This window comes from Elephas maximus, chromosome 8 (assembly GCF_024166365.1).
Source record: "Elephas maximus indicus isolate mEleMax1 chromosome 8, mEleMax1 primary haplotype, whole genome shotgun sequence".
Taxonomy (NCBI): domain Eukaryota; kingdom Metazoa; phylum Chordata; class Mammalia; order Proboscidea; family Elephantidae; genus Elephas; species Elephas maximus.
Genome location: NC_064826.1, coordinates 122,078,269 through 122,540,535, shown reverse-complemented (window position 1 = coordinate 122,540,535; position 462,267 = coordinate 122,078,269). Strand labels below are relative to the sequence as shown.

General features: G+C 44.0%; 7 protein-coding genes and 1 pseudogene across 22 annotated transcripts; 6 read left to right on the top strand and 2 right to left on the bottom strand.

Moving 5' to 3' along the window:
* Positions 1 to 43,735: 43,735 nt before the first annotated feature.
* On the top strand, positions 43,736 to 55,143 carry OPN4 (opsin 4). Its single transcript, XM_049893565.1, has 10 exons — positions 43,736 to 43,911; positions 45,103 to 45,248; positions 46,757 to 46,890; positions 47,227 to 47,430; positions 47,980 to 48,151; positions 48,494 to 48,658; positions 49,657 to 49,764; positions 50,691 to 50,871; positions 52,464 to 52,607; positions 54,985 to 55,143. The coding sequence occupies exons 1-10, from the start codon at positions 43,768 to 43,770 to the stop codon at positions 55,141 to 55,143; spliced, it is 1,557 nt and encodes a 518-aa protein (XP_049749522.1). The 5' UTR covers positions 43,736 to 43,767.
* A 2,481-nt stretch (positions 55,144 to 57,624) lies between these two features.
* Positions 57,625 to 125,352, top strand: LDB3 (LIM domain binding 3). 2 transcript variants are annotated; one of them, XM_049894349.1, is made up of 15 exons: positions 57,625 to 57,664; positions 57,767 to 57,882; positions 67,126 to 67,277; positions 67,832 to 67,907; positions 73,213 to 73,235; positions 74,315 to 74,518; positions 79,162 to 79,331; positions 79,859 to 79,895; positions 96,577 to 96,759; positions 99,615 to 99,760; positions 106,891 to 107,299; positions 108,572 to 108,752; positions 109,324 to 109,444; positions 115,754 to 115,869; positions 122,182 to 125,352. In XM_049894349.1, exons 2-15 carry the CDS (start codon positions 57,790 to 57,792, stop codon positions 122,269 to 122,271), a joined length of 2,001 nt encoding a protein of 666 aa, XP_049750306.1. In that variant the 5' UTR covers positions 57,625 to 57,664; positions 57,767 to 57,789; the 3' UTR covers positions 122,272 to 125,352. The 2 variants fall into 2 exon arrangements, with proteins under 2 accessions (XP_049750306.1, XP_049750307.1); XM_049894350.1 differs by lacking the exons at positions 96,577 to 96,759; positions 99,615 to 99,760; positions 106,891 to 107,299; ... (2 more) ...; positions 115,754 to 115,869; positions 122,182 to 125,352 and adding an exon at positions 85,377 to 86,109.
* Positions 109,438 to 169,390, bottom strand: LOC126082035 (putative uncharacterized protein C1orf229). 6 transcript variants are annotated; one of them, XM_049894379.1, is made up of 4 exons: positions 167,106 to 169,390; positions 130,336 to 130,459; positions 117,803 to 117,982; positions 109,438 to 114,343 (listed from the first exon to the last, which is right to left on the bottom strand). In XM_049894379.1, exon 1 carries the CDS (start codon positions 168,844 to 168,846, stop codon positions 167,692 to 167,694), a length of 1,155 nt encoding a protein of 384 aa, XP_049750336.1. In that variant the 5' UTR covers positions 168,847 to 169,390; the 3' UTR covers positions 109,438 to 114,343; positions 117,803 to 117,982; positions 130,336 to 130,459; positions 167,106 to 167,691. The 6 variants fall into 6 exon arrangements, with proteins under 6 accessions (XP_049750336.1, XP_049750337.1, XP_049750338.1 ...); XM_049894380.1 differs by having other exon boundaries at positions 109,438 to 111,953; XM_049894381.1 differs by having other exon boundaries at positions 109,438 to 110,607.
* On the top strand, positions 168,453 to 383,134 carry BMPR1A (bone morphogenetic protein receptor type 1A). Of its 2 annotated transcripts, none has more exons than XM_049894352.1 (13): positions 168,453 to 168,541; positions 267,000 to 267,114; positions 317,798 to 318,023; positions 326,772 to 326,934; positions 331,197 to 331,299; positions 343,430 to 343,526; positions 343,683 to 343,782; positions 350,125 to 350,269; positions 354,065 to 354,257; positions 367,407 to 367,704; positions 377,182 to 377,357; positions 378,837 to 378,967; positions 379,056 to 383,134. In XM_049894352.1, exons 3-13 carry the CDS (start codon positions 317,948 to 317,950, stop codon positions 379,179 to 379,181), a joined length of 1,608 nt encoding a protein of 535 aa, XP_049750309.1. In that variant the 5' UTR covers positions 168,453 to 168,541; positions 267,000 to 267,114; positions 317,798 to 317,947; the 3' UTR covers positions 379,182 to 383,134. The 2 variants fall into 2 exon arrangements, with proteins under 2 accessions (XP_049750309.1, XP_049750310.1); XM_049894353.1 differs by lacking the exon at positions 168,453 to 168,541 and adding an exon at positions 257,589 to 259,055.
* Positions 383,135 to 392,628: 9,494 nt separating this feature from the next.
* On the bottom strand, positions 392,629 to 413,993 carry MMRN2 (multimerin 2). 2 transcript variants are annotated; one of them, XM_049894343.1, is made up of 7 exons: positions 413,503 to 413,993; positions 401,901 to 402,029; positions 401,694 to 401,800; positions 401,472 to 401,552; positions 400,547 to 400,696; positions 398,633 to 400,405; positions 392,629 to 394,201 (listed from the first exon to the last, which is right to left on the bottom strand). In XM_049894343.1, the coding sequence occupies exons 1-7, from the start codon at positions 413,730 to 413,732 to the stop codon at positions 393,816 to 393,818; spliced, it is 2,856 nt and encodes a 951-aa protein (XP_049750300.1). In that variant the 5' UTR covers positions 413,733 to 413,993; the 3' UTR covers positions 392,629 to 393,815. The 2 variants fall into 2 exon arrangements, with proteins under 2 accessions (XP_049750300.1, XP_049750299.1); XM_049894342.1 differs by having other exon boundaries at positions 392,630 to 394,201; positions 400,547 to 400,711; positions 413,503 to 413,991.
* SNCG (synuclein gamma) lies at positions 413,979 to 423,311 on the top strand. Of its 5 annotated transcripts, XM_049894384.1 has the most exons (7): positions 413,980 to 414,834; positions 415,807 to 415,848; positions 416,171 to 416,298; positions 417,540 to 417,668; positions 418,687 to 418,755; positions 418,926 to 418,981; positions 419,076 to 419,379. In XM_049894384.1, the coding sequence occupies exons 1-6, from the start codon at positions 414,714 to 414,716 to the stop codon at positions 418,959 to 418,961; spliced, it is 525 nt and encodes a 174-aa protein (XP_049750341.1). In that variant the 5' UTR covers positions 413,980 to 414,713; the 3' UTR covers positions 418,962 to 418,981; positions 419,076 to 419,379. The 5 variants fall into 5 exon arrangements, with proteins under 5 accessions (XP_049750343.1, XP_049750341.1, XP_049750342.1 ...); XM_049894386.1 differs by lacking the exons at positions 418,926 to 418,981; positions 419,076 to 419,379 and adding an exon at positions 423,101 to 423,311 and having other exon boundaries at positions 413,979 to 414,834; XM_049894385.1 differs by lacking the exon at positions 418,926 to 418,981.
* A 50-nt stretch (positions 423,312 to 423,361) lies between these two features.
* FAM25A (family with sequence similarity 25 member A) lies at positions 423,362 to 442,485 on the top strand. Of its 4 annotated transcripts, XR_007518493.1 has the most exons (5): positions 423,396 to 423,630; positions 424,614 to 424,685; positions 425,409 to 425,471; positions 425,676 to 426,089; positions 426,249 to 428,143. XR_007518493.1 is itself a non-coding variant. In XM_049894390.1 (4 exons), exons 1-4 carry the CDS (start codon positions 423,570 to 423,572, stop codon positions 442,440 to 442,442), a joined length of 477 nt encoding a protein of 158 aa, XP_049750347.1. In that variant the 5' UTR covers positions 423,362 to 423,569; the 3' UTR covers positions 442,443 to 442,485. The 4 variants fall into 4 exon arrangements, 3 of the variants coding, with proteins under 3 accessions (XP_049750347.1, XP_049750349.1, XP_049750348.1); XM_049894390.1 differs by lacking the exons at positions 424,614 to 424,685; positions 425,409 to 425,471; positions 425,676 to 426,089; positions 426,249 to 428,143 and adding exons at positions 439,859 to 440,077; positions 441,256 to 441,318; positions 442,309 to 442,485 and having other exon boundaries at positions 423,362 to 423,630; XM_049894391.1 differs by lacking the exons at positions 423,396 to 423,630; positions 424,614 to 424,685; positions 425,409 to 425,471; positions 425,676 to 426,089; positions 426,249 to 428,143 and adding exons at positions 439,656 to 439,693; positions 439,859 to 440,077; positions 441,256 to 441,318; positions 442,309 to 442,485.
* Positions 442,486 to 451,399: 8,914 nt separating this feature from the next.
* On the top strand, positions 451,400 to 451,772 carry LOC126082041 (40S ribosomal protein S12-like; annotated as a pseudogene).
* Positions 451,773 to 462,267: the final 10,495 nt, after the last annotated feature.

Here is a 462,267-nt window from a genome sequence, read left to right as displayed (position 1 = left end):
TTTCCCAATGTAACGCATCTTTTGATTTCTTGACTGCTGCTTCCACGGCTGTTGATTGTGGAGCCAAGTAAAATGAAATCCTTGACAACTTCAATCTTTTCTCCATTTATAATGATGTTGTTCACTGGTCCAGTTGTGAGGATTTTTGTTTTCTTTATGTTGAGGTGCAACCCATACTGAAAGCTGTGGTCTTTGATCTTCATTAGTAAATGCTTCAAGTCCTCTTCACTTTCAGCAAGCAAGGAATAAACAGGGACACTATTGAATAGATTTAGACACACAGAAACTTAAATTTACAATTATCGAATCATAATATTAAATAGAATCAACAATGTATTTAAAGATATGATATGGAATCATCACTAAAAAAGAGAGAGAGAGAGAAGTTTAAAAAATGATAAAGAAGATACATAACAGAGCCAAATAGAAGTTTTGTAAATAAAAATATAGAACTGTTAATGAACTTAGCAGATAGACTAAACAGAAGATTACTACTGGGATGGTAAAAGTTCTGTGTCAACTGGGCTGGGCCATAATTCTCAGTAGTTTCATAGTCCTTCCATGATAAGATTTGATATTACGTGATCACCTCCATGATGGTATGTGCTGTGAGTAACCAGTCAGTTTAAAGCAAGTTTCCTTGGGCCTGTGACCTGCTTTGAATAGAAGTGGATATTCTCACAAGGCTTGTGAGCTTTTGTTGGTTCTAAATTTTGCAGCTGACTGCTGTTCATCTGATTTCCAGTTCTTAGGACTTCAGCTAGCAGCTTACCTGCAGTCTTGCCTGCCAATCTTTGGGATTTGTTGATCTTCACAGCCTTTGAACAAGACCCCTGCTCTCTGATTTGCCAATCTTAGCTTCACCAACTCCTGTAGCTAAGTGCATCAGGAGAAGCCTCTATCTTTACCCACAGACTCAGGACGTTGAAGCCTCTACAACCTCATGAACCATTTCCTTGATGTAAATCTCTGTCTCTCTCTGTTTATATTTATATGCTTTCCTGGTTTCATTTGTCTGGAGAAGCCAGCCTAAGACAACTGAACAGCTGAAAAGAGAATTAGTAAACAGGAAGATACTATGAAGAAATGATGACGGATGAGCAGAGAAGCTGAGAAATGGAAAATATGGAAGAAAGGTTAACAGAGATAGAGGATAGCATGAGATCTAAAATACGTCTAATTGGAGTCCAGGAAGAAAGGAATAAAGAGAATGTGAGAAATAAAGGATTGTGAGAGATAATACTGAGGATTTTCAAGAAGAAGACCTGACTCCACTGGTATAGGATGCATCACGTAAAACAAGCAGCATAAATAAAAAACAGAAACTCACACTCTCTACTGAAAGGCAGAACACCGTAGACAAACTGGCCTTAAAAACAACCCAGAAGAATCAATATATCAGCTGAATAGGAGCAGCAGTTAGGTGGACATATGACTTCTCAATGATAACAGCAGAACAAAGAAATAATACTCTCAAAAGGGTGAGAGAAAATATCTGTCAACCTAGACCCATGTACTCTGCAATGGTTTTCTTCAGGAAAAAGAGCAAAATAAAGGCTGTGAGTCATATAAACTTTGATTCTGGATGTCCACGGGAATCTGTAGGGTTATGAGCCAAGGCTCAACTCAGTGGATTGCCTTCACCACTTTGAGAATAGAGACTAGAGGGGTGGCAGCTAGGAGATCAGTTGGTGAACAGCGCCCCTGGCTGTAGCCTAGAGTCCTGAAAGCAGGTGAGGTGGTACTCTCTGAGTTCACTGACCTGTGTGTCAGAGAATCCTTGAGGTAGAGTCCAGCATAAACAGTGGAGAACATTCTCAGATAGGCAGATGCTCTGTGGTGACTACTTTACACTGGAGCCGTTACTCTAACTGCTTACGCTTTCTGGGCAACCACACTTTCTAGCTGACATCCTCTCTGTGGTCATCTCCATACTCTTCCTAGGGCCCACCAGAGGTGTCCTCTGCCCATTTTCAAAGTCCACTCCTGTCTCCTTCACTCCAAAGACCCAGCGGAGACAGTGTAAGTCTGCGAATGAGTGTAGAGTTTAGTTGCTTCCCAGGGTTCAGGCTGTTGCACCAACAAGGGTCCCTCTCAGCACCTGCCAACCGTGAATCAAACCCTCCTGTGCACACCACCTTGCAGACCAATCCCCAAGCCATCCTAATCTGGGCTCCAGGGGGCACTGCCAGTACAATTCAGGGGAACGGAGTTACAGGAAGGTCCTGGCACAGGAAAGGGGGCTGGCAGGCACAGCTGAGCCCTGAGAGTGGTAGAGGGGAAGCCAGCTGTGAGGTCTTGCAGAGGCAGGAGCTGAGCCCCTCCTATCCTCTTCAGGTCCCCAGGAATCTGCTTCTCCTTGAGCCCACCCAATGCAGCTTTGCTCTGCCCTTCCAAGGCACATGTTAGCCCAGAGGTTCCTACAACCTCTGCTGAGAGGAATGGCTCAGAAAAACCTAGGACCTGTTCCCAGCAACGTCCTTGGGAACCGTGTAACAGATGTGAGGGAACCAGGAATTTCTGCAGGCTGAGACATGTTGTGTAATCAAATACAGCAGGGCCACCTCGGAGCCCGTCCCAACAAGGTGTTGCCTGCAGAAGAAGCCAAGTCCAATGGCATTGAAGTAGATAGCAATGTAAACTCCAAGTTCCTCCAAGAGCTGCCAAAGGTAACATCCAATCATGAAACTATTCAGTGTCCTAAAGTCCCACCTCACCTTGCTTTTTTTCTGAAATCCTCACAGCAACTGCTCAGAGTTGTCCTTTTCCCTACACTCTTTTCCTGGCCCCAGTTCCAGATCTTCATCATCGTTCCAATCACCAATTCTCTTGCCCTCACTTCCTGAAGTCTCTGTGCTCAGAAGGGATCCTCAGGTCCTTTATGCTGAGACCCTCTCTTTTTCCATGGCTCTTTCCTCCAGGGCAAGCAGCCCCATCTTCTGCAGCCATAAAGGCAGGGAGTTATTTTCTCCTTAGGTCCCTCCTTCCTCCCTTACCTGATGCTGAGGTCATTCCTGCCTTGTCACTCATTCTCAAAGGAATGTGGCTGGAATGTCCACCTGGAGACTTTTACCCTAAACACCACCTGGCCTGCACAGATGGGCAGGTCAGGAGAAGGAGGGAAGGGAGAAGGGAACCCAGCCACACAGCAGTCAAGGTGGAACTAAAAGCCTGGGCCAATATCAGATAGGGAGGCACCCGAACAACATGGAGTGACATGGCATCATAGAATCCTGAGGGTGCAGGTGCCTTCTAAAGCCACCCTAACAACGCCTGTCAGAACAACTCACGCGAAGGGCCAGTGACTTCACATTTTATAAGATTTAATCCTTTGCTGTGAAGACTAAAAGGTCAACCACAGGCAAAGGCTCCCTCAGACCAGGGAAGAAGTGACCACACTTTTTCTGTACTGGTAACTGCTGCTCCCCTGAAATGTCTGATCAGGACCGTATTCTACAGGCAACCAAGGGAGAGTGATAAACCACTCCCTGTGGCAAGCACTTGGTGGACCAGGGTCCTTTATCCTGAGGCAAAGGAGTCCAAATAATACCAGTTCTCACATATTTGAAGGACTTTCAGTAGAATCATCTGCCTATGTTCAGAGAGTAGCAAATACTGATGCTTACACATTATTATAGGGAGACAGGTTTCTGGAAGCTTCCATTTGGGGGGAGTTTCAGCTCGAAGGATGGGCTTCTGCATGGAGGAATGTTGCTGCATCAGTGAAGGCGATCAGGGTGTGACTTTTGGGGAGTGATACAGGGAGATTTAGGCTTCAGGTAAGGCTGACACCTAGTCATTTTTAAGATACTTTCCATTAAGAGATCCTCTGATTAGATAATGTACCAATCAGGACACCTTGCTTTGTTTCAAACTATCTGTATTAGTTATCTCTTGGTGCATAACAAATTACCCCCCAAATTGGTGGGTTGAACCCACAACTATTTATTTTATCTCTGTTTCTGTGAGTCAGGCATTTTGTATCAGCTCAGCTGGATGCTTCTGACTCAGGGTCTCTTGAGGCTGGAGCTGCGTCATCTGAAGGATCTGCTTCTGAAGTGGCTCACTTTTATGGCTCTTAGCAGGAGGTCCCAGTTCCTCACCATGGGAACCTCTCCATTGGAGTGGTTCAGTGTCCTCACTACTTGGTGACCGGCTTCCCCCAAAGCAAGTGATCCAGGAAGCCAACTGGAGGTAGCAACGTGTCTTATGACCTAGCCTTGGAAGACATTCCATGGGAGAGGGGTTAGGCTCTACTTTTGAGAGAAAGAGGTCAAAGAAATTGTAGACATATTTCAAAATCACCACATCTGTCAACTTGAGCACTCTTCAGCTACCCAAATCCCTGGGTTAGGACATATCTCTCCAGGATTCCTTCCATGACTACTGTATCCTGCTTCCTCAGCAATGTTCCCTTGTTCTGAACTCAGAACTCAGAAAAAGTATTGTGATTTCATGCTGCTCCTAGCACTTGTGCCCTGTAATCTTGAACTGTCACTGCCTTTATATCTTTGTTTCCTCTCAGTGTTAACCTGCTTATAGGCAGGCATCATGTATTAAGCCTCTTTCTACTCCCACAGTTCGGAGAACAGTGGAATGCCTTGCAGGGTTAGTATTCATTAAAATTTTTTGAACAGATGACTGGATGGATGGACAGGCAGATGGATAAACAGACAGACCGATGGATAAACAAATGGATGCGTGGACAGACAGATGGATGAATGGATGGATGGAAAGATTAATGAATAATGGATGGATAATTGGGTGGATGGATTGGTAAATGAGTAGGTGGAAGAACAGATGAAGAGATAAATGGAAGGATAGATGGATATATCTATCATTAGATGATAGTTTAAAGATGGATTGATGAATCAGGATGGATGGATGGTTGGGTGGCTGGATTCAATGGCAGGTTGGATGGTTGAAAGCATGGATTGATTGGTGGAAGTTTTGACCTTAGATATCAGGTTAGACCTGGAAACATTTATCTTCCACCTGAATTGGGTTCAGGGAAGGTGATTACAGGCAGTCGTGGTGTGTTGCTCGTGGTACTTTGGCCATGGAAAGTCTTGTGTGTGATCACTGAATGATACAGTCTGACAGTAAGCTTTTCTACTCCACTGATTTTCTTAATAAATCATTAAAAAAAAAAAAAAGACCCTTGTCATTGAGTCAATTTCGACTCATGGTGACCCCATGTATTACAGAATGAACTGAGCTCCTCGTGGTTTTCATGGCTGTGACCTTTCAGATGTAAGTTGCCAGGCCTTTCTTCAGGAGTGCCACTTGATGGGTATGAGCCACTAACCTTTAGCTTAGGAAGAGAGTGCAAACTGTTTGCACTACCCAGGGACCTATCACAAAAGCATAAACAGTTATTAAAGTGGTAAAGGCCCATATGCATGAATCATTAGCTATATTACTTAGTGATTTTAATTTGTAGAAAGGTTTTTGAAAAGGAAAATTCTGTTTCACATCCAGGTGCTTTAATGGTGCCTTCTCAGAGTCTGGTATGCTGTCAGGCATGAGCAGGACACCTGGTTTCCTGCCGGACCAGCCCCGTCCAGCCTTGGAGCCACTGGAAACTCAATTTGTCAGCACGTGAGGTGGTGAAGGTGGTCTTCCAGGTCTGTCCAAGGTCTGCACGTGCCCCCTTCACTGAGTCCCTGAGTTCAGTCCCCAGACTACAAGGGAGGAGGGTGCCAGGGAGGGAGGGAAGCGTACAGAGAAAGGAAGAGAGTAAGTTCTGAGGATGTAAACCCTTACTGCTCTTCAGGGGCTGCCATACAAGGTCTGGGAGGGACTTGAGCCATGGGAGAGGACCCAGGCTTAGCTCCTACCCTGCACCGACTTCTTTTGTCCCATATCCTTCTTACCCCACTCGCAGCACATGAAGGGTCAGGTTCTGGTCATCTCAGGAGAGAAAGGGGTGAAGTCTGCAGGAGGGAGCATATAGAAGGTGCAGAGAAGTCCTTACCTGGTTGGTACCACCCAATCTGGTTTTGAATTCCCTGGGCCTTAAAGAGGTTGAAAATGGCTCGTTACCTCATGGGCTTGTTTGAGAGTTGCAAAAGACCCTCTGCTGCAGCTGATCGTTAGACCCACTCAGCTCTCTCCTGGGCCCTTGTCCTGGTAGCGTGTTCCTGAGCAACCTGGACAGACACCACAGGGTGGCAGAAGGAGATCCAAGGCCAGACACAGGGCGCAATCACTCCCCAGACTCAACAATGCGATTCGTTTGCAGTGGTACCTTCTCCAGGGGACACAAGTTCAGCCCTCCGGGCCCACTGAGGCCCATCTCAGCACTGAGGGGTCAAAACCTTCTCTCCACCAGCCATAGCCTCAAGTGAGGCAGCTTCAAGGCCTCTTTGACCACCACGGGCCTCCAGGGTCTTCTCCAAAAATGGAGAACAGAGGCCCCTGGAACAGCCAAGGGCCCCCCCTCCATGGCTCTGTCCCATCTCCTGAGACAGGAAGGGTTACTGAAGGAGCAGGATGGGGCATGGAGAGCTCCATCTAACAAGGGCCAAGTCAGGGGCCTTTATCACCATGAAGAGGGCTGAGATGGACCAGTATGTGGACATCTGAGTCAGGGGAGAGATCAGGGCTACAGAGGTCAGATGGGGCATGGAGAGCTCCATTTGACAAGGGCCAAGTCAGGGGCCTTAATCACTGTTAGGAGGGCTGAGGTAGACCAGTATGTGTACATCCGAGTCAGGGGATAGTTCAGGGCTACTGAGGTCAGATGGGATGTCATGGGTATGTCAGGGGGCAGAAACCTCCAGAGGTGACAGGGCCAGAGGTGGGGAGTGAGAGACTGGGAAAGAAGAAAGGGCCAGAATATACCTGAGGCTCCACCTCCCCAGGTGAGGAAGAGGCGGCAGTAGGAGCAGCCAGTGAGGGAGGAGGACATGCCCCTGTCCAAGCCCCAGGGCAGCATTCCTGGAGGGCATGCAAGGTCCAGTCCTGCCAAACTGCCATGGCCCAGAAAGAGCTTTCTGTCAAGGAAGGGAGGTTGGGGAGTTTTGGGTATCACTGACAGGAGTGATGGAGAGGTGGAGAATAGCACCCCAGAGGGACCTGGGAAGAGTAAGACCTTGGGTGGGATAAAACAGGCAGGAGTTTAGCTTCAAACAAGATAGACAGTGGGGGCAGCTATTGGGCTGGTGGGCAGAGGACCTGGTGTTGGGGACAGAGGCAGGAATTTCAGGGCAGAACCCTCAGGGCTAGAGGTGGCAAGTTCAGAGCATAAGTGAAGAATGGCTGCCATACACCCAAGCTCTGGGAGGGACTTGATCCTATGGTCTTTCGAGAGGACCCAGGTATGGCTCCCTCCCTGCACCAACTTCCTTTTCTCAATATCCCCCTTCCAGGACAGTCCCCACAGAAGCTAGGAGTTGCCTGAGGACTTGTACCCCCTTCCTAGAGGGAGAGAGAGCACATTGATCAGTTCCTCCCACAGTAGGGACATGCCCATCCTGCTCCAAGCTCCCATGGTCACAGGAGGTACAGTTGTAGCCACAATGAAGTCCCACTTCTTCCCACCCTGCTCTTCCAACTTCGCCCAGGGTGTGGGTCCGAAGAGCACCTGAAGAAGCCTGGCACCCAAGTTTCCAAGTCTGTTCTTGGAGCCCTGCTTGAGACAGAGCTTCAGTGCTTGCTTGTCAGTCCCCAAAGGGCATATGTAGTTTGTGGACATGAGGTAACATGGGACCATGACTGTTAGAATCAGAGACCCAATGCAGTGATTTCAACAAGTGAGGGGTTGTTTTCTTCATGAAAAAAAAGCTCAGAGGCAGGCAGTCCGGGGCTGTTGCGACATGGGGCCACATGCCTTCTGTCTCTGGTCTTCCATCCTTCCTGCATGCCTCCATCTTCAAGGTCAACTCTTAGTGTCACAATGGCTGCTGAAGCTCCTGCCATCACATCTCTATCCTAGGCAGGAAGTATGATCAAGCCAGGCATGAAGGAGCACCTACTCTCCTTATCGAGTTATTTCCTTCACAGAGCTTCTCAGATGGCCCTCCCAATGACATATGCTCACGTCTATGGCCACTTTGACTGCAGGTGGGAATGACATGTTTGCAAATAACACCCAGATTGTTTCCTAAGAAAAAAGGGGATGGGTACTAGATGGATACTAGTCACCTCTGCCATGTCGCAGGGTGTGTTTTTCCCCAGCCAGGATCAGCTGATCAGGTAGATGAAAGTGGCAGGAGTAAGTTCCCACCTGGGCTGGGGTTTGGCCAGGTGAGTTCACTGCAGGGAGAAGGTGTGGGAAGGGAGGAGGTGTTCTCCCCGTCACCCCTTCCTAAAACCTCCCCTTCTTTCCTCTTTGTCTTCCGCTTCCCTCCCTTTCCTGTTCCACTCTGTCTTCCCTTCTCCTCCATCCACATCCCTCTCCTCTTCTCTCCCCCAACCCCTACGTTCCTCCATTTCTTTCACCTTCCTTCGCCTTTCACTTCCTAACTCCTTCCTTCTCTCGCTCACTGCCCCTCCCCATTTTCCATGTATTTCAGGCCTCTTGAGCTCTGCAGCAGGGTGATTCCTGCGATTGGACAGTGCTTTAGGAGGCGTCCTGGGATTCCACGGCTGCCATGTCAACCAGGGAGGGGTCACTTTCCTCTTTGGCCTGGACCGATGAGGAAGGTTCTTAGTCTGCTTTCGCTGTTTGGGCTTGTGCTGGAGAGGCTATTTCCTGCTCTCACTGTGTGGACCTGTGTGCAAAGAATCACTCCCTGCTCTGAACTTCTTGACCTGGGCGGGAAGGGCTACTCTCTGCTCTGACCATCTGGACCTCTGCGGAAAGGATCACTCCCTGCGTTGACGCTCCTGGACCTCTGCAGGAAGTGTCACTCTCTGCTCTGACCTTCTGGACCTGTGCGGGGAAGGGTCACTCCCTGCTCTGACCTTCTGGACCTGTGCGGGAAGGGTCACTCCCTGCTCTGACCATCTGGACCTGTGTGGGAAGGGTCACTCCCAGTTGTGACCATCTAGACCTGTTCTGGAAGGGTTACGCACTGCTCTGACCTTCTGGACCTCTGTGGGAAGGGTCAGCATGTGCTCTGACCATCTGGACCTGTGCGGGAAGCGTCCTGCTCAGCTATGACCTTCTAGACATCTGTAGGAAGGGTCACTCCCTGCGTTGACTCTCCTGGACCTCCACGGGAAGGGCCACTCCCTGTTGTGACTGTCTAGACCTGTTTGGGAAGGGTCACCCACTGCTCTGACCTTCTGGACCTGCGCAGGAAGGGCCACTCCCTCCTATGACCTTCTATACCTCTGCAGGAAGGGTCACTCCCACCTCTTACTGTCTGGCCCTGTGCAGGAAGGGTGGTCCCAGCTCTGACCATCTGGACCTCTGTGGGAAGGGTCAATTCCAACTCTGACCATCTGGACCTCTGCAGGAAAGGTCATTCCCTGCTATGACCTTCTAGACCACTGTGGTAAGGATCACTCCCTGCATTGAATCTCCTGGACTTCTGAGGGAAGTGTCGCTCACTACTCTGACCTTCTGAATCTCTGCAGAAAGGGTCAATCCTAGCTCTGACCATCTGGACCTGTGTGGGAAGGGTCAGTCCCAGCTCTGATCATCTGGACCTGTGTGGGAAGGGTCACTCCCGGCTCTGACCATCTGGACCCGTGTGGAAAGGGTCAATCTCTGCTCTGGTCATCTGGACCTGTGTGGGAAGGGTCACTCCCAGCTCTGACCATCTGGACCTGTGTGGAAAGGGTCAATCTCTGCTCTGGTCATCTGGACCTGTGGGGGAAGGGTCACAGCATGCTCTGACCTTCTGGACCTCTGCAGGAAGGGTCATTCCTGCTCTGACCTTCTAGACCTCTGCAGGAAGGGTCACTCCCTGTTCTGACCCTCTGGACCTCTGCAGGAAGGGTCACTCACTACTCTGACCATCTGGACCTGTGCAGAAAGTATCACTCCCCGCTCTGATCTTCTAGACCTCTGCGGGAAGGACCACTCCCAGCTCTGACCATCTGGACTTCTATGGAAAGGGTCACTCCCTGTGTTGACTCTCCTGGATCTCTGCGGGAAGGGTCACTCACTGCTCTGACCTTCTGGACCTGTGTGGGAAGGGTTACTCCCAGCTCTGGTCATCTGAACCTGTGTGGGAAGGGTTACATCATGCTCTGAACTTCTGGACCTCTGAGGGAAGGGTCATTCCTGCTCTGACCTTCTAGACCACTGCAGGAAGGGTCACTCCCTGCTCTGACCCTCTAGACCTGTGTGGGAAGGGTCACTCCCTGCTCTGACCTTCTGGAACTGTACAGAAAGGGTCATTCACTGCTCTGAACATCTGGACCTGTGTGGGAAGGGTCATTCACTGCTCTGACCTTCTGGACCTGTGTGGGAAGGGTCACTCCCTGCTCTGGTCATCTGGACCTGTCTGGAGGTGAGAATGGCATGGCAGATCCTGGCACTGAATGTCTTACTTCTGACTTGTGTCCTGGCACCTTTAATCTCTGGACTTCCTAAAGCCCAACCAGGACCAAACACGCACACAGAAAATAACTACGCAGAAGCTGTCCAGTTTCCCGTGGGATGGGTGGACCACTGTGGAGAGAGCTCATGAGGGTGGCATTAAGGGAAAAAAGATTGAACCATCCCCCAGGAAGCTTGGGCTGGGCTGGAAGAACAGAGGAGAGGGAGCACAGAGAAAGCCAACTGCTCGCAGGACCTTGGCCAGTCCAGGCGGGGCAGGGTGTCCAGAGAGCATGGCGGCTTGGTGCCAGAGGAATCCAGAATTCTAGTGCTCAGACCCCAGATGAGGGTGGGCTGCTCACTGGTGAGTGCTACAAAGTATAAGCAAAGCCTCCCACAGCCAAAACAGTTTGTTGCATACAGTGTATCCTTTTTGCTGGTGAGGCTTACCCCGGCCACCTATTTTCTAAGAGCTGGGGAGGGGTGCAGAGGGTGCCTCTAACTGAGCTGGTGCTGGGACCACCGCCTCAGACCCAGAGCTGTGTGTCCCTAGTTATCCCACCTAGCCAGTCCACCTCCCCAGCTGCTGCAGGGCCCTCTGTCATTCTCTGTGTGCAGAGCCAACCTGCAGGTGTGATTCCACCTGGCCTCTGACCTCAATGCCCCAAATGTCCCTTATCCAGGACAGCCCCAACAGCATGCCCTTCTCTGGGCAGCTCGTGGGCTCGCGTCCTGGTAGAAAGGACACACTTTCGTGTGAAGGGACTGCTCCTCATCTGCCCTCACCGGATCCTGAACTTGGGTGACAGGAGAGGGAGCATGATGTGGGTGAGGTGCAGGAGGGGACTGGGCTGGGGACAAGGAGCCTGAGGAGAGGGAAGAGACAGCCACCTTTTCCACAGTGGATGGAGCACTGAGGCACATTTGTATTGTCCCGTGAAGACTAGGATGAATCACCCCACGAGCTGAGCTTTCCACTAGGCCCCCGCCCTTTACCACATGTCACACAGAACCCTTGTGGCCCCACAGGATGTCTTTCCCAGCCAGTTCTCACACACTGAGTGTCTATCTTGCCTGTGGTCACACTGGGATGACTGCATCGTGTCCGAGGACAACTCCAACCTGCCTAGACTGGAGGGCTCTCCCAGATTGGAGGGGAGGTCACCCTTCTCAGGTCTCTAGGGGGCACCAGGGGATAGGGCTCCTCATCCCCCCAGTCGTGGTTGGGTCCCAGTTCCAAGTTGCCACAATCTCTCCTGCGTGGGACACCTCCTCCCAAGGCTCTGCACTGAGAAGACCCCCTCCTCCGTTGTAGTTAGAACTCTCTGAGCAGATGATGAGATGGGTAGGGCCATTTTCCACAGCGACCTGGGGACTGGTGGGAGAGCAACATTCCTTCTGGCTTTGCCTCACCTCTGGCCCCCATGTGCAACGAGGACACTCCCTGCCCTGCACGCAGGCTCTCCTCTGACATCACCCTGGGGCTGTGGGATTCATAACTCCCAGTTCTCACTCCGTTGTCACCATTCTCCTTTGACCCCTATCATAGTCCTCTGTCCCACGGGGTTCTCTAGAGCTGCCCTGGTCGACCTGCTACCTATACCCCTGTACACATCTGGAGTCAAGTTTCCTCAGGAGCCCAGGCCTGAGTCCTCTCCCTGCCAGAGGGAGGCTCAGCGCCAAGTCCTCAGTGACTGGACTCAGGCTCAGTTTCCAACAGAATCACTCCTACCATGGATCTGGGACTCCAGAGCCCAGTGTCACCCCACTGTCCTCCCACTCTCATGATGCCCCGCAGTCCCAGAGACCAGGAGCCCCTCCCACAATGCCCTGGCCACTGGGGGGCACCAACATCCATCTGAGGCAGGAACAGGGTGGGTAGGAGAGGTGACCACCCAGACCCACAGTCCAGCCGTGCCCCAAGGAGGTGGGGTCTGGTCAGGCTCAAGACGCAGCCCTGTTCTGAACAGACTTCAGAGGGACCACGGCTGGGATCCCCAGGGCTGGTGGAACATGGAACAGAAGCAGACAGATGATCACAGACCCGCCTCCGAGCTGATACTCAGCAGAACAGGCCATCTCTCTGTGCCTCAGTGGGAGTCCTCAGGGTCTCCTCATGGCCACGGCTGTGACCTTCGGGTGTGGGGACAGCTAGGGAGCCAGACCATGGGCAGTCCTGCAGGGTTTGCTCATCAAGCCCCGCCTAAAAAGGACACAGGCTTTGTCAGCCCACCAGCACTTAGGCTCTGTGGCCCCTGATGCAGCCTCACAGGTCTCTAGAGCAAGAGGTAGGGTGGCCAGTCTCCTTGTGGGCCCAGGGAGCGGAGTGTGGAAGCCCTGAAATCTAGGAGAAGGTGGTGTTGCTACAGGTCCTGGAGACAAAGGGCACAGACAGCTTCCCAGAATCCTTCTTCAGCTGCCCCGAGTGAAGGACCCCAACCCCTAGGCACCCTGCCCTGCTTCACCCATCTACCCAGCAATGGCTGCCCCTCTGTTCCCAGGAACCTCACTTCTACCCCCAATCCACCCTTTCTCCATTCTTCCCCATCATCTCATTGCAAGCAGCCACTGATGCTTCTGCCCAGCCAACCCTGTCCCACCCCTCTGCACTGCAGAAGGAGCCACACTGGGGCCCACAGTGGACTTCCTGCCCATCCAGCCCGCCCAGTCCTACTGTCCTGCCACTCTGGACATGCTCCCAGTGTCCCGTGACCACACACACAGGGGATCTGAGGGAGCCCATGGGCCAGCGAGCAGGTTCCTTCTCGGTCACAGGACTGCCTCGAGCAGTGACATGTGAGCAGCAGAAGGGTCTGCACTGACCCCTAATCCACGGCAACCAGGCCCTGGAGGCTGAAGGACAAAGTAAACAGGAGACATCAGGGTTTCTGTCAAAGCTGCCCTCGCTCTCTTCCAGAACAATTGTGTGAGAAGCACCCATGTCACAGCCAGTCTCTCTGTCTTGGACTGACCATGCTGGGATGCAATGCCCAGCCTCCCCCCTTGCCCCCCTCCTCCCTGGGGAAAGCAGAAGAAGAGGTGATTTTCACAGGCCTGGGGTCTGATTGGGGCCAAGGGAAGGTGGTACAGAAATATCAGGGGTGCCTTTGGTCAGCATGTCCCTGCCAAGAGGGTTGCCCAAGGACACTTAGAGGAGCTTTCCAGGGACCAAGCTCCTCCAAATGAAACCACCTTCCATCCAGATTCACAGAAACACATAGAATGATCAGTCCTATGACTCCCAGGACCACCATTCACAGTGTCAATCCATTTCATAGTCTTGGTCACACCGGACCAACTCACACAGGCGTCCACAGTTTCGAAAGCTTGTTGTCCTAAAAAGTCTCATTGAATTGGCTGTTTTAACCCTTCATTCATTCATAGAAGCATGCATACGTTCATTTCTTCTTGAAATAACTCTCTCCTCGATCCACCCCTGCATGAGGTCCCCTCAGGGAAAGACACTCCACTCTAACATTGCAGTGTGACAGGACATGCCTCTGTGTCACAGTGGCCTGTCCCTGGTGTTACTAATGCAGATGGAGTCTAGACCTTCATCTGAATAGCCTGTCACTGTCCTGGTCGGTCATTTCAGTTTAGAGCACCATTGCTCAACAGACTGCTGTCTTGAGTCCTAGAAGGAATCGCCTGCTGGTAAGGTGGGAGTGGAGGTCGAGGCCTTTGATTTCTATCCAAGACTTGAGGACGAAGCATGTGTCTGGGTGGGCAGTTTGCCACTCCAAACCATGTGGGGATTCAGCTGGTTGGGGATTCTTGACCACAGGAAGAGGAATGGAGGGCTGTCACTAGACCCAGATGTCACTGAGATGCTCATACTGAGTCGAACGTGGAGGGAGCTCCATCTACAGCCTGGACAGACAGACAGGCCCCAGCACCTCCTGCCACCTCAGCCTTGGCCCCTAGAGTCGAGCCTGACCAAAGCCAGAGGCCAAGTTTCCTTGACACACCTGCAGGTGACTGGTGGGCTTCTCCTATTCCATCTAGTAGTTCTTGTGCCTACAATTACCATCGATCCAGCAGAGCCCAATGTTCGCTGCAAGAATTACAGGAGACCCTGGACAATCTTTGACCAGTCTAAGCTCTCGCTCTTCACTGAGTCCTGCTACTGCCACCTCTGTGGGGTCACTGTGAGAGTCCCCCAACTCTTGGCCTCCCTGTGATGTCCTGGTCATGTCCAGTGCTCTGGAAGCACTGCCATCCTGTGCAGTGGCCCTGTGAGGGACCAGAGCTGACATTTAGGGGACTCTTGCCTGGCACAGACACTGTGTCCCCCCTTTTTAGAGACTTTCACATTTAAAGTCTCACTGCCCCTCATGAGTGGATACCACCATTGTCCCCATTTTACAGATGTGGAGGCTGAGGCTCAGAAAGTTTAAGGTCTGCTTTGTGGGGGTCACACATTTTTGTGCCATCCCAAAGAGGTGCTTCCTCTTGAATGAGGAGCAGGGGACCCTAGAAAATGTTCCCCTATCTCAATGTCTTCCTGTGTGGGACAGGTTCCTCTCTCTCTCCTAGAGCCAAGGTGGAGGGAGCAGGCTGTCTTCCCTGGGTTGCTGGAACCCTCGTGGTGAGGAGGTACAGGGTATCATGAGCCTGTGGCCTAGCTGGGTCTGTCTCCAGATACCATGGGAGTCTATGGGGTGTGGTACTGGGGGTCAGCACGACTGATTTGGGATGCAGGAAGCCCGAAGGGCTCAGGGGTAGGGTATGAGCCCAAGCTCCAGGCCCTGGAAACACAGGGCATCATCACTTCCACTGGAGGCACCAGGCTGCCCAGAACTCTCATGCCTGAGACTGATGCAGCGAGGCTCTCAGGGTTTCAGGGTGGCCCCCCCAACCACTCTAGGGACCGATGGGTGCTTCTGCCCAGAGCGGTCCCTGATTCTGCTCCAAGGTCCTCATTCTCTCCTCCCAGATCCTAGTTCAGGAGAGCTGAGAGCTGAGAGTGTCTGTGCTGGGGTTTGAGGAAGGAGGGCCAAGAAGTGGGTCATCCCCTCATCACCTGCACAGCCGCTGCAGATGGGACCCTGGTTGGCCCAACCTGGCCCTCAAGTGCAGGGTGACGCACACTCCTCCTGAATCCTTTCTTCCAGGAGTGCAAGAGCAAAACACTGTAGCGCCTGCAACAAATGCACTGCGGGATTCGATCATCACTGCAAGTGGCTTAACAACTGCGTGGGCAGCAGAAACTACTGGTGAGCCTGGGCACAGGCAAGCAGGCAGGGGCTCCAGGGCCCCGACCCCACAAAGTAGGAGCTCAGCTCCACAGCCAGCAGCCTCCTCCGTGGGGTTCTGAAACCCATCCTAGGTGGAGAGAGTCTTGGACGTGCTCACTTAGCTCCTTAGTACCAGCGATGTTTGTGTTCAGACCACAGAAGCACAGGAACTCCCCTGACGCCGGCCTGGAAATCCCTGTTAGGGGTCCTCTCCGCTGGGGGCACAGAAAGGACAGGAGCTGAGGGCTGCTGAGCTCATTGTCATACTGTGTCTGCTTCTGTCCAACCAGGCTGTGAGCCCCTAGAGCACCAGTTAAACAGTTAAACGGCTAACAACTTAAAGAAGGCAGTTATAGAACTCTGACCATGCAGAGAATGTGGCCAGTCATGGGACAGGGGGACCTGGCCAGCCATTCACTCTTGCCCCAGGCTGGGTGGGGATGAGAAATTCCGCCCATGGGTAGAAGGCAATACCTCTCTGAGGAGGGGGCAGAACTCTGGGTCCCCAGGATCCTGATGATCTGGGTCCCCGAGGTGAATCTCCTCTCTCTGCTAACCCACCCTGTGCCTGACAGAGAGAAGACCACAGCTGGGGCTGGGGCTGAGTCCTCTGCCCCCAGGACGCTGTGTGCTCACAGGGGGCCTCCTGAGGGCCTAGTCCTGACACGTTCTGTGGAGGCGAGATTCTGCCATCTGCAGCAGATGTGAATTCAGTGTCACTGGCACAGAGACACCCACATGCAATGACCGTAATTAATAAAGTGTATTATTGTAAACCCATGAGATTTGGAGGGGCTGTTTGTTAGTGCAGCTAAGCTGACTCATACACGTTTTCCAAAAAATACAGTAGCAATTCTCTTTCCTCCACTTGTTAACTCTCCAGATTAGCTGTGTTCTCTGTGCCTTCTTCCAATCACACTGACAATGCCCATGTCAAGGCAGGTGGCCACATTCCTGCATATCTGTTCGCTTCTGCTCATTAACCTACTAACTACATGACCGGACCAGATCAAGACAGATGAGTGGGCTGTGACATCAGCCAGCCTACGTTCTGACCAGGGTGGCCGTGACTCATAGCTGCAGAGCTGACCAGGGCCAGAGCTCTAGAGTGAACCTGCCTAAGACCTAATCCTGGATTGACCGTTTATAAGCCATGCCGCATGGCCAAGTCACTAATCTACACACCGATACCAAGAGTCATTGCTTTTCCAAAGAATCTTTCAGGGAAGAGGGAATAATAACCTAGTTCTTACACCATTTCACATACTACAAAATGTTCTCTATATAACATCAGTTTAAACAAACCATTGGCAACATTTCTTTTCTTTTCTTTTTTCTCATTTTTTTCTTATGGAAGATGTCATCCTCTTCAGAGAGAATGGTATAATCCACCCCCAAGTTCACATCACCCAGCCTGAGCACTTATCACCCTTGGCCTGTCTTGTTTCCTCTTTACACCAGCTAAACACACACACACTTCCTCCCTGTCTCCTTCCCAACCCTGCCACTGGATTATTCTGCAGTAAGTTCTTTTTTTAAGTTCTAGATGTCATGAATCTGTAAGAAAAGGGCTTTTTTTAGATAACCACCATACTGCTATCGCATTTGAAAAAATAAACAATGGTTTCTTAAAAACATCCAATATCTATCAGGGTTCAATTTCTGTAATTGTCATCATATACCTTTTTAGAGTCGGTTTCAATTGTATTGTGTTGACTCTTAAGTTCCTTTCAGTCTATCAGAGTTCTCATCCCTCTTTTTTTTTTTTTTTTTAAACCAAAGCAACCTTTTTATCTTCTCTGTCTACAACCTCATCTGCTGAGCATGTCACAAATCCCAGGATCATTTGCTGTTCCCAGTCTCTATCAACAGGACTTCAGGTGTGGCACCAGCCTAGCACCTCCACACAGAGATCAAGCGGGCCCCCATTTCCACCTACAATAAGTGCACTATCTGAAAACTGATTTTCTTGAGACCTTTTTGATGGTACACAGGGAATGTGAATTCTCAAGGCTTTTTGTTTCTCTGTTCTCAAGAAATGAGGTTTTCAAGAAACCTGTTAGATGACCCACTTGGAAGCTCTGAGGTGATAGAGACATTAGGGCCCAGGATCCACATAGAGGTGTTAGGGATGAAATTGTTTTGCTAACTGTGAAATGAAAAAAAGTAACATTTATAAACTTAAATACTACTTTATATAATATGAGCTTTAAAATGTAACTATGTTAATCAATTAGACATACATAAACATCATTAGTTTGTCTACAGCTCAAGAGTTTTATCCTATCGCAATGGACAAAGGGTGGAAAAACGGAGACATTTTGGTTAGTAGTGGCCATACATTGGGTTATGTAAGTTAGTTTTCCAGTCACAGAAGAACAGACTCATCTGCTTGGAAGACCCTGTCTCCTGTTGTCCTTTCACATTTTGTCTCTGACTCTGCGAAGTCACTCCTCTTCCCAATGCCCTTGATCAGGTGTCTTACCTCTTCCACACCACCCTCAAAGGACTCTCTGAACATGCTCTGGCTTTGGCCTTTCATGACTGGTCATCCCTGGGACCACCAGCTGTGCCACATTTGTGCTGAGTCTGCTGGTTTCTCATTGACTCACTTCCCCTAGCCACACACCTTAGTCATGCTATGTGGGGGCAACTGCTCACAGGAAAATCCCAGTGGAGGAGCCACAGACAACACAACTCCATCAATCTCAAACCTTAGGAGACACAGAGTTCATTTACTTTTCATTTCCTTCCTAAGCCAGGAGGGGAACTCCAATAGCTTCTGCTTGGCTTTTCCTATTATCACATATTTACTCTATTATATCTATTGAGTCAGGGGCTCAGGGGTGCTCCCGTGGGAGAAGGCAATCTACTCCATCCATACATTCAGAAACTGGGGAAATGACCCTGGAAGATTGCTGCCCCATGGGACCTGTTGGTGACTCAAGTCAAAGCTTCGGTTACCACCTGATGCTCTTAAGCCTCTGGTTGGACAAACTTGGTGGTGTGGGTATCAAGGAATTGGTTTTACCTTAGAACTAGGATCAGTTGTAACTGAAACTTGGCAGATTCCCCTTTACTTGGTACAATTACCTGACAAAATTACCACAGGTTCCTTTGTGGAAGACTAGGAGAAAGGGGCACAGTATATATTTGTGCTGTCAAAGCTGGTCAGGGGCCTCCTAAGTCTGGGAATGAGTGTGGGGCTGCAACTGTAGTGAAGCTGGACCTCTGTTCATCAGACCTAGAGTACACTTGATTACACAGCTCACATGCAAGTGAATTAGCTGTTCACCAAGTATTTCCTGTTCTCTACCTTCAGGAAACATGGCAGCACTTGTCCCTCTTCAGGTTGCGTGGGGCCCCGTGACTAATACTGGACTAAGAGTTATGAGCAGATGATATGTGTAACTTCAGGGCCAGAGTATCTAATTGCCAAAGGATGACGCTCCAGATCTCTCTTTTCCTCTGCTTTTGAATCTGGCAATGTTTAAGATCATGACAGCTCCATCCGCCTGCATCCTAGAGTAAGAAAACACAAAGCGAAGGCACCAGCAACCTGCAAAAGATACACCCGAGCCATTGCCCTCAAGTTGATTCCAACTCATGGCAACCCCATGTGTGACAGAGTAGAACTGCCCCATAGGGTTTTCTTGGGTATAATCTTTACAGGAGCAGGTCATCAGGCCTTCCTTTCGTGGTGCTGCTCGGTGTGTCTGAACTGTCGACCTTTAGTTCAGCAGTCGAGTACAAACAATTTGTACCACCCAGGGACCTCCAACATGCATACAGCAGGAGCAGTAAATGAAGCTTTGTTCTTATAGGTTTGACATACCCTAGTGTATCTTAATTGATACTGAAACTGATGCTCAGAGATAGTGTCCATTGCAATGCCTTGAGGGTCAAGTGATGGGGACAAGTAAGCTGATTTTGCAAGTTGGGAGAGTGACAATTCATGCTATGCATCGAAACATTTGACAAATTATCACCTTAGATGGTAGTTGATGAAGCTAGGAAGTTTGGATCTCCAGGAGAATAGACTGGAAAATAAAATATTAATAGCATCTGTTGGCTCTATTTTACAAGGTAATTCAAGAAAGAGAGGTACTCAAAAAATAAATAGCTGACCAATTTTTAGGTGGAATGGGAAGGAATAGAGAAGGCATAGAAATTCAGGAATCTGCAGGGTTGGAGTAGTAAAGGTTTCTCATTCCCAAGTGGTAAACTATACAGGGCTGCTAGATACCCATTCTGGAATATCAATGGGATTTCACTGCCTTATTACCTTGGCTGCATAATGATTGTAAAACACCTTTCTTTCCATCTACAGGTCTGTTGTCTGGAACCATTTTTTTGTATCAATTTCAATGTCATTTAATTTTCCTGGATGCAGGAAATAGAGCCAATTCTGGATAACTAAAGCAAAAGTATATTAACTGGTGGATCATTAGTGTTTTCAATACCGATGGGAACCTTGGAGACCAGGCTCGTAAATAGGGGAGACCAAAGGAGTCACCAAGGATTAAGAAGGAAGGAAGAAAAGGAGCAAATACCCACGTAGTATGGCTTCCCTGGCTGTACTGAAAGGCTCTGCCTGATCCCAGGGTTCTGCATCACCAGCTCAGTTTTCAAAGACTCAGGAGAGAAACCTGATTGATCGAACTGAGGTAGTGTGTCCAGCATCTGGCTCTACCAGAATTCATGCATGACATCTGTAATCATTGTTTGTTATAAAACTTCCTAAACAAAAAAGAAAAAGATCAAATATATTTCCTGTAGACATCTGTCTTAGTTATCTAGTGCTGCTATAATAGAAATACCACAAGTGAATGGCTTTCAAAAAGAAAAATTCATTCTCATAGTCTAGGAGAGTAGAAGTCTAAATTCAGGGTGTCAGCTCCAGCAGAAGGCTTTCTCTCTCTGTTGGCTCTGAGGGAAGGTCCTTGACATCAATCTTCCTCTGGTCTAGGAGTTCCTCAGTGCAGGGACCCTGAGTTCAAAGGACAAGCTCTCCTGGCTCTTATTCTTTGGTGGTAATGAGGTCCCCCGTCTCTCTGCTCATTTCTTTTATATCTCTGAAGAGACTGATTCAAGGTATACAATCTAATCTTGTATACTGAGTCTTGCCTCATTAACATCATAGAGGTAGGATTTACAACACATTAGGAAAATCACAGCAGATGACAAAATGGTGGACAACCACACAATACTGGGAATCATGGCCTAGCCAAGCTGATATACATTTTTAGGGGGCACAATTCAATCCATAACAACATCCAAGACCCTTCAAGGTACCGATGTGCATAGTGATTGCCTGAGGGACAGAAATGGTGTCTGCGTTTCCCTAACCTATGCAGCAGGATTCCACAGAGAGAAGATTGGATAAACTGAGCAAGGCAGTAGTTGGCTTGTGGACCTTTCCCTTTCACACCAGGGCACCCCCGGGAAGCCTCCCTCCATGGAGGGGTTCTGTCCAACACGCACTTGTGGCAAAAGGGTGCTTTTCAGGGGGTCTCTATCCTGTGCCCGCTGCCAGTGCATAAAAAGGGCTTCCACACCCTTGCTGAATCAAGCAGTAGGCCCCAGCCCCCTTAGCACTGCTCCTGTCTCTCAGCCATCCCTCCTCCCCCTCCTGGCTGCTGCCCCTCTTCTGCAGCCTCAGGCTCTCCCCTTTGCTTCCCACTCCTCCAGGAGAACCATACAGCCCAGAGTCTGAGTGGTCTGGGCTAGGACCCCAGCTTTGATGGAGAGGTGGGATTTTTACCACGGCTGCTGAGAAAACACAGGCACTACATCCAGTTTATACTCCTCCTGGGTTTTCTCAGTCACAGTTCTCTGCTTGATGTCACTGTGACCCGCTGGGATCACAGTCTGCACTACCATCTTCTTGAGGCATAGGGAAAGCTTAGCTCCTCACAGGAGGGAGTGTTGGGAGCTCCATGCAGCCTTGCGGTAGGGGCCGGGCTGCACGTCTCCTCCTCCTGTCCTGGAGCTTCCCTGTGGCCACTGAGACCCTGAAGTCCCTCTACATGCTATTGGATAGCCAGGCCTCTGAGGAACTGTGGGCTACAGGGCAGCAGGTGGGGGTGCTCCGCATCTGCCCTCTCCCCAGTTCACTCCACATGCTCCAACTGAGGTCAAAGAGGCAGCCACTGTGGCCTTGAGGATCAGCTTCTCTACTTCCTACTGGAGGCCCAGGGCACCCACAGATGGGCAGAGATCAGAGTCCCTTGGGGTGGACGCCCAATAAACACAACGATAGAACATGGGAGTTTATCGATAATTTCTTCTCCCTATCTCCTCCAAGGTAGCTTTGTGGAGTCGTGTGTTTCATATGACCCCTCTGAAGACATCTTACGAGGCCAAGCAAACTTCTGTGCTTATCACACAGCTGTGGCCTGCTCAGCAATCCCCTCTGTGTTACTGACCTAGGGCTGCCATAGCAAAGTGCCACAAACTGGGTGACTTACAAGAACAGAAATTTACTGTCTCACAGTTCTGGGGCTCCGAGTCCACATGCAGGGTGTTGGCAGGGTCAGATTTTCTCTGAAGGCTCTGAGCCAAGATCCTTTCTTGTCTTTCTCTCACAGCTTCAGGTAGACCCAGGGATTCTTTGACTTGCAGCTACAGCATAACTCCATCATCACATGGCCATTTTCCCTCTGTTTGTGTTGCTGTGTCTCTTCTCTCTATAAAGATACCACTCAGATTAGATTAGGATCCATCCTATTCCAGTATGACCTCATGTTGACTGATAACATCTCCAAAGACTCTATTTCCAAATAAGGTCATGTTCACAGGTACAAGGGATTAGGACTTAAACATAAATTTTGGGGTGACACTGTTCAATCCATAACACCCTCCCTTATATGTTCTCTCTCTTTCCCTGCCTCACACCTAATTCCCTTTCCCCTCGTCTCTGCTTCCCTGGGACTCCGCTCCACCAAACAGCGTTAGCATCTAAGCCTCAGACTCTGTTTTCTAAGGAATCCAGGTTAAGACACACCTCAATCTACAAGAAAATCCAACACCTCTACAACAAAAAGACAAATAACCCAATTAAAAAATGGGCAAAAGATATGAACAGACACTTCGCCGGAGAAGACATTCAAGCAGCTAACAGATACATGAGGAAATGCTTTCAATTACTGGCCATTAGAGAAATGCAAATCAAAACCACAATGAGATACCATCTCACCTCAAAATTAGTGGCACGAATCAAAAGAAAATAGCAAACGCTGAGGAGACTGTGGGGAGATTAAAACTCTTACTACTGGTGGAAATACAAAATGGTGCAACCATTTTGGAAGACAATATGGTGCTTCCTTAAAAAGCTAGAAATAAAAACATCATATGATCCAGCAATCCCACTCCTAGGAATATATCCTAGAAAAATAAGAGCCATCAACATGAATAGATGTATGCACACCCATGTTCATTGCAGCATTTTTCACGATAGCAAAATATAGCAACACATGAATGAATAAACAAACTATGGTACACACACACAATTGAATACTACGCAACAATAAAGAACAATGATGAATCTGCGAAGCACCTCACAGTATGAATGAATCTGGAGGGCATTATGCTGAGCGAAATAAGTCAATTACAAAAGGACAAATATTGTATGAGACCTCTACTATAAAAACTCATGAAAAACTTTGTACGCACACAGAAACAATCTGTGATGGTTATGAGGGAGGGAAGGAGTGGGAAGGAAAGATACTAAATAGACAATAGGTAAGCGGTAACATTGGTGAAGGGTAAGATGGTACACAATACTGGGGAAGCCAGGACAACTTGTCCAAGGCAAGATCATGGAAGCTCCATAGACACATCCAAACTCCCTGAGGGACCAAATTACTGAGCTGAGGGCTCTAGGGACCATGGTCTTGGGGAGCACCAAGCTCAACTGGCATAACATAGTTTCTAAAGAAAATATTCTACATTCTACTTTGGTGAGTAGTGTCTGGGGTCTTAAAAGCTTATGAGTGGCCATCTAAGATGCTCCACTGATTTCACTGCATCTGGAGCAAGACAGAAAGAAGAAAACCAAAGACACAAAGAAAAGATTTGTGAAAGGACCAATGGACCACAACCACCACAGCCTCCACCAGACTGAGTATAGCACAGCTAGATAGGGCCCGGCTACCACCACCAGCTGCCCTGACAGGGATCACAGTAGAGGGCCCCAGGCAGAGCTGGAGAAAAATGTAGAACAAAATTCTAACTCACACACACACACACACAAAAAAGACCAAACTTACTGGTCTGATAGAGACTGGAGAAACCCCGAGAGCATGCCCCTGGACACCCTTATAGCTCAGTAGCGAAGTCATTCCTGAGGTTCATCCTTCAGCCAAAGCTATACAGGTCCATGAAACAAAACGAAACTAAAGGGGCAAACCAGCCCAGGGCCAAGGACAAGAAGGAGGACTAGGCAGGAGGAGAGAGGAAAGCTGGTAATAGGGAACCCAAGGTCAAGAAGGGAGATTGTTGATATGGCATGGGGTTGGCAACCAATGTCACAAAACAATGTGTGTATTAATTATTTAATGAGAAACTTGTTTGCTCTGTAAAATCTTCATCTAAAGTACAATAAAAAAGACACAGCTCATTCTTCACACTTTGCTGAAGATCTCCCTGTGAAATCACTTCTGTTCAACATACAGTTACTTAGCACCCCCTCCTCCTGCTGGGCTCCAGGAGAAACTCTGAGACACAGCAGATGTAGTCCTTGCTTTTTGATTCTTCAGAAGTAAGGGAGGTGTCAAGAGATCAGAGGTGGACAAACATCCCCTTATAAGAAGCAGAGAAAGGAAAATTCTAGAAGCCTCAAACCTTTACATTTATCTCTAGTAAATCCTAAAATCACATGAACACAGAGAAAGGAAGCAGTTTCTGTAATACCCTGGTAATGCTGCATTCCAAATAATCTCCTCTTCTTTCTGAAAGTTCTCCTGGAGTGGACGGGCAGGGAAGCGGGAGAGGTGGAGTACCCAAGTCTCAAAAGTCATCTGAGAAGACATTTGCCAAAGGCCCTCCCAGTGTCTCCCACATAGGCTAGAGGACAGGACATCCTGGTGGACTCACCAGAAGATGGCAAAATTAGAACATTAAGCCTTATGAGGTGGGGCCAGGAAAAGCTGGGAGCATACCTATAATGACCTTTGACCTTTCCCTCTTCAGGATGCTGTGCCTCAGTGAGCACCAATGGCCTTTTGGAGAATTCCATTCCAATAATTGCCCAACGCAGCAGTCATTTTTGGTGTTCTGCTCAAATTGGGGGTCCTTTGGCCCCATTCACCAGCCCTGTACCCCTACCCCCTTTTGGGTGTTTTGCTTCTAAGTCCTGGCATCCTGGGAGTTTCCTTGCCCCATGAACTCCAGAGTGAGCTGGAAGTACCTGGTGCTTATGTACCCTTATGCTGGCCTGAGGCCAAGAACTGTTAGTGAAGGGAACTCAGCTTCTTTGCCATGAGGCTGGATCAACTGCCAAGTGTAAATTTACACTCCAGAGTTCCCAGCAGCATCAGGTGGAAGAGGCTAGGACTTTGCTGGAAATTACATCATTGGCTGCCTTTCCCCCTTGCCTTCCCTGCTTCCCCTCACTTTCAGGTCTTGCTGAGCCTTGGCTTCTCATCTGTAGTAATGGTAAAATGCGATTTGGTATCTAACTAATCCTTCCATCAGACATTTCAGAGTTGTTTTTTTTTTTAAGTCCTAGGAATTCCAAATCAAAAGTGGCAAGAGCATCACTGAGCGAAATAAGTCAGTCACAAAGGACATATATCGTATGACCTCACTTATACAAAAAGACAAGAAAAATCAAATATGTAGAAACCAAATCTATTAGTGACTACCAGGGGCATGAAGGAGGGTGAAGGGGGGGGCTAACAGTGCTAGAAATATCACCTTTATTAAAGGTAGGGTTGCACAGCCGATTATTGTTAAGGGCTGCCAGTAAGTTGTACACTGGTAAAAAGTTGAAATAGCAGAAGTCATGTGATAGATATATTTACAACAATGGGAAAAACAAAAAGGAATAGCAGCTGAAACTGATTATGTACAACCAAAAACCTCATGGGACTTTTTTTCTTGGTTTGGATGTTTAGGGTCATGGTTTCACGGGTCATCTCAGTTAATTGGCCTAATAAAGAGTTTAGCTCTTCTGTTCTACCTCCTAGTTTGTTGTAAAGGCCTAAGGTCTTAAAAGGTTGCAAGCAACCATCCAAGTATGATAGTTGGTCTCTATTTGCCTGGAGCAAGAGGAAGAATAGAGTCAGAAATAAGAGGAGGGTATGGAAGTCATGGCTAATTGCCTCCATGAAAAACTGCCTCCTTTGCCATGACACTGAAAGAATTGGATGGTGTCTGGCTACCAGTACTGAACATTTTGATGAAAGGTTTTATAGAAGGATCCTGACCAAAAGGGGGAAAATATACAACATAATTTCAAATTCTTATGGACTCCAGATTCTCTGGAGCCAAGAGGGCTAGATAAACCCCTGAAACTATTGCCCTGAGATCATCTTTAAAATTTAAACCAAAAATATCCCCCTGAAGTCTTCTTAAAACCAAACAATAGTTTAACTAGTAAAAAAAAGTCTGCCTTGAGCATTATGCCCTTTTAAGAACCATCTATATAGGGTCAAATTGACAGCAACAACTTGAAAGATTAGATAGGAACCTTCGGGGGCAGTGATTTTATGTTAATAGGGAAGGAACAGCTCAGAAAAGGAGGGCGAGAATAGTTGCACAACTCAAAGAATGGAATCAACATCACTGAATTGTACATGTAGAAACTATTGAATTGGTGTATGTTTTGCTGTGTTTATTCTCAACAACAAAATAAATATTTTTTTAATATTGGAAGATTAAATTGTATATTATCAGTTAAATCATACTGAAGTAGGGTGGGTCCTAGTCCTAATCCTTTCTTAGTGGTGTCTTATAGCAGGAGAGTCACACACGCAGGGGACAGACAGACATCATGTGATGGCAGAGGAAATGCGTCTTAAGCAGCAAAGGCACACCGAGCTTTGCTGGCAGTCACCAGACACTGAAAGAGAAGCATGGAACAGTCCCTCTTCTAAAGCCCCCAGAAGGAATCGACAGAGCCAATAACCCTGATTTGGACTCTTAGCTTTCAGAAACGTGAGACAATAAACTTCTGTTCTTTAAAGCCACCCCCTTTGTGGTATCTTTTTATGGCAGCACTAGGTCGCTAATCCTTTGTTACTCTCTGATGAACTACCTAGCTTGAGTGTGGCATCTGCTTTCTGCCAGGGCCCTGACTGAAAGAAGTGGGTATTAGTGCTATTGAGGCATTATTGTTAATTTTTTTAGGTGTGATAATAGGGGGTACATTTAAGAGTAATGTCTTGAAATCTGTAATTTATTTTGAAATGGCTCCACAAAACAGATAGACAAAGCAAAATATTAACAATTATTGAATCTATGTGGATATGAGTGTTCACTGTACTATTTTTATTTTTCTCTATGTTTGAACATTTTTCATAATAAAAACCAAAAATAAATAAATAAAACCCAACGGATCACAACAGAATATAGGCGGATATGGTGCTGGAAGATGAGACCCTAAGGTTGGAAAACACTCAAAATACACAGTGGCCACAACAATCAACTCAAACATACCAATGATCATGAAGATGACAAGGACCTGGAAATGTTTTGTTCTGTTGTACTTGGGTTGCCACGAGTCAGAACCAACTCAATGACAACTATAATAACAAAATACTTCTTAAGTTTATTTAGCTTAGGGCTCTGTAAAATCAAATAATTTTTTGTTTCAAGTCCCCAAATCAATGCAACTTGTTCTAAATTGGTCTTTTCAATCAGCATAGTCTAACAGAGCGGATGCCAAGGGCCAGATGGCTGTGGGGCATGGACCAACCGCATTGTCCAAGAGTGAGCAGGACAGGGGGGGGAGAGGCCACAGCCAGGAATCTGTTTTAGGCACTTTAGGAGAAGAATCCTAAAGAAGGACAAACCTTGGTAGACAAAGGTGTTTATGGTCATGGATTACCATTGTAAACTAAAACCTCCTCACATCTACTCTCTCACCAAATGACTAACAAAGTGAGCGGGGGAAAAAAATAAATAAATAAGTAACAAAAAGCCAGCATTTCAATGAATCAATGACTTGACCATTTCTAAAAGAAAGAGCAGAATACAGATATCCTGGCAAAAACTGGCCCTGCCTCAGCCCTGCAGTCCTGTCCCTCATGCCAGCCTCACTCCATCCTCTCAGCCCGCAGAAAAGGGGAAAGAACATTAGGCCCACAGCTGTCATATTGTACCTCAGAGCAAAAACCCAACTGGTGACTTCTAGAGAAAGATGGCAGAAGGAACACACGTATGTCATTTCTCTTCTCCAAAACTGTCATTAAAATCCCACTAAATATTTTTTTTAAGGCACAAACTCCCAGCAGAAGCAGAACAGCAGAGGAAACAACGCCAGCAAAATCTGGACTCTAGAAGCTGGTAGATAATTGGAAACTGACTCAGTAGACCCAAAGGAGCCAAATCCTAAACTGGTGTGGCGAACAACCACAAACCAGCTGCAGTCATAGAATTCCAGGGCTGGATTCTCCGAGGCTTCGCTGGAGGAGCACCAGGTGCCTCAGGGGATGGTGATGAGGAGGGGAGGCCAGCCAGGAGGATTGTCTGGGCCCTGTCTAGCCACAGTCAGATCCCTCAGTCCCTCCCCTCCACCACACACACACATACTCTAGACAGCTGCCTCCCTGATCACAGTAGAAGAGGGCAAGTCAGGGGGTCTCTGCACTAGGGGCATCTGGCAATGGAGAGAATGGGAAAACTGACCTGGAAACAGAAAGCTATGGAGTGCTGAGATTCCTCCCTCCCTCCCTCTCTCCCTTCCCCACCATCCTTGGTCCTCCCCTCCTCCCTCCTCACCTACCAGAATGCTAGAAGCTCCTCTCTGGGAAAACTGATACCAGGGGTTCCCCAACAAATAGCCCAGCCAGACAACCCTATGTAGAATGAGGGCAGGGGACCGACCCAGCCCCCAGCCCCATGGCAGGAAAAACACCAGCACACACCCAAGGCCGGGTTACCCAATAACCAAGGTACTCACAGGCTTACTTGTGTTTATTTACTGATCGTTGACTACAGATTAGTAGTAAACACAAGTAAACCTGTGCTTAACATAAACCCATGCATACCTTGCCCACCATTAATCCGCGATGTGCCCATGAATCTGGGGCGGGGTGGAGTGGTGAGGACCTCAGGGCCAGTCTGGGCTTCTCCCAGGCAAACTTAGAGGACTGCTAGCAACTCTGTGATGTTTTCTCCAGAATGTGGGAAACCCTACGCCTCTTGGCTTCAGCTTTGGGGCTTTAACTGACAACAGAAGTCTCTTTCCACATCCTTCTAAACAATCTGCAGCAGCGAAGACCTTTTATTTATAAATATGGAGATAAACACCAGAAGAAATGCTAAAAAGTGGAAAGCGGTTGCCTTTGGGAAGTGGAATTAGGGACCTCGGAGGGATGGGACAGGGACTACTGTTGTTTATCAAAGGCTTTTAGGATTATTTTATTGCCAAAGTATGTGCGTGTTTTAATTAGAATGTACCAATAAAACTCAAAAACAGACCAGTAACCCTTCGCCCGGACCCATCCTCAGCAGTTTGTGGGGATGAGGGAGCTCCCACTTCTTGACCCCTTCAAGCCCTTAGCTACTCCTTCCCCCTCGTGGGGTCACAGGGTCCCTGAGCAGGGTTGCATGTGGCAGGGGTGGCAGCAGTAGCTGCCATGAAATGCTGGGCTTCCCCAGTGTTTGCAGAGAAGCCGTGAAGTTTTGCTCTCAGAACTAGGATTCTGAGAAGCCTTTAGAGAATGAGGGGAAGGCCAAGGCCCTGATGGAACCACAGCCCCTAGGTGTGAACACCCAGCAGAGGGCAGGGCCTAGCGTCAGTCAGCTGGTGCACAGCCTGCTCCGGGCCCTGCTCCCTTTGTGTTCAGTGTCGGGGGTGGGGGGGCAGCGCCAGGCGCTGGAAGGCAGTCCTGCGCCCTGGCTCCCACCTCTGGGTCTCTATCCCACCCCCACCGTCATGCTCCCCAGAAGGCAGCTCCCAGGGCGGCCTGCAGCTAAGGCACCACTGTCCCTCCCAAGAGCGCTGCCCAGCGTGGCGCTCACCCTACTTAGGCTCTGTCTCTGAGGGCTGCCACACTCTGGGGTCCCCTGGCTCTGGGCAACCTGGGCTCCTCCAGACATCCAACCTCAAGGGTACTGGTCCCCTCTTCTGCCTGCTAGGGATCACAATGCAGTTTACCTCAGGAAGGGAGTCCCTGGCCAATGCAAAAGGTTAAAGCACTCCACTGCTAACCGCAAGATTGGGAATTCAAATCTACCCAGAGGCACCTCGGAAGAAAGGCCTGGTGATCTACTTCCCCAAAATCAGCCATTCGAAGCCCTACGCAGCGCAGTTCTACTCTGGCACACATGAGGTCACCATGAGTCAGAACTGATTCAACCGCACCTGGTTTTACCTGAGGAAACGGAGCGGCAGGAGTCACAGGCCGGGCTCAGGGCTTGGGGGGGGGATCGAGGGGCCTCGAGGACCGAGCAGCTTTTGTCAGGCTTGGGGCTGGCTCTGGGGACCCAGGCAAAGCTGAACGACCAAGCCTGCAGGGAACCAGGGGCTGCACAGAGTGGCTGGCTCAGAACCAAACGGGAAGTTCTTAAGCGCCCAGGAAGCCCTTGGAGGCCCCTGGCCTCAGCACTGCTCAGAGAGGCCCTCCAGCCCCTGCAGTCTTGCCTCCCACCTCCTGGTCCCTCACCTTCTACTCCACAGGCCTCGGCCTTTTCTGGGCAGTGATCCTGTGGGGTCTGCTGCAGCCTATGGACCCCTTCTCAGAAGTGCCTTTAATGCTTCAAGTACATAGAACCACAAAGGAAACAGACTACATTGAAATATCACAGTCAAGATATTAAACAATCAATTTGTGATCTAGTGACATGTGGGCGTCTTTAGGAATGGCTCCATAATAAGACCTGGTACCAATTGCAAATTTGAAGCAGTGTCGAGCAAAAACAATATCGCAAGCTATCTGCAACAATTCTGCAACTTGTAGTTTCCACTGGCGACAAAGCCATGGGTAACACCGCGACGGTTTTGTTTTTTCGGTTTTGGTTTTCTTTTTTTTTTTTTTGCCCACATTCATAATGGAGGGAAATGTTTAACTTCAATTAGAGGTTAGTGCAAACAATGATATAATTTTGTTCTCATCATGGATTCTCCCGATCATGGAGCTCACAGATGCCCTGAATTCTACTCACAGACTCCAGGCTAAAAGCCCTGCCCGCTCTTTCCAGCCTCTCTCTACCTCATAGCACCTGCTCATCACAGCCCTCGTCACCGGTTCCTCTCCTGGGCCTCTGTGCCCCTCTGAACCGGGTATCCAGGTCCCTCAGCACCACCCTCCTCCCCACTTTTCAGGGCCCTGAAGCAGGCCTTGGTCCCATGCACCTGCAGGTTGGAGAGGTGGGAGGGTTTGCTCCCAGGACCAAGTTGTAAACACCCAGGCTGCAACGCAGCAGCAATGTCCAGGCAGAGACGGAGCCAGCAGCCAAGGGGACCTGGAGTGAGGAGGAGGAGTGGAGCTCGCCCGTGCGTCCAGGTGTACGGATGGTTGCAGGCTGGACGTGTACAATGTCTAAGCTGCACCACCCAAACCTACTGCCATCAAGTAAATTCTGACTCATATCAACCCTACAGGCAGAACTGCCCCATAGGGTTTCCAAGGCCGTAAATCTTTGTGGAAGCAGGCTGTCACATCTTTCTCCCGTGGAGCAACTGGTGGGTAGGCCACACCACAGATTGATCAGAGTCTGGGGTGGTCTCCAGCTGTCATAATTATTCAAAACTCCCAGGTGGTTCCAATGTGTGATGTGCCCTGGGGGCTTGAGATGAGAGGGTGGGGCAGGGTGGTGGGCAGGAAGAGAAAAGGGAGAGGCCCCCGAGGGCTCACAGAGGTGCATGGGTATGCTGACTGGAGAAGACAGGGGACTAGACTGAGATCCCCTGGATTTCTTTGCTGGGTTTGAGAACCCTGACTTAGAGGATGCCAGCCACCGCCAGCCCCGACTGTGGCTGGCACTGCTGGCAGCTCCTGGAGTTAGCTGGTGTTCCAAGATGATAGGATGAGTACTATTGTGGATTGAACAGTGTCCCCCAAAAAGTGGGTTGAAATCCTAACCCCTGTATCTGTAAATGGAGTCCCCGGGTGTTGTAAGGAAACCCTGGTGGTGTAGTGGTTAAGTGTTATGGCTGCTAACCAAAAGGTCAGCAGTTCGAATCCACCAGGTGCTCCTTGGAAACTCTATGGGGCAGTTCTACCCTGTGCTACAGGGTCGCTGAGTCGGAATCCACTCGATGGCAGTGGGTTTGGTTTTGGGTTTGGGGGTGTTGTAAACATTTAATATGCTTGGTTGCTAACTGAAAAATTGGAGGCTCAAGTCTACCCAGAGGCACTTCTGAAGAAAGGCCTGGCAATCTACTTTCAGAAAATCAGCCAATGAAAACCTTATGAGCGCAGTTCTACTCTGACACACATGGGCTCAACGTGAGTCAGAATTGACTTGACAGCAACCGGTTTTGCTACCTGTGAAAATGATCCTGTTTGGAAACTGGGTTTTTTTTTTTTGTTATGTTAACGAGGTCATTACCAGAGTAGGGTAGCTCCTTAACCTAATCACTTCCGGTTATAAAAAGATGACAGTTGACGCAGAGACACACACAGGATTAAGACAGATGCCAAGGAACTCATGGGGTTACCGACAAGAAAGGACCTCCCTTAGAGCCACACCCTGAATTCAGACTTCTAGCAACCTGAACTGTGAGAAAATTAAGTTCTGTTCCTTAAAACCGCTCCGCTGTGGTATATTTGTCACGGTAGCACTAGGTAACTAAGACAAGCACCTTCTCTACTGACCCAGTGCCCTGGAAATAACCAACTCCCACCTCCCCTGAAGGCAAGGAAGCTGGGGCCTCCAGGTAGCTTGGGGCTGGGCCTGCTCCAGCTGCGGAGCTCACGATAGCTGCTCACTTGCCCTCTCTGAGAAAAAACCATGGCCCCCTCACACCTGCCTGGCCTCCCACTGCCCGCTTCGTCCTCCCAAGAGCGTTTGGGGAGGGACCTAACCTGCCACAAAGGAGATATCCATCCCAACCCCTCAGCAACCAGGTAAAGGAGATGTACACATCCACACACCTGGACTCACAGGTGAGTCCTGCCCCTCCCACTTCAGACTAGTTAAGCCGGTTGCGTCCCAGGCCCAGTGCACGGTGACTCGTGTCTCTTGTCAAGTTAAATCATCCAGCCAGGGAGCCTGGCATTGCTCTCCCCAATTCACAGGTAAGGAAAGAGGCTCGGAGAGCACAAACACCTAACCCAGAGCCACACAGCTCCAGGCGGTAGTGTAGGCCTGGCTGATCTCGGTGTCCCTTGGGGAAATGGTACAGGGTCCAGAGGTGCCTTCTGAGCTGTACAAACATCGCAGACCCAGGCAAGGCCAGGGGTCGCCGCTCCTGCGCCAGCAGCCCCTGCAAGCTTATAGAAGGATTTCTTGTCTTCTGAGCTCCAACTCTGGGCAAGGCTCACACAGGGCACCCTGCACCCTTCTCGCTGTCGCCACCAAGGCAAGGCTCACACAGGGCGCCCTGCACCCTTCTCACTGTTGCCACCAAGAAACCTTGACACAGGTGTGATTACCCTCATTCTCTGGATCACTCCCCGAGTCTGCACAGCAGGTAGTGGCGATACTGGAGTCCCAGCCAAGGTCAGCCTGACTGTGATCTGGCCGGGGTAAGATGGAATTTACAATTTCTGCTGCTTTGGGCTTTCACCTACAAAACCGACACATTTACAGTCACATCAAAAGGTACATTGAAATACTGTATTTGTGTTTGGAAATCTTCCAGTCCACTCATGCAATGCTAAGATCAGCAATAGCATGTGGATGCCCATTGAGGACAGACTCAGATACTCATTTACATGCCAGAGTCAGCCGTCGTCAAAACTTCTCTGGTATTGCAGCACTGTTCACGATATCCAAAAGGTGGAAACAACCTAAATGCTCATCAAAGATCCATGGATAAACAAAATACATACAATGGAATACTACTCAGCTAGTAAGAGAAATTAAGTATTTATAAATGTTATCATATGGGTGGAGCTGGAAGACATTATGCTGAGTGAAATAAGTCAATCACAAAAGGGCAAATACTGTATGATCTCACATAAAAAGACAAGAAAAGATAAATGTATGGAGAACAGTTTATTAGTGCTTACCAGGGGTGGGAGGGAGGGAGAAAGGGAGATTAATGGTGATGGAAAAATTACAATAATTAACGGTAGGGCTCCAGAGCCAATTTTTGCAATTACTGTCAATAAGTTATACACCTGTAAAAAGTTGAGTGGCAAAAGTTGTGTGAGAGGTATGTTTACAACAATGACCAAAAAAAAACGAGTAGCCACTGAGGCTGATCATGTACAACCAAAAACATCATGGGATTTGGTTTCTTGGTCTGGAGGTTTAGGGTCAGGGTTTCATAGGACATCCCAGTTAATTGGCCTAATAACACGTTTAGCGCCTCTGTTCTACCTGGGATCTTAAAAGCTTGCAAGCAGCCATCCAAGGCACGACACGTTGCCTCTCTCTATTCACCTGAAACAAAGGAGGAAGGACAGGAATAGGAGGAAGGATATGGAGGCAGGATAAGGAGGAGAAATGGAATGTGTGGCTAATTGCCTCCATGAACTGCCTCCTTTGCCATGAGACCAGAAGAAGTGGATGGTGCCTGGTTACCATTACTGAACATTGTGATCAAAGATTCTATAGAAGAAACCTGTCCAAAAGGGGGAAAATGCAGAGCAGAATTTCAAATTATCATGGACTCTAGGTTTTCTGGAGTCACAGAGGCTGGATGAACCAAAATTATCCCCTGAAGCCATCTTAAAACCAAACAATAGCTTAGCTTAACTAGTAACAAGGGTCTGCCACAAGCGTTACGCTCTTCTAAGAACACTGTAAATGGGATCAAAGCGACAAAAGCTACTTGTAAGATTAGATAGGAACCTCAGGGGACAATAAATTTATACGAATAGAGAAGGAACAATTCAGAAAAGGAGGGTGAGAATGAATGTAATCAATGTCACCGAATTGCACATAGAGAAACGGTTAAATTGGTGTATGCTTTGCTGTGTACATTCTCCACAACAGCCACAAAATAAATAAAATTATAGATAAAAACTTCTCTGGGTGTAGTGTAAGTTTCTATGCTGCCCCTCTTGTCCCTATACTTCTCCTTTATGTGCCCCCTCCCTCTGTCCCTCATACAAATGCCCCGTTTTGCAGGAGACAGCTCAGACACTTGGTTAAGATCAGCTAAATCAAAAGATGGAAACAACCTAAGTCCCCCTCGATGGATGAATGCATAAACAAAATGTGGTATATACATGCAAGGGAATACTATGCAACCATAAAGAATAATGATGTGTTCTCAAAACATCTTATATTGCAGATAAATGTGGAGGACATTATGCTGAGAGAAATAAGTGAATCACGAAGGACAAATACTGTATGACGTACAGAAAACAACTTTTACTGGTGGCTAAATTTTTTTTTTTTTTTTTACCAGCTAAGGAGAGAAAGATGCCACTCTCTGGGGTGTGACTCTGTCCGTCCCCTCCCCAGGAGACAAGGAGCTGTCCAAGGGCTGGCTCACTTCTCACCTCTCACCTCCAGGGCCAGCACTGTGCTGTAGGAGTTTAACCTATGCATGGCATTTGGAGGGGAGTGAAGTTTGAGGCCCCTGGACTGGACTTCCTGGGAAGGACTGACATAGGGGATGCCCTTAGTGCCTGGACAGGAGCCCAGGCCAGGAATGGGAGCAACAGCATGAGAGCCAGGAGAGTACCCAGCCCAAGGGCTGCCACAGGCTCTTCCATGGACCCTATGGGGACAGGAAATGGTCCCATACTGCTGTGCAAAATCTTTATCCCATTATTCACCCTTCCTCAGAGCCGTGGCCCTCCCCACTTCTTGCCCCCCATCTAGCTGAGCACAAGGGAATGTAGTGGGAGCAAAGGAACCAGGAGGTGGGGGGTCACAGAGAGGAGGGGCAGGACCACAGGGATGACAAGGATGCTTGGACCCCTTTGGGGGCATTGGCAGGACCACCGGGTTACTTGGCTGAGTCCCAAAGGCCAGGCCCACAATGGGGGGTGGAATGGCACCTTAGGCCCCGGAACAGATGAAAGGGCAGAGCTACACATCTACACATACAGCTTTAAGGAATAAGGCAGCAGGAAAAGGCAAGGATTTTCTGAGTCCCTGCATTTCCAGCCCTCCCGAAGCCACAGGGAGGAATCCCGACAGGGTTTGCCAGGTTCCAAGTGAGGGGGGTCCAAGGTGAGCTGCCTGCCAGGTGCCTGTGGGAAGTTGCTCATTAAGACACTTTATATTCCCCTGGCAACCACTCCTGGGAGTTTCCCAGGAGTCTCTGGGTAACCAGATAGCCTTTGCCAGCCCCCAGGATAAGGAAACTGTGCCCTCCCTGACTGGCATGGAATGGTGTGGGGTTAGTGCTACAATGCCATGTCTTGGGCCAGTCGGAGGGCAGAGACACCAACCTCCCTGGACAACAGGAGCTGCAGCCAGCAATGCAGATGGCAGGACCAGGGCCTCCTGTCCTTGTGGCTCTCTCATCGGCTTTCCTTGCAAGGACTTTCAGGACTTTCTACAAAGGAGGGAATTCTGGGATGAGGAAGGTCGGTAAGTAAAGTCAGTATCGGGGTCCCATGGTCTCTGCCCATGGGCGGCTGGGTAATTCCATCCACCAGTAAGGGTGACATGTCCCTGGGAGGCGCACCGGCCGAGGTGTTTTTAACTCCTGCCTGGTCTCATATAAAAGAGCAGGCCCTGCACCTCGCAGCCACCCAGCCCCCAACACCAGGGCAGCTCGCAGGCCCAGGCCTCCAGCTCCTCGTGCTCCCTGGTGCTCCCCTGTGGGTGTGGGGCCCAGAAAGCTTTTCCCACCTCCAGTCACACTGACGAGGTGTGAAGAGCAGGCTGTCAGTCAGTGCAGGGTGAGAGTGAGGATGGGTGTGGGCACCCCAGACTCCTAGACCAGGCTGAACAGAAGGGTGGCTCGGGCGGTCTAGCAACATCACGGGGCAGGCCAAGCAGACACGGTCACCCAGGGTTCAGGCCATCTCTCCAGGACCAGCCCCTTGGGCAGGGGGACCAAGGAGCAAGAGCACCCACAGGCGAACTGAGAAGGCTGACGGTTGACTGGAAAGCCCACCCATCTGCTGGCTACAGAGACAGGCTGGGTGGGTGAAGTGAATGGTATGGGTGGGTTTGGGGAAACTGCCCGTTGGCCCTTGGATCCATCCATCACCCTCCCTGCTCTACTCGCCATGTGGAGAACCAGGCCTCTCCCAGGGAGGCTTGGCCACTGAGAGGATCCGCAGAAGACAGGAGGCAGGGAGAGGAGAGCAGTGGGAGCCCATGCCCTCTCTGATCATGGGGCATCTCCAGCAGCTGCTGCACCCCACCCAAGCCGTAGCTCTGCGGCAGCCTACCTGCTGGGCAGCCCAAACCTCTGGAATGCCAGTGGCCCCATCCCCTCCTGTTGTCCTTGGCTTTGTGTGTGGCATCGGCGTCCTGCTGTGGCTCATCTCAGGGCTGCCTCAGCATCCCCCCAGCTCTCGCATCACCCGTTGGCAGTTTCTGGAACTAAGGTCCTCTCAAAGGCCCAGACCAGCACCTCTCACATGTTACGGGGAATAGCCAGATTCAGCAGGTCTGGGGGTGTGCATTTCTAACAAGCTCCAGGTGACACCAATGGCTGGTCCTCGGACCACACCATTGGACCAGGGTGATTTTTATTTTCTTGGTACAATGTGCCATCACTCTGCAGGCACCAGGGTAGCAAAGGTGAACAAAGCAAACACACTTGTTGCTCCTGCAGGTTTGTGGTCCAGGGAGAGAGACATAATCAAATGATAATAACGTGGCTATAAATTACACAGAGCCCCTGGGTGGTGCAAAGGCTTGACAGGCTTGGCTGCTAACCCAAAGGCTGGAGGTTCGAGTCCACCCAGAGGCACCTAGGAAGAAAAGCCTGGTGATCAGCTTCTCAAAAATCAGCCATAGAAAACGGTTCTACTCTGACACACACAGGGTTGCCATGAGTCAGAGTCAATTCAATGGCAACTAGTGGTATAAGTATACCTTTAAGGAGTTCACCAAAGGATGGATGGGAGGACTGAACAGTCCAGGCAGTCAGGGAAGGCTTCCTGGACAAGGTGGTACTTGAATGGAAACCCAGAGAGTCAGGAGTGTGCGGAGCAGGGAGGGAAGGGCTCAAGAGCAGTGAACAAGCAGAGGCCAGGTAACCAGGGGGATAGCGTTCACCTGCCCAGTGGTTCAAGAGAAGCCAGACTGGCAGAACACAGTGAGGAAGACCTGGTGAGTGAGCCCAGATGCTCAGGTCAGGCTCAGTGGCTCCTCCTCCCGAGCAAGGGGTCTGCACCTGAACTCAACTTCCTGAGCCCTGGCTCCCCTTCCTGCACAGCAGGCCAGAATCCAGCTTCCCGCAGGGTCTCCCAGTGCTGGCCGCTGGCCCTCAGACACCTCCCAGTTCAATGGCAGGTGCACTCCCACCACCTGGTGCCTGGGTTTGGCTGCCCATTCCCGGCAAAGCAGGCTATGCTCGAACACGCATTAAAAAGGGACAGGAGCTGGCCCCTCTCCTGGGCACCCAGCCCACAGTGTGTCCGGCAAGTCTGGCCCATGCACACAGCATGCCCCTTCTTGCTGGCACTTGGTGTTCTAAGTTTCCCCAATAAAACCCATTTATTTTCCCATACCAGGTGACGTTGTAGTATTTTTCTGCACCCCCCCCCACCCTCCACATTAGGGCTTTGTCTATGTCTTAAGAACAATGGGAAGCCATCAAGGGGTTAAGCACAGAGGCCAAGTGACTGGATTTGTGTTTCCAAAGTCCTTCTGGCCACAGTATGAAGAATGAGCTGTAAGGGGAGGAGGCAAGAGAAAAGTGGGGCACCCACAGGAGACAGGAGATGTGTGGGGTATGGCAGCCCTGTTATCACAGTCCTGAGCCTGGAAGCCAGCCTGCCCTCGGAGACTGGTGTGCAGAGAGGAAGGGATGCCAGGCCCATCTCTGCAGGAGCAGGCACTAGCCAGGTGGGGACTTAAAGGCATTTGAGAATCCCTCCCCCGTTTGCCCATGTGTTGAGATTCTTGGGTGATCGAGGACCCGTGGGACTATCAATGGGGCAGTCCACAGCCTACCTGGGCCAAGCTTAGAGAGAGGCCTGAGGGGCTGGGTGTGCAGTAGGAGTGTCGGGGGAGGCAACACAGCTGGCCACCTGCGGAGAGTGACAAGAAGGCCAGGGGCTGCCCCAGGCCCAGGACTTACAGCCAGGACAGCTTGTGTCGTGAGGACAAGGGTCACCCTTGGTGGCAGTAGAGGGTGGAAGCTGAAACTGCCCCCACAGCCCTCTGACTGAGCCAATGGTAGGCTCCAGGCAGGGCAGCTGCCATGCAGGGTGAAGTGCAGAGGGGGGGAACACAGAGTCTGCTGAGGGGCAGGAGCACAAGAGGAAGTGGGAGGACAAACCAGCGCTTCAACCCCCAGAGCTGTAAAGCAGAACTGAGGGACCTCAAAAGGCTTTAGGTGAAAGTTTACAGCACAAATTAGTTTCTCATTCAAAAATTTATACACAAATTGTGCTGGAACATTGTTTGTAATCTCCGCAATGTGTCAGCATTCTCCCCCTCTCCCTTTACACCCTGGATTCCAGTGTCCATTCATACAGTTTTCCAGTCCCTTCCTGCCTTCTCGTCTTTGCTTTTGGGCAGGTATTGCCCACTCGGTCTTGTATACTTGATTGAACTAAGAAGCACATTCCTCACTTGTGTTATTTTTGGTTTCATAGGCCTGTCCAATCTTTGGCTGAAAGGTGAACTTAGGGAGTGGCTTCAGTTCTGAGTTAGCAGGGTGTCTGAGGGCCATAGTCTCAGGGGTTCCTCCAGTCTGTCAGCCAGTAAGTCTGGTCTTTTCTTGTGAATCTGAATTTTGTTCTACATTTTTCTCCTGCTCTCTCCGGGACCCTCTATTGTGATCCCTGTTAGGGAGGTCCGTGGCGGTAGCCCAGCACCATCTAGTTTTTCTGGGCTCAGGCTGGTGGAGGCTGTGATTCATGTGGTCTATTAGTCCTTTGAATTAATATTTTCCTTGCATCTTTGGTTTTCTTCATTTTCCTTTGCTCCAGATGGGATGGGACCAGTAGATGTATCATAGAGGGCCACTCGCAATCTTTCAAGACCCCAGACACTACTCACCAAAGTAGGATGAAGAACGTTTTCATTATGAACTACGTTATACCAATTGACCTAGATGTCCCCTGAGACCATGGTCCCCAGACCTCTGCCCCAGTAACTTAATCCCTCAAGGTGTTTGGATGTGAATCTAGGAAGCTTCTATGACTTTGCCTTGGTCGAGTTGTGCTGGCTTCCCCTAGAACATGTGTTGTCTTTCCCTTCACCAAAGTTAATACTTGTCTACTAACTAGTTAATGATTTCCCTTCCCTATCCCTCCCCTCCCTCCTAACCATCAAAGATTGTTTTTTTCTGTGTGTAAACCTTTTCTTGAGTTTTTATAGTGGTGGTCTCATACAATATTTGTCCTTTTGTGATTGACTTATTTCACTCAGTATTCATTCATGTTGTAAGACGTGTCACGGATTCATCATTGTTCTTTATCATTGCGTAGTATTCCATTGTGTGTATGTACCATAATTTGTTTATCCATTCATTTGTTGATGGGCACTTAAGTTGTTTCCATCTTTTTGCTGTTGCGAATAATGCTTCAGTGGACAGAGTTTGCATGTCTGTTAGTGTGATGGCTCTTATTTCTCTAGGATATATTCCTAGCAGTGGGATTGCTGGATTGTATAGTATTTGTTTCTAGCTTTTAAGGAGGCGCTATGTCATTTTCCATAGTGGTTGTACCATTATACATTCCTATCAGCAATGAATAAGTGTTCCAGCCTCCCCGCACCTGTCCAACATTTTTTATTTGTTTATTTTTTAGTGCCAGTAATATCAGGGTGAGATGATGTAACATTGGAGTTTTGATTTGCCTTTCTCTAATGGCTAATGGAAGCCCTGGTGGTGCAGTGGTTAAGAGCTCAGCTGCTAACCAAAAGGTCAGCAGTTTGAATCCACCAGCTTCTCCTTGGAAACCCTATGAGGCAGCTCTACTCTGTCCTGTAGAGTCACTATGAGTTGGAATCGACTTGATGGCAAGAGGTTTGGTTTTGGTTTTTACTGGCTAATGATTGCAAACATTTCCTCATGTGTCTGTTAGCCACCTGAATGTCTTATTGGGAGAAGTGTCTGTTCATATCCTTTGCCCATTTTTTAATTGGATTGTTTGCCTTTTATTACTGATGCATTGAAGTATTCTACAGATCTTAGAGATTAGACCATTGTCAGATGTCATAGCCTAAGATTTTTTCCCAGTCTTAGATTCTCTTTTTACTCTTCTGGCAAAGTCTTTTAATGAGCATAAGTGCTTAATTTTGGCACTCCCAGTTATCGAGTTTATCTTCTGGTGTTTGTGCTTTGTTAGTTAGGGATTATATTGTATTTATGCCATGTATTAGGGTCCCTAGCATTGCCTCTATTTCTTCCCATGATCTTTATTGTTTTAGGCTTTATATTTAGATCTTTGATTCATTTTGAGTTAGTTTTTTGTGTATGGTGTTAGACCATGTTCCATTTTTTTTTACAGATGGTCATCCAGTTTTATCAGCACCGTTTGTTAAAAAGACTAACTTTGGTCCTTGTCAAAGATCAGCTGACCACTGGTGGATGGACTCGCATCTGGGTTCTCAATACTGTCCCGTTGGTCTATGTGCCTGTGATTATACCAGTACCAGGCTGTTTCGACTATGGTGTCTGTAGCGTAGGTTCTGAGATCAGGTAGTACGAAGCCTCCTACTTTGTTATTTATCTTCAGTAATGCTTTGCTTATCCGGGGCCTCTTTCCTTTCTATGTAAAGTTGGTGATTAGTTTTTCTTCAAGGGTTTCTTGAGGGTACTGCTCTAGCCTGGGCACCTGTGTGTGCAGACTCCCGCTTCACCTGTCCACCTGGCAGACTCCCTCCTATGGACCTGGCACTGTGCTCGCTGCTTTGCCTGACTTCTTTTTCTTAATTATCAGGCTAGAAGGCATAGCAGGGTGCTAAATGCACTTGCTGTTGGCTCAGAATTGCTCCCAGCACAGATTAATAGTTGAACACACCCCCATATTCAAAAAGAAGCAGTTGGCTTGTCCATGTCGAGCTTAAGGAAAGAAAGTGAAAGGAGCCCCTCAGCCTCAGCCCTCAGGCGAGGGGAGCTGCTGGGAGCCCAAGACGAGAAACAAAAGGGCATAGGGAGGAACTTGGTCTGAGTGGCGGAAAGTGCAGCTTCCCTCTCTGGGACTGGAGGAGTACTGTGGGTAAAGATTGGGAAGGGCTACAAAGGGGGCTGGCATATCACCCCCTATAATCTGGCCTCAAGGTACAGCTCCCACGAAGGACGTCCTTGGAAGTAGGGCTTTGAACTGGTTCATTCTGGTTCAAACCGCTGCTGAGAATTTGCCTTTCCGCCCCCAGATATATTGAATCAGAATCTGCATTTTAACAAGATCCCCAGGTGATTCTTATGTGTAATAAATTTTGAGAACCACTGCTCTATACTAGTGGTTCTCAGAATTGGTCCCTAACCAGCAGCACTAGCTGGGAACCTACTAGAAATGCAAATTCTCAGCAGGAGTTCCAACTGGCAACAAACTGGATCCAAGCCCTGCCTGGAAGCTGAGCAGACCCCTCCCCCATCGGCCTCCTGGCAGCCTATCCCAGAAAACAGCTGTGCTCACCTTCCATGCTCGCCACCTGTGAGGCTCATCACTTCTAGAAGGGAGGCAAGGGGACGCCCTGAGGTCCACTCATCTGGGGCCAGGCCTGCAAGCTGGAGAGGTCTCAGGTCTCTACCAGCTTTTGGGTTTTTTTTTTTTTTTTAATCTTCACCCCATTGTTGACAAGTAAATTCTGATTCATAGCGACCCTATACGATAGAGCTGCACCTATAGAGTTTCTAAGGGTGTAAATCTTTAAGGGAGCAGACTGCCACATCTTTCTCCCACAGAACAGCTGGGGCGTTCAAACTGCCAACCTGTTGGTTCACAGCTGAGCACTTAACCCCTGCACCACCAGGGCTCCTCTGTTTATGCTCAGAAATCAAACACAAAATGCTCCATGGTTTACTCTTGTCTGCAAAATGGGGCAAGCAGCCTTGGTTCTGTGCAGGGTGGTTGTGCAGATGAGGGGCTCACACGGGCCAGGCATGAGAGGCAGGGAACACCAGGGAATGGGGGACACCGGGCTCAGCAGGGTTACCTGCCCACCAGACAGCCCTGGGCATTCTTGGCAGTGGCAGAGGCTGCTCTTGATGAGGTCAAGGAGAAAGGAGAGCCGGATGAGAGGGGCGGACAAAGCCTCTGCCCGACACCCAGGGGCCCACCCAAGCCAGCAGTCTCCCTTGAACCAACAAACTCACACACACACTCTCATGCTCACATGCACTGACACACACACACACACATTCCCAGCTTCCTCAAGCCTTCCTGTGGGCAGACGCTCAGGGACTGGCATCTGGGAGAGCTGTAGGCTCTGAGCGACTGAGCATGTGCAGCCCCCAGCTCTGCTACTTAAAGGCGACAATCGACCCTGTGGCTGTGACTCGCCGTAACTGTGACACTCACTGCTTTGTACGTCATTGGACAGAGAGCAGCCATCAGCCCCCAGAGCAGCTCCAGGCAGGAGCAGAAGGCTGGTAGGCTGGGCAGGGGTGCTGAGAATGAAGGACAATGGGAAGGCTGGACACAAAGTCCTGAGCTCCCCCATGCCCTTGACTTCTCTGTGAACTCCAGAAAGGACCATTCCCACAACAAGATGAACCCTCCTTGGGGGCCAAGAGTTCCATCAGGCCGGGCCCAGGAGCCCAGCTGCGTGGCCACCCCAGCCTCAGCCAGCAGGTGGAACAGCTCCCGGGCCAGCGCCTCCAGCCTGGGCGAGCTTCCTCCCAGCAGCCCCACGGTAGGCCTGGGGTGAGTGTGTGCCCAGATGGAACCCTCCCTTCTCCCTTCTCCCTGGCTCACTCCTGGGGCAAACAGGGGCTTTGATGGGGCAGGGGGAGGTCTGAGCTCTTCTGTGGGACCTTGGACTTGTTACTGAGTCTATCTGAGCCATCCTACATGAAATGGATGGTAAGGAGAATGCAAGCAATGTCCTCCCCGTGGAGAGTATTGAAAGGCCAGCCTTGAAGGCACGAGGCTGGAATTGCCCAGACCCGCCTTTGGCTGTGCCCAGTCCTTACAGAGGATGGTGGGATGCTCTACGTTGCCTTCTGGAGAGGAAGCAGGAAAGAAGGGTCCTTCATGATCTATACCCTGGGATTTTAGATGTGTCCAGCCCAGAGTGGGACTTGGGATGCCCTCTGCTGCTGCTTCCATCATCCTAGCTAGGGTCCCAGAGCCCATACTCCACCACCCCACTGTGAACTGGTGAGGGCTGAGGGCATCCTCAGACCCTAGAAGCCAATGTCCTTCCAGGGATGCTACCCCATGCTCTGGACAGGATGGGAAGGATCCAGTAGGTGTAGGGGCCAGGTGAGACAGAAGTCAGGCCTCTCCAACCCTAGCAAGTGAAGGCTCTTTAAATCCCTCTGTACTGGCCTCATGTGGTCATAACCTCCTTGCAGTAACCCTGGGAGGCCTAAGCTTTCTTCATAAAAGGGGATACTTTCCCTCTGTCTCATGCCAGACATCAAGGAGGTACTGCAGGGTAGAGGCAATGCAACTCTCCTTTAAGGCTTGGGGCCCAGGTGGGACTCCTGAGCAGAGGAGTCCACCACTCCCCTCCACCCCAGAGTCCCAGGAGACCTTGAAGACCATTGCTGCTGTCTTGGGCACTTGGGACAGAGTCCATACCATTGCCTTTGCCCCAGGGAGAGGTAGGGCCACCACAGCCATAGCCCTGCATCCCAGGCATGCATCTGTTGGCCCTCCTGGCCTCCAGCCAGTGAACTGAGCCACTCCTAGAAGCTGTGCCCATCTGTGCCGTGGGATGGCAGCCTGGGCTCGACTTCTGCATTTCCATTCTGGGTCAGCCACTTGCTAGCTGTGTGGGCAAGTGGCTTTGCCACTTTGAGAACCCTGACCCTTCCTTCCCAAGCAATTTGAAGGTGGCAGGGCATAAGGTGATACCCTCATTTCTATCTCTCCACAGGCAGCCAGGGCTCACACTGCTGCCTGGGACCCCTTCCCCACAGTTGATGTTCCGGACCACGCCCACTACACCCTGGGCGCAGTGATCCTGCTAGTGGGACTCGTGGGGATGCTGGGCAATCTGATGGTCATCTACATCTTCTTCAGGTGCCTGGCTGGTGGGCTGTGGCCAGGGTACAGAGACAGGGTGGAGCATGAGGACAGAAACCTGGGGGCCAGCCCTGGCCAGGGCACTGTTGAGGCTGGGTGGGGAGGCCAGGCTAAGCTGTTCACGGCCTCAGGCCCAGGCCTTAATTCATAAGCCCAGGGAAAGGCAAGTTTGAATGGCACATGCCATTGGTTCCCAGGTCCAAGACACCCAGGTCTTTGCCCATTCTACCCAGCTCTCAGCTCTCCTCCACCAGTGCCTGCCCCCGGGCCATCCTCCCTTGGCCTTGAAGAGCAGCCCAGGACACCAGGGCCCTGGGTCCTCAAGCCCCTCAGCAACCACTCACTATGCCCCTCTTCCCTCTCGGCCCCCAAGGCAGCCTGAATGGCTGAGTCAGGCAAATGGGAAAGGAAGCCCAAGCCCCACCCCTTATCAGCCAAATGGTTTCGGGCAATTTTTTGCCCTCTTTAAGCTCACTTTTCTTGTCTGCAACATGGAATTTTGATTGATTTCATGGAGTTCTTGTGATGATCAGGTAAGTTCACACACATGTAATGCCCCGCAAGTGAGGGTCTGAATCCTGGCCATGCCACTTACTGAGTTTTGTGATCTGGAGCAAGTCACTTCACAAGTGGAGCCTCAGTGTTCTTACCTTGAAAATGAGCACGAGGGGCCTCCCTCAGGGGTAGATAAGAAGATGGATGATAACAGGAGGCAAGGTTCATGAAAAGCCGGGCAGCAAGCCTGGCCTGTGTGCACAAACGCAGTTCTCTCCCCTCCGCCATCCCTGAGGGTGCGGACTGTGGGGACAGCTGCGCTGAGTGAGACCCTGGGCTAGGCCGGGACCCTTGAGGAAGGGGGCTGAAGGTGGTGCCCAAGCAGGAAGGAGACAGGAGAAGCATGAGGGGAGCAGTCTGGGTGCATGGTGGGAGAAGCCTAATGGAGAAGCCCTGGGGGAGACCTTTGTCAGAGGGGGCTTAGGAAAGCAAAGCTTTGTCCAAGGATCGAGGGTGCATCAAGCAGGGGGAACCAAGGGAGAGAGAAGAGGAAATGGACACAGCCCAAGAGCCAGCTCCTTGGGGCCACACAGCAGTTCCGGAGGGCATTGCTCTCCCGGTTTCATCCTGAGGGAGCTGCCCCAGAAGACAAGGGCTGGTTGCTGCCTGGGGTTTCTCACTCCTCAGCCAGTACGGCTGGACTGAAAGGCTGCTCAGTGGGTACTTGCGGGACAGCCAGATGGGTCTGTAGCCCAGCAGCCTGTGCCTGCGTACGTGCACGTGTGTGCACACATGGAACATATGTGTATGTACGTGCATGTGTATGCACTATGTGTGTATGTGTGTGATCCCACATGTATATGCATGTGCATGTGCATTGGTGTATGTCTGTGCATTGTGCATTCATTGTATGTGCACATGTATGTGTACATGCATGTGTGAGCTTATATGTGGTTGGGGTAAGAGAAGCCTCCCAGCAGAACCTCCTAACAGCCTGTGACCCCTCCCAGGAGCAGAGGCCTCCGGACACCCGCCAACATGTTCATTATCAACCTTGCTGTCAGCGACTTCCTCATGTCCTTCACCCAGGCGCCCGTCTTCTTCGCCAGCAGCCTCTATAAGCGGTGGCTCTTTGGGGAGGCAGGTAGACACTCAGGGCTTCTTTTGGCCGGAGCAGGGAGGAGGGTTGTGACCAGGAGATGCCCACAGCGGAGGGGGCTCAGCTGAGGAGGCGATTTGGTCTTCCTGGGCAGGGAGCGAGTAACTGCTTTCAATCACACAGCCTGTGAGGGCTGGAGGGAAGACTCAGGTTCAGGTCCTGAGTCCCCCACCAGCCACTGCCAGAGGGGGCAAGGAGGCAGGGTGGAGAAAGGGCCAGGCCTGCTTGCTGGAAGGCGAGGGCAGGAGCCGAGCATGCTCCATCCCCTTGGTACCTGATGGGCACCCTCCTGAGGACTGAGGTCAGGGGCTGTGCCCACAGGCTGCAAGTTCTATGCCTTCTGTGGAGCTCTCTTTGGCATCACCTCCATGATTACCCTTACGGCCATCGCCCTGGACCGCTACCTGGTGATCACACGCCCACTGGCCACCATTGGTGTGGTGTCCAAGAGGAGGGCGGCACTTGTTCTGCTGGGCATCTGGCTCTATGCCCTGGCCTGGAGTCTGCCACCCTTCTTTGGCTGGAGTAAGTGGGTGGGTAGAATTGGGGGAGGGGCAGATAGGCTGGGAGGGGCCAGCTCAAGAGGCAGGTAGGTGGACTTGGGTGTGCCAGCTGGTAGGAGGGGCCAATGGACAATCTGAGCCTCTAGTCAGATGGGCAATGAGGGGCATGCCCCCCAGCAAGGGAAAATGAGGCTGCACTATCTGGCACCAGAGGGGAAGAAAACATGCAATGAGTCAGATTAGGCAGGGCATTAGGGTGTGAGGCCTCAGCAGACAGGAAGGCACCAGCTCTCTGGGGTAGTACCTAGAAGCTGGCTCAAGCTTTGCAGAGACCCTGGGGCCATGGTGAAGTCTCTGTTCCAAACTATCAAGCAGCCACAACTGTGGGCTCTCTGGCCAGCTGTCTCTTGAGCTGATGCCTCTGCCAGACCAGCTTGGGAAGTGCCCTTTCCAGTATCCCAACTGCCCTGGGCTTTCTGGGGGCATACACAAAGCTCCTGGGGGACAACAGGCTGGAACTAGTGCTGAGGATCCAAGGGCTGCCCCACTGAGCACCTGCCCTGGCTTCCAGGTGCCTACGTGCCCGACGGGCTGCTGACGTCCTGCTCTTGGGACTACATGAGCTTCACGCCCTCGTTCCGCGCCTACACCATGCTCCTCTGCTGCTTTGTGTTCTTCCTCCCCCTGCTTGTCATCATCTACTGCTACATCTTCATCTTTAAAGCCATCCGGGAGACAGGCCGGTAAGAGCCAGGCCCAGAGGAGAGCTGGACAGGCGAGTGGGGGGCTGTGCCTCTCCTGCCAGGGCTGCCTCTGGTGCCAGGCAGGGAAAATAAGCAGAGAAGATGCACTCCTGGGGTGGGGGGGCCTAAAAGTCAGCACAAGTAACCAGGAGAGGGGACTTTAGGCCTGGTCTTGGGACCTCAGGGTCAGAAGAGGTACCACAATAAAGAACTTTCTGGGAGCCAGGGCTGCCTGCACGGGAGGGGATGACCCCATGGTACAGGAAGGCGCCCCGACAGTAACTGTGACCCTGCATGCATTGCAACCCGAGTGGGGTCAGACTCAGACTCTGCCCCTTCTAGGGCCCTCCAGACCTTCGGGGCCTGCGAGGGTGCTAGTGAGTCCCCACGGCAGTGGCAGCGGCTGCAGAGTGAGTGGAAGATGGCCAAGATCGCACTGCTGGCCATCCTGCTGTACGTGCTCTCCTGGGCCCCCTACTCCACTGTGGCCCTGGTGGCCTTTGCAGGGTGAGTAGTGGCTAAGAGGCTGGGGCTGGGGCTGAAGGGAAGGGTAAGGCAACCTGGGGGCAGCCTCTTCCTTCCCAGCCCAGGCCCAGGGCCAGCTGTCCTCACACCCTGAGTCCAGCCTCGCAGCCTTATTCTCTCCCTGGCATGCAACGCTCCACCCCAGGCAGGTCTGCTTAGTTCCTGGGGGCATCAGGACACATGCTGGGGGAGCTCTGGGCCACAACCAGATTCAGCCTGTGGCCTGTGAGGGCTGCCTGGTCCTGCAAAACCCCTTGGGGATGTGCAGATCTCCCTGCGATTTCAGTTCTGTCCCTGCTTGGCTGTGGGCACACAGCAGGGGTGCTGCTCACTTCCAGGAATGGGTCCCTAAGGGTACCCACTAGTTCTTTGTGGCTAGACTCTGGGGACTTTGAAGTCTGCAGAAGCATGGACCTAGGCTAGGCTTCAGAAGAATTTTTGAGACAGTGAGAGCTGTTGAACCATGCCAGGGTTTGGGTACCACACCTTCTCCTCATGCAGGAATGGCCTGTCTGCTCTCCTGTGAAGTTACTCTAAGAGAATCAGAGGGGCAGGTGGGCAGGTGGGCTGGTGTAGGCATGTACAGAGCTGGGCAGAGGGCCTGAGGATCAGGGTTGGTGGTAAGGGGGGTACTAACTCCTCACCTGCGTTGTTGCCAACAGCACAGGCTCCAAGGAACAGTGGGACTTTTCAAACTGCACCCCAGCCTAACAATCCTTCCTTCCAAGGTCCCTCCCTCAACCACTTCCCAGATTCCCAGTCACCTCTGTCTTTGTTTAACCTCAGTTCAGAATTCTCTCTGGCATGGCCAGTACCCCCCATGGAGCAAAGGTAGACTGAGCTGGGCTGGGCTGGGGTGGGCAGTCCCGCTGACAAGACCTGGCCCAGAGGGAAAAGCCTCCTGAGAGGGTGGGCAGGTGGGCTGTGAGCCTTCAGGGAGGGCCAGTCAGCAAAGCAAGACCACATCTTCTCTGTCCCAGGTACGCACATGTCCTGACGCCCTACATGAATTCAGTGCCTGCTGTCATCGCCAAGGCCTCTGCTATCCACAACCCCATCATTTACGCCATCACCCACCCCAAGTACAGGTGCGACCCTCCTCCAGACCCCCAGCCCACTGCTTCCCAGCCAACCTCAAGGGCCTGGAGGTTCTGGGCCTGCAAATGAAGGGCAGAGACCAGCCATCATTTCTGTATCTCGAATGTGCCTTGGGCAGGGCCACCAGCAGCTGGAAGCAGCCTGTGACACTAGATGAAGTCTGGAGTTGGAGTGACCCCTCCCCTGCCCCAGCTTCCCAGGGCCCAGTTTGGAGGGATGTCAGGGCTCTCTGGGCAGTGTCCAATCCTAACTATGGGACTTTAGGAGCTGGAGCCAACAGATCAACAGTGCTGTCGGCTGGGAAGCAACCCACTAGACAGTGTGTCATAGAAAGACCATAGCAGGGAGCACTTGATCTGCTTAAAAGGCTCTGGCAGAGTGCTGGGGGGCAGGGGGGGTGACTCAGGCCCAGTGCACTCTGCTGATAAGGACCCCAGTGTGGTGGCCTGCAGTGCTTCCCTTTGCCTCGAGGTGTCAGCAGCTCACTACCTGGCCTGAAGCCAGCCCAGGCCTGAGCCCATCTAGCTCAGAGGCTGCTCAGATGTATCCCTGACTCCATTTGCAGAGATGTGGCTTGGCCCAGCCCCTTGAGGGACTGTACTGATGTCTGCCTGACTGAGCCTGTGTCTGTGTGTCCATCTCACCAGCCCTGTGAGTCTGTCAGGCCCCTTCACCTCAGCATCTGTCTGTCCTTCGTCACCACCGGTGGCTCCCAGTATCTTTCTGTCCATTCTAATCATCCCAACATCTGTCTATCCTCGTAACCCCAATGTCTGAGGCTCCTCATTCCCCCAGTGGCTCTCTGTCCACCCCTCATTAGCCCTGTTTCAGTATGTCCATTCCTCCCTATAACCCCCCACCATGTGCCTGTCAGTCAACCTACCTCCTGCCCTAACCCGATGTGTTGCCCCCACAGAATGGCCATTGCCCAGCACCTGCCCTGCCTGGGGGTGATGCTAGGCGTGTCGGGCCAGCGCACCCGCCCTTACACCAGCTACCACTCCACTCTCCCCTCTACCTTGAGCAGCCAGGCCTCTGACCTCAGCTGGATCTCCGGAAGGAGGCGCCAGGCATCCCTGGGCTCTGAGAGTGAGGTGGTAAGAATCTTGGGGCCTCTGCTGGCTGGTACCTGGTCATCCTTTCCTCAGCCAAGCCAGCCTCAGTGCTCCGGGAGGTACCTGGGCCCAAGCGAGGGTGCTTCTGAGACTCAGAGTTTGGGACAGTCAGGACACTGGACTGGTGGCAGGAAGAACGGCCCACAACCTCTCCATAGCCTTCTTTTGCATCATCCTCACCCACAGGCCGGGCTCTGGGGCCAGAGAGGGCAACGGAGCCACCTGAGGTTCCCCAGCAGCAGACCACAGCTGAATATACGTCCGTCACTGCCAGGCCATGTCCTTTTCCAAGCAGTCACTGTCCCAGTGGCTTAGAGCCATAGACAGACCTCAAGAGACAAGGCAAGAGCCAGCTCAGGGTCCCTTGTCCCCTCAGTATTAAGCCCCCTCTCTTTCTGGGAGTCTCAAGGAATCCACAGGGTACAGTGGAAGGGATGCTGGCCCTGGAGTCAGGAGACCTGGGTTCATACCCCAGCTCCACCACCGCTCACTATATGAGCTTTAATGAGTCACTCACCCTCTCTGAGCCTCCAGACCCACCTCTGAAAATGGAAAACAGTCATTTTACCAGCCAAGACTGGCTAGGAGATAGTAGGTGTGCCCACGCTTGGTGCTGACCCATGGATTGTAGTCATCCCTGGACGCCTCCAGCCTGTGTCAGCCGCTCTCCAGGGCCTGGGGCTATGAAGCCACCTGATGCCCTGAGGAAAGCTCCCTGCACCTAGGGGTCCTACCCCAGCCACACTCAGGAACCTCCATTCTGCCTACCATGGGCCTCACCAAGGGCCCTGTGGACCAGCCAGTGATCTCCTTCCACTGGCCTCCAGTTAAGGGAGGAGATGTCAGGGATTCCCTTCCTTCAAGGAACGATTGCAGTGAATTATAAACACCTACATGCTTAAGAAGACACATACACACTCTCCCACACGCACACTTTCGCATTCTCTCTCATACACCATCTTTCTCTCACGCACTCTCTCATGCACATTTTCACTCCCATATACATTTTCACTCTCACACACTTTCTCTCACACACACTTTTTTCTCTCACTCTCACACACATTTTCTCTCACACACACACTTTGTCACATCTGCACTTCCACCCTCTCACATGCACATTTTCTCTCTCACACACATTTCCACTCTCACACACACACTTTCTCTCTCATATATACTTTCTCTCACTCTCACACACACATTTTCTCTCTCACACATATTTTAATTCTCACACACACACTTTCACGTATATACTTCCTCTCACTTTCTCACATACACATACTATCGCTCTCTCTCACACACTCTTTCTCTCACATACACATACATTTTCACTTTCTCACATACACTTTCTCTCACACACACACACACTGTCTCTGTCTCACACACATACACAAACACTGGCACATCCACACACAACTTGCAGGGATTTAAAGTAACCAGTGACCCTGCATGGTGTCATGGGCCTCACCCCAGTGAATATCCCCAGGAAGCATGAAAAAGGGCTTGGTGGGGGAAGGGCAGGAGCAAGGCTATGGAATGTCCCTCCCCCCTCACAGTGACTCTCTGACCTTCCCCAGGGCTGGACGGACACAGAGGCAGCAGCTGCATGGGAGGGTGCCCAGCAAGTGAGTGGACAAGCCTCCTGCAGTCAGGCCCTGCAGAACCTAGAAGCCAATACCCCTCCCAGGCCCCAGGGATGGGGACCAGAGACTCCCAGGAAGGTGACTGAGCCTGACCCCTGCCAATGTGTAAAGGGGTGGAGAGAATGGGCAAGTAGCCCAGGGCGTGGCCAGGAAAGGGGAACTTGTTCTCAAGGGCAGGCCCAGTACCCTCTGGGAATCACCCCCTCCCTGCACCTGCCAGCTTTCCCTTGGCTGGCTGGGGGGTCTGGGGGCCTGTGTGACTCCCAGATGCTCTGAGCAGGGCCTAAGCATGTCTGTGTGTATATGTGACGTGACTGTGCATGTATGTAGCAGATGTCATTGTTAGCTATAGTGTACTATGACCAATGTGTGGCACGTATACACGTGTGTATGCCTGTGAGGGCTGTACATCTGTGTGACCATGTGTTACTGTGACACCTTAGGGCATGTGGCTAAGCGTGCCACAGTTGGTCTGCTCTAACCACGGGTGGTGTGTACCTCTCTGTGTGACCTCAAGGCCCAGGGCTGGACATACCTGGTAGGGGTCCCAGCAGAGGGAAGAGGGGAACTGTAAGCTGTATAGGTAAAAAAAAAAAAAAAATTTTTTTTACTCGGTATAAATGCCCCATGATCAGGATGTCACCCAGAATACTTGTGGCTATTAAAAGAAGGCCAGCTGTCAGGCCAAGTGCCTATGGAACGGAATGTTGATGGTGATTAGAGAAGGCGATATTTGGAACACTGGAAATGCCATGTGCATAGGCTCCCAGGGCTGCCCTTCCCCTTCAGCTGACAAGTCCCCACCCTGCCCCTCCACTCACACCCACATGACACGCCCGTGTCCTCTAGTCCATCTAACCCTGCTCCTGGGCTCTCTCCGGCTTCCACAGCAAGCCCAGGGCCACAGGCACTTTTCCACCTTTCTTCCCCCAAGGCCACTCTCCTGTATATGACAGAGAGGGCACAATCTGAGGCTGCTGCCCGGGGAGACTGAAGCCTACCCCTCAATGTTGAGCCTCTGAGTCCCCCAGCATTGCCATCCCAGGAGCCCCAGGGAGGACTCACTCCCCATCCCTGAGCCCTGAGCACTGTGGACAGCAGAAGCCAGCACAGAGGCCTGGCAGGGACACACAGGCTGGACAGGGCAATGAGGAAAGACAGCGCTTGTCCTGGAGGAACTCCTGGGCTGGAGTGGGGGATGAGGAGTGACAGCACATCAACTGTCACCAAGTGTGTGTGATAAGCACTGCCATCGAGGTATGGGCACACAGGATGCTGCAAGCAGGGCCAAGTCCCCAGGGAGGGCCTCCCAGGGACAGTGAAGGTGAAGCTGGGATTAGCCAGTGGGGGTGGAGCAGAAAAAAAAAAAAAAAGGAGGTGAGAATTCCAAGAGGAGGAAACAGCTTGTGCAAACGCAGGAAGGCACAAAGGAGCTCGGGGTCAGAACGTTGTTCTGTGACCCTGGGAGCAGCCAAGGGGACCCTAGGAGGTGGTGGTGGGGGACACAAAAGGCCAGGGGTATGGGACCCAGGGGAAAGGAGGAAAAGTAGAAACTGGTAGGAGAGGTGGGGAGCCTGATCACAGGACTTCAGGTACTGCCAGGAGAGGTCTCCAGGGTCCCTGAGATGGTTTAAGTTGCGGGGGGCATGGCCAGCCTTGCTCTTGGCCGGGACCCTCGGCAGCAGGGCAGTGCGGGGTTGAATGGAATGAGCCTGCCAGGAGAAGACTGGAGGAAGTGGCACTTGAAGGTAGCAGGGGTAGAGGAGGGATGCCAAGGGATACCAGGAGGAAAGCGGAGAGCAAGGATGAGGAAGGATTTGGGTTCTGGAGGCCAGGCACTGAGGTGGAGACACTGGGAACCCCCAAGGGCCCACCCAACGGGAGCCTTAGACGTTCCTGGCTGGAGCTCAGGAGAGAGGTCCAGCCGTGACTCCCTCCTCAGATGGCCTGTGGTCTCAGGGGAGGTCCATCTCCGACCCAGGACACGACCTGGCCCTTCCATACCGACCCCTCTGCACTACTGGGTGACTTTAAACCCAGAGGTTCCTTGGAAGACTGCTCCTACTGGGACAGCCCTCAGGCTGAACTGATGTGTGCTGTTTGTTTTCAGGCCAAGGGGCTGCCCCCTTCCCAGCCCCTGCTTGGACCCCAGGGCTTAGAATGCCCCACTGGCTCTCCCTTTCCTCTGGGACACCCAGCCCCTCACATCACCCTCACACACACAGACTAGGATTGCCCGTGAGGGTCGTGGGAGTAGCCAGGTCACCCATGCTGCCGGAGACTCCTAGCTCCAGCCACATCCCCTCCCCCATACCACCAAGCTCCTGCTCCTGCAAAGTGGATCCACACCTACTCCTCACCTCAGCAGCCAACACTGCCAGCTCCACCAGGACAGTGTGCCCCGCTTCCCCAGGCACCCGCGTCTCCTCCAGGGCTGTATGGTGCCATTGTTCAGGCGATGACAATGGTGATGGCTCCGTGGGACACATCAGCTACCTGTGAGCCAGGCTGCTCTACCAGGGGCTCCAAGCAGAGACCACGCTCCGTGCCTGGAGACTATGTCTTACAACTGGCCTCCTCCCCAGAGCACTGTCCAGTGTGCCATTTCCTCTGAGCCCACACTTTTGCACACAAGCACTCCCCTGTGCGTACACACCTGCATGTACACTGAGCATACATGCACACACTGCCCGGTCTGTTTCAAAGCAGCGGTCTAAGTTTATCCCAGTGTCGTGCAGCTCTAACAGCGGTAGGAAAATAAAAAGCAAACATCTCCTTGGACAAACATGGTCTCTACATGGTGCTGCGATGGGAGAGAGAACCAGGGCCGGCCTCGGATGCCTCTAGCAGCTTCCCTGCCTCCTCCCTGTGTCCCCCACCTGCATCTCTCACTCCTGAAGCCCCAGTCTCAAAGTGCAGGAGGGGGAGCTCCCCATGAGCTGCTGCATTCAGGAAGCAGCCTCTGCCCAGCCTGTGGGGACCAGCTGATCTCCTGCCTTCGGATTTCCCCGGGGAAGGCAGATGGAGGGAGGCCAGCTTTCCCCTTTAAAAGCATCCTCTCCACTGCCCCTTCCTGTCCCCTGAGTTCAGCACCAGGCGGTGCCTGACTCCAAAGAAAGAGTCTGTGACCCCAGGTACAGCCAAGCTGACCCATTGCTCTCCCTCTCTGTGCAGGGCCATGTGCCTTCCTGTCCCCATGCTGTTCATGGCCCTGCTGCCAGGTCCTCCCTGGCTTGCAGAGCAGGTTTCTGTAGGAAAGGGGATAAGGCAGATGTTAGGGATGAAATGAAATGGGATGGGATGGGATGGCATGTGGCCTCGATGGGACGGGGAATGGTGTGGGGGAGAGACAGAGGTCTTGGCCACGAACTGCTGGCCTCCCAGGCGAGGGCTGGGGCAGCAGGCTGGGCTGCATGATACAGGCCAGAGGAGGCGATGGTGTGCATGGAAAGAACACTGATCCGGCCCTGGCTTCTTCCACTTCATGTTTTGTAAACTTGGGCAACATACCAGGAGGCCCTGGGTGGTGTAAACAGTTAGATGCTGGGCTACTAACCAAAAGATTGGCAATTGAAACCCACCCAGACATACCTCACAAGATGGCCTGGCAATTTGCTTCTGAAAGGTCACAGCCAAGAAAACCCTATGGAGGGCAGCTCTAAACTGACACACATGGGGTTGCCATGAATCGGAGCGAACTCGACAGCAACTAGTTAACTGGGGCAAGTTACCAAACAATCCTGTAATATGGAGACTTCTACAGTGCACCATGGGTGTGCCAGATCCAGTATGTGTGGCTAGGATGCTGGCAGCCAGGAAATTATTTACACCCAGGCCTCCTGTGAGTCCTCAATGCCCAGCCCAGGTCAGGGCCAGAAACCAACCCAGCCCAGTTACCTTCCCTGAGCCTCAGTTTCCCCAGCCAGAGAGGAGACGGGGCCTGACATCTGTCCTGAGGAAATGCTCCTGGGGGAATCTTGGCCCAAAAGCCCACAGTGGCAGGAACTAGTCATGAGTCCCAAAGGGCCTGACCCCCACCCAGAACATACTGTCTCTGGGATAGGGGCTGAACATACCACACATGGGCCCCCTCCTTGCCCCTTTTGGCCCCAGGTCCCAGCAGCTGAGTAAATGGCATCTCCTCCCTCCCCGGCCCCTGCCATTCCATTGCAAAGGGCACGGGCTGGCAGTGACACAGGCAGCTGGAGCTTTCCAAGCTCCTGTCAAGTTTTCCAGAGCACACATGAGATAGGAGGGCCAGGAATAACCACTGGACCCCCAGCAGGCCTTGGGGGCATGGGTGTGGCCCTGAACCTGCCTTCAGGCCCACGCCAAGGGGAGTGGACAAGGGTCCAGCCCCTCGAGTCAGGGCTTCAGGAGGGTCCTGTGGCCCTCATGCGGTTCCCCCCAGCCTCTGGGAGCCATTATCTGGAGTTCCGCAGAATGAGCCCAGGCTGTAGAGTAGCCTGGGTCTCCCCACTGTGTAACCCTGGAAGTCATTTAGCCTCTCTGAGCTGGGGTTCCTGGGGGGAGATGGCAGCCTCTCCGGACCCGAGGGGCCAAAGGTGTGGAGGGTCCAGCCCTGAGTAACCCAGGCCAAGTCACCCGTCTCCTGTGCTGAAGCATTGTCCCAACCAGCTGGGGGCTCAGCCTAGTCCTAGGCACCATCAGGGCCCCCACCATAAGACACAACCTGAGTCCTCACCAGGTGCACAGGGCAGCCAAGACCCCAACCACAAAGCCCTTACCCAGGGGAGCTCACCCCGTCTTTCTGGGCCTAGGGGCTGGGGGTGTAGCTCAGCAGAGAGAGTGAGTTTGGGCTCCCAGAGGAACAAAGGGAAGCAGAAAGCAGAGGGCAAGAGGTGAGAGCATTATCACCAACCTGGCCAGTGCCCCCTTCCTGCCCCCTGGGGGTGCTGGATGCTGAGTACCCCTCCCCAGGGGCTATATTAGCCGTGTGAGTCATGGTGGACACGGCTGGGAGGCCACGGGCGGGCGGGCACAGTGTAGGGTTACAGCCCATTTATGGGCGCAGCTGAGGGCAGATATCAGTGTCGATGGCATTCGCTCCGGCTATTCTTAGGAGCCTCTCAGGAGCTCCACACAGCCCGGCTGGGCAGTGAGGGACAGAGCAGGCAAGGCTCAGCGGTGGGACCAGGGGCAGAAGTGGGCTGAGGGTGTAGGGTGCATAAGGCTCCAGGCAAAGCACCCTCTCACCCACCTCTTTCTCCCTGCAGAGACCGCAGCTGTCAACTCCAGCATGTCTTACAGCGTGACCCTGACTGGGCCCGGACCCTGGGGCTTCCGCCTGCAGGGGGGCAAGGACTTCAACATGCCGCTCACCATCTCCCGGGTGAGTGCGCACTGCCCACAGCCTGGCCTTGTGAGGGGCGGGGCACACTGGAGGAGGGGAGTGTGTGTCCCTCTGTCTGCCCTCCCAAGGCTCTCAGACAGAAGAGCACACTCCAGCCCCCATCCAGGGGCTGGGACTGAACTCGCTGATAACTGCCAGCCTCAGGCCCCTGGTCTCGGCCACAACCATGTGCCCACCCAAGCTGGCCAGACAGTCAGGAGTGAGAAACGCCGCGGGCAGATGGCCGCTGATTTGAGTAGAGAAGGAAACACTGAGTTTGCAGAGCTGGCAGGTGGGCGGAGAGTATGGTACCTCCCTAAGCCGTTCTGAGCAGGATGGGATCCGAGTGCCCCCAAGCCTGGAGTAGCTCCCTGGAAGTGAGCAGCTGCTCTGGGGAGAGAGCACCCCTAGCTTGGAGAGGTCAGTGACAGTCAGGTGAGTGGATAGATGGACGGACAGACTGCTGACCTTTGCTGCCCTGCTGTTGCACTGCAGGGCTGAGCTGGATGGCTCCTGGGCTTCAGCAGCTGCTGTCTCCCAGACCTCCGATACCAGCCCCTCCAGGGACCATGCACCGGTGGCCAGCTCCTTCCCACTCCCCCCAGCTGTGTAGCTGCCTGTCTCACCTCATGCCCCGACTCCTCCCTGCAATGCCTGAAGGGAAATGTACACCGCATTGGAGTCCATCTAAGTAACTCCCATCGCCCAGTGGGAGCCACTGCAGCCCAGAGAGATGTTGTAAGCTAGGATGCACTCAATAGTAAGCTATCTATGAGCAGGGACTTGTTTTCATCACTGTTATGTCCCCAGAACCTAGCGAGGTGTCTAGAACATAATAGATGTTCAATAAATACACGTCAAAGGGACTCCCCAATGAATCCCTGGCAGAGCTGGGCTAAAGGCCCCAAGGCTCAGGCTGGGTAGTGAGATGTGCAAGGGGCTAGGACAGCCCCTGCCTGATGGAGCAAGGTGGAGGCTGAGCACCTGGCAGGGCTGGTCTCGGCAAGACGGGCAGGATGAGGCCCCAGGCTGTGACTGGAGGGTGGCAGATGGCAAAAGGGGTGGTGGCTGCCTACCCAGGGCATAGGGAGACAGTTTCTTCACCACAGCAGCCAAGACTTGCTTTGGACAGGGGTGGGTAAGCACTGAAGTGGGCACCTGGGGAAGGCCTGGCAGGGCTGGGATGACCCGTATCACTTGGGAGCCTCACAAACCGAAGTCCACATTTGCTACAAGATGTGGAATGGCATGCGGTGGATGGAGATGCAGGTGGGGGGGCCCAGAGCACCGTGGCAGAGGGTCAGAGGCCAACAACCCCCCTGGAGGAGTAGTCTTGGTTCTTGAACCCACGTGGGCACTTGAGGGGACCCCAAGAAGGAGAAGTCCTGCTTAGCTACAGCAGCCACACGCTCCCAGGATGGGGCTGCTGGCCTGGCTCTGGTCTAAGGAGAAAGCCTTGCCCTTCATCCTTTGCTGGAGATCCAGCTCATTCTATTCCAGAGTCTCTACCCTTCTAGTGCTGCCACTTTGGAGACCACAGACCTGCACTGAAAACAGAGCCCAGAACCCTGCACACCTCTCCTATGGATGTGTGGGCATTTGAGCCCAGAGACACTGCGCCCCAGGTCTCTACACAGCTCCCACCCCATTGTTGCAGGTCTCCCCCTGTATGAGGTGGACTGCCCACCCTGACTCTCAGGTCCCTGGCCTCCCACAGCCAGGACCAAGGCCAGGTCTCCCCCAACCCCACCATCCTCAAGGCCTCCTGTTGGTGCCCCCTGCCCTATCCCTGGGAAAAGAAATTAGCCCTCCTAGCTCAGTGGCACCCAGGATAGCCAATGACCTCACCCAGGGTCTATGTGCCACCTGGCCCCAGCCAGCCAAGGGCTTAAATTGCAGCACAGGGGCCTTAAGCTAGACAGCAGGAAGAAAGTCCTCTCTGCAGGGAGGCAGTGTGTAGGGATGTACTGCAGCCAGTGACTAGAGGGACGTTTAAAAATAGAACCTGCTGCTCAGGCAGGGCTTTCGGGGATGGACGTGATGGCGACTGGCTTCCTTCAGGGACACACCAAGTCACCAAGGCCATGAAGCAGGCTGGGCTGAGTACTGAAGCCCTCCCCAGGCTCAGAGCCTCTTGATCATGCCCTGGGCTCGGGCGTCCCAAGCTCAGTGCCTCACCGAAGGGGCAAACACACCACCCCCTCCACCCGCCTCAGTCGTGGGGTCTTGCTGGGGCTCTCAAGGCCCTTCTACAGCAGAATCACCCCCTCCCCCCCCACACAAAGGGGATGCAGGGCCAGTGTCTCTGAAAGAACCCCACCCCTACCCAGCCTCATGCATTTGCCACACTGTGGCAAGGGCAGGGTGCAGTTGGGGCACTCTGGCCAAGCCTTTGCTGCAGGTACGAGTGGAAGTTACTGCAGAGGGGACATTAGTAAAGGCAGAGCCTGTTGGTTCTCAGTGGGGCTGGCAGCCCCTGTGCACATTCCCAACAGTCCTTGGGGTGGTCAGACAGGCAGAGCTGGGATGAGCCTTATCACTTCAGAGCCTGACTAACTGAAGTCCACATTTGCTATGAGAGGGACATGGCATGGGGTGGAGCTTCATGTGCCCTTGGGAAGCCCCTAGCTCCCATGCCCACCCACCTCACCCCTCTGACCTTGACCAAAGGGCTGGAAAAAAGCTCCCACCACCAGTCAGCTGCAGGAGCTGGCTGCAGGCTTTTCCTGTAAGAAAGCCCACCCAACCGCCTGCCCAGGGCTGGGGCAGCAGCTCCCTGGCCCCGCCCTCCACCGCACCCACTGGCCCCAATCTCGGGCAGGAGCAGCCCCTCACGTCCTCCCAGGAAGTGTGGGCAGGAGCCAGGAGGCTGCCCTTCAGTGGTTCACAGACTGAGGGCCCGAGAAGAGGGCTCAGGAGGAGACTGGAGGGTGGAGGGGAAATGCCTTAATTTATCCGGGACAGGTGCGTTGGGCCTGTAACAGGAGCTGCCCTCTCACTCCCACCCGCCCAACCCCAGCCAGCAACCCAGGAAGTGGGGGAGGGGCGGGGCAGCGGCCAGGGAGCCGCTCAAAGGCTCAGCTCCCACCCCTGCCCCAGGTCGGCCGGAGGCTGGGCCAGGACCTGGAGTCTGGCCCCTCTGCGTCTTGTTTCTAACCCCTGGCTTGCCCCCTTGAGAAAGTCAGCTTGCCTCTCTCAGCCTGTTTTCTCACCTGGGAAAATGCCTTCGTGAAAGCACTTGTAAGAACGTGCTTTCCAACACGCAGCGGTGAAAGCAGAGTCCGCCTGCTCTTCAGCCAGGAACCACCAGGGGGCTGCGGAAGTCGCAGGGCTGAGTTGGGCCCAGCAAGTTCAAAGGTCTGCCTCTCTGCTTGATGGCTCCCACCTCTTAGGGCCTCACCCCAGTGGCCTCATAGGCCCACCTGGGGCACAAGCCCAGAGGCCTCGGTCCCTCTACCGTTTCGTGTTTATCAGATTTTCCCAGCCACAGTGGAGATGCTGAGGACAGGGGCTCCCCACAGAGGGGTAGGGGAATAGATGGAGGTTACTCTGGGGTAGCTCTGCCAGCAATTCCTGGAATTTTGAGGCCGCTAGAGCATAGTGTGCTGTTTTTTGGGCAGCGCCTAGCAGTGCTGACAGGCCATGCTGTTTATAGCTGTGCTGAAGGTCAGGCCAGCCTCTGAGGGCTCCTGCAGGGCCTGGCTTCCCTAACTGGAACACATACTGAGAGAATCCCCAGCCCAGCCCTCTCCTCCCACACTCCCCTTCCTGGGGCTCAGAGCTGACCCTGGCCTGGCAACGGCTCTGGAGGGGGCAGAAATTCAGCTGACAGGCCCCTAGGGGAGAGCTGGGGGCAGCCTGACCTGGTGAGGGCTCTGGAGGGAGCAGAAATTCAGCTGACTGGGCCCTAGGGCAGAGCTGGGGGCAGCCTGACCTGGTGAGGGTTCTGGAGGGGGCAGAAGGACCCTGGCTGGGTCCTGAAGGTGGGCCGGGAGTGCCCTCCAGCCTGGAAGAGTCCTCCCGATTCTATGTGGTTCCCTCTCATCCGGGACTCCCGTGATTGCAAAGGTCCCCCATTCCGGGCCCTCCTATTCACAAACACAGCTTCTCTGCCCCTCTGGAGCTAGGCAGGCCCCACCTCTCCTGGGAATCATCCTTGGAGGCGTGCGTTGTACCAGAGCTTTCTGGGCATCATTGAGTGTGACATGCCCACAAGAGAGGTCCAGGGCGTCCAGGATGAAGATGGAACTATGGATAGGAGGAGGAGAGAGACAGTGGCTGGGAGGTGAGGCAGCAGAGACTCAGAGATGGAGAAAACTTCCAGAAGGGTGTGGCCATCTAGAGGGGTGGGCAGGGACCCCAGCGTTAGGCACAGGGAAGTCATTGGAATGTGTAAAATCGAGAGATGGAAGCCAGGCAGCTGAGCATGAGAGGGATGGGGACACGGGAGACAGGACCTGCTGGTCACTTCTTGGAGAAGTCTGAGTGTGAAGAAAGGGAGAGAAACACAGAAAAGCTCGGTGGAGCAGTAAAGACAGGAAAGGCTTTTAGGATAGAAGAAACTGTGGCTTGTTTATCTGCCAGGATGGGGTTGGGGGGTGGGGCCACAAGGAGACAGGAGGTTGGAATGAGAGAGTGAGGGATGGAGCAAGGTCCCAGGGGAGGCCAGATGGGAAGGGAGCAAGCACAGCAGGGCGGTAATTTAATCATTCCATGTTAAAATGCATTTCCACTTAACGCTCCTGCGGAAGTACCTGGGATGGCCAGTCTAGAGGGTTAGGAGGAAGATTCTGGAAGTCACACCTTTATAAGCACCCATTACCTGCCCTCCCCTTCGTCCCATACCTGTACACGGGCAGATATAGAGGGGAAGAAATACCTTCTGCCCTGGTGCACTGGCCCAAAGACCCCAGAGTGATGATAGGGGTGATGTCCAGAGCTGTCTGCAAAGTCCAGCTGCCCTCCCTGCTGTGGGAAGTGGGGAAATAGGAGCCGATAGTACGGTGGACCTGGAGACCTGGTGGGCACCTTGTTTCCCTGAGACCCTGGACAGAGCTTTTCTCCCCTCCTCCATGATGCTCAGGCCCCTTGGAACCCCACCCTCTGCCAGCACCAGGGGATGTGAGCTGACAGCTTCAGCCCCTCTGGTGCTTCCTGGGAAGAGGCCAGGGTCAGCATTTGCACTAAGGTCCTCTTTGGTTTAGAATTTCAATTTTCTCAGCCCTGCACTCTCCTTACATTATCCCTATCTACTAACATAATTCTCACAATAATCCGAAAGAAAGGCATTGTCTTTCTTTTTACACTAAGGGGTGTGGAGGCAGAAACTAGACCCCCCCACATCAAGTTCATACCAAAACCCAGGCTCTAGCTATTGGCCGCCTCCCTCCCAGGCACCAGCAGGTGGCTTTAGCCACAGTTGCTCCCGGGCACCCAGCCACTCCTATGCCCCCATCTGGGATGCCCTGAGACCACAGCCCAGTAAGGCAGGGGCACTCCTTCAGGCCGGGAGGCTGGCCTGTTCTGGGAAGATGAGACATCAGGGGTCTCTCGGTTCTGCCCAGGGCGGGTTCCCCGATGAGTAGGGGCTGCTGGCTGAAGAAGACTGAAGAGTGAAATGGGAAGACAGCTTTCATAGGAAAGAGTTTCTAAATGTGCTCAAAGGAGATAGAAATAAAAAATTTTTAAAAAGCCTCCAAGGATTTAGCTACCTTGGGTCTTTTCTGGATCAAGGTAAGGAAGAAGAGGGGGATATACAGTCAGACGAGATGCTTGGATCAGTCATGCCGGCACCTACCCTTTCATGAGCCCTGGGATCCAGGCAGGCTGGTCTTGCTGCAGGAGGAGGGGCCCTAACAATCCTTGCCCCGAGTGCTGAGCAGTCTCTTTGGGGCCCCCGCCTCCTGCTCTAAGAAGACATGGACAAAGCTAGAAGAGGCCATCCCTGAAAGAGGATACCAGCATCCCCGCCCCCACTGAGGGATCTTGGGCCTTGCCCAGGGCAGCCAAAGGCCTGGACCAGCTGAGCCCTGATGGGCAGGGGCAGGTGCAGGGACAGCATGCCAGGAGCTGGTGTGGAGGTTCCCCTCTGGGGTGCTTGGCTGCTGACCAGGCCCAGGGGAGGCTGAGCTCTCCCCTAGGAGGAAGAATCACCACAGCCCACACCTGAGGATAAGGGGCAGAAGGCAGGGCCTGGCAGGGGAAAGAGCTGGACATCCAACAGGAAGGGTAGACATTAACCTGCCCAAGCCTACGGGGGAGATATCCCCAAGGCAGCTCCAACGAAGGACACTTCAGGTGCCCTGCACTTGCATCAGTGGATCTGGCCCCAGCCTCCCTTGGAGGTCATTCCGGTGTCCTTGCTTACAGCATCATCCATGATCTTCTGACACAACCTCTGTCCTGCCTGGAGGACATCACCTCTGCAGGCCATAGGCCCAGCCCCTCTGTCTGGGGTCTGCAGCCACCCTCCCCTACACACACACAGAAGTTCCCTGCTGTATAGATAAATGGCCCCTGCTCTATGGATGGATGCATCTAGGTGAAGCCTTGTTGTGGGGGAGCCTTGATAGTTTGAGAGCCCTGCTCTGCAGAGCTCCAGGCAGTCCAGCAGGACAATAGAGGCATTGCAAATTTCACTTTGAATGCAAACAAACTGGTGTCTACAACCGTCTTTGAAATGCTGCAAAAATAAGATGGATGGATGGATGGAAGGATAGAGGGACAGGTGTGGGATAAAGCAAGCTCGGTAAAATGGCATAGTAGAACCACCGTGGTAGGGATTTGGGTGTTCACTGCAAAATTCTTCCAGCTTTTCTCAGTTTGAAAATGTTTATAATAAAATGTTGGGCATAACATAGTCCTGAATGTGAAGCCAGAAGGTATAGGGAAAGGCAATTTTCTGCAGGATAGGCTGGCTAGGCAGCTCAAGATGCCCTCAGGAGGCCCCTGTCCGTCTAGAAAAGTATATTGTTTGGGGTTTTTACTCTGTGCTCAATCCCTACACTGGAAGAAAACATGCTTCTGTCATTAGTAGAGGCTCTCTATGGCAATGAACTTGTGGCTAAGCGCTGTGTGTATTTTGAAAAGTCCCAGGTAGTTCTAGTATGTCCCTATGTGAGCCTGGGAAGCAGGCTGAACTTTGGAAACCAGATGATACAGCTTCCTGGCAACCTTGATATTTCCCTATTGTCCTTGCCCTCTCTCAGCAGATTCAGGGTTGGGGGGGTGGGGCTCTGAGCACACGTGGTCAGTGTCTTAAACACTGCCATAGTCCCTAGGGCTGAAATGGCTGGTCAGTGGTAATTGGCAAGGGCTCTACTGTCTTGCTGTTATTACTAGTATGGTGTAGGACAGTGTTTCTGTGACCAGTTGTGCGGTTAAGCAGAAGCCATTCAATCCCTGGGCTACCCTCTAGAGTAGATCTGGGATGGACTGGGAACTGGGTACTACAGGGCGACCTGCTTTGGCCTGGGCCCAGAGTCACCAAGGATGGGAGTTCCCTGTGAAGGGGCCTTCCAGGAGGCTTCCAGCCGTGTGTCTGCAAGCCCAAAGCCTGGCCAGAGGCCATCCCAGACTTCGCACGTGAAGCATGGGATGGTCCTTAGGTCCTCTCTGGCTAGGCTCCTTCTAGGATGGTCCCAGACCTTAGCCAGAATCTGGCTTCTGCCAGTCCTAGGAGCCAGCCTTGTCTCGGGTGTAGCCAGGAAGGTGACTGGGATGTGCTCCAGAGAAGCCAGGAGAACTGACTGGTGGGCATGTGGAAGAGGAAAAGCCAAGGGACACCCTCCAGTCACAGCTGGGGGGGCTCCCAGAGGCTCTTCTTTCCTGTGATATCATTGGCAACAGGACCTCTATGGTATTCCACATGATATCATGTCAGGTCATAAAGCTATTCTATATGATGTCATCCTGGGACAGGACTTCCATGGCATTCCACATAATGTCATGGAGGGCCTCCACATGATGCCATGGGGTCAGGTCATAAGTTAATTCTCTATGATGTCAGCAGGGACAGCGCCTCCATGGCATTCCACATGATACCATGGTGGTGGGGGGGCCAAGTCCCCATGGCGTTCCACATGATACCACCAGGGCTGGGGGCAGAGTCCCCAAGGCGGCCCATGAGCTATCTTTAGGGGTGGTGCTCCATCACATTCCAGCAAATCATTTTAGATGATGTCACTAGGCCCTCCAGAATTTTGCATGTCCTGTGATATCAATGTATCACTGTGGGTAGGTCACCACGGTATGAGGCTGATATTACTGAGGGCTGGGTGTGCAGAATTCGCATTGTGCATGATGTCACTGGGACTAGAGTCTGAGCCACTGTGGCATCCTAAGTAACATTCTTGGGGCATTCCTGACATTCCCTGGGCATTCCTGGGGCAGAAAATCCAGGGGGCAGGTCACAGGGGGCAGGGCCACCAGACCCTGTGACGTCATAGGAATGCAGGATTTGGAAACTGGTCCCCAACGTGCACTCCCTCTTCTGGAAGTATGAAGTGACCACCGAGCACCAAGCCCTGCCACATTTCCCAGCCAACCTTGCCCTGGTCTGTGGAGCCCCCTGTTCTCCCTAGGTAGGACTAAGTGTTCCCCAACACTCTGGCCACCTTCAATGGTAGCACTAAGCACCCGCACTACAACACAGTAAATGTGTAGGTGCATTTCTCCTGCCTGCTGACCCAGAAGCATCACAGGGGCGGTGATTAGTCTTCCCTCCCATGTCTTCCCTCCCTACTGGAGCTCCACAGTGTGCTGGGAGAAGGCGCTAGAGTAGGCTGACGTAACAAACAGCCCCCAAGTCTCAATGGCTTAGCATCAGAAAAGTTTATTTCTCACCCATGCAAGGTGCAGTGTGGTTGCTCCTTAAGTCACCTCTCCTTCGAGCAACGACTCCAGGATCCAGGTCCCTTCCTCTTGGTGTTTCCACCATCCTCCTCTGGGTTCTCTGCATCCAGTCAGCTGCCAAGCAGAAAGTGTGGAGCATTGTAGGCCCAGCACTAGGGGCAGATCTAGAAGTGGTGTGCACAGCTTTCACCACATTCCACAGGTCAGAGCTAGCCACTAGATACAAGTGCTGGGAAATGTGGGGCCACTGTGTTTCAGGAAGAGGACATCGCTGGGAGCAGCCACTACTGGCCACAGTGAAGAAAAGACAAAGAACGGGCCTCTACTCTTACCTGAGGACTGGTTGATGCCTCCTTACATAAGCTCACGCCCTTTCTCCTGCCCTCTTAGATCACTCCGGGCAGCAAGGCAGCCCAGTCCCAGCTCAGCCAAGGAGACCTTGTGATGGCCATTGACGGCGTCAACACAGACACAATGACCCACCTGGAGGCCCAGAACAAGATCAAGTCTGCCAGCTACAATCTGAGCCTCACCCTGCAGAAGTAGGTGGCAGCTCTCTGAAGCAGGCAAGGGTTGGGAGAGCTTGGGGATCAGAGCATCAGGGCCAAGGGAGGGACTGTCCAGTAACAACCACATGGGCCAGCCCTGTGCTAAAGGCTGTGTGAGGAGGTAAGTGCCGCCTCTGTACCAGAGGAAGGACCAAGCCTGCTCTGTCAGTGCCATTACTGCCTCACTTAGTGAGACTCAGGATTAGCCAGGGGCTGCACCCATGGTGAGGGGTCAGTGGGGGCCTGGAAGCCAGATTTTCTGGCTCCAAAGCTCATATTCTGCCTCCTGCTATTCCCAGGCAACCTCCCAAGAAGGTAGCAGCAGCCCATGGGTGCAGACCCAGAGACTCCAGGGCATTGCCATCTCCATCACGGCCAGGCCCAGTGCCTTCCAGGAAGGACCCTGGCCATGGGAGTGAACATAGACCTAGGCCCTCTGACTTTGTTGCCCAGTCTCACTTGCTCCCCTCACCAGCCCTGCCCAGGTAGGGGAGCTCCTGGCCCCAAGAACCACTGTCCTCACTTGGTCCCATTTCTGGCTTCTTCAGGTCGAAGCGCCCCATTCCCATCTCCACGGCTGCGCCCCAGGTCCAGTCCCCTCTGCCGGTGATTCCCCACCAGAAGGTAGGTGCTGACTGTCAGCGGGCAGCGGGCCTACTCTCAGCCATGCTCCTGGCCTGCCTGGCCCAGCCCCTTGCTGGTCCAACTGGGGTGAGGAAGCAGCATCTGCCCTGACTGCCTCCTGCCCCTGCCATGGCTGATCATGGGAGGTGAGGCAGGCCCTCGAGGACAGGGTGTTCAAGCCCCTTCCCCCCAGGAAAACACTGAGTGGGGGGTGCCTGCCTGGCTCCTACCATCACCCTCAGGAGTCATGACAGGCTGACAGGAAGCCAGCATGGGCAGCAGTGTTCTCAGTAGAGAGTCATCCTCCCAGCAACAGGGGACAAGTGCTCAGGAGGCTCTGATCCCCAACTGCCTGAGGGGGCTGGGCAGGAGCAGCATGAAGGGTGTGGAAAGCTAGAGGCTCAGCTGGGGCCAGCCACCCCAGGGGGGATCCCAGGCATGTAGGAGCCTGCTGGCCTGAGGGATTTCTCCTCCAGCACACCATCTCTCCCTCTGGTTTCCATTTCCCCACCTGCCCCTCCATGCTTCTTTCCCTGGCCCCAGCAAGGACACGTCCAGTGCACATCCATATGGCAGTGCTGACAGTGACCAAAGAGGCAGAGCCCTGTCTGCTAGACCTCACTACCCACCCCGCTCTGGCCAAGCAGCCCATCCCTGCTTGGGAGGTCCCCCCACGGCCCCCACCTGTGTGACCTCAGAGTGACCTGGTCTCTGAGTAGGGTAGGATTGGGCCATGGCTAAGTAGAGAGAGGGGAAAAGAAATGCATGGCCCGCAGCCTGGGCAGAAAGACTTCATGGAGGGAAGGAGAGATTGACTTGGGGTTCAGGGTAGGTAACATTTTGGGGGACTGGGCAGAAGGCTGCTTGGCAGACATTGCAGAGGTGGACCAAGGGAACCAAATGCCAGCCCAACTACTTCCTTAGCTTCCCCTCTACCCCACCTGCTCCCAGTCAGCCCGGGGGCCCAGGATGCCTAGGTTTTCCAAGGGAGGGGAGCCAAATCTCGGGGCCCCTTATTGGCTATGTGAGGGCATCTCAGAGGGGGATGAGCAGACGTAGGATGGAGGTGACACCCCACCACCCCCTGAGCCTCACACCTACCTTCTTCCGGCCCCACAGGCAGGCTTGGCTTGGTTTTCTATGCAGGGCTTTGCTTTTTGCCCAGGTGGATACCAGCCTGGGGGCCCAGAAGCTGGTGCTGCCCTCGCTCCTCTCTACAAAGCCCTGCTCTTCCAGGTGCCTGTCTGGCCCCTCTCAGCTCTGAGCAGGCGCTCCAGGCTGCAGGGGTATGGCCGCTGGGTGCTCACACTAACACCTCTATTTCAGGTATCCACATTTCTAACACTGTCTTCTCTCTCCCCTGCATGGTGCTGCCCTGTGCCAGGACCCTGCTCTGGACACCAACGGCAGTCTGGCGGTGCCCAGTCCCAGCCCCGAGGCGCGGGCCAGCCCAGGCACCTTGGGCACGATGGAGCTCAGACAGAACCTGAGCTCCTCCTTCTCCCAGACCTCCATCTTCTCCCACACGGGGGCCTCTGACCCCTCCCCTCCACGGGGCAGCCCAGAGGGCCCGAAAGTCCCACAGGGCTCGAGACAGCCAAGGCAGTATAACAACCCCATTGGCCTGTACTCGGCAGAGACCCTGAGAGAGATGGCTCAGATGTATCAGCTGAGCCTCCGAGGGAAGGCCTCAGGTGCTGGACTCCCAGGAGGGTAGGTAACGGGTGTGCAGCTCTCCACAGTGCTCATGGCAACCTGAGTCCTTGGTGCTCCGCGGAGGCCTGCCTCATCCAGCTGCCCCCAAGCCCATGAGGCAGTGCAGGCTGAGAGCAACAAAAGCCATGGTCCCTTCTTGGCATGTGCTGTGAGCAGACTCATCATTGCTTTACTCAGCCACTCTCAGGGTAACATGCAAGATTTTGCAGATGAGAAAACTGAGGCTCAGAGAAGGTTAAGTGGTGGTCCAGCTGTCTAGCTATTAAGTGGCTGAGCCAGAATTTGAATGCAGGAGACTCTGACTCTCAAAACTGACAGACCAGGCCACCCCTCAGGATAGGACTGCTGTCCCCAGGAGCTATGGGGAAGGACACATGCTGGTCCTTGCCCTCTGGAAGGCCTGAGACAGAAGCGGGGAAGATCTAGAGAGGTAACAGTGTGGGTTCTGTACAGCTGGGAGTGGTCTGGGAAGGCTGCCTGGAGGAGGAGCACCTGAGCTAGATATGGAGAGTTAGGAGAGGAGAGCAGGTTGCAGGACTGATCCTGGCCAGGGTGGGGCAGCAAAGCAGCAGATTCCCGAGGAGAAAGGGGCTGTGGAGGAGAAAAGCAGCCCATTCCACCCCACCCTGCCATCTAGCTGGGGACCCTGTAAGCACAGGAATTAAAAGAACATGGAGTTGGGAGTTGCACCTGGGCTGAGGGAAGTCACACCAGGCACATCTCCAAGACCTTCACGCTTGTTGTTTTAAACTCCATCGTAGCCTGGGCCATCATATAATGATCTCTGTTTTCCAGAGGCAGAACAGGCAGAGTTAAGGCACTGCAGTCTGGTGGTTAGGGGTTCAGGTTACTTGTCTGTACAACTGGCAGAACCGCTTTGTCAATGTCACAGGTTAGTGTAAGGATCTGGTGAGTCAATGAGACAGTACAGGTAAAACACCGAGCTCTGTGTCTGCCACCTACCTGGCATCATCACTGCCAGGATTGGAACCTGGGTCAGCCTGGCCCAAGCCCACACCCTTCCCCCTACCATGGCTAAAGAAGGCACCTGCCCCAGACCCCAGCTCCCCCAGTTCTCCTGGCTCTTTGTGGGATCCTGGGTGAAGCTGGTCTCTGACATGACATGGCCTGAGCATCTGGGCTTCTGACTTCCTGGACCCAAGGTGGCACAGCCTTATTACCTTCCACCCCCACTGCCTTCCCCAGGCTGTAAAGGGTTTTCGCCAGTAAACTCAGGGGGTGGCAGAACAGAAATGGCCTCCTTTGATGGGCTGGAAGCCCTTCCTCTTCCTCTCTGACAATGGCCCTGGGAAAGGAGGTCTTGCTGGGTAGATTGGGACCCCTGTGAGGCCCACCTGCAGTAATCGTAATGTCTCCGCTCACTGAGCCTTCACCCTGGGCTGGGGGCCAGCTAAGCAGTTCACAAGCTTTATCTCACACAACTCTCCGCAAATTCAGAGACAGGCATTATTTCCCCCACTTAACAGCTTGGAAATAGAGGCTCAGAGAACTTGGGTAATTTGTCCCAAGGTCACACCTTGGGCACCTGGGTCTGCCTGACTCCACCCTGTATTAAGACAAGGACCTACCAACCTGCATGGGGAAGCCCCGTGACTCCGAGATGCTCTTCTGTTAGCCATGAGGTTTCCCAAAATAAGTGTGTAAATTATTACTTGACACTCAGAGCAGCAGAGTCCAAGAGTCCCCTCCCAGGGAAGGCGTGCTGGGGAATGAGGATGGGGTGCTCCGCCGTGAGTGAAAGCCGGTGGCTGCTGAATGCGGCCCCTGTCTTGGAGCCATGATGGCAGGAAGAGTCATAGTCTCTGATCCAGGCTACCCCAGCATAGCCTCTGCTGGCTGAGGTCACCTCCTTAGCTAAGTGATATGCACTGTCGGGGTTGAAGGTGACAGGGTCAGCAAATGCTAATGGCCGCATCCGTCTGCTGCACACTACCCCAGGCTGAGGGCTTTACCCTCTGGATCCCATCTTGTCTGCACTGTCAGGCTGGGCACTGTCATCTCAATTTTAGGAATGAGAAAACTGAGGCTGAGATGGGGGTGGGGGTGGGACTTGCCCAGAGTCACAGCCCTTGAAAGAGGCAGTGACAGGATTTGAACTCTGTTCTGTCTGGCTCCAAAGGGAAGCGCCTTCCCCTACATTTTCCTCTGGGCAGCGTGTAATATGATCCCACTCAAGGCTTGCATCCTCAGGGGAGGAGTGGAGAAGAACAGATGGGGTGGAAGGGCAGCCAGGCCTGAGCATTCCTGTTACCTCCTTCTCTCCCATTCTTTCTGGGGCTGGCAGTAGAGGACAGTGTCCCTTGTGCCACTTGGTACAAGGGCAGGTCTTGCATCTTTGGCTTATCCTCCCTAAGACCTTAGCGCTGGCTCCTCCCTGTCCTCCCTGAGCTGTGACTACTGCAACCATCCTAGCCTCTAGGTCCTTGGACTGAAGCTGAGTAGGGGGCAGAAATCAATGCCCATCTGCATGCCTGGTTAGAAAGAGTTGGCTGCCCAGGGAAAGGCAGAGGCAGCCCCTGGGGCCAACACTGCCCTCTGCAGGAAGCACTGGGCTTGTCAGGGCAAGAGCTGACTGCAGCTGTCAGCACTGGCCAAAAATGGAGTCAGAATGGAAGCTCTGTGCCTGCCTAGCCCCTTCCTAATATAGCTCCACCAGCAGCTATTTTGAGCCTGGGAGGACAGACGGAAATTTATCAGCTCTGAGACAGTGGCAGGCCTAGGGCTCAGCAGGGCCACTGCAAGGCTGTCTGGGGCTGGTGACCTCCTGGCATTGTCCTGGCTCCCCAGGATCCTGGCTGAGAGATGGTGGGCAGATCTGGGGAGGTGGCAGAGTTTGGGGGCACAGCTGCCACCTTCCACACTCCCTCTGCCTTGGGGTCCAGACGGGGCAAAATGCACTCGCAGGATGCTCACTCTTGGATAACGGCGTGGTGTAGGGGACCCCAGTCTTTCTCATCACCTCTAAGCTGGGCTGCCTCTGTGGGGTGCTTTCCTGCAGCAAGGCTGGACCTCTCCTCTAGCCTCCCCTACTCCTGCAGCCCTGCCTCACTGCCCCTCCACAGTGAGAGGGCAGGTCCTGGAGCTGTGGGTAAGCGCCACACACAACTCCCGCTAAGGTGAACAGAGCCACCAGAGCTGCCCCCTACTAAACAGGGTAAGTCCAGAGCCCCCGGACTTTGGCCCTTCACTTAGAAACCACAGTTGATCCTATGTGCATCCCAGCTTCCTCTCTGGGATCAGCAGCCAGGTTGGGGGCGGGAGGGGGTGGAGCTTCCCATGTGTAGCAATGAGTGCCAATGAAGACGGACAAGAACAACCTGTCCCCTGAAAAGCTGAGGCTGTTGGAGACCCCTGAGGGGGACATGCTGCTGTGGTCAGCATCTCTAACCCAAACTGAGGGTCCCCAGGCCATGGCCTGGCTCCAATGGCTGCACCCTCCCTCATCCAGAGCCAGTTCCAGCTGGCTCTGCCTCCACCAGGGTCAATCTGAGCACGACCCAACAGTCCCACCCTGGGCAGTTTCTCACTCTGATTGCTCCATCTTCTTCGCGCTTTCTCTCTCCCACAGGTGGTAGTCAACTCTCCAGCCAAGTTAGTATCAAGAAAGCATGTGTGTGCGCCCGCCGGCTTATCCGAGCATGCGCCTTTGTATATTTGGTGTGGACAGCGTGAGCCTGTGTTGGCATGTGTCCATGGGGTGCAGAGTGTCCCTGATGAGCCTGCATGTGGGGGAAGCTGCCCGTCTGGAGTGGAGGCATTTGGGGAGGGCGGCGGGCTCCCTCCGATGGACCAGCCCTTTAGTTCCCAACGTCGTGCTGCATCTGCTTAAGACTGCAGGCTGGCTTTGTGGGTAGTGGGTGGAGCGCCATGATGAAACCATGTTCTGGGTGCACCTGGAGGATATATCTGCCTGGGCAGGACCCTCCGAAGAGGCTGCCCCTGGTCTTGTGGGGGTCGCCGCTGGCAGCCACACCTTTCCCTGGACCACACAGCCAGCTATACTGGAGCCTGAGCCCTGCCCGACGGAAGAAGGCACGCTCCCGGAAGCGGCTGAGGAGCAGAGGCCGGGCCGCCCAGGCGGTGGCCGGTGCCACGAACCCCACTCCCTTCGTGGAGGAGCCTGCGCTCAGAATCCCTGTGGGGCTGCCCCGTGGGGCTGCTTCTGGCCTTTGGGGTGCTCTAGACTCAGCTTGGGTTTCCAGCTGCCTCCCGCGCGTAGCCAGCTCCTGTCGCCTCCCCCACCCCCACCCCACCTCCACCCGGTCCCCTTACTTCCCCAGCCCTTTCTGCTTCCCGGCTGTGTGTGGCGAGAGATCGCTCGATGCCTGGCGCCCCCTCCTGCCCCTCGGCGGTAGCTCAGGCTGAGCCTGAGTCTGCAGGGCGCCTTGGAGAGATGGGCAAGAAATACCTTCCAAGGGCTTTGGGCGGCGGTCGAGGATTTTTCCTGACCACACCAGCCTGGCACACCAGCCTGGCCCACAGTCAGAGGGACTTGGGGAGCCCACTTGGGAGTTAGGGCCTCGGCTTTGGGAGATCCCTCACAGCCACCAACAGCAATCCTTACCCAGACCTTCTCTGTAACCCCCACCCCCACCCCCGGGGCCATTTTCTCCTTCCTCCTCCTCCCCACTTCCCTCCCATCCTGCTCCTCACACACCCCTCCCCCCCAGCGCCGACTACCAGGAACGCTTCAACCCCAGTGCACTGAAGGACTCCGCCCTGTCGACCCACAAGCCCATAGAGGTGAAGGGACTGGGAGGCAAAGCGACCATTATCCACGCGCAGTACAACACACCCATCAGCATGTACTCTCAGGACGCCATCATGGACGCCATTGCTGGGCAGGCCCAGGCCCAGGGCAGTGACTTCAGTGGGTAAGCGCCTCCCCTCCTGCACCATGGGTCACCGCCTTCCACCAGCACAGCGGGGCCACATCGCCAGCGGAGGCCACTGCGTGCCACCAGATCTTTAGGCATCCGGCCAGCTTTCTTTCCCGTGCGGCGGGCCTTACGGTGCTCAGAACATGGTGGTTCTCTCTTCAGAGTCTACTGCAAGATCAGCTTTAGGAGAAGGTTGGAGAAATCTTCTTGGAGAAGGCTCCATGAGGGGGTTGGTTTAGAAGGGAACTTCTAGAATCCTGTTAACAAGGGACCGCCTTCTCATAGCTAAGCTTTTCTTTGGGGGTAAATTGCTGCGTTCTTACAGCGATGAGAGTCTTATTCAAATACCTAATTGAGTTTCTTATTTGGAAAGGGACCTCCAGACCAATCATTCAAGGGGTGTTGATGGCAGTCAACCCCATTGCAGAGCTTGGGATGCACGCAGGACTGGGCACCTCTCTCCTCCTGTTTGCCCTAGGGAAGCCCGCCCTCAGGCAGGATTTAGGACATCTTTGGTTCCTGGGATGTGCCCATCAGCTAATGAAACTTAAGAGTTGAGTAGGGAGAGAGTTGGCTGAAAATTGTAGATGAAACTGCTGATAATGCAAACCTTAACGGGGACTTATGTGTGTGTCTTTCTGTCTCTCTGTATCTCTTTCTGTCTCTTATTCTGTCTCTGTCAAACACACACACATACGCACAGAGTCCCATTTTTCTAGTTGGGAATACCATTGTTGACTTTCAGAACAGGCTGATTATTTCTTTGGGCAGGTCAGTATTCCCAACAGCTCAAGGCAAAAAGTCTTAAAATGATGTTTGTGCATTTTTTTCCCCTGAAGTTAGGTAAAATGGATATTGTAAGAGGAAGGGAGGGGTTAAAAGTCCCAGAGACCTCGTCTAGTTCTTGGCCTTTCCAGAACCCAGTCCCTGTGGCCTTGATGTACATTATAGGGGTCAGGCTCCAGAGAGGCCAGAGGATGGAGCCTTGTTGCGGACTTCCAAGGCTCGCCTGGCCCTAGAGAGCTGGAGGAGCCTTGGCAGCACAGTAGTTAAGAGCCTGGCTGCTAACCAAAGTGTCAGCAGTTTGAATCCAGTAGCCTCGTCTTGAAACCGTATGGGGCAGTTCTGCTCTGTCCTATAGGGTCGCTAGGCGTCGGAATCAGCAGTACTTCATTTCGGCCACCAGAGAGCAGTGATCGCTTGCCCTGGAGCAGAAAAAAAAACTGTTGCTGTTGAGCCCATTCGGACTCATAGCGACCTTACAGCTGTGGGTCTCGAACCTGGATCAGGGCTCCAGCTATTTGCAGAACTCCAGATGTTGATTTATTTAGTTCCATCATCTCAAAGCCGAAAACATGGCCATGCGAGTTTAAAGACGCAATCTTTAGCTCATGTGTACCCAGAAAACCAAGGCTGCCTAGCTAAGCCCAAGAGCTAACGGGATTTCCTATTAACATTTGTCCGTCACGTGTGTCCTTGGTGTGCTCTCCAAAGTAGTAACGGTCACCTGAGGGAAGTTAAGTGGAAAGTAAGGGCAGAAGTGCTCTTCGCTAACTGTATTTTTTCTGCACCCCTTGGGAAAAGACTGCTATCACTTGGCACCACCGACTTTTGGAACACAGAGCACCACTGTTCTAATCCAGGCTTCCAGGGAGCCTTTCCCATCCCCCCTCCCCCCCCTCCCCCTCCCTCCTCCCCTCTCCTCCCCTCCCCTCCTGTGCCTGGAAAGCAACATCCTTTCCTGTTCTTTTTAACTCAGCCACGTGGTGCCGTGATGGCGGGTAAGAAGTGCTGCTTCCATTTCTGTTAATGTCCTCAGTTCCTTCCTCACTGACCGGTTTCTTTTTGTCTCTCTCTCTTCCTCCTTTATCCGCCCTCGTTCCTATAACTCATGTCTGATACTCACCCTGCTCTCTTGTGTGCGCTCCGCCCCTCTGCCCTCCCATGATGGACATGCACCCATTGCTGGGTTTTCCTCTGCTTGGCAGGGCATCGCCGCTGGTGTAAGTAGACCCCATGGTGTCTGTCCCATCGTCTGTCTGGTTGCGATATGGCATGTGGGGTTGGTGGGATATGTATGCAGACCAGTGGTCAGTGGCTCTGTCCATGTTCTTCCTCGCATCGACCTCACAGCCTGTACAGGCAAGGACTTATCTTTTGGGGTTGTCCCCAAATAACGTTTCTACAGCCACAGAAATCACAGTAATGACACTCACACTGCCCCCCCCCCGCCAAAGCTGGGGTTGTATCGTGTGTTCTCCTTGCCATGCTTTGCGGAGGCTCCCCTACCACCTTTCCTATCTGCGATGAGAAGGCATAGACCTGGATGTCAGAATCTGCCCTGGACCCTTCTTCAGGGACAGAGGGTGGCAAGGGGGCCACTTGGAGGCTATTCCCCAGAATCTTCCTGGGAGATGAATCTGTGGAAGCCAGCGCCTGTCAGGACCACCCATGGGAGGTGAAAGATGAGTCAGATTTGAGGGCAGTGTGCAGAGGGGACCTTGTTGTCGTGGCGACTACAGAGTGTTCACTGTGGCATGGAGAGCAGACGGGAAACGGCTCCAGAGAGAGGCCTCTAACCCAGGGTCACAGGACACAGGGCCTGTGTCACCTTCTCTCTAAATGTCCTTTCTGAGCATAGCAGTTCCTTCATCTGACTGCAGTCTCTGTCACAGCAGCAGCAGGAGCTCCTGGCCTCTGCCCAGCGTGGCGGGAAGCAAAGCCAACCATGTGGAGTCCCCAGGGCTCTCTCCGAGCTGCCTTCTTGCCCTTGAAGTTCAGGAACGAGAAGCGGAGCTCTTCAAGGGCACGTTCCAAGAAAATGGCAGCAAACGTATTCCATCTGCTGACCTCAAAGCTCTGTGTAGTCAGGCTCAAGGGCAGGGCCTGAACTAGGAACCTCACCTTCCCTCTCCCATGGCACAATCCACACTTCCTCCCTCCCTCAACTTGTCGCGGGCCAGGAATCAGGACCTGGTGTCCTAGCGTGCCTTCCTGTTGTATTGCCCTTCTCAGCCAAGGACTTCAGCAGATTCAGCCTTTGCTTTAGGAACCCTTGAGACTGCTCCCTGTGCCAGAAATGGCTTCCCCAGAGAAATCCCATGCTCTTCTTTGCTCCCTGGGCCCCTCCCTGGCTGGACCCTAGCAGGATCTGCTGGTCTCCTCTGCTTGTGCCCAACCCCAGGCTGCTGGTACCTGTAGATCTCTGGGCCAGGGCAGAGCCTTCAGGGAAGTAGGGGCAATTCAACCCAACTGTCATCTTTCTCTACCTCTACTCTCATGGCCCACCCTAAGCCAGGCACAGGGGACCAATCCTGAGAACCTAGTTCCATGGGAGACTAGGTCAATTCTTCTGTCCAGCTGCTTGGAGAGAGGGTGGAGGACATGGGTACTGGAAAGTTCCTTCTCCTGGCCAACTAGCCCTTAGCAGAGTATAGAGGCAGGCAGGGGTACTTGGCAGGGCGAGCGTTTGGGCTGGGCCATGTCTCCAGGTTTGTGTAAGACCCTGGTAGCCAGGAATGGCCTTCCTGAGTCCTCATGACTAAGAAAGGCCTGGTGGAAAGGACACTGGGCTGGGGGTCGGGAAGCCTGGGTTCTAGCATAATGGGGCCCCTACAGCTGTAACCTGAAGCTAGTCAGCTGGCCTCTCTGGACCTCACTTTCAGCACCTGTGAGAAGAAAGGGTTGGACCACTGGGGAGGCAGCTGTTGCTGCTGTGAACTTTGCCTCAGCCTACCCTGACCTCTGGGGGATGGGGGACTGGCAGCCTGGATCCCTGGCCCTCCCAGCCAGTTGAGTGGACACTTGCAAAATTTTGATCATTTGCTACCCTGCAGTCCAGCTGGGCTGGGAGGCACTGGACCCAAGGGGCTCTGGGGTCCCTTCCAACTCTGATGTAGGATTTATTCATTCAACTGAGAGCTTCTGAGCAGCTGCTATGTGCCAGACCCTGAAAGTTGAAGGCAAAGTCTCCAGGTCTCCATTAAAAGACTGTGTTGCCCTGGGCAGAGCACTGGTGACCCTCCCTGCAGTTCCACTCCCAACATTCCCAGGTCAGGAACCGTCGCTGTCCAGGCTGGCAGTGCTAGGGCCGGAATGGGCCCTACTGCCTTGTTTCTCACACCGCCTCCCTGCTGAGCCTGCCTGTTCTTGGCTGAGCTGGAGCCCCCGGCCCCCCTCCATGGTGGTCACAGCATTGGTGCTCCCTGTTTAGTTAGATCCAAAGGTGTGAGGAAGCCCGGGCTTCCAGCCTGAGGAGGCCTCTGAGTCCCCCTGTCCCCACCCAGCCCCAGATACACAGTCTGCTCAGGAAGGTTGAAATGACTTCAGAGGACCATCTCTGCCTTCTTCCTTAAAGAGGATCCAGTACCCCTCCCACGGGGGGGGGCACAGGCCTGAAAGGAGTTAGCTTGGGGTGGGGGGGACAGGAGGGCTCTCGGCCTCCTGAACCTCGAGGGAGAGGACTCACTGCCTGATCGTGACCACCTAGAGCACCGAGGACCCAGGCAAGCCATCATAGATAGGTTCTCAGCAGAGGGAAAGGGCCTCCTGGGAAGAGACCACAGACACGGGGGTGGGGGGAGGTAGGGAGATGATTCCAGCCTAGCCCCCTTTGATGGCCTCTTTCTGTACTGCAGGAGTCTTCCTGTTAAAGACCTGGCTGTGGACAGTGCCTCGCCTGTGTACCAGGCTGTGATTAAGAACCAGAACAAGCCAGAAGAGGAGGCCGATGAGTGGGCCCGCCGCTCCTCTAACCTGCAGTCTCGTTCCTTCCGCATCCTGGCCCAGATGACAGGAACAGAGTACAGTAAGTGAGGGCCTTGGGGTAAAAGTGGAATAGGAGGTGCCGAGGGCCCTGAGGGCACCTGGACCCTACTCCGTGGTCTCCGGAAGCCAGGAGCCAAGCCTCCAGCCCCTAAAGATACTGATGGCCTTGATGAATGGTTAGCAGCCTGCAGTGCTCCTCTGGGCCCCCTTGGTGGCCCCAGGGGTTAGCTGTCCAATGACATCACCTTCTACTCTCCTCGGTGGCTTCCATCATGGGCGAGCAGTCTTCCCAAGCTGCTTCCAAGTGCAGTGAGCACTCTGGGCTGAGATGAGAGGACTTCCCAGGCCATGCCTCGGACTGCTGCTTCCCCACTGCCGAGTTACTCTGATGTCTCCTTTCTCCCCCTGGCCTCCCACCCAGCACCTGGGGCCCTTCCTTCCCTTCCACCTTTCAGGGAGACGCAACGTTAACTGTGCCCTGGGGATTCAGTGCCCACAGAGCTCCAGGGACTTTTCTTTCTTACACTCCTTATCACTCCCCCTGACTCAATTCCTTTCTCTCCACAGTGCGAGACCCGGACGAAGAAGCTCTGAGAAGGTCAAGGTAGGTGCCTGGACTCAGGCTCTGAGGTCTTGCCCCTCTTAACCCCATTCCCTCACCAGGCAGTCCCCTGGTCACATGACCCATGGAAGGAACCTCTCAAGTTCTTTCATTTGGAAACTGCTAGCTCCCAGATGCTGGCTTGGGGCAGCCGTTCCGGGTCGTTGAGGTGGGAGCCTGCAGCTGAGTCTCTATCCCCCCAGTCCCCAAGCCACAGGAGTGAGGACTCTGGGCTTCCCTGGCTCCATCCATGGCTCCATCCCTGGGCAGGGGACAGGGCTGCTTTGGCCTCCGCTGGGCTGTTGAGAATGAGGTTACCTGTCCCTGTGAGGGCACCAGGCTGGCCGCCTGTGAGTATGAATGCTGGGCACCAGGCATGTGGGGGCCGTGCGTGGCAAGAGTGCCTGACTTCTGGGCTCACATGTCAAGCTCCATCAATTGCTTACAGCAGAGCAGCTGCCGCAAGGAAGAACAAGCCCTGGGCACGAGGAGGGGCTTACACAGGGCTAGGTGTCTCAGGTGCATGGGCTCCTTGCAGTGGCAGGTCTGAGTCATACCCACTCCCCCACCACCTGTGGCATGTTGGGTACCTGTGACCCTGGGCAGGCAGCAGGACACTGCCCTGGAACCTGCCGGGCCCTTCCATGGCAAGGCATGGGGTTCGGTGTGATTGTGTCTTCTGTGTGCTCTTCCAGGGAGAGTTTGCCTTGGGCCAGTGTGTCCCGTGGCTGGCTTTGTGCCAGGGGCTGGGCCTCAGAGGCCCTTACCCACCTGGGCCAGGCTTTCAGCACTTGTTAACCAGAGTGCAGTGGCCACTGGACTGCATGGAGAATAGGACTCAGGTCACCTGGAGCTGATGCGGTTTTTGTTTTGAACCTATATTTTGCTACTGCAAGTTCCTTCCGCTTCTGGGCTGAGACACCCAAGCCTAAAGCGTAGTGCTCCTGGTCCTGCTGATGATGGAGTGCTGTTCCGGTGACTTTCCTTAACCCTTCGGTGCCTGCAGTGTGTCTACACAGAGTCTAAAGGCAGTGGTGTTTCATTTAGCTCAGAAGTTACTATCTGGCTATTTTAAGTGTGACCGAGATGCCCACCCCTCTCCTCCTGGGGCCCGCTGCCCTCCGTGCTGTGTCATGTGTGTCCATGCCCTGCGTTGAACCACCCACGCAGAAGCTGCAGGGAGCAGTGCAGACCTAACCAAGATTCGTTGAGGGCAGGCTTTATGTCACACACACCAGAGCAAATACAAAATCCCCCCAGGCCCCTTCCATCAGACACAGAAGCCAGCCTTTCTGGCCCCTGCCTCCCTTCTGCACTGCTTCCGGTTCTTTGAAGTTCCTCTCCCCCCATCTGCACCCCTCAGCATGCACCTCATCAGCCAGGCAGGCTGTACGGGGGAAGGGCGCCAGTGAAGGTGGGTTACAGTGGGCTGTTGTTGCTGTGATGATGCATGTGACACAGTGTTTACCAACTCATCACTCTTCACGCGTCCAATTTAGCGATATCAGTTACTTTAATCATGTCCAACACTCACCAATAATTGTTGCCAAATTTCGCATCGCCCTAGACAGAAACTCATTTACTTCCTTAACAATGGCTCTTCGTTTTTCATTCCTTCATGCGCCTGGTAACCACTAATAAAACATTGGAGTCTAGATATTTCATATAAGTTATAAGTGAGATATGTGATCTCTTTCGTGGTAGGGTGTTTTTGGAGGTTCATCCGTGTTGTAGCATGTTAGAAGGACTTCATTTCTCGTTTGGTGGGTAGTGCTGCAATGAAACTTGGTGTTCATGTGTCTGTCCGTGTCCCTGTTTTTGAGTCTCTTGGATATGTTCCTAGGAGTGGAATTGCTGGGTCATGAGGTAGTTCTGTGTTTAACTGTTTGAGGAATCGCCACACTTTCACAGCAGCTGTACCATTTTGCATTCCCACCAGCAAGAGATAAGGGTTCCAGTTTCTCTGCATCCTCACCAGCATTTGTTGTTTTCTGTCTTTTTTTTACCTTAGCCATCCTGGTAGAAGCTACAGTGAACATTTGTCTTTTATGTTTCCCCTGGAATATTTGTAGGCTCTACAGTGTTGATTTTTCTGGAGATTTCATAGAGCAGTTGAAGGTGAGGGTTTCATCACACACCCCACAGTGAAAGCCCTGCCACTGCCTTCTCCATTGTGCAGCTGGCAGGGGTTCTTTGTTCGGCCTCCCCCTTCCGATGGAGCACCAGAGCTCACCGCCTCCTCCCTCCTCCCTCCTCCCTCCTCCCTCCTCCCTCCTCCCTCCCACAGGTGCCCTGGGCATTCCAGTGTCCTCTTCCCTCTGCGTGCGCAGGAACTCGGCTCCACCCTAGCTCCAACCTCCAAGCTCACGTGGCAGACCCTCACGTTGCTGGTGAAGCACAGGTCCCTCCCTTTAACAAGACCCTCATGAGAATGCAACGGGCAGTGATCAGTACAAAACTTACCTCCATTTAGTGGATTATACACCCTGGAGTTCTGCCACCATTTGTTTTTGTTATCGTTGGTTGCTGTGGAGTTGACACTGCTTCATGGCACCCCATGTACAACAGAAGGAAACACGGCCCAGCCCAGCACCATCCTCACAATCATTGGTATGCCCAAGACCATCGTTGGGGCCACTGTATATTTTGAGTGCCTTCCAACCTAGGGGGAGCCCTGGTGGCACAGTTGTTAAGAGTTTGGCTGGTAACCAAAAAGGTCCTCAGTTCAAATGCACCAGCCGCTTCTTGGAAACCCTATGGGGCAGCTCTGCTCTGTCCTATATGGTCACTATGAGTCGGAATCCACTCGACAGCAACGGGTTTGGTTTTTGGTTTCCAACCCAGGGAGCTCATCTTCCAGTGCTATATCAGGCAGTGTTATGTCGTGGTCTGTAGGGTTTTTGTTGGTTATATTTTGGAAGTAGATCACCAGGCCTTGCTTCCCAGTCTTAGTCTGAATGCTACTCTGAAACCTATCCACCGTGGGTGACCCTACTGTATCTGAAATACTAGTGGTGTAGCTTCCAGCAACACACAAACCACTACAGCAGGACAAACTGACAGACGGGTGGTATTCTGCCACCCTAACAAGTTTCAAATCCAACTGGAGTGGTTGGAACCCCCAGGGTGTCTCATCCTCTGAGCAGCCCTCATGGGCAACCTGGTGTTTCTCCTCCTTTTTCTCTTGCCCGTTCTCCTTTCTCTTCCCACCGTCCCTCTCCCTTTCTTTTTGTTCATTCTTCTCCTGCTCCTTCCTTGGGTTAGCTGTGAATTTCTAAACAGTGCCAAGCAGAGTGGGCTCCCTGGGCTTGCTGATTACCCATGAATGTTCCCTGACCCTGTTCAGTGAACACTGATAGCAGACTCTGTGGCCCCGCCGCATACCATGGTAGAAACAGTGATTGACACTCTAGCTGACAGTGTCAGATTTCTACCTTCTGTGTTCTCAGTGGTCGCCATGGGGTGGTCATGGCCGTTTCTGCTGGTGGTGCTGTTAGAGGGGTTGAGCACTCCCTGCCATGGGGTGTCTCTTCATTCTGCTTTTACCCCTTTTCCCTGCCCTCAGAGAGGCAGGAATGTGGCAAGGGAAGAAGACACCCAGTACTTAGATCATAGCTTGGCCACTGACCTTCTGCATGGCTTCAGACCATCCACGTGCTGACTCTGAGCCTCAGTTTCCTCTCCTACTACGGGGGAATATCGGACTAGAGCCGTGCTTTGCAAATACATTAGCAGTGGGCCCCTTTCATCAAGCAGAATCTTACACAGGGTCGCCATATACAGAGCTTAGGGTATAGAACAGAAGTCTGTAAGGCAATGTAGATGTGGGAGGGGGCACAGGCAATCAGCAGTGCATCTGGCCTCCTGAAAACCAGTGACTGTTACCGTGCAGAAACGTACAACCAACACTGTCGTATCCTCTGATTTCTAAAGATCTAAAGCTGATCTAAGGAGCCCTGCTGACAGTGGTTAAGCGAAAGGTCAGCAGTTTGAACCCACCATGTGCTCCGCAGGAAAAAGATATGGCAGCCTGCTTCTTTAAAGATTTACAGCCTTGGAAACACTATGGGGCAGTTCTACTCTGCCCTGTAGGGTCGCTATGAGTCGGAATTGATTCTATGGCAGTGGATTAAACCTGATCTTCCTAACTTACTGTATTCTGGAAATTAATTTTTTTAGCTAAACTTTTTATTTTGAGATAATTGTATATTCACATGCAATTGTGGGAAATAATACAGAGAGACCCCCATACCCTTTGCCCACTTTACTCCAGTGGTATCATCTTGCAAAAAAACAGTCAAATGTCACAACTGGGATGTTGACATTGATACAGTCAAGGAACAGAACATTTCTTTCACCACAAGCGTCCCTCAAACAGTTGCCCTTTTATACCCACAACCCTCCCTCCCTGCCCCACTCCTGAAAGCTACTAATCTGTTCTCTCTTCCTATAATTTTGTCATTGCAAGAATGTTGTATAAATGGAATCATATAGTAAGATACCTAGCGTGGTTGACCTTTTTCAGTCAGCAGAATTCCCTAGGGATTCATCCAGGTTGTTGAGTGTGTCAGTAGTTCATTCATTCCTTTTTATGACCAAGTGGCATTCCCTGCCATGGATAGAGCACTTTGGTTTTTAACTGTGTCTTATACACTGCATAGACTAAACAAAAAAAGTCCCTGGGCTGGATGTGGGCCATCGGCCACCACTTTGCACCCTCTGGTCTGAAGGCTGTCAGAGTCCCTCCCAGCAAGCCTGGAGGTCCCAGGATTTTGACATCGATGCGCTGGCATCTCTCTTCATGTCTGCATTTCTGGCTGCTTCTCACCTGCTTTGTCTGTGTCCTCAGGCTCAGCAGGCCAAGGGTTGAGCCCCAGAGGCCCTGCTGGCAAGCAATGTGGCTGCCCTGCCCCTCTGTGTCTGGGGCTGAGGCCTTGGGAGGATGCATGCACTGGCCAGCACTCAGAGTGGGCAGGCTGGGGCAGCCAGTGTTTCTGGGACAGTGAAGGCTCAGCAGAGGCTGGGGAAGCCCAGGGAGGCAGCAGGTCTGTTCACCAGATCTCGTCACAGGGACAGGTATTCATCCTTCTTGGTGCCCAGCTAGAGGACAGAGACCGCGCTAGGCCCACGTGCCCATTTGGTTCAGCCCCGAGAGCCCACGGCCAAAGCAGCCCTGCCCAGCCCTAAACATACAGGCCAGGGAGAACACAGAGCCCTGTCTTTGCCCAGCAAGCCCCACTCAGTCCAATCTAAGGCTTCAGTCCCTAGATCCCGGTCCTTCCCATTTTGGTCCTGTCCCAACTCAGGCCTGATCACCTAGAAAGCCCCCCATGGGTGGCAAGCCCTCTCTGAGTCAGCCTTCATGCCTCTGCCCAGCTGTCAGCAGGGCCGTGGCAGACACCGCCCCTAACCCCTTTCTTTCTTCCTCTCTGTCTGTCTCTCTCTGTCTCTGTCTCTGTCTCTGTCTCTCTCTCTGTGCCACAGGGAAAGGTTTGAAACGGAACGTAACAGCCCACGTTTTGCCAAATTGCGCAACTGGCACCACGGCCTCTCAGCCCAAATCCTTAACGTTAAAAGCTAAAAGGCCGACCAGGATCCCCACACCTCTCGGGCGGGTCCCCTTCTCTCCCTGCCCCCACACAGACCTGGCATGTGAGCCCTGCGGTGATGCTTGAGAATGTATGTGCTGGGGGCACCTGTTGATAGTCACCACAGCGGTTCTGCACCCCACCTGCCCGAGCAGATGGCCCAGCCTCCATGGCACTGCACCCCCCTCCCCACCCACCTGCCCTAGCCTCAGCAACCCCCAGAGCCTGAGCCTCCGCTCAGCTGCACAGAGCCTTAGCCAGTAGATGAGAGAGGACATGACAGGGTTCACTGACAACACCCCAGGGCCAAGGGAAACGGAACATGGCACTGGTCGATTTCCCATCTACCTCAGCTCCGGGAGAAGCAGCCTGGTCTACTGCCATTCTGGACCGAGTCCTGTAGATCAGGGTACTGGGAGGGGCCAATACACTGGTCTCTCTGGAGCTCAGGGCAGCTGGAAAGGGCTGTTGGCAGAGGAAGTGGAAGTCCCAGGGTAGAGGGGGCAGAGCCCCCTTGCTAGGGCCTCCTGGCTGTGACGAGATTGGCGTGTGCGTTCTCTTCTCTGTAACATGTGTGCTTGGCTCCATGGCTTTCTCTCCTGTACATATCAGCATGCTTGTTGTGAAATAAAGAGGATTTGAAATGAACCAAACCATGCCCAGTCATGCTGTGCCTGTGTGCGTACCATCCAAGAGGGGCTGTGAGGGCAGCACGTGAGAAGGGGGGACAGTGCCCATGGGGTTGGGGAGCTCAGAGAGAGAGGATGGTGGGGTCGGAGTCTGCTGGGCAACCTTAGGCACCCAGGGGGCAGTGTGTCCATGGAGGATGCGCACACCCAGCAGCAATAAGCAGGCCGAGCCTGGGTTCCTCCCCTACCATGTCACAAGCCCCTTGCCCAGAAAGGCTGTGTTTGTGGTCAGCCCTGGGTCCAGGCAGCAGGGGAAGGGGTGCAGACATGTACTTAGATTTCTGAGCAGTTCACAGCTGCACTTCTGGGACCTTGATGGGCTTAGGGCCCAGCCCTGGGGAGAGGAGATGGAAGACAGGCCTGGTGGGGTCTTGTTTAGATAGCGGTGGGAGGTTTGTGGGGGAGGCCTGCAGCTGAGGTCTTGCTCTGACTTCTTTGTCCTAGTCTTGAGCATTTAGGAAGGGTTAGTCAGAGCAGCCATTGTGTCAATCCATCTGGTTGAAGGTCTTCCTCTTTTTCACTGACCCTCTACCTTACCAAGCATGAGCCAAACATAAAAATGATTGTGAGGACGCTGCAGGACCGGGCGATGTTTTGTTCTGTTCCACATAAGGTTGATGTGAGTTGGAACCGACTTGACAGCACCTAACAGAGCAGAAGGGGCATTGGCGGTTCAGTGGTAGAATTCTGTCAGCTGGAGACGTGCGTGTTGCTATGATTTCAGTGGAGCTTCCAGACTAAGACAGACTAGGAAAAAAGGCCTGGCAATCCAACGAAGATCAGCCAGTGAAAAACCATGGATCACAGCAGTCCAGTCCACAGCTGATGATGGGAATGGCACAGGACTGGGCATTGTTTTGTTTCATTGTGCATGGGGTCTCCGTGAGTCAAGGGCTGACTCAATGGCAGCTAACAACAACAGCCAGGGCAGCAGTGGCTGAAAAACATTTCACCTAATAGGCAAGTGGGGCAGGCTCACTTACTGTGGGGCTAGGAGAGTTTACCCCGCGTCCCACCCGCCTGTCTGACGTCAGCCTGGTCCTGAATTGTGTGGAATCGCAGGCTGAGAACATCAGACCAAATGGCACTTAGCTAATAAAGGCAGCCGCTAATGCCCAGCCTTTATGGACTCCCCTCCCAGCCCCTGTGACTGGCCTGGGCTAGAGCCTGGCTGCCCATCCCACTGCCTGGGAATAGGCTTTCTTGCTGCCTCCGGAGACCTTAGCAATCCACCTGGAAGGGCAGGCCAGCGAGGCTGCTCTGTCCTGCCCACCCACCTGAGATGCTCCCAGAGCCTTCACCAGCCTGTTCCACCATGGTCCCCCACCTCTTCCTGCTTCCAACAATCTGACTACGGGGCCAGGGCCAGGCAAAGCCATGGATCCCTGTCACACAGACAGGGGGATCCATGAGGAGCAGAAGCAGTACTCCTCCCTACATTTAGGCATCCTGGAGCACACACCCATATTTAGCTGCCTTTTTACTGAGAACTTCCAAGACCCAAAGGTAGGTCGTGGGGCATGGGGCTACCCCCAGCAGTCAGGCAGCTGGAGACTGGGGGAGGACCTAAGCCAATCACTCGGAACAGGCTGGGGTGCAGCCCCCGTCCCTAGCCCCAAACCTGTCAGAGCCTTCTCAGAGCCACCTGGTTGAAGCCCAGAAAGGCTCCTGTTTGCTTTCCATCCTGACTGTGCCTTCCCCACTAGCCCAGGCCCCTGCATGCAGCGCCTCAGTGGCCCCAGGCCAGGGGTCCAGGTAAAGCTCTTTGAGAGATGTCCTCACTCAGCATTCAGTGTCTGTAGGCACTTGTCGAGGTGCCGTGCCATGCTTGGCTGCTGCAGGTGCTAAAGAAATGAGACTAGGCCAGTATGGATGTGACTGGCTGTAATGCAGGGTTGAAAGAGGACCCTTTAACAGGGCGTGGGGTCCAGAGACAAGGAGTGCCTCCAGCTGAAGGGTCAGAGAATGTTTCTTAGAAGAAGGGTCTGTGTGTTTGATCTTCAGGAATGGTTAGGATTCGGGCACATGCAGATAGGGAAAGCTGGACATGTACAGAGGAAGCAGAGAAGCTGATGAAAACATGGCGGGTCCCAGAACCCTGAGGTAACCACTTTGACTGGAACCTAGGAAGTGCAGAGGATGTCACAGTTGGAGTGATCCAGGTTGGAAATGCTAGGCGATGGGATTTTGAATTTATTCTGAAGGCAGTGTGGGATTAGCAAAGGTTGCAGAGCTGAAGAGCAGGGCACCGTCCCCACTACAGCCTTTGGGGATAGCTGTGCGCTGCGTAGCCCTGGAGGGTGTCATTCACATAGACGGCCCTGTAGATGGGGCTCCTGGAGTTGGGCAGGGCAGCAGCCCTACGGCAAAGTGACGTGGTCAGGGCCGCCCTTAAGTCGTCAGGCAGCAAGATTTCCAGAATGCAGCCTCTGTGCTGACAGCGTAAACAGCAATTTCAAGACTGACCACCTGACTGACCTTATCATCACCAATCAACACGGATTTTCATATTCTACTCTCTTAACTAACACAAAGGCCAGCCACAACATCACCACCATCATCAATACTCAACACAGAAGCATCATCATCCCATCATGGCAACCACCCCCAGCACCATCGGTACCAAGCACAATATTGCCACCATCACCAGCAGTTCCAACCTGAGCCCAGTGACCACAAACCCCAAGATCAGCACTACCACCAATACCATCCTCGTGCTTTCTGTACCTAATATCGTTGCCATCAATAATAGCACCACTGAGTGCCACCATTCCCACCACCAAGGTACTCACAACAGAGGGGGCACCGGTTGGCACCCTCTACCTTGATACCCACTGGGTTGAGGGAAGAGATGAACTAAAAAAAGGATTGTGCCAGGATGTGTTTCTCCTTTTGAGGGTGCCCTCTGAGTTATCTAGTGTTGCTATAACAGAAGTACCACAAATGTATGGCTTTAACAAACAGATATTTATTCTGTCACAGTGTAGGAGACTGGAAGTCTGAATTCAGGGTGCCACCTCCAGGCAAATTTTCTCTTTCTGTCAGTTCTAGGGGAAGGTGCTTGTCATCAGTCTTCCCCTGGTCTAGGAGCTTCTCAGTGCAGGGACTTCAGGTGCAAAGGACATGCTCCACTCCTGGCTCTTCTTGCTTGGTGTCAGTGAGGCCCCTCTCTCTGCTCCACTCTCTTATATGTCAGAGGAGATGGACTCAAAATACAACCTAATCTTGTAGTTGGAGTCCTGCCTCGTTAACATAACTGCTTCTAATCCTGCTCATAAACACATAGAGGTTAGGATTTACAATACATAGGATAATCATATCAGATCACAGAATGGTGGACAGCCACACAATACTGGGAATCATGGCCTAGCCAAGTTGACACACATTTTTGGGGATACAATTCAATCCCTAACACCCTCTCTATACAGCTGGGACCATTTGAGTATAGTGTGATTTGGTTTGGTTTTCACTAAGATGTTTAAAGTGAATCATGACTACTTCAGGAAGCAATTGTAGAATCCAGGGCCAGGCTGGGGTGATCTCATGGACACTGTCTCTAGGAGTGAATCTAGGGCCAAGTGAGTGTTCTGCAGCCTTGCCTCCTGGTGCCCCCTTTTGGGGGTTCCTGGGAGTTCATGAACTTCAGGCAGCAGCTGACCTGGACAAAAACCCAAGATCCTTCAAGATGTCCTTCAGTGTCAATCCTACCTCCCCGAAGCCCTGGCTGCTCAATGTCCACAGTGGTTTTAGAAAGGATGCTTCTCATCAAGAACCCAAGCAGCAGAGCCGGCTCAGGTGCATGCCCTCATATACCAGGCAGGGACCTTTGTCCAGACCATGGGATAGATAATGAATTTCTCTAGGGCCCATGTCCAGCTCCAACTCTATCCCCTGGAATCCAGGGTTCATTTGGAGTTATGGCTGGGGAGAGCAGTGGATAAACTGGTGTGACAATGAATTGGAGCAAAGGGGACAGGCAAAGTCATCAACTTCCATTTGTTCTGCAGAATACTCTCCCCAGCCTGGACATTGTCATCACTCCTGTCCTGTTCAGTGTTCTCAGTTCAGTGGCCCAATGGGAGCATGCAGCAAGGTCAGGGAAAAGCAGATAGAGGAAACCGTGACCTGAGTCAGCTTGGGCCTTACCTGCCCATGGCATGAGAAGTTGTCTGAGCAGCCAGCTCAGTGGTATGGCTTTGGGGCCTACAGCTCCTTCTCTAGGCAGCCACATCCTAAGCATGGCTTCCAGAGTGCAGTTCCTTCGTGGTGAGCAACCTCATGCAAGGGCCAAGAGCCAGCTACTGCTGCAGGCCTGTGAGCTGGGCTGCCCAAGGCCTCCTCTCTGAACCCAGAGAGGTGAAGGGCTGAGTAGGACATGGCCACTGCCCACTTGCCCATCACAATGCTTCTTATACAAGAAGGGCAGTCAACCCAGGACCTAACTACTTCTCCAGCTCTTTCCGACCCTCTCACACTATTTCTTGCCTTTCTTTACTACACACCTTACCAGCTGAGGGAGAGCAACCCTGCAGTGCTAACCTACCTGGAACAGACCTCTGTAGTACTTGCCACTCACAAAGTGACCCACGGGCCCTCAGCATCGGCATCCCCTGGAGCTTGTGAGAGATGCAAACTCTGAGCCCCACCCAACCCACCACAGCAGAACCTGTATTTTAACACGGTTCCCTGGGTGATTTCAGTTCTGCACACTAAAGTTTGAGAAGTATGGCCTCCACATAGCAATTAGGACTCACACCCTTCTCTGTGTGATGGTTAACCAGAGACTCAATCTTTCTGGGGCCCAGGTTCCTAAGCTATAAAGTGGGCATGGCCATACCAGTCGCCCAGAAGGTGGGAAGGATCCACTGGGTGATGTTCCTGTAGCTGTTGAGCACAAGGCCTGGTCTGTAGGGAGCACTGGGTAGACAGAGCCATTGTTATTCTGCTTATTCCCAACTAGAAGAGTGGCTTTTACTGGGGGGAAGAGTCTACATGGTTCATCACAGCAAGAGGTTTTTTTTTCTTTACCACTTGAGGTACTGGCCCAGGCTTCAAATCAAAAAAGCCCCTCAGGCAGATTCTGCTGTCACTGTTGATATTCCAGAACCTTGAGCAAGGAGCCCTGCTGGCATAATGGTTAAGCACTTCGCTGCTAACTGAAAGAATGGCAGTTTGAACCCACTCAGCAGCTCCAGCTCTGTGGGAAAAAGGCTTCCCAATCTGCTCCTGTAAAGACCCCCAAATCCCATTGCCTTGCCGTCAAGTCAGTTCTTACTTAGAGCAATCCTATAGGACAGAGCAGAACTGCCCCATAGGGTTTCCAAGACTGCCACATCTTTCTCCCTCGGAGCCGAATATCAGCCTTCTGGTTAGCAGCCAAGCACTCAACCACTACACCACCGAGCTCCTTCCTGTAAAGATTACACCCTAGAAAAGCTGATGGGGCAGTTCTACTCTGAAACACGGACTTGCTATGGGTCAAAAATTGACTCGATAGTACAGCACCTAACAACAACAGGACTTTGAGCAATTGAGTTCTTTCAGCCTGTTTCCTCATCTGTGAAATAAAGTTAGTAATACGCACATCAGAGGGCTCCTGTGCAGAGTTAAAGTCATAGTGCCTACACGTAGTATGAGGTCAATAGATGAATTACACAGCTGTTGTTGTTGATAGGTGCCAACTCATAGTGATCCTGTGTACAACAGAACGAAATACTGCCCAGTCCTGTGCCATCCTCACAATCATTGTTATGCTTGAGCTCGATGTTGCAGCCACTGTGTCAGTCCATCTCATTGAGGGTCTTCCTCTTTTTCCATGACCCCCTACATTATTCAAGCATGATGTCCTTCTCCAGCAACTGATCCGTCTTGATAACATGTCCGAAGTATGTGAGACAAAGTCTGGCCATCCTTGCTTTTAAGGAGCATTCTGGCTATACTTCTTCGAAAACAGATTTGTTTGTTCTTTTGGTAGTCCATGGTATAGTCAGTATTCTTTGCCAGCATCATAATTCAAAGGCGTCAATTCTTCTTGATCTTCCTTATTCAGGAAACCCTGGTGGGGTAGTGGTTAAGTGCTATAGCTGCTTACCAAGAGGTCAGCAGTTCAAATCCACCAGGTGCTCCTCAGAAACTCTATGGGGCAGCTCTCCTCTGTCCTGTAGGGTTGCTATGAGTCGAATCAACTCTACACAGGGGGTTTGGTTTTTTGGTTTTCCTTATTCATTGTTCAGTTTTCACATGCATATGAGGTGATTGAAAACACCATGGCTTGGGTCAGGCACACCTTAGTCCTTAAAGTGACATCTTTGCTTTTTAAAATTTTAAAGAGGTCTTTTGCAGCAGATTTGCCCAATGCAATGCATCGTTTGAATTCTTGACCACTGCTTCCATGGGCGTTGATTATGGATCCAAGCAAAATGACATCTTTGATATTTTTTCTGTTTATCATGATGTTGCTTTTTGGTCCACTTGTGAGCATTTTTGTTTTCTTTATGTTGAGGTACAATCCATACTGAAGGTTGTAGCCTTTGATCTTCATCAGTAAGTGCTTCAAGTCCTCTTCACTTTCAGCAGGCAGGGTTGTGTCATCTGCATATAGCAGGTTGTTAATGAGTCTTCCTCCAATCCTGATGCCCCGTTCTTCTTCATATAGTCCAGCTTCTCAGACCATTTTCTCAGCGTACACATTGAATAAGTATGGTAAAAGGATATAACCCTGATGCACACCTTTCTTAACTTTAATCCACGTGGTATCCCATTGTTCTGTTCAAACAACTGCCTCTTGGTCTAAGTACAGGTTCCTTATTAGCACAATTAAGTGTTCTGGAATTCCCATTCTCCACATTGTTATCCATAATTTGTTATGATCCACACAGTCGAATGCCTCAGCATAGTCAATAAAACCTAGGTAAACATCTTTCTGGTATTCTCTGCTTTCAGCCATAATCTATATGACATCAGTAATGATATCGCTCGTTCCATGTCCTCCTTTGAATCCAGCTTGAATTTCTGGCAGTTCCCTGTCCATGTACTGCTGCAGCCACTTTTGAATATCTTCAGCAAAATTCTACTTGTGTGTGATATTAATTATAATGTTCAGTAATTTCTGCATTCAGTTGAATCACCTTTCTTTGGAATGGGTACAAACACGAATCTCTTCCAGCCAATCGACCAACTAACTGTCTTCCAAATTTCTTGGCAGAGACAAGTTAGCACTTCCAGCAGTGCATCCATTTGTTGAGACGTTTCAATTGGTATTCCTCCAATTCCTGAAGCCTTGTTTTTCGCCAGTGGCTTCAGTGCAGCTTGGACTTCTCGCTTCAGTACCATCGGTTTTTGATTGTATGCTACGTCCTGAAATGGCTGAACATCAACGAATTCTTTGTGCTACAGTGACTCTATGTATTCCTTTCAGCTTCTTTTGAGGCTTGCCGCATTGTTCAGTATTTTGCCCATAGAATCCTTCAGTATTGCAACCCGAGACTTGAATTTTTTCTTCAGTTCTTTCAGCTTTAGAAATGCCCAGTGTGTTCCTCCCTGTTGGTTTTCTGTCTCCAGGTCTTTGCACATTTCATTATGGTACTTGTCTTCTCAAGCCACCCTTTGGAATTTTCTGTTTAGCTCTTTTACGTCATCATTGCTTCTGGTCGCTTTAGCTGCTCTACATTCAAGAGCAACATTCAGAGTCTCTTCTGACGTCCATTTTGGTCTTTTCTTTCTTCCCTTTCTTTTTAATGACCTCTGGCTTTCTTCATGTATGATGTCCTTGATGTCATTCTACAACTCATCTGGTCTTCATTCATTAGTGTTCAATTCTAATTAGAGATGGTCTCTAAATTCAGGTGGGATCTACCCAAGGTTGTACTTTGGCTCTCCTGGACTTGTTCTAATTTTCAACTTCGATTTGAACTTAGGTATGAGTAATCGATGGTCTGTTATGCGGTTGGCCCCTGGCCTTGTTCTGACTGATGATATTGAGGTTTTCTATGGTCTCTCTTCACAGATACAGTCAATTTGATTGTTGTGTTTTCCACCTGGCGAGATCCACTTGTATAATCACCATTTATGTTGTTGAAAAAAGGTATTTGCAGTGAAGAAGCCATTGGTTTTGCAAAATTGTATTATGCGATCTCCGGCATCATTTCTATCACCAAGACCATATTTTTCAACTACCAATCATTCTTTGTTTCCAACTTTTGCATTCCAATCACCAGTAATTATCAATGCATCTTGATTGTGTGTTTGATCAATTTCAAACCACAGAAATTGGTAAAAATCTTCAATCTCTTCATCTTTGGCCTTAGTGGTTGGTGCGTAAATTTGAATATTAGTCGTATTAACTGGCCTTCCTTGTAGGTGTATGGATATTATCCTGTCACTGACAGCAGTGTACTTCAGGATGGATCTTGAAATGTTCTTTTTGATGATGAATGTGACGCCATGCCTCTTCAATTTGTCATTCCTGGCATAGTAAACCATATGATTGTCTAATTCAAAATGGCCAGTACCAGTCCATTTCAGCTCACTAATGCCTAGCATATCAATGTTTATGCATTCCATTTCATTTTTGATAACTTCCGATTTTCCTAGATTTGTACTGTGTGCATCCGGCATTCCGATTATTAGTGGATGTTTACAGCTGTTCCTTCTTATTTTCAGTTGTGCCACATCAGCAAATGAAGGTCCCGAAAACTTGACTCCATCCATGTAATTAAGGTCGACTCCACACAAAAAAAAAAAAAAAAAAAATTTTTTTTTTTTTTTTTTCTACTTTGAGGAGGCAGCTATTCCCCAGTCATATTTTGAGTGCCTTCCAACCTGAGGGGCTCATCTACTGACACTATATCAGTGTTCCACTGCTATTCATAAGGTTTTCACTGGCCAATTTTTCCAGAAGTAGACTTCCAGGTCCTTCTTTGTAGTCTGTCTTGGTCTGGAAGCTCCACTGAAACTTGTCCACCAAGGGTGACTCTTCTGGTATTTGAAATATCGGTAGCAAATTTTCTAATATCACAGCAATATGCAAGCTACCATAGTATGACAAACTGGCAGACACAGAATTACATAGTATAGGAAAAAGGGGAGTCCCTAGGTGGTACAAGTATATAATATACTTGGTTACTAACCAAAAGGTTGAGGTTTGAATTCCCCCAAGAGATGCCTCAGAAGAAAGGCCTGGCAGTCTAGTTCTGAAAAATCAGCCATTGAAAACCCTATGGTACACAGTTCTACTGTGGCATACATGGGGTTACCATGCAAATCTTAGTCCACAGACCCAAATGAGTAAAGAATGTACATTTCTTTGCTTTCCTATAATTTAATTTTGATTCTCTGGCCCATTTGTCAGGTGATAGAAACCTAATTCCAGTCCACCCAGGCTCTAACTGCTCCTCTCATTCCTGTAGGACTTTGGAGAGAAGAGCTTGCAGAATGCCAAGGCGTTCAGAGTTGGGGAGTGGGGGCCCCCAGTCCTCGGTCGTGGTCAACCTGTACTGGCATCTGCCAGAATATCCTCAGCCTCCCATCTGGTCACGTTGGTCCCCACTGGCACAGTGGTCGCCACTCTTGTTCCCAATTACAGGCCTTTCAGATCTCCAGGCACCCAAGGGCCACGTCCAAGAAACTCTCTGGAGCTCCAAGTACAAGGAGACCTGGGGTCTGCCTCGGGTCTCCTGCCCCATGGGCATGGAGCACCCTCAGGTCTTTCCACTTCCCCAGGGATTACACAGAAGAGAGTCACCAACGCCTTTATTCTCGAAACCCCCACACCACATGGTACCTTCCTGGTCCAGATGACCTTGACCTGTCTGGCATGAGGTAGCCTTCCTCCATCCTCCAAATGTGTTGTCAGTGCCCTGAGCCCTTCTGAGCCTAAAGTCCAGGCTCTCATTCCCCAGAGCCTAAGCCCTTAACTCTCAACTATCTGACCTCTGCCTTGCTTGCTGTCTCATCTCTTCCAGAGACAGTGTAGGCCCCTGACTAAGTGCAGGAGGGCAAAAGGGAAAGGAATGCAGGGTGGAGGAATCACCTGGGTTGCTAATTCACTCTGGTATTCCACCATACTATGCTTTTATAACACAAGCTGATGAATTAAAAAATAGGAAATACAGAAAATTGGGGAGGAAGGAATCCCTCCAAGATTGAGACTGTTTCTGTGCACGTGACACCTCTCAAGAGTCCCACCCCTCACCCTGGTCTCAGGGCTGCCATCCAGGGTCCTGGAGGGGCTCCTTCCCTGAGCCTGTCAAGGCCGGGCTCCCAGGAAAAGGGTCCTTCTGCCGGAGGACACGCCCACTCGAAGCTCCTGTGCCCTTTGCAGTACCCACGGTCCCTCCACTCAGCATGCCTCTGTTACAGGGTCTCAGTGCCCCGCTGACCTGTTTTCTTTTTGGCCTGCCTTGTCAGCACCCCTATTGAGCATGCTCCAGTGTGCACCAGCCCTGCCACCACCCTGCTGCTGCCCGCTTCCGCTCAGCTGCCCACTGCTGCCTCTCCCAGCACAGCCTTGCCTCCCCTGGCCACAGCCACTGCCACTGCTGCCACCGCCTCCACCACAGCCTCTGCCTCCAGCCCTGTGGACAGCCCAAGGTAACTGGCCCTAACCATTGGGAAGGGAGGCCAGAAAGGCTGGCCCTGAGTCCACCTGTTGGCAGCTTTGCTCAGTGGTTCAGGCCCTGGGGCCACGAGGAGGCCAAGCCCAGCACTGTGAGGTGCTGGGTGTGAGGGGGAGCTGGGAGTGTTTCAAGTGAATGTACCACCTGTGGCTGAGGACAGAAGCAGGGGTGGGTATTTCCCTGCCCGGAAGAAAGAAGAGTCACACACCTCCAAAGGAGATAGCAGAAGAGATAATGTTCTCAAGGTTCAGTGCTTTGTGTGGGAAGTCATTGTTCCTAGAACTCAGGTTTGAGAGAATAAAAGTCATCCCTGTGAGTCAGGGAAGTCAAGGGAGGCTGCATGGAGGAGAGGGCAGTGGGCTGACCACAGAAGGCAGGTCAGATTTGGTGAGGTAGTATTTAGCCATTAACTTGCCCTCCTCCCCTACCCTCTCTTCTCTATCAAGCCTCACTTGATCTTGACTCAAGAGGCACCTGGTGTCTGGGATTTAAATCTCTGCCCTGCCACTTACTAGTGGTAACCAGGAGAAAGTGACTTCACCTCTCTGAGCCTCAGTTTCCTCGTCTATTAAGATGTTTAATGTACCACCAACCTTACAGGGTTGGGACAGAAACAAATGCACATAAAACGCTCAGCACATAGACATGCGTCTTAAATGATCGCCAGGACTTCCAGTTATTCCCAGCCAGCCAAAGACCCCAAGGGGAGAGGAGGGAGGCACAGTGAGGTGCGGGCAGGGAGAGAGGCAGTCTGGACAGGTTGTTGCAGAGCTGCCAGGTAGTCCAACAGGCCAGGAGGGCCCAATTGTCTTTCTGGGCATTGTGGAGCTGTGAGTTGGGTGTTTGGGGTCAGATCCTGGCTTTCTATGAGGGCTTCTGCGGAGGAGGACATCAGTCTCTGCGTCAGGGCTTGCAGATCTGTGGTGCAGCCTGAGGTGGGACTGAGGGTGGGCACACTGGCCAGCTGGCCTGGCTGCTGCACCTCACCCCACGCTTTACAATGGCCCACATGGTGCCTAGCCCACCGTTTTCCTAGCCCCACTCCAGCCTCAGGGGCTGAGCCTGGCCCTGGGCCTCTGGGAGTTTTTAATCCCACTTCCTGAGGACACTTAGCCAGCTGCTTCCCCTCCCCACACCAGAAGCTCTTCACATAAGGGCCTTGCTACCTGCATAAAGAAGAAACTCTGAGGTGGGTAAGAAATGGATCTACAGATCTCTCCCAGGTTATTTGGGGCCCTGGAGTGTCTCTGTGGTCGAGTTTGGATGGGGGAACTCTAGAAGCTGGAGGTGCAAGGCCATTTAGCCTTGTCCCTGGGGACCGTGCCCCAGGCCTCTGTGACTTGGGGCCCACCACAGAGCTCCCTGAGCCTCAGGCCTCCCTTGGCCTTGGCAAGAGAACTTGGCCTGGGAGGGACTTGGAGAGGGGCCCAGAGCCTGCCCGTGGAGCAACAGGCTGGAGCAGAGGGGCCAAGAGATGACACTCTGGGCCCAGCTACCTCCCCTTCTTGCACATGGGCTGGTACTGAGCCAGAGGGGCCAATGGGAGGCCGACTGAGACCCAGCCTTTCTTTGAAGCATGGCCGCAGAATTTTCAATGGCTGCCTTCAGCCTCCACTCCTGCTCCAACACCAATCCCCAACACTGGACCGTAACTCCTGGGAGGCTGGGAGGCTACAAAGCATCCCCCACTGGGGGAGGGTCTGGATGAGACTCCTGGACCCTTGGCCTTCTCTTACCACGGTGGAAGCTAGGGACCCCAGGTCCCCATGGATACCCACTGTCACCACCCTCCCAGAGTCCCAGAGAGGAAGGCACTCCCTCATCCTATACCTCTGCCTGGCAGGGCTTGGGATGGGTGGGCCCGGGGCCCATGGGGAAGAGGCGGAAGGCAAGCAGGTGGCCATGGGGCAGGGGGGCATATTTTCAGGAGCTCACCTCTCCAGCACTCCCTCAAATGACCTGTTTGACCTGGGCATGGTCGCATGGGCCCCGTTGGGACCTGGAAGAGCAGGGGATGCAGGGACCAGGGCCGTGTTCTGTAAGGCGACCATCAGTTTTTAAAGGAAAAGAAGGGTTTCACAGGAAAATGAAATTGGGAAACATTGGATCAGATAAGCTGCTAAACTCCTGGAGTTCATATGACTCCCCAAGAGGAGAGGCTGAAAACAGTATTTCTTGGGGCCAGTGAGCTGGGGACTCTTTTTTTTCCCCTGTATCTTTGGTCCTGTGGTTCCTACTTGGGAAAAGGCTGCTCTAGGCCTCTTCAAAGCTAGCCCAATGGGAGGAGGGTAGCAGGGCTTCTACAGGGAAGAGAAGTGTGTATGTGGGGGGAGGGGACTGGGGGGCTTCCGAGCCTTCCCTGGAGCCCTCCCACCCAGAAACCTGAGACTTCGCTGCCCTGTCCAGCAAAAACAGAATGGGGAGGAGACCAGGGCATCCCAGGCTGTAAGGTGTTGGTGAGGTGAGGAGGAAGGCGGGTAGCTCTGACCTCTCTCTGGCCTCTGCACTTCCCACTGCTGCCTGCGCTGGCGTTCTGTCCCAGGGTGGGGGTGGGTCAGGGCTGTCATTATGCCCCGTTTGGCTGAAGCCCGTCCATCTCCCCTGAGGTGGTGGCACTAGCAACAGACTATTTCTAGAGTGGTCTCCGCTGCTCTTATCTAGATTCACAGCCCTCCCTCCCCGGAGTAGCTTCCTGTCCCCTAATGCCCCCAAGGCCTTTCTCTGGCAGCCCGCACAGAGGCTCCTGGAGATGGGGAAGCCTGCGAGCCTGCCATGGCTGCGAGGGTAGGGCTGACCTTCTGGCTTCTAACTCTCCCGCCTCGGTTCCAGGCCCCAGTCTTCTGCCTACAGCTCTGCGGTAGCTACCTCTCCAGCACCTGCTGCCCACACCAGCTATGGTGAGACCCTGGCTGGCACTGCGTCCAAGCCCCGGGTTGTGACCACAGCCAGCATCCGGCCTTCTGTCTATCAGCCAGGTGAGATGCCAGAACGAGACAGGGCAGTCTGGGCTGGGTATGGGTTCCAGGAGTTGGAAAACAAGGTGGCAGCTCCAAGGCCACATCCCCAGAAGGATGGTGGTCAGCAAGGTCCTGCTGGTGAGGCTTAGCCCTCCTTCCCAAACTGTGGGCCCAAATCCTGTGGAGCCCACGTCTGGCCTTGGGGAGACAGCCGGGGGAGCCAGCCAGGGATGGAGCCTCCTCACTCTAAGAAATTGTCAGGCTCAAGGTGAGGGAGGAGTGGGTTTACAGGAGAGAAGCTTGTTTCTCTGTGTGGGTCTAGGTTCTGGCTCAAGACAGGCAGCTATAATGAAAATTCCATGGGTTTTAGGAGCCCTGCTGGTGCACTGGTTAAGAGTTTGGCTGCTAACCAAAAGATCGGCAGTTCAAATCCACCAGCCGCTCCTTAGAAACCCCATTGGGCACTTCTGCTGTGTCCCATAGGGTCGCTATGAATCGGAATTGACTCAACAGCAGTGGGTTTGGTTTTTGTTTTTTTTTTCTTTGTGACAGCATCACAGTGTGATCCTGGGCAGGGTACTAGCCTTTCAGGTCTTTAGTTTCCTCAGCTAAAGCAGAGGATGCCAGGAGGCATGGAGACATGTGATGAGGCAGCCAAGCAGCTGGCATGGAGTCGCCAGGCAGACTTACTGGTTGTCCGTTCCAGTCTACACTCTCACTGTCCAGGCCACCTCCCAGGGACAAGAGCTCAGCCCCATGTGCCCCTCTTTCCTAGGCAAAGTTAGCTGTCCAGAGCTGGAGGGCAGCTCTCAGACTGGCCTGCACCCCACCTGCCCTGGTTGCGGCTGCTCAGCGAAACAAAGGGCTGTTTAGCAGGTTATTTTCCCAGGGAGCCAGGGTCAAGCCCAGGCTGAGGGAGTGTCCTGGTCTATAGCACATGTCCACAGAAGGGCTGCTGGCATCCAGGCCCTGATCACTGATACCAGCATCCCCTCCTTCCCACCAGACCCTGACTCTGAACTCCAGGAGAGCATCTGGGGTAGATTTGTCCGCTGTATCCCAGCACCCGACTCAGGTCTAGCACAGCGGAGATGCTCAACAAAGGCATGGGGCCTGAAAGAACAATGGGATGAGTGGGTGCCTGTGAGGTGGGGTGAATGGAGGGGAGAGGCTGTGTTCTGTGAGCTGCATGCCTTGTGACCAGAGATCACAGGGGTCCCCAGAGTGGTGCCCTTCCCAAGAAGAGGCGAGAGAAGATTTTTGTGTGGGGGCACATTTTACATTGGAAGCATTGTGCTTTCAACATACTTATTTTTACAACCATCTTGAATTTATGGAAAGCAATAATGATTTTCCATTTGCAGTAGTGATACACTTCTTTCCCTAAAAAAAAAAAACTATTTCCTATGTACCATTTTTACATGTGGTAAAACTGATAATGTGAGGGAGTTGGTGACTTGTTTGGGAAAGACTAGCTAGCTAATTCTACTGGAGCAGGATTCACTGTGTCATCATGCGAGAGAGTAAGAGTTTGCCAAGCAGCCATGGGGCAAAGCAACATACAAAGTCTAGACTCAAGGCATGTCGTGTTAAGGAACAGTGGGAGACACTGGAAATGAGACAGGAAGAGCTTGGCTTGGTGGGCTTGGACTTCCATGTGTAGGGTTGAGGAGCCCCATTAGCCTTGTGCTGGCAAAGCCCATGCTGACGGCAGTGCCGAGTGTGGGTACTAGCATCAGCTTTAAGCCTCAGACTCTCGTGCCATCTAAGGCAAAGTACGTCATGTCTCTGGGCCTGAGTTTAAAAAATTGGGTTGACACTATGTTTACCTCCTATTCTCGGGATTTAATGAAGCATCTAGCACAGTGTCAGGCACATGCAAAGTACTCTTCTCTGTCCCTCCAGAGGCAAGGAGGTATTGGACAGAATTTTCTGAGCTTAAAAACCTACAGGATTGGGTAGCATTTTGGAAGGGGCAGCAATGGCAAAAACTCTCAGGTGGAACTCTGGTTTTCGGTTTGCAAGCTGGCGGGCATGGCGTGCCCCTGCTGAGCTGAGGAACACAGGAGGTGGGGTGGAGAGGAGTTTGGATGGATGGGAAGCGGCGAGTGGGCGCATGGAGGGCTGTCCCTTCCTGGCTGGCCCTACTTGGCACCTTCCGGGGTGGGCCCGGAGCCCTAGGCAGCTCTCCCCGGCCGGCCCGCCAGGGGGCGGCACCGCTCCGGGGCTCACGTGGCCTGGCCCGGCCTGCGCACCTTGCCTAAGTCCATTAACTCCTTTCTCCCAGGCTGGGGCCTTAGCGGATAGGACGTGAAGGGAGAACGGAGGTTGCGCCCTCCGCTGCGTTCCCAGGCCAGCCAGACGTTAACTCATTTCTGCCTGGAGGGAAGGAGGCGGGCGGGCGCGCCGGAGACGGGCTTGCCTCCACCTCCCTCTTCCCCGGCTGGGTCGGGGGCGGCTGGCCCCAGGCCCCAGGCCCAGGGAGAAGCAAGGAATGCCGGCCTGAGCTTCCCCCCTTCCCTCCGCTCCTTCCCTGGGCTCCCCCGACCCGGGCCCGGAGAGCGAGGAGCCCGCGCGCGGCCTGGGAGCCGCCGGGGCCGGCCCCCGCTGCAGCTCCCTCCGAGGCCTCCCCAGTTCACAGCCAGAATCTTATCGCTGGCGCCGGGACCGGGCCGGCCGCTCCCCAGAACACCTGGGGCTCGGCAGGGTGCAGGCGGCGCGGCCCCGGGCTTCCCAGGGGCGGAGAAGGGGTGGCCACGTCGGCCCGCGGGCAGGGCGGGGGCCGCAACGCTGAGGAGAGCTCGGCCGACCTGGAACGAGTCAGGAACCACCTCGTTTAATTACACATTCCCGAGGCTGCCGTGTGCGATAGGAGCCTTTTGAACTTGCCAATTAGAGATGAAATATCACCTTCTAATTTAAGCGGGCTGAATTCCCGTCAAGCAGAAATAGCAACACCCCCGGGCTCCGAGGTGGGATATCACGCCTCTCTCCCGATAGGTCGAGGGTGGCGCGCCCGCCGCGCTTGAGAGCGCAGAGAGGAGGGGACCATGAAGCAACTGCTCGGTGCCCACCAGCCGCCCAGGAGTGGGGATGGGAGCTGCCGGGCCGCCTGGGAGGAAGGGAAGGCCTTTAGCCCTGGGTGGATATAGCCAAGCCTGGGTCCAGATTCGGGCCTGACTCCGACCTGCTGTGTGACCTTGGGGTTGTGGGGCCTTAGAGAAAGGAGAGGGGATGATCAGGGAGTCCAGACGGCCTTAGGGAGGAGGGTAAAGAATAGCAGCCAGGCAGAGGAAATTAAAAAAAAAAAACCAAACCCGTGCCATCGAGTTGATATCTGCTGGAGGGGGCAGGAAAGGTGGGCATGGGCCCGATTTGGAAGAGGCCTGCTAAATTAGTCTGTTTAGCAGCCTACTGAGTGGTTAACCAGGGCATCTGGAGTTTCAGTAAAGCCAGCTAGGCAGTTCATGAGCTGGATGATTTTGAAGTAGGCATTTAAACTCTCTGAGCCTCAATTCCTCATATATAAAATGGACATGGAAATATTATTAGCCCCATCTGGTTGCATCAAGTATTACATGAAACACCACACATAAAGGACTTGGCTAGCAGAGGGTAAGCAGCCTGTACATGGTGGCTATTGTCTGGTTACAAAAAACCAAACCAATTGCCATTGAGTTGATTCTGACTCATAGTGACCCTGTAGGACAGAGTAGAAGTGCCCCAGAGGGTTTTTCAAGGAGCATCTGGTGGATTTGAACTTCCAACCATTTGGTTAGCAGCCAGCCTTAGCCACCAGCATCTGGTCTGGTTAGGGCCCTGTAAAACCCATTGCCATCCAGAGGATTCCAACTCACAGTACCTCATAGGACGGAGTAGAACTGCCCCATAGGGTTTCCAAGGTTGTCAGTCTTTAAGGAAAGACTCCCACCTGGTGGTTGGTAGGTTCAAAAAAAAACCAAACCCGTTTGGCTAGCAGCTGAGCATTTTAACCACCGCACCACCAGGGCCCCTCTGGTTAGGGTTGCACACCCAATATAAATATATAGAAATAATTTTTTAAAACATGGAATGATGAAGGTGAAATTTATTTTAATAACATTTTGTTTAACCCAGTTAACAGCCAGTTAAATGATAGCATGAATATCATTTTCAACATATAATCAGTGTAAAATAATTGTTGAGATATTCTACATTGTTGTACTAAGTCTTTAAAATCCAGTGTGTATTTTACACTTTCAGCATTTCTCAATTAGGACTAGCTGCGTTTCAAGGGCTCAGCAGCCACATAGAGATACTGTATTGGACAGCATTATTCTTAATCCCTTTTAGCCAAGAAGCCCATTTTACAAAAGGAAATGAAATTTTCCACAGAATCCCCATATATTTTCAGAGAAGGATGAAAGTGCTCTCAAGTTCTGCCAGATCATTCCCCACACCCCCTGCCTGGTGGCAGCCCACATCACCCCTCCACCAGCATTTTGAGACCCTTTCTAGGCATTTGGGAGTTATGCAGGGTTGTCAGGGAGGGTGATAACACCAGGAATTTGGGCTTCACAAATCTGCAAATGCTTGCACTTGTGTCTCTTCAATAGGTCCCCACCACTTCCTGTGAGGTGGACAGGTTGCCCTGTGTTCACCTGCAATCCCAGGTTATCAGACTTCGAAGTATCACATCTCCCACCCCCACATCCCATAGTCTACTTGGAAAGGGCTCCCCTAGCTGACCACCAGGCCCTAAGATGAGCTGACACTTCCTTATGACCCTGAGACCCAAGTGTCACAACTCTTACCGTCCTCAGTAACATTTAGTAGCATTCACACTGTGGTACTAGGGATAAAGTACGAGGGTTCTTTATATTACTTTTATCGCTTAATCCTTGTAATAACCCTTTGAGGTACTAAGAATTATCACCACTTGTAGATGAAGCAACAGAGGCACAGAGATGTTAAGGACTGGCCCAGTGACACACAGCCAGATTGTAGATCTGGAAGCTGAGCCCAGAGCTTTCGATGGCTGTGCTCCATGCCAGAGTGTGGGGTCTGCTCTGTGTTGAGAGCCACTCCTCAATGACAGTGAGGAAAGGGTACACCCACAGTCACCAAGACTTTCAGAATTGTGTTCTTTCCAGAAGCAGCTTGGGGTGATAGAAAGAGTGTCTTTGTAGACTCACTCTGCCACTTCCTGGATCTGTCTGAGCCTCAGGGACCTCACCGGTAGAGGGGATAGTGCAAGGACTGTTCACAGAAACTCTGTGAAATTCCCATTCACAGTGCAGTCACTGGCCTGGCTTTGCTCAAGTTAATCTTCAAAAAGCATTACTGTTCTACCATATAGGCAAAGGGCAACACCAGGACCTTCAAAACAAGCCCTGGTTCTTGTCCAATAGATTCCTTTAGACAGAAAACCAGGAATGTGTTTCACCATTCTCAAGACTTTAAGAGTGTTGCATTTGTCCATTACTTTTGAAATAAAATGAAAAATTTGCTCCTGCTGCTGTTAATCTCCTTTTCCCTTCTGCAAAGCCACTTGACATCAGTGACAATTCCTGGAGGTGAAGAATTACAGGACATGAGGGTTTTATGGATTAGGGGCAAATGAAAATCCTAGTTAGGAGACGTCCTAGTGAGGACTAACCCAGCTAATCTGTTAGGTGCCTAATATGCCTTATGGAGAAGGGTCTTACCTTTGTATGCCAACAGAGGGCTGTGGAGGGTTTTACCCCTTTCACCCTTCAGTAGCTCAGGCCTGGTACCTACCACCCCAGCACAGGGTTTTCCGTGTTACCTAGCTCCGAAGGGCCAGTCATCCTGGGAGTAGAGGTACAGGGTTGGAGCACTAGACCACAGGCCACCCAAGGAGGCCCAGGGGAACCAGGTGGGAAAGAGAGAGACCAGAGGCTGGGACTAGGGCTGGGCCTCAGGCCTTGAGGAAGGCTGTCGTCTCTGGGCTAAGACCCATGCGCGCCCTACCTCACCACTCCTCAGTGTCAATTCTGCCCAGGCCAGACTTGGGAATGAGGAGGGCAGCTGCCCCAGCGCGTTTCCCAGGGTGGGAAAATGAGGGCTGTTTCCAAAGGAGCAGACCGTGAGCTGAGATGAGGCTTCTGGAACCTCCCTTACTGGAAGAGGAGGCCAGCTGGATGGTGTGTGCAAGATGTCGCTGGTCTGCATATGCAGGCTTCGCGGTGGGAGGCAGTCGGGCATTCAGAAGCCAGGAGTTTGGAGGGCAGCATGGGCAAGCAGCCGCGGTAGGCCTGCTGTGTCATTAGCCCCAAATGTTTTTCAGCTCTAGGTGAGCTGAAGGAGGGGGTTCCAAAAGTTGAGCAGCCCCACACTCTTCCTACCCTCTGACTTCCTTGGCAACCTTTAAACAGGCGCTGGGACACACTCCCAGTTTCCACCAAAGCGATGCGGGGAGCACAGGTCCCCCCAGCATCTCAATGTCTCCTTCAAGGCCCCTCCCACCCCAATCAAACCAAGATAGACTTTCGCCCCAGTTAAATGAATCCAAGCTGAAACCTAAAAACTCAGCAGCCAGTCACCTGCCTTGTCCCAAGGCTGGACTAGATCCAGGTTCAGCAAGGGCATGCCGAATGAGGCATTTCGGATGTCAAATTACTGGTTGGAGTGCAGCTGAAGGCGTCCTCCAGTCAAGGCTGTGCTGACCCCGACCCACCCTTTCCTGGCCCAGGGACCCCACTCTCACCCCTGACTCTGAGTCCCGCCCGGCACAGCTTCGGATAGCTTCAGATAGTTATAGCCGTAGCCCTGCCTGAGCCGCAGCCTCGCTCCCGAGGGCCCTGCTCAGATTGCCCTCTGACTTCCTTGGCTCCCTGCCAGGGGGGATTAACCAGTAAGCAGGGGCTTAATTGTCTTTAGTGCACGTGGGTGAAATTGTGCACTACAGATTAGTAAGTAAGCACAAGTAAACCCGTGCATACCTTGTTTATTGGGTAATCCATCCCTGTCCCCTGCTGTGGATTAAAACCTGGCATCAAGAAGTTCAGGAGTATGTCTCCCATAAGAATTAGAATTGTGCTGCTCTAATATCAAAGTCATCTTTACTGTTCTCTGGCTGAGGAGAAGGGAAGTTGAGGGGGAATGACGTCCTGACGCATTTTCCTTTGGGTGTCTTTGGCTTGCAGTGCCTGCGTCTACCTACAGCCCATCCCCAGGGGCAAATTACAGTCCAGCTCCCTACACCCCCTCCCCTGCTCCTGCCTACACTCCTTCATCTGCCCCCACCTATACACCCTCACCGGCACCAGCCTATACCCCCTCACCCGCCCCAAGCTATAGCCCTGCCACCTACAGTGGGGGCCCTGCGGAGCCTACCAGCCGCCCCCCCTGGGTGACAGACAGCTTCTCCCAGAAGTTTGCCCCTGGGATAAGTACCACATCACTCAGCAAGCAGCCCCTGCCCAGGGGGGGCCCATCCTACACTCCAGCAGGACCCCAGGTATCCCCCCTCGCCAGGGGCACCGTCCAGAGGGCCGAGCGCTTCCCAGCCAGCAGCCGGACTCCACTCTGCAGCCACTGCAACAGTATCATCCGGTATGTTCCCCCGTGCCCCTGGGCTGGGTGCCTGCCCACAGTCTGAGCTCTGTGGTGTGGGGGGCGAGCTGTAGGGTGAAAGCACCACGCAGGGCAGCCTCAGGTCCTCTGGATCGCCATCTGGTCTGACCCTCTCTGAGCTTTAGCTTCCACACCTGCGTGACATCCACCTCCCCAGGGAGTTGGGAGGATTCCATGAGGTACGTGGGTGAAGCTCCCAGAACAGTGCCTGGTGCCAGGAGCTCTCCCTTGGGCTAAGGTCAGGTTCTGGGAATCACCAGTCTTGTCAGTAGGTTTATTGGGCATGTTGCCAGCTGGCTGACCGTGCTGGTTTTGATGCAGCTTTCCTTTAGGGTTGCTTCTGCGTCTTCCCAGAGACAGGCCCGTGCTGCTTAGGGCTTTGGTGGCCATCCCACACCAAGATGAAAACAAGTCATTTCATGCTTAGAAGCCAGGATAATGGGTGGTGTTATTTGAATACAGTGTGTTTATATGTGTGTGTGGGGGGGGGTATACTTGTATATATGAAAAATACAGTTTTATATAAAAATAAAGTAAAATATACTCATTATAGAGTATTAGAAATTCTTAGTAGAAAATACAGTAATGTATGGTGGATTAAAACTGCAGACCTTTTGGTTAGCAGCCACGCTCTTAACCACTGCACCACCAGGGCTCTGTGTAGAAATTAGAATATAAAAAATTTTTCCTTGTAGTCCCACTGTTCTGACTACTGCTAACCCAAAACTAGATTACCCAGGTTTGTGTCCTGGGCCTATTGCCTACCACTTACTAGCCCTATGGGCTTGAACAATTTACTTGACCTCTCTGTGCCTCAGTTTCCTTATCTAAAAATGGGCATGATAATAGTACCTATTTCACAAGTGTGTCATGAGAATTAAGCAGGTTAACAAGTGCAAAGTCCTACTAATAGTCCTTGGTACAGACCGAGCACTTAATGCCTGGTCGCTACCGGCAGCAGCTTCACTGTTCTTAAAATTAGCGGCATCAACTGAATGGATCTGCCATGACACACTTCACCAGTCCCCTACCGGTGGATGTTTGAGTTGCTTCCAGATTCTCTTTACTGCAATAAGCGAACAACGAGTGCCTTTCTACGTGGCGCTTTATCTGAATTTTGTATTATTTCATTCGAAAAGTTATGAAAATCAGAATTACTGGGTCGAAAAATGAACTTTGTTGAGGTTCTTGAGACATCTGGCCCCAAGCTTTTGGGAGTGACTTAGTAGGTGCTGTTCTCTGCTTCCCCAGGGGCCCCTTTCTGGTAGCCATGGGCCGCTCCTGGCACCCAGAAGAGTTCAACTGTGCCTATTGCAAGACCTCCCTGGCGGACGTGTGCTTCGTGGAAGAGCAGAGCAGTGTCTACTGCGAGCGGTGTTACGAGCAGTTCTTTGCCCCACTGTGTGCCAAGTGCAACACCAAAATCATGGGGGTAAGTGGGCAGCATCCCTCTCCTCAGACCCTCTTCTTTTCCCCAGTCCTCACCACCTCCCCACAAGATTATAGAGCCAAGAAGTTGCTGCCAACGGGGAGAACGCAATTCCATTTCTATCCTAGAACAGAGTTGGTTTGCCGCCATTGAACTAGGGAGCAAGTGAACTTGAGGTGAGAGTGATTACGGGTGCCTGGCTCTACATCTTGAAGTGGTGATGGAGCTTCTGCAAAGCCAGCTATCACCTCATAGTCTGGCCTCACCACACCTGCAGGTGGCCTTGACGCTCAGATAAGAGGCAGTAGTTCCCTCCCAGGTTTCATCCAGGGTTAGGCATGACAGCTTGTATAAGCAGCATGTAGAACCTGGCGCCTGGCATGACTGGATGAGTAGGAACCCCCTCCTCACCTGCCCCAGGCCTTTCCTCCGTGGGTCCAAGGCCCGCTCCCTGGGCTTTCCTGGCCTGTTCCCCATGGGATGCTCTCGTGGTGGCCGAGGCTGGGTGGGCTGTCAAGGCCAGCTCCGTCTCTCCCAGGGCCTTTCTGTCCTGAAGTAAGGCTCTTCCCTGCAGGAGGTGATGCATGCCCTGAGACAGACCTGGCACACCACCTGCTTCGTCTGCGCTGCCTGCAAGAAGCCGTTTGGGAACAGCCTCTTCCACATGGAGGATGGGGAGCCCTATTGCGAGAAAGGTGGGGCCACTGCGACGACGAGGCAAGCAGTCTGGGGGCTGCAAGACGGGCGTGGGGACTCTTGCCTGTCTCCACTCACATTTGAGCAGCAGGGGCTCCATTTCTGGGAGATGGGACTTTTTTTTTTTTAACGGCAGAACGGTGCTAATGTTACACAAATGAATTTAGTGAGGACTCCTCCTGCCCACTGGGCTTCGACGTTCACAAGGCGGGGTCCCTAACTTACTTTTACACACTCAGGCTCTCTGCTCCCTTCCCTGCACCAAGTGTGTGGGCCAGAAGTTGGCACCTTATGGCCACTGTGGGAGCCCCTCAGATTATTCTCATTTGGAGACCACGAGGTCTGGTGCGCACAAACCTCAGCTCTGTACTTTGCCCTGGGTTCGAGACCTGGCCCTGCCCCGGGCCAGCTTAGAAACCATGAGTGAGTTACCGTACTGTGCTGAGCCTCACTTTCCTCATCTGTACAAAGGGAAAAATCATACCTGCCTTAGACAGTGGTGGTGAGGGTCAGACCAGAGGAGTTGTGTAAAGGAGCAGTGAATAAATGAGACAGCCTTCCCCTGCTTTGATGATATCTACCAGGCTGTTAGTTTCCTTCAGATTCCTGTAATCTCCCTGTCTGAATGCAAAATTATTCTGTAACCTAAAATGCTATATGTTATTTTAAAATTTGGAGTGAGTTATCCTAAATTCAGGAGACAAAGGCCTCTGTTAGAGAGCTGGGAGTACCAGCGAACTAGCCATTCACTCACTCACTCATTTATCCGTAGCCTGTCTCTTTTGAAAAGGGTTTGAGGCAGGTTCCAACAAAGGTAATATAGACACCAAGGTTAAAACAACAGAACTAGAGAATCAGCACCAAGTAGAAGAGGGAAAGGCAAACATGCTGATTATCAAAAATAATAGACTTGCAGCAACTGGGTGTGGTTGGGTAGCAAATGTGACTGCAAACTTCCTGGCAGCCGGTGCAAAAAAAACACAAAGTTTACTTTAAAATCAGAAAGGAGAAAGCATTCCAGTTCCTCAAGGGAAAAAACAAAACAAAACTTAAAAAAGTTATAAATGTACAATACTGTAAATTATAAAAGACACTTCTTGGGGTCTTCTATACTGGTGAATTCTCTTTCCAGCTCAGTCACTCTGTACCTCAGTTTCCATATCTGTAAGGGGGAGAAGATAACATCTGTTTTTCCCTCCTTCTGGGCACATGGTGATGGTTGGTAATTTATATACATGCTGTTTGTGGCTGCTGTTAGTTGTCAACTCAGGCGACCCTATGTGTGCAGAGTAAAACTGCCCCACAGGGTTTTTCAAGGCTGTGGCCTTTTCAGAAGCCGATCTCTAGGCATATATTCCAAAGCACATTTGGGTAGGTTCGAACAGCCAACGTTTTGGTTAGTAGTCAAGGGCTTAACCATTTGCAAGGACTCCTTAAGTGCTGTTAGGTCAATCAACTTAAAGCATTGTAACTTTGATAATTTGTAATAAGCCACAATTTGTGTCTGAGACTGGCAAAATGATAGATTTCTATTATCACCATTGCTCTTCTCCATAGCAACCCCCCAAAAAGATTTTCAGAAATGATATTTTGAGTAAGACGAGTCAGGAAGGGCACAGGTACTGCTTGAAGGATGACCTAGTGTTGAGAGAAGACAGTAAGGAAAAGAATTTAGCCTCAGACCCAGTTGTCCTTGAGACACCCGGACCTGAATCTGGATGGGCCGCACTTCCAGGCTGTGTGATCAGGGTGCTTACCCTTTCAGAGTCTCTGTTTCCTCATCTATATAACCTCCTTCAGAGGGCCGTTGTGGGGCTTGACTGAGATGCTGCATGCAAAGCTCTTGGCAAAGCACCTGCCTGTGGCCTTTGCTGTTGTCATGAGCTGCTGGGTAGTCAGCCCCCAACATATGGTGACCCCATGTGTTACTGCTCCTTAGGGTTTTCTCGGCAAATGGACAGTAAGTATGAGTAGTCCCTAAAATGGCTCCAGGAAGTCCATAGCTCTCCATGAAACTCAGTGTAAAAACCACTTAAGTAATGGGAGTCGTTGAAATATTTTAAACAAGGAAGTAACAAAAACCAAATTGTATTTTAGAAAGAGCATTTAACATGTTTGTTGAATGTAGTAAAGAATGATACTCTTATGAACAAGGTAAAAAAAGGAGGGCTGGGTGAACCAACAGTTAGGTAAAGTTAAACCTGGTGTGCTAACATGCCCTAGAATTGATAAAATATATCAGAATCAGCCTGGAGGGAGGTCCCCAATGTCTTACCATGGGTGCTGTCCTTGGCTCTGACCTTGTCACCAACTTAAGAAGACACAGGAGGCTTGTCAGAGCAGCAGACTGAGCCAGCCTTGGAGGACTGGTAGGATCTAGACTGAGAAAGCCTTCAGTGGGTTGCAAGGATGAGCGGACACTTGGGTGTATGATACCCCTCCCACGTGTGCCTGCATTTAAGCAGTTTCCAGGCCGAGTTGGGCATCACAGTCACCTCCCACAGTCACCTGGAGTTTTAAAGATTATAAGAAAAGATTATAGAGAAAATAAATTCCAGGCCTATCCCAGACCTACAGAAGCAGAATCGCCCACCCGGGTGATCCTGATATTTAGTTACGTTTAGGACTCAGCAGTGTTTCTTGAAGTGTAGTCCCAGATCGAGCAGCATCAGCATCACCTGGAAGCTTGTTAGAAATGCACCTTCTCAGGCCCTACCCTGGATCTGCTGAAATCAGATACTCCTGGAATTGGGCCCGGCAATCTGTGTTTCAACAAGCCCTCCAGGTGACTAATGTTTAAGAGCCGCTGCTCCAGAAAATAAATCACTAAGCCCTTTTCAACACAGAGCATCTGTGGTTTGATGCAGTAAAATCCACTCAATGCAAGAGCATTAATTCAAGTTGGCGCATGGGAGAGTTAGTCAAAGAAAATTTTAAAAACTTAATGGGAGAAATAGAGGAGCTCTGGAGGCACAGTGGTTGAAGTGCTCAGCTGCTAACCAAAAGGTCAGCGGTTCGAACCCGCCAGCCACTCCACAGGAGAAAGATGTGGCTGCCTGCTTCCGTAGTAAAGATTTACAGCCTTGGAAACCCTATGGGGCAGTTCTGCTCTGTCCCATGCTGCCACTATGAGTTGGAATTGACTCAGTGGCAATGGGTTTGGATATTTTTGGGTTTTTTGGTAATGGGAGAAATAAAGGAAGAAGTAAATAAATGAGGAGCTAGTTATGCTCCTGGTGAGAAAGGCCCATGCACAGACTTAGATCAATGCCAGTTATGGTCTTCCTGTATAGAGGGAATGGAGAACGCACCCGGCTTTTTTCTCTTAATGTACTGGGGTCAGACCTGTGCTACAAATTTTAAGACAAAGTGGCAATTCTCTAGATACACACAGAATCAAGGAAAACCCAACAGTAGACGAGACTAGACATTCTAAAAACAGATTGAAGCCATTCTAAGAGCTTAACCTGTGAAAAATAATAGGTTACACAATAGAACCCCCATGTGTCTGTCAGTTTCGTACTGTGGGGGCTTGCATGTTGCTGTGACACTGGAAGCTATGCCACTGGTATTCAGATACCGGCAGGGTCATCCATGGAGGACAGGTTTCAGCTGAGCTTCCAGACTAAGGCTAGGAAGAAGGACCCGGCAGTCTAGTTCTGAAAAGCATTAGCCAGTGAAAACCTTATGAGTAGGAGCGGAATATTGTCTGTTATAGTGCTGGAAGGTGAGCGCCCCCCCAGGTTGGAAGGCACTGAAAAGATGACTGGGGAAGAGCTGCCTCCTCAAAGTAGAGTCGACCTTAATGACGTGGACACAGTGGCTGTGACAATGAGTTCAAGCATAATGATTGTAAGATGGCTCAGGACCGGGCAGTGTTTCGTTCTGTTGTGTGTAGGGTCGCTGTGAGTCGGAACTGACTCGATGGCACCTAACAACAACGTTAACAACATGCAGTAGAGGGAACCACTATTTAATAAGGTTGTTGAACAAGTTCTTCATTTGTCCATCTCTCATTTCATTTTTCGATCTACCGTTTACCCACCAAATTTGTGTTGAGCATGTATTCTGTGCTAGTCTCTGTGAGAGGTGCTGAGGGTAGAGATGAGGATGACAGAAGCCTGCGAAACCTCCAGCAAAGCCACCCTGGTGTGATATGCTGACACAGAAATGGGCAGTCGAGATGTTGGGTGAATGAATGGGGAGAGTGGGAAGCCCAGGGGGAGCCGTCAGGAAGTCCATCTCATTTCTTTTGGTGGAGGCTGGGAGGTGAGAACTTTGCAGAAAGAAGGCCTGGCCCAAAGGATTGCTAAGATTCAAGTAGAGGCAGCTGGAAGGGCTCTCCAAGCCCAGGGCCTGGTTTATACAGAGGTGTGCAGCTGTATGAGAGAGTCCAGGGCAACTGGGGAGCTGAGAGCAATGGAAGCTGAGTCAGAAGTGGGGTGTGTGTCTTGCCCTCACGGGGAGAAGGGTTAGCCCATAGCCATGCCGCTCACTCACACTCAGAAGTTCCTACAGAGCAGAGTGAACCATAAACCTGCCGCAACTTCCTAAAGGAAGCAGAACAATGTTTTCTTAACTCTGACAAGACAATATATTTCCACCTATTTGAAGACATTAAGTATACTGTCAGAGACAAGATTGATGGCCTGGGGTATATAAGAGCATTTGCATGATAAACTATAATTACATACAAAAGGAAAAAACGTCTGCACATAGGTATCACTGGTTAAAGTGCAACTGCAGATAGATAAGGGACTGGAGGAAGCCTGAAGTCCTGGAGCAGGATGGACTTGGGAGTTCATCAGACCTGGTTCTGCCTCTTACTTCTGGATGGAACCTCTCCAGCCAGTTTCCTCATTTTCAAAAGGGGAAAAATGCCTATTCACGGAGCTGCTCTGAGGATTAAACCAGAAAATACAGAAAAAGCAGTGATACTGGATTGGTACATAGTAGGCACTCAGACAGATCATGGTCCCCTTCCCTCTTTTCATCACGTATAATGACACTCAAAATAAGAGCAGTGTTTTTGAGCCTGCTAAGTACTTCGTACATTATCTCACTTAATCCTTACAGCAACCCCAGGAGTTAGGTACTATAACCATTCCCATTATATAGATGAGAAAATTGACGCACTGCGAAGTTTGGCAACATATCCAAGGTTTGGACGGTTCCTCAGTAGAGCTGGGATTTGAGCCCAGTTCTTTCTTTCTTCAGAGCCCTAATTTATAACCACCCTGGCAGGCACACTGCTTCTCAGCACACGGTCTAGACGTGAAGCAGTCATACTACCCACGAGGAGATTCAAACAAGAAATCGCTATGAAAAGAAGCCAACTATGGCAGAGTTGTGAGGAGACAAGCACCGTTGTGGCGGGGGGGAGGAGGAGTCTTCGTAAAGGGGAGCAGCTCTTAGAAAGAAATCTGGAAGAGTGCTACAGTAAGTGTGGTGGAGCTGCTGCCCTGTGACTGAGAGAGGACAGTCCCGTGGGGAGGAGCACAGGCCCTGGCCCCTAAGGCAGGTCCTTCACCTTGGATAGCCTCAGTTTCCTCATCTGCCAGAAAACAAAACTGAAGATGATAGTTGATATTGGAGGTAATTTCGTGAAGTTTATTCACTGATTTACTGATCAACTGATGGATCCATTCAGTCATTTATTCTGTACATCTGTGTTGGGTACTGACCGTGTGCAAGGCATTGTGCCAGGAGTATAAAGAAAAACTAAGACATGGTCCTTGATATTGAGTTGGTAAATAATGCCATCTGTGGGAAAATGATTGGTAAACTGTAAAGTATTATGTAAGTACTGTTGCATATTATTGCCTCCATGGTGGGGCGGTACAGTGCATGTCCCAGGAAAGCAGCTCAGGTATTGCTCATAGTTGTGAAAATTTAGTATCGACACAGATGCCCAGTGACAGGAGAATGGCCAAGCAAGGAGTATTCTGTAACTCTGAGAAATGTTAGGGCCCTCTTTCTTCCAGAAGAAGCATAGCTGTTTCGAAATGCATCTGGGCTATAAGAGGTGGCAGAGGCAGCAGAGAAAAGTCACCCTGCAGAAAGTTAATGACAATTCCAGAGTGTTTGTAAACCAGACCAGCACAAAGTGGTGACTAATCCCGAGTCTGCACAACGTCAGTGCCAACTGGTGGAAAAAGAAAAATTCCATTATTCAACAGAGTATTTTGTCTGCAAGATGACACAGCACCAATTTGATTTGGGGGGTTGTTGTGGCATTAAGGAGATGAAGCTGGGATGCTTCCTCCGCCTGCCTGGATGGTTGGTCCTCACTCTTCCTTTTATTTCAGACTACGTCAATCTATTCAGCACCAAGTGTCACGGCTGTGATTTCCCTGTGGAGGCTGGTGACAAGTTTATTGAAGCCCTTGGACATACCTGGCATGACACTTGCTTCATTTGCGCAGTATGTGTTCGAGCCTGGGATTTTGACTCTCCTGAGAATGGGGCAGCAGGGACCAAGTGGGGGCCAGAGGACCAACCCTCCACATCCCTCTCAACTCTGGCAGTCTGATACCCTGATATATTTTCTTTACTAATTTTTTAAATTTACTTTCGTTGTTGAAGATATGCACAGCAAAAAATACACCAATTCAACTTTCTACATGTATAACTCAATGACACGGATTACGGTCTTTGAGTTGTGTAACCATTCTCATCCCCTTTTTCTGAGTTGTTCTTCCCTCGTTAACATAAATTCACTACTCCCTTAGGTACCTATCTCATCTTTCCAGTTGCTGTTGTGGGTTTGATCCCATATGGATAGATCTTAAAAGAATATAATACTCAAGGCAGACATTTTTTACTGGTATTAAGAAGACTTCAGGGGATATTTTTGGTTTGAGGTTTAAAGATTATCTTAAGGCAGTAGTGTCAGGGGTTCATGCAGCCTCATGGCTCCAGAAAATCTGGATTCCATGAGCATTTGAAATTCTGTTCTACTTTTTTCCCCTTTTGATCAGGATTCTTCTATGGAATCTCTGATCACCATGTTTAGTAATGGCAGCGGGGAATCATCTTCTGGTCTCATGACCAAGGAGGCAGTTGTTCACGGAGGTGGTTAGCCACACATTCCATATTCTCCTCCTGTTCCTAACTCTCCTTCTTCCTCCATTACTCCAAGCAAATGGAGACCAACTGTTGTGCCTTGAATGGCCGCTTGTAAGGTTGTAAGACCCCAGGCACTGCGGAACGAACTAGGAGGTGGAACAGAAGCACTGAACACGTAATTAGGCCACTTAACTGGGATGTCCCACGAAACTATGACCCTAAACCTCCAAACCAAGGAACCAGATCCCATGAGGTGTTTGTGCATAAGCAGCCTCAGCAGCTGCTCTTTTTTTTTTGGTCATTGTTGTATACTCTGATTTTTTTAAAAACTAGTAAATATCATGAGGCCTTGTTTGTATCACAGTAGGACAAAATTTACTGGTAGTAATTATTTATAAACCCATGAGGCTTTGTTACTCTCAGTTTCATTAAGGACAATAGAGTGTCCCGGGATCCAGCAAACCAGCAGTCGTCTCAGCAGCGATGGTCTCAACAGGCAGGAGCAGTGAAAGATGCTTGGATTTAAAAGAGGGGCGGTTGTTAAATGTTGGCTTCATATATGATAAAGTGATTTGAGGGTTTCCCCCAAATTTTCACCATGAAAACAATATTGGAGTCTATCGACTGATCCTATGAAAAGCCGAGGTAAGGTTCCTCTTGCTAAAACCTTTAGAAAGCAAGACCAGGCATCCTTTCATTTTCCTAAGTGGCCCTGTTTCCTGATACACAGCTGCTAGGAGATAAGCTTTAGATTAATGATTAACCTCATGCAACTTACTTCTGCTGAAGAGCCAAGTCATTTTTAGCATAAGATTGACGTTTTCCTTCCGAGGGCTTTGGGTGGGGGAGGGGACATAATTGTGAGCTTACTGACATGTAGATTCCACATTAGAGGTAGGCAGTGGTCATCCCTGATCAAGCCCTATAACGGGAGGTGCTGCCAGTAAATCCTGGGAATGTCGGAAATACTCTGGTGGTTTTAAACTCGAGTAATTGTCGATAGACTTGTGACTTAAGACAACCCTAAGGCTTAAAGTTTAACACACTTCAGGTTCCACATTTCACGTGAGGGCGTGCTTGTGGCCTGCACCGTATTCACCGGGTTTGATCGATTCTCTAGTTGCCTTTAAGGGCCTCCCCTCCAAAGAGGGTCAACTGTCTAAATATACTTGCTCTGGGGTTGTCCCCTGCAGAACCTTAGGTCAGAGAGGCACAGCACAGGGCCTCTGAGCCTTACATTTAAGCCATGGCTTATGGGACCCTGAGGCATTGCCTGCAAACCTGCTTACCAGAAGGACCCCAGAGATGTGGGAGAGGTGCAGGGAAGACAGTGGCACAGGTCAACTGCTCTCTGAGGGCAGGCTGATGAGAGGTCTGTATCCCATGGAGAGGGGACCACGGCCAGGATGAGCATGGGTCTGCTTCCTCCAGCCTGCTGTATTTAGGTGAGAGTCACTGTAGCACGAGTCCTAGAGAAAGACCAGAAGAAGCAGTAAATGTTGAGATGGTTCAGGCTCACATTACAAATAAGTTCCAGAGAATTAAGTCCAGTCAGGCATTAGAGATCCAAAGGAGCTGGCCAGCACCTGCCTTTGAAGGATTGGAGAATCAACATGGAGAAGCATTGGGTCTTCTCCCAAGCTGCTCTGTGCATGCTCACAGCCCTGTTACGGTATACCAAAGTGTAACGTGGTTTTAATCTTCAAAAAGCAGTCTTTTGTTTGGAAGACTTTGAGGGATTGTCTTCTTTCTGTCACTTTATATTCTCACATCACTGTTAATGAGCATTATTATCCTATAATAAATTTAAAAAATAGAAAGGAGAATCAGGACTAGCTCTCCCAGCTGATACACTCTTTAACCATCATTTCTTTCTCTGGATAGCAAATACTTTAGATAATTCGATTTACCAAATATTCCTTGAGTTTGGGGAATACAAGCGTATCCCAGAACAAGTCTCTGCCTTCAAGGAATTTACAGGCTTAATAGGAAAACAAAGCTAACATACACAAGCAATTAAAGAACAGAACAAGACAATAACCTTGAAGTCCAAAGCTTATAAAATGAAGACTGGGAGGCTGAAAAGGGTAGTGAGGGTCAGGTTGGGGGTTAAGCTCCTGTGTGGCTTTGGTACTTGGGTTGCAATGAAAAGAATTTCAGTCCTACCTCAGTGAAGGAAAGATGTCTTTCCAGCCCCTCTTCTCCTCTAAGTCTAATTGGTTTCTAGTCTTTCCTCACTGGTGTGGGTATCAGGAAGGGTGGGCAGTGGTGTAAATTTGAGATAGTCTTAGAGGCCTATTTTATTGCCTTGTCCTCTGCTGGGACTGTGGTCAGCACTGTCTGTGGCCACCACTTCCCCATAGCCAGGTCCTGATGCCGCCTGACCACAGAGCCTGGGGGTCGGGTCACCCCTGCTGTGCCTCTGTACTGAGTAACCAAAGGCCTCCTCTGCCACGAAGCCACCTTGCCTGCCGTCTGCAATCTCCTGACCCAAGACACTGAACAAAACCTCCCTATTCAGACCCCTGCCCTCAGCCCCATCTTACCAGTGAGCCACCTCTGAGGCTGTGTACCTTCTTCACTCCTCAGTCTTCAGTCCCCTGACACTCTCCCCAGCCTGCCTCACCCTGAAGTTCTCACAGGCAACCAGCACAGCCCCCGACCAGGCAGGGTCTCCCTGCCAGAGCCCCAGATGTTCACAGGCAGCTCCTTGCCTGCTCACTCCAGAGCTGCCTTTCTCTTTCCCCTGAAACCTGCTGTCACTAGTTAGCTCTTAGGTGTTGCCGTCTTGAACTTGTCTCCAGAATTTGATGCCAACACCAGCACCTTGAAGCTAGTACCAAGTCTGGTTACACTCAGCATCACTGCATCCACCTGGAAGTTTTCAGGGACTTTTTCAGGTCGTTGGCTTCCAGGGCCCACTGGCAGCCCTGTATGATTGCATTTGTATAACCTCCCAGCTGGGCCATCAGGGCCTTGGACATGGGGCCACCATGATGTCCCTTTCCTTCTGACCTGTCTTGGAATGGACATGTGCTCACTGACCAGGCTCAGTGCAGATGGGTGATTTCCCAATCCCCATGCCTACCTGAATATGGGAACTCAACTTGCACTTCTTCTGATGCCAGTGTCCTGGATGCAGCCTCCAGTTCTGTCTCACCAGTAGCACTCCTCAGTGCCCTCTCCGAGGCTGAGGCTGTGCCAACCAGTGTGACTTCCCAACAGACTCTGACAGATCAGCATAGTATCCCCACAGGGTGCAGCCTCCATATTAGTAGTCCAGAGGACCCAGAGGGCTACCCCTGGACAGATCCTAACCAACCAGTTGCCATGGAGATGATTCTGACTCTTGGAGACCCCATGGGTGTCAGAGTAGAACTGTGCTCTGTAGGGTTTCCAATGGCTGATTTTTCTGAAGTAGATTGCCAGGTCTTTCTTCCAAGGCATCTCAGGGTGGACTTGAACCTCCTACCTTTCGGTTAGCAGCCAAGGGTGTTAACTGTTAACGCTACCCGAGGGCACCATAAATCCCTAAACTCCGAACAATTTAAATACATTATATATTAAATTAAATAACTAATAATTAAACACCCATACTCTCTGCTGTTGGGTGTGGGGGAAATTAGCATGGAATTAGGCATGGATTCAGCAACATAACTTAGTCTGTGATTTAAGCAAGACCCTTGGGCTCTCTGAACCTCAGCCTTTCAGTTGTAAAGTGGAGAAAAGTCATACCCATCCCATAAGGTTTCTGTGAGAGTTACATGAGATCTTGTGTACAGAGTGTCCAGTGCACTGCCTGAGCCATGGGGGCCTCAGCAAATGTTAATCAGTTCCTTTCTTTCTGTGAGCTGATCCATCCTCAAACAGAACTCATACGTTGTCATCATAAACAGTTGTTAGGTGACATTGAGTCGGCTGTGACTCAAAGTGGCCTTATGTAAAACAGAATGAAACATTGCCTGGTCCTACGCCGTCCTCACAGTAGTAGGTATGTGTGAGCCCATTGTTGGAGCCACTGTGTCAGTGCATCTCACTGAGGATCTTCCTGTTTTTTGCTGACCCTCTACCAAGCGTGATGTACTTCTCCAGCAATTGGTCCCCCCAATAATATGCTTCTAGGGAACGTTCTAGCGGTACTTCTTCCAAAACAGATTTGTTCATGCTTCTGGCAGTCCATTGTATATTCAGTATTCATCATCAACACCATAATTCAGATGCATCAGTTCTTCTCTGGTCTTCTTTTTTTCATTGTCCAGCTTTCACATGCATATGAGGCAACTGAAGATACCATGGCTTGGATCAGGCACACCTTAGTCATCAAAGTGGCATCTTTGCTTTTAAGGATTTTAAAGAAGTCTTTTGCAGCAGATTTGCCCAATCCAATACGTTGTTCGATTTCTTGACTGTTGCTTCCACGAGCGTTGATTGTTGATCCAAGTAAAGTGAAATCCTTGACAACTTCAATATTTTTCCATTTTATAATGATATTACTTACTGGTCCATTTGTAAGGATTCTTGCTTTCTCTATGTTGAGGTATAACCCATACTGAAGGCCATAGACAGTTGGAATATAATTTTTTTCTTCATGCATTTCCCTGCATATGCTTTTTCCTTTCTCATTTTTTTATTGTGTTGAAATATATATAACATAAAATATGCCATTTTAAGTGTACAACCTGCATACACTTTTCCATATTTATCTTTTTTCATGGTAGCATTATATTCCATTGGAAAACTGCACCATAAAAATTTACTTAATCATCTCTCTATTGAGAGAAAGCTCAGTTGTTTTTAGTTTTTATTCACACATACGTTGCTTTCTTGGCCTGTTGAATTATTTCTGCAGATAATATTCTCAGAGTGGCGTTACAGGGTGACAGGGTGGGTACATCTTTATGGTTGCCACATCCCCCATTCATGATGTTCATAGAAGTACACACGGAGCCCTGGTTCCCTTTTGGGATTACCAGCTTTTGATTGATTACTCCCCCCGCACACATAAACACTTTTTGCAATAGCATAAAGTCATGTAAGTTTAAAAATAAATAATAAATGAATAAATAAAAAATAATAAAGTATTTTGCTAGATTAGTAGGTGTCTAGTTCAAATGTACCCAGAGGTGCCTCAGAAGAAAGGCCTGGAGATCTGAAAAAGCACTACAGAGCACAGTTCTACTGTGACACACATGGAGGCACCAGGAGTCGGGATCAACTTGATAGCAATTGAAAAAAAAAGTAGTATCTCACAGAGGTTTTCATTTATTTTTCTTTAATTATTAGTAAGGATAGTCTTCTCGAATGTGCTCACTAGTTTACTAGTGGTATTTCTTTAGGTGTTAATCATCTCTGTATCAGCTTGTGAACATGTATTGATTCCTTAAAAATTTTTGAACAGCATCAATTGGTTGTCTTCATCATGTATATTTTCTCCATTCCATTGAATTCCTTTTCATTTTAGTTTTATTCCATCTTCCTCTTCAGAAGTCTTTATTTTTATATAGTTGAACCCATCTACTGTGTCCCAGTCATTGAGAACTCATCATGGGGAGAAGCAGGTGGTCGCTCCTTCAGGATGACTGAAGCCCTCTCACCCCTCCTCCCATGCTGTCCTTCGCTTAGCCGAGGGCTGCACAGTCCAGTCTCACGTCAATCTGTTCTCGCCCAGGTCTGCCACGTGAATCTGGAAGGGCAGCCATTCTACTCCAAGAAGGACAAGCCCCTGTGCAAGAAGCACGCGCACGCCATCAACGTGTAGGGCCCGGGCGTCTGCTGCCAACAAGGCCTGGGAGCTGCTCCTGCTGCTGGCAACAAAGGATTCCTGGAGGCTGATGTTTCTTTTGGGGGGAAAACGGGGAAGGCAGGAAGTGATTGAGCCCTTTTGAAGTATAATTTTAGTCCTTTCTTCTGTACACAGATCATGTATTTGCATAGTTCAGACTAGAAGCCAAATGAAGATTCTAAACCAAGCTGGTAATTAATCCAAGACTAGAATTGTGCTTCAAATGCTTAGGACAGAATTCTAAGAACTCAAAAGTGAAAAACAACTAACTTTCCCAAAGCAATACACTTCCCCAAGGTCACCAGGGTAGTGACAGAGCTCAGCCCATCAGTGAACCCAAGGTACAGAGAATCTGAAGCAACAACCAAGAGAAGTGCCAAACCATGCTTGCTGCAGGGTATTTTTAGAGCCAGAGCTGAGAGCTTGTTAGCTAAGGCCGACTGGGCTTTCCTCACCAAAAAAGGAAGTGTTACTCCATTACTCTGCATCGGTCTTTAGGCCCTCAAGTGGACAGACTTGCAGTGTTCTATAGGGAGCCTGGACATCCAAAGAGAATTTAGGACTGAGACCATGAACTGCTGTCTTCTGGGAGACACAGGGTGATCAGGAGGGCTGTGAAAGGACTCTGGCTTACATTGCAGACTGCCGAGAAAGGACGGGCCCTTCAGTTGCCCCCTGACAGTTTGAAACACCCAATGTGCTCACAAGGCTTAGCTCCTTTTTTTTTTTTCTTTAACATGTACAATTCAGTGACATTGATTATTACATTCTTCAGGTTGTGCAACCATTGTCACCCTCCTTTTCTGAGTTGTTCCCCCCATTAACATAAATTCACTACTCCCTAAAGTTCCTGTCTCATCTTTCAAGTTGCTGTCGTCAATTTGATCCCATATAAAAAAAAAAAAAAAAATAGATCTTAAAAGAGCATAATGCTGAAGGCAGACATGCTTTGCTAGTTAAGTATTGTTTGGTTTTAAGAAGACTTTAGGGGATATTTTTAGTTTCAAGGTTTAAAGGTTATTTTAGGGCAATAGTTTCAGGAGTTTTTCCGGCCTCCATGGCTGCAGAAAGTCTGGATTCTATGAGAATTTGAAATCCTGTTCTGCATTTTCCCCCTTTTGATCAGGATTCTGCTACAGAATTTTTGATCAAAATGTTCAGTAGTGGTAGGCTTAGCTCCTTTTTGAACTGCAGTGGGAAAGTGGAATTGGGTTTTTCCCGTTTTGCTTTGTAGTGTGTGAGAAAAGGAGATTTTAAAAAGACTCTGGGTTGTGCTTAGCCTTTGTTTTTGTTTTAAGAGATTCATTAACCTGAGTTTCCAGTTTTGTGCATGGATTTCATCCCCCATCTTGAGACTGCTCACTTAGGAGTCTTCCTCAGCACCTCTCCCTCCTCCGCCCCCCAGCAGACTTGGTGGCCTGTGGAAAAGGAGAGACACTATGTGAAACAGAAGGCAGAGGGGCTGAGAACAGGCCCACACACTGGGTTGGGAAGAGGAGCCTTACTTCCTACCTGTCAGTAAGCGGATGGGCTGGCAGGAACCCCTCCACCTCAGCTTTGCATCCTTCTCATGGGTTCCTTTAAACACAGCACACCTATTATGTACAATTGTATTGACTGCTGGAAGGAAAAGAGGGACTGATACATACTCATTTGCTATTTTGGGCCAATATATTGAAAATGGATTAGCTGTGTGATCTAGCAGGTGTTTAAGTATTATTGAAGTAGACTTGGATCTTTGAACTTCTTTATAATATTAGTGGTAATTTCTGAGTTAGGTAAGCATTTTAAAGCTGTGTGGTGATAAAGACAGAAGCTTGATTTCTGAGGTTGAACGTGGCGTCATTCCTTTGCCTCTGAGGAGGCACTCCTGTTAGGCTCCTTGAAGCTGGCGGTAAAGCGGGCGGTTGGAGTGGATGTTTCTCACGCAAGCACAATACTTTGGCATCAGTCCAACTCACTGCTACTCTCTCCTTGCGCCTGTTTTGGATTTTCTCTTTGCATGTTTGAATTGTTATCTGGGAATACAGTAGAATTCTTTTTCTTTGGAGGATTGAGGCTTCCAGATGGCTACCAGAAGTAGACCGTGTCGGCTTCTCCCTCAGCTAGCTGAGTTCCTAGCAGAAGGCCTGTGTTGTCTCCAAGGGTGATATCACCATCCTCCCTCGGGGAGCACAAGTAGGGACCCACCGTGTTCTCATCACAGGGCCCTTCTCTACCTTTGGTGCAGTGAGAAAGTGAATCCAAAGCACCAGGCAGAGTAAAACCTGCTGGGAGTGCCTGGAGATTCTTCAGGAGTTGCATACAAGTACCTTGGAGCATTCTGTTATTTTTGGAATGTTCAATATACAGAAACAAGGAGGTTGCTGACTTGGCAAAAAGGTTCTAAACAGGTATTCTCGAAAAAAAAAAAAAAAACTTATTATCAGGAACTGATCTCAAAGAAAGAGAAAACAGTTCCTTAGAGCTAAGTTTCCAAATCTCTTTTTAAAGGTTTACACACACACACATCAGTTCTCTCAAAGGAGAACCTCACATAGTGGTTGACTGAAATCAGTTTTTCTACATCCAGAGATAGTATAGGTTCTGGGGGACTTTTTATTTAACAAAACAAACAAAAACATTTTAAAGGTAGCAAGAAAAGGAGGTAGTTTTTGGGTGTGATTCCCTAGTCACAAGTCTTGCCTAGTGTTGGGATGAAGGTTGTATCTATCTCAAGTTAACATCATCAGTGTCCTACGACACCAAACACTTCAATAGTTCATGGTGAGGACTAGCTTTGGATCTACAATTCTCATTTCCCCATTGTTGACATTTATTTAACATTTATAAACATTAACTTTTTGCAACTGAGTGACTTGTATCTACCGTGTTTGTGTTAGGAATCTAGCTTTTATAATAACTTTTCAACCCAGGTACTCTTGCTTTGGGATATTTTTTCTCTTTTAAGATTTCAGAAAATGGAATATAGTGTGTTAGCGGTGTGTACAAAAATATTTTGCATGTTTTTGGGTTTGTTTTATTTTTGGGCCGTGTGACTTGTACTTTTTAGCAAAATAAAACCAAAAAAAGAATGTTCAAATACAGATTTTTCTGTGTAAAGTTTTTTCATGTGACATCACAAGGTCACTTTTACATGGCCATAAATAAAAGTTTGAGACAAACAAAATGTCCTGTTGAGAAGAAGCACTGCTCACTGGCTCTCATGGCTGTGTGCTCAACAGCAGTTTCACTGCCTTGTTAAACAGACAAGGATAAATTAATAATCCAGATGTTTTGCATACAGGATAAATTACCAGGTAAACAGTAAACTGAAGACCAAATCTTGCCTTGTATTATTGGAAAGGTTTACCTATTTCGATACCTGGTGGATAAAAGGAGCCCTGGTGGCACAGTGCTTAAGTGCTCAACTGCTAACCGAAAGGTTGGCGGAACACACCGGCCACCCAGCGGGAGAAAGATGTTGCAGTCTGCTCCTGTAAAGACTACCTTGGAAACCCAGTGGGGCAGTTCTACTCTGTCATATAGGGTTGCTGTGAATAAAAGTCGACTTGACTACAGTGGGTTCATGGTGATCAAATATTTCAGATTTACTTACTTTCTGCTCTAAATGCCTTCATTTCTAGAAAAGTTGCTATATTTTCTCCCATATCTTTATCCCCCCCCCCCGCCTCCGCCTCCAGGTTTTCAATAGACTTTATTTTTTAGAAGAGTTTTAGGTGTGGGGGATAATTGTGTAGAAAGTACAGTGTTCCCATGTGCACCCTTCCTCCCACACAACTGTTTCCTATTGTTAACTCCTGCATTCCCATGGTACATTCGTTACAACTGAGGAACTGATACTGATATTAACTGAAGTCCGTAGTTTACATTAGGGTTGCCTCTCTGTTGTCCAGTTCTATGGCTTTTGACAGATGCATATGTCATGTGTCCACCATTAGTGTATCATACAGAAGTTTCATTTCCCTAATCCTCCTATATCTTTTGTTTTTAAATAAGCTGAGAGAAAAACTTCTCACTGCATAAAAACAATTTTTTTTTTTTTAAAATAAGATCCTTCTGAGGGTACTATGCTGTAAAAATGGCATGGAGGCAGCGTCCAACCTCCTCCAACCTCACAAGGTGAAAGAGAGTCAAGATCAACAGCCCAAGGCTGATTCCTATGAGGCAGAGGTCAGACTTGCCTTCTTGTCTCCACCATCTTTAACCGGTTCTGACACCAACCATCCCTCACACAGCACTCTCTATTTCTCTGCTGGGTTTGGTAATTCATTAAAATGGCCACACGGAACCCACAGACAATACTCAAAATTATGAGGTTTATTAGGGAAGCAACAGGTTACAATTCAGGTTCAGGAACACTCAGAATACAGTTCTTCCATCAGAACAGCCCCTTCCCAGGCAGGTCGCAGGCTGGCAAGTATTACAAAGCTCTTTTAGCCCTGCCAATAAATGTCCAGAGGCACCCCACTCCGCCAGTAAGCCTCAGACCAAAGGCACTCAGCTTTCTCACTCTGTGGGCCCGGAGGCCCAGTGCACCATCTCCTACCGGTTTCTCCTGTCTTGTTTCTCTGCCACCGCTTCTCACTGTCTTCAATGTTAACACCTCTCTCTTTCTCTCTGTGTCTCTCAGTCTCCTGCTTCCAGGAGCTTCTCAGTGCAGCAATCAAAGGACACACTCCACTCTTGGCTCTCTTTCCTCGGTGGTGGTGGGATCCTTCCTTTCCCTCCTGTGGGATGGCTCATTTCAAGCCCAGCGGGATGGTAAAACTGACCAATTCCCTTGGCGGGCCACAACTACCCTATTTGCACAGTCCCACCGAATCATCTGGGCAAGAGTTGCAAGACCATGAAGAGAAAGGCCACACGAAAGCATTCCATCATAATGCATGTGCTTAATAAAACCAATACGCTCTTTTTCAAGGCCTGAGGTTTCCAGTAAGAAGCCCTGGTGGTGCCGTAGTTAAGCTCTTGGCTGCTCACTGAAAGGCTGGCAGTTCTAACCCAAGAGCCACTCCGCAGGAGAAAGATGTGACCGTCTGCTTCCATAAGGACTACATACAGCCTTGGGAACCTGAGTACCCTTGGCAGTACTGCTCTGTCCTACAGAGACACTATGAGTCAGAATCAACTTGATGGCAATGGGAATTTCTACACACTACTTAAAAAAAGGGAAAACTTTCATAACGTATTTGATTTTTAAGCACTTGGATCATGTTTTGAAAGAGGAGTCCTTTCTGTACGGTGGTTAAGAGCTCAGCTGCTAACTAAAAGGTCAGCAGTGCGAATCCACCGGACATTCCTTGGAAACCCTCTGGGACAGTTCTACTCTGTCCTATAGGGTTGCTATGAGTTGAACTCTACAGCATCAGGTTTGGTTTTGGTTAACGCACTTACAAGTAGAAGTAAAATCTATTTTAGTACTTTTTAAAGCTACAGCAATTTTTTAATAGGCAAGGGAGAAAAAAGGCTCATGGAGTCATAGAATTTTTTTTTTTATTGTTGTAAAAATATATACAACACAACATTTTCTGATTCAATATTCTTCAGATGTAGAATTTACTGATATCAATTACATTAATAAGGTTGTGCCACCATCATCATTGCCAAATCTCACATCAGCATAAACAGAGTCACTACTTGCTGCAGAATAAGAGAATTTAAAGTTGGAAGGAATCTAAGAGATTATCTGGCCATTTTCCTGGGAACTGAGGCCCAGGAAGGGGAAGTGGCTTCCCTAGCATACACAGCAAGCTCGGAGGCAGCCATGTGCCATGGAATAAACACGGACTTTGACATAAGACCAGGGTTTAAATCGAAGCTCTGCCTTCTGAGCGATACTGGGAGAGTCTCTCTAAGCCTATTTATCTACCTGAAAATGAGGTACTGACCTGCCTCACAGGATATTTTGAGAACCAAATGCAATAATAACTTTTGGAAGAAAATTGTCATACAAATGTTGGTTATTATTATCACTAGTAGAATGGGGTCAGGACCCAAGGCCCTCAACTCTCCTTGTTTAACTGTTACAACTTACCCATCCAGAGAAAAATAAATGGGAAAACTACCAGTGAGAGTATTACATAAAAAAAAAAAAAGCCCAGAAATATGAATCTATGAATCAGAATTAGGTATAATTAACTTGTACCAAAATGTGTGCCCTCTTAACCAGCGACTACATCATCCTGAGACCAGAAGAACTAGATGGTGCCTGGCTACAACCGATGACTTCCCTGACAGGGAACACAACAGAGAACCCCTGAGGGAGCAGGAGAGCAGTGGGATGCAGACCCCAAGTTCTCATATGACCAGACTTAATGGTCTGACTGAGACTAGAAGGGCCCCAGTGGTCATGGTCCCCAGACCTTCTGTTGGCCCAGGACAGGAATCATTCCCGAAGCCAACTCTTCAGACATGGATTAAACTGGACAGTGGGTTGGAGAGGGATGCTGATGAGGAGTGAGCTTCTTGGATCAGGTGGACACTTGAGACTATGTAGGCATCGCCTGCCTGGAGAGGAGATGAGAGGGTGGAGGGGGTTAGAAGCTAGCGAAAAGGACACAAAAAGAGAGAGTGGAGGGAGAGAGCGGGCTGTCTCATTAGGGGGAGAGTAATTGGGAGTGTGTAGCAAGGTGTATATGGGTTTTTGTGTGAGAGACTGACTTGATTTGTAAACTTTCACTTAAAGCACAATAAAAATTATTTTAAAAAAAGGTGTGCCCTCTTCACTGAAGACTTATGATTAGAAAACTTAGGAATAGCAACAGAACATTGGTCTGATATAGTGCCAGAAGATGAAACCTCTCAGGTTGGAAGGCACTCAAAATACGACTGGGGAAGAGCTGCCTTCTCAAAGGACAGTTGACCTTAATGATGTAGATGGAGTCAAGCTTTTGGGATCTTCATTTGCTGATGTGGCACAACTCAAAATAAGAACATACAGCTGCAAAAATCCATTAATAATCAGAAGGTGTAATGTACAAAGTATGAACGTAGGAAAATTGGAAATCATCAAAAATAAAATGGGATGCATAAACATCGATATCCTAGCCATTAGTGAGTTGAAATGGACTAGTATTGGCCATTTTGAATCAGACAAACATATGGTCTACTATGCTGGGGATGACAAATTGAAGAGGAATGGCGTTGCATTCATCGTGAAAAAGGACAAGATGAATCCTGAAGTACAGCACTGTCAGTGATAGGATAATATCCATACACCTACAAGGAAGACCAGTTAACACGACTATTATTCAAATTTACACATACTAAGGCCATACTAAGGCCAAAGATGAAAAAATAGAAGATTTTTACCAACTTACTGCTATCTGAAATTGATCGAACATGCAATCAGGATGCACTAGTAATTACTGGTGATTAATGTGAAAGTTGGAAACAAGGATTGGTAGTTGGAACATATGGCCTTGGTGATAGAAACAATCCCAGAGATCTCACGATAGAATTTTGCAAGACCAATGATTTCCTCATTGCAAATACTTCTTTGCAAGAACATAAACAGTGACTATACATGGGGGCTTTGCCAGATGGAAAACACAGAAATCATATTGGCTACATCTGTGGAAAGATGGAAAAGCACAAGATCATCAGTCAGAACAAGGCCAGGGGCCAACTGTGGTACAGGCCATGATTTGCTCATATGCAAGTTCAAATTGAAGCTGAAGAAAATTAGAACAAATCCTACAGAGCCAAAGTACAACCTTAAGTATATCCTGCCAGAATTTAAAGCCCTCAAGAATGATGCATTGTAGACTAATGACCGAAAACCAGACAAGTTGTGGACTGAAATTGAGGACATTATACAAGAATAAAGCAAGAGGATTCTGGAGAGGCGGAGCCAACATGGCGGAATACACAGACGATTCCGGCGAGCCCTCTTTACAACAAAGACCCGAAAAAATAAGTGAAACAAGTATATTTGTGACAAGCTGGGAGCCCTGAGCTTCAGAGGCAAGCTTAGAGAATGAACCGAGGGGGAGGGGGAGGAAGAGACTGTTTAGAAGCGGAAAGGAGTTACCGGACCTGAATCGCAGGGAGCCCTCAGGCACCATTCCTGGAGCAGCGGCAGCAGGCTGGTCCTAGCGTTCGGCCGCAGTTTCCACAGGGAGAAGCAACCAGCCACACAGCCTACTCACACCTCCGGAACCTGAGGATGACATCGCTCACGTCAAAAGCTAAGTAAAAAAACCCAGTACTTGTGTATATTTTAACACGCCCCCCCCTCCACCCGCAAACCAGCTTCAGCGGCTGAATACCCTGGGCCTGAGATAGGCACTGTTGAGCACCTAGAGCAATCCTCCCGGCCTTGGGGAAGGAAAAAATTTGCATTTGGGGGAAAAGATAATTTGCTAGCTCCACTAACTAGGGGAAGCTCAGGAAAGAAGCGGGTTCTGTCCAGGCATAAACCATCCATGGACTTTGAGTACCTTTCCCTTCTGCATGGACCTGTGTGGACCTATTTCGGGAGAATAGGCCCTTGTTGGCAGACTCCAACCATTTCAGCTGTGCAGTGGAGACGTGGGTGTTTGACGTTTGACATTGCTTTGCCTATTAAACAAGGTCCTCACCTACCCACATCAGGGACCTAAGGACTGGTAGCTCCATTCAGGTCACAGGCCACCTGCGACAGGGGTCCAAGGATAACTGGTACCTCCCAATCCTTACAGCCAAAAACGTTGGGTGCCCATGGTCCGTCTTAAGAACCCACCCACCTGCACACTCTAGGGAACAGGGATGCATTTTCCTCAGAGACACTTGGGGGTTGGTTCTTTGCCTCCTGCCTTGCTCACAGCGTGACCCCCTGCTGCAATCAGATACCGGTATATACGCCAATCACCCCTGCTCCTCTAAGACTGTAGGACAGAGCCTGTACCACACACTTGTTGATCAGCTACCTGGAAACCTGACCTGAATTCATACAAGAAAACTGAATGGACTCCTAGACTGATATACCTGATAACAGCTCTAGCCACATGGGGACAGGCCATCAGAGCTCCAAAGGCAAAAATAATCAAGCTAGCTCACTCAAGCAACCCGTAGGGGTATAGCAAAACAAAACAAAGCAAGAAGCTATGATACAGTAAGCAAGCATAAACTAATAAAATAACTTATTGATGGCTCGGAGACAACAGTCAATATCAAATCACATAAAGAAACAGACCATGATCACCTCAACAGGCTCTCAAAGAACCCAGGTATATTCTACATGAAAGTGCATTCCTGGAATTACCAGACGCAGAATACAAAAGTCTAATATACAAAACCCTTCAAGACATCAGGAAGGAAATGAGGCAATACACAGAAAAAGCCAAGGAACACACAGATAAAGCAATTAAATAAATTAGAAAGATTATTCAGGAACATAATGAAAAGTTTAATAAGCTGGAAAAATCCATAGACAGGCACCAATAAGAAATTCAAAAGATTAACAATAAAATTACAGAAGTAGACAACTCAATAGAAAGTCACAGGAGCAGAACTGAGCAAGTTAGAAGCTAGAATTTCTGAACTCGAAGATAAATCACTTGGCACTAATATATTTGAAGAAAAATCAGATAAAAGAATTTTTAAAAAAATGAAGAAACCTTAAGAATCATGTGGGACTCTATCAAGAGAAATAACCTACGAGTGATTGGAGTACCAGAACAGGGAGGGATAACAGAAAATACAGAGAAAATTGTTGAAGATTTGTTGGCAGAAAACTTCCCTGATATCATGAAAGATGAGAAGATATCCATCCAAGATGCTCATCGAACTCCACATAAGGTAGATCTTAAAAGAAGGTCACCAAGACAGATTATAATCAAACTTGCCAAAACCAAAGATAAAGAGAGAATTATAAGAGCAGTGAGAGATAAAAGAAAACTCACCTACAAAGGAGAGCCAATAACAATAAGTTCAGACTACTCGGCAGAAACCATGCAGGCAAGAAGACAATGGGATGACATATTAAAAAAACTGAAGGAAAAATTGGCTGCCAAGAATCATATATCCAGCAAAACTGTCTCTTAAATATGAAGGTGAAATTAAGACATTTCCAGATAAACACAAGTTTAGGGAATTAGTAAAAACCAAACAAAAACTACAAGAAATACTAAAGGGAGTTCTTTGGTTAGAAAATCAATAACATCAGGAATCAACCCAAGACTGGAACATTGGGCAGAGCAACCAGAAGTCAACCCAGACAGGGAAATCCAGAAAAACAAAGCAAGATTATATATATATATATATATATATATATATATATATATATATATATATATATATATATATATATATATATATATATATATATAAAAGCCCAAAACAGGGTAACAGTGATGTTATTATACACAAGAAGATAGCATTAAAATAATGAAGAGGGACTAAGAAATGTAAACATACACCTTCCATATGGAGAGGAAGATATGGCAATACAAAGAAATAAAAGTAAGTTTTCCATTTAGAAAAATAGAGGTAAATAATAAGCTATCCACAAAGGAGACAAACTATCCTACTCATCAAAATAAAATACAAGGGAAAAATACAGACTCAGCAGAAACAAAATCAACAACAAATATGAGGAAAGGACAATACATAAAGAAAATCTACTCAGCACATAAAATCAAGTAGGAAAAAGAAACTGTCAACAACACACAAAAAAAAGACATCAAAATGATAGCACTAAATTCATACCTATCCATAATTACCCTGAATGTAAATGGACTAAATGCACGAATAAAGAGACAGAGAGTGGCAGAATGGATTAAAAAACAAGATCCACCTATATGCTGCCTACAAGAGACACACCTTAGACTTAGAGACACAAACTAAAACTCAACGGATGGAAAAAAATATATCAAGCAAACAACAATCAAAAAAGAGCAGGAGTGGCAATGTTAATTTCTGACAAAATTGACTTTAAAGTTAAATCCATCAGAAAGGATAAGAAAGGATACTATATAATGATTAAAGAGACAATACACCAAGAAGATATAACCATATTAACTATTTATGCACCCAATGACAGAGCTGCAAGATACACAAAACAAACTCCATCAGCATTGAAAAGTGAGATAGACAGCTCCACAGTAATAGTAGGAGACTTCAACACACGACTTTCGGTGAAGGACAGGACATCCAGAAAGAAGCTCAATAAAGACACGGAAGATCTAAGTGCCACAATCAACCAGCTTGACCTCATAGACTTATACAGAACACTCCGCCCAACACCAACCAAGTATACTTTCTTTTCTAGTGCACATGGAACATTCTCTAGAATAGACCACATATTAGGTCATAAAGCAAGCCTTAGCAGGATCCAAAACACTGAAATATTACAAAGCATCTTCTCTGACCATAAGGCCATAAAAGTGGAAATCAATAACAGGAAACGCCGGGGAAAGAAATCAAACACTTAGAAACTGAACAATACCCTGCTCAAAAAAGACTGGATTATAGAAGACATTAAGGATGGAATAAAGAAATTCATAGAATCCAATGAGAATGAAAACACTTCCTATCAGAACCTCTGGGACACAGCAAAAGCGGTGCTAAGAGGCCAATTTATATCAATAGATGCACACAACCACCAAAAACAAGAAAGGGCCAAAATCAAAGAATTATCCCTACAACTTGAACAAATAGAAAGAGAGCAACAAAAGAAACCCACAGGCACCAGAAGAAAACAAGTAATAAAAATTAGAGCTGAACTAAATGAAACAGAAAACAGAAAAACAATTGAAAGAGTTAACAAGACCAAAAGCTGGTTTTTTGAAAAAATCAACAAAATTGATAAACCACTGGCCAAACTGACAAAAGAAAAACAGGAGAGGAAGCAAATAACCCAAATAAGAAATGAAGATGGGCGATATTACAATAGACCCAACTGAAATTAAAAGAATCATATCAGATTACTATGAAAAATTGTACTCTAACGAATTTGAAAACCTAGAAGAAATGGATGAATTCCTAGAAACTCACTACCTACCTAAACTAACACAAACAGAGGTAGAACAACTAAATAGACCCATAACAAAAAAAGAGATTGTAAAGGTAATTAAAAAACTCCCAACAAAAAAAAAAAGCCCTGGTCCGGATGGCTTCACTGCAGAGTTCTACCAAACTTGCAGAGAAGAGTTAACACCACTACTACTAAAGGTATTTCAGAGCATAGAAAAGAACGGAATACAACCAAACTCATTCTATGAAGCCAGCCAGCATATCCCTAATACCAAAACCAGGTAAAGACACCACAAGAAAAGAAAATTACAGAACTACATCCCTCATGAATGTAGATGCAAGAATCCTCAACAAAATTCTAGCCAATAGAATTCAACAACATATCAAAAAAATAATTTACCATTACCAAGTGGGATTCATACCAGGTATGCAGGGATGGTTCAACATTAGAAAAACAAATAATGTAATCCACCACATAAATAAAACAAAAGACAAGAATCACATGATTTTATCAATTGTTGAAGAAAATGCATTTGACAAAGTCCAACACCCATTCATGATAAAAACTCTCAGCAAAACAGCAGAAGGAAATTCCTCAACATAATAAAGGGCATTTATACAAAGCCAACAGCCAACATCACCCTAAATGGAGAGAGCCTGAAAACATTCCCATTGAGATCGGGAACCGGACAAGGATGCCCTTTATCACCGCTCTTATTCAACATTGTGTTGGAGGTCCTAGTCAGAACAATTAGGCTAGATAAAGAAATAAAGAGCATCCAGATTGGCAAGGAAGAAGTAGAAGTATCTTTATTTGCAGATGACATGATCTTATACACAGAAAACCCTAAGGAATCCTCCAGAAAACTACTGAAACTAATAGAAGAGTTCAGCAGAGTAGCGGGATACAAGATAAACATACAAAAATCAGTTGGATTCCTCTACACCAACAAAAAGACCATCGAAGAGGAAATCACCAAATCAGTGCCATTTACAGTAGCCCCCAAGAAGATAAAATACTTAGGAATAAATCTTACCAGAGATGTAAAAGACTTATACAAAGAAAACTACAGTACACTTCTGCAAGAAACCAAAAGAGACTTACATAAGTGGAAGAACATACCTTGCTCATGGACAGGAAGACTTAACCTTATAAAAATGTCTATTCTACCAAAAGCGATCTATACATTTAATGCAAGTCCGATCCAAATCCCAAAGACATTCTTTAATGAGATGGAGAAACAAATCACCAACTTCATATGGAAGGGAAAGAGGCCCTGGATAAATAAGGCATTACTGAAAAAGAAGAACAAAGAGGGAGGCCTCACTGTACCTGATTTTAGAACCTATTATGCTGCCACAGTAGTCAAAACAGCCTGGTACTGTACAACAACAGATACATAGACCAATGGAAAAGAATTGAGAATCTAGACATAAATCCATCCACATATAAGCAGTTGATATTTGACAAAGGCCCGAAAACAGTTAAATGGGGAAAAAGACAGTCTTTTTAACAAATGGTGCTGGCATAACTGGATATCCATCTGCAAAAAAATGAAACAAGACCCATACCTCACTCCACGCACAAAAAGGAGCTCAAAATGGATCAAAGACCTAAATAAAAAATCTAAAACGATAAAGATCATGGAAGAAAAAATAGGGACAACGTTAGGAGCCCCAATACATGGCATAAACAGTATACAAAACATTACTAACAATGCAGAAGAGAAACTAGATAACTGGGAGCTCCTAAAAACAAAGACTTCATCAAAAGAGTAAAAAGACTACCTACAAACTGGGAAAAAGTTTTTAGCTATGACATTTCCGATCAGCGTCTGATCTCTAAAATCTACACAATACTGCAAAAACTCAACTACAAAAAGACAAACAACCCTATTAAAAACTGGGCAAAAGATTTGAATAGACACTTCACTAAAGAAGACATTCAGGTAGCTAACAGATACATGAGGAAATGCTCACGATCATTAGCCATTAGAGAAATGCAGATCAAAACTACAATGAGATTTCATCTCACTCCAACAAGTCTGGCATTAATCCAGAAAACACAATAAATGTTGGAGAGGCTGTGGAGAGACTGGAACACTTATATACTGCTAGAGGGAATGTAAAATGGTACAACTACTTTGGAAATTGATTTGGTGCTTCCTTAAAAAGCTAGAAATAGAACTACCATACGATCCAGCAATCCCACTCCTTGGAATATATCCTAGAGAAATAAGAGCCTTTACACGAACAGATATATGCACACCCATGTTTATTGCAGCACTGTTTACAACAGCAAAAACATGGAAGCAACCAAGGTGCCCATCAACAGATGAATGGATAAATAAATTATGGTATATTCACACAATGGAATACTATGCATCGATAAAGAACAGTGAGGAATTTGTGAAACATTTCATAACATGGAGGACCCTGGAAGGCATTATGCTGAGTGAAATTAGTCAGTTGCAAAAGGACAAATATTGTATAAGACCACTATTATAAGAACTTGACAAATAGTTTAAACTGAGAAGAACACATTCTTTTGTGGTTACGAGAGGAAGGAGGGAGGGTGGAAGAAGGGTATTCACTAATTAGATGTTAGATAAGAACTACTTTAGGTGAAGGGAAAGACAACACACAATACAGAGGAGGTCAGCACAACTGGACTAAACCAAAAACAAAGAAGTTTCCTGAATAAACTGAATGCTTTGAAGGCCAGTGTAGCAGGGGCAGGGGTTTGGGGATCATGATTTCAGGGGACGTCTAAGTCAATTGGCAAAATAAAATCTATTAAGAAAACATTCTGCATCCCACTTTGAAGAGTTGCATCTGGGGTCTTAAACCCTAGCAAGCAACCATCTAAGATGCATCAATTGGTCTCAACCCACCTGGATCATATGAGAATCAAGAACACCAAGTACACAAGGTAATTACAAGCCCAAGAGACAGAAAAGGCCACATGAACCAGAGACTACATCAGCCTGAGTTCAGAAGAACTAGATGGTGCCTGGCTACAACCGATGACTGCCCTGACAAGGAACACAACAGAGAACCCCTGAGGGAGCAGGAGAGCAGTGGGATGCAGACCCCAAGTTCTCATATGACCAGACTTAATGGTCTGACTGAGACTAGAAGGGCCCCAGTGGTCATGGGCCTCAGACCTTCTGTTGGCCCAGGACAGGAATCATTCCCGAACCCAACTCTTCAGACATGGATTGGACTGGACAATGGGTTGGAGAAGGATGCTGGTGAGGAGCGAGCTTCTTGGATCAGATGGACACTGGAGACTATGTTGGCATCTCCTCCCTAGAGGGTAGATGAGAGGGTAGAGGGAGTTAGAAGCTTGTGAAATGGACATGAAAAGAGAGAGTCAAGGGAGACAGCAGGCTGTCTCATTAAAAAAAAAAAAAAAAATTAGGGGGAGAGTAATTGGGAGTGTGTAGCAAGGTGTATATGGGTTTTTGTGTGAGAGACTGACTTGATTTGTAAACTTTCACTTAAAGCACAATAAAAATTATATATAAAAAAGGAAAAAGCAAGAGGTCATTAAAAAGACAGGAAACAAAGAAAACTCCAAATTGGATGTCAGAAAAGACTCTGAAAAACTTGCTCTTGAATGTGAGTAGCTAAAGCAAAAGGAAGAAATTATGAAGTAAAAGAGTTGGACAGAAGATTTCAAAGGGCAGCTCGAGAAGACAAAGCATTATAATGAAATGTGCAAAGACCTGGAGATAGAAAAGCAAAAGGGAAGAACACGCTCAGCATTTCTCAAGCTGAAAGAACTGAATTAAAAATTCAAGTCTCAGGTTGCAATAGTAAAGGATTCTATGGGCAAAATATGGGCAAGAAGCATCAAGAGAAGACGGAAGGAATACACAGAGTCACTGTACCAAAAACAACTGGTCGATGTTCAACCATTTCAGGAGGTAGCATACGATCAAAAACTGATGGTACTGAAGGAAGAAGTCCAAGCTGCACTGAATCATTGGCAAAAAACAAGGCTTCAGGAATTGAAGGAATACCAATCGAAATGTTTCAACAAATGGAGGCAGTGCTAGAAGTGCTAACTCATCTATGTGAAGAAATTTGGAAGACAGCTACCTGGTCGATTGGCTGGAAGAGATTCGTATTTGTACCCATTCCAAAGAAAGGTGATTCAACTGAATGTGGAAATTATTGAACATTATTATAATTAATAACACACACACAAGTAAAATGTTGCTGCAGACACTCAAAAGTGGCTGCAGCAGGGCATGGACAGGGAACTGCCAAAAATTCAAGCTGGATTCAGAAGAGGACGTGGAATGAGGGATATCATTGCTGATGTCAGATGGATCACAGCTTAAAGTAGAAAATACCAGAAGGATGTTTACTTGTATTTTATTGACTATGCAAAGGCATTTGATTGTGTCGATCATAACAAATCATTATGGATAACATTGTGAAGAAAGACAGATAGCTGTCTTCCAAATTTCTTGGCATAGATGAGGATTCCAGAACACTTAATTGTGCTTTTACGGAACCTATACATAGATCAAGAGGCAGTCATTCAAACAAAACAAGGGAATACTTCATGGTTTGAAGTCAGGAAAGGTGTGCGTCGAGGTTGTATTCTTCCACCATACTTACTCAGTCTGTATGCTGAGCAGATGATCTAAGAAACTGGACTATATGAAGAAGAATGGGGCATCAGGATTGGAGGAAGACTCATTAACAACTTCTGATATGCAGATGACACAACCTTGCTTCCTGAAGTGAAGGGGACTTGAAGGACTTACTGATGAAGATCAAAGACTACAGCATTCCATATGGATTACACCTAAATGTAAGGAAAAATCCTAACAGCTGGACCAATAAGCAACATCATGATAAATAGAAAAAATATTGAAGTTGTGAAGGACTTCATTTTACTTGGATCCGCAATCAACACCCATGGAAGCAGCAGAAATCAAGGAATCAAATGACACATTGCATTGGGCAAATTTGCTGCAAAAGATCTCTTTAAAATTTTCAAAAGCAAAAATGTCACTTTAAGGACTAAGATGAACCTGACCCAAGCCACGTGCATGCAAAAGTTGAGCAATAAATAAGGAGACAGAAGAACCGATGCCTTTGAATTATGGTTTTGAATTACGGTGTTGGTGAAGAATATTGAATATACCATGGACTGCCATAAGAACGAACAAATCTGTCTTGGAGGAAATACAACCAGAATGCTCCTTAGGAAGGGAGATGGACAGACTTCGGATATGTTATTAAGAGGGATCAGTCCCTGGAGAAGGACATCATGCTTGATAAAGTTGAGAGTCAGGGAAAAAAAGGAATACCCTCAATGAGATGGATTGACACAATGGCTGCAACAATGGGCTGAAGCATAACAAAAATCATGAGGATGGCACAGGACCTGTCAGTGTATCTTTCTGTTGTGCATATGGTGGCTATGAGTCAGAAACCAATGTGACGGCATCTAACAGTAAAAACAACTTGTGGAAGGATGCCCTTTATCACCACTCTTATTCACTGGTATTCTGGAGGTCCTAGCCAGACCAATTAGGCTAGATAAATAAAGCGCATCCAGATTGGCAAGGAAGAAGTAAAAGTATCTCTATTTACAGATGACATGATCTTATACACAGAAAACCCTAAAGAATCCCTACGAAAACTACTGAAACTAATAGAAGAGTTCAGCAGAGTATCAGGATACAAGACAAGCATACAAAAAACAGTTGGATTCCTCTACACCAACAAAATGAACATAAAAGAGGAAATCACCAAATCAATACCATTTACAGTAGCCCCCAAAACCAAAAACCCAGTGCCGTTGAGTTGATTCTGACTCATACCGACCCTATAGGACAGAGTAGAACTGCCCCATAGAGGTTCCATAGAGCGCCTGGCAGATTCAAACTGCCGGCCCTTTGGTTAGCAGCTGTAGCACTTAACCAGTATGCCACCAGGGTTTCCACAGTAGCCCCCAAGGAGATAAAATACTCAGGAATAAATCTTACCAGAGATGTAAAAGACTTATACAAAGAAAACTACAAAACACTATTGCCAGAAACCAAGAGAGACCTACATAAGTGGAAAAACATACCTTCCTCATGGATGGGAAGACTTAACATTGTAAAAATGTCTATTCTACCCAAAGCAATCTATACATACAATGCAATTCTGATCCAAATTCCAGTGACATTTTTTTAATGAGATGGAGAAACAAATCACCAACTTCATATGGAAGGGAAAGAAGTCCCGGATAAGTAAAGCATTACTGAAAAAGAAGAACAAAGTGGGAGGCCTCACTGTACCTGATTTTAGAACCTATTATACTGCCACAGTAGTCATAACAGCCTGGTACTAGTACAACAACAGATACATAGACCAATGGAAAAGAATTGAGAATCTAGACATAAATCCATCCACATATGAGCAGTTCATATTTGACAAAGGCCCAAAGTTAGTTAAACGGGGAAAAAAACAGTCTCTTTAACAAATGGTGCTGGCATAACTGGATATCCATCTGCAAAAAAATGAAACAAGACCCATACCTCACTCCACGCACAAAAAGGAGCTCAAAATGGATCAAAGACCTAAATAAAAAATCTAAAACGATAAAGATCATGGAAGAAAAAATAGGGACAACGTTAGGAGCCCCAATACATGGCATAAACAGTATACAAAACGTTACTAAGGATAGAGAAGAGAAACTAGATAACTGGGAGCTCCTAAAAATCAAACACCTATGCTCATCCAAAGACTTCACCAAAAGAGTAAAAAGATTACCTACAGATTGGGAAAAACTTTTTAGTTATGACATTTCTGATCAGCGTCTGATCTCTAAAATCTACACAATACTACAAAAACTCAACTACAAAAAGACAATGCAATTAAAAAATGGGCAAAATATATGAACAGGTACTTCACTAAAGAAGACATTCAGGTAGCTAACAGATACATGAGGAAATGCTCACAATCAGTAGCCATTACAGAAATGCAAATCAAAACTACAATGAGATTCCATCTCATTCCAACAAGGCTGGCATTAATCCAAAAAACACAAAATAATAAATGTTGGAGAGATTGTGGAGAGACTGGTACACTTATACACTGCTGGTGGGAATGTCAAATGGTAGAACCACTTTGGAAATTGATTTGGTGCTTCCTTAAAAAGCTAAAAATAGAACTACCATAATATCCAGCAATCCCACTCCTTGGAATATATCCTAGGGAAACAAAACCCTTTACACAAACAGTTATATGCACACCCATGTTCACTGCAGCACTGTTTAAAATAGCAAAAAGATGGAAGCAACCAAGATGCCCATCAATGGATGAATAGATAAATTATGGTATAGTCACACAATGGAATACTACACATCAATAAAGAACAGTGATGACTCTACGAAGCATTTCACAACATGGAGGAATCTGGAAGGCATTATGCTGAGTGAAATTAGTCAGATGCAAAAGGGCAAATATTGTATAAGACCACTATTATAAGAACTTGAGAAATAGTTTAAACTGAGAAGAACACATTCTTTTGTGTATGAGAGGAGGGAGGGAGGGTGGGAGAGGGGTATTCACTAATTAGATGTTAGATAAGAACTACTTTAGGTGAAGGGAAAGACAATACACAATACAGAGGAGGTCAGCACAACTGGACTAAACCAAAAGCAAAGAAGTTTCCTGAATAAACTGAATGCTTTGAAGGCCAGTGTAGCAGGGGCAGGGGTTTGGGGACCATGATTTCAGGGGACATCTAAGTCAATTGGCATAATAAAATCTATTAAGAAAACATTCTGCATCCCACTTTGGAGAGTGGCGTCTGGGGTCTTAAACACTAGCAAGCGGCCATGTAAGAGCCATCAATTGGTTTCAACTGACCTGGAAAAAAGGAGAATGAAGAACACCAAAGACACAGGTAGTTACGAGCCCAGGAGACAGAAAGGGCCACATGAACCACAGACTACATCATCCTGAGACCAGAAGAACTAGATGGTGCCCGGCTATAACCACCGATGACTGCCCTGACAGGGAACACAACAGAGAACCCCTGAAGGAGCAGGAGAGCAGTGGGATGCAGACCCCAAATTCTCATAAATAGACCAGACTTAATAGTCTGACTGAGACTGGGGCACCCCGGTGGTCGTGGTCCCCAGACCTTCTGTTAGCCCAAGAGAGGAACCGTTCCCAAAGCCAATTCTTTAGGCATGGATTGGACTGGACAATAGGTTGAAGAGGGATGCTGGTGAGGAGTTAGCTTCTTGGATCAAGTAGACACATGAGACTACGTTGGCATCTCCTGTCTGGAGGGGAGATGAGAGGGCAAAGGGAGTTAGAAGCTGGCCAAGTGGACACGAAAAGAGAGAGTGGAGGGAAGGAAGGTGCTGTCTTATTAGGGGGAGAACAATTAGGAGTATATAGCAAGGTGTATATAAATTTTTGTGTGAGAGACTGACTTGATTTTTAAACTTCTACTTAAAGCACAATAAAAAAAGAAAAAAAAACAATTTGTGGTATTTCTGTTACAGCAAAACTGAGAAACTAAGACATGTAGTAATAAACAGTTGACTGACTATAAGTAAAGATAAAACCAAAAACCAAACCCATTGCTGTCAAGTTGATTCTGACTCATAGCGACCCTATAGGACAGGGTAGAACTGCCCCACAGAGTTTCCAGGGAGCACCTGTTGGATTCCAAGTGTTGACTTTTGGTTAGCAGCCATAGCTCTTATCCACTATGCCACCAGGATTTTTTCTCATTTTTGTACCATTTTTAAATAATTTATTTTATTTTCATTGTTGTTGAGAATATGCACAGTAGAACACACGCCAATTCAACAATTTTCACATATACAATTCGGTGACTTAGATTACATTCTTAGAATTGTGCAACTATTCTCACCCTCCTTTTCCAACTTGTTCCTCTCCATTAACATAAACTCACTGTGCCCTAAGTTTCCTATCTAGTCTTTCCAGTTGCTGTTGTTAGTTTGATCCCATACAGATAGATTCTTTTTTTTATATAATTTATTTTTCTTGTTGTCAAGAATATACACATCGAAACGTACACCAACAGTTTCCACAAGTAGAATTCAGTGACATTGATTACATTCTTTGAGTTGTACAACATTCTCAGGGCAATAGTTTCAGGAGTTCATCCGGCCTCCAAGGGTCCAGAAAAGCTGGGTTCCATGAGAATTTGAAATTCTGCAGAACCTGAATTTTTCTTTTCTTTAATAGTTTTTATTGTGCTTTAAGTGAAAGTTTACAAATCAAGTCAGTCTCTCACACAAAAACCCATATACACCTTGCTACACACTCCCATTTACTCTCCCCCTAATGAGATAGCCCACTCTCTCCCTCCGCTCTCTCTTTTCGTATCCATTTCACCAGCTTCTAACCCCCTCTACCCTCTCATCTCCCATGCAGGGAGGAGATACCAACATAGTCTCAAGCGTCCACCTGATCCAAGAAGCTCACTCCTCACCAGCATCCTTCTCCAACCCATTGTCCAGTTTAATCCATGTCTGAAGAGTTGGCTTCGGGAATGGTTCCTGTCCTGGGCCAACAGAGGGTCTGGGGGCCATGACCACCGGGGTCCTTCTAGTCTCAGTCAGACCATTAAGTCTGGTCTTTTTATGAGAATTTGGGGTCTGCGTCCCACTGCTGTCCTGCTTGTTCGGGGGTTCTCTGCTGTGTTCCCTGTCAGGACAGTCACCAGTTGTAGCCAGGCACCATCTAGTTATTTCGGTCTCAGGATGATGTAGTCTCTGGTTCATGTGGCCCTTTCTGTCTCTTGGGCTTGTAATTGCCTCATGTGCTTGGTGTTCTTCATTCTCCTTTGATCCAGGTGGGTTGAGACTCACTGATGCATCTTAGATGGCCACTTGTTAGCATTTAAGACCCCAGGCACCGCTCTTCAAAGTTGGATGCAGAATTTTTTTTTAATGATTTTTATTGTGCTTTAAGTGAACGTTTACAAATCAAGTCAGTCTCTCACAAAAAAACTTATATACACCTTGCTACATACTCCCAATTACTCTCCCCCTAATCAGACAGCCCGCTTTCTTACTCCACTCTTTTCGTATCCATTTCGCCAGCTTCTAACCCCCTCCACCCTCTCATCTCCCCTCCAGGCAGGGGATGCCGACATAGTCTCAAGTGTCCACCTGATCCAAGAAGCTCACTCCTCACCAGCATCCCTCTCCAGCCCATTGTCCAGTCCAATCCACGTCTAAAGAGTTAGATCCAGGAATGGTTCCGGGCCTGGGCCAACAGAAGATCTGGGGGCCATGACCACTGAGGTCCTTCTAGTCTCAGTCAGATTTTATTATGCCAATTGACTTAGATGTCCCCTGAAACCATGGTTCCCAAACCCCTGCCCCTGGCCTTTGAAGCATTCTGTTTATTCAGGAAACTGCTTTTCATTTAGTCCCATTTTGCTGACCTCCTCTGCATTGTGTGTTGTCTTTCCCTTAACCTAAAGTAGTTCTTATCTACTATCTAATTAGTGAATACTCTTCTCCCACCCCCCCCAGAACCTGAATTTTGATGGAAGAATAAATTTTATTTTTCCTATAAGACTTTTCATTTGAAAAATTTTCAAAGCAGCTTATCAAGTCGTTCTGTATGAATATTCAAAACTATCAAGGTTGTTGCGTGTGAAAGCTGGATAATGAGTAAGGAAGAAGGAAGAAGAGTTGACGCCTTTGAATTGTGGTGTTGGTGAAGAACGCTGAATACACCATGGACTGCCAAAAGAACGAACAAATCTGTCTTAGAAGAAGTACAACTGGAATGCTCCTTAGAAGCAAGGATGGTGAGACTGCGTCTTACATACTTTGGACATATTGTCCTGAGGGATCAGTTCCTGGAGAAGGACATCATGCTTGGCAGAGTACAAGGTCAGTGGAAAAGAGGAAGACCCTCAATTAGGTGGACTGACACAGTGGCTGCAACAATGAGCTCAAGCATAACAATTGTAAGGATGGCTCAGGACTGGGCAGTGTTGCGTTCTGTTGTGCATAGGGTTCCTATGAGTCAGAACTGACTCGACTGCACCTAACAATAACAACATCAAGGATGTATGCAATTTCCCAAAGTCTGGGAAATCTGGGCCTATGCTTGTACACACACCCACACAAATTGCACACACACTTTTTTCTTAATAGAAATTGTTTTTCCAAACACTTTATTTTTTAAATATTGTGTTGCAATGAGTTCCTGTACCGTATTTTTACCCAAATGACACACACATTGTCTTAACTATCTAGTGCTGCCATAACAGAAATACCGCAAATGGATGGCTTTAACAAAGAGAAATTTATTTCCTCACAGTACAGTAGGCTAACAGTCCAAATTCAAGGTGTCAGGTCCAGGGTACAGGGACCCCAGGTCCAAAGGACAAGCTCTGCTCCTGGTGCTGTTTTCTTGGTGGCATGAGGTTCCCCACCCCCCACCTCGCTTCTTTCTTTTGTCTCAAGAGATTGCCTCAAGACACAATCCAATCCTGTAGGTTGAGGCCTGCCTCACTAACATAAACTGCGGCCCATCCTCGCTCATTAACATCATAGAGGCAGGATTTACAGGGTGTAGGATAATCATACAATACCAGGAATCAGAGCCCAGTCCAACTGATACACATGTTTTTGGGGGGACGTAATTCAATCCTTGGAAACCCTGGTGGCGTAATGGTTAAGTGGTACGGCTGCTACCCAAAAGGTCAGCAATTTGAATCCACCAGGCACTCCTTGGAAACTCTATGGGGCAGTTCTACTCTGTCCTATAGGGTTGGTATGAGTTGGATCTGACTCTATGGCAACGGGTTTGTTTTTTTTTTTTTGGTTTTTAATTCAATCCATGACACATGTTACACTTTTAAAACTTAGCATAGTGCACTCACGAAAATACCTCAGGGGGAGGGCACGGTTGGCAGAAAAAACTTATGAATATTATTTGTGTAAAAATATGGCATGTGGCTTTTTGTCTTGATTCTTTGGAAGAAACAGTTTGGGAGATTTTTCCCCTAAGCCTTGAGGAGTTGTTACCTTTGCCCTCGTTCTTTCGAAAAACTATAGGCACACCTCCTTTTATTGTGCTTCACTTTACTGTGCTTTGCAGATAGTGTTTTTTACAAATTCAATGTTTGTGGCAATGCTGCATTGAGCAAGTCTATTGACACCGATTTTTCCAACATGTGCTCACGTCATGTTTCTGTGTCACATTTTGCTAATTCTGGCAATATCTCAAATTTTTTCATTATTAGTATATCTGTTATGGTGATCTGTGATCAGTGATATTTGATGCTACTATTGTAATTATTTTGGGGTGCTACAAACCATACCCATATAAGATGGCAAACTTAATCGATAAATGTGTGTGTTCTGACCGCTCCACCAACCAGTGAGACATGACAATACTGAAATTAGGCCAATTAATAACGCTACAATGTCCTCTAAGTGTTCAAGTGAAAGGAGGAGTTGCTGTCATGCATTGAATTAAAACGAAAAACCCAGTGCCCTGGAGTCGATTCTGACTCATAGCAACCCTATAGGACAGAGCACAACTGCCCCACAGAATTTCCAAGGAGCTCCTGGCAGATTCGAACCGCTGACCCTTTGGTTAACAGCCATAGCACTTAACCAGGGTATGAATTATGTCCCCTAAAAAATGTGTGTATCAACTTGGTTAGGCCATGATTCCCAGTATTGTATGGTTGTCCTCCATTTTGTGATTGTAATTTTATGTTGAGAATATTAGGGTTGGATTGTAACACCACCCTCACTCAGGTCACCTCCCTGATCCAAGGTAAAGGGAGTTTCCCTGGGGTGTGGCCTGCACCACCTTTTATCTCTCAAGAGATAAAAGGAAAGGGAAGCAAGCAGAGAGTTGGGGACTTCATACTACCAAGAAAGCAGCACCAGGAACAGAGCATATCCTTTGGACACAGGGTCCCTGCACCTGAGAAGCTCCTCAACCAGAGGAAGATTGAGGACAGGGACCTTCTTCCAGAGTCAACAGAGAGAGAAAGCCTTTCCCTGGAGCCAATGCCCTGAATTTGGACTTGTAACCTACTAGACTGTGAGAAAATAAATTTCTCTTGTTAAAGCCATCCACTTGTGGTATTTGTTATGGCAGCACTAGATGACTAAGACAGTTGCACATCTCTTACTTTAAATCAAAAGGTAGAAATGATTAAGCTTAGTGAAGAAGGCATGTCAAAAGCCAAGATATCAAAAGCCAGGCCTCATGCCAAACAGCCAAGTTATGAATGCAAAGGAAAAGATCTTGAAGGAAATTGAAAGTGTTATTCCAGTGAACACATAAATGATAAGAAAGCAAAACAGCCTTATTGCTGATATGGAGAAAGTTTAGTGGTCTGGGGAAAAAAATCCCAACATTCCCTTAAGCCAAAACCTAATCCAGAGCAAGGCCCTAACTCTTCAATTCTGTGAAGCCTGATTCAGGTGAGGAAGCTGCAGAGGAAAAGTTTGAAGCTAGCAGAGGCTGGTTCATGAGGCTTAAGGAAAGGAGCCGTCTCCATAATATAAAAGTGCAAGGTGGAGCAGGAAGTGCTGATGTAGAAGCTGCAGAAAATTATCCAGAGGATCCGGCTGAGATAACTGATTAAGGCGGCTACACTCACCAACAGATTTTCAGTGTAGACAAAACAGCCTTAGACCGGAAGAAGATGCCATCTAGGACTTTCACAGCTAGAGAGGAGAAGACAGTGCCCGGCTTCAAAGCTTTAAAGGACAGGCTGACTCTCGTTAGCACTAATGCAGCTGGTGACTTTAAGTTTAAGCCGATGCTGACTTACCACTCCGCAAGTTCTAGGGCCCTTCAGAATTATGCTAAGTCTACTCTGCCTGTATTCTATAAATGGAGCAAAAAAACTCCAGCAACAGCACATCTGTTTACAACATGGTTTACTGAATATTTTAAGCCCACTGTTAAGACCTACTACTCAGGAAAAATTCCTTTCAGAATATTACTCTTTATTGACGATGCACTTGGTCACCCAAGAGCTCTGAAGGAGATTAATGTTGTTTTCATGCCTGCTGATATGACATCCATTCTGCAGACTGTGGATCACAGAGTAATTTCGGCTTTCAATTTCTATTTAAGAGTCGTAAGGCTATAGCTGCTACAGTGACCCTTCTGATGGATCTGGGCAAAGTAAACTGAAAACCTTCTGGAAAGATTCACCATTCTATATGCCATTAAGAACATTTGTGATTCATGGGAGGAGGTCAAAATATCAACATTAACAGGAGTTTGGAAGAAGTTGATTCCAACCCTCATGGATGACTCTGGGTGGGGGTTCAAGACTTCAGTGTAGCAAGTAACTACAGATGTGCTGGAAATAGCAAATGAACTAGAATTAGAAGTGGAGCCTGAAAATGGACTGAATTGTCACAATCTCATAATAAAACTTTAATGGATGAGAAGTTGCTTCTTATGGATGAGCAAAGAAAGTGGTTTCTTGAGATGGAATTACTCCTGGTGAAGATGCTATGAACATTGTTGAAATCACAACAAAAGATTTCGAATATTACATAAACCTAGTTGAAAAAGCAGCGGCAGGGTTTGAAAGAAGTTCTACTGTGGGTAAAATGCTCTTAAACAGCATCACATGCTTCAGAGAAATCTTATGTGAAAGAAATAGTCAATTGGATGTGGCAAAACTTCACTGTTGTCTTATTTTAAGAAATTGCCACAGCCACTCTGACCTTGAGCAACCACCACCCTGATCAGTCAGCAGCCATCAACATCTAGGCAAGACCCTCCACCAGCAAAAAGTTACGACTTGTTGAAGGCTCAGATGATGGTTAGCACTTTTTAGCAATAAAGTTTTTTTTTTAATAATTTTTATTGTGCTTTAAGTGAAAGTTTACAAATCAAGTCTGTCTGTCACATAGAAGCTTATATACACCTTACTACATACTCCCACTTACTCTCCGCCTAATGAGTCAGCCCGCTCCCTCCCTCCAGTCTCTCCTTTCGTGACCGTTTTACCAGTTTCTAACCGTCTCTACCCTCCAATCTCCCCTCCAGACAGGAGATGCCAACACAGTCTCAAGTGTCCACCTGATACAAGTAGCTCACTCTTCATCAGCATCTCTCTCCAACCCATTGTCCAGTCCCTTCCATGTCTGATAATAAAGTTTTTTTTTTTAATTGTGCTTTAGGTGAAAGTTCACAGCTGAAGTTAATCTCTCATACAAAAATTTATACACATATTGTTATGTGACCCTAGGTGCAATCCCTATAATGTGACAGCACACTACCCCAGGTTTCCAGTGTCCCTCCAACCAGCTCCTAATCCTTTCTGCTTTCTCATCCTACCTCCGTTCAGGAGCTGCCCATTTAGTCTCATGTATCTATTTGAACTACGAAGCACACTCTTCACCAGAATCATTTTGTGTCTTATAGTCAGTCTACTCTTTGTCTGAAGGGTTGGCTTCGGGAATGGTTTTAGTTCTAGGTTAACAGAGCATCTGGGGCCATGTCTTCTGGAGCTCCTCTAGTCTCAATCAGACCATTAAGTCTGGTGTTTTTATGTGAATTTGAGTTCTGCACAATACTTTTCTTCTGCTCTGTCAGGGACTCTCCGTTGCGTTCCCTTTCAGGGCAGTCATTGGTGGTAGCCAGGCACCATCTAGTTCTTCTGGGCTCAGGCTGATGTAGCCTCCGATTTACGTGGCCCTTTCATCTCTTGGGCTAATATTTTCCCTGTGTCTTTGGTGTTCTTTGTTCTCCTTTGCTCCAGGTGGGTTGGGACCAATTGATGCATCTTACATGGCTGCTCACAAGCTTTTAAGAGCCCGGACGCCACTCACTAAAGAGGGATGCAGAACATTTTCTTAATAAACTTTGTTATGCCAATTGACCCTGATGTCCCCCAAAACCATGGTCCCCAGACCCCTACCCCTGCTACTCTGTCCCTCGAAGTATTTGGTTGTGGTTAGGAAACTTAACTTTTGGTCTAGTCCAGTTGTGCTGATTTCCCCTTATTGTGTCCTGTCCTTCCCTTCACCTAAGATAATTCTTGCCTATTGCAATGAAGTATTTTTTAATTATGTGCATTTTTTTAAACATAATGCTATTGCACACTTAACAGACTACCAAAAACAAAAAACCAAACCCGTTGCCATCGATCCTGACTCATAGCGACCCTATAGGACGCAGTAGAAATGCCCCAGTTTCCAAAGAGCTTTTACATCCACTGGGAAACCCAAAAATTCATGTGACTGCTTTATCGTGATATTTGCTTTATTGCAGTGGTCTGTAACTGAGCAAGCAATATATCTGAGGTATGCCTGTACTTGGGGGAACTCCCAGGTTTCTTTCTACTCCAGAGGGTTGTTACTTTTGCCCAGGGAAGAACCTGGCCCCTGCCTACAAAAAATGTTACTTTTGTATAAAACCCAAGTTGACTGACATCTCATGGGTAATCATGGATTGGCTGAACTCTGTCTGATGAGGGAGGCCCCGTCTTGTAACTGATGAGGTTGTTGTTGTGTGTCCTTGAATCAATTCCAACTCATAGTGGCCCTGTATGACAGAGTAGAACTACCCCATAGGGTTTCCAAGTCTGTAATCTTTACAGGAGCAGATCACCAGGTCTTTTCTCCCTTGGAGCTGATGGGTGGGTTCCAACTATTGATCTTTGGTTAGCAGCTGGGTGCTTAACCATTGCAACAGCAGGGCCCCTTAACTGATGAGGACTGGGATACATAAATGATTGAAATGTTGAGGTCTTCAAAGCCTCCTGTGCCTAAAACCTTCAAAAAAAAAAACCCCCGAAACCTATTGCCATCCAGGTGATTCTGATTCATAGCAACCCTATAGGTCAGAAAAAAACTGCCCCCACAGGGTTTCCCAAGAGTGCCAGTGGATTCGAACTGCCAACCTTTTGGTTAGCAGCCCAGCTGTTAACCCTTGTGCCACCAGGTCTCATGGCAAATAGAGCTTTAGCTGGGAGAGCTGCCAGCAAAGAGGTTGGCTGGTTAGCTGAAAAAGCTGTAGCTGACATGCTGGCTGTAGAGCTGGGCTGGCAGAGAAGCAGAGCCATATGGGAACCAAGCAGTCCTGAAGCTGCTACACTAGCTGTGAGCTGTGCCACAGTTAGCAGTGGAGAGGCTGATGGTGGAAAGGCCTACCTTTCAAGGTCCTAATCGAGAACTGCACCAGCAGGGAGCATTTTTGCTCCAAGAGTTATCCTGCAAGAGAGCCATCCTGACTGACCAGTTGATCCAGAGTTGTAGCCTGTTACTTGTAATTTGATCCTGATCCTGAGTTGTAGCCCAATAAACTTTAAGTGCAGTTAGTGAGTTCTGTGGGACGCTGCAGTGAACTGCTGAACGCAATAGTGGAGGGAAGAGTGCTGAGAGGAGAGGGAGTGGCTACTGTCAGTGATGGAGTGGCACAACAACTTGGAGAATATGGAAATCTGGGCTATACTTAACCTTTGCCTCATAGGAACTGGCTTTGTGTTGAGTTTTACTTATGAAATTACTCACCTTCTCTGAGCTTCACTGTCTGACCCTAGTTAAACCTCTACAAAATACACATTAAGGGCTATGTGAATAATAATGCTCAAGAGTTAATCTGTGTACCAAGCTCATGGAATAAATCCTGCCATTAGTTTTGCCAAGGCAATCAGATACTGTTCTGAACCATTAGATACCTCTGTCTCCAGTTTAGTGCTCTCCCCGAGCCTCAGGCTCATGTATCCAGATTTTGCTCTCCTGTATCACCTGGATATCCCCCCACCATCTCCAAGTCCACCTGCTTCACAGAAAAGGCTCCTCCCAGCCTTTTCTTCTGGTACAGATCCTGCCCTTCTATGCACAGCACCTGGTTCAAGAAGTGGGTTGTAAGCCCAGTCAGAAGAATCGGAATCCTTCCCTGAGATTATGTTAAAACTGGAACCTGGAGATTCATTTTTCTCATTGGTGGCTGGGTTGGATGAATGTGAGTCTAACAGGCCCTCTGTTTCCTCATGTGTGGAGAAAGTCTGTCTGCAACAGGAGAGAACAAAGCCAACAGGCCCTGGGAAGCAAAGGTTAGAAACGAGAGGGAGAGAAGGTTCTGAGGGCTCCTGGATCTGGTCATCCCTGACACTGGGTGCCAATCTTTTCCTTGGTTTGATTCGCTTCCCTTCTTAAGCTTGTTCAAATTGCATTTCTGTCCCTTGTGACCAAAAAAATCTCAACTAACACAATGTCTAATGCAGAATATATGCTGTCCAGTGGGGGAAACTTTAAGCCCTTATAATCTGCCACCCATCTTACCCATGCCATCCCAACTAAACATACGATCTAAGTAAAACCTGAGTGCTTATTATTGAGACAGTTTGGAGACAAAGCCTACAGTCCTGCTGCCCTAAACCCCATCTATATAGCAGCTCTGAAGATGCCACTGGTTGGACTCACAACCTACATCCAACCTGCTTCACTTCCTATATTGTTTCTTTTGGTAAATTTCAAGCACCACCCAGTCACTAAAACTAGAAATCTGGGAGTCATCCTGGTGTCTTCTCTGGAAACTGTTCTTCTGACAACCAACAACGACCATGTTGCTGTGAAATTTACTTCCTGAATCTGTCTTGACTCTCCAATGGAGTACTCTTGCCTTCAAATCTCTCCCCTCTAGGTTATCTCTACAGCTTCCTAATTGACCTCCCTGTCTCTATTTTGCCTCCTACTCACTCCCAAGTTGATCTCCCATCCTGCAGCTAAAGAGATCTTTCCCAAAAGAAATGACCGTCTAATGGCCTGCTTCACACTAATAAACAGCTCCCCATCATCCCTTGATACTTAACCTGCATATAAGACTCCCAAATACTAGTCCCAGTCTACCTCTCTAGCCTTACCTACCAACTTGTCCTGTTAGATAAACCAACAGATAAACAGCTGCTGTTAATTCTGACCCATGGAGACCTTACATACAACAGCACTAATGCTGTCTGGTCTTGCATCATCCTCATGGTCACCATCACTGTGGCTACTATGACAACCCATCTCACCAAGGGTCTCCCTCTCCCTTGATAGCCCTTTCTTTACCAAACATGATGTCCTCCTCCAGTGACTGATCCCTCCTGATGATATGCCCAAGGCAAGCAAGTCAATGTTCTTTGTTACCCACAGGGTTTTCATTGGTTAGTTTTTGGGAGTGGATCACCAAGCCTTTCTTCCTAGTCTGTCTTAGTCTGAAAACTGCTGAAACCTGTCCACCATGGGTGACCTTGCTGGCATTTGAAATACCAGAGGCATAACTTCCAGGATCACAGCAACGCGTAAGGCACCACAGTATGGCAAACTGACAGATGGACCTGTTGTGTACCCACAGTCTAATACCACCACCCAGCCCATTCTGTGGGTCAGTGTTCCCTCCTCAGCATGCCCATGACACGCTTGTATTTTCCGTTACCACGTTATTTAATAACTGTCCATTTCCCTATCTTTCTCACCTGTTTCAGAAGCAGCAGCTATGAGGAATGCCCATTTGGAGCACGTTTATGCGTTAGCCAAGGTGTGAAGGATTAGTTTTCACCCTTTTCTGTGACAGTGAATACCTTTCCAGAGCAGTGCATGCGCTGGAGTATGTATTTTGCTTTTTTCCACATACAGTTAGGTATTAGGCTGGAGCAATTTAGAACTAAAAAGGCAAAAGGATGTCATCATTATTGTTTAGCTGGAAATGAGAGTTCCTTCTTTCACAAACTATTAAAAAACCAAAACATTATATTAAATAAATTCCTACAGGCTGCCTTTCCATTTGCAAATCAGTTATTCCTTTCTCTATCTCTAGTTCAAAGTTTATCTGATGCATAAAAGGAAGTATAAAGGGATTATTTCAAAATCGTTTTAGATTCAGGGGAGGAGGCAGCTCCTAAGTGTTATTATTTTTTAGTTCCAATAAAGCAATTGGGAATCCCATAGGGTCCTAGCATTTGTGTGGAACTGGTGCAGGGCCTCTTGTGAGTGCCAGGGGTAGATGGTGAACTAAACCATCTCTACAGGGAAGCCTGCAGAGTTTCCTCCCATTATGCTGGTGACTTTCCGGTGAGCTAAAGGATATAAGGGCATCACAGAAAAGTAGGTACAGACTGGAGAAGGGCCTGCTCCAGCTTGGGACCCAGGTTTTGTGGGGCCGTCTTTAAGGAAAAAAAAAAAATTATAAATACGAAATTAAGTACAAACGTGAGTATTCATTTAGAATGAAAAGATAAATCACAAATTACAGGAGTCATGCATCTCTAGGTCTCGTCTGAAATCTCCTTAGGAACGTTACCAGAAAGTTTACATAGGCACGCTCTGACTGCAGCCTGGCCACTCCTCTGAATCTAGAATATTCCAGCAACTCTCAGCGCTCAAGGGGCCTTTGCAAGTGAAGGACCCTGAAGCCAAAGCTTCATCAGTCTCATTGCAAAGCTACTCTAGACGTCTCTACGCCAACAGAGAGGACACACAGACGTTGTGATCCTGATTCCTTGGTTCATGTCCTGAAATGGGAACTGGCAGCTTTAATCCAAGGCTGTCCCTGAAACCAGGACCGAGACATGCCCTGGCATTGGAAGGGCAGGCCAGATACCTGAGGGAGGCAAGGCTTGAAACGGGGCTTGACTCTACAGCTCCCACCTCCTAACAGGTGGTCACTTTTCTCCAGCTTCTACTTGAGTTACCCCTATCTTAATCGGCCTAGGTTAAATGCGAAGGTAATCCAAATAGTAAGCAGACTGCTGAATGGTATGCTTATACTAGGTTGGAAGTTCAGATGGACCAGGGTGTTGCAGATGAAGCCCCAGGCAGTGGTTGAGACCTCGTTGTGATGTGGATACCCAACACATTGCCATCGAGTCAATTCTGACTCATAGTGACCTTGTAGGACAGAGTAGAACTGCCCCATAGGGTTTCCAAGGAGCAGCTGGTGGATTTGAACTGCTGACATTTTGGTTAGCACCTAAGCTCTTAACCACTGTGCCACCAGGGCTCCATGCTGTGGATACCAGGTCCTTTATAAGCTGCTTGGAATGATTAAAATTACTAGAATCAGACAAGTTACTGCATACTTTCACTATAATATGGCAATAAATGTTCGTTCAACTTCTCCACAAAGCAGGCCTAAAAGTAAGGAACAGCAAACACATGTCCCCTGGGAATCCTCTGCACTAGTGAAATTTCTTTTACAAACTAATATTTTAGTTTAAAAAAAAAATTGTCCTCTAAGTTACTTATTAATAAATAAAATTAATGCCCTGGAGAAGATGTCCTATGATATCATGTACTTCACGCCCAATGCTAGGTACTCTGGTTGGGAAGCAGGATAGGATGTAAATAAGCATGGGGTGCTGTGCGACTTCTCTGAAGGGGCACTCACCAAGCCTGGGAAATTCCCAAGCTAAGGCTGGAATGAAGAAAGGGAGCCCAGCCTAAGCTGAAGCAGAACTCACATACTTAATTACTGAACTGCAGTAGGCTGAACTTGAAGTAAAGCTCATTAAAAATTTTACAGTTTGTTTTGTTTCCCCTTCACAGAAGCACTAATGTACTGATCACTTTCTGGAACGAAAAAGATAACTAAAAATTGAGTGTGGACTTTGTGTCAGGCCCTCTGCATATACTATCTCAGTTAACTTTCAAATCTGTCCCATTAGACTGGTATTATTTTACAGTTGAAGAAACTGGGACTCAAAGAGGTTGACAAATTATACCCAAGGTCAAAAGCTAGGAAGTACAGCCAGGACTTTGACCCTGAAGCTTATGTTCTTCACACCATATCATGCTGCTTAGCCTATTTCTGAAGAGTCTCCCTAGTGGGGTACAGCAGCAGCCAAGAAAACTGTAGGATTGGCTTCAAGGTTAACGAAGGAAAGGAAGGAAAAATATAGAGGGTTCCCATTAGCTCTTTGGCCATCTTCTTTTGGTCACAGAAAGTTCTGGACAAGGACTTCTGGGATACGCTTTCTGGCTGGCATCCCAACACCCAACCTCACCAGGCCAGATCTGCAGAGTCTGGATTTGGAGAAGGGCCCATGGGACGTGAGCTTTACACAGTTTATAATTTACTGTAAACAGCTTGCTGTTTCTAATTAAACCTGTACAATCATGTCTGAACATTTAGGAAATGAGGCCTTCTTTTTATGGTTCTTTTCTATAGGGTTGCTGAGTCAGAATTGACTCGACGGCACTGGGTTTGCTTTTTTTGTTTGTTTTCTCAGTAGTAAAACCAGAGCCCTCTTCAGCTCCACAAGCCTCCCTAACCTGCTAGGCCTTGACTTAAGAGACTCTGGACTGTGGTCCAGAAATCTGTGGATCCTGGACCACAGCCCGGGAAATGCCTGGGTGCGATGACTGCTGGTGACCGTGAGCCATCTCGTCCAGAGGGATGTTCTCTGATTCTCTTTAGCAGGACTTTAGGGCACCAAAACACAAGTTCTCTGACGCTGTTCACATTGGGATAGAAAGGAAGTCATGCCTGTCAAGCTAAAGCTGCTGCCTGAGAGTAATTTTTAAAGAAATAGTAGCTCAAAATGATTATTTTCTCTTAGAGTCAGGTGGGCTGGAGACAACCTGAAGTTTGAAATTGGCAATAAAATAATAGGTTTAAGTATCTTAAATTTAATTTTTACTAAGATGGTAATATGTGCTTATTAAATCTGGAAAACAGTTGTAAACAGAAAGGAGAAAAAAATTAACCATAGTTTCTTCCCAAGACAACCACTGTTAGCATTTTGGCCAATTTTCTACCATTTGTTTTGAGTGGGAGAGCAGAAACATCAATACAACCTATCGTCTCTTTACCGTTTGTAGGACCTGAGGTGAGCAGGTCAGTCTGCACCAGCACTGTCCAAAAGAATTTTCCATGAAAATGAAAATGTTCTATATTTGCATTGCCCCAGTGTGGTAGCTGCAAACCACATGTGGCAACTAAGCGCTTGAAATGGACTAGAATGAGAAATTAAATTTTATATAATTTTAATTAATTTAAATTTACCCAGCCACACAGGGCTAGTGGCTATTGCGCTGGACAGTGCAGACCTACACAGGGTTTATGAAAGAGTCCCTTGCTGGTATCAAAGGGAATGGAAGTTGGCACTGAAAATGTAGTACTTGTCATTTCAAATAATGACAGAACTCAGAATACTTCAATGACGAGAAAGCCCACCCCAAGAAAATGTGTAGAAAGAGCTCACAATTAGTCTCTGAAAAGGAAGTCAGTCATTAGCCACCTTCTGTATCCTAGCAATTAACCAGTCTTGGAGAAGAGCAGGTACCTCCAGAGAGGTGCCAAATGAGTAAGAGATAAGAGACTATAAAAATGAAAAGCCTTTTGGTCTTTCATCACAGGATAATCCATGCATGTGAATTAATGGTGAAAGGCTCAGTAATGGCCTTGGTGAGGAAGTAGGAGCAGTGTAGCAGGATATCCTTTTCCTGCACTAAAGCAACCAATTCTCTCCATTTTATATACAGCGGAAGCAATTAATTGTACTCGAAAGAAACCCACAGCTGGCTTTTCCTGACGGCCCCAAAAGCAACAACCACTATTGTTCAGCTTCCGGGACAGACAAAGTCATTCTAATGCACTGTTGAGATTTTTCTGATTGTTTATAATCTTCATGTTTCCAGATACAAAAGCTTGTATGTTAACGCCTAAAATTCAACTCTCCCTGTCATCTCACATCTTCAGCATAAACCAACTGTCAAAAAGTGAATTTTTATTTATAATTCAAGCACACAACTTGATGCTTTCTCAACTCCATGTGACTGAATCCTAAGTTACTCACTTTTGTTTGAACTCTACTGCCTCTGTTTTCGTGGTTAATATTTACAGTGTGATTATCTGGGGATTGTGCATAATTAAGATTATACATGAAAAACCCAGAAACTCAACATTTCAGACTACTGGACTGTACGGCACTGTTCTGCCTACTAGATGCGGAACGTACTGTACTTCAGTAATTCTTCGATGCACATTTTAACATCTCTGAAATCCGGATGTCATAGGGTCAGTGGTGTGTCATAGTTTAACTGGCAGTGTTTTTCTTAGTTGTACAGAAAACGATTCAGCTTAGAATCAGTGCTGTCTTAGATTTCTTGAAATACGGTATACAGAGTTAAAATCTGATTAGTATGATGCATTATTGCAAGTAAAACAACAGAATAACTTGTTAAAGGAATTCACACCAATCAATCAAATAAAACTCTGATTAATTACACATCTTGTATGGGAGTCTGACTTTATTCGACATAAATCCATCTTGCCATTTCATTTACTTTTTTTTTCTTTACCAATCAGTTCTGATCATAAATGTAATATTGCCCATCCAAACCAAACCAAACCTGTTGCCGTCAATTCTGACTCAGTGCGACCCTATAGGACAGAGTAGAACTGACCCACAGGGTTTACGATGAGCGTCTGGTGGACTTGAACTGCTGACCCTTGGGTTAGCAGCCGTAGCTCCTAACCACTGCACCACCAGGGCTCCGATACTGCCCATAGTGGAGGTATAAAGAAACGCTTACTGAATAAAATAATAGGCACCCATTATGCTACCACCAGAAAAATACTGCCAATATTTTGTCTCTATTTCCTTTTAATCTATTTATTTATGCATACATATTTTATAATGCAGAATTAACAAATGCTTAAATACATCTTGCCAAATGTCCTGAAAGGTATAGGATGTTCAATTAGAAAAGCTAGTTCTTTAAACAAGCCAGGCTTGCTTACTTCTCAACAGCTTGCTCATTCTCCCCCACTCCACGTCAATGTCTCTTTGCTTCAAAGCACTTGTTTATTACGAGTTTACTAGCAAAATCTCAGGAAAGAACCTAGTCTACAGAGCTAATAGCTTGTACAAACCACAGCCTCACCTACTCTGAGAACAGAAGAACTAGATGATGTTCAGCTACAACTATCAACTGTTCTGATCAGGGCCACAATAGATGGACCCTGTGCGATGAAATGAGCTCTTTTATGTGGCGTTTTGCCTTGGTTCTTTGGAACAAGAGCTTCAGAGATTTTTCCCTTAGGCCTTGAGGAATTACCTCTGCCCTAGTTTTCTACCAAGAGGGTCTGCTACTTTTGTCCACGTTGATTGACTGTGATGGTTAAGGTTGTGTGTCATGTTAGCTGGGCCATGATTCTCAGTGGTTTGGCAGCTATGTAATGATGTAGTTATCCTCCATTTTGTGATATAATGTAGTTGCTTCCGTGATGTGATCCCATGTGACCAGCCAATCATTTGTAATGGGAGTTTCCTCAATGGTGTGGCCTGCATCCAGTACATATGGATATTCTGGCAAAGCTCACTGGCATTTTCTCACTGAATCCTGCAGCCAGCTCATCATCTTCTGATCTCTGATTGCTGGGACTTGAGCCAGTGGCCTGCTATACTGCTTGCCGATTTGGATTCATCAGCCTCCACAGCCTGTGAGCCAGCAGCCTGCCATTTGACGTGCAAATCTTGGATTAGTCACCCCCTGCAGCTACATGAGTCATGAGAAGCCTCCAGCCTGACACCTGACCCATACACTTAGGATTTTGCCAGCCTCTGGAAACCCTGGTGGCGTAGTGGTTAAGTGCTACGGCTGCTAACCAATGGGTCGGCAGTTTGAATCTGCCAGGTGCTCCTTGGAGACACTTTGGGGCAGTTCTACTCTGTTGTATAGGATTACTATGAGTCGGAATCAACTTGATAGCAATGGGTTTGGTTTTCGTTTTTTTTTTTTTTTTTACAACCACATGAGCCATTTCCTTGAGATAACCTCTCTCTCTCTGTATACACTTCACCAGTTTTGGTTCTCTAGAGAACCCAGCCTAAGACATTGACGTTTCCTGGATAAACTGTAAACAAGTTGGTTTGATACTTTTCTCTGGTCCCGGGCTGCAGCCTCTGCTGTGAGTGGTATGCACCTTGCAGGGATTGGTCAATAAACTATACAAATGAAGTGTCTGTAGCCTACTACGCAAATGAGGTATTTGTGGCCTACTGTGAGGGGATTGGTCAGTTCATGGCCCTAGTGGGAGGGCCATGCCTTGAAGTTGACCAGGAATTTGTGCACATAAGCAGCCAACCCCAGAAGTTTTTCAGAAAGAAAGCAGGAAGAGAAGCAGAAGGAAGAGAGAAAAGAGAAGCAGACAGAGAGAGAGGCAGAGAGACAGAGGAGGGAAGGAACCTCCTAAAAGAGGTGTAACACGGGTCAAGGGCTGTAACGATGAAAATGGTGATAGGCCCAGAAGGGGTCCAGCAGCAGAGTCGGTGGTGACAGACAGCAGGGCCAAAAAGAATCTGTTTTGAGAGGGCTGAGAGGAACTGTGAGTGCTGTCCTGAAGGGGTACTTTGCCTATATGCTTCCTGATCCTGATCCCAGGTTGTACCCTGTTACTTCCTTAATAAACTACTTGTCAGCAGAGGGGCACTGGCGGTACAGTGGTTAACTGCTCAGCTACTAACCAAAATGTCAGTGGTTCAAACCCACCAGCCGCTCCACAGGAGAAAAATGTGACAGTCTGCCTCCGTAAAGCCTTCAGCCTTAGAAACTCTACCGGGCAGTTCTACTCTGTCCTATAGGGTCACCATGAGTCAGAATTGAGTTGATGGCAATGAGTTTGGTTTTTGTTTGATAACTGTAAGTGTGGGGTGTGAGTTCTGTGTAGCCACCGCAACACATCAACAAACCCAAAAGAGAAGTCAAGAGCACATGGGAAGGACAGCTGGTGTCAGAAACGATAAAAAAGGTTGGAGAGAGGAGGTGTCTCTGACCTCCACCTTATGGGAATCAGCTTTGTGCTGATCATGGTCATTACTCCCCCCTGAGGTAAGACAGGTTCTCATGCTAGTTACTGCTACTACAATTTTACACCATGATAGAATGGGACAAAAATATAAAACAGAACTCAAAATCCTTTGAAAGTCCAAACTTACTGGACCAGTTGAGACCAAAGGGCTCCCTGAGACTATCACCCTGAGATACTTTTTGAAACTCAAGTCACAACTATCCCGAGGTCACCTTTTAGTGAAATAACAATTTGGTACACAAAATAAGAGCTATTATGAGTACAGTGTTCCATTAAAAAACCATCGATATAAGACCAAAAGGTCAACAATCACTCTAAAGCCAAGATGAGAAGATAAGGGGGCAGGGAAACTAGAACACTAGAAACAAAACAACCAGAACACAATTAAAGAGAATGCTGACGCACTGTGAAAAATGTAAAATATCACCGGAACAATCTGTGTAGAAATTGTCAAGTGGGAGCCTAATTTGCTGTTTTAACTTTCACTGAAAACACAGTAAAATATTATTTAAAAAAAAAAGATTACTGAGGATATTGTTACAAAGTAGCCATCACTCCTTCCTACCCAGTTCATGGCTTCTGTAGTATACCTTAGGCTCCCTGCCTGCAGCTTCAAGTAGCACTTTGTGGGTTCATAGTGTAGAGGTGCTCAGGAGGACCAGGTACAGGTTTCACAATGCACAACTCCAGGGAACACCATCCACACAGAGCATGAGGTGAATGAAACCCCGTGCAGTTGTGCAATGCAGCAACCCTGGTGGTGCCCACAATGACTATAGCAATTGTATAATATGGGAAGACTAGTGACCAGGGGTCGGGGGGAGTCCCTGGGTGGTGCAAATGGTTAACTTGCTTGCTGCTAACTGGAAGGCTGAAGGTTTGAGTCCACCCAGAAGTACCTCAGAAAAAAGGCCTGGTGATCTTCTGAAAAATTAGCCATTGAAAACTCTATGGAGTACAGTTCTATCCTGACACACAAGGGGTCACCATGGGTCAGAATTGACTCTGTGGCAAATTTTTTTTTTTTTTTAACTGTGGGGTTGGGGAGGGTAGAAAGGAAAGAGGAACAGGTACAACCTCTTTGACTTAGAGAGACAGAGCAGCACAGCGGATACCCCAAGGAGTTTGTGACCCTCCCCTTCCACTTGGGCCTTCAAATCAAATGGATTAGCAGAGGCAAGGATTTCAATAGTTACAATGGTAGGCCCTGGCCTGGGCCTGCTATTTTGATACCGTGTGCTGCCCGCACCTCCAAAACTGTCCTTCCTCAGGCCAGGAGCCCAGGATGCACTTATTCACATGAAACTGAATAGAGGTATAAAATCTTGTTTGGGAGAAAGGTATTAGAACAGTTAGACATATAAAAAGTCAGTGACAAAAACTACAGATAGAAGGGCCTAAGGAGTTTATGGAACAGGCTTCCTGAAAAGGTGGTACTTGGCCACTGCAGTCAGGAGAATGCCATTAAGGGGTGAATGAATATATATGGTCCATTCTGGAGGAAGTGGGGAGACCAGTCCAACAGAAAGTTGCCATACAGCAGTGTTTCCGAGATTTTGATGGAGTGGTGTTTCATTAAGAGAAATCTGGAGAAGCTGGGCAAGATCAGTTGAGAGAGGGAATGATCAATTAGGAGGATCCAAAACCCATTGCTGTCAAGTCAATTCTGGCTCATAGCAACCTTACAGGACAGAGTAGAACTGCCCCATAGTTTCCAAGGAGCGCCTGGTGGATTTGAACTGCCAACCTTTTGGTTAGCAGCCATAGCACTTAACCACTATGCCACCAGGATTTCCAATTAGGAAGATAGCTAATATAATTTGGGTTTATAGTGAGAAAGACGGGTTTTAGGATAGGTAGCAAACTAAATGGAGCCCTGGTAATGCAGTGGTTAAGAGCTTGGCTGCTAACCAAAAGGTTGGCAATTCAAATCCACCACCTGCTCCTTGGAAACCCTATGGGGCAGTTCTACCCTGCCCCTTAGGGTCACTATGAGTTGGAATTGACTCAACAGCAATCAGTTTTTGGAGCAAACTAAATGGAAAATAATCTACATTTTAAAAGAAACACTGATTTTGGTTAGCAGCTGTAGCACTTAACCACTATGCTGCCAGGACCTCCTCAGGTACTAGTTACTGGTTAAAAATGATTATATTCCCCATGAAAGAATTTCCATGAGGAAACTGTGTTAGAACATAAATTCTAGAACTTAAAAAACATTATTTATTGAAAATGAGTTGTCAGAATTTAAAGTCATTTAATAATCCAGCTGCTTGTTATCATGTATATCATTTGTTAGTAGACGCTCCTTTCATCATGGTGCTTTGCCATTAATCCTCAAATATACTGAGGTAAAAAGATCTGCCTTGGCTGATAGAAATAAAAAGGAATAGGAGTGAGGGCAAACTATCAATAGGGAACACGACGATCTATCATCTACCTTAACGTCAATAAATATTGACTCAGAAACAAACATAAAATGAGGAAATTATGTACCTGTTTTATTTTCACTAGTTGACTGTAAGATTTTATAGGCCAGGAGCCCATCATAATGCCTAGTGTTTTCATTCATTCAATAAATATTTATTGACCACTTACTCGTGTGCCAGGTAGCATGCTGGATACTAGGGATACAATGGAGTGAGAATAAGACAGTTCCTGACGTCATGACCTGCAATAGATACCCCCAACATATGTGGAGGTGGATAAGCTAGTATCTTGATCATAGTGGGGGACCACACCAGCACTCACCTAGGAACACATCCCAGTAACTGTGTAGACCACGCACAGTAGGTACAGTATGGCTGTTCACGACCCTGCATTCCTGGCCTGGGATTAAATCTCCCCAGCTATCTTAGCTTATAGCTTTATCATGGCACCTTGCCTCTGACTAGTCATTTACAAGGTAATCATACTTAAGCTCCAGACACTGGAATTTCTGAACTACTAGTCCCAAAGGAATTCTTGAGCAGAATCAGTATCTAGTAGTAAGTAGAATCAGATATGGGGCGGCTTTCATTTCAGAACACACACACGTATATGTATGTGTATAAATGTATGTGTGTACATAATCATAAATATATATATACACACACACTTGTTATCTGGCTAAATAATAAAAATGTAACAGATTATAAACCCACTGCTATCTCAGGACAGGGAAAGGCAGGGCAGTGAACTGCTACAGGTTGGGGAATGACAAGATTTACCATAGGCTGAGTGGGAGCTAGGGTGGGGAGGCCCCAGTCCTCTAGGCAGTACCTGATGGCCAGAGAGTTGTGAGCAAACAACAGGTGGTAGTCCAGGAGAGCAGCTGGCATCAGGATGCCCAACCTGAGGCAATGCGGGAGAGGAGGCCCAACAGATGGGTGGACATGGAAGCAGAGAATCTAGGAACAAAGAGCTGTGGGCAGACACATTTTGCCACCGGGAGTATCTATTAGGGCACAGTCTGTGTTGTAGGGGTGAAACTCAGAGTCTAGACAACAGGCAGATATAATGGCATTCTGGGCAGGTTAACAGGCCAGTGCTTCGAGTACAAGACAAGGGCTATGAATCAGTCTCAGAAGGACACCAAGGTCAGGGCTCCCCAAGTAAATAGCAAGGACCGCAGGAGACTGAAAAAAGTTCCAGGGGCCTGGGAATGGAGCCCTGAGAATTGCTCCTGCCTCAGGACTTTGTCCTGAAAAGGACTGGGCTCTACGGTAAAGGTATGGTGGGGGAAGGAGGATTACAGAGGCCATGAACAAGTGATGGCTACTTTGCTACTTATTTACTGTGATTAAAAGAGAGTTTACTGAGGATATTTCCTACTGTGATTTATTAATCATAGTAAATAAGTGCTTTGGAACAAAGAGAAATTAAATTAGGGGAGAATGAGCAAGTTGTTCAGAAGTAAAAATAGAAAATATTGTACCATTATAAAGAACAAATTCAGATCTTTAAACTTTTTGTGCATTGAATTACCATATTTTACTATAAACAGCCATCTTTTTCTTAAATCCAATTTCTTTTTTGGCTTGGTCCTTCTGTACCATGATGGGGTATAAATAAAAAGATGGAGTAGTATCTATGCTGAAAGATGTAGCTGCTTCCTCCACTCTTCCAAACCCTTTTGTCCATTTAATATTCGGTTTGAATCCAATCTGAAGTTTCACCCTATCAAGGATATATACTTCACCAGTCCCTCTTTAGTGGGCTCTAACTTATCTCCATGCCTATAAAGACTTAGTGCTGCCTTTTGCCTCATAAAGTTTTTACAACAGAAAAATGATTCCGGATGGATTAACTGGCATTGAACTTGGATCCCTAAAGGCAGAAGTCCCATTTCACTGTAGATGGTATAATTCTGAGCTTCCCTGGCCAACCTTCCCCCTTTCTAACATAGTCCATGACACCCCTAAATCTGGAAGAGTCTTGGTGACAAAGTTCAGAAATGCTTCGAGGGAAATTCTATCCTTACCTGTCTCATTTGTGCAACAAATATTGAGCACCTATAATGTGCCAGGCACATAACTAAGAATAAGATTGACGAGGTTTTTGCTTTCATGGAGTTTGCATTCTAGTGGCAGAGGGATTGAGACCATAAACACGTAAGTAAATGAACAAGGTAATTTCAGATAGTAAAGAGTGGTATGGAAGAAATGAAATTGGCTGTGATGGGGTGTTAATATGATAGCTCATCAGAGAGGACCTCCTTGAGGAGCCGAGGCTTTTATGAAAAGGTGCCAGTCATAGGAAGACCTAATAATTGGGTTACTACCATTCCCAACTAATGCGACGTCACTGGTCACTACCACTCTTGGGATCTATACCTCAAACTAACTGTGCAAGGAAAAAGGCCCCCTTTCAGCCTGGTCTATTAACCTACTTAAAGGAACACCACCACATTGAAGAATGTTAATTTTGGACCTTGGGGTGTTGCCTTTGAGCTTGGGTGCCAGACCATACGTGCCCAGATGTCTCCTCAGACTTCCTGGCTGCTTTGTTCATTTAGTGGGCAGGCCAACTGGAGAAACAGGCTGGAATGCATACACATGCTAGGAACCAGTGAGAGCACCAGGCCCTGCTCTATTGTCGGAAGGTAGCCTGCTGTGATCCGCTCTGGATTTAAAACTAGGCAGTAGGTGGGCCCTGCCCAAGGAGAGCAAATGGACATCAAAAAAAATTCCCAAAGATTTGAAAAGTGGATTCTTTTGTAGAGAAATGGCCAAAGACATCAAGACTTAAACACTGATGCCTCAGTTTTGCTCCCATTCCACAGTGGCATACAACACAAGCCAGGCAACACTGATTTTGTACATTTTGGAAACGTAAGGAATTAAAGTTCCAACCTCAGATTCTTGGCTATTTTATAGACTGATTCAAATGTCTAAAAATCGAACGAGACTGTAAAGGCATAATAACCACTTGCCATGGTTTTCTCTGCCATGAAACGTTGCTCAGCATACATCAATGAGTTCTTCGGCTGATCAATTTGAAATTTGTTGAGCAAAAGTTCACCCTTTCCCCTATAATTAAAGCAGTTTACTATGCAGGAAACTTGAAAAAGAAAAATGACACATTTTAATTGATGTAAAGAAACTCTTTTATCATAGATAACTTCTTGCATGGCAAGAAGCTGTATAACCCACGACTTTCAAACCTAAGATGCTAAAGAGCTCAGAACTTCAGTGAAGGAAACAGAAACAAAAAGTAATTTGGAATTACAGAGAGTATCTGAGCTATCTCAAGGACAAAGGTAGGTAAAAAGAGAAAAAGGGGACAGAATAAAAGTTGGGGAAAAACATTTAAACAAGAATGTAAGGAAATGTAAACATTTAAACAAGCCTCTTAGGCAAAGTTCTAAATCTAAACATCTCTTTAGGGGAAAATGTGTGTAAAAACAAATTCCAGTGTCTGGCACGTTCTCATCTTTCCCTTTTTCTCTTTACCCACAGTTTTAAGAGTGATTTTACAAAGACTTTTTTTTTTTAAAAGTATACTTTGTAAAGAGACTTAATTTAACATGATACATTCGTTGAAATACTTACCGAGGAGATTAAGGTCATATTTGGTTGTCAAAAATGAGTCTATTGCCTTTTTCGTCACGTGACACTGGATAGTTTTAACAGAATTTTCCACAAAAAAATGAAGGAAAATCAAAGAAAAGAGGTAGTGGCAATTATTTACACTTCCCATGAGCCTCCTGAAGGATACAAGGTCACAAAAGTGAACCAAAGGTAGAGATGGGAGTTATTTCTAGTCGGCTGACTTCAGTCCCGTTGGGTTCATGCCGCCCCTTATCTGACGCCTCTGGAATTCTCGGGCTGGCAGCGCCCAGGAACCCGAGCGGCCGGGGCCTTGGAGACCCCAGGGGAGGAGACGCTGCCTGGCTGGCAGCCCACGCAGAGACCGACCGCCTCCGCAGAGACCGACCACCTCCACCTCCCTGGCTGTGCCTCAGCTCGCTGGCAAGGCGCCAGAAAGAGAAGCTGGAGAGCGGCTGGGTGAACAATGAACAGGGGTGACTGCATCCTTCCTTCCTTTGTCGCACGAGCCGGCAGTTCCCCGCCGCGGTGTGTGCAGTCGGAAGGACTAGGCTCATTTAACAAAGCAGGTGACTAGTGCTCACGGGTATCACGAGCCTACGTCGGAAAAGGGAGAAACACGACGAAACCCGGGAGCACAGGAGATACCGGCGTCCCTGGCCGCCGCAGCACGCGGCCGGCGTGTCCCCGCGCTTCCGCCACAGCTGCTCCGTCCGGGGCGGCGTCTCAGGCGTCCCCCGACGGTCGCCCGGCGGCGCCGGGACTGGCGGGTTCCGGAGAGCTCGGGGCCGCCTCGTCTTGGGCCGAGCGAGGAGGCGGCGAAGGAGCCCCCGCCACCGCGGCGGCGGTGGGGCTGGTTAGTGAGGAGGGGCCGGTGGGGCCAGGCGAGGGAGACGCTCCCCCACCGCAGCCCGGCGCCCCCTTGCCGGCGGCCCGCTTCCCTCCCCGGCAGCGGGGCGCCGCGCTCCGAGGGCCCTTCGGCCGCTTCCGCTGCCCGCTCGGCTCCTTTCGAGTCCGGGGGCGGGGCGGGGCCGACGCCCTGGGTTGGGTGCGCGCGGCGCTGGCGGGCGCCCTCCCAGAGCGCGCGCGCGGCGCCGGAGTCTCGCCGAGGCCCGCCCCTCCCCCACGCGGCCCCCACACCCGCGCCGCGCCCCCGTGTGAGTGGCGGCGGCGGCGGCGGCTGCCGAGATTGGAATCCGCCTGCTGGAGTTGGGCGACGGAGGAGGGCGGGGAGGGCGGCAGGAAGGCTTGGGCCCCGGCGCGTCCGTCCGCGCGAGACGAGGATCACACGGCTGCGACAGGGGCGACCGGGCCAGGGGCCGCTGCACGCTAGGGCGGAGGCCGAGCCGGGGCCCCGCTGGGCCCCGCTGCGCCCCGGCGGCTCGCCGCGCCTACCCTGCTCTGCGCCGCGGGCTGGAGATGAGTTCCCCGGGGTCCGGGTGAGTTGGCTCGTCTGGAAAGTGCGTGTGCGCGCGGGGAGGACCCGGCCGCGGCGGAGGGGCTGGCGCGGGGCTGGTCGCGAAGTTTCTGAGGGCGCCGGCGCGCGGGGAGGCCCGGGCGGCGACGGCAAGGGCCCCGGCGAGGGGGTGGCTGGGTCGGTCCGCAGGGCCCCCGCGGCCCTCGATTGTTTGAGTCTGCGCCTCGCTGCGCCCCTCAGGCCGCGGCGCCAGCTGGGCCCCGGCCCCCACCTCGACTGTCTGCCCCGGAGACCACGGTTCCCCAGACTCCCCGGATCTCGTGTCATTCCTGCTCCCGCGGCGTCCCGCCGCCCGGCCCCTCTTTTGTTTCCGCCCCGGGTTTCAGGCCCGAGTTTGGGAAGGCGGTGTTGGCGAAAGCAGCCTCCAAGAACGCGGCTTGAATCCTTAAATGGGAAAGGCGCTCACCTCCCTCGCCCTGTAGCTGCGAGGTTGATACTTGGGATTTGCCTCCATACACGTCTGCAAAGAGGAAGAAATAAAAAGTCGGCTTCATGTGGGTGTGGAACCAGGAGTTTTAAGTCCTCCCTCAGAACTTGAAAAGAAGGTGCCAGGTCTCTCGGAGGTCTCTCGTGTCGGTTCACCTGTTGACTTTCCCTGCCGTGTCTGTCGTGATTCTGCACTTCAGTTCCTGAAAACTTTTCTGCTGCATCGAGCGTAACCTTTTTGTTTTTCCAGACTCCTAGTGGAAAGATTTGGCTAGAAAAAAAAGTCAGCTTGCGTCAGGGAAGAAAAATAATGTGCCATGTGTGAGGGTCTGGCTTTTTGGGACTTGCACTCTTTCGTGCGTTTTAATTTGGTCAGAATGCTGCGGCTTTTCCTCTTTTAAACGGTTAACAAACTGTTCTGAGGACATAGAATAAACTTGGCACATTCACCTGTGTTACGTCATTTAATCCTTATGATAGACTATAGTTATTGTCTTCTACATTTTTAAGAGGAGGAATCCGAGACTCAAAAGGGTACATAATTTGCCTAAGTGAGCTGGGGTTTGAACCCAGGATATTCCATACTGTTCAGGAACTGTTAAAGTGAGGCTTGCGATGAGTTTGAAAACTTTCCGCAAACACTTATACGTTGGCGAGCATTTTTCAGTTACTCATACTTGATCGCTATTTTGTTGTTTAAGTTGAAAACAACTCCTTTACTGTATTTACTTGTAGGAGTAGTTAAGCAAACTCTGAATTAAAGTAGAATGTTAATGTTTATCATTGTTTTCAGTTTTTGAAGTAAAAAGTTTGTAAACCAGAATTGATTATTTAAATTTAAAGCTAAAATACAGGCAGTTTTCAGATATAGGAATGGGTTGATTTAATGACTGGGAGCCCTGGTGGCGCAGTGGTTAAGTGCTCGGCTGCTAACCGGAAAGGTTGGCAGTTCCAGCCCACCAGTCGCTCCACGGGAGAAAGATGTGGTGGTCTGCTTCCATAAAGATTACAGCTTTGGACACCCTGTGGGGCAGTTCAGCCCTGTCCTGTAGGGTCGCTATAAGGCGAAATCTACTCGACAGTGGGGTTTTGTTTTGTTTTGGTTTTGGCTGAGTTAATGAAAGGCTGATTGGAATTTACGATGCATTTTTAAAGAACCAGCGTTCTATGCCTGTTTGGCACCAACCCCCCAGTGTTCTCCACAGAACCCGTTTCAGGCCTTTCCTACTTTCCTCACTTCTCCCAACCCTAACTTACTGGATTCCATCTCAGAGGAAGAATATTTTTTGTACTTATTCCTTGGTTAACACCTTATTCGTTTTGTTCTTTTTCTACTTTATAGGGCACGAATTATCCCCGCTGTTGTCTTTGAATTCTTAAAAGTTCCAATGTGTTTGAGATTTTCTCAATTTGAAACCTTACCTTGAGTGAGCTATTGCCTCAGGCTGTCTTGTTGCGGCTTTTCCTTTTCAAATGTAAAAAAATTAGAGAATTTTTTAAATAAACGAATAGTGCTTGTTAAAGAAAAATTGCATAACAGGGCAAAACTGAAGTAAAATTACAATTCAGTTATTAATCCCACCTCTAGAGATCACCACTGTTAACCAGACTTCTTAAAAGAGTAGTCTGCTTTTTCCAGCCTTTACTTCCTGGCCACCCATTCACTTCTTAACCCCTTGTTACCTGAATTTCATCTTCACAAATCTGCCAAAAGGGTTATTTTGAAGGTTGTCTGTCTATAACCTGATCGACACATTCAAGCACCTTTTCTGAGTTCTCTCCTTGAGTTTTCTGTATTGACCTCACATTTTGAAATGCCTTTCCCTGGCTTTCATACATCTATACATTTCATTCAACGAACACTTGGTGTATTCCAAAACTCTGCAAAGTAATAGGATGCAACAAGAGATGTGATTCTTAACCTTCATGGATCTCTTGGGGGAAACATGTTTAAGAATGACTTATGTAATTGTGATTATAATTAAAGTGCAGAACTTAAAATAGGAGTCTGCTATGGTGCTAGTGGTGCTGGGGGAATCTGGGAAGGCCTCCTTAAAAATCTTACCTTGGAACTCAGGACAATTTGGAAGGATGTGTGAGAACTAACTAGATGAAAACGGGGACTTCTGTGACATTATGACTGTTTGGCTCTGTCCATTTTCTGCCTTTTCTTCTTCCTTCCTGCCTTGATGTGTGTTTTTCAAGTTTCAGTTTTCAGATCACTTTCTCTTTGTCTCTAGTCCTTGACATTATTGTTCAGACCCTTCCATATGAATAAATCTCGAATTTCTATTTTTCTGTTCTGTGCTTGAAACCTCGTTTTCCAACTGCTTTATGCATATGTCCGCCTGACTGTTCTCGGTCAGACTGAAATCCCCTTCCTTACCAAACATGCTTCTCTGGTGGTCCTTATTTCTGTTGATGTCATAGCAAATCAAACTTTTCTGCATTCTGTGATATCTTGTCAGTAATTGACGTTTATTGATTTTTTTGTGTGATATTGTTATGCTTTTCCTGTCTCTTCGTGCTTACTCTGGTACCCACTCCACCGCCCTCAAGTCGATTCCTTAAAAAGTGTTAAAATCAGGGTCGTAATTGCCTTGTAAAATGAGTTGAACAGCTTTCCTTGTTTTTCTGTCTTTAGCAGCAGTTTCGACTAGGATTAGCTGTCCTTTGAAAGTTTGGCACACCTCACCTATAAGACCATTTGGGCCTAGATTTTTTTTTTTTTTTGAAGAGGGCTTCGAATACCATTTCAGTTTATTTAATAATTACTGGTTTATGTAGGTTTTCTATTTCTTGTGTCAATTTTAGTGCTTCATATTTTTCCAGAAAATTACTTTATCGAGTTTTCAAATCTAGTGGTATTTGATTTTCATTGTTTTCCTTAAAATTTCTGCCGTATTTGTTTATTTTCCCTTTTTCAGTATTTTTTTTTTTTTTTTGGTGCTAATTCTGAATCAGGTTCTCATCCTACCTGGATTAATATTATGATCTTTTTGCTGTCACTTTTGCGTTACCCAGTTTGTCTGATGGAGTTCTTCCTAAATTCTTTTTTTTAATTGTAAGGGCGTGTGTAACGGAACGTTTGCCGATTCGGCATTCTTCAAATGCACAGCTCATTGGCATTGACTGTATTCGTCATGCTGTGCAAGCATCACCATGTCCCTGTCCAGGTTTTTCCATCACTCTTAAAAGAAGCTCACGGGACCTTCCTGGCGAAGTGGTTAAGAGCTCTGCTGCTAACCAAAAGGTCAGCAGTTTCAATCTACCAGCCCCTCCTTGGAAACCCTATGGGGCAGTTTTCCTCTGTCAGGAAGGGTCTCTATGAGTTGGAATTTGCTCAGCGGCAGCGGCAGCAGCAGTGTGTTTTTTGTTTTTTAAAGAAGCTCAGCATCCTGGCAGCGATGAGTCCCTTTCCCCCTCCCTCCTGCCTGTTCCTGGTAACCACTAATAAACTTCCGTCTGTACACTTGCCTGTCCTAGATATCCGTATGTTGTTGTTAGTTGCCCTTGAGTTGATTCTGAGTCATAGGACCCCATGTGTGCAGAGTAGAACTGCATTATAGGGTTTTCAAGGCTATGGCCTTTTGGAAGTAATCTCCAGGCCTGTCTTCCAAGGTGCCTCTGGGTGAGTTCAGACCACCAGACTTTTGGCTAGTAGCCAAGGGCTTTACTATTTGTTCCTCCTGGGGACTCCAGATACTCAGGTACGTGGGATCATACAATATTTGTCATTTTGGGACTTATTTTGGTCAGCATAATATTTTAAGGATTCTGCCAAGTGGTAGCATGTATGAGAATTTCGTTTCTCTGTGACTGAGTAGTGTTCTGTTGTATTAACCTTACACTGATTTTGCTCGGTGCATGTGTTCCTTTTTTCTCCTTCCACTGCTGTTGCTTATACTGTTCCCTCTACATGGACTGTTTGTATGGCCAATTGCCATGTGTCCAAGTCCTATCCATTCTTTAAGCCTCATTTCAAATTCACCACTTCTGTGAAGTCTTCCCCAGTTTCTTCCTCTGGATGGAATCCCTGGTTTTGAATTTGACTTATAGCTAGTATTTTCTTAATGCATTTACTCATTTGTCTTTTTAAAAATCAATTTTATTGAAGTACCATTTCGGTACAATAATATGCACATGTGTGCAGTTCCATGAGTCATTTGGTGTTTTACAGGTATTTTTATACAATTAGTGGTTCTGCCACTAGATTGCAGGCTGGGCTTATATCTGATTTTGTTGCATATTAAAGTGAATAAATGGGGAAGGTCCCATTCTAGCCTATTGAACTATATGGTACTGATCTGATTTTTGCATCTTGGGATCAGGGAGCTGTGGAGAGAAAGGCTGTTCTCTCTGGCTAAATTTTGGACTAGGAACCCTTTCCTGTCCTTCCCTCTCCCACTTTTTACTAGTTTTTATCCTGTCATAGATTGCCTTCTTAATACCTCAAGGACCGTATTGGTCAGGTCAGTCCAACTCTTCAGCACTTAAGAGATTAACTGCTGAGTTGCATTGAATTATGCATATTGTAAGATGCATCATAATTTTATAGGTCACTTGTAAAGAAAATGTGCTTCCAGCTAATTATCAGAAGCCGTCGATTGTAAGATGCATCCCAATTTTAGAGATGCTAAAATATAAAAAATATATACATCTTAGAATTGATGAATAAGGTACCTCTCCCTAATCGTAACGTCCCTTTCTTCAATTTAGACATTGGGAAGAAACAATTTAAATGCAGCCACATTCACATCTGAGTCGTTTAAGGCTTGACTGTCACTATGAAAAGATAATTTAAAAGAGAATGCTTATTAAACTTCCTTAATGTGTGAAAAGTTTCAGGCAATATAAATACTTATTTTTACTTGGGTTCCTTTCAAGTAGGTAGACAAGTGTGGATAATAGGCACCTTGACCTCCCAGTTTTTTTGTACTTTTTCTCCTAGTTTCTTCTTTTGCTCATTATCTGAAAATTACAAGAGCTGATAATTCTCACAAAATGGTATGAAAAAAAAAACCATGAAAAGGGAGGGTTATGGGAGAGTTGTGATGGTCAATTATGTGGGTCATTTTTAAAACAATATCCAGTATTTATATGTCATTGACAGCCATGATACACTTAGTTAAAAAATAGATACAAAAATATATTTGTATACTTTACTGAGTCATAGTTTAATGTATATCAGGTTTTTTAATTTTTTATTTAGTTTGTTATTGTCGAGAATATACACAGCAAAACATACACTACTGTGAGCAGTGCTGCAGTGAACATTGGTGTACAAGTCTTGAGTCTGCTTTCACGTCCTTGGGGTCTATACCTAGCAGTGGGATTGCTGGGTCATGTGGTAGTTACATTTTCAGTTTTTTGAGGAACCGCCATACTGTTTTCGTTTTTCACAACAGCCGTACCGTTTTGCATTCCTGCCAGCGGTAGATAAGGGTTCCAGTTTCCCCGCATTCTGGTCAACGTTTGTTATTTTCTTTTTTAAATCTTAGCTGTCCTAGTGAGAGTGAAATGGCTATCCCACCGTGGTTTGTATTCACATCTCTCTGATGGCTAAAGAAGTTGAGCATCTTTTCAGGTGTCTGGGGGCCATTTGAATGTCCCCTTTAATGAAATGTCTATTCAAGTCATTTTCACATTTTATAACTAGATTATTTGTCTTTCTGTTGTTAAAGTGAAGTTTTATATATATTTTGATGATTAGGTTCTTGTCAGATATATGGTTTCTGAAGATATTCTCCCAGTTGGTAGCTGTCTTTTCATTTTTTCGGTAGTCTTTTGATGAACAAAAGTTTTAATTTTTATGAGGCCCCATTTGTTGTTTTTGTCTTTTGCTGTTTGTGCTTGTGTTATTTTATTAAATAATCCATTGTTAAAAGCTAGGCCCGACAGCATTGCCCCTGCATTTTCTTTAAAAAATTTTATGGTTTTAGTTAGCATATTTAGGTTCCTAATCCATTTTGAATTTTTGTGTATGGTGTGAGACATGGATCCTGTTCTGTTTTTCTGCACATGGAAATTCAGTTTTCCCAGCACCATTTATTAGAGAGACTCTTCTTTCCCCACTGAATGATACACTTAACACCCTTGTTTAAAAATCAGTTGACCATAGATATGCAGGTTTATTTCTGACTTTCAATTCTAATCCATTGGTTTATGTATCTTTTATTGAAAACAGGAGAATCTGAGCTACTCTGATACTGTGATCTTTGTTACCTTTATACTTCCAGTGAAACTTCTTTTGTCTTGGTATGGATTCATTATACCATTGTTGTTGGATGCATTGAGTCGATTTCAATTCATAGCGACCAGATGTGACAGGGCAGAACTTCCCTAAAGGGTTTTCTTTCTTTTTTATAATTTTTATTGTTCTTTAAGTGAAAGTTTACAAATCAGGTCAGTCGCTCATACGAAAATTTATACACACCTTGCTGTATACTCCTAATTGCTCTCCCAATAATGAGAGAGCACACTCCTTCCCTCAGTGTGTCTACTTGATCCAAGAAGCTCATTCTTCACCAGTATCGTTTTCCAGAGGGTTTTCTTGACTGTGATGTTTACCAAAGTAGATCACCAGGTGTTTCTCCCATGGAGCTGCTGGGTGTGTTCAGACTACCAACCTTGGGGTTAATAGCCAAGCGCTTAACTGTTGAGTTACAGGACTTCTCGTTATATCACTAACGACGTGTGAAACTGTTGAGCCTGACTGTTGCTCTAGCTGTATATAATTGGCTGTTGACTTACGAAGGAGTGTGGGGATAAAATAATCAGATTTGCAGTTTAGGGATAGTGGAGAATCAGTTTGAAGAAAGGAAGACTGAAGCCATTGATGCTTGTGGGGAGTCTGTTTCGTCCTGGTCCATACTAGGATGGGGGCAGATAATTAGGGCCTAGAATTGACAGGACTTGGTAGTTAACTGTGGGGATGAGAAGAAACAGGATTGGCAAGAATAACCTCTTGGTTTCCACGTTGGAAAGAAGGGTACCTGTCTTGTTCACTGAAATGAAAAATGAGAGGAGAGCCAGTGTGCCAGGTAAAGTAGTGAGTTTAATTTTGATCATATGGAGCTTGAGGCATCTGGGACAGCCGAGGTAATTCCACTCGGGAATTGAGTAAATGGGTCTGGAGTTTCTTGGTGGTAGACATCTGGATTGGAAGTAGATATTTGGAAGTGATCACCATATGGATTGTAATTCCAACAATGGGTAATAGGTGGGTCTCTCAAGTGACTCTTGATTGCAAGTAACAGAAAGCCAACTCGAGAGTTGTATAGGAGGAGAAGGCTTTTTCCACCCTCATGTTTTTGAAAAGACTAGAAATAGGTGTGACTGAATCTGGATGCTCAAATGATGTAATCGGGGTATGTCTTCTCTACTCTTCACTGTTTTGGCCTCATTTTCAGGCAGGTACTTTGATTTCTCAGGAGAAGAGAACCACTGGCAACTCCAGGCTTATACGGGTTTTACTGCTGTGAATTCAAGAGGGCGCCTTTTTTCCAGGTCCATATATTCTGTCTCACGGAGGAATTCTTACTAGGTCTCCATGGAGTATGGGGGTACCATAAATTGGCCAAGTCTGAGTTATGTGCCCGCTGGAGCAGCCAAAGAGCAGGTTAAACCCTGTGGCTAATGGCCTTCCGAACACCCTGTGGGATGGGGAAGTGGTGGTTTCCTCCACGAAAGGATGGCCCTGGGCAGATAAACAACATAAATTGCTCTATTTTCATTCTTACCCTTTTTAAAGATTATTCTTCCAGAATCTGAAGAAAATTACACAAATATAACTGTTTTGTGTATAGTCGCATGCTAAGAACTCCTGGTATATACACCAAAGAGCCTAGAACAGAGCCCTGAGAAACATCAGTTTAAGACCTAGGTAGAGAGAGATACACATTGAGTAATTTCAGAAGTTGTTATTTAATTTTAGTTATATTAAGATCTACAGAAGGGAAGCACAAGGCACTTGTAAGGGTGTATACGAAGGGAATCTGACCTTCTAGGGTACAGGTGCTTTGGAAAGCTTTCCTGAGAAATTGACTTTATAGGGTGAACCTTCAGGAGAAGAAAGAAGAGGGAGAATGTTTTAGGAAGCACCCAATAGTTTTTAAAGCAAACATTTCTTGCCTCTTTTTAAAAAATTATTAAAGCAGTATGTCTATTGTGGATAATTAAGGAAATATTAAAAAAAAAAAAGGATAAACAAGCAGCAGAAGGGTTAAGTTTTGACTTTTAGTTTCTTACAGACTAACATCTGGTACTGTTTCTATCGCTGAATAGCTGTGTGATCTTGGGCACTGTACTAAACCTATCTAGATCTCAGTTTCCTTATCTCAAGAAGTGAAAGGGACTTGGTGAATTTTAAGATAATATTCTGCTAAAAAGAAAAAAATCCATGATTTTAGTGCAGAGCAGGTGGTCACTGAAATTGCAGGTCATGTAATGCTTTCGAAGCCCTGGCAGCACGGTAGTTAAGAGCTCAGCTGCTAACCAAAAGGTCCGCAGTTTGAATCCACCAGCTGCTCCTTGCAAACCCTATGAGGGCAGTTCTGCTCTGTCCTGTGGGGTCACTATGAGTTGACTTGATGGCAGTGGGGCTTTTTTTTTTTTTTAAGTAGTGCTGTCATTTCTCATGACACCCTGGATTTCTGACTTTTCACTGCCAAGTCTTTGCCTCGACAGTTGTTATAAGTAACAAAGAATGGTTAGTGGTACTCTTTCCACGCCCGGTTTCTTAATTTTTTTCTCTTGAGCCTTTTGGTAAAGGATCTGAAATGTTACATGTATGGGCTTTCAATTTTGAAGTTAGGAAATCTGGGGACTGGGCATTGTTGTGTTACTGTTTTATGTATATTAAAATTTTAGGTAGTTTTTTAGCAGGTATAATTCTTTGTAATAAATTCCAGGAGTGCATAGGTCTTGAGTGTCTAAAATTTGTATTTGATTAAGAATATCTTGGATCCCTAGCTGAAAGAAGCTGCTAAAGGAAATGTTAAAGTAAAAGCTGTTAAATTTTTCTGAAGTTCTTAAAACCTCTGTATGTTTCAAAAAGTTATTTTAAAATATCATGAAATAAAAATATCTCAGTAGCAAGTATCCAGAAGTATTTTAAGTACATACCAAATCTCCAATAATTTCTCATATAATAAAAAAGTTGGGAAGATTCTGCATGTTGAATTTGTGCGTGTATCTGAGTAAGGAAAAACAAGTTAATCTTTCTGAAACAGTACTTTAGTCTTCATCCCTTTAACCCTGGTTTCTTACTTGTTTAAAGTATAAGATGCAGATTATCTGAGACTGGTCTTCTGCTGTGGCCCAATCCATCGTATCTGTTTCGTTCATTTCTTACCACTTATTTATAGTCCAATACCCGCTGCCGTCGAGTCGATTCTGAAAAGTCACCTTAAATGTTCAGTTCTGGGTATTAGTTCAGAATCCGTAGACCTGTGATGTTGACCACCGGATATGTGGCTAATCTGAATTGAGTTGTAATATAAAGTCTGTAGAAGCCCTGGTGGCATAGTAGTTAGCCAAAAGATTGGCAGTTCCAATCTACCAGCCACTCTGTACTATAGGGTCACTATGAGTTGGAATCGACTTCATGGCAATGGGCTTGGTATGGCTGGTTTATAAAGCCTAAATTGCATACCAGATTTTGAAGACAGTACCAAAAAAAATGTAAAATATCTTACGCTTTTGAAATATATTGATTACATATTGAAATCATACTGTTTTGGATACATTGGGTTGATTAAAATATGGTATTAAAATTAATTTCACCTGAATTCTTTTTATTTTTGAATGTGGCCATTAGAAAAACTTAAAATTATACATTATATTGGGCAGCACTGCCTTTGACTTTTTTCCCCTATTCTTTGCCTTTCAAAAGTCTTCAAAATCTGGCCTAAATCCTGTCTCTTCTATGAAGCTGTCCTCAAAGGTTAGCTCTTCTGGTCCATCATTATTTAAAGGTAGTATTTTGACCTTTTTGTACATACTAACATAGTAAGGAGCCCTGGTGGCCCAGTGGTTATGTGCCCAGCTGGTATCCTAAAGGTTGGCTGTTCTAACCCACCCAGGGGGCTGCTCTGCGGGAGGAAGACCTCGAAATCTCTCTTGTGAAGATTACAGTCAAGAAAACCCTATAGGGCAGTTCTACTGTGAGTCGGAATCTACTCCACTTACCCAACTTCATAGTAAACATACTAAATTTCTTTACCGTAAGCCTTCTCAGAGCATTTGATATGCTAATATGCATATTGAAACTCCAATATAGTTTTCCTAACTGTGTATTACCATAGAACCTTTTGTTTTTCCTGTTTACAGAAGTTACACATATTCGTGGCTGAAATTTCAAACAATACAGAAATGAAGTAGAAAGTGAACATCTTCTGTAATCAACCCAACTCCAAGATAACCGCTGTTAAAAGTATGCAGATACTTATAATCTTTCTTTTTCCTTGCCTTCATTTCTTCTTTCTTTCCCCGTCTGCAAAAATAGAGTCATACTACACATCCTTGTGTTTAACTTTGTTTTTATTGAAAATATAGGGAGATACCTTTTTATGTCAGTACATAGCTGTTTTCCTCATTCTTTTTAGTAGCTAAGTGACACTTGGGGGTTTATGGATATATCTTAATTTTATTTACCAGTTATTTATTGATGAATATTTAGATTTTTTTTTCTATTATAAACAATGTTGTGATGTGTGTACATATCTTGTGATACGTGTGTGTGTGCGCGCTTTAGGTGAAATTTTACAGAGATTACTTTCTCATTAGACAATTTATACACAAATTGTTTTGTGACATTGGTTGCCAACCCCATGATGTGTCAACACTCTCCCCTTTTCCACCCTGGGTTCCCTGTTCCCATTTGTCCAGCTTTCCTGTCCCTTCCTGTCTTCTTGTCTTTGCTTTTGGGCTGGTATGCCCGTTAGTCTTGTATACATCATTGAATAATGAAGCACATCCCTCGTGTATGTTATTGTTGGCCCTATAGACCTGTCTGGTTTGGGTTGAAGGGTGAACCTCAGAAGTGACTTAAGTAATGAGTTAAAAGGGTATCCGGGTTCTGTACTCCAGGAGTTTCTCCAGTCTCTCAGACCAGCAAGTCTGGTCTTTTTTGTGTGTGTGAACTTGAATTTTGTTCTACATTTTTCTCCTGCTCTGTCCAGGACCCTCTACTGTGATTCCTGTCAGAGCAGTTGGTGGTGGTAGCTGGGTCACCATCTAGTTGTTCTGGGCTCAGTCTGGTGGAGGTTGTATATTGTGATTCCTGTCAGAGCAGTTGGTGATGGTAGCTGGGTCACCATCTAGTTGTTCTGGGCTCAGTCAGGTGGAGGTTGTATATTGTGATTCCTGTCAGAGCAGTTGGTGATGGTAGCTGGGTCACCATCTAGTTGTTCTGGGCTCAGTCTGGTGGAGGTTGTATATTGTGATCCCTGTCAGAGCAGTTGGTGGTGGTAGCTGGGTCACCATCTAGTTGTTCTGGGCTCAGTCTGGTGGAGGTTGTATAGTTGTGGTCCATTAGTCCTTCATTCTCATTTGCCCCAGCCGGGATGGGACCAGTAGATGTATCTTAGATGGCTGCTCGCAGGCTTTTAAGACCCCAGGCACTATTCACCAGTCTGTTGTAGAACACTTTTTTTTATAGACTATTATGCCGATTGAGCTAGATGTCCCCCGAGACCGTGGCCCCCAGCCCTCAGCCCAGTAACTCTGTCCCTCAGGGAGTTTGAATGTGTCTGTGGAGCTTCTAAGACTTTGCCTTGGTCAAGTTGTGCTGACTTCCCCAGTACTGTATACTGTCTTACTCTTCACCAAAGTTACCACTTATCTTGTTGAGTTGATGTTTTCCCCTCCCCATCCCTCCTCTCCGTCGTAACCGTCAAAGGTTGTTTCTTTCTTTGTGTAAACCTTTTCTTGAATTTTTATTTTTATTTGTCCTTTCGTGTTTGACTTATTTCACTCAGCTGTTTCACTCAGCGTAATGCCCTTCAGATTCACTATGTTATGAGGTGTTTTGCAGATTCTTGGTTGTACTTTATCGTTGCATAATACTCCATTGTGTGTATGTACCATAGTTTGTTTATCCATTCAACTGTTAATGGGCACTTAGGTTGTTTCCATCTTTTGCTATTGTGGATAATGCTGCAACGAACATGGGTGTGCTTATGTCTATTTGTGTGATGGGTCTTATTTCTCTAGCATATATTCGTAGGAGTAGGATTACTGGATGGTATATTTTTGTTTCTAGCTTTTTAAGGAGCACCGTATTGTTTTCCGAAATGGTTGTACTATTTTGTATTCCCACCAGGAGTGCATAAGAGTTCCAATTTCCCTGCAACCTCTCCAACATTTGTCGTTTTTGATTTTTTTGATTAGTGCCAGTAATGTTGGGGTGAGGTAGTATCTCACTGTAGTTTTGATTTGCATTTCTGTAGTAGCATTTTCTCATTTGTCTGTTAACCACCTGAACGTCTTCTTTGGTGAAGTGTCTGTTCATATCCTTTGCCCATTTTTTAATTGGATTATTTTTGTTGTAGAGGTGCTGGGTTTTTCTGTATAGATTTTTTTAGAAATTAGACTTTTGTCAGATACGCCATAGCCCCAAATTTTTTTCTAGTCTGTAGGTTTATGAGACTTTTTAAGGCTGATGCCTTAGAAATGGATTTACTTTAAGAGAAGCCACACGGATTTGATAGCGCCAAACTGCCCTGCAAAATCTTTCTACTGATTTACGTTCCAACCGACAGTGTTTAACGGTTACCTCACATCTTTCACAATATAATATCTTTTGCAGTCTGCCAACTGAAAAATGTTATTATAGTTTTAATCTGTATTTCTTGGATTATGAGTAAGGTTGAGAAGGGTTTTATGTGTGTGTTGGCTCCTTGCATTTCTTCTGTCTTTTGTCCGTTTTTCTAGTTTTTTTTTTAACTTATTTGTAAGTGGTCTTTTGGATTTTGGGGTATTAGCTCTCTTTGGCATGTTTGTTTTTTATTTTTATTTGTGAAAAATAAAAGTTACTTTGTTGTAAGAGTATTGAAAAATAAAAGTTTAAGGTGTCTTTTACTCTCAACTTAGAAGCTCTTTGGTGGCTGAATTTTGTCCTAAAATACTTTGCGTTGCTAACAGTACCTAATGCAGTGCTGTGAGCAAAGTAAAATCTTCAGATATTTTTATCTGTTAATGGCAAGACGGATGTTTCTTTCTGACTGGGCAAAGGATAAGCAAAATGAAGTTTCTTTGAGAACAAAATTAAGTATCTTAAATGTAAAGAGTACAAGTTAAGTTTTTTAAACAGCATTTTTTAAAATAGGTTTCCTAAAACAAAATTTATTAAATGAAATAGAATGCAGTAAGGGAAATTCCTATTGTTGTAGCTGGTTGCCCTCTAGTTGGCTCCAACTTATCACGACCTTACGTATAACAGAATGAAATGTTACCGGGTCCTTTGCTATCTCAATCATATTTGATATGTTTGAGGTGAGCAATTGTGTCAATCTGTCTTACTGAGGGTTTTCCTCTTTTTTTTTTTTTTTTACTGACCCTGTCCCAAACATGATGTCCTTTCCAGTTGATTGGTCTTTCTTGGTGATGTGTCCAAAGTAACCAAAATGAAGTCTCTCCATCGCTTCTGAGGAATATTTTTGTTGTATTTCTTCTAAGACTGATTTTTCATTCCTCTGGCCCTCCGTGGTATATTCAGTGTACTTCATCAACACAATTCAAATGCATCAATTCTTCTCTCATTGTATCCTCTCCTCCCAAATATTCCTACAGTTATAATGCAGTTTGTTAATAAGTAGCATAATTAGCTTGTGTTGACTAAGCCTTTGTTCTTCCTTATTACTTTTTCCTGGTCTTTCTTAGCAATTTATCAGTTTGCATAGAGGAGTAAATGGTTTGTACAGGTTCCACTGGTTACATCCTTGAGGAGAAACTACAAAAAAATCAGTTCAGCTAAGGTTAAGTAAATAAAATCTTCACAGAAAGAAGTTACTACTTTCTTAAAAGAATAAAGGGATCTGATATGATTACGGAAACCCTGGTGGCATAGTGGTTAAGTGCCACGGCTGCTAACCAAAGGGTTGGCAGTTCAAATCCTCCAGGCGCTCCTTGGAAACTCTGTGGGGCAGTTCTACTCTGTCTTATAGGGTCGCGCTGTGTTGGAATCGACTTGATGGCACTGGGTTTGGTTTTTGGTTTTGATATGGTTACACTGACTTTCCATTTACAGTTAGCCCTCTGTATCCATTCTGCATCTGAGGATTCAACCAACTGTGGATCAGAAAATTTGGAAAAAGTTCCAGAAAGCAAAACTTGAGTTTGCTGTTCGCCTATCACCACACTGAATCCATGAGAGATGAATCCATGCAAATGACGTGATGTGTAGGCACACCCTGCTGTAGTCTCCTGTCATCTCACAGATTCTGTCTCTCCTCTAACAATGGCTGGAGCATTGTTCACCTCATGTCTTACCATTATTCCCTAAAGAATACAGCACCCTATAACAACTGTTTGCATACCATTTACATTGTATTAGGTACTACAAGTAGGAAAAAAAAACAAGTAGAGATGATTTAAAGTATATGAGAGCACAGGCATGGGTTATATGCAAATACTATGCCATTTTTTGTAAGGGACTTTTTTTTAGCATCCAAGGATTTTGGTATCCGTGGGGCTGGGGAGCCTGGAACCAGTCCCCCACAGATACCAAGGGACGACTGTATCTGGATTCTAAGTAACTAAAAAGGTTCAATAAACCTTGGCTGTACTGTTTAGTTGTCTAGCTACATATTTATTGTATTCCGTACCCCACTGCTCTTTATTTACTAGATTTATGACCTTGAGCCACGTGAGTTAATCTTTGGTAGCCTTAATTCCTCATATGTAAAAGGAGGGTAATAATGGTACCCCCTCCCAGGGTTACTTGTGAGGGCTAAATGAATGAGTGCAGTCAAGCACTTAACTCTGCTTGCCACATGGTGATAGTTTAATAAATGTTAGCGAAGATGAATATTTGTAAAAGAGAGAGAATTTCATCTTGAAAAGGCAAATTTGATTCTGTCTGATCATGTTGGTGGTGGTGGTTGCCATCAAGTTGATTCCAACTTATGGCGACCCCATATGTGCAGAGTACAACTGCTCTACAGGGTTTTCAAGGCTGTGACCTTTCAGAAGCAAGTTACCAGGCCTGTCTTCCTAGGTGCCTCCGGGTGGGTTCAGACTACTACCTTTCAACAAGCTCTTAACCGTTTCTGCCACCCAGGGACCTTGAAAATTAAATCGAATCCTGATACTTTCTGAAAGTATGCGGTATTTTTGTTCACATTATTTATATCCACCTTGGAGTCTGCAAAGTACTTCTGTATACCAGTAGTACTGTGAAATTGAAATAGGAGATTTTGTTGTTTTTCCTGTTTTGTGCTTCAAGAACCTGAGGCCAACGAAGGTTAATTGTTCAAACCAACAAGGGCAAACAATAACTAAGCGTAAATAAAAAGTAAGTTGAATTGGATTTTGCCGATTATCCCAGAAATGGATCTCAAAGTTGAGTATAAAGTGAAATCAAGGAGTTTACTAATATTAAAATAATCAAAACTCAAAGAAATTGAAACAAAGTTTATTCTGAGCAGTTATTCTATATCCATATAGGGAGATCACTCAGATTCTTAAAAAAAAAAAAAAAAAGCAAATGGCTTGAAGTAGGCTAGTTACAAGGAAGCTTATAAAGAAGAGGAAGAATAGAAGTTCAGCCATTGGTTAATCTGCACATGATTGAGTGCTGTGCTCCCCTTTTTACTGAGATCAGGTCACCAGGTGGTCTCCCTGGCCTGCCTGCTAAAAATTTGGCCCTCCACCAACCTGCAGCCATCAGATCTTTTGAAATTTAAATTAAGTAAGCCTAGAGTTTTTTTTTCTTGTTGACTATCCTTTTCTAGGAGGAGAAGGCACCTTCTGGATGGGGGGTGGGGAGTCAGTGCTTTTGCATTTTGGCTTGGGCTGGTTAATACTTGGTTTTTTGGGTAAGAAAAAAAACTTTAAAATAAAAGTAAGATGTCTGTTATTAATTTTTCTCTTTGACACTAAAGAAGGCCCCAAGCTGTTAGGGGCCAGAATTCTTCCCCGGACTTAAGTAAGATGTGGCAGAATTAGGTCAGAAGGTGGGGGTCATGGACTGGGCACAGTCATCACTACAGTGGAGAGTTTCCCTAGAGGGGAGCACTGTAGTTTTCAGCTCCCTTTTGAATGCCAGCAAAAAGTGGAGTAAGACATCCCTCTCCCTAGGTGGATACTCATTATATAGCAGACTGGTTTATCTGTGCTGCTTGAACAAGGGGTAAAAATAATTGGGGGAAAATCTCAGTGTGGTGAGGGGAGATGGCAGTGGAACAGGCTGTATTCGTTTTGAGTTTCTGTGTTCTAGCGGGTCGTGTAGAAGGTTAGTGGCCTCAGCCATCTTACCAGGGTTGGCTCTGCTGCAGAGAAACAGGTACCTAGAAGAGGTTGAGCTGAAGTAGATGTTTAGGTGGGCAACTGTGCTGTGGGTAAGAGCCCCTCCCCCCCAGTCACCTAGAGCTCCAGGTTGTTCCCAGGAGAAAAGCCACCTTTTGGTTGCCTGTGATACAGACTACACATACAACCAATCAGTATTAGCCAGGGAAGTGGCAGCAACCATCCAAACGAAACCCACTGTGGTTGAGTTGATTCTAACGTATAACAACCCTATAGGACAGAGTAGACCTGCCCTATGGGGTTTCCAAGGAGCTGGCTGGTGGATTCAAACTGCCAACCTTTTGGTTAGCAGCCCCAGCTCTTAACCACCGTGCCACCAGGGCTCCCTAGGGCTCCTTAGGACTGTGAAAGTGCCTAGATACTGAGACAGTTTATTCTGTTGTCCCTCATTTCTCCCCCGCCATAGATCAGACTACCCTCCTCCTCCCTTTGAACGCCCTTAGGCCAGAGGCAAAGTTGTACGTGAGTTTAGAGAGGAGGGAGATGATTGTAAGAAGAGAGAAAAGTTTTTAACTGTAATAGATTGGACTGGACTGTACTTTTTAATAATGGAAAGCTGTAGGAATTGTTCAAGATGTCACTAAGGGTTAGGAAAGAGATTTGACCAACCATAGTTGGGAATAGGGATTGGAGAAGAATAAAACTGTTTCTTGCGTTTGCACCTTACAGATTTCAGGGCCTTTAATTTTTTTAAGAACCAAGTTTAAGTTTATACTAAAGATCCTCTGACACCAAATCCTGTTCTCTTCTCTCTGTATGTGGAGCTATCACAACCCTTTTTGTCTTCTTCCTGAGTCTGTTTCCAAGTGCATTACAATTCTGTTCAGTATGATTTTAGCATTAGTATATTTTATTTAATTGTTTCACATGCGTAAGCTGTGAATTATGATAACTTTTAATTGGAACATTAGCTAAAATATCTTTCTTGGTTTTTGTGGAGTCATTGGCACTTTTCAAACCTTGGAAACATTAAAATCTCAACAAAAAGTCCTAGCTTAATATTTTTCTGAACCTAGGAAATTCTGGAGTTTTATGAAGTTCTAAATGAATTTTCAGCCATATAAAAGATAAGTGGATTTTAGCTTAAGCAGTGTAGAACAGTAAAATATGAGATCAAGATGGATTACATAAATAATATCTAACACATTTTCCTTACTTTGTGCAAAGCCCTAAAGTACTTTACATATATTAATCTATTTAATCCTTACAAATATTGTATGATCTAGGTGCTATTATTAATTTTCATATATATGTGAGGAAATTGAGACCATAGAGATTAAATAATTTATCAAGGGTTCCACAGCTAGTAAGTGGCAGATTTGGGATTCATCTCCAGGGAGAGCTGACTTTAGAGTCCATGCTCTTTACCCGAGAATTGATAGTAATTCTCAAATAAAATGGGATAATTTTAAGATGAAGATATGTGTACGTGTGTGCACACACCACATGTATTTTACTTTACTTTTGTTGGCTTTTATTGTTTTCCACAGAGAGTTTGCTAGTGTTTCTTGTTCCTTAGGTACTTGCTAAAATATCTCCACTTAAGGTCAAAATAAATATCTTTGATAGGGTTAAATTTGATTGACTTTTAACAATTAACTGCTTTTTAATATTTAAAGTTTGTCAGAAATTTTTCATGGGTAACTTTTGATTGAAACTCTTTGACTTGCCTGATTTTTCTTTTGTATCATAGAGAAAGGAATATTAAAATGTCAGTAGAAAAAGGTGCTTTAAAAAAAAATTTATCCAAAACGCTTGCCATATATTTTTTTAAAAAATTGGTACTTTTTCTCATTTGAGATTTAAACACGTTTAGTTGTTTATGAGAAGCCTTTTTTCACAGCTTGGTGGTGTCGGTGGTTTGTGTTTGACTGAGAACTAAAAGGTTGGCGGTTCAGACCCACCCAGCAGTGTCACGGGAAAATGGCCTGGCGATCTGCTTTCGTTAATTTTACAGCCAATGAAACCCTGTGGAGCAGTTCTGCCTTTACATGGGATTGCTGTGAGTTGGAATCAACTGGATGACGGCTAACAACAACCATGGCTATTATCTTAAAATAGTTGAAACTGAGTAGATGTTTGTCTGTTTTTTGCAACAGTCGTATACTGGAGAAATGTATCTCACTACTTAATGTTTCTGTCATAACTTAAGAATTTGAAGAAATAAGGTAAGTAAAGCTGAAGTTATGTTCATGCAGTAAACCTGAATGTCTGCACTTGAAACATAAGAAACTTGAAATTAATGGGGGTGGGAGAGGTATCTAAAGAGAAATAGAAAGTTAAGGAAATTGGGCTGTCTTGTTCCATTCATCTGACTGCCTTTTTTTCGGCATATTCTCTTTTTCCTCTGCAACTTTGTGACTTTTAAGCTTAAAAAAAAAAACAGTGAAGATGTTTTAAATTTGATGTGTTTTTCTGAATAATGGACTAAAATAGAGTAAGATGTGGGGAAGTGAAGCCTGAACTAAGGGAGGTCAAAAATCAGATGGAAATAGAAAATCCAAAACCTCTAGCAGGATGACTAGAGAGAATACAAGATGGAACCTAAGCACTGAAATTATTCATCTGCTGGGCAGCTGTGCGTTCTTTATTCATAGATGCTGTTGCAGAAATAGCAGGAGAAACTTTGATGGGAAAACATCCCAAGTAGACTGGTCATACATTCTTATCACTCATTATATGTACATTTTTAGTTGTACAGTGTGTATTTAATTCATCTTTAAATGAATCGTTTTCCTTTCTTAGGTGTTATAAAAATTCTTTTCGAAAAATAACACGTCATTTTTGTTGTTAAATTTCGGCTTCCTATTTATATCTTTAGCACTGAACCAACCTTTTATGAAATTACACATCAAGGGTTTTTTTAGTAATCCTGAAAGAGTGTGGTGCTATTGTAGATTGTCATTGCTTTCCCCTTTGTCAGTTGTCAGTGATATGTGGCACTTCACTGTCCTGCCCTTAAATCAGCTCTTAAATTTGCTTAAACAAAATACTTGAAATATGTTTTTTAAAATGAGGCATTTTAAAGCAATTCAGATTTGAAAAGTGAAAGGCATGAAGAAGCTTTTATTGTTTAGTCCCAGAAGGTTTCGGTAAATACTAACACTTGCCTAGTTAAAGTTTACAGAGCACCTTTATGTGTACTATCTCATGTGATTTTCATTATCTTGCTAATATTATCTTTCTCTTACCTTGAAAATTAAAACAGCATTGTCAATTCAGTTGGCAATTATTGAAAATTCTTTAGTTTTTCCTCACTGTAATGGGAACACATGCTCAGATTTTGGAAAAAAAGGAAAAGCAAAAAAGGGAAAACGTCCTCAACATCTCAAAATAATCACTGTTAATGTTTAGTATAATTCTTTCCCATCTTCCTTTTGTATTCATATTTTTGCAGTTTGCCCTGATACTGAGGAAATGGTATTAGTGTACTTTTAAAATTCACAGCTTTAGCATTTCTGATAAAAAATGGTTCTTAACTATTGCTGTTTTTATTTTTTGCAACAACGGCTTTATTTAGCATAATAATCTAAGAATCTGCAGGTTGGCTGGGCGATTCTTCTGGTGTTGACTAGGCTCGCTCAGCGCGTTTGTCTGTGGTCACTTGCAGGTGGGCCAGGCAGCTCTGTTGACCTTGCCTGTGCTTTCTTGTGTCTGGGGATCAGTTGGGTGTTGGCTGGTCTGGGATTGTCCAGGCCGGGGCATTAGGGCTTATTATCCCCCTCACCTCCAAACACACACTGGTTTTTAGTAGAAAATTTTCCAGTTGAGGGAAACATTTATTTTAAGCCAGGATTATTTATAAGAATAATATAACATCCTTTAAACTGTATCACTATGTAGTAGTTAAGAGCATGGACTCTGGAGCCAGACCGCTTGGATTTAAATCACAGCTCTGCTTTGTTAACTGACTGTGAATATCCGTTTAAGCAAATTGACTAATCTCTCTGTTTCTGTTTCCTCATCTGTAAAATGGGGATGGAATCCGAATGGTGCAAACAGTTAACACGCTTGGCTGCCAGGCAAAAAGGTTGGTTGTTTGAGTCCACTCAGAGGCAACTCAGAAGAAAGTCCTGGCGATCTGCTCCCAGAGGGTCAGCCATTGAACTGTGTGGAGCCCAGTTCTACTCTGACACTCACGAGGCTGCTGTGAACTGGAGTTGACGTGTCGGCAACTTGTTGGTTATTGGTTAAGCATAAGGATGGTCTTTAAATCTGTGAGAACGGATGAGCTTATCTAGAGAGAGGATGTCATCAGGTATGTGAGAAACTGATAAAATGGGGAAAGGACTCAGAATCACAGAAAGTGTATTTTACGTAGTACTGGAAACCCAGCACAGCTTGTCTGTGGCAATGTTGTGGAAGCTTCATAGACACATCCAGACTCCTTGAGGGACCAAATTACTGGGCCGAGGGACCATGGTCTTGGGGAACATCTAGCTGAACTGGCATAACATACTTTATAAAGAAAATGTTCTACATTCTACTTGGGTGAATAGTGTCTGGGGTCTTAAAAGCTTGTGAGCAGCATCTAGGATACTCCATTGGTCTCACCTCATCTGCTGCAAGCGAGAGTGAAGAAAACCAAGGGCACAAGGGAAAGATTAGTCCAGATGACCAATGGACCACAAGTACTACAGCCTCCACCAGACTGAGTCCAGCACAACTAGACGGTGCTCGGCCAGCACCACCAACTGCTCTGACAGATCATGGTTAGAGGGTCCCAGACAGAGCTGGAGAAAAATGTGGAACAAAATTCTAACTCACAGAAACAAACAAGCAAAAGATCAGACTTACTAGTCTGACAGAGACAAGAGAAACCCTGAGAGTACCGCCCCCAGGGACCCTTTCAGCTCAGTAATGAAGTCACTCCAGAGGTTCACCCTTCAGCCAGAGGTTAGACAGGCCTGTAAAACAAAACGGGACTAAGTGGGCTCACCAGCCCATTGGCAAAGACGGGAAGGTAGGAGGGGACAGGAAAGCTGGTAATAGGGAACCCAGGGTTGAGAAGGGGAGAGTGTTGACATGTTGTGGGTTTGACAACTACGTTACAAAACAGTATGTGTACTAATTGCTTAATGAGAAGCTAGCTCTGTAAACCTTCATCTAAAGTACAATTAAAAGAAAAAGAGGGGAAAAAAAAGAAATCCACTGACTTAAAAAAAAAGTATATTAAAAAAAATGAGGGAATGAATCTTAAATTATACTTTACGTGATTCTCTCTGAGTCCTTTTCCCACTTTACTTAATCTTGACTGACTTAAACAATCCGGAGGTCTGAGTAATTATCCTTAGTTCAGTACTAACTAGTTGGATAGTTTGGTTCAGGGCATGCTTTATGTTTTAGATCTTTCATGTATAGAGTGAAGGTGGTCAGGACTAGATAATGGCTAAGGTTCTAATTCCAAAGTGCTAATTCAATTGAAAGTTTTATTGCTTTAAACAGTATTTTTCCTTTGATTGTGAAAACAATATATATTATTTTTAGAAAAATTTGGAGAAACATCGGGGTGTGTGTGTAAAAGATCTTCTGTCCCAATTAGAATTTGCTTTGTCCTAGAGATGTCACTTTTATTATAAATAGGAAATATATCTTAGACAATGTGACTTACCCACAACTCTGAGAAATAGGTATTGATCAGCTACTTTATAACGGTATCAATCAGGATAAGCAAAATTATGCTTCATTAATGAACAATACTCAAATTTTAGTGACTTAACAGAGTAAAAAGTGTTTTTTCCTCACTTTTAGTCTGTGACCAATTTGAGTCAAGCAGGCAGATGAGATCAAACTTCAGAGACCCAGGCCGTAAGAGACTCCACCATCTTGTATCTATGCCTTCTGGAAAATATGGCCTTCGTAGTTGCTATGGAAGGGAAGAGAATATTGGAGGGTCTTGTACCAGCAGTTAAAGCTTCAGGCTGCTATTGATGTATATAACTTCAGCAGCCCCTTAGCCACAGCTAGTCATTTGGCCTTACCTAATTGCAAAGGGATAGAGGAGTGTAGTTTTTTCACGTTCCTGGAAGTAGAGGAGACCTTGATATAGGTGAGCTTTAGAAGGCTTTACCAAAATTACCTTGCCTTTTTGACTGTAGTTGATCAGATCAGGGATGAACCTTTAATCCTAGTTGGGCCAATTGTATTGTTTTGCCTAAGAATTTATTTCTCGGTCATTGGAGGCAGGAGTTAGCATCAGGTTGTTCAGGCCACTAGATATACCACAGCCAGGGGTGGTGGTGTTCAAGTAGGTGAGTAATCAGAAGCTGATCTGTAGGGAGAGAAGAAAGCAGAGAGAAGGGACTGTGTGGCTTTGGGGAGAATAAGTAGCTCTGTTGGTGCTTAGTGGCTTTCCATTTTTTTAGTTCTGGTTCCTTATGAGGCCTGGCTGTACTTCTGCACATGGATTTCTTGCGAATATATGTGCTTTTTAAGGTACGGAATATTCACAAAAAGTGAGCATGTTTCATGCAACAAAGAAAATCAGTAAATTTCTGGAAAGCAGAAATCAAATAAGCTATATTTATATTCTCTGACCACAGTGCAATAGAAATTAACAGCAGTAGGATGCCTCATCTTGAAAAAACCAACCAAATGAAAACATAAATCTAAAACAAAAACACCTGTCCATTTCTGGATGGGAGGGGAGAGACATCCCTTTTAAATAACTCGTGACTGAAAGAGAAAATCAAAACCAAAGTCACAGACTTAAACAAGTAGAAAAAGATGTTCCATTTTCATGAGTTGGAAGTCTTCATATTGTTAATATTTCAGCAATACCCAGAGTGATCTATAGATGCAATACAATCTCAATCAAAATTCCAACAGCCTTCTTTACAGAAATAGAAAAACCAATTCTCTACTTTATATGGAATGGCAAAGAGGCCTTGAATAACTAAAACAACATTCAAAGAGAAGACATGGTAGGAGGACTCACACTTCCTAGATTTTAAAACATTTAGTCAAAACAACCTTGGTACTGATATAACAACAGACACACTGACCAATGGAACAGAATTGAGAGTCCAGAAATAAACCCACACATCTGTGGTCAGTTGATTTTTGACAAGGGCGCTAAAGTCCATTTCACGGGGGAAGAAGAATCTCTTCAATAAATGGTGCTGGGAAAATTGGATTTCCATATGCAGAACAATGAAACAAGATCCATGCCTCATACCGGATACAAAAACAAATTCAAAATGGATTAAGGACTTAAATGTCCAAACTAAAACCATAAAATTAGAAGAAAACACAGGGCCAACATTGTCAGGCTTAGTTCTTAACAATGGATTGTTTAATGTAACCAAAAAAAACTTAAAAAAGGACAAACAGCAAAAGACAAAATAAATGGGACCCCATAAAAATTAAAAACGTTTGTTCATCAAAAGACTTTACAAAAAAAGTGAAAAGACAAGCTACCGAATAGGAGAATATCTTCAAAGACCATATATCCAGGAGGAATCTAATAATCAAAATATATATTTTAAAACTTCAACAATTTAAGAACAAAAAGACAGAAAAACCAGTTGTCTTAGTTATCTAGTATTGCTATAACAGAAACACCTCAAGTGAATGGCTTTAACAAAGAGGTGTTTATTCTCTTAGCCTAGTAGGCTAGAAGTCAAAGAATTCAGCTCATCAGCTCCAGGGGAAGGCTTTCTCTGTCGGCTCTGGAGGAAGGTCCTTGTCATCAATCTTCTCCTGGTCTGGGAGCTTCTCCATGCAGGAACCTCAGGCCCAAAGGACGAGCTCTGCTTGCGGCGCTATTTTCTTACTGCTATGAGGTCCCCAACTCTCTGCTCCCTTCCCTTTTATCTCTAAGATAAAGGGTGGTGCAGGCCACACCCCGGGGAAACTCCCTTTATATTATATCAGGGATGTGACCTCAGTAAGGGTGTTACAATCCTACCCTAATCCTCTTTAACATAAAATTGCTATCACAGAATGGAGGACAACCACACAATACTGGGAATCATGGCCTAACCAAGTTGACAGATATTTTTGGGGAACGCATTTCAATCCATGACACCAATCATAAAATGGCAAAGGACTTGAACAGACATTTCACCAGAGAGGACATTCAGATGGCAACCAAACACTTGAAAAGATGCTCAGCATCACTAGCTATTGGAGACATGCATTTCAAAACCACAATGAGATACTATTTCACTCTCACTAGGATGACTAAGATAAAAAACAGAAAATAACAAATGTTGTTGAGGATGTGGGGAAATTGGAACCCTTACCCATTGCTGGTAAGTATGCAAAATGGTACAGCCACTGTGAAAAAGTGTGGCGGTTACTCAAAAAACTAAAAATAGAATTACCATATGACCCAACAGTTCCACTCCTAGGTATACACCCAAAAAACTTCAAAGAGAGACTTGTACACCAGTGTTCATCACAGCACTATTCACAATAGCCCAAAGGTGGAAACAGCCTAAATGCACACCAGCAGATGAATAGATAAACAAAATGCGATACGTATGTATGGTGGGCTGCTACTCAGCCTGCAGGAGAAACGAAGCCTTGATAAATGCTACAGTATCGATGAAGCTGAAGACATTATGCTGAGTGAAATAAGTCAAACACAAAAAGACAAATATTGTATAATCTCACCGCTGTGCCGTGGATTGCTTTCATGTGACATTTCTCGCTATGGTCTTGTAACTCCCACCTTATGTGATTGTGTGGGACTGTGCAAATAAGGTGATTGTGGCCCACCAAGGGAATTGGATAGTTTACTAATAATGCAAATAAAGTTTATGGCACTGGTGTGGGGGTGGAACCATGCAAATAAGGTCTGTGGAACCCTAATGAAGGGATTGGTCATTTTTGCCATCCCACTAGGCTTAAAATGAGCTATTCCAGGAGTGGGAGATGAGGATCTCACCAGTACCAAGAAAGAAGAGCCAGGAGTGGAGCGAGTCTTTTGGGCCCAGGATCCCTGCGCCGAGAAGCTCGTGGAACCAGGAGACCTGGAAAGAGAGAGCTGTTAACACCAAAGACTGCAGGAAGCAGCAGCAGCAGAGAAATGGTTCAATAGAACCAGGAGACTGGGCAGGAGATGGCCCAGTCCACAGAGCAAGAAAGCTGAGTGGCTTTGGGCAGGAGGCAGAGTAGGGTGCCTCCACGCATTTGATGGAGCTAGCTTTGCTGACCCTCGGTGCTAGAGATGAGCGCCTTCAGGCCGAGGTTTTTTGTCAGAGTAGGGCATCTCAGTCCCTTAATAGCAGAGCTAGAAGAGCAGAGGCCAAGGGCCAGAGAGAGGCATGCATCTGGGCAGAGCTGAGAAAAGGCTGTCCTGATTGAAGAACTGTGTCCTGAGAATTCCTAATCCTGAATTGTAACCTGTTAACTTCCCTAATAAACCCCATAATCGTGAGTATTGCCTAAGTTCTTTGTGGCCACTGCAGTGAATAACTGAGCTCAGCAGAAAAGTAGAGAGCCATGGAAGGGACGGTTGGTGTCAGAACTGGTAAAAAGGTTGTAGGGTAGATGCATGTTTGACTTCTGCCTCGTAGGAATCAGCCTTAGGCTGATGGTGATTCTCTTTCCCACTGTTGAAGGTCCCCATGACATTTTTACACTCAATTATATATATAAAGACAAGGAAAGGCAATGTGTAGAGAACAAAAGTTCATTAGTGGTTACCAGGGGAGGAAGGGAAGGAAAAAGGTGGGGAGGTTAACAGTGATGAAAAAATTACATAGATTAAGGGTAGGGTTACAGAGACGATTATTATAATTGCTGTCAATAAGTGGTACACCTGTAAAAAGTCAAATTACCAAAGTTATGTGATAGATACATTTACAACGTGGGGAAAAAAAAAGCTGCCAAGGGTACAGTGAAAAACCTCATGGGATTTGGTTCCTTGGTTTGGAGGTTTAGGGTCAAGTTGTCATGGGACATCCCAGTTAATTGGCCCAATAACGTGTTTTGTGCTTCTGCTGTTCCTCCTACCTTGTCGTGGGGTCTTAAAAGCTTGCAAGTAGCCACCCAAGGCAAAATAATTGGTCTCTCTTCATCTGGAGCAACAGAGGAGGAAGGAGAGTCGAGAATAGGAAAAGGATATGGAAGATTTGGCTTATTGCCTCTATGAACAGTTGCCTTCTTTGCCATGAGACCAGAAGTGGAAGGTGCCTGACTACCATTACCATTACCATATTGATCAAAGAGTCCATAGAAGAATGCTGATCAAAGAGGGGGAAAATGGAGAACAGAATTGCAAATTTTCATGGACTCTAGATTCCCTGCAGCCATGAAGGTTGGATGAACCTCTGAAACTATTGCCCTGAGATAATCTTTAAGCCTTAAACCAAAAATGTCCCTTGAGGTATTCTTGAAACCAAACAATAGTTTAGCTTAACTGGTAAAAAATGTTTGTCTTGAGCATTATATTCTTTTAAGAACTGTCTATATGGGATCAGATTAACAACAGCAACTCGAAGGATTAGATAGGAAACTTAGGTGGCAGTGAGTTTATGTTAATTGGCGAGGAACAACTCAGAAGAAGAGGGCGAGAATAGTTGCACAACGTGAAGAATGTAATCGATGTCAAGAATTGTACATGTAGAAACCATTGAATTGATGTATATCTTGCTGTGTATATTCTCAACAGAAACAAAATTAATAAAAAATTTTTAAAAGCTTTAAAAAGTATTTCCTCTGCAGAATCCAGCAGAACTCTAAATGGTCATGCTCCGAATTGGTTCTTATTTGTTCCTCAGCAAGTGCAAAGTGAGGACATGAAGAATCTGTTGAATTGGCGCAGGTTTTGCTGTATGTATTTCTCAACAACAGAAGAAATAAAATTGTTTGAAAATCATAAAAAAGTGAAGTCACACAGGATTTAGAAATTAATTACAGCGAGAGCACCATATATCAATGTAGCCAATGTTAAACTTCGAGGGACATTTATAGTAATTAAATGTTAATTAGTAAACAAGAAAGAGTAATAGTAAATGAACAAAGTATTCAACTCAAGCTGATTAAAAAGCAATGAAATAAACCCACATAAAGTGTGATGAAAGAGTTAACATAAAATTATAAATTAATGAAATAGGAAACAAATATGGAACAGTAAACTGAAAAGCTGGCGGACTGGGCATGTTTGATTAAAATGAAAACCTTATTATATATAACTTCATGCCACACATTCTAAACATTGGGTGGAAGAGATTATCCCCTAGGAAAATATAAATTGCTAAAATTGTCAGAATGAATGGAAAACCTTAATTACCAGGTAGCTGGTAAAGAAAGAAAAAATGGTGAAAGATATACCCCAAGAAGGGTCATATGTTTTTAAACTTAAAGTAATTGATGATTCTTATGTTACACAAACTTCAGAGGAAAGAAAAGGATGCAAAAGAAAACATGCCTTTTTTTTTTTTAGGCTAACATAACCTTGCTAGGAAAATCAGAAAAAAATAGCACAAAAAATAAAACTTCAGCTATTCTCATTTATCAATCTAGTTGTAAAATCCAAAACTTAATACCGGCAGATTGAACCCAATAGTATATTAAAACTGTAAGATAAAAGCTAGCTCAGGATTTCAAGGATGATTTGATGTTAGGAAATCTATTTAATATCATTAGCACTGTATTAATAAAGGAGGAAAACAACATGATCATCTTAAGTGATTTTAAAAAAGTACTAAAATTCAGTAACCATTTCTGGTAGACTAGGTTTAGGAAAAGAAGGGAACTTCCTCTACCTGATAAAGGGTAAAACTAATTAAATACACAGACCAATTGGTAAAATATTTTCCATGAAAGAAAGAACAATACTAAGCTTATTTGTAATGCTAATGTTAGACATTTTAACAGGAGGCCCCAGCCAACTGAATAAGAGAGGCTTTAAAAGAAAAAACCAAAAAACACCAAACCCATTGCCATCAAGTTGATTCCAACTCATAGCAACCCTACAGGACAGAGGAGACCTGCTGCTCCATAGGGTTTTCAGGGAGCGCCTGGTAGATTTGAACTGCTGACCTTTTGGTTAGCAGCTGAACTCTTAACCACTACGCCACCAGGGTTTCCAAAAGAAAAAAAAGGGGGTATAAATATTTGAAAGGAAATATCATAACTTGTACTCTTTGTAGAGCGTATGATCCACCTAGAAAAGCCAAGAGAATTGACAAAATTTGAAAATAAATGAAACTTAGTAAGGTGGCTATATATATGATCCCTGTACACAAACAATAATTTTTCAACTTGAGAAGTGCTATTCATTTTTAGTACATTTGATAAGAAATACCTCATAATCTTCAGCCTGCTTGGCAGTTGTCTGTCCCAGACATGCTTTGAATCCTGAGGAGAGAGCTCCAGGAGATCAAGCTTCCAGTTTCTTGCTTACCTCATCACAATAGCCAAATGTTTTGAAGGGCTACACACAGGGCTGACTGCTACCTGACAGTCCCCCAAAGCTAAAACTATTCCCTATGGTAACTTTCTTACCCTGCTGTTAAAAAAAAAAAAATTTCCCCCACTTTTTTGAACATTTCTTGAGAGAATGTATGACTGAGTTCCCTGGAGAGCCTGGAGGCCTAACCCTTAAAAAAAAAAAAAAAACCCACTACTGTCAAGTCGATGCCGACTCATAGCAACCCTACAGGACAGAGTAGAACTGCCTGGTAGAGTTTCCAAGGAGCACCTGGCGGATTCGAACTGCCTACCTCTTGGTTAACAGCCATGGCACTTAACTGCCACGCCACCAGGGTTTCCCCTAAGCTTTAAAAAAAAAAAAGCTTTAGTGTCCTGCAAAAATACAAAAGAATATATACTAAGGAAAATAGAAAAGGGACTTCTCCAAAAGTGACTAGTTTTTTGTTTGTTTTAATGTTATCTGTGCTTGTAGTAAACAGTTCGACACCAAAGGGAAAAGTGAACTTTCCGCCTCCCTATTCTTTTGCACCTCCTCAATTTACTTCTCTCAGTGTTAACCACTGTTACTACTTTATGTATTTTTCTAAAATTTTCAATGCATTTACAAAAATATTTTTTTTTCAGGGTCTTATATAAATGGTATTTTGTGTTGCACCTTCCTTTTTCGCTTAATATTTCCTATATCTCCCTCATTGTTTTTAACCTCATACTGGGTTTGAATTACCCTTATGGGGTAATTTAGTAGACCCTTTTCTCCCACCTGTCCCCAACTCTTGAAGCCTTTCATTTGTGCCTCTTTTCTGAACATTCTGTTCAGTTTCTTGCTCTCAAAGCTTTCTAACATTTTGGGGGGACAGCCAGCGTTCCCTTTTCAGAATAGTGTTTTGAAATTCATAAAATAAAATACCTAGGATTGCAAAAGAAGCCAATTTCTATTGAAGTATGTTAACCCATTGCCGTCGAGTCGATTCCGACTCCTAGCGACCCTATAGGACAGAGTAGAACTGCCCCCATTGAGTTTCCAAGGAGCTCCTGGCAGATTTGAGCTGCCGTCGTCTTGGTTAGCAGCTGCAGTACTTAACTGCTACGCCACCAGGGTTTCCATTGAAGTATGTTACCAAAATAATTTAGGAAATTTTAGTTAAATATATTCGTCCTTGTTTTAACTCAGTAAATAATTCGATGACACATGTCATAACTACCCTACTTTTAAAATAGTGATGAGCATAAATAATAATATGAGTTATTTGCAACAACTGTATGTAATGTGATATGACTATCTGATTTCTTCCGGTTACAAAGTCATGGGTACTGCTAGCACTACTATGGGTTTTCTCTTACTCATAATTAAAGAAAATTTTAAATATCAATTCACGGACCCTCTTAATTCCGGGAGGTCACTGACCCCTGATTAAGAACTCCTGCAGCTGAAACCTGATTGCCCCTGTGGTAACACTGTTGTCAGTTTCCGTCACGTCCCCCAGGACTCAAGGTGACCTTATGTATAAGAGAACAAAATGTTCCCCTGTCGTGCACCATCTTTATTATCATTGGTATGTTTGAGACCATTGTTGTGGCATTGTGCCAGTCCATCTCACTGAGGGTTTCCCTTGTTTTTGCTGATCGTCTGCTTTACCAACCGTGCTATCCTAACACTGTTGTGAGGTGCCGTTGAGTCAGTTCTGACTGATAGCGACCCTGTGTAAAACTGAAGGAAACACTGTTCCTTCATCATCCACACAGTCGTTATGTTGGAGCCCATTGTTGCAGCCACTGTGTCAGTCCATCTCATTGAGCGTGTTCCTTTTTTTTTTTTTGCTGACCCTCTACTTTAGCAAGCATGACGTCCTTCTCCAGGGACTGGTCCCTCCTGATAACGTGTCCAAAGGATGTGAGATGAAATTCTCGCCATCCTCACTTCTAAGGAGCATTCTGGCTGTACTTCTTCCAAGACAGATTTGTTGGTTCTTCTGGCAGTCCGTGGCAGTCAGTATTCTTCACCAATACCATAATTCACATGCATCAGTTCTTCCTTGGTCTTTCTTATTAATCCTAATACTACACCCCTGTTAAACTGGAAGAGGTATGTGATATGAGGGAAAAAAAAAATTAACACTTCTATTTTGCCAGTATCATAAATTGGATCAATCTTAGGGAAAAGAAATTTGACTAGACAAACATCTTGGGGAAAAAGGAAGTAGTGTCTCTGAGGCTGAGGGGTTTGCTCTTGATCCTTCTATTTAGTAATGGCATTCTGTAGCACTGGTTTAGCTAGAGTTTGTTTCCAGGGAGCTTGACATAAGGGGACTAAACTAATGAACCCAAAGAAAAAATTACTTTCTTTTTTGTTATTATGGTTCTTGCACCAGTAAAATAAAAATTCAAAAAGAATTTCATTTAATTAAAGCATACAAGGAGCCCTGGTGGTGCAGTGGTTAAGAGGTCCACTACTAACTGAAAGGTTGGCAGTTCAAATCCAGCAACTGCTCCTTGGAAACTCTGTGGGGCAGTTCTGCTTTGTCCTGTAAGGTCCCTGTGAGTCCGAATCGATGGCAGCGAATTTCGGGTTTTCTTTTGTTTAAGCATATGACGGACCAAATAGGTTTCATCTGAAACGGGAAATGAAAATTAACTTTTTCTATTAGGCTGAATGGTGTATGGTGAAAAGTCTGTAGGCTTCCTCTTTTCACCAACTTCATTCTAAGCCCTGTCCCACTATTTACACAATGGAAATGTAAAGAGTTGTTCACAAATGATACCCCACCCTACGCCACCCCAGAGGTTAGGAGGCTTATAGGGCAGTATTCAGGCATCAGTCTTAGGGCTGAACACACCATTGTTTTAGGGGAAGCAGTTCAGACCTAAACTTCCAGATGTGCACTTTGCTAAAGTTGATCTTCGTGTGAACCAGCCTTCTCCAGCAGTTTTTCTTTTCCCATACCCTTTTCTACCGTCATGTCACCCTTTTCCGTTTTACAAAGGATGACATAACTTCCCCGTCCCCACTCTTGCCATGATGCATTTATTTGCCAAGCAGTAGAAAATCTCAAGGGTGACAGGGGTGCCAAAGCATTACGCCTGTGTTTTCTTCGAAGAGTTTCATGGGTTTGGCTCTTATATTTATTTAGATCTTTGATCCTTTTTGAGTTAATTTTCATAAATGGTGTGAGGTATGGGTCCAGCTTCATTTTTTTACATGTGAAGATCCAGTTTTCCCAGCACCATTCATTGAAAAGATTATTATTTTCCCATTGGATGGATAAAATTATTTTTGATGGTAAATTACTATGGAATTTTTCAGCAGGTAACTCAAGGAATTTTTGAAGTTGTGTGGCCTGACAATGGCAGAATTTCTTCCCATCTCAGGTATTTATGTATATAAACAAGATTCCTCAGTGTTTTCTTGGAAGAAAAGCAGGAATAAATGTGCTGGGTCATGTCTCATCTTTAAGTGTACAATTCAGTGCATTAATTACAGTCACCGTGTTGTATCATCGCGCCAAGCTAAAGTTCTTGCTTTTAATGTTAACTGCTTACGTATCTGTAATATATGGGTCATCTTAGTCAGCTACGTACTGCTAAAAATTGTAGTGATAATTGATCTCAGATAATTTTTTTTGAATACTTGAGAGGCTTACTTATGGTCAATGAAAATAAAAAAATTTTTTTTCATGTACATTTCAGAGATGTATGACTGAGTGATTAATAATAGGATTTCAAGCATGAAAATTATCACATATGGGGTAAATGGAGTGGAACTATGAGTTCAAGAAGAAGAACGATATAGAATTTTGTTTTAAAACGCATCGTGGTGGTTGTCAGATCACAGTGGTATTAGTTTCTGTTGTACAGATTTAAGAGTGATGTTGCAGATTTATTTAAAATATCAGTATTTACAGTATGTCAGAAACCATGTTCTTTGCAATTATCTGGTTTATGAAACATTTTAGATGTTAATTTAAAAATGTTTCAGGGATTAAATTATATTTCTTAATTATATTTGGTACAGCCAAAAAAAAAAAAAAAAAAAAACCACAGTTGGAGGTGATTGGTCAAGTGCTTAGGCTTTAGATGTCAGGTAGTCCTGGGTTCAAATTCTCTGTAACTTTAACCTCTTGCAGCCAATTTTCCAGTCTCTAAAAACAAAGATACTGCTCCTTGGGCTGTTGAGAGGATGAAATAAGATCAGCAAGGAAAATATTTAGGGTAGCACCTGGCACTTAGTACTAATCACCAACATTTATTGAATGATTACTATACCCCAGACATATTTCTAAGTGCTTTACACTGCTCTTTCATCTTCCCAAAATCTTTGAGGTAGGAATTCTCATTCCTGTTTTATATAGAGGGGTTAAGCAGGCTTATGTCTGCAGAGCAGCATAGTTCACTGGTTAAGGCACCAACTCTGAAGCCCAGCTACCTAGATTTCAATCCTAGTTTTGCCACTTATTACCTTTGTGACTTAATAAGTTATATAATTGCTCTGTGTTCAGTTTCTGCTCCATCTGTAAATTGGGATAATAATAGTCCTAAGTCAAGGACTGATTTATTTGTTGCTCTATCTAGCTCACTTGGCAAATATTCTCTGAACGGTAGTCAGTACTTCACACTGTGTTCAGTAGCGCACTGCCCTGTCCCCTTCTGAAAACTCTTCACTGCACTCCTTAGTGATCCCTTCTTTTTTTGGTCCTCAGTGCGATCTCTTCTCCAACTGTTCTGTTAGCATGGATTGTGATATTATATTATGCCTTTTGATCACCTTAATCTCCCCATCCTCCCAGATTTTACACACATACACGCACAGTTTAATGTCCAGATACATTCTGTGAAATAGGACATTATTTGACTTGAAATTTGTGCAAACATAGTATATATGGGAGAGAGACACAAAGGACAATCACTGGTCCAGCCTGTGCTGCCACCACTGGCATCAAGGGGCTGCACGAAAACTTTGGCTCCTCTGCTGGTCCTGTGTGGTCACCACCTGGTCTCTGAGAGCCGTGCCTGGCACGTGCCCACCTCCTGCCATGCTATAGGCTCCCTTTCCTTCCTTCCTCTCTACCTGCCATCTGTGTTGTCCCTCCCCTCGCCCCCCACAATGAACTTTAAACTCTTCCAGCCTGGCTTGCCCATCTTCTGTCTCTGCCTCTTGCCTTTCCCGCACTGTTGGAGGCCGTCACACCAGGAGGAGCCAAGGCCTTGGGCTGGGTGTCATGCGCAGGGTGCCTGGGCATGATGCCGGGGCCTGGTGGACTGGGGCAGTGGCCTTGGTGGAATGTCCCCTGGTGGGACAGGCAGCTGCAAATGGGCACTGGGACCCCTTTCCCCTGCTGCCCCAGGACAGGGGAACAGGGGCAGATGCCGGACCTGGGGAGCTGGGAACAAAGCAAAGCAAGTCCTCTACGTATGTCTGCTACATCCCGTTCCCCAATTAGGATCTCTGAACTCTGTTATAATCTTGTAAGACCACGGACATATGTGGTCGGATGTTGCTTGAATGGACATTAAGTGATACACAGCTGAATTGTTGTGGGGACAAGGCAAAGTATAAAATGAAGGGTACCTGTATTTTTAGTTCATCGATATAGGGGCAGGATTTCAGATTTTCTGTTTTCACATTTGCTCCCTGATTTTTTTTTAATTGTAAGACAGTATTTAGTTAATTTAAATAACAGAATAGTTACAGAGTTGGTGTATTAGATTTCTATTGCTGTCATAAAAAAATTGCTACAAATTTGGTAGTTTAAACAACAATTTCATTATCTTGCTGTTCTGTGGATGAGAAGTTCAACAGAGGTGTTAACTGGCTAAAATCAAGGTGTCAGCAGGGCAGCCTTCCTATATTGAGGCCCTACGGGAGAACCTGATTGTTTGCCTTGTCCAGCTTCTAGAGGCCAGCCACATTCCTCATGGCCTCCTATCCCCTTCTTCAAAGCCAGCAAGTTCTCATCTCTCTGACCCTTGTTTTCCTTTGTCATCTTCTATCTTTCTAACCACAGCTGGTTTTAAAGGTTCTCTGCTTTTATGGATTTGTGTGGTTAGACTGAACCCACTAAAATAATCCAGAATAATCTCCCCATCTCAATGTTCATACCCTTAATAATATCTGCAAAGTTCCCTTTGCTGTATAAGGCAACATATTCACAGGTTCCAGGATATGAACATCTTCGCAGGGGTCATTATTCTGCTTCCACACTGGTGTTTAGTCAGCTACATGTTGTTAATCCATTAATCTTATCTATCTGTTTTGATAACGATAAACACTATCATAGTGGTTAAATGGCAAGGCTTTGGAGGTAGACTTGGGTTGAATCTTAGTCCTTTTGTGTATCCACTATGTGACCTTAGACAAGTGATTTACTTCTCTGAACCATTGGTAAAATAGGGACAATAGTGTTTACTGGTACGTATTAAAATGCAAATAATAGCTTAAAGCAATAGACTGGGAGACAAGAGATTTGGCTTTTAGTCCCAGTTTCCCCACTGGCCTCTTTGTGCCTTTTTCAGGTAAGCGATTAATGGCTAATGATCCACATGGTTGTTGTAAGGATCACATTAAGTCATAGATGTAGAAGTGCTTTGAAATGTATGGTTATATAAAACTTCGGTGGTATTAATTTTAGAATGTCTTTTAAAATTTTTGTCAATGATGAGAATTTTAAAAGATCCTTTAGTACCCAGCAAATCTTCTCAGGTTTTGATGGTTCTTTACCAGATTTCAGACTAGTTTGTCTCCTTTATTTAAATTAGGGTAAATGAAAAGGTAATACGATAATTAAGAGTACATAACTTCCACACAAATGAGGGAAGACAGGTGCCATGTTAGGACTGTCTGCAAGCCAAGGAACCTAGGAACTCCTGGGCTACCTACCATGAAAGAATTGACACAGCTGAGCCACTGGACTTTCAGCACCCAGAACTGTGAGAAAATAAATTTCTGTTCTTTAAAGACAAAAAAAAAAAAAGTACATAACTTATATGATTCTTTTAGTCCCTTCCCAAAAACCTTTTAAAAATCAAATTTAGCTAGATTTTTACTATTTCTTCGTATTTACTCTTCTGAAGACTTCTTCAAAAAACAAAACCAAACCCGTTTGTGTCGAGTTGATTCCAGCTCATAGTGGCCCTATAGGGCAGAGTAGAAATGCCCCTTGGGGTTTCAAGGCTGTAAATTTTTATGGAAGCAGACTGTGACATCTATCTCCCGCGGAGCAGCTGCTGGATTCAAACCGCAGACCTTTGGTTCGCAGCCGAACACTTTAACCACTGCACCACCAGGGCATCTCGAAGACTTCTTAGCAGCTAGTTATTGTCTTTAAAGTAGAAACGGCATAAATACTAAGTCCACCATGTATTAAAACCTGAGATGTATTTTGTTATTCTTAAAACCTGAGACGTATTTTTAATCTTTGGTAGCAGATGTTTTAAACAAGTAGCACAAATAAAGTCTTTATAATTGGCTTGTACTCAATCGTACTCAATTTTTGACACCAAAATATCAGCGTATTTTAAGCATAGATCATTTTAAAAAGTGATTTGATTCTTGGTTTTTCTTCCTTAAGTTGTAATAGTGAATAGATCCCCCCTGCCCCAAAAGCAGCACAAAGATTCCATTTTAAGAGGTGAAATTACTCTGTAAATGTTCTCTGAAGGAGAGAAGGAAAAGAGATCACGTTACACCTTCTTTGTCCCAGAGCCTACCCCTGCACTCTCAGTTTGCAGACACTCTGGCGAGGCGAGAGGCGGCGTTCGCCGCGGGGTCTGTACCCCTGCCCCCACTTAGGGAGTCAGAGACTTCGCCGTTTTCCCTGCCAGGGCCCTCAAAAGAGAACTGTTCTATCGTAAATATTTTTAAAAGTAGCTACTTTTTTTTTTTTTTTTAAGGTTTTACATTTGTATAGTTTGACATTCCAAGCAAGTCTAAAGATTATTTCTTTATATATTCAATGGAATTTAATTTTTTTCTTTGAGAGGCCTAAAAGTTATATTTTCATATTGTAATTGGAGTTAAATTTAGAGTGTTTTAAATTGTATTTAGAGGAAAAAAAATTTTTTTCTTGGCATAAAATGGCCTGAATTGGACTGTTTGTGTGTTTCAGAAGTGTGGTGGTAAAAAGTCCCCAAAGCAGTTACAGGCAGTCCCTGGGTTACAGATGTTTTATGTACAAAAAAAGTACAACCCGTAGCCCTGAAGCCATTAAAAATTTGCGGTACATACAGTGGTTCATAATGACAAACGGCCACTTCTTTGCGTCTCACGTCAAAACATTATAATTTTTGTTATTCCTGTACTATTATGTTAAAGATATTTTAGTGTATCTGGAAGTTTTTTTTTTTTTAATGTTTTGCATGCATAGAAAGGTACACTTTATACTAAGACAAACGTTTGACTGACAGTAGATACGAACCATACCTAACTGTTGCAACTTAGTGCAAATTCTACCTAAAGACACGAGATTCGTTCCTGATCCAGGGACTACCTGTACAGTGTTTCTTCTGTTCTCTTTCTTTGCTGCTCTTCGATAAATGAAGACTCTTAAAAATTTTTTTTGCACATAAAAACTGTCACAAAAATCCCAGCACCATACTGTGAATGTTAATTTGACTATTTTAATATTGTAATTTTCCTAGTCATTCAGTTTTGGCTAAAATATAGTTTTTTTTTTTTTTTAAAACCTTTAAGGAATCATTTAACAATTTTTGTTTTTAAAACTTGAAAATATTTTATAAATATGTGTTTATATGTAATTTCACCTATTTCTGATTATGCTGTTAAACATTGTCAGTCCATTGAGAAATACTGATTTTTTTTTCTCATTTTTGGTGATTTTAAGTATTACTAATGCCCATTAATTTACTTAATATTAAGCCATATTTCACTTTAGCATATAGTTAGGAGAATTAGGTTTTCTTAACAGGCTTTTGTTATTGTCCCAGCACACTTATATTCTCTGTCATTCCAAAGGAGAAAATGTACAGGTGATAAACATTTGTGGCTGAACATTGGGACTTGATGTTCTGTTTTGTCCTGTTCACATAGTTTTTACTCTGTCTAGCTCATAATTTTAGTTCTAATTTATTTATATATTTTTCCCAAATAATTTGATGTCAGATTTGGCCTTTTAAGTTATGTCTCTAATTCTCTAGCCTTGTCTTCTCTCTTTTACTCTGGCCTCTCCCTTTGCCTCCTAGTCTTCGTAAGTCCATGCCGACTACATTTTACCTGCTCCATAAAGCCTTCATTTCATCTGGGCTCTTGGTAATTTCTTCCTTTTCTGCACTTCTGTAGAGTTTATAATGCCAGCTTGTGTTTTGTTCTGTGTCTAATTTGATTGTAAACAATGGTGTTAGCTGCCATTTGATTGTATACCTCCACTGTATGCCAAGTATTGTGACTCTTTAAAATAACCTGGTAAGATAGATATTAACCTACAGATGAGGCAAATGAAAGCCAACTGCACTGCTGGCAGTTGAGTCACGTGGCTTTCTGTCTTTGGCTCCTACTACACAAATTGGCACTTCAGACATATTAAATGCTTTATAAGTATCAGATGATTAAGCCAAAAAACCAAAACCAAACCCACTGCAATTGAGTCGGTTCCAACTCATAGCAGCCCTAGATGATTCATATTTTATGGAAGGGGTGAGAGAACCAAACCTGGTAGAATTTGTGAATTTTTCATTCGTCAAGTTTCTTACCATTTTCACACACCTTTTAGGGCTTTTCTACTACTGTACTGTGTCCAAACATGGCCCTTATTCCAAAAAGATCGAAGTGTGAGTCTTTAATATGATTATATAATGTTAAGAAATCTATTGCATAAAGTGGGGAAGTAGTTGGAATTGACTAGTGAGAAGAGGGTATGCTGCTGCAGGCTGTTGCTACTAAAATCATTAAATGAGTGTATTTATTTTAAAATTATGTAGGTAAACCTTAGAGATAAATGGGGAAGTGGAGAAAAATCTCAGAAGAGAATTTTGACTTTTCAAATTTTTATTTGATAAGATTATATTTGAATACTTTGTATGGTTGATATTTTGACATGAATATCATTAATTGCTACTGAGATTCGAGACCCATTTTTGACTTATCTTCTGTTCTTCACTTGAGATCATGGATGTTTTACATCATTGTCGTGTAAGCATATTTTAAAACTGCTTAGATCCATTTCTTTTTTGTTGCCAGTTTTTTTACCAGATGATTGTGACCGTTTTAGTGCTTTGCTTTTGTATCTTCCTAATCAGTGACATTTTATATCTTTGCAAAAACCAAGTAAGTAGTCCGTTCATCACAGTTTCATCCTTAAAAAATAAATATTTATGCTTTTTACATATTACTGGTGAAAGTAGCATTTTAGTCATTTATTCTCTGCATATTAATTGATGTCATTAGTTTTGTCTATTTAAAATTTTTTTTTAATGTATAGTATACTTTAATTATTTAAATGTTCATTGAGCCTTGGACTTAAATTCTATTAAAGGTTTTACTTTTTAAAATCTGAGGTTTATTTCTGTGAATGTGTCTTATAGGGAAATGAATGACTTTAAAAACATCAAAATAGAAGGCTTAAGCATAGAAATTTACTTTAAGATATATAAAATATGTATAGAATTATATATAGTGTTTATAATTTTATTGTGGTAAAATAAATACAACAATATTTAACATTTTTATCATTTTTAAGTGTACAACTCAGTGACATTTATTGCATTTACCATGTTACGCGATCAGCACCACTGTCCGTGGGTCGCACAACCAGCTGAGTGCTTGACTTCAAGCGGTGATGTTGGCAGTTCAGGAGACCAGCATGGCCATCTGCTTCGGAAAGGATGCAGCCTTGAAACCCCTGTGGAGCAGTTCTACTCTGCACACATAAGGTCACCCTGAGTGTGAACTGACTCCGTCGCAACTAACAACAATAGAAACTCAGTATACCTTAAGCAGTACCTCCTCATTTTTCCCTCCATTTGCCCCTGGTAACCACAAATAAACTTTAGTCTCTGTGTGTTTGTCTATTCTAGGTATTTTATGTAAGTGGGATCATACATTATTTGTTCTTTTCTGTCTGACTTATTTCACACAGAATACTGCTTTCCAAGTTCATCCATGTTAATGGCATGTATCAGAACTTCATTTGTCTTTATGGCTAGACAATATGTCATTGTATGTGTGTGTATGCATATACATACACAAACGTGTGTGTGTGTGTGTGTATATACACACACTACATTTGTTTATCCATTCATTTGTTGATGGACACTTGGGTGTTATTCACCTTTTGGCTACTGTGAATAATACTGTACTGAACCTTGGTGTACACGTATCTGCCTGAGCCCTGCCTTCCACATCTTGTAGGTATAGACATAGGAATGGAATTACTGGGTCATATGGTTATGGATGGTTACCTGTGTTTAACTTTTTCATACCAAACTGTTCTCCACAAGCGGCTTCACTCTTACATTCCTACCAGCAGTGGATCAGGGTTTCAGTTTCCCCACACCCTCGCCAACACTTGTTATTTTCTGATAATAGCCATCCTAGCGGGGTGAAGTGAAATCATTGTGATTTTCATTTTCCTAATGACTAATGAGTGAGCATCTCTTCATGTGCTTATTGGCCATTTGTATATTTTCTTTGGAAAAATGTTTGTCTTTTGTTGAATTGTATAACTTCCTAATATATTTTGGATATTAAAACCTTATCAGATGTATGGTTACCAAATATTTTCTCCCATTGTATAGGTTGTCTCTTTACTTTCTTGATAAAGTCCTTTGGTGCACGTAAGTTCTTAATTTTGATGAAGTCTATTTTATCACTTTTTTTGTTGCTAATGCTTTTGGTGTCATAGCTAATCTAGAAATCTTTTGTCAAAAACTGGGTCCCAAGGTATTATCCCTATGTTTTCTTCTAGGAGTTTTTATTTTTTTTTGTGCTTCACGTAAAAATTTGCTGCTCAAATTAATTTCTCATACAAAAATTTATACACATTGTTTTGTGACATTAGTTGTAATCCCAACAATGTAACAGTACACTTCCCCTTTCCATCCTGGGTTCCCTGTGTCCATCCAACCGGTTTCTTCCCTTCCTGCCTTCTCATCCTACCTCTGGACAGGAGCTACCCATCACATCACTGGGTGCCTGATTAAACTGAGAAGCACATCTATTATTTTTTGATTTATAGTCCTGTCTAATCTTTGTCTGAAGAGTGGGTCAGGAATGGTTTCAGTTCTGGGTTAGCAGAGTATCCAGGGGCCATGGTTTCAGGAGTTCCTGCAGTCTCTTGTCAGACCAGTAAGTCTGGCCTTCTTATGTGAATTTGAGTTCTGCTCCGCATTTTTCTCCCGCTTCGTCTGGGACTCTTGTGTTCCCTGTCAGGGCGGTCATTGGTGGTAGCCAGGCACCAACAAGTTTTTTTTTTTTTTTTTAATCATGAAAGGGTGTTGGATTTTGTGAAATACCTTTTTTCTATCAGTTTAGATGATCATGTGGTTCTTTTCCTTCCTTCTATTAATGTGATTTATTATATTGATTGATTTTCTTATGATGAGCCACGTTATATTTCTAGAATAAATTCCACTTGGTCAGGGCGTATAATTCTTTTAATATGTTATTGGATTTGATTTGTTTGTATTGAGATTTTTTGCATCTATATTCATTAGGAATGTTGGTCTGTAGTTTTACTTCCTGTGGTGTGGTGTCTTTATCTGGCTTTGGTATGAGGTAATGCTGGCCTTAGTGTATGAATTAGGAACTGTTCTCTTTGCATTTTTTTTTTTTTTTGAAAATTTGAGAAGAATTGGTGTTAATTCTTTTAAATGTTTGGTAGAATTCATCAGTGACGCCATCTGGTCCTGAAGTTTTCTTTGTTTTTAAGGTTTTTGATTAATTGATTCAGTCTCTTCACTTGTTAGAGGAAAGTTGAGTTTTTTTTTACATCTCCTTGAATCAATTTAGGTAGTTTGTGTGTTGCTAAGAATTTGTCCATTTCATCTAGGTTGTCTAATTTGTTGGCTTACTATTTTTCATAGTAATCTGTTTCATTCCTTTTTGTAGGGTTGGTAGTAATATCCCCACTTTGGTTTCAAATTTTAATTATGTATTCTCTTTTTTTCCTTTTCAGTCTAACTAAGGCTTGACATTTTTAGTGATATTTTCAAAGAACCAACTTTTAGTTTCATTTATTTTTTTCTATTTCTACCTCATTCATTTATGCACCTATATTTTTATCTCCTTCCTTGTGGTAGCTGTGGGCTTAGTTTGCCCTTTTTCTGGTTCTTCAAGGTGTAAGATTAGGTGGTTGATTGGGAATCTTCATTTTTGCTGTAAGCCTTTGGAGCTATAAATTTCCCTCCATCTACTGCCTTTTCCGTGTTCCATGCATTTTTATATATTGTACTTTAATTTTCATTTGTCTCAAAGTATTTTCTAATTCCCCTTGTGATTTCTTCTTTGACCCATTGGTTGGTCTATAGTGCAATGTTTAATATCTACATATGTGTGAAATTTCTGTTTTCCTTATGTTACTTATTTCTAGTTTCAGTCCATTGTGGTTGGAGAAGATACTTTATATGGTTTCAGTATTTTTAAATTTATTGAGACTTGTTTTGTTACCTAACGTGTCTATTTTGGAGAATGATCCATGTACAGTGGAGAAGAATGTGTATTTTGCTGATTTTGGGTAGAGTTTTTTTTATACCTGCTAGGCGTAGTTGATTTACACTGTTCAGATCATCTGTTTCCTAATTGATCTTCCTTTTAGATGTTCTGTGTAGTGTTGAAAGTAGTGTATTGAGGTCTCCAACTATTTTTGTAGAAATGTATATTTCCCCTTTCAATTCTGTCAATAATTTATATAATGTGGAACTCTGTTGTTAGATGCATATATATTTGTTGTATTTTCCTGATGAAGTGACCCTTTTGTCATTATCAAATATCATTCTTTGTCTCTTATAACCGGTTAAAGTTTATTTTGTTTGATATTAATGTAGCCACTTTAGTTCTCTTTTGATTATTATTTGCATGAAATATTTTTTCCTTTCTTTTGCTTTCGGCCTATTTATGTTTAGATCTAAAGAGAGTCTTTTGTAGGTAACACAAAGCTGGATCATGTGTTCTTACCGGTTCTCCAGTCGCTGTCTTTGGACTCTAGAGTTTAATCTCTGTCCACTTAAACTAATTACCAACACTGAAGTATTTACGTTTGCCATTTTGCTATTTGTCTTCTGTATGGCTTATACCTTCTTCTTTGGGGGGGGGGGGAGGCTGGTGGCACAGTGGTTAATGCCCTCGGGTGCTAACCAAAAGGTTGGCAGTTCAAACCCACCAGCCGCTCTGCAGGAGAAAGATGTGGCAGTCTGCTTTTGTGAAGATTTACAGCTTTGGAAACCCTGTGGGATAGTTCTCCTCTTTCCTGTAGGGTCACTATGAGTCTGAATTGACTTGATGGCAATGGGTTTATACCTTTTTTGTTCCTTATTTCCTCTGTACTGCCAACTTTTATGTTTAGTTGATTTTTTTGGTAGTAATTTTGATTCCTTTCTCATTTCTTTTTGTCTTTTTTTTTTTTTAGATACTACTTTGTGGTTATAGGGATTACATTTAACATAGAACAACCTAGTATAAATTAATACCAACTAAACTTTAACACATACAAAAGAACTCTGTTTCTATACTGCTTCCCTGCCTTTATGTTGTCACAAATTACATTTTTATACATTTTGTGGCCAATAACATAAATTTATAATTAATTTTTATGTATTTGTTTTTTAAATCATGTGGGACATATCAAATGGAGTTATTGCACTCCTAAAGGGGCAAGGTGGGCAAACCTCATCTTTATCACTAACTGCATAGTAAGAATAGACATTAATGCTACCTCCTGTCTGGAAATGGATTCGGGCTTCACCTTGCTTGATGTCCATTCCTTGTTACCAGCCACTTCCTCTGTGGCGCTTCCTCTCTCTGACCCCAACCACCCAGAGTTAGGTCACACCTCATTCCTGGTCACCTGAGGGCAGGTCATCGGTTACTAGTCGTAGGGTCAGAAGTCTGCACGACTCCTTCACTTGAAACCAGCCAGTCGCCTCACCCCAACCCCCTAATGCCTAGGTCACAGGCTGGAAGGACTCTGTCTTTATCGAGACTCTGTCCTGCCAGCTCCTGCCGGCTGATTGCTTCTTGTAGGCTATTTCTCCATAATGAGTCACAGAATTCATGGAGACTGTTAACTGTATACTTACAGTTACTCGTTTATTAAAAGTGGAAAAGATACAAAGAGATGCATCAGGCAAGGTCTGAGAGAGTTCCCCGGCATGGGGCTTCCATTGTGCGTAAGGACGTGCCACCGTCACCTGTTCATGGATGTTCACACTAATCAAGGAGGCTCCAAAAGAAGAAGCTTCAAGGTCTGGGTCCCTTAGTCATTGGGCCTCAGTGAATGTGCATCACTTGGATCTTAATGGATAGTTACGATTGATCCAGTCGATGAATATGCATAACTGCATCATGCCCCCCTTCCTTCCTGAGGTTAGTCCAACAGGTGTGGGCCCTGTGTAGCCTCTACTTTCCTGAGTATTTTGGAAAACAAAGGCATCTTGATTGCTAAGGTTATTTTCAAAAGCCTGACGCAAAAGTCCAAATCTAGTTTTTTGTCTCATAGTTACAAACCAAAAGTATCACCGGAAATTATCTTTACCGGAGGTCTTTGTTTTCACCTCTGAGTTATTGTCTAGTGTCCTTTCCTTTCAAACTAAAGGTTGAAAGCCTTTCTTGTAGGGCAGATTTCATAACTTTCTCTGGGAATGTCTTAATTTTACCCTGAGTTTTGCAGGACAGATTTTTTTCTTTTTTATTGTGCTGTAAGTGAAAGTTTAGAATTCAATTCAGTTTCTCATACAAAAACTTGCACATATTGTTATGTGACCCTAGTTGCTCTCCCTATAATGTAACAACACACTCTGCCACTCCAGCCTGTATTTCCCGTTTCTATTCAACCAGTTCCTGTACCCCTCTGCCTTCTCATCTCGCCTCTGGACAGGAGCTGCCCACATAGTCTCATGTGTCTACTTAAACTAAGAAGCACAGTCTTCACCATTATCATTTTATGTCTTATAGTCCAGTCTACTCTTTGTCTGAAGAGTTGGCTTCCAGGATGGTTTTAGTTTTGGGCTAAGAGAGAGACCAAGGGCCATGTCCTGTGGGGTCCCTCCAGTCTTAGATAATTAAGTCTAGTCTTTTTATTAGAATTTGAGTTCTATATCCTACTTTTCTTCTGCTCCATCAGGGATTCTCTGTTGTATTCCCTGTCTGGGCAGTCATTGGTGTAGCCAGGCACCATCAGGTTCTCGCGGTATCAAGCTGATGGAGTCTCTGGTTTATGTGGCCCTTTCTGTCTCTTGAGCTCATATTTTCATTGTGCCTGTGGTGTTCTTCATTCTCCTTTGCTCCAGGTGGGTTGAGCATTTAGATGGCCCCTTGCTACCTTTTAAGACCCCAGAAGCCACTCACCAAAGTGGAATGGAGAGAATGTTTTCTTAATGTACTTTGTTATGCCAGTTGACCTCGATGTCCCCTGAAACCATGGTCCTCAGACCCCTGCCCCTGCTTCTCAGACCCTTGAAGTGTTTGGTTGTATTCAGGAAAGTTTTTAGCTTTTGGATTAGTCTGGTTGTGCTGACTACCCCTGTGTTGCCTATTGTCCTTTCCTTTACCTAAAATAATTCTTACACACTATCTAGCTAGCGAATACCCCTCTCTCCCCTCTCCACCCTTGTAACCAACAAAGAATGTTTTCTTTTGTGTTTAAACCTTGAGTTTTTATAATAGTGGTCTCATACAGTATTTGTCCTTTCGCTACTGATTTCATTCAGCATAATGCCTTCCAGATTTATCCATGCTATGAGATATTTCAGGTATTCATTGTTGTTATTGCGTAGTACTTTTTTTTTTTTTTAGTCCATTGTGTGAATATACCATAATTTGTTTATCCATTCATCTGTTGATGGGCACTTTGGCCGTTTCCATCTTTTTACTGTTACAAACACTACTGCAGTGAACATGGGTGTTCATATATCTATTTGTGTGAGGGTTTTTATTTCTCTAGGGCGTATTTCAAGGAGTGGGATTGCTGCATCGTAGGGTAGTTCTATTTTAGCTTTTTAAGGAAGCGCCAAATCGATTTCCAAAGTGGTTGTACCATTTTATATTCCCACCATCAGTGTGTAAGTGTCCCAGTCTCTCCACAACCTCTCCAACATTTTACCATTTTGTGTTTTTTGGATTAACGCTACCATTACTGGGGTGAGATGGTATCTCATTGTAGTTTTCATTTGCATTTCTCTAATGGCTAATGATTGTGAGCATTTCTTCATGTATCTGTTAGCCACCTGAATGTGTACTTTGGTGAAGTGCCTGTTCATGTTCTTTGCATTTTTAATTGGGTTATTTGTCTTTTTGTTGGTTTTGCAGCATCTTGTAGATTTTAGAGACTAGACGCTGATCGGATTTGTCATAGCCAAAATTTTTTTCCTAGTCTGTAGGTTGTCTTTTTACTCTTTTGGTGAAGTCTTTGGATGAGCGTAACTATTTGATTTTTAGGAGCTCTCAGTTAAATAGTTGGTATTCTGGCATTTGTGCATTGTTGGTAACGTTTTGTATTCTGTTCATGCCATATATTACGGCTCCTGGCTAGAAGACCGCAACAGAGGCTGAGCAGTGGGGCGGGGGGGTGGGAGGAGGGATGGGAAAGCGTATGTTGTTGGTTACTGGGTGCTCTGTTTCCTGCTGGGAGCTCCCTGAGGCTGCTTTCCCATACTCCCTTTCTGCTGATCTCCAGTGTGGGCGAGGTGAATCCAAGTGGCATGGACCCTGTACTTCTGGCTGGCTGAGCGACCGCAGCCAGCTAGGAAGTGGCAGAGGTAGAGCAGGGAGGAGAAGAATGGGGGGTAGGAAAGCATATATCGCCAGTTACTGGGTGCTCAATCTACTGCTGGGAGCTCTGTGAAGCTGCTTTCCTGAACTCCCTGTCTGCTGATCTCTGACAGGAGCCCGAGATGGCAAATCCATCCTGCATTAGCTGATAGTAGACCTCTGCACGTCTTTCCTCACCATCTGCTCTCTTGTCAGTTCTTGTTCCATTTGGTTCTTGGCTGAATTCTTTATTTCTCCATTTGATGCTTAGGGTTCCAGGATTTACATTTGTCTCTGTTTTACTTAATTTTCCAGGTCTTTGCTGTTCATGGACATTTTCTGCCAATAAATCTTCGATAATTTTCTCTGTGTTTTCTGTTATCCCCTCCTGTTCTAATATTCCATACTGCTCCTATGACTTTCTGTTGAGTTGCCAACTCTGAAATTTTATTGTTACTCTTTAGGATTTCTGTTTGCTCTCTTTCCATGGACTCTTGCAGCCTGTTAAATTTGTTGTTATGCTCCTCTATAATCTTCTTAAGTTCATGTATTGCTCTTTGTGTTCCTTGGCTTGTTCTGCATTTTGCCTGATCTCCTTCTTGATCTTTTGAAGAGTTCTGTATATTAATATTATGTATTCTGTCTCCGGTAATTCCAGGAAGTTCTCTTCATCCAGAAGATTTCTTCTTTGTTTTGAGAGCTTGCTGAAGCCATCATGGTCTGCCTCTTTATGTGATTTGATATTGACTGTTGTCTCTGAACCATCAATAAGTTATTTCATTTACTTATTTTATATTTGCATACTGTGTCCTAGCCTTTTGTTTTGTTTTAATATGCCCAAATAGGCTGGTTGCTGGAGCTACTTTGATTATTGGTGTCTTAGAAGCTTTCACATCCTGTCACCAGGTTGTTAGACCTGTTACTAGGTAAGCTCAGGTGTCCAAGTAGTTGGTCACCAAGTATGTGGTGCAGGCTCTCACCTGCAGTCATAGATGGCTAGGAGTGATCGGAGTAGGCACAGGTGTCTCCTTCGGTAGGGCGTCATGCACTGAGCAGTGCAGGGGGCTGACGGCTGCCACTGAGTATCTGGGAGGAAGGCACGTCCCTGTTCCCTAGAGCAAGTAGCTGGGTGGGTTTTGCAACCGGACTATGGGCACCCAGTGCTTTTAGCAGTCAGAATTGGGAGGCACCACTTATTCTTGGACTCCTGTTGAAGGTGGCTAGGTGGCATGGGTGGAGCCACCAGCCCTCCGGCCCCTGGCGTGGGTAGGTTAGCACCCTGTTTAATGGGCAAGCGGTGTCAAATGTCATGAATCTGCCACTCCCGATTATAGCTGATGTAGTTTCAAGGATATACTATTGTACTGTGCTGATGAGGGCCTACCCTGTTGAAATGGGCCCACATAGGTCTATGCAGGGGTGAAAGGCATTCAGAGTCCATGGATCACTTATGCCTGTGTTCAGCAAAGAGGCTGTGCCTTCCTTGAGTTTCCGGGTTAGGGGAGCTGGCAGATTATTTTTTCCTGTTTGTCAATTTGTTCTGTCTCGAAAGCCGTGAGAAAGGCTCAGAGCGTGCAACGGGTCCTACTCCTGGCCCAAGGGACTCAGCAATCACTGAAGCTGGCCTGGACCTGGTGCAGAGTGAGGAGAGTGTAGGTATATGAGAGAGAGGTTCTTCCCAAAGGGGATGTTTTTTTCCCCTGCAGGGTAGGTTAGACACACGTACTTATCTTTTGCTGGTTGAGCGCTGCTTCTCTTTGGTTCTGGAGGGTTGAGCAGACTGTCTGCCACTGTGTCTCCCGATGTGGAAAACATGTCCCGATTGCCACTGCTTGCCTCACCATGCACGCCACCCCATCCAGCTTATAGGGTGCCGAGTCCCACTGGGTCAGCTCTAGCAACTCCTCATTGCTTCTGAACTCCCTCTCCCTCTCCCTGCCACTCAGTTCGCTTCCTCAACTTTGTCTTTGATGTTCAGGGCTCCTAGATTGTCATATATAAGCAATTCACTTATTTTTTCAGATCTTTGTTATGAGAAGGACCACAGGAAGCGTCTGACTGCTCTGCCATCTTGGCCCTGCCTCCTGTATGCATTTTAATATCCCATGCTGACTTGTCAGAAGTGACTTATTCTCCAAATTTTAGTTTATTTCATTACAACTATAATAACAATCCCAGACATGTGAAAAGACAGAAAGAGTTAAGTCGTTTTTGTTATTGAATAACCTCCTGACATTACAGGAAAAAGCAATTGTCAAATCAGAGTGGGAAATTATTACCTTTTTTATGTTGTTGTTATTGAGAATATACACAGCTAAACATAGACCAATTCAACAGTTTATGTATGTACAAGTCAGTGACATTGATTACGTTCTTCAAGTTGTCCAACCATTTTTGGCCTCCTGTTCTGAGTTGTTCCTCTCTCAATAACATAAACTCACTTCCCCGTAGGTACCTATCTAATTTTTTGAGTTGCTGTTGTCAGTTTGATCTTATATGGGTAATTCTCAAGAAGAGCATAATGCTCAAGGCAGACCTTTTTTTACTAGTTAAGCTAAACTATTATTTGGTTTTAAGATGACTTGGTGGGATATGTTTGGTTTAAGCTTGAAAATTACTCTTTTTTAAAATGAACTCAGATGAGTAGGATAAAATTTTATGATCTTACTACTCTAGCCACAGCTCAAACATAACCTATTTATAATGTCACAGGTTTATTATGATGGCTGTGTAAAACAGGAAAAAAAGTTATATTCAGTGTAACCTTTACTAACATGTTACATCAGTGTTTTTATTTATGGTTTCTTATTTTGATGTCAAACTGAGAAATTCCTTCCCCGTTGCAATAGTATTTTCAAGTTTTCTCTTATAGTTTCACGTTTTACATTTGAACCTTTTATTCACCTGGATAAGCTTTTCCCCAAATGCTTAGCAGCTTTTCTCAACACTTTTTATTGAATTGAGATGCCACTTTTATTATGTTTTCACACATGTTCAGATCTCTCTTTGGTCTCCTCATTTTGGTAACGTGTCTTTTGACAGTTAAACTATGCTGTTTATATTAATGTAGCTTTCAGTGTATCTTAATACTTAGACAAATCCCTGTTTGTTACTTCTCCTTTTCAAAAGTTTAGGGTCTTCGCAAGTTTATTTTCTAAGTGTCTTTAGAGTCCTTTTGTCTGATTCCTTTCAAAAGCCTGTTAATGTTTATTGATTGATTTGAAGAGACATCTTTACGATTCTTTCCACACAAACTGGCATGTCTCCTTTCATTAGTTTTCTCTTTTGTCTTTTAGTAAACTTTGTAGTTTTTCTCATGTATGTTATATGTTTGGACATTAATGTGAATGAAATATTTCCATATGTTTTCTGATCTATTTTGTTAGTATACAGAAAACTTATTAATTCTTATATATTTAAACCATTCAACATATTAAGCTGTTTTTAGTTCTGTTTTTCAGTTGATTCTCATGATAGATTCAAAATGTATTCATATATAAGTAATCAGCTGTGCAACCTTACCCTTAATCAATGCAATTTTTCTATCATATAAACCGAAACTCACTGCTGCATAAGTAATAATCTCCCCTTTTTCTCATCTCCTGCCCATGGTAACAACTAACAAACTTTGTTCTCTATAAATTTGCCTTTTCTTGTCTTTTTATGTGAGGTCATACAATATTTGTCCTTTTTTGCTTAACAGTATTTTCAAGCTCTATCCGTATTCTGTGGCTTAATGCAAATATAATTACAATTGATTCTCATTTACTGTTTCTGTTGTTGTTGTTAGGTGCCATCGAGTCGGTTCCGACTCATAACGACCCCATGCACAACAGAATGAAACACTGCCCGCTCCTGAGCCATCCTTGTAATCGTTGTTATGTTTGAGCTCATAGTTGCAGCCACTGTGTCAATCTACCTCATTGAGGGCCTTCCTCATCTCCGCTGGCCCTGTACTCTGCCAAGCATGATGTCCTTCTCCAGGGACTGATCCCTCCTGACAGCATGTCCAAAGTATGTAAGACGCAGTCTCACCATCCTTGCCTCTAAGGAACATTCTGGTTGTACTTCTTCCAAGACACATTTGTTCCTTCTTTTGGCAGCCCATGGTATATTCAATATTCTTCCCCAGCACCACAGTTCAAAGGCGTCATTTCTCCTTCAGCCTTCCTTATTCATTGTCCAGCTTTCACATGCATATGATGCGACTGAAAATACCATGGCTTGGGTCAGGCGCACCTTAGTCTTCAAGGTGACATCTTTGCTCTTCAACGCTTTAAAGAGGTCCTTTGCAGCAGATTTACCCAATGCAGTGTGTGTCTTTTGATTTCTTGACTGCTGCTTCCATGGGTGTTGATGGTGGATCCAAGTAAAACGAAATCCTTGACAACTTCAATTTTTTTTTTTTTTAACTGTTTCTGTGTTCTATGTTCTATAAAGTAGGTATGAACACTTAATAAAAACTGAGCCATTGCTCCTAAAGGATCTACAGGGTTAGGTTCCTGAGAACCTCTAGTCAACAATAACATTTTAATCCACTCCTTAATATATAAGCTTGTTTTATGTGTATTTTTGTTTAAAGATAATGGGTTTAATATATATTTTTGATTCATTAACATTGTACTCAAAGCCAACAGCAGTATAACTCATGTCTGAACAAAGTTTATGTTATATTTTCTCCTTAAGGCACATGACAGCTTTTTTGTGCTGAAGAACACTAGGTAGCACTTAAGTAGTATTTTTGAGGGCCATTTTAAACAATGACATCACCAACAAAAAGCACAAAAATGTGAAGAATGTGACACTAAATAGACTTTGAAAAGGAGACTTGTCTATAGAGCTGAAACAAGAAAGCAGATGTCGTGGCCTGTTCTACCCCTGCTAGGAATGTGTGTTGGATGACTCAACCTTGTCTGCTCTGTTCAGGTCCTCAAATGGAGTATTGATTGTGGGTTTGCAAGTAAATGTTAGCAAGTAGGCCAATTTATAAATATGGAATCTGTGAATAACAGGGATTGACTCTATTTCCAACTATTCATTTGCATTTTGTTTTGTTACGGTTGGGCTGAAAAAGTGTTGACTGTTCTCAAAGAATTGCATCATAACATTTTTAACTGTAAATTGTGATGTATAGAAAGTAAAGTGTGTATTTCCTTATGAGTGAGTTAAGTACATATTGTTTATATAGTTTTGCCAAATGTTTCTTAGAACTCTCTTATTAAGCAGTGGCACTGCCCACAGAAATTTATAATTTTCAACAGCATCTTTTCAAACTGGCGTATCAGGAATGGACAGAGATGACTAATCTTCAGAGAACAGGCATGAGATGCATTTAAATGGGATGTTTCTAGAGTGAATTTAGTTTTACAGCTGACTGTTCAGTAACATCTGGCAGGACTGTAGAAATGACCAGAATGGGGGCGGGGAAGGGGGGAGGGCGAGAGACTGATAGAAAATTCTGGCATGAAAGGATAGTAGTGAATAAAAAGCCAGTCTTTATTGCATAGAATTCCAATACGAACTATGCAGTTAGTCAAGTACAAAAAAAAGTGATGTTAATAGCTATCCCTGTTTGTTAGAAGGTATTAGAATTGATGTGTTCACTGAGTATGCTTAGCATAAGAAATAAAACCAAAAACCCCTCGATTCTGACTTATAGCAACCCTATTGGAAAGAGTAGAACTGCCCCTTATGGTTTCCAGGGAGCACTTGGTTGATTCAAACTGTGGACCTTTAGATTAGCAGCTGTAGCTCTCTTAACCACTGCACCCCCAGGGTTTCTTTCCATAAGAAATAAGGGCAGCTCCTAATGCCCCAAGGGTTGTGCAGATGATCTCCTTCAGTTGAGCAAATGCCAGAGTTCTTGTATCTGAGTAACTTACTATCATAGTGAAGAAATTTTTATGCAGATTAAGAAAAATGTGTAGCAAAGTGAGTTATACATGAGACAGAGGCAATGAATCATAATAGTACTGAAGTTGAACAGGATCTTGAAAGCATTGATGATTTGGTTAGAAGTTAATCTACTAATGAAAACGCACATTTATTACATATGACAAAGTTTGTATATAAGAAACACTTGTGTGTCAGTATGTCAAATTTGGTTACCTGTTTTGAAAGGAAAGCCATAAGCTGTAACTATGCTCTGGAATGCTACATTTCATCAACCTTAAATCAGATACACCTGTTCAGTGTTATAGGCATAGTGGTATCATTATTTTCTATGCTATTAAGAAAGAAAATAGGGTACAATTAAATAGTGATAAGACACTGATTTTAAGATGCATCCTGATTTCACAGTTGTTAAAATGTGAAAAGATGTGTGTCTTAGAATTGATGAATTATATTAAGAATCAATAAAATGTAAGCGAAATATGCACCATTGATACTTTTTGAATTGTAAATTTAGGTAAAATAGGTGTTCTTAAAATTAGGTAATTTTTCTTTAATTTATAATCCTCAGAGATTTCATACTGAAAATATTAAGGATTTTTCTTCAATATCTGTGTTATTAAGGCTGTACTATTCAATGAATAAGAATGTATACTCTGTTAAAAATAAAAGCAAAGAAATTTATTGAAGGTTCAAGACAGTTTGAACCAGGGACACGTCTGATCTCACAAAGTGAAACTGGATACTCCAAAATGGTGGATTTAGAGGCATTTTTATGAGGTGAAAGATGGTATTCTGATTGGAAATTGCAAGTTAGGTCAGCAGGAGGCAGAACAACTTCAAGGTGGTTTTACAGTGATTGGTTAGAAACCAAATGTGGGTTATTTGGATTGGTTAGTTTACTTACATGACTAAGGGGAGTTTGCGAGCCGCGGTGGTGCAGTGGTTCAAAGCTCGGCTGCTAACCTGTTAACCAAAAGCTCAGCGGTTGGACTCGACCAGCTGCTCCTCGGAAGCCATGTGGGGTAGTTCTCCTCTGTCCTGTAGCGTCTCTGTGAATCAGAATCAACGCAGTGGCAGTGGGCTTGGGGTTCTTTTTTTCCCTTTTGGGAAGAGGAGTTTTATAGGGTAGTTACAAAGTAATTATCTTAAAACATTTCCTGAGCGCTGCTGGAGGGATTTCCGATAAGGGTCTTGTGTCAGGATCCTCCCTTATGAACACTCTTTCCATATCTTTAGTTTGACCACAGAGCCTTTCTTATGTACTTAGGGTTGACTATTTTGATGGTTGCAGGAGAAATAAGAAAAGCTAAAATGGAGTCTAGAGCCCTGGTTGCACAGTGGTTAAGGGCTCAGGCTGCTAACCAAAAGGTTGGCAGTTCAGATCCACCAGGCACTCCTTGGAAACCATATGGTGCAGTTCTACTCTGCCCTGTAGGGTTCCTATGAGTTGGAATTAACTCGACAGCACACAACAGCAACAAGGTAGAGTCTAGGCTCAGACCTGGGTTTACCATTCTCATACGAGTCAGATGCCTTAGTTTTGGAACTCTCATACAGGTGTACCAGAAAGTTACACCGTTGCCATCCAGTCAATTCTTACTCATAGCAACCCCATAGGACAGAGTAGGACTGCCCCATACTGTTTCCAAGGTGAATTCAGACTGCTGACCTTTTGATTAGCAGCAAGCTCTCAATCACTGCACCACTAGGGCTCCAAAGAAGTAGAAATTACCTTCCAGAATAATTTCTTCAATCTACAGTAAAATTTGTCTTTTAACAATATTTGTAGTGCATGTTATAACTGTATTCCCCCCCCTTTTTTTTTTTAAATGAAAATGACAGTCTGGCCTCAAGGGATGTTTATTGCTACTGAGTTGGTTTTTTAGGTTTTTTCATGGGATAGTGTCCTAGGAAATATAAATTGGGAATCCTAGGTCTCAAGGACATAGGAGTGATGGAATATTCCATACTCCCTCATTTGCTTTATCCCTATTACATATCAGATGGTTTCAGAATAGTAATAGTAATACAGCCACCACTATCATTGTTGAAAATGTTCTTTGCATGTGCTTTCCACCCAGCCCCCCATTACTTTTAGAGTTACACTTTATATATTGTCAGGTCCTAAAAAAAAATTTTTTTTAAAAATTTTTTTTAAGGCCCTTAGGTCATATAGCCATTATGTACCATTCTGTCTTCCTTTTCATCCTCATTTAGTCTACAGTAACTATTTAATGGGTGATGAAAAGTGTATCTCCAAGTACTTATTCTTCTGCAGTACAGCATAGTAGCCATACAGCATGGTGGCCACATAGACTGGCAGTGTTAAAACTGCCCAGGTTTAAGTCCTGGCTCCATTACTTGTTAGCTGTGTGATCTTGAGCAAGTTACTACTTACTATGGGACTATGTTTTGTCATCTAAAAAATGAAGATAACATTCTTATCTAACTCCTAAGATTTCTCTTAAGTATTAAATGGTAGTATATAAAATAGTTCGTGTTACTTAATAACCGTTAGCTATTATTTTTTTTTTATTATTACATTATAGGAATGGTTGATTTAGATTTTTTTTTTTTTTTTGCTGTCATTAAGAATGTTGCAAGAACATCTGTGTAGCTAAATCTTAATGCTCATCCGTGATTTTTTTTAGTGTAGATTTTTACTAGTGAAATTATCAGGTTAGAGGGTACATGATAAACTGGAAAACCAAACTCACTGCTGTCAAGTTGATTCTGACTCATGGTGACCCCATGTGTTACAGAGTGGATCTGCTCCATAGGATTTTCTTGGCTGTACTCTCATGACAGATGACCAAGTCTTCCTGCTGGGACAACACTGAGTGGGTTTAAACCACCAGACTTTAGGAATCAGCTGACCACAGACCATTTATTTGTACCACCCAGAGATCTTGCATACATGATACATATTGCTAAATTGTCCTCTACCAAGGTTCTACCCATTTACACCTCACAACGTTAGCTTCATTTAGTTTTTAAAAAAATCTCGTGCTATTGCCTGTACTTTATACTGCTCCTCTTGGAAAAAGTGAGTAACTATGATGAGCTTGTTGTCTTCCCTCTCTTACCGAAGTGTTGGCCTTGATAGTTAGGGGATAACTGTTACCTCATGGTTATTCACAGGCATGCCCTGATCTATGCCTTATTCATTATTTAGAGGCAGCTTCATACACATATATATACAGGTATATATATGTATTTAAATTTTTTCTTATTGATTCTTAATCTGTTTTGGAAACAGTAATTTTTCTGTCCTAAATAAATTTGAGTCTCTATTCTAGTACCAGTAGATGATATGTTAATTACCCTAAAGCCTAATTTTACTGTTTTTAATTAGTATTTTATATTTAAACCTGTAATTATAGCAAATTGGCCCAGGATTCGGAAAGAGCAAGTAGGACATAGAAATTAAAAGCTCAGGCTCTGGAAACTGACCGACCTGGGTTTAAGTTCTAGCTCTACCTTATGTTTACAGTGTGACTTTGGGCAGGTTACTTAACCACTGGGAGCCTCAGTTGTCTTATCTGCAATAGGTAATTAATAGTGTTATCTACCCCATAGATTTAAGAATTAAATGAGATAATAAATGCACAAAGTTTAGCAAATCATAAATGTTCAAAAATGGCACATCATAAATGTAGAGAATGATATCATTGCCATACTTCTGTTTGATTTTACTAGGTGTTATTACTAGTTACTGAGTGGTGTTTTTATCAGTAATTCAGAATGTTTTCTGTCTAGCAGCATTTTTATACAGCTGCTTGTATTACTGCTTCGTATACAATGCTAATACCTCTAAGATACAGCTTAGTTCCTGTTGATACAGGACAGTAATGGTAGCTTAGACTTAGGAAGTATCTACTATTTAGCCCTGTTCTAAGTGCTTTAACTACATTAACTCCTTTGATCCTCACCTTTCGGGTTGGTGCAGTTACTGTCCTCATTTAACAGATAGGGTAGAGAGGTTTAGCAGCTTGGTCAAAGTATTAAAACCGGTAAATGGTGGAGCCAGGATTCTAACCTTGGTAGTCGTTCTAGCTGCAGAGCCCATGTTCATAAACCTGCGTTTTTCTCTTTATTCTCTCCTTCCTAAAAGAATGGTAGGTGGATTTCACGCATGTTCACATCTTGGCTGCTGGGCATTCTTTATGAAGGACCAAGAGTTCTTTTATGATCAGTTGAAAGAAGAACTAAGTTGTGAAGTGATCTCTGCTCTGGGCATGAGCTTGAGATCGGCTGTGTATTTATCATCTGGCTCTGACCATACCCTGATTTTCCTGCCCTACCACCCTAGAATCCAGGCCCCAGGTGGGACCATGGCTGGATAAAGGACACCCTTCGTGGGGCTTCCGTCTCTGATCCAGTAGAACGCCCACTTGTACCTGCATGCTTTCCTTTGTTAAAAATAGTAAGACTTTGACAATTAAAGAAAGAAATATTAAGACAGAGAGACGTTTACAAATGAGCAGTTTTCGAAAAACTGCTGTAGCTATCGCAAAGTTTTTTGCTTGTGCCATTTATAATCTCATAGTAAAAGAATGCACAGTTGATTCTTTGAAGGTTATACTGTAGTGCAGAAGAACAAGTCTAATGGAATACAGAAAATCTTAGAGATACAGGTCTTAGGAAAAAAGAAACTTTTAAACATCTACCATCCATTACTTCAAAGTGAGCAAACCCTTGGGAAAACAAGAAGGGGCGTTCTTGGGAGATTAATGAGGTTGTTTTGCAGCAGTGTATTTAATGACAAGATACCCAGAAATCTTGGAGCATCGTCCAGGCTTCTGGGGATTTATTTAATTTTAGCAATCTCCTCCCTTATGATCATGATCCTATGCAGGATCTGTGAGCAACTTTATCATTGGGTCAGGCACCATCTGATTCTTCACGTCTCAATATATTGGATCAACGATCTGATAGAGCAATTTGTAGGTGCATGTGTGGGGCTATCATGAACTCTTCATTGCTTTTGTTCTAGTCAAAGGGAGACCAACTGATGCACCTTAGATGGCCGCTCACAAGCTGTTAAGACCCCAGACACCAAGGTAGACAGTAGCCAAGAGATTTAGCCCAGTTGTTTGAAATCCATGTCGAAACCAAGTTCCCATATCAACTAACCGGGAAAATAGGTCCCAAGGAGGGCTACGTTTAAAATAAGTGGCATTAACTGTGGCCCTGGCATGGGTTTGGGCTGCGGCAGTATCTTGATGGAGTTCAGTTCGAGTGTCATTGATTCACGTACAACACTATCAACCATGGCATAGACACAGCTTTGAAAGGCTAGCATATAATGTAAAACTAACCAGTTTTGTAAAATTACTTCATATAAAGCTTACAGTTCTCAGGAGATGGCCATTTAACTGTTGTACTAAGCCCTGTAATAGTAAATCAATTTAAAAATTTTTGGAGGCTAATAATTAAAAGTTTTTTTTTAATTAATGCGTAACATACCATTACCAGAAAAATAGGGAGTGGATCTTACAATTGAGCATCCAAATAGGGTTTGTTTGGTTAAGGGCCCTTTAGCATTAAGGGCCAAGGCTACGGACAAAATAATGTGCTTTTAAAGCAAAGAAAGGCTTAATATTAAAGTCTATAGAAAGAAAATTAGTTTGATACCGTAATTCAGAGTACATTCCAAGTGGGGCTGTGTAACCATTTAAATTTTAGATACTTTATTAATTTTAGTCCCATTAAATCAGCAGTTACCCCCATGGGAAGAAATGGCTTGAAGGGTTATTCAATCATTCTGCATTAACAGTAGATTAAATATCTCTAAGGGGGAATAAACGTTGGTGTACAGTGCTTGTATTATGAAAACAATAACTTTTTATATGTTAATTAGACCTTGACTAGTCTCTATTTTTATATCCATTAATCTGATTGCAGCTAAAACACCATTTTCCTTGAGTGGGCTTAGTTACGTCATAATCCCAATCATCCCCCAAGTGGTTTTTTTTTCTAATGCCAAGGGAATAGCTAACAAACTCCAGTTTAGGGACTAAGTGAAGTCTTAACATACACCCAACAATTAGCCTGATCTGTTTGTTTAGCCAGATGAAGTTAAAGAAATAAAAGTATTTAATTGTGAAGTGAAATAAGTAGGTGATAAAAAAAAAAAAATAGACACAAGAAAAACAGCAAAAATACATTTCTGAACAATGTTAGAGCCAGCATCATCCTGGAATGAGTAAACCAATGAGCCCTTGCGTTTCCATAATGCCCTAGTGTCTTTCAGGTGAACATCCATGTGAGAAACAAAAGCTTATCAGGAGCAGAACTGATTTTTATCTAAATGTCTCAGTAGGGGCTTCCTTTATATGCCAGTCTGAGGCTTGTCAGTAGCCAGATCAAATGGCCAGGCCCTTAGCTATATATAGTCCATGTCATAGTTGGCATGTGCCTCATTACAAATGGTCCTAGTTGCAGGAGTTGCATCAGGACTTGGAGGCAGAATTTTACATAGCTGTACTTTAATATATCAGCATCATTAATACATACAGTAGAGGTTTGTAGGGACCCTGAAGGGACTTCTCCATAGTCAGGCTTCAGCAAGGGTCCAGAAGGTAGTGTCCTCAGACCCAAAAGTAAGCAAAAAAGCATTACCTGTTTGTTCCTTATCTTGCTGTCAGGTATTAAAGAGATCAGAGCCACCTGTGTGCTGGTATCTGAAAGCCCAAGAAATACAGTTCTTTCTGTCTCCTTATTAAACTTTAATTTTGGCATAGCCACACGTTTAGTTTTTATACAGAACTATTTTTCCTTAGGGGAAACCCTGGTGGCTTAGTGGTTAAGTGCTACAGCTGCAAACCAAAAGGTTGGCAGTTCAAATACACCAGGTGCTCCTTGGAAACTCTGGGGCAGTTCTACCCTGTCCTATAGGGTTGCTATGAGTCAGAATTGACTCGATGGTGATGATATTTATTTTTCCTTAAAAACATATTGTCACTCAATTCACCTTTTCTCTTGCCTTTTAGGTATGCTGACATTTTAAATAAACATTTTAAAGATGTTTTCTTTCAGGAGTCTAGGATAACCTCAGTTTTGTAATTGTTTTTGCTGTCTTTAATAATTTAGGGTAGTTTGGCTACAGTTAAAACCCAAAAAATCTGTTACCATCAAGTTGATTATGAATGAGAGTCCTAATGATCCAATAGGACAGAGTAAAGCTGCCCCATGGGGTTTCCAAGGCTGTAATCTTTACAGGAGCCAACTGCCACGTATTTCTACCACGGAACAGCTGGTGGGTTCGAACCACCGACCTTTCAGTTAGCAGCCGGAGGTTTAACCACTGTGCCACCAGGGCTCCTTTTTTTTGTTTTTTCTCTCTCTCCTTTTTAAGAGATTATTATAATCTGGAAGCCCCAAATTCCAAAAAACCTGCTTTGAATTTAAAAACAAAACATTGTTTCTACTGTCAGACTAAGGTGCTGAGGTGGAGGAATTTATATAAAAGGGGCAGCTGATAGAATAATTTGGTACCTAGATTCTGCAGTGTATGAACATGTCCCATTCTGTGTCTTAACAGAATGGGACAATATATTTTAGAACATATCTTAAAATATTTTATCATCTATTTCTATAATTGTTATTTTGTCTCTTATAATCACATTGTTCATGGTTACCCTAACTTTAATGACATAAACCATCTGATGCAGCTTTAGCCAACGTTAACCTTATTAGCCTTTAATTTTATATTTTAGGCATTTCTTTCATTTTCTGAGGTAGAATCCAGGTCTTGATTTTCACATATTACTAAATCTTTTAATTTTAAAACATCCTTAGATTTGCAGTTTGTTCCACTGCCTTCTGACTCTGATTCCATCCACTTTCATAGCTCTTTCTTATTGTTTTTTTTAACTCTTAGCTGTATTTCATCATTTCTACATTTGTTGTTGTTGTTAGGTGCCATCGAGTTGGTTCCGGCTCATAGCGACCCTATGCACAACAGAACGAAACACTGCCTGGTCCTGCGCCATCCCTACAGTCCTTGCTATGCTTGAGCTCATTGTTGCAGCCACTGTGTTAATCCACCTCATTGAGGGTCTTCCTCTTTTCCACTGACCCTGTACTCTGCCAAGCAAGATGTCCTTCTCCAGGGACTGACCACTCCTGACAACATGTCCAAAGTATGAAGATGCAGCCTCGCCATCCTTGCCTCTAAGGAACATTCTGGTTGTACTTCTTCTAAGACACATTTGTTCGTTCTTTTGGCAGTCCATGGTATATTCAGTATTCTTCCCCAACACCACAGTTCAAAGGCATCAGTTCTTCTTCAGTCTTCCTTATTCATTGTCCAGCTTTCACATGCATATGATGCCATTGAAAATACCATGGCTTGGGTCTGGCGCACCTTAGTCTTCAAGGTGACATCTTTGCTCTTCAACACTTTAAAGAGGTCCTTTGCAGCAGATGTGCCCAATGCAATGTGTCTTTTGATTTCTTGACAGCTGCTTCCATGGCTGTTGATTGTGGATCCAAGTAAAATGAAATCTTTGACAACTTCAGTCTTTTCTCCGTTTATCATGATGTTCCTCATTGGTCCAGTTGTGAGGATTTTTGTTTTCTTTATGTTGAGGTGCAATCCATACTGAAGGCTATGGTCTTTGATCTTCATTATTAAGTGCTTCAGGTCCTCTTCACTTTCAGCAAGCAAGATTGTGTCATCTGGATTGCATAATGCAGGTCGTTAATGAGTCTTCCTCCAATCCTGATGCCCTGTTTTTCTTCGTATAGTCCAGCTTCTCATATTATTTGTTCAGCATACAGATTGAATAGGTATGGTGAAAGAATACAGCCCTGACGCACACCTTTCCTGACTTTGAACCACTCAGTATCCCCTTGTTCTGTCCGAACAGCTGCCTCTTGATCTATGTAAAGGTTCCTCATGAGCACAATTAAGTGTTCTGGAATTCCCGTTCTTCGCAATATTATCCATAATTTGTTATGATCAACATAGTCAAATGCCTTTGTATAGCCAATAAAACACAGGTAAACATCCTTCTGGTGTTCTCTGCCTTCAGCCAGGATCCATCTGACATCAGCAATGATATCCCTGGTTCCACATCCTCTTCTGAAACCAGACTGAATTTCTGGCAGTTCCCTGTCGATATACTGCTACAGCCGTTTTTGAATGATCTTCAGCAAAATTTTGCTTGCATGTGGTATTAATGATACTGTTCTATAATTTCCACATTCGGTAGGATCACCTTTCTTGGGAATAGGCATAAATATGGATCTCTTCCAATCAGTTGGCCAGGAAGCTGTCTTCCATATTTCTTGGCATAGACGAGTGAGCACCTCCAGCACTGCATCTGTTCATTGAAACATCTCAATTGATATCCCATCAATTCCTGGAGCCTAGTTTGTCGCCAGTGCCTTCAGAGCAGCTTGGACTTCTTCCTTCAGTACCATCGGTTCCTGGTCATATGCCACCTCTTGAAAAGGTTGAACATCGACTAATTCTTTTTGGTATAATGATTCTGTGTATTCCTCCCATCTTCTTTTGACGCTTCCTGCATCATTTAATATTTTCCCTCATAGAATCCTTCGCTATTGCAACTCAAGGCTTGAATTTTTTCTTCAGTTCTTTGGGCTTGATAAACGCTGAGTGTGTTCTTCCCTTTTGGTTTTCCATCTCCAACTCTTTGCACATGTCATTATAATACTTTACTTTATCTTCTCGAGATGCCCTTTGAAATCTTCTGCTCAGTTCTTTTACTTCATCAATTCTTCCTTTTGCTTTAGCTGCTCGATGTTCAAGAGCAAGTTTCAGAGTCTCCTCTGACATCCATCTTGGTCTTCTCATTCATTCCTGTCTCTTCAATGACCTCTTGCTTTCTTCGTGTATGATGTCCTTGATGTCATTCCACAACTTGTCTGGTCTTCGGTCACTAGTGTTCAATGTCAAGTCTATTCTTGAGATGTTCTCTAAATTCAGGTGGGATATACTCAAGGTCATATTTTGACTCTTGTGGACTTGCTCTGATTTTCTTCAGTTTCAGCTTGAATATGCATATGAGCAGTTGATGGTCTGTTCCACAGTCAGCCCCTGGCCTTGTTCTGACTGATAATATTGAGCTTTTCCATTGTCTCTTTCCACAGATGTAGTCAATTTGATTTCTGTATGTTCCATCTGGTGAGGTCCATGTGTATAATTGCTGTTTATGTTGGTGAAAGAAGGTATTTGCAATGAAGAAGTTGTTGGTCTTACAAAATTCTGTCATTTGATTTCTGGCATTGTTTCTGTCACCAAGGCCGTATTTTCCAGCTACTGATCCTTGTTCCTTGTTTCCAACTTCCGCCTTCCAATTACCAGTAATTATCAATGCATCTTGATTGCATGTTCGATCAATTTCAGACTGTAGCAGCTGATAAAAATCTTCTATTTCTTCATCTTTCATTCTAGTGGTTGGTGAGTAAATTTGAATAATAGTTGTATTAACTCATCTTTCTTATAGGCATGTGGATATTATCCTATCACTGACAGCATTGTACTTCAGGCTAGATCTTGAAGTGTTCTTTTTGACAATGAATGCAACACCATTCCAAGTTGTCATCCCCAGCATAGTAGACTATATGATTGTCCGATTCAAAATGGTTAATACCAGTCCATTTCAGCTTACTAATGCCTAGGATATCGATGTTTATGTGTTCCATTTTATTTTTGACTATTTCCAGTTTTCGTATATTCATAATTTGTACGTTCCAGGTTCCATTTATTAATGGATGTTTGCAGCTGTTCCTTCTCATTTTGAGTAGTGCCACATCAGCAAATTAAGGTCCCGAAAGCTTTACTCCATCCACTTCATTAAGGTCGACTCTAATTTGAGGAGGCAGCTCTTCCCCAGTCATCTTCTGAGTACCTTCCAACCTGGGAGACTCATCTTCCAGCACTATAACAGACAATGTTCTGCTGCTGTTCACAAGGTTTTCACTGGCTAATGGTTTTCAGAAGTAGACTGCCGGGTCCTTCTTCCTAGTCTTAGTCTGGAAGCCCAGCTGAAACCTGTCGTCCATGGGTGATGCTCCTGGTATCTGGATACTGGTGGCATAGCTTTCAGCATCCCAGCAATACAGAAGCCCCCACAGTCCGGCAAACTGACAGACACGTGGGGGTTTCTGCATTCACATAGAGCTTTTTTCTAGTTATCTGGTCCTTGAGCTATTTAAATAGATCTAAAGTATTCCCTTTAAAGGGATAGTTTCCCTTTTATGTTTATTTGTTTCTACAAACAACTATGTCAGATCTTAATCCACCGAGAAAACTTGCTGTGATCTTTTTCATAATCCAGTCCAGATTCATTTTCATTTTCTGCTTACCACGTTGGATCCTTAGTAGCTGATGGTTCGTGTTTTCATTCACTTTCTGCTGAAAGCCTTTTTTAAGGAGGCTGTTGTAGATTTATTAAATTTGTTTGTGATCTCACAATACCAGTTAAAATAAACCTTCCATTGGGGCTGTTTAGTTCTAGTACTGTGGTGTTAAAATAAAAATCATATTAGGCCAATGATAAAAATTGAGTATAACAAGCTTTTTTAAGGTTGCTGCAGTTCCAAATTAGCCTTAGTTCAGTTGGTCCAGAGTTTTAGAAATCACAGGTCTGAGGATTGAAAATAATTGCAGGCGTCCCTGCCGAAAGGGGTGTAGCGAGCTCCCAATTCTTGTCTCTAAAACAATGCACAACCCATTTGACTAACACATGGGAGGGATGTCTTAATGACACATTCTTAGAATCCCATGGATCCCATTGAAGAGCTAAAATTTTGGCTAAGGAAAAGTCACCATAAAGGAGAAGTGGTGGACATGCCATAGGTTTTTAACTCTCCCACTTGTGCCCATTGAAAGTGTGTGGAGAAATGGAAACTGCCTGGGGAACCTAGTTTCATTTTTTCACATGACGAGCCCAATTCTGGACGTAGGCTGGGAGAAAGTCCCCTGATCCAGACCTATTTCTGAAGAAAGACTTCAGTGCTGGATCTAGTCCTGGAAAAGAGTTCAACACAGGACAAGAGTGTTCAATGATGGACCTAGTCCGGGAGAAAGAGTAAACATTTGATCTCTAACAAGCTATGATGCAAAGAGAGTTCAGCTCAGCCTGGGATTTCACTTACCGAGGGGGTAACAGAGAGTTGAAAATAGCTCATTAGATTCTGTCACCAGTGAACAAGCTGGGTCATAAGGGCAAGGAACTCTGGATCCCACTTCTGACACCAGAATTGTTAAAAGCAGTAAGACTTTGAGAATTAACGAGATCAACTGTTTAATAAAAGAGAGAGAGACCTTTACAAATGGGCATTCAGTTTTAGAGAAACTGCTGTGGCTGTTGGGAAGGGAGGTTTTGCTTATACGTCATTTACAATATCATGATAAAAGAATGTACAGTTGGTTCTTTGGGAAAGTTATGCGTTAATACAGAAGAACAAGCCATGTGGAATACACAAAATCTTAGAGATATGGGTCTTGGGATTAAAGAACTTTTAGGTTAAACATCCATCATATGTTAACTTCGGAGTAAGCAAAGTCCTTGGGTAAGCAAGGAGGAGCATTCTTGAAAGATTAATGAAGTTGGTTTATAGAGTTATATTTAATGATAAGATGCCCAGAGCCTTGGAGGCTTCTGGGGAGTTATTTAATTTTAACGCCTTGCATGCCATTAGATCCTGCCAATCCATGGAGGTCTACCTGAAATTGCTCCTGCAGAGTCAGTCCACGGTGATCCCCGTGTCTTTGACATAATAGTGTTTTGTGCTCTTCAGTTAATCATTTGTGGTGGTATGACTCCTCAAGTTGGTCAGATGTTGCTTTCAGGCAGGCAAATATGTTTTACGTGATTTAAAATTTACTGTCATGACCCTGGAAGTATTAGCAGGTGACCTCCCCCCCCCCCAGCCCCACTTCAGTGCCACCTGTTGACAGTGGAGCTGTTCTCAGGAATTCAAACATACCAAGCCATGCAAACCTAGGGAAAAAAATACGTTTTGCACAAAAATGGGTAGTGCCTGGTTTGGCTGCTGGATTGTGTGCATTATATTGGGATTGGAAAAATAAAGGAAAACCTGTTGCCGTGGGTTCAGTTGCGACTCATAGTCTCCCTATAGGACAGAGTAGAACTGCCCCACAGGGTTTCCAGGGAGTGGCTGTTGGTGAATTTGAACTGCCAACCTTTTGGTTAGCAGCTGAGCTCTTAACCACTGCGCCCTAGTTGCTTCAAATTGTCTGTTTCAGACTCCTCAAAGCCTGTTGTTGCTTTTTCAAACCTTGCTTGATTGCCCTCTTTGTTATTCATCCTACTTACAAGCCCCTCCCTTAGGCATGTGACTCAGTGGTTTCATTGATTTAAGAGACAGGGCTATACAGTAATTAACTATTTGCCTCTTATTACATACTGATGTGAACTTGAATGTAGGCTTCCCAGCTAAAACTTTCTTTCGGTGTGTTTATCCAACCCGTGGGCATAAAGCAACACTGTCCTACACCTGGCGTTTCCAGGGGATATCTCTCCTTACCCCTTCTGTTGAAAGTGATTAGTTTGCCTATTTCTGACAAATGACAGATGCTGTTAATTTAAAATAATTTTATTTTTATCTTCTGTAATTCTAGGATGACATTTGTTTAGCCTCATTGGTGCACACATTTTGGGTGGATGACAGTTGCAGGTAGTAATAGCACAGTGGTTAAGTACTCAACTACTAACTGAAAGTTTGTTGGTTTGAACTTACCAACTGCTCTATGGGAGAAAAGACCTCGTGATATGCTCATGGAAAGATTATAGCCTTGGAAACCCTATGGGGCAGCCATACTGTCTTATAGGGTCGCTATGAGTCGAAATCAACTCAATGGCACACGAGCTTAAGTTTTTAGTAAATAATAATTAAGCCAAATGTTATATGACAGATTAATAGGATTAAATTCTTACATAACCAATACATCCTTGAGATGATAGGTGGTTGTCCATTTTCATGAATTGTAATTAGTTTTGTGGAAAATCTATACCCTAGTTTTAAAAGGAATTCATTCCACCCTTAGTACCTTGCTTTAGCTATTCTGAAAAATAAATATGGCCTTAAAGTATGTATCAGTAGGAAATAGATCTATTTTAAGAAATAAATTTTAAAACAATCTTCTATTTGATAAATACGGTATGTAGAAATATTATAGGGTCGCTATGCTATGAGCCAGAATCGACCTGACAGTACTGGACTTGGGCTTGGGCTTAGACAGTGTGTCAATATGATTATAATTGTTTTAGTAGTATCAAATAAAATCTTTGTGTTTATATATATATATATGTTGAATTTTAAAACTATTAAAAAACACACACACACAAAGTTCATGCCCTCAGTTTGTTTACCATATTCTGTTTCTGAAGTACAGCCATAATCTTTGGTCTGTTAAGCAAAATGTAATTAGTTAAATTTTATTGAACAACTTATAATTTACAGTTTCCAGTTTTAAATGTGCTGATGGAGGAAAGATCTGTGGGATTTCCTGGAAGATCTGTCAGTATTTGATTTTTTGTTTTGTCTTTTATATATATAATTTATTCTTGTTGTTGAGAATATACACAGCAGAACATAAACACCAATTTAGCAATTTCTACGTGGACAAATCAGTGACATTACTTCTTCAAGTTGTGCAACCATTCTCACCGTCCCTTTTGACTTGTTTGTCCCTTTTTAACATAAAATCCTTGTTCTCTAAGATGTTCCTATCTAATCTTTCGAAATGCTATTGTCAGTTTGATCCCATATATGTAGATCTCAAGAGCATAATGCTCAAAGCATGCATTCTCTACTACTTAAGCTTAACTATTGTTTTTTGTTCTTTTTTTCCCCTAAATTTTATTGATTTTGCTGTTGGGGATATACACAGAAAAACATATACCAATTCAACAGTTTCTACATGTAGAATTTAGTGACGGTGTTTACATTCTTCCAGTTGTGCAACCATTCTCACCCTCTTTTTCTGAGTTGTTCCCCCCCCTTAACATAAACTCACTGCCCCTAAGCTTTCTGTCTAACCTTTCGAGTTACTGTTGTCATTTGGATCCCATGTGATGTTGTTAAGTGAGCATAATGCTCAAGGCACCTTTTCTACTAGTTAAGCTAGTGTTTGTTTGTTTGTTTGTTTGTTTGTTTGTTTGTTTGTTTTTTAACATAAAAGACTTTTTTTTTGAGAGACATTAGTTTTTAGAACCATTTTAGATTTACAGAAAAATTGAGTAGGTACCACCCCTACCTCACACAGATTTCCCTATTATTGCATTTGTTACAGTTGATGAACCAGTACTGATATATGATTATTAACCAATACATTATTATTTTTTTATTGTGCTTTAGGTGAAAGTTTACAGTGCAAATTAATTTCTCATTCAAAAATTTATACACAGATTGTTTTGTGACATTGGTTGCAATCCCCACAATATGTCAGGACTCTTATAGGTCTGTCTAATTTTTGGCTAAAAGGTGGACTTTGAGAGTGGCTTCAGTTCTGAGTTAGAAGGGTGTCTGGGGACCAAAATCTCTGGGCTTCCTCCATTCTCTGTCAGACCAGTAAGTCTGGTCTTTTTTGTGAATTTGAATTTTCTATATTTTCCTCCTGTTCTGTGAGGGACCCTCTATCTTGATCCCTGTCAGAGCAGTAGGTGATGGTAGCTGAGCACCATCTAGTTCTTCTGGGCTCAGGCTGGTGGGGAGGCTGTGGTCCATTAGTCTTTTGGACTAATATTTTCCTGGTGCCTTTGGTTTTCTTCATTCTCCTTTGCACTGAATGGGATGGGATCAATAGATGCCTTAAGATGGTTACTCGCAAACTTTTAAGACTGCAGATGCTAGTCATCAAAGTAGGATGTGGAACACTCTCTTTATGAACTATGTTATGCTAATTGACCTAGATGTCCCCCGAGACCATGGTCCCCAGCCCTCAGCTCCAGTTACTGAGCCCCTCAATGTGTCTGGGAAACTTCTGTGACTTTGCCTTGGTCAAATTATGCTGACTTTCTGTATATTTTGTGTTGTCTTTCCCTTCATCAAAGTTAAAACTTGTCTACCACCTAGTTAATGATTTCCCCTTTCTACCTCTCCCCTCCCTTGTAACCCTCAAAGATTGTTTTTTTCTATGTGTAGACCTTGAGTTTTTATAATAATGGTCTCATACAATATTTGCCTTTTTATGATACAATATTTGCCTTTTTATGATTGACTTATTTCACTCAGCATAATGGCCTCCAGATTCATCCATGTTGTGAGATGTTTTCACAGATTCATCATTGTTCCAGTATGTATGTACCATAATTTGTTTATACATTCATCTGTTGATGGGCATTTAGGTTGTTTTCATCTTTTTGCTGTTATGAATAATGCTGCAGTAAACGTGGGTATGTATATGCCTATATGGCTCTTATTTCTCTAGTATATATTCCTATGGGTGAGATTGCTGGATCGTATGATGCTTCTGTTTCTACCTTTTTGAGGAAGCACCATATCGTTTTCCACAGTGGTTGTACCATTTTATATTCCTACCAGCAGTGTATGAGCATTCCGGTCTGCCCTCAACCTCTCCAGCATTTATTATTTTCTGAATTTTTAATCAGTGCCATTCTTGCAGGGGTGAAATGATTGTCTCATTTTGGTTTTGATTTGCATCTCTAATGGGTGCCCTAGTGTTGCAGTGGTTGAGATCTTGGCTATTGTCCAAAAGGTCAGCAGTTTGAATCTACCAGCCACTCCTTGTAAGCCCTATGGGGCAGTTCTGCCCTGTCCTGTAGGGTCGCTATGAGTTAGAATCAACTCAACGGCAACAGGCTTGGTTTGGTTTTAATGTCTAATGATTGTGAACATCATTTCACATGTTTGTTGTCTGCCCAAATGTCCTCTTAGGTGAACTGTCTGTTTATGTCCTTTGCCTATTTTCGGGTTTGATTAAGATGACTTCAGGGAATATTTTTGGTTTAAGGTTTAAAGATTTTCTTGGGGCAATAGTTTCCAGGATTCATCCACCTTCCATGGCTTCAGAAATTCTAGATTCCGTGAGGATTTTAATTCTGTTCTGCATTCCCCCCCTTTGAGGATCCTTCTGTGGAATCTGATTAAAATGTTCAGAAATGGTAGCCAAGCACCATTCAGTTCTTCTGGTCTTATGGCAAAGGAGTCAGTTGTTCATGGAGGCAATTAGCAGCACATTTTATATCCTCCTATTCCTGACTCTCCTTCTTCTTCTGTTGCTCCAAGTGAATAGAGACCAGTTGTGCCTGCCACTTGTAAGCTTCTAAGACCCCAGGTACTACTCAACGAACTAGAAGGTAGAACAGAAAGACATTATTAGGTCAGTTAACTGGGATGTCCCATGAAACCATGACCCTAAACCTCCATACCAAGGAACCAAATCCCATGCAGTGTTTGGTTGTTCATAAGCTGACTCAGTAGCTACTCTTTTTTTGTTTGTTGTTAAGGTTGTACATACATCTAGCAATTCAACTTTTACAGATGTTGTAAAACTTCCTGGCAGCAGTTACAGTAATCGGTTATGCAATCCTACTCTTAATTACAATTTCCCCATCACTGGTAACCCCTGCTTTTTCCCTCCCTCCCGCCCCTGGTAACCACTGATAAACTTTGGTCTTTGTACGTTTGCTTTTTCTTGTCTTTTTCAGTGAGGTCATACAATATTTGTTCTTTTGTGATTGGCTTATTTCAAGGTCCATACTGTACCGTGTATCGAGACTTCGTTTCTCACACTGGCTGAGTGGTATTCCATTGTATGCATGTACCACATTTTGTTTATCCATTCATCTGTTGATGGGCATTTAGGCGGTTTCCACCATTTCACTATTGTGAAAATTAGTGTACAAGTCTCTGTTTGAGTCTTTCCTTTCAAGCCTTTTAGTTCTATACCTAGGAGTGGAATTGCTGGGTTTTATTTTTTTTTATGATAGTTCTATTCTTAGTTTTTTAAGGAACTGCCACAGTATTTTCCACAATGGCTGCAACACTTTGCATTTCCACCAGCAATGGATAAGGTTTCCAATTTCCCCATATCCTCATCAACGTTCCTTATTTTCTTTTAATCTTAGCCATCCTAGTAGGAGTGAAATGGTATATCACTGTGAATCAGATTTGTATCTCTCTGATGGCTATTGATGCTGAACATCTTTTCATTTACTTGGTGGCTATTCGAATGTCCTCTTTGGTGAAATGTCTATTCGAGTCATAGATGTGTGGGTTTATTTCTGGACCCTGAGTTCTATTCCATTGGTCTGTGTGTCTGTTGGAATAGAATTGAGAGTCCAGAAATAAACCCACACGTCTGTGTTCACCTGAGTTTTGATAATGGTGCTAAGTCCATTTGGTGGGGGAAAGAAGAATCTCTTCAATAAATTCTATTCCCTTGGTCTGTGTGTCTGTTGGAAACCCTGGTGGCGTAGTGATTAAGATCTGTGGCTGCTAACGAAAAGATCAGCAGTTCAAATCCACCAGGTACTTCTTGGAAACTCTATGGGGCAGTTCTACTCTGTTCTATAGGATTGCTGTGAGTCAGAATCGACTCCACGGCAACAGGTTTGGTTTTACGGTTATTATACCACTGTTGTTATACCACTACCAGGCTGTTTAGATTACTGTAGCTGTACAGTATGTTTTAAAATCAGGAAGCATGAGTCCTCCTGCTATGATCGTCTCTTTCAACATCGCTTTAACTATTTGGGACCTTTTTGACATTCCATATAAAGTGGGGGATTGGTTTTTCTATTTCTGTAAAGAAGGCTGTTGGAATTTTGTTTGAATTGCATTGAATGTGTAGATCACTTTGGGTAGTATTGACATCTTAACAATATTAAGTCCTCTAATCCATGAAAATGGAATATTTTTACATTTAACTAAGTTTTTAATCTCTTTCAGCGGTGTTACATAGTTTTACTTTAGTTTTTTTATGGCTGAATAATCATGGAATGAATATTTTTATTTATCCATTCATGTGTTGAAGTACATTTGTGTTGTTTACACCTCTTGGTTATTATGAATAATGCGGCCATAAACATTTGTGTGCAAGTTTTTATGTAGATTTATGTTTTCATTTTTCTTGGGCGTATACCTAGGAATTGCTTTTATAGTAAGGTTTTTTTGTAGTAACTCTATGCTTAACTTCATGAACTGCCAAACTTCCCTAAAGCAGCTGTACCCATTTTACCTTACCACCAGCGATGTGTGAGGGTTCCAATTTCTTCACATCTCAGCAGCAGTTGTTATAATTTGATTTATATATAGGCTTTACTCTTAATTTTAAAAATTACTCATAATTTAAAAAATTATGGCATGTCCCCAAAATATAGGCTGTGGTATAATAGACTTGTCTGTACCTGATACCTCAATGTTAAAAACATTAACATTTAACTTTTTTTTTTTTTTCCAGAATAAAATAAAAATTTTATTTCTAAAATCAATTTACAGGGACATATGTTGTATAGGTGTACATTTTAGATATAATAATAATAAAAGTAAATGAATATACCTTTCCTATTTTCCATTCTTAGGAAATTTAACGGCATATCAGTAGTATTCTTTGAAGTCTTCTGTTTTTTTTACCCAGTGCACTTGCTTCTCCCCTCGCAGAGGCAATCAGTATCTGAAATATGGTGGTATTCCCTTAAGTTTTACCACATTTGTATTTTACCTTAAGTAATGTATCTATTTTTAGTTTTTTCTATTTTGAGCTTTATTTGGATGTAATCATACTGTATGTATATATTCATCTTAGACTTGTTTTTTGCTCAACATTATGATTTTTAGATTTCATTCACGTTGACCTACATAAAAAAAAAAAACAGCTCAGGTTAATTTATCCTCACTACTATGTGGTAATTCCATATATTAATATACTACCATTTGTCCATTCTACCGTTGTTGGATATTTGAATTTTCTCCAGTTTTTCCTAGTAAGAAAATAATATTGTAAATATTCTTATATGTGCTTTCTGGTAAATATATTCAAAAGATTGTCTACAGTACATACATAAAATTGTTATGCGTCTGAGGCATGTAGTCTGTCAACTTTACTAGATAATGGCAAAACGGTTGGTTTTTTTGTTTGTTTTTTAGAACAGTTGTGCATTAGTCCTATCAAAAAGAGAAATTGATAGTAGATCTTTTGATTTTAGGATTTTCTTACAAAACCATTCACTTTGGATAAATCCCTGACTAAAATCAATCCTCCAGTGGCCTTTCTTGCACCCAAAATTGCAAATCCTTTCTTTTCCTCCTTAAAGCCAGGCTTGCTACGGATTTTCAGAAAATATGGCGGAGTGGAGGGGTAGAGACCCTCTTGTGCCCTCTGTTGTAGGGGAAAATCATCTCAAAGTTTAGTAAAGCAAAAAATAAAGTTTTGTTTGGCATATACTCAAAAAGACAAAAGTTGAGAAGTGGACAAGCATGCTGCCATCGCCGTGTCTGCCTGAGTCCGAGGAACTGTTACAGAGCCATCTGTGAGCTTCGCCTTTTCACAGATTGGCTAGAAACTGTCATCCTGCATTTTGAATTGTCTTTCTTAACAATCATGGGTACAGGTTTCAGTAGGACAGTCAGGAGGGTCTCCATTGCTGCAACAGATTTCTAGTCACTAAATGTTAATAGAAGAAGAAAAGTCTTTTGTGTTCTGTTTGATTGGCTTTATGGGAAAAGTTCCATAAAAGGTATTTTCCAAGATCATCTTAGCTATTGTCTTTATACCTCAGGGCCTTGTGAGCCCAGCTCCAGCTGGGTCACATCCTCTATTACAAGGACAGGGAATACAGATCCCAATATTATTTCCTAAAGTGCCTGACGTGAGTTTGATCTCAGTAAAGTGGGAAGGGCAGTATTCAGTCAGTCATGTTAACATTAGGTAATGGTTGAACTTCTATATTTCTCTCTCTTCTTTACAGTCCTCATCGTACCTAGCTTTTATGAGCCATTTGTTTTTTCTGCAGTCAGAATGGTCTCTGTATATGCCTATAGAATAGCTGTTCAGAGTAAACTTATGTTAAAATTTTGTTGTTTTGATTATCTTGAAGAGGCCAAATATGGAATTCAGGAGGAGCAGGCTCTGTGAGACTTTGGGAAATCAAAATTACGAGTTCTGTTTCATGTATTTTGAGTTTTTCATATCTAGCTGATTCTAGTTTTTAGCTTCACCCATCTTTGTTTTTTATGTCAACTCATTCAGGTGTCTCATCTTTCCCCTTTCCTTGAAGTGGTCTTTTTTTTAAATTACAGTTTACATAAAAAATACCTTGATCATAAGAGAAGATGTGTTCATTTTCTCTACCCTCAGTCTCAGGCTGTCATTGCAGACTGTATTTTTGTGGATCCTGAACCACAGAGCTCTGTTAAGCTTGGTTTTCTAGTTCCCGAGGCGGATATAAATGTGAAGGGGGAAGAGAGTGCTGTTACTGTTACTAGCAAGCATGCGTTCAAGGTGGCTATCAGCAAAGGGGAGAAAACTTAACCAAAAATATGTAAATTGAAGGTAAAACAAATTCACAAACAAGCAAGTAAATAAGTAGATAAACACAGCACTCTTCATGGGACCATTTAGAACTAGAAGAAACAGAGCTACATATTAATACACCCACTCATCACTTATCCACATGGTTAGGTTCCAAAGACCAAGTCATTATGGGAAAATCAGTGTTAAGTGAAAATGGAGGACGATAACGTCATTGCATAACTGTCAAATTACATGATTACATAACTGCAAAACCACCAATCATGGCCCTGCTAAGTTGACACATAACCATAACTATCACAGCCAGCGTTAATCTGACCTCCCACCTTGGCTTTCGTTACTGCCATTAATGCATAAAATATTAAAATACTAGATTTTTTACTATTGTAGTAAATGCAGAATGTTGTATAATGTGGTAGTTGATAGGTAAGGAGTAGGTGTAGTGCAAGACACCCAAACTGCAAGGTACTGTTACCTGATTAGAGTCCCTCCCCTGGTAGCAGTTAAGCCAGTGAAACGAACTCCAGGTCAGAAGAGTGAGAAAGTTTATTCAGGAGGTGCGTACATCACTGGGGACCCGGCAGCAGCACGGGCTCTCTCTATGGAGTCCCAGAGAGCAGCTTTACTTTAGAGCTTATATAGAGTCTTAAAAGGGTTACAAGTGTTTTTATAGTCCCCGGCCAAACATTTCTTTATTAGGTTAAAGATATTCCTATCAGTTACCTGGGCTCTGGTTTGCCTGTGGAGGCTGTAGGCCACAGGTGGTGGGACATAACAAAAGGTTATTTGCATCAGTTTAAAACAAAGAACAAAGCCATTAACATTTGGTCAAAACAAAGTCATTAACAGAGGTATGTGAAGGAGGAGGCAGGCAGAGCAAGAAAAACTTAAAGGTCCGTCATGGCATTAGTTATATCAAGCTGTCAGTCACCCATTTTGAAAAAGGAGAAAACGTGCTGGGGATTATTGGGGTCACAGTTCTCAGAAGTTGTCCCAGGTTTCTGTATAGCTCATAAAACCCAAAACCAAACCCAATGCCGTCGAGTCAATTCCAACTCATAGCAACCCTGTAGGACAGAGTAGAACTGCCCCATAGGGTTTCCAAGGAGCACCTGGTGAATTTGAATGCCAGCCTTTTGGTAACAGCTACAGCTGCTATGCCACCAGGTTTCTGTAGGGCATTAGAAGTAGGGGACAAATCACTCACTAATAATGATTCCTTCGTGGATATTCTGTCCTTCTGCTCAGAGTCTGAGCACAGGCTCCTAGAGCACATGGAAAATAGCTGTCACTACAAGAAGAAGCAGACAGTACACAAGGACTGAAGTGGATCCATTTTTGAGCCTTCCCACATTTTGAGAAGACTGACCAGGTGGAGATGATGACTCTTCCACATGCACCCCACTTTATGCCTTGGGTAAGGAACTTAAAAATGGGAGTCTACCTCCTGCTGGTCCCCTCTGGCCAGATAATTAAATGGGCTGTGAACTTCTGCAGTGAATACTTCCCACTAACACCATAGCTGAGAGAGCCCAAGGTCCCCTGCCCAGGCATTTTTATACCCCAAAGCTCACATGCCACTCTTCAGCCACAAACATCAGGCCTCCTAGAGGGTAGGGTGGCTTTGGTTTGTTCCTAGGCCTCATCGTGCCCCCTTCCTTCCTGAGGCCTGTTGCCAAGGTGATGAGTTGGGGACTCCCAGCTCATGTGCACATTTTAAAGTATTGCTTGGCTGGTTTATAAAACAAAAGCCCCTTGATTGCCCAGGCTGTTTTTGGAAAATGGAGACAAAAGGCCAAACCTAGTTCTTTGTCCCATAAATAGTCCTGATAGTTTCAGTGTATTGTAGCATAACTCTGTAATTGGTTTTCATAATGTGAATTCTGAATCTTTCTACCTCATTTGAAAGGTGCAGCACTGCGCAAGTTTAGAAGAATCAGTGGACCCATAGCAATCTAGAATCACTTTCTGAAGATTCCTGATAGTAGAAATTTTACTGTTTTATGTGGTGAAGACAAAGAATTGATGCATTTGAATTATGGTGCTAGCAAAGAATATTGAATATACCATGGAATGCTTTCTTAGAAGCACGGATGGCGAGACATGGTCTCGCTTACTTTGAACATGTTATCAGGAGGGACTGATCCCATTCATGGTAGAGTGTCAGTGAAAAGAGGAAGACCTTCAGTGAGATAGATTGACACAGCGGCTGCAACAGTGGGCTCAAACATACCTACTATTCTGACGATGGCGCAGGACCTGGCAACATTTGGGGTCGATGTGAGTCAGAGCAGACTTAAAGGCACCTAACAAGAACAACAACATGTGGTGAAACTATTCAAGGAACTTGCTTCTGGGTGCTTTTACCCACCAGCTATTGAAAAGGAAGGTCTATTGGCAAGTTCTCAAAATTCTACAGGAAAAAAAAGGGATGATATTTATAGAGTTTTGGGGGGAAAAATACATTAATATGTTTATATTTTATATGTGCATATATACTTACTTGGAAAAGATACTGTCTTAGTCATCCAGGGCGGCTGTATCAGAAGTACCACAAATGGATGGCTCTAATAAAGAGAAATTTATTCTCTCACAGTGTATTAGTTCCAAGTCCAAATTCAGGGCGTCAGCTCCAGAGGAAGGCTTCTCTCTGTGTCAGCTCTGGGGGAAGGTCATTGTCATCTGCCTTCCCTTGGTCTGGGAGCATCTCAGCGCTGGAACCTCAGGTCCAAAAAGCACACGCTCTGCTCCCAGCACTGTTTTCTTGGTGGTATGAGATCCCCCACTCTCTGCTTGCTTTCCTTTCCTTTTATCTCTTGAGAGATAAAAGGTGGTACAGGCCACACCTCAGGGAAGCTCCCTTTACATTGGATCAGGGATATGACCTTGTATGGGTGTTACAATCCCATCCTAATCCTCAAAATGGAGGACAGCCACAGAATACTGGGAATCATGGCCTAACCAAGTTGATAGACACATTTGGGGGGGGGGGGGGGGGACATAATTCAATCCATGACAGATACATTAAGTAGTTTAAATATCTTATTTTGTGAACATTATATTAATAAATTATAGAGAAAACCTAAAAGGAAAATATGAAAGGAGTTTTCCTGCTTCATTGTCAGGAAAGATAAATTGAAAAAGAACATGCAGATAAGATGATTATTTTGGTGGTTAATTCCACTGCAGGTGCTGTATCAGCCTTGCTTTTGCCACCCCTAGAACAGGTTGTCACTCAGAGTAGCCACTGCCTGGCAGAGTGGGAGGATGAGGGGATGCAGAGGGGAAAGGGCCCTTGTCTAATCTCAGTCTGAGGACCCAGAATTTGACCTTGGAACTGGTGCTCTGTTCAGACCTCTACACTCCCATCTCGTTCACACAGGAAACTCCTCATCCTCACAGGAAACTAGAAACCATGACATAATTGCAGTTTTCCTAGCAGTTGTCTTCTTGCTGTTCAAAAAAATTCACATACGTGTGTACACATACACCCATGTAACAGAAAGGTGGTTTCAAATAAGTAATGTATCCAGATGTCAAAAGAGACTGAGTCACAATGAAGTTAATATGTTGAATGAGATTCATTTGGACAAAAGATTCCCAAATTGGATAGCACCAAACTGAAAGTAGAAGGGAATTCAGCTGAGTATTAGCAGTGACCGGCTTTTATTGACAAAATGTGGAAGCAAAAGAAGCTTGTTTGCGATTGGCTTATCCAGTTTACTATTGAACTGCTGTTGGGATCTCATTGGTCAACTAGAGTGGCCTGATTTACAGGAAAGCTAGTCTTAAGTTTCGATAAAGACGAGGCTTAGGGGTGTTATCCAATCAGCCATCGAAGCCATTTTGTCAGCCACACCAGTCCATTTTTATTTAACATTGAGTAGCCTTTGAACAGTTATTGTACCAATTTAAAGAAAAGTAAAGGCACCATTTTTAGAAAGTAGGGTTTTAATTTTTTTTTACATTTGAAATAATTATAGACCTACAAGATATTGCAAAAATAGTAAGGAGAAGTTCCTTGTACCCTTCACCCAGTTTCCCCCAGTGGTTACATCTTACTAACTGTAGTAAATAAGTATCTGAGAAGTATCTGTAACTGTGTCCTCTATGAATATGCATGTGCACACATATGTACACAGAAATTGACTGGTACAATATCAATTTTTTTTTTTAATCAGAACTCAAATCGAAATACAAGGTTTATTCTAAGCAGTCATTCTATATGCATATAGAGAGATCATTTCATTTCTGAAAACAAGTGACTCGAAGTAGGCTAGTTTTAATTGTTAAACCTTTGAATTAGCTCAAACAATAATATAATATTTGATTGTTTCATAAGTTTTTAATATTTTATTGTGATTTCAGTGAAGGTTTATATAGCAAATTAGGTTCCCATTTGACAATTTCTATACAAATTGTTCCTTGACATTAGTTACGTTTTTCACGGTGCATCAACATTTTCTTTAATTTCATTTTGGTCTTTCTGTTTCCGGTCCTCTTATTTCCCAGCCCCGTTTTTGTCTTTGCTTTAGAGTAATTGTTGACCTTTTGGTCTCATATAGATGGTTTTTCAATGGAGCATCATACTCACGAGTACTATCCTTTGTTTTGTGTGCCAGTTTGTTATTTCACTAAAGGATGACCTGGGATTAGTTTTAGTTGCGGTTTTAAAAAGTACCTTAAGGGCTGTTGTCTCAGGGAGTCCTTTAGTCTCAAGTGGTCCAGTAAGTCTGAGTTCTTTTCAGCATTTTTCTCCCTTTCTGTTGGGTTCTATTTATTGTGACCCCGATTAGAATGGCTGGTAGTGGTAGCTGGGCACCATCTAGTTCTTCTGGTCTCAGGGTAGATGAGGCCGTGGCTCGTGTAGGCTGTTAGCTCTGTAGACTAGTTTCTTTTCTGAGACCTTGGTTTTTTTCTTTCTCTCTTGCTGCTGATGCGTAGAGGCCAGTAGTTGCCTTGTAGATGGCTGCTCACAAGGCTTAAGACTTCAGATGCTACTCACCTCACTAGGATGCAGAACGTGAACTTCGTGAACTATATTATGCCAATTGACTGAGTTGTCCCATTAGATTAAGGTCCTGAGCCTTCAAACCCAGAAAACCAATCTTGCAAGGTGTTTAATTATGTCTGAGAAGTATCTGTAACTGTGTCCTATATGAGTATATATGCGTGTAAACAAATATTTGTACTTACACATTTATATAGATATTTCTGTCTGTGCACACATATGTATACACCTGTACCTTCCAGTAAATATGCATATCCATATACATGTATGACCGTACACTCATATTTTGGGCATTGTTGGTGTTGTTGCCTAATTATATATTTCATAGTCTTTAACATAAACATCTTTTATCTTGTGTGCTTCTTAGTGGCATCATTTACTTTGGTCAGGGTGTACTCATGGCACTCACATTTCGTGCTACTTTTGTTATCACCAAAAATAACAAGTATTATCTAGAGAGTGATCACTGCTCATCCCTAGTAGCCCCCAATGAACGTTGGTTTCTGTATATATATCTGTTCTTGTCTTCTTATAAAAGTGGGATTATACAATATTTATCCTTATGTGATTGGCTTATTTCACTTAGCATTATGTCCTCCAGATCCATCTATGTTATGATATACTTGGTTGACCCATCATTGTTCTTTATGATTGTGTAGTATTGCATTATATATATGTACCGTATTTTGCTTATCCATCCATTTGTCAAAAGGCACATAGGCTGTTCCCCCCCCCTTTTTTTTTTTGCTGTTGTGAGTACTGCTGCAATGAACATAGGTGTGTATATGTCTGTCCATGCCTCTTATTAGATCTCTAGGGTATATACATATGAGTGGGATCGGTGGATCATAAGTTATTTCTTATTTCTAGTTTTTTGAGGACACACCATACTGTTTTCATCAGTGGTTGTACCGTTTTACAGTCCCACCATATGTATAGTGGGTTCCAGTCTCCCCACATTCTCACTGACACTATCTTTTTTTTTCCTTTTTAAATCAGTGCCGTGTTATCTAGGGTGAGATGATGTATCATTGTGGTTTTGATTTGCATCTCTAATGGCTAATGATAGTGAGCATTTTCTCATGTGTTTGTTCACCGCTTGAATGTCCTCTTTGGTGAAGTGTCTGTTCATGTCTTTTGCCCATTTTTTTTCCTTACCTGTTTTTTAGTTGGGTCATTTGCCTCTTTGTTGTTGAGTTATTAAAGTTTTCTGTATATTTTAGAGATTAGACCCCTATCAGATACGTCATTTCTGAAGATTTTTTTCCAGTCTGTATGGTTTTTTTCACTCATTTGATAAAGTCTTTTGATAAGCATAGATGTTTTTAATATCTATCAGACCCCAATTACCTAATTTGTCTTCTCCTATTTGTGCATTTGTAGTTAATATTTGTTAGCCTGTTTTTTAAAAAGATTAGGTCCCATAGTTTTCTCCCAGGAACTTTATAGTTTTATGTTTAACATTTTGGTCTTTGCTCTATTTTGAGTTTGGTTTTGTGTATGGTGTGAGGTTTGGCTCATTTTTCTGCTAGTGGTTATCCAGTTTTGCCAGCACCATTTATTAAAGAGACAGTTTCTTTCCCATTGAATGGACTTTGACCCCTTGCTGAAAATCAGTTGTCCATAAATTGATGGATTTACTTCTGGGTTCTTAATTCTCTTTCACTGGTCCATCATTGAACCGATACTATGCTGTTTTGATTACAGTGGCTGTATATTATATTTTGTTACCGGGGAGGGTGAGGCCTCCGACTTTGTTCTTCTGGAGTATTGCTTTGGCTATTCGTGGCCTGTTCCCAGTCCATGTAAATTTGGTCATTAGGTTTTCCATTTCAGTAAAGAATGTTGCTGGGATTTGTATTGTAATAGCATTGTATCTGAAGATTGCTTTGTGTAGTATTGACAGTTTCGTTATATTAAGTCTTCTAGTCCATGAGCATGAAATGTTCTTCCATTTATGTGGGTCTCTTTTAGTCTGTTATAGTAGGGTTTTATAATTCCCATTGTATAAGTCTTTTATGTCTCTGGTTAGGTTAATTCCTAGTTATTATATTGTTTTAGGGGCTATTGTAAATGGATTTTTTTTTTTTAAATTTCCTTTTGGAATTCTCCTTGTTAGTGAAACTCAACTGATTTTTGTGTGTTAATCTTGCACCCTGCCACTTGGCTGAATTCTCCTATTAAATCCAGCAGTTTTCTTGTGGAATCTTTAGGGCTTACCATGTATAGGATCAGAAACCCTGATGGCGTAGTGGTTAAGAGCTATAGCTGCTAACCAAAAGGTTGGCAGTTCAAATCCACCAGGTGCTCCTTGGAAACTCTATGGGACAGTTCTACTCTGTCCTATAGGGTCACTGTGAGTCGGAATTGACTCGAAGGCAACGGGTTTGGGTTTTTTTTTTTTTTTATGTATAGGATCAAGTCGTATGTGGAATAGAGATATTTTACTTCTTTCAGATTTAGATATCTTTTATTTCTTTATCTTGCCTTATTCCTCTGGTTAGGACTCCCAGCACAGTATTGAATAAGAGTGGTGATAATGATCATCGTTGTCTCATTCCCTTTCTCAAGGGGAAGGCTTTTAAGTTTTTCACCATTGAGAATAATGTTGGCAGTTGGTTTTGCATATATGCCCTTATCTGTATTGATACGTTCCTTCTATTCCTATTTTGCTGAGTGTTTTTATCAGGAAAGGGTATTGGATTTTATCAAATGCCTTTTCTGCATCAATTGGCATGATCGTGTGGTTCTTTTCCTTTGTTTTATTTATATGGGGAATTATATTGTGTTTGTATAGTTCTGTGCAATTTAAACATATGTGTAGGTTCCTGTAATCCCCACTGCAATCAAGATACACGTTCCATCAGCAGAAGTATCTCCTTCATGCCACCCCTTCATAGTCACGCCTGAGTACCTACTTCCCTGGCAATCATTACTGTGTTTTACAGCTGTATGATTTTGTCGTTTAAAGGATGTTACATAAGTGAAGTCATGTAGTATGTGACTTTTGAGAGTGGCTTTTTTCACCTAAGCATAATCCTTTGATATCCATCCAAATCGTTGCATGTATAAATAGTTCATTGCTTTTTATAGCTGAGGTAGTGTTCCATGGTATGAGTGTTATACAGTTTGTTTAACCATTCCCCTGTAAAAGGGTATTTTGGGTCCGTCCCCCCCCCCGCCCCCACTTAGATTTTGGCTTTTAAAAATAAAGCTGCTGTGAGCATTTGTGTGGGCATAAATTTTCATTTCTTTCAGGCAAGTGCCCAGGAGGGCAATTGGTGGGTTACATTTAAGTATATGTTTAGTTTTTTTAAGAAACTGTCAAACTATTTTTCAAGTAGCTGTACCATTTTATGGAGCCCTCTTGTTACAGTGGTTAAAGTGCTCAACAGCTAACTGAAAGGTCAGCAGTTTGAACCCACCAGCCCCTCCACAGGGGAAGGATGTGGCAGTCTGCTTCTGTAAAGATTTATAGCCTTGGAAACCCTATGGGCCAGTTTTACTCTATCCTATAGGGCCATAGGGTCGCTATGCATCAAAATCGACTTAATAGGCAGTGGGTTTGGTTTGGGTTGATACCATTTTAAATTCTCACCAGCAAAGAATGAGAGATCCATTTTTCTCCACATTCTTGCCAGAACTTGCTATCGTCAATGTTTTTTTATTTTAACTCGTTCAGTAGGTGTGCAGTGATATCTTAATGTGGTCTTAATATCTGTTTTTCCCTGATGGCTAATGATATTGACCATTTGAATATCCTCTTCGATAAAATGACCTTTTTTGGGGCCCATTTAAAAAAAATTTTTTTATTGTGCTTTAGGTGAAAGTTTACAGTGCACGGTAGTTTCCCGTTCAAAATTTATACACAGATTGTTTTGTGACATTGGTTGCAATCCCCACAATGTGTCAGCACTCTCCCCCTTTCCACCCTGGGTTTCCCGTGTCCATTCATCCAGTCTTCCTGTCCCCTTTGCTCTTGGGCAGGTATGCCCGCTTGGTCTCGTATATTTGGATGAACTAAGAAGTACGTTCCTCATATATTATTGTTTGTTTATATGCCTCTCAAATCTTTGGATGAAAGGTGGACTTCAGGAGTGGCTTCAGTTCTGGGTTAGCAGGGTGTCTGAGGGCCATAGTCTCAGGGGTTCCTCCAGTCTCTCTCAGATCCATAAGTATGGTCTTTTTCGCGACTGTGTCTTTGGTTTTCTTCATTCTCCTTTCCTCTGGATGGGATGGGACCAATAGGTGTCTCTTGAATGGCCGCTCACAAGCTTTTAAGACCCCAGATACGCTAGTCACCAAAGTAGAATTTTTCTTTATGAACTATGTTATGCCAGTTGACCTAGATGTCCCTGAGACCATGATCTCCAGCCTCAGCTCCAGGTACTTGATCCCTGAGGGTGTATGGATGTGTCTAGGAAACTTTTGTAACTTCGCCTTGGTGAAGTTGTGCTTACTCCCGTGTATTGTTTGTTGTCTTTCCCTTCACCAAAGTTAAAACTTGTTTACCATCTAGTTGATGGTTTCCTCTCTCCACCTCTCGCCTCCCTTGTAACCCTCAAAGATTGTTTTTTCTACATGTAAACCTTTTCTTGAGTTTTTTTGTGATTGACTTATTTCACCTTGCGTAATAACCTTCAGAATTCATCCATGTTGTGAGGTGTTTTGCAGATTCATCATTGTTCTTTATCACGGGGTAGTATTCTGTTACGTGTGTGTACCATAATTTGCTTATCCATTCACCTGTTGATGGGCACTTAGGTGTTTCCATCTTTTTGCTGTTGTGAATAATGCTGCAGTGAGCATGGGTGTGCATATATGTCTGTTCGTGTCACAGCTTTTATTTCTCTAGGGTACGTTCCTGGGACTGGAATTGTCATATCATGTGGTATTTCTATTTCTAGCTTTTTAAGGAGGCACCATGTCTTTTCCCTAGTGGTTGTACCATTTTACATTCCAAACAGCAATGTGTAAAAGTTCTGATCTCCCCCAACCTTTCCAGCATTTGTTATTTTCTGTTTTTTTTTTTTCCTTTTCTTCTTCGATTAGTGCCAGTAGTGTTGGGATGAGATGGTATCTCATTGTAATTTTGATTTGCATTTCTCTAATGGCTAATGATCGCAAGCATTTCCTCATGTGTCTCTTAGCCACCTGAATATCTTCTTTGGTTAAGTGCGTATTCATGTCCTTTGCCCATGTTTTATTGGATTATTCTTCTTTTTGTTGGCGAGATGTTGAAGTATTTTATAGATTTTATAGATTTTAGAGCTTAAGCCCTTGTTGGATATGTCATAACCAAATTTTTATCCCCAGTCTGTAGGCTGACTTTGTACTCTCGGTGAAGTCTTTTGATGAGCGTGTTTAATTTTTAGGAGTTCCCAGGTATCTAGTTTATCTTCCGGTGTTTGTGCGTTGTTATGGTTTGTATTGTATTGTATTTATGCCACGTATTAGAGCCTCTAGTGTTGTCCCCATTTTGTCTTCCCATGATCTTTATCATTTTAAGCTTTATATTTAGGTCTTTTGATCCATTTTGAGTTAGTTTTTGTGTGTGGTGTTAGATACTCATCCTGTTTCACTTTTTTACAGATAGGCATCCAGTTTTACCAGCACCATTTATTAAATAGACTGACTTTAGTCCTTTGTCAAAGATCAGCTGGCCATAGATTGATGGATTTACGTCTGGATTCTCAGTTGTGTCCCGTTGGTTCATGTGTCTGACATTGTACCAGTACCAGGCTGTTTTGATTAGCGTGGCTGTATAGTAGGTTCTTAGATCAAGTAGTGTGAGGCCTCCTATTTTGTTCTTTTTTTGAATAAGGCTTTGCTTATCCAGAGCCTCTTTCTTTTCCATATAAAGTAGATTAGTTTTTTCATCTCGTTAAAGAATGCTGTTTGTATTTGGGTTGGGGTTACGTTGTATCTATAGATCACTTTAAGTAGAATTGACATTTTCACAATGTTAAGCCTTCTATACGTGAGCATGCTATGTTTTTCCATTTATGTAGGTCTCTTTGGTTTCTTACAGTAGTGTTTGGTAGTTTATTGTGTATGGGTCTTTTATGTCCCAGGTCAGATTTATTCCTAAGTATTTTATCTTTTTAGGGGCTATTACAAATGGCATTGTTTTCCTGATTTCCTTTTTGAAGTTCTTTTTGTTGTTGTATAGAAATCCAAGTAATTTTTGTCTGAGTTGATACTGAATTAGTTCCAGAAGTTTTCTCGTGAAATCTTTGAGTTCTCTATGTATAGTATCATATTATCTGTGAATAGGGATAGTTTTACTTCTCCCTTTCGAATATGGATGCCCTTTATTTATTTTTTTTTTTTTTTCTTGCCTCATAGCTCTAGCTGGAACTTCCAACTCAGCATTAAATAGGAGTGGTGATACAGGGCATCCTTGTCTTATTCTTCTTTCTCAGAGGGAATGTTTTCAGCCTGTCTCTGCTGAGAATGATGCTGGCTGCGGGTTTTGTAAAATTCCGTTTATTGTGTTGAGGAACTTCCATTCTTTTCCTATCTTATTGAGAGGTTTTTTTTTTAAAATCAGTAATGGGTTTTGGACTTTATCAAATGCCTTTTCTATAGCAGTTGAGATGGTTCAGTGATTCTTTTGTTCTGTTTATGTGGTGGATTGCCACTGATTTGTTTTCTAATGTTGAACCAGCCTTGCGTAGCTAGTATGAATCCCACTTGGTCGTGGTATATATAGAGATTTTTTTATATAGATATAGATATAATGCTGGATTCTATTGGCTAGGATTTTGTTGAGAATTTTTGTGTCTATACTCATGAGAGATATTGGTCTGTAATTTTCTTCTTTTTGTGGTGTCTTTGCCTGCCTTTTATGTCAGGGTTACGCTGGCTTCATAGAATGAATTTGGGAATATTCATTCCTTTCGTGTGCTGTGAAATAGTTTGAGTAGTACTGGCGTGAGCTCTTCTCTGAATGTTTGGTAAAATTGCCCGTTGAAGCTATCTGGGACAGGGTTTTTTTTAATCGCTGTGACTGTTGGGAGTTTTTTAATTACCTCTTTGATCTCTTTTCTCATTATGGGTCTGTTCAGATTTTCTACATCAGTTTTTGTTAGTTTAGGTAGGTGGTCTGTTTCTAGAGATTTGTTCGTTTCCTCTAGGTTCTCAAAATTTGTTGGAGTACAGCTTTTCATAGTATTCTGTTATGATCCTTTTTATTTAGTTGAGTCTCTTGTCACGTCTCCCATTTCATTTCTTATGTGGGTCATTTGCTTTCTCTTCTGTTTTCTTTGGTCACTTCGGCAAAGGGTTTGCTGATTTTGTTGATCTTTCCAAAGAATCAGCTTTTGGTCTTGCTGTTTCTTTCTGTTCTCTATTTCATTTATTTCTGCTCTAATCTTTATTATTTCTTTTGGTGCCTGTGGGCTTCTTTTGCTGTTCGAATTGTAGGTCTAACACTCTGATTTTAACATGTTCTTTCTTATTTACTTATTTAAATCAACTTTATTGAGGCGTAGTTGCATGCAATAAAATGCACCCATTTAAGTGTACACTTTAATAAATGTTGGCAAATTAATACATACATGTAACCACCACCACAGTCAAGATATGGAAAATTGTCAGCACCCCAGAAAGTTCCCTTGAGCCTTTTTGCAGTCAATTACTCCCACCCCTGGCGTCAGGCAGCCTCTGATCTGCTCTCTGGCACTATAAATTTGTCTTTTCTAGAGTTTCATATAAGTGGAATCATGTAACTCTCACTGTGTCTGGTTTTTTTCACTTAGAATAATGGTTTAGAGATTTATTATTCATGCTTCTGCTTGTATCAGTAGTTTCTTTTTGTGGCTGAGTAGTATTCCGTTGCACACCACAGATTTTTATCTATTCTCTCAGTAGACGCTTGGGTTGTTTCCAGTCTGGGGCCATTATAAACAAAGCTGATAGGATCATTGGTGCACAGGTCTTCGTATGGACATAGGTTTTCATCTCTCTAGACAAATACCTAGGAGTGAAATTGCTGAGTCATAGAACAAGTGTATATTTAATTTTATAAGAAACTACTGGTGTTCTAAAGCGGCTTTACATTCCCACCAGCAATGTTCCAGTTATTCTACATTGTGCCAGCAGTGGATATTGTTGTTGTCGTGTTCTTTTTTGGTGTGTGTGTTTATTGCTATAAATTAACCTCTGTTGACGGTTTCTTTGTCACCTAAAATGTGGTCTCTCCTGGATAATGTTCCATGTGCATTAGAAAAGAACGTATACTTCCCTGCTGTTGTGTGGAGTATTCTGTTTACGTCTGTGAGGTCGGGTTGGTTGATTGTAGCTTTTAGATCTTCTGTATCTTTATTTTAGAGTTTCTTTCTAGATGTTCTGCCCTTTACCTAGTGAAAAAATGGTGTGTTAAAGTGTCCTACTATTATTGTGGAACTATTTTCTCTTATCAGTGGTGTTAGTGTTTGTTTTATGTATTTTAGAGCCCTGTTGTTGAGTATATAGATAATTTATTAAGGTTATGCCTTCTTGGTGGATATCCTTATAATCATTATATGACCCTTCTTGTTTTTTTGTGGTGGATTTTATCTTAAAGTCTGTTTTATCTGAGATTAGTATTGCCACTCCTGCTCTTTTTTGGTTACTGTTTGGTTGGTATTTTTTTCCCATACTTAGATTTTTAATATATTTATGTGTTTGTGACTTGGAGACGACATACTAATGGGTCATGTTTTTTTATTCATTCGTTTAATATAAATGGGCTCAAACAGTATGGGGTCTTTTGTGTCTGGCTTCTTTTGCTAAGCATAATGTTTTCAGTGGTCATCCATGTTGTAGCCTGGGTCAGTATTTGCTTTCTTTTTGTGACTGAATTATATACTTTTTTATTGATATACCATACTTTGTTTATCCATTCATCAATTGATGGATATTTACGTCACTTCCACTTTTTGTTTACACCCAGAACAGTTTGATTTGTGTTCTTTTAGCTCTTCACTTTTCTCACACATGTTGCATGAACACACACATACATGCTCATGAATGTGTGTATAATTTTCTTTTTTTAGTTATGAAAGAGTGCTTTATTACTTTTTTACTTAAGGTATGTGGGCTGTCTTTCCACATGAGTGCAAATAGATAAAATATAACTCATTCTTTTTAATGACTGTATAGTGTTCAGTGTGGCTATATCCCCATTGAATACCATTCCATACTGATAAATAATTTGGGTGATATTTGAGTGGCTTCCTGTTTTTCTTTTTATATGACAGTGGCAGTAAACATCCTTATACAGGTACCTTTGTGGTACAAAGCTCCTTTTACTTGGCTTTGGTTTTTTCTTTTCCATGAACTCTTCCAGTCACGTATTGAAAAAAATGTATTAATAACCTGCTGTGTGCTGGGCCTGGGCATTTGACTACGTTTAAAAGGACACAAACATTGATAAAACACTGTTGCTACACTGGGTGGGGGATTATTTTAGTAAAGAAGATATAAATGGATGATTGTAATTCCGTGTGATAATTCCTACAATGTGTTATTATTAGAATCCCGTGGAGCAAGTGACTACACAAGGGAGCAGGGAGAATTCAGATGAAATGGGAGATATTTAAGATGGGTCTTTTTGAGGACAAATGAAAATGCGATTGTCAAAAGGTGAAGTTAAGAACACTTTCTTTGTTGAAATGGAACGGCAAATCTGAAAAAAAGGTAGAATCATTAAATTGCTTGGCATATTCAGGAAATGGCAAATAGTTTATAGCTTAATATGGCCAGAAGAGGCTCTTTGGCAGTAATTGTAGAAGATACCCAATTGTTATCAAGTGGATTCTGACTCGTGGCAGCCCCGTGAGTATCAGGGCAGAGCGGTGCTCCCTGTGGTTTCAGTGGCTGACTTCTCAGAAGTCGATCACTGGGCCTTCTTCAGGGTGCCTCTCGGTGGGTTCAGGCAGACGTGGTTTCAGTGGCTGACTTCTCAGAAGTCGGTCACTGGGCCTTCTTCAGGGTGCCTCTCGGTGGGTTCAGGCAGACGTGGTTTCAGTGGCTGACTTCTCAGAAGTCGGTCACTGGGCCTTCTTCAGGGTGCCTCTCGGTGGGTTCAGGCAGACGTGGTTTCAGTGGCTGACTTCTCAGAAGTCGGTCACTGGGCCTTCTTCAGGGTGCCTCTCGGTGGGTTCAGACAGACCTGGTTACACAGGAAGCAGATTAGAAAGGGTTATGAATGTCTTCATTTTGTACATACTTTGGACTTTATTTTGTATGTAATTGTGAATCATTGAAATTTTTTAAAAGCATGGTTTTATTTTCAGTAAATTTGTAGAGTTGTGCAAATATTACTGTAATTCATCACTGCCTTTCCTTCACTTCTCAGAATTTCCCACTTTGACCCCAGCTTTAGGCACCCACTGCTTTGCTTCTTTCAGTCTATAAATTGGCCTTTTCTGAACATTTCATATAAATGGATCATACAATATACAGTCTTTTTCGGCTAGCTTCTTTCACTTAGCATGTTTCTGAGGTTCATCCATGTTGTAACACATGTCAGGATTTTGTTCCTTTGTATTCCCTGATAAAATTCCAGTCAAAGGAAAAAAAAAAAGTGTATTTTTTCTTAATCCATTAACCAGTTGTTGATGGATGTTTGGATTGTTTCCAGTTTAGGCTGCTATGAATAATGGTATCAACGCAAGTATGTAAGTCTTCATGTGGACACATGTTTTCATTTCTCCAGGATAGGTTTCTATAGAGGAAATTTTGGATCGTATGATAAATTTATGTTTGTATTTAAGTTTTTAGGAAACAGCCAGAATGTTCTCTGAAGTGTACTACTTGACCGTCCCGTCAACAGTGTGAGTGTTCAAGTTTCTCTGCATTCTTAGCAGCACTTGATATTGTCTGTCCTTTTGATTATGGCCTTTCCAGTGGCTAGGTAGCAGTATTTCATTGTAGTTGTAATTTGCATTTTATAATGGCTTATAATGTTTATAGTCTTGTCCTGAAGCACGGTTGTGTTTTAGAAACAGATGGGTGCAGTGAATAGAGGTAAAAATGGGGATAGTCTACATTGAAGATTAGACCCTATACTCGATAATGTGTATAGAAATGGGAGAGACAGATTTTAAAGATATATCAGAGTTGGAATGGGCAGCATTAATTGCCTAAATGTAATAGGTGAAACAGACAGAGATATGACTAGTGATGCCAAGATTTTCAACTTTGACAGTTGGTTAAATGATGCCACTGTTATCTAGAAAAGTGAGCACAAGTGCATAAACAGTTTTTGTGCTGGAATTTGATGGCTTTCATATTGATCCTATGCTCTTGCTTTGCCACTGGAATAAATACTTAATATAGCTCTTCAGTAGTTTGGAAATATGGTATCCAGTTCAAAAGAAGGATTTGGGCTGAGAGATAAATTGAAGGGAGTTGTCATTATATGAGAAGCCCTGGTGGCTCAGTAGTTAAATGCTTAGCTGCCAACCAAACCCTCCAACTGCTCCATGGGAGAAAGATGTGGCAGTTGGCTTCCATAAAGATTTACAGCTTTGGAAATTCTATGGGGCAGTTCTGCTCTGTCCTGTAGGGTCACTATGAGTCAGAATCGACTATGTCAATACATTTGGCTTTTTCATTTATCTTTGCATAGATAGCAGTTGAAATCATGGAAATGGTATATCTATTCCTATATCATTATCTCCATTGGGTTAATGTTGACAACTGAAAATTGTTTCAACAAAAAGAATCCATGTAATAAGTACCAGGTTAAGATGGTTATAAGATTAATTCATTCAGACATAACAATACCACCAAGGTTCTTTCCAGCTTTTAATGTTGCTATTCTTTATCTGTTGGATTGTCCTCTTAGGGTTTTCCCCCCCTCATGGTCCTAAGATGACTGCCACAGTTCTGGTTGACACATTCAAACCAGAATTGCATGCAAAAAAATGGATGTTTTCACCTGGGTCTCTTTTTCATCAGCCAGGAAAACCTTCCTCAGAAGCTCCCCAGCAATCTTATTCTCTTGTCTGATTGGCCAGAGTTGTATCGGATGCTTATTGCTAAACCAGTCACTGGCAAGGCGTATGAGAATTTTCATGATTGGCTTAGACTAGAGCTCTCTATCCCAGAGAGTCAAACATCATTTTCTGATACTTCTTCTGGAGGACACCTGTCTTAGTAATCTAGTGCTGCTATAATATAAATACTACAAGTAAGTGGCTTCATTGTTGTTGTTAGGTGCCGCTGAGTCGGTTCCTACTCATAGCGACCCTACGCACAACAGAAAGAAACACTGCCCGGTCCTCAGCCATCCTTACAATCGTTGTTATGCTTGAGCTCATTGTTGCAGCCACTGTGTCAGTCCACCTCGTTGAGGGTCTTCCTCTTTTCCACTGACCCTGTACTCTGCCAAGCGTGATGTCCTTCTCCAGGGACTGATCCCTCCTAACAACATGCCCAAAGGATACAAGATGCAGTCTCGCCATCCTTGCCTCTAAGGAGCATCCTGGCTGTACTTCTTCTAAGATGGTTTTGTTCGTTCTTTTGGCAGTCCGTGGTGTATTCAATATTGTTCACCAACACCACAATTCAAAGGCGTCAATTCTTCTTTGGTCTTCTTTATTCATTGTCCAGCTTTCACATGCGTGTGATATAAATACTACAAGTGGGTGGCTTCAGTGAACAGAAATTTACTTCCTCACAGTTTAGGAGGCTAGAAGTCCAAATTCAGGGTGTGGACTTCAGGGGAAGGTTCTTCCTCTCTCACTCTCTCTGTCTGCTTTGGGGGAACGTCCTTGTTTTTCTTCAGCTTCTATTCCTTATTTCTTCTTGAGCTTCCCTTTGAAATCTTCTGTTTAGTTCTTTTACATCATAATTTCTTCACTGTGGCTACTCTGCTTTCAAGAGCAGGTTTCAGAGTTTTCTGACACCCATTTTGGTCTTTTTTTCCTTTTCTTTTTAATGACCTTGTTTTCTTTATGTATGATATCTTTGATGTCATTCCATAACTCGCCTGGTCTTAGGACATTAGTATGCAGTGCGTCAAATCTATTCCTAAAATGTCTGTAAATTCAGGTGGGATATACTCAAGGTCATAATTTGGCTCCTGTGAACTTGTTTTAATCCGCAGTTTCAACTTGAACTTGCATATGAGCAGTTGATGACCTGTTCCACAGTTGGCCCCTGGCCTTGTTTTGAATGATGAGATTGAGCTTCTCCATTGTCTCTTTCCACAGATGTAGTAGATTGGACTTCTTTGTATTCCATCTAGTGAGGCCCACGTGCATAGTCGCCATTTATGTTGTTAAAAAAAATGGTATTTACAATAAATGAGTCATTGGTCTTGCAGAATTATATCATGCAATCTTCGTTATCGTTTCTATCACCAAGGCCATATTTTCCAATGACTGATCCTTCTTTGTTTCCAACTTTGCTTACTTTGCTTGCTTAATATGCTCTTTTTGTATCTCAAAAGAAATTGATTTAAGATACCCTGCACTAATAGCTTCTCATTAACATAAGGAAAACCCATCCCCAAAAGTTATTATAACCACAGGTATAGGGCGTTAGGGCTTACAGCACATATTTTGGAGGGACACAGTTTAATCCACAACAAGGCCTTTTCCTCTTGCCTTCTGGTTCTCTGCCGTAATTAAGATAGACAAGGTTTTTTACACAACTGAATTTCAGATCACTGAGTTGTTACTATTTAATATTTCAGATCAACTTTTACTGAGATCCTAGTCTGTGTTAGTAACTGCTAGATTCTAGGATAGAAAAATGAATAAGAAATTACAGTTTGATGTGGAAACCTGCAAAGAGCCCTGGTCTCGTCATGGTTAAGCACTCAGTTTGCTACCCGAAAGGTTGGTAGTTCAAACCCACCCAGCTGGAGGAAGACTTGGTTCCATAGGTTACAGTCAAGAAAACTACGGAGCAGCTCTACTCTGTCAAATGGGGTTGTGATGAGTCCAAATCTATCTGAAGGCACCTCACAACAACATGGAAATATGTTTAAGCAGAAGAGTGCTATGATAGAATTGTGCACTAAAGTTTATTTTAATTATTGGTTAAATACAACTATTCATATCTTTGGTTTCAGGAGTTTTAACATCAAGCTTAAATTCAGTTTATCAGTTAACATTTGGAATACAACCCAACCCATTCATAAGTTGATCAGAGTGATTTATCCCCTTGGTGTAAAAGAAAAAAATTAATAACAGATATCTTACTTTGATTTTAAAGGATTTTTCCTTACCCAGAAAACCAAAAATTAACTGTAAAAAGGCCTGACCAAAAAGCTGCCCTGCAGCATTGTAAATTTGTCTTTTCAGGCTAGAAAAGGGTAATCAATAACGAAATCATTACATTGTGATTTAATGGTAAAAAAACAGTGGGCTTCTTTAAATTCAAGAGATTTCATGGCTGTAGGCAGGTAGAGGACCAAATCTCAGGAGTTATATTAAAAAAAAAAAAAAAACCCAAACCAGTTGGCCATCAAGTTGATTCCAATTCATAGCGACCCTGTAGGACAGAGTAGAACTGCCCCATAGGGTTTCTAATGAGCAGCTGGTGGATTCAATCTGCCAGCCTTCTGTCTGCTAACCAGGTTGGCAGTTCGAATCCACCAGCGGCTCTTTGAAAACCCTATAGGGCATAGAGTCTCTGTGAGTCAGCATCAGCTTGGAAGCAACAAGTTTGGCTTTTATGTATACTTTTAAACTGCTGTGGAGTTTCAAATTCTGGGGTGTACTTCTTTTCATTTTTTTCTTCGTGCATGTGAAACTCTCCACCAATTTGCAATTGTTTGTTAAAGTATGCAACAGTCAATTATTATAACATTGTTTTGAGCTGATTCATAGGTTTGTGTTTAACAATTGTTACTAGCCTACTTTGGGCCACTTGTTTTTGGAGGCAAAATGATCTCCCTGCATGCGTATAGAATGACTACTCAGAATAAACCTTGTGCTTCAATTTCTTTTGAGTTTTGATTATTTTTTTTTTTTAACACTGGTAACCCTCCTTTTCAGTGGTACGTGGTTGATGCTTTATTATGAAGTGCATGGTAAACTAACCTAAATTATACTGTTGATTTGAGTTACTTAGAGCTAAAACCTTGTTTTTTTTTTTTTTTTGGACCATAATGTTTGTGTTTCCTAGTTAAATTACTGAAGATTTTAACAGTAATACTTCTAGTTTAAGATTTATAAAATATAAATTATTTTGTAAATTGGCTAAGCTTTTTTAAAGTCATTATGAATGCAGATGTAACATTTACAGCAGTATTTGTATAATATATAGAATGCTTTTCATGGGTGCTGATAAGGGAAGAAAAATGAAAATGGAGGAGGGGGAATTGGAGTGGTGGAGGGAAAAAATGTACAGTCAGTATCGTTGATTTTTGTGAATACTAAGTGTCTTAGGCTGGGCTCTCTAAAAAAGCAAAACCAGCGAAGCATGTGTATATATAGAGAGAGAATATTTATGCTATTTTGTTCTGTAAAGAAAATCTTACTAACATGGGACTTATTGGGTGACTTGCTGATACCTCAGAGATAACTGTAATGCTCACAGTCAGTGTCTGTCACTGATAGGTCCTGTGTGGTTAGTGATTGCGAAAGTACCCTGGTGTTTTAAGGTGTGTTAGTAACCACTTCCATAATTTTGAAAACCAAGAGGTATGTGTACATTTTGATGGCAAAAAAAAAAAAAAGATATTTTGTAAAGGAAATGTGGAATTAAAATGTACTTTTCCCATGTGTGTGCAAATAAGTATTAACTTTGAGGAAAGTCTAATGTTAGGTTTGAATTGTGAAAGTTTTTATTTTTCTTTATTCTGTATTATAAGAAATTTTTTTTTTTTTTTTTAAAGAATTACCCTTTCTTTACTATGTTTTCTGCAACTAACGGGCTTGAAAATTTTAGAAACAATCTTTGGTGAAAAGCTGTTCCTTACATTTACTTAGGAGCCCTAGTGGTGCAGTGGCTAGGTGTTCGACTGCTAACCACATGATCGGCTGTTTGAACCCACTAGCTGCTCTGATGGAGAAAGATGTGGCAGTCTGCTTCTGTAAAGATCTACAGCCTTGGGAATCCTATGGGGCAGTTCTACTCTGTCCTGTACATTTAGTGTTCAGTTTTGATCAGCATCCATTGTGGTTGTTGAACGGGAGTTCACAGTGCTAAAAGCCTGTGGTAAATTACCTTGCAAGTGAAGTGATTAAAGTTTGGAACATTTTACTTATGTAAATCCTGTCTCTGTGCACGTACACATATTTATATGTCTCTGCTTCTAGATCTGTAGCATTACATTCTAAAGCTTAGAATGTAAAGCTTTACTGCACAACTTTTAAGTATATAAAAAGTCATTTGTAGCTCTGTACTCTGAAGCTTCTCTTGTCTTTTGATTGTCTTTTATTTACCTTTCAGTAATAAAGTAAAATCTTACTTGGCTTTCCTTAATGGGTCTTCAATTTTAAGGAGTCCTGGTAGTACGGTGGTAAAGTGCTTGCCTGCTAACCAAGAGGTTGGTGGTTCGAACACACTGGCTGCTCCGTGAGAGAAAGATGCAACAGTCTGCTTCCATAAAGATTGACAGCCTTGGAAACCCTGTGGGCAGTTCTGCTCTGTACTGTAGGGTCGCTGTGAGTCAGAATTGAACTTGATGGCAGTGGGTTTGGCATTTGTTTGTTTTTAAGTTCAATCTTTAGAAAAGATTTTCTGAATTTTAGTTTTTGTCAAGTGCTTTTATATATGAGAACGGAAACAGTGATGTCATAAATAGTGCTGTATACGGTTGGTTAGTGGTTTACATGTTAGTTTTATTTGTTATTTGATTCATTGGCAATACTTGGTAGAAGTAAAATCAGGCCATATCTTTTTACACAGGGACACTTTGATGGACAGTTTTTACTTTTGTGAAAATAGGTTAATCTGAGCTTTATTTAATACAATGATTGCCTCCCCTCTCTACTCCTATACACACTCTTAGGGAAAAATGTACTGGCTGGCAAAGAATGGCTTTGGAAGAAAATCTTTTTCATTCCTAAAACTGAAAGGAAAATTTTTTAAAATTTTGAACATTACAGAAAAAAAATAATAAATGCCAGGTCTCCAATTCTACCCCTCTACCCCTTTGCCTAATTTCTCTGAGTGATGGCCTAAGAATTTTATAGTCATCTGAGTACCCTGAAAAATGTTAGGGCCCTGCTTATGCGATGGGCAGCTAGTACATTGAGAAGACTGTTAAAGTTTCCTGAAGCAGACAAAGTATTAGTAATTGCTTTCAGGGTCAGTCTGTCTTTAGTTGGATTGTGAAGGATTTAACCTGGAACTATGGAGTGGAGACTTGTTTTTAAGAAAGGCTGCTGTCTGATAGGCTAGACTTTTGGAGGTTGCCCCAGTTTATGGGAATTTAATCACGATTTCTAAGTGTGACACAAATGATACTTCTAAGTGGACTTGAAGGCATAAGTATTTGACCTTACAGTGGGACACAGGAAATGTTCATACAGCTTTCTTAATTTTACTTTTCAAATATGAGACAGAATATTTTGCTATTTGAAGTGCCAGTTAAAAGGTGTACTTAATGGAGTTATTTTTAAGATCTGACTAAACAGCACACCTGTCTTTAAATAAATTAAAAGTTTTTTTTAATGGTTTTCTTCTTTTAGATTTATGAATATTTGTCACTTAAAGCAGGAGGGTACCTCTAGCGGTATTAACATGGTTGAAACGTATCCCATGGACTTAGGCCAGTGCTGTTAATTCTAGTGTTCAAAATTCCTAATGTTCTAAGTAGAAGATTGAGAAATTAATACTGGTTGCTTGGACTTTGTAACAAAATTTGACAGAGTTACTAGCTAGATGGTTGTTATGGATTGAATTGTGTCTCCCCAAAATGTGTGTCAATTTTGCTAGGCCATGATTCCCAGTAGTGTGTGATTGTTCACCATTTTGTCATCTGATGTGATTTTCCCAAAAAAAAAAAAAAAAAAATCCTTCCCCTGTAATGTAAGTGAGACAGGATTAGAGGCAGTCGTGTTAATGAAGCAAGACTTAATCTACAAGATTAGATTGTGTCTTAAATCAATCTCTTTTGAAGTATAAAAGAGATAAGCTAGCAGAGAGACAGGAGGACCTCATACCACCAAGAAAGCAGTGTTGGGAGCAGAGCATGTCCTTTGGACCCAGGGTTCCTGTGCTGAGAAGCTCCTAGACCAGGGGAAGATTGATGACAGGGACGCCCCCCTCCACAGAACTGACAGAGAGAGAAAGCCTTCCCCTGGCATTGGTGTCCCTGAATTTAGACTTGTAGCCTCCTAAACTGTGAGAGAACAAATTTTTCTTTGTTAAAGCCATCCACTTGAAGTATTTCTGTTATAGCAGCACTTTACGACTAAGATAGTGGTGAAATACATTTTTGTTAAAGCAGGAATCTGAATACTGTAGAATTTTAGATTTTAGTGTTGTTCCCACCTGTTCCCTGCTTTTTGAGATTCAGATGAGAGTTTCTCTTCTAAAACTTAATAGAAATTTTTCATTTTAAGTACTTTTTTCACAGAACTACTGTTACCTTTGTAAAGTTGAAAATATTCAAAAATGGGAAACTTTGTTGGACAGAGGTTGAAAAAATGATAAAGCGATAGGTTTCTAAAATACAATAGAACTTTTCATTGTTTATTACTGTGAAAATGTGTAATTTCACATATGATATATTTTTAGTATTCTTCTCTTTTAACAAATAAAAGTTCTTTCAGTCTTAAATATATTTCTTTTTTTTTTTTCCTGAACAGATTTGTGAAAATATGCATCAGTTTAATACTGTCTTGGAATTCATGAGGTGGAAGCACAGGTCCAAGCTGTTTGGGGAGAATTGGAAGCACAGTTTTATCTAGCCGCGTCTGTGAGGTAAGGAGAAAACGGTTCTTTAGAAAAATATGACGGTTCTCATTTTCTTAACAGTTGTAAGTAACCCTTCTATAAACAAACTGATTATAAAATAGTGTAATGCCACAACTTTATTTTGGCTTCTTTAGTTTTTTTAATCACATTCCTTAAGAGTTTATAGGTAGTTCTAATATATTTACCCACCCTTCCAAGTGTTGAATCTCTTTAGTAGTGAAAAGTATTGTTTCTTAGTAATAACCCTTTTCTTTACTCTGACGATAGAAAATAAGCACTGAGTACTTTATATATTCTTCCTGTTAAAGATTACAGAACAGAGTTCAAAATGAAATATTAAAAATGAGTGTGTACATTATTCTGAAATTTTCACACATTTTAGATTGCAGGATCTTAGAATAATAGATACTTGGAGATACAATTTTTTTTTTTTTTTAAAGGAACTACAGTAAACCAGGAATAGGAGGAAAGTAGCCATTCTAAGACAACACATACCGAGACATGAAATTTGTTACTTTGAAGTCCATTTACATACTCAGATTATCAGGTAAAAGATGCAAATTCTTCAGGGATCTGTGTTTTAAAAACTAGGTAGGACATACAGTTTTATGACGTGGTGTGTGCTTCCACATCTTGAAGTAGTAGGCTGTGCTCACTGCTTCTACTTACTTTACACCATTCACTCATCCTTTTTCTACTGCCAAATGGCTGCGTTTGCACTTTTGAAAAATATCTGTGACTTTTTTGTTTATTAGTTTTCATACTGTTTGATTTCTCTAGTAGTTGCCATTTTTCCTCTCCTGAAATTCTGTTTCTCCTAGTTCTACTTCTTTAAATTATTCCTTCACAGTCTCTTTTCTTTTTCCCATTCCTCTTAAATAATGACCTTCCCCAAGGCTTTATCTTTGAAATTCTTCTGTTATTGTTTTTTTTGATGTATATATCTTTTCTAACCTCCTGATTTCAACAAATTACCCCTAAAGCGATCTCCTCAACTTCATATCTAGTTGTGCCATTTTCTGTAAGCGTCAGACCCGTATTTTCAACTGCTTGCAGCATGGCTTGAGTTGTCGATACCTCAGGCTTCACGTGCAATGATCTCCTCTTCTGTTAATGGGTCTTTTTGTCACCCAGGCTCAGAATTTCAGTGCTGTATCTGATTCCTCATCTTTTGCCTCCAACACTTAACAAGAGGCCAAGTCCTGTCAGTTTTACCTTATTATAATGTTTCATGAATGTTTTCATCATCTCCTTTCCAAACCATCCAAGGAAGAACATGGTCTCCACACTCCAGTGTATAGTGTAGTTAGTAAGATTCGCGCATATGTAACCAACACTGTTAGGCAGAAGTGATGAATACCACAGGAATAAATTGATGCTTCTAGTCAGAGTTCTACAACTTCTGAGAAGTAAATAGAACATAGGCGAGGTTTTTTGAGCTGGGCTTTGAAAGGTTTGGAAACCCTGGTGGCATAGTGGTTAAGAGCTATATCTGCTAACCAGAAGGTCAGCAGTTTGAATCCACCAGGTGCTCCTTGGAAACCCTATAGGGCAGTTCTGCTTTGTCCTGTAGGGTCACTATGAGTCAGAATCAACCTGATGGCAACAGGTTTGATTTTGGTTTTTGAAGGGTTGGTAGAATTTAAGTAGGTCAAGAAAGAATTAAAGGATATTTCTGGAAAAGCCGATCGATAAAAAATATGTGTAGGAATGTAATAGAGGTCTTGGACTGACAAAAATTATATTTTAGAAAAATTATTCTATTAATGACATGTGTTCATTAGAAAAATGGAGTGAGTAGGCAAGGAGCCTTGTTACAAGGTTCTAGCAGTCATTAGTCATGAGGTAATCAGAATTTAATCAGAGTGGTAATCATGGAAATAGGAAAAAAACAAAAGAAGACTAAATGGAAATAGATATTGTGAAGAAGAGATACTGATTTTGTGACTAGATATTGGAAAGAGAGGCTTTTAAGCCTAGATAGTAGGGATAATGTTGACATCATATAATAGCAAATGTAAGGAATTCTTCAAGTCCATTTGGATCCTAGTTTTCTGGCCTGTTTTAATGCATTTATTGAATTCTTTTCAATTCTTAATTGATGAGTGATTTAGGACTTTGCATATATAGAAATACTCTTACACTATATATTGAAAATAAAATAGTTGGTAATTGTTTCATAATTATACATTGTATAAAACTGCAAAACATTGTTTTTGAGGAAGAAAAAATCATCTTAGAAGAAGTCGGGTGCAAACAGTTAAGTGCTTGCCTACTAGCCAAAAGGTTAGTGGCTCAAACCCACCCAGACGCATCTCAGAAGACAGGCCTGGCACTTTGCTTCAAAAGGTGACAGCCTTGAAAACCATATGGTGCAGCTCTGTTCTGCACACATGGGGTCACCATGAGTTGGAATAGACACGATGGCAACCATCAACAACATGGTAAAAAGAGCTGTGGAAGATAGGCAAGTAAACATGATATGAACTACACTTTACTCTTAATATGTGCCAAGTCACTGAACATCTCAATTTCCTCATCTGTAAAATTGTTGGCAAGGCTCAAAAAAGGTCAGATTTTGTGCCTGAGCTGTTACCAAATTATTGTTTCTTTAATTGTAAGTCCAGTTGAGCTATCAAATTCATCAATATTTGTACTCATATATTAAAAAAGATTCTTTCTAACATTTTTATCTCAAAATAGTTACAGCAGTGTTTTCCGATGAGTGGAACATATACTACTGGTGGTATTCAGAGTGAGTTTTAGGTGGTACATGTATGAATTTTTAAAAAATTATAATAGTTAAATATTTATCTTTATAACCTCTGAATGACAGGTAATATTGACTTTTCCATTTAAAATAATAACAGTGTTTTTACAGTTTTTTCCACTATGGTTCAGAAAGTTGAGTTTAATCATACCTTTAAATCATGGCACTAAAATTACTGTCTTTGTTCTCTGTCAAGGCCCCTTAGTTGATTTACTTTATCTCCTTTATTGTTGATCTCCACTCCCATTTTCCTCTTCTGCTATAGGAAACCTCTCTAATTTATCTGCTATATGTCTTCGAATGTATGTATCCTTATAAAATATGTAGTGTTGTGATGTGTGTGTTCGTGTACTTAATTGACATAATTAAGCAAGTTTTTTTTTTTAGCAGTTTTCTCTCAACACAAGAATTTCAAGATCTCTCCGTGTTGTATGTACATTTGTTCACTGATTTCAGCTTAGGTTTAGTGTCCCATCTTGTGTATCACCACGTCCTACTACTTTAAAGAGCACAGGCAGTGGAGCCATATTGCTTTAGTTTGAATCCCGGCTTCCCCACTTCTTAGTTTGGGTTCCCTTGAAAGTAGAGCCTGGGAAAAGGACTTATGGCTAGATAGTTTATTTGGGAGATGATCCACAGAAACAGAAGTGAGAGAATGGTAAAAATGAGACAGAGAAGCGAGTAATGTTAATAAAGGGTTTGTTAATGAGTTAGTTACCACTGTGGGCAACTAGAGTTCAATGCCCCTGGGGACCCTCTGAATGCACCTCAGTGTTGTCTCACCAAAGGACAGGGAGCCAGGAACATTTATCACTGACTTTCATTCTTCGTTAATTGAGGGTTTATCCTGGAACTTTAATTCCAGTACAACAGTGGAACACGCTGTAATCCCACTACTGCAGCTATCCTTGAGACCCTAATAGGTATTGATTCACCGTCAGACACTGTAAGCCTTTGGATAGTGGTGCTGGCAGCAGTGGGTAATATAGGCAGGGGAGGCAAACCTGCATCTGGAGTGTCAGTTCTGCACCCTCGTGCGTAGAGCATTAATTGGGCATTCAGCAGAGCAAGAATTTGGTCAGCCTTGATAAGAAAAGCCCTTGTTGTTGGGCCTATGTAAAGCCTTTCCTCTCTGCCTCTATGGCTACTCCATTCATGGGCTCGTTGCTTAAGCTTTGAGGTGGGTGAGGACAGAAGCTGGCTAATATCCACAGACGAAACATCCTATCCATAGTGGGGATGTAGTTCAATGCCTCCTCTGTAGTTGGTGATTTGTGGTGGGCATTAACGTGAGGCAAAGATCTGCACGCTGTGTACCAATTCCCATAGGACTGTCAACATGCCGCTTCTCCAGATTTCCTTATCTCTTATTTTCCGGTCTTGCTCCTTCCATTGGCCCAGGGTCCATATTTTTTCTTCTATGGTTATTTCTCCCTCTGCAGTGCCCACTGAGAGAATATCCCCTCACCATTGTCTTTCAGAGTTACCTGAGTAGGACTGTAGAGCAGCAGCAGTGCATTTTTGGTTTGTATCTGTTAACCGGGCTCCAAATTTGCCTTTTTGTCAGTTGTTCACCAGGCATCTACTATAAAGCCATTCATGGGAAGAGAGGAAGTGTGATAGAGGAAGGTAATGTGGGAGTTTGGGCCACCTCTTATTTTCTAGTGCCCTTTGGACCTGCCCAGGCCCTATTCCAAATAGACCATTCTTAGCATACAATGAATTGCTGCTGTGCCTGACTCTGTGACTTGGTTAATCCTGTTGGGTAGCTCTGGTCACATAGTCCTTCATGTTCCATGATTGGGTTCTCTACTAGGGCCCGGTATCATGCCAGGAGCAGCTTTTCAAACAGTGTTATAGAAGGCATGTCTTTGCTTCAAAAAATGTAGAGGTTTGCACTACAACTCAGTACACTGAATTGTCTGCATATACCTGTTTTAACATCCCCTAATCTTTCTTTAGCACTATTTGTAAAAAATTTATTCAAAGTTTTCTTTTTTAAGATGATAATTGTTGATAAGATTTACAACCCTTATGTACTCAGGGAAGGTAGGGCTGCTTTTTATATTAAGTAGATCCATTGTTTAGCACCAATATGAGAGACTTCATTGTAAATATAATTTTATATTAGATTTCTTACTTCATAGTATAAAAAAAAAGGTATAAGAAAAGCTAGTTAACTTAGAGCTTAATTATTTATGATAATTCAGAGTACTAAGATAGTTCAAAATATGGAGTACACCAGAAATAATTTGGGATGAGCTTTTTTGAGTCTACAAAGGTATGTCATTTTATGACTTGGATCTAAATTACTTTTTTCTGATATTTAGAAATCACTAGAATTTCTTAGAAGTTGGTGATAATGGGAGTGAAGATCTTGAGCTAGTACTTAGGTAGAGATTGTTAGGTTGGTAGTAACTGGCTATAACTGTAAGGTTTGGAGGTATATTTTTAGATGTCATTATACTTATGGAGAGCCCTGGTGGCACAGTGGTTAAGAGCTTGGCTGGTAACCAAAAGGTCAGCAGTTTGAATCCCCTTGGAATCCTTGATGGCATAGTGATTAAGTGCTATGGCTGCCAAGCAAAAGGTCGCCAGCTCGAATCCACCAGGCACTCCTTGGAAACTCTATGGGGCAGTTCTACTCTGCCCTATAGGGTGGCTATGAGTCTGAATCGACGGCGGTCAGTTTGGTTATTTATTTAATACTTGTAAAGAACTGTTAGAATATATTAGGTTATTTTATAGATACTTTAACTCCCCAATTATGTTTTCCTTAATGAGATACAAATATTTTTATCTCATTGATACATTTATTGAATGTTTATTGCTTTGTTTAGCTACTGTGTGCCAGACAGTAGAAACTGGAGTGTTGCAAAAAGTAAAAAATAAAAAAAATAGCTGACTAAATAAGCTTTGTGAGCAGGTATCATGGCTGCTTTATTTACCATTGCATGTACTAAGCAATCATAAATACTTTTTGAATGAATGTTGTTGAAGAGCTGTGATGCAACTGTGGTGCATGTTTGGGTGCACTAGAAGTAAAAAGATGAGACGCCTTACTTACCCCAGTGCGGAGGGATCAGGAATTGCTTACAAAAGATGACTCATAGATTAAGTCTTGAAAAATGAATTGTAGTTATCCTATTGAAGAACAAAGGGAAGAGCACAAAGGATGTGCCAAAGAATGGAAGGCTAGTAGGGAGAGTGCCTGTACAGGCAAGGAGACCACAATGAATTAAGTACAGTTGTAGCATTACAAGGGTATGGAGAACTGGGAGGAGATGGTGCCAGAAGGCTTGGCAGAGGTCAGATTGTAAAAGTCTTCTGATGTCTTCCTATATGACCTTCAAATTCTGTTTTATGAAATGAACACATCTGTGCATTTTAAACAGAGAATGACAAGGTCATCTCGTTTTAAAAGTTATTCTGGAACACTTCACACAGTTGTTAGAAAGCACGTGTAGAACATTTTATGAAAATAAACCATTTACTAGGTTGTAAAGCAATTTCCGAAGGAGCCCTGGTGGTGCAATGGTTAAGTGCTCAGCTGGCAACCAAAAGGTTGGTGGTTCGAACTCACCCAGTAGCTCCACAGGAGAAATGGCCTGGCAATCTACTTCTGTAAAGATTACAGCTTATGGTAGGAATGCAAAATGATATGACCATTTTGGAAAACGATATGGTGCTTCCTTAGAAAGCTAGAAACAGAAATACCATATGATCCAGCAGTCCCACTCCTAGGAATATATCCTAGAGAAATAAGAGCCGTCACATGAATAGACATATGCACATTGTGTTCATTGCAGCATTGTTCACAGTAGCAAAAAGATGGAAACAACCTAGATGCCCATCAACAGGTGACTGGATAAACAAACTGTGGTGCATACACACAACGGAGTATTACACAGGATAAAGAACAACGATGACTCTGTGAAGCGTGGATGAATCAGGAGGGTATTATGCTGAGTGAAATAAGTCAATCACAAAAGGTCAAATATTGTATGAGACCACTGTTGTAAAAACTCATGAGAATGTTTACATACAAAAAGAAACAATCTTTGATGGTTAGGAGGGGATGGAAAAAGACTTAATAGACAGTAGATAAGTGAAAACTTTGCTGAGGGGTAAGACAGTACACAATACTGGGGAAACCAGCACAGCCTGTACAAGGCAAGGTCATGGTAGCTCCATAGACACATCCAAACTCCCTGAGGGACCGAATTATTGGGCTGAGGGCTGTGGGCTGTGGGGACCATGATCTCGGGGAATATCTAGCTGAATTGGCATAACATAGTTTATAAAGAATATGTTCTGCATTCTACTTTGGTGAGTAGTGTCTGGGGTCTTAAAAGCCTGTGAGTGGCCATCTAAGATACTCTGCTTCGGGAGCAAGGAAGATTGAAGAAAACTAAAGATACAAGGGAAAGTTTGGTCCAAAGGACTAATGACCACATCTACCATGGCCTCCACCAGACTGAGTCTAGTACAATGAGATGGTGCCCGGCTACCACCACTGACTGCTCTGATAGGGGTCACAATAGAGGGTCCTGGACAGAGCTAGAGAAAAATGTGAACAAAATTCTAACTCAAAAAGAAAGACTTGCTGGCCTGTCAGAGACTGGAGAAACCCTGAGAGTATGGACCCCAGACATCCTTTCAGTTCAGTAATCAGGTAACTCCTGAGAGTCACCGTTCAGCCAAAGATTGAACAGACCCATGGAACAAAACAAGACTAAAGGGGCGTACCAGCCCTGAGGCAGGGACTGGAAGGTAGGAGGGAACAGGAAAGCTGGTAATAGGGAACCCAGGGTTGAGAAGGGAGAGTGTTGACATGTTGTGGAGTTGTTAACCAGTGTCATAGAACAACGTGTGTACTGTTTGATGAGAAACTAGTTTGTTCTGTAAACCTTCATCTAAAGTACAATTTAAAAAAAAAAAATTACATACTAGAAAACCCTGTGGGCAGTTTTGCTCTGTCACATGGGCCAGATGTAAGTTGAAATCAACTTGATGGAACCTAACAGCAACAACAAAGCACCTTCTAATACGTTTCAAATAATCATGCCAACCATGTTTCATGACAGCAAATGTAGTTAAGTTAGAAATACATAACAAACTATACGTACACACATGCGCACGTATTTGGAAATTTAAAAGCATACTTCTGTAAAAGCCTACCTGTCAAAAATAAAACAATAATGCAAATTAGAAAACATCTAGAACTGAACAATAATGAAAATTAGTATATATTAAAACTTGTGCTATATATTGAAGCCTTAAATACTCCTATTGAAAAATAATTAAATATTCATAAGCTAACAAGTATTAATTTCGCTTAAGAACAATAGAATAAATTTAACTGAAGGAAAATAGGAGATACTAGAGATAAAAGCTAACATTTGTAGAGGAGCCCCTGGGTGGTGCAGATGGTTAAGTGCTTGACTAATTGCCACAAGTTTGGCAGTTCACACCCGCCCAGAGGTACCTTGGGAGACAGTTCTGGCAATTTGCTTCTGAAAGGTAACAGTCTTGAAAACCCTCCGGAGCAGTTGCACACTGCACACATGAGGTTACCATGAGTGGAACTGACTCAATAGCAAGTAACCACCACACGACCCTTGTAGAGCACTTGGTATGTGCCAAGCACTGCTTCTTGTGCTTTACGAGAGTTAACTCATCTTATGCTTTACAACAACCCTGTAAGGTAGGTACTGTTATCATCCCATTTTACAGATGAGAGACTAGGCACAGAGTGAAACTTATTTAAAGTTCTAGCCAATAAATGATGGAGTTGGGTTTGAGGTAAATGAAATTAGGAAAAAAAAAAAAAAGATACAGTGGAGATTAACAAAGCCAAAAGGCTAATAAAAGTCCCATGGAAGACTGATCAAGATAAAATCGGCACCACAGATAATACTGGGAATGTGAAAGGGCTCGTAACTTCAGACATGGAATAGACTTCTTTTAAATAAGAGAATACCAGTAAATTGTACAGTTTAAGTCAGATGACACTTTTCTAGAAAATTTAACCTTAATGAAATTGACTCAGACTAAAAAGAAAACCTGGATATTTCTATAACTATTAGAGAAAATAAATTTGTGATTAAAGATCTACTCCTTCCCATGTGCTCAAGAGATAAGCTCTTGGTCTAGATTGTTTTAAAGGTGAGTTTTATCAAAGTATTCAAGAGATCGATAAATCTAAAATTACACATACTGTTCCAGAGAATAGCAGAATAAGGAAAGTGCATTGGTTTATTGTATGTGGTTCGTATAACCTTGATACCAAAACCAGGCATAGGTAATATAAGAAGGAAAAATTACAGGCCAGTCTTGCTTATAAACTGAGTTATAAAACTTAACAAAATATTAACAACAAATCTAGTAGTACACTTACACAGTTTATGTCTAATGACAAAATTGAATTTTTCTCAGGTATACAAGGATGGAATGTTATCATTGATGCATAACAAATTACCCTAAAACTTAGAGATCTAAAACAATAAACAATAACTTACAGGAATTCAGGAGCAGCTTACTTGGGTGATTTTGCCTCAGGATATCTCATGAGGTTGTCAGGTTGTCAGCAGGGGTTGCAGTTATTTGAAAGCTTGACTGGGGAGGATCTACTTCCAAGATGGCTCGCTCACATAGCTACTGACAAGAGTCTTCAGTTCCTCGCTCCACGGGCTCCATACTCCTTGAGTGGCCTCACACCATAGCATCTGGCTTCCCCTGAGCAAGTGAGCCAAGAAAGAAAGCAAGGAGAAAGGTACGGTGGCTTTTAAGATCTAGTCTCAGAAGTCATACTTTGTCACTTTCACTTTATTCTTTTCGTTAGGACGGAGTCACTAAGTCTAGCTCACACTCAAGGAAATAAGGTTCCGCTTCTTAAAGAGTGGAGTATCAAAGAATTTGTAGACATTTAATGACAACCATTGATGGTTAACTTTTAAAAAGCTGTAAATATGAATTATTATTAATTCATTAACAGATTGAAGGAGAAAAACCTTGCGATCATATCAATAGATGGAGAAAAAAGCACTTCATGAAATTAAATACCATTCATGATGAAAATTCTTGGCAAACTAAGAATAAAAAGGAACTTTATTGTGATAAAGAGAATATCATTAGATTAATAATTAACTTATGAAGCACAATGGTTAAGAACTGGGCTGCTTACCAGAAGGTTGGCAGTTTAAATCCGTAAGCCACTCCTTGCAAACCCTATTGGGTACCTCTACTCTGTCCTATTGGGTTGATATGAGTCGTAACTGACTTGACAGCAACAGGTTTTGTTGTTTTAGGAAGAATTTGCCTTTACGATGTTAAGTCTACTCCGAGATGTGTGTAGCTTTCCATTTGTTAAAGTTCATGCTGTATTCTTCAGAAGTATTTTCAAGCTTTTTTTTATATCATTTTTGGGCCTCTGGAAGTGCAAAATGGTACAATAAGTAAGGAAGCTAACAAAAATATCTTCCAAAACTACCACTAGACCCAGAATCCTAGTTCTAGGAATCTATCCTACAGGTTTATCTTCTTGAGAACAGCAGCAGCAGCAAAGAAGTATCTATTCAAGTGTATTTATTGCACCATTGCTTGTTATACCAAAATACTGGAAATAACCTAAAATGTCCATCCATAGGAAAATGGATAGATACAGCTGTAGGGTATTCCTCTGGTGGAACACTGTATAGTAGTGAACACAGAGTAACAGGGATCACAAGGTCCAGTTCATAGTCAGATCATTGGGATGGGGCAGGACTGAGCAGTGTTTTGTTCTCTTGTGAATGGGGTTACCGTGAGTCAGGGGCTGACTTAATAACAACAACAACAACAACATATATCCATCATGATACATATCTCAAACAATGTTGAGTGGTAGGTATCTCAGAAAAAAATCAGAAAGGTGCCTGAGCTTAAAGAAAGATGCTGAAAGGGAAAAAAGGATAAATAATACCAAGTCCATCTCATGCCATGTAAATTCTTAATGAAGACACCCTAAACCAGCACTTTTTAAGCACACAATATTTTATGGTACAGAGCAAAGAAAATAAAATGTATTGAACTGCAGAAAAGCAAAGAGAAAGAAAAAATATTGGAAGAAGCCAGAGGGAAAAAACATTTTACCTAGAGAGGATCGAGAGTAATAATTAAAGACTTCTCTTTAGAAACCATGCAAGCAAATAAAGAATGGAGTGAAATATCTGAAGTCCTGACGGGAAAAATCCACTAGCGTAGAATTTTGTATATAAATTACTCTTCAAAAATGAAGAAACAAAGATTTTCTCAGACAAGCAAAAATTGAGAGAATTTGTCGCTAGTAGACCTACCTTGCAAGAAATGTTAGAAGTTCTTCAGAGAGAAGGCAAATGATATAGGCCAGAAACTTCGTGTACATAAAGAAAGGAAGGCCATTAATGAAGGAATGAAAGAAGGTAAATTAAAATATGTTTTTCATTCTTAATTCATCTAACATAACAATTTGTTCAAATAATAATAATAGCAACAGTGTATTCAGTGCTGATAACTTATGGATAAGTGAAATGAATAATAGCAGTGTTATAATGGTTGAGAGGAAGAAATTGGGAATACTCTACTATAGGGTACCTGGCCTACCTGTGAAGCAGTATAGTGTTATTTCAGAGTGCACTTAGGTTAGCTGTAAATGTATATTGCAAACTCTGGGATCCCCCTGTTGCCATTGCCAAGGAGTCAGTTCCGACACAGCAACCCTATAGGTCGGAGTAGAACTTCCCCGTAGGGTTTCCAAGGCTGTAATCTTCGTGGAAGCAGACTGCACCTCTTTCTTCCACAGAGCAGCTGAAGGGTTTGAATCACCAATCTTTCTGTTAGCAGCCAGCACTTAACCATTGTGCCACTAGGGCTCCTTACTTCTAATGAAACCACAAGGAATACTTCAAAAGTAAATATAATTGATATACTAAGAGAGGGGAGAAAATAGAATCATATAAAATATTCACTTAAAACTAGAGAAGGCAGAAATAGAATAGAAAGGTGGGGGGGGGCCAACAACAAAGAACAGGCACAGCAAATAGAAAGTAGTTGCAGACATAGTAGATATTAAACCAGTTATATCAGTGTAAATGTGGATGGTCTAAAGATGCCAATTAAAAGACAACAGACTGTCAGAGTAGATTAAGAATAAGACCAAGATGTATATTTTCCACAAGAAACCCACTTTAAATATAAAGAACACAAATGAAAAGTAAAGGGATGAAGAATGACATACCATGCTAACACTAATCAAAGGAAGGTGGAATAGCTTTATTCATTTCAGACAAAGCAGACTATAGAACAAGGAAAAATTTTCAGGGTAAAGGTAGCATTACATAATGGAGAAGTGACTCCAAGAAGATTTAGTACTTATATATATATGCTCCTAACAACAGAACATCAGAATACATTCTTTTGGCAAAAACTGATAGAACTGCAAGGAGAAATAGATGAACCTTCTGTTACAGTTGGAGATTTCAGTACCTTTCTGTCAGGAAGTGACAGATCCAGCAGCCAGAAAATCATTAAGTGTATAGTTGATCTGAGCAGCACCATCAGTCAACTGGATCTAATGAACATTTATAGAATATTTCATCCAGCATCAACAGAATACACATTCTTCTCGGGTACGCTTGGTACATTTACCACAATAAGACCACTTTCTGGGATATAAAACACACCTTAACAAATTTTAAGTACTAGAAATTACATAATGCTTCAGACTACGGTGCAGTTAAACTAGAAATCAACAAAACAGATAGCTAGAAAGCCTCACTATTTGGAGATTAAACAACATTAATTTATATAATACATGGGTCAAAAATAAGTCTCAATTAAAAACTTTTGTACTAAATAAAAATATAACATCAAATTGCGTGGTATGTAGCAAAAGTGGCAATTAGACGAAAATTTATGTTGTTCAGTGTATATGTTAGAAATCCTTAATCAACAATTTAAGGTTCCACCTTAGGAAACTAGAAAAAAAGAACAAATTAAATCCAAAGTAAACAGGAAATAAATAAAAACTATAGCAGGAAACAGGAAATCAATAGAAAAAATTAGCAAAATCAAGCTTTCGTTCTTTGAAAAGATCAATAAAATTGGTAAACCTTTATCCAGGCTAAACAAGGTTATACCAAAACCCTTTGCTGTCGGGTAGATTCCAACTCACAGTGACTGTACCCACCCTACGGGCAGAGGAGAGTGCCCCATGGGGTCAACAGGATGATAGATACAGATTACAGATGGGGGATGAAGGGGGGGCCGTCACCAGTGATGCTGTGGACATTAAAGGGATGATAAAGGAGTGTCAGGAACAACTCTATGCCCACACATTTGACAAATGAAATGGACCCATTCCGTAAAAGATGCAATCTACCAAAACTCACCTATCTTTACTAAAGAAATAGAATCGATAATTAACCTTCCAAAACAGAAAGCATCAGGCCCAGATAGTTTCGTTGGTGAATTTTACCAAACGCTTAAGGAAAAAAATGATACTAATTGTCTATAATCGTTTCCAGAAAACAGAATATATCCTCATTCGTTCTGTGAAGCCAACATAGCCCAAATAATAAAAATCAAAGACATTATAAGAAAACTACAGACCAGTCTCTCTCATGAACACAGATGCAAAAATCTTCAGCAAAATATTACAAATTCAGCAATGTGTAAAAAGAATTACACCACCACCAAGCGGGATTTATTCAAGATATGCCAGCCTGATTCAGCATTTAAAAATCAGTCAGTGTAATCCATCACATCAACAGGCTAAAGAAGAAAAATCATATGATCATTTCAATAGATACAGAAAAAGCATTTGAACAGTTCAACACCCATTCATGATAAAAATTCAAGTAAACTAGAAATATAGGGGAACTTCCTTAACTTGGTTTCAAAAGCTTGGTTTTACGAAAAACTAGTTAACATTTTTATTTAATGATAAGAAACTACTTGCTTCCCCCTAAGATCCGGAACAAGGCAAGGATGTCCCCGCTTACCACTCCTAATCAGCATCATACTGGAAGTCCTGGCAACTGTAGTAAGACAAGAAAGGGAAATGAAAGGTATACTGATTAAGAAGAAAAAAACACAGATGATGTGATTGTCTATGTAGAAAATCTCAAAGAGTCAACAAAAAATCCCTGGGACTAATAAACTACTATAGCAAGACTGCAGGATACAAAGTTAATATACAAAAGTCAGTTGCTTTCCTATATACCAGCAACGAACAATTGAAATTTGGGATTAACCCTATTTATATTAGCATTAAAAAAAAAAAAACAACTTTAAATACTTAGGTATAAATCCAACAAAATAGATACAAGGTCTATATGAGGAAAACTATAAAACTCTGGTGAAAGAAATCAAAGAAGACCTAAATAAAGTGATATTCCACTTTCAGGGACATGAGAACTCAGTGTTATTAAGATGTCAGTTCTTCCCAACTTGATCTGCAGATTCTGTGTAATTGCAATCACGATCCCAGCTAGCTACTTTGTGGATGTTGACAAGCTGATTCTAAATGTTGTATGGAAAGGCAAAAGACCCAGATTAGCCAACACAGTGCTGAAGAGGAAAAAAGAGGACTGATATTATCTAACTACAGCACTTCCTGTAAAGCACTGTTAATCAAAGCAGCATAATATTGACCAAAAAAAGAGAGAAATAGATCCATGGAACAGAATATAGAGCCGAGAAATGGATCCATACAAATATAGTCAAGTTGTCTTGACAAAGAATTAAAGGAAATCCGATGGAGAAAGAATATACCTACTCCTTACTTATCCACTATCTTGTTATCCAACATTTTGCATGTATGACGGTAGGAAAAATCTACTGTCTATTTTGTGCAGTAACAACATATGTCTGGGAGTAATGAATGCCGAGCTGCAAGGCAAGAATAATGCTGGCTGTGATAGTTAAGGTTATGTGTCAACTTGGCTGGGCCATGAGATTCTCAGTGGTTTAGTAGTTATGTAATGATGTAATTATTCTCCATTTTGTGATCTGATGTAGTCATGCTCCATTTTCCCATAATTCCAATTTTCATATAACAACCTGGTCTTTGGAACCTAACCATGTCTGTAAGTGAGGAGTAGGTGTAGTCTTTTTAACAAGTAATGCTGGGACTACTGACATCCATATGGGAAAAAATGAGCCTAGACACTAACCTTACACATTTTATGAAAATGAACTCAAATTGATCATACGCCTACATGCACGATGCAAAACTATAAAACTTCTGGAAGATCAAACCCAAACCTGTTGCCGTTGAGTCAGTTCTGGTTGCGGGTGATCCCACGTGTTAGGCAGTAGCACTGCTCCATAGGGTTTTCTTGGCTATAGTCTTTATGGAGGAGATCACCAGGCCTTTCTTCTACTGTGCTGCAAGGTGGATTTGAACTACCAGCCTCTAGGCTAGTAGTCAAGCGCAGACTGTTTATGCTACCCAGGGACCTTTTCTAGACGATAACACAGGAGAAAATTTAGGTGGCCTGAGTTGTTAATGAGTGTTTAGATATAACACTAAAAAAGCATGAGCTATGAAAGAAAAAATTGAAAAGTTAGACTCTGTTAAAATTAGTATGTTTTGCTCTGCAAAAAATACTGTTCAGAGAATGAAAAGAGAAGCCACAGACTGGGAGAGGATATTAGGAAAACACATACCTGACAATAAAACTTGTATCCAAAATATATGAGAACTCTTAAAACTCAACAATAAAAAGACAGTTAAAAAGTGGGCAAAAGACATGAACAGACACCACGCTAAAGAAAATATACAGTGACAAAATAAGCATGTGAAAAAATGCTCAACATCAAAAGTCAGTAGGAAATGGCAAAGTAAAACAACAATGACATGCCACTGACGCGTATTAAAAATCTGAAACACTGACAAAGCTAAATGCTGGTGAGGATGTTGGGCAATAGGAATTCTCACTCATTGCTCATGGGATGGCAAAAATAGTGTAGCCACTTCAGAAGACAGTTTGACAGTTTCTTACAAAGAACTTCATAAAAACAGTCTCACCAGGAGATCCAGCAGTTGCCCTCCTAGGTTGAAAACTTACGTCTACACAAAAACCTACCACAAGTGTTTATATCAGCTGTGTTAATAATTGCCAAAACTTGGAAGCAACCCAGATGACCTTCAGTAGGTTGAATGGATAAACTGGTGCATTCATACAATGGAGTATTATCAGTAAAAAGAAATGAACTCTAAACCCACAAAAAGACATGAAGGAAACTTAAATGTTTATTGCTAAGTGAAAGAACACAGTCTGAAAGGCTACAACTATATGACGTTCTAGAAAAAGTAACACCATAGAGACATTAAAAAGACCAGTGGTTGCCAGAGTTTCGAGGGGTGGGAGAGAAGGATGAACAGGGGGAGCTCAGGGTTTTTAAAGCAGTGAAACTAACTCTGTATGGGCACTGTATGGTGGATACATGGCATTATGCATTTTGTCAGTACCCAGAGAACTACACAACACAAAGAATGAACCCTGATATAAACTACAGACTTGAGTTAATAATAATAGTAAGGCCATACTAATGGTCTATCAGTTATAACAAATAGACCACACTAATGCAGAGTGAGTGTCAATAGGAGAAACTCTTAGGGTAGGGGATGAAAGGGTTATTTGGGAACTCTGTCCTTGTTGTACAAATCTTCTGTACAACTAAATCTGCTCTTAAAGTCTATTAAAAACCCAGTGCCCTCGAGTCGATTTTGACTCATAGCGACCCTATAGGACGGAGTATAACTGCCCCATTGAGTTTCCAAGGAGCACCTGGCGGATTCTATTAGTTTATGAAAATCAAAAATAAATATCAGTGTTTCATCCATGGGGGAGAATGATTCTTGGATTTCTAAATTCTTGGGCTTCACGTTAATACAACATGAATTTGTAATCTCAAGGGTGCTGTTTCTAAGGTCTACAGGTTTGCCGTGTTTTCGTTCCCTAGAGTTTGTGGTTCATGCTTGTCAGGAAGGAATTTTTAACAATCCGATTTTAACACCCTCTGGTTTTATTCAAGGCAGTTGGAGACTTAGAATTTACATGTAAACTTTACCTCTGAACCTTTACTTCTGTCGCTCACTGGAAGATTGCAGTTGAATTTAACTAGCTCTTTGAAGTTCTCTTTATCAGACTACATTGTGTGTGTTTGTACCCAAAGAAGGACTATATTTTTTGTCTGTGATTGTTTCTACAGTTATCTAACTTGGAATGATGTGGTACTGTAAGAGTATAATCTAAGCCATTGTTTGCCTTAAGCAATATTTTAGATCCCAGGAAGCGATATTTACTTATACAAACCTTTCTTATGACCTTTTAATTTATATCTCGAGTTTAGTGTATACAGTGAAAACAGTGGAAAATTTTCCTTACTGGATCTTGACACAAGTCAGGGCTTGAAGTGAGCTAAAGGAAGTGGCATGGTTTTTGTATCATTTCAGTTGGGTTGAGATAAGGAAATGGAATAGTTTATGCACAACACTGCTCCTTTGGGAAAGTCTGGTTTGTATATAAAAGTAAAAGGGATGGGCATAACGTTGTAACGCCTTCTGCTATATTCATTCATTTCCTCAGCAAATACGAATTTACCACCATGTGCCAAGCAGTGTTCTAAGATCTGAAAATACAGACTGAAAAAAAACATACTAAAATCTCTGCCCCTGTGGAACGGAGCGTACGTTTTTGGTTGTGGCAATAGGGGAAGACAATCGTGTGTGTGTGTGTGTGTGTGTATATATATATAAAACCCACTGCAGTAAAATTATATATCAAATTAGAGGATGATGAGTCCTAAAGAAGAGGAGCAAGAGATGGAGCGTTGGAGTGGCAGAAATGGGGATGGGCTCACAGTTTTAAATCGGGTAGTCAAGGACACAGTAAATAAGAAGGGGACATTTGATTAAAAACGTGCAAGGGGTAAGGTATAAGCCATACAGCTGTCCTAGGGAAGGATGTTATAGGCAGACACAGGCAAGTACAGAGGTCCTGCAGCAGACCACGACTGGCTTACTGAAGGGGCAACAAGGAGCCCAGTGTGGATGGAGTGTAGGGTCTTTGGGGCCATTGCAGAATTATGGTTTTCCTCGGAATTAGTTGCAGAACTGTTGGGTATTTTAACAGAGGAGTGATATGATCTAAGGTGCTTTTTTTACTAGGATCACTGTGAATGGGGCAGATTTAGGGGTGAGAGGACAGATCTGGTAACAGTATTAAGTCAATTTTTATACTGTTTAAGCTGTTTGAAAAGTAATTAGTTCCTTCTTATACCAGCCTACAGTGTTTTTATTGCGTATGTGTTATCAAGTATCATTTCTACTAAGACATTTGTCTTTATTCAAAAGTTCCTAATTTCTTGCTAGTCTAAACCAGAATACCCAATTGTGCCTTTCCCTTTGATTTTCATATCATCTGGAATGTTTTTGGTTGAACACTAAAACTGACTCTCTCTGGCCTAAAACACAAAGGCAAGCTATTGACTTAACCAAAAAGACCATTAATTATTTCAGGCTTCTTGAGGGGCTTCTTGATGTCTCCAGCAGTCTGGCTTCTTTCAGTCTCATGGCTGTGCCTTCTGGCTCCCCTCCTGGTTCCAGCATAGCTGCCAGCAGTTTCTGGAGCTGCTGTTTCAATGTTCATACTCAGTCTGAAATTGTGACTATCTCTGTAAAATAAAACCAGTAGCTGTTCTGACTTACGGTGGCCCCCTATGTGTCAGAGTAGAACTGTGTTCCATAGGGTTTTCAGTGGCTGCTGTTCCAGAAGTAGATTGCCAAGCCTTTCTTTCTGGGCACCTCTGGATGGACTCAAACTTCTATCCTTTCAGTTAGCAGCCCATTGAGTTAACCACACAGATTACCAGGGGACTTCATGTCTTAGTAGTTGCTGAGAATGTATTAGACCACCTCACCCCTGAACCTCGTTGTAGCATAGAGGATAGAACAGGCTGATTAGCTTAGCCTAGGACAAGCTCCTGGAGCTTTGGGGATACCTGTGCACTATGAATTTTTTTTTAAGTGTAAATAGAGATTAAAGTGGTGAGAAATGGTTGATTTTTTACATTTTTTTGGGGGGTGTTAGAGCATTATGGTTAACACATTAAGAATATGATTCATGTTTTTAAAAAATTTTTGTTGTTGGGAATATACACAAAAACATATACCAATTCAACAATTTCTACATGTACGATTCAGTGACATTGATTACATTCAAGTTGTGCAACCATTCTCACCTTCCTTTTCCGAGTTGTTCCTCCCCCATTAATATAAACTCACTGCCCTTCTAGTTACTGTTGTCAGTTTCATCCCTTATAAATAGATCTTAAAAGAGCACAATGCTCAAGGCAGACTTTCTTTACTAGTTAAGCTGAAGTATTGTTTGACTTTAGGAAGACTTCAGGAGATATTTTTGGTTTAAGATTTAAAGATTATCTCGGGGCAGTAGTTTCAGGAGTTCTTGTAACCTTCATGGCTCCAGGAAGTGCGGGATTCATTAGAATTTTAAATTCTGTTCTATGTTTTCCCCTCTTTGATCAGGATTCTTCTTTAGAATCTTTAATCACAATGTTCAGTAATGGTAGCCAGGCACCATCCAGTTCTTTTGGTCTAATGGCCAAGGAGACAGTTGTTCATGGAGGCAATTAGGCACACATTCCATATCCTTCTCTTATTCCTGACTCTTCTTCCTCTGTTGTTCCAGGCGAATAGAGACCAATTGTGCCTTGGATGGCCACTTGCAAGCTTTTAAGATCCCAGTCACTATGTAACAAATTAGGAGATACAACAGAAACACTGAACACATTATTAGGCCAATTAACAGGAGGTGTCCCGTGAAACAATGACCCCAAACCTCTAAACCAAGGAACCACATCCCATGAGGTGTTCGGTTGTATATGAGCAGCCTCAGCAGCTACTTTTTTGTTGTTGTTGTAAATGTATCTTTTGCTCTTTACCTTTTTTAGGTGTACAACTTATTGACAATTACAATGATTGACTGTGCAACCCTACCCTTAATCCATGTGATTTTTCTGTCACCTTTAACATTCCTCCCCCCTTTTCATCTTCCCTCTCACCCCTGGTAACCACTAATAAACTTTGGTCTATATACATTTGCTTTTGTTGTCTTTTTATATATTAGGCAGGTCATTTGTCCTACTGTGATTGGCTTATTTTACTTAGCTTAATGTGTTCAAGCTCCATCCTAGATTTGTTTTTTTATGTTACTATTTTTGATGTTTTGCTTTGATTTTTTTTGGGGGGGGTAGTCCTAGAAATTAGTTATATTCCCCTTAAAGACAGATTTAGCATTTGAATTAATTTTTTGACCACAGTGATTTACTGAGTTACCCTGTGTTAATGGATTGAATTGTGTCTCCAAAAAGTCAGTGTTGTAAATCTTAACACCTGTACATGTGTATGTAATTCCATTTGGGAGTTGTGTTTTCTCTGTTATGTTGATGAGGCCATGCCAGTTTGGGTGTGTCTTAAGCCAGTCACTTTTGATATATAAAGAACAGGTTAGACACAGAAGGGAGGACTCATACGTGGGGGAAGATAGAGGCCTATCCACTCAGGAATCGCCAAGGAACCAAGAAATAGAAGCTGAAGAGGTAAGGACCTTCACTCAGAGCCTACAAAGAGAGTAAGCCTTCCCTTAGAGCCCGTGTTCTGAATTCAGACTTCTAGCCTCCTAAACTGTGAGACGATAAATATCTGTTCCTTAAAGCCACTCATTTGTGATATTTCTGTTATTAGCAGTACTAGATAACGAAGACTAAGACACACTGAAAAGTCCTTTGATTAAGTGTAGTATTACTTAGGAAAAAGAGAAATCTGTTTTGTTAGCCAAATTTAGTGTTCCATTTTTAATTGGGTCACAGACATTAGTAGAAAATCTAACCAGTGTTGAAAAACTTTTTAACTTTTACAAGTTAAAATAATTTGTGGCAAGGAAAAATGAAATGCAGCTGAGTCTGGAAGAATTTCTAAAGTCAAATTATCTTAGAATATGCTTTATACATTAAGACATACTTTACAACCACTTAGATAGGTATGAGACATATTTGCTGGTTTCTCTTCGGTGAAGTAAGTGCACATACAAAAATGTGTATGTGGTATGTATGTGTGTATATATAGTCATCTGTTACTCTTCTTTGAACCTATTCCTTGAAAGTACTTTTATCTATCAGGAAAGCTGAAGCTACAATGGTTATTTTAATAAAGAGAATTTGATACAGGGAATTGGTTACACAGGTATTGGCACTTTGCTGTCCAGTTGATTCCGGCTCACAGTGACCCTGTAGGACAGAGTAGAACTCTGCCCCATAGCATTTCCGCAGAGCAGCTGGGGGATTCGAACTGCTGACCTTTGGTTAGCAGCCAAGCTGTTAAACCACTGTGCCATCAGGGCTCCTCACAAATATTAGAGGGTTGAAAATGCTAAAGGAGTACTGGGGTTAAATAGAAATAGTAATTGTGGGAGGCAGCTACCACCCCTAAGAGGTTGAGATTTCAGAACCTAGAAGCTTGGAAAAGGTGTGCCCCCATGGAGCCATGACCCAGACCTCTGTGGAAGGAGCACAGCGCAGCTTCTGTGGGTACCTAGAAAGCTCAGAGAAGAATCTTGAAGAGCTAAGACTCAGACCTGGTGGTATCTTTGAAGCGGGCCCATGAGGCTGGTTCTGGGCGTGTGGACAGAAACTGGAACCAGCTGTTGCAACTGGGGTGAATAAGGATGTTCAGGTGACTCTGATAGGAACAGCAAATAAAATCAGGTGTTCCTTCTCCCCTTCTCCAGCTTTCTCTGGTTTTCCTGTTGGCAGAACCCATCAGGGAGCCAGCTGGTTTTGAAAGATAGGTTGTTAGGGTATCCCAGCTCCAGCACCACAAAGTGCAGTATATGGGTAGAAAGGTGAACTTTTTCTGCTCAAAGGTGACACAGTATTATAATGGACACAGTATTCCCCCCCGCCCCATTACTTTCCCGCCAGCCCCTTAGTGTGCAGTGTTGAATGGAATTTGGACTTTGTCAGCAGCTGACTTGCCACTTAATGGTTGTGTGAACTTGAGCAAGTTTTTTAATGTCACCGAGCTTCACTTTTTTCTTGCAGAGTTGTGAGGATTAAATAAAATCTATAGTAGATCAATAAAATAATTTCCTGTTTCCCTTTTGATGTACTTACTCATGGTATACTGGACAGAACACTGCCCCTGTGGTTACAAGACCTGAGTTTTAGCTTGTCCCTCTAGCTACTAAAACCCACTCATAGTGACCCTATAGGACAGGGTAGAACTGCCCCGTACAGCTTCCAAGGAGTGCCTGGTAGATTCAAACTGCTGATGTTTTGGTTAACAGCCGTAGCTCTTAACCATTATGCCACCAGGGTTTCCCTCTAGTTCCTAGCTGTATGAAATTTGGCATGTCTTTTATCTCCCTGGACTTGCCTTATCCCTGGACTTGCCTTATCTCTGTAAAAGTAGGAATAATTTTACTTACTGTAAGGCCATATAGATGGGATAGTGTATATAAAACTAATTTGCAAATTATAAAGACAACAGCATAACATAAGTTGTTACCATTTGAATATTACTTATGAGTTTCTCTCATTTAATCAGCACAAAAGGCCTAGATCCTGAATTTTTCACCACATTATACAGGTTTTATCTCTAAAAATACTGTGCAGAAACACAGACTGTATTGTTTACCATTGCCCATAATATGCCTGTAGGGATGACCAATATCTGTTCCCTTCCAGGCAGTTCAGCAACTACCTGCTTTTTGGTCATTAGTGCTTATTCCAGAAGAAAACACAGAGTAACACCCATATTCCCTGAATTAACAGTGGCATTAAGAATCCCTTCTCAGAGGTGCCGAAGATTGATGTAGAGCATAATCTGGTCCTAAATGTTTGTGAGGTTTTTTTGCTTGTCTTAAAAACCAGAAAAGTTTTAAAGGAGAAAAATTAGGGAATTTGGTATACAAGGTTGCATGCTGTTTTGAAAATAGATTATCTCCTGTGTTTTAAAATACTTCATAAACCTAGGATCATTTATAGTACATCTAATATTGAAGCCGCCAGTGAGGGATATAAAACATAGACAAGCATCGACCGTATATAATGCTGCATTAGGTTGTGTTCACCTGTCTGTTCCTGGACAGTTTACATCTGTATTTGGGAGACTAGGATCTTGGCATAGAAGGAAGGCGAGGGCTTTTGAATTGCCCTGAGGGTGGGGGTAGGGGGTTGAGCAGAAATACAAAGATTAAAGCTAACGTGATTTACTTTGAATAAATAATTGGGCATTAAGAAAAAAAGGGTAAAATCTAGTCAGAAAGCAAGTTGAGGGGTGATGATGGAATTAGTCACCTCCAATTGATGAAGCTACAGCAGTTAGAGGAGACTATAAAGTGGAACTTCTCTATCCCTCCTGTGGGTCAGAATTGAGCTATGTGGTTGATTCTCTTTGCTCCTGATGGGTATTCTTGTCAGATATTCCAAAAGACTGCAGTCGGGAGTGTTTCCACCCATAGTCAGTTCTCAGAGTATGGATTCCAAGGCAGCGTTTTTTTGTAATATTGCTATGTATCACCACAGATGAACTCACACAACTATTAAGCATTTTATTGTCTTAAGGGTTTATATTTGGGTGATTGTTTTTTACACTGATATAGAAATAACTGAGTACTGTTGTTCCAGTTGTTGTGTATATATTAGCTTAGGGGTTGATGGGGCTCAGGGTTAGAAATAGGGAAGGAATTGATGAGTTGCATGTTGGGGAAAAGACAATATTCTTATGCTAATCCAGGCTCTGGATAAGGAACAAGCAGCAAAGCAGCCATGCAAACAATGACTTTGGAGCCAGAAAGTCTGCAGTGAGTCTAGTCCTTCTCAGAAAAGCTCCTCAGACCCGGCGCCTGGAGCTGCCTAGGGGGAGGGACCCCTGGAAAGGGGAGGTTTTTCCTTGCTACTTTATGGAATTGGCACTTGGCCAACTTGTTGAAAGTTCCCAAACCTTACTGCTACAAACTGAAAATTAAGGGTTGGGGGCTTAACAGGAAGAGCAAAGAATGACTTCGGTCTGTTTCTTCAACTGACTTCAACCTTTTCCTGTTTTTTATTCTGATTGAACTGCTGGTTCAGCCTTTTTGCTGTTTGTGAAACTGAAGATTTTTATTAAAAAGAAATTATTTATATTTTTTGAGTAATTTTGCCTTGGTGTTACTTTTCTGAAGAAAAAATTGCACCAACTTATGTATATATCAGAGGAAAGTAAATTTATTTGGGTGCATATTTGGTTTAATTATCTGATAGCTTTTAAATTCTAGCATTGTTCTAAAAATTTGATCATGTATTCTAAATGTCTGCATTTTCTTATATCCTTGACATTTCAAGATTACATGTTTTTTAATTTAAAAAAGCTAATCTAAAAATTCTAACCTTTAAAATACGTGTATTATCAAATCTTAGAATCATAAAATACTTTCAAGAATGGTTGCAAAATAAGGTTACTATTTTACTATATCATGATTATGGAAACAGTTACTATGATGGGACAAATACAAATAAAGGGGAAATTCATAGACTTATTAACAATAGTAACAGCTGACACTTATTAAGTGTTTAGTACTGAGATACAAGGTTCTAACTCAATCGGATTAATGATATTGTCATCCTCGTTTTGTAACTAACGGAACTGAGACCTAGATAGCTTAAGTAACTACTGCCAAAATCACACAGTAGGTAAATCCTGGAGGTGAAATTAGAAACCAAGCAGTCTAGCATCAGAATTCATTCCCTTAAATTTGCTACCCAGAATAATATATACAAAATGCTTTTACCTAGAGGATAAAACTGATGCCATCTTTATGGAATCCATATTAAAAGGGCAACTGCAGCAGTATACAGCGTAGAACTAGGGACCGTTTCCTACCCACTCCCAAAGAGTCTTGCTTGTTGAGATAACTTAAAAAGAAACAAACAAAAATACTTCTGGTTATTCTCTTGGAAGAAAGATGTCAGTCATATTGTACAGTCAGTTTTGGGGGGCATTTTGGCTTTTATTACTGTATTCCGACTTGACTGTGTTTTTCAGACTTCTGTCTTTTGATTAACTCTGTAATAACTTACGATGATTAGGCTTTTATTATTTGGACAAATTTCTCCTGATGGTTGTATTAGTTACCGTTATGGATTGAACTATGTCCCTCAAAAATATGTGTTGTAAATCCTAACCTGTATGCCTGTGGTTTTAATCCCATTTGGGAATGAGTTTTCTTTGTTAATGAGACAAGATTAGTATAGGATGTGTCTTGAGTCAATCTCTTTTGACATATAGAAGAGATTAAATAAGCAAGCAAAAGAAAATCAGATGTGGGAAGAGAGAGGCCAAACCAGATAAAAATTGCCCAGGAGCAGAAGCTCAAAAGAAACAAGGACCTTCCTCTAGAGACAACAGAGAGAGAAAGCCTTCCCCTAGAGCTGGCACCCTGAATTCAGACTTCTAGCCTTCTAAAAAACTGTGAAAAAATAAATTTCTGTTTGTTAAAGCCATCTACTTTTGATATTTCTGTTATAGCAGCACTGGATAACTAAGACAGTTATCCAGTGCTGCCTAACAAATTATCCCAAAACTTGGCTTAAGACAACCAGCATTTATTATCTCATACATTTTCTGAGGGTCAGGAATCTACCATAGCCGTAGCAGAGTGGTTCTAGCTCAGGGTCTGTCTAATGAAATTGTGGTTGAGATGCCTGTGAGGCTAAAGCCACCTGTGATAGAGGAAAAAAAACCCAGACTCAAATTTAATTAAAAGAGATTTTTATTAAGCCAAGACAAAGGCAGCCATTCAAATGAAGGATCTGCCAGTGTGCACTAGGCACAAGAGACTAGCAGAATCTACTGAATCAGTCAGGGAAGAGCTAAATATACTATTACAGAAGGAAGTAAAGTTAAGAAAAATCCTAATATGCTGTTGTCAAAGGTAGGATAACAAAAGTGGGGACTTTACATTGATAAACTTAAAGAGTTTTTTGTTGACTTAGTTACCACTTGGTGATAGGTGTAACGAGTTACTGCTTATTGACTGTAGGTGGGGGGTTGCAGGAGAGGAGTTTTGCCAGACATTCACTTCTGGAAATGTAGAGGTTATACATAAAGGCTCCTTGGGAACAAACTAACATTGTTCTTGGCAGGTAAAACTGCCCTAACCAGTTCAGTTTTCTGGCTCTACAGGTTTTCTAGGCCTGGATCCTATCCCAGCTTCTTTTACTCTGGTCAGACACCTCATATAATTTGAGGATCTTTATCATTCTCTCCCTTTAATCAAGGATTTCTATTGAACATCACACTTACGAGCATGCTCTCTTCTGTGTGGATGGTTGATATGCTGCTTCCAAGCAATGGCTCAGCCTTCATGGTTTATGCCTGTCTTATATCTGGTGTTGAGACTCTTTCCCTATAGTTGGGGACCAGCCGGACTTCGTTGCTGGGCAGCTCTGGGAAATTCATCATACGATGACTGAGCGGCCATCTTCAGTAATCTTAATGTGAGATGTCCTTAGCATGGTCTCTGTATTCTAGATGGTGGATACCATCTGGTTCTTCACTGTTCATGTGGTCCAGATATTGTTATCTGGGAGGGTAGCGACTTGGGACCTAGGCCAAGTTGGAGAAATACCAGCTTTTTCAAAGAAGCTCATATAGGGTGTGGAGCCCTCATGGCGCAGTGATTAAGAGGTTGGCTGCTAAACAAAAGGCCATCAGTTTGAATCCAGCATCCACTCCTTGAAAATCCTATAAGAGAGTTCTACTCTGTCCTGTAGGGTCGCTTTGAGTTGGAATCGACACAACAGCCACAGGTTTTAATATAGGGTATAGGATTTGTCCACCATATTACAGAAATGAACAGAATCAATGGAAGTTGTTTCGGTGGTGTTTTACTTCCTAATTTGAGTATGCAATTTAAAACACATTTAATAATTCTAATAACAATCACAGTCAATATTAGGATAACAGATCTAGTGTGTAATAACATTCTCCGCCATGAGTCTATTCCTTGTGATAACCAACTGAATAAATCAGAAGAAGATGATACAACCATAGGAGGAATGGAGTGAAGCCAAACTGTTGATGTATTTTATGAATGTCTTTTCCCATTTCGCCAATGGTGTTAATCTGTGAACAACAGGAGGTGTTTGCCACTGATTGAACCAATCTGACAAAAAGCATTATCTTTTCAGTCTTCAGTGGCTATTAGGAGGCATACAGTAACAAAGAACTTAAGAAAGACTTCCTAATGGAGGAAAATTGCCCAGAAGAAATAAACAAGAGCACTTAGCATACAAACGAAACTAAAACAGGGTCCCTTAAACAAGGTTATATATGAGTAAACATGAATGGGTGCACCAAAGACTTAATGATTATTAAAATACTAATAAGAAAAATATAAAGGAAAGTTTTTAAGTTACAACCATGGAAAGGTTTACCTATACAAATCGGTCTTATCAATTAATAAAACCTAACTGATAGAACAAAACTGCTTCAAAAACAATGAGGGTTAGGCACAAAGCAGTAATTTTAGTAACATTCATTCACCAAGAGAAAGTTACTAGTCCACAGGCTTTAAAGGCATGTAAGACAGAAGGATAGCAAATTCTAGAAAAAGAAATATGCAAAGTCCAGAATCCTATCTGTATTTATGTGGTCTGGTGTTTGAGAATAAAGGGTTTACAAGCCTGGTCCTGGATCTTAGGATGAGTTGTCCATGCCAGATTTCTCATCCTAGCAATTTTTTAAATTTTAGTTTGAGTCCTTTAGTTTGTTAACTGCCTGAATAGAAGCAGCAGTTTTCCTCAGTTGGGAGAGATGTATCCAGGCCTTAATTCCCTGTAATTTAGTGGCACAAGGAGCCTACATATGGTCCTTCTCAACGAAGCTCCTTATATATAACCCCTTGGAACATTATTAGGCAAATTTTGGGATTTTTCCTTTTGTTGACAGAAGCTCCTTTAGCCTGTGAAAAGATTGTTTAGAGTATTGGCTTAATATTTGACAATATTTAACAGTATTAGAATCAGTATGAGTAATACAAGGAAAGGCCATTTGATTTTGAAGAACTGTAGTCATTTCAGCATTTATTTCTTGGAGTCTAGTGGCAGAATCATTTAAAATATTCTGAATATACTTAGTCAGAACTTTGCCATGAGCCATAACATCTCTTAATCATAGAATATTCTGTAACTAGCATAGTGTTACTAGTTCTTGAAATAGCTGATTCTTACATTTAAAAGTGGAAAGGAAAATTAAAATAGTTTCCTATATCTAGAAAGTAGAACATTGAACACAGGTCATATTGTCATAAAAACTTTGTGGTAATTCTGTTCATTTACTCAGCCCCACATAGTTAATCTTGGTTCCATGTTGTTCTGGATCAGCAGCAACTTGAAAAACCTTGTCCGTTCCTAAACAAGAGTTACAAAAATCTTGGTAATTCAGTCCAACAGTATGTCTTAAATGTTTTTTGGTTAAGTGTTTTCAGTGAATCTGTAAAGAAAAATTTATCTGTGAATGACAATTAAAAATGGCTATTTTTGTGTGATTATAATGATAATTCTTAAAAATATTTGATGGCGTTAATTACAAAAGTAATGCAAAGCCAAATAAAGTTTAAAAAAAAAATTTAGACAATGATATCTTTAAAGATAATGATTATCCTCATTTCCAAAGAGCTTCAGATATAACATAATAATCTTGAGACATAGTACCATATAGTCAGGATATATCAAGAATATATTAAGCTAGACATATGAATGGTAATAAAAACTATAAGTAGTCTGAATTCTAGAGTTCAAACCATTGGCTTTGATGATGCTAGATTGGAAGGAAACAAAACTGTGACCGAATTAGCAACTGAAATAATAAAATTATGACATAATATGTTTGTTGTCCAGCATTAGGTAAACATTATTGATATATAAATTTTTAGTTTAAAGAATATTTGGGAATTTTCTTGATTTTGACAATTCATAACATATTAAATCCTTTTTTGCATTTTTCTTTTATACAAAACAAATCTTTTGCAGGCTTTCTTTGAAGTTTCACAGTTGCCAGGAGTTTATTACAGATTACTGAGAAATAATATATAAGTATTTAAAACAAAGATTTTAAAAGTAAAAACCTTAGATTTTTACAAAACTACATGGCTTTGTTTTTGATTCAGGCATTTATTTTGTTGAACCTTTGCCTTCAAAGCAGATCACGTAAAGAATAAAATTACCCTTTCAATCTAGTGATTAAGGAAAATTTTGTTACTTTAACAATGAGAAATCCAGTTCTTTGTATTGTATGCTATTTGACATTACACTATTAAAAATTCATAGTTCTTATGAATTAACCCTTCAGATCTGCAGTTGTGGTAAAGCAGAGCCTTGATTAAACAAAATTCTTTTTTAACTTCAAATTGTTTTTGTTACATATTTCTTATACTATGGTATAACCCTGTAAGTGGCATAAAATGAGCATTTTTTAAATCAGATCTAAATATATATGTACACACACATATATATATGCTTTGTGTGTGTGTACATATATATATCCATACTTTTTCTGAGACATACAAGAGTCTATAAACTTTAATGAATATCCAGTAGCTTCGTCAAATATTAGTTACCTATTAATTTAAGTTTATGTATTACAAAATATTATTGCTGTCAGCACTTTAACCTTTTTTATTCTTATTCTGGAATTAATAAAATTATATTTTTTTCCTACATAAAACATTTCATATCATACTTAGCTTAAATTGCTTAAAAAGATTTTGCTTTCAAGACTGATATAATACAAAACATAAAAATCTTTGTTAGAACAAATTCACCTTTATTAATTCCTGGAAATATTTGGACTATTAAACTTTTAGAAGCACTTATTTGTTATTAAACCAAGTAAAGCAAGTTCTTTTATGAAATAATGCAGTCCAATAATGCCATGTGGAGGTAAAGAAATTATATTTTAATAGTCCTGTCTTTTGTATGCTTCTTCGGATCTTTTAGGTAAAGCAATTTAGAATGATTGGTTTCTTTTGAAGGCCTTGTTGTACCAATCAACATAAACAATTTATCTTTTGTAGTGCACTTTTTTAAATTCACTGATTTATATTAAACTGTCTCAAAATGTATGCAGTAATTATTTGGTAAGATTGACCTAATTTAACAGAAAACAGATTCTAGCACATTTTTTAAAATGATTTTTATTGTGCTTTAAGTGAAAGTTTACAAATCAAGTCAGTCTCTCACATGAAAACCCATATACACCTTGCTAAAAAAAAAAAAAAAAAAAAAAACACTCAATTACTCTCCCCCTAATGAGACAGCCCGCTTTCTCCCTCCCCTCTCTCTTTTCGTGTCCATTTCGCCAGCTTCTAACCCCCTCCACCCTCTCATCTCCCCTCCAGGTGGGAGATGGCAGCATAGTCTCAAGTGTCCACCTGATCCAAGAAGCTCACTCCTCACCAGCATCCCTCTCCAACCCATTGTCCAGTCCAATCCATGTCTGAAGAGTTGGCTTCAGGAATGGTTCCTGTCCTGGGCCAACAGAAGGTCTGGGGGCCATGACCACTGGGGTCCTTCCAGTCTCAGTCAGACTATTAAGTCTGGTCTTTTTATGAGAATTTGGGGTCTGCATCCCACTGCTTTCCTGCTCCCTCAGGGGTTCTCTGTTGTCTTCCCTGTCAGGGCAGTCATTGGTTGTAGCCAGGCACCATCTAGTTCTTCTGGTCTCAGGCTGATGTAGTCTCTGGTTCATGTGGCCCTTTCTATCTCTTGGGCTCATAATCGCCATGTGTCCTTGGTGTTCTTCATTCTCCTTTGATCCAGGTGGGTTGAGACCAATTGATGCATCTTAGATGGCTGGTTGCTAGTGTTTAAGACCCCAGATGCCACTTTTCAAAGTGGGATGCAGAATGTTTTCTTAATAGATTTTATTATGCCAATTGACTTAGATGTCCCCTGAAACCATGGTCCCCAAACCCCTGCCCCTGCTACACTGGCCTTCAAAGCATTCAGTGTATTCAGGAAACTGCTTTGTTTTTGGTTTAGTCCAATTGTGCAGACCTCTCCAATATTGTGTGCTGTCTTTCCCTTCATCTAAAGTAGTTCTTATCTACTATCTAATTAGTGAATGCCCCTCTCCCACCCTCCCTCCCTCCCCCCTCTCTTAACCACAAAAGAATGTTTTCTTCTCAGTTTAAACTATTTCTCAAGTTCTTATAATAGTGGTCTTATACAATATTTGTGCTTTTGCAACAGACTAATTTCAGTTGGCATAATGCCTTCCAGGTTCCTCCATGTTATGAAATGTCTCACAGATTCCTCACTGTTCTTTATCGATGCATAGTATTCCATTGTGTGAATATACCATAATTTATTTATCCATTCATCCGTTGATGGGCAGCTTGGGTTGCTTCCATGTTTTTGCTATTGTAAACAGTGCTGCGGTAAACACTGGAGTGCATGTATCTGTTCATGTAAAGGCTCTTATTTCTCTAGGATATATTCCAAGGAGCAGGATTGCTGGATTGTTATGGTAGTTCTATTTCTAGCTTTTTAAGGAAGCACCAAATCGATTTCCAAAGTGGTTGTACCATTTGACATTCCCACCAGCAGTGTATGAGTGTTCCAATATCTCCACAGCCTCTCCAACATTCATTATTTTGTGTTTTTTGGATTAATGCCAGCCTTGTTGGAGTGAGATGAAATCTCATTGTAGTTTTGATCTGCATTTCTCTAACGGCTAATGTTCGTGAACATTTCCTCATATATCTGTTAACTACCTGAATGTCTTCTTTAGTGAAGTGTCTGTTCATATCTTTTGCCCATTTTTTAATAGGGTTATTTGTCTTTTTGCAGTTGAGTTTTTGCAGTATCATGTAGATTTTATAGATAAGGTGATGACCAGAAATGTCATAGCTAAAAACTTTTTCCCAGTCTGTAGGCAGTCTTTTTACTCTCTAGTTGAAGTCTTTGGATGAACATAGGTGTTTGATTTTTAGGAGCTCCCAGTTATCTAGTTTTTCTTCTACATTCTTTATAGTGTTTTGTATACTGCTTGTGCCATGTATTAGGGCTCCTAACATTGTCCCTATTTTTTCTTCCATGATCTTTTATCATTTCAGATTTTATATTTAGGTCTTTGATCCATTTTGAGCTCCTTTTTGTGCATGGAGTGAGGTACGGGTCTTGTTTCATTTTTTTTGCAGATGGATATCCAGTTATGCCAGCACCGTTTGTTAAAAAGACTGTCTTTTCCCCATTTAACTGTTTTGGGGCCTTTGTCAAATATCAACTGCTTATATGTGGATGGATTTTTGTCTGGATTCTCAATTCTGTTCCATTGGTCCACGTATCTGTTGTTGTACCTGTACCAGGCTGTTTTGACTACTGTGGCGGTATAATAGGTTCTAAAATCAGGTAAAGTAAGGCCTCCCACTTTGTTCTTTTTCAGTAATGCCTTATTTATCCGGAGCCTCTTTCCCTTCCACATGAAGTTGGTGATTTGTTTCTCCATCTCATTAAAGAACGTCATTGGGATTTGGATCGGAATTGCATTAAATGTATAGATTGCTTTTGGTAGAATAGACATTTTTATAATGCTAAGTCTTCCTATCCATGAGCAAGGTATGTTCTTCCCCTTATGTAAGTCTCTCTTGGTTTCTTGCAGAAGTGTACTGTAGTTTTCTTTGTATAAGTCTTTTACATCTCTGGTAAGATTTATTCCTAAGTATTTTATCTTCTTGGGGGCTACTGTAAGTGGCATTGATTTGGTGATTTCCTCTTTGATGTTCTTTTTGTTGGTGTAGAGGAATCCAACTGATTTTTGTATGTTTACCTTGTATCCTGATACTTTGCTGAACTCTTCCATTAGTTTCAGTAGTTTTCTGGAGGATTCCTTAGGGTTTTCTGTGTATAAGATCATGTCATCTGCAAATAGAGATACTTTTACTTCTTCCTTGCCAAGCTCGATCCCCTTTATTTCTTTATCTAGCCTAATTTCTCTGGCTAGGACTTCCAGCACAATGTTGAATAAGATTGGTGATAAAGGGCATCCTTGTCTGGTTCCTGATCTCAATGGGAATGTTTTCAGGCTCTCTCCATTTAGGGTTATGTTGGCTGTTAGCTTTGTATAAATGCCCTTTATTATGTTGAGGAATTTTCCTTCTATTCCTGTTTTGCTGAGAGTTTTTATCATGAATGAATGTTGAACTTTGTCAAATGCCTTTTCTGCATCAACTGATAAAATCATGTGATTCTTATCTTTTGTTTTATTTATGTGGTGGATTATATTAATTGTTTTTCTAATGTTGAACCATCCCTGCATACCTGGTGTGGATCCCACTTGGTCATGGTGAATTATTTTTTTCGTAGTTGTTGAATTCTATTGGCTAGAATTTTTGTTGAGGATTTTTGCATCTACATTCATGAGGGATATGAGGGATATAGGTCTGTAATTTTCTTGTGGTGTCTTTACCTGGTTTTGGTATCAGGGATATGCTGGCTTCATAGAATGAGTTTGGTTGTATTCCGTTCTTTTCTATGCTCTGAAATACCTTTAGTAGTAGTGGTGTTAACTCTTCTCTGAAAGTTTTGGTAGAACTCTGCAGTGAAGCCATCCAGACCAGAGCTTTTTTTTTGTTGGGAGTTTTTCGATTGCCTTTTCAATCTATTCTTTTGTTATGTGTCTATTTAGTTGTTCTACCCCTGTGTGTGTTAGTTTAAGTAGGTAGTGTGTTTCTAAGAATTCATCCATTCATTCTAGGTTTTCAAATTTGAGTATAGTTTTTCATAGTACAGATTCTAGCACTTTTGTTTAACTGGTTTTAAATAGCTAACAAACAATATAGGTATACTTGCGAGAAATATTAACCTGTATATGCTAACACACAAATAGAAAATAAGAGTAGAGGGTTCAAAAAATCTTCAAAGTGGTCACTAACCTAAGTTATCCCTTGTCAGGTAAAGCCATGTTACGGGACCAAAGTACAAGATTGACAGGAGCTGCGACCTACCCCTGCAAATGGGCATTACCTATCATCTCCTTAGAGATTTCTAAGGATCGTGACCTCAAACAGATACCCCCTTTGGGGCCCTTAAAATGTGCACTTGAAAGGACAGAGTGAGTCACCTTATAAAACAGGCAGAAACTGCCACATCCCCCTGTGAATTGGAACCCAGCAAAACATTTAGAGAACGAACTGAAAAACAAAAGTACAGAAGGGAAAACACAAACAGATACCCGAATTTGGTCAGCACCAAACCCCAGTTAAAAAAAAAAGAATGTAGAAAATGTTTAGAGAAATGACCTTGAGTAGGAATAATGTTTTTGATGAGTTTCTTGGGTACAAACACAGCAGTATCATTGCGACAGGAAAAAGCCTCAAATTAGTAGGAAAATCTACAAATTATTACTAATACAAAGATGTTTCTTTGAGGGTAGAAGTGGAATGAAATCTGTCTGCCATTCAAGCATTGGCAAAGGAAATCTCTCATATGGAGCTTTAAAAGATTTGTCTGAATTGAATTGGGAGCAGATAGGATATTGAGAAGCCGCTTGTTGAACAGCTTCATAAAAGTGCCGTTACCAATATTTCTTTAAAATTTGGATAATTTTATTTTTTCTTAAATGAGGGCCCACATATAGAGATCAAATTATGAGAACATGGCAGCGTTTGGGTAAAACTAATTTGCCGTTTGTCCCATTCACAATTTTGTATTAGGATCTTGATAATAGCCCTCCTTTTTCTAGTTTTCCTGTTTATTAATTTGAGCCCTTTGGTGATGTTTCCTGAGGCTATTTGGAGGTCCACTATGCTTCTTTAGCCTATTATTGGGCTCTTCCAGGGCCTACTAACATTAATCGATTGAAACAAATTTTGATAAACCAGGTTTATAAGTTTTTATATAGATGCCATACTTAGAGCTGTTCTATCATTCTTAACTATCCCCTCCTTATCATGATTGTGCATGTGATTATTGAGGTCATGAAAGCAGTGTTCTTAAAATATTCAGAAATTTTTGACAATTGCAGTAGAGCTTTGCTTTTGACCAGGGAGTAAAAGTGACTATAGGAGGTTTATTCTTTTCCTAAAATGAGATTTTCACCACTTAACAGGGCAGTTAAGTTTAGAGTAAATCCTGAACTCATTGTTATTTCCGGGGCTTCTTTTTTGAAATGGGAGTTTCTTGCCTGGCTGGGTTGCTAGCTGCCATGCAGCTGTAGGCCATTAATTTACTTGTCTTAGTCTATGGTATGAGCTAGATTATGAGTCAAACCTATTAGTTTGACAATAAGAGCAGTTTTTCAGTCAAGCCGATACCTTTTTACTAAGTCTGTAAGTTCAGAATTTAGTGTTTTTAGTTTCTGGCAAATAAGAAAGTAGAGACAGCTTGAGAGAGGACATGTGTAAAGAGAGGAGACAACCAGCAAAGTGACCGAGAGAACTTTACTAGGTACCTGAAAATTAACTTTGCTGATCTAGAGCTCCTTTTTCCCAATCTACTGTGCAGACAAATTTATTTTGACTGAGCTCAAAATTTCCCCAGACTGGCCACGGTCTGAAACTCTGTCTGTGGTAAACTCATTAAAAAAAACCTAGCCCATTGCTGTCGAGTCAGTTCCAACTAATAGCGACCCTATAGGACAGGGTAGAACTGCCTGTATGGTTTCCAAGGAGCGATTGGTGAATTTCAACTGCTAGCCCTTTTCATTAGCAGTTGACCTCTTAACCATTGTGCCACCAGGGCATGTTATTTCTCAAGAAGCTGAATATAGCCCATAATCTTAACCATGTGGGTGGCTAGAGTACTGGTGGGAGGGTACACTCCAGCCCCTAGAAGTGGCATGCCCCATATTAGTAGAGGTTTAGTACGTGCAACTCAAAATTCAGAAATGTGCAGATATAACCACGTGTCAATATATTAGGATGTAAACTTCACCTTTAAGCAATCTCAGAGCCAAAACTGCCGGCACATGGAATTACTTTGTTTTTCCCAAACCACAAAGAAATACTCTGAAAACTAGATTTACTTCTGTACAAACTGAGATGCTCAAATTTAGATAACGCAAGTAAAAGCACACCAAGACATCAGAGAGAATTCAGGCAGAAAAACAACAAAAGACTCAGTAAAAGATCTCTGAAAACCGCGCTGTAAATCATGGTGTTAAAATCCAAGAGCACTTTCCTTAATGCAGTCCCCAGGACCCATGGAAACAGCAGGGCACAAGGGGCCCGGTAACTGGCACCTTCTCCATTCCTCGACCCTTCAGGGGTCCCACTATAGGACTATGGCTTTGGATCCTGCCGACAACAACAAAATGTGGTAGGGAGAAAAGACACCCAGACTCAAATTTAATTAGAAGAGATTTTTATTAAGCCAAGCAAAGACAGTCATTCTAATGAGGGATCTACTAGCATGTACCAGGCACAAGACACTAGCAGAATCCACTGAATCACATCCAGGGAGTAGCTAATATACTATTACAGAAGAAAGTAAAGAAAAATCCAGATTGGTTAATACATCATTGTCAAAGTAAGGATAACAAAAGCAGGGATTTCACATTGATAGGTTTAAAGAGTTTTTCTTGACTTAGCTATTATTTGGTGATAGGTTTAAAAAGTTTTGTTGACTAGTTACTGTTTAATGACTCTAGGGGGAATTGCAGGTGGGAGTCCTGATAGTGCGGTGGTTAAGAGCCCAGGTGATAACCAACAGGTTGGCAGTTTGAATCCACCGTCCGCACCTTGGAAACCCTATGGGGCAGTTACACTCTGTCCTACAGGGTCACTATGAGTTGGCACTGACTTGACGGCAAGAGACCTTTTTTTGTTTGTTTTGCAAGATATTTGCCAGATACTCAATTCTGGAAATACAGAGGTTACATAAAGGCTCCTTGAGAACAAATGAACAGCATTGTTCTTGGTAGACAAAACTGCCCTAACCAGTTCAGTGTTTTGATTCTACAGGTTTTCTACACAAAATGGATTTCTAGGCCTAGTCCCCATCCCAGCTTTTATTATTCTGGTCAAGCACCTAATATAATTTTAGGGTCTTTATATCACTTTTTTTTTTTATAACACCTGAAAGCTTCATTGGGGCTGAAGGGTCAGCTTCTCAGGTGGCTCACTCACAAGGCTGTTGACAAGAGGCCTCAGTTCCTTGCTACATTGCCCCCTCCCTAGGGCTGCTGAAGTGTCCTTTTGACATGGCAGCTGATTCCCCCAGAGTGAGTGATTCAAGAGACACCAGGAAAGAAGCTGAAATTCTTTTTATGACCTAGTCTCAGAAGTTACACACTGTTGTTACCACCTTATTTTATTTGTTAGAAGCAAATCCATCGGTCCACATTCAAAGGAGGGAATTGGAGTCCACCTTTTAAATGGAGTGTCAAAGAATTTATGGACATATTTTAAATCACAGTGATCTTTTGGTAGTTTTTTTTTTAAACTGTGAAAAAAATATCACCTATGAATAGTAGTTTATGTTCCGTCTGTGGTGAAATGCACTACATTAATAGTGTACACAGTGGATCCTAGACTGTGAATTTAATGTATCATTGAAAGCTAAATAAATGCATATGGTGTTAATGCCTTTGTTCATCCAATTTAAAAATGAACAGAGTTCTGGAGCCCTCCTCCCTTTTCACTCACGTAGAAGACCATCTCAACCAGAGCCCTCGCTTTTTATTCCTTTATGCTTTTGACGTAACAGATTTATATCGGCAGCTCCAGGTGTCTCCTTTAAGTTTCAGAACCAAATGCCCAATAGATTTTCTGTTTGTGGAATTTCAAATGTCTAAATCTGAACTTTTCATTTCTTCACCTCACTCCTTTTAATATCTGCTTATCCCCATTTTTGTAATGGCATAAGTGTGGGAATCATCTTTGACTCGTCATCTTCCCTTACACCCACATCTAATCTAATGCCAAGTCCTATTAAGTCTACTATTGAAAACACTGTGAACCCATCCACTGCAGCATGGCCACCATCCTAATCTTAACCACCATTGTCATGCTCCTGAACTTCCACTGTATCCCTTTCTCACTGATCTATTTGCTTCTGTTCTTGTTCCCTCTGATCCTTTTATAAGGCAGCCAGAGAATTGCCTTGCCAGTCCACATAGATTTCAATCCCAATTTTTTTTTTTCTTACCATGCTTTAGGTGAACATTTACAGTCCAAGTTAGTTTCTCATACAAAAATTTATACACACATTCTCATGTGACGCTAGTTGCTCTCCCTGTAATGTGACCCTGGATTTCCTGTGTCCATTCAACCAGCTCCTGTCCCTTTCTGCCTTCTCATCATGCCTCTGGACAGGAGCCGCCCATTTCGTCTCATGTATCTACTTGAGCTAAGAAGCACATTCTTCACAAGTATCATTTTATGTCTTATAGTCCAGTCTAATCATTGTCTGAAGAGTTAGCTTCGGGAATGGTTTTAGTTTTGGACTAATAGAGAGTCCGGGGGCCATGTTTTCTGGGGTCCCCCCAGTCCCAGTCAGACCATTAAGTCTGGCCTTTATAGTAGAATTTGAGCTCTGCACCCCACTTTTCTCCTGCTCTGTTGTGGGACTCTCTGTTCTATTCCCTGTCAGCATGGTCACTGGTGGTAGCAAGGCACTATCTAGTTCTTCTTAGGCTGACGGAATCTCTGGTTTATGTGGCCCTTTTAGCCTCTTATGCTCACATTTTCCTTTTGTCTTTGATACTCTTCATTCTCCTTTGCTCCAGGTGGGTCAGGACCAATTGATGGATCTTAGATGGCCGCTCACTAGCTTTTAAGACTGAAGACGCCACTCACCAAAATGGGATACAGAACATTTTCTTAATAAACTTTGTTACGCCAGTTGACCTAGATGTCCCCAGACCCCAGCATCTGCTACTCTGTCCCTTGAAGTGTTTGGTTGTATTCAGGAAACTTCTTAATTTTGGTTTAGTCCAGTTGTGCTGACTTCCCCTGTATTGTGTGTTGTCCTTCCCTTCACGTAAGGTAATTTTTATCTACTAACTAGTTAGTGAATACCCCTCACCCTCCCTCCCTACCCTCATAACCATCAAAGAATGTTTTCTTCTCTGTTTAAACCTTTCGTTGAGTTCTTATAATTGTGGTCTCAAACAATATTTGTCCTTTTTGCAGCTGACTAATTTCTGCATAATGCCTTCCAGCTTCATACATGTTATGAGATGATTCACAGATTCATCGTTGTTCTTCATCATTGATTCATCGTCATTCTTCATCATTGCGTAGTATTCCATTGTGTGACTATATGATAATTTGTTTATCCATTCATCCATTGACGAACACCTAGGTTGTTTCCATCATTTTGCTGCTGTTAACAGTGCTGCAATGGACATGGGTGTGCGTATGTCTATTCATGTGATGGCTCTTATTTTTCTGATGTATTCCAAGGAGTGGGATTGTTGGATGGTAGTCCTATTTCTACCTATTTAAGGAAGCACCAAATCGATTTCCAAAGTGGTTGTACCACATTACATTTCCACCAGCAGTGTATAAGTGTTCCAGTCTCTCCACAACCTCTCCAACATTTATTATTTTGTGTTTTTTTGGATTAATGCCAGCCTTGTTGGGGTGAGATGGTATCTCATTGTAGTTTTGATTTGCACTTTTCTAATGGCTAATGATCATGAGCATTTCCTCATGTGTCTGTTAGCTACCTGAATGTCTTCTTTGGTGAAGTGCCTGTTCATATCTTTTGCCCGTTTTTTAGTTGGGTTATTTGTTTTTTGTTGTTGAGGTTTTGCAGTATCTTGTGGATTTTAGAGATTAGACGTCGATCGGATTTGTTATAGCTGAAAATATTTTTCCAGTCTGTAGGTTTTCTTTTGGATGACCATAAGTATTTGAATTTTAAGAGCTCCCAGTTATCTAGTTCCTCTTCTGGTGTTTGCGCGTTGTTAGTAATGTTTTGTATTCTATTTATGCCATGTGTTAGGGCGCCTAGCGTCGTCCCTATTTTTTCTTCCCATGATATTTATTCTTTCAGATTTTATGTCTAGGTCTTTGATCTATTTTGAGTTCATTTTTGTGCATGGTGTGAGATATGGATGGATCTTGTTTAACTTTTTTGCAAATGGATATCCAGTTATGCCAGCACCATTTGTTAAAGAGATTGTCTTTTCCCCACTTAACGGCCTTAGAGCCTTTGTAAAATATCAGCTGCTCATAGGTGGATGAATTTCCGTCTGGATTCTCAATTCTGTTCCATTGGTCTATGTATCTATTATTGTACCACCACTGGGCTGTTTTAACTACTGTGGCAGTATAATAGGCTTTAAAATCAGGCAGTGTGGGGCCTCCCACTTTGTTCTTCTTCTTCAGTAATGCTTTCCTTATCTGGGGCCTCTTCCCCTTCTGTATGAGGTTGGTAATTTGTTTCTCCATCTCATTTAAAAATGCCATTGGAATTTGGATCAGGATTGCATTGTATCTGTAGATCGCTTTAGGTAGAATAGACATTTTTACAATTTTGAGTCTTCGTATCCATGAGCAAGGTATGTTTTTCCACTTACTTAGGTCTCCTGGTTTTTTGCAGTAATGTCTTACAGTTTTCTTTGTATGGGTCTTTTATGTCTCTGGTTAGATTTATTCCTAAGTATTTCATCTTCTTGGGGACTATTGTAAATAGTATTCATTTGGTGATTTCCTCTTCGACTTCTCTTTGTTGGTTTAGTGGAATCCAACTGATTTTTGTATGTTTATCTTGTATCCTGATACTTTCCTGAAATCTTCTCTTAGTTCCAGTAGTTTTCTTGTGAATTCTTCGGGGTTTTCTGTGTATAAGCTCATATCATCTGCAAGTAGAGATACTTTTACCTCTTCTTACCAATTTTGATCCCCCCCACCACCACCACCAGCCTAATTGTTCTGGCGGGGAACTCTAGCACAGTGTTGAATAAGAGTGGTGATAAAGGGCATCCTTGTCTGGTTCCCATTCTCAAGAGGAATGCTTTCAGACTCTCTCCATTTAGTATGATTTTGGCTGTTGGCTTTGTATAAATGCCCTTTATTATGTCGAGGAATTCCCATTGTATTCCTGTTCTGCTGAGAGTTTTTTATCAGGAATGGGTGATGGACTTTGTCAAATGCCTTTTCTGCATCAGTTGATAAGATCATGAGGTTCTTGTCTTTCATTTATGCGATGTATTTTTTTTTTTATTATTACATCAGTTGTTTTTCTAATGTTGAACCATCCCTGCATATCTGGTATGAATCCCACTTGGTCATGGTGGATTATTTTCTTCAATACGTTGTTGAATTCTCTTAGCTAGAATTTTGTTGGAGATTTTTGCGTCTCTGTTCATGAGGGATATTGGTCTGTAATTTTCGTGTCTTTACCTGACTTTGGTATCAGGGTTATGCTGACTTCACAGAATGAGTTGGGGAGTATTCCATCATTTTGTATGCTCTGAAATACTTTTAGTAGTAATGGTGTTAACGCTCTTCTCTGAAAGTTTGGTAGAATTCTCCAGTGGAGCCGTCAGTGCCAGGGCTTATTTATATTTGCCATTTTTAAATTCCCTTTTCAATCTTTTCTTTTGTCATAGGTTTATTTGGTTGTTCTACCTCTGTTTGTGTTAGTTTAGGTAGGTAGTGTGTTTCTAGAAATTTGTCCATTTTCCTAGGTTTTTAGATTTGTTAGAGTACAGTTTTTCATAGTACTCTGATTCTTTTAATTTCAGTTGGGTTTGTTGTGATCTCACCCATCTCATGTCTTATTTGGGTTATTTCCTTCCTTTCCTGTTTTTCTTTTGTCCGTTTGGCCAGTGGTTTATCAATTTTGTTGAGCTTTTCAAAGAACCAGCTTTTGGTCTTCTTAACTCTTTCAATAGTTTTTTTTCCTCCCCCCTCTCTACTTCTTTTAATTCTGCTCTAGTTTTTATTATTTGCTTTCTTCTGCTGCCCGATGGCTTCTTTTGCTATTCTCTCCCTATTCGTTTGAGTTGAAGTTTTAATGTTAGCCCTTTCTTCTTTTTGGATGTGTGCATTTATTGCTATAAATTGACCTCTGAGCACTGCTTTTGCTGTGTCCTAAAGGTTCTGGTAGGATGTGTTTTCATTTTCATTTGATTCTATGGATTTCTTTATTCTGTCCTTAATTTCTTCCATAACCCAGTAGTTTTTGAGCAAGGTGTTCAGTTTCCATGCGTCTGATTTTTTTTTCCTTGCTTTTTCTGTTACTAATTTCTACTTTTATGACTTTTATGGTCAGAAAAGGTGCTTTGTAATATTTTGATGCTTTGGATTCTGTTAAGGTTTGTTTTATGGCCTAATGTGTAGTCTATTCCATGTACTTTGAAAAAGAAAGTACTTGGCTGCTGTTGGGTGGAGTGTTTAGAATATGTCTATGTGGCCAAGTTGGTTGATTGTGGCATTTAGGTCTTCCATGTCTTTATTGAGCTTCTTTCTGGATGTTCTGTCCTTCACTGAAAATAGTGTGTTAAAGTTTCCTACTATTATTGTGGAGCTGTCTGTTTTTCTTTTTAATGCTGCTAGAGTTTGTTTTTGTATTTTGGAGCCCTGTCATTTGGTGAGTATTTATTATGGTTATATCCTCTTGTTGTATTGACCCTTTAATCATTATATAGTATCCTTCCTTATCCTTTGTGATGGATTTCACTATTTTGTCAGAAATTTATTTTGCCACTCCTCTTTTTTGATTGTCGTTTGCTTGATATATATTTTTCCATCCTTTGGACTTTAGATTGTGTCTGTGATCGCGCCAGCCAATCTGGCCTTCAGGGTTCCTGTTCCCACCAGGTCAGGTCTGGCAAATCCTCACTGCCTCTGAACCGTTTCTCCCTCCTGGTGTCACTCAGTCCTATTCCTCAGCTTTGCCTTTCATGTTCAGGGCTCCTAGATTGTCATATATAATCGATTAACTTGTTTTTTCAGGTCTTTGTTTTAAGAGGGACCACAGGAAGTGTCTTGGTACTTGCCATCTTGGCCCCACCTCAAATCCCAAATTCTTAATATGACCTTGCCTGACCTGGTTCTCATCTTTTCTGTCCCTTCACACTCACTTCCCACTACACTACCCCTTATTCTCAGCATTTCAGAAACACTGGTCTTCTTAGCTATTCTCTGCCTCACAGTCTTTGCCATGATTTTCCCTCTGCCTAGAAGTTTTTCCCGCTTTCTTTGCCTGGCTAACTCCTTATTCTTCAGATCTCAGGTGTCACTTACGAACCTTGCTTCCCTTGACCCTTCCGTCTAGATTAGATTTGATTACTATCCCATCTCCCTCCATGACTGGCACCTTTCTTTCTTTACACTTACATTGTTTATGGTTGTGTATTATTTATAGTATATTGTATGATGCCTGAACATCTTAATTGTCTTGTTTAATGACGATGGACTCCATGAAGACTGGGTCTATTTTGCTATATTCTTGATGGCTAATACAGAATCGGGCACATAACTGTTGTCATGCTTGAGCCCGTTTTTGCAGCTGTTGTGTCAGTCCATCTTGTTGAGGGTCTTCCTCTTTTTAGCTAACCCTCTAATTTAACAAGCACGATATCCTTCTCCGGGGACTGGTGTCTTCAGATAACATGTCCAAAGTATGTGAAACGGAGTCTTGCCATCCTTGCTTCTAATAAGCATTCAGCTGTACTTTTCCAAGACAGATTGGTTCATTCCTCAGGCGGTCCATGGTATATTCAATATTCTTTGCCAACATTGTAATTCAGAGGGGCATCCCTTCTTCAGTCTTCCTTATTCATTGTCCAGTTTTCACGTGCAGATGAGGCAATTGAAAATATCATGGCTTAAAAGTCAGGTGCACCTTAGTATTTAGAGTGACATCTTTGCTTTTTAATACTTTAAAGAGGTCTTTTGCATCAGATTTGCCCAACGCAGTGAGTCATTTGATTTCTTAACTGCTACTTTCATGTGCATTTATTGCAGATTAATGGTAAAATGAAATCCTTTAAAACTTAAATATTTTCTCTGTTTATCGTGATGTTTCTTACTGGTATAGTTGCAAGGATTTTTGTTTTCTTTACGTTGATGTGTAATCCATACCAAAGGCTGTGGTCTTTGATCTTCATCAGTAAGTGCTTCAAGTCCTCTTCACTTTCAGCAAGCGAGGTTGTGTCATCTGCATATCCCAGGTTGTTCTTCGGTCTTCTTCCAATCCTGATACCACACTTTTCATGTTGCCCAGGTTCTCAGATTATTTGCTTAGTACACAAATTGAATAAGTATGGTGAAAAGATACAACCCTGATGCACACCTTTCTTATGTTTAAACTACACAGTATCGCCGTGTATGTTTGTAACGACTGCCTCCTGTTCTTAGTACAGGTTCTTCATGAGCTCAATTATGTATTCTGGAATTCCCCTTCTTTGCAATGTAACCCATATTTTGTTATGATCCACACAGTTAAAATCCTTTGCATAGTAAATAAAACACAGGTAAACCTCTTTCTGTTATTCTCTGTGTTCAGCCAGGATCCATCTGACATCAACAATGTTATCCTATGTTCCATGTCCTATTCTGAATCCGGCTTGAATTTTTGACAGTTCCTGCTTCAACCGCTTTTGAATGATCTTAAGCAGAATTTTACTTGTGTGTGATATAGTTCAATTATTTCCGCATTCTCTTGGGTCACCTTTCTTCGGAGTGGGCACAAATATGGTTCTCTTCCTGTCGGTTAGCCAGGTATCTGTCTTCCAAATTTCTTTTCGTAGACTAGTGAGAGCTTCCAGCGCTGCATCCATTTGTTGAAACATCTCAGTTGGTATTTTGTCAATTGCTGGAGCCTAGTTTTTCACCAGTGCCTTCAGTGCAGCTTGGACTTCTTCCTTCAGTACTGTTGATCATATGCTACCTACTGAAATGGTTGAACATTGACCAGTTCTTTTTGGTACAGTGACTCTGTGTATTCCTTCCCTCCTCTTTTGATGCTTACTATGTCATTTAATGTTTTCCTCATAGCATCATTCAGTAGTATAACTTGAAGCTTGAATATTTTTAGTTCTTTCAGTTTGAACAATGCTGAACATGTTCTTCCCTTTTGGTTTTCCATCTCCAGGTCTTTGCACATACAATTATAATACTTTGCCTTCTCAACCCTCTCTTTTAGATCTTCTGTTTAGTTGTGTGTTCAAGAGCAGCTTTCATAGTCTCTTCTGACATCCTTTTTGTTCTTTTCTTTTTTTCCTGTCTTTTCAGTGAATTCTTGCTTTCTTCATGTATGATGTCTTTGATGTCATTCCACAACTCGTATAGTCTTCAGTCATTAGTGTGCAGTGTGTCAAAGCTATTCTTGAGATGGCCTCTAAATTCAGGTGGGATACACTCAAGGTCATACTTTGGCTCTCATGGACTTGTTTTAATTTTGTTCAGCTTCAGTTTGAACTTGAATGTGAACAGTTGGTTGTCTGTTCTGCACTCGGCTCCTGTCCTTGTTCTGACTGATGAGATTGAGCTTTTCCATCGTCTCTTTCCACACATGTAGTTGATTTGATTCCTATGTATTCCATCTGGTGAGATCCACGTGTATAGTCGCCGTTTACGTTGTTGAAGAAAGGTACTTGCAACGGATAAGTTATTAGTCTTACAAAGTTCTATCGTGTGATTACGTTCTTGTTTCTGTGACCATGGCCATATTTTCCAACCAGCAGTCATTCTTCTTTGTTTCCAGGTTTTTCATTCCAATCCCCAGTAGGTATCAGTGCATCTTGATTGCATGTTTGATCAATTTCGGACTGCAGAAATTGGTAAAAATCTTTAATTTTTTCATCTTTGGCCTTAGGGTTTGGTGCATAAATTTGAGTAATAGCCGTATTAACGGTCTTCCTTGTAGGCCTGTGGATATTATCCTATCACTGACAGCGTTTTACTTCAACTTCAGGATAGATCCTGAAGTGTTCTTTTTGACAATGACGATGATGCCATTCCACTTCAATTTGTCATTTCTGGCATACTAGACCATATGATTGATTCAGATGGCCAGTACCAGTGCATTTCAGGTCATTAATGCTTAGGATATCGCTGTTTATGCATTCCATTTTATTTTTGACGACTTCCAATTTTTCTAGATTCATAGTTTATGTTTCATGTTCCAATTATTAATGGATGTTTGTGGCTGTTTCTTCTCATTTGCCATGCCATATCAGCAGATGAGGGTCCCCGAAGCCTAACCCCCCATCCGTGTCATTAAGGTCTACTCTGAGGAGGCAGGTCTTCCCCAGTCGTATTTTGAGTGCCCTCCAACGTGAGGGGCACATCTTCCAGCACTGTTATCAATGTTCCGCTGCTGTTCGTAAGATTATCAGTGGCCAATTTTTTTCAGAAGTAGATTGCTAGGTCCTTCTTCCTAGTCGGTCTTAGTCTGGAATCTCAGCTGAAACCTGTGCACCAAGGGTGACCCTGCTGGTATTTGAAATACCAGTGGCAGAGCTTCCAATATTACAGCAACACAGAGCCCACCACAGCTGGAGAAACTGACAGATGCGTGGTAGAGAGAGGCATATAATAGGAATTTAATAAATATATGGAGAGCAAGTGGTGATGGCACCAGCAGTGTTCACACAGAACTTTAGAGTTGGAAGGAATCTTGTAAATCTTTTAATTAGTGTGAGTCTCCCTGTTTTGTCTATCATGTCCTTGACAATGGCACATTAAAACTGTTCCTTGAACACTGTGAGTGGTTCTTTCAGTTGCTTCTCAAATGTAGTATGTTTCTAGGTCCTTCACATTCCTGTCATTCTTTGAAGTGCTTCAGAGGCCTGGAATAAAATATGCTGGAATAAATTGAAATGGTTACCCTCTTTGATGAGGGGACTATGTTTGTATTAATGCTTGATAAGATTGCATTCGTGTCTAAGCAGTTGTCTGTGTTGATCAACGTATCAAGCTTGTAGTCTGCTAAAACCTCAAAGATGATCTGCTGTCGAGGTTTGCGTCTTTAGATTACAACTGAGGTACTTGGAGCTATTTTTCCTTTAGTTTTCCCTTGGGTAGTGGTTATTCTCCACCAATCTATCACAGATCTTTTAGTTTAGAAAAATTTCTTGCAGATGTAACTATCGTGGATAGGAACTGCTGCTTCCTGTGTCAGGTTGGCAAGTATGTTATAAACAAATATGAGAAGAGAAGCTTATTGAGTATCTGTTCTGTACCAAAACTAAAAAAAAAAACTTGTTCCAACAGAGTCAAATCAGACTCAAATGACTCTCAATACTTCATAACATATATTTTACATTATATGACGTATATAAAATATCCAGCGGGGGTTCTAGAGTAGTAGTTAACAGCACGAACTCTGAAATCAGATCTCATTGATTTGAATTATAACCCTGCCATTTACCAGCTGTATGACCTTTAATAAATTCCTTAACGTCTACTTGCCTCAGTTTCCTCATCTGTAAAATTATAAATAATAATTGCACCTCTCTTAAAAAGGGTTTGTAAGCATTCGACGCGTTAATATATGCAAAACACTTACAGTGGGCTGGCACGTGGAGGTGAATGTGTATTAGCTGTGACTTCATTTAGTCCTCAAAGTAACAGGATTAATAATATAGTTATAATTTTACAACTGAGGAAACTAACTGTAATCCAGGAAGTTTAGGTTATTTATTTAAGTTAGATCTAGGAATTGTACTTGTTCCGTTAGGAATAGCAGGGTCATGGGTGTTTCTGTGGAAGGAATCGCACATAATCTTTTCCTCTAAAAAGGACTGTGTGACAGGTGCTTTGACTGCTCTCCAGGATGCCTTAGTTGTGGTTCTGATGAGACAAGGGCACGTGTTCATTTTCGATAACTTAATGAGGAAACAGTGATATCGAAAGGTGGAACCAGCAATCTGTTTCCCACCTTAAACTAAGAGCTCCTTGCAGCAGAAACTGTATCTCACTCATATTTGTACTGAGTGTCTTTCTAGCACTTTGCTCTGATGTATAATACGTACTTAATAAATGTCGTAGATGAATGAATGAATAAGGGAACTATGGAGAGGACGTGAGAGCTAGTAAAACCAAACCCAGTGTTGTCGAGTTGATTCCGACTCTTGGCGACACTATAGGACAGAGTAGAATTACCCCATAGAGTTTCCAAGGAGCGCCTGGTGGATTTGAACTGCCGACCCTTTGGTTAGCAGCCCTAGCACTTAACCACTACGTCACCAGGGTTTCCTGAGAGCTAATAAGGGGGTCAGAAATCATGCCAGGACTTCTGGCGTGGTGACAGGAGAAATGGTGCCTCTTTTAACTGATAGCAAATCTAGGAAGAGGAGCCGCTCAAGGGGAGCAGGAGGGAAGGATAGCGAGTTTAATTTAGATAGGTTGAATGTTATCCTAGTAGAGAGATTTAATGAACCAAAAAATAAGTCCACTGCTGTTGAGTCAGTTCTGACTCAGTGACCCTATAGGACAGAGCAGAAGTGGGGTTTCCAAGGCTGTAATGTGTATGGAAGCAAACTGCCACATCTTCCTCGTGGAGCAGCGGGTGGTTCAAACTGCCAAACTTTCAGTTAGCAGCCAAGCATTTAACCACAGTGCAACCGGGGCTCCTCAGAGAGATATAATAGACAAATAGAAATAAGGACAGACATCAGGGTTGGAAATATAGTGGAGGCTTCTCTTGAATTTGAAACCTAACAATTATCCCAAGAATCATGATTATACAATTTCAAGAAGTGAGTTTTCCCAAGAAATGGTAAGTCACATTGCAAATGATGTTCTGTAATTGTTTTTTAGACTTTTCTTCTTACTTTGTCAGCATTATGTGGTGGGAAACAGTCTAGTTTTACAGTAGAGAAGTAAGGAATTGCAGGGATTTTAGAATTAAGCCATATATAAAATGCACACAAATGATACCTCACTGGAAACCTTATTTTCATCAATATTGTAAGTATATTTGGAGAATTAATTAAAGCAAAAAATTCTTAGGCAGATAAAATAGAAAACTCAAGTTATTTATGGTAGGAATCATATCACACCAGGAGTAATTGCGTTATACATAAACAAAACCTTTTTATTTAGGGGAAACCCTGGGTGGTGTAGTAGTTAAGTGCTTTGGCCACTAACCAAAAGGCTAGCAGTTTAGATCCACCAGGCACTCCTTGGAAACTCTATGTGGCAGTTCTTCTCTGTCCTATAGGGTCACAATGAGTTGGATTCGACTCGACAGCAATGGGTTTTTTATTTAGGAATACGTAGTTTAGACTGAGGTGAATAAAATCAAGCTGCCTGAGCTCCTTGGATGGAGGGTGTGGGGGGATTAGAAGTATACCCACCTTAATACTTTTTTCTTTAATACAAAGTGGGTGCCCTGGTGGCACAGCAGCTAAGAGCTACAGCTGCTACTCAAAAGATCAGCAGTTTGAATCTACCAGTAGCTCCTTGGAAATCCTAGGGGGCAGTTCTACCCTGTCCTGTAGGGTTGCTGAGTCAGAGTCAACTCGATGCAATGAGTAGTAGTGGTAATAAAAAGTAAGTTTCCTGGGTGTTGTGAGCAGTTTGCACTTGACTACTAACCTAGGGCTGGCAGTTTGATCCACACAGTGGTGTCAAAGAAAAGCCTGGTTCTCTGCTTTCGTGGAAGAGTAATCAAACCAGAAGCCAAACCCATTGCTGTCGAGTCACTTCTGACTCATAGCGACCCTGTAGGACAAAGTAGGACTTCCTCATAGGGTTTCCAGGGAGCAGCTGGTGGGTTTGAACCGCCAACCCTTTGGTTAGCAGCTGAGCTATTAACCACTGTGCCTCCAAGGCTCCTTGTAAAAGATTACACCCAGGAAAACCCTACTCTATAACACATGGGGTTGCTATGAGTCAGAATTGACTTAGCGACAACAGGTTTGGTTTGGTTTTGATACAGACTAACTTTTTTTTCTGTTGTCTAACTTTTGCTTTGAGTCTATTAAGAATTGTCTATATTAAAATTGGCAAAACCTTAATTAGAGAGGTTACAATTCACATCATCCATATTAAAAACAATTTTATCTTAATGAAGTTAGATTTGCAATGTTTTAGGAAAGTAATTTGTGCCATATAATTTTATTTAAGATATAATTCTATTTATTTTTGCTTTATTGACTTTGTACGTTTAAATATGTGTGATTTTTTTTTCTAGAAAGACTTTTTATAGAATAAGTTGTTTATTAGATTCAAGTTATTTTTATCACATCTACTGGGATTTGTTTTTTTTGTTTTTACATCTACTGGGATTTGAAGGAATATTGATGAATAACTCAGTATTTTAAACTCAGCTTTTCATGTTTTATTGTTAGTATTTTTTTTTTTATTATTGATGATAATAAAATAGGCTAATTAATTACTCCAGAGCAGTCTAAAAAGACGATTGATGATTAATCTGAGATCAAAGAGTCCTGGTGATGCAACAGTTAAGGCTTGGCTACCAACCAAAGGTTGTCGATTGGAACCCACCCAGGGATACCACGAAAGAAAGGCCTGGTGATCTCCTTCCACTAAGATTATAGCCCAAAACACCCTTTGGAGCAGTTTACTCTGTAACACATGGGGGTGAAAGCATGGGGTCACCATGAGTCAGAACTGACTCAGTGGCAGGAGGTTTGCTTTTTGTTTTTATTTTAAAGCTTAATATCAGGAGAGGTTGCAACCTATTAATAAATTCTTTACATCTTATCAGGTGTTTCAAATTCTAGTAAATATTGTCTGCTTTTTAGCAGCTTTTGAATTATATTGCCTTTTTTATTCTTCGTACAAGGATAGCTTTAATCTGTAAAAGTGTATTTGGGCACTTTTTTTCCTCACTTAGTTTTTCAGAACTTTTCAAAATTCAGTTATGTTTATTGATTTTTTTAATATTTTTGTCTTTTAGGAGTCAGGAGAAAGCAGTGAAGTTGGAGCCATTGTCAAGTGATCGCGGCCTCTTACAAGAAAATCTGATTGACTAAAGGTCATTTAAATTAGTGAAATAACAGAAGCAGTTATTAAAGGTGACTGTGCAGGAAACATTAAAAATTGAACAATGACTCAGCTGTATATTTACATCAGATTATTGGTTGCCTATCTGTTCATTCTGCTCATCATTTCTCACGTTCAAGGTAAATATGTGTTCATTTCAGCAATCTAATCATCTTCGTTAGTAATTTACTTCTGTATATAAAAATTACTCATTCTTGCAATTGCTTTTTTAGTCCATGCCCCTTTTTGAACAGGTTTGAACAGTATAGCTTTTAAGAGGCAAAACATGCAAGTTATTTTTAAATTTGATTGTGATTCGAAATATTTTCGTGTATTTGTAAAGTTCCAGCTTCTCTGAACCTGTATTCTCATCTGTAACATAGGTGTTATGGTACACAACATGTCTTTAAAAGGCTTTAAAAAGATAAATGGCCCTTGTATATTCTGAACAGTAAAATTTCTTCACAGAGTACTGAAAGTTTTATTTTTAATCAATAATACAATTTTACTGTTGTGTATTCACAGCTCGGAATGTCCAAACTAGAAGTTATTGTGATGACTCTTAGGATCACATAGACTGTGTTTGTACATGAGCTGTTTCCTGTATGGTTTAATTAGAATAATATTTTAAACTGAAAAAGATAGTACTGTTTTACAAAATGACTTTAAATAGAGCTTATTGGATGTCTAATTTTTTAAGCATATGACATCACAGGTTACTCTTTCATAATGTTTTGTTCATAGTGATGTGGATTAATATCTACCTACAAGAAGAAACAAGATTAGCACCATGTATCTTTTGAAATTTCATTTTAAAGCACACACATGCAATGAAGTCTGTAGCTTCTTTGTATTTTGTCATAGGTATAATATCATTATTATTATGCTTAGAATATAGAGCCCTCTTGCAAAAAGCTGCTTTTATTTGTTTACTACAACATCTTTATTTTAACATGCGTTTTAATATGCTTTGTTTATATAATTTTGAAGATGAGTTAATAGTGATGTTTATATTTTCTACCTAACTCCATTTTGTTACTAATTTTTTTTTTTTTTTAATCTGTGTAAGTCATACAGAGGCAGTCTGATACAAAAGCCTCACCCCCTAGACAATTCGAGTTGTTCTGTAACAGATTCTCCTTAAACCAAACCAAACCAAACCAAACCCATTGCCATTGAGTTGCTTCCAACTCATAGCAACCCTATAGGACAGAGTAGAACTGCCCCATAGAGTTTCCAAGGAGCGCCTGGTGGATTTGAACTGCTAATCTTTTGGTTAGCAGCCATAGCACTTAACTACTACACCACCAGGGTTTCCAGATTCTCCTTAGATGTAATAAATTGGTAATTTAAGATTGTAAGGAAAGGTGTTATTTCTTAGCTATCACTAGAAGGATTGCAGAATGGTATTAGTGGAAATAACTTCTGACCTCAGCTATAGCTTTATCTTGAATCGTGTCTCGGGGAAGTAAATTTCTCTCTATACTTCGGTACACTCAGGGTGCTGTACCCTGAGATAAAGTTACTCAAGTTTGAAAATAAAAATGAGTCATCTGATACTAAGACCTGATGGACATTTAGACCTCTTTTTGGCTCGATCACGGTTTTAGAAACAAATTTTAGCTTTATGTAACTGATTACCCAGCCAGCAATGACTGAAACAGATACTTATTTTAGATGCAAGTAGTAGGTGATTGCTGACATTTATTCAGTAGTGTGATGGTTGACATCTCTGTAATGTTCTTGGCTTTTCTGTTGTGGTTACAAATGGCTGCTGTTATCTGCATTCAAGGTAAGAAAAATGGGGAAAGGAACAGCACCACCCACAAGTGGACCTTATATCATGAAACCATCTCCCCTCCGAGCAGATTTCATCTTATATCTTAGTAACCAAACTGAGATAGTTTGTCACACCTAATTGCGAGGGAAACTGGGAAACAGGATTGTCATGATTGGCTTAGATTCACCTATATCCATTGTCCACTGCTGGATAAAAAGTTGAGATATGTTTTGGAGGTTGAGTCAAAGCAGCACTCAAATGATACTTTGACCAAGATGAGGAATGCTTGGGAGCATCAGGTTTAAGGAGAAAAGTTCCGTTTTGGACAATTTTGAGATACCTAAGCAAGTCAGCAAAGAGCCCTGATGTCACAACAGTTAAGTGCATGGTTGCTAACCAGAAGGTTAGTGGCTCTGCAGGAAAAAAACCTGGCAGTCCGCGCCTGTAAAGATTACAGCCTAGAAAACTCTGTGGGGCATTTCTGCTCTGTCAGTGGGGCTGCTGTGACTGAGAATCAACTTGATGGCCCCTAACAACAGCGAACAAGCCATTGCTGCAGGGATAAACTAGGAACCATCAACAAAGAGATAGTGTTTGAAGCCATGGGAATGGATGTCGCCACCTAGGGTGAGAATGCAGAGGTTATTGTTGTCCCTTTTTCATTACATCCATTCCTCCGCTCATTGAAATCTTACAGTTTTTAAGATATAGCTAAGATTTCTTTGTTTTTGACACCCCAGGGTGAATTTGTTAGACTCCTTCTTCTGTTTACATAATACCTTTGTATCATGTCACTTTTCACATTGTATTGTATTTATTTCTTTATGTGCTTATTCCTCCTCTTTGCCACCTGCCAAGTTCCTCAAGTACTGGATAAGTTTCAACATATCTGTGTATTTCCAGCATTTAGTACCTTGCCTGCACATAATAGGTCCTTCGTTAATTAGTATTGTGTTGAGTGGATATTTGAGATAAACACCAGATGAAATTATTGTAATTGAGATTTTTATCTCAAATTCTTAATGATATTCTGGGAAGTTAAGTGTTTTTACCATCCTGTAACTTTGAATTTTCCAGGTATCAGTAATCTTTTAGTATGGTTGTTATTAAATATCTTCATTTATTTATACATTAATAAAGCATGTTATTACATATTAATTTGACCTATATATAGAGCTATCTTCTGATTTTAGTTAGGCAGGTATTACTATCACTGTTTTTTGTAGGTAGATTGAGATTCAGAGAGTAACTTCTCTGGCCGTAACTGGGACTTGAACCCTTCCTTGGCTTCTTGCTGTTATTTCAGTGTCACTCTACCACACTGTACTGCTTTTTCTACACATCATTGGATTTTTTAAGAATCAGCTGCATGTGATATGCACTCACTCCTCAGTTACCGCTGTGGTTAGGTTCCAAAGACAAGTCATTGTGTGAAACTCGGTATTATGCGAAAATGGAGGATTTTTTTTTTTTTTTTCTGTTTTCAGAGTATCCATTTGTCCAGTTTTTTTAATTAGAAAATATGATCATAGAAACAGTAACAGCTGAGATTTACAGATGTGCTCATCACTGTGATGAGTCCAGTTAGGGATTATTCCTCTGGAGAGGAAGCTTGGAGGAGACAAAACAGGATAAAGTCAGGCTGTGTGACTTTAGGGCTTATGGCTTAACCACTTCACCTTCCTCCTGTGCTGGATCAAAGCTTCCCTGGCAGAACCACCTCAAGGGCTTCACTCCTACCCCTCCAAGCCCTGTGTTCACAATCCCAGAGCCTTCTCTGCCCTCCAGGCCTGACGAGTCACTAAGGCTCAGGCTTCCTGCCAGGGCAGCCCCAAGGCAGAGGCTTCAGGCCCAGTTTGGCTCACTTTGGGATATCTTCAAACTTGCACACATTTCTTGCGTCCACCATCTCAGATACCTCTTTCTTTCTTCCCTTCCTACGCCACAACAGTTCTGAGCTACAGGGCCTCAGGCCACATAGGAGCTGGGAACCCGGAACAGGCACCTGCTGACCCTGTGCTGCCTGCACGTCTGCCCAGAGCCCATTATCGGGAGGCCAGACCTGTGCAGCAGCTGAATGCAGCACCCCCACCTGCAGGAGAGCCAAGGCAGCACTGCCCAGCTTCCTAGAGGCTACCTGGATACCCTCCTTGAAGGAGGAGATGCTTCACAGCTATTGTGTCCATGCCTGCCACCGGGTTAATGCACAGAATAGTCAGATAGTAGTTTTTTTTATTATTGTCGTAAACGAGAAATGTTGGATAACAAGATAGTAGATAAATGAGGAGTTCTTGTTGTTAGGTGCCATAGAGTCGGTTCTGACTCATAACAACCCTTTGTACAACAGAACGAAACACTGCCTGGTCCTGTGCCATCCTCACGATTGTTGTTATGCATAAGCCGCTGTGTCAGTCCGCCTCGTTGAGGGTCTTCCTGTTTTCTGCTGACCCTGTACTTTACCAAGCATGATGTCCTTCTCCAGGGAGTGATCCCTCCTGACAACATAAGTATATAAGTTGTATATAAGACGCAGTCTCACCATCCTTGCTTCTAAGGAGCATTCCGATTGTACTTCTTCTAAGACAGATTTGTTCATTCTTTTGGCGGTCCATGGTATATTCAATATTCTTTGCCAACACCACTATTCAAAGGCATCAACTTTTCTTCGGTCTTCCTTATTCATTGTCCAGCTTTCACATGCTTATGATGCGATTGAAAATACCATGGCTTGGGTCAGGCACACGTTAGTCTTCAGGGTGACATTTTTGCTTTTCAACACTTTAAAGAGGTCCTTTGCAACAGACTTGCCCAATGTAGTGTGTCTTTTGATTTCTTAACTGCTGCTCCATGGGTGTTGATTATGGATCCAAGTAAAATGAAATCCTTGACAAATTGAATCTTTTCTCTCTTTATCATGTTGTTGCTTATTGGTCCATTTGTGAGGATTTTTGTTTTCCATACTGAACGCTGTGGTCTTTGATCTTCATCGGTAAGTGCTTCATTCCTTTTCACTTTGTGCAAGCGAGATTGTGTCATCTGCGTAACACAAGTTGTTAATGAGTCTTCCCCTATTCCTGATGCCCTGTTCTTCATATAGTCCAGCTTCTCGGATTATTTGCTCAGCATACAGATTGAATAGGTATGGTGAGAGGATACAACCCTGACACACACCTTTCCTGACATTAAACCATGTAGTATGCCCTTGTTCTGTCCTGACAATTGCCTCTTGATCTATGTGAAGGTTCCTCAGGAGCACAATTAAGTGTTCTGGAATTCCATTCTTCACAATGTTATCCATAATTTATTATGATCCACACAGTCAAATTCCTTTGCATAGTCAATAACACACAGGTAAACATCATTCTGGTATTCCCTGCTTTCAGCTAGGATCCATCTGACATCAGCAATGATATCCCTGGTTCCACGTCCTCTTTGGAATTCAGCCTGAATTTTGCTGCAGCCGCTTTTGAATGATCATCAGCAAAATTTTGCTTGTGTGTGATATTAATGCTATTGTTCGATAATCCACATTTGGCTGAATTACCTTTCTTGAGAATAGGCATATATATGGATCTCTTCCAGTTGGTTGGCCAGGTAGCTGTCTTCTAAATTTCTTGGCATAGATGAGTGAGCACTTCTAGCACTGCATCTGTTTGTTGAGACATCTCAATTGATATTCCCTCAATTCTTAGAGCCTTGTTCTTAGCCAGTGCCTTCAGTGCAGCTCGGACTTCTTCCTTCGGCACCATTGGTTGCTGATCATATGCTACCTCTTGAAATGGTTGAACATTGACCAATTCTTTTTGGTATAATGACTCTGTATATTCCTTCCATCTTCTTCCGATGCTTCCTGCATCATTTCATATCTCCCCCATAGAATCCTTCGCTATTGCAACCCGAGGCTTGAATTTTTCCTTCAGTTCTTTCAGCTTGGGAAATGCAGAGTATGTTCTTCCCTTTTGGTTTTCTCTCCAGCTTTTTGCACGTGTCATTATAATACTTTGCCTTCTCTGAGCCACCCTTTGAAATCTTCTGTTCAGTTCTTTTACTTCATCATTTTTTCCGTTTGCTTTAGCTGCTCTACGTTCAAGAGCAAGTTTTAGAGTCTCTTCTGGCATCCGTTTTGGTCTTTCCTGTCTTCTTAATGACCTCTTGCTTTCTTTATATATGATGTCCTTGATGTCATTCTACAACTCGCCTGATCTTCAATCATTAGTGTTGCACCATGTCAAATCTATTCTTGAGATGGTCTCTAAATTCAGATAGAATATACTCAAGGCCGTACTTTGGCTCTCAGGGAGTTCTAGTTTTCTTCAACTTCAGCATGAAATTGCATAGGAGTAGTTGTTGGTCTGTTCCATAGTTGACCCCTGGCCTTGTTCTCACTGATGATAGTGAGTTTTTCCATCACCTCTTTCCACAGATGTAGTCGATGTGATTCCTTTGTATTCCATCTGTATAAAACCAAAACACCAAACCCAGTGCCGTCGAGTCAATTCTGACTCATAGCAACCCTATAGGGCACAGTAGAACTACCACATAGAGTTTCCAAGGAGCGCCTGGCAGATTCAAACTGCCAGGCCTTTGGTTAGCAGCCATAGCACTTAACCACTATGCCACCAGCGTTTCCTCCATCTGTATAGTCACCGTTTATGTTGTTGAAAAAAGGTACTAGCCTTGAAGTCTTGCAGAATTCAACCATGCGATCTCCGGCATTGTTTCTGTCACCAAGGCCATGTTTTCCAATTACTGATCCTTCTTGTTTCTTTCCAACTTTCGCATTCCAATCACCAATAATTATCTTTACATCCTGATTGCATGTTCAATCAATTTCAGACTGCAGAAGCTGGTAAAAATCTTCAATTTCTTCATCTTTGGTCTTGGTGGTGGTTGCGTAAATTTCAATAATAGTCGTATTAACTGGTCTTCCTTGTAGACATATGGATATTATCCTATCGTTGACATCATTGTACTTCAGGATAGATCTTGACGTGTTCTCTTTGACGATGAATGCAATGCCATTCCTCTTTAAGTTGCCGTTCCTGGCGTAGTAGATCATGTGATGGTCTGATTCAAAATACCCAAAACCAGTCCATTTCAGCTCACTAATGCCTAGGATATCGATGTTTATGTGTTCTATTTCAGTGAGGAGTAGGAGTATTTTCTGTCGTATTCTCCACAGTTAAACTGATACTTCTGTTATAACAGATTTCAAAGCTGGTTGAGAGACCACAGACATCCTCTAGTTATGTGCCCTTCTTGAGGAAATGAGGCCTGATATCATCCAGCTAGCTAAACTGGGGTAGAACAGAATAGGCCAGAACCCAGGTGTCTTAGTTGTCTAGTGCACCTATAACAGAAATACAGCAGGTGGATGGCTTCAACAAACTGTTTATTCTCTCACAGTCTAGTAGGCTAGAAGTCCAAATTCAGAATGCCAGCTCCAGAGGAAGGCTTTCTCTCTCTGTCATCTCTGGAGGAAGGTCCTTGTCACCGATCTTCCCCTGGAGTAGGAGCTTCTTAGCACAGAGACTCCAGGTCCAACGAATGTGCTCACCTCCTGGTTTTTCAGTCTTGTTGGCATGAGGCCCCTCTGTCTCTCTGCTTGAGTCTCCCTTTTATTTCTCAAAAGAGATTGACTCAAGGTACAATCTAACCTTGTAGATTGAATCCTGCCTCATTAACATAACTGCTTCTAATGCTGCCTCATTAACATCATAAAGATACGATTTACAAATCAGATCACAAGATGGTGGACAACCACACAACACTGGGAGTCATGGCCTAGCCATGTTGTTGACATATTTTGGGGGACACAGTTCAATCCACGACACCAGGTCTCCTCATTTCTGGTCCAGAGGATTTCTTTTCTTCCTAAATTTCCCCCCTCTGTCTTTTACATAGTTGGCTTTTTCTAATCACTGATTTTTAAAATAAATGAAGCCTTTTAAGTATTGTAGCAGTTTAGAGGATTAATAAAGCTTTGCCATTATGTTACAGTTTTTATTCCTAAAAGGGGTATGGTGAGGGAGATGAATATTATCCCACCTAGTATTTGTTTCTGTTAGTAAATAAATTCAGTATTGAACCCCTTTACTAACTATTCAGGTTACGAAGGTGAAGATCATTGGAATCACCAGACGCTTAATAACATCGCATTCTTTTCCTAGTCGTCAGTGTGTGTATATGTGTTAATATTTTCTCTTTTCAGTAGTTCAACTAGTATGGCTGAATTTTAAGACAGGTCCGCATTATGCTTTGAACCACTTATTTAACATATTTAATATGCTTACAGCTCTCTTAATATTTCATACCTGTTTTGCTTTTCTTTCCCATTTCTTTGAGATCAAGCCCATTTCAGTTGATTGAGTTGGAGGAGGGAGTTACTAAAACAGCTGTTTTAGTTCTGTTCTACTTCCAGCCTGAAGATTCAGTACCAAATGTGACAGTATCTGTTACTTGAGGCTGCTGGACTAATGCAAGAACGCAGTTCCTTTTCCAGAAGCTAACTACTGCCCTACAGTAACCTTCAGCTTCTGGCATCATGGTCTAGATTTGAACAAATGACATTGAGATAAAAGGCACTGCATAACATGGCTGGTCCTCCTGCTCTCAGAATTCCCTTACTCAAGCAATTCAAGTCCAAATCAATAGGCTTCGTAACTCCATTTCCACATAGAGGCACAAATAAGGGCTTTTTTTTAAAGAGTTTGTTACCAGGTTTGAACCAGAGTTTAAGAATTATAATTTGTCTATATTTTAATAGTTGGAAACCATCTCTGTGCTCCCTGAAATCTGTCTCCACTTTATACCCTTCTCATAAGCCATGACCATATTCCGCCTTATGCCATTCTTGTCTGTCTGTCTTCTCTTTCACTAGAGCAGCGATTGTGACACAGTCAGCTCCATCTGCCCTACAGTATCTGGTACAGTAATTCTGTGCAAAATAGATTATTAATAAATGTATGAATGAAATTTATTTTTTTATAATAAAAAAATTAGGTGCAATTGTGTTATGAAAGCTTTTAGAGACTTTTTCTCACTAAATGAAATCAAGGAATTAACTTTTTAGAAATGTTTTATTTACAAGTTTTATATTTGAATACAGGGCAGAATCTAGACAGTGTGCCCCATGGTACAGAAATGAAATCAGACTCCAACCAGAAAAAGTCAGAAAATGGAGTAACCTTAGCACCAGAGGATACCTTGCCTTTTCTAAAGTGCTACTGCTCAGGACATTGCCCAGATGATGCTATTAATAACACGTGCATGTAAGTATTTTATGCAGTCATTCTTAAGAGAATAAAGTTGTGTTTAATGCTATTTTAAGAATTGTTTGTACTGTCTAATTTTTTTTTTCTTTAACTGTATGTGGTATCTTTCCAAAGAGCAAAAAGCTGCTTATTTTGTATATAGGAACATTTGTTGCCATTAAGTGATTTAGAATTACTTTCTTAGAGTAACTGTATCATATAGCTTTTTAGAGGAGATGAAAGAATCTAGTATTTGTCTAACATTTTGAGTTTAATGAACTTTTATCGTAAAATTATTGATGCTCATTGTAGAAAACTTAAAAATTACCAGATAAGAATTTGCTCACAAACTCCTACAAATTGAAATATTTTACAGGTACATAAGAATGATACTGTGATATTTAATTTTGTAATTTTATGCTTTTTTCTTATAACAGGGGAACTTTCCCAACCCCAGTTCACATATGATTTATATAACTATTTTTATTTTCCTACTTAATTTTATGTTAACTCTTCAGTGCTTTTACATGTGATCATGTAATTCTATTACATAGTCTTTGGAGCATTAAAGAATTGACTTAACTAGCCAAAAAGTTTTTGTGAACTGCCTAGTCTTATCAGTCAATTGTCTCACTGTTAAAAAGATAATAATTAATGCCATGTTTTGTACTTTCCTAATAATTTTATGCTCTTTGGAGGTGACCAGATATAAAGCATAAAATTACACATGTAAAATCTTGGAATTATTTGGTTGCCACTAGCATCTTAGGTTTGTTGTTTGTCCTTGGTTGGTGGTTGACTCGATCATGAAAAACTATGGGGCAGTGATCAATTTATGCCTTCCTAGGAGTTTTTTCCGTAGGTTCGTGTTTCCCATTGTATCACTATATGAATATTTCGAAGAATCAACACAAAGCCAATTCCTATAATGTGGAGGTCAAATATTCCCCAGATTTCTACATCCTAGCTGAAAGGTGACCTTTGGGGTGGTTTCAGTTCAATATTTAAAGAATATCTTAGGACAGTAGTCTTAGGGGTTCCTCTAGTATCTACCGGTCCGGTAGATCTGGCCTTTTTTTGGAAAGAATTTGAGTTTTATTCTACAGTTTTCTCCCATTCTATCCAGGACCATCTATTGTGTCCCTGGTCAAAACAGTCAGTAGTGGTAACTGGGCACCATTTAGTTCTTCTGGTCTCGGGATAGATGAGGCCGTGATTCATGTAGTCCTTGTAAGATGGTAGTGTTGGTAGTAGTAGTAGCATCCAAATCTGTCTAACTTCGGGGGGAGAATGTGGATCAAGATCAGCCCAAGGCTGATCTCTGTGGGGAGAAAGGAGGTCAGACATACCTCCTTCCTCCAACCTTTTTACCAATTCTGACACCAGCTGTCCCTCTCACAGCACCAGCACCCTGTACTTCTCTGTACTTTTCTGATTCTTGGGTTTCCTTCCTTCTCTTTTGTTCCAAATAAATAAAGACCAGTAGTTGTATTTTAGATGGCCGGTCTGAAGCTCCTGAGACCCCAGATACTACTAACAATATTGGTAGGTAGAACATAAACTTGGGAACTGTATTATGCCAATTGACTGGATTGTCCCACGAGACCATGGCCCCAAGCCCCCAACGCAAGAGAACCAATCCCATGATTAGTATCGGCACCTGTAGCCCCACCCTCCTCCGTTTTTGGTTGTTGTTATTGTTGCAAAAACCATATACAGCTTGCTTATTGACATTAGTTGTATTGGTCATGATAATGCAAACCACTCATTTGGTGCCACCATTCCCATTTCTACAAAGAGTGATTACTACCTAAGGAATACTTCTCACTCTTCCTCCCCACCCTCCCTGCAACCACTAATCAACATTAGTTTCTGTATATTTACGTATTCATGTCATTTCATAAAAGTGAGGACATAGAATTTTTTTTTTTTTTTTTGATTGATTGATTTCATTCAACATAATCTCCTCAAGGTCCATCCATGTTGTAACATGTTTGGTGAACTCATTTTTCTTTATCTCTGAGTAGTAGTCCAGTGTATGTATGTACTGCATTTTATTTATGCATTCATTTTGGTGGGCATTTAAGTTGTTTCCATCTTTTTGCTATTGTGAATAGTGCTGTAATAAACATAGGTGTGCATGTGTCTGTTCATGTTACTGCTATTAGATCCCTAGGGTAATTATCTAGGAGTGGACTTGCTGGGTCATATGGCAGCTCTACCTCTAGTTTTTTGAGGAACCACCAGATTGTTTTCCTCAACAGCTGTACACTTTCGCATTCCCACCAGCAATAGGCAAGGGTTTCAATTTCTCCATAGTCCCTCCAACACTCGTTATTTTCCATTTTTTCTTAAATCTTGGCCATCCTAGTGGGAGTGAAGTGGTATCTCGTTGTGGTTTTGATTTGCATCCCTGATGTGTAATGATGTTGAGCATCTTTTCATGTGTTCGTTGGCCATTTGAATGTCATCTTTGATGACGTGTCTGTTCATGCCCTTTGCCCATTTTTTCATTGGGTTACTTTTTGTTGTTAAGTTGTAGAAGTGTTCTATATATTTTGGCTATTTGACCCTTATTGGTTATATTGTTCCCAAAGATTGTTTTCCAGACTGTAGGTCATGTCTCTTTATTCTTTTGATGAAGTCTTTGGATGAACAGAAGCATTTAGTTTTTACAAGATCCCAGTTATCTATTTTGTTTTCTTTGCTCATGGATTCTTGTTGCATTTGATAATCTGTCATTGAAAAAAATTAGGTCCCAAAGCTGTGCTCCTGTATTTTCTTCCAAGAACTTTATGATTTTAAATTTAACATTTAGATCCCTGACCCGTTTTGAATTAGTTTTTGTGTATGGCATGAGGTGTGGGTCTTGTTTCCTTTTTCTCGTGTGGACATCCAGTTTTGCCAGCCCCATGTGTTGAAAAAGTTGCTTCTTCCCCATTAAATGGGTTTGGCTCCTATATTAGTCATCTGGTGCTGCTGTAACAGAAATACCACAAGAGGATGGCTTTAACAAAGGGAAATTTACTCTCTCACAGTCTAGTAGGTTATAAATCCCAATTCAAGGTGTCAGCTCCAGGGGATGGTTTTCTGTCTCTGTTGGCTCTGGAAGAAGATTACTTTTATCAATCTCCCCCTGGTCAGGGCGCTCCTCAGGTGCAGGGACTACAGGTCCAAAGGACACACTCTGCTCCTGGTGCGGCTTTCTTGGTGGCATGAGGACCCCACTCTCCACTTGCTTCCCTTTCCTTTTATCTCTTGTAAGATAAAAGGTGGTACAAGCCACACCTCAGGGAATTTCCCTTTACATTGGCTCAGGAATGTAACCTTAGTAAGCATGTTACAATCCCACCCTAATCCTCTTTAACATAAAATTACAGTCACAAAATGGAAGACAACCACACGATACTAGGAATCATGGCCTAGCCTTGTTGATGCACACATTTTTGGGGGACATAATTGACAGCTCCCTTGTCAAAAATCAGTTGACCGTAGATGTTTGGATTTATTAATCATTAAGATCTTAATGTATAAACATATTTATATAAATTTCTTGAAATTAATCGATTCAGAAGTTTTCTTTTTTTTTAATTACCTTCAGTAAAATATGCCTCTTAGGAATGTCAGTCCGTTCTCCCAAAATATACTTTTCTTTGAGTCCGTATGTTTCACAGAAAAGTTCATTTTAATTTATATCATGTATATGAATGGAGCCCTGGTGGCACGGTGGTTAAGACCTTGGTTACTAACCAAAAGGTCAGCAGTTTGAATCCACCAGCCGCTCCTTGGAAACCCTTTGAGGCAGTTCTACTGTTCTGTCCTATAGGGTCACTATGAGTTGGAATCAACTCCATGGCAACTAGTTTGGTTTTGTTTTTGGTGTAGTGTATGAATTGTTGAAATCCTAGGGAGGAGAGATGGTTATTTTTAAGTATATTTTTGAAACATTAAGTCCATATAATTTATAAAATTTTACCCATCAGCTTTCTGTGATCAGATGACTGATTAGCAAAGTTACTTAATCATATTTGGAGGTTTTGTTTATTAGAAATCCATTTCCATCTGACATCGGGCTCTCATTGGCCCCTTAGGCCTTAGTTCAGACACAGCAGATATCTTTCATTTGCCTTAAAACCTACTTGGTTTTGTCAGTAAATTTACAGGTGAATACAATTCTTATTCAAAACACATGGTACTAATGGTCATCAGCACTGGTCGTATTCAAACTCAGACTTAATTAGTACTTTCTGGTGTAAAATGATCCTTTTTTTTTTTCCTAGAACTAATGGACATTGCTTTGCCATCATAGAAGAAGATGACCAGGGAGAAACCACGTTAGCTTCTGGGTGTATGAAATATGAAGGATCTGATTTTCAGTGCAAGGTAAGATCTAATTTGGGGCCCACAAAGAGAGGACAGCATAAAAACACAGATTTTCTCTGGGAAAACTTGCAGATCTGCACTTTGCTGTCTGTTCATGTGAGCAGGTATATTAGAGTGAGTTTAGCTCTTCAAGTAATATGATTGTGGCAGTTGAAGTTCCAGGTTATTTTACTTCAAAGAACGTTTTAAGTTAATTCTCTTTCTGTGTTGTTATGGCTGCAAAAATGATACCATCACACTTATTTCTAGATTATAAAATTTATTGAAAAGGCAAAGGTGATTGTCACTCTGAGACAACTTAGAAACGTTAAGTAGTTCTAAGAAAGTGTTAGTAGAGTTATTTTAAGAGTAGCAGGAAAGGAATCAGGATCTGTGATAGGAGTTCATGAACATCGAGATGGCTCTGGGCTACAAACCTAACCTTCAAAAATCTGTATAGAAATTATGCATGTAATTTTGCCCCAAGGAATCCTTCTACTGGTTTTGAAGAACAACTGCAGATAGAACTGATAGCCATCTGAAGCTTCAGCTATGTTAGAAAATTATTCAGAATTTCTCAGGATTGACAGATACCTTAAAGGTTATATGTCTCAGCCTCTCAGTTAGTGCTCGAAGTGTCCCCTACCTACATAGCCCCTCCGACACACACGCAGACAGAGTATCCCACCTATTCTCCATGTGCTACATGCACCCTAGTGGCAGGAGCTCATTGCCTCCCTGCAATCTGTTGCCACTGAGTTGATTCTGGCTCATTGCAACCTTGTAGGACAGAGTAGAGCTGCCTCATAGGGTTTCCAAGGCTGTAATATTTACGGTCTGCCACATCTTTCTCCTGTGGAGCAGCTGGTGGGTTCAAACTGCCAGCCTTTCAGTTAACAGCCAAGCACTTCACCACTGTGCCACCAGGGCTCCTTCCATTACCTCCCAAGACCACCTATTTCATCTGTAATGACCTGCCCTGACCATTAGAAAATTTTTCCTCCTAATGGCTGCAAATCTATCTTCCTATCTACGTCTTTGGACCATAGGAGACCAATCTAATTCCTCTTAACATAACAGCATTTTAACTACGTACAGACAGTTTTTGGCTTTTGTTCTGTTTGTCTCCCCACACCCTCTAATCTTTGCCCGATGAAAATACTAGTTCAGTGACCTGAGCTGTTCCTCAGGTGATTATTGTCAGAGTTCTTTACACCTCTGGTAGGTTTTCAGTGGAGTATGCAGAATTGAGTGTGGCCTGGCCAGGAAAAAAAAAGAGACTTAGTAGTCCTTTTCCCTCTGTCTTTGTCTTCTCATGTTAAATGTTTGGTACTCACCTCATATTCCTGAGACATGCTAAGTTTTCTGTCAGCTAACATCCCCTTGTCTTTAATTCATGCTACTGCCGAGCCACATTTCCACACTTTATCAATGCCACTGGTTTCTGGGCACAAATAAATACAGGTATGTGTCACTTAACTTCCGTAAAACATCTGTGAAATAGGACATTATGTGATTTGGATGTTGTGAGAACAAACATATCCAGGAGAGAGGCGTGCTGGACAGTCATCAGGCAGGCCCAAGACCTGTACCGCCACCATTGCACCAAGGGACTGTGGGAAAACTGTGGCTCCACCACTGCCAGTCCTGCATGGTTGCTGCCTGGTCTCCAAGAGCCACACCTGGCCCCCACAGCAGCACATGCTTACTGTCCAGCCAGCCACCTCCAGGCACACCATCAGTTCCCTTCCTTCCTCCCTGTCTGCCTTCCCATTCCGTCAGTGGGCTTTAAAATCTTCTAGCCCCACCCAGCCTTCCTCTGCCTCCTCCCCCAGCCGCCTTTCCTGCTCCTCCTCCTGATACTGGATACTGCCGCAGCCCAGACTACTCAGCAGCTGCCATCACGGGAGGAGCTGTGGTCTCAGGTCTAGGCATGATGCATAGGGCTCCCTGGCCAAACAGGACAGCTGCTTCACAGGGCATCCCACTTGGTGGTTCTGGTGGTGTCTGTGCATTCCCTGCCTGAGGCAAGCGCAGTGGGACAGGCAGCTGAGCTTGGGCACCGGGAACCTCTCCCGCTGCTGCACCAGGGCCAGGGCTGTCACAAGATCTGGAGAGCTAGTGAGAGAACTTAACAAAGTATGTCCACTACGTCCCATTCTCCAATCAGAATGTCTGAACTCTGTTATAACCTTATAGGACCATGGAGATATATGCAGTTGGGTGTTGTCTAAATGCATGTTATGCAGCATATACCTGTAAATAGGACTGTGTCATGGATTGAATTATGTCCCCCAAAAAATGTATCAGTTTGGCTGGGCCATGATTCCCGGTATTGTGTGATTTTCCTATATGTTGTAGATTCTACCTCTATGATGTTAATGAGGGAGGATGGACGACAGTTGTGTTAGTGAGACAGGACTCAATCTACAAGACTGGATTGTGTCTTGAGGCAATCTCTCAAGATACAAAAGAAGCAAGCAGAGAGACAGGGGGACCTCATATCACCAAGCAAGCTGTGCCTGGAGCAGAGCGCATCCTTTGGACCTGGGGGTCCCTGTGGACAGAACCTCCTAGTCTGGGGAAAGATTGATGAGAAGGCCAAGAGAGAGAGAAAGCCTTCCCTTGGAGGTGACACCCTGAATTTGGACTTTGAGCCTACTTTACTGTGAGAAAATAAACTTCTGTTTGTTAAAGCCATCCACTTGTGGTATTTCTGTTATAGCAGCACTAGATGACCAAGACAGAGTGGAAAAAGTTCTGTTATATAATTGTCACTTACTTATCTTTGTTAAATTTTGTCATACAAGAATTAGTCTTTGGAGACCATTGTCTCAGGGAACATCTAGGTCAATTGACAGCATAGTTCATAAAGAAAATGTTCTATATCCTACTTTGGTGAGTAGCCTCTGGGGTCTTAAAGTTTGCAAGCAGCCATCTAAGATACATTTATTACTCCCCTCCTGTCCAGAGCAAAGGAGAATGAAAACCAAAGAGCAAGGAAAATATTCGTCCAAAGGACTGATGGACCGCATGAACCACAGCCTTCATCAGTCTGAGCCCAGAAGAACTAGATGGTACCCAGCTACCACCACGACTGCTCTGAGAGGGATCACTATAGAGGGTCCCAGAGAGAGCAGAAGAAAAATGTAGAACAGAATTCAAATTCATAAGAAAAGACCAGGCTTACTGGTCTGACACAGACTGGAGGAACCCCTGAGACTATGGCCCCCGGACACCCTGCTAACTCAGAACTGAAACCACTCCTGAAGTCTGCCTTTCAGTCAAAGATTAGACAGGCCTATAAAACAAACATGTGAAGAATGTGCTTCTTAGTTTAGTCAAGTATACAAGACCAAGTGGGCAACACCTGCCCAAAACCAAACACAAAAAAGGAGGAAGGGACAGGAAAATTGGACGACTTGAGGTAGAGAACCCAGGTGGATAGGGAGTGAAAGGAAGAAAGTGCTGACAAATTGCAGGGATAGCAACCAATGTCACAAAATAATTAGTGTTTAAATATTTGAATGAAAAACTAATTGCACTGTAAACGTTCACCTAAAGCACAATAAATTTTTTTTTTTTTTTAAATAATGAATAAAAAAATTTTTTAAAAAAAGGAATTAATATTTCAATTTGGCAGGATATTTTGGGACACTAGTTGCTTCTAGATAATGCTATTTGCATATTTATCAAGCACATTTATGATATATTTTTAAATCACTTATAAGCATATAGAAGAAAGTGATATGGTAGGAGCTCTGAGCTCAGCAGTAATAACCAGTGCTCTGCAGGCCCCCTAAACTAAAGGTTTCCCAAACTAAATTCAGCGTTATAGGTTAGTTGCTAAAGAGTCTGTGTTCCCGTCCCTTTGCCACCTTTTACCATCCCTGAAACATTGGCAAGAAGCTTTACTCACCTAAGTTGTTTTCTCAGCCATGAAGGAGTTCTTCTAAGGATTAAATGAGATAGCATACGTAAAGAGCTGAACAGTACTGACACAGTCCAGGCTTAATAAATGTTGTGTACCATCGAGTCATTTCCGACTCACAGACAACAGAATGAAACACTGCCTAGTCCTGCGCCATCCTCACAATTGTCGTTATGTTTGAGCTCATTGTTGCAGCTACTGTGTCATTCCATTTAATTGAAGGTCATCCACTTTTTCATTGACCCTCTACTTTACTGAGCATGATACCGTTCCCCAGTGTGATGGTTAAGATTGTGTGTCAGCTTGGCTGGGCCATGATTCTCGGTGTTTATATGTGATCACTCCCATGATGGAATCTGCTGTGAGTGTCCAATTAGTTGAGGGGGAGTTTTCTTGGTGGTGTGGCCTGTATCTGAATATAAGGAGACATGTTGGGTTTTTGCTCACTCTGGATCCTGCGGCTGCCTCCTGTTCGTCTGACCTCCGGTTCTTGGGACTTGGACTTATCAGTCGGTCTAGGGATTCGTCAATCTTCACAGCCTCTGAGCGGGAGCCCTGCCATCCAACCTGCCGATCTTGGGTTCTCCAGCTCCTGCAGCTATGTGAATCAGGAGAAGCCATGCGGTCTTCCCTGCCAGCCTTGGGATTCATCTATCTTCATAGCCTATGAGCAAGAGCATTGCTTTCTGACCTGCCAGTCTTAGGTTTGCTAGTCCCTGCGGCTGTGTGAATCAAGAGAAGCCTCTGTCCTGATCCATGGACTTAGGACATTCTAGCCTCTACAATCCAGTGAGCTGTTTCCTTGATATAAATGTCTCCGTATATGTATTTATACACTTCACTGATTTTGCTTCTCTAGAAAACCCAGCCTAAGACACCCAGGGACTGGTTCCTCCTGGTAACGTGTCCAAAGTACTGGAGACTAACTCTCACCATCCTTGTTTCTAAAGCAGTATGGCTATACTTCTTCCAAGACAGATTTGTTTGTTCTGTGACAGCCCATGGATACTTAGTATTCTCCACCAACATGATAATTCAAAGGCATCAATTCTTCCGTCTTCCTTATTTATTGTCCATGCATATGAGGCGATTGAAAATACCATGGCTTGGGTCAGTCGCACCTTAGTCCTCAAAGTGACATCTTTGCTTTTTAATACTTTAAAGAGATATTTTTTGCAGCAGCTTTGCCGGATGCAGTAATTTCTTGATTGTTGCTTCCATGGGCATTGATTATGGATCCAAGTAAAATAAAATTCTTGACAACTTAAATCCTTTCTCCGTTTATCATGATATTCCTTATTGGTCCAGTCGTAAGGATTTTTGTTTTCTCTATGTTGAGGTATAATCCATATTGAAATCCATAGTCTTTGATCTTCATCTGTAAGTGCTTCAAGTCCTTTTCATTTTCAGCAAGCAAGATTATATCATCTGCATATGTCAGATTGTTAATGAGTCTTCCTCCCATCCCGATGCCACATTCTTCATGATAGTCCAGCTTCTTGGGTTATTTGCTCAGTATACAGATCAAATAAATATGGTGAAAGGATATAACCTGGACACACATCTTTCCTGATTTTGAACCACGTAGTAGTATCCTCTTGTTCTGTTCAAACAACCGCCTCTCCTTGTCTACGTACAGGTTCCTCATAAGCACAATTAAATGTTCTCGAATTCCCATTCTTCGCAGTGTGATCCATAATTTGTTATGATCCACACATAGGCAATAGAACACAGGTAAACATCTTTCTGGCCTTCTCTGCTTTCACTCATGATCCATCTGGTATCAGCAGTGATATCCCTCATTCCACATCCTCTTCTGAATCTGGCAGTTGCCTGTCGGTGTACTTCTACAACCATTTTTGAATTATCTCAGCAAAATTTTACTTGCGTGTAATAATGATATTGTTCGGTAATTTCCGCATTCTGTTGGATTGCCTTTCTTTAGAATGGTGCAAATATGGATTTCTTCCAGTCAGTTGGCCAGGTACCTGTCTTCCAAATTTCTTGCACTGACAAGTGAGCACTTTGAGTGTTGCACCCGTTTGTTGAAACATCTCTATTGGTATTCTTCCCGTTCTGGAACCTTGTTTTTTACCAGTGCTTTTAGTGCAGCTTGGGCTTCTTCCTTCAGTACCGTTGGTTCTTTATCAAATGCTGCCTCCTAAAATGAATGTTGACCAATTTGTCTTGGTACAGTGACTGTATACTCCCTCCATCTTCTTTTCATGCTTCCTGCATTATTCAATATTTTCCCCATAGAATCTTTCAGTATTAAAACTCAAAGCTTGAATTTTTTATTCAGTTCTTTCAGCTTAAGAAATACGGAGCCTGTTCTTCCTCTTGATTTTTTCACTCCAGGTCTTTTTGCATTTTCATTATAATACTTTGTCTTTTCAAACTTCCCTTCGAAATCTTCTGCTCAGCTCTTTACTTCATCATTTCTGCCATTTGCTTTAACTACTCCACTTTCAAGAGCAAGCTTAAAAGTCTCTTCTGACATCCATTTTGGTATTTTCTTTCTTTCCTGTGTCTTTAGTCACCTCTTGGTTTTTTCATGTACGATGTCCTTGATGTCATTCCACAACTCATCTGGTCTTCAGGCATTAGTGTTCAGTGCATCAAATCTGTTTTTGAGATCATCTCTAAATTCAGGTGGAATATGCTCAAGGTCATACTTTAGCTGTCACGGACTTGTTTTAATTTTCTTCGGCTTCATCTGTAACGTGCATATGAGCAGTTGATGGTCTGTTTTGGTCGGCCCCTGGCCTTGTTCTGACAAATGAGATTGAGCTTCTCCATCATCTCTTTCCACAGATGTAGTCAGTTTGATTCCTGTGTATTCCAACTGACAAGGTCCACTTCTGGAGTTGTCATTTATGTTGTTGTAAAAAGGTATTTGCAATGAAGAAATCATTAGTCTTACAAAATTCTGTCACGCGGTCTCCGGCATTGTTCCTATCACTGAGGCCATATTTCCCAACTACTGTTCCTTCTTCTCTGTTTCCAAGTTTCACACTCCAATCACCAATAATTATCTATGCATTTTGATTGCATGTTTGATCAATTTCAGACTACAGAAGGTGGTAGAAATCTTATGTCTTCATTTTTGCAATTAGTGATTGGCGTATAAATTTGAATAATAGTCATATTAACTGGCCTTCCTTGTGGCCATATGGATATTATCCTATCGCTAACAGTGTTTTACTTCAGGATAGATCTTGAAACGTTCTTTTTGATGATGAATTTGACACCATTTCCCCTCAGTTTGTCATTCCCAGCATAGTAGACCGTGTGATTGTCTGATTCAGAATCACCAATACAAGTCCATTTCAGCTCACTAATGCCTAGAATTTCGATCTTGATGCATTCCATTTCGTTTTTGGTGACTTCCGGTTTTCCTAGATTCGTACTTTGTACCTTCCACATTCCAATTATAAATGGATGTCTGCAGCTGTTGCTTCTCATTTTGAATCGTACAGCCTCAGCAAATGAAGATCCAAAAGCTTGCCTCCATCCACATCCAGGTCGACTCTACTTTGAAGGGGCAGCTCTTCCTCAGTCGTATTTTGAGTGCCTTCCAACCTAAGGGGTACTGGCCAGTTTTTTTAGAAGGAAACCACCAAGTTTTTCTTACTGATCTGGAAGCTCTGCTGAAACCTATGATGACCCTGCTGGTATTTGAAATACCAGTGTATAGCTTCCAGCATCTCAGCACCGTGCAAGTTGCCACGGTACGACAAAATGACAGATGAGTGGTTGTCCCACACACAGGGACCCTATATGACAGAGTAGAACTGCCCCGTAGGGTCTCCTGGGTGTGTTCTTTATGGGAGCACATCGCCAGGTTTTTCTCCCACAGAGCCAGTGGTGAGTTCAAATAGCCAACCCTTTGGTTAGCAGCTAGCGTTTTAAATATTGTGCCACCAAGGTCCCTTAATAAACGTTAGCTTTTACTGTATTGATTATTTACTTAAACGGTCTTTAAACTGGATTATACGAATCTCTGGGTACACACAGACTCTGCAGTGATAACTGAAGCACGTGCAGTTTCAAGGGGATCCCTTTACACATCCTAAACTTCCATGGGTCCTGTGGCTTGGTACTCATTTGCCTGTGACCAGAGCTTCTCAACCAAGTTCTCTTTTCCATCTTCCTTTTCAACAGTCTCCCTTCAAAACAAAGACCTGAAATGTTTCCAAACAATGTTGTAATTTGAAATATAACTATCAATTTGGGGAGAGTGGGTATCAAAAAGTTTGCATTATCCAGTGGTTTCAAGTTTTGTTTTCAACCAAATTGCCATATCATGGAAAATTTTTGGTGATAGCATCATTATGGAATTTTTGGCATATGTTTTAGAAGGACTTCAAAGAATTATGGAGAAATGGTATAAAAAAAATTTCCAATTGTTAAGCATTTATTTTTTAATAAGTGATGATAGGTATCAATTGCTGTACTGTTTAGATTCTGCTGAATAGATTTAAGAATGATGTAACAGCTCTAAATTGTCATTATGTACAATAAGCCAGAAATTATTAATATATGCTTTGCAGCTATTTAAGTTTATGATGAAAAAAACTTCTTTTAATTGTGCTTTAGGTGAAAGTTTATTGTTCAAGTTAATTCCTCATACAAAAATTTATACACATATTGTTATGTGACATTAGTTGCAGTCCCTATAATATGACAGCACACTTCTCCTTTCCACCCGGTTTTCCTGTGTCCGTCTAACCAGCTCCTGTCCCTTCCTGCCTTCTCATCCTGCCTTCTGACAGGAGCTGCCCATTTGGTCTTGCGTATCTGCTTAAACTAAGCAGCACACTCTTCACGAGTATTATTTTCTGTTTTATGGTCTAGTCTAATCCTTGTCTGACGAGTAGGCTTCAGGAATGGTTTTAGTTCTGGGTTAACAAAGCATCTGGGGGCCATGGTTTCAGGGGTACCTCCAGTCTCAGTCAGACCGTTAAGTCTGATTTTTAAAAAAAAAAAAAAAAAAAAACATGAATTTGAGTTCAGCTTCACACTTTTCTCCTGTTTCGTCAGGGACTCTCTTGTGTTCCCTGTCAGGGCAGTCACTGGTGATAGCCAGGCACCATCTAGCTCTTCTGGTCTCAGACTGATGGAGTTTCTGCTTTATGTGATCCTTTTGTCTCTTGGGCTAATATTTTCCTTGTTTCTTTGGTGTTCTTCATTCTCCTTTGCTCCAAGTGGGTTGGGATCAATTGATGCATCTTAGATGGCCGCTTACAAGGTTTTAAGACCCCAGACGCCACTCACCTCACCAAAGCGGGATGCAGAACATTTTATGATGAAAAATTCTAGATGCCAGCTTACCTATGTATGAGGGGAATACATTGCTTTCCAGAATTACTTTAGGAGTTACACAAGCATGTTTTTCTGCATATCTTGATAAATATCACCATCCATTAATTTAGTGCCTAACCTGAGGAGAACAGTGTTTTTAATTTTACTCTAAGCCTTTTCTTCCCAGTATTTTCACATACTGCTAGGTTGTTGCAGAGCAGATTCAGGTGATAATCATCATGCTTTCTCCAGACTTTGGTTTTCACTCTAACCCCCAGTCTCTCTTGACAAATCCTGTGTATTCTGTCTTCCTGTAGGATCCTCACTGCTCTTTCTTGTAATTTGTCTTCAGTTCCTTCCTAATGCACCCCTCTTCCCATCCAGCCTCACTAAATAGTTGTTTTTAAGTCAGAATCTCCTTTTCCATGAATGCTATGTGAATTTTTTCCTTAACGAGCATTTTATTCCCCATATAAATCTGGAGATACAAATTGATTTGCTTGGGGGTTGAGCAGGGGGAAGTGCAGGAAAGGGAGAGAGTATATTATCCAATTCATAACCTAGACAAGCCTGCTTTTTTGCTCACCCAGATACGTAGTTAAGCTATGAAAGAAAGATAGGTGAGTGTGGTGCTGCTTATTGTTGATGAGGAAACCCTGGTGGCGTAGTGGTTAAGTGCTTTGGCTGCTAACAAAAAGGCTGGCAGTTCGAATCCACCAGGTGCTCCTTGGAAACCCTATGGGGCAGTTCTACTCTGTCCTGTGGGGTCACTATGAGTCGGAATCAACTTGATGGCAACAGGTTTGGTTTTGGTTTTGGGGAGGTTAATTGATGAAGCCATATTGAGTCTTTAGTGGTTTACAAGCTTTATTGGCTTATTCTATAATCTTGCCTGGTGTGAGTGTCAGGCTGACCAGGGGAAAAAGAACTAATTTATTGGATATTTATTATTTGCATTTGGGGTATATTCTACTGCATTTCCTCCCAGTCATCCTATAAGGCAGATGCTTTTATCCTCTGTCTTATAGCAGAGGAAGCTAAAGCCCAGGGAGAAGTTAGTTGCGCAGGGTCACCAGGAGAATAAGTGGCAAAGCTAGGATTTAAGCTATTTGATTCTAAAGCCCTTGCTTTTCCAGCATACAGTGCTGCCTCCAGTCTGTTGCTGGCAAAGTCTAGTCTTCTATGTCTTTTCAAGAAAAGTAATACGACATTTAGCTGTCTAGTTTCCAACACTCCTTGTTTCTACAGTCCTTAAATCACACCTTTCTTTCGGCCATCTTACTTACAAGTGCCCTCATCTTCTTGGGATATAATTCACATAGTCCAGAAAATATGAACTCATATAGAATACCAGCAGCATTGTAGGATCACTTCATAATCTGGGATGCCAGTTCTCACTGCTGTTCATTCTGTCATCCTCGTTCCTATAGTCGTCCTTGATAGAGAAGCAGAAACAATGCAGGAGTTGTAGAATGGTATGTTCTCTTTGTCGCCCATTACCCACAATTATGTAACCAATAGATCTATTTATTACTTGGTGGTCTTTCTCTAAGCACTGCCAGAGAAACCCTTTTTCTTGGGTTTTCTTTGTGTTTTCTGCAAGGCTAGGCTCATTTTGGACTCTAACCTTCCTGGCACTCTTCTCAGATTCTTGGTATTCTTTTATTTATCTTTAGTGCTGTACTTTTCATTGCCATCCTTCATGTACGGTTTCTCTAGACCTGGGATTATTTCAGAATCGGTAATGTAACTCCAAACATACCTCTTTCACTTTTTTTTTTTTTAATGAATCGTTTAAAAGGACAATTTGTTTTATAAAAAAAGAAAGGTAAAAATTTCATTTAGAAAGTAAAACTTGTTCTTTTGAAGGTTTCTAAATGCTCTTGTCCTTTGTTCCCTCAGAGAATCTCAAAATCATGGACAGATGTTCACCTCTTGTCAGATAACATTGATTGTACTAAGGCTTTACTTTTCTGGCCGTCTCATATTTAAGAATATCATGCACAATTTCTACTTTTATTCTTGCCATTTTGGCAATGACAAGTAATTCTTTTTAGTAGTATTTCAGTTCAGAATGGTTGTTCTCCCAGGCAATGTTGAAATGTCAGCATTCAGCTTAAGAACTTGTCAAATACTATATTATTAATCAAATAAAACTTCACACAGAATTTTTGATAACATATTCCCTTCCCATGACTACGGGATGTTTCTCTGTGCCAGTTTTCTAATCTGTTAGGGATGCATCTCGTGTCTCGTTGGTGGTCTCCAATAAACTCTCAGGAATATTGTTTCTGTATTTTGCCCTTTTTTCCCTCATTCATGTGTGCTGCAACTTGCTTTCACTTCAGGTTCACTGGTTTCCATATAGTTGTGCCATGCAGAGTCTATACCATCTTCTGCCCTATTCCACCACCTTTCTTAACCAGACTTTTCTTTGGATTAGGATACTTTCTATCTTAGTCTTATCTAAGTCTCAAAATTACTATGAGATCTTTTTTATCATACTGGTTTATAATTTTAATTAAATCTACTTTATTACCCATACTGTTTTAAGAAAAGACTCATGACTTTAGAGAAATTACTTTCATACTAGAATATAACTAAGAATAAATATTCTTACTAAAAATATTTAATAAATCTTTATGCCAAAGTCTGGGGTAGAAGACACTTACAAGCTTGTTTATCTGTATTTTTAACACATATACATACCTATGTTCTCCTTTAGGAAAGTTTTTATAGTCTTCACAACAGTATCTCAGCAGAAATATTGCTAAATTTCTAATAATTCTTTTTGCACATAAATTTGTAGATCTTTTTCACTCAGTAAATTAGAAAATGTTTTTTTAATACTTTAAAATGTTATTATCAACTTAGTATATTAAAGTGCTTCTAACTTTACCTTCGCTTTTCCTGTAGGATTCACCAAAAGCCCAGCTCAGACGGACAATAGAATGTTGTCGGACCAATTTATGTAACCAGTATCTACAACCCACACTGCCGCCTCTCGTTATAGGTAGGTTATTAGCAGAGAAAAGTCGGGCCATGATTTTCAATGAAAGGATTTCTATGGCTTTAACAATAAGCACGCTTTCTAGAATTTAGCACTAAAATTACTTTTTCCTTTTAATGAGCTATGATAGAAAGATAATATGTTTACTTCCTTTGTCAGGTCCATTTTTTGATGGCAGCGTTCGGTGGCTGGTTGTGCTCATTTCAATGGCCGTCTGCATAATTGCTATGATCATCTTCTTCAGCTGCTTTTGTTACAAGTAAGAAAATTTATTTCAGTGGGAAGAACGGTCAGGTTCAATTTTAATATTTATTTTCAAACCATTGAAAAGTAGGGATTCACTGGGAATACTTATAATATTCTGAAAAGATGCAAAATATTGAAAATACTTATTTGAATGTTAGATATCAAGAGTTCTTAAAGCCATTGGGCAGAAGCCACTGACCACTGTATGCACTTGAGAAAGTATTAACTTGTAGTCTCTGGTTATTTCTCCTTTAACTAGTTTGTAGTTTATAAGGGAAAAAAAGGTCTCAATACCAATCAATTAGACACCATTTTATACTTATTTATATGCTCATGTATGTTCATGCGTACTTATACTTTTCTTATTAATTGAATGTTAAGCTTTTATCTGAATTTTAAAAATCTGTCCTAAGAAACCAGCTATATTATAGTTCTGTAGTTATTTGAAACTTCAAAATTGTTTGCATTTAATCATGATTCAGAAGACGTTTGCCAAGTTTTGATTGCCATTTGGTGATATACCTTGTTCAAAAAATTTCAGTGTAGCTCACTAACCTAATATTTTGTTTTTGTTTTTCCAGTTAAATTTCAAAACTCTTGTCTTAATTTTGCTCTCCTCCTCACCCACTATCTTGTTTTAAATGTTTCTAACTGTATTGGCTTTTAAGATTACAATAGTAATGCATTCTATTGTAGAAAAGGTTCAGTACTGCAGGAGAGTAAGCACAAGAGGTTCATCTCTCTGCAGTCTCACTTCCCCAGGTGACTTAAAAGTTTATTGGGCTGGCACAACATAGATGAACCTTGAAAACATTATGCTAAGTAGAATAAGACACAGTGGTCAAGTATGTACTGATTTCACTATACGAAATATCTAGAATAGGCAAATGGATAGAGATAAATGTAAATTAGTGGCTACCAGGGATGATAGTGCTTACCTCTTAGGGATTGTATACAGAGGAAGTGAGACAAAGATGTAAAATAGAACACTGCCTGACACATTGCATATTGATAACAATGAGCCGTTCTTTACATGTATCAACATGGATAAATGTATAAAACATGTTGCAAAATATTAATTCAATATATGCCATTTATGTAAATTTTTGCATACAAAACTATGTTGTTTATGAATGTATACGTATATAGCAGAAATATAAATACATAACCACCTTCAGGATAGTAGAGAAAAGGATAGAAATTGAATTATGAGGGAAATGGTTGGAGTTTCAAATATTTCAATGATACTTGTTTATTTAAAATACAGTGAAGCTTGTAAGAGCTGAACTCACCCAGGATGACCTCGTTTGCCTGGGTCTCGCCGCAAGTTTTCCACCTTTGACAGGGTCCGGCGTACCATTTTTCTTTTGCTCTTTATTAGTAGCAAATATTTGCATTTTCCTTCCCTTACAGGTTTCTGTCTCACACAGGTTTCAGCTTTCGCAGGTTTTACTATATGTCTAAAATAAATGTAGCATAATGTTAACATTTTTTTATTATTATTATTAACTTTTATTGAGCTTCAAGTGAACGCTTACAAATCAAGTCAGACTGTCACATATAAGTTTATATACACCTTACTCCGTACTCCCACTTGCTCTCCCCCTAATGAGTCAGCCCTTCCAGTCTCTCCTTTCGTGACAATTTTGCCAGCTTCCAACTCTCCCTATCCTCCCATCCCCCCTCCAGACAGGAGATGCCAACACAGTCTCAAGTGTCCACCTGATATAATTAGCTCACTCTTCATCAGCATCTCTCTCCTACCCACTGTCCAGTCCCTTTCATGTCTGATGAGTTGTCTTCGGGAATGGTTCCTGTCCTGGGCCAACAGAAGGTTTGGGAACCATGACCGCCGGGATTCCTCTAGTCTCAGTCAGACCATTAAGTATGGTCTTTTTGTGAGAATTTGGGGTCTGCATCCCACTGATCTCCTGCTCCCTCAGGGGTTCTCTGTTGTGTTCCCTGTTAGGGCAGTCATCGATTGTAGCCGGGCACCAACTAGTTCTTCTGGTCTCAGGATGATGTAGGTCTCTGGTTCATGTGGCCCTTTCTGTCTCTTTGGCTCTTAGTTATCGTGTGACCTTAGTGTTCTTCATTCTCCTTTGATCCAGGTGGGTTGAGACCAATTGATGCATCTTAGATGGCCGATTATTAGCATTTAAGACCCCAGACGCCACATTTCAAAGTGGGATGCAGAATGTTTTCATAACAGAATTATTTTGCCAATTGACTTAGAAGTCCCCTTAAACCATAGTCCCCAAACCCCCGCCCTTGCTCCGCTGACCTTTGAAGCATTCATTTTATCCCGGAAACTTCTTTGCTTTTGGTCCAGTCCAGTTGAGCTGACCTTCCATGTATTGAGTACTGTCCTTCCCTTCACCTAAAGCAGTTCTTATCTACTAATTAATCAGTAAAAAACTCTCTCCCACCCTCCCTCCCTCTCCCCCTCATAACCACAAAAGTATGTGATCTTCTCAGTTTATACTATTTCTCAAGATCTTATAATACTCGGCTTGTACAATATTTGTCCTTTTGCCTCTGACTAATTTCGCTCAGCATAATGCCTTCCAGGTTCCTCCATGTTGTGAAATGTTTCACAGATTCATCACTGCTCTTTAACGATGTGTAGTGTTCCATTGTATGGATATACCACAATTTATTTAACCATTCATCCGTTGATGGACCCCTTGGTTGCTTCCAGCTTTTTGCTATTGTAAACAGAGCTGCAGTAAACATGGGTGTGCATATATCTGTTTGTGTGAAGGCTCTTATTTCTCTAGGGTATATTCCGAGGAGTGGGATTTCTGGGTTGTATGGTAGTTCTATTTCTAACTGTTTAAGATAACGCCAGATAGATTTCCAAAGTGGTTGTACCATTTTACATTTACATTCCCACCAGCAGTGTATAAGAGTTCCAATCTCTCCGCAACCTCTCCAACATTTATTATTTTGTGTTTTTTGGATTAATGCCAGCCTTGTTGGAGTGAGATGGAATCTCATCGTAGTTTTAATTTGCATTTCTCTAATGGCTAATGATCAAGAGCATTTTCTCATGTATCTGTTAGCCGCCTGAATATCTTCTTTAGTGAAGTGTGTGTTCATATCCTTTGCCCACTTCTTGATTGGGTTGTTTGTGTTTTTGTGGTTGAGTTTTGACAGAATCATATAGATTTTAGAGATCAGGCACTGGTCGGAGATGTCATAGCTGAAAATTCTTTCCCAATCTGTAGGTGGTCTTTTTACTCTTTTGGTGAAGTCCTTAGATGAGCATAGGTGTTTGATTTTTAGGAGCTCCCAGTTATCGGGTTTCTCTTCATCATTTTTGGTAATGTTTTGTATTCTGTTTATGCCTTGTATTAGGGCTCCTAAGGTTGTCCCTATTTTTTCTTCCATGATCTTTATCGTTTTAGTCTTTATGTTTAGGTCTTTGATCCACTTGGAGTTAGTTTTTGTGCATGGTGTGAAGTATGGGTCCTGTTTCATTTTTTTGCAAATGGATATCCAGTTATGTGAGCACCATTTGTTAAAAAGACTATCTTTTCCCCAATTAACTGACACTGGGCCTTTGTCAGATATCAGCTGCTCATATGTGGATGGATTTATATCTGGGTTCTCAATTCTGTTCCACTGGTCTATGTGTCTGTTGTTGTACCAGTACCAGGCTGTTTTGACTACTGTGGCTGTATAATAGGTTCTGAAATCAGGTAGAGTGAGGCCTCCCACTTTCTTCTTCTTTTTCAGTAATGCTTTGCTTATCCGAGGCTTCTTTCCCTTCCATATGAAGTTGGTGATTTGTTTCTCTATCACCTTAAAATATGACATTGGAATTTGGATCAGAAGTGCATTGTATGTATAGATGGCTTTTGGTAGAATAGACATTTTTACTATGTTAAGTCTTCCTATCCATGAGCAAGGTATGTTTTTCCACTTAAGTATGTCCTTTTGAATTTCTTGTAGTAGAGCTTTGTAGTTTTCTTTGTATAGGTCTTTTACATCCTTGGTAAGATTTATTCCTAAGTATCTTATCTTCTTGGGGGCTACTGTGAATGGTATTGATTTGGTTATTTCCTCTTCGATGTTCTTTTTGTTGATGTAGAGGAATCCAAGTGATTTTTGTATGTTTATCTTATAACCTGAGACTCTGCCAAACTCTTCTATTAGTTTCAGTAGTTTTCTGGAGGATTCCTTAGGGTTTTCTGTGTATAAGATCATGTCATCTGCAAATAGAGATAATTTTACTTCCTCTTTGCCAATCCAGACGCCCTTTATTTCTTTGTCTTGCCTAATTGCTCTGGCTAGTACTTCTAGCACAATGTTAAATAAGAGCAGTGATAAAGGGCATCCTTGTCTGGTTCCCGTTCTCAAGGGAAATGCTTTCAGGTTCTCTCCATTTAGAGTGATGTTGGCTCTTGGCTTTGCATAGATGCCCTTTATTATGTTGAGGAATTTTCCTTCAATTCCTATTTTGGTGAGAGTTTTTATCATAGATGGATGTTGGACTTTGTCAAATGCCTTTTCTGCATCAATTGATAAGATCATGTGGTTTTTGTCTTTTGTTTTATTTATATGGTGGATTACATTAATGGTTTTTCTAATATTAAACCAGCCTTGCATACCTGGTATAAATCCCACTTGGTCGTGGTGAATTATTTTTTTGATATGTTGTTGAAATCTATTGGCTAGAATTTTGTTGAGGATTTTTGCATCTATGTTCATGAGGTATATAGATCTGTAATTTTCTTTGTTTATGGTGTCTTTACCTGGTTTTGGTATCAGGGAGATGGTGGCTTCATAGAAGGAGTTAGGTAGTATTCCATCATTTTCTATGCTTTGAAATACCTTTAGTAGTAGTGGTGTTATCTCTTCTCTGAAAATTTGTTAGAACTCTGCAGTATAGCCATCCGGGCCAGGGCTTTTTTTTTGTTGGGAGTTTTTTGATTACCGTTTCAATCTCTTTTTTTGTTATGGGTCTATTTAGTTGTTCTACTTCTGATTGTGTTAGTTTAGGTAGGTAGTGTTTTTCCAGGAATTCATCCATTTCTTCTAGGTTTGCAAATTTGTTAGAGTACAATTTTTCATAATAATCTGATATGATTCTTTTAATTTCAGTTGGGTCTGTTGTGATGTGGCCCTTCTCGTTTCTTATTCTGGTTGTTTGTTTCCTTTCCTGTATTTCTTTAGTCAGTCTAGCCAATGGTTTATCAATTTTATTAATTTTTTCAAAGAACCACCTTTTGGCTTTGTTAATTCTTTCAATTGTTTTTCTGTTCTCTAATTCATTTAGTTCAGCTCTAATTTTTATTATTTGTTTTCTTCTGGTGCCTGATGGATTCTTTTGTTGCTCGCTTTCTATTTGTTCAAGTTGTAGGGACAGTTCTCTGATTTTGGCTCTTTCTTCTTTTTGTATGTGTGTATTTATCGATATAAATTGGCCTCTGAGCACTGCTTTTGCTGTGTCCCAGAGGTTTTGATAGGAAGTATTTTCATTCTCATTGCATTCTATGAATTTCCTTATTCCCTCCTTAATGTCTTCTATAACCCAGTCTTTTTTCAGGAGGGTTTTGTTCAGTTTCCAAGTTTTTGGTTTCTTTTCCCTAGTTTTTCTGTTATTGATTTCTACTTTTATGGCCTTGTGGTCTGAGAAGATGCTTCGTAATATTTCGATGTTTTGGATTCTGCAAAGGTTTGTTTTATGACCTAATATGTGGTCTATTCTAGAGAATGTTCCATGTGCGAATTTTAACATTTTTTAAGTTTAAATGGTGTATGCATCAGTGCAATTAATTTCCATCTTCCTGTTTGTTTGAAATATTTTACAATTTGAAATTTTTAGGTGAGAGGTCTTCAAAAATATGAGAATGAATTAAGAGAACTTGTCTAATTTATTTTCCAAAAGTTCCTTTTCCCTTTTTTAATATGAAAATATATTTATTGTTTTGTTTTGATACAAAAATACATATTTATAAATCAAATAATAACAAAAATATGTATATAATTTAGAAAAGTGAGTATACTTTTACCTCCAGAAATAGCTATTACTCAAGCTTACTATATGTCTCTCCAAAGCTTTTTAGTCATTTGTAAACATACATATTTTTTTTAAGTTTTATAGGTAGGATCCCACTTTACATGATCTTTTTAATCTGCCTTTTTCACTGACCAATACAGCATAGACATCTTTCCATTTTAACTAGGTACATAGGACTGTACCACAGAGATTCCATGTCTAGACATTTTATAACATACTAGTTTGAGTATGATTCTGCCTGAAGGAAGGATGATGGTGTAAACTATCTGAAGATTTAGCTCAGAATCTTAAAATTTTAATACAGATTTTTTTCTGCTTTTTTCAAAGGCATTATTGCAAGAGCATCTCAAACAGACGCCGTTATAATCGTGATTTGGAACAGGATGAAGCATTTATTCCAGTTGGAGAATCGTTAAAAGACCTTATTGACCAGTCACAAAGTTCTGGTAGTGGATCTGGACTACCTTTGTTGGTAAGACAAAATTTCATGTAAACATGAATGCTGTATTAATATAGAATGTGGCCTCATAGCGATGGTAGACAGTATAATTATTGCAAGTTGGAAAACATTTCTAGGCACATGTCTTAGTCATCTAGTGCTGCTCTAACAGAAATGCCACAAGTGGATGGCTTTAACAAACAGAAATTTATTCTCTCACTGTCTAGTAGATTAGAAGTCCTAGTTCAGGGTGTCATCCCCAGGGGAAGGGTTTCTGTCTGTGTCAAGTCTGGGGGAAGGTCCTTGTCATCAATCTTCTCCTGTTGAGGAGTTTCTCAGCACAAGGACCCTGTGTCCAAAGGATGCTCTCTGCTCCCAGCTCTGCTTTCTTGATGTGAGGTCCACATGTCTCTTTGCTCACTTCTCTTTTATGTATCTCAAAAGAGATCGATTTAAGACATAGCCTAACCATGTAGATTGAGTCTTGCCCCATGAAGGACTGCTGCTAACCCTAACTCATTAACATCCTAGAGATAGGATTTACAACGTGTGGGAAAATCACATCAAGTGACAATATGGTGGACAGTCACAGTACTGAAAATCGTGGCTTAGATGTTTTGGAAGGACACAGTTCAGTCTATAACAACACATTTTAAATATTTCTCCTCATTTAGAAAGATGCATATGATAATGTAAGACGAAATTAGTTAAAAATAAGAAAAATAGAATGAGAAAGTAAGGTAGAGCCACAGGCGAGGTTAGTAAAGAAAATGTGGTCATAAAGTCGTATATAAGTGCTAGGGGTAGCTCCCAACTTTTGCTCTAACCATTTTAAGAGCCAACTTGAAGAGAAATCAGGTGTAAGATTCCTTGCATCTAATAAGGTTAAACTGATTGGTTTGAAGTAGAACTATTTCAGATTTTGAAATCAAAGAAATTTCTCTCACAGACCTTCACAAAGAGGACGCTGCCTTCAATATAACTACCTTATCAAAACAGTTTAATCAGAATAGTTTTAAAGGGGATTGTAAATCATTCTAACACAGTTCTATAGGAAAATACTCAGACTTAGGGGTTGAGGGGACCCTCATAATAAGCACAAGATGTCCAGATAGGTTTTTTAATTGTTTAATTAACATTTGGTTAAAATAAATACATTGGTCTCTAATTTAATCCAAACAACTGTAATCGAACTGGAAAGGAAAAAAGTAAAACTGTCTTATACAGGCAGTGTGAGTTTGAATTCAAGGTTACTGTACAGAAATCATTGGATTTATTTGTACTAACAACCAACAAGGAGCCATGGTGGCGAAATGGTTAAGACTTGGCTGCTAGCCAAAAGATCAGAGGTTCAAACCCACCAGTGGCTCTGTGGGAAAAAACACCTGGTGATCTGCTCCCTTAAATATTACAGCCTAGGAAACCCCATGAAGCAGTTCTACTCTTTCATACAGAGTCACTGTGTGTTGGAATTGACTCAACAGCACACAACAACAAACAGTTGGAAGTTGAAATTTAAAAAATAATGTCATTTAAAATAGCATAAAAAAATCATGAAATTGGAATAATCTTAACAGAATTTATGAAAGGCCTGCACGTTAAAATCTAAAACATTACTGAAAGAAATTAAAGAAGACCTAAATTAATGGACATAGATACCCTATTTATGAGATGAAGGACTCAAAGACTATTAAGATTTCAGTTATTGTCAAATTGGTATATAGTTTCAGTTCACTCCAAATCACAATTAGAGCAGACCTTTTGTAGCAATTGACAGCCTCATTCTAACATTTATATGGAAATGCAAAAGACACAGAAGAGCCAAAAGAATTTTGAAAGAAAAGAACAAATTTAGAGGCCTCACTACCTGATTTCTGAACTTGCTATAAAAATACGGTAGTCAACACAGTCAGGTATAGGCATATAGACCAGTAAAACAGCATAGTGTCCAGAAGTGACTCACACATATATGACTAATTGATTTTTGACAAAACTACCAAGGTAATTCAACGGGGAAAAACAGTCTGTTTAACAAATGGTGAAGGAAAAATTGAGCATCAGTTTTCCTAAAAGTGAAACTCCACTGTTACCTAACTCCATAAACAAACATTAACTTTTGAAATAGATCATAGACCTAAATATAAGAATTGAGACTATCCACTAGGAGAGAATGTTGGAGAATATCATTGTGACCTTGGGTTGAGCAGAGATTTCTTAGGACACAAGAAGCATGAACCATTAAAGAAAAACATGATAAACTAGACATTATCACACTTAGAAACTTCAGCTATGGAGCAAACACTGTTAAGAATATGAAAAGACAAGTCACAGACAGGAAGAAAATATTTGCAAAACACATCTCTAATAAGAGATTTGTACCCAGACTCTATAAAGAACTTTCACAATTCAATAATAAAACCATTTTAGATAATTATACACTGGGCAAATCTGCAGAAGACCTCTTTGAAGTATTAAAAAGCAAAGATGTCACCTTGAAGACTAAGGTGCACCTCATCCAACCCATGGTATTTTCAGATCGCCTCATGTGCATGCCCAAGCTGAACAATGAATAAGCAAGACCAAAGAAGAATTGATGCCTTTGAATTATGGTGCTGGTAAAGAATATTGAGTGTACTGTGGACTGCTGGAAGAACGAACAAATCTGCCTTAATGCTCCTTAGAAGCAAGAATGATGAGACTTCATCCCGTGTACTTTGGACATGTTATAAGGAGGGACTGGTCCCTGAAGAAGGACATCATGCTTGCTGAAGTAGAATGTCACCAGAAAAAGAGGAAGACCCTCTACGGGGTTGATTAACACAGTGGTTACAACAGTGTGATCAAACAGCAAACGATTGTGAGGTTGGCACATGTGATGCAATGGGTCGCTTTTGTATGGCCTTTCTCACCATGGCCTTGTAACTCGCACCCAAGTGATTGGGTGGGACTGCGGAAGGAGGGTAATCATGCCCCACCAAGGGGATTGGTCAGTTTTGCCATCCTGCTGGGCTTGAAATGAGCCACCTTAGAGGTTGGGAAGAGAGGATCCCGCCACCACCAAGGAAGAACACCAGGAGCAGGGCGCATCTTTTGGACCCAGGATCCGTGTGCTCAGAAGCTCCTGGAACCAGAAGACAGAGAGAGAGAGAGACGTAACACTGAAACAGCATTCTAAGTAAAGGGAACTGTACACGCAAAAAGGCAGGAATGAGCTTGAGTGAGTTCTAAGAGTTAAAAAAAGGCAAATAAGAGGGGTGGGAGTAGATAATTATACCAAACGATAAGGCTGGAAAATTAGGCCGGGATCAGATCATATAGGGTCTCAGAATTAAGCTGAAAATTTGTAACTCTCATTTAGATTTTACTGCATAACAAATCACCCCAAAGCTCAGAGGCTTGAAGCAACAAAAACTATTTCTCATGATTCTGTGAGTGTGTTGGGCAGTTCTTCTGTACTTGCTAAGCTGCCCCTGGATGTTACAGTTCATGCCCATGGCTGGAAGGTCACATGGGGGTGGTCTTTGGTTTTAGGGTCCCCAGGAACAGCCAGAGAGGGCAAGTCCCAGTGCACAAGCACTTTTCAAGTCTTCACTTGCATCACGTTTGCTGTTCTTCTACTGGCAGATGCAAGTCATGTGGCCAAGCACAGAGTGTGGGAAGATACTACCCAAGGGCGTGGCTACAGGGAGGGTAGAAGTATTATAACACTGGAGTTGGTCAGTTGGTTGGATATACCATGCTTTTTCATGGAATGGATTGGACCGGTTTCTCAGTCTTAATAAGTTTGTTTTGTTAAGAGCTCAAAAACTTTTACTTTTTTTTATGAAGGTTCAGCGAACGATTGCCAAACAGATTCAGATGGTTCGGCAAGTTGGAAAAGGCCGATACGGAGAAGTGTGGATGGGTAAATGGCGTGGTGAAAAAGTGGCAGTCAAAGTGTTTTTTACCACTGAGGAAGCTAGCTGGTTTCGAGAAACTGAGATCTACCAAACTGTGCTTATGCGCCATGAAAATATACTTGGTGAGTACGCATTTGATTTTTTTTTTTAACATTTTATTTTGGTTTGGGTGAAAGTTTACACAGTGAATTAGCTTCCCAGTCAACAATTTATGCACATTTTGTTTCCTGATGTTAGTAGCAATCCCCTTAACGTGACAGTACTCTGTGCATTTCCTCCCTGAGTTGCCCATCTTTCCTGTCCCTTCCTGCCTTGTGAACTTTGTCTTTGAGCAAATGCATATCTTTTGGTCTCGAATAGTTGATTATTCTGAGTACCACATTCCTCATAGGCGTTACTGTTCACTTTATACCCCTGTCTATTGTTTGCCTGAAAGGTGATCTCCAGAAGTAGGTTCAGTTCCAGGTTTGAAGGGTGTCTAAGGGCCATAGTCTCAGGGGTTCCACACTCTGTATCAGACCAGTAAGTCTGGTCTTTTTATGAATTTGAATTTTGTTGTATGTTTTTCTCTCACTCTGTCCAGGACCTTCTACTGTAATCCCACTCAGATCAGTCTGTAGTGGTAGCCAGGCGTCATTTAGTTCTTCTGGTGTCAGGCTACTGGAGGCTGTGGTCCATTAACCCCTTGGACTAATTGTTTCCTTGAGACGCTGATTTTCTTCACTCTTCTTTGCTCTGGACAAGAAGAGACTAATAGTTATATCTTAGGTGTCTGCTCACTAGCTTTGAAGACCCCGGTCCCTTCTTACCAAAGTAGGATGTCAAAACATTGTCTTTATGGACTGTGTTATGCTTGTTGACTTAGATGGTCCTAAGCCCTCAATCCCAGTGACTCAGCCCTTTGAGGTGTTTGGTTATGGCTAAGAAATTTTCATAACTGTGCCCTGTGTGTGGTTTACTATATACGTGAATATATTTGCAGCATATGCAAATGTGTATGTAAAAATATCCTCTGCGAACCCTATATATATATATGCTTGTGGATGTATATGCCATTCCCACACCTTTTCAACTTACATATTTACTCATAAGTTATTGTTTGTTATTACTGTTATTGCTGCATTGTGTATGTAATAGTGCTTAGCCTTGTTGCCTTTTACTCTGGCATACCTCTCAGTGTCTTCCTGTGCCTTGGTCATTTTGTGCTGACTTCCTCCACATTGTATATTGTCTTACCCTTATACAATTTAATACATCTCTACTATCTAGTTAGTGGTTTTCTCTCCCTCCCCCTCCTGTCCCTGGTAACCATCAAAGAATGTTTCTTTCTGTGTATAAACCTTTTCTTGACTTTCTACAGTAGTGGTCTCATGCAGTATTTTTCCTTTTGTGATTGGCTTATTTCACTCAGCATAATGTCCTCCAGGTTCATCCATGTTGTGAGATGTTTGGTGGATTCATCATTATTCTTTAACGTTGTGTAGTATTCCACTGTGTGCATGTACTACAGTTTGTTTATCCATTCATCTGTTCATGGACACTTAGGCTGTTTCCATCTTTTTGCAGTTGTCAATAAGGCTGCAGTGAACATAGTTGTACATGTATCTATTCGTGTCATCACTCTTTATTTCTCTAGGATATATACCTAGTAGTGGGATTCCTGGATCATATGGTATTTCTATTTCCAGCTTATTGAGGAAGCACTATATACCATTTTCCATAGTAGTTGTACCATTTTACATTCCCACCAGCAGTGTGTAAGAGTTCCAGTCTCCTCACACTTGTGAGCATTTGTTGTTTTCTTTGGGTATTTTTGGTTGTTTTTTTTTTTTTTTTTTCATTATTGCCGTTATTGCTGGGGTGAGGTGATATCTTGTTTTGATTTGCATCTCTCTAATGTCTAACATGCTCGATATTTCTCAAGCTGAAAGAAAAGAAAAAACTCAAGCCTCGAGTTGCAATTTGAAGAATTTTTCAGGGGAAATACTAAATGATGCAGGAAACATCAAAAGAAGATGTAGGAATACATAGAGTCATTGTACCAAAAAGAATTGGTCGATGTTCAGCCATTTCAGGAGGTACCATATGGCCAAGAACTGATGATACTGAAGGAAGACATCCTTGAAAGTGTTGGCGAAAAATGAGGTTTCAGGAACTGACACAATACCAATTGAGGAGTTTCAACAAATGGATGCAGTGCTGGAAGTGCTCACTTGTCTATGCCAAGACACTTGGAAGACAGCTACCTGGTCGACCAACTGCAAGAGATCGACATTTGTACTCATTTCAAAGAAAGGTGATCAACAGAATGCAGAAATTATCAAATAATATCATTATTATGACACATAAGTAAAATTTTATTGAAGATCATTCAAAAGCTGTTCCAGCAGTGTATCAACAGGGAACTGCTAGATATTAAAACCAGATTCAGAAGAGGATATGGAACAAGAGATATCATTGCTGATGTCAGATAGATGTTGTTGGAAAACAGAGAATACCAGAAAGATGTTTACCTGTGTTTTATTGACTGTGCAAAGGCACTCAACTGTGTGGATCATAACAAATTCTGAAAACCATTGCAAAGAACGGGAATTCCAGAATACTGAATCATGCTCATGTGGAACCTGTACATAGACCAAGAGGTAGTTGTTCAAACAGAACAAGGGGGATACTGCGTGGTTTAAAGTCAGGAAAGGTGTGTGCCAGGGTTGTATCCTTTCACCGTACTTATTCAATCTGTATGCTGAGCAAATAATCTGAGGAGTTGAACTATTTGAAGAATGGGGCATCAGGACTGGAGGAAGACTCATTAACAACCTGCGATATGCAGATAACACAACCTTGCTTGCTGAAAGTGAAGAGAACTCGAAGCACTTACTGATGAAGATCAAAGATCATAGCTTTCAGTATGGATTATACCTTAACATAAAGTAAACAGAAATCCTCACAACTGGACCAGTAAGCAGCATCATAATTAACAGAAAATATTCAAGTTGTGAAGGATTTCATTTTACTTGAATCCACAGTCAGTGCCCATGGAAGCAGCAGTCAAGAAATCAAACAACACCTTGCATTGGGCAAATCTGCTGCAAAAGACCTCTTTAAAGTGTTAAAAAGCAAAGATGTCACTTTTAAGTACTGAGGTGTACCTGATCCAAGCTTCATGGTGTTTTCAGTGGCCTTATATGCATGTGAAAGCTGGACAGTGAATAAGATGGAAGAATCCAAGCCTTTGAATTACACTGTTGGTGAAGAATATTGAATATACCCTGGACTGCCAGAAGAACAAACAAATCTGTCTTGGAAGTAGTACAGCCAGAATGCTCATTGGAAGTGATGATGGCTCCAGTCCGTGGAGAAGGACATCATGCTTGGTAGAGGGTCAGCCAAACAGAGAAAGACGCTCAACGAGGTGGATTGACACAGTGGCTGCAACAGTGGACTCAAGCATAGCAATGATTGTGAGGATGGTGCATGACTGGGCAGTGTTTCGTTCTGTTGTACATAGGGTCTCTATGAGTCGGAACTGACTTGAGGGCACCTAACAACAATAGTCCCCCACATGTCTGTAAGTTTGTCATACTGTAGGGGCTTGTGTGTTGCTGTGACTCTGGAAGCTATGCCACCGGTATTCAGATACCAGCAGGGTCACCCATGGAGGACAGGTTTCAGCTGAGCTTCAGATACCAGCAGGGTCACCCATGGAGGACAGGTTTCAGCTGAGCTTCCAGACTAAGACAGACTAGGAAGAAGGACCCAGCAGTCTACTTCTGAAAAGCATTAGCCAGTGAAAACCTTGTGAATAGCAGCAGAACATTGTCTGATATAGTGCTGGAAGATGAGCCCCCCAGGGTGGAAGGCACTCAAAAGATGACTGGGGAAGAGCTGCCTCCTCAAAGTAGAGTCGACCTTAATGACATGGATGGAGTAAAGCTTTCGGGACCTTCATTTGCTGATGTGGCACGACTCAAAATGAGAAGAAACAGCTGCAAGCATCCATTAATAATCGGAACCTGGAATGTACGAATTATGAATCTAGGAAAATTGGAAATCGTCAAAAATGAAATGGAACACATAAACATCATTAGTGAGCTGAAATGGACTGGTATTGGCCATTTTGAATCGGGCAATCATATAGTCTACTATGCTGGGAACGACAACTTGAAGAGGAATGGTGTTGCATTCATTGTCAAAAAGAACGTTTCAAGATCTATCCTGAAGTACAACGCTGTCAGTGATAGGATAATATCCATACACCTACAAGGAAGACCAGTTAATACGACTATTATTCAAATTTGTGCACCAACCATTAGAGCCAGAGATGAAGAAACAGAAGATTTTTATCAGCTGCTGCAGTCTGAAATTGATCAAACATGCAATCAAGATGCATTGATAATTACTGGCGATTGGAATGTGAAAGTTGGAAACAAAGAAGAAGGATCAGTAGTTGGAAAATATGGCCTTGATGATAGAAACAATACCGGAGATCGGATGATAGAATTTTGCAAGACCAATGACTTCTTCATCGCAAATACCTTCTTTCACCAACATAAACGGTGACTGTACACATGGACCTCACCAGGTGGAACACAAAGAAATTAAACTGATTACATCTGTGGAAAGAGACGATGGAAAATCTCACTACCATCAGAACAAGGCCAGGGGCCGACTTTGGAACAGACCATCAATTGCTCATATGCAAGTTCAAGCTGAAACTGAAGAAAATCAGAGCGAGTCCACAAGAGCCAAAATATAACCTTGAGTATATCCCACCTGAATTTAGAGACCACCTGAAGAATAGATTTGACACATTGAATACTAGTGACCAAAGACCAGACGAGCTGTGGAATGACATCAAAGGACATCATCCATGAAGAAAGCAAGAGGTCACTGCAAAGACAGGAAAGAAAGAAAAAGACCAAGGTGGATATCACAGGAGACTCTAAAACTTGCTCTTGATTGTCGAGCAGCTAAAGCAAAAGGAAGAATTCATGAAGTAAGAGAACTGAGCAGAAGATTTTCAAAGGGCCTCTCAGGAAGACAAAATAAAGTATTATAATGACATGTGCAAAGAGCTGGAGATGGAAAACCAAAAGGGAAGAACACGCTCGGCGTTTCTCAAGCTGAAAGAACTGAAGAAAAAATTCGAGCCTTGAGTTGCAATAGTGAAGGATTCCATGGGGAAAATATTAAATGATGCAGGAAGCATCAAAAGAAGATGGAAGGAATACACAGAGTCATTATACCAAAATGAATTAGTCGATATTCAACCATTTCAAGAGCTGGCATATGATCAGGAACCGATGGTACTGAAGGAAGAAGTCCAAGCTGCTCTGAAGGCACTGGCGAAAACCAAGGCTCCAGGAATTGATGGAATATCAATTGAGATGTTTCAACAAACAGATGCAGCACTGGAGGTGCTCACTCGTCTATGCCAAGCAATATGGAAGACAGCTTCCTGGCCAACTGATTGGAAGAGATCCATGTTTATGCCTATTCCCAAGAAAGGTGATCCAACCAAATGTGGAAATTATAGAACAATATCATTAATATCACACGCAAGCAAAATTCTGCTGAAGATCATTCAAAAACGGCTGCAGCAGTATATCGATAGGGAACTGCCCAAATTTAGGCCTGTTTCAGAAGAAGATGTGGAACCAGGGACATCATTGCTGACATCAGATGGATCCTGGCTGAAAGCAGAGAATACCAGAAGGATGTTTACCTGTGTTTTATTGACTATGCAAAGGCATTCGACTGTGTGGATCATAACAAACTATGGATAACACTGCGAAGAATGGGAATTCCAGAACACTGAATTGTGCTCATGAGGAACCTTTACATAGATCAAGAGGCAGTAGTTCAGACAGAACAAGGGGATATTGAGTGGGTCAAAGTCAGGAAAGGTGTGCGTCAGGGCTGTATTCTTTCACCATACCTGTTTAATCTGTATGCCGAACAAATAATCCGAGAAGCTGGACTATACGAAGAAGAACAGGGCATCAGGATTGGAGGAAGACTGATTAACAACCTGCGTTTTGCAGATGACACAACCTTGCTTGCTGAAAGTGAAGAGGACTTGAAGCACTTACTAATGAAGATCAAAGACCACAGCCTTCAGTATGGATTACACCTCGACATAAAGAAAACAAAAATCCTCCCAACTGGACCAGTGAGCAACATCATGATAAACGGAGAAAAGATTGACATTGTCAAGGACTTCATTTTACTTGGATCCACAATCAACAGCCATAGAAGCAGCAGTCAAGAAATCAAAAGACTCATTGCATTGGGTAAATCTGCTGCAAAGGACCTCTTCAAAGTGTTGACGAGCAAAGATGTCACCCTGAAGACTAAGGGGCGCCTGACCCAAGCCATGGTATTTTCAGTCACATCATATGCTTGTGAAAGCTGGACAATGAATAAGGAAGACCGAAGAAGAGTTGATGCCTTTGAATTGTGGGGTTGGTGAAGAATATTGAATATACCATGGACTGTCAAAAGAATGAACAAATCTGTCTTGGAGGAATTGCGGCCAGAATCCTCCTTGGAGGCAAGGATGGCGAGACTGTGTCTTACATACTTTGGACATGTCAGGAGGGATCAGTCCCTGGAGAAGGACATCATGTTTGGCAGAGTACAGGGTCAGTGGAAAAGAGGAAGACCCTCAATGAGGTGGATTGACTCAGTGGCTGCAACAGTGAGCTCAAGCATAACGATTGTGAGGATGGTGCAGGACCGGGCAGTGTTTCGTTTTGTTGTGCGTAGGGTCACTATGAGTTGGAATCGACTCGACGGCACCTAACAACAACAACAGTGTCTAATGATCATGAGCATTTCTTCATGTATCTGTTGGCCACCTGAGTGTCTTCTTTTGTGAAGTGTCTTTTCATGTCCTTAGCCCATTTTTTTGTTGTTGGATCGCTTGTGTTTTGTTGTTGAGGTGTTGAAGTTTTTTATAAGTTTTAGAAATTAGTCCCTTGTCAGATGTACAGTTGCCAAAAAATTTTTCCCAGTCTATAGGTTCTGTTTTTATTCTTTTGGAGAAGTCTTTTGGTGTTCAGAAGTTTTCAGTTTTTAGAAGGTCCCTGTCATCTAGTTTATCTTCTTCTGCTTGTGCATTTGTAGTCATGTTTGATAGTCTATTTATGCTGTAAGTTTGGACCCCTACATGTGCCCCTACTTCTTCTTCCATGATCTTTATACTTTCAGGTTTTTAGGTCTTTGATACACTTTGAGTTAGATTTTGTGTATGGTGTGAACTGCGTATCCTTTTTCATTTTTCTGCAAATGGATATCCAATTTTGCCAGCATCATTTTATAAAGAGACTATCTCCTCCCCCTTTAAGGGGGAAGTAGATCAGTAGTCAGTAGGTGGAAAGATTTACTTCCGAGTTTCCTATTCTGTTACATTAACCTATGTGTCTGTCGTTGTACCAGTACCAGGTGGTTTTGGCTGCCATGGCTCTGTAGTAGGTTCTGAGGCCACCTACTTTGTTCTTCTTCAGTAGTGTTTTGCTTCTCTGGGGCCTCTTTCCTTTACATATAAAGTTGGTGTTTAGTTTTTCCATCTCATTAAAGAATGTTGATGGAATCTGGATCAGGATTACATTATATCTATAGATCGCTTTGGGTAGTATTGGCATTTTCACAATGTTAAGTCTTCCTATCCATGAGTATGGTTTTTCTATTTATGTAGGTCTCTTCTGGTTTCTTGCTGTAATGTTTTGTAGTTTTCTTTGTATAAGTCTTTTATTTCCCTGATTAGGTTAATTCCTAAGCATTTTATCTCTTGAGTGGCTAGTGTAAACGGTACTGTTTTTCCTGATTTCCTTTTCGGAGTTCTCTTTGTTAGTGTAGAGGAATCCTACTGATTTTTGTATGTCAATCTTGTAACCTGCTGCTTTGCTGAATCCTACTATTAGTTCCGATAGCTTTTTTGCAGAATCTCTGGGATTTTTTCTATGGACAGGATCATATTATCTGCTTATAGAAATAGTTTTACTTCTTCCTTACCAATTTGGATGCCTTTTATTTCCCTTTCTTGCCTTATTGCTCTGAGTAGGACTTCCAGTACAGTGTTGAATAGGAGTGGTGATAAGGGACATCCTTGTCTGGGTCGCATTGTCAAGGGCAATGTTTTTAGCCTCTCTCCGTTGAAAATAATGTTGTCTGTTGGTTTTGTATATAGGCCCTTAATTATGTTGAGAAATTTCTCTTCTATTCCTATTTTGCTGAGAGTTTTTATCAGGAATGGGTGTTGGATTTTATCAAATGCCTGTTCTGTATCGACTGATATGATCAAGTGGTTCTTTTTCTTTGTTTTATTTGTCTGGTTAATTATGTTGATTAGTTTTCTAATGTTTAACCATCTTTGCATACTTGGTGTGAATGCTACTTGGTCATGATGCATTATTATTATTTTCTTTTTTTTATGGTGCTGGATTCTCCTGCTGATAATTTTTGCGTCTATATTCATGAGACATATGCTGGCCTATAATTTTCTTTTTTAGTGTTGTCTTTGCCTGGCTTTGGTATCAGGGTTATGTTTGTTTCATAGAAGTATTCCTTCCTTTTCTGTGTTCTGGAATACTTTGAGTAGAATTGGTGTCAGCTCTTTTCTGAATGTTTGATAGATTCTCCAGTGAAACCATCTGGGCCAAGGCTTTTTTGTTGTTGGAAGTTTTTTTTTGTTTTTTGTTTTTTTAATGACTTCTTCAGTTTATACTTTTGTAATGAGTCTGTTCAATTTCCTGCCTCAGTTTGTGTTAGTTGAGGTGGATAATGTGTTTCTAGAAATTTGTCCGTTTCTTCTAGGTTTTCAAATTTGTTGGAGTTTAGTTCTTCATGGTATTCTGTTATGATCCTTTTTATTTCAGCTGGTTCTGTTGTAATGTCACTCCTTTCATTTTTTATTTGTGTTATTTGCAAATTCTCCCTCTTTTCCTTTATCAATTTGGCCAGTGGTTTGTCAATTTTAATCCTTTCAGAGAACCAACTTCCAGCCTTACTGATTCTATTGTTTTTCTGTTTCATTTATTTCTGTCCTAATCTTTATTATTTCCTTTCTTCAGGTGACTGTGGGCTTTTTTGATGCTCTTTTTCTATTTATTGGGGTCATAGGGTTCAGGTGTTGATTTTGGCTCTTCTTTTTTGATGTGTGCATTATTGCTATAAATTGACCTCCGAGCACTACTGTTGCTGTGTCCAAAAGGTTTTGGTATGTTGTGTTTTCATTCTAATTTGACTTTAGAAATTTTTTTTTTCCATTTTTTAATTTTTTCTGTTACCCAGTGGTTTTTAAGCAGGGTGTTATTCAGTTTCTATGTATATGATTTTATTTCCTTTCTTCCCGTTACTGATTTCTAACTTTATAACATTGTGATCCAAGAAGGTGCTTTTTATTATTTCAGAGTTTTTAATTTATTGAGGCTTGCTTTCTGACCTAATATATGGTCTACTCTGGAGAATGATCCATATGTGCTGGAAAAGAATATATACTGTGCTGTTGGGTGGAATGTTCTGTATATGTCTATGGGATGAAGTTGATCAGTTGTGTTGTTTAGATCTTCTGCATCTTTGTTGAGTTTCTTTATAGTTCTGTCTTTCATCAAAAGTGTTGTATTAAAGTCTCCTATTATTGTGAATTTGTCTGTTTCTCTTTTCAATTCTGTTAAAGTTTGTTTTATGTATCTTGGAGCTCTAACTGGGTTCATAGATATTTATTATTGTTATGTCCCCTTGTTGGATTTAATCATTATATAATGCACTTCCTTCTCTCTCATGCTGGTTTTTGCTTTAATGTCTGTTTTATCAGAGATTAATATTGCCGCTCCTGTGCTTTTTTGGTCACCGTTTGCTTGATATATTTTTTCCATCCATTTGTTCTTAGCTTATTTTTACCTTTGTGTCTAAGGTATGTCTCTTGTAGGCATCATATTGATGGGTTGTGTTTTCTTATCCATTTGCCACTCTCTGTGTCTTGACTCATGGATTTAATCCATTTATATTCAGTGTAATTATCATTAGGTATGAATTTACTGAAGACATTTTGTTGTGCTTTTCTTTTTGTGTCTGTGGTGTTGATGATTTCTTTGTTCTGTATACTTTTCTGTGCCGAGTTGTTTTTGTTTATGGATTTTCTTTTCAGTTTCTCTGTTGCTGTTGATTTTGTGTTTATTGAGTCTTTGTGATTTTCTTTTTTATTTTGGTGAGAAAGTTTATTAGTTTTCTTTGTGATTACCCTGAAACTTACTTTTATCTTCCTAGGTTTAAAACAGTCTGTTTTATATTACCTTGACTTCCTCTCCATATGGAGGTTCTGTAACTACACCATTTATTTTCCCTTTTATTTTGAAGTTGCTGTTGTTTACAGGTTGACATCTCTGGTTTCCTGTATTCAGTCATGTAGCTTTATTTTATTTTTGAGAATTCTTTATCTTGGTTGGTATCTGGGTGATGTTGTCATGTGCCTTAATCTCAGGTTGTTCTCTGACATTGTTTGTTCTGTGTTGAAGGACTCCCTTTGCATTTCTTCTTGTAAGATTGGTCTGGTTTTCACAAATTCCTTTAATTCTGTTTATCTGGAAATGTCCTAATTTCACTATTGTACCTAACAACAACATTTGAGAGACAGTTTTGCTGGATATATAATTCTTGACTGGCATTTTTTTGTTTGTTTCAGGGTTTTATATATGTCATCCCAATACCTTCTTGCCTGCATGGTTTCTGCTGAGAAATCAGAGCTTAGTCTTATTGGTTCCGCTTTGTAGGTAATATTTTCCAAGCTGCTCTCAGGATCCTTTCTTTGTCGTTGCTTTTGGTTTTGGAAAGTTTGATTATATGGCTTGGTGGTTTTCTTTTGTGGTTTACCCTATATGGGATTCTACAGGCTTCTTGGGTGATGTTTTCTGGCAGCGAATCTTTAAAAAATTTTCTCTGCTTTTTTTTCCCCCCTTCCTATTCTGCAATTCTAATCACATGTAAATTATTCCTCTTTATAGTGTCCCACATAACTATTAGGCTTTTTCATTTTCTTCATTTTTTTGTTTGTTTCTGATTATTCCTCAAGCAGATTGGTATCAAGGGATTTGTCCTCTATTTCACTGATTCTGTCTTCCACTGACTCAATTCTACTCCTTTATCCTTCCAATACGTTATCTATTTCTGAAATTTTAGTGTTAATCTTCTAGATTTCTGTCTGTTAGGTTTTTAATTATTTATTTTGTCATTTTGCCCTTATATTCTTTTCTTGAATTCCTCTAGAGTTTTGTCTGTGTTTGCCTTGGTTTTATCTGTGTTTTCTTTGATCTCTTTGAGGATCCTATATGTAAGTCTTTTGAATTTCTTTTCAGGTAGTTTATTTACTATCTCTTCGGGACAGTTTTCTGTCTCTTTATTTTGGTCACTTGCTTTTACCAGCTTGTCTAATTTCTGTTACATGATTTGATAATATCTGTTGTCTTTGAGGCATTAAGGTGCTATTGTATTTATTGATTGATTTTATGTTTGTTTTATTTCATTTTGTTATATCTGGGCTGACAGGGCTTACGTGGTGTTCTGGCCGTAGGTCTGACAGCATCGGAGCACTTGCCACCTGTCTGGTGAGCGAGGCAGCGGCTGGTAGTGTGAGTGCGGGTCTCTGTTCATGACCGTGCTAGGCAACTGTGGGAGGCTTGGGCAGGTGTTGGCTACTGTCTATGATCTGTTCCAGTGGTGCGGACTTGGGCAGTTGCATTTGTGAAGTGAGTAGGGCTTTAGGTGTGGTGGGTGTGATGGGCAAGCAAGAACATAGCCACCATCAATCCTCCAGTTGGAGGGGCGGGGGCCCTTTGGGTGGCAAGTGGGTGGGTACGTGGGAATGCGCTCACAGCTAGTCACTGGGTAGGGTGTGTGGGAACAGGCATCAGGTAGCCAGGGGTACGCAGGTGTGTGAGTATGTGGGCACGTAGTTACCACTACTCAACTGGTCGGGAGCGGCTGGCTCCCCGACAGATTCAGTGGGTGAGAGGGGCAAGGCGAGCGGCCAGTGTCTTGCCGGAGAAACCTACCACCACCACTTAGCAGGCTTGGCAGGGGGGAAGGGTTGAGGGGAGCAGCTTATTGGCCTTACACAGTAACAAGAGCCAAGTATTTTATCGGTAATTTAAGCAATTTTCTAAGGTAATTTTAACTAGATGTACTTTTTGCCTTTCATAAGCTAAACACTTCTCTCCCATAAGGTATAGCTTCGTTGTATGTTCTATGCTTAACAGGCTTTTTATTCACGTTTACACAATAACAAAATAATTCAAGTATAACCTGACCAAAAACAAAAACCCACTGCTATCGAGTCAATTCTGACTCATAGTGACCCCATAGGGTTTCCAAGGCTATAATCTCTACAGAAGCAGACTGCCACATTTTTCTCCTGTGGAGCCGCTCATGGTTTTGAACTGCGTTCTTGTGGTTAGCAGTTACTTTAACCACTGTGCCACCAGGGCCAGTAGGATGCATAAACTGATCAAGCTCACCTGATTTTTCTGTTCCCTATAGTTTGAATTTTGTATAGGACAGTAGTATGTAGTAGACACTCAATGACCGTTTTTGGTAGGAAGGGAGGAAAAGAGATGGGGTGAGAAAAGAAGGAGCAGTATTGTGGACCTGCCAGTCAACAAGCCAGACTAAAAAGGCAGGTATGATGAGGTGTTGATAGGCAAATGGTAGTTGACTTAGGAGCATTTATACATTCTTTTTTTTTTTTACCTGCTTAGAGCATCATGTAGTTTGATAACATTTCCCAAATTGTTATATGATATGTGATCTTATGAAGTCCCTGGGTGGAGCAGACAGTTAATGCATTCAGCTGCTAATCGAAAGGTTGAAGGTTCAAGTCTACCCAGAGACACCTCAGAAGAAAGGTCTGATGATCTACTTCTGAAAAGTTAAAAACCCTATCTAGCACTGTTCTACTCTGACACACATGGGGCCACCATGAGTGGGAGTATACTCAATGGCAACTGGTAATGTGATCTTATACTTTTTCTTAATCATATTATTATTTTCATGATTGTTGTTAAGATATTTTAAGCATAATGCAAAAGAGTATGGCTCTGTATGTAAATGGTAAAAATACAGCTTTTACTACAAATTCAGGAGTTATTATCAGGCAGATTAAATTTTTATCATCTTTTTCATTACCTAGGTTGTTCTCAGTATCCTAAATGAGCAGTCATTACTCTTCCCAGCTACCTCTGATGATAACTCACTTTTTAAACTCATTCATTGGACAGGTTTTATAGCAGCAGACATCAAAGGCACAGGTTCCTGGACTCAGCTGTATTTGATTACTGATTACCATGAAAATGGATCTCTCTATGACTTCCTGAAATGTGCTACACTAGACACCAGAGCCCTGCTGAAGCTGGCATATTCAGCTGCCTGTGGCTTATGCCATCTCCACACAGAAATTTATGGCACCCAAGGAAAGCCTGCAATTGCTCATCGAGACCTAAAAAGCAAAAACATTCTCATCAAGAAAAATGGAAGTTGTTGTATTGCCGACCTGGGTCTTGCTGTTAAATTCAACAGGTAAGTAGCTCTTTGCCTAGTTGTTTTGAAATTATTTTAATTTCCAAAAGATATTTGTATTCAGGAATGTGGAACTCCAAAAATCTGTGCATGTGTTCATGTGTTCATATACATATATAGTTACTATATAGTTGATTTCTTGTTTGTTTATTATTTTCAGAAATTGCATCCTACTATGCATATCGTTCAGTTTCCTGTATTTTATTGTCTTAGACATCCTTTCATTTCAGTTTATATAGGTCCACCTCATTCTTTTTAACAGATGCAAAGTTGTGCGTTATATGGACGTACTATTAATTTTTCCCAACTGTTACCCAATTGATGGACACTCAGGTTGTCTCTAGTTTATTTCTGTCATCACAGAAATGGTTTAATAAACATCGTTGTATTATAAGTATTTCTTTAAGGTGGATTCCTAGAGGAGGAGTTAAGCACACGAAGGGTCTGTCCGTGTTTAATTTTGGTATATCGCACATTATCCTTTCAGAAAGTGCATCATTTACAGTCTCACAAACAGGCTGTAAGTATGCCATTTCTCCATCCCACTTGATCGTGTTAATATTTTTGAACAATTAGAATTGTATAATTTTAGAAAACTATTTTAATTTTGTAACTCTAGAATGCAACAGCCATTTAGCATTTCAGAATTTATTTCAGTTTATAAAAGTACCAGTCTGTAAGTTAAAAGTGAGAGACATTTTAACTTCTTTCCCCTGGTTGATACTGTGTTCTAAACCTATTCTGTTGCTTTTTCATCATTGTAGTGTCTGTTGGCCCAAACGTTCTTCACATACTGTATAAGAAAACATAATGCGTTATTAATCTCTGCCTCAGAGTACAGCACACAGAATCTGTTAGAACTGGAGGCCTAAGCAACAAAGCATTCTTGTCTTCCAACTCTATAATTTAGGACAAAAATTGAAAATCCAATAAACATTCTTTATTACTAATTGTCAATATGATTAAGCATTACTGACAGCAGAACTAAGTAGTATAATTGGACCCATAAAGAAGAAAATGATATCCTGATGTCATGAAGGCTGAGCTTATCACATGAGAATGGTAAAAGTAATTGACTCTTCTCCTAATTTTTATTTTACTATTTACTTCTCCTGGGAATGCCACTGTTTCTTATATTCAGTGGTGTCCTTAGATTTCTATTTCATTTTACTTCCTTGCTCCCTGAAGTCATTTTTTTCCCTATGAGTAAGTGAGTGTGGTAAGCTTCTTGGAAATTCTATGGGGGCAGTTCTACTCTGTCCTATAGGGTCACTATGAGTTGGAATCAACTTGACGGCACTGGGTTTTAAGCTTCCTGGACTGCATTACTTTCACTCCTATTTGCTCTTCAGTCCATTCCGTTCTGGGTTCCACCACTATCATTCCACTGAAAGAGCTCTTACAAGGTCACCAGTGACTTGCCTTCATGTTGTCAACTTACATAACCTCAGCAGCATCCAACAGTGTTGACTCTTTTCTCTTAATTGAATACTTGCTTCTCTCTGCATCTGTAACTTAACACTCTTGGTTTCTTTTTACTTCTCCAGATGTTCCTTCTCTATCTCTTTGCGGGCTCATCCACCTGACAGCCAAATGTGGGAGTTCATAAAGGCTCAGCCTCAGGCCCTCTCCTCAATAATAATCTCTCCTTAGGTGACATTATCTATGCCCATGGTTTTAATTCACTCTCTATATAAAAAACAAGAAGGAAAAGGTGCTAGCCAAATAAAACTATGTGTATACATTATTCACAACTAGTTTTGTTGTTGTTAGGTGCCGTTGAGACAGTTCTAGCTCGTAGCAGCCCTATGTACAGCAGAACAAAATGTTGCTCGGTCCCACGCCATCCTCACGATCGTCATTACGCTTGAGCCTATTGTTGCGGCCACTGTGTCGATCCATTTCATTGGGGGTCTTCCTCTTTTTCACTGACCCTCCACTTTACCAAGCATGACATCCTTCTGCAGGGACTGGACCCTCCTGATAACATGTCCAAAGTACATGAGATGAAGTCTCACCATCCTTGCTTCTAAGGAGCTTTCTGGCTGTACCTCTTCTAAGACAGATTTGTTTGTTCTTCTGACATGGTATATTCAGTATTCTTCACCAACACTGTAATTCAAAGGCATCAATTCTTCTTTGGTCTTCCTTATTCATTGTCAAATAGTAAAGCTCAAAATAGAATTTGATGTTTAACGGTTAGCTCTTACATACACGATCATGTTTTCTGCTGAATTGTAAGCAGCATGAAGGCAAGTCTTTTTTGTTTTTAATCCCCAGTATCTAGTACAGCCCCACAGGTCTTGTCAGTTTGTTGCATTGCAGTGGCTTGAGTGTTGCTGTGATGCTGGAAGCTATGCCACTGGTATTTCAAATACCAGCAGGGTCATCTATGGTAGACAGGTTTCAGTGGAGCTTCCAGACTAAGACTAGGAAGAGGGACCTGGCGGTCTAAAAAAATTAGCCAGTGAAAACCTTATGAATAGCAGCAGAACATTGTCTGGTATAGTGCTGGAAGATAAGCCCCCATGTTGGAAGACACTGAAAATACAACTGGGGAAGAGCTGCCTCCTTAAAGTAGGATTGACCTTAATGATGTGGATGGAGTCAGGGTTTCAGGACCTTCATTTGCTGAGGTGGCATAACTCAAAATGAGAAGAAACAGCTGCAAACATCCATTATAAATCAGAGCGTGAAATGTAAGAAGTATGATTCCAGGAAAATTGGAAGTCATCAAAAATAGAATGGATTATCAATTGATGCAGAAAAGGCATTTGACAAAGTCCAACACCCATTCATGATAAAAACTCTTACCAAAATAGGAATTGAAGGAAAATTCCTCAACATAATAAAGGGCATCTATGCAAAGCCAACAGCCAATATCACTCTAAATAGAGAGAACCTGAAAGCATTTCCCTTGAGAACGGGAACCAGACAAGGATGCCCTTTATCACTGCTCTTATTCAACACCGTGTTGGAAGTCTTAGCCAGGGCAATTAGGCTAGACAAAGAAATAAAAGGTATCCGGATTGGCAAGGAAGAAGTAAAGTTATCACTATTTGCAGATGACATGATTATATACACAGAAAACCCTAAGGAATCCTCCAGAAAACTACTGAAACTAATAGAAGAGTTTGGCAGAGTCTCAGGTTATAAAATAAACATACAAAAATCACTTGGATTCCTCTACATCAACAAAAAGAACACCGAAGAGGAAATAACCAAATCAATACCATTCACAGTAGCCCCCAAGAAGATAAGATACTTAGGAATAAATCTTACCAAGGATGTAAAAGACCTATACAAAGAAAACTACAAAGCTCTACTACAGGAAATTCAAAAGGACATACTTAAGTGGAAAAACATACCTTGCTCATGGATAGGAAGACTTAACATAGTAAAAATGTCTATTCTACCAAAAGCCATTTATACATTTAACGCACTTCCGATCCAAATTCCAATGTCATATTTTAAGGGGATAGAGAAACAAATCACCAATTTCATATGGAAGGGAAAGAAGCCCCGGATAAGCAAAGCACTACTGAAAAAGAAGAAGAAAGTGGGAGGCCTCACCTTACCTGACTTCAGAACCTATTATACAGCCACAGTAGTCAAAACAGCCTGGTATTGGTACAACAACAGACACATAGACCAATGGAACAGAATTGAGAACCCAGACATAGATCCATCCACATATGAGCAGCTGATATTTGACAAAGGACCAGTGTCAATTAACTGGGGAAAAGATAGCGTTTTTAACAAATGGTGCTGGCATAACTGGATATCCATTTGCAAAAAAATGAAACAGGACCCATACCTCACACCATGCACAAAAACTAACTCCAAGTGGATCAAAGACCTAAACATAAAGACTAAAACGATAAAGATCATGGAAGAAAAAATTGGGACAACCCTAGGGGCCCTAATACAAGGTATAAACAGAATACAAAACATTACCAAAAATGATGAAGAGAAACCCGATAACTGGGAGCTCCTAAAAATCAAACACCTATGCTCATCTAAAGACTTCACCAAAAGAGTAAAAAGACCACCTACAGATTGGGAAAGAATTTTCAGCCATGACATCTCCGACCAGCGCCTGATCTCTAAAATCTACATGATTCTGTCAAAACTCAACCACAAAAACACAAACAACCCAATCAAGAAGTGGGCAAAGGATATGAACACACATTTCTCTAAAGAAGATATTCAGGCAGCCAACAGATACATGAGAAAATGCTCTCGATCATTAGCCATTAGAGAAATGCAAATTAAAACTACGATAAGATTCCATCTCACACCAGCAAGGCTGGCATTAATCCAAAAAACACAAAATAATAAATGTTGGAGAGCCTGCGGAGAGATTGGAACTCTCATACACTGCTGGTGGGAATGTAAAATGGTACAACCACTTTGGAAATCTATCTGACGTTATCTTAAACAGTTAGAAATAGAACTACCATACAACCCAGAAATCCCACTCCTCGGAATATACCCTAGAGATACAAGAGCCTTCATACAAACAGATGTATGCACACCCATGTTTATTGCAGCTCTGTTTACAATAGCAAAAAGTTGGAAGCAACCAAGGTGTCCATCAACGGATGAATGGGTAAATAAATTGTGGTATATTCACACAATGGAATACTACGCATCGATAAAGAACAGTGACGAATCTCTGAAACATTTCATAACATGGAGGAACCTGGAAGGCATTATGCTGAGCGAAATTAGTCAGAGGCAAAAGGACAAATATTGTATAAGACCAGTATTATAAGATCTTGAGAAATAGTAAACCTGAGAAGAACACATACTTTTGTGGTTACGAGGCGGGGAGGGTGGGAGAGGGTTTTTTATTGATTAATCAGTAGATAAGAACTGCTTTAGGTGAAGGGAAAGACAACACTCAATACATGGAAGGTCAGCTCAGTTGGACTGGACCAAAAGCAAAGAAGTTTCCGGGATAAAATGAATGCTTCAAAGCTCAGCGGAGCAAGCGCGGTGGTCTGGGGAACATGGTTTGCGGGGACTTCTAAGTCAATTGGCAAAATAATTCTATTATGAAATCATTCTGCATCCCACTTTGAAATGTGGCGTCTGGGGTCTTAAATGCTAACAAGCGGCCATCTAAGATGCAGCAATTGGTTTCAACCCACCTGGAGCAAAGGAAAATGAAGGACACCAAGCCCACACGGCAACTAAGAGCCCAAGAGACAGAAAGGGCCACATGAACCAGAGACCTACATCATCCTGAGACCAGAAGAACTAGTTGGTGCCCGGCCACAATCGATGACTGCCCTGACAGGGAGCACAGCAGAGGACCCCTGAGGGAGCAGGAGATCAGTGGGATGCAGACCCCAAATTCTCATAAAAAGACCAAACTTAATGGTCTGACTGAGACTAGAGGAATCCCGGCAGCCATGCTCTCCAGACCTTCTGTTGACACAGGACAGGAACCATCCCCGAAGACAACTCATCAGAAATGAAAGGGACTGGTCAGCGGGTGGGAGAGAGACGCTGATGAAGAGTGAGCTAATTATATCAGGTGGACACTTGAGATTGTGTTGGCAACTCTTGTCTGGAGGGGGGATGGGAGGATAGAGAGAGAGGGAAGCCGGCAAAATTGTCAAGAAAGGAGAGACTGAAAGGGCTGACTCAAGACGGGGAGAGTAAGTGGGAGTAGGGAGTGAGATGTATGTAAACTTATATGTGACAGACTGATTGGATTTGTAAACGTTCACTTGAAGCTTAATAAAAGTTATTAAAAAAAAAATAGAATGGAATGCATAAAGATCGATATCCTAAGCATTAGCTGAAATGGACTGGTATTTGCCCATGTTGAATCGAACAGTTGTATGGTCTGCTATGCCGGAAATGACATATTGAAGAGGAATTGTGTCATATTCATCATCAAAAAGGACATTTCAGGATTTGTCTTGAAGTACAACGCTGTCAGTGATGATATAATATCCATACGCCTACCAGGAAGACCAGTTAATACAACTGTTATTCAAATTTGGAGCCTTGGTGGCACAGTGGTTAAGCATTTGGCTGCTAACCAAAAGGTCAGCAGTCCAAATTCACCAGCCACTCTTTGGAAACCCTGTGGGGCAGTTCTGCTCTGTCCTGTAGGGTCACTGTGGGCCAGAATTAACAGCAAATGGTTTTTTATTCAAATTTAGAAACCAACCAATAATGCCAAAGATGAGGAAATTGAAGATTTTTACCAACTGTTGCAGTCTGAAATTGATCAAACATGCAGTCTAGATGCATTGATAATTACTGGTGATTGGAATGCAAAAGTTGGAAATGAAGAAAGATTGGTAGTCGGAAAATACGGCCTTGGTGATAGAAACAGTGCCAGAGATCACATGATAGAATTTTGTATGACCAACAACTTCTTCATTGCAAATACCGTTTTCAGCAATATTAACAGCAACTATACACATGGACCTCACCAGATGGAATATACAGGAATCAAATTGACTACATCTGTGGAAAGAGACAATGGAGAACTCAGGTCATCAGAACAAGGCCAGGGGCAGACTGCAGAACAGACCATCAGTTGCTCATATGCAAATTCAAGTTGAGGCTGAAGAAAATCCGAGCAAGCCTACAAGAGCCAAAATACGACCCTGAGTGTATCCCACCTGAATTTAGAGACCCTCTCAAGAATAGACTTGAGACATTGACTGTTAATACCAAAGACCAGACGAGTCGTGGAATGGCATCAAGGACATACTTGCAGAAAGCAAAAGGTCATTAAAAAGACGGGAAAGAAAGAAAAGACCAAAATGGATGTCAGAGGAGACTTTGAAACTTGCTTCTGAACATAGAGTAGCTAAAGTGAACAGAAGAAATGAAGTAAAAGAGCTGAAGCAAAGATTTCAAAGGGCAGCTTGAGAAAACAAAGTAAAACATTATAATGAAATGTGCAAAGACCTGGAGTTAGAAAACCCAAAAGGGAAGAAAACATATTCGGTATTTCTCAAGCTGAAAGAACTGAAGAAGAAGAATTCAAGCCCTGAGGTGCAATATTGAAGAATTCTATGGGGAAAATGATGAACAATGCAGAGGGCCATCAAAAGAAGATGGAAGGAGTAAATAGAGTCACTGTACCAAAAAGAATTAGTCAGTGTTCAGCCATTTCAGGAGGTACTGATGATACTGAAGGAAGAAGTCCAAGCTGCACTGAAGGGAATCGCGAAAAACAAGGCTGTAGGAATTGACGGCATACCATTTGAGATGTTTCAACAAACAGATGCAGCACTGGAGGTGCTCACTTGTCTGTGTCAGGAGAAATTTGGAAGACAGCTTCCTGGCCAACTGACTAGAAGAGATCTGTATTTTTGCCCATTCCAAAAAAAAAAGGTGATCCAACAGAATGTAGAAATTATCAAACAATATCATTATTACAGCACACAAGTAAAATTTTGCTGAATATCATTCAAAAGTGGTTGCAGCAGTACAGCCACAGGGAACTGCCAGAAGTTCAAGCCAGATTAGAAGAGGGCATGGAACAAGGGATATCATTGCTGATGTCAGATGGCTCCTGGCTGAAAGCAGAGAATACCAGAAAGGTGTTTACCTGTGTTTTATTGACTATGCAAAGACATTTAGCTATGTGGATCATAACAAATTACGGATAACACTGTGAGGAATGTGAATTTCAGAGTACTTAATTATACTCATGAGGAACCTGTACATAGACCAAGAGGCAGTCATTTGAACAGAACAAGGGGATACTGTGTAGTTTAAAGTCAGGAAAGGTGTGCATCAGGGTTGTATCCTTTCACAATACTTATTCAATCTATATGCCGAGCAAATAATCCAAGAAGCTGGACTATGTGAAGAAGAACACAGCATCAGGATTGGAGGAAGACTCATTAACAACCTGCATTACACAGATGACAGACAACCTTACTTGCTGAAACTGAAGAGGACTTGAAGCACATATTGATGAAGATCAAAGACTGCAGCCTTCAGTATGGATTACACCTCAATATAAGAAAACAAAAATCCTCACAACTGGACCAATAAGCAACATGATAAACAGGAAAAATTGAAGTCGGGGATTTCATTTTACTTGCAATCCCAATCAACACCCATGGAAGTAGCCATCAAGAAATCAGCGCATTGCATTGGGCAAATCTGCTGCAAAAGACCGCTTCAAAGTGTTTAAAAAAAAAAGCAAAGATGTCAATTTGAGGACTAAGGTGCGTCTGACCCAAGCCACAGTATTTTCAATCACCCCATATGCACGCAAGAGCTGGATAATGAATAAGGAAGATCAAAGAATTGATGCCCTTGAATTACGGTGTTGGTGAAGAATATTGAATATACCATGGACTGCCAGAAGGATGAACAAACCTGTCTTGGAAGAAGAATAGTCAGAATGTTCCTTAGAAGCGAGGATGGTGAGACTTCATCTCAAATACTTTGGCCATGTTATCGGGAGGGACCAGTCCTTGGAGAAGGATGTCATGCTTGGTAAGGTCAGCAAAAAAGAGGAAGCCCCTCAACAAGGTGAACGGACACAGTGGCTGCAACAATGGGCTCAAGCATAAGAACTATGAGGATGGTGTGGGACTGGGCAGATTTTCATTCTGTTGTACGTAGGGACACTATGAGTCAGAGCCGACTCAGTGGCACCTGACAACAGCAATGTCTAGTACAGGACTTGATCCATAGGAAAAGCTCAGCAAATATTTATTGAATATTTTTTCTGTATTTTTTTTAGACTTTTTGTTATAAAAAATTTTGAAAATACAGAAAGAATGGACACTTAAATTTATTTATTTATTCCTAATCTGGTATTCTTTCCAAGGCACTGCAAAAGTGAGCGACATACAATGCAAATTATGGATAACACTGTGAAGAATGTGGGAAGTTAAATAAAGGTGTAACTGTGGGCTGATGTTAATATGAATCTTTGAGTGCCTATTTAATGGGCTTTTTCACATTTTATATTCTCATTCCCTACTTGCAGTCTTGAAATACATGAAGAACTGAGAATGGCAAAAGTAAATGATTCCTTTCAATTTATTTTCACTTTCTTTTTTTCTGGGTCATACTCAGTTGTACTGTTGCTTATGTTCAGTATTATCCTCTTTGTTAAACAGTACCAAATTTATTTGGTGGCAAAACCTACCTGAACTGATGTGAGGTGTTTGTCTTTATTTATCCAGCTCATCATGAATATTCATACTTAGTGTTTTACTTTAGACACAGTAATGAGTTTGATTAAGAGTGCTGCTCCAGACCTTGCTGGGGCTGTTCCATAACATGTAGCATATGTTTACTTTTATAAAATCTGAAAGATTTTAAATTTCAAAATACAGCTGACCCCAAGGATTTCTGATAAGGAACTGTGGAGGTATATATAGAGACCAACAGTTACACAGTGTGACAAAATAGAAGATTCACTCTTTCATCAGTATGGACCTCAACATGTATGTTGTCTTTCTGCTGTTTCAGTGATACAAATGAAGTTGACGTGCCCTTGAATACCAGGGTGGGTACCAAACGCTATATGGCTCCAGAGGTGTTAGATGAAAGCCTGAATAAAAACCATTTCCAGCCGTACATAATGGCTGACATCTATAGCTTTGGCCTGATCATTTGGGAAATGGCTCGTCGTTGTATCACAGGAGGTAGGAATTCGGGGTAGTGTGGTTCTGGTTATACTTGTATACCCATCGTTGTAAAAATAATTGCTCCAGTTATATAATTTAAATATTATGTGAGTCAGGGGCCCCCAAGACCACCTCTAGGTTCAGTGATTCTCTAGAAGGACTCACAGGATTCAACATACACTTGTAGTCACCTAAGATTTATTACAGCGAAAGGACACAAAGCAAAAGCAGCAAAGGGTAAGAGCACTGAGGCGAAGTCCAGAGAAAACCAGGCATATGCTTCCAAAAAGGAGCCCTGGTGGCACAGTGGTGAAGTGCTTGGCTACTGACGGAAAGGTCGGCGGTTCGAACCCACCAGCTGCTCTGCAGGAGAAAGATGTGGCAGTCTGCTTCGGTAAAGATCGTTGTTGTTAGTTTTGTTGTTATGTGCTGTTGGGTCACTTCTGACTTAGAACCACCCTGTGTACAACAGAACGGAACACTGCCAAGTCCTCTACCATCCTCACAATCATTATTATGCTTAAACCCATTGTGGCAGCCACTGTGTCAGTCCATCTCATTGAGAGTCTTCCCCTTTTTTGCTCACCCTCTACTTTACCAAGCATGATGTCCTTCTCCAGAGACTGATCCCTCTGTAGAGATTACAGCCTTGGAAACTCTGTGGGGCAGTTCCACTCTGCCCTGTATGGTCGGTCACTATGTGTTAAAACTGACTTGGCGGCACAAGTCTTTTTTGTTTGTGTTTCCAAAAGTCCTCTCCCAGTGGAATTTCACAGTACATGCTTAACTCCAGTAAGAAGCTGTGATAACCTGTGGTAAATATTGTCATCCAGGGAAACTCGTTAGAGACCCTGCACCCAAGCTTTTTATCAGGAACTGGTCACATAGGCATCCTCTGCCCTGCATGTACCAAAATTCCAGACTCCCAGAAGGAAAGCAAGTGTTCAGCATAAACCACATTGTACAAACAGTTTAGACACAGAGGGCTGCTCTTACCTTTTTGAGAAAGTTTTATATTGCTGTGGGGAACTGCTTACCAACCGTGTTCCTGGATACCAGCCCAGGGCCATCTCACAAGCAGCATTTTCTAAGTGCAGCACCCTCAGACCTGCTCTCTTAACTCTTTTTTGCCCATCATGTTAAGTCTACCAGACCAAACTGCATTCATTAGTGGAGCAGTCATGTAAGAAAGTGATTAAATTTAAGGAAAGTGAGCAATTTGTCTTGCTTTTTCTAAGAGATATTAGTGATATACCCTTTGTGGATAGACTGTATCACAGTTGTCCTGGGGACCTTTATGGAGGTAGATGAAATAATTGAACATAAACAAGAGAAGAACATGTAATTACTATTGAAGGTGACTCATCCACTTTGTAATTTTTGTAGCCTTTATGTAGGAATCCATTTTAGTTTCAAAGTTCAGTGAGAGATGCTGAATAGATATATTTTGTCCGGTCACCATTTTTGTGCCCAGTATGTGTTTTTCATTATTTACAGGGATCGTAGAGGAGTACCAGTTGCCATATTACAACATGGTACCCAGTGATCCTTCATACGAAGATATGCGTGAGGTTGTGTGTGTCAAACGTTTGCGGCCAATTGTGTCTAATCGATGGAACAGTGATGAAGTAAGTGGAACTCAGCCCCTTGAAGAAGTGATTGGTAAGTCTTGCCAAAGATATTCACCTGCTCACTACCTTCTCTTTACTTTTTCAGTGCCTACGAGCAGTTTTGAAGCTAATGTCAGAATGCTGGGCCCACAATCCAGCCTCTAGACTTACAGCGTTGAGAATCAAGAAAACACTTGCCAAAATGGTGGAATCCCAGGATGTAAAGATTTGACAGTTACACAGTCATGAAGAGAAATTCTAGACTGGAACTGTTTGCCCCCAAGGAATGGGGAGAATAAGGATGTTAACTTGGTTCTCAGACTCTTTCCTCACTACACCTTCACGGGCTGCTAACATTAAACCTTTCAGTACTCTGTAGAATACAAGTTGGGAACTTCTAAACACTTCAGTCTTTATATATGGACAGCTTTATTTTAAATGTGGTTTTTGATGCTTTTTCTTTTTAATTTTTTTTTATGAACTGCATCAAGACTTTAATTCTGGTTAAGTCTCCAGTCAAAGTCTGGGTACTGAACTGCCTGTTCATGAAATGGTGCTTTCTGTGAAAGCCTTGAGAAGATAAATGAATTTAGCAGAGATGGAGAAATAATAACTTTTGCCTCTACCTGAGAAAAATGTAATCTGTTTGTATTCTACCTTTGTAAAACAGCCTATAGATTATGATCTGTTTGGGATACCACTTAGTTTATCCTAGTGTGTCATGCCTTTATAATGGGGTGTGTGTGTGTGTGGCCACACATGTACACACCAGGATTATGAATGCACAGGAAGAGATGGGTGGTTTTGTGCTTTAAAAATGCAATATCTGACCAAGATTGGCCAATACTGTAAAAGCCGTTTACCTTACAAATGAGATCAGTTTCCCCGCCCACTTAATTTTTTTAATTAAAAGGTGATCTAAAGGTCAAAAGAAGTTTAAAATGTCTGTAAATTTGGACTTTGTTTTCCTCACCACCATTCTTTTTTTAATAATTATTTTTACGTCATGGAAAGCATCCTGTCCAAAATTGGAACTTCTGATGCCATGAACCTTCTAAAAAAAACACTTCTTATTGAAGTGAATTAATGCATCTGATGGCAATGTAAGTGCCTATAACCATATTCTGTATTCTTCATTCTCAGTAACTTTGAAAGGGAAGTTATTTATATTTTCTGTGTAATGTGCTTTATTTGCAAAGCTCCTGCTCCACCACGGTCGTACTCTTACCCTCATATTGTAGAAAACAGCTTATGTGTACCTCATGTCCCATCCTTAAAAGACAAACTAAAGGATCACCAGAAACAAATGTTACAGAGTGATACGTGAACTTCAGAATGAATACATTCGGTGTACTACGTCAAAGCCGAGACTTTGTTTTGTTAAGATGTACTTGAGGCAAAAATCTTTCATTAAGATAATATTTCAATTTTCCTTCATGAAAGGAACCACTAATTAGAAATTTATATGTTGAAACTTATATAAATTTACCAACAACTGTTAAATACGTTTGAGACATCTAAATTATTTGAAATTTTTGGTTTTATGATTTCTGTTCCATAACTTGCTAAGAAAATGAAGAGTCGGGGGGAAAAAATCAGTATCTATTCCGTATCTATATGTATACTTTATAGATGTTATTCAATAAAATTCTACGTATTTTATAGATGCCTTGTTATCCCAAGAAATATTTCTTATTAAAGTTATTATACTTCTGTCCTATTCTGAAAAGGCTCATGGGTGCATCAAGTCAACTTCCTTTGAATGAAAAATAAAATAAATGTGATGATACCACAACATACTCCAAAAGCTTTAAATTAAAGGGAGGAGAGTCAACATTTGTCCATCCATTACAGATAAATTGGCTGGCATTAAGGATGAGACATACATTTGTCTGCATGTCAAATTTCATAAATTTGAAACTTGTTTGGAAAGATTGAACAGTTTTGACTATGTTTGATTAAGTTATGTTTAATTAAAATTTGAAGTGCTCATCATGATAAGTAAGTTTGCATGTTGATAATACCCAATAACTTGTACTTTTATAATGTTTTTTCCCATCTCTATCCTGAGAAATACAGATAACAAATTGCCTTGTGATTTGAGAGCACTTAGGAGCTCTGATTTACTCTTAAGTTAACCTTGATTTATTTTTTACTTGAGAAACTATAAATCTTGAAAATCATTTATCTTAGTAAACAAAAAATATGTAAGGAAAGCAAACTTTCCTCTTGGAAGTGTTAAAATGGTAGATGGAAGCAGAAGCTTATAGATAGTATGCAAACTCGAGACCGCTGTAAAGATTTTTTAAAATTTACTTGATTGAATAAAAATGATTAATCTGATAAACTTGTTCAGTAGAAACAATTTGTAGCATACTGTGTTCTTTAAAAAACAAATCCTGCCATATTTGGAATCTTAAAAAGGTTCTGTGATTCTTGTTTTTTCCTTCTCTGCACATGTTAAGTTCATCCAGTAGGTTAATACTGAAAGCATAAGGCAGGTCAGTAAGTGTAGCATCACAGTTAGTCCTCTGTGATGCCTGGAGGCCGTTTGCCCTTCTTAGGTTTTACATTTCAGAAAAAATATATGGCTCTGACAGTCATCCCTTTAAATAATTAAAACATAAAAACAAAACACCAAAACTACCTGAATATAAACGGCAAAAAACGAACCCTCAACATTCTCCTTATAAATTCTCCTTAGACTAAATATCTCTAGAACTAAAAAGGCACACTAAAATTGTCTCCTCCATTTTGTTTATTCTAAGCTTTTATTGTGCTTTCTTACCAATCAAGTTTCTGAAGTATAAATTTTGACTCTGACTTCTCTGGAAATAATTTCACAGAAGATATTTTAATCAACATTTTATGTTGCCTTTCCAATGTCCAGAAGTTTTTCTAAACCTTGAAACTGACCTATATATTTTTTTAATTATGTTTTCTTAGAATGTGTCAGATTTTTAATTTATTCATTCTAACAAGTATTCAATACCTTTTTTTTTAGATGCTTTGTTTCTGTTTAGAACAAAAATGCAATTCAGTTTTTAAAGACTCATGTATCTCTGAATTGGCCAGTGATCAAATTTGAAGTTGAATTTATTCCAGGACAAATTTGATAAATTACTTGTGTTTCTTTCCATATATGGAGTTTTGAAATGTTTCTAAATATCTAAAATACTTTTAACCATAGAAACATCAGTTGATTTTTTTTTAAGAGATTGTTATAGCCCTTGTAATCTTTAAAAGTGGTGGTATTTATTATTTACTTGGGTCAGATATTAAAATATCAGTATAGTGGCTCGTTTTCTGGCCTCATGTTATGAAAGTCATGGTGGAAACTCTACAGAGAGGTGATGTTTTCTTAAAACCAGATTAAATCTAAGGTCAGCATGATGTGAAGCCTCGTGTAATGATCACCCCATGAGGAGAATACAGTGAATACTGCTTTTGCAAAAGATGAAATATATTGTCATCATTTTAGCTTGTGCTCTGTACTATGCTTTAAATGGAATTATTTAAGCCCTTTTAGTGACTTTTGTCCTTGCCCATTTAAAAAGTAAATGTAAGTATATATTATATATAAAGTGGAAATACCGTTATAGCTTAATTAGGGAAACTGTACATAAACAATGAAAGAAGGGTAAAAATAAGCAGTTTTATTATGCAGTTGTAAAACACCGGAAATATAGATTCATCTTTGATATGATATGTAACACACTAAATGTATTTTGTACAGCATCTGGTTTAAAAGGTGCCTTATTAAGTTGACCATTAATTGTTTCGTCCTATACACAGATTGTGTCCAATGTATCATTTTGAAGTAAATAACCTTATTTTAGTATACCTTAGTGATGTGTTTTGTGGTACTATACTGGGAAAGTATTGTGTATAAGAAATCACAATGTATGGTGAGATTTTATAACAAATAAGTTAGTGCCACATATGTGTGTTCCTGAGATTTGCACTTCAACTACAGGAATCCAAGATAGCACAGGGAAGGTAAGCGGCCACGTACTCCCTCCCCGTCTGTGTAGATAGAGAAGTGATAAACCTATTATAGTGAAGATTCTCTTTGGTTTAAAAAAAAAATTTTTTTTTTCTCCTGATTTTAAAAATGTGTATTCATTGCAGAAATTTTGGAAAACATAGGAAAGAATAAAGAAGCAAATAAAAATCACTCAAAATTCTAAATCACTCAAAATTCTATCACCTAGACATTGCCGCTATTTATTTACATTTGAATGTCTCTTTACAATCTTTTTTTCTGTGTGTGTGTTTTTTTACAATAGTAAGGTTATAAAATGGCGTTAAATATCTATTGAAAGCATAACTTTTAAAAAAATTGGTTGCATGATATTCCACCAAGTAGATAGAATAGTTTATTTCTGCAATTCCCTACTGAATATTTGGATTGTTTCCACTGTTTTGGAAAATACAGCAAATGTATTGAGCATTTTGTATATACATCTGTGTATTTTCTTAGGTTACATCCCTAGAAATGGAACCAATGAATTAAAAAATACAGACTTTTAAAAGATTTTTTGTTTAAATGGGGGGGGGAGTCTAAGGCTCTTGATAAATACTGCCATATTGCTGCCCAGAAGTGTTTTTCATTCACTCCTACCAGCAGTGTTTGAGAGTGCCCTTCTCACTTCCAGTTTCTGCTAGTAGATGTTAGTGCTTAAATTCCTTGTCCTACAACTGGCATCTTTTACTTAGTATAATGTCATCCAGTTATCTGGCCTTAGCACTTGGCTGCTAACCTAAAGGTTGGTGGTTCAAACCCACCCTAGCTGCCAGAGAAAGACCTGGCAATCTGCTTCCATAAAGATTATGGCCAAGAAAACCCTATGGGGCAGCTCTACTCTGTCACATGAAGTCGCTAAGAATCAGAATCAACTCAATGTCGCCCAACAACATGGTGTTTTTCCTGCAGCAAATGCTTTTTTAAAAGCTTACGCTTCAGGGAAGAGAAGCCTTAGGATATCCAGCTTTCATTCTGCCTGCAACAATATTGTTTTCCCTTATGTACTTAGTCTCACCAAGCATCAGAGCTATTTTCAGTTGTATGCAAATGAGTATGAATATCAGTGTACCTCCTGATGGCTTTTCCTAAAACATGTTAAATCTGCGTGTGCATATGTCAGTATCTGTAGGCATATGTATGTACATGTGTGCGTGTGCTACATACATATTTGTGTATATAATGCACATGGGTGCACAGTTGTCGGATACTTCCTATACATAACCAGATACCTTGCAGGATTGGTTCACTGGGTTTGAAAGATCAGGACCATAGTCTCTCGGGACAACTTGGTCAATTGGCATAACATAGTTTATAAAGTTTATGTTCTACATCCTAGTTTGGTGAGTAGTGTCTGGGGTCTTAAAAGTTTGCGAGCGGCTGTCTAAGATACAGCTATTGGTCTCTTCTTGTCTGGAGCAAAAGAAAAAGAAGGAAACCAAAGACTCAAAGGTGAAACTACAGGACTAATAGTCCACACGAACCACTACCTCATTTTTCCTGAGACCGGAAGAAATAGATGGTACCCAGCTACCACCACCGACCATACTGAGCAGGGACGCAGTAGATGGTCCTGGAGAGAATGGGAGAAAAATGTAGAACAAAACTCAAATTCTTAAAAAAGGCCAGACTTACTGAACCTGTAGTGACAGGAGGAACCACCAAGACTGTCCCCTGAGATACCCTTTAAACATGGAACTGAAACCACTCCCAGAGGTCACCTTTCAGCTAAATAACAGATTGGATCATAAAATTAAAGATATCACCAATGAGTACTTTGCTGTTTTAAAAAATTTATATGATACCAAGTGGTCAACATGTACCCTAAAGGGAAAATGAGAACAGGGGAGGAGGACAGGGAAGCTAGATTAGTGGAAACAGAAAAACCAAAATGGAAATGAGAATGTTGACACATTGTGAAAAATGCAACCGGTGTCACGGAACAATAAGTATACCCAAAAACCCAGTTATAGAAATTGTTAAAACTAATTTTGCTGTGTAAACTTTCACCAGAAACACAATAGAATGCTATTAAAAAAAAAAAAAATCTTCATGTTTGGAGATAGCCAATTAGGGAGTCCTTACAGGAGCTCCCATTTAGAGTCAGTGCATACAATAGTTTATTGAAAAGAATAGCATGCACTGTAAGGCATAAAAGACTAGCCCTAAAACTGGCTAGATCTTTTCATTTTTCCTTCCCAGCATAACCTTTTAAACTCACTGGTCAGTTGGTCCATTTCCAACGTTTCTTTTATTGTATTAATAGAGCAGACAAGACTGTTCTTCCAGAATAGTAGGTAACTTTGATGCTATTTCAGTCATCAAATCCTCACTCACTTGGAGTAACATTTATCTGCCTGTTCCTGCTGCCCCTTATAAGGGGCCCTGGTGATGCAGCAGTTAAATCACTCAACTGCTAACCGGAAAGTCAACAGTTCGAAACCACCAGCAGCTCCAAGGGAGAAAAATGTGGCAGTTTGCTTCCATGGAGATTTACAACCTTGGAAACCCTATGGGGTCACTAGTTGAAATCCGACTAAGCAGCAGTGGATTTGGTCTTGGGTTTATTCCTAGTGCCTCGACCATTTCTAACACTTCATACATTTTTTAGTTAGATGTGAGTTCCTGAAAAGCCTGCTTCAGCACTTGGGGCAGTATGTCCCTGACTTGGTGGACATGGTCCACTGAAGGTGGCCAGCCAGTAGTGAAGGCAGAGGCCACCTCACTGTAATTACCCTAAATTTTATGCAGAGAACCTGAAGTGTTACCGGTATTTAAAAGTCAATATGGAAATACAGAATGCTTATATTTAGAGTATATTCAAACTAGGAGAATTTCTTGGGTCTTTTGGGGGGGGCTGTACCTTTTTTATTGTTTCAATAGTTTATTTTTGTTGAGAATATACACAGCAGAACCAGTTATTTCTACATGTACAGTTCGGTGACACTATGACATTCTTCAAGTTGTGCAGCCATTCTTCCCTCCTTTTCTGGATTGTTCCTCCCAATTAACAGAAATTAACTACCCCTTAAGCTTTCTATCTATTGAGTTACTGTTGTCAATTTGATTCCTCATAGATAGTTCTTTAAAAGAGCAAATACTCAAGGCACATGTTTTTTTACTAATTGGTTAAAGAAGACTTCAGGGGATATTTTTGGTTTTAAGGTTTAAAGATTATCTCAGCAATAGCTTTGGGGCTACATCCAGCCTCAGTTGCTCAAGAAAGTCTAGATTCCCTGAGAATTTGAAATTCTGTTCTACATTTTCCCCCTTTTGATTGGATCTTGGGTCATATTTTAGAGCAAATTTAGAATCCAGGTGATTCGAGTTGATGAGCACATCTGTTGCTCTACTGTATGACTGAAAAGCAAGAAAGTGTTGGCAAATGTGTGAAAGACAGACGTGTGCTGTTGTGAGAGGTATTTCAGTCATGTATTTTAAAAGTAGTTTGTATTGGCTAATTCTGTCCTTGTACTTGGCTAGTAGTTTGGTTGGAAATAGACTGAAGATACTATTCCGTGATCTTCCAGCATCCTGTGTTGCAGCGAGGATTCTGACTTGAATTTGAGTCATAGTGCTTCGTAGTGTAACATAAGAAACAGGGTTTTCTTTTTATCCTTGATGTTTTGAAGTTTAAACGTGCCACTTCTATAGATATTCTGTTACTTGGTTCTAATTGGGTCCTTTTAATCTTTGCTGAGATCTAAGAGATTTTCTTCCGTTATTTCTTTGTTTCCTCCCTTCCCCTCTCTTATCATATTAGACAAATACCAGGTCTTCTGGGTGTCTCTTATTCCGAAGCTTGTTTCTCAGATACTGATCCCTTTGCGTGTACTGTTCAGAGGGTATTCCTTCTTTCCATCTGCATTTCAGGTCACCTACTGAGCTGCTCGTGACAAACAAATTCTGTTTTAACTTTTTAATTTGAAATAATTTCAAACTTCTAGAAAAGTTGCAAAAATACTATAAAGAACTTCCATTTAGTGTTCTTCCAGATTCATAAACTATTACATTGTTACTGTTACTCTGTATGTGTGTGTGTGGTTGTTATTAGGTGCTGTAGAGTCAGTTCCAACTCAAAGCAACCCCGTGTACAACAGAACGAAACACTGCCCAGGCAGGCAACATTCTCACAGTCATTGTTAGGTTTGGCCCATTGTTACAGCCACTGTGTCAATCCATCTCGTTAAGGTCTTCCTCTTTTTCGCTGACCCTCTACTCACCAAGCACCATGTCCTTCTCCAGACGTGTCCAAAGCATGTAAGACAAAGTCTCACCATCCTCACTTCTAAGGAGCATTCTGGCTGTACCTTTTCCAAGACAGATTTGTTAGTTCTTTTGGCAGTCCATGGTATATTCAATATTCTCCTCCAACACCATAGTTCAAAGGTGTCAGCTCGTCTGTGATGTTCCTTATTCAGTGCCCAGCTTTTGCATGCATGTGACGCTACTGAAAACAAGACTTGGATCAGGCACACTTTAGTCCTCAGTGACATCTTTGCTTTTTAACCCTTTAAAGAGGTCTTCTGCAGCAGATTTGCGCAATGCGATATGTCTCGATTTCTTGACCACTGCTTCCATGGGTGTGGACTGTGGATCCAAGTAAAATGAAATCCTTGACAACTTCAGTCTTTTCTCCGTTTATTATGATGTTGCTTATTGGTCCAGTTGTGAAGATTTTTGTTTTATGTTGAGGTGTAATCCATACTGAATGCTGTGGTCTTTGATCTTCATCAGTAAGTGCTTCAGGTCTTGTTGCCTTTCAGCAGGCAGGGTTAGGTTATCTGCATAACACAGGTTGTTAATGAGTCTTCCTCCAATCCTGATGCTTCTTCATAATAATCCAGCTTCTTGGATTATTTGCTCAGCACACAGATTGAATAACTATGGTGAAAGGGTACAACCCTGTCACACACCTTTCCTGATTTTAATCCGTGCAGTATCGCCTTGTTCAAATGACTGCCTCTTGGTCTATGTATAGGTTCCTCATGAGCACAATTAAGTGTTCTGAAATTCCTGTTCTTTGCAGTGTTACCCATAATTTGTTATGATCTATGCAGTTGAATGCCTTTGCATTGTCAATAGAACACAGGTAAACATATTTCTGTTAGGGTCTGCTTTCAGCCAAGATCCAACATCAGCAATGATACCCCTGGTTCCACGTCCTCTTCAGAACATGGCTTGACTTTCTGGCAGTTCTCTGTTGATATGCTGCTGCGATCAGTTTTTAATTATCTTCAGAATTTTACTTACGTGTGATATTAATGATGTTGTTAGATAATTTCCACGTTATGTTGAAATTCTGTTCCAGATTTCTTGGCATAGATGAGTGAGCACTTCCAGCCTTGCATCTGTCCATTGAAACATCTCTGTTGGTATCTCACTGGTTGCTGGAGCCTTGTTTTTCACCAGTGCCTTCAGTGCAGCTTGGACTTTTTCCTCCAGTACCATCGGTTCTTGATCATGTGCTACCTCCTGAAATGGTTCGGTGTCGACCAGTTCTTTTTGGTACAGTAACTGTTTTCCTTCCATCTTTTGATGCTTCCTGTGTCGTTCAATATTTTGCCCACAGAATCCTTCAGTACTGCAATACGAGGCTTGAATTTTTCCTTCAGTTCTTTCAGCTTGAGAAATGCTAAGTGTGTTCTTCCCTTTTGGTTTTCTAACTCCAGGTCTTTGCACATTTCATTATAATACTTTACCTTGTCTTCTTGAGCAACCCTTTAAAATCTTCTGTTCAGCTCTTTTACTTCATTTTTTCCCTTCTCTTTAGCTACTCTACATTCAAAAGCAAGTTTCAGAGACTCTTCTGACATCCATTTTGGTCTTTCATTCCTGTCTTTTTAATGAGCTTTTGCTTTCTTCATATATGATCTCAGAACTCTTCTGGTCTTTGGGCATTTGTGTTCAATGTGTCAAATCTGTGTGTATTCAAAAACATACCTATATATAACACATTTTCTTTTTTAGAATCATTTGACATTACAGACCTCATGTCCCTTTACCCCTAAATACTTAAAGGGTGTTTTATTACATAACCAATTATGTCACAGTTATGAAAATAAGATATTGATACTATAAGTTATTAGCAATACTATAAACTACAGGCCTTATTCCGTTTTCACAAATTGAGAGCACATTTTTTCCTGATCCAGAATCTTGCATTTAGTTGTCATGTCTCTCTATTCTCTTTTAATCTGGATTGTCTTCTGTGACATAGACATTTTTGTAGAATACAGGCCAGTCATGTTGTGGACATGATGTTTATGGACTCTCAGTACATCCCATCAGGAGGCCATGATGTGGCCTCTGTGTCCCATGATTGATGATGTCAACAATCACTTGTTAAAGGTGATATTCACCTAATTTCTCTGAAGTTACCGTTTCTCCTTTGTAATTAATGTGGGGAAATGCTTCGAGACTACGTTTTAGCATCCACTGGTGATTTGTAGATGAATCAGTTATTACTGTGATGGTTGTGATGATTTTCTGATTTCATTATTACATCCTCATCTATTAATTGGCATTCTACGTGTAAGGAAGAGCTTTTTCCTTCCCTTTTACTGTATTTTATTATTATCAGTATGGGCTCATGGAGCCTTCATTTTTTTCAATGGGTTATAACCTTTTAGGTCATTACTTGCTTAGATGCTCACATTGGCCCAGATTTGGCTAGTGGGTTCACCAGGCTGCCCCAGAGCCCTTTTGACAGGCCCCCATAATTTTTTGCGGCACTTCCTTGCTTCCTGGCACATTAAGATGTTCCAGGCTCATCTTAGACTTTCCCCACCGTCTAGTCAGACGTTTCTTCAAGGCAACTCTGGTTCCTTTTAATGGGGATGGTATTTGGAATCCTAGATCTGGGTGGCAATAAGCAAAGTTTAAATGTTTGATTTCCTGTATTTTCTAAGATGTATTTACTCCAAAATCTTCACTTTGTTGAGTTTTAGGTCTTCTTGCTCATGTCACTACTTTTCCACAAATGCTTGACAATTTGCAGATAGTTGCTCATCTTTATTAGCGAATTCCTGTTCACCTGCCTGCCTTTTTTTTTTTTATCAGAGAGTGATGGGACAATACCTATGTTTTAGAGCAAAAATGAGGTAATCCCAGCCTTTCCCTCTCCTTGCCATTCCACTTAGATTCTGACTTTCCACGCTTTGTTCACCTCCTCCATCCTCCAAGGACAGCTCTACCATTGCCAGGCCAGGTTTGGGGGCGCTTTCTGGATGAAGGAGGACTGAAGAATGGGAGAGGCATTTCGGATGTTTTAAAGATAAAGAGATACTAGAGGAGCTACGAAGTATGACAGGAAAAGAATTTTAAGAAATATTTTTTTATAGGCTGTATGCTCTTCACAGTGCTTCCAAGATAAAAAAAGTGAAGTGCATTTACATTACATTCAACGTTATGTTGTGGTTTGTGGAGCTGCATGTCCAGATTGACTGCAGGCCACGACTTCAATAAGCTTACTCTTGTCTTCTGGATGTGGGAGCCTCCCTTCTCTCCAGGGGCGTAGGACTGACATACACTGATGTAACTCTAGACAGACGTCACTGCAGCTGTCTGCCTTACACAGGCAAAGGACGGGTGGGTTGATGTCCTGCTGCAAGACTGCCCCCTGAAATCACTCCATCTCTCTAGCAGCCCCAGAGATGTTTTGTTATGATTTCCTGTTGCTATTCCATTTTATATTTGATTCCTTCTACTTTCTATTTCTCAAGAATTACTGTGTTCCCCATTCTTGCTTTCCAAGAAAGCAGAGTGTGTGTGTGTGTGTGTGTGTGTATAATCCCCCCCTTCAGATTTGTGTGCTCAGTCACTGTCTTGTTGTGGATGTTCCAGAGGAGTTTTAACATTGGCATGGGTAATAGGGGGGTCTATTTGGAAGGCCTTGAAAAGGGGTTTCCATGAAAAGTTATTAGATGTCTTAGTGGAGATAAGAAATCTATCAATGACCTGGGCTCCTAATTACAGAACTGCTTAAACAGAAAATTTGAACTTAAACTTGATGTTAAGTTTTTGTGAGATTTAATCACGTATTTTTTGTTGCTTGGAAAGTACCCTTTCTCAGGAAAAGACCCGTTGAGTACACTCAGTGAGGCAGAGGCAGAATGTGCTGACCGTGCTGTCTAATCTTAATCTGGATGTCTAGACTAGCAGCTGTATTTTACCTTGGTGGTCAAAACCAGGATGTGAAACCATGTGCCCCAAGGGGTCTTAACCAAGTGACCATCTGCACCCCTTAAAATACAGGTACTCAGGAAGAGTGCTGTCTGGGTGCTGTTGCCAACAAGGTATTTTTACAAGATAGACAAAATGCATGTAAGCATCTTGTGACCACGATCTAAATAAGCATCCTGTGGAAATGGAATCGCTGACTACAACTGTTGATAGTCAGTAACCAGCCAGAGTGTGACTATTCCAGCATCCGTTAATTTTCTGATAATTGTCCTCCCTGTGGTTTGGTTCCTCTTTTTACCCTGGAAGAATACTTGTATAACAAAACCGCCGTGGACTACCTGGCGCCATTTTCAATGCACTACGTAGTTCCCCAATTGCAGTTGTTTTAAACTCTTAATAAACCTCTCTGTTTTAACTTGAAACAGCATTCAAGTTTTTCCACTACAACAACCATATCTAAAAGAACCATTGTTTCTCTAATTCTCATCCCCAAAACTTTTCTGGAATGACTCAGGCATGCCACTGGCAGAGGTTTTATCAGTCAGCATATTTAGTTACAACCCTTCCTATTGAAAAGTAATATAAGCCAGGGCTCCGTTTATTCGTGCAATAAACTCCAAATGGAAATCTAAAACGATTAAAATTCCTTGCCTAATGTTGCAACTCAGTCATCAGCTTAGTGATGGGATTGAGCAGAAAAGAAGACAGAACTTGGTACTGAGTTTCCGATATTCGGTCAGGAGTAGACTAAGTATGTCACGGCTTGGGTCAGGATTGGTCTTGGCAACTGAGAGCTGTAGTGGGCAAATGGCCCTAGCAGAAGAAAGGGACGGTATGCAAGACGTGAACCTTCTCAAGATAATAAAATATTAGAACACTTAAGTGGAGCCATCAGCCTACCACCTCACCCTACAGATGAAAAAAGTTCTAGAGAGGTTGTGATTTACCCAAGACTAAATCATCTGGCAGAATGGCCCGGCATACTGTTCCTTTTAACACTGATGGTTTTGCTCATTGAATACACAAAGCTTAGTGATAAATATGTTCTGAAGGACAATTACTTCAATTAATGAGTACCTAGAAAACTGTTGAACTTGGTGGTCTTGATCCACTAAAAGCATACTTTGAATGCATGAACTCACTGACTAGTGAGGAGACAATGGAATCTTTATTATTTAAATGGCTTAGTGTATTTCTTTTAAGAGGACTTAGTTATAAAACTAATTGTACCGGAGAAAGCTGATCTGGAAACCACATGCTCTTTTTCATTACCTGGTCCAATCTGACTTTCCTACGGAGAATAATGCATCCAACAGATATCGAATAACATCCTGTTAGGTGCTGTCGAGTTGATTTCAATTCATAACAACCCCATGTGGCAGAGAACTACCCCCACAGATGGCCAGGTCTGTTCTCCCACGGAGCTACTGGATGGGTCTGAACCACCAACCTTTCGGTTAGCAGCACTTGCGCCACCAGGGTTCCTTAACTGAATAACTACTACAAATAAAAGCCTGTACTTCTGATTACGAGATGACTGTTGTTTTAAGCCTGTTTGGATCTGTAATATTTCTAAAGACCATATATGAATAATGCAGGAGTAATTACTACTCTGAGCTGTCACCAGCTGGTACAGTATTACTGCCCTACCGCGGAGACTTGGAATGTCTTATGTGGACTTAACTAAAAGTGTGAAGAAAAATGCAGCCTGGAATAATGACAGTCATATTTATTGCAAATAGTTTCATTTTGCCACATATTTCTACCTATTTTACCAAATACTTTTGCTCTCCAGATGTGAACCAAGCAGAGATTTGAACAACATCACTTTATTCCAAAGTTGATAATGATTGAGGGAGTTTTTGCAGTCTTCCATCACTTCCTCCCTCAGCTCCACCCTGGCTGAAGATGCTAACAAGAATTTGGGTGGTCAGAAGCTACTGGAGGAAATAAAAGGGGCGAAGGCTACCCACGTTTTAGTTAATGCTTGACATGTCTTGGCATAAGGGCATTTTACCCTGTGTGAGGCAAGGAAAAAAAGAAATTAAATTAAAAATACAGATAAATTCAAGGAATGACTGAAACTATGGAAAAGATAACAATTTTATTTCCCCTGGTTAACTCAACCAGGCCCTTGTCTGATTTCTGACTGGTGGTTACCATGGGTTGCTTTGCTCAGTGGTGGCTGGAGTCTGGTTTCCCTCAGGATTAGAATGAACAATATTGTCCAAAATGTCACTCTAGTTTAAACCTATTTCTTCTGGAAAAGAACAACTTTCTAGCATAAAATTAAGGAGAAGAGGAAATAATGGGAGAAGGTTTAAAGTGTACAAATGTCTCCAACCACAGGAGGAGCAAAACACCAAGGAAGCTGGGTAGCACAAGGGGGTGACAGAGAACTGGAGTCCATGCCAAGGCTCACAGTTCCTTCGGGCCACATTCCACCCAGAGAGAAGCATTCAATCTTCATCATTAAGAAATACCCAAACCCAGTATGTGTAAGGGAGGCCGCACATACCACGTTGTTTTTCAGGAGATTTCCAGGGAAGAGCTAGACTAACTGGTGGTCTTTAGACCACCCCTGGCCAGAGCCCCAGGCCCGGAGGGAGGAGCTGGATAAGTCGATGATGGTGATGGTAAGTCAGAGCTGCGTTGGGTTCAGGTCTTGAAGATCAGAAAGCCCCCAAATGTAGAGCCTGGTGGGCTTCTTTTTGTCACCAATCCCTGGGTTAGCTCAAACCACACCCTCTCCCCCTTCTGCAGCTCAGCTATAGCAAAGGTCGTTGCTGTGCTTCCACCCCTCTGATCCCCGGTAGTATAGACTGGGGTCCGATGGTGACCTCCAAAGACCAGCTGCCCGGTGCCTGGCCCTGGACCAAATTCAATGCTCACTGCAAAGAGGTAGACCCCACGCTCAGGGGCTCGGAAGTAGCCATGTTGAGGGAAGTAGTTGCTGCCAATGTTGATGTAAGTAGTGTTGAACTTCACAGTCTTCAGAGCTGCCGTCCCCTCTGAACAGCCGGCATAGAAGGCCACAGGAGAGCCTGAAATGCAGGAGGAACATGCTCAGGGACTCAGCCCTCTCTCCCAGGGATGGAAGTTAGGCCTGCCTTCCTCACACTAGCATTAGAAACAGGTCACTGACCAGAAGAACTGGATGGTGCTAGCTACCATTAGTGAACATTTTGATCAAAGTTTCTGTAGAACAATCCTGATCAAAAGGGGAGGGGGGAGTGTAGAGGAGAATTTAAAACTTCCATGAAACTCTGAGTTTTCTGGAGCTATGAAAGCTGAATGAACCCCAGAAACTACTGCCCTGAGATAATCTTTAAACCTTAAAGCAAAAAAGTCCCCTGGAATCTTCTTTAAACCAAATAATAGTTTAGCTTAGTTAGTAAAGAATGCCTACCTTGAGCACCGTGCTTCTTAAAAGAACAATCTATATGGGATCAAACTGACAACAGCAACTCAAAAAGTTAGATAGGAAGCTTCGAGGGAAGTGAGTTTATCTTAGTGGGGGAGGAACAATTCAGAAAAGGAAGGTGAGAATGGCTGCACAACTTGAAGAATATCATCAGTGTCACTGAATTGGAGAAATTGTTGAATTGGTGTACTTTTTGATGTGTGTAGTTTCCACAATAATAAAAAAGAAATAGGCCACTGACTGGTAACATAGCCACTCCCAACAGCAAGGTATCTCACAGAGCAGGAGCTAAACGGCCCATTCTCAGTTATTTCATTGATTGGGAGAAAAGAAGATACAAATCTGTTATCTAGACTGACAGACATTTTAACAAAGCATTTTCTCATTTGATCCCTTTTCCTTCCAACATCCTTGAGAGACAAATATCCCTGCTTCACAGACAGAAAACTGAGGTCCACAGGGCTAATGTGTTTGCCCAAAGCCATATGGCTTGTAAATGGCAGGCTGGTACAGGAACCCAAGTGTCTCACTCCCAGGCTACTGCCACCTGCCAGGAATCTTGAGGTACACAAGATAGAGAGGACATTGCTGTCCTCGAGGTACCACCACCAGTGAGAGAAGTAAGAAGTGAAGGGAGCATCTACTGGACATTTGGCACACGGACTTCGAGAAAGGAAGGGGCAGGTGGCACCAGGGAAGAAAAGTCTCAGAGACCCAGGTTTTTAGCCTTAGTCATCACCAATTTTCAAAACAGGTTTCACAGAGCCCTGGGATTATAGGTGGGGAAATTGAGGCCCAAAGAAGGAAAGCTGCTTGCTCCAGATCACATGACTAATAAATAGCCAGGCTGGGAGCCCACCATGCTGGTCACCGGAACTCTGCCCACATTTCCACACCTGAAGGAGCACTTCAGTCAGCTGTGGTAGGACGGAATGCAGAGAGAACACAGGTGTGAAGGCAGAGGAGGGTGTGGTGATGATGGGTGTGGGTGAATAAATGCACAGTGAGGAAGGGGGTAGTTGGGCTGCTAGCCAGGAAGGCCAGGCAAGGGAGGAGAGGGCCAGAAGAGCAAGGGCTAAATTCCCACTTTGGTTCCGGCTATGACATTGTCCTTGGCACCAACAAGGTCTTGCTCCTCACATGCTCCTCAGGAGGGATTGTTGAGACCAAACTCCCCATTTCTCAGGGGAGGAAACCAAGGCGTAGTAGAGGAGCAACTTGCCTGGCAGTTAGTGACTTAGATCCCCTAACTAGAGTCCCATCCCTTCGTCTCTCTGTCTGCAAACAACCTTGTAAATGAAAAAACTTTACTTTTCTCTAATTGTGGAAGAGTTTTTGAGAATTCAATCTCTGCCTGAGATTGTCAAGTCAAAGGTTGGCGGGCTGGCACTGCAGTTCCCCTAGCATCCCAGGAGGTGGCGCACTAGCTCAGCAGAAGGAAGGCCAGACTAGGGCGCCCTCTGCCGGTGTGTGGTCTCCCCTCACCAGGTTCCTGCAGCCTCCCTGCCTGAGCCTTAGAGTCCAGCCTTCCAAGGGAGACCCCACCCAGTCAGTGGACCCAGCATGCCCCTCAGAAGGTGTAAGGGTTGTGCTTTGCTAATTTGCTGGCAGAAAAGCTGAAAAGAGGCTTCCCTAGAGGCAAGGGCACAGGTTCAAGCTCTACAGACTTCCTGCAAGACAAGTAAGATAATATGGGCAGACTGAGGGTTTGAACCACTCCAAGAGGAAAAAAGATGGGAGAGTTACTGTAGGGAGGCTGGTACACCACCTCAGCCCTGAAGATGCTGAGGAAACGGGAAGCACTGACCGGGCTTCTGCGACATGTAAGCCTGTGTTGTAGCAACACAGCTGCCACGGAGTCAGCTCTGACTCATGCCGACCTTGTGAATAACAGAACAAAACACTGCCCTGTCGGGGAGCCCTGGTGGTGCAGTAGTTAAAGCGCTCAGATACTAACCCACCAGCCGCTCCACAGGAGAAAGATGTGGCATCTGCTTCTGTAAAGATTACAGCCTTGGAAACCCTATGGGGCAGTTCTGCTCCGCCCTGTAGAGTTGCTACGAGTCAGAATTGACTCCATGGCAAGAGACTTGGTTTTGGGTTTTTGGTGCCATCTTCATGGTCATTTGAGTTCATCGTTGCAGATATTATGTCAATTCATCTCATTGAGGGTTTCCTTCATTTTTGCTGACCCTCGACTTCACCAAACATGATGACCATTTCTAGCAACTGGTCTTTCCTGGTGATGTGTCCAAAGCAAGCAAGCCAAAGTCTTGCCATCCTCACTTCTGTGAAGCAGTGTGGTTGTAAGCGGTTGTATGCCTGTGCTGCATGTCGCAAATATTATCTGCTTATCTTCATAACAGCCCTTGAACGTGGGTAGTGATTCTCCCGTTTTACAGAGGAAGGCACTGGGGCAAGTCAGTGATTCTAGAGCCCGCGCTCTTCCCGCTGCTTCAGGCTGCTCCTGGGGAGACACCGACCTCTTGGGCTGTAATGACGGCCAACGGGAGCAGGCACCTGAGGAGGGGCCTTCAGCACGGCCAAGGACTTCCTCCATCCCAGGTGGCACCAGCGTATGGACGGCCCACATGTCAGCCCTGTGTCTGGGTGAGGAGGTGGTCCCTGCCGCCAGTGCTCAGCCTCTGGCAAAGGAGAGTCTAGCAGAGGCACAGAGCCTCATGGTCCTGCCCCAGGGCCCACCTGGAGGTGTGCGGACCAGCCATCGAGGGCCTTTCAGAGGAGATGGGGAGGCAGCTAGCCTGGGTTCAGGTCTCCTCTGTGCCGCTTGAGCTGTGTGAGCAGGACACTTCCCTGTTTGTGCCTCGGTTCCAGGTAACATGGTGGTGGCTAACCCACATGTCACTGAGCTGCTGTGGTGATTCCACGTGGTAAAGCCCAAGAGGGCACTGCACAGGACCTTGCCCAGAGCAGCGAGAAGAGTCGAAGATATCTGCACAGAGAACAATCTCCTTCTGGGGTCCAAAGTCTGCCTGCTCTCACCACTTGTGGGGTGCTATGCATGGCAGCTATAGCAGCACCTGGCTGCACACACTCACCTGTACACAGGGGAAAGCCCGCTGAAACTAACTGGGGGCGGCGGGGGGAGGGGGTTGGGGAGGTTGAAGAGCTGAGACGGTGGGTTTCAGGGAATGACATGGAAGGAGGGGAAGCATCTCCATTCCCCGCTCTACAGTTACTGCTGCAGGCAGGCCAGGACCACCAGCGGATGTATCTGAGCCTCAGATGTTAACGTGCCAGGTGGCTCCGCTAGCTCCCCAGTGCTGACACTGACAGTGGGTCTAGTACAAATAGTGACTTCAACCTCACTGCATTCTAGGTCCACCACCTGTCATCTGTTTGTCACACTGTCATGGCTTACATGTTGCTGTGATGCTGGAAACTAGGCCACCAGTATTTCAAATATCAGCAGGGTCACCCATGGTGGACAGGTTTCAGCAGGTCTTCCAGACTAGGAAAAAAAGCCTGGTGATCTACTTCCAAAAGTTAGTCAGTGAAAATCCTCTGGATCACAATAGGGTATTGTCCGATATACCGCTGGAGGAAACCCTGGTGGCGTAGTGGTTAGGTGCTACAGCTACTAACGAAAGGGTTGGCAATTTGAATCCATCAGGCGCTCCTTGGAAACTCTGGGGCAGCTCTACTGTGTCCTATAGGGTCGCTATGAGTCGGATCGACTCAGTGGCAGCAGGTTTTTGTTATAGTGCTGGAGGATGAGCCCCCCAGGTTGGGAGGCCACAGTGGACGCAAACATTCGGACAATCACAAGGATGGTGTGGGACTGGGCAGCGTTTCATTCTGTTTTACATGGAGTTGCCATGAGTAAGAGCCTGGATGGCTGGACAGCAACTAACACCAAGAACATATTTCAGGTAGCTTAAGAGGCCCCTAGGCCTGAATGGGAGGTAGGAGCTTGGGTCATGGTAACTAGGATCATCCTGTTCTTTTCACCCACCTCCCCCAGAGGCGGAGGAATGCTCCCAGAGAGCCCGTCCCTAGACCTCCCAGTCTCCCCTGCCCCGGAGCTCACCTGCCTCCATCAGCTCTGCTGCCGGGGCCCGGCCTTTGCCTGGGGTGTCTACCCAAAGCTCCGCCTGCTTCTTGTCCCGCGTCCGGGTAGCTTCGAGGCCTCTCTGCTGCTTCTTCGCTTTCTTGTTCAGTATGGCCTGCAGCTTCCCCAGGTCTATGCTGACGTTGGCGGCCACAAGCCCTTGGAAATTCCCAAACAGGCTGTGGAAGAGCAGCTGGTGCCGCTCCAAGCCCCGCTGGGTGGTAGAGATCGCGCCCTGCAGGCCCTCCAGAGAGTCGTTGAGGGCGGTGGCCCAGGAGGCCTCACAGCACCGCTCTGCCCGCTGGACCTGGGCGCCCAGGCGCTGGAGCTCCTTCTTCAGCCCACCTAGGTCCTCCTCGCGCAGCTCCTCGTGGCTGGGCTCCAGGTGCTGTATCCCGGACCCAGCCCGGCCCTGCTCCAGGACGCTCACCCGCGAGGCCAGGGCGGCCCAGCCGAGCGCCTGCTCGCGCAGCCCACTCGCAGCCTCCTGCAGGCCCAGCCGGATCTGCTCGTAGCGCAGGGGCAGCGGGCCCGCCTCCTCCTCCAACATCTCCATCATCTCCTCCCCGAAGAGCTCGGCCAGGACGGCCTCGTGCCGCAGCGCGTCCTCCAGCAGCGCCCCAAAGGAGCTGTTGAGCTGGCGCAAGTCGCGGCGCGCCAGTCCCTCGGCCGCTTGCAGCGCGGCCACCTCGCGGAGCAGCGCTTGCAGCTGGCTGCGCAGCCGGGCAGTGTCAGCCCGTGCCCGCTCGCCCTCTGCCCGCTGCGTGTCCACCGCCAGCGAGAGGTCCTCCACCGCGGCCCTCAGGGCGCGCACCGCGGGCCCGTCCTGCTGGCGCCGCTCCTCCAGGTCCACCTGGGTCTTCTCCAGGGCCGGGTTGGTGTCCCGCTGGCCCTCCCGGATGACGCCCGGGGTGAGTTTCTGGCAGTCGCAGTCCTTAACATACTTAATGAGGTCGGCATGGCTGGCCTGCAGGTGCTGGAGGGTGAGGTTGAGCTCCAGAAGGTGCCGCTCCATCTCCTCCTTGTTCTCCTCCATGATCAATGACTTCTCCATCAGGATCACTCGGAGCTCACGTAGCCCCGTGTGGTTCACTTGCAGCTCCTCCACCTGCTGCCCCACCTTGTTGAGCTGTTCGAAGGTCTCATCAGATTCTGAGTACAACTCCTGGATCTCCTCCACCTGCCGGGCCAAGGTTGCCCTGATGTCAGTCAGGGCGGTCTGCAGCTCCTCTTCCCTGAGGCCTGCCTCCCTATGCAGGGTGGAAAGTTTCCGCTGCAGCTGTCCCAGCCTGGCCTGTAGGCTCTCTGGCTCTGGCCTTGCCCCTGCCCCTGCCTCAGCCACTACCACCAGGCTGCCATTGGCCCCCAGGAGCTCCTGGGCCTTGTGGAGCCGTTTCAGTTTGGCATCCATACTGGCCTGCACCTCCTCGAGGGAGCGGTTCAGGGACAGGTGCTGGGCATGCAGGCGGGCCTCCACATCCTGCTGCAGCTGGCCCACTCTCTGGGCATTCCCCTGCACCTTGCTCTCAAATTTGGCACCCAGCTCCTGGAAGTCAGCCCTGGCCACGGAGCCCTCCTGGATCCTCTGGATGGCTTGGCGATTGGCCTCCACATCAAGAGAAAGGTTTCTTACGGCCTGGGAAAGGCTGTGCAGGCTTTGGTTGAAACCCCTCCAGATGGGGCTGAAGTGCACATGCAGAAGGGTCTCCACATGGGGCAGCAGCACCTGCTCCAGGGACCTGCCGGGCGATTCTGCAGACAACAGACACAGTTACGTACGTGCTGCAGGAAGACACACCCTTCCTGGGGGGCCCGTGGTCACCAGACGAGCCTCTGAGGCTTGAGGCCTTCCTGCCTCCCCTCCCTATGTCTCAGATGTGACCAGGCACTCACCAAACTCAGTCTGATTTGCTTCAGTTGTGGCCACTGTAAGGTTACTTGCCAGGGCTGTCCATAGGCCTGGGAGGCTGTCAGCCACCTGGTGAAGGTCATTCTGGAGATCTCTGAGCCGCTGTTCCTGCTGCACCGCCACTTGGCTGATCTCTGCAACCAGGTGGCCTGAACACATGTCAGAGGTCAGTGCCAAAGGCTGACCAACCAGGCCTGGTCAGATCACAAGGGTCAGAGAAGATTTGGGAGTGGGGAGCAGGGAGGCAATACTGATAAACTATGAGCATGAGTTTAAAAGCCTTTAGCCCAGGAAGGACAAATACATGGCAAGTGAGCCCTGATGACACTTCCCACACCCACAGCAGACATGACTAATCAATCAATCCTGGTATTCCATCCTCCTCGGCCACGTGGACATGGCCTCAAAATAAGGCAGCCCTTGTCAGCAATAGGAGTTGACCATGAGGTGAACTCATTTGCCATCTGAACCTCAGTCCCAGCCTTGAGAGACCCCACAAAGGGTGTCTCTTGGTGGGTTCATCCATGCTGCTCCAAGGCCAGGGACAGCATTACTTCCTAGCTGATTAGGAAGTGGGAGGGCCTCTTCCAGGCTTGTGAGATTCAGGGAGCAAGGAAGGCACCAGACAGAGCTGTCCTCCAAGGCAGCAGGCCCATGGCAATGGCGCACGCACTCTGCAGGCCAGCAGCAGTGAGCCTGGGCACCTGGGGTGGGGTGGTGTGGGGTGGGGTGGGGCAGGGAGGGCCATGGTGAGCCTCTGCTGATTCTGAGGGGATGGTTTTCCAGCAGTGATGCTGCCCTATCAGAGGAGAAAAGGCTCAGGCACAGGGGCTCTGCCCAGACCACCTACTGCACAACCAACCAGGGACTCCAAGGGGACTGCCCCACCCTCCCAGGAAGGCAACACACCAGGTCCAGAGCTGACTGGCCCTCCCCAAGGCTCCTGGAGACCGTCACCTGGATCTGCAGGCCCAGGAAGTGCTGCAGGATCTGCCGAGAGAAGGAGGGAGGTGTGGGACGTTAACCTGAGTATCAGTGGCTCCACATGGCCTTTGAAGTCTGAGGTCAGAGGCTGGGGCAGGAGGGGGGTGGGAGAGTAGCCCCCTGTGGCATGGGTCGAGAGAGCCCTACCGTGGTGCTGGCAGTTGGGGCCCACATAGCCTGGGCAGCACCTCCAGGCCACGGAGGCCACCACCTTCTGCTTGACCTGGTATACTGGCTTGGAGGCCATGCGGTACCTGGGGGAGGAGGGCCGGCTCAGCAACTGGCAGAGGGGGGGACGGGACAGGGGGGAGCAAGCTGAGGTGACCGGGAGAATGGCCCGCCGTCCCCACTCACATGACTTTGACTTTCTGGCAGTCAGGAGTCCCCTGCAGACACGGCTGCTGTGAGTGGATGAGGAACGTCTCTGTCTTGCAGGTAGCTACAAAGGTGATCAGCCTGGACTTCTGGTAGGGGCACCAGTTACTAGAAAGAAATCAGAACTCGAGTGAAGGAATGTCTGCTGAGCTGCTGCCCAGGCCACCCCACCCCCACCTGGTTCCTCCCTCCTCGGAGCCCACAGGGGGGCTAGGGTAGAACACCCCACCACCACCACTACCAGTGCCGAGGTTCCTGGAATCTATTAGCCCTGAGGAGGAAGCGTCTGCATTATTCATCCCTCCAGTTCAATCTCAAACACTCCACAAACTCTGCCTGGGAGAGCACCTGCTCCATCTCCTTCTGGAAGCCCCCCTACCAGGCCAGCACAGAGAGGCCCAGGAGCCCCTCAAAATCACACAGCAAAGTTACGGGTAGGGCCAGAACAGCTCTCACTGTTCCTCGTGGTGGGAGGGAGGCAGCCTGGTGCAGCTGGGGCTGGAGAGTTCTGGACCCAGTCCCTCCTAAACCACCTTCTGGCTGTGGGACCTTGAGCAAGGCACTCAGCAAGACTGCCACTTTCCCCATCTATTCATGGAGATACCAACACCCTCCTTGCAGCAGGCCAACAAGCACTCCTAACAGGCACTCAGAGAATGGGGCTCCCTGGCCCCACACTGGCCAACCTAGTAGCCTGGCCCAATTACTATTCACATCCTTCCTCACAAGAGACCTGGCCCAGGGAGGGCAACTGCTCCCCGCCATGCCCCATTAGTGCTGTTGCACAAATGGACTTTCAAATCATGGTACATCGTTTAGGGGGAGGCAGCTGGGTGAGCTGTCTGCTCTCTGGGAAACGCAGACTAAAGTGAGGTCCCTAAGGGCTGGCTTTGAGGGCACACTCTGCATCTGGAATACCTGGTGGTAGTTCCTCCTCCTCTGCCCTTCGCCAGCATGTGCTGTGGCAGGTCCTGAGAGAGGGGGTATGCCTGATGCTCACTGACATGGTGGCAGGCTTAATGGGGTGACTGGGAGGCGTCAGCAGGCCCTTCCCTCAGCAGTCAGCTCCCAGAGCAAAGCTCTCTGGAGTTCCAAGTGGCAATGACCTCTGCAGCTCAGTGCAGCTCAAGCAGCTTTTCCATGTTAGGTGCTGATAGAAACACAGGCCTTCCCTTGGGGTCCCAAGGGAGAGCTGTCAATCTCCAATGGTGGGATAAGTGCTAGGACCAACCCAGAGAAGTTCAGGGGCCTGCAGGACTTTCAGAAAGAGGTGATAATTGGGCTGAGTCTTAAATGGAGAAAATCAGATGAAACAACAGAAGCTGTGGCCCAGAGGTGTGTGGGGCCCATAGAGGTATAGACTGTGGAATGAAGGCAGGCTGGGGGAAGGAGAAGCCATATCTTGGAGGCCTTGAGTGCCAGCTGAGGAGCTGTGTCCTAAGGGCATGGGAAGTCATGGGAGCCAGGGAGGGTTAGGGATTTAAGCAGTGAAGTGAGGTGCCCATGGCTCCTGGGCACAGAAAGGGTAGGATGGGACAAGACTTAGACAGTTGTTGCAGGGGTCTTGGTGAGAGATGATGGTGGCTTGGACTGCAGTTGATGATGGTGAATACAGAAAGAACCGGTCACATTTGTGAGACATTAGAAGGCCGAATTCATGGGCCTCAGCGATGGAGTGGCTCTTTGGAGGCTGGGATTTTATTCTCTGGTGATGGTCTCTATACTGGACCATCCAGTGCAGCCATACAGGGATGCTGCTGGGGAGGGCAGAGGTAAGGGATTGAGTGACCATAGGTGTTTTGAATGCCTGCCTCCACTTGGCTCTCAGAAGCCTGGCAGCCAGCCTTTACCCTCTTGGCAGCAAATTGGAAATGCTCCTCAGGAAAATGAACCAGCCCAAGAGGAAAGACCTAAAGATGCTGGCATCAAGAGTTTCCCAATGAAATAGTCCAACCAGAGCCTTCTATAGCAAAATGGATCAGAAAGCCCTATCCACACACTCACAGCTTTAATCAGATTTTCAGTCTCACTACTCTTCAGTGGGAATCCTTGGATGGCGCAAATGGCTAAGTGCTCAAATACTATCCAAAAGGTTGGTGGTTTGAATCCACCCAAAGGTGCCTTGGAAGACAGACCTGGTGATCCACTTCTGAAAGGCCACAGCCTTGAGAACCCTATGGTGCATTTCAACTCTCCACATGTGGAGTCACTATAAGTTGGAGTTGACTCCTTGACAGCAACTAACAACAACAACTCTTAAGCAAGCAGACATCCAAGGATTACCTCTGAGGAAAATACCTATTACAAAAGAGAGAGGTAGGAATTAGCAAATAGGAAAAAATCAACTTGGAGAAAACGAAGATTTTGCTGGGAGAAGAGAACTTCCATAAAAATTGTATTAACATATCCAGATTGATAAGAGAAATAACTGCATCCAAGAAACAAGAATAGGAAGCTATAAAAAAGGGGAAGAACAGTTAGAGAACAAAAAATAACTCTTGAAAATTAAAAACATAACCAAAAAAAAAAAACCAAACCCATTGCTGTCAATTCCAACTCATAACAACCCTGTAGGACAGAGTAGAACTGCCCCATAGGGTTTCCAAGGACCACCTGGTGGATTCGAACTGCTGACCTTTTGGTTAGCAGCCCAACTCTTAACCACTACGCTGCTAGGGTTTCCAAAAATGTAACAGTAGAAGTGAAAAAAATAGAAGAACAAATAGAGAAATGGAAAACAGGAGAGAAGAGAAAAACAGAGGACCAATCCTGGAGATTCAGCGTCCAAATAATAGGAATTCCAGAAAAAGAGAGAGAGAGAGATTTAAAAAAGAATAATTAGGAAAATACTCCAGAAGTTAAGGACCTGGATTTCCAGATTCAAGGGGCCAATCAAATACCTGCAAGATCATGAAAATAAATCCACATCTAGGTATGTCATGAAATTTCAAAACTCTGGAACCAAAGATGATTCTACAATCTTCTGGTGAGAAAAACCAAGCCACACACACAAAAAGATTAGTAATTAGAATTGCTTTGAACCCCTCGTGATGGTTGTGGTTATGTGTCAATTTGGCCAGGCCATGATTCTCAGTGGTTTGGCAGTTATGTAATGATGTAGTTATCCCCTATTTTGTGATATAATGTAATCACCTCCATGATGTGATATGATGCGAGCACGCAATCAGTTGTAAGGGGAGTTCCTTTGGGGGTGTGGCCTGAATCCAATATATATGTACATTCTGGCAAAGCTCGCTGGCTTTTGCTCACTCTGGATCCTGCATCTGGCTCCTCATCATCTGACCCCCAGTTCTTAGGATTTGAGCCAGTGGCCTGCAGTATTGCCTGTCCATCTTGGGATTCATTGGCCTTTGCAGCCCGTGAGCAAGCAACCTGCTATCTGTCCTGCTGCTCTTGGGTTTGTCAGCTCCTGCAGCTATGTGAGTCAGGAGAAGCCTCCAGTCTGATGCCTGACCCACAAACTTGGGACTTGCCGGCCTGTACAACCACATGAGCTGTTTCCTTGAGATAAATCTCTTTCTCTCTCTCTCTCTCTATATATTGCTTCTCTAGAGAGCCCAGCCTAAGACACCTCTCAACAGCAATATTGGAAACTAGGACACAGTAGAGAATTGCATTCAAAATACTGAAGGAAAATTATTTCCATGATACATGAAAGAAAAATAAAAACATTTTCAAAACAGTAAGATTTCAAAATATTGACCTCCCTGTGTCTCTTATTAGCGAGCTACTAGAGCAGTGGTTGGAGCCCTGGTGGTACAGCGCCTGCTAATCGAAAGGTTGGCAGTACGAATCCACCAGCCGCTCCACGGGAACAATACTTGGCAATCTGCTTCCTTAAAGATTACAGCCTTGGATACCCTATCCGGCAGTTCTACTCTGTCCTGTAGGGTCGCTATGAGTGAGTCAGAATCAAAGGCAGTGGGTTTAGAGTAGTGGTTCTCAATCTTGCCTGCACATTAAAACCATCATGTGTCATTTTAAAAATAAGATTCTCTGGGCCCCACCCCAGGCCAGTTAAAAAGATTCTCTTGGGTTGGGGCCTGGGCATCTGCATTTTTAAAGCTTCCTGGGTCATTCTAAGGTACAGTCCAGGATTAAGTACCACTGTGCACAAGGAAGTACTTCACCAAAACAAGAGAGTAAACCAAGAAAGAGGAAAGCATGGGATCAGAAAACAGAGGTTCCTGCTCAGAAATGAGATGAAGGGAATCCCCAGGAAGACGATGACAGGAGACTTCAAGAAAATGGTGTACCCTGGGTGCAGGGGCAATCAGTCCAGATTGGAGCACATCTGGAGGCTGTGGGAGAGACTTCTCCAAGAAGATGAAGTTGATCAAACACCTGACATGAATGAGAGTGCTAGAGGAGATCTGAAAAATTGGCTGAGCATTTAGAACTGAGCTAGTGACCAAGACACAGAAAACTAAGCAAAAGAAAGCACACACACATACGTACAAAAATATTAGTTACCCAAGGGGAAACCAAAAGTGTGCAGGGAAAAAAAGGATTCATAATTTACTTCAAGGCTCAACTCTAAGTAGTATACGTAGTCACATGAGCGCAAATACTCAAAATGACAATACTGGGAGCAAGACGGATGGGAAGTGTGAGTTCACATGTTTGTGTGTGTGTACAAGCACACACACATACGGATGCACACACATGTTGGGGTTGGAACAGTGGGTAGGAATGTGAGCTGAATCATTATCTTCCATAATGGAAAGTCAGTAGATAATGCCACTTCCCAAGAAGTAGCGATGTCAGCACGTTCTTTAGAGTTATAGAATCAACTAAAGTGTTGAAAGACATCTCAAGACAAGAGGGGGCTGGCACTTCTGATTGTCTCAATAAACCTTGGAGAACTAGTTGACTCCAGGCCAGGGGTCACCAAAGTTTTTCTATAAAAGGCTAGAAAGTAAATATTTCACACAGGACTGGCTATGTAATTTGCAGGGCCCCATACAAAATAAAAATGTGGGGCCCTGTCATGGATTGAACTGTGTCCCTCAAAAATGTGAGTCAACTTGACTAGGCCATGATTCTTAGTATTGTGTGGTTATCCACAATTTTGTGATCTCATGTGGTTATCCTATGTGTTGTAAATCCTAACCTCTATGTTGTTAATGAGGCAGAATCAGAGGCAGTAATGTTAATGAGGCAGAACTCAATCTGCAGGATTAGGTTGTATCTTGAGTCAATCTCTTCTTGAGATATAAGAGAGAATTGAGCAGAGAGGAGAGGAACCTCCTACCACCAAGAAAGAAGTACTGGGAGCAAGTGCATCCTTTGGACCTGGGGTCCCTGCACCAAGAAGCTCCTAGACCCAGGGGAAGATTGATGACAAAGACCTTCCCCCACAACCAACAGAGAGAGAAAGACTTCCCCTGGAGCTGGCACCCTGAATTCGGACTTCTAGCCTCCTAAACTGTGAGAGAATAAACTTCTGTTTGTTAAAGCCATCCACTTGTGGTATTTCTGTTACAGCACCACTAGATGATTAAGACAGCCCCCTTGTTAAAAAATTATTAAGAATTTTAAGACAGTGACAATAGAGCCTTAAGCCCAAAATGAGATCCTTCTGGGTGCAGACCTCTGTGCAGCCACACAGTGCCCATGAAGCTGGCCCCAGTTTTGGGCTTTTTGGGTCATAGGTATTCTGTTGTAAATACTCAACTCTGCTGTAATAGAGCTTGATCAGCCACTGACAGTGTATAAATGAATGACCATGGCTGTATTCCAATAAAACTTTATTTATAAAAACAGGCAGGAGGCTAGGTTTGGCCAACAGGCTATAAGACAGGAAGCAAAGGCCCTGAGATTGAAGGGTGCCTGTTTGAGAAAGAGTGAAGAGACTGCTGTGGTTAGAGGAGAAGCAAGTAAAAGAGAAATAGACTATACTATCAAGTGGCGAAGTGGTTAAGTGCTACGGCTCCTAAACAAAGGGTCGCCAGTTCGAATCTGCCAGGCGCTCCTTGGAAGCTCTATGGGGCAGCTCTACTCTGTCCTTTACGGTCGCTATGAGTCGAAACCCACTTGACGGCGCTGGGTTTGGTGTTTTTTTTTTTAATCAGGGAGGTAATGGGGGTTGAGTATGGAACCTAGAGACTTAGTAAGATAGAGAACAGAGGGGCCCCCAAATCTGCAAACAAAGTAACAAGAAATGGGCCAGGATGCAGAAACAAAGCCATTCCCCAGAACAATGGGGCAGGGTATCCAAAAATAGCATGCAAACTTCTTTAAAGTTGCCTTTCATAAACAGCTGGAGAAAACCAGGCCCAGGGACATGCGCAGAACATCCACCTGTGACACTGTGTGACCTTCCACCAGGGGCAGTGAGGGGCTACAGCCCCAGCCGGGGAATTGAGCCCAGGGAGCAAGAGACTGCGCAGGCACGACACCCCATAATAAGTCCTGCCACGAACCCCAGAGGCCTCCAGGACAGGAGCCATCTTGGAAAGCTGCTGCGCACACACCTTAGTTAACATATCCCGGTCTATGTCTATGAATAAACATGAATCTTCCTCCCCCCACCCCCCGCCCCGCCCAAGAACTTTTAAAAACTCGGGCCCTCTTTTTTCCTGCGAGACGGCGGTAAACCGTTGCTCTAGGCCCTCCTCGTCTCTGCTTGCAAGCCTCTCCAATAGAACTTTGCTCGCGTGGAAAACTACGTGCCTTACCTGCTCATTCTTGACCAGTGAGAGGCAAGAACCTTATTCTGGTAACAGCTATAGTTTGTTGACCCTGCCTAGGAGTGTGTATAAAAAAATGAACATAAGAAACAAGTAAAATAATTTCCTTCTGGAAAAGAAAATGCGGGTAAATAGCCAAGATCATTTTGGAGAATCATGCATGAGCAGTTTTTCTTCGAGTGTCCATAATGTAGAATATGATGCAGCCATAAAGAGAAATGAAGTCCTGATACATGCTACAACATGGATGAATGTTGTGTGTAAGGAAATTTGAAATTTGAGGTGCCCAAGAAGATCTGAAGTGGCCGCCTTGAGGTTTGAATGCAACTCCTATGTGGCTTTCCACCCTAGCAACAGCCTTTTTCATGCAGACGTCATGAAACTAAGAAATGTCCAGCAACAATGAAAGACCCATATATCCTTTTAAGCCAATCGCCTTACAAGCTTCCGCTACAGGAAATCTTGTCTTAAAATGATCTACTACCAATAGAATAATGTCTTTCAATGATCTAAGTTTGTAAATACCAGTCACATACTGTACTTCATGTCCTTGGTTTCCCCCCTTATAAAACGGCACTGCTGGGTCACCATATTGATTCCACCACATGGAATTCAGCCTGTCTCCAGCTGGAGCTGTCTCTTTACTTTCAATAAATGTTTCAGTTTTATATTAATCAGGCTTTGGATGGTTACTCTATGACAAGCGAAAACATTCTGCTGAGTGAAATAAGTCAATCAAGAAAGGGCAAGTAGTGTATGATCTCACTTATATGAAATAGGCAAATATATAGAAACCAAAGATTATTAGTGGTTACCAGGAGCGGGAGAGGGAGGTAAGGGGGTGTCTCTGCTTTTAAGGGGCACTGAGTTCCTATTAACGACATGAGTAATTTGGAAACAGTGGTAACGATTGCACAGCATGACGAACACAACCAATGTCACTGAATTGTACATGTAAACAATGTTGACGTAACAAATGTTTTCTTATATATATTTTTACCACGATAAAACAAAAAACAAAGACATATTTTAAAGCTAAGTAATGAGAACAGTGGGGCGTGGGCACAGGACTTGGCAAACAAGCAGAGGGAACAGAAACCAGGAAAGAAAGGGCCCATTTGTCCCTGAGGGGTTAGTAAATGGTCAAGGAAGCACATCGAGGTCGGGATGGAAAGAAGGAACGTTCGCTCTGTGCAGGAACAGTGGACTTTACAAGTGCTGACTTGGAGCTCAGCAACCATGGGCAACATTGCCTGCACGCACAGATGACCCAAGGACCAGCAGCTGCAGCCCCTACCCCACCCCAGGCACATGGAAACTCCTGGAACATGGGCTCAGTCCTAGGGAGAAGCACTGTACTAAATCAGGGGTTCCCAAGGACGAGGTGCTACTTGCATCTAGTGGGTGAAGGCCAGGGATGTGACCAAACATTCTCCACAGCTACACAATGCACAGGACAGCACAACAAAGAATTATTCAGTTCAAAATGTCAACAGTCCGAGGCTGAGAAACACTGCTCTGGACAAAGTTCCACTCCTTGCACAACCTCTGACCTCTGACCTGCTCTTCCTAAAAGGTCAGCCCCCGGCCCTAGCTGTGGAGGGTGTGGAAGGCCAGTGCCCCGGGCATGCCTGGTCCAGTCTGCCAGGGAGTGACTGGGACTTTCCAGCTCGAGCACCTGGAACAGGAAACTGTGCTGCCTACCCTTCCTGCTGAGAAACTTTCTCTTTTGACCTGCCCAAGCCTTGGCCTCCAGCAGCTGCTACACCCCCCTGCCCACACTCTCCCCGCCTTTGGCAGCTACTCCCTTTACACTGCACAGGCTGCTGGCCCAGAATAGTTGGGAATGCTCCTGACCTTTGCTTTGGTTTCCTCCAGCTCTTGGCAGCGTCTGGCTGGCCCTCCAAGCCCCATGCCCCGACTCAGCCTGCCCAAGCAACCCATTGTTCTCACTCCTTCCACCCCGCCCCACCCTGTCCCCCCTTCCCTTCTCAGGCATACTCCCTCTTTGTGTCCTTCCTTTGGGGGTAATACTGGTACCCTCAAAGCTGGTCTACTGAGGGGCAGTGCCAGCCTGGAGTGAGGGCAGCGGGCCCTCCAGCCTGACTTGGGTCTGCCCTTGACCTCTGACACCTCCACCCCCACTTGATGCCCCACTGACCCCTCAGGGCTTATAAAATGGGAGCTGGGAAGCCTGGGTTCTCAGCCCCTTCCCCTCCCTGGACTCCAGATCCTCCTCCAGCAAGGCCCTACTCCCCCCACCAACCCCCAGTCCTGGAAATGTGAAAATGGATCTCCATTCCCCATACCTCCCCAGGGCACAGAGAGGGGAGTGGGAAAGGCAAGAAGTGCCCTGGAAGGCAGCCTTCTGAATTATGGATGTGCCTAAGTGTCTCTTAACCAGCCAGTAACCCCCTGGAGACTAAGGGCGTGCTCTCCACCTCCTTGCTTTCTGAGGCCTCAGTTTTACCGTGATCTCACAGGGCTTTGTCCCCTGAGTCAGGAAAGGGCCTTGGCAGTGGGGCTGACGTCCCCTTGGGCGTCCAGCCCAAAGCTGGGTTCCCAGCGAGGCCTCCTCCCTGTTCACACCCAGGGTCCTGAGCCTCCAGACTGAGAATAGGGACTGGAGCTGCCAGGGTTGGGGGCAGCTGAGCAGCCAGGCTGCAGGGGCCCTTCAGCTGCACACTCACACTTCTGCCCTCCTGGCAGACTCAGAGGATGCCAGGGTCCCCACCTCAGACTCAGTCCCACTGAAAAAGCAAGTCTGGGTGTGAGGAGCCCCAACTCTAGCCTGCAGCTCCCGCCACCCCCAAAGCTGAGAGCAGGAAGGAAAGGGTCCCTTCCTTGCAGGTCCACAGAGCAGCTGTGTACCATGCCAGGCCCCACAGGTCCTGTAGGAATCGAGGAAGCAGTTGGCCACATGATTCTCTCACACGTGGAGCCCAGGCGTACGGGGGATATCAGGCACCAAGTTGGCTCTCTTTCCACAGGGTTAGTCTGGGCCTGCGCTGGCCTCAGGCTTGGAAACAGGCATGAAGGGTAATGCTGATGGGGGACTGCCTAGCCCACCAGACTTGAGCGCAGAGCACGGCAGGCAGGGGGCAAGGGGCCCTGTTGGCATGGCAACCCCCCACACCCCACACCCCCACCCCCGTCGTTTCCACCTCTCCCTTCACAGGAGAACAGGAAGCCAGGAAGTGGTCAGCCGGCAGGGCTTCCTTCCTTTCTCACCAGCCCGTGGGGGCCTTGACAACTGGGCCTGACCTGTGAGGACCCACAGGTTCTGGGACTGGGGCCACTGTGGGATTCCAGAACACCCTGGAACCAGGGCCTTGGGAAGCCAGGTTACTTCTGGGCTGGTGTGCTCTGTTCACACCCTGGCCCCTATTACAGGATGCCTGGTGAACTGCTGAGGGGCCCCCAGTGGTCCCTGATGGGCAGGCCTCTCTCCCTGGGACTACAGGAATGCCACACCTCCCACAATCAAGGGGGTGGGGAGAGGGGACAGTTGCCAGCTGAAGGCTCCTTTCAACCAGAGAGATGAAGGCTGCCCAGAGGCAGGGCGTGGAACTAGTGCCTTGGGAGGGAAGGCTTGGTCCTTGGACCTGAAATCAAAGCTAGGTGGCTGGATTCCCCCTCAAAGAGTCACTCTGCACCCCTAGCCCTGAGAAGAACTGGGGTGGGAATGGGGTCTCACATGTCCACCTTCTAAGGCCACTCCTTCCTGTACTGCCGGCCCCTCCCACACGAAGGGTCCCTGCCCACTTGTTCTCATCCTCCTTCCTCCCCTTGGTCAAACCCAAGAAACACATTCCCCTTGAAGCGTCAGACTCTGAATATGAGACAGACTGGGCAGAGTCGTACCCTCGGTCAAAGCAGTGGTGAGCGAACGCCAGGCATCCGCATGGAGACTCCGGGTGGATATAAGCTGGTCCGTCATCCTCCAAATCATAGAGATGCCCTTCCACAAGTCTGGGTGTGCATGTGTCAGGGGGCAGGGGCATCTGAGGGGGGCCAGCCTAAGGGTTGGGTTGAGTTCTGGAGTCAAGCTCAGATCCTGGTTCAGGCTCTCCTTTGCTGTGTGGCCTTGGGCAAGCTGCTTAGGCTCTCTGAATTGTGGGGCCCTCCTCTGTAAACAGGACTATTGGGAGGATTCACTGAGTAACACTTGGCCAGGCACCTGCTCTGACTGAGGGTGCTGGAGGTGAAGTTCCCGGGCCACCCTTGGGCCCTGAGGAGGGACCCAGTCTCATAGGCCCAGTACCTTATCAGCAAGAGGGGCCCTGGCCCTGGACAAATGGGAGGTTGGAAATGTTGTCCTGGGTCCAGTCTCACCTCCCAAGGACACTGAGGCACCTCTCTTCTCAGGGCTGGGTGCTCAAGGCCAGGCTGCCAGCCCCATTCAGTCCTCCTTGGCACTTGGGTCAAAATCCCATCACCAGGGCAGTCTGGTCCTCCCCCATGTGGGCCAGGCCAGCTCTCAGGCCTTGAGGGGCTTGGCTTTCAGAATTGATTTTCTTTAAAGGACAGAGGCAACCGCAAGACCAGTGAATGATGTTTGGAACCTCTACCTCTTGGCACCCCGTGCTGGGTGTCTGAGGGCAAGGAGCTGCTTCTTCCCTGCCCAAGCCCCTGGCCCAGTTCCCTGCAAGGGGGCAGGCAGGAGTGCCTGGCCCAGGGCTGGCGGTGGGGGGTGGGAGGAGGCGGGTGGCTGCTTGAAGGGGAGCCTAGCACCTGGCACTTCACTCAGCCTCCCAGCTGCCCCAGCAGATGGATAATATTATCCCATTTTACAGATGAGTAACTGAGGCTCTGGCAGAGCTGGGACCATGCACCATGACCTCCCCTGAGGTCCAGTCCCTCCTTACCGTCTGCTGGGGTCCTTGTTGGGGTCCTCAGCCTCTGTACCCCAGACCTCAGGCTGCCTGGAGATGTGTGGGCCAGAGAGCCTGGCACCAGGGGCCTGGGCACAGGCCCCCAGTAGCCCCCAGCCGAGGGGCCCCCCGAGGCCAAGTAGCAGCGTCAGGATCATCTCTGCTACTGGGGCAGGCTTAGGCTCAGCTTGGCCAGTGACTCCAGAAACTTCCAGTGACGTCATCCTCAGATGAAGTCTCAGAAGGAAAAGAAAACACGAGGACAACAAAGACAGGAAGTGGCTGGGCTGGCCCACCAGTGGCCCCCCACCCCGCCTGGCCCATCAGAGGTTGCCAATACACCAACACAGGCCTGTTCCTGTGCCGCAAGAGGATTGGGGTTGGGGACACTGGGGGCGTGGGGAGGCACAGGGAGGTAGCCTCACCAAATGTGTCCCTGGAAGCCTGGTCGCAGGAAACAGGAAAGCCAAAGCCTTGTGGTGAATCTGCAGGAAGTGGTCGGGCCAGCTTTGGGGGGTCTGCTGACCATGAAGCAGGAGGCCCTTCACAGCTCCTCAGCTCTTTTCACCACTGCAATGTGGGAGCCAGCAGTAGTGGGCGCTCAGAGAAAGAGACCGAAGCCTTGGGGGGACCCTCCCCCTTGCCCCTTGGATTGGCTTTGCTGGAGCCCTGGGTTGGGAGCCCTCAGTGTGCCCATGAGTAGCTGCGCAGACCAGACCAGTCTGGGAGGTTGGGTGCTCTCACCTGATAGGCCTGTGGGGCCCTAGCCCCCGCCCTACCTGGGGCACTAGGGGCACGAGCAAAGATCCCTCCATTCTCTGCACCTGTTTCCCCAGATGTAGTACAGCCCCCACGAGTGGGCAGAGCAGCTGAATGAGGGACAGTGATGGGTGAGGAGGGGTCCCACCCCTGTAGTCTCTTCTGCCCACAGGGAGAAAGGGAGCAGAGGTGAGGGCTAGTCCTCCCGCCTGGGTGGTGAGGGAAGGGAGGGCGGGGCTGGAGCCTTCCCTCCCTCCCTTCTTTCCTCCCTCTTTCCCTCTCTGCCTCCTTCCCGGGCTGGCTGGGCTCCCATCAGCCACCACATCAATATTTCATTGGCATCAATAAGAGGCAGCAGAGACAATAAGAGACAGCGGCTGCCGCAGCCTGGCCAGCTTGCAGCCAGCAGCAGGAAGGGCGTCAGCTCTCCATCCCTGCCCTCCACCATGGACGTCTTCAAGAAGGGCTTCTCCATTGCCAAGGAGGGTGTGGTGGGTGCCGTCGAGAAGACCAAGCAGGGGGTGACTGAAGCGGCCGAAAAGACCAAGGAAGGGGTCATGTATGTGGGTGAGTAGGGGCGCAGCTGGGGTGGGGGGCAGGCCCACGGTGGCGGGGCAGGGAGGCAGTCAAGTTCCCTTTGATCTAACCTTTCTCTCAGGCCCAGGAAGGCATGGGGGGCTGGTAGGGCGAGGACCTAGCTGTTGACTCAGGGTCTCCAAGCCCTGAAGCACCCCCTACCCTCTCTACACTAGTATCTGTTTGCCTCTGGCCTCCTTGGAGGCCCCCAAGGGTCTCTGGGACAGGACAGGAAGAGGGGACTCAGACCTTAGACACAGCCCAGCCTGGCCTGACCCCCAGGTCATCCAATCGACCAGCTGACCACCTGTCTATACACATATAAATGCATGTACAAACACACCGCCCACCAGCCCCCAGCCTCAGCATCACCTGCAGGCCCCTGGACTCAGACAGGGAGTGGCACTGAGCCTGCAGTCCTGTTTGCCCATGGTTGCTCATGTGAACACAGCCCCACCCAGACCCTAGCCATGCTGTGAGCAGACAGGTGCTCAGGTGGGCTCTCCTGTCCTCTCTACACGATGCTGCTAGATCAGCAGCCAGACCACAGACCCCTCCCTGCCCAGAAGGGAGGGGGAGGGGCTGGGGAGACAAGATTGAGTCTCTCTCTCACCATGCCCCACTTGGCCCCTCAGAAGATGAGGAGGCCAAGCAGATGACTCAGCTTTCAGCTGCGCTGTCCTGTTGCTGTTTATGGGGCCCAGGGCTACACCTGGGCAGGACCCAACCAGCTCAGGCATCAGTGTCCCTTCTTCAGGCCTGGCCTCTTTATTCCCCCCATCCTGTCTTGTTCCCTTCCTGTCCTGTCTACTTCCTCCAGACACCAGCAGGAAACAGTCCTTTGAAGGGGCTGTGGGGGCCCCAGACACCATCTCTCGCCCCCACCGACCCCACAGCTATTCTGTGGTATGTTTGCCCTGACCTTCCAATACTCCCTGGGTTATGCCTCCGTTTCCTTCCCAGGAGCCAAGACCAAAGAGGGTGTTGTGCAGAGCATGACCTCAGGTGAGGAGCCCCCAGGACCAGGGACAAGGGAGCTGAGATACCCCTAGGACTCTTGCTCCTTAGTAATGAGGATCCAAGCCCAAGGTCCTCCTTTACACCCCACCTGGGACCCTAAGCCCTACATGGACCTAGACCCCTTCAGACTCTGAGGTTAGACCCTAAGGGGGGGACCCCTCACCACCATCAGAGCTCCACCCAAGTCAGAAAGGGGGAAGCCTAGGGTGTTGGCAGAGCCAGAGTTTTGAATCCTCCTGCCTAACGTGGGGGGCCCAGCCAAGTGGGGAGGGTTAGGGTGCAGGCCTGGCAGAGCCACTGCCCACAGTTGCTGAGAAGACCAAGGAACAGGCCAATGTCGTCAGTGAGGCCGTGGTCGCCAGCGTCAACACCGTGGCCACCAAGACTGTGGAGGAGGCAGAGAACATCGCAGTCACCTCCGGGGTGGTGCGGAAGGTGAGCCCTGGTCCCCACCCCCTCCTAGGTGTCAGGATCTGCACACACCCACTTCTTGTCCACTGATGCCTGAATCCTCACACCACCTTCGAGGGAGAGAGTTTGGGGCCCATTTTATAGATATGGAAAACCAAAATGACCAAACCTGCTGCCGTCGAGTCTCTTCTGACTCATAGCGACCCTATAGGATAGAGTAGAACTGCCCCATAGGGTTCCCAAGCAGCAGCTGGTGGATTTGAACTGCTGACCTTTTGGTTAGCAGCTGAGCTCTTAACTGCTGCACCATCAGGGCTCCATAGACGTGGAAAGTGAGGTCCAAAACCACTTCTTCCAGCTGACAACCAGCATTTAGGAGATACCACACTTGACAAGTGAAAACAGGGTCCTGTGGGCCCCACATACTGACAGGCAGCTTCCAGGGCAGTGGACACCAGGCCAGAGCTGCTGAATCCCCACCACACATTGTCCAGCTTTCCTCCCAACCTGGCTGGTATGATGATGCCTCTTCCTGGGAGAAGCAAGTAAGCAGCGGCCCCTGGTGATGGGAAGCTGTGAGGGCTCTGAGCCCCACCCTGCACCTCCATTTTTGTGTGATTGTGTGCGCACGTTGTGTCCTGGCTGCTGAGCACACAGGCGCATTGGGACCCTTCGCTGAGGCCGGGCTGCTGAGCGGGGCTGTCCAGGCACTCACCACAGAGCAAGCTCCACTTTAAGTACCTTACACATATTTACTCATTTTGTCTGCACGAAATCCCATGAGCTAGGGTGTGGAAACGGAGGCCCAGAGAGATTAAGTAATATGCTTGAGGTCACACAGCTAATCAGAGTGAGCTCAGGAGGAATTCCGAAGGCAATCTGGCTTCCGAGTCTGCATGTGAGTGTAGGGTGATGGTGGGGGCTGGGATTTCCACCTGGGGTGTGGGTCTGACTCCAGCCATGTGCAGACTCCAGCTGTCTTCAGAAAAGCTCGTCTACCTGGCACAGGTGGAGTCAGAAGCTCCCAGTGCACCCAGCTTTGGGGTGTGGGTGGGTACAAGGGTAGAGGACCGTCCCTGCTCCTGGGTCTGGTGACGGGCCCTAGGGATGTGCTTCCAGGGGCCCTAAAGAATCAACACAGGCTTTCCATGTCCTTGAAGCAGACAGCTGCACCCCTCTGGGAACTCCCAGCTCCGCCCCCTTCTAGCTGCCTCACGTCAAAAAGTTACTTAACCTCTCTGGGTCTCCATTTCCTCCTCTGTAAGGTGGGGGTGGAAGTATCTGTCTCAGCGGGCTATGTGATGATTCAGGAAAATGGACCACAGACAGCAGTGACGCCTGGCTCACGGTGTGCCATGAGATTACATAGCCATCATCAGAGGCCCCTCAGCAGGGTCCGTAAGTGGGGACAGCCCAGGAGACAGATGGACTAGGGAAGCGCAATCTCATGCCTGGCCCAGTCACTCTCCACCCTCCAGCAGAAGAGGACCTGGGGTGGGGCCAGGGAGGAGGGCTGGTGAGCCCTTGGAGCTGCCCCAGGCCCTGGGTGGGGGTGACTGCTCCAAAGGAGACTCAGTTCCTGGTGACCCCCCAGTGAACCATGGAAGGATGTAGCAAGGCCTGTCTGCCTTGGGGCAGCAGGGCCTGGGGAGGTGCCACCTGTTCTTTCCCCAGAGAGTCTGCCCCATCTCCACCTGACAGTTCAGTGCCTTTTTATGCCCCATCCCACCAAGGGGCAGGATGTGGCAGGACCCTCAGAGGTGGGTGTTGGACCTGGGTCCAGACAGCTCACCCAGTCTGGCCCTGCCCACCCCAGCTGTCACATGACCACTTCCCAGGCAGGTTCCCATCTTAGCAAGCTCCAGCTGGCCTGCAGCATAGAGGGATAGAAGGAGATGAGAAAGTGGGAAGCACCCATGCTACTGGTGATGGGGGTGGACCTGGACCAAGCCAGACCTGATCCCCACAGCCCCACTGCTTTTCAGCTCTGAGGCCTTGAGCTGGATACTCAGGGTCCCAGTGTGTAAAGAGTAATGACATACTCCTCCTCCAATGGCTGTTTGGGGGGGTTAAGTAAGGCAAGGGTATGTGATCATGGGATTCAGGGACAGTGAGGGTGAGGACAGAGCTGGGGGGCCTCTGCCTTCCCCCTCCCCCAGATCTGGTGTCCTCATTGAGAAGGCTGAACCAGGGGCTGCCCAGGGACTTGGGGGATCAGCTGGGCTCTCTGGTACTTAGTACCCCCAGAAGGCCTTGACATCATCTGACAGGACCCCAGCTGTGGACCCTTCAAAGATGTTCTGTCCATCCTCATGGTCAGCCTGACCTCATACCTCCCTCCCCTCCATCCCTGGGAGCAGGCAGCTGGGGCCCTCTGTGTCCTCCACATGGCTCCTGCTTTGCCCCCTGCAGGAGGACTTGGTGAAACCTGTGCCCCCACAGGATAAGGCAGCCACAGAGGAGGAGGGAGTAGCGAAAGAGGTAGGTGCTGGGCTCCCAGGCAGCACCCAACCCCACCCAGTCCCACCTTGAGTGTGTCCCTGGGCAAGCCCTCCCCCAGAGGAGAACATGGGGGAGGGACCTCCACTTCCACAAGCTCGCTGCTTCCCTCCTGGGACCCAGAACCCTCAGGGAACCCCCCTCTTTTGCAGCCCTCTGGCAGGGACTATGGGCAGGACCAACCCTGAGCCTGAGGATGCGGTCACAGGTGACACCCTTCCCCTCCCCACTCAGCTTGGATCTAGGAGAGGCACTGAGGGTTGGGTCCTGGGGCTGTGTGTGAGGGTCACTCTCTCTCCCAGGCTGAGAGTGGGGGAGACTAGGGCTGGAAGTCGCCAAGGAGGCCCTGAGGCGTTACCTCTCTGCCGTGGACCCTATCCCCTCCTGGCACCTGGAGTGCCGGCCCTGGAGTGTGATCCTGTGCAGCTGTACCCGCTCCTGGCACCCACAGGCCTGTCCTTCCATGCTGCTGCCGCGTGACCACCACCTTACCTTCTCCCTCCCTCCCACCTTCTGGTCCTCTGAACCCACAGATGCTGCTGTGAATTGGTTTTGTTTTTTTATAATTCCAACTAAAACTCAAGTTCAAGCCCCAGCTTCCTCTCTATTGCTGCCTGGTTTGTAAAGAAGACCCCAGGCCCTCCTGGGACAGGAACAAGTGCGGCCTGTCACCTGGGTTGGGAGGACAGGTTCTGGGCCACATACCCTACAGGAACACACTGGGTATTCTAGACGCTGCTGAGAGCAGGCACTGCCTTCACCCCCGCCCACTCACATGGCCTTCAGCTCCACCCTGACAAGTTGCAGGACACACTGACCCCAGTAGCGCAAGCTCCAGACGCCCCCATGTGTCCAGCTTTGGCTCTGCCTCCGCAGTGGACCCAGCTTGTCTGCTCAGTGTCTGAGAATCACTGATGGCCAGTGATGCTTCTGTGAGTCCTGGGCTCACGTGCCCATCAGGGACTAGGGACACCAAATACCCTCGCTGGGCCAGATGGCAACTTTCCGGGGTGGGGGTGTACACGACACATGCACCCAGGCCCCTCCACCTGGCTCTGCCCAGACTGGAGTTCCCAGCGGAGCTGGAGCTGGGTTTTCCCACCTTGACCAAGAAGTCCCTCCAGGTGTCCTTAAAACAAACTGCAACGAGAGGGAGGCTGCCTTCACGGGGGAGTGCGGCTCCTCCTTCTGAGAAAAATACTAAAAATAAACACTTACTGAACTCCTACCAGGTGAAGGGCACTGCTCTGAGTGCTTTGCCTCTGATCCTCAGAACAAGCCTTGGTACTAGGGAGTGCTATCTCGGTTTCACCAAGAAGGAAACTGAGGAACAGAGAGGCTAAGAAGTGGGGGTCCTGGGCACAAGTCCAGGCAGCTTGGTCCAGAGCCCCCCCCCCCACTGCCCCATTGACCCCCATGCTCAGCTCCAGCCGCTGGACTCTGTGCTTAGGGCAGATGGCCCTGCCTACCGCAGAACCCAGAGGGTCAGTGCCCCACACAAATGGACTGTGTGTACAATGGCCTGGAGGCATTGGGGGTTCCCTGGGGACCCTGATCACCCCCTTGATACCTGGACAGTGGGGCTCAGACCATCTAAGTGAGTTGCCCAGAGCCTCAGTCTTGAGGGTCCCAGTTAGAGCTTGAGTCCACACCTGGCTCCAGAGACTGCCTGCCCATGAAGCCCTCACCCGTTTGGCCTCCAGAGTGGAGAGCTGGGGTCCACGGCAGCCCAGGGGCTGGGGCCCATCAAGCACAGCTGTGCCAGGTTATATCCTGACCTGATGGTCCTGGGCAGCCACTGGTGAGGAGGCAGAAAGGTACCCGGGGCTGCTGGGCTCCTCTGACCCCTGAACCCTACACTAGGCAGGAAGGAGTAAGAATGTATGGAAGAGGCTTAGGGCAGCAGGGGTGTCTCCACTCCCTGGCCCAAACACGTGCAGATCAGCAAGACCGCATGCCCAAGAAGGAGGCCTGCCTGGGCCTGGGTGTGGCTGAGAGCTCTCTCACCTGGAAGAGAAAGCAGGGAGGAGAAAGGCTGGCTTGCTCCGGCGACTGGGGAGGGGACAGGAGGCAGCTTATTCACACCAGGCCCCCAGTGCCTTCTGCCTCTGGGAGCCTGGAAGGGTCCCTGCCACCTGCTCCCACTGTAGACACGTACTCAGGACCTGTTCCTGGGTTCAAATGCCAAACTCGAGATCTACCTGTTCCAGGAAGGCCTCTTCCCAATCTCAAGGGCACTGATAAGTCTGTTACGTGCAGGAGGCTTTGTGAAGTGGCATCTGACCTCCCTGGGAGGTATGCTCTATAGCTTCCAGAGAAGCTGGGCAACCTGACCTCTCTTGCAGGCCCTCTGCTGGAGCTGGGCACCCTCAGTTCATTCGATCCTCATAGTAACATTTTGGGGAGGTTCTGTTGTTATCTCATCAAGGATGGGGACACTGAGGCTCAGAGAGGTGAAGGAACTAGCTCTAGGGGGTACTTGAACCTGAGAAGTCTGACTCCAGAGTCTGCTGCTTACAGCCCCTCTGAGCCCTCCTGCTCCAGAGTTGGCTGTCCCTCTGCACAGATGCTGCTGCTTCCCAGCCTTGCTTCCTGCCCACCAGGCTTGGCACCACAGCGCATCCTCAGTGGGTGCAAAACAAACTAAAGCACTGTAAAGGGACTTCCTGCTAAAGGGACGCACCACTGGTAGGATTTCCAGAGTGCTGGCAAATGGTTAAGCACTGGACTACCAACTGAAAGGTTGGTGGTTCAAACCTACCCAGCAATGCCTGGAAATAAGGCCTAGTGTGATCTGCTTCTGGAGCTGTGGTGGTGCAGTGGTTAAGAGCTTGGCTGCTAACCAAAATGTCAACGGTTCAAATCCACCAGCCACTCCTTGCAAACCCTGTGGGGCAGTTCTACTCTGTCCTATAGGATCACGATGAATTGGAATCAACTCCACAGCAATGGGTTTTGATCTGCTTGTGAAAGGTCACAATCTTGAAAACTTGTACTGCACACTTGAGGGTCGCCGTGAGTTAAAATCGACTGGACCACAACTAACAACCCCCAAGAGCCAAGGTAGCAAAGAGGGGGCTTTCCTCAGCGCTTTGTGCCCTGGGCAGGGACAGCTCAGGGTGGCAGCAGGGCGGGCACTGGCCACAGTTTTATTTGTCCTGCCTGGTGTTTTCGCCTCTCCATCTGCCCCTTCCTCTTGCTCATGGCTGACCTGCCTCCATTACTCCGTACCCTGTGTGTGCCTCCTGCACTTCCAGATACTCCACCGCAAGGGCTAACCCTCCTCCGCTGCTTCGCCCCCAGCCTCCCCTCTCCCAACAGGTCTGGGCATGGGCCAAGAGAGTGGACTTGGGTGGGCGGGAACTTCCCAGAGCTCCAGAATAGAAGAGACCTCAACAGAGTTGCAAGAGACCCCCAGAGAGAGGAAGCATCAGAGAGGGTCGCGACGCAGACCCCAGAGACGCAGAGCGGGGTAGCCTCAGAGACTTAGAAGGGGTGTGCAGGGGCGGCCTCCAGGCTCGGAATCCAGACTCCCAATGGGAGAGAGTGGGCGGGGCGGGAGGCGTCCATGTGCACTCCCCGAGTGCCGAGGGGGTGTGCCTCGCTGGTCGTTTAGCTGTCCCTTGGATCCCTGGCCGCTCCACTCACGCTTAGGTCCCTAAGACCCCTCCAGCACTCTGGTCGTCACCAAGCCCCGCAAGTGCTCCGCGGTCCCAGGAAAGCAGACCTGAACCGGTGCCTGCGGCTCGGCCGCACCCTTCGCTCTCTGGCCCTGGGCGAGTCCCTGCTCTCTTTGAGCCTTGCTTTCTGCCTATCGCCTCGCCCGGGCTGGGCACACACGGACCGCCCTCCCCGCTCCTCCTCCCTCCCACCTCGGGCTGCATTCCTCCCGCGGTCTCCCCCACTCCCCTACCCCCCGCACCCCTTTATCCCCCTATCCCGATGTTCAAACTGGCAGCTCGGCCTCTCTCGGGAGATTTAACACCCACCCACCCTGCGCCCGCTCCGTACCAGTGACTGCGGGACAGATGACTAATGGGACTGGAATGTGGGGGGGGGGGTCAGCTGGGCGGTTGCCAGGGCCCTTGGGTTTACAGTCCAGAGACGCGGATTCCAGTCCCAAGCTCGAGAGTTCGCGTGAGACCTAACTCGGCCACTCTGTGCCTCAGTTTCTATCCTGTAAAGGGATGCTAATAATAACACCCATTCCACAAGGTTGTTGTAAAGATTATACAGAAGACTAAAGCGTTGGGGCAGCTCCCGGACGGTAGTAAAATGCTCAGTAAAAAGAATCGACTCGACAGCAGTGGGTTATATTTAATTTCAGCTCCAGCCTTGAGCTCCTGACCTGGCGCTGACCCCGCGCGCACAGTTTAGGGATTCTTCGCAGTCGCCAAGACAGGTGTCGTCGGGACGACAGTGCAGCAGGAACCTCGGGAGGTGTGTGCGCCCCTCTCCTGCCCCAACCCCCTTCTTGACCACTGATCTAGCCCCTCTCCGGACTCCTGATCCAGCTCCTCTAGGGACTGTCCCTCGCGCCGCCCCTCCTACGGCCGCCCCCCCCCCCCCCCCCGCCCGGCGGCCAGTGCTCTCTAGGGGCTGCGGAGCCTGGAATAGAGCCCAGTAACTCCCCTGAGCCCGTGTGTCTGGAACCGCCTGTTCCCCTCCCCGCCCCCCGCGGGGCGGGCCAGTCCTGGGGCGCCTTAAAAACCCGGGGTGGCGATCAAGTCGTAGCAGCTGTGAGTAGGTTCCTACTTCGCTGACGGCCCTTGACAACCCCGAAGACCCCCGCCGCCATGGCCGGCAAGGGCTTGCAGGACCTGAAGCAACAGGTGGAAGCGGCGACGCAGGAAGCGGGTGAGGACAGCGCGCGAGCTGGGGCACAAGCTGGAGCGCCCTTTTGTTTGCACGGGGGCAGATGCCGAGGGTCTGCCTAGCCTGGAAGTCCGGCTGGGGCTTGGAAGGGTGTTCCCCTGAGATGGAAGCTCCCAGGGAGGCGGGAGAACAGCCGTGCGGGAGGAGCCCGGGGGCCGCGCTCTGCGCATTCCCGGAGGAGGCTGGGAAGGCGGGGAACGGCCCCACCCTGGTCCTTCGCCCCGGGTGAAGATCCACGAAAGCGCGCGCTCCCGCCACGTCGCGACCGTCACCCGGGGTCTCAGTGCACAGGGCGGGACCGGAATGGGGCGGCTCCTCCAGACCCCACTGGGCTTTGTTTCTACCTCCCCCTCCCCTAAATGATCCTTTCCTTACTTCTAAGTCCTCACCCGGCGGGCCTTCTCAGGGAGGGCAGAAGGGCCCTCCTTCCTTCAGTGCCCTGGGCCTAGTTTCTCCATCTCCAGCGCCCTCCTCCTCAGACCCAAGGTTATACAGCTGTGGGAGCCGAAAGCTGGGGGCTAGGGGTTGTGAGAAGACCTTGGGCACACGAGGGTCGGCCCTCTCAGGCCCAGCCCAGACTCCCTTGGGAATCCAGGCCCAGCCCATCCTGCCCATCCCCCAGTCAAGAGAGAACACTCAAACCAACCCCTCCTTCACCAGCGCCCCAGGGAAAGCCCACACTTCTCCCGTTGATACTCATGTTACCAAGAAGCCGCTGGCTACAGAACCCTTTCTTTCTTCTGGGCCTCACTTTTCCCACTTGTACGCTGGAAGCAAGGTGCGCTAGTGGCACAAAGGGCTAAGCAAGCCCTGAGCTGCTGACCAAAAAGTTGACAGTTTGAACCCATTCTCTCCTCTGGAGAAAGACCTAGCCATTTGCTTCTGTAAAGACTACCATCAAGAAAACCCTTCAGGGCATCCTACCGTCATTATGGGGGTGCCGTGAGTACGAATCCACTCCACAGCACGCACCAACGAGCTGGACACAAAGGCTCCTCTGGCTGTTTGTCAGTCAGATGAAGACCCCAGGGACCTCGGTGAGCAGACCCAGGGCCTGCCTGCCATATACCCTTCACCCCCAAGAATGGAATCTGGGTAAGGCAGGCTCTGTCCTGTTCAGCAGGGTGAGTCACATCTCTGCACGACCCACCTGGACACCGGTTCACCACAGGCAGAGACTCTGGTCGAGAGGCATCTCTTGAAAAGAAGTTTCGCCTCTTTCCTGCACTTTGACCCCTTAAGCTGCTTGCCCACTGAGGCACTGGCATCATTAAATGGCAGCCTCTGGGGTGGCCCACAGGAGGGAGAAGGTGGGAACAGAGCCTTGCAAAAGTCAAGGCTCTAAAGCCAAGTGCAGGAAGGGTGGGAATTCAGGCATCTGAGCCAGGCTGTCAGGGAGTAGTTAAAGAGAGCGGGGGTCTTCCTGGGCCATGCCCAGCAGCAGCTGCAGCCCAGATGCCAGCTCTAGGCCTGACTTCTTCTAGTGGACATTTTCTCAGCAATCCTGAAAGTGGGAAAGGAAGCCAGCCAGAGGGGAGGGGCTCAGAGTTATAAATAAACAAGAATAGCCCAGAGGTACGGAAAAAGCTGTGCCACTTACTGGCTGGTGGCCTTGGGCAAGAGACTTCACCTGGTTGGCATCTGCCCAGACACCTGTAGGGACAGACTAATCCAGAGAACATCTGGGGAGCTGGCATGGTGGGGCCCCCGTGGTCAGCAGGGCCTCAAGAGGGGCTAAATGACACATGTCTCTGTTCCAGTCACAGCGGCTGGAGCAACAGCACAGCAAGTGATGGATCAGGCCACAGAGGTGGGACAGAAAGGTCTGATGGGGCTGGAGGGGAGGGTGGGCAGGAGGGCAGGCAACCTCAGCATACTCCCCCGCTCCCAGGCACACCCCTCTGCCCACAATGTTCTGAGGTAGGCTTCTAGGGGAGGGAGACCCTGGTCAGACTGACATTGTGGGCACTGACTGGGACTGGTTCTCCAGAGCCTTGTCTCACCTGCCCTCTCCTTTCCTTCCCCAGCCATGGACCAGGTGGTCAAGTCCACCCAGGAAACCATTGAGGAGACTGCTAGCCAGGCCTCAGAGGCCTTCTCTGGTTTTGGGAAAAAACTGGGGTTCCTGAAATGACAGAAGGGAGACATGGAGTAACCCCCCTTCAGGCCCTCTCCAGAAGAACCTGGCTCTGAACTGTGGTCTGCCACTGCCCCCTTGGCCTGCCTCCTCATTAAAGCACATATTCCCACCCTGTGTCCGCGTCATTCCTCCTCCAAGCTGGGCCCAGCCCTCGACCCACACAAGAGCAGAGCCCCCATTGCCAGACACCCAGCTCCAACTCCAGAGTCCTGGCCTTCCAAATTCGGAAACCCAAACAGACTGCTCGGAAGCCGGTTTCCCATCCTCTCAATCCTGAGTTTAAATTCAACCTCCTGTCTAGGTATGGGAAACCCTAGTGGCATAGTGGTTAAGTGCTATAGCTGCTAACCAAAATGTTGGCGGCGCTCCTTGGAAACTCTATTGGGCAGGTCTTTGTCCTATAGGGTCGCTAGGAGTCGGGATCAACGGCAGCAGGTTTTTTTTTTTTTTTTTGGTCTAGGTATGTGCCCTTTCCCGATCCTCTCAGGAGCCAGCCCTCCCTTCCAAAGCCGCCCCCCTTGCTCCGGGAGCCCAGCGCCTCCTAGCCGGGGGTGCTGAGCTCCCAGGTCTTCCGAGGGCCGAGGCCTCGCCGGGTGTCAGTGCGCGAGCTCCACCCGCTGATGAGTCACACCCGCTGAGTCACCGCCTCCGAAGGCCGGGCCAGGCCCCGCCCCGTGGCTTTTGCTGTGTGTGGCCCTGCCCCCGAGGGAAGGGGGCCGCCATCGCACGGGGCCGGGCACGTGAGCCTGGGAGCAGCGACAGGGCCTCGTGCGCGCGCGAGCGCGAGAGACCCTCCCCACGCGCCCCTCAGTCCCGGACACACCAATAGCCTCTCCGTCGGACTGGCCCCCTGATGGGCTGAGTTCCCACGGTAAACCAGACTCCCTCCCACCCCCAACACGGGTTGAAGCACGCGACACCAGCGCTGAGTGCGCCCTGCTGGCGGGTGACTCACCGTAGCCGCAGAGTAAAGCTCAGCCCCGGCCTGGGAGCTGGCCGCTGTGACCCCTTACCCCGAACCTCCTGCCACACCGCAGCGGGGGACTCCCGGCCCCTCCCCTGCCTCTACGCTTTTGCACACAGTTTCCCCTCCGCCCCACCACCACCAGCGGTCATGATTCTACCAGCTTTCTGTCGAGCACACGTGTAGTCCTTCCATTTCCATTCAACACTATTGACTATGCAGCGCAGCCCACCCCGAGGAGGCTTAGAGGAAAACGCCGCGTCTTCCCTCCTTCACCCGCGGACTCCACGCCTCCTGCCCGGGAGGCCTCCTCGGCCTGCCACCAGGGGGCAGTGGGCTCCTTCTCGGCTCCCAGCCCAGGTGGCCTCAGGTGATGATCTGCTCAGATCTCCAGTCTGAGGTCTCTCTCACGCGTGGGAACACGTCTGTTCCTCTTACCGCCGGCATCGCCCACTCTCGCCCCAGGACCGGGCCCACTTCTACGCTCGGCTCCTTGTCGCTGACTGCCCCAAAGAGGGCTTCCTATAGTCTGCAAAGAGGGCCAAGGCTGTCCATCCAGCCCAGAGGGACAGTCCTTGAAGAGACACCTGGGGCATTCGGGCCGCTTCCAACACCTCCAAGAACCCCTGCCTCCGGGAACAGGTGCAGGTTGGGGAGAGGCCCCCTCGGCGCAAGGGGAGGCCGGGCGGCCTGTGGGAGGAAGAAGAGGACGTTCTGAGGCGCATCCTTCCCCACGTAACACAGGGCCCCTCCCGATTGGGATACCTGTGGCGGTTAATCCCGCTCTATTTGTGATTGCTTTAGGAGTGTGTATGTGACTCGGTAAGGAGCCCTGGTGGCGCAGTGGTTATGCGCTGGGCTGCTAACCGAAAGGTGGCGTCTGTGGGAGAAAGATGTGACAGTCTGCTTCCCTAAAGATTACAGCTTTGGAAACCCTATGGGGCGGTTCTACTCTGTCTTATAGGGTCGCTGTAAAACAGAATCAACTTGATGGCAATGGTTTTTTTTGCTTTGTTTTTGTTAGGTGTGACCCCGTCTGGCCTGGGAGACGAGGGGTCAGATGAGGGAGGGGAGTCTAGGAAAGGATTTTCATGTTTAATAAAAGGAACAAAGGAAGAAGCATTCCCTCAACTTTCCGCGGCCATCTTTGTGACTGGAAATGATGCGTGCACGTGGGGCAGCCATTTGCAGCCACAAGAGGAAGGGGCCCAAGGAAAAAACCCACTTGCCGAGGAGGGCAGGGCTGCAGTGTAGAAAGGACCTGCGTCGTGGATGACTTTATGGAGTACCTAAATCAACTGGTCTTCAGCTGCCACACAGCTGTTGAAGAGGATACATTTTCCCTATTGTTTGAGCCATTGTGAATTGGATTTTCTGTTACAAATAAAAGCTTACATCCTTCTATGTTATGTGGACTTCAAGGTCCTGCTCTGCCCAGCCTCTCCACCTCCCCAGCCAAATTTTCCAAATTCCAAGTTTCCTAACTAGCCAAACACAGAGTCACTGACATTACATTTGGGTTCCCTTTACACACACTGCATTTGTGGATGGCGGTCTTTCCTCAAGAATGAAATATTTACAGATGAAACAGACATGACATCTGGGATCGAGTTGTTATAGATGGGTAAGGAATTTATGAGGTGTTACCTGATTAGGGTCCGTGCCCTGGAGCAGTCAAGTCAATGAACCATACTCCAATTCAGAAAGAATGAGCAAGTTTATTAAGGAGATGCATGCATCACCGGGGACCCGGCAGCAACACAGGCTGTCTCTATGGAATTCCAAAGAGTAGTTTTACATTAGAGTTTATATAGAAGCTTACAAAGGTTACAAGTGTCTTCCTAGTCCCCTGCCAGGCATTTCTTTATTAGGCTAAAGATATGCATATCTGATACCTGGGCTCCAACTTTCCTGTGGGGGTTGTATGCCACAGGTAGTCCAGACAGAACAAAAGGTTATTTGCATCAGTTTTAAACAAAGAACAAAGTCATTAACATTTGGTCAAAACAAAGTCATTAACAGACATATGTGAAGGAGGCAGGCAGAGAAAGAACAACTTATAGGTTTATAATGGCCTTAGTTATGTTAAGCTCTCAGCTGCCTATTTTGAAAAAGGAGAAAACATGCAGGGGAGTATTGGGGTCACATATTGTTCATTGTCTTTATTTTTGTCTATGGCATTTTTTTTTAAAGGTTAAAAAGTTAAAAAAGAAGGGCTCATCTCAACAATATACTGAGTTCTTAAATGTTTGGTACTTTTGGCCTATAGCCTTTATACTCTATACTCAGCTGGGTTTGAAGTTTGTGGTTCACACTTTTGTCCTTGACTGTCTTCTAGGTGTGGCTGCTCTGCCTTCTGGCATAGCAGTCTGAGCAAGCCCTGCAAGTCCGATGCCCTCTGAAATTTCTCTTGGGCTATTTGATCTTCTGACCGGATGCCCCAAGGAATCTGTCTTTATCTTTATATCACTGTAATTTATGTCAGTCACGCCTGGGGCAGTTTCCCCTGGTATGCAGTTTGCCCTTTCAATATTGATTGTAGATTTCTTTTATTTCAGGAACATTTTCCTAATTGTGTTTTAAAATAGCTGCTCTGTTCCATTGTTTGGGTTTCCTCTTTGGGATTTCCACCTGTGGGTATGAGGTTCATTTCCACCGGTTTCCGTAACTTCTATTTCCCTAACACTGTATCTCTGTAATACAATGCCTTAAAAAAAAAAATTATTTGTTCTATTTGTTAGGTACCTACTGTACTATCCATTTCCCTTGTGCTGCTTATAGTTTAATCTTCATTTTTGCAATGATTTTATCTTTTTTTTTTTTTTTTTCGTTCTTGAGTTTTGCAAGTTCCTTTTCTTCCAATTCCTATTGTCTGGCCAGCTCATCCCAGACATTCAGCATTTCTCTTTTACGGTCAATTGCTTAATTAAATGTCTTTTGAAACTTCGTGTTGGAATGCCAGATAATAATTTCCATGTCATTTATTTGAGGTAACCTTTTTTGGTATGATTTCTTCATATGCAATGTAGTTTTGGTATTTTTTTTTTAATTTTCATTATTATTGCCTTTTATTAACAGTATCTTTATAAATCTGATCTTTATTTGTCTTTGGGGGTTGGAAACATTACATATAAACATCTGCGAGTGAACATCTGAGAATAACAACATCAACACTGCAATGTTGTATATAGTACAAAAAAGAAAAGAAACACCTGATCGTAAGTGCAAGTTCATACTAACTCGAATACATCGTAAGTCAGCATCTACCTGTACTCAGGGGAAACTACCATACTCAAAGATCACATTTATGAGTTTAATTTTTTTTTAATAATTTTTATTGTGCTTTAAGTGCAAGTTTACAAATCAGGTCAGGCTCTCACACAAAAACTTATATACACCTTGCTACATAATCCCAATTATTCTCTCCCTAATGAGACAGCCTGATCTCTCCCTCCACTCTCTCTTTTCGTGTCCTTTTCGCCAGCTTCTAGCCCCCTCCACCCTCTCATCTCCCCCCCAAGCAGGAGATGCCAACATAGTCTCAAGTGTCCACCTGATCCAAGAAACTCACTCCTCACCAGCGTCCTTCTCCAACCCATTGTCCAGTCCAATCCATGTCTAAAGAGTTGGCTTCGGGAATGGTTCCTGTCCTGGGCCAACAGAAGGTCTGGGGACCATGACCACCAGGGTGCTTCCAGTCTCAGTCAGACCATTAAGTCTGGTCTTTTTACGAGAATTTGGGGTCTGCATCCCACTGCTCTCCTGCTCCCTCAGGGGTCCTCTGCTGTGTTCCTTGTCACGGCAGTCATCGGTTGTAGCCAGGCACCATCTAGTTTTTCTGGTCTCAGGTTGATGTAGTCTCTGGTTCATGTGGCCCTTTCTGTCTCTTGGGCTCTTAATTACCTTGTGTCCTTGGTGTTCTTCATTCTCCTTCGATCCAGGTGGGCTGAAACTCATTGACGCACCTTAGATGGCCGCTTTCTAGTGTTTAAGACCCCAGATGCCACTCTTCAAAGTGGGTTGGTATTCTTTTTGCGTATTGAAAAATAGTATGTTTTTACTGTTGGGTTTATAAAAAAAAAGTAAAGTGCAATAGAGTATCTATCGTATGCTCCCCTTCCTGGAAGAAAGGAATAAGAGAATACACATATTTCTGCTTATTTGTGGAAAGAAAATGCTGGAATGATAAGTCAGAAACCAAACAGATAGGTTACCTACAGAGGTCAATGTGAACAGAGTGGAATGCAGGGAGGAATGAGAACAGACATGCAGGGATAGGCAGGGTGGGACACTTCTCTGAGCACATCTTTTTGTAGCACTCTTGACTTGCAGAACCTCTAATATGTTTTACATAAAAAAATAAAACCAAGCCTTTTGCAGTCTAGTAGATTGGATTCTTGGTTTTGCATGCTGTGTTATATAAATAAGCCAAAGATGGCCTCAGTGTATTGGCCCCAAGTTGTTTACTTCTTTATAGCAAGCTGAGCCCCATTAAAAAAAAAAAAAAAGAGTCCCATTAGCCCCCCCCAAAAGCCTGCCTACACCGAAGTAAAATTTATACATATCCAACTGTTTTAAAAGTAGCCCCAATAAGCAGATTCTTAGCCACTTAGAGCCTACCTGCTTTACTTACTTGAAAAACCGTGCCTAACATCTGGTAGCCAGAGATAAGATGAAATCCTGTAGTTAAAAGGATGGTTAAGAGCTCAGCAGCTAACCAAAAGGCTGTGCTGGAGAAAGACCTGGCAATCTGCTCTCGTGAGGATTGCAGCCAAGAAAGCCCTATGGGGCAGTGCTGCGCTGTTACATGGGGTCATTACGAGTTGGAATTGACTCAATGATACCCCAGAATAACAAGGTGCTACTGTTTTTTTTTTTTCACTGCCTGGGAGCTCTCAGACCCGGAGACTGCCCACCTTCCTGCAGGAGGACCTCACCTAAGATGCGTGTAAGCCCCTCCCCATCCTCTTTCCTGGGATTTTTCATGCCCCCTTCCCTCCTGGTGACTCCCTGTACCACTTACCTCTGGAAGGTCCCCTGCTTTGGGGGACCCCCCCCGCATGTGGTTGTCAATAAATTGGTGCCGATAAATAGTTTGTTGTGCAACACTGCTATCTCATAGTCATGTCTTTCTTTGACTAGTCCTGAATTCCTTTGTACTCAATATACATACCGGCCTAGTGCCCCCAAAATAAACAATTAAAACCAGCTAGAATGTGGGGAACCCAAAATGGAATAAGACACTAACAAATGGACTTAAGTGCATTACACATGAATAACAGAACCACACTGAAGGGGTTGTGGAAGGAAATAACAAACCTAAGTAACTTTGGAAGAGAGCATATTGACTGGGTTTTGTAAAGCTAAAGACAAAAAGAACTGTACATAAATTCTGCAGTCTCATTAGTAAATGTGTTTCTCACAGGATTATGGGTTAGCAATTCTGAAGCAATTTATGTTTATGCTAGAATTTACCACATAGGAAAATATTACCGTAGATAAAACAAGAACTGGATTTCTTACACTTGGAGAAAGAAGTTACAAATAAGGAATGAGAAAAAAAAAAAAAGGAATGGGAAATACTAAAAGGAACCTTGTGTGTACGTGTGTGTGGATGCGTGCACGCATGTGCGTGCTTGTCATGAATAAATTAGAAAATGCTGTTGTTGTTAGGTGCCCTCAAATCAGTTCTGATTCATAGCAACCAACCCCACGTACAATAGAAGGAAACACTGCCCAGTCTTGCGCCGTCCTCACAGTCATCGTTATGCTCGAGCCCATTGTTGCAGTCACTGTGTCAATCTGTCTCGTTAAGGGTCTTCCTCTTTTGCACTGACCCTCTATTTTACCAAGCATAATGTCCTTCTCCAATGACTGGTCTCTCCTGATAACATGTCCAAAGTACTTGAAACGAAGCCTCGCCATCTTTGCTTCTAAGGAGCATCTGGCGGTTCTTCTTCCAAGACAGATTTGTTCGTTCTTCTGGCAGTCCATGGTATATTCAGTATTCTTCGCCAACACTATAATTCAAAAGCATCAATTCTTCTTCAGTCTTCCTTATTTATTGTCCAGATTTCACATGCACATGAATCTATTGAAAATATCATGGTTTGGGTCAGGGACACCTTAGACCTCAAAGTGACATCTTCCGCTTTTTAATGCTTTAAAGAGATCCTCTGGAGCAGCTTCCTCCAGTGCTAGGTGTCGTTTGATTTCTTGACTGCTGCTTCTGTGGGCTTTGCTGGTTGATCCAAGTAGAATGAAATCCTTGACAACTTCAATATTTTCTCCGCTTATCATGATGTTGCTTATTGGTCCAGTTGTGGGGGTTTTTGTTTTCTTTATATTGAGGTATGATCCAACTGAAGAACTGCCCAATAGGGCTTCCAGGGTAGATTCAAACTGCTGACCTTTTGGTTAGCAGCTAAGCTCTTAACCACAGTACCACCATCTGAATTAGTAAATATTACATATATTTCTGAGCCCTGTCTGATGAGGAGACACAGAAGCAATGATACCCCAGTGAACATACCCATCACCTAGATGTTGGTCTGTGTAATGGATTCAGTTGTGTCCCCCCAAAAATATGTGTCAACTTGGTTAGGCCATGTGTGGTTGTCCTCCATTTTGTGATTTTCCTATGTGTCTTAAATCATAATCTCTGCCTGTGGTTAAAAGGATTAGGGTGGGATGTAACACTCTTGCTCAGGTCACCTCCCTGATCCAATATAAAGGGAGTTTCTCTGAGATAAAAGGAAAGGGAAGCAAGTAGAGCGCTGGAGACCTCATACCACCAAGAAAGCAGTGCCAGAAACAGAGCGCTTCCTTTGGATCTGAGTTTCCTGCACTGAGATACTCCCAGACCAAGGGAAGACTGTTTCATCACAAGGACCTTCCTCCAGATTCAACAGAGAGAAAAAGCCTACTTCTGGAGCTGAGACCCTGAATTTGGGCTTGTAGCCTACTAGACTATTAAAGAATGAATTTTTCTTTGTTAAAACCATCCACTTGTGGTATTTCTGTTATAGCAGCACTAGATGACTAAGACAGAATCTGGTACTGAGAGAGTGGGGTGCTGCTCTAACGGATAACCTAAAATGTGGAAGTATTTTTGAAACTGAATGGGTAGAAGACTCAGAAGGAAGTGAGGAGGACTCTTACCACTGGAGAAGACACAGATAGTGAGAAACAGCAGCAGAGACTGGCAGCAGCAGCAGCAAACCAGTCACAGCAGAACCAGTAGACCAGCACCAGACAGTGCTGGAGCCGACCCACGGAACAAGAGAGCTGAGCGTCTGCGCAGGAGGCTTCCTGGCAGAGTGGGGTGCCTCCAGGCACTTACCAGTGGAGGTAGGCTTGCCAACCCACGAAGCCAGAGAGCTGAGTGCCTGTATGCAGAAGGCTTCCCGGTGGAGTCATGTGCCTCCAGGCACTTATTGGTGGAGCTACAGAGCTTTGGAACACTTGCCCCAGCAGGGCAGATGTGGGTTTGAGGCCCAAGGAGCCTAGAGGCCAAGAAACCACGAAGCAGAAGTTGAAGAGACAAGGAACACAAGAAGCCGAGCTGCCTCAGTCTCAAAAGGTATGGCCAGGACCTCTGGGGTTTCAAAGGGTGGAGCCACGGCCTCCAGTATTTCTAAGGGTAGAGTTGTCACTCAGATGGACTAGGAGAATGGTGCATCTAAAGCCGAGGGAGCAGAGTTGCTGTCCCAGTGGGCCTGGAAGGCGGAGCTGAGGCCCAGGGCCAAGGGGCCTTGATTTAGAATCCAGAGAGTGTGGCCAATACCTAGAGTCTGGAGGGCAGGGCTATTGTGTAAACTGTCTCAGAGAATAGAGGGTTATTTTCAAGCCTTGATGGCTAATGTAATGTGTTCTGCTAACTTGCTTGGTGCCTGTTATACCTTCTTTCTCTCCAGTTTCTCCCATTGGTAATGGAAATGTCTAGCTTGTGCCTGTTCTTTTATTGTATTTTGGAAGCAGATAACTTGTATTCTGGATTTCACAGATGAAGAAGTATTTTTTGGATTTTGGACTTGATTTAAGACTTTTGTTATGATATGATCGGGTGAATATGTTTTACATGTAGCAAGACATGAATTTTGGGGGGCCAAAGGGTGAAGTGTAATGGATTGAATTGTGTCCCCCCAAAGTATGTGTCAGCTTGGCTAGACCATGTGTGGTTGTCCTCCATTTTATGATTTTCCTATGTGTTTTAAATCATAATCTCTGTGCGTGGTTAAAAGGATTAGGGTGAGATGTAACACTCTTGCTCAGGTTTATCTCCCTGATCCAATGTAAAGGGAGTTTCCTTGGGGTGTGTCCTGTACCACTTTTTATTTCTCAAGAGATAAAAGGAAAGGGAAGCAAGTAGAGAGTTGGGGACCTCATACAACCAAGAAAGCAGTGCCGGGAAAGAGAGCACGTCCATTGGACCTGAGGTTCCTGCACTGAGGTGCTCCCAGAGCAAGGAAGACTGATGCATCACAAGGACCTTCCTCCAGAATCGACAGAGAGAGAAAGTCTTCTCCTGGAGCTGACCCCCTGAATTTGGACTTGTAGCCTACTAGACTATGAGAGAATTAATTTCTCTTTGTTAAAGCCATCCACTTGTGGTATTTCTGTTATAGCAGCACTGGGTAACTAAGACAGCCTGTAAACACCCTTTTCTAATAAACAGAACCAGGGTTCCTAGAATGAGTGGCTGATGGCAGGGCTAGGGAAGGGAAAATGCAAGATGAGCAGCCTGGAACATCTTGTAGTGTCAGAAATAAGGAAATCCTAAAGAAAAGATGGGATCTATTGAAAGAACAAAGGAGCCAATCTAGAGGATCTTCTAATGGTCAAAGCTAGAATACTTTGAGCAACAAAAGAAATAATGATAGTATTGGATTATAACTTGTGTAACAAGGTAAATATCCATGAGCCCATACTGATATAAATAAGTAAATTATGAATTAAATAAATAAATGGGGGAAAGTATAACTCTTACAGTAGAAATCCTAATACGTTCATTTTAATTTAGTAAAATAATTTTAGCTAAATAATTAAAATAGATTTAATTACTTAGCTAAATTATTTTCAATTAAATTTAGCTAAATACATTAATATTTCTGGTTATGATAGTTATACTGTGGTTATGTAAGATGTTAACTTTAGGGGAAGCTGGGTGAAGAATATATGGAAACTCTCTGTATGATTTTTGCAATCCAACTGGCATTGAGTTGGAAGAGAGAAATGTACCCAGTCAGTTATAAAACCCTTGTATTGGGGATGTATTGGAGGTTGTCAGGAATCTAAGGTTCAAATCTGCCATGGAATTTTCCAGGAGATTCCTATGGGGCAAGGGGAAGGGAAGTTTCACAGACTCCTTTGTTCAGGTGCCCGTTCTTCTTTCACAGGAGTGTTGGACTCACCTGTGTAGTCATGACTCCTCTGCCACTCAAAACCCAGTGAATTTCAGGAAGATTCCACCAACAACCTTCTTTCCTCAGAGGCAGGCTTCTGAGGAATGGGACTCAGCCTTCATCTTCCAAAGGGCTCCTTTCCTTTTGGAAGGTGGTGCTGTCTAAGACCTGGTGCCTCTGAAATTCCTTGGGCATGTTCTGCTTCTTCTTTATTCACCTCCCCAGATTGTAGTTCTGTCCCAGGAAGCTCTCAGGCAGACCCTCTCCTCCTAGGAGTGAGTATTGCTGGCAGCGCCCAAGCTCTGTCACCACTGGGCTCTCCCAGTTCCCTGTTCTGCACTTTGTGGCTTCCTGCATCAGCGTTGCTGGTTTTACTTGCATTTGGATTTGCAAGTTTTCCAGTCTCCTCTTTTTCTCCGAAGGCAAGATTAATGTGTATGTTGGTGGTGAGGTTTTTTTCTTCTTGTGCTCCTTGTTACTCTGTACAGTTTCAAAAAGTAGAAGTGTGATCTAGGATTAAACTGCTGCCATTTTCCTACCAGAACCAGGAGTCTCGCAGGGTAAGCTGGTACTCTCTATTTGCCCTCCACATCTACTCTCTCCTCTGCCCTGACCCTGGGACCTGGACACTTGGCAACATCACTGGGTTCTGGTTGGGTTCAGCCAGTAGGCAGTAGGATATTGAAGGGGTAGAGGAGAGGAATTTATTCTCCTGTTCCTCTTTGCTGACTGGTGACCTTCTTCTATAGCTGCAGCTCTCATTGAGTTCTGTATCTGCTCCTTCCCTGCCCTCTAGGCCCAGAGAGGTAACAGCTTTCCACCATTGCTGGTCCCTGGATACTTCCCTTAACTCTGTCCCACCCATCCACTGCCTTCGAGTCAATTCCAACTCATAGTGACCCTATAGTACAGAGTAGAACTGCCTCATAGAGTTTCCAAGGAGCGCCTGGTGGATTTGAACTGCCAACCTCTGAGTTAGCAGCTGTAGCACTTAACCACTATGCCACCAGGGTTTCCTAACTCTGTCTGCATCTTGTAAATAGTCCCTTTCTTACACAATCCTCAGTTACCCCTCAACTGTGCCATGTTTTCCACCAGGATACCCACCAATGTGTGAATGTGGATGTGCTAAGAAGTCTTCCTTTGGTGACTGACAAGCCATGTCTCCAGGAGTCTGGATGTGGCTCCCCTATGGGTGGAAGGGGCAGTGAGTGCAGGACACATGGGCATGGAACATACTGTGAGATCAAGTTCATGAATGAGGAGCCGTGGGAGAAGGCACAGGCAGTGAGCAACCATAAAACTTTGGATATTTGTGACACCTGCAGTTTAAATCATACAAGAAATCATCATTCTTCAAACATGAGACAGCCCCAACCACTTAACTACTTAAACACTTTTCCTCCTGAATTAGTAATAGCTAAGTTGGCAAATCGCTATTTGAAAAAATTGGCTCTCCTTGATGATTCAGCCTTTGCCAAGCTGTGCTGTTGGGCAAATTCCATTTGAAGAATTAATCAGCTCCTGCCAACGCCTTGTTCTCCCTACCCAAGGAGAGCCGGGACTTGACCTTCTGACCCAGGATAACCTGACCTGGGGTGCCTGTGTTAAGGGCTGCTTTCTTGGGGCCCAGTATGGGTTGGGTGTCTTCCAGGATGGGGTAGGAAGGGTGACTCACTCAGGCAGGTGAAGATTTCCCTGCAGAAGCTGCCCTAGCCCAGACCTTCAGACCAGAACCCAGCACTGGTTAGAAGGCTCTTCAGCTGATCTGGTTTCTTTGGCTGGAAAGGAGTCCAGCTGCCAGGAGGCCTGCTCCAGAGGTAGAGCTCAAGGTGCCCCTGTTGGGTGCATAGGGCAGGGGGATACAGCTGGAGCTGGAAGGGCACCAAGGTCTGGGGTGCAAGTCTGGTTCTGGGGAGCTTGGCCCCTCCAGGCCCTTGCCTGGCCCTACTGGGCCTTTGGGACGTGTCTGGACCCAGCACTGCCTTTCTGTCAGGGGAATGGGCGCAGAAAGGATCCCTGAGGGTGGGGGACACATACGACCTCAGGGAAAATGAGGCAGGGGCTTTGACAGGCTCAGGGGTGTCCCTGTGGGTCCCTCAGCCCAGTTCCCACCAGGTTGTCCCAGATTCTCCCCACTCTGCAGTGCTGTCCTGAAGCTCTGAGCAGGACACCCAGACTTTGGCTGTCACAAGGGGAGGATAGAGTACATTCTGGGGCCCCTCACTTACACAGCACATCCAAGGCCCTGCGATGGGGCCTGTAATGGGTCCACAGGGTCACATATATATATATCTGTGAAATTTATACTTTCTCTGTATTCTTTTTCTTAACAATCTGATCCCCCCCGCCCAAGGGGACAGCAGGTATGGTTCTGTGGCCTTGTGACCCAGAGTTCCTGCTGCCCGAAGCATCCACTGCCCCCACAGGTGGCTGGCCACAGCCCTGGCCATCCCACCACGCAGGAATGTGAGAGGGCCTTGGCCTAGACTGTGAGGCCCATGGTCAGGTAAACACTAATTAGGCCCCGCCACATCCAGAAGGGCAGCACCGAGGGATAAGGAGGTTTGCATGAGGGGAGGCGGCCTCAGACTCCTGCCCTGGCCCCAACCTGGCCACGGGGTCCCCACACCTGTCCTCTATGACTCCTCTCTAGTGGGGTCACTTTCCCCAGCCCTCGGAGGCAGCCCGATGCCCCAGCTGCTCTTTGGCCCAGCTGGCGGACTGGTCAGAGCTCCAGTGGTGAGGCAGATGGAAGAGACATTTACCGTGGTGCCGACAGCCACAGGCTGACATCCATCATCCCACCACCAGTGACATGGCCAAGGAAGGCACAATTGTCCCCATTCTATAGATATGGACACTGAAGCTCAGGATAGGATGGTGACTAAGAGGATGAGCATGTGGCATGTGGCTTGAGGCACCTCCTTCCATCCTGAGTAACTGGGGGGCAGCCTGGCTTGGGATGTGTCAGGGGCTGGCAGAGCAGCTTTCTGGAGAATTCTGGCTATGGCCAGAGTAGTGGTGGTGGTTGGGTCCTCTGTCCTCTGGGCCTCTGGGGGAAGGACACTGCTGGCCCCACTGGGGATCCCCAGAGGCTGGGGCTCCAAGGTGCAGGGAGGACAGGGTTTCCCTCAAGTGATGGCTCCCAACGCTGCCGTGAGTGGGAGCCAGCTGTCTGGCAAGGCGGGGCTGACTTGCAAGCCGGTGCTGACTCCATTTCCGGTTGATATTGTGTCCTCCTCTGCCTTGGGCTAGGCACCACCCTCAGCCTCAGCTCCCCACCCCACAGTGGCAGCTGGGACACCGCTCTGATCCCTGGGGATGGGGAGGGCAGCAAGCCTCCACTACACTGTAGTCCCCACATGATAGAACCTCCAAGCCCTGACCAGGCCACCCTGGGGCCTTTGGCGCAGCAGGCTGGAAGCCCTAGGCCTGTCACCGGGTACATGGGCACACACCAGAATGTATGGCTGGGAGTCTCCAGGGGGCTGGCAGGGGCATCTCCCAAACACCTTACAGGCCCCTGCCTGAGCGGTGAGTGTGCCCTGGAACTGACCCCCTCCTGAGGGTCCAGCCTCAGCCCTGATCCCTATTCCTCCTCTCATAGGGCCCCACAGGGTGCAGGGGTCTCCTGCTCCTTGGAGGGGGGGCTGCTGACACCCAGTGCTGAGCTGCCCCACCCAATCTTTTCTTCCCCAGCCACCCTCGCTGACTCACCCCATCCAGCCTCCCACTCGCTGGGTGCAGGCTTTGGCACCCCAAGACGAGGAAGCACCGGAAGCAACTATAAAAGCTGCCTGGGTTCAGGCCCAGCATTCTGCTTGGCTGCCACCTGCTGCCTCACCATGCTGGGAGGCCTGGGGAAGCTGGCCGCTGAGGGCCTGGCCCACCGCACTGAGAAGGCCACCGAGGAAGCCGGTAAGGACACTGAGGCTCCTTCCACCTGGGCCATTCCCCTCAGCCTAGGGTCAGGAGCACACACACTGGGCTTGTCTGAAGCTGACCCCAGGCAGATAGATGAGTAGGTTGGGGCCACCTTTGCCCATCTGGAGCCCTGGCCAACAGTCTTACTACAGCAGAAGTGGAGGTGGGGCCTTCAGAGGAAAGGAAGGCAGAGCAGGAGGGAGCCCAGGGCCTGAGCTTGGCCTGCTCCTGAGGCCTGTGGCTGTGGGTGATGGCTGAGGGCCAGACGGAGGGGCTCAGAGGAAGCTTCTGGGTGAGCAGCAAGCCACTGAGTCAAAGCAGCCTGTTCTGAATATCCTAGAAAGAAAACAGAAGATGGATTTTTTTTTTTTTTTTTACCACCACTTTAAAGCTTCAAAGACTTCTTCATTAAGAAATCACAACTCATTCTCTGGGGTTTATAAAAAGGACATTTGCAATTTCCTCAAAGTCCCCAGAAACCCTCTTTGTATACAGAGGTCAGCAGTCTGTATGGGTGGCTGGTCCAGGTCTCACCTGTCGGGCATTACTGTGGAAGATCTTGGGCTCGTGGGCTTTTATAGAAACATGTCTGTATTTCACTTTTTTAACTCCACACCTGGTGTTGACCACCTGACTTATTTCACTCACTCTGGGGGGTGTGTTATTCCCATTTTATAGGTGAGGGAGCCCAGCAGTGACGGGAGGAACTAGAATTCGAACCAGATCTCTGACTCCAAAACATTTCAGTTCTAGCTCGCTGCCACCCAGACTCTGAACACCTTTGAGGTGGGCAAAGAGGTCTCTCTTACGGGAGAAATTGCTTTAGGGGGTTTGGTTTTGCTGGAAGCAGCGTCCTCTAGCCGCTGCTTCTACTGGGCCCCCAGAGGCAGGGCAGCCAGCACATCCTGAGAGGTGTTGTAGCTGACCCACCAGGGAAACAAGCCTTGGCTGCTGGGAGGGGCTGCTCGTCGACATTCCAGGTGTACCAGGCCCCTCTCAGGCTCACTTAGCTGGTCCCCGGCTGCCAGGCCCCACTCCCGTCTCTGCGGGCAGCCAGCTAGGGGTTCTGGCTGGGAGCAGCCCCACTCCAGGCGTCCAGAACTGCCTGACCCAGTTGTGAGGAGGTTTGCATGGGATTGTGCTCTCACTCTGGACTTGTCTCCTCTTTTCAGTTCATGCCGTGGAGGAGGTGGTGAAGGAGGTGGTGGAACACGCCACGGAGGCTGGAGAGAAAGGTAGGACCGAGCTGGGAGCTGGAGAAGGAGGGAGGGAAGCTAGGCGCTGAGGAAAACTCGTTCTTTGCCCAACCAGTTCAAACCCTGACCTGGTATTTCCAGTTGGTGTGTAATTATCTATGCTTACCTGAGGCCATAGACCACACCCTCCTTTAGAGGCCATCTAGGGGGCCATCTCTGTGCAATGGGACAACAGACTGCTTGGCAACAGGCTGGGACAAAATATATAAGATACGAATTTATGTACTTATAGAGATGTATTTATGTAAAGTTAAATATATGTACACATTTATGTATGTATGCTGCGAGTACAACTATGTAAAAGGTATACATACACCTTATGCCTTATGACAAAATAGATTCCAGATAGACCAAGCATTTGAATATAAACACATGACATTATTAAATTGCTAGAAGATACCAGAGGAGACTTTGTCATGATCTTGGAAGGGGGAGGGCCTTTTTAACTGTGACAGAAAACCCTGCAGCCCTAAAGGAAATATTAGGTAAATCTGATAATATAAAACTTCATTTTTTTTCACACTGAAGAAAATATTGTAAGCTAAGCCAAAAGAAAAACCCCAAACTGAGGAAAAAAAAAATCGTAATTTATAACACAAACGACAAAGGGCCAGTGCCTTGCTTTATAAATGGGTAAATGACAATTTAACAGTCTAGTATAAAAATGATCGAAAGACACGAACATTCAGTTCACAAGGAAAGGAGGTATAAGTTGCCAACATACCGATCAGCAGATACCCGGTCTCGCCCGTAATTGAAGAAATGCAAGTCTTTGGAGGGATGGGGGTGGGGGGACAACCAAATTTGATTTCACTGTGCTGGGAGCTCAGCTGCGGTCGCCTTGGGCTCTTCAAGGGGGCGGTTCAGTAAGGCAGCCGCAGCCACAGGCCACTAAAGGTGAGACTTGGACAACCAGTGGCCTGAAATGTATTTTGCTCACCTGGACATTTTTCTCTTTCTTTCTGATAGCTATTGCCGAAGCCTTAAAGAAAGCCCATGAGTCAGGGGACAAAGTGGTGAAGGAAGTTACTGACACCGTGACCAACACAGTTACAAATGCTGTCACACACGCAGCAGAGGGCCTGGGCAAATTGGGGCAATGAGCACACTCACTACCACCGCTACCCATCCTGAATCTCAATAAAAGCTGTGAAACATGTAAACCAAGTCCTAGTTTTATTCCTGTGTGGATGGAAACACAAGTAATGTTCAGTGGGCACAATGTGCATGTCCCCCGGACCGCACAGGCAGGAGGCCAGCAGGTTGGGCATCGGCTGGCAGGGTTTATAGGGTTCCTAGGGTTAATCCCATGCTCTCTCTCATTAGGCCTTCCCACAACACAAGGCCCTCTTACAGAATTGTCAGTGTCTGTGCTGCATTTCCTAAAGGGTTATTTTCCCAGATACCATCAGTGCTTCAAGGGCACCTCAAGGGAGGACCATCTTTTGGCTTACACATTCTTTGGGTTTTCCTTGAAGTATTCTAGCAGGAGCCAGGGAAGATAAGTGAACTACCTGATTGAGAGTTTAGCGAGGGAGGCTCAGATCATTTGAGCCGCTTCATGTTCTGAAAGGGGCTTCAGACAAACATTTCTGCTGGTCAGTTATGGAGTCAGTCAAGAGGACCTGAAGCCACCGCTTACTGGGTGTTGAAGCCATGTTGTAGCTTCACTGGGAGCCTTGTATTAGACCAAATCATTGGTAGTGGGCAAGAATGTTTGGCCTTCTCTCTTTCTTGACAATAGCAAGTTGATGCCATACAAGTTAAACATGTTTAAGTAGCATTTAGGGTCCCAAACCCAGACCCAGTGCCATCAAATCGATTCCTTTTAAATTAAAAAAAGGAAATGATTTGTAAAGATACTGCATCCTCTGTCTTGCTGGAGGCTACTTGTTCTTAGCAGAATTTCGAAGGCGTTTTGATCAAGGATTGAGTTAGTGCTCTCTTTTAGAATTACCCTTACATTTTCAAACAGCCTAGGAATACCCAATGGCTTTGGAGTATTTGCCACTGTTCAGCTAGATCCGGACCTTGTATCTTGGTTTGGTTCCTGATGACTTTTGAATTCCCCAAATTCGAATCCAAGCTAAAAAGGATCCGGTGGCAATGTAAGCGATCTTCTTACAGGACGTTAGTCTTCAGATATGCACAGGTACATAAAAACCAAACCATTGCCGTCAAGTCGATTTTGAGTCACAGCGGCTCTATAGGACAGAGTAGAACTCCCCTTAGGGAGTGGCTGGTAGATTCAAACTGCTGACCTTTTGGTTAGCAGCTGATCTTTTAACCACAGGTATATAAAAAAACCAGGTATATACAGGTGCTCAAAGTCATGTTGCATGTTCTAACAGCAAGAGAAGACACAACTTAAAATGTTAATCAAAAATCACTTGGATGGCATGTTTTGCTCTGCTTGCTAGGTTTGACACACAACTTAGAGTGGATATGTATTACTTCTAGTGTAGTATACACAACTTAGCTTGAAAAAGGAGACGTGCCTGGATGGGGACTGGCTAACAAATATTGCATATACATGAAATAGTCTGTAGCTGTTAAGAAAAATAAGGAAAATGTACATACCTTACGTGGGAATATGTCCAAACAAGGCAATTAGTTATACAATACATATATTCAGTAAGTTCACTTTTATAAACAGATATTATGTAGGAATTATATAGAAATAGAAAAAAAAACCTGTTAGCATATATAGCAAACATATTCACAGTGGTCACCACTGTGTGTGGGGTGACATGGGGAACCCTCATTTCCTATATTACCTATTTCCATAATGCTTGAATTTAAAAGAAAATCAAAACAGATCTTCAAAAAAAAATGTGGTGGGGGGGGCACATACCAGCCTATCCGGTTTTTTCCTAGTCAAGCAGCATTTGTCAGAGTGACAGACAAAGAAAATGAGAATGTTTAGAAATTTACAGCAGTTTGACATTGCTGGGGTCTCCAAGAGCATAAACAGTGAAAACTCTCCTAGAACAGGGTACAGACCAGCTTGGGTTGTTGAACTTGTATGGCAAGTTGTAGGTGAACTGGTCATGGGCAGTGAGACCACATACCGTGGTGGATTAGATAAAAAAGGAAACAAACAACAACAAAAAACCTAGTCCTTCTCCAGAGTTGGAGAAGCATTTCTCAAGGTCCTTTGACTTCACCTGTGTCTGCTGTTCTAAATAAACACTTCCAGCTCTCATGTTCTCTTTATTACGTGTGCTATGCAATGAGAAGTGTGGAATCCATCTAAAACTCTAAATGTGTTATCAAAAGCAACAGAGAGTGATGTCAGTGAAAATGACGGAGTTAGGACCTCCAAAACTTCCCTCCTCCATAAAAGGAATGAGAAAACTGGCAAAAATAGTTAGAATCAACTTTTTCAGAAATCTGGAAATTAACCAAAGGCTTATAGCAATCTGGGGAGTGTTTATTCAAAAGAAACAAAAATGGCTGGATCTCAGCAACAACTGCACACTTTCTGGTATTTTGACTGTCCTAGTCCCACTCTCCTCTCTCCAGCTCCAGGGTAGCCTTACAAACCAACAGCCCCACCAAACACATAACAAGATCTCAACATCATTAGCCATCAGAGAGATGCAATCAAAACCACAATGATTCACTCCCACTAGGATGGCTAAGACAAAAAAGGGAAATAACAAATGTTGGTGAGGATGTGGGGAAATTGGAACACTTATCTACTGCTGGTGGGAATGCAAAATGGTACAGCTGCTGTGGAAAACACTGTGGATGTTCTTTAAACACTAAAAATAGAACTACCAATATGACCCAGCAATTCCACTCCTAGGTAGTAGAATCTGTGATATATTTATTAAAAAAAAAAAGTGGCTGTTGAGACTGCTTATGTACAATCAAACACCTCATGGGATTTGATTCCTTCGTCTGGTGGTTTAGGGTTCTGGTTTCACGGGATAATCCAGTTAATTGGCCTAATAACATGTTCTACCTCCTAGTTTGTTGCATAGCGCCTGGGGTCTTAAAATCTTGCAAGCGGCCATTCAAGGCACAACAATTTGTCTCTATTCACCTGGAGTGACAGAGGAAGAAGGAGAGTCACGAATAGGAGGAGAAAATGGAATGTGTGGTTAATTGCCTCCATGAACAGCTGCCTCCTCTTGTCATGAGACCTGAAAAACTGTTGGTGCCTGGGTACCATTATTAAGAATTTTGATGAAAAATTCTATAGAAGAATTCTTATCAAAAGGGGGGGAAATGCAGACTAGAATTTAAAATTTCACGGGCTCCACGCTTTCTGGAGTCATGAAGGTTGGATGAACCACTGAAACTATTGTCCTGAGATAATCTTTAAACCTTGCACTAAAAATATGGGGAAGTCTTCTTAAAAACAAACAATACCAAAAAAAAAAAAAAAACCCAGTGCCATGGAGTCAATTCAGACTAATAGGACCCTATACAACAGTATAGCTTAATTATTGAGGAATGTCTGCCTTGAGCATTATGCTCTTTTAAGAGATCTATTTATGTGGGATCAAACAAACAGCAACAACTTGAAAGATTAGATAGGAACCTTAGGGGACAGTGAGTTCAGGTTAATGGAGGAACACCTTGCAGGAGGCGGGTGAGAATGGTTGCACAACTCGAAGAAGGCAATCACGTAGAAACTCTGTTAAATCGGTGCATCTTTTGCTGTGTATATCTCAACAACAAAAAATAAATTTTATATATATAAAGCCAACAGCCCGCAATCATGACGAAAACCAGCAGCCGGCCAGCCACCAAAGGGATAGAAAGAGGCTGGAATTCCTTCAAAGCCTCATTCCCAGACAGCTGTCATCATTTGACCTGTCTGGTGTTTCTCTGGAGTCTCCACTTACAAGGCTGTCTTTATTTGACCTGGATAGGAGCTTGCCCAGTGTAAAAATCTTTTGCCTGGGGGTTTTTGTCAAAAACATTTAGAAGCACTTTTGGCTGCCTGAGGTGCTGAATAACATTTTGGGCAAACAATAGGCTAACCAAAAAAAAAAAAAAAAGGAAAAGCCTAGGAATGAGAGGTCTATAGGGGCTTTGAAAATTGCAACATTTTTTCTGAGAATCTTTAAGTCTACCTGCATGTTTAGGGCTTTGTGCATTCCCAGAAAAGACCTGAGACGGCTTAAAGCTCTCTCAGTTCTGGCTGACCTTGAGGCGCTGTGCAAGCAAAAAGTGAAGCTAGGCAGAATTGTGAACTGCCTGACTTGAGTGTTGAAGGTGAGCACCAACATGCATACAGAGCCCATCAGCAAAGATGGGAATTTATTGGTTCCAGGCATTTGTCACTTTTTTTCTCCTTATTGATTTAAAATAATACTGCATAAAGCGATCATTACAAGCCTATGTTAATGGGCATACAATGTATGACAATTTGTATGACAAAAACAGCACAAAGGAGGGGGGAGGGAATGGAGTTATACAGGAAAAAAGTTTTTATATATTATTGAAATTAAATTGGTATTAATCTGAACAGGATTATTATCAATTAAGAAGCTAATTATAATCTCTGGCGCAAACACAAAGAAAATAATGCAAAAAAGCATAGTAAGGGATGGCTCAACATTTGAAAAACAATTATTTTTTTTTATCATATAAATGGAAACCCTGGTGGCATAGTGGTTAAGTCCTACAGCTGCAAACCAAGAGGTCAGCAGTTTGAACCATGGCAGTGGGTTTGGTTTTTTTTTTTTATCGTATAAATAAAACAAAAGACAAGAACCACCTGATCTTATCAATTGATGCAGAAAAGGCATTTGACAAAATTCAATACCCATTCATGATAAAAACTCTCAGCAAAATAGGAATAGAAGGAAAATTCCTCAACATAATAAAGGTCACTGGGTCACTGGGTTATACAAAGCCAACAGCCTTCATCATCCTAAATGGAGAGAGTATGAAACCACTCCCTTGGGCTCAGGATGAGACAAAGATGCCCTTTATCACCATCCTTATTCAACACTGTGCTGGAAGTTCTAGCCAGGGCAATTAGGCTAGATAAAGAAATAAAGGGCATCCAGATTGGCATGGAAGAAATAAAAGTATCTCTATTTGCAGATGACATGATCTTATACACAGAAAACCCTAAAGATCCTCAAGAAAACTGCTGAAACTAATAGAAGAGTTCAGCAGAGTATCAGAATATAGGATAAACATACAAAAATCAGTTGGATTCCTCTACACCAACAAAAAGAACATCGAAGAGGAAATCACCAAATCAATACCATTTACAGTAGCCCCAAGAAGGTAAAATACTTAGGAATAAATCTTACCAGAGACGTAAAAGATCTATAAAAGAAAACTACCAGACACTACTGCAAGAAACCAAGAGACCTACGTAAGTGGAAAAACATACCTTGCTCATGGATAGGAAGACTTAACGTTGTAAAAATGTCTATTCTACCAAAAGTGATCTATAGACAGAATGCAATTCCGATCCAAATTCCAATGACACTTTTTTTTTTAATAACTTTTATTAAGCTTCAAGTGAACGTTTACAAATCCAATCAGTCTGTCACATATAAGTTTACATACATCTCACTCCCTACTCCCACTTGCTCTCCCCCTCTTGAGTCAGCCCTTTCAGTCTCTCCTTTCTTGACAATTTTGCCGGCTTCCCTCTCTCTCTATCCTCCCATCCCCCCTCCAGACAAGAGTTGCCAACACAATCTCAAGTGTCCACCTGATATAATTAGCTCACTCTTCATCAGCGTCTCTCTCCCACCCGCCGACCAGTCCCTTTCATGTCTGATGAATTGTCCTCGGGGATGGTTCCTGTCCTGTGCCAATGACACTTTTTAATGAGATGGAGAAACAAATCACCAACTTCATATGGAAGGGAAAGAGGCCCTGGATAAGTAAAGTATTACTGCAAAAGAAGAACAAAGAGGGAGGCCTCACTCTACCTGATTTTAGGACCCATTATACCACCACAGTAGTCAAAACAGCCTGGTACTGGAACAACAACAGATACATGGACCAATGGAACAGAATTGAGAATCCAGACATAAAGCCATCCACATATGAGCAGCTGATATTTGACGAAGGCCCAAAGTCAGCTAAATGGAGAAAAGACAGTCTCTTTAACAAATGGTGCTGGCCTAACTGGATATCCATCTGCAAAAAATGAAACAAGACCCATACCTCACACCATGCACAAAAATGAACTCAAATGGATCAAAGACCGAAATATAAAATCTAAAATAATAAAGACCATGGAAGAAAAAATAGGGACAACGTTAGGAGCCCTAATACAAGGCATAAACAGTATACAAAACATTACTAACAATGCAGAAGAGAAACGAGATAACTGGGAGCTCCTAAAAATCAAACATCTATGCTCATCCAAAGACTTCACCAAAAGAGTAAAAAGATTACCTACAGACTGGGAAAAAGTTTTTAGCTAGGACATTTCTGATCAGTGCCTGATCTCTAAAATCTACATGATACGGCAAAAGGTCAACTACAAAAAGACAAATAACCCAATTAAAAAATGGACAAAGGATATGGACAGGCACTTCACTAAAGACATTCAGGTAGCTAACAGATACATGAGGAAATGTTCAGGATCATTAGCCATTAGAGAAATGCAAATCAAAACTATAATGAAATTCCATCTCACTCCAACAAGGCTCGCATTAATCCAAAAAAAACGAAATAATAAATGTTGGAGAGGTTGTGGAGAGACTGGAACACTCATACACAGCTGGCAGGAATATCAAATGGTACAGCCACTTTGGAAATCGACTTGGCACTTCCTTAAAAAACTAGAAATAGAACTACCATGTGATCCAGCAATGCCAATCCTTGGAGAGAAATAAGAGCCTTTACATAAACACACCCATGTTCACTGCAGCACTGTTTACAATAGCAAAAATATGGAAGCAACCAAGGTGCCCATAAACAGGTGAATGGATAAATTATGGTATATTCATACAATGGAATACTATGCACCAGTAAAGAACAATGATGAATCCGTGAAACATTTCATAACACGGAGGAATCGGGAAGGCATTATGCTGAGTGAAATTAGTCAGTTGCAAAAGAACAAATATTGTATGAGACCACTATTATAAGAACTTGAAAAACAGTTCAAACAAAGAAAATATTCTTTGATGGTTACAAGAGTGGGGAGGGATGGAGGGAGGAAGGGAGAGGGGTTTTCACTAATTAGACAATAGATAGGAACTATTTTAGGTGAAGGGAAAGACAACACACAATACAGAAGAGGTCAGCACAACTGGACTAAAGCAAAAGCAAAGAAGTTCCCAGAATAAACTGCATGTTTCAAAGGCCAGTGTAGCAGGGGCAGGGGTTTGGGGACCACGGTTTCAGGGGACATCTAAGTCAACTGGCATAATAAAATCTATTAAGAAAACATTCTGCACCCCACTTTGGGCAGTGGCATCTGGGGTTTTAAATGCTAGCAAGCGGTCATCTAAGATGCATCAACTGGTCCCAACCCATCTGGAGCAAAGGAGAATTAAGAACACCAAAGATCCAAGGTAATTATGAGCCCAAGAGACAGAAAGGGCCACATAAACCAGAGACTACATCAGCTTGAGACCAGAAGAACTAGACGGTGCCCGGCTACAACTGATGACTGCCCTGACAGGGAACACAGCAGAGGACCCCTGAGGGAGCAGGAGAGCAGTGGGATGCAGACCCCAAATTCTCGTAAAAAGACCAGACTTAATGGTCTGACTGAGACTAGAAGGATCCGAGAGGTCATGGTCCCCAGACCTTCTGTTAGCCCAAGACAGGAACCATTCCCAAAGCCAACTCTTCAGACAGGGATTGGACTGGACTATGGGATAGAAAGTGATATTGGTGAAGAGTGAGCTTCTTGGAACAAGTAGACACATGAGACTATGTGGGCAGCTCCTGTCTGGATGGGAGATGAGAGGGCAGAGGGGGTCAGAAGCTGGCCGAACGGACATGAAAATAGAGAGTGGAGGGAAGGAGTGTGCTGTCTCATTAGGGGGAGAGCAACTAGGACTATGTAGCAAGGTGTATATAAATTTTTGTATGAGAGACTAACTTGATTTGTAAACTTTCACCTGAAGTACAATCAAAGTTTTAAAAAAAAGTATAGTAAGAGACATGACAAGGGAATTAAAATGGTATGCTAGAAAATATCTAACACAAAATACACCACTTCAGGAACAAAAAAGTCATAAGACATAGAAAGCAGATAGCAAAATAGCAGACACACATTCTACTTTATCAGTAATCACATTAAATATAAATGGATTAATGGATCACACACTTCAATTAAGAGGCAGCAACTGGCAGAATGGATAAAAAATATGGTCCAACAATATGCTGTCTACAAAAGACACAACTTAGATCCAGAGACACAAATAGGTTGAAGGTAAAAGGACAGAAAAGGTGTGTCGTGCAAACAGTAACTAAAGAGAGCAGGGGTTGACTATGCCATCTTAGAAGAAATAAATTTTAAAAATTGTTGCTAAAGATAAATAAAGGCATTTTATAATGATAAAAGGATCAATTCATCAAGAAGGCTTAACAATTATAAATATATATGCACCTAACATCAGCACTTCAAAATACATAGAGCAAACACTGTCAAACTGAAGGGAGAAATAGATAATTCAACAATAATAGCTGGAGACTTTAATGCCCCACTTTGAATAATGGATAGGGCAACTAGACAGATCAATAACGAAATAGAAGACCTGAACGATACTATAAACGAATTAGACTTAATTGACATCTGCAGAACACTGTACCCAACAGCAGAATAAACATTCTTCTCACGTGCACATGGAATATCTCCAGGATGATCCATGTATTAGGCCATAAAACAAGTCTGAATAAGTTTAAAAGGATGAAACCATATAAAGTATGTGCTCCGACCACAATGGAATAAAATTAGAAATCAATGCAGAAGGAAATTGGAGAAATTCACAATTATGTGGAAATTAAACAAATTTCCACAACACACCCATAAATAAACAGTGGGTTGCCCTGTAGCCGCTGAGTTGTGTGGAGGCTCAAGACTGGGCTCCACCTGTAACCCACGACCATGACTGAAGAAGGCATTGCTGCTGGAGGTGTAATGGACGTTAATACTGCTTTACGAGAGGTGCTGAAGACTGCCCTCATCCACGATGGCCTAAACTGCCAAAGCCTTAGACAAGCGCCAAGTCATCTTTGTGTGCTTGCATCCAACTGTGATGAACCTATGTATATTAAGTTGGTAGGGGCCCTTTGTGCCGAACACCACATCAACCTGATTAAGGTTGACAACAACAAGAAACCAGTGGAGTGGGCAGGTCTCTGACAGGGAGGGAAAACTGTATAAAGTGGTTGGTTGCAATTGTGTGGCTGTTAAGGACTATGGCAAAGAATCTCAGGCCAAGGATGTCATGAAAGAATATTTCAAATGCAAGAAATGAACAAATAAAAAGCTTGGCTCTCAAAAAACAAAATAAAACCTGGACTATATGAGACATAAAATGATACTGGTGAGGAGTGTGCTTCTTAGCTCAAGTAGACACATGAGACTATGTGGGCAGCTCCTGTCTGGAGGTGAGATGAGAAGGCAGAGAGTGATGGGAGCTGGTTGAATGGACACAGGAAATAAAGAGTGGAGAGAAGGTGTGTGCTATCACATTGTAGGGAGAGCAACTAGAGTCACATAATAATGTGTGCGTCATGGATTGAATCGTGTTGCCCCAAAAATACGTGTCACCTTGGTTAGGCCATGATTCCCAGTATTATGTGGTTGTCGTCAATTTTGTGATTGTAACTTTATGTTAAGAGGATGAGGGTGGGATTGTAACACCACCCTTACTCAGGTCACCTCCCTGATCCATGGTAAAGGGAGTTGCCCTGGGGTGTGACCTGCACCCCTTTTTATCTCTCAAGAGATAAAAAGGAAAAGGGAAGCAAGCAGAGTTGGGGACCTCATACCACCAACAAAGTGGCACTGGGAGCAGAGCGCATCTTTTGGACATGGGGTCCCTGTGCCTGAGAATCTCCTCAGCCAGGGGAAGATTGAGGACAAGGACCTTCCTCCAGAGCCGACAGAGACAGAAAGCCTTTCCCTGGAGCTGATGCCCTGAATTTGGATTTGTAACCTACTAGGCTGTGAAAAAATAAATTTCTCTTTGTTAAGGTCATCCACTTGTGTTATTTCTGTTATGACAGCACTAGATGACTAAGACAGTGTGTATAAGTTTTTGTATGAGAAACTGACTTGAATTGTAAACTTTCACTTAAAGCGCAATTAAAAATAATAATAATAATAATATAAAACCAATGGGTCAAAGAAGAAATCACAAGGCAAATTAGAAGATACTTCAGAGATGAATGAAAACAGACTATAATTTATGGGAGGCAGCTAAAATATAGGGTCGCTATAGTCGGAATCGACTCAACAGCACACACCAACAACAAGAAGCTAAGAGGAAAAGTGTGCTTAGTGGGAATCTGATATCTGTGAAAGCCCACATTAAAAAGGAAAGACGGCAAATCATTAACCAAATAAAAAAAATAAATTTTTTATTTTTTTATTTCCACTTTAAGTAACTGGAAAAAGAGGACAAACTAAACCCAAATCAAGCAGAAGGGAAGAATTAACAAATATTAGCATGAAAATAAACTAGAGAATAAGAAAATCAACAAAACCAAAAATCCAAAATAGATAGACTTTTAGCCATACTCAGAATAAAAGAGGGAGAAATCAAATTACTAAATCAGGAATTAAAGAAAGGATATTACTAGTGACTTTACGGAGGTAAATAGGATTATAAGGGAATACCATAAGCAATTGTATGCCAAGAAATTAGAAAAGCCCAGGACTGGATGGATGGCTTCACTGCTGAATTCTACCAAACTTTTAAAGAAAAATTAACACCAATCCTTCACAAACTCTTCCAAAAAATAGGAGAATACTTCCTAATTCATGCCGAGGCCAGTATTACCCTGAACCCCAAGCCAGACAAAGACAAGAAAGCTACAGATCAGTAATACCCCTTATGAATACAGACACAAAACTTCTTACTGAACAAAATACTAGCAAACCAAATCCAGCAACATATAAAAAGGATTATAACCAAACGGGATTTATCCCAGGAATACGAGGTTGGTTTAATAGACAAAAATCAATCAATACAATACACCATATTAATAGAATAAAAGACAAAAACTATGATCATCTCAAAAGATTCAGAAAAAGCATTTAACAAAATCCAATAATACCATTTATGATAAACACACTCAAAAAACTAGCACTCAAAGGAATTTCCTCAAGCTGATAAAGGGCATCTATGAAAAACCCAGAAGTCCCTGGGTGGTGCCAATGGTTAATATTCACTGCCAACCGAAGGCTGGTGGTTAGAATCCACTCAGAGGCACCCCAGAAGAAAGGTGTGGCAATCTACTGCCAAAAAACCACTTATTGAAACACTATAGATCACAGTTCTACTCTGACACACATAGGGTTGCCAGGAGTTGGAACTGACTTGATGGCAACTTTTTTTTTTTTTAAGTGAAAAATCCACAGCTAACATTATACTTAAGGGTGAAAGACTGAAAGCTTTCCCCCTGAGATCAGAAGACAAGGATGTCTGCTCTCACCACTTCTACTTAACATCTTACCAGAGTTTCTAGCCAGGGCAATTAAGCAACAAAAATAAATAAAAGGCCTCTAGACTGGAAAAGAAGAAGGAAAACTATATTTGCAGATGACATGATCTTATATACAGAAAACGCTAAGGAAACCACAAAACGAACAATTAGACCCAATAAATGAGTTCGGCGTGCTGTACGACACAAGGCTAATATATAAAAAATTGTATCTCTTGTATCTCACACACTAGTAGTGAGCAATCTGAAATCAAGTTAAGAAAACACTTCCAATTACAATAGCACCAAAAAGAATACCTGGTAATAAATTTAACAAAAGTGCAAGACTTGTACACTGAAAGCTACAAAACATCACTGAAAGAAATTAAAGATACCCTAATAAATGAAAAGACATTCTGCGTTTGTGGATTCTAAGACTTAATATCGTTAAGATGCAGATTCAAAATAATCCCGATCAGAATTTCAACTGCTTCCTTTGCAGAAACTGCCAAAATGGGTTCTAAAATTCACAGGGAAGTTCAAAAGACCAAGAATGGTTTAAAAAAAAAAAAAAAAAAATCTCGGGGGAGGGGAAGCAAACTTGGAGGACTCGCACATTCTAATTTCAAAACTTACTACTACAAGGCTATGGTGATGTACTGACATAAGGAGAGACATAACAATTAATGGAATAGAACTGAGGTCTAGAAATAAATCCATACATTTATAGGCAACTGATTTTCAAGAGTGTTGAAATAATTCAGTTAGGAAAGAATAGTCGCTTCAACAAATCTCGCTGGGACAACTGGATTTCCACGTGCAAAAGGATAAAATTGGACTCTACCTCATGCCATATAAAAATAATTAAAAATGGGTCAAAGACCTAAACATAAAGGCTAAAACAATAAAACTCTTAGAAGGAAACATATGAGTCAATCTTTGCGATGGTGGATTGGGTGATGGTTTCTGAGATATGACAAGCAAGCAAGCAAAGGAACAAAATATTAAATTGGACTTTAAGAATATGAAAAAACTTCTGTGTCAAAGGACACTGTCAAGAAAGTAAAAAGACAACCCACAGAATGGGAGAAAATATTTGTAAATCATGTATCTGATAAAGGTCAAGTATCGAGAATACATAAAGAATTCTTTCAATTCTACAATAAAGACAAATAACCCAATTTAAAACTGGGTGTATTTGAATAGAATGAAAATGAAACATTTAAAATTCTTGAAAATGGTTGCCACTGGGGAGTAGGAAATGATGAGGGTGTGAACAGACTGTAGGGGACTCCTAATGTTCACATAAACCTTGTAGAATTATTTGATCCTTTAAAACAATGGTTCTCAACTGAGGTGAATTTTGCCCCCTAGGGGACATTGAAAGAGCCCCCGTGTCAGTGTTTGAGCACTTGGCTGCTAACAGGAAGGTCAGCAGTCTGAACCCACCATGGGACAAAGATGTGACAGTCTGCGTCCACAAAGATTTACAGCCTTGGAGATCCTGTGGGGCAGTTCTACTCTGTCTTATAGGGTCACTATGAGTTGCAATCGGCTGGATGGCAACGAGTTTTTGGTTTTTAGGGTACATTTGAAAATGTCCACGTACATTTTTGATGGCCACAACTGACATTACGTACTACGGGCACGCAGTGGGTAAGTGCTGGGATGTTGCTAGATAAACATCCTACAATGCACAGGACAGCCCTCCACCCCGATAAAGAACGGTCTTGCCCAAATGTCAATAGTGTTGAGAAACTTGGTCTGAGCTGTGCAAGCACAGCTTTGATAAAAACACAAAGAAACCAGTATATTTGTCAAAAAAAAAAAAAAAAAATCAGACAGAGCAAAAAAGTTCTGCACAAGATTCAGCAGATGTAGTTTTCGTCGTGTGCTTTGTTTTTATGACCTTAATGCAGAGCAAAGATCGCCTGCCAGGGATGTTTAGGGAACGTGGGATTTACTTCAAGTTTATAAGATAGATGGCAGGGTTTTTAAAAAAGTAAATCACCAATCCTAATAACGGAGATGCTGAAGGCACTGCTAAAAAAAACCCAAATGTTTACAGTAAAACCTGTGAAAGCCAGAACCTCTGTAAGGCAGAACCTGCCAGAGAAGGAAAGCTTGCAATACTTTCCACTAAAACGAGCAATAGAAAAGTGGAAAAAAACACTGTACCCTGTCAAAGGCGGAAAACTTTCAAGACTCAGAGAAGGCAGTCCTGTGAGGTTCCGGCTCTGTTTCCACTTTACTTCTCACCTCCCTAGACTTAACTGACCCGGTAATTTTTTTTTTTTTTCTTTGAATAACTTTTATTAAGCTTCAAGTGAACATTTACAAATCCAATCAGTCTGTCACATATAAGTTTACATACATCTCACTCCCTACTCCCACTTGCTCTTCCCCTCTTGAGTCAGCCCTTTCAGTCTCTCCTTTCTTGACAATTTTGCCAGCTTCCCTCTCTCTCTATCCTCCCATCCCCCCTCCAGACAAGAGTTGCCAACACAATCTCAAGTGTCCACCTGATATAATTAGCTCACTCTTCATCAGCGTCTCTCTCCCACCCGCTGACCAGTCCCTTTCATTTCTGATGAGTTGTCTTCGGGGATGGTTCCTGTCCTGTGTCAACAGAAGGTCTGGGGAGCATGGCCGCCGGGATTCCTCTAGTCTCAGTCAGACCATTAAGTTTGGTCTTTTTATGAGAATTTGGGGTCTGTATCCCACTGATCTCATGCTCCCTCAGGGGTCCTCTGCTGTGCTCCCTGTCAGGGCAGCCATCGATTGTGGCCGGGCACCAACTGGTTCTTCTGGTCTCAGGATGATGTAGGTCTCTGGTTCCTGTGGCCCTTTCTGTCTCTTGGGCTCTTAGTTGTCGTGTGGCCTTGGTGTTCTTCATTTTCCTTTGCTCCAGGTGGGTTGAGACCAATTGCTGCATCTTAGATGGCCGCTTGTTAGCACTTAAGACGCCAGACGCCACATTTCAAAGTGGGATGCAGAATGATTTCATAATAGAATTATTTTGCCAATTGACTTAGAAGTCCCCGCAAACCATGTTCCCCAGACCACCGCGCTTGCTCCGCTGACCTTTGAAGCATTCATTTTATTCCGGAAACTGCTTTTGGTCCAGTCCAATTGAGCTGACCTTCCATGTATTGAGTGTTGTCTTTCCCTTCACCTAAAGCAGTTCTTATCTACTGAGTAATCAATAAAAAACCCTCTCCCACCCTCCCTCCCTCCCCCCCTCGTAACCACAAAAGTATGTGTTCTTCTCAGGTTTACTATTTCTCAAGATCTCATAATAGTCTGACCCAGTAATTAGAATAGATTCTGGTGTAGGGTTTCTAAGGCAAGTCAAGTATTCTCCAGGTGCTACTCAAGTCTCTGTGGCTATTACTAAGGCAATTAACATTAGAGTATTATGTGGTTTTTTTGGGGGGGGGTAAGAATTAAATTTCAGTTAAACCAAAAGAGTAATTGACCAGAATTTGATAACTCAAACTTCCAGGAACCAAAGAAACTTATCACTCCATTTTCATACGATCTGAATCTAATATCCCACCACTACTGTTCCTTACGCTTTTCACCACTCTCCCTCCAACGTATTTTTTTTTATTAACTTTTATTAAGCTTCAAGTGAACGTTTACAAATCCAATCGGTCTGTCACATATAAGTTTACATACATTTTACTCCGTACTCCCACTTGCTCTCCCCCTCTTGAGTCAGCCCTTTCAGTCTCTCCTTTCTTGACAATTTTGCCGGCTTCCCTCTCTCTCTATCCTCCCATCCCCCCTCCAGACAAGAGTTGCCAACACAATCTCAAGTGTCCACCTGATATAATTAGCTCACTCTTCATCAGCGTCTCTCTCCCACCCGCTGACCAGTCCCTTTCACGTCTGATGAGTTGTCTTTGGGGATGGTTCCTGTCCTGGGCCGACAGAAGGTCTGGGGAGCATGGCCGCCGGGATTCCTCTAGTCTCAGTCAGACCATTAAGTTTGGTCTTTTTATGAGAATTTGGGGTCTGCATCCCACTGATCTCCTGCTCCCTCAGGGGTTCTCTGTTGTGCTCCCTGACAGGGCAGTCATTGATTGTGGCCGGGCACCAACTAGTTCTTCTGGTCTCAGGATGATGTAGGTCTCTGGTTCCTGTGGCCCTTTCTGTCTCTTGGGCTCTTAGTTGTCCTGTGACCTTGGTGTTCTTCATTCTCCTTTGCTCCAGGTGGGTTGAGACCAATTGCTGCATCTTAGATGGCCGCTTGTTAGCACTTAAGACGCCAGACGCCACATTTCAAAGTGGGATGCAGAATGTTTTCATAATAGAATTATTTTGCCAATTGACTTAGAAGACCCCGCAAACCATGTTCCCCAGACCCCCGCCCCTGCTCCGCTGACCTTTGAAGCATTCAGTTTATCCTGGAAACTTCTTTGCTCTTGGTCCAGTCCAGTTGAGCTGACCTTCCATGTATTGAGTACTGTCCTTCCCTTCACCTAAAGTAGTTCTTATCTACTGATTATTCAGTAAAAAACCCTCTCCCTCCCTCCCTCCCCCCCTCGTAACCACAAAAGTATGTGTTCTTCTCAGGTTTACTATTTCTCAAGATCTTATAATAGTGGTCTTATACAATATTTGTCCTTTTGCCTCTGACTAATTTCACTCAGCATAATGCCTTCCAGGTTCCTCCATGTTATGAAATGTTTCACAAATTCCTCACTGTTCTTTATCGATGCGTAGTATTCCATTGGGTGAATATACCACAATTTATTTACCCATTCATCCGTTGATGGACACCTTGGTTGCTTCCAACTTTTTGCTATTGTAAACAGAGCTGCAATAAACATGGGTGTGCATATATCTGTTTGTGTGAAGGCTCTTGTATCTCTAGGGTATATTCCCAGGAGTGGGATTTCTGGGTTGTATGGTAGTTCTATTTCTAACTGTTTAAGATAATGTCAGATAGATTTCCAAAGTGGTTGTACCATTTTACATTCCTACCAGCAGCGTATGAGTTCCAATCTCTCCGCAGCCTCTCCAACATTTATTATTTTGTGTTTTTTGGATTAATGCCAGCTTTGTTGGAGTGAGATGGAATCTCATTGTAGTTTTAATTTGCATTTCTCTAATGGCTAATGATCGAGAGCATTTTCTCATGTATCTGTTAGCTGCCTGAATATCTTCTTTAGTGAAGTGTGTGTTCATATCCTTTGCCCACTTCTTGATTGGGTTGTTTGTCTTTTTGTGGTTGAGTTTTGACAGAATCATATAGATTTTAGAGATCAGGCGCTGGTCAGAGATGTCATAGCTGAAAATTCTTTCCCAGTCTGTAGGTGGTCTTTTTACTCTTTTGGTGAAGTCTTTAGATGAGCATAGGTGTTTGATTTTTAGGAGCTCCCAGTTATCGGGTTTCTCTTCGTCATTTTTGGTAATGTTTTGTATTCTGTTTATGCCTTGTATTAGGGCTCCTAAGGTTGTCCCTATTTTTTCTTCCATGATCTTTATCGTTTTAGTCTTTATGTTTAGGTCTTTGATCCACTTGGAGTTAGTTTTTGTGCATGGTGTAAGGTATGGGTCCTGTCTCATTTTTTTGCAAATGGATATCCAGTTATGCCAGCACCATTTGTTAAAAAGGCTATCTTTTCCCCAATTAACTGACTCTGGTCCTTTGTCAAATATCAGCTGCTCATACGTGGATGGATCTATACCTGGGTTCTCAATTCTGTTCCATTGGTCTATGTGCCTGTTGTACCAGTACCAGGCTGTTTTGACTACTGTGGCTGTATAATAGGTTCTGAAATCAGGTAGAGTGAGACCTCCCACTTCCTTCTTCTTTTTCAGTAATGCTTTACTTATCCGAGGCTTCTTTCCCTTCCATATGAAGTTGGTGATTTGTTTCTCCAACACTTTAAAAAATGACATTGGAATTTGGATCGGAAGTGCATTGTATGTATAGATGGCTTTTGGTAGAATAGACATTTTTACTACGTTAAGTCTTCCTATCCATGAGCAAGGTATGTTTTTCCACTTAAGTATGTCCTTTTGAATTTCTTGTAGTAGAGCTTTGTAGTTTTCTTTGTATAGGTCTTTTACATCCTTGGTAAGATTTATTCCTAAGTATCTTATCTTCTTGGGGGCTACTGTGAATGGTATTGATTTGGTTATTTCCTCTTCGGTGTTCTTTTTGTTGATGTAGAGGAATCCAAGTGATTTTTGTATGTTTATTTTATAACCTGAGACTCTGCCAAACTCTTCTATTAGTTTCAGTAGTTTTCTGGAGGATTCCTTAGGGTTTTCTGTGTATATAATCATGTCATCTGCAAATGGTGATAACTTTACTTCTTCCTTGCCAATCCGGATACCTTTTATTTCTTTGTCTAGCCTAATTGCCCTGGCTAGGACTTCTAGCACGATGTTGAATAAGAGCGGTGATAAAGGGCATCCTTGTCTGGTTCCCGTTCTCAAGGGAAATGCTTTCAGGTTCTCTCCATTTAGAGTGATATTGGCTGTTGGCTTTGCATAAAATAGATGCCCTTTATTATGTTGAGGAATTTTCCTTCAATTCCTATTTTGGTAAGAGTTTTTATCATAAATGGGTGTTGGACTTTGTCAAATGCCTTTTCTGCATCAATTGATAAGATCATGTGGTTTTTGTCTTTTGTTTTATTTATGTGATGGATTACATTAATGGTTTTTCTGATATTAAACTAGCCTTGCATACCTGGTATAAATCCCACTTGATCAGGGTGAATTATTTTTTTGATGTGTTGTTGGATTCTATTGGCTAGAATTTTGTTGAGGATTTTTGCATCTATGTTCATGAGGGATATAGGTCTATAATTTTCTTTTTTTGTAATGTCTTTCTTTGCCTGGTTTCGGTATCAGGGAGATGGTGGCTTCATAGAATGAGTTGGGTAGTATTCCATCATTTTCTATGCTTTGAAATACCTTCAGAAGTAGTGGGGTTAACTCTTCTCTGAAAGTTTGGTAGAACTCTGCAGTGAAGCCGTCCGGGCCAGGGCTTTTTTTTGTTGGGAGTTTTTTGATTACCGTTTCAATCTCTTTTTTTGTTAGGGGTCTATTTAGTTGTTCTACTTCTGAATGTGTTAGTTTAGGTAGGTAGTGTTTTTCCAGGAATTCATCCATTTCTTCTAGGTTTGCAAATTTGTTAGAGTACAATTTTTCATAATAATCTGAAATGATTCTTTTAATTTCATTTGGTTCTGTTGTGATGTGGTCCTTCTCGTTTCTTATTCGGGTTGTTTCCTTTCCTGTATTTCTTTAGTCATTCTAGCCAATGGTTTATCAATTTTGTTAATTTTTTCAAAGAACCAGCTTTTGGCTTTGTTAATTCTTTCAATTGTTTTTCTGTTCTCTAATTCATTTAGTTCAGCTCTAATTTTTATTATTTGTTTTCTTCTGGTGCCTGATGGATTCTTTTGTTGCTCGCTTTCTATTTGTTCAAGTTGTAGGGACAGTTCTCTGATTTTGGCTCTTTCTTCTTTTTGTATGTGTGTATTTATCAATATAAATTGGCCTCTGAGCACTGCTTTTGCTGTGTCCCAGAGGTTTTGACAGGAAGTATTTTCATTCTCGTTGCTTTCTATGAATTTCCTTATTCCCTCCTTGATGTCTTCTATAACCCAGTCTTTTTTCAGGAGGGTATTGTTTATTTTCCAAGTATTTGATTTCTTTTCCCTAGTTTTTCTGTTATTGATTTCTAGTTTTATTGCCTTGTGGTCTGAGAAGATGCTTTGTAATATTTTGATGTTTTGGATTCTGCAAAGGTTTGCTTTATGACCTAATATGTGGTCTATTCTAGAGAATGTTCCATGTGCGCTAGAAAAAAAAAGTATACTTTGCAGCAGTCCTCCAACGTACTTTAGGGCTCCCATGGAGAGCGCGAGCAGACATGGGGTCAAGGGGGCTTGTTTACCCACTGACTTGATACTCAGAACCAGGGACAATCAGAACTGTTACTGAACAAAAAGACCTGTTCAAAGTTAGGCTCCAGGTTTGGCAGCTAAAACTGGTAGAATCAGGTCTACACCGAGTTCTGTTGATTTCAGTTAGCATTTTCTTAATTACATTCAGTGGCTAAATTATTAAAAACAAAAATCAGTTGGAGAAAATGCAAAGAGAAAGCCCTGCTCCAGGAGCTGGAAGACCTGGAATTGGGTAAAGATTCACAGGAAGCAAGTCTGTGACCAGACACCAGGGTGAGCACACAGAACATCTGTGCCCACTAATGCCCATCTGTGAACTTAACTATTTATCCGCTTACGTATGTAGATATTTAATAACGTCTATTAAATTGGAGTCCTGGTGGCA

What these genes read in the sequence shown, in the direction of transcription:
- OPN4 (XM_049893565.1), top strand. Translation starts at nt 43,768, where the DNA reads ATGAACCCTCCTTGGGGGCCAAGAGTTCCATCAGGCCGGGCCCAGGAG. An exon ending in GCCACCCTTCTTTGGCTGGA is followed by an intron (nt 47,431 to 47,979) that starts GTAAGTGGGTGG and finishes CCTGGCTTCCAG; the next exon opens with GTGCCTACGTGCCCGACGGG. An exon ending in GCCCTGGTGGCCTTTGCAGG is followed by an intron (nt 48,659 to 49,656) that starts GTGAGTAGTGGC and finishes TCTCTGTCCCAG; the next exon opens with GTACGCACATGTCCTGACGC.
- LDB3 (XM_049894349.1), top strand. Translation starts at nt 57,790, where the DNA reads ATGTCTTACAGCGTGACCCTGACTGGGCCCGGACCCTGGGGCTTCCGC. An exon ending in CGGTGATTCCCCACCAGAAG is followed by an intron (nt 67,908 to 73,212) that starts GTAGGTGCTGAC and finishes TCTCTCCCACAG; the next exon opens with GTGGTAGTCAACTCTCCAGC. An exon ending in GAAGCTCTGAGAAGGTCAAG is followed by an intron (nt 79,896 to 96,576) that starts GTAGGTGCCTGG and finishes CTGCCTTGTCAG; the next exon opens with CACCCCTATTGAGCATGCTC.
- LOC126082035 (XM_049894379.1), bottom strand. Translation starts at nt 168,846, where the DNA reads ATGACACGAGATCCGGGGAGTCTGGGGAACCGTGGTCTCCGGGGCAGA.
- BMPR1A (XM_049894352.1), top strand. Translation starts at nt 317,948, where the DNA reads ATGACTCAGCTGTATATTTACATCAGATTATTGGTTGCCTATCTGTTC. An exon ending in ACTGCCGCCTCTCGTTATAG is followed by an intron (nt 343,527 to 343,682) that starts GTAGGTTATTAG and finishes TTCCTTTGTCAG; the next exon opens with GTCCATTTTTTGATGGCAGC. An exon ending in TTCAGCTGCTTTTGTTACAA is followed by an intron (nt 343,783 to 350,124) that starts GTAAGAAAATTT and finishes CTTTTTTCAAAG; the next exon opens with GCATTATTGCAAGAGCATCT.
- MMRN2 (XM_049894342.1), bottom strand. Translation starts at nt 413,732, where the DNA reads ATGACGTCACTGGAAGTTTCTGGAGTCACTGGCCAAGCTGAGCCTAAG. An exon ending in AACAAGGACCCCAGCAGACG is followed by an intron (nt 402,030 to 413,502) that starts GTAAGGAGGGAC and finishes ATTTCTTTCTAG; the next exon opens with TAACTGGTGCCCCTACCAGA. An exon ending in AGCAGAGCTGATGGAGGCAG is followed by an intron (nt 394,202 to 398,632) that starts GTGAGCTCCGGG and finishes CCTGCATTTCAG; the next exon opens with GCTCTCCTGTGGCCTTCTAT.
- SNCG (XM_049894384.1), top strand. Translation starts at nt 414,714, where the DNA reads ATGGACGTCTTCAAGAAGGGCTTCTCCATTGCCAAGGAGGGTGTGGTG. An exon ending in CCTCCGGGGTGGTGCGGAAG is followed by an intron (nt 416,299 to 417,539) that starts GTGAGCCCTGGT and finishes CTCCTCTGTAAG; the next exon opens with GTGGGGGTGGAAGTATCTGT. An exon ending in ATCAGAGGCCCCTCAGCAGG is followed by an intron (nt 417,669 to 418,686) that starts GTCCGTAAGTGG and finishes TGCCCCCTGCAG; the next exon opens with GAGGACTTGGTGAAACCTGT.
- FAM25A (XM_049894390.1), top strand. Translation starts at nt 423,570, where the DNA reads ATGGCCGGCAAGGGCTTGCAGGACCTGAAGCAACAGGTGGAAGCGGCG. An exon ending in GAAGGCCACCGAGGAAGCCG is followed by an intron (nt 440,078 to 441,255) that starts GTAAGGACACTG and finishes TCCTCTTTTCAG; the next exon opens with TTCATGCCGTGGAGGAGGTG. An exon ending in CACGGAGGCTGGAGAGAAAG is followed by an intron (nt 441,319 to 442,308) that starts GTAGGACCGAGC and finishes TCTTTCTGATAG; the next exon opens with CTATTGCCGAAGCCTTAAAG.